This window comes from Harpia harpyja, chromosome 23, assembly GCF_026419915.1.
Source record: "Harpia harpyja isolate bHarHar1 chromosome 23, bHarHar1 primary haplotype, whole genome shotgun sequence".
NCBI lineage: Eukaryota > Metazoa > Chordata > Aves > Accipitriformes > Accipitridae > Harpia > Harpia harpyja.
Window position 1 is genome coordinate 12,124,535 of NC_068962.1, and position 576,716 is coordinate 12,701,250.

A 576,716-nucleotide genomic window follows, 5' to 3' on the forward strand; every position below is an offset into this window, starting at 1 on the left:
GCTCATAAAGCTGATAAAGCTTCTGGAGCGCAAACCTAGACATGTGCTGCCTATTCAAATTCCACACTACTGCATAAATTGCAAAGGTATAAAGTTAAGGTTGAGAAAGTAAATGTAAAATCAAAATTCCCTGAGTGTCAAGGTCTAGAATAAATATAATATATTTTAGTTTATACTTCAGCATAATTTTGCCTGCTTTGGGCATTAAACTAATGAATTCTTGTCACTGGATGTTGTGTTGAACTAGGTGACAGGCCACTTCTCTCTCTCACTTCACTGGCAGGGCTGGTGCTGGACTGAGTTTATGAAGTCAGACATCTGTATGCTTGGCTATTAAATTTACAGGCTCTTATTCCTAACTATACCCCAGAAAAACAGGACAGAATGACCTATAAAACAAAACAAACAAACAAGTTATAGCCATTCTTGTAAAGGCTGGGGGGGGGGGGGGAATGAAAACGTGAAAAGGCAAAGAGACTTTCCCTTAGAGATAAGCTTCAGCTGCCAACGCAGGAAAACCCTGTGGTATGGCTCCGCAGTTTCAGATTTCACCTAAATGTAGAAAAGAAGCGAGCTTACTTCTCAGCTCTTATGTGAGCTAAACTCTCCACTGGACTGCAAAACTCACAGTACAGAGCTACAAACAGAAAGAACTGTGTGTCTGCTGGAGTGGTTCAGGTAGCTCTCCTCTCAGATTCAGTCTCTGGTGTCCTGCATGGGTTTTCCCACGTTTCTCTCGGTTGTTGCGGAGTCCGTCTGAGAGCAGTGCTGAGGCTCTACGCAATAATCCCCAGAACCCATTTCTAAATGGGGTATGGAAATAGTGATTTCTTGGAAAGACGGCATTTCTGTCATTCATGTGTCACATCTAGTAGAACAATGCTTCCATTGATTTATAGCAACAAAGCCACTGCTTTTTCAGAGCATGACATTTACTATTATCTCTTTGCAAAGCATGACAATCTCAGGGCAACGGAAAGAAGACTTGGATATCGATTAAAACAAACTTGATTCATTAAAAATACTGCTGACATTTCCACTGATCTGTGGTATTCTTTTCCTTCACATTAAACAATGTAGTCATTTAAAGCTCTTAAGGTCACTGTTCTATAAACGCGCTGTGTTTAAGGTACATGCCATTTACCCGTTCCTTGGCCTAAAGAAAAAAAGAGAAAAAGAGAAAAAAAGGAAAAAAAGAAAAAAGGGAAGAGGAAGCAAATAGGGGTTGGATGCCACAACTTGCATTGCTTCTCCTGCTCCAGAGCTGAGCTTCCCTCCGAGGAGAAGGAGAAAAAGATTTACTGGTTAGACACAAGCAGGTACTTCACATGCAGACTCCCTCATTAAGTAAAGTAATGGCAAGACTTCATGCTGTTAGGACTATTTGTTTATTCATCCCTGATGTGACTTTAAAATTGCCATTACAGAAGGTCCAGCAAAGCACAGCCAAGACCCGCACACTCCGGAACAAAACCTTAAGGCAGAGCTCCTACAAGTCCAGCTCCTAGGATCCGCCAGCAGCCTCATCCGCCACCAGTTCAGCTCTCCAACAGCACATGACTGCACCCTGTTCCCTGCCTAAAGTAAGATTTAAGATTTTTATGATTTAACAGCACAGTTCCTACAATTTCAATACACAGCATTTAATTCACTGTTTGTTTTACAATTAAAGGGGGACAATATACTTCTAGAAAATTTCCCATATCCAGTAGGGTTATTGCCTCAGGAAATGTTAGTAACAGCCCAAATATGGCAACCTTTGCCATGAGCATTACTCACATTTTAAAATGCCAAGGCTGTATCATTTGTTTGACTTCACTTCTAACGGAGCGATGGTATTCTCTCCCCAGGGGAAGACAAATACCTGTATTACGCAGAGGTCCTGGAGAGAAAGAAGCTGGTCTCTCCCTAGGGAAGCTGCCTTATAGCTCACAAGCCTTCTTTCACAAAGGGCTGAAAGACAGGTATATGCTTGTAACTATCTAAAGGAAACATAATCTCTGGAAATTTTTGTCTCTGCAAAAATCAATAGTTAAGGATTCAGTTGTCTGTAGAAAAATTTTATCATTTTATCAGTCCAGAAGTCTATCTCAATTTTTTTTTCTTTTTAATACAGGTTTTTCTTTCATATAGGCTTTAATGTTTGTATCACTGAGACAACAGTGTCTTAGTCTCAACACATATACCTGTGGTTGTGTTAAGACAACCTTTGTTTGTCCTTGAGCCTTCATCTGACTTCATGGGGACAACTGGATATTCTAAAGCCTTGCAGAAGAACCTATCTGTTTTTGAAGGTCACGGAAAAGTTATTGAAATCTCCTGCTTTTTCATTTGTCTGTATATTGACTGATGTAAATCTCCTGAATACTGAGACAAAATGCTCTCAAAGAGGCCTTAACTAGGTGAGAATGAAGTAAGTCCTGTCTTGATCATTCTCCAAACAAGAGGCCAGATTCTAATTTCCTCTTAAGCCTTTGCTAAATAATAAAGCCTGAAAGACCACGAGCATTATTTTTGCGCTGTGATGGGCTGATAAAAGGCTAGAATCAGAAAGAAAAGAGAAAATCTAACCAAGATGGAATTTGCTCTGACGACACCAAATGATGTTTGCCTTTTGATAAGTGTATGTGATCTTCATTTGCTTGTTGATCAAACCCTTCTGTGCCCAAGTGTGTATTTTGGAAGCAGAACCAGTACAACTCACCAGTCGCTAGACTAATATGCAGCCCAGGATATTTCTAAGTATGTGCATCGCCTATCTCACAAATGTCTGATGAATTGGCACTGTGTAAACTCCTGTGAGCAATTTCAGAATTTATAGCATCTAAATGGAAGGAGAATTGCTCCACAAAAGGTTTAGTAGACAAATTGGTCTATTTTTCCATACAGAAAGCATCCTTTGAAACAGTCATCCACAAGCTATCTGAGAAACACACTGACACTGAAGAAAGTAGCATAGAACTTTTGAGGGGATTATTTTTTATTATTATCATTATTGAAAGCATCCACTAACTACTCTATTCCCAATTCTTCCAGTAATAAAGTCTGCCCTAACATCACTTACCAGTGATTTTTGGTATAATCCCACTGTTGCAGCCGAATAATATGGCATGTTAATGCCCATAGTTACCATCCAAGTATGAATTCAAAGCATTTATGTCCACACAGATTTGATAATACTGATGTTGCACATTTGAATGACCCGGAAAATAACTAAATAAATGGAAAAGTATCTATCTTGGTGAATTACTTCTGAAATAGAGATTTGATCCTCCTACGGGCATTTTAGACTGCCTGCAAGAATACAAGAAATATAAAAGATTTTCCCAACTCCCTTATAGTTGAAACTGGGAATGGAATTGGAATGACTTTGGAAATCTCAGAGTACTCAAAGTAATTCTTTATCCACAAGACTTTTCTTAGCATACTTCACCAAGTCTGTGCCCAAACAGACTTCCTTCCTCTTCCCGTTTTGCACATGGATTAGGACTTACTGCTGTAAGGTACTAGACCTAGATCAAACGTGAGGTGAAGAGGTACCACAATTCCCAGAAGACGGCAAATTTTTCCTTCCTTTAAGAAGAAAAATTTATCCACTCTAAGGAAACTCAAGATCTGACCATTTGATTTTAGGGTTGTATGGGGTTTTATTTTATATTTATCTCTTTCCTATGGTATGATATTTCAAAACACATTCATTAGGTAAGAATTTGCTGATATTTCTAGATATCCTTAGCAACTGAAGAAACCTCAGAGGAAAGAAGAGTTAGTCAATGTAAATGGAAATGTAAATGGAATATTGGCCTATTACTAGAGAAAAAAGTCACATTTTCAAATGCTTAAACGTATAGCTGTATAGTCATACTAAATTTCTAGAAGTGAACACTTCACATATCTTGAAGCAGGACAATTAATTTCAGTCAAGAAGTATGTATGACCTTACATTCCTAAAAATATCTAAGAAGGAAACAAACCACCTTCTGCAGAGCTCAGGAAAGGAATCAGTTTGGTTTCTGAAGCTTTTTCAAGCTGGAAATGTCTGACTACTGAATTCTGCAGAATCAGATAAAATAAGTATTGATTTATAGACAAAGGAAAAAAACCAATAAAAATTTGGTCTTGCAGCAACTCCAGTTATGAAGATATCTGTCTGGGTGATTCAGTTATTTATGCACAAACAACATCCTTCCTTCACTTTCTTGCTGCCATGCATCTCCAGCTGTGTCAAAACTACAAATTAAGATGCTTGCTCTTCAGCCAAGAAACCTGCCTTTCCTCTGGAGCACTACATCAGTAGATGATATACCCTGGCAAATACAAATTCCATAAAGAACTGCCAGCTACCAAAGATACTGATGAGAGCCATAGGCATTTATATACAGACCCGTTAAAAAGCTGTAATGATAGAAAAGACACAAAGATTCTGCAGAACCATATTTTGCAAATAAAAGAGCTAGTTTATTGCCAGCATGTTGTCCCCTGAAACAGTTCAGTTTTGAATGTGTTGGTGTAAGAAGGTAATCTATCTGCAGACCAGACTGGGGTAACATTGTAAGGAAGAAGACCAGTGTGGACTTCTGAAAATGTCACAGAGTACAGCAACAAGATCATGTTGGTCGTGGCTGCTAGCTGAGTTGCAAAGTCATGGAGATACAGTTAGTTCACTCATGCTTCTTTGTCACCTTAAAACTACTTTGATCTTAGTGTTCTCATATATACTAGGTACCACATTTTCTTTGCAACCTTCTGGTTCATCAAATAGATAATAGCAAATAGGATTTGTGATGCTAATTCTTATACTTGCTTGTTATCTTATTTCTTTCAGAACATTGCTGGACTAGATAGTAACCTCTTAAGCCCAGGACCTCAATAATTTTTCTACTAGAAACATGCAGAGTAGAAGTCTGTGAGGTTAATGATGAGGAAAATGGGTGGCAGGAAGGATGACTATGTGAAGTATGTATGTCAGTTATTGAAATAAATAATGGAGATAGCAGGTGGCATCAGTGAAAATGAGAAGAGATTCTGGACAAATCTTCCTGAATGTTAAATTGAGGTTAATTATGTACAGTCTAATTCTGCCCTGTTGCCCAGTAAGCTTTATGAAATTAAACAATCTGGCAAATGTCGTGTCCTCCCTATCACTTCATTATTATACTGTTTTTAAAGGTAAGCTATCTGCATTCACTAAAACCATGGAGCACTGTGTATCTCATGGCAGAAGGAGCAACTCTATTTTAGTGACATACCAGTCATGGAAAGTGCCTTTGAGGTTATGATGGCTTTAGACTGACTGCTGTTGATTCATTAATGCCTGTCAGACGGGCAAATGATCGACTCGCGTACCATAACGGTGGGAGGACCTTGCTCTGCAGGTCATTATCCAAGCAATTGGCCTTGACTTCCTTGATGTTGTGAAAAAGGCTGATCTTTTAAGTCCAGTTTGTCCTGGCCAAACAATCCCATTCAGCCAAAAGCTTTCATTAATACAAGGTCTGTGTTAAAGCATTCAAAAACCAGGAAAAAAGGCAAGTGGGTAATACAAACACAATTAATATGCAGTGCTCTGAAATTTAAATTCTGTTCAGCCTAGCCTTACTAGAAAGGCAAATAACAGAGGTGCTATCATTACTACTGATCAGCTTAATACACCCAGGAATTGTGCAGATAGAAATTAGCGTTTGTTTTTCTCGCCTATCTAGACCTTTTCATGTCCTCCCTGTTCTTTTGTTTCCTTCAGTTGCTGTTTCTTATCTCTACAGTTTTAGGTCCTTTGCTTCAGGGACTCTCTTTTATGGCATATCCCTCCAGTACAGTGGGGCCCTGACCTAGTTAAGGTTGTAAGAGCTGATGTGGTGCAAATAAGCAATAAGAGACTGTTTTTCATTTGTAGCAAATAATAAAACTTAGTTATGCATGAGATGCTTCCCTCTATTTCAACATCTTCCAGTACAAGTTTTACTAATAAGCAAAATTAATGCCACTGAACAAAGACAAGAAAAAAATAAACTAACGGACTAGGGAATAACAGAGAAAGCAAAAGTTGAAAATGATAAAAAGGTTGCTCCCATTACAACAAATGACTTGGAGCTCGTTAATGTCAGTGTTAAATACAGCAGGATCCATTTACAGTGAACTCTGAAGATTCAGTGAGACCTCATACACCTAATACTCAGGCTGTGTGAGTTTGTGAAGCTCAGTGGTGGTCAACGAAATCATAGCAATTTACACACCAGAAGGATCTGGCTCTGTCATGACTGCATTATCTCTTAGGAGGCAGCATCAATTAAAACTTAATACAACTATCATCCATTTAATCTCTTGAAGGACTTATACAGAACACTTCTACAAATGTAGGGAACATAATAAGACCTTTTGTCTCTCATTCACTTTTTTTCCTGCTGTTCTAGGGGGAAAATGCTGCTTTCCGGTTTGTTCCAAATATGGGACTCTGGTAGGGGTGACAAATAGGTTAAGTCAAAGAATATAAACTAGAATACCATTAGTCACTCAGGTTATTAGAAGAGATTACTTGAAAAATAAGAGGGATGACCTTGAGGAAGATGTTCCCGGCATCTGTGCCATGAATGTGCAGAACCCGTTATCCATGTGGAATGGGCATTCCAGTAGGTACAGTCAACTTGCAAGTGAAATTACAGCTTCACTAACTAAAACTCTTCCAAAGAGGCTGCTATAGTAAAAAAGAAATACCTGCCCCTGAGTAGTGGCTTGCTTAAAGAGTCCCTGGCCTGAAAAACACATGCCTGCAGCAGTCCCCATTGCCTCCCTGCTGAACAGGCTTGGCTTCTCCCTGGTTCAGAGCGGGCTTTGCCCATTTCCCAGGCAACCGCTTCCATCTACGGAAGCAGGAAGCTGGTAGAGTTCCCTTTGACAGAAAAATAGGGTACGAAACCCAAAGTCAGACAAGGAATGAAAGAAGCCAGTCTCTCACACAGGAGCACTGCTGGCAATGCCAAGGACAACCCTCAGATCCTCCTTCATGCAATTACAACTCCTTAAAGCTCTTCAGCATGGGATGAACTGTGAGCTCATGCAGTTCTGCATTAGACACCTACAGGGTTCCTCTCGCTCCTTGTCTGCAAAAGAGGTCAAGGGAAAGAGCTGGTTGGGAGAAACCTAATGAAGGAAGAGCAAGGGAGAAGGAAAAACAATAATCGTTAGACAGGAAAGGAAGAGATAATACAAGAATGCAGAGAGAAGATATACGGGCACCCTAAAGCCAGAAAGACAGGAACTTAGTATTAAGGAGTTACTAGCATGTCAAATAATACCATAAAATAAATATTAATTGTATAGACACTGAGCATTTACACTGGCGAGGTCTGTCTCCTGGTGAGGTTTATCACAATTCCTTGCCATGGAGCTTTCTCTGGCTCACTGTTCCAAGTGAGATTTGTCTCCTCCTGGCTTAGATGTTTCACTTTCAGGCACCTGAGTTACTCATCACAAGCTCCCTTTCCAGTCAAGGAAGAAAAATAGATGTTTCCAAAGAGCAATTCATTTGACCTACATTAGATGTCCGTCTTTGGATGAGATGAATCGCGCTCTAGAAAAACCTGTTTCTATAAAATGAGCCAACAGTAGCTAGCTTAATGTTAGATATCAGAACTTTTATGACCTATCATTGAAAGAAAGTTACTTTGGCTGGTTTTCTACATTAGGATGAAGCAAATGCCTTCCATTTTCAGAAAAATATACTCAAACACGAAGGTGAGATCCTTTGCCCTACTAAATCCCCAACTCTTTAGTCTACAAACCATGTTAAGAAGCCACTGACCGTGATCTACCACATGTCATTTTATAAAAAGGGTTCTCAGGCGACCTTATGTAACCAGACAAGGGAAGATCAAGCTGGTATGCATTATATGAGGACTCGGGATTTGACCTTGAGTCAAGAGGACAAAAATCTCAGGTATACCTGACCAACTGAATCCAGACTGTGGTCCCAGCGCTTTGCTGCGGTGAAGGCAGTGCTGCCCTAACGGACTTTCAGGGATGGATCAGGAGCCCAGTAAGACCTGGCACCCTCAGCATCCTGTCAGGGTACCAAGTTACTGTACCAGACTTTGTCATAACTGCAAAAAGTGGCAACTTTGCCTCATCCTGTGGTCTTCTAAATTGTTCTGCCCAGCAAACTAAGCACTGCTTGCATTTAAACAACCTTGTTGGCAAATTGGTAGAGATTTACTCTGGCATTTGGACCAGCTGATTAAAATAGTCTTACAAGAGATACTGGACTGCCCCTCTCCAATGTGTCGTGAAGTTATTAGGAGGCTGTTGCAAATAAAAAGCTGCAAGTTTTTTTGTTCTTTAATTTCATGTCTCAACTTGGCAAACACACCGTATGGCCTGTCCTCCTCCAGACTACATGCTTCCTATAAAACCACTCAGAGTGTCTGGGGGAAGAAGGTAGCCCGTACTCCTCCATCACAATTATAAGTAGCAGCAGACCAGTGAGAAGAAGAAAAAACACTTTAGTTCCTTACTTGCTTGCATAGTCCCCAAGTCTAGAAGAAAACTACTTCACTACTTCTTCCCTTCCCTGCATTCTTAATAAAAAAATCCCATCTTAATAAGTATAACAAAGACAAATCAATGAACCCTTCTCTTCCAGAAGAAAGTAACTACATCTCTAGCTCAACTGCTTGTGCTAGATACTAGAAAAAAGACATCTTCTCAGGAAAACAAATTTCTAACTCCCAATAGCATGCACAGCAGTAAAGACAGAATGCTGGAAATTTCCTATTATTTTGTCTGTAACCCTTATAAAATGGACAATCTCCCTGCCCTAATAAGCACCAGACAATCTCCAGAAACTGTGTAGCAGTATCATTTGGCTGGAACACAGCAATTATCTAACGAAGTGGCTGCCAACACAGGAGAAAAGAAAACCCTCTTGAAAACCTGTTATTTGCTGTGGGAGTCGGGAACTTCTGTCTTAATACACATCTTCTTTCTTTAAAGACTTCCAGCTATTTTTTTTTTTTCTCTATGCACATTAAGACTTTCTTTACTACCTTCTGCACATATATTTATATCTACCGGAGACGGATGGTAGCTGCAGCCCTACAGTGCTGACAATGGCAATTACAGTCTTAGCCACAGAGTGCAAGATCTCATTTAGCCCATAATGCACCCCAGAGCCTGGGACCGAAACTCCATGCCTCTGGGTCTGTAATGACTGCTGAGCTCCAATATCTACAGATTACACGAGCCATGTGGGACTCGGATATGAGAAGTAGTTTTTACTTCTTCCCGCGGGTGTGGGGAGAGCAGGGGCAGCACCAGGGAGCCAGGGTCCCGCTCCGGCTGGCACGCACCAGCCCGGCCTCCTGGCACGGGCGTACCGAGGACACCCTGTCTTCAGGGGCCAAATACAAATCAGAAACAGCAAAGCAGGCTCCGATCCCCCAAATCCCCACTCTTTTTTTCCTCTGTTCTAGTATTTGGAGCACCTTGGGGCCAGCTATACTTTCTGTAGGCTCAGGCAGAATTGCAGGGGTATTTGAGTTTAGAAAATAATAAATACATTTGACTGAACCATGTATTCCACAAGCTCCTTACACAGAATTTAAGAGTAGTCTGTCTTATTCCATCTCTTTTTGCTTCCCTGATGAGAAATTAATTTTATAAAAATAAGTTCTCACATCACCTAAGAAACACTTGATTATTTCACCTGTTTTTGTGAAATACTTTCTGTTCAAATTGCAGAAGAATGTTCCTTTTTAACTAAGCATCAGAAGACTGTAATATTAGGCAAACTGAAGGTTAGAAACTGTCAGAAATATTGCAGTCTGCCTGCAGAAAACAGGTCGTTCGTAATAACCTTTAATATGGAGCTGCACTGTGCACAGACTACAGTTCCCAACGTTCAACTCCACATCTTGCAAGCTGCCTTCTGCCCTGCAGCACTGTGAAGCACTGCAGAGTGGGACTTGTAGTCTATAAATGGCACAAAATGAGAGTAATTGTTGTTGGATTAATCTTTTAAGATGAATATTAGCACCATTTGTACCAGAGGCAGTATTCAACCTTCTTCCACCCCAAATTTTAGAGTAGACAATATTCTCTCAGCTAGAAAGTTGTCTAAATCTTTTCCTGCTCAGTGCAGCTGCTCAGCAGTTTCTAATATTTATTTTTCTAATTGGAGACAAGCCTAGTGGAAAAGACTAAGTCTTTGTCGCAACATATTTTTTGCTGATAAGCCTGTTCTTTAATACAGCAAGATGCTCTCTGTGTGGAAAAGATCATCAACAGAAGGAAAGCAGTTTGATTTGAAACTCATATTTAAAAATATCACAAATCCCAGTGACTTAGTTTTTATTGGAATCTGAATCCGCATTCAGTAATTCAAGCTAAAATTCATTTCTGTGTTGTGTATGACTCCTTTTCCTCAGATAAGAGCCTAAGCCATAAGCTTCAAACAGGAACATTTGAAGAGACTCTTTCATAAACCTTGATTTCAGTGAAACTAGCTGGCATTAGTCATGGCATGAAAAACAGCCAGTGTGCTGAGCTGCCTTGGCTTTACAAAAAGTCAGGAAAAGATGAAGTTCAGCACAAGCCCACTCTGGCAAACAACAAGTATCTTTTTTCTTTTTTTCTTAAATGAAAATGAACGGTTGTGACTAGTAGCAGGTCCCCATCTAAGACTAGATCACTCTATAAAGATGCCGTACGAGATAGACGTTGCTTGAACTTGTCTACTTTTATAATAAGGCAAATACAGCTCTGAACTATGTGATTTCTAGAGGCTGTTTTCCAGCTGGGTCTGTTTTCACACAAGCACTTCTTTTTCTCCACTGACCATCTGTCCACGAGCCAAGGTGGCCCCAGCAGCAGTGTCCCCTCTTGTCACAGGGAGGGTCTTCAGTCTACCTTTTTTTTTTTCCTGTTCATGAACAGCTGATGAATAAACTGATTTAATTACCAGAAGAGCAAAAATTAGGGGCCAACACAATGAGCCACTCCCCATGAATAGCCAGACCTAGTTCCTGCTACAGTTTTCTCTCTGCAGTTGTCGCAAATATTATTCCCCAGCTCCTTGCAAAGCCAGCAGTAAGACTTGAAGTTAGCAGTCTGGATTATTTAAAGGTGATCCTTATGACTGAATTAAAAGCAAGTAAATTCCCTCCCTGCTCGAGGAGTATTGCTGAGTCTTTTCCGACTCGATATGCCTCTCCAAACTGTGGCACAACACCAAGTAGCCTTACCCCATCATTTCAAGGAGCTTCCTAATGGACCTCCTTATCTGGCTGCTGTAGAAAATCCCTTTCCTGCTTTCCGACCTGAAAGCCTTTCTCAGCTTACAGAAAGACCACAGTCTCATTAAGAGGGGATCCTTGCCATCATCTACTGACTTTTCTGAAGATGCCTTTCTAAGGCACTGGACCCAGTCATTGCAAGGAGTAGTCCCTTCTTAAGGAAGGCAGCCCCTGATAATGCAGCGAAGCAAACATCACCTCGGGTCACCAAGCCCAACCGCTCCCCGCTGGGACTTGCCTGTACAGGGGCCCAGGAGTCCGGGAAGGGTCCCCCATGGCAGCAGCTCTCCCCGTCTGTCCCTCATTGCCCCCTTTGAGCTCTGCCTCGTTCTTGTTTCCCAAGGGAGGAGAAGACCAGCCTGCCATCCTCAAGGTAGCTGTGAGCCAGGACCTGGTCGCAAATTCCAAAGCTTTACCAGTGGCTAAAGCCAGGTCTGTGGAGGGCCAGAGCTACCCAATGACTAACGGTGCCATCGCATGGAGCTTGGCCGTGAAGCGCTCCCCAGGGCTGGTGGCTTCCCAAAACTTGTGGCTGCTCTGTGGACTCATGTTTGAGCTCTGCAGCTCACTCTACAGGCAAAGGCTCCCAGAAGCATCGGCCAGAAGCTTTGCTCCACTGAATACTTCAAGATTAGCCTAGGAGTCTATAAATGTAGACCTAGTGACACCAGAGCTGATCGCTGGCTTTTTGATAAATCCTTGACAAAATATACCACTTCCACAAAATGCTCAGAAAAGACCATATCCTTGAACAAATAAAAATCTTCCTAATTTCCTGGTTTTGACTCATTTAATTGGGAAAAGCATGGCAGTCATTTCATGGAGATCGCACAGAACCTATTCCTCTTTTGAGGCATTTTTCACCCATTTAAAAAACAGGAATGTTTTCAGTTTTCGTAACAGGGATTGAACAGATGGGTGGGCAGAAGGTGGGTATAAAATAGTGCTGCAGGAAACAGCCAGGGAAGCAGCTTGCTCCCATCCATCCCTGCTTGTTTGTTAGAGGAAAGATGCTATTTGAGGTGTGGACTATGACGGGGCAGTGCCTCAAAAGCATAAGGCCTAATCTCATCGTGGTAGCTTTGCTCAATAGCACCCACTGACTTCAGTGGGAACGGGGCCACACTCAACGAACAGCACGATTTAAATGCTGCCTGATATAAAAAGGGCATTTTGTGCAACTGTTCTGCCTTCCATGCCACCTGGCACGCTGTAGGAGACTGCACAGGAAAAAAAAATGGTTTTTACATAATGCCTTTATATGAAGAGCAGTACATATAGCTTCAGGATGCTGAAAGCTGCAGGACATAAAGAGAGGGGCAGGCCCTCTTAGAAAGGCAATGAATTGGTACCAAACCCAAGGGTTTACCACTTGGCTGACCTTTTCTAGCACCGACGCAGACTTGCTGTCTGCCAACAGTCTTATTCAATCGTGAGCCTCCGGCAAAGGCCGTCCTCTCAGACACCAGCTTCGTTCCTCCTTTCCCTTTGAGGTTCACTGCTGGCAGGCATGTTCTTGGTGGGACCACATCTGCCCTGGCATTTGATTGCTCCCACCTGCATCTTTGGTGAAGATCTGTGCTTATCAGCTGCTTTGTCCTTCCCAATTTCCTCACCAGTGTCCCTGCTTCTTTTTGACTTGATTCTTCTGGTTCTTTTCCTCTGTTTTCCCCTTCAACATTGCCTCCTGTGTTACTTCCACAGGCCTCTCTCCCTGTCAAAAAGCACCTTTTCCTCATCACTGTCCTCACTGCTATGACTGGTTTTCTAATATCTGACTTCTGAATTAAAGCTATGCAGATGTATGTATCACAAAGGATTGGGCTAAAATATTACCCTATAGAGCTATGAATATACATATATATCATGAAGAGCAGGGCTAAGAAATTATCCTGAAGAGCTTCTGTTTTCAAGACTCCAAGTCCTTCAAGTACAATTTATATGGAATACATATGAATAATTGAAGCAGAGGCTGGTTTAGAGTACTAAAATAGGACTATGGCTTTAATAGCAACACCTCTGTACTTCAAATAGGGTCCTGGCAGGAATCAGATTTTGTGAAGAGTGTCATGAACCAAAACCCAACAGCCTCTCCTCCCCCAATTAGTATATATTGAAAGCCAGGATTTTTACGGTGTCTCCTGATTAATTCTGGAGTGAGCGTGTATTTTCTTCTAGCTCATCTTAGTCCAGATGTTATTCTGCATTTTTAGCCTTTACTCCACAAAGACTGTTTGTAATTCTACAGCCAGGCTCTTTCTTTCTGAAAAGCTACATGTTATAAAGGTTATTAAAATTTTATGAGTGGTGGATCCTCAGATCTAGTAAGCCTGGGCAGTCCTGTTCCATATCAGTGCTATCATGCTTTTGCAATATAAAGAGGTGCAACACGGAGTTTAAATCCTGGCTGCTATTTACTTACCTCACCTTATTCTTCCTGTAGTTCTATTGATTTGAATGCTTAACTGTGTTACATTCTTACATAAATATCTTTACAATGTTTTTTCTTGTCTTTAAGGATTTATTCTTATTCCATCAAATATATACTTATTAAGAAGTCTTTTCTGTTTCATCTGCTTATTATTCTATTACAACTTGGAATTAATAAACTTATGTAAACTAGAAATCATGTAAAAACATTTATGACAACATGAAATTAGCTGATGACTTCTATCCAGCTGTCTATATCATTAAAATGTTTTCCACAGTTACCATTACTTGTTACTGCTGTAGACAGGGAGACTGAAAAAATATCAGTTGTAATACATGCTTGCTCTTCAACTCATTTGGAAACCCCTTCAAAATATTTTGGGGTATAATGACTTGTCAAGCTTATGGAATTTCACACAGCACTTCTTAGAAATTTCCTTACACTACAATTCAATGACATTATCTAACCCAGTATTTTTTTCCTCTACATGTGGCCACTGGCTAATTTTAGATACTGCATCTGATGAATTATAAAAACAGAACAACCAAAGGAGGAGATTCTTCATAACACCAGGTAGGTCCTTGATTTATATGCAAAAGCGTGCAGTTTTATTATATCTTTTCAAATATTTCCTTTAAAAATGTGGTTAGCAGCTAAATTTACTAGGGAGTTCAGAAATCATAAACCACAGTGGTTATTTCTGATAACAGATGATGAACTGCGGGTTTTTTCCTACCACAACCCAGGAGAAACTTCCTGTACATAAAAATGCAAAATGATGGCTGTCCAGAAGAGTGATAAATTAGACTGAAAAGTAGAGATAAGATATAGCTTAAGATAAGACAAAGTTTCCAAGGAGAGCGAGCTGGCCACAGAGGAATGGGAGAGATTTGTTACACATAACCAATGGCAACGAGAAGACCAGGATAGGGAGGTAAAGAATGGTTGCGCTTTGGTCAACAAAGAGGCAAATAGAAGAATTTCACACGTTAGATCATTAGGTCATCGACATGATAACTGCAGCTGATATTGTAGGTGCCAGTTGGCCAAGAAGGAAGGAAAGCTACTGTAAAGAAATGGGGAAGTACGACACATCCACACAATTCTCAGCTATAAGAAAACTAAATACACCCATAAGAGAGAGCCCCATCTATCCAAACAAGTCAGACAGCCTTGTCCAAAACATTCCAGCCTGGTTTGAACTTGGCTGGGATAGAATGTTTACGGTTTTGGTTTGGGTTTTTTTTTTTGTTTCGTTGGGTTTTTTTTAAGTTTCAGGTCAAGTTCAACAGACTTTCCAAAAATCAATCAGGATTCCAGAAAGAATAGTCACTTTGACAGTGTTTGGTTAAAACAAAAATTTCAGATAATAGTTTGGATTAATTTCTGGTTCAGGGACGTAATGTTTAAAACAAGTTTGCAGAGTGGAATGTAGTTTGGTGTGATGCCTTCTCCCCCAAACGGAATTGAGAGAACATCCTGTAAAGGACAAGGAGACAGCAGATGGTGTGCTATCTCCCTGAGGCAGACACACAAGGTGCCACTCTCTAAGTAAGTACAGCTACTGGCAGGTCTTCAGTGAGGTATTGCAGTATCAGAACTGGTTTTCAGAACTGATACAAAAAAAGAAGAAAAAAAAGAAAAGGTCAGGCTTGCTTGAGTCTTGGCAGCAGGAAAGCAAGCAACAAAGAAATCAAAGCAAGCTAATTGTCTCCTCCTTCTCCAGTAAGTTACACTTCTAGGGCTAAGGCCATTGCAGACCGTAATATCAAGTGAGTTCATTTAAGGCTAGCTGGGTACCTCTACATTATAGTGTAGCCTCTACTGTATTTTGAGATTCAATAGGCTTGTGAAATCAGTAATGAAGATACACTGAAGACGGCGGCCTAATGATGCTGCACTATAGCATCTTCGTGGTCTATAGACTGTTTTAGAGAAACTCAGAAGTGGGCTGAAGGAGGAGCACAGGCAGGTGGCCTCCTGGAATTCATTTGTCTTTCACTATCACCTGAAGAGAGAGATGGGTTTTTTTTCTCTGCTTGGTTTTTGCCTAGGTAATTCTTACAGGACCGATGGTCTCTCTTCTGCTACTGCATTTGGTTAGCCTTCCACAAGGTAAAGGAGTTGTATGATTTGACTGGAATCTATGTCAATGTAATGAAAACTTTGAGGAGACGGCCCAGCTAAACAAATTGGAAGGTGTTTAACAAAAAAGGGAAAAGATGAAAAGAGGAACTGGGGGCCAAAATAAGATTTGTGAACAGAATTAATCAAGACATCAAAGCACAAGGAGAAAAAAAAAAGTATCTCTAATTGCCTATAGAGCAATATCAGGGACCTGATTTATGAACAAAAGGAATCAGAATTGCTCATTAAAGGACATACATTTCACCTAGCAAGTATTACTGAGATATCATGGGAACATTTGCATGGCCAGCATGTTAGGGCTGTTGGGTAGATCCAATATGAGGTGAATGAAGTGGGCTGAAGGGCAGAAGTTTGACAGGGTCAAAAATTACTGGTCTCATATCTGGGAAACACAGTGTCTTGGATTCTGAGGTATCAACTATTCCAAGACTTAGAGCTGTAATTGGTGTTCACTTCTGATCATAACAAAACAGACTAGAGAACAGGATATGCACCATCTTACACATCTACTGATAACTTAGAGTCATGAGGGAGTACTGCATTATCACGAGGGCTTTTGTTCTGCATGACACAGCTGGTACTAACCGATCTATGTATGTTCATGTCTTGAGTCAGATGTGTTTGTCCAACACAAAGGAACTTTGTAATAGGCCTCATTTTGACAGATAATTAGGATTTGGATCACAGAGCCAGAAACTAGCAATAACATGTGATGTGTTGGCATCACAGAAAGGGCCTTGCTGTGATCTATGTGATCATGTGGATGTGATCACACAGTACAGATGTAATCACGATTTTTTACGTTGGCTTTGTGCAAACAGAATGAGAAATAAAAATATTATTGATAATGAATTCAGTGTTCTTGAAACTGAAAACAAAGTAGAGGAAATGAATCATTCGGAAAAAGTAATTTGACAGAACTATGTGAACATGCCTGGAAACTTAAAATCAACACCAAAAACTGTAACCCCTCTACTTAGACGAAAACAACAGTGGCAGAACAGAATTGGTTAAGAGACAAAGTGGAAAAATATGCAAATAAAATAATACATATAAAACCATTATTTATGTGTCTGTGTGTATACATACGTCTATGTCTATATATAAATTAGAAATATTTGTCTTCTGGTATGTATATTATAGACATATTCACAAGATAAGACCTTTCTGATATTTTGACTGATATGAATCAGAAGGAAGGAATGGAGGAACACTGAGAAGGAAGGCAAAGGGAGAAGCAGCCTATTGCAGGAAAGTCTGAGTTAATTGTAAGTTCATAAAGCAGAGTCTGAACAAAGAAAATTCTAAGAATTAGCAGAAATGATAGTACTGTCAATAATCATAGATACAAGGCAGAACATAGAAGTACATTTATCTGCAGTAGGAAAAGATGACAAAAAGCATAATTATGTCATATGATGATTAAAAATACTTTCTCTCCTGGAGTAATTTAGGATTTTGTTAAACAGCAGGGATTCAATAGGAGCAATTTACGAAACAGAATTCCTGTATGCAAGATTTTTTTGAAAGCGTTGTGTGAACACTGGTCACAGCAATTCTTAGCAAGCTTAGACTACTTGAGAAATTTTCTTAACTTTAAAAGAAATAAATGGGACAAACTGAATAACTCCAGACCCTTCTATAGGACCTCAGCCTCAGATGAACAGTGACATGTTTAAAAATGTATGAAGAAGAGTTGCACACACAAGGTAATACTGACCAAGCTAAATTGTATGGATTTAGAAGATGGCATTTAAGCCACTGCCTAGAATAGATTGTCCATTTCCAAAGATCAGACTTCAAGATGGAGGCTTGTAACCAGAATTGGGTCAGAGAGGAACCATGAGATGGTTTAAAGGAGTAAAAAAACCAGTTCTTGAAAAAGATTCTGGGAATTTATTCGATGAGCAAGATAAGAGATGGCATAGTCACAGTTTCAGTACATGCTTGAGAAAGAGACTTTTGAGAAGTAAAAGCTCTTCTGCAGAGTGGGCAGAATGCCTAAATAGGTCCAGTGACTGATAATTGTTCTTTAAAGTCACGAGCACAAGTAAAGGCCCACCACAATTTTGTCATTATCCCTTATTTGTGAAACTTTTAACAAGCCAGAGTCAGCAAGCAGTCAGTACTGCTTGCAGCATGTCTTCACGCCCACACTAAACAAACTAACAGAATAAACTCTCAAATACTTAGCATGGACACAAGACTTTTGGCTGATCTTACTATCCAGGAGGACAACAGGGATTCCAAAGTTAGTTTCTGTGTCTAATTAAGGTGAACTGCTGTAATATTACATGCACAAAGTCATAGCAAATCTGATTTTCTGTGACAACAGCTAAACAAGTTGAAGACTGTGGCTAAAACCACCTGCTGTGTCAAGGAACGTGCATTTCTGCTGCCAAAGTCTACTCAGTCGAGCACTACACAAAAGCACCAGGGGAAAACAGGTGGTGCGAGTCCTGGCTGCCTTTGTGTTATCAGTGTTGGACTCACTTTTTTTTTTTTTTTTTTTTTCCCCTTTAAATCAAACCATGCCACAAAAGTCTCATGTCGCAGCAAGAGGAGATTTGATCATCTTTAGCTATCTGTCTTCTGGTGAGCTGCGTGGCAGGGATGAAGAGGGGAGGAGACCATCTCCATCTCCACTGAGGCACCAGTTCTCCCACAGAGCACATGGTCCGGGAGCAGCAGGTGGAGATGCACGCAGGCTTTGTCTTCCTTAATATGCCAGGCAACATCCCAGGGCTGGATAAGAGCTGCGCTTTGCTATGCTTATATAGCTTTCCAGAATAACAGTAAAAACCACAGTTTCCATTTCTAGCTTTGCCCTTTCTTGCCATGGGTATGCCAGTCATTTTCAGTCAGAACCAGTAAAAGGACATAGAGACCAATACTCAGCTAAATGTCTGGTGCTGGTGTTCATGTTGTGGGGACTGTGACCATTGTGATTCAGCAGTTCACATCATAATCACTGTACATAGGCCTACTGCAACTGGGAAGCTCCTTTTTTCAGACACGTTGTTGTTTCTTTATCCTGACCCTTGGACACTCGTGGCTGAGATCCTTTTCCCAGTTGTGTTTGTGTAATGAAACTTGCCTATCAATCAACAGCATCAGGTTGTTACCTGATAACTTGATTCACTGGTTGTCCTCCTCCTTCCCCACTTGTAGCACAGAAACAGGAAATTAAAAGTGTTAATTTTTTGTTCTCTATTATTGTTCATGGCTTATGATATGCCTATACCCTTTTTACTGATCTTTCCTTCTCTGAGAATTCCCTGGCTATCTCACCTCCAGTCACATGCTGTTAATCATTTCTTCTTCTACTACTGTTCTTGAATTGGGAACATCATCATACCAGCTGAATGCAAAGTATCTATTCATATAATACCCCGAGTCTTATTTTCAATTCCATTCTTCAGATCACTCAGCAATCCACATGCCTTTTGAATCACCACTGTGAAGTATGCAGAGGTTTTTCACAGATGGCCAAGTGTTTATAATTAATTGAGAACCTAGCAAGTGTATAAATAATTCCATGTGCTTATTAAAAGCTGAATTACTTACATTTGCTAATGCATTTTTCATTTGCCATTATGTGCCCTTTCTTTATTTTTTTTAAATTTTTTTTTAAACCCTCTGAAGATTTTATCACCTCCATAGTCTGGAGGGGATCACCTCCAGACATTACAATCCAAGTAATGCTATTACCTGCAACTATTGACATCTCAAAGTTCAACCTGTTTCCAAGTCATTAATAATCATAATAAACAGTGATGCTCCTTGATGCTGCCCCTCCTAGAGGCAGAATGTTACTAGAGCACATGAGTCTATAAAGCTGTCAGGCTCTTGTCTATCAGTCACTAAATTTTACTGTAAAGTCTTAAAGTTGAACATTTCTGTTAGAGGTTCACTCATCCATCTCACACACCTTTAAATAATCAAGGAGTATCAACAGCTCTGACCATGGGGAGCAATCAGTATGTGTTGCAATAAAGCTGAAAATTTGGTAAAGAAAAAGAGAGTGCCTGAGCTGCAGATGGTGGATTACAGCAAAGAGCAGATGCTTTTGTTCAGAAGACGGGAAGATTATCTGGGAGTTCTTCTTACTGGACTGTAGTGAAGAGATACTGAAAAGAAGCATACACAGGAGTTGTTGCTGCTCCCACTTGCTCTCTTTGGAGCGGAATTTCAGTTGGCTGCAGCTAACCACAGTGTTTCATTTTACTAAACTAAAGGCACTTTTTACGGAGCCAGACTTGGTTTCTTGGTTTCTCTTCTGATCCTTCTTTTCTGGAATCACAGAATAACTAAGGTTGGCATTGACTTCTGAAGGTTACATCACCTGACCCCTTGCTCAAAGCAGGTCTAACTTAGCAGTTGGAGCAGGTTGCTTGTGGTCATATCCTTTCAAGTTTTGAACATCTCCAAGAATGGAAATGCCATGACATCTCTTGGCAAGCTCTTCCAGTGTTTCACCACCCTCATTTTGATCCCTACCCAGCTTCCTCATCCTACAATTTACCACTTTAGGTGGGAAGAGGACACATGAAAATTTTGTTCTCTTGCTCAGTTTTTACTTCTAAAGACAGAGAAGAATGTAAAATATCCTGACAATTCAGAGCAGCTCTGTAATAGCAAATACTTCAGACTTCTCTAAACTATCCTCTCATAAACCTTCCTCTACTACTAATAACCTCTGTTTCTCAGCTGCCCTGAGAGAACTAGATCCAGACAGGTTCCAGCTGTGCCACCTGGAAACAACAAAGCAGAGGCCACTCACTTCTCCACACCATTAACCATTTGAAATCAGAAGTGTGTGATGGGAAAGGCAGTACAGAAACACTCCCTGGTTTTTAGACAAGCACTGCTGCTCCCACACACTACCTCTGCTGCTGTGGGCTCTCCTGTTCCTTCTGCTGTACAGATAATTGCTATCAGAGTCCTGTCTCTGGCCTTCTTAAATGATAGTTCTTCAGCTGTCACATAAACATCATGGTGTCAAGTCTAGCCCTTGACATGCCTGCTCTAAACAGGGGTAAAATATATCATTTTAGAAAACAGATTTATGTTATACCCTCAAAAGTCACCTACCTTGACCTTCCAAGAAGCTGTCTCTTTTGGGAATATTGGGAAGAAAGAGAGAAGCCCCTCTCTGAAGGAACACACTTTTTCTTCCTTATTCAACTACTTGGCATCCCAAACACATGGATGAGTAACTCAGACACTGTTCAAGTTTCTCCACATTGAAGCAGGTGTGGTTTATCTGCAGTTCCTGTCTCCTCCCCCCTACCTTTTTTTTTTTTTTTTTTTTTAAGGTCACAGGTGTACTTAAAATCTACAGGTTTCCTGCTGGGGCTTACACAAAACCTGCCCCTTTCTGCCCTCTGTAAGCATTAGTCAGAAGAGGGCTGTGTAGCCACCCTTGGGATGTGCTAGCCTTCTTGGATGGGTAAGAGGAGACAATGACAACAACTTGCATTAAATATCTAATCCTGGCTGATGCACTCAAGTAGCCCCAAGGGTTGCTCTTGGCACTGCTCTTGGCTCCGGTCAACCTACAGCCTACTCAAGACAGCAGAAACCGATGGAGGGACTGGCTATGGATCCGAGACAAGTTATCATCTTTGTGCAGGAAAACTTGTTTTGCTAGGTGGGATTCCTACCAAGTTAGATGAACTGAGTAGGAAAAAAGCACAGCATTATTGTCTTTCCTGTTTAGTGTTTTTCTTTGTTTGGTTGTTTTTTTGTGATCAGAGACCCTTTGGGGTTTTTTTTTTTCCTAGCCAAGAACAATAAGCTGATGGTCCGGACTCATGTGCAACCATATGTAAACAACACATATAGATCATCTTTTGTCACAGGTAATTATATCATTGCCGCCAGTACCATCTCATACTTGGATGTGATCAAAGCACCAATAAAAATTGGCAGGCTGAAATGGAACAGAAATTACAATTGGCAAGAAGAGTGGAGGGTAAGAGCAGGGCGGTGGTTATTCTTGCTTTTGTCACCTGTCACCTGGACAAAGGCCCTGTGATATATCTGAGCATGAAGCCCTAGAAAACCCCAGGTAACGTGGAGTATGACAGCTACCTTTGTCAGCAAGCCAGGATGCTTCATATGTAGCAAACCTCTCTCTGACCCCCATATAGGCTTTCCATAGCATTTAGAAGAAAGCTAAACACATTGATATAATCTGCTCGAGAAGCTGTGTCCAAGATAGATTAACCAAACCACTCTGTACATCTGAGAGAAAGACAGTCCTCGACATCTGTGTGCATTTGGTGCCCAGGACCTCTGTGAGCAGGGTGGGTCCTGCCCATGCAAACCCCCGTGGGAGCCTCACACTGTGACGGAGCTCCTCACCTACTGCTGCCTAAGATCCACCCCTGACCCCTTCAGTCTCACAGCAGCACATGTATTTAAAGCAAGACAAATGAGAACGTCTTCAGAAAACAAAATGTTCTTCTGCCCCTGCTCCTCCCCATGGGGGAAGGATTGCAGTACAAACAGGACATAATATAGAATCATAGAATTGTGGAATAGTTTGGGTTGGAAGGGACCTTAGAGATCATCTAGTTCCCACCCCCCTGCCATGGGCAGGGACACCTTCCACTAGACCAGGTTGCTCAAAGCCCCATCCAGCCTGGCCTTGAACACTGCCAGGGATGGGGCAGCCACAACTTCTCTGGGCAACCTGTTCCGGTGTCTCACCACCCTCACAGTGAAGAACTTCTTACTTGCATCTAATCTAAATCTACCCTCTTTCAGTTTAAAACTGTTACCCCCTCCTCCTGTCACTACATGCCCTTGTAAAAAGTCCCTCTCCAGGTTTCCTGTAGCCCCGCTTTAGGTACTGGCAGGCTGCTCTAAGGTCTCCCTGGATCCTTCTCTTCTGCAGGCTGGACAACCCCAACTCTCTCAGCCTGTCCTCATAGGTGAGGTGCTCCAGTCCCCTGATGATCTTCGTGGCCCTCCTCTGGACTCGCTCCAACAGGTCCATGTCTTTCTAACAGATGTTTATCATTATACATAAGTGCTCAGGTGCGCTCAATATAGCATCAGAAAAACATATAGTTTAAAACATAAAATAGCCTTCTCCCTGTCTGCTTCTGCCCTATTATTGCCCCTCTGCTCTTTGCTCCCTCACCTCCCCTGCATCTCCCATGGCAAAGTGAAATCCTGCTTACCACCCAGCACAAACACTGTCAGCCGGCTCTCGCCTTTCTTCTTCAGCCCTCTGCTGCGTCTACAGAAGGGACATTTGTAGGCAAGTTGGTAGCAGTGGCATGCAATGGTGCTGCCCTGCCACAGCATTGCTTAAAGGGCCTTTGTTCAGTTGACTCAAAAGGAAACACTTTTTTTCGGGTTTCCTATGAAAGGTTTGGGTAAGGTCTAGCTAACTCTAATATTTCTTCAGCTGTTCCCCTTCATCCATCACTCACATTGCAAGAAACACCTACAGGTCTGTATTTCTAAGCGTAACACTCCGCGTGGCTGCAGGGAGGATTTTTCAGGGGGAAGGAGGAGTTGTTTCCCACCCAACTATTGCTTTGCACCTCATGCCCCTCAAAGTAAATGGAACTTATTGCAGCCGTCTCAGGAATGCTTCTGCTGCCACCTCCTGAGAAAAGGTGGGCTGAGCGTGTTTTATAGAGTTACAGAAGCTGCTGCTGCCAGAATGTCTGCCTAACCGTGTCCTGATAAAATGGAGTATTTTGGCTGGACTAGACTAGTCTGTAAATGAGTTATATCTAAGATTACTGTTATCAATCTAAAAATACAGGATCCAAAAACATATGTCTAGCAGTTGCCTGGAAATCTCATTTGCAGGCATAACATTAGATCACAATATATGAGGTGATTAATCTTCTCTGCTTCCCAAAGGCACACAGGAAATCCCTGCTCTACCAAGCCTTGGAGGCCTCCAAGAGCAGCTAACTGGGAGAGCTGAAATTTGGAATTCAGAGACATAAATACTGCTGGGACTCTAAGCTGAAATGCTTACCCTTGTCGCTTTTAACCCTAAGCACAGAGATTTTGAGGAAAACTGTCACAAACTACCATAAATTTAAAGACTATCAAGGGATAATATGAAGTCTACTCAAGTAGTCTTAAGTCATTATGGAAACGGAATTCAGGCTCCTTCGTCACTAGGGTAACATCAACGGCCCCGTGAAATACGCTTTTCTAAAATCCCCAAATCCAATGATTTTTTTTTTTTTCTCTCTCTTTCTCCATATGTGAACATATGATTGCATATGTTCTCACAGACAACAAAATGTTTCATATTTTCTAGGAGCAATTATGTGGGTCTAAAAGGTTTTCCTAACATCTTTTTTTTTCAGTTATTGTAAGCAGTATCTTACATGATAACAGTTCAAAAAATGTTCTGAAGCTACATATTATATACATCCCCCTCCTAAATAAGGAATGATAGATAATAGGAATATCAATCAATTCTAGGGCTTTCTTCATTAGCAGCTTCCTGAGATACAGGTCTATGCATGAAGCTGTGCTATATTGCCATCTGCACCCCGCTGCCGTTAATGAGATTTTTTTCCCATTCATTCCTTACCAATAATGCTCATCCTGACCTTTGTAAAGTACTTTGAGATGATGCTTCAGAAGCACTAAGAAAGTACTAAATAATATTATCTGATTATTGTAACTACAGTGACAGCTATGGAAAAATGTTTTCTGTGTTTGCCCAGAGCTAATGACTACTCAACAAATATCACTATAGTAACATGACTATTTCTAATTTTCTTCCAAATTGCCAATGAGACTTTGGTTCACTTTCAAGATGAGATGTTTCTGCTTGTACTTTCTAAAACTGAATCGAAATCCCACCATTTTTCTACAGTGAAAATTCACCTTTCTTGGTCACAGAAGTGGCAGTGCATGCCTTTCTTTTCCTCTGGCAAGCAATAAAGAAAGGGAATAAAACTTCTTTGAAAATACTCAGTTTGAGAGCTGAAGAAGAGTTTTGGAGCCTCTGCACCCACTTTCCTGTATCCTAGCTGACTGCGTGTCTCCCACAGCGTCTTCCTCTGGGCTACAAAATATGAACTCCTTAGTTTTGGCAGAGTACTAAAAAACAGTGAAAGGTTGTTTTTTAACTTAATATTTCTCGGTCAGCAGAGAGGGTGGCATACAGAAATGGACAGGAGCACTGAGGACCCATGACCTTGCAAGTCATTCAACTATTTAACTGCAAACATATTGCCAAGGGTAAGGTACGGGGCTTCTTCCCAGAGCCGGCTGTCCTCTCCTGCTGCTGCACTGGGTCTTACCACGGTGCTGGCAGAACAGCCAGCGACCGGGAGGGGATGTCGCTGGCTGGATCGCTATCGCCGCACAACTGCTCAGCTGTGAGAGCGTATGCTCGGCGTTCAGAGCCAGAAAGGGACACGATGCTGTCCTTGCACGCTCTGAGCAGCAAGCGGCCTTCTGGGGAGTGAGTGAGGAGATGGACAAGTACAACGTGGCAGGGAGAGAAGGGGAGCCAAACCAAGTGTCAGTGGGAACAGCAGTGGGAAGAGGAACATGTGCAAGAAAGGCAAAAGAGGAAAAAGGGATGTCCTAAATGACAGAAGGGCAGAGAGGGGAGAGGGCAAAACACAGAGGGAGAGAAAAGACCTGTGGTGGTGCCAGGAGCTATTTTCTTATCTAAAAAAGAATCCAAGAGAGAAAAAAAAAAAGGCTAAAACCCAAGTGCTTGGAGTTGTCTGAGCACATGCCTTCCCTGCTTTGGGAATGGCAGTTCCCAGAGAAGCTGCAATGTCTGCCTCAGCAAAGCAAATCCAACCCCTCTCTGCAGCTAACGTTGCCACTGTGGCCTAAATGAACTGTTAAGGAACCTGCATTAACAACAAAAAGCTGGTTTCATATAGAAATGACCTTTAGAGGAAATTCCTCTGTGTGCATGCCTGTGTGTGTTTGGAATAATTTCTGTAAACGCTTATCTAAAAAGTTCCACTAGAAAGAAATGCTCCATGTTTTCATTCCAGAAAGCGTAAGTGGTTTTGCTCATATTGTCTGGAACAGATCAGGGCAACTATCTGCTATGTTCCTTGCCCCTGCTTTACATCCTACCAGTTTTTAGCATATCTTCACCTTTAGGAGGTGTTCCTCCATGGGAGTTGAGGGTAGCGTGGGTATTTCCCCAGCATCAGAGGGATGCCAGGGAACCCTACCCACTCTGGTTGCAGCAGGAGCATTCAGGGCTGCCGGGGGAGCTGAAGCCCTGCAACGAACATCCTTGGCCCTACAGCAAGAAGCTTCATGCTGTAAGTCCTGAACAAAACTTCACCAGAGCTGTGGACTTTTGTAATTCTGGTTCTGAAGCAGCTGCCTGGTAAGGTGGCAGGAAACAAGGCCAAAAATATCCTCTGCTTGTGGTACATCCAGAGTTTATTTACTCTGATATTCTTTGGTGCATCATTTTGGCTTCAAAGGGCAGCCTTTTTAGTTGGAAACTTCCCGACCAGCTGTGGTTTGATATTCAGCAGGTCTGCTAACAAAACTGAGGGGAGAGAATCAGCAGCAAGGGGATTTTTTTGTGAATGTGAACAGGCAAATAAACCAGAAACCCCTTTTTCTCTTTATCCTGCTCCCCCAGAGGAAGGACAAGAATAGGACTCGGCGTTTTTGAGCAAGCGCGGAGCTTTCTGTGGATATAGGTGTAATTTCCACTCATCATGGTATAGCCCTGATCATTAGGCAGAGAGTTTCAGTATAACATGGCCTTTAAAGCATGGATATTTGTTCTAAGGTTCATACTGAATTTCAGTCCTATATTTTATATTTTGATTACTCCATAGTTCAGAAAACCCACAAATATCTTCACACCTCGTAAGATAATGTTATGACTAATTACAAAAGTTACCTGATTGATTCCGATATACAGCAAAGGATGGTTACCACCTAAATGATACTGACATTTTTCCAGTACAGCAGATTTCTTCTGGTATGCTCTGTACCATATGCTATAGCTTATCTATCTTCCTCTAGGTGAAGCAACCTCTCTATTGTTCTGCAGCTACAAATAGGCACTTAGGTTTTATTGCTAGCAGCTGGTTCACTCCAGAAAAGGAGGAGGTGTCCCTCCATTCTGATTAGCAGCATAGTCTGAAGGTCTTATTCAACTTCAGAGAACATTACAACAGGCAATATGGCATCCTGCTGAATACTGTGTCTAAGCATGCAATTAAATTATAATTCTTGAGTGTAATATTCTGCATAGTCTCTACAAAAAATGTTCAGCTGAATCTTGCAGCAGTTAGTTGACCATCTTATCCTCTAAAGAGAGTGGTTTATGGAAGAATGAGTTGCAGGCACTGAAGTCTAAATTAGGGAAGCACTTCACATGCTTAACACTATATTCAGGACAGAAATTAAAGAACATCGCTTACTTGGAACACACAGTAAGACTAAACATGTTCTTTAATATCAGAGACCCTTAAGATAGAGATGAAATTTACTTTGTGTGGATGTAGTTTGTTAAATAGGCTGATAGTCCAAAACAAGGTATTAACCAGCTCTCAAACAAGCAGTATAATTTTACACTTGGAAAGATAATTTGTTTTTACAAGAAAACTATATATAAAGTATTTGAGACACATTTGCACTACAAAAACAGGAATACAAAGACATTAAGTAATAATGAGATTAATCACAGCAATTACTAATAAGACAATAAAGTTTTCTTACGTAGCTTTTAGATTTCTTATTTTCTCTAGATGAAAAATACATTTGCTCTGTAATGTTAGTTCAGTTAAGATGTAAGATTTTGCCTCCAGCGTGACTTTCCCCAGCCACAATCAAGAGTCAGTATCACTCATCCAATACAGTGCCATTAGCTTGACCCGGATAAGCAGGGACAGGCTACACTAAAGATCATTATAGTTATATGAAGAGTGTGGTAATGATGGAGCTAAATTATTCATTCTGCCACCCAATTATTTCTGATAGCTCAGGGACTGCTGTACAGAAGCCATATCTCTTTAATGTATATAGCCTACATGATGGAACAACTAACCTGCATCAACAGTTGCACTGAAGAGTCTTTTTTTCAGTCTGCGTATGTCTTTTCATTGCACTTGTAGAGTGCAGAACACGGGATTAGCTGAATGTATTTAAGGTGCATTGAATTATCAGTGCTAAACCAGAGTTCACTAGTTTAAATGACTTAGTTTGCTAAGTCCTTGGGGTTTGGTCATAGAGGTAATATGTATTTTGTCTGCTCCTTTGTTCTTTCAGAGCCATCCATTTATGGCATGATAAAATCATTAGTGCTGGTTATGTGTCACCATGTAAATGCTTTCTTTTGTTACACAGCAGTTGCCAGGTGCTTTCTTTCAGCTTTGGCATTGAATTGTCAAGATGCATTTTAGTTTCCTAAATTATGTGATCTGATTTAATGAAAACTGCTTGCAAAACAAGAAAATAGAGTGACAAAAGCAAAATATTATTTCATTTATGAAATTTGTTACTAAACCCAGGACTTCACTCAGTGTGCTCACTCATTGCTATTTATCAACGTTTGTTTAAGGTTGCAATTGAACAAAGAACAGTAAATGCAATTTAGTGTAGAAAGGCAAGGTCACATGGCCCGGGTCTTAGTTAATTTATCTTTCATGACAGATTCTATTTTCTGCTACTAGTATTATTACCTGGCAATACGTTTCTCCCATGATAGTGCATCTGTAGCTCTTGCACTGCCAAACTTAGTGGTAGCATTTAATTTGCGTGACATTATTCAGTTATCAAGAAAAAGTAATGCATGCTGAGAAACACAGTGGCTATTTAATGATAGCATAAAAAATGAGTTCTTGTAAGCAAGAGCAATGTCTCAAGTACTTTGCCAAAACAACTTTCCTTTCAGAGGCTGCACTATCCCATTCCCGTTCCTGTTCCTGTCCTGGGAACCTGGGCATTCAGCAGGCAGGTCTCCAGATGAAGGCTAACAGGTAGATATGCTGAGACAGTAGACACAGAATGAGTTTGACAATTAAATTTCATATCTTTTCCCTTAAGTAATGGCAGCTGGATAATGTGCAAAGGCTGCAGCACTGAATTATAGGAAAGCTGCACTGAGATCACTAAAGTCACCTAGGCTATTCCCCTTTCTGTGCAAGATCAGCTCTACATATGTAATTTTCAACAGAAACTAATCTAATCCATCCTTGGAGACCTACAGTGGTGAAGCCATGTAACTCATCATATATTTCCTATAATATTATACACATATGGTTTTGTATGACATTCTGATACTCATACCTGCGTTAACTGCAATACAAATATACCCATGACATAAGCGACCCAATAATGTAGCTGTAAAACAAATCTTCATGGAGGGTCCTAGCAGGATTCAACAGGGGTATGTTCTTGACAAAACATTGCTTACTACCTTTACCTACAAACTGAAAGTCAAAGTAAGATGATGGTTAGGAGCTTTTGGAAGTCAGGGAAGCTGGTGGAGCGGTAAATTAGGTGCTGATTGTAGAGAATGATCTGAATCGTTTGGTAGGGTGGGCTGATTTGAATATCCTGTTTTAATACAGATAAGTTTGCAATCATACATCTAAGGAACAAAGAGCATAGTTTATACAGACAGGATTGGACAAAGTATTTCAAAATGATGCAACATGAAAAGAAGTCAGGGTCTTGGTAGATAATTAACTGAACATGAGCCTGCAGTAGGATGATGCAATTAGAGAGTGAATGTCAGCCCTGAAGCCTAGGCAGGGACAATATGAAGTGGGAGTAGGAAGGTGGTATTAGTTCTGTTTATAGCAAAAGTAAAATCATCACAGGAATACCGTGTGCAGTTCTCATACCCACACTTCAGGAAGGACTCTGACAAATCAAAAAGTAGTTAGAAAGTCCTTAAAAAATGCGTTGAGGTCTGAAAGGCATGCTTTATCATGAAAAGCTAAGAATGAGCAAGCTGCTTGTATTATCAAAAAGAAAAGCAAGAAAGACTATTACTTAAATGTAAAAGATGTTTTTGATTGCAGTTGGCTTTTTCGTATAGGAGGAAAAGGCATAACAAAAGACAGTTTGGGGTATTTTTCTCTTGAAAAGAAAGATACCTAAGATCTAACTGCAAATAAAGCCCTTAAAAAACAGAGCCACCCAGTGAATAATTAGCCACATTGACAGCAAGGTGCTGGATCTTCTACTCTGTACTGTCTAAAGGTCTTTCCAAGGATATGCCAATTTCAGGAGAAATTACAGATCTGCTGCTGAGGTGCTACAACTTGCAGGAGCATAATGATCTCTTCCAGCCTCAAAGTCTGTGATTAGCTGACTAACATAATTCTCCTTTCTTTCTCTGAATTCTATTAAATCATATTGATGTATATACCTGCTGAGAAAGTAGCTCTAAGTCCTTCAAGTTTGAAAATAAGGCACAATACTGCACCAGTTTTGTACAGATTTACCACCACTGAAATCAATAGACTTGTATTTGAAGATAATCTTGAGAACAGGGAGACTGTAAAGTTGTTTCTGAACTGCACAAACTGTTCCCACCATGGAAACAGCAATTCAAAAATCATACTGAATCACTGGAACTGGAAACAGTACTTAATTTTGTTTCTACAGAGATTAGTTCTGCTGAATACAGAAAATCACATCCTCCAGTTTGTCATTTTATTTATGTGGTTTTGTATTTGAAATAATATCTAAGCGTTAAGTGGTCCTGACTGCAAAAACACCAGACTGTGTTTTCAATAAATAATTCCACTTTAATGGCAAAGTAATAATTTAGACAGATACAGTGCGCACACCTGCAAAAAAATATACGCAAGCTGGTTTACAAGCTAGAGGAACAATAAACCAATAGAAAATACATCATCCAGTTAAGTCCGATGACACCAAATACTTATTATTAGGGCTTTACAAAGACTACAAAACTTTTCAGATGATTTATTTCACTGTTTCTGTCTATTTACATGATATGTTACATCAAAAATGTACAAAATATAAAATGTGTACAGACAAATGTTTCACAAACAATTTCTGAGTTGTAAACTAGGTGGACTCACTGAGATGTATCGCAGGAAGTTTTGTATATGTAATATGTAATATTGTGTGTTTGTGTGTTATATATGGCAGGAAAAGATTTGCAGGTTTGCTCAGAGCACAGGTACAGGAAAGAGCAGCTTTCCTTTAGTTCTTTGAGTCAGTCAAGGTGTATGCGCTGACATTTTGCATCAGAAATGGATCCAGATTGGGGGGCGTGATGTTGGTCTGACTGAATCCTACATGCATAAAATCAGAGTTTTATTAGGGCAATAGCACCGTGTAGGAACCTCTAGATTCAGCGATGCAGCTCAGTGCCATTTGGAAACTGCATTGATTTATCTTTGTTTTACAGCGAGTGACCACAGGGTGGCCACAAAGAGTTAATAGCACCAAATACACATCCTGAAGGTAACATCCATGGAGGTGTACAGTACATGTCTACACAATGCCAAAGCCCTTAGATACCTTCTTGTTTCTATGCACCTATTTTAACCGGACACCTCGTGTGGCAAAAGAGCGTTTCCGATTATTCTGAGCAGTTTGAATGCAATCTGGTTGTAGCCTGCCATGACATTATGCACTTAAAACATTTTCAGATTTTTTTCCCCCCAAAATGTATTGGCTTTGTATAGATATTGAAACATGCTGACCGTAGCATTGATAGCTCCTGCATAGTCATAACAACTGTAAGTACAGGACAAACACACCAGGTAATAACAGCTTTTAAGGTTTGCATTCTGTATTTGTTTGCAACATACAGGAAATCTCAGCAAGTGAAACATCTCTTAACACCAACAGAATAAAATACAATTTTGTTTGTTTGTTTGTTTTTGATTTGATTTGTGCAAGGCTTTTTTTTTCTTTTTTTTTTTTTTTCTCCAATATTTACAATACCCACCCAGTAGACTGTGCAAAACCAACCCACTTTTACAGTATAAACTCTTCCTCTTCCACAGTGGACATCACTGCTTCAGTGTTCTTTTATGCTGAATTCTTCATGTACAACAATAGCAATCAAAACAACATGCTAAAACTAGAAAAAGGAAAAAAAAAACCATATATTTGTGCTCATGCTGCATCAAGTGCATCCAGCTCTGCTGGATAAGAATTCAAAACATCTATCCTCCAAAAACTCCATTCCATGGGACCAAATGGATTTGAGCCGATTTTCTCAGCATTTAGGTGGCAGCGGAAGTGGGTTTGGGTTCCTTGTGTATTTCTGAGGGTAGGCAGAGCAATCTATTCACAAGATAAAAATATTATATAGCAACTGTTCTTTCTCCTATCCATTACTTTAAAAAATCATGATATACAGATATGAGGCTACTGTGTTAACTGATGTTTTCTCATTAGTAAATGAAGAAAAAAACAGTGTAAATTACCAATGGTTTAGGAATTAAACCAACTGTAAAACTGTTCTAGAAATCTGTTTTAAGGCAGTGAGACAGCACCATAAGAAATGTTCCTTCTTTCACTGAAAAGGCTCAAACAAATGAAGCCCTAAAAAGCCTTTAATCAGTGTTGGTTAATAATTGGTATAAAACTGTTGTTAAGGAGTGGGCAGGTGGTTAAAAAAGACCTTTGTGGTAAAAACAACTTTATAAAATCTGTGACTCGTGTACTAAAAACTTGATGGAGCGCATCACCGTGACCATGGCAGTTAGAATTAAATTGGCACTTATCCAGCATATCACAGTCATGTTTTCTGGTGATTGCACAATACTGTTTGTGCTTTCTGAGTTACTATCATCATCTTTGACTCGTTTTGGAATGGGCAGTAGCGTACAACACAAACACCACTGCAGTCCTGTGACCAGCACCATGTGGCACAACAGAGGTTAGAAGAGAATTAGAAGACCGCACTGTTCATGCAGCGCCTCGGGGTAAACTAAAGGAAAAAACAGAAGAAGTTGCACTGTAAACTTGTACAGAGAAACAGAGGCAGAGAGAGAGAGACAGAGACAGAGAAAGAGGAAAAGGGAAAAAAAAAATATTCCAGTTTGGCTAACACGTGTGCAATCTGCTTAGATGCCCTTGGTCTAGGGCCCTTTCCAGTTGACAAATGGAGTCTCACTTGGCTCCATAGGTATTGAAATGCCTTGAAATTAAACTAATTCAAGCTTTCCACTTCAATTTTTCTTTCTGACTTTGCAGATTTAGGTCTCCTGCCTACCTACAACACACCATTCTCACTCAGGGACCTCGGCGTGCTGCTTTAATACTGGCAGTGGTCTAGTGGAAACAGATTTTACCATAATCCTCCACCAAGGTTTGTCCCTTTCAGAGAGTTGATTCAAGGGATGAATCCAAAATGTCGTCATGGTGGCTGGTGCTGTCACTGTCACAGCTTTGTGCGCTCGAATAGTTGGCTGCCTCTTGAAGCCTCATTAGCATATTCATCTGAAAGAAGAAAGCGATGTTTACATAATCACGTCTCATTTAATGCTGCAGTGACCGTGTTAAAATTTAATTAAGCTCCCTTGCTGTATGAGGTGTGCTGGTATCTAGCCGAGGGGACCATACAAAAGGATTTCGGAAAGGGCAGGGTGTCAGCGGCTCCTCCTGGCACCCTTTTCATTGCCTTCTGGTCTTTAAATAGAAGTTTAAAGGTCCAAAGAGCCAGAGGGATACAATGGAGCTGCCTGATAACTCTCTTTAATTCAGGGGTGAGACCGGCTGCAGCTGCAGCACCGGCAGGGGAAGGAAGCCATATCACAGCTGGACATCTGGGCCCATATTTGGAGACAGTCAAGCTTCCAGATAATTTTTGGATGGTATAGACACACTACATTGGAAAAGCAACTGAAAACATAATCACACTAACATAGCCCCTCTGCAAGAGAGAGACGGGGAGGGAGCCAGAGAGGGGTGGACCGAGGCCAGCTGCTTCATAAAAGAGTCCCATCTGCTGTTGAGGGGCTGACCTCAGCAGGGGAGCAGCAACAGATCCTCCTACCCAGGAGAGGAGAGCCCACACATAATTTGGGGATTATTAGAACCTGAAACCCATCTGAAAAATCATCAAAAAGCAGCATTAAGCCCCAGAAAATTACTTGGATGCTTGACGCCTAACTCTGTGTAATGATCAGGATTTTATTTATAAAACATCCGCTTCTGCCAGCATGCTCAGGGCTGCAAGCAATGTTGACATTGCTGTAGTGTTTTTCAAGGAACAAATACGCTGTCATTACAAAAAAGCAGGCGATGACAAACCAAAGAGAAAGAGGTATTCTTGTGCATTTGTGTGTTCAGCCCCTCTTTCCAGTTTGCCCAGGAATCCTTACATCTCTATGGTTTCAACCTGTACAGCTTGTAAAGTCTTCTCTAGGCACTGAACAGCATTTAATACTCTTTAACACTATCAGGTAGCTTTTGCTGGCGGTTGAATAGGTATCCATGTTTGAGAATACATGCGGTGGGTGTGCAATACAGCCTGCACGTGATATGTCCTGTTTCTGCGAGCACAGGGTCTGTCTCCCCGTGAGCTCCACCGGAGGCAGGAGCAAGCCCTCCATTCACAAGTTTCAAGCTTCTGATATTTAGTCAGATACAGATACTGACCACAGTGTGCAGGGAGCAAGGGTGATGGGACACTGAACTCGAGCTGCCCAAGTATTTTCACCATAGTGGAGATGATGCATACATGCTGGAAACCTGGCCAATACACTCACTGGCAGCACAGATTGCAGGGTCAAATAATCACCCCAAAGCTTATGGACTGGGAGACAGGGGATCAAATGAGGTGATTTTCTACACTTCTTCAGGAAGCAAGGTCTGGTTTTGGATACCAAACACTTCAGTGAGGCTGAGGAGCCGTTTTCTTAGCACTGATAAGAGTTAAATGCATTTTCCTCTGAGAAATTCCCTTTTCCAAGGGCTGCCTGTATTCCAGAAGTACAGTTCTCTAAAATAGTATTTTGAATTGTGATAAAGGCAGTCTATAGAGAAAGCACTATACAAGAATAGCAGTTCAATATAGGCAATTTAATAGTCCATTATCAGAGGTGGCAATGGTAAACCTATACGTCTGGGATCATATTTAAATAAAACAATACATGGCATTAAGGGAAATCCACCTCTTATCTTTTAATGCCACCACAGTTGCATTCCTTTTACATTAAGACTGTTATACAGTCATCAGTTATCTTGAAATGTTCTGAGGCAAGAGAGGATGGCTGTCTAATTTGAATTTCCACTAAATTGTCTATGATAGACAAGTTGGATAATGTGAGTTTCTCCGTCCTTCATTTGCAGAGTGTAGGTGATGGACTGCCCAATCTGGAAAGGCGTTTTTAGAATAAGCTGATTAATAAGTTGCTGAAGAGTGGTACCCAAACATTATAATGATGAAGACCAGATACATTTCTGGGTGGATGGGAATTGCAAACAATTTAGGGACATATTCATGTGATGGTGATACCTGCCCACCTGCTAGATTTTCCTTTTCTTTACAACTTTTAAAATAAATTATAGTAGGATTCATTTTAAAAGCCCATTTTGGAACAGGTACACAGTAGGTTTTTTACAGTACAGTGTACAATTTAACATGTGACAGTAAAGTGCATACTGAAAAACCTTTTCCCCAAAGTTTAAATCTTACCAAGGGATCCCCCTCTGTATCAGTCTGTGGAACGTGCTTTGAGGTTGTTCCTTCCTTTGCTGATGCATAACCTTCATAACCAACATCTTCTGGTCTTAACTGAAGTAGCGATGGCCACTCATGCTGTAGAGACGCAGAGCTCCATGGATAGGTATCAGCTACCCACTTGGAGGGATCCTCCCAGGGTGCCCTCTTACCGTACATCTGTATTATGGATATAACACAGGTAAGTATCCTACAGAGTTTTCAGTCCCAGTTGCAACAGCAGACAAAAGTCATCAAAAACGTCTAAGCCATTTTAATAAGTGGTTTGGTTTCAGATGTGTTCAGCACTCGGATATGATAAGACATTGAAAAGACCTCATCTCCATTAATGCTCCTTCAGCAGGCAAGGTGGCTGCAAGCTGAAAAGCACTCCATAACTAGTGATACTTGTGGGCAACGGTGAGAGCCACAAGTTCCTGATACAATGTGAAATGAGACCTTTAGGTAATTTGCTTAGGGCGTATCGGTGAAATTAACTCAGACCTATCTAAAACATTCAAGTTAATTGGATTTTGTTTGAAGTGAATTAGGAAGTGCCAGTACAGATTGTTCTCTTCCCCTAGCAAAATGGGATGCAGAAGCAGACAAGATCTTAAGTCTGAGATCTTGTACAAGGTTAAGAGAAGAAATTCACAAAGGATACGTTTTCCCTACTATGAAGCACAAAAACGTTGATGAATCTGGAACGAGGACAGAGGAAGGAAGAAAGAGAATATTGTAAGTTTAGGAGATCTGGTAGCTTTCTCACTAAAATGCACCCTTTTCCACATTGCTGTTCACAAGCAACATGTTAACCAATAGCCCCTTGGTTGCTGCTTTACAGATTTCCTTTAGCTGTGACAATGACACATTGGGATGGGAAGCCATTCACCAGGGCTTTCTGTGATTTCTCCCAGCAAAAACAGCCTCACGCAATCCAAGGAGCAGCATAATTTTGGCAGGGCATGCACTGATGGAGCATTTGGATGGGCTGCACTCCTAAAGGGAGTAAAACAGTGAAGGATTTTAGTGCTAAAGCCAGAGAGATGAGTTGTGCTTATCGCTGCAACACCTGCTCCCAGGCACTTGCTGAATCCAGAGCTCCACGTTAGACAGCCAAGTTCCCTATGTTATGCAGAGATACTCAGACTCCTTCTGCCCTACACTGAGGCTAGGCTGCTATAACAGGGATCTGCCTAAATAAGCCAAGAGGAAATGTTTCGCAGGGAGGTAGCAGGCTAACTCCAGGCTGTAGGCAGCACTTCCCCTCATCTGAGATTAACAGCAATTAAATCTTTTCTGGAACCTGGAGCAAGGCTTGTAAATTCTGTGTCTGACAAGTGAGTTTGCAAAGTACCAGGCTAGAAAGGTATTTTCTACCCGTCCCTGGTTCCAGGAACATCTAATTATACCATATAAAAGATTTCTGTTTATTATTAATAATGTTATTCTATGGAAGCCATCCAAAGCAGCTAAAAATTGGAACGGTTCATGAAACAACATATTTTCTTCTATATGCTGCCATCTTCTGCTCCAGAATTAAAGTTTTCATTTAAGTAGGTACCCTGTATACTTGGGAAAATATGAGCATGAAGAATATCACTGCATTTTTATAGCTGGTCTAAACAAGCGCTGTTAATCTCACCATGGCTGTTCTATCAGATGTTTGGCAGTTTTTTGCACAAGGCATAAACATTCTGTAATTCCCAGAGAGATAAGCAGTTTTAGGAAAGCGTGAGATATTCAACAGGCAAGATTCTAAACCTCCATCGCATCAGTATGTCACTATGTCAATACAATGTGATAAAGAAACCGCAGCTGCTTACACGGTTCTTTGACTAGCCCATAACAATCCCCTCTGCACTGTGCAGTAATTTCTTTCAGTGTCATGTGTGGCAAAAAACTGCCTTTCCACAACGCGTCTTTTCAGATGACATAGAATTGCAGTGCATACAAGAAAAAGGAAAAGGGAGAAAGCCAAATAAAGATTGAAAAAAAAAAACAAACCAAAAAAGAAGAAAGGATTAATTTCAAGTTTTAGGTTTGCTCCAAAGATGTGGAATGGTCTGAAATCTTAACCTATATGGGACAGCTTATAGTGCTATCTACAGCAAATCTATTTGTAGCTCTCTTTCTATTAAAGTAGAAGAAATTTTAATAGGTCATTAACAATCAGTGGAACTGCTGCTAACACCAGCTCTGGAGAGGATCGTATAGAGGGAACCGTGAAGCACTCTGATCTGATGGCACTGTTACCCAAAATGAGAATTACAGTCAGGAGGAAATCTTAGCCCATACAGAGAAAGAAAAAAGGAGAAACAAAACTGCAGGAAATACAAGCAGGGTTGCAAGATATAAAGGCAAAAAGGGACAGACCTTCATGTTCAGCAGGGCCAAAGAGTAAATTATCTCAATCTGGTTAGATAAGGCCAGTAAACATTTTTTTTTTTTTTGGTGAAAATATCCTTGTTCACAAGCTTTTCTCCACAAGCCTGTGTGCCTACATGTGTACGTAGGTGGGAGAGGATTACACAGACCAAAGCTATTTTCTTGCACCAGTGTGAGGGCTATTAACTCTTCCATGCAGGGGTAGGCTGAGACCGCCTTGACTCAGGGAGACAATCTGAGCTGTATTTAGCATTGCTGTGAACTCGTTAGACAGTGGACAAAGAAGAAACTTCCTCCGGTCACAGAGGAGAAACCTTCTTCATAAAATACAAGATATGCCAGTGCTGGAGTGGACAAAGCCAAATTATACATCAGAGTAAGAGCAGGTCAAAAGGAGTTCAAGGCTGATTTCTATAATCCCTCCACAGATTTTCTTCCTGCAAACACAACAGCATTCATACTTGGATGCATTGGTAAGAAGTAGCTTGGAGAAAGCCTATGAAACTACTTAAAAAAAAATTGCTGGGAAACAAATGACATACCTGAAGTCCTTCTCTTACAGCTTCCAGAAGATAGGGCACCAGGGAATAGTTCCAGAGGTCTGTGAACCACACTCTGGAGCCATCAACATCCATAGGGCAAGGGAGGAAGAGGCGGGGACCTGAGAAGTCAAGTTGTGTATTAGAAAAAGTAGAACTAGGGAACACACTAAAAATAATCTTCACAGAATTAAAAAAGCAGTATTGGGGCACACTTAAGTGAAGAGAATACTAATACAGGACTACAATAAGGGAGCTATCAGTCTCCTGTTATTAAAAATGAACTAGTGTCACTTTATCTACTTCTGGGGCCTGATGAACACTTATAAGTTTTACGGGCAAAGCTATGTAAAAGGATGACTTCTTTGCTAACATAGCTATTCCACTAAAAGACCTCAGGTACGTGTATATCTCCGACCTGCTAGTTTGCTGAACTGACTGTCCAAGTGTTTTTATTGCTGTAATTATACTGCAGTGTAAAAGCAGAGAAAAAAATTAAGCCTAGGAAAGTTGTTATTGAGGTAATTTTTTGTAAATTTAACTTTTTAAAATTATGAACATTTTCTTGAAAGTCTTTAGCAACCAAGGCAGACATACCAGGAAATACATACTCTCTCATTAAACTTCCCATTTTCATTTCAATTTTGCTGGCAACCAGACAAATTCGCCAAACTGATGCTGTACTTCCCATTGAGAGATGACAGCTTTTAAAAACATATTATATCCTTCACAAATCCCTAAAGTGCTCAGCCCGCACCCTTATTTCAAGCCATTCCACCAGTGGACTCACCAATGGTTACATCTGAAGAGCTGTGCGTTTCTAGGAAGCTGTTAAGATGATGCCATGTTTTGGGGATCCAGTCAATGATTTTGATGAGCTCATTATTGCGTATGTTCCTTTCTATTTCAGTCTCAATCAGTTTCCTTCTCAGATATCTGCCCAAGAAACCTTTAACAGGTTCTGTGTGATTAGCACACAGCACCCACCTGGGTAGAAAGGATAAAAGTCAAGCAGCAATGAACACCAAATACATCATTTCCTCTTAAACATAGAGATGAAGGTAATGTCATAAGCTTCTGAGTCTCGTTAGTTAGCAAGTATAAAACTGCTCCAATGAACCACATTATTGCCCACCGCTACAACACAGTCATTACAGGCTTCAGCAGGAATTCAAGACACTGCTGAAGACAAATGGAATGCAAGAATGCAATCGTCCAGCAACTTGCTAGAGGTGTCAGAAAGTATCTTATTTCTTTCACCATTCCTCAACACCATTCAGAGACCCATCAATACAGGAGACACACAGAAGCTAACGTACTTTGCTGTGATGAGACGCAAGATCAATGTTTGTTGAAGAACTGGGCTGAGGGGCAGGGAACTGTGCAAACATGGCCACAGTAAATACAGAGTGAACGTACCTGAAATTGTGATGGAGCTCCAGATTTGGTGAAGAAGAAACTCCCTGGTTCATGGTTCCAATAATATAGGGACTGAAAAGAGAAAAGCAATAGGTTTTTTTGAGGGAAAATCCATTCAGATATTCAAAGAATATTCTTTCTTCTTATCTGCACTAGTCCAATTTTAAAAGAGTCTCTGGATGTATTGTAGTCTTAGATTTAAAATATTCCTGAGACGTCCCTTTTTTTAATGTTTATTCTTGTATGATTTCCCTCTCTGCACGTTTGTAGTTTATTAATACTCATCTGTAATAAAGAAATAAATGAGGCAACCCTATCTTTGTGTACCTTATAATTTTGGAGTAGGTTTAGAGTTTTAATCCCAGAAGTCAGTGAACCTCATGAGTAAGACATAGCATACAGTGATTTTATGAAGGGAAGCCCCTATGATGGCGCTTTTACAGCAGAAATAGCCAATGTTATAGGTCAGTGAAAGTTCCGGAAAGCATTATTTTTATTCTTGCTTGGCAATAAAGGACAGTCAGCAAACTTCATACTTCTGCACTGCTACAGGAAAACTGTAGGAAGTGCAAGTCCGCCGGATATACGGCTGCTTCTGCATGGCATGGTTCGTGGGTTCACACATATCCCAAATTCCACTATTATAAAGGGCATTTCTTCGTACTCGCCCGTAAGCTGTCCTCATGGTACTAATGAGCTTGTGTGATCTGACAGGGTGAAAGAGATAAGACCCTAATTCAGTCAAGCGTTTAAGTACATTCTTAAATTCTGTGGTACGTTTAGATTTCACTGAGATGCATGGGAGTCATATAAATAAAGTGAAGCAGACACCCAAGTACTTGGCTGAAGAGGGTTAAAATTATTCAAGCACATAAGGGCTTTGCTGACAGCCTGTGGGAGTCCTAAGTTTCCACTGGGACATTTTATTTTGCAAAATAACAAACAGCTTTTACTGCTTTAATTGCAAAAGGTCTGTAAAAGGAGAGAGAAGAGCTACTACCTACCATTTATTATATTTACAGTTGAGGAAGCCATTGAAGATGTCACTTAGTGAACCGATGTGGTGGAGATTATCAAGAATTATGACCACAGGGAGGTCAGCACCATTGTTGTCAGCACTGCATTGCTCAGCTAGGTTTGCTAGGTATTGTCGCAGATCCTTCAGCAGAATTAACAAAAAACCCAGAAAAGATTAACCCAATTAGACCATAGATGTAATTTCAGTGGAAAAGATTTTCAGAAAGATAAAGAGGCTGCTACAGAGTTTCCCCACTGTGGATCATTCAGCTGGATCAGCGCATGCAGGAAGACCTGCTTCTTAGATAGGGCAATACTGAAGCCACATGCTAGGAAAAACAAAGGCACTAAACATAAGGCAAGCGACTGAAGCATACACGTTCCTATTTGGTGGCTACATTCCTTAGAAACCTGCTGATAAACTATCTTATCTCCAGAGGAAAATAGGTTGCAATAAAATATGCCATTTCCAATGGGCTGAGATACTCACACCAATTGTTGGACCTCTGTTCTTATGAATGGCACATTTATATACCAAAACACTCCCATCAAATCACTCGATTTAGGCATATTGAACTGCTCCTTCAGATATCTCCTTTCACCACTCTCCCTGAAAATCTGTTTGTCCTTTAGGGGATACTATATCACACCTTATAATAAAATTTGTTGTGTAAATTCTTTTTTCTGTCAGCTATCTGTCTGGTTGCTTTTAGTGCTGGAGTAAAAGAGAACTTTCTATAATCAAAACATTTTGTATTTTTCTCAACATTTCATTGCCCTTGAGGGTCTGGGCTAGTCAAGTTTTACAGCTGTATCTGTAAAGGTATCTAGTTTTGTCAGTGTTGGGAATGCTCAGTATTATGGACAAAGTTCCTATTGCCATTTTACTTTCTGGATCAGGGATAGCAGAATCTTTTCTTCTTTAATGGGAACATGCAATCTTTTTTTTATTTCAAGAAAGATTTTTGTTTGGCTTTTTATGATCAGGTGTCTCTAGGGGAACATCATGGTTTTCTTCCATGGAATAGCACCATCTGTATTATTCAAACACACTTGGTATTTGACAATGTTGTTTCTTTTTTTTACTATAAACTCAAAAGTTATATATAAATCTTAATAGAAACAAACAAACAAAAAAAACCCAAACAAAAAAACCCTCCAAACAAAACCATATACAACAAGCAATTTACCAGAAATCCAAAAGCTTACTCTCTTGTGGGACAATATTCATTATAAATATATATGGTATAATAATAAAATGTAAACACATCCCCTGCCAAAGTAAATGGCATCACAAATCCTCTGTATAAAGACAGTGAAAAGTGGTGTTTTTACTGGAATGGTCCTCTCACCCCTTTGGGATCTGTAGGTTCTTCCTTCTTATATTATGTTAACATTCATTATGTTCTGTGCAAATCAGAAAGCTCTGGGCAAAACCTTTAGTTTTCTTTTCCCTGGGTAACAAGTTAGGAGTATACCCAATTTAGGACAGCAAGTGAATAGTATTATCTGTGGCTAGCACAGCAGTCATGCTAGAAGCTTGATAATCTAAGCTATGTAAATCACTGTGAATGTGACATGATGCATGAGGCAATTCTTGTATGGTCAGCTTCCTGACCGATGCACGCCAGAAACCATGGCAGCAGTTGTATTTATCCAGTGCTGATTAAGAAGATGAACCCAAGACGGCAATTCAAAATCCCCATTCTGAAGTCTTTGCTAACAATCAGCTGCTCTTATCACTATATAAAAGCAAGTTAGACTGATATTACTATATATCCAACCTTTCTGACAAAGGAATTACAGACACTCTAAGAATTTCATTTATATAGGAATTTCACTCTGCATCTATCCTTAAGGTGGATTTCCTCAAGTGAGGGAAAATTCAGACTTCCTTCACAGTGCTTCAGTGGTTTGTTTAGAACAGAAAGATCTGGTCCCTGTTTCTCACTGGGATTGGAGACCGAGTTCTTGTAGGAAAAAATGCTAATTGAGCAACAGAACAGTATGCCAATCAATAGGATCTGCTCTGCATCATCACTACAAATTGGGCGATAGGTTATCTTTTCAACTGTAACATACCTTGCTTGATTTGTGATCTACATTAAAAGTTGCAATTGCATCCTCAGTTTTTTTTCTGCCAGATTTAGTTATAATATATTCAGCCAGCCTGTTAGCTAAATAGGTCTTTCCTGTGCCACTGGGTCCCGACAGAATAATCCTGCGATGCTCCATCAGTAAATTAAAGTACCGCTGGGTAATTGGCTTAGGAATCAATGTGTCAAACACAAAACTGTCCAAACTGTTTTCTTCCACTCCTGGGAACAAAAGAAAAGAAAAATGGTCTGTCTTCATCTTTGCTAAGGTAGGCATAGGTTTAGCCCAGCACCTGATGGCATCAGTGCTATGCTCAAAGCAAGGTAAGATACTTCTGCCTAAATCAAATTCCTATTAAGGGCTTCCTTACTGTGGAAATGCTTATATCCTTCCACAGGGCCAAGAAATTAAACAGAGGTAGTGGGACGAGATGGGTGGGAGAGATGAAATCAAAGTAAATGTGAAGAGAAGGCTCAGTGAGGCAAAGATGTATGTTTCAGACACTATGGGCAACCATAACAAAAAAAAGGTCAGAGTGACAGCCACAAGGGTTACTGGTTGTCACAACAATGTATGTATAGTTCTTCTGAAGGCCCCCCTCCCCTCCAATAGCAAATCCCTACAGCTTTTGAAATGTATTAAATTTTTCCTGCGGAACTGGGTAAGGCATAAATATTTCTCATCATAATGTCTGTTTGGGGGTTGGTTTTTTTGCCACTATTCAGAAATTTGTACTTTGCTGTGATTTGGCAGTCAGGCAGAGAAGGACAGAGATATTTTTAGATTTGCCTCAAAATGCTGCACTGTGTTAGGTATTGTACAGTGTCATACAGAAAGTTTAGGTGATAAAGTCCTTGGACTGGAGACAAAACACAGAAAGGTCAGGTGTAAGAACAAAAATATGAAGGGTTGAGGGACTGCATTGAGGAACTCTACAGTATCTGCAAAAATATTCTTGGCGCTTACCTTTCAGGTTCACAGTGATGACGTTATTATCTCCAACCAGATAGCCACAAGGCAGCAGTTCAGGCACTTCTAGGCTATGGGCTCTAATGACATCCCCTATACAATAGCTAGCAATGCAGTCAGAGCTTAAACCCAGGCTAGTAGTCGGATCCACTCGGAAAATATATTCCTGAAATTATATGAAAACATAAGACATAAAAATAATTATTGAATGAGAGCAGTTTGGAAAACATTTTGGTACAGGCGAAGTCACTTGACAAGGAGATTCTTGCAGTCACATTCAATAGAGAACTGCCTACAATCATGAAAAAAGAACAGCAGCATTAAGAATAAAGTTTAATTGTGGTGTTAGCTATACGTCAAAAAACAAAACAAAACTAAAACTTGGCAAGACAAACCAAAGAACACAGAAGTTTTCTTAAGTGAAAAAGAAAACTGAATTAATACTTGAGCTAATTTTTCAAAGTCTTACCTTAAAGAGACGTCTGATTACACCATCTAAAACATCCCATTTTGTTTTTCCGCTGACTCCAATTGATCCTATCAGATATGCATGTGGTTTTTGATCCTGCAAAGAGAGATTTTTGGAAACTGGACTAAAAATGGTGGTAATCAGTTTTCTATAAGATTCATAATTTTCCCAATGAAGAAAAAAAATATTCTTTAGAATGTGATGCTAGAACTTTGTTAATAATCTCTGTGCCAGAAATAGGTATAGATGATGTTACTTCGGTACATCTTTATAAGGAAGGAAATACAGTATCTTATTCTGTTCTTTGATTGCATCTGTGTTTATAAAGAGATGAATATAAATAAAAGTTGCACTGTATTTATAATTTCTTGTAATACAGAACATGAAAACACGGCAATGCAATTCCAAATTTATTACCTCAGCAGCATATTCATAGTTGCACCCTAAGGGGTCCAAGGCATAAATCTAATTTATAACGACTTTTAAATGGAGATAGCAAGTCCCATAACATCCTAGTACTAATTAAACTGAGAATTGGTAGTGTCTGAGCCACCACAAAGGCAGAAGGAGGCCATATGACACTAGTCTATGGAGAATGCCTAACTGTATTGAGCATGGATGACAGAGAAGAGAGCTGCTATGTTTAGGGTATTTCCCTTCAGTTCCTGGCTGAAAATACTGAAACAAGTTGAGCTGCTATACTGCAACATTTGCCTGAGCTATAATTCTGCATCTAGACCTTTGGGTAGTGAACTTACCTTGGCTCGACTATAGCCCTTGTTTATAGTGACTAAAATTTTCACACTATGACCTTCTTTGTGGAGTGCTCCATCAGTGACATCATCCAACAAAATATCTACAATAAAAGAAGGGAACTAAAGTGATCAACCTGACAAATCACATCAGTTATGTTCACATCATCAGTTCAATATTTGTTCAAAGGACCTTTTGGTTAAAAAGAAAGGCTGCCATCACAACAATTTGCAATAATTTTAATCTGTACTTATTCCTAATTCTCCTTTTCTTTTGGAGATTAAAAAAAAAGTTACAATTTGTCAATTTTTGAAGCAATATTAGGAGCTTTAATCATGTAGAAATGAATAGGGAATCCATAAATAAATAAATTCTTGCATCATGATCTTGCCTTTGCTTTGCTTCTTGGAACTTGCTCAAAATTACCATACATCCACAAAGCAATGTTAAAACCTAAATTAAGTTTATGTCTTTGGGGACTCATTGTGCCCTTTAGAAGGTTGTAAGGAGAAAAACAAGAAATTCTTGCATTGATATGTTTGCTGCTAAGTAAAATAGCATTTAATTTCTCTTTCCAGCTGATTTCTTTACCTTCTGTTCACATGGCATGGATAGAGTCTTTTTTAACCAAATACAGGCTTACAAACAGTAAGCAAACATTAGAAAACCACTTTGTACTCCTCCAGAATATGGGACTCTATTCAGCCATTCCTCTAAGAAAAGGTTTCATTTTTCTTGGACGTTAAGAGTGATTCTGATCTGCTTTGTGCCTCAGTTTCTACCTCTTCACTAACTCCTAAAATGTGAAAGCAGGAGGACTTATTTCTTACTGAAGGCTAAGTCTGCAGCTTTATTGCAAGGGATAAAATTGCTTTCTTCATCTAGAAGTTCTCTCAGAGATTTTACTGTTAGACATTTAAATGAACTATCAAATTAGGAGAGATTATGGATTTGCATTTTCTTCAAAGGCCAGCACAGTAATCCACTACCCTAAGTCCTGCTCGTTCTTATTGTGGTGACTGAAGAAAAGCATCGACTTCATGTCATAGCCTGCACAAGGTCAGATTTCACCCAAATTAAATGAAGTGCCAGTAAGATTCAGTCACTTGCTTATAGCAAAACCAAAGAAGACTTATTAATATGACAACAATGAATGTATTAAAAAATAAGTCCTCATGTAAAATGTTTGATAACTTACACCCAGATCTAGAAAGCAGATTCTGCTATTGGGTTCTTTGTTTTGTTTTTTGAAGAAGCATTTTTGTTGTGAGCTTAAACAAATCCATGCTTGTTTTGTTCCAGGCAGACAGTTTTTCTGCGCCACCAATGTGGAATGTTTCACTTCACTTGTCTTGCATTTTGGCATATTTGACAAACCTTAAGAGTTTCCACAATGTCATAGTTCGTCTGAGGGCAATTTACAATATAACTGATCCCTCGGTGAAATTTTTCAATATTTGAATGACCCTCATGTAGCCTTTAAAATACATTCTTCTGTAAGTCTTTAGGAATGAGGAAGGACTCTGTGGCTAGAAAAAAATGCCACTTTCTAAGAGCTCTCTCTCTCACTGGTACAAAGGGCTCAGAAGATGCCCAAGGGGGTCTAATTTCATGGTGGTGCTAATTGCTTTAATTATCTCCTGCCAGACCTCCTCCTTAGGTGCGCTATGGTGGCTCCGGCTCACTTCTTGTCTGAGCTCTGGCACTCTTTTCGCTGGACAGTACAGACAGAGTTTTGTACTGGTCCTTCTTTGCTGCTTTTTACTCCAGTGACTGGCTGAAATACGGGTGTCTGTGACCACCGAGCCCCTTCCCAGCTTGCCACTCACACCTATCAGGAGGAGATGGTTATACCCTTAGGAAGTGGCAATGGATAGCTTTGGTCATTTCCAGATGACCACGGGCATTTGGAGACACTGGTCTCCCAGAAAGTGCCATGGCGTTTTTTAATACGATGAGCCAAAGCCCTCGTTATCTCTCTCAGCTTAGTCCCCAGCATGATTAACCTCTCCATATCTCAGGCACTTTTGTTTAATAGTACTCCAGCTGCCACAGAAATCCCACAAGACTTAGTAGGAAGCTGTCACCCTTCCAAGTTCTTTGGCATGGCAACAAGATGATACTCACAATGATCAAAAAGGCTGGATTCATAATCAAATGAAATCCTCCACTCCTCATTAGGCACACTTATTTCTTTGATTTCTTATAACTGAAAGTAATTACTTTGCATGCTAGAAAAACATTTAGAACCAATAACACAGAAAATTATATAAAGCTTATAGAATCATAGAATAGTAGAATCATTTAGGTTGGAAAAGACCCTTAAGATCATCGAGTCCAACCACTTCTCCCAGTCTTCTTGTTCTTCTTCTTCCTGTTCCTTCTCCTACTCCTTAATCCCCCTCTCCTCTTCCTCTTTCTCTTTTTCTTCCAGCTTTTATTTCTTCTGTTCTTTTGCTAAACAATTCCTCCTGATTTTGTTCATCTTCGTTCTTTTTCTTATCTTTCACCTTCCTCCGTTCTTCCCCCTGGTCCTCTTTTCCTGTCTTATTCTCATCCAGTTCTTCCCCCTTTTCTTCAAACTCCTCCTCCTCGTCTTCCTCCTACTTGTTTATTCCTGTATCTAGACAGAGTTAGTGCTAAGCGACAAAGTGCTAATAGCTGCTGCTCACGAAAGAAATTCTACAATTACCATTTTGAAAAAAAATCTGTTCTGGTTTTTAGTTCTTTTTTTTTATGTTTGTGAATGCATGAGCAGGAACCATAGTTAAACTTTTTCTCCCTGTTTTTGCAACACTTCATTGTATACTGAGGCCCAGCACAGGCTCACCCATACTAAAAGTTAGACCTGGCAAAAAAGTAGGCTGGAATGTAAATAAAAAATAGACTGATTTTCCTATAAAATCTGATATTAACCAGAAGAAATATTCAAATATCCATGTAATCAATGACTGGCAAGATAATACAACTAACTGCCAATCCAAATTATAGTCAGGCAGTTTGGCACATTCCCAGCTGTACTCTTGCCTAGACTCTTTCTACAATTATTAGCCACATTTCTATTGCTTCCAGAGACTGCATTATACTTTCTGTGGAGTCTATGCTAATGAGCGCTGCTTTGCTTCTGCTCTGCTCCTGGTTCTAATGTTAGAGACAGCACTTCTGCTTCTTGGCTACATTATCAAAACAAGTGTAGAAGGCTTATTATCATAAACTCTATGGCATGGAAAATAATCAAATGTTAATGTTCAGGATGTGGTCCAAAGTTCTGCTTGCTTTCTCTCATTCACTGAAACAATGAGCGTGCTTAATAAGCCAGGCGGGGTTTGGCTCCTGTGATAAATGGTGATTTGGTCCAATGTAGACTAACTAGCTATATCACATTAAAAAAATGTAAGGGATGAAGCTAACTGAGACCACCTTCTGCCCCAGCTGCAAATACGAAATGAAGTTAAGGGAGCTAACTGAATGATAAAAGATCTGTAAACAAAAAAAAAAAGGAAGTTTCATGTACTATGCTCTTATTTATTCCACAGGGACAAGAGAATATATCTATACAGTTGTCAAGTATACTACAACAGATATTGTCCTCTTCAAATAAATTGTAAACGAGATGACCAAAGAGTATTGTAAATTAGGTAGGTAGAGAGTATCATAGCTAGGAACTAAGCAAACATAATGAACAGCCTGTTACTATTATACAGAGCCTTCTAAAATCTACATTTTCAGAAATGACTGCCAGCATTCTTCCTCATCTCCATTAGTGAATGTATACTTGATGTTTACCTAAGTGATATGAGGTCTTTTAATTTTCAGGCATGCCTCCCATATATGGCCCATTAAGAGAGTGAAAATAATAAATTCTTACTAATTGCTGAGGCATGCATGTAGCCAAAATATGTTTACCTGATGTAACAGATTCTGTGATGTTTAAATTGTTCAGAGAAAGTCCTAGTGACTGCCGTGATGAAGAAGATGATGTGCTGCTTGAAGACTCTGATGACGGCCGGGCAGGCTTTCCAGTATTTCCAGTCTCTGCCTTCAAACGATCATTTTCAGCTTTCAATATCTCAATTTCATTCTGTATTCAAAAGAAATCAACATAAAAGCACAGCAGGTTATTCTTTCGGAAAACCACTGGGGGTGGCTATTCTGGTGCTTGCCATTCACCTGCAGGAGCTAACTGGTTTACCACTTTCACAGCAGTATGTAGCACTATAGCTCAGAAGTATAACACAGTCAATGAAAACTGCATTGCCTTCACTTCTGAAATGAAGGGGGAAAAAACCCTATAACCTTGTTTTAGCTTTTGCCTCAAGACAGTTCCTAAACAACGTAAGCTTCAAGCTTCAGTGTTTATTGTACAGTTGACGATAATACCGGTGTGGTGAGAATTTTCCCAGCTTTCCCCAGTTTTATAAGCTACTTTCTATTGTAAAAAATCGTAGGTAACAGTCAGTTAAAAAAGTTGTTAAAATCTTGGCTATGTCAATGTTTCTAAAGTCACAGAAAATTATTACTGCCATTGAATGTAAAATTTAAGCAGTAACTTCACAGAGGAGAAATGAAATTAAAAATGGACAATTAGAAATTGATAGTTTAACAGTTTCACAACCCTTCTTGCTATCAGATAATACTTTTTGATCATTCAAACATGGGATTGTTCACATAACGGTCAGCAAGCCCTCTTTGATGAAAACATACAGTGACAGATGAATCAGAACAACTAGGAATTTTTTTTAGCTAAATCCTCTGTGGTGCCAAGTGATTATTGAATGTACAATAATAAAATGAAAACTTAGCCTGAGAACAGCCTGGTACCAGCTAAATCTAGCTTTCAGTCGCTTCACGAAGCACAGTACAAAGCAACTGCTTATTCTTGCAGACGGTTTTGCACATCAAATTTAATTCCGCATTCACTAATACTCTGCTAAAAGTCCTGTTCTTTTATGAAGGCTGTACAGCTACATTCTACAAATAAAAACATAAGGGGTAGCATCACAAAAAAACCCTGCAACAGCTACAAAAAGATTAGATCATATAGGCAAAGGTGAGGAGATAGTGAAAGGGAAGGGACAAACCAGCAAAATTGTGACAGAAGGTAATAGATGAATGTACCAGTTTAGCCTGGGGTTCAAACCAGGAGCTATGGTGAAATGAGTCACACAGTCTCCATCTACTCTGCAATTTACACTGATTAATTACACAACTCTTAGCAGACTGCCATTCAGCTGAGCTTTAGATTTTTAAGGTGCTTTGAATACACATAGTATTTGTATATCATTCCCACCAAGCTTCCTTCTTCCCCTCACCAATCCTCATCAACTCTCCAAAACATCAGAGTTTGGCAACTCCAAGGTGGCTGCCTCTGCTTTTGGGAAAACTTCAGAAGAAGGGGTGATTACCAGCGACAGCATCTGAAATAGTCACCTCTGCCCAGCTTTGGTGAAATTCAAACTTTCGAGGCCTGTGACTACAGCAGACTCCTCTCTCCGGGGAATTCACCTGGTTTAGGCACTCACATCCTGGTGTAAGACCATAATCAGCTGATAAGCCTTCACATCCTGCTCTCCACCGCTGCAATTAAATGTATTCTATCCCTTAGAGTTCCTAAAAATTTTTTAGTGACTCCGAAGGAAATGCTTTACTTTCGTCTGGACAACTGTAACCCATATTTACAGACCAATTCTTGATTATTCTTCCCCCTAATTGAAGTTCAGCCAACTATCCACTAGCAATGTTGGCACCGAGAGGTGTGAGCACCTGGGAGGGTGGTGGGTACCCCAGATGTTTAAAGGTGTGACTGAGACTGCTATAGACATGGTATAAACAAAGAGGTCTAGAAAAGACAGCAAGCCCACCAAATCTGGTAGTTAGGAAATCAGCCGCTGTGGACACCTATACAGAAGTGCCTACGGGTGCATCCGACCTAAGCACCCAGCACAGAGCAATTCAGCTGACAAGCCACTGGGGCTGGATTCTGCTGTGTAAATGGGGGTTTCCAGTGTCACTGTAAACACGGTCTTCTATGGGTAGAATGCTAAACCTACAAGTCCTGTGCAGATACAAATCCCTGAGGCTGGTTCAAACGCTAACAGGTGCCTATGCTCAAACAACTCCATTTCACCTTCTATACCTATCTTAGGATGATTTTAGGATAGCTTTCTAGGTCCCACTACTGCAGGACTAAAACTCAATTGACTACAACAGGAGTTTATCACCTAGCTCATACCTAGACATCTAAATGTAGCTGTCCCAGTCTCAACCTGAATCCCCACACCATGGCCTTGATTCTATTTCCCAAATACAGGTTTATAGTGCCTTCAGGGATCTCCTAGGTATCTCACGTGTCATTCCAGAAGGGCCCAGAGCTACTGAAGGACCTATGTCATACTGTGTGGATGTTGTAGATACTTTTGGGCACCCAACATGATACTGGACACTTGTATGTGGGCAACAGAGCTGAGTCTTGTAAAGCTCTGTGCTCCGCTGAAGAACATTGCCATTCTTTCTGCATCCTTTCAGTCTCATGAAAGGGAAAGTCTTCTGATGACAAATGTGTTCAGGAAGGATTTGGACCAGTTTCACAAAATAATGCAGTGAAATTTTAGTGATGCTGGATATAATAATTTAGTTCAATTTTACATTCTTTGTTTCAGCAAGCCACAACTGGGGTACGAAACAGAAATGATGAGAGAGTATGCACATATACCCCCCGCCCCAAGAATTTAGAGCTCTGTAGAAATCACTTCTTGATCTGCTTGTCTGTCATGTTGCTTTTCCCAGTCATAGGGTTTAGACAACAAATATCCTTTGGGCAGGGATTACGTCTCCTTCCATATCTCTTAAACATATTTTAGCTATTAATATAAATGCTAAGAATATCAATATTATAAGGTGAACACTTATCATACCCATCCTTTGGAAGTACTGTCAATCTAGCAATTTACTTTGTATTGAAAATTTTTTGGTACCTGAAAGAAAGTACTGGGAAAGGAAATACAGCAGGTATACCTTTAGTGTGCACCCCTGTCATCACTTAAGCTACTGCACTGACCTGCATGCGGTTCATGGCTTCTCGAATCTGATCCAGATGGTGTGCAGAGCTGAGGGCTTCAAGACGAATGTCCGTTAATTTTAGCTCTTTCTCCCTCAGCTCGCTCTTTAGCTGAAGAATAATTTCAGCCTCTGCCTCTGTGCACTCACAGATCCTAAAGAGGAGCAGGAAACAGGCAGTAGATTAAAGGAAGGTTCTCCCCCCAAAGCAGTGCCATTACTAAATATCAAAGTACAGAAAATGCTTGCTGCTGGTGAAACCTATGAGTGAAGAAAGAATCTTATCAAAGAAACATGAAAAGGCTCAAATCGCAAATTAAAAAAGGGAAAAAGCCCTCTCCAGATGAAATGATCAGCTTGCTTCATACCTTTCCAGTGTACTTAGATAGTTCACTATGGTGAAAAAAAGTTGTTAAAAACTTTCCAGAAATTTTTTTTTTTTGAGTGTGTATCACCCATTGGTTTTAATCTGATTTTATATCTGCATCATTTCTTTGGTGCAAAGGTTATGATTTCCCTAAGTAACAACAGTCAGAACTGAAGTATACTGATTAAACTGTACTACTGATAGTTATTATCTGATATTTATCAGCAACAGTTTCCTCTGTTTTGAACAGTACACAGAGAGACAGTCCTTGACTTCATGGTCTAGAAGATTTTGATCTGTAATGGTTTTGATTTGTGATGGTTGACTTCTTGCCTATAGTCTGTCATCTGGTAATGTAAGGTATCTGAAAATATGCTGGTTGGTTTTGGTTTTTTTTTTTCCTTAAAGACTGGATTAAAAGTAATTACCATGTGACTATTTTTCATGAGCACTAATTTTAAGGCAAGAAACCATTATATTGTGAGAATAGAGCAAAATACGACTGGCCTAGGGACCCCAGTTCTCATGTCAGACTGTTTTGCCTCTGTGTGTCATCATCAGACCTAGACCTGTTACATAACAGAACCAGTAGAAAATAAAACACTGAATTTTGGCTACATTGTTACACTAAGCAATATTTTCAGTCAATTCACTAAATGTTATTGTTCTTTATTACTGTCACTATAAATAGTTAATATTTGCAGAACAATTTAAATATGAAAAATATTTTATAATAATAAGTATTATTATTGTGATTATTACTACTAATATACAAACAAGAAACAGAGGTCAACTTTTAATTGCCAGAATGCATGCAAATGCATTTTGGGAAAGAAGATGCAGCACTCTTCAGGTCAGCAGTTGGATATACAACTCCATGCCCCACACTCAATTTTACCGGGATCTATGCCTGTAGACCACGTGACCGTTTTGCCTTTTCTTTGGTGCCCAGACTAGAGGTGACCTGCATACACACGTATTAGACAGATGCAATTGGAAGAAAGTAAAGTAATGGTTTAGAACATGAGACTCAGGTCAAGAAAATATATAAAGAAAGTGTAAGCAAAGGGAAGATGAAGAAGTTCATGGCAAATAAAAAAATATGGCAAATCAAAGAAGGAAAATAATGAATATCATTCACAACATGCACAAATATTTTAAATGTGAGTAAAAATGAATAAAGGCATATACTAGGATTTTTTTCCAAATGTTATGATACAGATCTTCATTTGATGTGCCCATACCTATGCTAACCAAATAAGAAATGAAATCTTATTTACATGCATATATTGTCTCATACAACAACTTGGACAACTGGGAAGTCACGTATCTATTTGTTGGCTATTTTCTTTTCGGCTTTTTTGCAGTACATCTTGAGAGGCATGGACAAAAAGACCTTGGCAAGCCAGCTTTAAAGCAGGTAAAGATGAAGCAGAAAGCAGGGCTACGGTTCTGGAAGAAGCAGGAAAAAGCTGTCTAGACTGGTAAGTTAAGCAGAATGGAAGCAGAAAGTATGACTTGAATTTTCTTTGGCAGATTCCAGAGCTCTTCAACACTTAGCTCCGACAACTGTAAAATTACATAAAAAGATGACACTTCATCAAAAGGAAGAAAACCAAAAAGATAAGTTAGCATTCGTGAGCAGTCACAGAAAGAAGCTCAGAAGCCTGATCAGACTTCAGACAAAGGTTCAAAGTAGTTAGAAAGAAAGAGTTTTACTTTTTCTTTCTTGTTACAGTCTCAGGATTTTTATATCAATAGGTTGCTTTGGGTAGGAGGAGTAAGTCAGTCACGATCTTTGAACAGAGGCTGCTGACAATTATAAAAAGTCTTGAAGGTGACAGAAGTTTAAATTATGCAATGAAAAACTGAGTCTTCCAAAGAAAGTAACATTATCAATATAACAGACAAAGAAATTAATCTAAATAAATATATTTTACGTGATCTTCCACGTGATTATGTGGAAGGGAAAGGAATCTATGTTATCCTGTGTAGAAAGGTCACAATAATAAAAAATGCAATAATGTGATCAGAAAGATCAGTTTAAAAATGTTATGGAGGAAGAACCAGAAGGCTATGAACTTGACAGAATTTAGGAAGTTAAGGCTCAGAGAGAGACCAAACAGCCATGGGAAGAGCTTGGGATGAAAGACTAGATCTATAGTTTTGCCCTTGATAAATTCTGGGAACACCAGTACATCTAAAGAACAAGTCAAAGAGCCAGAGAAAAAAGCAGGGTTGGTGGAAAGGAAACAGGATAAGGTTATGAGAGCAGATCTGTGAATTGTGAGTAAATAATTTTGTAGGGTAAAACTGTTTTGTTTAAGTTCAGGCACTTTCTATTAAGGCTTTTACTAGTGATTTTTAAGTTGATAACAAATCAGACTCAAGGGTCCCAAACATAGAAATCCTCCTCCCAAAACACACATATACCCCAAACCATAAAAATGTGAGCTTCCTATAAAAAAAACCCACAAAACTAGAGATCTAGATGAGTTATTCCTCACTAGTCTGTGTGGAATGTGAGGAAAGAAAAACATTTATTGTGGAAGGGTTTCTTTTGTGAGAATATTTGCTGTCAAACTCCTAAACCTACTATATAAAAATCATTAGAGTCTATAAAAAGTTAGTCATAAAAAGCACCTAACCTAACGCAGGGAAATTCTATTCTAAAGTGCAGTAATCAGTCACAAGACTAGAATTCACCAGGTGCTTTAACGAAGAGTAGTTGTGACCTGATTATTCTCAGTTAGGACAAGGAAAGCAAGGCTGGCATCAGTAGCACACATTTGTTGGTTCAAAGAGGTTGATTTCCCCAAATTGGAAAAAGTTATGAGTTTAACAGAATGAAAAAAAAATTAGGTAGAAGAATATGAATAGGAGCCGAGAACTGCCTAAGAAAAATATATTAGACATCCAAAAAATAATGAGGAAATGGGACAGCTTTTGATTGATGACTTGTTCTCAGTCCTGAAACCTTAAGGATGGTGATTTGAATAAAAAATAGAAGTAAAATCCCACAAAAAAATCCAAGCTGACAAAAGAGGGGAAATAGATTAAAAATTATATAAATTAGTAGCTACAAAGTAGACAAAGTAATAGCAGAAGGGATGAGTATCTTGTAAAAACTCATAGCTACCTGGAAAATAAAATGACATTTTTTAGTATGTCATGAAGAAAGGAAACTGTAGTATTTGGCCTTTACTAAGTGGATATGATAAAGTTGTTAATGGTGCAGGGAGAGTACAACGTAAGCTTTTGGACGTGCATTTGGAAAGGAGTTTGCACTGCTAGATGATTTGGGGTAAAGGCTGTGAAAGGAGGAGAGAATGACCTAAGAAAGAGCTGCTGGAAAAAGTGGTGTATAAATGGAGTGAAGCTCATGAGAAATCTGGCAAATGAATGGAGCACGAGGTTAAAAGATCACGGCTGTCAGCAATGGTTTCTGAACTGCAAATGGCCACACTTGAGGGGGTCTGTTTCACGGTCCACCCCGTTTGGGAAGAAAGGTTTGCCAAGGGAGACACTTACGCAGATGCTGACTGTGATGGTTTCATCGATGTTGCCCCGCACTCTCCTGAGCTGTGGGGCAATTTAGGTGACGAAGGAAGAGAGGAGTCCGTCAGCTCTTCTATGTCCGAATGTGAGGAAGGAGGCTTGGTGGACTTCTTCTTTCCAAAGGCCTGTTTGAAAGAGCTTCTTAGCTGGAAAACAAACATAAAGCAAGATTATTTTCCTCGTCACGGCAATTTGTGTGCAGCTCATGTTTCGAAGAGTTAGTTTGCAGATGCCATCCTAGCCACTGCCTGAGGTCAGTATACAGAAGCAAGGTATTAACATATGCAACACAGTATCTCTAAAAACATGATACGGTGCTTTGTTTTGACTTTATTAATCCAGCGCAGCGCAAACGTAATGCTATGGAAAAAGTGCAGAACCGAGTGGTACGGCTATGGGAGAGGGGTGCTCATTTAAAACCATTAAGCCCCAGTGGAATCCCATTCCCATGGCATTCCCTTCAAGGGCTGGCTTTAAATAACCACTTTGCATCCAGGTACAGGCAGAACCTGCTGTTACTAAATGCTGAAATCAAAAGACAAGTTCAATTTACTGGGTTTGCCAATTTACTATCCCCATTAAAAATTTGAATGGCCAAACTATGCAAATGCTATGGTTTGGATCACAAGCGAGAGGATTTAAGCTGGGACATGAGGCTTGCTTTTTGTACGGCTGAGAAGAATGTTAGCTGAAAGGTATATACTCTTTGCTGCAGTTTCCTTTCGAGTAGTAAGATCTCTGAATGTACAAGCATTGCCTTTTCCCTCTAGAAGCTCTTACCCAGTATTGAAAAGGGACAGAATAGCCAAAGAGCCATTTATTTCAGGAGCCAAGATGACAACAGTTTTGTCTGCAGTGAATTTTAACTAGCCCATTCGTTGATACCTTTGTCTAAATACAGAAGTTGTTCATCTTAGGAAAAATGCGGTTGGTTTTGGGTTTTTTTTCAGAAAGTTGTTCTGATTAAAATTGTATAGAACTCAATGACAAACTGGTTCCTCTATAAAAAATGAGGTATTCAAATATCTTATTTTCATGATATAATTGGAGAGTGGGGAGTGTGACCACTGATCAGGGAAGCATTATTTAAGTCCTTTCCAGCTCATGATATTTAATGAGAAAGAAATGGATTTTGGCTACACTCCCCCTTTCTATAGTCTAAACTTTGAGATTAAAATGAATAGAGACAAACTGAGAAGACATACAGGATAATCTGGTTTTAGAAGGTATAAAAGCCTACTGCCAAAATAAATAGCAATCATGCCAAGATAGGGTTCTTTATAGATGCATGCCAGATTTTCCATGGTTTATATTCACCTCACTTCCTCTAGAGTTCACCTTGCAGAAACATGAAAGAGTGTGGAATTACAAATCAAGGGAATGAAGGCTGATCAGTATTTTAAAACAAATGTTTATGCAGGTAATATTTTTAAAACAACAAAAACATTTTCTGATTATTTACTGAAAGTATTTGATTAAACCCTTAGCACTATGTGGTATTTGTGTGTTCCAGTTGAGAAGCATCTTAATTTCTTTAAACACCATACTACTTTTACATGAGAATTCTTAACAGATTTCAACTCCCTTCATAGCTGGGTAACATATTTGAGTGAAGCCTTTGAATCAAACTGCAAGTGAAGAAAAAATCAAACAGGGTTTCAATGTGGCCCAGAGATGGTTTTGGACACAACAGCTCTTTTAAGTTTTTTGTTTGTTTGTTTAATTATCCTGACTTTTGCAAATAATTTTCTGCTGATATGCAACAATTTTTAGTTTACCGGTAGTGTCACAGTATGGATACACATGTATTGCTTTATATCTGTCTGGCCCCACAAGATTGTTGTAGATGAAATGGACCATTATGCTACTCAGGCACTGGAAAACGACATAATAGCTAAAAGATAGGTTCAAACCTGCTAAGCACTTACCCAGTTTTTCTTTTTCTTTTTCTTGGAGTCAGCGTCATTACCACTGCCAATGCTCGAATGGCTTGTAGCACTATTGATGCTGGAAACACTTTCTGAAGAGTGTTGCCGCCTTATACGTAAATCTAAAGAAAAGAAATTACTGTGAAATCCATCTGTGTCTCTTTCAATTCTTGCATTTATGTAACACCTTCCTCCTCAAAGGGAGCCTAAATGAACACAAATGGCATTGATACTTGCAGTGGCTCGGATTCAAGCTATTGCAGCCTGTGAGAAACCGCACAGGGGGCAGTGGGGATACGTACAATTAGGCTAACACTTCGGAGCTTCTCCAAACCGGGATCTTATTGGCATGAAGGCAATGACCCTGCACAGAGATCTATGCAGGCGTAACCTCATAGCTAAGCAGTTTCTGTCACAGATGGATTACGTGACTTATTACTATCACACGTACTACAGTTCTTTTTCTGAGGAGTATAGGCACCACTTGATTTGTAGCAGGCCTAATCAGCGTTCAGATGCTACTTTCTAATATACCATGATGGAAATAAGCAGGCAGGAGTTCATTAAAAATGAATGAAACAAAATAACCAAGAAGTGGAGAATATTAGAAATGGTTGGTGAGGCTTTTGACTTTCAATTTCTTAAAAGTCTCTGATAACTATATCTTAATCACTGGATAATATTCTTGCAGAACATGTCCACTATTACCAAGGGAAATGAATTTTGGATTATTTTTTACTTCCTAGAAGTTAGCTTTGCTATATTCAAGTCATGCAATGCAATGACCTTAAGGCAAACATCTAAATAATGACCTCTTTAAAGAAAGATCAATGACACTCTCAAAAATTAATGCTGCTATTATTTTTTTTCTTCAAGTAATTCCTTTGCTGTTGCTTACCAACAGGCACTTTTGAAGTATATATTTATCATGTGACATCTGCCTAACTGCAATGACAAATTAATTTGGAATCTGGAATTTAAAATGCCTGCTTTCCTGCACTGATTTAGCACCTCATGAAGGAGCTGAGCTCTTGCGAGTCCATCTCTTAACAATGAGCACACCAATTTTCAGAGCTACAACTTACACTGGATTTCCAAGCTATAACCATGTTTCACCATAAGGCTTCACTAGTGTCTCGGGTGTACTTCAATACATGACTGTGGTGACGGGGTTAACTCTTGACACCCAGTAATCAATTCCTGGCCACCCAGTTCTGAGAAGACAAGGCTCCAGGAACTCTGGCAAACAGGACGCTCATGCAAGGTTTCCTGCTCTGGAAATACCACAACTATGCCTACCATGCACTGCAGAATGTGCTTGCCCTTGCAACAGAGTCCCCAAAACAACAGAAAAGTAGTGACTTAGCTTTTTTTCTGGGGAGAAACTCTGCATTTATTTTAATAGTGACAAAAACATACCTTTGTGGGTATGATCGGGACCGTTCAAGGCTCCTTGAATAGCAGCTTGTGCAGCAGAATTCTGGGCTTTCAGCATTTCAATGGTTTCCCTTAGCTCTATAAGCTCAGATTCCTGTGGGAAGAACAAAGAGAGCTCAAAATATATGGCACAAGAACAATGTTTGTCTAAGCTAAAAAAATATGACAAGATAAGAGTGGTCAAACCGAAGTTCATGGGACTGCTTGGGTGAACGTAAGGGCAACACCTAAGTAGAAAGCATCTTTTCTCTCCAGAGATATTAAACTGAACTAATGTGTTCTTTTGCATTTATTCTATATAAAGTGATCAAGCTATTTTTAAGGAAAACAAAACATTTTTAATAAAGACTAATCTAAAAAGGGTTTCAATTGAATATTCATTATAAAGTTAAGAGAAACCCAACAATTTTACTGTGAAACACAATAAACCCGTTCAAATGACATCCTTCAGTATGTGAGGCTACCGTTTAATGGATGAATCTCAACCTGAATTTCCATATTTTCCAAAAGATTTAACTTGCTAAATAAGAATTCAACCTAAAAAGCCCTGTTTAATAGCAACTGTCCTGCAAGTTGAAGTAAAATTACTCCACTTGAGTGCAGGAAGTTCGGTATTAGAACGCACAGCCTATTTTACTTAAAAAATAGATTTTATTACTGCTGCATTAAACCTGTCCTTCCAACCTGTATTTATATAATGAGGATTAAAGGAAGTTTAACCTCAAAAAAAGAGAAAAGAAGCGAAGGAAAAGAACATGTTCCAAATCTTTTAGGAAAGAAGCTTGGAGATGATCTGTTTCAGTATCACTGCTTAACCTCCTCTGGAAAGAAAATCATCTGACGAAAACTATGCTTTGTAAAATAGTCAAAAGTTTTGGTTTTAAGAAAATTCCATTGTGTTTTTTTGCTTAAGATGAAAAAAAGCAAGAAATACAAATATTTTCTATCTGGCTCACAATGAGTCTCACCATATTTCATCTGCTGGTGCTCAACCAGACTGTGAAATGTTATTTTTATAGACAGGTACAGTGACTCCAGTGGTGACTAATGGCTTACTGATATACAGTTTCTTTCACAGTTTGGCTCAATGAGGTCTTTCTTTTTATAGGATACTGTTCAAAATGAATAAGGGCAGAAACTTGCAGACGTTCAATCCTGGAAGGTGCTAAGCACCCTCTTAATCCTGAGCTTGGTACAAAGGCTCACATTAAATTTGCTGCCTATCAGGTTTAGATTTCTTTTCCCCAATAGTCAAAACAGCACAGTGAAAACCCAAACTGTTTACTCATGAATAGGATACCTAACCTGCATTAACTTTCTGAATGGAGTCATTTTTCTCTACTTAAAGTTCTTCCCTTCCCATAATTCTATTATTCTGCCAATGCTGGCAGGCTGGAATGAAGCACTCCAGCAGGTTATGATCAGTCTTTGTTACAGGATCTTTCAGTATGGATTTAACCTAGAGTCACATATGTTTTAATTAAAATCTGGAAACGAAAGATTTTATCTTCAAACTATTCTATGATATTGCCTGCGCAAACCTGATGCCATACAGTTTAATTCTCCTGGACCTTCGTGAAGATTTGATCGCAACGGCCATTAAAGAAAGATCTGTCTGTCTTATTGGCACAGCTGTCCCTGTTGCCTTTCAGTGTTTTTTAAACAAAACTCTAATATAATCTGCTGGCTGTTTTCCACATTAAAGCATCTGCTTTGGTAAACATACCTTTTGTTCAGCTGTCATTGTTAGACTTTGCAATCGGCCGGTCATATTTCCCAAGCTTTTTTCAAAAGCTGCTACTAGATGAGCCTGTGAAAGAAACAGAAGACAGCATTCATCATGACAATGGCACAATTTTCCCAGATCTATTTGTTTTTTTAAAATATTTGTTTCCCTCCAAGCTCATCTTCTCCAGCTCTTTTCTACTAAACTCAGACTGAGCTGACTTGAATAGGTGAAACAGCCAAGTGAGCCCAGTGTTCCCCAAGCCTCTTTAGCCCCCAGGGAGATTAGCTCAGGTATCTCTGCCTGGAAATGGATTATGGATTTAATGCCTTGCTTTGGGTTTCCTGATATATTGGCCAAAAGAAGTCTGCTCCCAGATAGAAGTCCAGGAACAATTCTTTTCAATTACTGAACACTTCAAAATGGGAATTCAAGTACTTTATCTTAAAATGTAACTTTTAACCTCACAAATAAAACACTCCAGAGGAATCCTGAGACTCAAACAAAACAAATCACAGTTAGTTTTATGAAAGGTCATTACTTAGTCTATTCATCATATTGATTATATATATAGGCGTGTGTTGTGTGTATAAAAGTAACAAAAAACTTATATAAAATGTAAATATAATATTTATACATGTGTGCAAATGTATATATAAAAGACAATCTTGTAAATTGGAAGTCCTACTTCTTAATAAGAAAAGCAATTAAGTTGAAACTGATTACAAGATTTTAAAAAATTAAAGTTTCATTTTATTTTCTAACATTCACCCTATACTCTATGCAAGCAAAATTTATACAAACAATACATCAACTCTTCATTGGTTCTAACTGACATTGAGCTTTGTAGGCAAAGAAGAGCAAGTGGTCATAACGAAACCAACAAGCTAAGCCAGCTTGTACAGCCAAGGGAAAGTAAGAATTAAATTTTTATGAAATTCCATAAAATTCTATTCACTCCTCTCACAACACCAAATAGTAAAAGCAGAAGGAAATACTTATTTTCTCTTTACCATCTCAAAAGTGGTAATAGGCAAAGTTTTCAAACATAGGCACTACAATACACTTGGAAATACAACTCACAAACAACATATTTATATGTACAAATGGATTAGCTGAGCTTCCTCACCGAGAAAAATTGTTGTTTATTATAGCAGTACAGGCACACACAGTGCCTGGCAAATTTTTCAGTTACAGACTTGCATGCTTGTACAAGCATAGTTGAAATTGTTCAAATGTATGTGGTTGTACTGAATCTGAGGTATAGTCAGAAAAAGACATAGTCCAAAAATGATTCTGTTATGTACTTTAGGAGAAGGAAAAGAGCTTCTTGCCACCTTGCTCTGTGTATTATTCCTCAAATTAAAAAAGTTTGTCATATATATAATAGTGGCCCACTCCTGTGTCACCACTTCAGAGCTGTTATACTGGTAAGTGGCTTTTGTGTTTTGTAAATCATTTTGCATTGCTTTAAACATTTCAGTATCTTGTAAACTCCTTATTTTATACTTATTAAACTTACTACAAGTTTACTCCTTGTAAATTGTATTATTAGCAAATAATTTATTTAATTACTTATGGGTATAGTGGTCAATCCACCTGCTCTCTGCATCTGCAGGGATGCCTTAGGGATAATTCTTTTGGTAAAGGATACATACCCCAGGGACTAACTTTTGATAAACATGACACTGGATGCATATTCAATTTCTTAAGGATTAATTAGTAATTGTGTATATTCCTATTTTAACATTTATCACTTAGGATTTATTCTTGAAGTTATAATTTTAAATAAAATGAACTTGAAATATATGTCAAATGCACGTCTGAAACCTGTCAATCGATATAAAGTTATTCTAGCTAGTTTGGAAGCTACAGCCTTTGGTTGTTTTCACTACTTCATTCCTCTGAGAAGACAAAAGTAACTAGTTTTTAAACTTTTCACTTCAATAATTAGCTACATATTAAAAATATTCAGACTAATTTATGGTGTTTTAATTCCAAAGATGATGACCACTGACCCAGAACAAAATCAGAGACAAAGTAGATGCGCTACCACAGAATTATAGCCAAATGTCTCTTCATTACATTTGTTTAACAGGAAACTAATGGAGCTCACTGTTCCCTGCCTCATAAAAAAATCTATGGCTTGGCTGATGGCCCGCGGTTCTGCTTTACCATGAGAATAACAATGGGGACTGAGGGCTTGAAAAGAGGAATAATTTGCTTAATTATGCATTGCTTTTGTCCGTTTCTCTCAATTAGACTGTGATAACCACAGTTGTTTGGTACCTAACCGTGCATATTTCTGCAAAGTATTTCCCTATTCCGTAGCTACAACTTCAGCTTATATTGTGCATGAATAAACCACAAGGAACTTATAGGAAAAATTAAGGAACTCATAGGAAAAATTAAGAACTAAAAAGCATCATTAAAAATGTCATCAAAGGTCACTGAAACTGTTAAGTTGTTGTCTGATAGTCTTTAGAGACAGACAGCCATGTCACAACTATGGATTCTTACTAAAATTCAGCCTGTGCTAGAGCACATTACCTTCTTGGAGTAGCACGCTAAAATTTTTGCATCCTAAATGTAATTGGATCAAGATGATGGATCCTTCCTAACTCATTTGAGATAAAGACTATCCGGTCTTGATTTGCTAATAATAAAGAAACATAATTCAAAGGCCCATCAACCGAAAGCTATTCAAGAAAAAAACTTCAATCGCATTGTTCATTACTTTAAATGCTTATTACAACAGAATACTCTTCTATGAAATACAAAGTATTAATTTTACTTTCAGAGTAATAAACTGTGCTGCCTTTCCCCATGGCAGCAAATGTTTATTTATTCAGCAGTCTAGGGAACTCCTACTTGTTGAAATATTATGCAGATTTGTCCCAAAAGAAATACTGTAACAAAATAAGAAAAGTTAGTTTGAAAAAGGCTAGATTATCAGTATATTTATAAGTGTGTGGAAGTATGCATAAAAAATGTGTATGTATATATTCCTATTTAAGATCAGACTTTGCATTTAAATAGTTAAATGCAAAATAATTCAGAAAACAATTGAAACAAATAGAAAGAAGTAACTGTGGTTTTTAAAATGCTTATTAGAAATAAAAAATTCTAATTAGAAAAAAATTCTTTTACACTTATAAATTTGGTAATTGATTTTGATTGGATTGGTAATCCTCAATTTCTGAGGATTATTTACTTTATCCAAAAGGATCCATTCTTTCATTCTTGTAAAAATATTTAAATAGAAATTTTTTTTAAAGTTACAGCCAATCCCTCACACCTAGAAAACTCTGCATTAGATTCAGTAGTTTCATTCATGGCATACATCATTTGAATACCATACAAAATAGCCTGGAAACTGCATGTGCTTTAAATAACACTTATTCTAAAGATAAAACATATCTTTACAATTGAATGCAGCATTTCTACTTGGAGACAGATATACTGGCATTAGAGTTAAGTAACTGGGCATTACTGGAAGTATGCCTGCAGCAAAATATCTCCATCTTTAACATGATATACATATTAGATACACAGATGATGTATAGCTCTTAATCTGTACATCCATCACATATGGCTTAATTTTGACTTCTATTACCATGTGAAATTCCCATCGGAAATAGTCAAAGAGATATATGTTCCGGGAATGACTTCAGTGCCAAGATGACAGATTTGATTTTAAACATTTCCTTCTTACCAAATGATCCCAGCCAGCCAAACCCCAAATACCTCAGCCCTTAGGTTTACAGCCCATCCTGAACATGACATTGGCATACCCAAAGACTATCCTCTGACACGCTTTGCCATTTGATCTGCGGTGTTCAGGTTTATAAAACAAACATAAATAAATAAATTTCCTCCCACCTGACACGGCTGAATGAAAGGAGGTGTGAGAGGCCAGAAGGGATCGGGCTGATTGCAAGTAGCAACCGAACATCTGGTGACCTTTTCTGTTCGCCGCCTGCTATTATCTTGTTGTTTGGCCGTAGGATAGTGGTTCAGAGCTGGCCAAACAAGAGCATTAGCCAGAGAACCCCCTCCACTTTCTACTGGCATCCTGGGTCCGCTACGCTTTGCAAGCACGCACCCTTCAGCTTTATACAGTACAAAGCACTGATCAAAGTCCCTCCGAACGGGCTGGGTTCAGGCTGCTCGCTGGAATTTGAGCCCTTGTCAGTCACGTAGGAAGTCTGCTGGTTGGACACTTTCTGCACTGAAAACGGGCCCTTTCTTAATTAGTATTGAGATTTGCCCTTCAGCAACATCGAAACAGGCGCCAGGGGAAAAGCCAGAACCTCAGAAAAAAACTGTAAATTAAGCATCCAAACAACAGCTGGGCCCTGCTTGAATTTAATCATATGCAGGCAAAACGCATTGGGGTTAATCAAATGAAATAAACTGCTGAAATCAAGCATAGTACTTGAGTCCAGCCAACAAAACCTGAATAATAAATGAAACCAAATAAGAAAAGTCTTAGCAGAGATTTCCAAAATGCCTGAGAAATGCTATAACTTCCAATTGACAGATTTTGATGTAAAATATCAAGCAATGGCTTGATGAAATAGGTCAAATTTCAGCCTGGCAGTCTTTTAATGACACATGTACTACTGTCACCAATAATCTTTTGTGGTGAAGCAAAGAAAGATATGAATAGCATTGAAATGGGATGAATAAGATGCTCTTTTTTTCACTCGCATACAATACTTTTGCTGAGTTCTACAAAGGGAAATGGTAACAACAAATTCAAGCCCGAGATGAACTGTGAGGGAACAAGATTTCTGGCTATTAATAGTTCCCTTCTCCAGACCACAGAGAGGAAAAAAAGTGCTGCATATTTTCCAACACTGAAAATTTGGAGGAGCGTAGGGCTAAGGCTAAGATGAATGCATTTATAGCAAAGGCATCAGAAAGGACTGAGTAATTTTCTGGTCAGCAAAGGCACCACAGAAGATACTCTGTTCGTACAGTTCTCTGCCTGCCAGAGACAGATGTATCTGCAGAAAAGATAGGCAGTGATCAAACTTTTTTCTGCATTAGACTTACTGTTCGTGCAGGTTTTAGCCTCCTGGCGTGCAAAAGTGACTCAAAATGAGGGTCGCAGTACTATGTTAACTATTTAGAGAGTAAAACATGGTTTTGATTTCTTTTCTGAGGATAAATTCCAGCTTTTGTGTTTAGGATTATTTCTCCTTTAAATGCCAGAGTCTGGTGAAGTATGTCGCTTAGATTGGGAGATAAATGATAAATGAATACATGGAAGTAAAGCATTGCTAAGACAGTACAAGTTCATGAAAATTAGAAGCCCATCTGGGTTCTTCATAAGTTCGTCAAATTAAATCAAATATTTGTTAGTTACTCTCATAATTTTTATGAAAACTATATAATCACTGTGATTTAAATATCAGTTCTGTAATTAGACTAAATTTCAGAGGCCACATCACAATTAAAAAGTTTTATATACACTCTGTTTTCAAGCTGGACTTTATTCCTGATGTTTAAGTGATACTTCCTGGAATTTATTTACATGAAGTGCTCAAAGGACCGACAGAATTAGTACTAACACATCTTTAAGCAGTCTCTTTTGATCCTTTGGACTTTTGTGGAAGTGTTTTTTTAATGTTTTACACCTTCTGTACCAGAAATAACAGAGAATGAACTCAGAACCAGGCTTATTGTGCAATACTTTTCAATTTTTGGTTTTGTAAAGTATGTATCTCATGACAACATCCCCCCAAAAATTTACTTACAGTATCTAGTAATATCAACCTTTCTTTTAAGATTGCATTAATTGTGAGGGTGTCCAAATCCCTTGATTATGCCTGGAGAATTTGAAGCCTCTAAGTTTCATGCTTCTGACAAGTTTAATTTTGAGGGAATTTCCACATGTTGGGGATTTGGGAAAAGGAAAGATTTCTCTGGTACCATTTAAAAAACCCCATGTGCTAAAAGGATCAGCTTTAGGGTTGCTTATAGGTTTAGAGTTTAAAGAGTGTCTCCATGGAGATGGATTAGAAGGTGAGTGACACAGTCAAAAGAACGTGATTAAATTAACCTTTGTAAAACATACAGTGTGCATGCACATATATATATATATGCATACAAGCACATACAGGTTTACAAATGTGGTCCTTCTGGATAGGCAAAACCAGATGCACATGTATACACTTTTTAATTGTCCTGTTGAAAATATTACCTTTCCAATGAGATCAGTAGAAAAGCTATGGGCATTCTTACTAGGTGTTCAGAAGTCCAGAGGCAATACATGGGGCAAGAACCCCCACCAATGCAATGTGAGTTATACAGATTAAACCCAACTTATTTGTCACCCATGCAGCAGAATTAGTTTGAGTGAAAACCAAGCCAAAATGTAACTATCCATTTTTTAGCTTGACACAGTTTCTTTGAAGTATGGACCAAATCTAATAGTAACTTGGGGCTGACTTGGAAAATTTGCCTGGAATAGGTAATGTTATTAGAAACCAGTCTGTACGGTGTTTATTCCACACAAAGGAATACTGGCCAGAAATATAGTCAATGACTTCTAAATAACACTGGGGAGAGATCAGACACAATTTGCTCAAGCAACCTGAAAAATGGCCTCATTGCCTCAGCTGCAGAGGAGAATGCCCTGCCATCCTCACTCTACGGCCCTTGTTGCTGTATTATAAGCTATGGCATTGCTGGGGTGACTGGAAAAGCATGGAGACTAAACAGAGTTATCTTTCAACTCTCCCTTTCAACACATCAGCAAGAAGGAATATGCTGATGTTTTCTGTTCAGCGCTAGCAGAATAAGGGCAAACTGCATTTCTGCCCACAGACTAAAGCGAGGGACGGTCCCAAGAGCCTGAGTTATCGCCATCAGAGTGGCTCCCACACCAGCTCTAGTACAGACACCTGAGCCCGAGCGCACCACGGGCAAACAGTTCGGTCTTACTGATGTGGCACCACTGCTCAGAATCCCAGAAAGCTTTGGGTTGGGAGGGACCTGTAAGGATCAATTAGTCCAAGCCCCCGGCTGTGGGCAGGGACGTCTTTCACTAGACCAGGGGCTTGCAGGAATCAAGCTAACTCCTCTGGATAACTCCGGCTGCTGCTGTGGGGGCATTAGCAGGGCTCTCCGAGTGGATGTGGGGATGTCTGTGGTTGCGCTGGGTCACAAGCCCAGCCACAGCCTGCCTCCCTGGGCTCCCCAGTACAGGGCAGAGCCCCCGCCGCCCCGCGTTCTTGGTGGAAAGAACAGTGCCCTGCAGAGAGCAACGGACTGGTTAGCAAACACGACTACCCGAGGCATGCTGGCTTAGCTCTTCTGACCTCTCGGTGTTAGTTTTAGATTGATGCTCTCAGGATGGGTGAGTGAAGAACTGCCCAACCCGGCAAAGACCAGTGTCTAAAACAGACAATATTTTCTGCTTCATTAGTTCATTCTCAGAACTCGGAACAGACCGGCAACCCATCTCGCTACGGAGGCACAAATACCCACAGGTGTTCTGCAGCCACCTGAACAGAGCAGAAAGTGCTAAGAGTAGCTCTTCCACATTTTCACGTGGAGCAGTCCTAAGAGAACAAGCGGCTTTCACACAGCTAGAGATTATTTCCTCACAACATGAACACAGTACTACTACACTGGCTGAAATAATTTCTTGAAAATAATGGCAGTATTTATAGATCTAAATACTCGGTACATCTGCATTTCAAAGAAAGGCACTCTGTAGGTCGCCCAAGACATCAGGAAGCTGCTTTCCTGAAATGCAGAATGATACTCTCTTGCAACTGCATCTCAGCTTTCCTTGGGAATGATAACTATAGTTATATCCTGAACTGCATTTAAAAATCACTATACAACAGATTGTTCAGTAACTATCCTGTAACTTCATCTGAAACCATAGTATCCAGACAGGACTGTAGCTCACATTTCCTATCTGGCATTATATTCCGATAACATGTTCAATAACTCATATTAGCAGTGTATGACAATTGGAAGGAACACCAGGGAGCTCTCTGGGGAACAGCCCAGTTTCCGTTAGTTATATATCAGCACAGTTATTGCAGCATATGAATATACAACAATGAATATGTATATGCCGCATGTAAAATATACAACTTTGCTTCCCTCCACATCTATCTGCATTTTGCAGGGTTTATCTTTGTGAAATGAAACTATAATGAATTCTATCAGAATATGCAATCCATGCCCTTTCTTTGGTTGTGTTTACTTTTCAGCTTTTTTTTTTTAATTGATTCTGAAGAAAGAGTGAAACTGAACTGGATAGGACTGTTGTCACATCCAAAGTGTGGAAACTCTCCTTTCCATTTCCACTGTGTTTGATTACAAGATTTCTTCTGCTTGAGGCTGAGGCAATACAGACATCTAATGAAATAATTAATTTGAAAAACACCAGAATAAATAAATTTATTTAAGTCTGGAGTAAAAGTCTCCCAGACCATGTGTCGAGTAAGAGCTATTAGCCAATCTGATAATGTATTCTTTGATAGTGTTTATGATCACAAGTAAAAATACTTACATTTGCTGAAAGCTGAGATGTAAGGGTAGCAACTTTCTCTTGTGATGCAACCAGCTCTCTCCGTAGTTTCTGAATTTGCTAGAAAAAAAAAAAGACTGCTGTCAGTATTTCAGTAATTTGCTTTTATTGTGGTTGGTTTGTTTGTTTCCTTAAGGGATCACTAATAGGTTTACAATGTCTTAGTTTCACATTTTAATCTCAGAACTATTCAGAAATACAAATTATTAAAAGTTGGCACTTAGTGCTGCTCCCAGTGTTTTCTTGCACTTAACCAGTGTATGAGCTAGGATCCCAGTTAAGCAAGCACATATGGGCAAATGCTTAATTACTTCATATGTACAATCCTCTGTTTGCACATGTAAATGTCATGGGTTTTTACCAAATCCCGTAAGTTCCAAACATATTCTTAGTGCAGTCAAAGATAGCAGCCCTGGATGAGGCCTGAGATTATGAAACATGAACGAATTTGGGTGAGGTTCACTGTGCCTGACTGTAGACATGATGCAACCAACATATGTTAAATGTCTACATTAGACTCAGATAAAGTGCCCAAAAGTACTCCCCCACTGCCTGGCATGAAGGCGGCTTTGATGACTACCTCAGACACAGATTTTTCCTTCATGGATGTCTAAAGGCAGATGAGGTACAGTAACATTTTTCTTTTCTCTAACACAATACTTCCTACAGTCCCTGCGATTCACACATGCAGCCTCTTTAAACCTTATATATTATTCAAAAACCTGCCAACTTAAAAAAATAGATGTAGCTTTAAATGTGCTTGTTGACATGAAAAGAAACTTAATTCAAGGCTCCTGTATCCTTTAATGAAAAACAGAATCCTTAAGAAAAAGTATCTGTTTACATTTCAGCTAGGATAGATATCTAACGTGAAGCTTGTGCATCATTTTAAGCCTATTTAACCCTATTTGAGATCTTACGGGGACTCCAGCCATTGCACTGACCTTAAGCACAGCATGGAGTTTCACTTTGAAACCCCTTTCATATTCAGACATAAAAGAAATTATTCCAGACTAGAGAAGTAAAATGTCTAAAACTAGCCTAGGAAAGGGAGCACATAACATTCACTAGTAAAGACTATTGCAGTACTTTAATTTTATGACTCCCATGAAGACCAACAGGGAATATTGTACAAGCTTTAAGAATGAACAAGTTCCTGTACATCTATGATACAAAAATAGCTAGGTCATTTACATTAGCTCAGAGCAAAGGAGACAGATTATTGAGCTGTTCTCCATCCTGGACTGCCACTTTTCTTTTTCCAAGTTTTCTCTTTGTTTTTTGATAGCAATTATTTGACCTTCCTGCTCTAAGCTACACTTTCATCATATTCCTGCAACCATACAAAGGTAGTTCTCATGAAGTGCTGTTCCACATCTCCTGCAAGAGCATCACAGAGCAGATCTACATCCTGAGAAAACTTCATGTAGAAATACACAGGAAAGAAATGTTGTTTCACCTCTCTATACAACCCCATACAAAGGGCAGTGAAATGAGGAATTGTCATTTACACTACTGAGCTGTGGCATGCTTCTTTACCTCCTTTGCTTTAACTTTCCGAGAAAGATGCTTAGAAAATTCAGGGAGAAATTCCATTGAAATATACTGCAGCAAGTAAGGAAGAATATGTTTATTTGTCCAACTTCCTCAAAATACCTTTTAGTTGGCTTTTTCTCTGATTAGAGCAGTAAAAATAGGAGCAGCATAAATGCAGGAGTTGGAAGGCATGTAGCTCTGTGAAATGGAAGTGCACCCCTTGGTGCTGCATTTTATTGCTGCTACTCCTTGGTGCCCTTTTAATACAACCAGGACTTTATTTTGAGAAAGGCTGTAATTATATCCAGCTGCTGACCCGGGCTTGTCACCCATTCTTATACACTGTGAAGAGAAAGAAGCTGTTTTCCATGTCAGATTTGATTTATATCTGAAATCAATCTGCATTGCTCTGAAATCCATCAAAGTGGTCAGTTTTGAGAAATTTAATATAATGCAAAATGTAAGGGAGAGAAGTTCAAAGCGAACATTCGAAGTATTTTTCTCCTGAAAGGCAGGACATTACCTTGAATTGCACAGTCCCTTGGATCCAGTACAGAGTGGTATTAAGTCCGAAATCAGACGTATCACAGCTCCTCCACTCAGAAGCCTGATTCTCATCGATTCTTTTCCCCTTTTCAGAACCTCAGCCAGGAGGCATTCTTCAGCCCGATACTAAGAAAACACCTTCTAGTGCACTAGAAGCTGCATCAGCTTTTTACCAATACTTAAAAAGTGGTGCAAAGACACGAAGTCTATTTTCCCCAGCCACTCAGCCATTTAGCCATAGCAGGTAAAAAACCCCCAACTTTAAAATAATATAATGCAATACATACATATAAAAATGAAGAAAAGTTCTTACCTCTGAATGTGCCTTTTCTTCTGCCTGGAAGAAAACAAAGAAGAAATGGCTTAGAAACAGTGTGCAACATAATTGCGGTAATAGAAAATAAAAGCCAGCTACACTGAAGTGAAACGAATAGCTTCATGGATCCATTACATTTAAGGAAGGTATGCAATAAAAACAATAAATGGAATTCTTTTCAACTTACTTGGAAAGGCTCCAGCTGAAACCCCAAAGAGTTTGCCAGCATACTGACAACATGAAACAGTGGATAAAGGGAGAACAGGAACAGAACTGCAGAAACTGCAGCTACATTTCTAAGATACAAAAGAAAATGTGCTATGCTGTCACTGCATGGACCTTAGCCTGTGACCAGCAAACTTTTACACCGTAGTGATTATTATGGCTCCTGGAACTATGTTTGTTTTACCGTATACCAAGCAATATTCCTAATAGACTAATCCCTGCTAAGAGAAGTTGACAGCATACCAGTAAAACATATATGGGGGGAAGGTGAGGGGAGAGGGGTATTTACACTTTAAATAATTTCTGCCATACAGAGTACTGACCAAAATATTAAGGGCTATCAAGGCATGTTAAAGTTTCAGCTTAAACTTGCTAATAATATTTAATAATTTTAGATATTTTCCACATTGTTATGTTTTGTGTCCTATAATGATGCTATTTACTCAGCAGTCTTTTTCAACAAGCTAAGAAACTAAATCAATGCAAGGCAAACCTTTGAAGGTCATTAAATTCGTAAGCATGGGAGTAGTCTAATTTAGGAGGTATTTGGTGGACAGAGAAATCTTGCTTCAGTGGGATTCTAATGGAAAGGAACAGTGTACCATGAGAGAGGAACCCTTTCATAACATAAAACAAGAATCAGTTAATGTACTGGAAATCAATCCACCCCATGATCTGAGGTGGACCAAGTTCAGAGAAGCAGTCTAACATTGGCTGGAAGAGAAGCAAGCAGTAAAAGGAAAATGTAGGTAGTAGAATTAGCCATAAATAACACCACAAGTGCTAAGAAAACCCAAGGTAAGAGCTCCTCAGAAGATTCCCTGACATCAGGCAGTATCTGTGTTATTACAAATTAATATAGCTGCTTTTTTAAGCCTGTATTAAGCACAACTTTTGTGCTGTTAGAATTTTAATAATTTATTATATAAATGTTTTCTTACTTTACCTGGTGTAGGGGGAGAAGACTTCTAGAAAACGCCTCTTTCCATACGTGCTTATCTGTTAACAGTCACTAAAAAGACTGCGATGTTATGGTATTTCCCTTAGAAATATTAGAACTGCTCTTGGCTGAAACTACTGTAATACCTGACACATCACTATGTGGGAATGATTCAGTATAACGATTGTTTTATTTGCCAGCACTGATGTGACACACATACTGATACTAACTTTCTGATCTGTGTTCGCAAAAAGGAGATTTTTTCTGCCTACAGAAAAAATTGAAATTCTGTTCTCATTATTGTTACTTTGAACACATAGTGCATGAAAAGTCACAAAGGGATTGAGAAAGACCATGTCCCCTTATGAATTCTACTGTGCCAAGACAAGCAAAAAAAAAAAAAAAAAAATAGGGTTGGTGACTTTTTCCTGTAACTGCCATGTGGGGACATGGTCCCGTGTCCTTAGCCCACCGGCCCCCGCTGATGAAGGCAGTGCTACATCTTGTTACCAGATGACTCCCTCGCTGTAGGAGGAAGCGTTGCCTCTCTCCCAGAGTTCAGAGGGGTGGCTCCCGCAAGTCAACTTTTGTGGGCAGTGGAAGAAGTAAATGAAAGAGAAAGAACAGGATTCTGGGCATACTATCAACCTAAAAAATAAAATCTGACAACCCAATACATCTGAGCAGTTTTTACTTAAGAGTTCATGCTGACACCATTGTAACCCAGCACGCAGGCATTGGTTCAAAAGGCTCTAAGAGGAAATAATTTATTTTTTCCCTCTACTTCTCCATCATATCGATGCATCCCATTCTTGTAAGGATTATTTTTTTTTTTCTGAAGACTTAAAATATTAACATACAAATGACATGTCCTTACACATCTCCTTCGAGCTTAGCTTAGCACAGTTAATGAAGTCTAGGGATTCTAAGTGTAGCTAATGCTGAGAGCCAATGCGAGAAATATAGCAATTAACTAAATATGTGCAAATTGCAGTGTCTCACCTACTGAGCAGGAGGAGATTAAAACTGGAGACAACCTATCATAATTTACACTACCACACATCTTTTTCAACTTCTTGGAGAGCTAGATATATTCACTGCCAAAACTGAATCAGTATTTCAATCCTACAGTCTACTAAGTCTGCTTACAGGGCATACTTTTCTGTGAAACCAAATGTTTGTCTCTACATGCATATCTCTACAAGCTAGATTTCCAGTTTATTCAAGTAAGTCCTGACAATCCAAATGCAAATCAAGAAGAAAGCCAATACATACAGAAAGTACTAGTGAACACGGAACTTCTGTCTCATTGGACTTACTCATTGCAATGGCAGCAAATCATGAAATGTCCCTTCTGAATCTCATATTCTAATTCTCAAAGAAGCAATCTTCAGAGAATAACTGCAAGATTCTCCACTGTCCTTTGAAAATAATACATAAAGATCATCATCTTTATTTAGTACTTCGTCTGAAGCTCTCCAGTGATTAGGCTGCAGAAAGCCACTAGCACCAAGGCTTAAGGCAACGCTTGAGAAATCTGATAAATATATTTGATTGAGATACTTAGGGAAAGGCAACTGCTTTGGAATTCATGCTTAATGATTTTGGCCTGCTTAAGTAAGGTGAAAAAGCTCTTCTAGTCCTCCTTGAATCTAGTAATAGATGAAAGTGAGTTACATGTGCCATAACCCTGTGAAGCTATCCCTTTCTGGAGGAAAGGGGCACTGCACTGTGTCATCAGACAATGAAACGTTGCTCTCTGCTTTCAGCTGATGTCATACTGATTGCCAACCTTTCATGTTTCTCTACTCCACTTGTGCATCATCTTTTGATGAACTGCTGAAAAATTTAAACTTTTTTCACAGGATGAGAGGGATCAAGCAGAAGAAATTCTGATCAAAAATCATCCCTAAAGATCAATCCTAGTAATTTTGTCATACTAATTCCTTTTTTGCCCTTTACATATTTTTCTGTAACTTTCATTTACTTGTTGACATAATCAATAACTTAAGGAGCTGGGCTTAGCTGCAGTGTGAATTCATAGTCAGATGTTTCAGAAGATATTCCACTTACAGTATGAACTTGGGGAAACAGTTTAAAGTTTGTCTTGCAGGAAAAATACTGTTCTTTAATATCATGGGGTTTAGGTAGTATTTCCAAGATACTCTAATCTTGAATGATAGCAGGTTATATAAATAGAAAGTATTAGTAAACCCATGCTACATTACACAACATTAGAGTTGAGATATTTCCGACTTACTGGCTTTCGGGTGCTGAAAGCATCCTGTGTCACTTTATAATTTGATTTTTACCATCTGTCAGTTTCATAACATTCTTCTAAAATTTGACATCAAAGCTTGAATTATAATTTTGGACACCCCCCCATGCAAACTGATCATAGTGTCTCATAGACAGGGAAATAGTAGTAAAGATTCTTTGACTACAGAAACATCAGTGAGAAGCTTTGCTTTGAATGTTAGTCATACCTCATGTGCAGCCTGTCTGTACGTACTGCATGTACATTCTACCCCTCCAAAACAATTCTGGACTGGAATTGCTTGCAACTTGCTGCTTAAGGCCTGGACAAACCTAATGTGTGTGTACCTGATGTTTTAGACATGCACTTGTATAGAAATTTTAATGATTGAGCAGGACTAGGAGAGGCACCGTTGTGGTAGATGTTGTGCATGGCTGCAACCTACTTTCCAAGCTAACATGGGTTTAGCATTGAGATAGGGCTACCAAATGGTACAAGTGCATCAGACTGCATGGGCTCGGTATTCCCAGGCAAGAATGGTGTTGGCTCTGGGTAGAGGAGTCCATGTCATTCCTGGGATGTCAGCTGACATTATTCAACACCTGAAAATACGGAGAGGAGACAGGCTATTCATGAATGCATGGTATGAAAGCAGGTAAGTGGGTTGATCTCCCGTGGAAAAGGGCTACTACAGCATGTAATTGTAGTTAGCAAATAGGTTGCAAAGCAACTGTTGCGTATCAGCAAGGGAATGTCCAAACATGTTTAACTCCTCCCATACGGATCATTTCTTGTTAGTAGAATAACTGAAGCAACAAATTATGCAGAAGTTCTCATAAAAGATACCAAAACAATAAAATAGAGAAAAAAATCAACCCCAGAACTTCTGCTGGAGCTAGAATACAATTATTACTCAATCTAATTAATCTAATTAACTAAGATTAATAATTGAAGACACTCCTCTTTGGAAACAACATCTAAATGCTGTCATTTGCAACAAAGATCAGTAGACATTTAAACTGCAAATTGTATCTCCCTTACCCTGAAGCAATCTTGTGTTTTTCAAGAAGTGTACTTCAAACAGTGACAGAACAAAAACACTTTGTAAATTGTGCAATTAGAAAACTAGCTGAAAATAATAAAAAATCACTCAAAATTATCAACTACAATAGCATAAGGACCCCCCTTAAAGAGAGACTCCTAGACCATTACCTTCTTTTTAGCTTTTAAAACATACACTGGGTGATTTTAAGCAGTTCTAAGCAAGTTACATAAAAAGATGAAAATAATGTATCCTAAATTAACATGACCGTAATAGCAAAGTTGAAAATAAATGTTCCTGCTTTATTGCAGTACAATTTTAGTCCTTCTAAACCTCGAAGTATTGAAATTTTCAAGAACAATGAACAAGAACAGAGGCAGGCAGAACTTTTTTCTAAAATGTCAATACTCACCGTAGAGTAGAGAGAGGATGTGCTGGAGACAAGTGATAATGAGGACCCATGTACTTTAAAAAAAGGAAAATAACATGAAATATTGATGAAAGCATAAAATGTCCCCCATGTAGCTCAATAACTAAACATCTTTTAAAAATGAGAACCAATCTTCCACAAAGTATAGAAAAGCTATTGATATTTTTTCCTGCACTTAAAAAGATTGTTCTATACAGAAAAAGCACTTTCCTGTGTATGGGGTAGGAGAGCCAGTGAGATTCAGTATTATTCCCAGCAAACCAAGCATCACTTTTGTTGTTTTGACAACAAATCACTTGATAAATACACTCTTTAGAGAAACCAGAAATTGAGCTATTTATACATCTGTCCAAAGCTGAGCAAACTGATTTTAATGAGACTATGCCGTGCAAAACAGTTCACATTCCCAGGAGTGAGCTCCCAGGCTTTGCTCAGCTGGTTTCTCCCCTCAGCACAATGCAGACCCGTGTATTTGTAGTCTATGTGAAGGGGTTACTGCAAGAGGTAGTGCCATATTTCCACTAATCATCAGTAGAGTCAGCCTTAAGAGCACCGAGTGAATGTTGCAGGACTTCAACTCAAAAAACGGGGTTCCTGGCCTCTCTGAAAATGGCAAGTGAAGACTAAACTGAGACAAAATTGCCCCTTCTGCTTCTGATGAGTCTCCTGAGGAAGGACACACCGACAGAATTTTAAAGAAGATTATTTATTTCATTACTTCTTTGCATTTTTGTTTCAAAAGAAATTTGTTTAATATTTCTAATCTGCCGGGGTTTGGTAAATAAATTATTCTGCTTTAATACCTACCTGGCATCTGTATGCCAAACTGACAATACGTGAATACTTGGATTAGCCAAATAGACTTTAAATGTAGTTTTGTAACTGGACAAATACTTACAAAGATGTGGTACACTGACCGTTGAAACCTTGTCGCTTTCAATCTATCTTTGGGTTTCAGTCTGCTTTAAATCTCTCAGCTAAACTCCCGTTCTGCTCTCGTACACAGTGGCTCTACCCGTTACCTCACTTCTTTCACCATAACCTTCCTCAGAGCTCCTGTCTTAAGTAAAATACATTTGGCCTTCCAACAGCATCATTTCATCTTCATCTCTAATGACCGTAAGCTGCTAAAAACTGTTTATTATTGCTGCATTGACTTTCATTTACTCAGGTTGATCATGGTTATCCACTCCAGCTGGATATGAAACATGACTAATGAAAAAGCTTTCATCAAAGCCACTGGTGACCCATTACTGGAATTCTAGATTTAACACCTCTTTTTCGATGCATAAATTATTTGCCTTGTTTTCTCTATTATTCTTCCAGTGTTTCACTTGATAATTCTCCTGTTCCTCAGCAAAGGGTCTGTAGTCACCTCTGTCCTTGAATTATGTGATATGCTTCTGTGCAGTCAGCCATCCTCTCTGTGCTGACAACTCACAGCTTGATCTGACCTGCACCCTACTGCTAGTATTACATACCCAGATGTCTGCCTGACATAGCGTCTAAGATGCAGAAGAAGGAATTGAAAAGCAAAAGTATTAGTTGTCCGTTATTACATCTAGGACTTTTTTTCCCCCTTTTATCTCATAATGATGAGCTTTGGGGCTAGGGGAAGACATTTTTATTTGCTTATTATAAAGACCATTTATATTGTCATCACTTAGCAGTAAGGAAGATTGATGAGGTGATGTTATAGAATGAATCTCCATTAAATTTTAGTGGTTTAATTTTGGGTTTTGGCTTTTTGTTGTTGTTGTTGTTTTAATTAACAAGAGAACTTTCTGCTTATGGGAATTCTGCAAATAATCAGATTTACCAGAAATGTTAGGCAGAAGAAAATGCTAGAGTGCATTTAATTAGGAGTTGTCACATGCTCTGTGGTTAAAAAAGAACAAAAACCAAAACAAAAAATATTCCCCAAATTCCAAGTGTTGTACATAGCATTAAAGAAACCAGACCAACAGTAATAATCTGCATAAAGAAAGTACTGAGGTCAGATTAAATGACAGAGTTTAAATACAGAAATTCACATAGTGTTTGCTGTAGGAGGCTGTAGGAAAGCGGGGAAATGAAATGACTACAAAAGAAAGGGGATACTAAGTAGCACTGGCATTTGAAAAAAAAAAAAAGGAAATACAGAAGCAGGACTAAGAAAGCATGGAATCACAGGTGTCAAGGTATGCTCAGACACTTCAAATTTAGGGGCAAAAAGAATAAAATAATTTTCCATGGCTTCCTTTCCTCCAAAATTTCTGTTAAAGGATCTATACATGTATGGCATACACAACATTACATATTAATGTGTGAAAGAAATATCTTCCACGTTTTAGGGTAAGGAAGTCCTGTGAGTCCAGCTCAACAAAATTTAAAAAAAGCTTCACAAAATTATTTAAGTTATTATGTTGCAGAAGAAATATTTTAAAATTTTTCTACACTTTGGAGGCCTATTTTGAGGGCCTATTTTGGGGCCTATTCACTGATCCAAATAGTAACTCAGTCTTACCTTCTTCCATGCTGTCCCTGAATGAACCTGAATGACTAATCGCTCGTGGTCTTTCTTCTAAGGACGTAGCACTGCCACACAGTTGGGAGTCATCATACAGATCAAAAGAAGTGTCTTGTGCAGGGATGCTGTTTGAACGCATCATACTGGGTCCAGGAAGGTTAAACTGAGATAGGTTGGTTGGACTCACTGGAATACAAAGCTTTATTAATGAAGCACATTTCCTTTTAATGAATTTTGGTTCTGGATAAAATTGTAATGTAGAACTAGTATGGTAAGGTGCACTTTACAGTGTTGAGAAAATGAAAGGCGTTTATTCCTACATACAAAGCCACCACAAAAAGGTAAAGCAGATGATCTCCAAGGAGCTGGATGAGACTAATTCTGTAAAACACATGGTAACACTAACAGCGGTGTCTGAATACACACTTGTTCACTTTGACAGCCCAAGACAGAAAATCAATGGGAGAGATTCAAAAGTTAAAAGTTAAGAAGAAATAAGAAATAAGAAGTCATAAGTATTTTTTATAAGCAGCTCTTCTAATAAACCAGTATCTGTATTTTATTGTTATATACCTATATTACCAACTGCTGTTAAGACCAAAGTTTATTGGCATATTCAAGACATATTTATCCTTTGATTTTCTACAGCACCTACCACTATATTAGATTAAAATTCCTGCACAGGCCAGTTGAATCTCGTCATACTACACAGAAGTAGTCCGATCACTCAGGGTTGAAATCCAGAACAGCGTTGATGAACCTACTTTAAGGTTTTGCAAAGTTTGTTTGCTAGTAGGAAGGAAAGCCTGGTTATGGTTCATGTCAACCACATGAACTCAGTGCCTAGAAGAAAAATCTAATTTTCTGTCCAAATTCAGCCTCAGTGTTTGAACTTTTATTTTAGATCATGCAAGATGTGCCTTAAGTCATAAACTACCAGGGCAGCTGTGTTGTGAGAGCAAATTATTCCATAGGGCTATGATAATGGAAAGAAGCAAAGAACAATGACAAAATAAATTAAAAAACCCCCTGATCTTATTGGTCTCTGTTGTGAGTACAAGAACTATGAACAAAAAGAAAAAGAAGATAATTGTAAGCAGAAAATGATAGAGTGAAAGAAACACTGCTTAAAAAGAGCTGTGCCTAAAACTACTGCAAGTACATGGAGGAAATCAAAAGCAGTGGCTTGCCTAGCCAGGATCCAATTTCGGTTTTAAAAGTGGCTTTGTTCAACTTCTTTTCCCATATGTAATAAGACCAACATTTGTATGTCTGATCAAATTTCTTTTGAGTGATTGTAACCTACAGATGCCATAAGCTGTGACAGAGTGAAGGAAGTGTGAATGCTTGAAAGGTTGCTACTAATTCCACAGTAAGGGCCTAAAACACAAAACCTCCTTGGGAACCTAGGTATGTGTCCAGCGCGGTGCAAATAAATGGTTTTCTATTAAGCATTAAAGAAAAATAAAATTATTAACAAAACTAAACTTGTATTCGATTAACTTGAAACAAGATCCAGAATAAACAAATCTAAATCTCGACCTGTAATCAAATAAATCTGAAATGTGACTCACATCCCAAATTATTATATTGCATTCAAGGTTAGGATTTGGATTGGGCCCAGTGCAGTTATAGCCAGGTCCAGCCACTGAAATGCATTGGAAAGGCCTATCTCAAAGCAAACCTGTGTATAGGAAAAATAGGAATGTTTAGTGTCTGGGTTGACATTCACTAAAATCACAATCCTACTGATTGTGAATCCTAAAAGATGAGTAGCTTTGAACTAGAAGCTAATTTCCAGCCCTGCCTCAGATTTTCTTCTCCTTAGGCAAGTCATAGAGAATCTGTGCTTATTTTCTGTGTGCAAAACAGGAGGTACCCTGGCCTACTCCATGAAGAACACCCTGAGTTTCCCTTCATTAGTGAGGTACCACAATATGGTGATGGAGGTGTTAAAATAAACTATCTAGTTTGGCAAACGAAGAAATATGAACGGTTGAATTTTATGAATCTATTCTAGAGCGGGAGAAATGGTGAAGGGAAACAACATTTACCCAGGTTGGAAAAGTGATATTTTCCAGTTGCAGATGAAGACATAGCTGAAGGAGAAACAAGCGGGGACTGACTGCCAGTGTCTTGCAGGCCTCCAGTTGAATGGGAGCGTAGCCATTCCTTGCCTTCCTCCTGACTCGTCTGCCGGGATGATGGAGTGTATCTGAAAAACCACAGCTGACATGCTCAAAACAACCACAAGGTGACGGTTTGGGAAGAAACATGTGTCACATAAATACCCTTCACCAGTTAGATAGAACAAAACCCTTGGAAAGCATCAAGTCTAGTCAAGTGACTATCGCCAGGGATTTTAACAAGGTAAAATCTACCATCTTATTACAACAGAAAAAGTACAGGACTTGCAACCCCTTTCCTCTTCATCCCCCTCCCCCAAACAGCATTCCCTTCCTTTGAAGAGATATGATGATAAACCATAGAAGACAGACAACTGAGCTGACAGGAAAGGACTTCAAAGCTATAGGAAGCGTACATACAGGTTGATGCAAAAGCTCGGAAGCTGTATGGCTAGGGTGGGGAATGGACAGACTAGAAGGCAAGAAATGTGAGTAGCCGCTTACAAAATGATATCTGCCACAGATCATGTGGGCAATTGGTTAGATGGCAGGAGTGAAACAGATCAACAACTCTGAAAAAGGAGTTTGCATCGCTAATGACAGCTACTCATGGTCATACGTGCGGTCTGCCCCTCTGAATGCTACTTGGGATTGTGTCCTGCCGCAAACTGGGGCGAGGGAAAGGGACAGGAAAAATCCACAATTAGCAGAAACAAGTTCTCTGGAAGGAAGAAGTCTGGCAATCAAATCATTCATCAACTGCTTCCTATGGCAAACCAATAAAACAAGTGCAACTTGACACATGGGCTAAGAGGGAGAACTGGTAACTCACTGGCCCAGCCTCTTTTGGCTGGGCTGGAAGAAGGGCAATTCTGGCAACAGTTAGACATTAAAATGTGCAGGCAGTGTGGCTCTTAATCAAGAGATTGTTTTCAGCAATGTCTGCAATAGCCTGCTTCATTCAGCACAATCTCCTGCTGAGAAATGAGCACCTTCTTCACCACTGTCATGAGCCATCAGTGTTCCCCAAACAGCAGAGCAGAAAGGGCTTTTGATATTCTGGCTTCAGGCTTGCGAGGCACAAGTATTTCTGCTTAGAAAGCAGATTAAATGAACGTGTAAGTTCTCATGTTTTGCTTGGGGTTTTGTATAATATTTCACGGCATTAAAACATCTTGTCCTGATTAAATATTTACTTCCTTTCTCCTTTCAAAAAGGCAGCTATGATCTTTGCTTATAACTGTGGTAGAGCAGAGTTACCCAGTGGTTATCAGATCAGAAAGATGGCAAAATGAGAATTCAAGATCTGGGTCTTGGACTGGGATCTCCACACATTAAATCAAACTGTCGGTCTTTCTGGGAGAACTGATCAGGCTTATATGCCTATAAGCTCTTTTCCCACTCCATTTCACTTTCAGCTTTCAGCCACCATTACAGTTGTACAGCCACAAACCTCAATCATCCCATTGTACCCTTGCAGGGTCCCCTTCATGCCTCTTTCATGTCTTCCACCTTTTCCATTCTCTCCGAGTCCCAAATGATTGTTTTGGGATAACAGGAAATTTGATTAAATTCTTATTAAGGAACAGCTAGTGCAGAAGATGCTTTCTAGCGACAACACTTCAGCACTAACTTAAAATTTCATAAAATGTTATTTATCAGTAACTCAAGAGATTTAACTGTGTAATTTCAGTGACTGGAAGGCTGCAGAGTGTCTGTGTGCATGCACATATATCCTTGCTTGCCAAATCTTCCTGGATTAGGGACATAGGCTTCCGTGCCCGATGAGACCAGACAAGTTACCTAATGATCCCCTCTTTTAACCATGGAGTGGAGAAGACGGTGGATGACTTCTGTGTTCTGTGATGAAGACAGCTCTAATTAGTGGGGAATTAGTAGCAAAGTTGGACTCTGAGTATTGCTGGATAGGGACCAAGAAAGACTAGCTGGAGCAAGTCTCATTTTATACTTACAAACCTTGGCTATTAAAATTAGCATTTTCCAGCCCTACCCTTAGTAGAGCTTCAATTCAAATTGCACGAGTGTCTGCATTTAGAGTTCACATTCAGATCCACATCCAAAACCTTGTTTTTCTCGATAATGTTTTCAACAATTAGGCCCATTGAATTGCAAAAGTATCTTGTTCTTTTAGCTCTCCAGGATTCAATGCCTTTTAAAATTCTTTGCATAAGGAAGCTATCCTTAACAGTAATCCCTTTCGATGATATATCTTGAAAGGAAGTTTGTTCACTAGGCAGACTTGGAAAGAAAAATCTACATTTTCTGGTTTGTATCTAAATACCAAGAACTTTGTTGTAAAAAGGATCAACAAAAGGAGAAAGAAAAGGAAAGACAGTGTAGAAAAGGTTACAGGAAAATAGAGAAGCAGCAGTCATGCTCAAAAAAATATATACCTTAATCCCTTTTTGGGTAGTGTATTTCTGTCAAGCTGCATGCTGTTAAAACAAAAAAAATCCCTAAGGACATACAGTAAACAGGACTGTTCAGAATTACAAATTTTAAAGGTCTAGATTTGTGTGCATAACAGAAGGTCATTTAATGCTTTTTAATATATCTTTCATGATAAATCCCCGACTCTTTGGAGGGGACGATAGGACATGGACTGCTGCACATCCATTTTTCATCTAGACATGCTCTGGGCTGGGTCAATAGTAATTTGGAGATTGTCCAAGTCAGAAGGAAGTCCTTCCTTACCATTCCTAACCTTCCTACAGCTTCACCCTGCAATCTGTGCGAGAATCATATGGTCACAGTATGAATCTTTATTTTTCACAGTTGCCTGTGATATACCAATAGGTTTCCAAAAGAAATGAAGGTTGTGGCACCTGCTAAGAGGCAGCATGGCCTTGCCAGAAGCCAAATGACAGTTCTGCATGCAGAGATACGTGCTAAATATACAGACCCTTGGCTTTCTGTTGTTTTGGGGCTCACACAGAAAGGTGATGGTGGCGACAATGAAAAGTACCACCAGAGCCACATTGTTCCATATTCATGCACACACAGTGGCAGAGTGGCTGATTATGGGAAATCAGTTTTCCTAATTTAAACACCATCACTAGAAGGGCACCCACTAGCCTTCCTTCAAGTAAGTGTCATTTGGGCATTTCCTCATGAAGACTTGGTAGATCCGTCCCTGACTAGTTTGGGTTGAATTTCAACTAGTTATCATCAAGTAAGCATTGCCATGTTTTTTCCCTTAAGAACATAATTTAGTGTCACCGGATTAAATTGCAAAATGGCTTTAGAAAGTTTCTGTATTACATATCATAATCACACCTCTGAGAGCAACAGTAACTTAGGATCCTCCCTACCCAAGACAACTCTCATGCCGTTATTAAAGGTTGTTTTCTATTGTGTCGAGGGTGCTGGGCGCCCTGCTGTCATGAAACCTTGGTCCAAGAAGGTAAAGGCAGTGAAAACACTGTTGGCGTTAAGAATCCATTAGCATTAGAACTCAGACTAATGGAAGTAAGCCACTTTTACCACCCAAAGTTTTATAGGCAATTTTACTAGTTTAAGCAGGGCCTTGTTCTGCATGGAGAGAAAGCAAATGGAAGGAGAAACTTAGCAGGATTTCAGCAGAGGTCCAGCTATCATGGTCCGTATGAGAGTAGTCCTCTATCAGACAGAGGACTATGTTTTCAGCATTTTGCTCCCAACATAACTAACAAGATTAAGAACGGTTGGTAAAAAGACAACATAAATTTGATTGCATGATTCACGTATTTTTTAGTTCCTTACAGAGAAGAATGGGGCCTGGTGTTCCTTTATGTACCTTTATGCACCTCTAAATTTCAAAACAAACAAATATGATCATAACAACAACACCAGTTTCTTCTGCAAATACTTCAAACATCTTAATGAACAATATGTTTTCTAATATTACTTTAACTTGAAGTTCTACGTATTTCAAAATAATCCATAGCACATTATCTAAAACTAAAGGAGCCAATCTGTGCTCCTTTAAAGCAATCCACAAACCAAAAGTTGTAAGTCAGTCAGATAACTAGGCTAATAGTGACCATAGGATTTTGCTAAAAAACTTTTGAATTCAGATACTCAAATGAAATAGGGGTGAACATTCCTCAACATGAGCATGGAGATATTGCAACTGCATAAAAGTGAGTGTAGCAAACATCCATTCTGGGTTTTAAAATACTAAACCTTGCAACGATGCTCCTAGATTTCAGATAATTGCATGAAATCATTAACGATGGTTCCATGTAACTATTAATTCAGACTGATAACTGCCCATAACTTTTTAGTATCTGAAAGCATTCCTCCACCAAAAGCTGGGTATATTACTTCTGCAGAGACTGGACTTTAGGCAAACAGAACTGAACTGACCTTAGTGCTCAAAAGATCTCTAAAGATGATATGAAAAAAAGTCAGTCCTTTCCTGAAAGAAGCAATGCATATGTGGAAATCTGCCTCATTGGCTTAAAACAAATACCAATATAAAGTGAGGATGAGAATATGATAGTATTCCTGATATTTTCCTTTGCCATGTCAATGGCAAAAAGCAGTCTTGCAGTGAGATGCATGCTGATGTAGGCTGAAGTTATCAAGCCCACTGTATCTCTGTCCCCTTTTGTTTATTTTGCATTGCTGAAACCGTCTGCAAGTTCTCTGGGGGAAATTACAGAAAGCCTTACAGTTCTCAGTTTCCTACCTGCCCTTGGTGTTGAGGTTAACCTGGGAAAGGGCCATAATGCCATATCCTTGGGCTATATCTAACTGTTGCAGAGTTGTTAGGGAATAAAACAAATTATTGCAAGCTAAGGAACACCAAGGGAAGTCTAGGACAGGCTGGGCCAAGCTGATTTGAGTGAGTTTCTACAAATGGCTGAGCACACAAGAAGATCTGATACATGATGCATTGTTTCACACCTTAAAACCACAGCCATCAACTATGATGATAATTTAAAACAACTGAAAGTCTTTAAGAGCTTAAGTGGATTTCAGTGCACTTTCATGGCCCTCAGAACTAAACATTCTTTTAAAGTAAACCAGAGCAAGCCAGTCATGTAATTAGAAACCATTTCCACTCTGCTAATCTTAAAATGCAGCCATCATTGCTGATGAGATCACTGTTAATTCCTATATTTCTGCATTTTTTATGCATCCCTTGCTGTGTCACTCAGACCAGGCAGAAGAAAGACACAAATTTGCAATGCCCAACAGCAATTAAGGGTTCAAAAAACTACCGGTCATGTGTCCACCTGGAAAATTTTATCAATTAAAGCGTTGATATTTCACCAATTAACCCCAGTAGATGGTTTTATTTTAGAGTGTAAATACCCGTATGATTTATTTTAATCCCTCTAAATTGTCGTAAGATAAAATACAAGTGTCCTCACTACACATAGGGAGTTACACTGCTATGACAACAGAAGTAGACTTGTCTAAATAAATACTGCTAGCGCAAAACCAGCAAAAGTCCTCAGGGAGACGCAAATTTTTCTGAAAAAGCAAATGTTTTGCTAGTATTTACTGAACCTATTTTCTAGTTATTACAATGCAAAAGAATCTCATCCAATGACACAAAATTTGGCTGGAGTAAACTTTGACACTGTATCAGTACAGCAGTTGTCAGGGAGCACTGTGTTTATGCTGTACCATTGCTTGGTGGGTAGCCTGATGATTGGGGGTGGGCAATGTCTGATCATCGCTGGAGGGATGTGTGGGCAAATGTAGCAGAGACCTTGCAGATTTGCTGTCTCTATGGCAGGTGACTGCTTTTTTGGAGGTGGTCAATGCCTACTGTCCTTTGCAGGAAACATAGATATACCCGGAGATTTTGGTCTCATTTTCTGCATTCTTTCCAGTTGCATAAAATCTTTCCTAAAACTTGATGTCTCAAAGTCTTCAAATTAAAGACTTACCATGAAAAAGCAGAATGGGATAACTACCTTCTAAGACTTACATGTGATACTTTCATTTTCAAAATACTGGGAAAATGCTTTGTTCCAGCAATGGCACTACACCAACCCCTTAAACACTGTCTCCTTTCTGCAAAATAGCCTCATCATTTTCCATTTTGTGTCTGTGCAAATATATCCTGCCCTGTTATATCCCTTCAGGCTAACCAACCACTGATTACTAGTCTTTGATAACTCTCCGGTCAAGCACCTTCTTTTATTTCCCTTGTTTGCTTATGAGAATGTTATTTGAAATAGCACCTAAAGCTTTTCTAAGTTCAGGATTTCTTATTGTAACTACTAATGTCTTTCCTCTACTCACAAAGCCTGTTTCCCTGCAAATGAATTAAATTAGTCTTATTTGAAAGACTGTTAATGACTAACCCCATGATATCTGTTACTTAACCGATTTTGTTTAATATCCTCTGTATCTTTCCAGGAACGGAGGCAAGGCAGCCTTGCCCATAATGCCTTCGTCCTCCATCCCAGCCCTCCTCCTCGCTCCTTCCTCAGCACAGACCCTTTGAAAGCTCTTCTTCAGTCCTAATGACTGCAGGGTTATTTCAGACTCTCTGAAGCAGGGAAGTGAAAAGTTCATCAGGACCAGTAAACTGGAGTAATATTTAACCTTTTCATTCCCTCTTAGCATGCTTGCCATTAGTGATATTTAGCTATCAAATTGCAGTTAATGCTTCGATGAAGCAAACCCTTATTTATTTGTGTCATCTATGATTAGCTCCCTCTTCTCTTTTAGTTTTCCCTAGGCTTTCTCTGCACAGACTTTATGTCACTTGCTAGTTGTATCTCATTTTTTGCTTCAGTCTTTCTGATTTTGTCTCTATATTAGTGTATCTCACTATACAGACTGCTCATTCAGTCTTTTGCAAGCTCTAGAGTGACTGAAGAAAAAGAATAAGCCTCTTTGCAGATAAAATTTCTTATGCCATGCCAGACTACAACGAGTATCGCCAGAGGCATCTCAAATATAACCTGAGTTTACAAAGAAAAAAGGACATAATCTGTTGCCAAACATAGCTGTCTCTAACATTGCAAACCAATGCTTTTGTTGGGAAAAAATACTTTGCTACATGTAGGTTTTACTGTATAAACCAGTTTAGAAATAACACAGCACTTGTAACAGACCTTTCAGAAAAATCAAACTGCAAAAATCCTATTGGGACTATAATTCAAGAAATGACACCATTTTCTCTAGGTACATATATTTGTTTTGAGGCCAGATCAACATGATAAATGGCTCTCTCTGGACTCAATCATAATATCCCCACATGGACAAATCTGAAACTTAAAAATATTGCCAAAGGCAAAAGTATTTGGAACCACTGAAATTAAGTCACTGAACAAATACATAAAGTATTAGTAGTGGGGGTTGCTCAGGAGCTCATGCCAAACAATTAACATTTTAAATGTGATGTTTAACATCCTCTGTGTAAATATGATCTTTGGCATAAATTCATACTCTTCCACATCATTCTATTGACCTCACCATCCATACATGTAGCACTAAATATTAGTGAAGGTTTTTGTAAGCTAAATATTAATAATTGACTTTCTAAGAAATATCATCGCATTCAGTTCATGACAGACAATACAAATTACATTTAAAAATTAAAGGCACAGTGCAAATTACAAATTACTCAGATATCAGCGTATTTTTAACTGTTGGCGCTAGCATACATTATATTGGTACACACATATGTTTTATAGTGTTATAATTATATTAGTAAGAGGTGTGATTTTAGCTGATATAGTAATACTTATGAATGTGACATAAGAGAATGAAACGTGTGGAAAGTTTCCATCTAGATTTGGCAAAGAGTTTAGGGTTTTGGTTTTGTTTGTGTTTTGTTTTTTAATGCTGATTCTCTGAAAGTGAAATCTTTCCATAGAAAGGATTGGTATTGAAAAATCTCTGGGTTTATATAAAGGGGAAAAAAAAAAATCTTAACATTGTATATAAAAGACCTTTTTCTTTTAAATGATTGTGTTGTTAAACAACTAAGTTTAACCTTAAAACATTTAAGATATTTCTGACTGAGTCAGTACAATTTTCTTTTTTGGATCAAAGGCTGATGAAATATTTAATATTGTCTTTTCAGTCCCCAAGTGAGAGAAGAATTTCATTGTAAAATCTGGCAAATTTTCACAGGAAGTGAAAATTACTTACTGCCTAGCATAGGTTATTTTTTCTCTCTTGAAAAAGTCAAATAAACGTTTCACAAAAAAAAAAAAAAATCTTGGTACAACTGTGCCAGGGTAGTTGCACCTCTTTATAATATAACTTAAATGGTAAAACATCTACATATCAAAAAGATCTTTAATAGAGCAAACAGAGGAAAACTCTTTTTTGCTTTTCTTTGTTCCAGACACTTGCCAGGACTCTGCATGTAGCGAGGGTCTCATCTGGTAAACTGTCTCTCTGCCAGTGAAACTGCATTTTCATAAGGATCTGCGTAATGATTGCCATGTAAGAAACAACTTGTCAGGACTGAGTATTTTAAGGCAAGACTGGTCAGCTGAAGGCCGGGGCCCACCAGTTCTGCCTGTGCTTTGAGCTAATGGGAAGAAAACTGGTGGGGTCCCACCGCTGGAGGCGATTTGTTAGCAAGAGAGCAGTGACACGGCTTTGGAGCTGCCAATTGCTGGGACAGCGGGAAGATCCAGCATGCAGGAATCATTGTGTGGCTGTTTAGATTTGCCTTTAATTGGGCAATTTTACCCTTTTCTCTGGTTGTTCTCCAGAACAAGGGAACCAAAACACCTCAAGATTGAAAAAGTGCTTGTACAACCTTAAAAGGCAGTTGATTCCACATCCAAAGCCTTTCAGCTTTCTTTTCTTCCTTCCTTCCTTTTTTACATAAAGGACTAAGCTGCTAATTAAACAGTGTCCCTTTAGGAAAACAGGTGGAGGGTTGATTTTTTTTGGCTCCTGTCCTTTTGCCTCTCACTGGTTTCGTGGTCACTGTATCTATAGGCAAGCTCACCTTTCCGAAAGAGTAGATCTGACGCTTCCAGTCCTCATGAGCAGGCTCTGAACCTCCTGAGTGCTTGTTGTCAGTCCAGAGAGAGAGCCATGATGGCTAAGAGGAAGGTCAATAGACTCGGAACTGGTGTGAAGGCTAGTCATGGACTGGTAACTTGGTGTGTCCTTACTGCCCGCTGAAGAGCTGCTCAGGTTTGCAGCCCACACAAGACCACCTGACGTGAAAGAGTGCACTGAGGCGGGACTGGAAGCCAAGGAGTGACTTAAGCTTACAACATCTGCATTTAAGTCCGAAGGTTTACTGAAGAGGGGGCTGCTGCTACCACTTTGCCCACCTGCACTGCCCATGCTGCCTGTGCCCGAGGATGGCGATTCCAGGCTGCCTTGCCGTGCCAATGTGGTACTAGGGCTGGGCATTGCCGATGTGGGTTTCACACCTTCAGTACTGGGTGCAGAGGCAGCTTTACCACTTGCCTTGGCACCAAACAACCTAAATGTAAAACAAATAGCTTTAGAGAAACTGATAGCCACATTAAACATTCATGGCGTAACATCCTAAGAGCCAAACTACACATTTTTAATTACCGCTACTAAAATCATGCCTACCTAGATGATCAATCGCATCGCAAATTAAATTCACTTAACCATATCACAATAATCAGGGCTTGTTTCATTAGCAACAGCTCTCATTCACTCCTGTTCAGATGTGCTCTTTGCATATACAGACCCTCCCAGAGAGAGGTAAAATAATCACATTTTTGTCTTATTGGTGCTTAAACAGGTTACACTTTCACCCAAATGCAGTAATTAAGCGTTCCCACGGCTAAGTCGTTAGCTTTTAAACCCCTCGCTTCTCAAATCAGCTAAAACGATTGCAACAAACACTTGCAAAATCCCTCATAGTTTAATAAGCATCTAAGTATTTGTGTAAAATTTCCCTCTCGCTGTTCTTTTGCTCAGATGGTCATGTGGTCATTGGTCATGTAGTAACCCTTCAGACAGAATAAACTGCATGGGAGCTAAATGGGCTCAGCTTGTCTCCAAGGGCAGTCATGGCAGAGGTGTATTTCACATAATTGCTTCCAGCAATTCTAGAGAAGAAAATTCTACAGCGATGATGAAAAAATAAACCCCAAATCCTCTAAAACTGTTGAAATAAAAGGTCATGTGATGACTTCATGTCTTACTGGAAATATTTTAAGCTGCAGTTAAGGTGCAGCTCATAAATTAATAAGAAATAAATGCAAAACTTATCGTGATGTAAAGGAAGCATGGCTAATGACATAAGAATCTATTTTACATATTACCAAGCCCGCAAAAATTAGCTGCAGCTCCCCAGCAGCCCGGAGATGCTGTTTTGGTAACTAGGCACGAGAGGGCACTGTTGGCTTTTTCTCCAGCAGTGCAAGTGCTCCATCCTAATTTATACTTCCTCCAGATTTATGCTTTCAGAAACGTTACAATAGGGCATTTCCAATTGAAATTTAGCTTTGCTAATGTTTGTGACGAAAGATATAACAAAGCTGCTAAGATAATGAAACGTTTGTAGCTGGAGCTGCCAACAACGTGAAAGCAAATACTTTATTATAATCTATAGAGCTCTTCAGTTCTCCAACCAGGCTATGGCATCGCCTGTTCCAGCAACAGAACGTGCCTGAACGCAGCGTCCTTCCTCCCTTTGGGGGTTTATCAGAGTATTGAGAGGGAATTTCTCATGTGCCTGAACTTAGAATCATAGAATATCTCAAGTTGGAAGGGACCCATAAGGATCATCGAGTCCAACTTCTTCTAGCCTTCAAACTGTTATTATGGGAATGTACCTAAAATGCTCAAAGCTCAAGGAACAGCCATTTCAGGTCTGGGAAGGTCTTTAGATCTTAGAGAAATAATTGCGTTGTGTGAAAAAATATCATCATTTTAGTTTTTTGTACTTGGTTCTGTTTGTGGCAAAATATGCCCCGAAAAGGCTTTTTGCCCAGTACTTCAACACACTGAAAATCCCTGCTTTATATACTACAACTTCAGGAATTCATAGAAAAGCACTAACCTTCGAAAGGTGGGGGAGGCGATATCTGGGTATTTGGATCCCGGCTGCCTAAGTCCCGGCGTGCCAGATGCACTCGCTGAAGTTGGGCTGGATTTGGGGGAACTGGACAGCGAGACGCTCTCGGAATCGGACACGGCCACTTTCTCTTTTTCCTTGTCCGTCTGGTTGATGGTGACAGGGCTGGACCGCCCGGACCCGATCTTGCTTGGCTCTCGCAGTTTGGTGGCAGCAGCACCCGCAGACTTGCTGCTGACGTTGGAGTCGATGCTGCTGGTGCTGGAGCGGTGGCCGCCCCTGCCGGGGATCCCGCTGCCGCTGGATTTTGATGGGCGAGGCAAACTTCGATACTGCAGAGTCGTCTTTGAGTTCACGTGCAGGACGCCGTCATCTTGGTTCTGGGAACCGTCTAAGCTCGTTTTCCGCCCCGCGTTGGACTTCCCGCCAATGGCTGAAGATTTTGGCATTTTTCCTAGAGTCGCCGACCCACTTGTGATGGTTGCTCCGCTTGTGGTGATTATGGTAGAAGATCCCATCCCGGACTTCTTGAATCCAAAGGACCCCGTAGCAGTTGATCTCCCAATGCCAGAGGGAGGCTTTTTTCCTTCATCGCCGCTGCTTTTTCCTGCATCCGATGGAGAACGTTGAATGGAGGCTCCTTTCAGGGGAGTTTTCACTTTTTCTGAAGCTTTTGCATCATCTGTTTTTCCTAAATAAAAGTGTATTTGAAAAGGTCACTTGTGTTTAAGCTGTGATGTCTCAATATCTAATTTTAATGCTAAATGGTTACAATTTCAAAATGAAAAAATACACAAATAGAAAAATTACCATAAGAAAACGGACCAATTTGGTCTTTAGTCCCCCATCAGCAGTCAGTAGCAGGTACGATACATTACAGGTAGGCATTAAATATTAAAAGCTTGAAATTCTCCTGAGAACTTCCAGCATCATATATAGCTGGAGAACATAGCTGTAGAAAATTATCCTGAATGAACTATAAGGGATCTTATTTGGCTTTTTTTTCTGTTAATAGTATTTCTATATGTAAGAAATAATATTTGAAAGTAAAACATGACAAGCAATTAACATTTCCAGAAGTATGACATTAATTACACATGTAGAAATTAGCGGTACTTATTGAGTTCTTTGGTTTTCACTGATTACTTTTTTTTAGCTTATAAATAAGTTTGTTCTGGTTTTAGTTACACAAAATTATCAGGGAGAGATTATGTTATCATGGTATGAATCTTCTTGATCTATAACAATATCAGTTACATGAGTTAATAGTCTTTGTCATATCCTTGATATCTTCTCAAGATTTTTGATTTTCTGAGAGGCCGTCTTCAGTACTGCACAGGCACATACCTATATACCATATATTTCTACAGAATGTTATTGTGAGATTCAGAAAGGTTTAAATAAGGTATTCACTTCTATCTTAAAAGAAAATACCCTCTTCCTATTTTACAAAGATAAAAAATGCCATTTCTCTTCTACTCTAATTTCTCTTTAAGCACTTGTATGCTCCTAATAAGGAACAAATATTCAGCATAACAAAGTTTTAAATTCAATCTTCAAGTGATTATGGAAGTTTTAGAGGTGGGTGGCTTAATTTTTCTTAAGGAACTAAACTATAATAAAGAGCAACACCTACAAGTCAGAACTAAATCCACCCATGTCTTTATCCAGTACACATTTTATGCTACACAAACACATGCGCGCGCCAAGATACGGATCAGACTCCTACATGGTGAACACACAGACTATTAGTAGATGCTTAAAAAATTAAGGCCTCAGTTCTGTGTTGCACAGTGGCTACCTGCTCATCTTCAGCAAAACAGATCTGGGAAACTTAGCCTGGCATGTGGTAAACCTTTTAGTATCTCTTTTTTTTAATTGGAATTACAGGGGTGTCATTTCTGCATCCATATGACCACTGACCATGGCAATGCTCCCCAGGAATCTTATAGACCAGAGGCTGGCCAATACTTAGCAGTTCCAAACTGCAAAGAAACAAAGAGGCTCACAAAGGATTTGAATTTATTCTGAGGAGATCTTTGTTAGTTGCCTTTACAACTGGGGGTCAAAGCATGCTCATGCAGTATTTTGTCAGGACATGACAAAGGTCCTACAAAGAACTGATAATTTTTGCTTCAAAACTACATTGCAAAGTCGTTACCACTTCCGAGAGGCCTTTCAAAATTAGGTAAGAAGTCATCTGGTACTGAAGAAAGTGTGTAAAAAGATATCTTTTACAATTTTTTATCTCTTAACAGTGGTCTATAGAATACCCGTAGTATCTGGAATGTGACAATTCAGCTTTAGTTCAGAAACACTTATTTTGAGTCCCCCTCACTTGAACCTTAATCTTTTTATCTCAACTTCTAATCTTTGGCCATTTCTAGGCATATGTTCAATGATCAAAGGTACAAGTTTTCTAGAGAGAAAAGATAAGGCATAGATGAGTCCAGAAATAGTTTTAAGAATTCCTTAATAGAAGTGGACATACTCAAATGATAGTAAACCAAAATGCAATCACAGTTTTTGTCATGGATACATTCATATGTGATTAATAAATTATTAGTATGCAGTGTAGCAAACTAACAGTTGTAGAGATGAACAAGTTAGTATATTATTACGGTCTTGGCTTGCAGTCATTTATGAGAAGAACTACCAAAACTCTTACAGTTCCTCATGTCTGTCACACATTTATAATATCCATTAATTATTTTTAGCCCACTAAAGATTCCTTATTGCTTATGGATGAATTCCAAGTATAAAGCCTTAATTTTCAATGCTGTAATCTGAACTACAGAAGTTTCCTACCCGGGGTCTTGAGTGCACTCGTTCCTGCTTTGTGCCTGGACTGAGTTGTTCCTACTTGTGCAGTCATGCCTCTCCTCCAGGACCCGGTCTGCGAAACAGAGATCGATGCTTTCTGCCCCCCCTTCTCTGACTCTTCGGACAGCCCCGAGGGAAGGCCTTTCCACTTGCCACTGCTGTCTACGCTGCTGTCAAAGTCTTCCTCTGGTTTCTTCAGTTCTTCGGTGCTGCCCCAGGTTTCGCTGTCCGTAACTGAGCGCTTCTCTGAGTCCGTCTTCAGCTACAAGAGATTTGCATGAGAAATGGTCAGTCTCAGCATCTTCGGTATTTGCTGATTTCTTAAATCACAGGAGGGGAGGAGAATAAGCATATTGATTTATTTGTAGCAAAGGCCATGGATACGTCACTTCTAAAACATTAGAATCCTGATCCCAAAAGTTTAAAAACATTCCCATTTGGGCAAGATGGTTTTCTTTTTTCTTTTATTTTCAAAAGATTTCAACTCTTTCCTTCATAGATAAGCCATAATGAGGTGAAACATAATTTAGTCTAATCATCAGTGGTGATACCCTATTGTTCCTCAACTCCCTCTGAATTTCACAAATGAATCACTGCGCTGAGAGATTTTACTAAAGGCTTGAATAAGGGAATTCCTAAATATACTCCTAAAATCACCTCAGTCTGGTTTCTTGCCTTTTCCTACCCAAGCTTTCCACTGACCGAGTTAGGAATATTGCTCCAGCAGCACCCAGTATGTTGTGCCACCAGTGAGCAAGGACAACACCTTCGGCAAAATTATCAGGGCTACAGCTGATGGGTTTTCTACTGCTTTGCCTCCACGGAAATGAATTGTTTCCAACAAGAAACTCACTCTAGCTGCATCAGCTAGCAGAGCAGCTAGAAGAGACGCTTACGCCAGCACTACCCACCGGCTGGGTGAAGGTAACCAGCCAGGGTCACGCTTGCTCTGAAACTCAGAGCCACGTGGAAGCTGCCCCAGTGAGGACCTAACACCCCTGTGGCATCTGCTTTCCCTGGGGCGTGCTGATAAGGGTGTTCTGCAAGGAGCAGCCCAACAAGACAGGCAGCGTAGAAGCCGTGAAAACGCTGGAGAAATGAAAATGTTGGAGACTGACCCTACCCTCTGTGTTTGACAAGGCTTGCGTTCTTTGTGCTGACAGGCTGTTTGTTGTAACCCTTCCTCCTGGGTTTTCCTGCAGCCTCCTGACCTCAGCCTCAAGCCTTATTTGCACATCATCGTCTCACCAGTCCTGCTTACCTCCGCTCCTCTTTAACAGCAAAAAAGTGGTGCTGCTTGCAAGTACCACCACGGCCTTATCCTCATACAGCCAACCTAAGCAGGACTGCAAACTGGATCGCATTCAGGGCAGGGCTATTTGTTATTCTGTGTTGCCACAACTCCATCTCCACAGAGACCCCTCTGTGGCTGTTTCCTAGGCACTGCTGTCATAAGTAGGATTAATAGTGGTTAGATGACCGACAGAATAATCAGTTGCTGTTTACATATTTGTCATTTGAGGTGTACAAAATGCAAAAGCTCTCTGCACTTCTGTAACTTCATACGTGCTTTGGAGACGCTAGCACAGACTTTGGGTAAGGATTGATGGGAAAAGAGCCCAAGCAAACATCTACACAAGTGTTGCAGGGTCCTTCAGAAGAGAGTTTTCATTAATGTTATTGTTACAACATGTGTAACACTCCCAAAGCTTTTTGCATGAATGACTGGTTCATAGCTATACATTTTTGAAGCAAACTGCATCATTTCCAAGAAATGACAAGTATAATGCTTTCTAAAATCCTCTCTTCACCATTATGGGATACAAAAAGCAATGCTAATCCTCTTTTAATAAGAAAACAACAACAAAATATGCCATTTCTACCTCAGGCTATAGCCAGCTTGCACTGTTCCGATCACTTAAAAAGACTGCAAAAGGGATCTCTGTGTTCCCTGAATATGGCCGGCAAAATACATATTCTGCTCATCTCAGCTTCTGACTGAGATTGCAGGCTGGCATGGAGTACAGTGTGTTCTGATTAATCTGGCTGGTAAAGGCAGACCTGATAAAGGTCTGTTCCTAGCCTTCCTAACAAAGCAGCTCTGGTGGGAAAGCAACATTGGAACATGTGCTGCATCTCTGTCCATCACTGAACAAATTGCAAATGGTATCTGGTTGAGCAGCTAGAACATGAGATCACTCAAATGAAAAACCTGCAAAGAGTTAAATAGTCAGCTTGAGAGTTCCCAGTTGTGATGATGATAATGATGATGATGCAGTGCAACAAGGAAGCCAGGACTAGCTGGCCATCACTGTTGATGAGAAAGGGAAGAGGCTGATCTCCAGATAGCACCCATGGGAGACCCTGATGGGGTGGGAGAGGCAATGGTAAGGGCTGAAGAATGCTGGCATCTGTGCGAGTATCTTTGCATGAGTATGACATCGGTCTGAAACCTGTCCCGCTGGAGATTAAAGTAATCTTTGTTCCCAAGTAACTTTATTTCCCTATTGTCTGGGGGAAATTATAAATACGTGTTTTTCTCCTGTTGACAAAGTCTGCCACAATGTACATCTACAAAACAGCTCTCTGGCTGCCTGCAGGAGTCTAAATGGAATTGGCAGTGTCAGTCTTGTGTCCTGAATACTTGACATCAAATCACTGGAGGCAACAACTCTTCCTCTGTGCTGAGTGTTCAGTCTTGAAGTTCCCTGCTTGTAAACAGGAGATGACATGGCAGAGAATATTTTCTATTGGGACTAATTCTTCTGTTTTTCTTTCTTGTTTTGGGAGGAACTGAGCCCTGCAAGCATTCTGTATAGTCTTTTTCATCACTTGCAATTTTGAGGGGGAGCTGGGGAGAAATACTGGGATACCTGGCACAAGGGATTTATATATATGTTTATACATACATATATAGCTTGTGGCTGTATGCTGCTCAGAACTCTATTTTGACACCAGCTTGTGGGCCCATGGGACACATTAATTCCTGCACCTAACTGGGGAGAAGAGAAGCGCTGCCACCTCTGAGCCTCTTTTCTCCCAGTGGAGAGAGCAGGGAAAGGACAGTACAGCCTATGTAGTTCTTCCCTGATACGTGTCAGCTCGTGAAAGACGAAAACTATCTTATTTTAAATTGTGCTATCTGTCGAAAGAGATACTCTAAATGGGATGAAGCGAGTAGAAATCTCCCCATCACAGATCCAGTCATATTGTGGGTTTTTTGTGTTAGGGTGCAGCAGGGACTGGGTGGGGGCTTCCTGAGGCTGGGAGCAGTGGGACCTCCCCGAGGGTGGGCAGAGCAGGGTCTCGCCAGCCGGCACCTTCAGCCGTGGGATGTGCCCCGGGAGCGGGGCGTCTGAGGTGTCAGCCCACAAGTCAGGGTTGGGGCAGTGGGGTCCGTGGGCTTCTTGCACACAAGTGTGATAGAGGAGGTTGTAAAATACGAATACTTCATTTGTTTCAGAGGCATTGATACTGAACTCTTTTCTTTGGTAACCTGCACGCTTGCGGGGTGTTGCAAGAAATGGCAATGAAAAGCTACTCACCTGGGCATGAGTGTTCTTCCTTGAAGAGGCAGTTATATTGGAATAAGAGCTGACAGATGAGGTGGTATTCAAATCATCTGTGCTGAGGTTGTCAAGAGTGTCACTGAGGCCACTACTAACTGAGCTGCTGTCATCCCAGCTGCAGAGAAAGGAGCACATCTACTTTACATACTGCATGTCAATAGGCAGAAAGCATCTCAAAATCAATAGATGTAATTACTTATTCTTCAAGAGGTTTACCAGAAAATTTTCAGTAATATTTCCTAATGTACAACAAATATTAGTTTTCAGACTTTTTAATTAATTATTCACTCCCTGTCGAGTGGTTGCTTGTTCAGTTAATGAAAGACTCAGGTGCCTTTTAAAAAATTAACATCAGGTCTAAGCAAGCACTAGTGTAAGTCATTAAAACAGGTTGTTTCATGCTTCGTTGCAAACACATTCAGTACACTGGCAGGGAAATCCATTAAACCTACCTGGTATTGCTAGCCAAAGCATTATTAATAACTTGGAGAACACCTGATGGATTTCCAGGCTACAGAAAAATAAAAGGAGCATCTCTTCTGCAGCCTAATCAACTGTCAGCAGGAAGCCAGTATTGCCAAAAGTTTTATTTTCTTGTCTTCAGCCTTTGTCTAGTGGGTGCAATGTCATCAAAATAGGATTCCCTGACAATACAGTCACCAGAGTTGACAGAGAACACATTATACATCTCTCAAGAAACACAGGCTGTCAAATCTTCTGCTTTGGGAGATTGAGGCAGAGGATGCAAATGAGAGAAAGGCTACTCTTATAGAAATGTCATTTACCTACTCTCACAAAAGCCTTGCTTTTGCATGGAAGGGAGGTTGATCTGTGTTTCTCAGACCTTTCCTACACAATTGCTTCTCCATGGTGTTACATTATGACTCTTAGCTTATTGCCATAAGCAGCAGTATACTCCCAGTTTTGCTGCATCTCTGCCTGTTAATCTTGGTTTGGCTTATTCCCAGGCCAGAGTTTGAAAAATATTCACCTTATCACTTGCAGTGGGATTCATCTCCTATAGTTTTAGCTATGTAAAAGTTAAGTATCTCATCTAAGCTATCTATCTAGGTGCCCCCTCTAACCAGTACAAAAAAGCAGGCTTTTATCTCTAAGAGATAACTCATCCTGGCTTAAAATGTCTCAGGTTTGTGGGATGAACTGTCCACTGAAGGTGCCTCTTTATGTCTTTTCCTCTCCTAGAGAGGAGGGGGTTGATAAAGCCTGTTCTAGACACATAACTTCTGGAGAGACAAAGCTGGGTGACATGTTTATGCATGCTGGTAAAGTCCAAAACACAAGAGAGAGTACATAATATCCTTGTTTTTCTGTAGTCTATGTCATGAGCCACCTTTTACAAAAAATCTAAAATTCAATCCCACAGTTGAGTTAAAGCTCAGTACTATTGCTACTAGTTATACAGAGCAAACAAGGAAAATATCTGTGAATCCTTATTTTACACGTGGTGTTTTGGGGGATTAAATTCACTTGTCCCCTTCTTCATGGAAGGCTTTAGAACGTCGTAACAGCAGTGACAGTGAACTGCATGGTACAGAATGTGTGCTGATGCACCAGAAAGTTCTGTGCACTAGTCTTGTATCATAGCAACTGCAGCAAGCATTACTGTCATTTTGCGAAAGGTAGAAAATCACATTAGTAAGCCAGCTCAGTGACAAGGTAAACATATTTTAGAGGGCAAGAGTTTATTACAGCGCTGCACTTTCCACCGTTAAGTACAATGACTACAAATAAATATGTCTTCTGCTACATTTCCAGGTAATATACAATCGCGTGATTTAATAATAAAATTTAATATCTAAGCAATTATAATATCATACCTTATAGGCTGCCCACATTCATTTAAGAACCATCTCTGAAGCACTAGTCATTTACACTTTCTGTATTTTTCACTGTCTAATGTGATACAGAAATTCATTGATGCTAAAAGCCATTATTCAAATGCTATGTAACACATGGGAATATACCTTGTATAACAGTGTTAAGACTGAGAACCTTAAAGACGGATATAAACATAAATAATATTAAATGTGGTTAGGTTTTAGAAAAGATAATGTGCCTTGATTAAAAGATACTTTAGAAAAGGAAAAAAAAAAAATCAAAAGCCAGATCCAAAATGAGATACATTGGGTAATTTCAGAAGCAACATGAACTTTTAATGTCTGGCATTCATGTCAATTAATACTTGACCATCAGTTTTCTGAGTCTACCCTAAGACCCTGTTTGTTATTTTATTCTATTTTAATTTTTGGTACTTTATTTCATGGTCATTTTTCTCTGTAAGAAGTTTCACATTTTCTAAATTCTGAAATAGTTCAGCTGATTCACAAAATATAAACATCTGAAGTTTTCAGGCAAAAATGACTATGATCACGTTTCTTTTCTATTACGGCTTCTCTGTGGTGTTTCACACTCATCACACCTCACTCACCAGTGGATTATTAGTGGGTTCTGGGAACACTCACAGCTATCTTGTAAGATATATAGACGATTATTTTGACACCTCCACTACTGACCTTTCAGAGTTATCACTGTATTTGTCTGGATTTTTTTTCTCTTATGATAGGTGCTCAAGATGTTTTCTAAATTTGGGGGGTTTCATACACCCAAATTTCTGCTAATATTCTGTATGCCTGTAAAAAATAGGAATATTCAAAACATCTTTCTTTCCTGTATGACATTTTTCTAAGGACTATTAGAGAAACTGATTCCTACTTGACACAATGTTTCATACCAACGTTTTGAAAATACATAGTAAAAATGGAAATCTCCAACAAAACAGACCATATCAGCCATCCTTTTGGCAATGAAGACTGTTGTCCTGTGCTTATTTTAGTGCATTGTCCAGAGTTGTTTTAACTTGTTCATGCAGCTAAATCTTTTATCTTTCAGCACTGTTTCCACCTTTTCAGCCCTCTTTCTCCATGTCTAGATAGTATAGTTGCTATCAGATGAGTTAATATAATTTTTGGGTAAAGAAGATGCCTCATTTATAGTTTGGAAAAATTCTTGATGACTCATATTCTTTTCCCCTTTAAACTAGCAAATGTATGACAAACAAATCCGGTAAAATTAGATGTGCATCACCTTGAGATTGAAAACCCGTTCTTGAGAGTCTGCAGGAAATTCTCACTGTAATTTTTCTTCTTGTTCCTTCTACCCATCATCAAAACAATATTCATTGTCAAACTGTACCTAAGGGACTTAATATAGGCTTTTAATATACTGGCTAAGATTCATCTTTCATTTTCATTTTATCTTTCATTTACTTTTCTTTTTCATGCATCCTACAGAGTTTATGACGGGTCATGTTATGACTGCTGCTTATTAATGCCTGACACCACTTCCCTTTTTAAAACCACATTTTAGCTACTTATAACATTGGCAAATCTGCTTTTTTTCTTGTTGGGTGTCAGCCTCAGGTCGATTTCTTTACAAGAAAATGTCAGCAAAAGCAGTTCGGCTATCTGAGAGACTGAGGCTAAGAGAAAAATGCCTTGTTTTGACAAGTTCTGGCAACCTTTTCTTTGAGAAACCCCTGGATCCCAAGAGGAACTGGAGAAAAACCTTGAAATTTAGCAAGCCGTAATCTTCACGTTAAGGATGTACATTTTGCTGTTTCTAAGAGAAATCCTCTCAAATCTGGATAATTTATAAATCTCTTCAAAAATGCTATTTGCACATGCCTGGCAGAGTCGTCTTAGTTTTTTTCCCAGCTAACTGGCCAAAGGTTCCTCCCTTCCCAGCAGCTCAGCTCAGCTCAGCTCAGCCTGCTGTGTGCTGCCTAGCTCTGTGTTCAATTCAGCAAACGAAGAGCAAGCAAACAGCCCAGCAGTCACCACTCTCATTGTGAATCTACGTAACAACACAGTTTTTGATAACACAGCCACATACTATTTTTTCTTTAGAAACGCTTCATTAATTTAGTGCTTATAAGAGGTCTGCTCTAGGGATGAATCTGAATTTTGCATTAAAGCAAGCTACCTTCTGTCATTTTTCAAAGAAGTTGAAAGACTTTTGTAACAAAAGGGACTATATGAAGCATGATTGAAGCCCCTGGTGTACCAGACTCCCTGCAAACTGCAAGATATTAGGTAACTGCTTTAACCAACATTTTTAACAAGCCGGACACCAATAAAGAGCTTCTAATTTTCTTTAGAGCTTAGCATCTGACTTGCAAAGATGTAATGCATGAAAATGTGTGCTTTGAACCTATAGTTTGCTGCAGGGGTATCTTAAAATTTAGGTTACCAGCAGCTCAAACTGCATGTCAAAAACCAGCAGCTATTTTTGGCCTTACTATTGCTGTACCTCAGCTTTCCATCTGTAAAATGGACATGATACATACACAAATGAGTTTGAAAACACGGTCTCTGATAACTGTGGATACTCAGACACTACAATAAAAGCACCCTAAAAGAGCCCCTTTCTCTTTAGAAAAATATTCAGACGGCATACAAAAAATAAAATAAGGGGCCACACTTGATAAATAACAAGGAATACACAAAATGCCAAATGACTGCCTTAAAACTGAACACCCTCAATCTACACATTATATAAAATAAGGACTCTAGAGATTGGGGGATGCTGTTGACCAAACCATGCTTGCCTGAAAATGTATGTGTACAAGAATTCTGAATTAAGGTTACACAGGCAACCCTTTAACTTCTGAGCGCTTTTACAACCTCATTAAGTTCTTTTCACACAGCTTGAGTAACATTCAGCTTTACCAACTTTATAATTCTGATAATTATTCCATCACTTCAGTCATACACAGGGCTGAATCCGAGCAGGGAAGCTGTACTGCAGTAGGAATGCCCCTTCACTGTGGGAGCTAGAAAAAGCGTGCCCAACCATGTGATAGGCACAGAGAGGTGGGTTCCCTCCATCCCCTGGTTAGATTTATGGCCACTGTGTTACAGCCTTCATCCAGAAACATTCCTCATGCTCTTTGAGTTTGCCAAGGCTCTTCGCAGTAACTTTACCAACATTGTTTCTGCTTAGAAAATCCGTGTTTTTCTTTGATGCACTAGGTGTGCCTTTGAGATTATTTGCACTAGTTAAAACTCATCCTCTAATTCTAGCCTGCATCTTTCAAATCTGAACAGTTCTTGCCCATTTTGAAACAAGAAATAACACGTCTTCTGAAGAAGACTTCCACATTGTCTCTAATTGCTGAAGGTGGCTATGAATATTGTACGCATCCCAATGCTCTACAAATTGCTCCAAATTCTTCAAGCAAAGTTCCAACTCCTTGATCATATCAAATACTCCATGAAGTTGAGGAATCCACAAATTGCTATCTACACAACTGGTCAGTCTACACTATCACTCTTTGTCTCGCTTTCATTAGTGTGTGTCAGTACTGAAAAACCTCTCCATAATAATCCTCTCATTGACCTTTCTACTGCATAGTTGTTCTAGAAATAGCAAGGTGTCTGAAGTCAAAATACCCGGTGCTTAACATCAGTATGTAGAGCTGAACAAAGATTATAAACATATTCCCACAAGTATTCCCTCAAAAGGAAAGATAAATTGCACTCAGCTGTGCTCATGACACTTTTGTGTTTGCTTTCCACAAGTATTTGGTTTTCTTTGCTTGAAAATAATCCAATTCTGAGTTCACACGCTGAAGTATATGAACCAAACGAGGAATATTTTGTATGGGATAAGACATTATTTCACACAGCAGGAGGGCAAGCAACAGAGCTCTAGGGCAAAGATGCAATGAAACAAGCCAGATAATACTTAATCGTACCCTACATAATGAAGACCTGCAGAAACACGCAACAAATTTTTCTAGATGTTTTGTGTGATGGCTGAAAATACAAAATACACTGCATTGGAAGAGCAATGAATCCTGAAGGTACCTGACAAGAGGAAGTGGTACTAACAATCTGTGTTACCTCCATGGATACCTAAAATATTCTCCTTTCACAGTACTTGTTTCAGAAAATCAAAGCAGTCTCTAATTGCAGACAAGACAAGACACGGCAGAGCGCCCAACCACAATGATTGTTCCTTCCACCCTTCCTGTTTCTATTTTCAGCATTTTCCTACAAGCCCTTAAACTTGCCAGCTCAGTCAAGTCCACCATACTGATAAGCTGGGTCAATGCCTGGAATCTGTTTCAACATTGGCGTACTTCATTAATTTTTTGAGAGCACCTCCAGCCAAAGTGGCCTAAGTATGCAAATGAAAAAGCTTTTCACAAGCTGATCATCAGACATATGAAGGCAGCAAGACTCCAATCAATGTGGTATCAAGTGTGCTGGAAAAGTATGATTCCTTCAATGCATCCAGCCCTTGGCATAGTTTGACAAGTTGCTGGCGTTTTTCTTTTCTTTGGTTCATTACCCGTTTTTGCAAGCAGAAGCAGGAACTACAGCTTGCAGAATACAGCTCCAGAAAATAAACCCCAAACCTTTCCTCTTAAGGCATTATTTAATCATAATAACTGTTCTATCTAGGCAGGTTTGTAACTCTGACTGAAAAATAGACTTTATTTGTCACATGCTTTGTACTGCACAAGAAGGGCTTTAGACTGCAGTAGCAGACCTACAGTCCTTGTGTGTCTTGCTTAGGAATGAGAAATCCTTAGCCACATTCTTGCTAATGCCAGTGGAACTCACATACACCCAGGGACTTGTGTATGGATTTGGGATTCAGGGAATCTGAGCAAACACATTTAGCAAAACAATCTTTACTTGCTTTTTATAGCAAGTCTGAGCTTTCAAAATGTGAAAACTCTTTTAAACATTTCTAAACCATTCATTACCATAGCGGGTACATACAGGGCAGTGCCCACCTGTATTTCTGCTGCTGGGGGGAATGGTCTTAGAGGACAAATAAAGTAACTGAGATCATGACAAAAGAGTAACATTTGGGGCTAAACAGAAACTTAACTCCTGAGTGTGTGTTTGAGGATCTACAGATCCATACTAAGAGCAGATAAAAAATGAGCAGTGAGGTGCTATCCCTTCCTCTGGCTGCACACAGTTGGCTGGTTTATGTTAATAAATCCTCAGATGATGCAGGTCTCCATGTCCCTCTCTTAGACCCTCTGGATGTCTCTACACAATTGTTCATCGAAACAGTAGAGAAATGAGAAACACAAACAATTTCTTTGATTAGTATAGCCCACTTCCATGTTTGCCAAATAAGATGCTAGTACACTAGTCTACTGCAGTGGCTAGGACTGGGACACCCTCAGTTATACGGGATATTTAAAGTAGCCAATAGTGCCCTAAAAACCCAAAATACCCAAATTTAGCCACCTGTGAATTGAGCAGCTACCTGGACTGTAAGAAAATTCGTGTCAGTGATGCGCAAGGCATCTACATTAAATGTGAGTTAGGAAATCAAAGGTTGGCATTTAATCCCCCAGGTAGTCAGCAGACAAAGGCAGGTACATCCAAAGGGTAAGCAGGAAAGACTGGAGAGAGATGAGCGAGGTAGAGGACTTAAACTAGATGCCCACAGTAGAAAGCTTGAACTTAGTACAACTTTCCTTACTCTACTCATACAAGTTAAGCCCTGCAAGAGGAAGATAGAACTCGTTGACCATCAGTCGGTGCTTAAGCTAGTCCTCCACACATAAAATCCATAAAACTGGGAACGCAACGCATAAATCAGCCTCCACAACATACTCCATGGAGGTGGACGTTGTTTCTCTACAGCACACCAGTAAAGTGAATATTAACATGTAGTCCAGGCTGCTGTCATGAACCAGCCTCTCTGACACCCATATTTTAGGACATGTTTCAGGACAGTAAGGCAGGATTTAGCCTAAAATAAAGACTTTATAGCTACTCCCCTAATTGACTTTTGAGAACAGAAATGATCTCTTAGCTCATTAAGAAGAAAAGATAAGAAAATAATTGGACTGTTTTACTCAAAGCAACTCCTCACTAGCGTACCAATATATCAGCTGGCAAACTTTCTCCTTCAAAGTTCAATTCATCATGAATTAATCCATTTTAAATCTTTTACTGTGAGCTCAACTGCTCATTATTCATAAAACAGCTACAGTGACCCTTCACAGACAGATGCAAGATGGCACAGAGTTCATAAGATCAATATTTTGTTTCAATCCACAGACTGTGAGAGCCGATACCCAGGCCCTGAATCAAACCAGAGACTTGCAGGGGCTATAAATTTCATTATAGCTATTCCATCCTCATTGCTAAATGAAAACATAGCCAGTTGGACTCATACTTCACCACCTTTTCCTCAGCAAGTGTAATGCATTACCTGTCATACCCAAACAAGGCAACCACTGAAGCGTTAATCCTGAAGTACTTTGAGGCCACGGATAGAAAATCATGTCATGTACAGTTCAGAATGGATGCATTCAGCATATTCTAAGGAAAATTGTTTACAATTAAAAAGAATAGCAATGCATGTATGCATCTGCTTTCATGCTGTATCACTTTAGGAGGATTTTTTTATCTCATATTTGAAATTTTTTTATAAGAAGATCCAATTAGAAAATTATACCCTACTACAGAAACTATTTCTAGCCCAGGAGCACAATTAGAGCAAAACACATTTTTGCAAGGTCAATGTATTTCCATATTTCTTCTTCCAAGCATTTAATAAATGCTTTAAGAAATAATTTGGTTTTAGACCCTGCAGGAAAAAAAATGAATTGATGGAAGACTTACATTTCTTGTGATAATTATGCATACCTTGCAAAACCTGCATACCCACACCTCAGGATCTGAATAAGTCTTTGCCAGAACCCCTTCTTGTTTCCACTTATTTCTGAATACAACGCTTAATCTGACATGATAGGGACAGCAGAAAGTCATTAACTAGCTCTAAATTTGTAACTGAATGTATCAACAATCAGAAGAAGGAACTTTGTAAAGTGGAATTTAGGCAAGTGTTACTTGAATAAAATAATAAATATCCAACTAGAAAAGATATTTTGTTTCTGGAATGTACAGTTCTTTTTTTTGCGTGAGGCAGATAAACAGCATCCATTTTTAATTACATTTCAAACAGTCTATGGAAAATACTAATATATGGGCTGAAGCAAGATGTAAGGAAGTAATTCCATCAAGAACTGTTGACAATATCATAACAAACCAAGGGAGAAAAGCTTTTGATGGAATTATCTTCCTGCTGCTGTTTGTTATGTTTTTAATACACTGTTTGAATCCAAGAGATGTTTCAACTTTTCAAATGCAGATTCAGACAAGTTAATTAACATCAGTTGAATGGACATAAATAAACAAATTACAGTGCCTATACAGTTCTTCAGAAGATACAAAAGCAATATAAAACTTTATTCCTTGTTACCTCGTCACTGTAAGAAGTAAAAACGTCATTCTTCACTTTGTATATAGTCAATGTGCATCCCCAAAAGCAAAGAGAGAAATGAGATCCCACAAGCATAAAGAAACATCTCATGGGATCCACATCTGTATTTGAAGGAAAACCATACTGAAACCAGCACCTTAAATATGCTGAGATAAGCAGAATTTGCCATTCATGTTTGCAAACTGACAGCCACAGCTTCAGCTGGGAGGGAGGTACTGGAAAATCAAAGCTCTTTACTCAACCTTGTCTTTACAGCGTATGAACAAACCAAACAGATCCTCCTGGTAATTGTTCAAAGGAGAACTCTGCCCAGTAATTATTTGCCTGATGTCAAAGCCCGATTTATTGGTAACCTCCTCTGCTGTGTGTAGTCTCTCACTTTTAAGAATATTTGTTGTTAGAACTATCTATCCTATTTTTGCTTACGTGCAGAAGCAGTGATTTATTTTTCCTGCTTGCAACTGATTAAACTCAATCTGAAGAAAAAACCATACATAACCGTGTTAGCAGAATGACGAGAAGTAAATCTCTCTTCATTCTGGTCATGATACTTATCCTATAACTCTCCATGAAATAGCAACAGTTAAGAACAGCAGCTTTGTTGTTGGAGTAAAACGAGGTTGGGAGTTGGTTTTGGCTTGTGGGAGACATTTGTTACCCCATATTGTCCTTTGCTGAGGATGGAAAGATGTGTCAGGCGGAGACTAAAACAAAATTTTTATATTTAATTTGTTATTTCATGCTCTTATTTTTTTTTTTTTAAATCACCCTTTACAGTTGTTAGCTGACAGTAACAACTGAGTGCGGGACACCTCCTATCCTTGTCACCTCGTTGCAGCACTCCTTGATAACGTCCTTACCGGTTAGCTTAATGTGGTCCCAGAGCTCGCGGCCCTGCGCTGCTATCCGAGGAGCAGGGAGAGCACCTTGGGAGCGGGATGCCTCCCACCCTGCATGAGCACAGTCAGAAACACAGCCCTTCTGAAAACACAGGATGAATTTCATCTGGGAAGCAACTGCAAACAACGGGCTTCCTCCTGGACACCCTCATTAAATGTGTTTTTTCCCTACAGGTCTCAAGACAAGGTGCTGGTTTGTTGAGTTTAGCAACAAGTTGCAACTGTGGGAAAAGCGGCTAGTTTGATGCCTAAAGGGGTTCTTAATAAAAATCTTCACCCTTGAAACTCTTTGAGAGCTTGATCCACACAAATATTTTCAGATAACAGGGTAAGCCTATTATCTGAAGCCTAATAGGCTTACTTGCTTGCAGTCAGCATCACGACAACAGCCTGTCTGACAAAGGACAAGTTAAGCAGAACACAAAGCTGTTTCTTCTCCTGGTTTTGTTGGCCAGGACTGTCAGTCACACTTGTTGCTTGTTTCCCACATTTTGCTGAGTAAAGACCCAGATTACTGCTTTAGCAGCAAATAGGAAGGGACTTTCTCCTGCTTCCGCATGACCTGATTTTTAGCATCATTTAGTAAGGAATGAAGGCTTCAATGCTCATGCTCTCTGCACATCTGGCCTTCAGGCCCCTACTCATCACTGCTGCCTGGGCAAAACTGCTGGCTGATTTTAATCAAACTTTGCAGAAAACATAAGGGCTCAAAAAATTATAGTTTGTAACTCTCATGCAAATACACAGCCATATGAAGACAGAGGCATATATCAGTATATATCAGACATACATGATTCTGTACTCAACACCAGACTGCGTAAAAAAAAAAAAAAAAGTTTCATCCAGTTTAGGCATATCTTCATTCTTTTTTTAATAAGTAGGTTCATGGAACATTTTTATTCAGGTTTGAGATTTGGAGGTTTTTCCTGATTTTTAATTCCTTCTAGCTTTTTCCCCCATGAAGGTCAGGCTGCTGAGTTTAGAAAACACAGATTTCAGAACCAAAATTATTTGCAGAGGTTTAGGCATCCTAGCATTTATTTGATATTTTTTTCAATTCCCAAATGTTCAAGATTTTCTTGTTCTGCATTAAAGAGTTATTTGGGCATTTAGATTATTGACATTGGTTAGTTTTAGGTAAATTCTGTTTGACAAGTTTAATGTTATCTTTAATCCTGACTTGTGCCGGGCTTTGGCAGCAATTCTAAATGCTATTCATTTGCACCTTATGTTACATTGCTGCTTTTCACATGGTCGTTAACAGCAATCATTGAGCCATAGTATTTTAATTCTCCTCAGAGATCACAACTGGGATTGACTCTTTCACCAGAAGTTTCCAAATATTAATATTTGTTATTCCATAAACCAGTGGTACCCAATCTTTGTTGGTCCCATAATCTCTTAAAGAGTCCCTGTGCCACGTGTTTATCGTCTTGCCGATGAGGGTAGGAGATCATTTATGGAACTATTGCTTCAGGTCTCAACCTAATCCTTATCCAATTTTTAGGAGTCTGGAGAAGAGAGGGTTGTAAAAGTGAGTTGCAGGCCAGATAAATTGCTCAGGTTTCTGGACTATGACAGGGCAAAATATCATGGGACTATGTGGATATAAGGCTAGCTGGAAATTTTCAATCAAAACATACTAGACTGTATACTGATTTTTTGATAGAAAATGAATCATCTCACAATATTATAAAAAAAAAATTAAGATTTACTCAAAGAATGGAATAAATTAGAAACTAATTTATAGACTTCAGTCAATCTATACTTACATTGTCATATTAAAATCAGAAATAACACTTTTTTACACTGAGAAAACAGGTGTAACAGGACACTGCAAATATTCTTTTTATGTCTTAGTTTTCAGAAGTTTCAATTTACTTGATTTGATATTTCAAACCATTATGGAAAACTCTACTTAATATTGAATAAAACTGCCTTTTTCTAAATTGAAGCATCTTCAATGAAATATTATACCATATGCTAGGCATATGAAAAAATGTATAGATAATAACATAATAAAGGATAACATAAAATGGGTGCTTGAAACAGAACTTTTAAAAGATAATTTCTTTTTTCTTAGTCAAACATACTTCAATTTCTCTTGTGACAAATGAAAAAACCATTTCACTCGTAATTTAATACAAAACCAGAGCCAAAGTCTGAGAAATTCCTTTAAAAAGAAATGGCAAATTTTGGTCAAATCTCTAAAGATATGCAACCAACAACAATAACTAATTTTTATGCATGCTAAAGTTTTTGGTGGTATTCTTAGTACAGTGACAGATGTTTCCTGAAGGCATTGCTGCATTCTGTTTTGTAAATAATTTTCTTTAAAAAAGAAGAACCCAAAGCCTTTAGAAAGTTGTAGTCCTTCTTCTGGATAACAGAATCTTTCCCTTGACTGTTTTTAGCTCAAAGTTCAGAGAAACAGCACATTAAAAGCAACCCTTTCAGCTGAAAAGGTGGCAGCACTAATGTATCTCACTACGAGTTCTCTCTTCCCAAGGGATGAAAGTACTGAAATTACTGTTATTGCCAGATTGACTGAAAGAGAAAAATGGTGTTCATGGATTCAAGACACTCTTGACACAGCTTGTCAGCATGGCGTGGACTGCAGGTTTTAAAAAGAGGACCCATCTTAGCCTCTAAACGTCTTCAGCAGGAGAAAAACAACGCCTGATATGCCCACAGGCACATAAAGAACTGCCTAAGAGAATTTACTCCCCTAACATGTCAGGATCTATCAAATGTTTGAGGAACTTGGTTCTGGCTGTTTCTCAGGGATTCTGGGTGACCGGGGAGCGCGCTGAGCTCAGCACCAAGGGGCAGGAAGAGGATTTTGTGACGGGACCAAACAAGAAGCGGTGAATGCCGGTGACAAAAACCCTCCGGCTGGTCCTCCCCAGCCCACCACGGCCGTGCCCGGGTGCTTGAGGAACGGTAGCAGCAGATACAGACCGTAGGGCAGGAGACTTTGGCACCTGAGGAGCCTTGTCTATCTGCTCGGGCGTAGGTGCCAGGCCCACTGCATCCTGCTGGAGATATCTTATCTGCCGGGCACTGGGGGCAGGGTCCCTCCGGACACCTCACTTTGCTGCATGGGAAACCTCGTCTCAGAGCCAGTTTAAACATCTCTCCAAAACAATGCTTACACTGGGGCTGCAAACGAGACACATTTTAAGTGCAACTTATCCTTGCAACTGTGTTAATTTTTAATTAACATTAGTAATACGAAAAGCAAGTTTGCTATTTATTGTTACCACCCAAAAAACCCCAACCCCAGGCAAGCTATGAAAGTGGGGAAGTGAATCTAAAATTATCAGGGAAAAAAAAAAAAGAAACAATGCATGCACACTGTTTTTTCCATGCAGTATTTCCATGTGAAAAAGAGAAAAAAATACTGTGATAGATAAGCATGAAGGCTGTGGTTCTGTTGGAAAGAGAACAGAAAGGACTTTTTACCACCTGCTAGGAGAACTAGGACTGAAAATACTCATCTGCAATGTTGCAGAAAGAATTAGGATGCAAGAAAGACATCAAAAGATCAGACAGCAAGACATTGTGGAAATATGATGGATTGAAGCAGAGAGGGACACCAAGCTCAAATCCAGCATGAAAAAAAGGATGGATGTTACCTACAAAGGTCAGACCTCTAGACATTAGCAGGGAGCAGAGTCTGGAGAATTGAACTGCTGGATTGTCTCTGCCCTAGACACATACAGCTGAGACAAAGGGCACTACAGACAGCAGCACAGGGCCCCCAGCAAAAATCCTCCCATGCAATTCTAGCAGAGAAAGTCTGTTGCCTTTACATTATTCAAGTACTTTGTGTACTTACTTTTCACCTGAAATTGCCCTCTTCTCTCCCATTTAACCTAAAATTCAGATAATCTTTGCTCTCTGACAGACCACATAAAATTACTGGAAGCTGCGGAAATTAAAGGGCAGAGGGTATTGCAATAGTGACAACAGGCTATGGCAGCCTGGAAACTAGTGTAAACTTACCTCTTAAAATCCCTGACACGTACAATATGTACTACTACCGATCACAGCTCTTCTACAACTAGCCAATGTTTATAATAGCTACAGCTTTTTCCCTTATAAAAAGTCTTCATTTCCATATCTAACACGCCGCCCCCCCGGCCCCCAATTTCAATTCCCAGGAAAGGTGCATGATTACTGACATAAATATAAATCACAAAATGTTCTAAAATGGTTTTGAAGGACTACAATTGGTGTAAAGGAATAGGTAACCTTATATTGGGTAACAATCAAGACTATTGTGCTAAAATATAACAGATAGGACCAACCATGAGAGGAGTAACATTTATGTAAATATTTAATTGCTAACAAGTAAACTAAGACTGCCATTTTCCCTTGCAGCAGTGCAGAAGAAACCCCTGCAAAAAACACCGCTCCCTTTTCTCGACTATATTGCTTCAGTTACTGCAAAGGCAAAGGAGCAGCATTATCATGGAAGCAATTCTTCAATCATCTTGCTAGGTTTTGTGCCTTTTTCCAAAGGAGGAGAAAACCAGAAAGAACAGTCAGAGGACCTCTGACCTTCCTCCGCTTTTTGCTAACTCACTGGCTTAATAAAGACACTTGCTCTCTTGTCCTTCGTTAAAAGCTCTGATTTTCAATTGACACCTCTAACGTTGCCATTGCATCTAACAGAACTTCACGTGAACATCCTGTCGTACTCAAGTAACCCCATTCCAATTTTCTGATTGTGAGATACTTACAGATGATTGTTACAAACATGATAGTTAAATGAGTTAAAGATTCACTTTTAATAACTGTATTAAAACTGGAGATTAGAGAGAACATATACACGCTGTTTGGAAGCGAAGTGGCCATAGGGTACTCTACACTCAGCAGTGAAGCGCTGCGTGTGGCTTTCCCCTCCCTTGGCATTGCTGCTCTTTCCCTGCTGAGCGACCTGATCCAGGTACTGGATTAAGTACACACTAACTTCTGGCCTCACGTTCATTCTTCAGAAACCTAGGCATTGAGCCAAAACATCACTGGAATTACTGCTGGTGAAGAGTAAGAGCAAGAGGGTCCCAAACCAAAGCTCGAGTCCAAAGCCAGTTGCAGTGGTCTGCAAAGAGACTTGTCCATGGCTTGACCAGCTGCAGGTATGGGCAGCTGCTCCCATGTACAGAAAAGAGAGTGCGACAACCGTTACAGGTGTTTGCAGAAAACATCACAGGATTCTTGCTTGTTATGACAAGCAGGCAGACTCCAATGGCCCATTGGTTTTTTATTCACTTATTCAAGCTTTTTTCTTAGAAAAAAATTAAGTTGGATTTCTCCCTGCTCTTATTAATCTATGGCCACGAGTCAGTCATGGTCTGCCTGTAACGCGGCAATGTCTAGGAGTCTCCCGAGACTGACGAGCTGCTCAGCCTCCACTCTTTTGCTGTAACACTGCTATTAAAAGCATTCGGCATAGTCGAACATGACAGGCTGCTGGTTCAGGCCTCTGGTCATACTCAAATCTGTCAAATACAATGGCTTACACTTGGGAATGCTGGAGTGTGCAACCCTGGAAAATTAACAAGCCATTAAGGGCTCTCCCCTAGATTGTGCAGTGTGTGAGTCCATCTCATTATATCTTTCTTCCCCTCCACTATCAAAATAGTCTGCCAGTAGAAGTCAGGATATTTGTTTGTTACCAAAAAAAAAAAAAAAGGAAAAAAAAGTGACATCTACTGATATTTGATCCTCTGTTTATTATTCCTTTATCTTATCAAGTACTTCAGTTTAGTCTTTTATAACCAATTTTTGGCTGACTTTTTGTTTGTTTGTTTTTTATGATACACAAACTTCTGCCAGAGTTTGTCTGAAGGAAATCTTCACTATTTTATTTATAGTTCTATTACTGAAAGTCAATTCTTTTAAAATCCCTTACTTTGGACACTTGCAAAAGCAGAAATCTCTTGGGGAAGAAATGAAAAAAGCTGAGATATAAACCAACTTGTCAAAATAAATTTGAAATTGAAAAGCAACAAGAACTGACAAAAATAAATATATTTCATAAAGCACTGCATGATTAAATGCCTGAGCCTAGCTAGCCTTTTAAAAGGAATTAGGAATTCTTAAGGATAATGTAAATATACTTCTTTATATTAGAATAAACGTAAAAAACCCCTTTACGTTCTGAGGTATAAATCACCCCTAAACATCCTAGCCCTAGGATTAGCATTTTCCTAGGGCTTTCCCTTAGAGAAAAGAGATTTCTTTTATTATTAAACCATAACTTAGAGGGGGTTTGGCACTTGTTTCTAAATGATTCAAAATAACAAATTTGATGATATTATGTAGCATCATTTTTCTTTATGACATGTAGGATTTGGGTAGAGATAAAAATTCTCAAGCATAGGTGTCTAAAAATGTGACACCTAAGCATTTAAGGACATCATCAAATGGCCTGATTTTCCCAGTTATTGCACACCCTTCAGTCTGTTGAGAGACAGTCTTCCTAAAATTATAGTGAATAATACAGCTGAGCAGGGAAAGCAGGAAGGCCTCCTATTGCCTTTGCTTCTATCTAGCACTCCCAGATATGAGACAGTTTAATTTACCCCTTTACATTAGCTGAATGCATTTTTTAGCCTCTTTTTATTTTTAAGGTTTGAAGGAGGAGGAGTTGGTTTACCCCTGAGTACTAAGTCTCCATCTTTTATACATTGCTGCTTTTTATTTCTCTGAAATCAATGAACTTTACAAATACTGAAAAAAATTTAATGGGAAACTGCTAAAATGCTCTGTTTAATGCTGCTTGAAAAGATTCTTCCATTTCAAAGTTAATAATTTCTAAGTCAGGTTCTGAATGCACGGTACGTCAAACTTGACAGCTTTTCCCCAAGAAAGGTTGTGCTTGATGATTATTTTAGGGGAGCAAGATCTGATGAATATTCATGTTCTGAACATAAATTCACTGCCTCCCAGCTCTTCAAACTAATCATTTGGTTTCCTCTGCCTTTTGTAACGTGTACTAAGTCTTCCTTGCAGAGACGCTGGGTGACAAACAAGTAGAAACACTAAGTTGCCTTTTCAAGACTAGATCTTCTCTCCTGAACTAAGCTCTACAGATCTGTAGCAATATATACGTGGATCCACCCAAATAGTGTCTGGCTTAACTAGGCTAGTTCCTAAATTGATTATATAGTTCAATTGATTCAGGAGCTGTGTACAAACCTTGAGGACTCCTGTTACTGTTTGTATAGTATATATGTGTATTATCTATCTGCAATGTCATTAAAATCAGTGGAAGTTTGCGATACGTGTCTTTTAACAGGCCACTCGCCACACTGAACTTTAGTTTTTGGGACTGGGAAGGAACATCTACAGTGATCTGCAATTGCTCTCCTAACAGTTAAGAAAATGTCTACTTCATGTTGCAATGTACTGCAGTACAACAGGAGTGTAAAGAGCTAGTAAAAAAACTCAAATTCTGGACCCTCTGAATGACTGAAGAGAGAACATAGAATGAAGCTGGCATAAGAAAAAACATAACCCAGATGGAGGAATCCAGTGCAGTATTAAACAAAGTTAGTCATCTTAAATGAGACCAAATGGTCAGCTCATCAAGTTCAGACAACACCCTTCATGCCGCTGCGGACAAGGCTTGGTAACCCAGGTACCAGTAAATGGGAATCAAAAGCTGGCAATCACTTCTTATTTCTTATAATTCAGGTGTCATTTTGCAAACTGCCACTTTCTCATGCACTCCCATTTACATACAATATTCTTACTGTGTATGTAGGCTTCAATGAACAGCCTAGTAAGTTTGCAACATGCAGCACTGTGAAAGATAAGTCTTTGAAATGGCGTGACATTTCAGGGTGAACTGCTGAGCCATCTTTTTTCTAGCAAGCTGTATTTCATAGCCAATATTACCTTGTGCAACTGAGTGAAATTGTCTCCTAAGGCCACTATATGCTAGACTATTCTATGAATCTTTAGAGAACCTACACCCCAATGACTAATCATTCAAAGTCTGAAGTAATGAGATCTTCAGTCACTCCCATTTAAATGGGATGCAAAAGTTATTCGGCTTGAACATGAATTCTCAGTGAGATATAGATAAGCTCAGAATACCATGTGCAACTTCAAAAATAAAATAAAAACCTAAAGGAGCTTTCCATAGCTTAAAAACCTCTGTCAGTAGATAAAGGTCCTTCATTTTCCCTTGCTCGCCCAGCAGTGCTGTGCTTGCTCAAGATTTTCTATTTGGAAACGTCACAAACAAATAATGTCGGGAATAGGAAGAAGGAAGGAGAGCAGCTGACAGTCCCATCGACGTGACGGCCGCCTGGCAGCAGTGGCAGGAGCAGTGTTGGTAGGCAAAGATAAGCAGGAGACAATAAGCAAATCCTACTTATACCTGCCAACGGCTAGTTTACCCAAGTCCAAACCTCTCTTTGGAGGCTAGATGTGACTTCACCTCCCTCAGTGACAGCCCTCCCTTATGTACTGCAGCGGTGACCTTTTCCTACAGGGCTCAGCAGCACTGATCCACCCTGTCAGCCATCCCGGGAACCACTTCTATCTTTAACCTTCGTACGAAAACCTTCGGTTTCCTAGTAAGCAGAATTAGTAGCTGCTGCCGGAATCAAATCATTAAGGCCAAATGAGTTCATTGACATGGTTGTCAGTACAATGAACAACCTAATCTCAACAGCTGTAAAAAATATTGATTAGAAGGAAAGATTTTAAAGAAGTGGCTGCAGTTATTTTCAAGAAAGTGCCCGCAGAAAAATGGAACCTGAAAAGTGTTCTAAAAAATTACCTTATTTTGTTTTAAGTTGAATTATTTTACCTAACTTTTCTCTCACTGTTTTCTAATCAGTTTACTGTGAATTGCTCTAATTTAATTCAATATTCAGATATTTGATTGATGAAAACATCCTTAAACATTTTTCTGCTACTACAGTGAATATTTTGTCATTATCCTATGAATATTTCCATTGACTTAATGATATTTTAACAGTGCAATGAATATTAAAAACATCATCAGTGACAACAATCACTGTGAAATACCACAATTCTCCTATTTCCTCTCGTTTTATGTGCCAAAAAGAATTTTGAAATTGCTAAATCTCACTTCAGCTTACCATTTTGTCTAGCAAAATGTTTATTACAACATGCTCTGGGGGTTAGCGCTGAATAGGTAGACCACCTACAGCGTGCACATGGTTGTATAAAACCGTAAAGTGAGTCAGGAGATTCCTCTCCTTGATTAGATAAGGAGCTCTTTCTGAGCTTTCACATAGCAGGTCTGGGAGGCCTCTCAGTTATTTTATGGCAGAAATTAACTATCAGTGAGAGGGGGTATTGAAAGCTTTATTCAATAGCTTTTTCCAGAAATCTATAGCAAATGCAAGGGCACAGCACTACTGAAAAGCAGCAGTATGCCTGGCATGTTCTGTTTCATCACATCTTGGCTGTTTGTCAAATCTAAGATGTTCCTCTCCACATGTGAGGGTTATGTAAATAATATACACTTGACTATATTGAATAAAGTGTCGGGATTACTAAGCAATGACTTCTTGATTCTCTGTGTGTTGTATTCCCCTCAGTGTGGTTCTGCATTTAACTTCTCAAATTGACTGATACTGCCTTCCTGCCTTCAAGAATTCGCTGAGCATCATTTTAAAGTGTTTCCCTGCTTTTCCTTTTAAAACGTTATGATGTTTTTTGTCCAGATACATCAGATTATACAGTTATCAGGGAACACTTCTCTTGTTGTTTCTAAGGGCTAATTGTACCTTGATAATTAACTGCTGCCTTACAGAAAATCAGTGGAATGCTTTATCAAAATGGACACAAACGAAAGCATCTTTTCTAATTCAATTTTTGTAAGATTATGAAATCTATCATTTTTCTTATTCTATTGTCATCTTTTTCTTATTGTTTTTATTGAACTCAGACTATACTCTCGTTTTCTTTGGCTTCCTGCTCTGATATTATTTTGCTTTGCTTTTTTGCCTTGCATGCTCTAACTGCTTTCCCGATAGCTATCTCACATATATTTCCTTAAATTTCCTGCCTTTTACCACTTACTGCTGTTTTTTTTATTTTAGTATTTTATGTTACTGCATTTGAGAAAATCTATATATAAGCCAACCCAGTGAGAAGAGGCAATTTAACAAGATGCTGTGGGCAGACCATAAAATTGTTACTAAGGGAAATAGAATATTCAAGGTGAGAACAGACAGCCAAATATCATTATTTAGCAACAGTGCAGAATTAGACTAGACGGAACAACAAAGGGGCTTTCCAATCCAAATCTCTAATTTCACAGCCCCATCTTCTATGTACAAAATACCCTCAATTAACTTTTTCATGAACAGTTTCATTCCATCTATTTTAAGCAGGCTATTTGAAGGAGGAGTCCTGCTGAAAATAAAATAGCTGTACTCTGAAAGAAGAGCATGACTGAATCATTAAGGAATAACATCAAGTGATGGCTCGAACAATGGCCATAAAGTTAATTTTGTGGAGTTGTTTTGGGTGTTTATTACTAATAGTTACCATAAGATGTATTATGGTACCTTCTAGTAACAATGCTCAAATATTTTGGTTAAATATGCTGCCTGCACACTGGAGCAACATGCCAATAAGAGTCTTTGCCCCAGAAAGTTTATGATTTCCATAGCATTTAAGACACAGCAGGATGAGAAAACAGCCAGGGTGAGCATAGAAGCATCAGTGTTGACCAGATGCAGAACTGAGCGAATAAGCAGATGAAAAAGCCAGACAGGAGTTGTTTGCCTAATCAATAACATGAGAAGTAGAGGTGTAAAGGGCAGATTTATCACAGTTAATAGGAAGAATAAATTTTCCCAGTGCAGAAATAAGGCGCAGGTAATGTATGGATGCTTCTGAGGCAAAAATGGGTACAAGGCTTTTGAAAACTTAATTCTGAGGGACTAAAAGGGTGGATAGCCAGTCTACAAACCAGCAGACTCAGTACTTTGATGTTTAAGACAAAAATAACCCTTTCCCCTTTATTTCCCTAATTGCAAAATAAGGAAAATACTCAGAACTGGCATGTTTGTAATATCAATGAATGTTTGTAAATGAAGACAATGATATAAAATATTAAATGCTGGATACTTCCTAAGAATGGTGATGACAATATAATAACCAAATATTTCCTTCGTTTGTCATTGTAATGAAAGGAAAATGTCAGCATATGCTGATTGTCCATTTCTACTTCTAATATATACAGTAAGATATAATGTCAATTAGGTCTAATATGCAGCACCATGCTGTCAAGCAAAAATTGCTAAATAATTAGCAGCTCTGAAAGACACTGTCAGGGTAAATTTTTAATTATCTAGTTCATCAGACTGTAAGAACCACAACAGCTTCTTGAGCCTAATGTATCTTTGCAAAATGCTTTAATGAATAATTTTACTCTATCTATAATCACCAGGAGAATGTTTCCACCGCCTTTTTGTCCCCTTGGCTCATAGTGTCATTATTTATCTGTTAGATTCCTAAGATGACTCTTTTGCTTTATCCTTCATGAGCTAAAAACTTGGCATGCTGTGTCATTGCTAACCATTTAAGGTCACATCCTCTTAGCTTTTAACTCCCATTATTTTGCTAGGTGATACTCAATGCCAAGCAGCTTCAGGCACGGAGCCTACACGGAGGGCGACAGCACAAAGAGGCAACGCAGCTTGTGAACACCACGGCTTCCTCCACTAACATGCTTATATACTCGACACATACAGAGAAACACTGACACATAGGTGTGGACATGAGTACACGCTCACACCACATGGATAAACACCTGCAGGCAGGATACATGCAGGCATATATCAGTGAGTTTCCCTGGGAGTTGGTTTGGAAAGATACATTTTGCCTACCCTGACACCTCTCAACAGACCTACTGTTATATACTGATATATATATCTGATGTACCAATTGGTGACTTACCGTGATAGGCTTTCTGCAGAACAGAAAAGTTACATTTTGAGTTCATTCAAATCTTGTGTGGCTTAGGGGTAGGACATGGTAAAGAAAAAAGCCAAGGTTTTGCCTACTGCAAGCTTGCCTACCACAAAAAGCATACCCATTCCTTTGGTCAGCCTTCGGAAAAAAAAAACAGTCCATGTAGATTTACTGTACTATGAAAATTTAAAAAGAGTAAGTGACATAGTATTAACCCAGGAACTTCAGACCTTTGCCCTGCTTGCCTGTTCAATTAGAGGTTAATGTTTGGTTTGGGGTTTTGGTGGGGTTTTTTAAGGTAAAGCAATTAAATCCAGGTAGATTGATATAGAGCATACTTACTTAATAATGTTTTAATGATTCTATCAATTCTGTATCGTGTTTCCCATAAGCATGGGCTGAAACACAGCTGTAAGTTTACTTTAGCTAAAACAGGAAAGATTAGTTTTTTGCAGAGGCAAAGAGAACCCACGTCATAGTAATTTTCCTGCCTTGTCCTCTGATTCTCCTATTAGAAGGTCCCCTAATTATTAAAGGCCCAAAGCACCTGCACATAATACAAAGAGTCTGGCTGAAACCCAGAGACTGTTCATCCTCCTCCAAAAATACTACAAAACATATGCTATTTTGTCTGAGAAAGCAAAGCAGACTGCATTTAAATTATACAAGGGGCAATATGCATCCAAAACGGCTGACTGCTGCAAGGAATGTCGACAGCTTAGTTGGAACCTATTAATGTTTGATATTAAAAATGAAATCATTCTTAGGCTTTGAACTTGAATGTCAAAGTCTATGACACAAGAAACTTTTGCTGAGAAGGTAACGAGACCTCTGGCTAGCTGGGTTTATAGCAATAAATATACCAGGATCTCAGTCAAGGAGATAAGGAGAGCTGCTTTAATAAATCACTGCCAAAGAGCAGCCAATCACCCTGGATCTCTCCCTGGTATCCTGAAGCTCTCTCCTCTCCCATAAATGTCACCTTGAGTTAAAGCCAGAAAAGACCAAAAAAGCAGGGCTACCGTTTGGCTGAAACTGCACGCACAAAAAACCCCAAGCCCAAAACAAAACAAATGAAAAAAAATTAAAAAAAAAAAATCCTTTATCAGCTAGAAAGCTTCAGAAGGCGTAGCAGAAATATGGCACCTCATTTAGCCCATAAATTACTCCAGTTAGACTCCCAAGATTCAGAGGCAGGTCACTAACTTAAAGATGGAGAGGGCCCCAAATGGCTTCACTATAGAGGGGAAGAAAAACCAAACAAAACCCCCCTTATTACAAAGAAATTCTTTCCCCACTTTCTATATTAATAGATGATGGCAACACTTGAGTTGGAGAGCAGACTAGCAAGTGAGAGATGAAATAAAAATATAGCTGCAGACAGCAAAAACATTTGAAGCCTGTTGCAATTAATTAAGTCCCTGCCAACTTGGGAAACTTTGTCCCCCTCTCACGCTCCAGCCTTCGAGGCTATCATGTTTGTTACCACCCACTTTGCAAAGCTGAAGTAATTTCTTCGAATGTTCCACATCAGCAGCATTTATCAGGATGTCAAAGGCTTCTTTCCAAACTGAATACTGACAAGAGTCTTTTGCTGTTTTTTCTTGTTCCTGACTACTGTTCCTCTCTCCCAAAGTTTGGTACACAAATGTACCAGAAGGAACCCAAGTTTGCCGAAATCAGTAGAAGGGGTTGAAAGACAAGCTGGAAAAAGACAGAGCTATTGAAATTGGTACACTGGACAAACATATGAGACCATGAAAGCAAACCTGAAAAGGAATGGCAATCATCTTCATAAATATAACTGGACAGCAAAAATAGGTTCTCGTATTTACCGAACTGACAGAAAGGGAAGGATAAAATGGTGAAATTTCAAAATGGAACCATCACTGAGCTATAATCTCACTATTAAAAATGCAGTGGTGATAAATTTAAAAGAGGGGATCACTATGGGAAAGTCTTACAGCTAATTACTGAGTAACTAATGGAATCAAATATCTATCAACAAGGAGAATCAGAGTTTATTTTGAATTATAGTCTACCCTAGAAAGGTGGGACTACAGGAAGGAGCTTGGCATTCTCTTCTTTGGTAAAACAAACAAAACCCCAAAACCAACAGATGTTGAATATAAGAATGAAAGTAGCTGGAAAATGTGAAAAAAACCAAACCCAAACAATATGACTACTAGAGTTCAGGAAAGCTGGTCAAACCTAAAAGACACCCCAGGAGGTATAATGGAATTCAATACTGCTTCAAAAGAAAAATACAAGGAGAAAGAAATGACCAATGTGATTTCTAAGTTCGAAGGTTAAAAAAGTCCTTTCCTGTAAAAAGAAAACGAGGAGGAAACCAATTAATAATATGGCTTCAGCCAAGTCTTGCAGGCAAGAGATAACGCCTGAGAAGAAGCACCGTGAAGTAATGCTATCCAAATGGGAATACAGAAGGCTTTTATAAAAATATCAGAGGAAAAAACTAGCACTAGGGTGAGAAACCCATGAAGGAAGGGGGTCTGACTTTAAATTAGCAGTGACTCGGAAATAACTGAGGTGGTGGCTTTTATAAAAAAATCCATCTTCAATGAGAAAAAAATTACAACTCTGGCAAAAGTTTGGCTTTCAAAAACCCTTGCTTCCCAGTGATAATTTTTTAAAAAGATTTCTAAGATTTCTCTTAAAATTTACAGAAAAATAGCAGATGGAACAGCTTCATAGAGAAACATCAGCACAATACTAGCTTTCAGGAAATGCATGAATGATTCTATATGTTCTTGTCCAACCAATTATTTTTGCCTCTGCCAAAAAGAAGTCATTTAACAATACAAAAATGAAAATACACTGGGAAACCAAAAAAAGGCTTGCACTTTTTTAACTAGTGGAAAATTAAAGGAACCTGAGCATGAAAGTGAAATGGTGTATAAAGTTAAAGGCTACAACTTGCTACACACCACACAATTATTTTTTTTTTATTAAAAACAGTTGCTGCCATACAGTTTTGTAGAGCCTCTGATATTAGCTTCATGAGATTTTACTTTGATTAGAATATGAAGCTGGCTGGTTCTTAGGGCTTGCATGAAGTCCTGATGGGGCTGACACACAGACTTTATTACAAGCTGGCAGCTAAATATGTACCAGAGAACTTTGCAACGGCAGCACAAAGGAAAACTATCGGTACTTTTTTGCCACTATAGCATATTACTCTAAAGTACTATGCTAATAAATGTGTTTCCTTTCCTGACACAATACAGCACTGATTTATCTAGATTTAATACAGTTTTCCTCCTTTATCTCATTTATCTGGCTAAAGTTTTACACACTCAACTACTGCAGGTTGAATTCTCTGGTCCATCCCAATTGCACCCAGAACGCACCGATGCCTCCAGGCCACGTCTGGATTTCCACAACCTGGGGACGAATGGAAATTAATGAAATGCTTCTTATAATTGAGAGCATCTCAGAGTGTTCTTGAGTGACCATTTAGCTACACGTAGCAGCTTGCAAGAGCTGAAGCATGAAGCTCAGGGAGCCGCACCACCTCTGCTGAGCTCTTCGGTCACCGGGAGCTGCCAGCAGCGTTGCAGGGACACGGAGGGCTCTCCCTGCACCTGGCCAGCATCCTCCACAGCAAAGGGCCGGTCGCATTCCTCTAAAACAAGTCATAGAATCCATGCCAAAACCAGACACAACAGAAATACTTGCTTTTTTTTTTTTTTTTCCTGTCAACAGCCTATAAAATAATTTCTTAGTATCCCAGCTGAGTTGGACGAGGATGTTGCACGGTCTTATTTTGCTGGCATACTAACCAGAGCCAAAGGGCAGCCATGCGGGCATGCACACTGTACTCGTCATGGTACCTACACCCTTGAGAACAGCAGTCTCCTCAGTATCCTTTTGATATCTTTTATGCACAGCTTCAGCAGTCTCTGTAGAAGAACTTCAGGCGTTAGGAGACACACGATAATTCCCCTTTGGTACATAATTAGTGCCACGGTTTGCATTTTCTTCAGGATGAAGTCCCTTCTCTCCTGTGTCTCTGGAAGCTTCCTGCTGTGGGTTCAGCCCAGCCAAAGGGTCACTTTCTGACGGCCCTTTTAACGTACACTCTTTTTGAAGAACTGCTTAGGAAAGTACTAAATCATTTTGAGTACGCTCTGGCCAACCATAAAGAAAATTTAAAGTGTGCTAACACAAGCTTTTTCAGGAAGTTTTTAATGGCAAATACAGTACTGCATGTAGAGTATGCACTAGAGACCCACAAGAAATCAGGCATCATGGGGGGCCCGGTGTAGGAGCTGTTCCATCTTTTTCATTGGGGCCAAGTATTAAAATGCATATAATAAATGTTAGGCTGATTAAATATATTACAGGCCCACAATCTTCTCATAACACTGTTCCAGCAAAAATACATACATATCTTCTAAAATCATAGTGGTTCAACATACTGGTGTTTATTCTCCTATCAGGAATAGAAAAAGACAGGGGAGAAGAGTAAGATTCATGTCTAACTGAGTTTCCTTTAAGGAGCAAAGGCTTTCTGTGACATGTACATTAATCCACAAATTTCTCCTAAGGGATTTCTCCGGGGTCAAATGAAATGAGAAAATAATTTGCTACATCTACAACTTAAGCATCCAGAGCTTGAATCTAATCACGTACCATTCAGGAAGACCTGACAACATGTTCGGCATAATCTGTACATTATGGCACACTTTTGCAAACAATATTTTGAAAAAACACTCAGAGATAAAATAGAAGACAATTAACTGTGGAAGATTCAGTTGTTTTAAGATCACTCTGGTGTATTTCTGTTTGCCTAAAAGATCAAGAGTAAACATGTAAAAATCTAACACTGTCCTCTGAAAATCTAGTTTTATTTACAGTTTTGTGACCTCCAAAGTGCAAGCCATCCTGAAATTATCAGGTTGCTTACAGTCCTCATTTTTTTTAATTAAAAAGTCCTTATTTATTTTTCCTAAATTTTCCTATTTTTCCTTTTTAGACCATATTTTTTTCCTCATAATTTGGCTTAGGTTTTCAAATACAAATCCTATAAAACCAGGTGTGAGACACTTAAGTTAGGATCACTCTTCCTAGGATTTATGTTGGGCTTTTTTCCCAACTTCTCCTTGCAAAATGCAACCGAGATGCCAGGAAAAAAACAAACTGCTACTCAAACAAGACAAGGTGGTTTCGCAGAAACTGGTAGCGTGAACAGCAGAATTGCCTAAGAAATTAACTTGGTATCTTGATTAGTCTCCTCCCAAATATATGAATTATTTCACATGAAAATGACAACATTGTCCTTTGGTCCCTGCTTTATTATATGAATGATTCTTAGCATGGCACTGATAATTAATCCTCATTTTTAAGACACTGGTCTAAAACATCACAGCTGCTGGAGAGGGGAAAACAGATGACTTCATATCCTGTGTGTATTTTCCTTAGGCATTGGACTGATGGGAGGCAGCTTTGGTTGTCCATGTAGTATAGGGCAACCACTAGATTGTTTTATACCATACCTAGTAAATTTTACAGGGGCTCTTTTAGAGGTTTTAAGTGAATATTTGGATTTATGTCATTATGATTTTTCCTCTAGGGGTACCCACTATATGGGTGGTGGCGTGGGGAACAGGGCAGGAGATTGGAAAGCAGAAGACACCCTTCAAAGCCAGCTTTTTAAGGAGTATTCACTTTCCAGAAGGATCATCCACAAAAACCCCCCTGAGCTCCCTTTAGTTAGAGTATATTTATAAGAAGCTGCAGCTGGTGATCAATTCTTAATGCTACTTAGGATATATTATCAAGATAGAAACTTCTTTCAAAACCTGTGATCTACTGAAAAATAAAGAATAAACTATTTTTTATCTTTTTCTTTAACTTTAAAAAGTTGAAGTGTTGGTAGCAATTTGGCATCCTAATAATTACCTATGGCAACACCACAACTGTGAACCCAGAAATGCACTGCTGTCTTCTTGAAAGAGAACCTCAAAGACCTTATTCCTTTGGCAATTCAATACTTCGTGAAACGAACTTGGTATTTGGGTTTCACTGCTACTTTTACGGAGAAAGGACAACAGCTAACGTTTTCAGAGTGGGGCGTGGTGGAGAAAATGCTTGAAGCTTTAAGACAATGAATATCACATCATTCAGTTCCCCCTTGTATCAGAGCCATGGCTAGTGAAAGAAATGGAGCTCCTGTCAAGGAAATAGTTACGGCTCCCTGAGTAAGCACTAGTCAAACCCGCTACAGACCGAGGACCAATACTGCATGTAGCAATTGCTGACCAGCTACCTTCAGTATTTATTGCCTTTGTGCTCACTTGTACCAAAGAGCTGCAGCAGGTCCAAGAATCTGACAAAATAATACCAAAGCAGCCATCCAAAATTAATAAACTATCTATCGTAAATTTTCTGTGAGGTAGGCTGTTCTTACTGCCCACACTGGAAATCTGCAGAAATTGAGTTGGAGTTCTTGGGGCTCACTTACCACTACTCAGCAATTCAGTGGCACGCTGGAATGACACTCATACACACAAGCCCAGTCTTAAAATTTCCCACATTGCCAATTCAATAGGATCATTCCAAAACAAAATATAATGGGTAATTTTATGGAAAATAGCTGTTTAGGGAAAGCTATTGAAAATCTATTTAGGATATTAGCTTTCACAATTTATCTGGAAGGCTCTAAATTATCATTGTCAACATACTTAATACACAAAAAATTATTTTTCCTACACACTTTTCCATTGAGTTTATCCGCTTTATATTCATCCATTTCTCAAGAGTATTGCTGGTGTCATTAATTTAAATGATTAAAGAGAGAGAAAGAAAGATGTACAAAACAGGGGATCATAAATGTCTTTCTATCCTGAACAAAGGGAAAATACTTGTAAAATAGAGCCAATTCAGTTATTTTTTTACGCATCAGAAGATTTGGGTCATACGTGGCACACTGAGGCAATTCTTTTCATAGAGGGGAAGGATTTTAACTCAAAGAGGAAAAAGAATAATTCTTTAACCTTATAGAAACATGCTGATTTCTCTTTCAATAGCTTTGCTGTACAGAAACTGTTTTTCCTAAAATGGAGCCTTTCTAAAATCCCTTGGAAGGTAACTCCTTCCACTAAAGGACTATCCCTGGATGACAGTATGTCATGTCATGCTGTGGCTGATGTAACTACATACAGGCTTGTCACTTCACTGCAGTGCTCCACTAGAATTTCTTTTATTTAAAATGAAAAAAAACCCCAAATCCAGCAGGGTTTTTGTTTTGGTTTGGTTTGGTTTTGTTTTTTTTTTTTTAAATTCTCTAAAACAGTCATGGTTCATCTTAACATACCTCAAAAGCTACCTGTCCAGCTGTGTTCCTGGTACAGTCAATGGAAAAAGAGAAGAGCCTCCAGATGGTGGTTCATGAGTCATGAAGACTATAGGCCTTTATTGATCACTTGCCTCTCAAAAAGTACTACATGTCTTCCAGTCACTCCAGACACAGACCACTCATTAAATTTTGTCTACTTTGGTATTTGAATCTGGCAATAAATATCTTACAGAAAGATCTAGGCTTGATTTAACAAAGTGAGGATAAGTACAGCCTACCTTTATTCCTCATGTCTTGTTCCTACAGTTCACTAACTTGCTACTGTAATTGTGTGTGAATTTCTAGTTTGAATCAACAAATTTTCAGATTTTAGGGACTGGCTCTCAATATTAATCTGTTCATTGAGGAACAGTCAGAAGATATGTAATACGTAACTTAATGTTTTCTGTCTCTGTAGTTTCTTTTCCAGAAACTGATTCAAATCCTACCCATTTGAAATACCTTAATTTCACTTTTAAGTAAGTATACTGAGTGTCTGATCAGAAATTGTTGGATATTATAATATAAAAGACTCTAACATATCAATAAGATTTATTTCTAGATAAAACACTCTGAGGAATGACAAATACCTGTTCTGTCAATTACTGTACTTCCCAGGGCAATGCAATTATTTCCAACACTAAACATGCTTTTAAACCGCAGTAAAGCAATTTTTGCTTTCACGAATTTACCTACACAGCAGTTAATAGGGTTAGCAGCCATTTTACACTCTATTCTGCAGTATGAGACAGCTCTAGAGCATAATGCATCCAAAAGGAATATAGGAGAAAGTTTAGCATGTCGGAAATTAAACCTGATACACACATGTAACATTAAAAGCTTATTTGTTCAGGTAAATTGTAATTAGGCAAAACTATTTTTAAATTCCATTCAAATAATGTATTTTAGATTATTCAATCCACTAAGCAGGTTTGAATTATAACTATACCATATCCTTTTGTAAAAAAACTTCTGTAAAACGCATTGAGGGTTCTTCTCTTTATGTTTACACATCTGATCCTGCTTAAATTGTTATGACAATCTTTTGTTTACAAAGGAAATCTTTGAAGACTTAATATTTTAACAATTAGATACAGATGAGATTAGTGCTGTAACTTCAAAAGAAAACAAACTGCAAGCACATTGCTGCACCAAACATTTCCCTGTGCGGAGCTGAGGTTGTCACAAGGGGCTCAGGAGGGGCAGGAAGCCTCCGCAACAGCGCTCGGAGAACAGATTGAAGAGGGAGGATCGTCTTTTCCTCTCCCCATCAAAAGAAGACTCAGAGGTGACATAGTCAAGATTTATAAGTAAGATGTTGATACAAGCAAACGGAGGGATTTCTTTTCAAAGAGAAAGGTTAGCACATGTTGCGTCCCGCAGCGAGGGGTATTCTCTGCACTGGCTGGCAGTTTTTCTGCCATGCCGTATCCTTCCCAGCTTTCCCTTCATGCTCTCTCCCTTTGAACACTGTCTTTAGCCAGCCTACAGGGTTGAAAGTCCATTTCTTTTTCTGGAAAATAAAAGGCTCCCATGTTTTTTAACCTGCACAGCTTTAGAGACATCCTTCTTTTAATTTAGTCTGATCACAGGTAACCCATGACTAGGTTTACAGCTGGATTCCGGCTATCTTTTTTAGCCACTAATGATGAAGTTACCTTGCAATGCAATTGCCAATCCAAAATGCATTGAACATCACTGCTTTCCTGCAGCCCCAGGACAGAGAGCCATACCGTTTTGCTCTAAGAGCAGCACATTGCAAGGGAAAAGGTCAAAACCTTGCAATTTTCCTCTTTTGCACTGTAAGCAGCCCTACAGCTCAAGCAGCAAACATGCATTTGCACCCCTAAGATGCTAAGCTTAATTTAAATTTATCCTTCCTTTCACCTACCTGTTTTGTCCACCTGCCAACTAGGAGGAAGAGTGGGTGTACAAAACAACAGCAAGTAGCTGTCAGAGCAGATTATTTTACCCCTTTCTCATTACCTCTTGTGGGTACGAAAAACCACACCATCGTGTGGCTTTCCATTTTTTCCCTGTTTTTCCTCATTTTAGAGGTCTCCTGAAGCTGCCAAATCCAAATGTTCTTTAAAGTGCACTTATACCTAATAAATCCAAGGCAAAGGATTTTTATAGTGTTACAAATGAATTACTTTCTATGAAAGTGTTAATTGGAACATTCTTGTAATTCATACGTTTTGTTTGCCAAGCATGCGTGTACATGCATACCACAAGCTACCTGAATCTGGTAAGTAGCTATTATAAAAATAGTTCTTTAATAAATGACTTAAGTAAGAAACAAGAATATTTTACTCCACAAGGAAGTAGGTCTCTCTGAGGCAATTTAGAACAAAAGACAACTTAGTGATCGCAAGCTGCTGCATCTCCAATACTAAATTATCAAAACTGTAATTTTTATATTCAGTTTCATGAAGCATCTGTCTAAAATATACCATGTTCGTTAATGTTAGAACTATAATCTCAATTGCACCTATGTTATTGCAAATTTCAATTTTTTTTTTTTTTGATAGCCATGCAGGAGAATAAAATTACATTTTTTTTCCTCCAGCCATCAAACAAATCAAGACATTTTAAAGAACTTCATATGTTTCTTGACTTCAGGACTCAAATATGTATCACACATTTAATTTTGTATTTGAGCCTGGGGTATTTTGGGTAATGATTTAAATCTTGCTACCCGTGTTTTGTTCTAACACAAAGGAGACAGTACATTAGTCTTTGCTGATAGCAATGAAGTACAGTAGTGGACCAAAATGATGCCGCTGCTGAAACTGTAGACTGAGTCTTAGGTAGTTGATATTAAATACATTGGTACTCTCTTCAGGAGTAGATTACAATCAAAATAAACCATCTGCATTTTCCTGAAGAGAAGTATTAGCAATCTGTTAACATATGATAAAGTCCAGCCTCACTTCGAATAATTTTAAAGTACCTAAACAAAACTTTGAGATAAGCAGAAATAAAGAATGCAAATAGACTGCATGACATTAATACCTAGTTCCACACCATCCACTTTGAAAAAGTGGGTCTGCTAGAACGTTGAACGTGTCAGCTGTAAACAGCCACCCTTCAGTTCAATGACCCTACAGCAAACTATATGCTCAGCTCATTCAGCATCGCATGAGAATGTAATTCGCTTCCATTCCTTGCAAAACTTTAAAAACTTATTTCCATGAATTCCTTTTTCGTATAAACTGAAATTAGTTGATATTGTCCCTCTTTCTGCCACTTGACAGAAACTGAGAAAGAGAAAACTTCATTTGTCATTCATTTCACATAATCACTCACAGCTCGGTCTTGTTTTAAAGTAAACATCTGCCATGCACTGTTCTTGCCTTTTCTGAATGTCATTTCCTTATGTAAGCTGGGTGCAAAGAAATGTGTCTGCAGACATGATGTTGCAGGATCATGACAGTTTAACATACTAATGACAGCATGCTAACAATGCAGTTCGTTTATGTCACTGATATTAATAAAGTATCTGAACCAAAAAACACACAGCTGTTAAATGTTTCCATGTTCTGGTTTGCGGTTCTATCGGCAATTTCTATAGATACTTAAAGCAAGTAAGGGAGGGGGCAACCTCACAAAATCAGATCAAAGTCCAGTTGCTCTGCTTACTTTATATCGTCCAAATCCTGACTCTTGAAAGCATCACCAGAAACAAAGTCAGTTCAAATACCATTCTTTTTAAATTAATAATGCTGTACAAAATTGTATTACTGAAAATTTTATTTCTCATTATGCTTTTCAAAATAAGGTATTCATCCTCAAAGGATCCTGAATACTTAACAACATAATGAGCCAAAAAACCAGGAGTGCTCCTTTTGACACAATTATTCTGCTCTTCATGCATGGATATACCCATATTTATGCTTTAGGTACTTAAATTTTGCATCTGTATTTTGCAGAAACAATAAAAACCGAGATACACACTGAAATAGGTACTCCTAACTAGTAACTTTCTCGATAGCCTAGCAGATGCCAAAATGAGGAAAGATTTACACCAGAGATTATGAAAATGCAGGATCATCTGAGAATAATAAAAGTAAATGGTGGGAAATGTTAACAGCAACAGCTGTGAAAAGAAATTATGGAAGATTAAAAGTATAGAAGAGAGCAACAATAGTAAAAACAGTTTAAAAATTAAATTGCTTCACAAGAGAGATTCTTTAATTACGGTTTCTGGAGGTATTTGAGTAATAACTGCAAAACAGTAAGGTATAGATATTTATAATTATTTCACTCTCCTAAGAACCTACTAATACTCTAAAATCACAGCCAGGAAAATTATAACAGATCACACAACTGTATGAACCATGCTGACTTTAAAGTCTATAATGACTTTTTAAGGTTGTGCACAGAATAGCAATCACAGGCATACTTAGTGGTGAAGGCAGGTGCAAAGGTATAGGAAGACTCCCTACACAGCACAGGAGGTTTGCAGCAAAACTCAGTTTTGCCCAAGAAAGTCTTAGACAGCAAGAAGTAGGTATATCTATTTTGTGTTTTATTGTTTATTATTTCATATCTATCGGATGAATATTTGTTTTATTGCCATAGACACTGGTACCCAGAGTTGGACACAGCTGAAATGTTGGGAGAGAGAGGAAAGTGTAGAGGGCTCGATGTTTGCACACAGCGAATGGTTCAATACTGTGGCATATACATTCCTTTAACTGTCCGTAGTAAATCCTGCTCTGCTACCAGAAGCACCAAACTGAACAGGTAATAGTTGCAACATGGCAGAACAGTGATCACATCAACACCAAACTGCAGAGGCACCTGGCAGAAAGCACAGTATTAGTACAGTGCTGAAATACATATTACGCGGAAGCAACTGGATAGAAAGGCAAAACATAAAGTATGCCTGTCCACTGAACAACATCCCAGAGGGTTAAATTCCAAACGACATCAGCAATTTCAATGTGCTGCCAAAACTTTACAGTATGAGAACAGGCATTGTATTCTATTAGGATTTTAAGTCACTGTTCATGATGTCTCTCAGCATTTTCTGATAATACCAACCCTATGAAACAGGGCTCCCAGTTCAATACCCCTTTGAACTCTGGAAAAGTTCCTTTTCCAAAAGTACAATATTCCAGCTCAAGGCTCATCTACTCAGACAAACACCAGAAGAAGACTTATAGTCATTCATGCAGGAAGTTAGTTAATAAACTACAGACAAAATCTGGAATTATTTTATTATAATTATAATTAATAATGTATTATGGTGATTATGGTTTGGCTGAGAACAAACAGGCCAGCCTGAGCTAGTCTGAGATAACTGCCAAATCTTCTGCACATGTGACAGATGGTGGAAGCATTTTAAAGACTCCCTGTGCACAAGAACTCTGTGTAACAGGCGCTCAGATTCAGTGCAACAGCAAAGTAGCTGAAGAGGGTCATGATAAAAGCACACTAAGCAGCATAAGCTACCTTTAAAGCTTTGGGTTTCATCCAAAAAAAAGGTGAAAAAAACAGAATAGTGCATCCAAGGGATGTGAGGGGAAAGTGGTTGCACAACTTATGTTGGCTGTTGACTGATGAAAGTGAAGGAAACTGTGGCTTTTGATACAGTGCACGAAATTCAGCAGGTATAGGGGCAGAAGGACAATGGTTGAACTAGTGGAGCTATAGCCCCTTCTAAAAGGGCTTGTTTCAACTTCCCTAACAGGGAGGGGGGGTTGGAAACATTGCAAACTACTTTTCAATAAACCTTATTCTTCCCAAGAACATAATTCATTTTGTGTGTTTACATCTAATCTCTTTTGGCTCATCTTACTTTGGAAAGGGTTTTGAACTCCAAGAATGTTCCTCAAATACTCCCTCTAAGAGTCCCAGAAGGCAAATGCTAGAGTGTAGAGGAGGAAGACAGAACAATAAATGAAAAGTAACATCATACCACTGAGAACTCTCTCAGCCACATCCCAAGTTACACCCGCTGCAGTGAATCCATCTTCTCCTCTAATTAATATCTTATGGTATCTGAAGCAAGGTAAGTTGCAAGGAATAGGCATTTATAGACCAAAGAAAGAGTCCAAATCAGAAAAAAATCAAAAGAAGAATGATACAACCATTGACATCTGATGCTGCCAGTGTCCCTTCAGCCTTTCATTGAACCATTACAATTCTTTCCCTAGAACAAGCAAATGTGCTGTGTTCCTTTCTACACCAATGTGCTTTCCAGAGCAGCTTGCAAGCAACACTTAAGCCTTGGCTTATGTTGCATTGATGAATTTAGCTTTTTATGAAGTTGTTCAAAGAGCAATTTAATATTATTATTTGGATGAGCTCTCTCAGGCTAGGTTTCCACATGGAGATCCTTCAATCCTTTGCTTTTTGGCAAGAAGGGGAGATGCAGGTGCTCTCTGAAACCCATTTAGAGTGGAATCAAACTGGGGACCTGACTGTCTTTTTAGACCAGTTCCATGTCCTTAATTTCAATGAATTATTCCTGATTTATCCATTAAACGAGAATCAGTCTGAAAGTACACATTTGCCAGAAATGGCATTACCCTTAGAGATATCATCAGCCCACCTATCTGAAGAATATTGTACTGCCAGCTCACAAAAAGAAAAAGTTTTAAAATATAAATAGAAGCTGTAATTTGGGTTGTCAGAGAAAACCCAAGTTCAGTTTTCATGAAGAACATGGGGTTGCTGCCAGCAAAAGTTGCTGGCTCTAGTGATGGACAGAATACTGAAGCTTCTCTCCTGCCTGCTAAAGTAAATCAGATATTTGCAGCATATCATTTATTTTCTGCCTGCACAGAGATGCCAGCAGAGTCCTTTACAACAGAAAGGCCAGGGCAAATCATGCCAATTATGAAAAGGGTTTATGCTAATGATACCACAGAGAAAATGCATACGTCCTTCACATATCTACAGGGATGATAGAGAGGAGAATAAACCTCTTTCATGGAAGATCATCATACCAGTGGCAAGGCATACCTTGAAGCCCTGACACAAACCCTATTATTTTTTGTTCAGAGTAGAAAAAATAAGATCTAAAATGCTATGTGAAATAAGATGAGATCTTAGGTACCCATGCGGTTGTGAAGGACCAAAGCCTATCCTGCCAAACAAAGCGAGAGTCTCAGCAATCTCTGTATTGCTTTTTCCACCTGATTTCATATCATACACGTGATACACATAGTTGAAGATCAGCATAAACAATTTTTGTGTGTCTGTTTGACCTAATACAGGTTTTTTGTGACCCATTTTGGCAAGCATGTGTTTTGTTATCATCAGAACTCATAAAAATATTTACTTTTTTCCACTTCCTAAACGCCTTTTTGCTGCTTCAAGGAATAGCATACACTTATACATTTAAAAAAAAAAAAATCTATGTCAACAAAGCACAATTAAGGTTGTAAAAATCAAGCATAGAAAGGTCAGGAAATGCCAGAATTGTCTGAACATCCATAATTTAAATCCGTCATGCCTGTGCATTATGATAAACTTTTTAATTACATGACAGCATATGGATGTTCCATGACACCCCATTTAGAAGGTTCAGAAGAGCACAGGAGTCCAGCTTTCATTCTTTGTGTTAAGGGAAAGCAGTCATTACAAAGCAAATCCTACTTCACATCTGTAGGCTTTAAGCTCAAAAATGACTTTGGGGCTTGCTCATGCGGTTTGCTAATGTCAAGAGCAGTTTGCAAATGAACAGTGAAGATGGAATATATTGAGATTTTAGTTGTTGAGATCAAATAAGTCTTTCCTGAATACTCATGAATTTCATTTTTTAAAAAGCCTTGTATCTTGCATAAAATTGGTCAGCTTTTCACTCAAGGCTCAAAATAATCTCCTGACAAATTTGAAGTCACTGCTCCACAATCTGACAAGCGATAGACTCAGAGATGAAAGACTCGGAAACAGCAGGGTAGTTTTTAGCACAACATTTTTAGCCAGTCTGACAAAGTTGTGTAAACAAACCAAAACAGATTTATGTACTGGGAAATGCTGGACAATCTCATTAATTGAAAACCGATAATAGCCTCCCTGTGGTTTCACATGCAAAACATATATGTACCTGCACACTATATAGAACAAATTAACACATACATTACTAAATAACACTTCAAAGAAAAACAAACACAAAGTGTTTGAGTGGCATCTAGAGCTTGAGGAATAGTAAGAAAAATTTTAAAATCCCTTAATTTGGACCTCTTTTTTTTTTTCAAGGAATATGTGCGTGGTTTGAAACCTGGGTGTGAATATTGCATGGTGGGAAGAGCTCTAATAACTTCACTCCCAGGTGAAAAAAAAGATATACAGACATACAAAAACGTGGGCGCTAGCGACATTCTGTCTTTAATTACATGACTCCCAGCCTCTAAATTTTCCACCCTCTCTCCCACTTTGAGCTTAAGGTTCTTGTTCTCACATACAGAGCTCCACAAAAGTCCCTCCTGCCCACATCTCATTTCTCATTTGCTCCTTCTGTTACTGCCTGAGTTCTATCCAAATTATTTTCTTAAACGCCTACTGTACACTTTCTCTGGTCTTTGCATCACGTCAATGCTTGCGTTCCAAAGAACCAAGCCGTGTTCGTTTGAATTGCTATCTAAAATAGGGTTTTTTGCAAGGTCAACAAATGCTAATATGCCAGCTAAAGCAACCTTCTTCTGTAAGTAACTGGTTCTCTAGATGAAAATTATCTTCTTTATCCTGATGCATTGCATGCACTCTTTGACTAATGCAGACTATCCCTGACTTGTGTCACAGGCATATTTTCACCAGAAAACTGTGAAAAGTGAAAATTATATCATACCTGGGTTAATATCCTAGAACTTCTTCAACTAATTTGCTGGGTTTGTAAAACCAGAGCCACTCCGTGAACCTTTTCTCCCTTCCTGATTAAATACATTCTTTTCCTTAAAGGAAACCTGATTTTAAAAAGATGGGACTGAAATCAACCCCCTAAAACTGAAGGCTGCCAAATTTCACAGCTGCTCCTTATCTCTGTGATGGTCTGACCAAAACCTCAGAGCTGACAGCTCTAAGTTCTGCAAAAGTTGGGTTATGAATTTTTATTTCTCAGACATGGATACAAGCCACCAATACGAATCTACTTTAAACTCAAGGAAAAGAAACAGAAAACACTTTCCTAATCTGCAGAAGTACTAGTGGGAGCGCATTTTTCAGCTCACACCCATATATACACGTAGAAGGGCAAGATAGCGTTGGTTCTTTTTTCACGCTGCATAGGCAATGGGATATAACCCCAGTTCTCATTTCCCACTGCTCACAGCTATTGCCGCCTTCTGACACCCGCAGAGGGCAAAATGGGTGAAGAAGATCAGAGTTCTGGTTCCAGCCAACTCCAAGTACATGTTCTGACACACTTTGCCAGGCACACGCAAGCTCTCTCCTGGCTAGAGACCACGTGTATTCTCCCTACATCTGTCAATTGACAGGGCAACCTGTAAAAATCATGTCCCATTTCAGAGATTCGAGATTGCAAGTAAGGTCTGGGCTTCTTAATATTTTCACTTACATCTTCAACAATAAATTGTTCCTAAGTCCCCTTCGCATGTGAGAAATTTGCCTTTTCCCCACTTCTTGTGGTATTTGGTGTACTGTGTGCTCAGAAACCTAGCAGCCTCAGAGTCTTGCTTTCTCTTGCTATTCCTTATGAACAAAATGGTGATATATTAGCAGGTATGAAGGATGAAAACCATTTGTAAAGCTCAGATAGGTTTTTACTTAGCAAAGCACTGTTACCTGTCTGCATCCACAGTCACGTCATGAACCCCTCTTTGAATGACGTCTCGAGAGGCAGCTAGGTCTGGTATTCGGTTCAGACTTCTAGTATATAGGTTGAGTCCTCCATCTGTCATGTACCTGAAAATAAATGTGTGGTCAATCAGTGGGAAATGCAACCATCTGGCAACCACGTTTCACTCTAAAGTTAATGGACTGTGAATTCAAATGTTTAAGGTACAGGCTGTCCTATTAGATGGTAGGCTTATCCTAAATATTCTCACTTTGTGTTCCTAGCACAGGGAGATCAGATATATGCCTATTTTCTAGGATCATTTGCCTTTTTCTGTGATGGCTTACAGGCCAACCTGTTTTACTAAAATAGACTGAAACCCTCAAGTATCTTCAAAAATTTTAATCATATTTTAAGTACTGCAGTTTTGTCAAAGAATAGCACCAGATGCAAGAAGCATAACTCCAGTTAAAAAAGAAAAAAAAAAGGAAAAAAATCAGTGGCATCCATCTAAATGGGAATAGAAATTGAGAATCCAAATCCGTAGTCCCTGCTGGGATGCAATTATTCAGATATGAAAGAGATATCCAGTGAAGCCCTTACAATGACATTTAAGAATATGTTTCTATCTGTGTTCCTTTTGCTTGATTCCCACCACTTCACATTATAATGAATGACTAATGAATCGAACAGTGAGTATAGTGCTGCTTACTCACTAGAGAACTATTAAAAGTTTCTGTATTTCAAGCAGCAGCAATAATTTCTGGAACGCCTACCTACAGTTTAGTTAACTCCATGAGAGGTCTTGGTGCTTATAACTGAGCAGTACCACAAGCCTGTCCTATTCTCAAGACCTGTCCGTTATTTTCTCAAAGGACCTTTCATTAAACTGTCTTCCCTCTTAGGCTCTTGTTTTTTACATTTCCCTCTTGTGTTTTTTGGTAACTTTAGTGTAGCAACCTAGTGCAGAGTTTGCACAAATTTATTTGTGAAGGACCATGCACATGTATGGCACTTAACATAGAAGTGTACATATACAGGTAAAAAATTTGGTATACCTCAGTGAACCTGCTGAAAGTCAAATTAAAAGCTTACTGAAATAAGCGTAGTCCCAATGTTAGGACGATGGCTAAAATTACCTACTGCAGTTCACTCCCAATTCAAATAATCTTGAACACAAGTTCTCCTTGAGCCATGAAACGGTGCCACTCAAACCCATCTTTCAGTCGAAGCGTGTGTCCACGTACACAAACATTTAACTTCAATAGCTCTACACGGCCTCGCCGGCACAAGCCAAGGCACACACACACCGCCAGTGCTCCAGATGTTCTGTTGGCTCTCTCCCTGCGGTTCCTTCTGGGAGCTGATTTAATTGAAATCAACTGTCCCAGAGACCTCAGGGCTAATACAGCAGCCCGGGAACACCAGCCTCCACCCCCACACTTCGGGGTGGGTGAACTGGTGCAGATTTTGAGAGCAAAGCTGTGGTAGCGTAGCCCTGTGCAACAGCTACGGTTTGAGATGGCATCGTGTCCTGGGTGGCAATCTGGACGAAGGCAACCTCAAGTGCATTAAAACACAAAGGGTTGGTTTGTTTATTTTTAACCAAACTCTGAGGCATTTTATGCACTGGTAAGATTTGGCCTGTAGTTCAGCAAGGGATTTCTGAAACCTTGGTATCTGGGGTCTGCAGAAGGTAACTTCACATTTGTTTTCAAAGGTAAATTAACAGTCACACTTACACACTAGATTTATCCTTTTATTAAAGACAGAATTTAGACTTTTTGACAGATTCATTAGCTAGGGGTGAATTATGCAGTAGGTTCCAAGGCTCTGGAATTGCATATTAAATTTAGCTGTGGTTTGAATGCCATCCAGACTATATGGATTTTTTCCTGTGTAAGTAAGGCCTGAATGGAGAGACTTAACAAGTGCAACAGTCCTTCCTCGCACTGATTTCTAATTACTGCTGCATTCCTGTCCCCAAGTGTTTAAAGTAATTAAACTGATAATGGAAGAGTCATAAAGAAGATAAGACTTTACATGCCTCAGTGAATCCTGAAATTTCAGAGCTTATTAACTTGTTTTTAACATTTACCGCACCTAAAAATGTTAACTGAGCACATTGCAACTTACTGTCTATTGAGTCATCCTTATTACAGATGCAAAGAAAAGTCACACAAGATGACTATATTCATCCGCTAATGTGATAAGCTAATTAATACAACTCATCAGGCACTGCAAAGGATTCCCCTATCTTTTTTTTTTTAAATAAACCCGTGCATCCGTCAAAGGCAGCATTTAAATTTCCTTTATGATAAAAGGTCTTCAGACATTAAAGTATTACTTTTTCCATATATCTCTTCTCTGTTCTAGCAGACATGAATATGGCTTCCTACTTGACAGCCACTAACGCTATGCTGTGGACAACCTTGTCAGCAGTGCTCCATTCACAGATCACTGAGACAGTGCACCAGGGAGATAGAGAAATATGCTTTCTTTATAGTTAAGCTTTTTCTAGAGATCTATCTTTGGATGGTGCTTGAGGTGAGACACTACTCTAGAGAGAGCTTTGATCACAGACTTACATTTGCCCTTAAGAACTTATCATATCCAATTTCATCAGCCACCATTCTCTAATCACAGCTATACTTCAAACTAAAAGATTAGATTGACAGCAAGAGTCCTAAATTTATACAGAGTGAAGTAGTGTGGTGTGACATGGCCATGTACTCTGTGGGACTTCTGTTCAACCTAATGTTACCTCAGCCACCAAGCAGCCTTGAGATGCCAACAGCAGCACTGAACAGTACTTTAAGTATGAGTAAAACTGTAACTTTTTTTTTTTTTCAAATGATGCTTTAGGAGTTCTAACATACATAGGAGTGAAGTGACTTACGTTCCAAGACTGATATAAGAATTGTTAAATAGTAATTTGAAACACAGGGAATGCAGTACCCTGAAGTCAATCAATTGATTAAGCAAACAAAAATAAAATTGTCATTCTTCTTCCTGGGTATGCTAGGAGAGTGACTTATCTATTCTTTTATGAAAAGATATTCCTACAGCTCAGATGATACGCCCAGTTGAAAAATTGCAATCTCACAAACTATACTGGACAACATCTGAAGTAGAAACAGAGAAAGTCAGTGCTGTCAGCAACTGCTTTTCATCAGCTGCATCTGATACCATATCTACCATCTCAAATAAAAGATAAAAATACCAAAAGATGACCCATCCCAGGGCGAGCAGTGCAAAATGGTGATTTACCAGATAACTCAGAAATTCCGGTAAGTTATAAGAAGTACCTGTGCTCTTATCAAAGTTCACAGCAGTGTCATCTGGATGTTAAAGGAGAACAACCCAATTTGAAGACAGCTGAGAGCATCACTGGCAGCTTAGGGGGTTATTTTTGTTTTGGTTTTTACATATGTATATTTTTATGTTGAAACCATAATGCAGCTTCCACTTGTATGCCAGAATTTGTTAGAAAAATCCTATTAAACCTGCCAATCATGCATTAGTTCAAATGGGGAAAAAGTGCTACTTGCCCACTATTGATGTCATCGGTTCTGAGGCTTTTCCCAAGAATGTCCCCATCACTCATGTAGCCACCAACGTCAACTTCAGAGGACATGTCCAAATCACCAGTTCCCTTCTCACTCATGTCGATCTGTGAGATATTTCCAAGTCGAGAAACAGCTGCTCGGCGAAGCGGGGTGGTGTACATGAATCGAGAAGGGTCTGTGTGTATGAAGCGACTCGCGCTGCTACGAGGATAACCAGCGCCCAGGGACGGGGCATCTCCTGCCTGCAGCCGAGGACTGGCCTGCCCCAGCCTCCAAGTCACCGGGGTGGACCGGCTTGTCAAGCTTGGTATGCTTCTCCCGTTCACCTCAGTTGTCACAGTGCTGTCAAAAGTTGTCTCCAATGTGCTGCCAAACAGAATGGAGAAGTCAGTGAACTGTGCTTTCTTTGTTCCTGAGAAACAAGGAAAAGCAAAGGCTGGAAGAATCTATATTTCTTTAAAAAAGTTCTCTGTGCGTGTGTGTTTCTCCATGTGCACACATGTGTTTGTGTATACAATAACCTCTATTTATAAAATAACCTAAAATAAATTTTAAGGGCTTCTAAGTAGATGTATATGAAACAATAACTACCTCTGTGAATGATCATATAAGACACTTTGACAGTAAAGTATATTAAAGTCACATTTAAGTTGTTGAGGCAGTCTAGCAAACGGTATGGTTAGTGTCATAGTTAATTTTCCCTTGCAAGTCTCTAATTCATTCAGCAACTAGCAATACTCTCCTACAATACTCTCCAAATTTTTAGCAGTCTATACAAAACGGGTATACCTGTGGCTTATCTGGGTCCCTCTAAGGCTGGACATGGTTTCTTCCAAATTCTGTCTCAGGTCTGCTATATTCTTTACGGTTCTCATTCTTCTTGTTTCAGGGTCTTCCCCTGGAAGAAAACAGCAAAACCAGCATAAATTTTAGCGCACAGCAGTGTATAAGGTTGAATAAAGTGCACACATGTATACACAGTTGAGAATACACACATATGATTGTAAATAGGTCTGTCCCTTTAATCTTTTAAAAAATAAAACCTCATCCTTTCAGTAATAAAACACACATACACTTATAAATAACATGTGGCATGTAAAAAACCCACCAAAAAGACTCCTGGTGAAGTATCCCTGTTAGGGCCCAAATCTATTAATGAAACTCAGATTTACAGTGTTGGGATTTTTATCCTCTGTAATCAAGGCATGATGCAGCCCCAGACCACTTGATACATTACACGGCCCCTTTTTCCTTCTTGACATTTTACATGACTTGGTAGGAAATAAAGCCACAGTAAATCTGTGTCTGGAAAGAATTGGGATGACTGTTACAACAACTCTTCAGTATGCACTTAACATCCAGGCTATTTCAAAGTACTCTAAGTCAGGCACTTAATAAAGCATCTTTCCTGAACTGTAATGGTTTCCTGAAGGGGGAGATTTTTCTTCATATGGGATAAAAAAAATATTCTTCTTGGGATAAAAATCTGAGCGCACTAAGCACATGTGTCACTTAGACAATTATGGATTTTTAACAGCCTTCAGGTATCCATTGTGAAAAGCTAGTCTGGTATCTTGAATAGTGAAGCCCACAGAACTTCACCTGGAACATCCTGAATAATGTTTACTTCACACAATTAGAAAAAAAAAAAAGGAAAAAAGAAGGGAAAAAGAAAAGTTATGTATTATGTGTTACAAAATAAAAACGTAATAAGCCTCAAAGCAACCTCCAGAAGTCATCTATGAAGAAACAAAAATACATTTTTTCTAGCATATTCATATATCAAGGAATTTTAGTTCATTTTTCTTTTGGAGAATAAGAGAATTTCAAAAGAAAATCTGTGACAAAAATCACTGATTTGTCCAAGGCTAGTGTTCTGCTTCTGCGTCCTGTATCTGTTGCTTGAAAGAAGGTTGGCAAGAAGCATCATTATTACAGTTATGTGTGCAATGTTGAATGTGAAGTGCAAATAATTTCTTTTTGACTCTATCAATGATAAATTTCATATCATACCTCACCTTGTTAAGTCAATTTTACTCCTTATTCTGGAAACGTTACCATCACAGAATGATATTGTTCAACTACTAAAATTATTTCTAATATTTAACTCGAGATTGCAGCATTCTCATCCAGAACAAACTTTTAATCTAATTTTGGATTCCTTGTGACATCAAGAAACTGTTTCATCTTTAAATACATCTAACAGGAGATAGTCTGGTGAATTTAAACTCAACATCATACAAAAATCAAGATCAGAGATGTAAGCAGAGGTCAAATACCATATAGCACTATGATATTTCACATTTTTAAAGTGTAAAATACACATGCAGATACACATCTTCAAGTTGCTGTATTTCTCATTCTGTTGCCACCTTTTCTCCTCCCAGATTTGTGTGTGAGTTCATACAAGATATAAATTCAACAATGGTGATGTCTCTGAGGAAAAGCATGGTGTGCCATCTAAGTGAAAAAACAGGTAGGAGCTGTTTGGGAAGGAGGGAAAAGAAAAAAAAATGGTATCCTTTGCAGAGTAGATAAAATAGGGAAAAAAGGAAGGAGGAGATCTTAATGTAGAGCTTGCAAGAAAATTTGCATAGGACGGAGAACTGGGAAATATTCAACGTAGGGCCAGAAGCAATGAAAATGTTATATTCAACAAAGCATTCTGGAAAAGCAAAGCCAAAAAAAAAAAAAAAAGTCCTGCGGGAAAAAATTCTGGTAAGATGAAAAGATCTCAACACAACCTCTGTTTGACAGCACGGGAAAAAGGTTGACTTGCAGAACTACAAGTGTGGGTTTAACATTGGTATACAAAATGCATTGGGTTAACATATACAGTGACATTTATTTCAAATATAAGGGAGAATGTGCAGAAGCAAACTATGTTTGAACAATGATTCACTTAAGCTCTTTAATTTTGAGTTTTGACTAAAGGAGGAAGCCTTTGAGCTCATCGACAAACTGAATTGCTACTGTACCCTCTTCTGCAGTCCAGGTCCTATCGCCCAAACACTCTGCAGGAAATTAAGAAAAATCCCAACTCCTGACATTAAATAGAAATAATAAATTATTCCATATACATTCCATATATCCTTTATTTCTTCCCTGATAGGGAAACCATGCATGGAACTAGCCAATGTACCCTGCAGTTGTGGCTCAATGTCAAGCTAGCTTTCACAGCAGTGCCAGTTTGAGGTTTTCCCATCTACTCTGCCCCAGCTGTGTCTTCTGTCCTCTTTGCTGCAGCCAAGCAGTCCTTCAGCAACTGCTGTTTGCTTGATTGTTTTATCGCTCCAAATAAATTCTTCAGTGGTTTAATGATCCAACAGTCTATAAACCTCTGGGTTGGCACCATGGAACTGACCGTGGGGTCAACACCCGGACGGGGTAGAGACAAGAATTGGGGATACAGGCCCAGCACTGCTGCCAAACTCTCCATCTTCTCAAGCCACACCCCGAGGGCATGTCCGTTCACAAAATTTTGCTCCATAAAATAAACTACCTGTGTGCATTTTTACATGTAATACCTTGCAGGAGGCAAATGTTCACACTCAGATTGAAATTCCCACAACTGCTCCTGTGTTTCGAGCTAGACGTGTTCAACCAATGTACCCATGGGATCCTGTTTGCAGAGGTTCCTGCACCATCCTGGAGAATCCCGTGAAGCAAAAGGGCTCATGCCAAGGCTAGGTTGGAGACCACTAAGTCCTGTTATGTTGAACCTGCTGTTGAAATCCCAGACGGTTCCCAGGCAGACCGTCCCCGCCTGCCTCCAGGCAGTTGCCTATGGTGCACTCAGCTCCTCGCTGTCGCTGCCCTTTGCTTTCCCCCCTCTGCCAAATGCACTCAAATTCACTTCCAGCAACACATTCTATTCCTGCCACAATACCTAGATGGGGGAGACCCAGGACCTGTTTGTTACCTGCCCTGCCTCAAACCAGAGGTGAAACAGTAGCTTGGTGGTATAAGACAGTTTTCTGTTATATACAGAAAGAAAAATTCCAGGGTGTAAGCAGGCAGAATTAAAGGCAAAGCAATACTTTACCTTTACATTTATTTGAGGAACTGAATATAATTCGTATTTGCAGTGACTTTGCCCTTTCCTTCCTTGTTTATCCTTGTCAGTTGTCTTTTGCTGTATGTTAACACTGCCAATTCTTGCAGGAAAAACGACAGCAACTGTCTTTTTTAATATATATTGTACAGTAAATAGCAAAACAAAGCCTTAAGGTAAAATTGCAATACAAAAAAAAAAAGGTACATATATATGCCAAACTGCCAAATAAGTTTTCACAGAGGAGAATATTTCACTTTCAGACAAATTCTACCATAAAAGCAGTGTTATTCTATTCTGGAAAGGTGAAAAGTTTGAGGTCTAATCTCTTTTGATCTCTCAGTGACAGAAAGGGTAATTTCAAATCCTTTCCACCATTTTTTTCTAAAAAGATACAACTGGAGTTTCATGATCTTAAAATACTACATAGTGCTACATCCAAAATCCTCATAACTGTAACTACTAAGTGTTTTAAAAATAATTGTTCTTTTTTCTTTCTATCCTTCTCTTAAGGCCTTGTCAATGGACTCATGCTGTACCATGGATGAACAAGTCAGGGAGTATAAACAGTTGCACATGATGACTGAGAAATTTTCTGCACTGAGTGCAACATCCTCAGACCTAACTTGCATCTGACATTACCTACATTTTCAGGACAGCACTGAGGCTCCCCATCTATATCAAGCCTCCTTTGCACAGAGGACCACAGGGGTGATGAATACATGTTTTTTTTCTGAAAGCTAGCTACACCATGCCTGCTAGAAGAGACACTACGGTGCTTACTACAGCAGGATTGGGACCCATTGCATGGGCTTAAAGGGAGCCCAGACTCCCCCAGGCACCTCGTTGCTTATTCCTATGGCCCACTGACATCACAGAGCCTGTCCATATTTACATGACCTAACGTATCAGAAATGCTCCCTGGCTTGTTATCTCAAGTGATTCTGGTTTGTACACTGAAGAAAAGCCAATCTATTTCATACACAGAGAGACCAGGATAAGAAAGATTAAAACCAGGGTACCCTGAAACTTTCTGTCAAAATTCTGTTCCTCTTCCAAGAAAGTGTGATGCAAATATTTTACTGACCCCATGAAACATAATCTGCTCAAATCACTTGTAGCTTCATCATTTATGTTAAACATGAATATTCCAGAAGATTGTCCCCAAATTCTTGCCTATAAACAGTAAACCATTACAGGTTGCCTTAATAAATTTCTAGAGAACACCTTAATTTCTTCCAGTGTGTGAGACTCGTACACAGGAAATCAAAATAAACATTTTACAGAAATCACTAAATGCCTAGGTTAAACATTTACATTCACATTTCTGAAGCTCACCCATAATTGCACATTTAATAATACTGTTCATAATCATTTCAGTACTTCCGCACACGCAATTACAGCCCAAAGCAGATAAATGGGAGAATAATAATTCCATTAATTGTCTGATTTTCATAAAAGGATTTACAAATAATAAGCAGCTCCCCAGAGAATTTTCCACTCTTGGCTATTAACTCCATTCACAAAAGAAAGTACCAGTTTTACTCTGCAGGTGGGGAAACTGAGGCCCGTGAGAGAACAGGGATTTGCTCAGTGACACACAGCTGAAGAGGAGCAGGGGCAGGTGGAGAGCTCAGCTCCCTTTGCTAACAAGCCTCTAATCTCTAGAAGCCCCTTTTAGCATACTGGTGTAGTCTAATAATAAAAGGTATGCATAAAAAAAAGAATTCTCGTTTCTTTGTTATTTTGAGATGATAGCTTTTTACATTTACATACAGAGCAAAAATTTTATCCTGAATGTTTAAACACAGTCAGGGCTAACATATCCAGCAGCAAAGCAGCTCCAGGCTAGACACATGCTATATAACCTTGGAAAAGCAAGCAGCCACTTCAACCATTTGACTGGCTGAAGAACAAAGCTTTGGAAATGAACACTTTGAGCACTCTTATAAAGGGCTGAGACATGAAAAGTAAAGCCAGTAACACAGAAGCCTTTTGAAGCACCTATGGCTGTGGACTTCAAATGCTCACTGGCATGCACTGGTATAACAAAACTGGTTATTTAAACTAAACTGAAACCCTGGCCCTCACACTTCCATGTATAGGGGTGAAATTATCAGCGGCGGGGAAGGAGGAAGCAGTACTGGAGGGACAGTTTGTACGTAGGCCGAGACATTTTCTATCTAAACCATACCTTGGATTCAAGATTTCAATTTTAAATTTGTGAGAACAAATGTCATTAAAATTAAATTATTTATGAATAAACTAATAGCACTTAAATGTTTCACCTTAGTTTTTTCAAACAGCTAAGCAAACTATGCTCAATTATTTACAGGCTGTTGCCTCCCACGCACCCATCAAAAGTGATTTAGACATTTGTCTTCATTTCATACAGTCTTTAGAGGTAAGAGTAAGCAAGCAAGGAAGAAATGGCTAGACCCTATTTTTGCATACTATTGCAAATAAACCCAGTTCTGTCTCGTGAAATCACTGTCAAGATTAAAAATCTGCTCCATGCAGATATGTGCTATCACTGGGTCTCCTCTTGCCCTTCCTGATGTCAAGCCAAAGTTAACTTACCTAAAATATCAGTATAAAGGACCTGTTCTAGGTCCCCCAGCATTGTTATTATGACATCTTCATCCAGATGTGCGGTCCCTTCGCGCAAGCAGCCTTCCTCCTCCTCCTCTGCCCAGTTCCTGCTGGGGAAACTGGACGTGCAGGACGCATTTTCATCATCTGATTTTCCCCTCTCCTCATTATCAACCTCAAAGCCTTCACCTGCATGCCGGTCTGCCGACCTCCTGGACGTCCTGCTTCCAGCCGGTGGTATCGCCTGAAACGCCTGGGGTGCGGAGAGGCTGGAGTGGCAGAGAGAGTGCACCGACTGCGAGAGTGCCTTGGAAAGGGAGCCTCTGCTCCCAGCTTCTGCCTCCCGCTGATGGTAACTCTGGCTGGACTTGGAGGCGTTTCCAAACCAGTTCTCCCGGTATGAGTATCGCCTCTTCTCCCCTTCACTGATGAGCGTGAGATTGGTTAGAGACTTCTGCTTCTGAAGACGAACACACCCTCTTCTAACCTCCTTGCCTTTAAACACTGACAGTTCAGCAGATCGCTGCATCTTTCCGGCTGGGGCTTCACCTCAGTTAGATTTCATATTTCTGAGACGGACAGCAGTTCAATTCCCCCGAAGGGTCTGGGAGGTGATCCCTCCAGCACTGCACGCTGCACATCCCAGGTAGCACATGCTTGCACTCGCGATGAAAAGCACGGCTCAAACATGCAGTGTACGTACTCTAAATGACTAGACAGGCACAGTCATTTTCTTTAAAATTACGCTGCTGTCTCTACTAAGCCACTTCTCTCCCGTCACATTAATCTGCAGTACTTACAGTCATTTTCACTTGGATTTCTCTCAGGCAGAAGAGAGTTGATCAAACACTCTGCTCCAGCACAGAAGTAATCCCAAAAGCCAACTGTGTTTTCCCCTCTCCATCCAATCACCGGTCTCATCGGAGCGGTGGGCCTGCATCTCTGTCTACAGCTGCTGCCTTCTGAAATCCAAAGTAGGCACAAGTGCTGTCTCGGGCTTTCCCCCCCCCTCACCAGATCATGACTGATCCCGGTGCACGGCTCTTCACTTTAGATGGGCTGACACAGAACTGCAAGTACAGCCTCCACGTCAGAGCTCAATAAAGAGCCAAAATTAACCACTGAAGCAAAGCTCTGCACATGCCTCCTTACATTTTAGTATTCAACCTGCATTCCCAGATATATGACTCTTCTCTGCTACTGCAGTGAATGCTGCTGGCTGCCATGGCAGCAAACATCCTGGTGAATTAAACCGGAGACACAGAAGCCTCTGCCCAGTTTACAGTGCCACAGGTTTCAGGACACAGCTTCACCTGAATGGGATGCTACAGTAACAGACCTATCCCACAGACAAATCCTATTTTTCTCCCCGAAAGGTAAGGATGACAAACTATTTCTTCCATATCACTGCTACTCCCTGTGCAGGAAGCTAAAAGCAGATTTGCAAATGGACCTTCAGTCTTGCAATTTCTTCTCTAAATGAAAAAGATATAATTTAAGATCATAAAGAAGCTAAAAAATGGAACACAACAATTATAAAAGGAAATATTTAATTTCTTTCTCCTTAAAATATACCTTGCTTGCCTCTCTGTGAGATTCAGAGGCTAGTAGAGAATTAAGAAGCCGTAATAAAATCGTTTTTTCACAATTTTCTGAAGAAAACCTATTAATAGAATAGTAATTTTTTTATAAAGCAATACAATACCATGTCTGAACTAAGTTCACCAGTTCTAAATGTTGTTTTTAAATATATTATCAAGAGAGAAAGAAGACTTGTGTTTAAATATATACCTTTTCTCACAGGGAAAAACATATTAGTCCCAGAAATAATAGACAGATGAACAAAGAACTAGCTGAATTGCATTCTAATTTTTTACATACAAAGTTTTTATGTAGGGGCAATTAATTTCATAAAACATTAAGTAGAAATCTACAGATATGAAAATTACTGTATAACAATACTGCTTTTGTCAGTGTGAAAATATGGTTGTCTCAAACCCCTACCTGAGAAAACTTGACAGGGAAGTAACCTTTAAAAATGCCACCCTAAGAATTACAGGCGGTTTGCAGATTTCCTGTAGGAATAAACAGGTGTTAACAGAAGCCTCAGATGTACTTCTTGCTTTTTGTTGGCTCAGTTTATATTTTTTAAAGATAAATAAGGAAAAAAACACACAGGAAAAACTTCTCAGAAATTTTAAAGGAAGGGTACCTTTTTTCCTAGGTAACCCCCATAAACACAGAGCTAATCTAGAAAAAAATTCAGTAGTCTCAAGCAGTGATGGTTTTCCATATTAAATCATTGACACACTCCTAGAAAGACAGGGTCCACAACAAGAAGAGATACCGCTCCCCTCCCCACCTAGCCCACAAAGTCAAAGTAAGAGGAGACAAGAAGAATGCTCTGTCAGCCCGAGTACAAAATCATGCCAAATATTAAACGCCTGCCCCTTCTTCAGCATGGAAACAAAAGGTAGGACTGCCGTGGTTACTCCCAGGGTCTGCCAGTTGCAGTGGCATATGGGCCCTTAAATGGTTTTTATGAACGTGCTGGTCCCTGCCTGCAGCAGAGCCCAGTGCGCTGGTGCGGATGCTGCCGTGGCCCCGGCTGAGGAATCAGAGCTCCAGCACTGCCCGCATCCTCCCGCACCGGTATGCGCTGCCGGCTCCGGGCGGCTCTAACAGCCTGTTCTGCACAGCTGAGAAGCTGTTGTGGTCGTTAGAAAGGCTTCACAGGGCTTTATTTACAATAGGGAATTGGCACAATGAAGGGCAATCTCACTCTTTTCCCACTCAATTGTTTTAAAACCTCAACTTATACTCAAATTGGTCCAGTATTCTCAGTTGCTATGTTTCGAATTAATAGGAAGGGCAATGATTTGGCCCCACACGGCACTGTGGTGCAGTGGGATCAAGTTTCCTACCATAAACAGCAAGGCTGAATGTCTCTCCGATACTCCAAATAGATGAATGGTAACTTCCTCACCTATCCTTTCGTGCCCAAACAGCTGCAGTCAGTAGCTTGTCTCCACGGTCAGCTGTAGGGAGGGATGGACCTGCTCTGCCTCCACGCCAAGTTCACGGCGTGTGTGCCTGGTCCTACGTAGCAGTCATTACTGCGATGCTGGATCTGGTCTCAGTAAGCCTGTGGACAGGGCGTCCCCCCTTGCACTGAGCATTGCTCTGCTAGGGAAGCAATGCACGGTGCGGCCGCTCAGCTCCGAGCATGAATAGACCAGATACAAGACTGCCTGAATTGGCCAGGTATATTTAGTCCTCTTTCCAGCTAGGAGCAGAAAATCCTATGCAAGGGGATGAAAAATCTTCACTCAATGAGCTACACCAACCCTCACGTATGATGTTGGCAATAGGTGCCACACCAGTTCAGGCTGGAAGGGTCTCTGGTAGGGGTACAGCTGGCTCCTGGGCAGCCCAGTGGGTCTCAGTGTCTCTGCTGACATCTTTCTTCTCCCACCTGAGCTATTCACTGCAGTCCAGCTCCAGCAGGACACAGGTCACGGACCATCATCCTGGCACAGGAATGACACCTGAAATGTGTGGGAGCCGCATGAGGGTAGCTGGTGGCTCCAACATCCACCTGTCTCATTTCCTTTTCTACATATATTAAAAATACAAATGCTGGGAGTCAAATGCTGGGATATGGAGGTGCTGAGGCTAATCACACAACATTCATTCAGCCTTCGTGTGTACAAACACTATACTACAGCCCTTAATTAAAAGGTTATATGAACTTTGCTCCCATTAATCCCATTGCCTCACTTGGTAGACAGGCCATCACGATTATCCTCAGATGCAGCAGATACATATGTATGTCTTGGACCAAATGCTCAGCAGAAAGAACACTGAATTTATCCTTCTGCTTTACCACTTCTCTCTGCAGGGTGTCATTCGACAAAACATAAAATTGCAATGTGGAAAATTCCCAGGTTTATTTATTGAAAAACACTTTTGTAAAGCTCATCTCTCCATTTTAAAATGATGAAATGTAGCGACAAGCAAATACATCTTTCTAAACTAAGACATTATAGGAGACCAGAGGAGAGGGAATGTCATGACAGAGCATTATTCCCAACTACCTTGCAGTTCAATGTATTCCTCACCTACCATGCAGGAATATGTTTAAATCAAGAACAGCACAGGGAAATTCCCCAACCCATCCCAGTCAGTGTAACATATTATCTTATTTTTACTGTCTCTTTCATAAAATGAATTATAAAAAATGATTTTAAGAACTAATAATCTAGGGACAAATTTTGCTGTCAGATAAGACTTTCTTTGAAGTCTCAGTGCGTAGTTTGGAGCCTTACAAATGAATTATGTAATAGATCTGCAAATGCATAAGATAATGAATCTCTTCAGCCAAGCTCACTTAAAAAAAAATTTGTAAACTATTTCCACACCTATTAATTATTTCTTTCAGGGAGTAAAAAATGAAGCACAGTAAACATAAAAGCTTGAAAATTGAATGTCTTTATGCTAATCCTGCCATTGATATTGGCCTATAACTCTTAAAATTACTTTTTCATTTCTGCTTCATCCCTCAGATTTTTTATAATTAGTCAATATTTGTAAATTCATGAATAATTATTTAATCAAACACTTTGCATTAAGCTCTTCGAACATGTAAACACTTGTTAAAGCCAAACGCTACTACTGATTTCATAACATAATACTTTGTAGTTACTGATATGTACAGTTTACAATGGATTATTAAATAATTGCCTTGCTGACATCCTTCTCCAATAAACTTGCAACAGAGATTTATAAACATCACAGCTACTACAAGTAGATATGCTAGGTAAGAAAGTCTGAACAACTTGTTTCTAGTCATACCACGAAAAACAAGAACCAAACTGGATTACTTTACTAGCCTTTCTTTTCATTCTTGTTTTAAAATCCTGTCTATAAAGTTATACCCCAGTTTTGCAGAAACATAGATACTGAGTAGTCTTGTTGAGGCAACTGGTACATAAAGTACATGCAAGAAAGGGTGTTCATACATGGCTGCAGAACTGGTCCTCGTTTAGGACTCCCAAATTTCTGTCTGGGATTTCCTGGGCAGAAGTCTACACATCTGTGCGCCACATGTGCAATGAGTCTACTGTATGCAGAATGCCCCGAAACTACTGCAGGGGTGTCCCGTGCTTACAAATGGGTCTCGTTCAGCGTGTGTACGGGTACCGCTGGCACTGTGCACGCACAAGGGATCCGAGGCACGCAGGAAGCCTTACAACTACTGCGCGTGTGCTGTACGCCTGGTCTGCACGTGCACTGTGGAAACATCTGGTACTGCTCTGGCTGAGCTGTGGAATATTCAGAGGGAAAAAAAAAAAAAAGTAGGAAAAAAGCCTGAAGTGCTTCAGATCACATCTGGAACAAATTCCCAGCGGAGACAGAGGAACAGTGAAGAAACCCAGATTTACAGTAGCTCTACCAAGAGGCAGAACTGGCTTTAGGAATAAGCCATGTGGGAAATTACCTAGGGCAGCAGATTTATGGGGACAAGCTAAAAATAAAGTTGTTCAGTTTATCAGGGCCGCACTTCTGGGTCCATGCCTACACCAGCCTCACCATCTCTCTTGCCTTCCAGCACCATCCTCCTCTCACGGCTGTGCAAGTAAAACCAAGTGATCACTTGCAGAGTAGTGGGCAGGAAACAAGCGGCTTGCGCTCTGACTTTGCCCCATCCTTTCACCAGATCTGTGCTGGAAGACAGGAAAGATTTTTAAGGTAACCGGCTCCCTTAGAAACCAGGAGGAAGACAGAGTAGAGGAGAGCTGGAAACTACCCCTATAGTCTATCGCTTTCCCACTCTACTTCCCCATCATCGGTGATGAGACAGCAGGAAAAGAATGTGAACTGCCTTGCTGGGCACAGAAAACAAAGCCATGACCATCCACCACTAGAGCAAGGAAATCATCTTGGTTTTGGTATCCTGAATCACTCAGAGAGAATGGTGCCTGACCAACCACTCCTAAATCTTTTTAAAATTATTTTTTCCACATCAAAGTTTTCCCTATATTGTGGAGAAGTCTTGAACCAGCCATGCTTACAGCGTCAGTTTAAGATTGATTGGCTGATTTTTCCCTGAAGTGGATTAGGAGCTCTGATATGATTTGCTTGGCTGGTTATGGGAGCAGTAATCTTCAGCCAAGAGACAATAACAAACATGAGCGTGTAAATATTCTGAAAGTAGAGGAACAGTTTATACAATGATATGGGCTAAGATATCTTAGTCCTGAGCACGTTAGCCTTGGTTGTAAATATTTGGCACTGTAAAAATAATAAAGACTAATGAAGCAGAAACACAATAAGGTGGGACAGCACTTTATGAATGCGCTCCTACAAGCTGTTTAGTGGTTTCCACAGATGCTCAGTCCCTTGCATGATCCTTATTGATCCTTACTGCATACCAATATATTGTGCTAGTGTGTTTGGCTACCAAGTTGCAAAAGAAGCTTGAGATAATATAAAGATGATGCCCATCCACAGCAGTAGTGGAAGATTTCAGGAAAAAGGTAATATCAAAGCGAAAGAGACTCTGGATTAATCTTTTAACACCCTGAATATAAGTGACCAGATCAAGGAAATAACCCTTGCATATCTCCCTGCTACTACTGGTGTAATCCCTTGATCATACCAGAATAAAGATGCTCCTAAGTAATAGAATTTAATTGTCTTTTCTCATGGCTAATCTATCATGGAATACTCCCCTGAAGAGCCATCACATGGGTTTTTTTCCATGCAGGTTCACCAATGCCAGAATCACCAATGACTTGGTGATAGTTCACCAATGCAGACTATTATTTATTCACCAAACGTAGTACTTGACCCACTTATTCTTTTTGTTGCTAACAGCCAATTATGGGTGACACACATCTGTTTTCCTCTGTACACAGCAAACCATTGACCACATTTTCCCAGTGGTTCTGCTTTGCTGCCTGTTATGTCAGTCAACTGCTAATGTCAGAGTCTGAATAATCAGATTAGAAACATCTCTGATGTCTAGTGCCCTTTATGCCATTTTCTTCTTTTTGATGCTGTTCCGTTTCTGTTCAGAACAGTAAAAAGGCCAGGAGACATGATATCCCATTTGATCATTTCAGCAGCTAGTGAGTCGATTTTTTTTTTTTATCATCTCTGTGGATAATTCTTTGAAGCATCTTTTGATTTGTGTAAGTGTTTCAATTATACTCTTTATACATGCAAGACCAATAAGTCTGATTTCTGGATTAATTAAAAATATTTTTTTATTTTAATTTTAAAAGGCATGCGTCACCTTCAGGGAACATTTCACCATGTTTCAGGGTGACATATTTATCACAAAAGCTGGCTGTGAAAATAAGGGATGTTAGACTTGGAAAACTTCCAAAGGGACTGAGACAAACCAGGACAAAATCTCAATTTCAGTATGAGTCAGCTAAATGCCAAGGCAGTCCCACAAAGCTTGGGCATCTGATTTCCCTTCTGGTGGAGAGATAATTTTAGACTGATGTGTCAAATTAGTGCTTGAAGTGAGTTATATCCTGTGTAAGAAGAACCACATGACTCGTTATAAATCCATTTGAATGTTAAAAATTTGGAGTAAAAGGGCAAAACTACGGGTGAATCCAGTGGGACAGGATTTCACCTTTTATTCTTGTAAAAATGATAATAAGAGTAAGGATGCTAATGAAAAAAACCCAAAACAACAACAACAAAAAAATAAACCCCCAAACCCCAACAAAACAACTCTGGCAAAGAGTCCCTTTGAAAGTACTCCCACACAGCCCTGCAGTGCAATTCAGTCCTGATGGGAAAGTCAGCTGTGACACACTTTGCTTTTTCTGTCCATAGGCAGACTTATGGCCAGATCCTGGGCTGATGAAAATCAGTATGGCTCTGTTGACTTCAAAGGAATTATTCCAGTATGATTAAAAAACAAACAAAAAATCCCCTTACATTTCTAACCTAATAAGGACTTTACTCCAGGTTTACAAGGAATTCCAGAACACAATCTTTAGCAGCTTAGCTCTAACAGCAGCTTAAAAGTCAGGTACAATAGTAAGGACTTGTTTGTTTTCTGAATATAGATTCATTTATAAAAGCAAAATATATCATGTAATTTATGTCTCAGTTCTAATGTTATGCTTTAATTTGATGATCTTAAATGCAACAGTGTCAAACATTCTGAAGGTGACTTTCCACCACTCCTCTTAGAACATTCAGTATGGCTAAAAAATAATAATGATGGGAAACCCTAGCTTGTGAAAGCCCAGTTTCTGCAAAATGATGAAGAGAATACTTGAAGAGAAGGAGCCAGTTCAGATAAGAGAACTGTGCATTTCAAGCGCTAACTGTGCATGACCCAAATTTTCTGCATATTTAATACCACTCATGAATAGAGGTCAGAAGTATTATTTCAACCCATTGCAAAGCTCCTGTTAAGAAACAGATGTAAATAAAGAATTTCACAGGCTTCTCCTAACTTACTGTTACTCACCAGATATCTCCTCGAGGCACTGTTTGGCAGTCTTACTGAATGACAAATCCATTTTAGTAGGACTGGTGCAGGAGTCAGCAGGTGGTAAAGAGGTACTGTCATTTTCTGAGAGAGTTCTGAAATCAAGCAAGAAAATTGATTATTATTATCTGTCATTCATATGTTAATGGAAACAAATGTTACTTGCAGCTCCATCTAGAATCGTATCACTATATGGTGAAAATACCATGAATGTCACATTCTTACTGTGTTTGACTCCAGCTACAGAAATTTGCAAGCAACTAGGAACTCTCTCTGTCTCTCTCTTCAGGAACAACTCAAAGTTAATGCTGGGAAATTTGGAGTTGTTTTGTTTCCTTGCTTTTTCTCTGCAAGAGGTGTCAACCAGATATAGGCAGAATCCATTTAAATTGGTTAAGTCACATCCCTGCACATATATAAGGGAAACGAGAACTTGTAGTTGCTGAAATATTAAGCGAGAAAGGCCATGTGGGAAGAAGCTTGTGCAAGGCTGGAATGGAAATCTGGCCCAGATATTTAAATCTATGTGCAGCTTCTTTTGATAATGCCCCTTATATAACTCTGGGGAAATGGGATAACACAAATTTTTCCATTAACTTGCTCATGAATGGCCCATATTTTCTTTGATGGTACATTTCTGTGGATATCATTGATAAATTATAATGGGTACCCTTTGTTGAATACAATTATTTGCTGTTGCACAATGATAAATAGCAAGAAATACACAAACACATGAATTATAATACAAAATAGATCACACAATTATTGTCTCTTCTTAAGGAACAGCTGTAGCATCTAGTTTACACAGGAAACGTTGAACTACAATGCCATTAAATAGCAACATGTACCACATTTGTATACAGTAAAAGAATACATCCAGATACAACAGATATACTAGCTACTACAAATATAACTAGCCACTTTATAAAATGGAAAAAAGTCTTCACATAGAGCTCAAGTTCTTCCAGCTTTCCTGACACAAATAGCCCACTCACTCTTTTCATTTCTTAAAAGACTAGTGAAATATTTATATCCTAATTTTAAAATGTTACATTTATAGCTCAATTCTCAAAATTCACCATAGTGTTTCCAATGACCAACTAAACTGTAAACACAAACATTTAACTGTGTGATGAATGTGTATTTTATAAGTGTAACTGATAAAAACAGTAACTTACCTCTCAAAATAATTTTGTCAACTTATTTTATGAAATAACTTTCCAGTTAATATTTTCTTCAAAGTTACTAACTGAATGGATTTGTTCAGTGATTTATGACAGTAACTGAGGGAGCAGATATATGCACTTATAACAGCACAAGTATTGTTGTGGTGGAATCCATTGATTAGAATCATTTAACTTTGACTCTACTTACACAGAAATAGAAATGTAGATGATGTCTGATCTGATGCACTATCTTTCTTATCAATTTCCATACTTTTGGGATGCTGGAAACAGACAACTGTTCTCTAAAAAACTATTTTTGGTTCTCATCTACTATTTCTCTCTGTCACACACTACTGGAAACACAAGCTCAGCACATGTTGCAAGGTTAACTATGTCCTACTGACCTTGAATGTAATTTTACATTTGGTGCTTGAGGACAGAGTCTTAAGTAACAAAAAGCCCACTCTATCCCTCCCCAATGAACACAGGCTGAAATTCCACAGTCCCACCTGCTTTCCCATATTGCTTCTAATCATCAGAATGAATGAGGGGTATGCCTACTTTCACTGAAAGCCACTTTGAGAGGCCGTGAATGCTCCTGGGCACTCCTGTCTGGGTTTAGTGCTGAGACTTAGTGCTGGATCAGTCCAGGACAAACTATTAGCCCCAAAACATATCTCAGAAAAAGATATTTTATAATAATGGTAAAGGTAATTGAAGTGGTCTGCGCTCCTTTTGTTAAACCCAAATCACAGAGCTGCCGGGGCTGGAGCCAGAGCGAGGCTGGAGTTTGAAAAGAGGAACATTGGAAAAGAGAAGGTTGCTTTTGGTCTTGTAGGAAGAGCACCCAGCTAGGTGGGTGCAGTTCAAATATTCCTAGCATTCTCCACAAAATGTGTATGGAGTTTACATCAGTCCATCTCTGGTTGGAAACAAAAAGAGATCCTTTTTGCCTGTTCTCCTTCTGACCCTATGGCATTAATTCCTGATTGTACAACTGTTCAATCACCAGTCTGCATCAACCCAGAAGGGCGATGTGTGACCAAGAGCCTTATATGTAAGCTATCTTCTAAGAAAGCATAGAGAGGATCCATTCCTGTTTATTTGGACATTTACCATCAGAAAAGGATTAAGTGGTCTGGACCCCCATTGGTCACCAGTAACCAACATTTGCACTGATTCTTCATCTATTGAGTGGGGCTAGGTAACACAGAACTTCAGTGATCTAGATTGCCCTCTGGCAGAGAGTATTGCCTATAAAGTCAATACAGAAGAATACATAACTCATTATTGACTGTATGGGAACACAGCTACTCTTGTTAAAAGGACTGGATCTCCCTCCAAGAGTACAAACAACTAATGAGTGACTTACAGCAATTAAGTAAACTTCAGCATGATGAGTCAATTTGTTTACTTAAATGAACAATGAATACAAGTTTTCACTCGTATTCATTGTTTGCTTGCCCAGGTCGCATCAAAACTTTTAGAGATATACCAAATGCCAATTAAAGCACTTTTCTGTTCTTCAGTGTTTTGTTGGCTTTTTTTCCATTTTCAAAAACGTGATGTAGCTATAAGCAGGAAGGTAAGTTGAAAAACACTGTGAGAAGAGATACTTCCAAAGTTTCCCTTTCCACATTTTAGAATCGGATCGGTGGGATTAATTGTAGCACAAAATCCAGTTTCTGGGACATGAGATAGCATTAGAATGTAAGCCTTAAAGTAAAAATACTGAATAGCAAAGATCATATCACACTAATAATTTAAAAATATTTGATTTAATTTGCAGAAAGAAAATCATGGAAACACAACCCAAATGTAAATAGGATGTGGTTTTCTTAAATTTATAGGCAGCCTGAAATAACAGATCTAAGAAGCGTGAAATGTCCCTTTTATCTCACTTGAAACTTGAAAGTTTAAATCTAATGTAAAATAAATGTGATTTGCTATCAAAATAAATAACAAAGAAACCACTGTACTGACTTCATTCAGCATTTTTATGTTTAATTTTGTAAAAACATCAATGATTCTAATTACCTGAGACAACAACAGAAATCCTGCAGCGGACTATGGATTTTGTAGCAGTCTAAGTTCTGCTTACTTGAGAAAACTGGTTATTTATTGTGGAAGCGGTGGGCTAAAAGGCACCTGCTCAGCCCTTGGGCAGCCGTGATGGAGGTACCCCGAGGAGGAACCTGGGGACAGGACTGTCATCAACAGTTCTGCTCCCACCAGGTCTCCCACCAGGTTGCCAGCTGCCAGCACTTCCACAGCAGCCCTGCCTTTTGGTGCATGATGGGCAAGGCCCTTCTTTTTTCTGGAGTCGAGCTTAGCCCAGATGGGCTGAGAATGGTCTAGGGCTGAAAGACTTCCAAGCAAAATCATGTAGGAGCCTCAGTTCTTGGGCAACAAGGAGGTTCAGGTACAGACTGGGTGCCTAAAACTTCAAGTTGCTTTGCTCTCAGCCTGTCACAGGTTGTGATACATTGGAGCAAGCATGTAGATGCCTGTTTGCTTAGCTCAACTATTCTAATTTTTTTTAAAAAAAGGAAGATAAAATTGTGAGATTTGTCTTCCCCTATACTTTTGGCTTGTACTTCTTTCTGTGGGACGTATTAATCCTATGAATGACTTAAGTGATCTCTGCAGAACTGCAGCACAGATTAAGCTCAAGGGACGCAAACACAAATTAAAAGATCTCCTTAACCTTACACTTTGGTCTTAATAAATGGCCCTCTATCCTCTACCCATTCACAGCCCACTGCCTTAAAAAAAAAATTAAGTCTTGCATCTCTCTTGATATCAAGGGAAGTGAAAAGAACTTCAGTTTACTCAAAGCAACCCCATTGATACTTCTTCCAGTGCTGTGTATCTGTAGCACAGGTTAATTTAGGCAACCATCATGAAAACAGGACAATCTGTTTTCTATTTTAATCATGGCAATCAGGGAATATATTTGTCCCCAACCCACTGAGTTACATGCTACCTATTTGTAAGAGCATCAAACTCGCTTAATGGGACAAATCCTGCTCTCAATCACACCTGCACAAGCTCATTCAGTTTGATTAAAATGAGCCTGTACAGGAGTAATTAAGAACAGAATTTGGAACACTACTTAATAAGCTGTCTTTAACGCAGTCAGTCATTTCCTGCTTCTAACGAAATAGCCAACCTTTGATAAACACAGATAACATCAAAGATTTATTTGGTTTTTACTCGACATTCCAAAAGATATCAGATGAATATGCTGGGGTTTTTTCCAACATCTCTCTGAGGTGCAGCTGTCTTGAGTGTGTATCACTGTCAGTGTAGCAGACTGGCAGGACCACATCTGGAATATGAGCAGCTTGATCACCCATATTCAAGACATGTGAGTTAAATTTGGAACAGCTGCAGAGGAGGGCTACTGGGATGCTCACGGGGAAGAAGAAACCCTTCTGAAAGGAAAGAAAAGAAGTGATTTGGTTTAGCCTTGCAAAAGAGAAGGAAAGGGATGGGATTATTCCCTCACATACTTAAAAAAAGTGATCAAAAGGGGGAAAATAACTTTTTAAGTTAAAGGACAATATTAACAAAGTAATAAATGGATGCAATGTCATCATGTGGGTTGTAAACCCTTTCTAACAATGAGATGAGTGAGTGTCTGGAGGAACCTTCCTGTTGAAGTAGTGGGAATTAACTAGTTTAAAATAAAACTTAGCTGGTTTATGAAAGGGTTAATATGGTTGCCAGTGACAGAACACTGAACAGAATATCCTTTTTAGTCCTTTATCCTACATTTTGCTGATTATTTAGTCAAAGGAATAAGGCTGCTCTTGTCTGCATGGCAATTTAAAAGACTAACTTCTGATCATAAACAGCAAGCAACTGAACTATCAAACTTCTATTTTAACAGCATTGATCAAGTATGTGTTTATAATGATTTCTTCGCTTATTATCCTTCTTCCCATCTCTTAAGCCAACACCTCTACACTGGGAACTTTTCTTGCACAATTACTTGAGAATCAAACATGAGAAAATGGGAGGATTTTTCTAAACACTGTGTTTTTGTTACAAGTACAACTGGTAAGTGGCAATGTTTAGCTCTACCTACGACTGCAAAATTTTGGTGGTGGCTGTTGTTTTATTTTCACAACAGTAATGTAAATAACAGAAATCAGTAAAGCACTGCAGTATAACTTTGAATCATCACATTTTTTAAAAAAGAGTTGCAGTAATTTTAGCAGCATAATCTGTTATTAATAAACACAATTAACTGATAAAATGTCTTTTGCTGAAAACTTAATTTTAACTCCACAATCAGTGACGAGAAGTAGCTTCTAGTCATTAAAACTGGACGTAAATATGGCTTCGACAAACCCTGCAGATGCTGTGTTTGCAGGATCCTTGAAGAATAGTTTAATTTTTTCCCTAAGCCAGTATAAAAACATCCTGAACAGGCAGCTGGAATTGAATTTCACTGTGCCTCCAGAGGTACAACCAGATTATATCCTCCTTCCCATCTGTCACTGCTCTGCACTTCCCATGCACCCTTGAAGCTATGGTCTAGTAATAGAATTGTTTCGATCACCATATAAGAAAAGAGATAGGAAGAAGGTTTTAGTACCTGGTAACCCATTTACTTATTACACTGATATTTCCTTTCTCTGCCTCTATCTAGTGTACACTTTAGTCCTCACAGAATCATAAAGTAATTTAGATCAGAAAGGTGTTGTAGATGCCATCTGGTCCAATGACCTGCTCAAAGCAGGTCTGGTTACATTAAGCTGCTCAGGGCCTCATTTGGTTGGGTCTTGAATGCGTCCGAGGACAGAGCTTCCACAACCTCTCTGGGCAGCCTGCTCCTGTGTTTCACCACGCCCAAGGTAGAAATATTTTTTTCTAACTTTTAATCAGCATCTCCCCTGCTGTAACTTGCATCTGTACATCTTATCCTTTCACCCTGCATTTCAGGGAAGAGTCTGGCCCCATCATCTCTGCACCAACCTATTAGGTAGCTGAAGTCACCAGTTTCTTATTCTTCAGAGATGAAAGGAGTGCCAAACTGGTTTTTGTAGTCCAGCATTGACACCGAAAGAGTATCTCTGTGAGGTCTCAATTCAGATAGTGCTGAAACTTCTTCCAGATGTCGCTATCATTAAACTACAAATTTAGCTGAAGAACTGAAATTTAAGCGATGCACAACATAGAAGTGCAGCTCAGGATATTGAGTGGTCAGCGAATTCTCTGCAGCAGTTTCTTTTTCTCTTTCAGCATTTCAGGCAATAAGCAATTCTTGAGCACCATAGCCCCTGGGATTTGGGCACTTCAGATTCTATATTACAGCCATGGAAAAGAGACCCTGTAAGCTCCTATAGCAGTTACTGGAGGAGTCAATAAAATAAAACTAAACTGCAGTACATGCGTCCAGTTACAACCCAACATTCTTATATTGAAATATTCCTTTAGTGCTTGAGCAAATCCACAGCAAATGTTAATTGCCAACATATCACATACTTCATGTAGGGTTGTGATGATTTACATCAACTAAGGATTTGCTCCATGGGGTGAGGTGACATTTGTGTTACTCCTGGGACTGTTAGTTATGTTTCCCATTTTATGGAAATAACACAAACTTACACAATCTGACTCACAAATAATAAAGCAATGATTGCATACAACAGGCTCTTCTCTGTGCGAGAAAATGTTTGGAATTACGGCTTACATTACACTTTTGAGCAATGTGAAGGAAAGCCAAGAACTCCAAATACTGAGCAATTAACTTGTTATTCTCTTACTAAAATTTTAGGAGAAAGATTCAGACTTCTTTTTTTTTTGTTTTCATTAATGCCTCTTTTTTTCCTGTTTTCCCTGTATCATAGTAAGCACTAAACTTCTGTGTTATTTTCTCCATCTGAAACTTAAGCACCACTAGGAAGATAACTAAATTCTATGGCCAATTTCAATACAAGTCTAAGGGACTCTGGCAGATGGCACAATTTCCATCTTCTTCCAATTCTGTCTATGTAGAAGAATGTGTAATTTAAAGTAGTGGCTGGTATACTTATAACAATTATACAGTCTCTTACAACTTCCTTTTAGTTGTTTTGCCTGCTGTATCTCTGTTATCAAGCTCTCTGGCAACTAAATTACATCTACTGCAGCCTTTCTTATACCAGTTGGACCCTGCAGTCAGCTTCAGAGGGGACACATAAGGGGCTGTAAATAACACATTCAGAACCGCATTTGAAAGTAAATAAGCACTTGCTGAGGAGGATGGAATAAATTAAATTATACCCATTTAGATTATCTCAAATGCAACTCTGACTGTTGCTGCTAATCTTTGAAGAGAAGTAATAATCCCATATGAATTTCCATGCCATAGTGTTTAAGAGGCATAAAAATACAATGTGATATCAGATAGGGCAAAGCACCAAGAATGCAAAGCTGAATAGTGCAATATATCATTTCAGAACCTCCTAGTGAAACAGTATTTTCTGTTTACTGTTCATTAATAAAAATACACAACTCCTTGAAAACACGAGTGTTGATAACTGTTACAGCATTGCATTCCCTCTTTAAGCAAAATACATGCCAGCCTCAAAGAAACTCTTTGGAATACTTTGTTTTACTCACAAATCTGCAGTAGTATCCTCTTGCATAATAATCAAACATTTCAAAATACATGATATCTGCAGGTATCAGCGACAAACCAGAAAAAGCACTAGCTTACTTATCCTTGTGCTAACAGCCTACACTGATCACAGAAGTATATTGCAGTATTCTGGATAAAATGCACTGTATTTTTACTAAATAATACTGAAGCTTTTTTCAAGGACTGCCCTACAAACTCACAGATCTTCTAGCTGTAAAAAAAACCTGTTAGTCTGAATGGTAACTACTGTTTATTAACTCATTGATCTATAAAACTGTTCTAGCAGCTAATAAGCGCACCTGAAAATTCTGGGTATAAATTGTGGTGACTGCTCAGAAAACAGTTATGTTTAAGAGCAAGACAATGTAAATACAGTACCCCAGCTTCATGTACACTTCCACTTGCCATATATCCACAAAAATAAATATGCTGACTTTGGAAGTTTGGATATTTTATCCATGGTTATATTTATATTCTTCTATGAAATCACTGTGTACTATTACAAAGCCCTTGAGAGTTATAAGGAATGTAGTTACTGTGTATTTTTGGGTCAGATTCTGCTCTCAGCTACAGAGATACACATTGAAGTAACCTCATCAAAGTCGGTCTATTACTCTGGGTTTATGACATTCCAAGATCAGACCTTGGCTCTGAGAATTTTATTTTCATGTGAGATTTAACTTCAAATAAAGTCTCCTTTGCTGTTTATTTGAAGCAAACAGACGATTAGTAATACCAAATATTACAAGAAGATGCATGCTTCTATCGCCTGTTAAAATTCGAAATATATTTTGCTTCATGATGAAGCTTAAAAGAACGGTATCTTCATCATGCAATGAAATGGCATCAGTATGTGGTAAAGCTGCCATTAAATAGCACACGTATCCGAAGGCAAAGCATAGATTCTTTTTCTCTCTCCTTATATATGCACCCTAACACATATGTAGGCCATCCTATGTACCACGCTGCAAATCATCTGTATCACTGAGGTTATTCCAGACAGCTATAAAGAAACATGCATATTAAGCACATCCAGTGATACATTTAATTGAAACTCAAGAGGCTACCCACTCCATATTAGAATAAATATAACCTATATTATGCCTTTTCCCCCTCCCATATGATTTTCTGAACTGCTTTTGTTCAGAGTTGATTTAAACCATTTATCGCTCATCCAGATTGGTTTTGAAGCTATGTTTAGTTTTGTGTAATGACATATATACTCCCTCAGAGCCTACTTCAGCACCTCTTTAATCTTTAGCCAAGATTATCTAGAGTACTACTCACTAACAAAAACTGCCAGTATATTTTGCTTAATAATGTATTTGTCATTTTATCACATGTTAAATTTACCCACAAGTGTAGCTAAAGCCCTCCAACAGCTGACATCTGAAATCATTACTCAAACCAGCCTGCCAGTCTTTCTACACTTACTTTGTCTTCTGGGCTGTACAACAATGAAATCTCCCAGCTTCTCTTCAGTTGCTCTACCATATAGCAAAATAAAGTCAGGCAAAGGTTGATACATTTAACTGTTCATTAATCTCTTCCGGAGCCTTGGCCATCAGAAGAGTTTGCATCATCTGTAAAAATTAACTGCCTCCATGGAGTTAATCCATACCTAGTTTGTGTATAAAACTAAAGAGGAAAAGGACCTGCAAACAGCAACTTTTTCTCTCAGCCCAAAATGTTGAAATATTTTTGAATACTTGCAAAAGTTTGTGTACTGTTTTTCCTCTAATATCCTACTAGTACTGTTACATACTCTGAAAACATCAGCAGTTTATTTTAGGATTTTTTAAGAGAACAGTGTATTTTAAGCAAATATTATTGAATATCAGCAAATAAATGTTGAGGTTCTTAAACTGCAAACAAGAATATTTGCACTAGAAACCTAACTCAGCCGTGACCTTTCAAAAGCAGCACATGGAATGTATCATGTGATTTCTATTTCTAATCAAAACATCCTGAATTTTAAATGGCAAATATTTGCAGTGGATTACTTTTGTACAAGGTAGAGCCTCAGAGTTCTTGGAAGAAACGGTTCATACAGTAACACTAATTAAAAAATAATATTAGGAAAACACGTGCGTGATGCTGTGACAGAAACCGGGAGATAAGAAAGATACCAGTGTGATCCACCATTACTCTAGCCGTTTTAGCTCTCTTTCCTAAATGGCAACACAAACCCAATTTCCCTCTGTGACCTTACCTATAAATGAAGGGAGCTACTGTGGCAGTGTTGGGGTGACTGTATTGCTGTTGTTGAGGAAGCTGGACGACGCCGTTTCCCGTGCCTTGGCCGCTGCTTGCAGCCATCGAGGCCGGCAGAGCCGCGGAGGACCCCGGGGGGAGAGCTGCGCTTGGTTCTTTCCCTTCAGAAGAAGCAAGACCAGAGGAAGGAGAAGCCTTCTCGCTAAGTTGAGATTTTGGCGTTGATTGGGACTGGTTTCCTTTTGTAGTCCTCAGTTTTTCAACCTCCTTACTTCCCGCGCATGCGGCTGAAGCGCTCTGCTTTGCTGTTGGCACCTTCGATCCAGGTTTCGGGATCCCACTAGAAGACGGTATTAAACTTTCCTTCTTGGCTGCTGTCGTCTTGCTTCCTTTTGGGATTAAGCTTGCAATTTTTGAGCTCTTCTTTGTAGATGTTTCAGCGACCTGGTCCTTCTCTTCCTTGACTATTTTCTCAGTGCAAACTTTGTTTTTGTCCCTGTTCTTTTCCTCTTTGTCCTTTGGCTGTAGCAAAGACTTTTTATTGCTGAGATTTTTGCTTCCAGCTTTCGGAGGGGTTAACTTCGGTGATACTTTAGGACTGCTACTTGTGGAGCCGCCGCTGTTCACCCCGCCACTTAAGACATCCATTTCACCACACTCTGAAAAGGTATCATCCTCTCTCCCGCTGTCGCTGGGTCCTGAGCTCAGCGACAAAGGAGGTCTCAGAGCAGTCCTAGCATTAACCAGCTTGAATTTTTCCAGCATAGATTTTTGTCCAGATGAAGGGGGCTTCACGCCTTCAGAAGGGGGTGGCTTGAGCCTGTCTGAAGATGGAGTAGGGGAGGTTGCAGGACTGGGCTGCTTCACGGACAGCATGGTAGAGGTCGCGCTGTGTTTGACATTCATGGATTTGCTGCGCCAAGGCTTGCTGGCACTTGGAGAGGGTATGGCAGAGACCTGCTGCTGCCCGGTGCTGGTGGGATGCTGCACATTTCCATTCATGCCTGCAGATGGGGGAGGGCCTTTTGGTGAATCTGCTTAAAAAACAGAAAGAACCATAATGGTCCAGTTATTCTCCCATCTCCTGCTTGAAGGCGATACCGTGCTTCTCTGGCATTTAAAGCACAGTTACATGTGATTCATAATAAACATAATATACATGTGCATGAAACATGAAGGATGACAATCGAAAATGCCTTTTTTTCCCCTCACCATCATGGTGTTGTTCAATACTTCTATGAGCTCAAGAGAGCCTTGGAAACACCTTCCTTGTAACCATTTCATTATGCAAATTAAACCTTCCAGTTTAAAGATTTTATCGTTAATGAGTCATAAAGAAATTCTTCCAATGACTTGTTAATAATAAAACACTGAGACATGGAAGAAAAAAGAATGCTACAATATTAGAAGAAAAACTAAACCAGAGAAAGATGGGTTTGATGTTTAGTGAAAGCAAAATATGTGCTAGAAAGCTAAGGCTTTGGGCAGGAGGAAGAGGACTGAGTAATACTGAAATTAAATGGATACAATCAATATTCATAAAAGCAAAAAATGGCAGGTCACTATACTTTTTTTGGTTTTAAGTACAGTTAACAACCTTTAGCAGCTAACTTTTCCCAGTGCACTTTCATCGGTGGGAAAAATTTATCAACAATTTCACCAATGTCAGCACTTGAAAGTTACAGCGATATATCATCTACATGGGAACAGCAACGATAGTTGTTTTGGGCCTGAAGCTCAGGTAGGCACAGAAGACTCATTTACGTGGCTCCAGTACCTTCACTACATTTACATTGTCCAGGAACTTCAGCGAATCTCCAGAGAGAATGAGAACAAGACTCTTTCTGCAATAATCAAACTATGCTAATTGACAAATATGATTTTCAAAAAAGTCATTTAGCCTTATTAAGCAAAGCCGACCAATGTGTGAAAGGGTTAAGTTCTTCTGTATGAAGCTCGGATTTCCAAGACACATCTGAGTATCTAAACACTACTACTCTGGAGCACCAGAGAAATGAAGTGGTAATGGCAATCAAATATGTGGTACACAGCTATTTCAACAGATGACATATTTTCTCTTAGTGTATCTATCTTGTCTTGCCACTCAGTCTCGGGACTGCCAGGGAATTAGGCAGAAGCCTGGCTACAGTATATCAAATTCAGTACTACAAGGAAGCCTATGAAACACGCAATGCAAATATAGTTCATGCAATGGCAAAAAGAGTGCTTGATGTGTTGCATACACACATGAAGCCAAAGTCATGCCTTAGGCCCACTTGTCTGAATAATATAGTAGATGAGGACACTGAAGACATTTGTCCCTTCAGCACAGAGTTTGAAGTTGTGTGTCATTTTCATTTTTGCGGTCTCAGCCCTACGGCCCTAGTATGGGTCAGACTACCCACCTGGAAGCCTGAAGGCCACTAATACACATAGGAAAGGGAGGATTTTAAGCATCCTGAAAGGGGAGCTGTTTTTTCTTTAACAAAAAGAATGCAAACATAGCAAAATTTACTTCTCTAAATAGCATTAAGAAGTTCTAGTTTAAAAATAATAATAAAAAAAATCTGAACAAAAGTAACATGACAGAAATGTAACAGCTTTTACTTGCTTAACACTATTAATAGCTTTTACTTGCTTAACACTATTAACAACTGGACCCCAGCAGGCCAATCACCTCCACCTTCAAAAGATGCTGTATAATTCCATCTGCGTACGTTTTTTCGTGTGCTCCTCAGGCTGATATGCAAACTCCACAACGCTAAATGAACTCAGTCCACCTTCACAGAAGGTTTCAAGCAGCTCTGCTGCATTCAGCTACTAGGCAAGAAAACTTTAACTGGTAAGGGTTGCCTCAGAGCATTTTTTGGGACAGGTAAGGTTAGGGCTTATTCCACTGGCTCCAAGTAGCACCATGCACATGGAGCAGCTTTGGTGTGCAGCTGCAGAGCTGATTCCTCCCTTGCGACCAAGGCAGGAATTGTGGTTGGGCCCCTGCTATTTTCTGGTGAGTCTCAGATCCTGGAAGAGAGCCTGGGGCCAGCAACAGCTGTTGGAAATCACTGCAGCCCTCAGGCTTCCTTAATGTATACCAGGGATCAGCCCCATGGCTGATAGCCCAGGACTGGGTGTGCACAAGGACCTTCTTGCACACATCTTGCCTTGCACTAAGCTTGCCTTAATTACACAGGAGGATTGGGGTCTTTAGCTATCTCAATACTTTTGCTGAACGATTCACCATAAGAATGTGCAAAGCTAATGCAGAATACATGTAACAATCTGTGAACAGCGGGATGCCACCACGCTCTGTTGTATTAATTCTGTTACATTTGTATGGCTTCAGGCTATTAGTTTTACTACAAAAAAAAAGAAAAAAGAAAAAAAAAAAGAAAAAAAGGCATTCTGATTAGAAAGAAGAATGTATGCCTTGCCATATTTCCTGCTATATAATATTAAACACATTGGGGGGGGGGGGTGTTATAAAAAGAAGAGTATTTACTGTTTCATCAACAGCTTGTTCTGCTACATATATAGCAAAAAAACACAGGTTCCTGGAACCACTGGTACTTATTTGATCCCTATCTAACAAACCATAAACAGCATCGAAAAATTACAAAGAACCTTAACTTGCCTTTAATCTTCAATTTAAAGTGTATCCTTAATGTTTCCACAAGGAATGTGGACTGCACACTCTCAAGGAATATTGAGAGCCTGTCTGTATGTTTAAAGATGTGGAATAAAAAGATTTATTTCCCCCCAGCCCAAATGCATTGCTTGAAGCTGCACATCATTCACTGCTTTCTGCACGTTCAATTGGACTTAGCTTTAGCAGTTGATTACATGAAATTTGTCCCCACCTTGTGGTGATTTTGATAGAGAGTGATCCCAACTTATGTCAAGGATTTCATATTTCTATAAACTAAATTTTACAAGAAGACAGTCTTCTGTTTAGGGCCTAATCCCCTTATTGCTGAAATGCATAATCAGCATGCAGTAAAAACAATTTTGCATTCTAGTTGAGAGCTCAGTGCTTCAGAGCTCAGCCCAACCTGCGTTGGGAAAGCAGAATAGCAACACCCCCAGGGGTTCAGCGCAAAAAGAGAAATTTCTACCAGAACCCAGCAAGACCATGACAACCAAATGGGCATTTTCAAGTCCACTTTTCATAGGCTGTTGCCCAAATAAAGGACACATGAGGAGTTAAACTTGGGCCCAATATATAATCCACTCCTCTGTCTTCTCCTCTGTGACCTGTGTTCTCTGCTGGTGGAGAAGACAGGACCTCTGTGACAACAGCTCTCCTGCTGCACCACAGTTAGGAACTGATAATCTAATTATTCTGTAGTAGGCAGGTCCCCAGATTAGAGTATCCAATTTTAGTCACTCACAATAAAAAAGGTTACTAGAAACCAGAAGAGCTGCAATGGATCGCTGTAAGGATGTTTGGATGAATGGGAGGTCTATCTGGTGAGATTAAAAGAATTCAGCTTGTTCAGCTGTCCCTTTCCAGCTGTCCATGAGAAAGTAGCTACCCCTCATCAGCACAGGAGGAGAACACCACCAGGGACAACTGGCAAAATACTGGCACCAGAAGAAGCATAAATAAATTAGCTATAAATATACATTCTGGCCACAGATGAACAACGATTTGCACCATCAGACAATGGAGTTCCAGGACAGAGTTTCTCAGAGTTGGTATGGGCAAAATAACCAAATAATGTTGAAACTGAGTTTGGACAATACACAAACACCATTTTATATTATTAAATTATATTGAAAAGCAGGCTATTAAGCTCCATGACAGAGGGACCCTTATCAGTGTTCAGATACAGTGTTTCTAAGCTCTAAAGTGTAAATATTTGTTTTAAAATTTGACTTGAATTAGAACATTATTTATTTGCTGGACTCAAAACACTCTGGATATCCACCTTAGTAGCACTGTGAATAATTACTTTGTTCAAATAGTTTCATTTTCATAGTTTTATTTTTGTCTTTGTTTTATTAAGTCAGAAGCAGATAGATGTGACGTGACCTGGAAAACAGATGTGTTCTTTGAAACCCATCCATAAGCTGCAAAGTCCAGCAAAAAAAAAAAAAAAAAAAAAAAAATCAGCTCACTAAGGCTCCACAGATGAGTTTCAGCTAATGGCGTGTTTATTGCTTTGGTGCATTCTGTGTTCCTGACTTAACCACAGCTCCACACAGTTACCTGTGTCACAGCAATGGGTTGAGTCTGTGGGTGAAAACTGGGCTGTACTCAATAAAGAGCAAACCTGCATTTGTCAGGGGACCTAGGTTTCTTACTGTGGGAACTATTCCCTAAGCAACATTCAAAGGAGATAACGTTAATGACATACTAAATAATGAAACAGCAAATAAAAGGCCCATATCACATCTTATTTTGGATCACCTTCAGGTCTCCTTTAACTGTGTGACTACATATCCATTCCCCACTGTGACTGAGTTGGAAACTGTGTTATGCAGGAATGGATTTCAAGTATTACATATAACTGGATTAAAAAAACCCCACCTTATGCTGTATATCTTTTCTGAGGTCTTCTTATAGCACATACAGGAAGGTGTACAGCAGAGATAAATGTACCTAAAGTGGTCTGCCCTTGAATATGTCTGGAGGTCCCAACCTCTAATGACTACCTAGTGCAAGTCATCTCTTTTTCCACTTCAGTTTATGCAGCACTAATGCAGAATTACAAGCTATTTACTATATGATCTATGTCTCAGAAATTAGTATATGGACTGTATATCCATTTAATGGAAGCTGTTAAAGTTATCTTGCTCCAAGCATCTGCATCAGAAGCAAAATTTGACATGTAAGTTTTATTATGTGTGCCACACTGTAAGGAAAAATCAGTTTTTCAGCATATAGTGACACTTTTTTTTTAAAGAGGTGTTTTTTATTATTGCTGTTACTATTGTGGGGGTTGAAGTTTGTTTCTAAACAAATTCTTCAAAAAAACTGAGGTCACAGAACATCCTCAAATACTTAAAAAAAAAATCAAAAGGCTACTTGGAAATTTCATTATAATATTAAAAACTTAGCTCCTATCATAATTCAATTTAAAATATAGCATTGTTCAGTTGTTTTTAGGCAAAGAAGTCGCATGGTGAATTCAAATACAGGCTCTCATGTGTTCTTTTAGAGTATTATAAAAAATATCACTTTGCTATCCTTGCACTCACAGCAGTATTTTTCTCTAACTTCTGCTTTATACTCTAAAACAAACTTGTATTTGGTTTATATTCTCAAGTAAAACCAATGTTCTTCCATCCAGTCTGCTGTTTTGAAAGAAAGAAAGAAGAGCAGACAGAAACATCTCAAATATAGTACTCTGTAGTTATGCAACATTACATTTTCTATATCCTGTAAAAAAAATTGAATGATTATACACAAAAAAGCCACCCCTTATCCTCTTGCAAGTGATGACTTCACTAAAAATCTCATCAAGGTTCTCATTCTCTGCTGTAAAGAAATGGGAAAGAAATCCACCATGCAAAAAGCCACATAAATGTGCAATGCAATGCAATGCAAACCTTAGCAGTCAAAAGAGTTTCCAAGTAATGAGCTAACAATATTAACATCTACAAGCATGTCTCACCTTGAATCATTTCACTCTCACATATTTCAGTAGCAAACTTATGTCAACATTATGAAGCAATACTAAAACCTAAACTGCTGTACATACCTTCACTCAAGCAGCAACATCTCCTACTTCAACTTCACTATCGTATTTGTGAACTATACAGTGTCTGCTCAGTTTTCACTCCGATCTCTTTCTAGTTTTAGACTGGATATCTTGCCATAAACAACCCTTGACAGAAGAAATCCCCCTATAGAACTATCTAAAACATTCAACCCTGTTAGTAAAAATAAAGAAATAACTATTGAAAGGATGGTTTTATATCTTCAGATACAGCTGGGGGCAAAGTGTGTTCATCAGAATTTAGTAAAAAAAATCTGGATAGCTGCCTGTTTCTTGGATGAAGAACATTCACTGCATACTTGTTCCTCCCACAGACCCCAAGGATGCAAACGGGTACTATGTATATTGTATCATTTTAAACTGTATTCTAACCCAGAGATATGAATAAAATGCTGTTCATTACACAAAGGGCGAAAGAACAGGGGGGAAGGGGCTGGATTAGTTACACAACTCAGAAAGCTGAACTTTTACCTTATTCTTTCTGAGATAAAGCCTGAAGAGGCACATTTTCCAGGAAAACAGTGTCAGGGTGGGAGAAATGGAAGGACCCAGGTTCTAATGGAAGTTCATATTTAAAGGAGGCAATAAAACATGAACACTGAATTCAAATCCCTGCAACATTTAATTACATTTGATTTAATTTCCAATCCTCTATTCAGACTTATATATACATTAGGTAAGGTTCTGAAGGAACAGACGCATATAATATCCTGATGCAAGTATAATATTTTGATTCTTGCCTGTTAGAGGTTAAGATGCAAAGTCCCCTGAAAATTATGGCAGTCTTCCTTTGGGTATGAGTAGACTTGAATACCGACAAAGATTACAGGCATCCAATATAGATTCATTTTCATTTCAGAAACATCACCCAGTGATATTTCCATCAAAGAGGGATAAAATATAATTATAACACCTTGAAAGTTTTCAGTTCTGAACTTTAATCCCAGCTCAACCACAAGTCCTAAATCAGAGCCCTATCTCTGTAGGTCTTCCTTACCAAGCCTAAATATGACATTTACTTCTTTGACCCTTGTGGATGGGTTCTTTTGGTGGTTTTGGTTTTTTGTGGGTTTTTTTGTTTTTTCTCTTATATGTTATGTAGACTAAGCTTAGTAACTTTTAATCACTTACCTTTTTCATTTCCATTTGCATATTGTGGAGGCTTGTTTTTGTCGATGCTGTTAAAGCTCTGGCTTCTCCGATTTAAATTAGAAGCTCCCTGGACTTTGGTACTGCTGCCTGCAGCTGGCACCCTTGAGGGTCCTGGAAGCCTGGAATGGTATAATCAGAAATCAGTTCATTTTATGTAATGCAACATATAGAGGAGGCAGTATGCAAACATCAGACCAGAATTTAAAAACCGACAACTGAAAACAATGATTTCAGGTAAGCAACAATGAACAGGAGGATTCAAATTAGTTAGACTCCACAAATGAAAATAAAAGCTTATCCTTACGCACACAACAGGGAAAAAGATGCTTTCTAGAGTCACAAGACATGTAAGAAGATGCTTTGCATTTGCCATTAACATTGCTAAAACAGATTCACCCTAACAATCCATTGAAGTGCAATATCAGCTTTCGTTTAAATCTGTCACTTTTGAAGAGGAAATGTTACAGAAATTGATTAAAAGCATGACAATACATAGCTGAGAAATATTTTGTATCTCTTACTCTAGTAAATGTTTCACAGCTCTGTTTAGCATAAAAGCTGGCTTTTTATTTATCTTTGGTTATTTTCAAGAAGGCTATTGGCTGAAGCACTTCCACCTTATTATTTTAAATTAAAAATATTAAAAATACGTATTTTAGCTAGATGCTACAGATGCATGTGTACCGTTTAGATAGACTTACATAATGTAGACTATACAGTTCATTTGTTAGTATTTGCTGCCACCATCTGAACCTTACTGTGTGGCTATGCTAAGGAAAAAAATGCAGACTCTGTTGTCCTGGGGTGCGTAAGCCTGCATCTTTTTTTTCCTGTCTGAATCTGTTCTCTGATGAAAGATTCTTTAATACATGCTTACTTCAAACTTTCTGCAGCATCTTTGCGGCACCCCCACTCCTTTCCAGTTTTGTTATCTCTTAGACAAAATGAAATGCTCAAATCAGCAAGAGGCTTTTGCCACAGGACAAGAATATCTCTCTTTTGCTTCTCACTTATTGGAATGATATGATGATTTTAATAGTGGCAATACAAATAATACCAGAGTTATCAAATTCTGTTAGTTTCACTATATTACGAAAAAGCAGCATCAGATGGGAGAAAAAAAATCACGTTACAAAGAATTACAAAACGTTAGATTTCTTCCAGACTTTTTTTTGTTTTATATACTGGTATAACAGAAATGTTCAAATCATTTTATTTTCATTAGTGAACATATGTAAACAGCTCCATGTTCTCTTCCTTTACCAATTTAAGCCTCAGAGAGCTAATCCATTAGTTATTTTTATGGCTCATTCTGGCCGCCAGCCTGCCCTGCTAGTCTCTGTGCCGAGCCCAGAGCAGACTGTCTCTGCTCTGCAGCTGTATGCATGCTAACCTTTACAGTGACCCATGAATTCGAGTGATCTTCTGTTCCCTGAAGAATGCACTAAAACAAACTTAAAAATCCATTTGCTCCTTCTCATTACCCTAATTTGACAGGCAGTAAGAGCCCTGCGATCGTTTGTCAAAGGTAATGAAAAAAGCAATGAGAAGGCATGTGCAACACTGGAAACTCATCTGTTCTGTTAAAATATAAAATAGTTCTGCATATATTCTGCATGCCAGAATTCGAGAACTTGCCACAGTAAGCACATTACACATGAGGTCATTTGCTCTACACACTTTCCAGTTTACCTCATTTGCTGTCTTTTTTAATTGCATTCAGGTTTTAAATTGCTCTTGCAGAATCATGTTAAGCAGCTAAGGAAATGCAAAGAGAGAATAACAAATAAGGGACAAGTCACATACCTCTGAACAGGCTTCGGAAACACTGCCACAGATTTAAAGTATTAGACAATAAGACTGTTAACCCCAACATGTTGAATGCGGACAAGACAGGAGCATCAGCAGTAAGGAAAACTGAAGACCTATAAATGCAGGTGCAAAGCAACTGGACCGTGGTATAGCTCATTCCAAGCTATCACCAGCAATTCAAATTGTGTTAGTGCGCTATACTGCAAAATGCAATCTTTATTGTAGATTATGCAATTTAGAGTTCATTGTTCTCACCAATGAACTGTACAGCAAAGGTATAATTAATGAACACATTAATTATCCCCCACAAGAAAAAGCTAGAAAGAAGAGTAAGCTTTAGACCTCAGTTTCTTTCTTCTGCAGTCTGGCTTGTAGATTTTAGTGCTCATGGAAATGATAAACTAAAAGTACTGACGAAATCTGAAACAGGTCAGCTCCTACACACAGCTCTGTCAAATTCACTGCCAAAACAAAGCATCTCGGTCATGGGGACTGTGTGCAGGCTAGTCTTGATGGAGCAGAAGTCTTGGAAGTGGTTCTTTTTTTCTGCTCTATTTTGCTTCTGCGTGAACTTGGCTCTGTGAACTCAACCTTTCAGGTGGGTTTGCGATACACGCAAAACATCTAGTGGGAATTGGGATGGACTCCCAAACTTCTTTTCGCTCATGACTAAAGCAAGGATTTGAGCCAGAGAGTAGAGAGCACTAAAATCACCAACTAATCCTTCACATCCAATGTTTTACATGCACGATACAAAGATGCAGGATACATAACAACCAGAAATATTGCTAATATACAGTACAAATCAGGTCCTTCCAGTCCATACAAGGCTTTCCCGTGGCAAAGCTCATTGTTGCGAAGCTTGCACGCATAACATAAATACACATTGTTAATGTCCAAATGTTTTATGTCCAAAGGATAAAATATCAATGGGCATATACTTGCTTGAGTATCACTAACAAGCAATAAATTAGAGATATTTAACTGACCTAGAAGTCTTTTTTTGACTGGTTGCAATTCCACTGTGATTAGACTGAGTTGCATATCTGGCTGTGAGACTGTATGAGAAGAAACAGAGAAATTGAATTAAAGAATTTCTTTGAACATGTATAGAAAGAACACACTTACCAGCAAACTATGAGTTAATGAATGCAAATTGAACATGGATAGAAAACACAAATTAACTGGCAAAAACATGAAATAATGCAAACATGCAGATTTTTATGAGAGATGCAATGCACAGATTATGAAATAATGGATATTGTTATAGCTTGTCTCATTTGCTAGAAATTATCTTAGGAATAGACAATGCGGGCAAATTTCCACAGTGACCAAATTACTGAAGTGTAGCTCAATTCACACAGAGTGCACATCAAAACTTTGTGCTTTTTTTTTTTTTTTCATCCACAGAAACTACTAAGCACAAATATACAGCCACTAGTTTCTCCAGCAACCTGACTGGGTTCACAGTCTGGCAGTTAGGAACAAATTTGCTGTACTAGATCCAATGTGGGCTCAGAAAAATTCCCACTAAAGAAAGGTGACCCTCCTAATGACAGAGCTATATGGAAGAAGCATCCCATCATAATTTTCGTTACTGTTACAGCAGCACAGGCCAAGTATGTGATGCATTACCCAGGCAATGAATCAGAGGCTTCATTAGGAAAGCCCTGACATGTGCTTAGACTCACTATTAAATTCTATAGGAAAATGCACCTTTGTCTGTTAAGGCATCCAAGTGGTGTTTTTGCAACAGAAGATATGCTCTGCTACAGGGCTAAAACCAGTATGTTTCCTTTGACATCCAACAATGCGTCATTACTAAACAGCAAATTTATGCCTCTATTCTTTTAGACATTTGCATAGGGGATATGTCAAATGTACGGCCAAGGTAAGGCCTCCTGCCAGGTAATTTCAGTTACTATAAACAGGTGCATCCTTTGGGATCCACACAGCCTAAGGATATAGACAGGTGCATAAGCCAGGTGCAATCACAATATCAAATTCCTTGCATTGTTAAGGAAGTGACAGAGAATTGAGTAAGCAGAAACTCTGATAGTCACAAGATTGCTTTTGTCTCTTACAGTTCTGCATCTTCCAGCCATCCTTCTGAGTAGCAGCAAAAACCACGGTGCTCTAGTCCCGGCTTTATAGACTGGCAGCACTTACAAGAAACACCTGATGGTATTGAATCTACCAGAAAAGTGTTAAGCAATTGCTGCTAGTCCACTGAAGCAGATAGCCTGAGTATAGAGCAGATGGAAGAAGCCCTCAAGGGAGAAAGGTCTTCCCATACTGGCACTGCAGTCCTGAAGAGGGTCAAGGGGAAGGCACAAACCAAGGGACAATGTGAGACTTGAATGGGATGCATGATTATTGTTTACGAAATTAAACCAAAATAAGGGGTTCAGTATTGCCTCTGTGCCTGCCAATTACACATAGCACATGTGCACATGATGAATATATAAGAAAGAATACTTCAGTCTGAAGAGAGCAAAGAGGAATCATTTGATATATAAAAGCAGCATTCAATTCTCTGACATATATCTTCATGGTAATGCTGACAAAGTGCTCTTTTACATGACCATAAATTCTGTGGGAATTGGCATAAATTATAATGGTATCATAATAATTACAGTTTATATATATTTTATCTAGGTAGTCATTAGTATATTGCATTATATTTCACTTACAGCTATCTTTCTTAATAATGTCTGGGCATATGACACAAATGTGACATAGGATGTTTTACTGAAGTTGCTACATTTGTGCCTGGCATAATAGCCCATCTTTTGATAAGATCTTCCACTCGTGCTTTTGTCAACATATTTAAAATGAAGGAATCTAGACATGGTTAGCTGGTTATCTGCATTGACTAAACTAAGAAGCTTGTGAGAAAAATGGTATGTCAAATAAAACCTTAGTGCATTTATGTTGTAAAGGGTAAAATGATACACAATACAATCAACATGGACAGTGAGCTGGACAAACAGTGAATAGGATGCATCTTAACCACTGGATGAAAAGGCTGAAGACTCTGCCTTGCCGTAGCATGTCGTAGCTTTTGTACTTCAAACAACACAATTCCAAAGTAGCTGGAAAGCTCAAATAACTTCATTTCAGTGATGTTGCTGAGTTGTTGATAAGGTAGCCTGCAGACAGACGGCACTTCTTTTTTTTTTTTTTTTTTTTTTTTTACATGAAGCACCTATCTGGAAATGCTTGCTAGAATGCTTTCCTTCCATGCCTGTTACTTGGGACTCCATCCACTAGCAAATTCATGAAATGTCAGCCTGCAGACTGCTTTCAAACTTTCCAGACAGGCTTGAAAGGCATTGATGGATGTGTCAACATTAGTAAACCATCATTCCCACTATGACTGGGTAAATTTATTTTCCAAAGTAATGTGACAAATCAAAGGGAAAAAGAGAACTTTAACAGCTCATAAACCAGCTGCATCAAGTTCCTAATGACTTTGTGTTTTCCTTCTCAATTAGCACTGGATATGCTGGACCCATTAAAGCTTTGAAAGGATGCCTGTTTCCCAACTGCCGGCCCCATTATTGCAGATGTGAACTGCAACACATATAAAGTCTAGCCACTCTTCTAAATACATAAACAAATATGTACCTGCTGCCCTCCATCCTACCAGATAATTGTCGGTGGGTAACATCTGGCAATCAGGAAAATAAACCTGTTTTGCTTAAAACAATCATTTTTTTATGCTTACAGATCCACACAAAAGTTTAATAAATATATACCTGCATTAAAGCAGCAGATGAGTGTTAACAAACCAGACAGTACCAGTTTAACACTACAGTATTTGGGACAAGGAAGGGTTTATTTGTCGGAGGGTTGGAAAAAGAGATTTTGATAGCCGTTGTTTCTCAGCTGTCTGCTCCCAAGACCCTTTCCAGTGCTATAATACTCCCACCAGCAGTCTTCCCTGGCGTGGTCGCAGCTTTGACTCCTCGGAGGAGCCACAGCAGTCACCTAAAAAGCCCAGCGGCAGTGCACTGGCAGGAAAGGGACATGGAAACTACAGAGGAGACCAACCCTGACCGCAGAGCTGGCAGGAAGCCCCCATCTTTTCTCTCGCAAAGCAGGGAGAAACACTAGCCGACGCAGCAGATACGAAACGGCGACAGCGGGTAATTTCTGTTGCTGGTCCTTAAGTGCTGTGAGAAAATGGAATGAACATGCCGAGACTGCCCAGAAAGGCAGTTAAGCACAGAGGTAGCTGGGGTAGCGTTGAGAAGGAAGCTACAGAGATGTTAGAGGTTGGCCTGGCCCTGAGGATGCTGACGGGGAACTACAGCCGCGCGGGTTGCGGGAAGCAGGACTCTGCGCTGCGGCACGTGGCCGTGCAGCACGGGCGGTCGCCTTGGGGAGCTACGCACCGTGTTCCACCTAGACAGGGAGCTGATGGAGGGCATGCAGCTGCAGGCAGGATAAAAGGGCTCAGAAATGGTCCGAAAAGGTGTAGGGAGTCTAGGGAGTCAATATAAGCTACAACGCTAAAGGTTCTTAAATGCCCTCCCATTGAAAGTGAAGTGAAATATTCAACTGAAATGGGCAAATCAGAACAAAGAAGATGGAGGGAAGGCAAGTGACTGCTCGACGCTGAACTAAACTGCCAGAAAGTCTGTCTTGCTGTTATACAAATAGCACGGTATATCAGGAAAGAAGCAGCTCCTTGAAAGTGTGTATACCACATAAAGCTGAAGGATGGAGCTCCTATAAACCTGGATACAGAGCATGAATCAAGCTGAAAATATTTCAACCTCCTTCTTCAAAAAGTAACCCATGCAGCGTCAGCCTGAATATCGTCTAGTTTTTATTAACAGTCTTTTGAAAGATCAAAAGGATCACGTTATATCACACTGTCATTTTCCTATAATGTTAAGAGTCACATGGTGGTTCTAAAATGCCAGCTATGTGATCTCCTAAAATTAGACAAAAGGCAAAGAGGTTTGTAGTATGTAATCAAAATCTTTCTACCTTACTGACATACTTGAATTTTAACATGTTGTTGATCTTATAAAGTATATTTATATCACTAGGATGACTGCATTTCAGAACTGCTCAAGACTTTTCTATTAGAATGATTCCCTGATAAAAAACTAGTTTAAAAAGAACGCATTTTCAATGTAAAAATTTCCCCAGCAGGTCTTGATTGTGCTGTACACATTTTTTTTCTTTTTTTTTTTTTTTAAAAAAAAACCAAGCTCCTTGGCTGTATAATTCTCATCAGCCTGCCTGGCAAAAAGCACAAGAGATAATATTCTAAGGTTCACCTGACTCCAAATCCGCAGTGTGCCTGGAGAGATGCCACAGGAAACGAAAGTTTCCAGGCTTCTCACCATACCAAACAGTCTGGACAGGTAAAAGATCCCTGATTCCTCAAATGGACAGGCAAGGAACACTAAGGAGGAAACCAAAAAACCTAAATTTTCCCACGAACAATATTTTTCAGACTTTTCTTTTGCCTTTTTAGCCCAGTCTTGGTAAATTAATATATGCTTACATCTACATATACGTATCTATCTACATATATTTTTAAATGTTAATTATTTATATATAAATTTTATATATGTATGTGTATTTTATAGATATATTTATATTTTATAGATGTATATTTATATATATAATCTCTAACACAGAAATACACGTTTATTTTTTCATTTACAAAAGGAAATGTCTATGGCTCAGGCAGTTCTAGCTCATACCATGTCATCTGTTCTGTATTAGGTGGACATTTCTCCTTTCCGCTCTTTGAACTTCTGGCATCTTATACAAGAAGCCTGTCTCCAACTGATTCAGGCTTGGAGGTACAAGTAAAATTGTGTTTTCAGTGTTTTCCTGTTGTTCACAGCTCATAAACCAAAATGCAGATAACTCAGTTTTGTATCCACATTTACGTTCTTGCAGAACACGGTGACTTGTAATAAGAATTAATTGTCTGCCACAGTGACCATACCCTTTCCTACCCTGGTCCCAATATTTGTAGGATAGGTATTTTGTGGAATTTAACGAAAGAATATATGAACCACAACATTAAAGAAACAAAGAGGATATCAACAAAGTAATAAATGTGCTACCTAGCTGCTGTGATTAACCCGACCTGTAGCTCACCTAAAATAAAACAATCTTTTAAAACCCACTAATTTCTCTGAACAAATTAGCCAAGTGGATAACTGCGTGCTGCCAGAACTAGGACTAGGCGCTTAGGGACCATTTGTACCCTTTTAGGACCTTATCTCCATGCCATTTATGATCTCGCACTAGAATAAAATTATATCAGATGATCTGCACAGAAATGTATGCCACTATTCTGTTTCACAGTTTGATAGGATAAGACTGTAACAAAGTTTTCTCCTAGAGGGAATGAAAAAGGAGGTGCCAGAAGGCCTGAGGCTGTCACCTCTTCAAATCTACACTTCTCATCTCTTGAACCTTTTCACAGATTTCCAGAAAATACACATTCATCAACACATCCTAAAGTATGGTTGGGATTGCTATAAACCTGCATGGGTCAAACACTTATCACATAGTTAAGCCTGTTTTTATTGAAGGTATTTAAGTACATTTGTGAGCATTTTGTTTGGTCTCCCATTGACTCAAAATAGTAAACAGGTATGCAATATAAAGAAATTACAAAAGGTTCTACCAACATTTCAGCTATGTTGCCATAAGCATTTTCAAAAAAGCAGACCAAAACACAAATACATATATAAGTGATTTTCCTAAGCTGCTAATTTATCTCTTGTAGGTGTGGTGAATTTTAAATATAACAAAAGCTCATTTTTTCACTTTTATTTTAATCCATTTTCCATAGGCAATAATTGTCATAAACAGCACTGCCTGTGCTTCTTTGGAAGTGTATGGATTTGTAATTTTTTTTTTTTTGGGGGGGGGGGCGCAGTAAATGAAGAGAGAAAGTAATCTCCATAGCAGTTGCAAAGTGTAATGTTATTTCATTAAATGACACCTGAAAAACAACATGTAGAATGCCACATTTGTTGTACAGTCTGTGAAAATACTAAGAGATAAAAATTGTTAAAAAGGACTGACAGTAGCAAAGAAAGTAGCAGGACAAATATAAAACTATGACTTAAATGCAAGAATGCAAGGAAAAGACTGAGTCACACATTGCTATCAAGGAATCTGTTAAGCGATAAATAGGAATAAGGCAAGAGCATTTTGGTTCAGAATAGATAAGAAAATTAATCATAGGACAAAAGAAAGAATGAAGACAGGAATAATTCAATATGGCTCCTATTGTACTTTACATGTATTTAAATTTTATTTGCCATATACATAAAATTATAGGCAACCTCAAATGTTTGCAAGACATTCAGAGTTAAATAGGTGACAGGCCTGGGAAAGGAAAAAATACATGGACACAATTGCATCAGATGTCATTTTCAGAAAATGAGAAGAATTAATGAATCTCTATGGAGAGTGAGGGTACAGCAACAAGGAATATCTGACGGGAAAGTAACTACATTATAAATCTTCTGTTCCTTCAAAAGGAAATACATGAAAAGTTGGATTCAAATGCTATAAGGATGAATGGAATACTTCCCATTAAATTCTACGTGATCTGGATAAGCAACAGTGAAATTTATGGCCAAAGTGCATCAAAACTGAAATATAAAAAGTAATGAGTGGCAAGGGAGACAAGTGCCAGACAATGAGAATATCTGAAATGCACAGAATGAGAATCATCACTAAACTGAATTAAAACACTCTTGAAAACCGTAAGAACAGACAACGATAAAGGATGACAGTCGCATTTTGAAATGCAACAGAACAAGAGGTAGAGAAAGAAATATTCTTGAGCACATGGCAGATGTAATTTATAAACAGGAGAAATCAGTGTAACTGTGTCACAGGTTCCTAAAGAAAATGTTCAGAAAAACATCAGGTACTTTGCAGAGAGGAAGGACTGTAGAACATACTAAGTAACACAGAAGGGCAGGTATCAACCAGTAAAGAACAAGTTTTTCAGGATCCAGCCCACAGAATTACATAAGAAGGTAAAAGATATAAGCAGTTTCTGGGAGGTTGGTAGGGAAATGGTTAAATAGGAGAGGAAAAGTTAAAAAAAAATCTTAAAATCTATTGAAAGGCTATAAAATGCTTTATAATTTACATTTTTATATTTTCTATCTAATAGGTGCTTATTATAGCTATAGAAAAGACCATTTGTTTTAGAAACTGAAAGTCTGCTTTGAAACCCCTTGGTTTTTTCCTTATTTTAAGCTTAAGAAATATTATTAGGTATCTTTTTATCTTAGAGAGGATGGGCTACAGGGAAGAAGTATGTGACAAATACATTCTTGCTACTGCACTGTTCTGCCTTTTCTGTGTGAAGGTTATTAGAAAGGTTAGTCATTTGCCATCATCAAAATTAACTCTTTTGTGTATGGAATTTTCTATGTCTCTCAAAAGAAACAGAAGTATATATTATGAAACTTCAAATAGTGCTGATGCATTTTTGCATGCTGTTTCAAAATATAGCTAGTAAGGTGAATTTTAGGGGAAAAAAATTGCTAATGAAACTGTGGCAGTAATATTAATACGTAGGAGGCTATGAAGGTGTAATTTTTACAATGTTCTGTCTGTATATCATAGTTGTAGCCTAGAAAACTCCTGAAACTGCAGTAACTCCCAGCAGGTAATGACAGTTATATCAAATGTGTAAATTAATTTCATAGCTATGTGAGATAAACAAATGGTATGGGCAAGAAGAGCCACTTTTCCTGATGACCTATATAGTGCTTATCACAGGAACAAATCTCTAATTTATGCAACTCATCATTATTAAATATCATCTATTTGCTTAGGTACGCAGTTACCAGATTTAATTGGTACACAGAGATAGTATATACTTCAGTTACTTGGACTTCAGGACAATGAAGATGAAAGGATTTCCTTCCTGAAGTTCCTTTTGTTGGGAACCATGAGGACTGTCATGACTGTGTCTTTGAGGAGTAGAACAAAATGGGGCCAAAGCTGATTTTCAAGATAGAAAGATAGCTCAGTTAAAGTGAAATTAAATCCCTACGGTCCATTTGAAGGTTAGCTGCTGCAGATCCTGGTGCAATCACATTAAGCAATTCATTCTGCATTATCTTCCAGACGCATAAAAATACATCAGTTTAGACTAACAGCAATTTGTTCACTTAGACCCTTACTGGAAAACAGAGAACAGGAAGAAAAAATAAACTGTTTCCTGATTTTTCTTCTTTGCAGTCATTAGATAATGATTCTGTAGTGGGAAAAGCAGGAACTACCTACCTGTTTCCCTTCACTAAAACCAAGGGACTAGGAATGGCAAGAGCGAAGGACAGCAAGGAGACTTGGTTCATCACTTTCCTTTCCATTAACCGAGGAAGACACACAATGATGTACACATTCCATTTTTTAGCCTCTGTCAGTGCGATGCACTCGGTGTAGACTGTTAAGGTTGTATTTCAAACGTTGAGAACACTGAAACAAAGGCCTTTTTCTAAATTGAGAGTGGTGTAACCAAAACTGGCATACAGATTGCCAGTATTCTGGCATGTATCTATTTAAATTCATAATCATAACCACTATATTTGCATTACTGTATTTCACACAGCCCTAGCTGCGTGTCCAATACGCTTCATTTTTTCCCTAGTACTTCTGAGCAGGAGGCAACATGAAACCCTGTTCCTTGCAGTAGTTATATATGCAACTGCCTGTAGAAATCAGCTACCTAACTTTGTTTATATGCCTAGGAAAACCAGGGTGCTCTTTTAATATAACAAATTTAACAAAATCCATCTGGACCTCAAGCTGTGCTCATCATTCCTGTACGTGATAAAATAGTTTGTCCGTCTCGGGGAATTTTGCTGACAGCTTACTGAAACCAGTTACTGCCTAATCCATAAATGAGACAGAACTTCTTTCATCCACATGTGTTTTCTCTTAGTATCTGGGTGGTTGAAAGATCATCACTGCAGAAAGTTTAGATGTATTGCTGTGATAATGGAATCCACTAGCAAAGCGAAGCATAAAAATATAATGTAACCATTGTTGTCATCTATCCGTACTGACAGATATAAATAAGGCCACCAGCACTGTATTTTTTTAACTAAATCTCAAAGCTGCAACAAAGTCATAAGTAAAGAGTGAAGTGCCTACCTCAGATTTTGAAGTATTCAATTGCCACAGTTAGTCATACAAGAATATAGGAAATTTTAGGATAAAAAGAAACCAGAAATCACATCTAAACCCATTCTCTCCCTTAGGTTACCATTTATTATTTACCACAGATTTTTCCACTAATTGTCTAAATAATTTTAGGAGTTTTTATACTTAGTGGTACGAAATTATAATATTCCATTACTAAAGCATATTCTTTGCAATGAAATTTCACTTATCATAAATCAACTTCCTTTGTTCTTTTTTACATTTAATTTGAAATGTTGCTGTTGGCCCTAGGATTAGATAGGCCAATGATACTCTTTCACATGCAGAATCTTGCTCCCCTTCTGTGTGCACAATTTTCCTTATTCTGAACTTGCTTATGGACCGATTACATGGAATTAGGAATGTTAAAGTATTGCCACACTGATCAATTTCAGATAACTTTGTTAGGAGCCTGCCGTAGAAAATTCATTATCCTCCTATGCAAACTTTACACTAAGGGGAGAGAGGTTCCTCCGGAAATCAGTTTAATTACCTTCCTGATCTGTGTTGTCTCCTGTAGGAGACACCGATTATCTAGTCATCCAAGGACAACCAGCCTCCCAAATTCCCCATTTCTGCACAAACTTAATCCTGCTCAGTCTCAGGATATTCTGATTATAGCCTTCCCCTGGGACTTCTGTTTGTTTACCATATCAAAATAACCTGGCTATGAAAGCTCTGGAGTCCTAATACCATTTTTTCCTGCCTGTTTCAGCTTTTGTTGACAAAGAGCCCAAACACTCTCTCACTGAGGTTGATACTAAAGTAAGTCGGCTTCGGTGGCATGCGGAACAGGCTCAGACCCAGTAGGGATCACAGACATTGATCATTGCTTGACCAACCTGATCTCCTTCTATGACCAGGTGACCCGCCTAGTGGATGAGGGAAAGGCTGTCGATGTTATTTTCCTAGACTTCAGCAAGGCCTTTGACACTGTCTCTCATGGCATACTCCTTGAGAAGCTGGCGTCTCGTGGCCTGGATAAGTGCACTATTCACTGGGTGAAAAACTGGCTGGATGGCCGAGCCCAGAGGGTTGTGGTGAATGGGGTGAAATCCAGTTGGCGGCGGGTCACGAGTGGTGTTACCCGGGGCTCGGTGTTGGGCCTTGTTCTGTTTGATATCTTTATTGATGATTTGGATGAGGGGATTGAGTGCACCCTCAGCAAGTTTGCAGACGACACCAAGTTGGGAGGCAGGGTCGATCTGCTTGAGGGTAGGGAGGCTCTACAGAGAGATCTGGACAGGCTGGATCTATGGGCTGAGGCCAATTGTATGAAGTTTAACACGGCCAAGTGCCGGGTCCTGCACTTCGGTCATGGCAACCCCATGCAGCGCTACAGGCTTGGGGAAGAGTGGCTGGAAAGCTGCCCGGCAGAAGAGGACCTGGGGGTGCTGGTTGACAGCCGGCTGAATATGAGCCAGCAGTGTGCCCAGGTGGCCAAGAAGGCCAACAGCATCCTGGCCTGCATCAGAAATCGTGTGGCCAGCAGGAGCAGGGAGGTGGTTGTTCCCCTGTACTCGGCACTGGTGAGGCCGCACCTCGAGTCCTGTGTTCAGTGTTGGGCCCCTCACTACAGGAAAGACACTGAGGTGCTGGAGCGTGTCCAGAGAAGGGCAACGGAGCTGGTGAGGGGCCTTGAGCACAAGTCTGATGAGGAGCGGCTGAGGGATCTGGGCTTGTTCAGTCTAGAAAAGAGGAGGCTGAGGGGAGACCTTATCGCTCTCTACAACTACCTGAAAGGGGGTTGGAGTGAGGTGGGTGCTGGTCTCTTCTGTCAGGTGTCTGGAGATAGGACAAGAGGAAATGGCCTCAAGTTGAGGCAAGGGAGATTTAGGTTAGATATTAGGAAAAATTTTTTTACTGAGAGGGTTGTCAAACATTGGAATGGGCTGCCCAGGGAAGTGGTTGATTCACCATCCCTGGAGGTATTCAAAAAGCGAGTGGACAGGGTACTCCAGGGCATGGTTTAGGGGGCATGGTTAATGGTTGGACTCGATGATCTTGAAGGTCTTTTCCAACCGAAATGATTCTATGATTCTATGATTACTGAGGACATCATAACCTGGAAACCAGGATGAGTACCATCGTTGTCATCATCATCATCAGGACCACTCTCTTAAATTAGGAGAGTGAGACACTAGCCCTGTACATACAAGGACAAAACTTCCTTGGTCTTCAGCAGGGCCTGAATGCTACCACCTCCATATCCTCACCATCTTCTGTGTGGCTTCTCAGAGGTATTTCCCTCTCCCATGTATAACCTGTGTTTCCCTCTGAAACAGTGGAGACCATCACCTTTTCATACTTGTTTAATAAAGCACACACAATGGCTTTTTACCTCCCAGGAAATCAAGTGGAAATTAAGCAATATGCTTACTATACCTTAGCTGGAAGCAACAAAGATAACTTCCCGATGGCATAATCTAACCTAAAGTAACTGTGATTATTAAGACATAGTTTCAAAGACTTAAATTACAACATGAAATGTGATTTCTTACTGAACATTTTTAAAAAGTACAAAGTCTATAAAAAGCATCCATCTTTTTCAGTGTATATGTTTTGATTTTGCTCACATGTCTGCACACATACAAACATGTACATATCAAATGCACTTAAATGTATACAGTGCCTTAAAAAGACAGCTTTATTTCTCAGGTGTCTAACACAGTAGAAATATGCGAGTCTTCAAGTAAAATAAAATACCCATAGGTATAAGAAGATAATTTTCACAATACCCTTGAAAATTTACTCAAATTAGGTTTGAAGAGTTTTGCCATTACTGAATAAAGATGAATGTGTCATTCAGGTGTTTGCTACTGTATTCATTACCTGGCTTCTGCCATAATAAGAAGATAATTTTTCTTGTTCCTCTCAAAACCTGAAAGAACTATTTCCAGGTAAAAAAGGACCACAGACCAATTTAATGAAAAATAATCTCTCTTATATGCATTTGCAAAATAATTTTTCCAACATATACACCATGAGTAATTTACTGCCTTAAGGTTTCTACATGCCAGCCCTTTTCATAGTATAAATTGTTAGAAAACAGAAAGTATTAAGAATTTTTAAAAGCATATTCAGAACTGCAACAGGCTAATAAAGAGAGGCATAGCTGCACAATGAACGTGTAATAATAAATTGCCTTAAAGATTAACATCCACTATGAAAGGATAAAATAGCTCATTTTATCACCACTACTTCAGAAAAAAGGTAAAATTACTCTGTAATTGATACTAATGAGGTTATCTATTGAGTTAATAATTTCACATGGAAAAGGTGAAGAATTTGACATTATTACACACCTTAGATTTTGTCACTTTTCAATACTCTTCGTTCAATGAAAGAGGAAGGTTTCAGTATCTGTATGAAACTACTTTTTGCCAAAAATACCTAAAGGTCTCAGGTGTCCCATGGAGCAGCCATATGAGTTCCTTAGGACCTTCTAAAGCATGAACTCCTGCCCTGTAAATCAGTTAGGCATGTTGGTTCCTTCTGTAATTAATGCTGAGACACAGTTGCTGTGAAAGCAGTCATATCATAGAAATCAGTCTTGGGAGTCACGTAAGAAACCTGTCCCCATTTCAGACAGCAGGCAAGAGGCAAGATGAGTCCCATCAAAAGAATCTTTTCTTTTTAATTTCATATTTTGGCTTCTTTCTAAACAGAAGCTTTTATTTATTCATTAACAGCTTAAAACTAAAAAAGCATTTGGGAAATAATTTTGAATTATTTTCCAAAATATTTGTTTTGTTGGGGAAAAAAAGAATTCATTAAATTAAATTAAATGACTGCTATGAAAAGAAGGGTTGCTAAGTCCACCACAGAGCGTTCATATCGATGTATACTTGTATATGCCCATCTATTTGTGGAAAACCTCTTTTTCAAATGTAGTCATTTTTCTTAGAAGGGGACATATTATTTTATGTTAATTTCCTAATATTACTTCAAAACAGTGACAAATGAATAAGCCAATTAATATTAAAAAAAATCTGTGTTTCTGTTTGTTTCTAAGTCCTGGAGTTCCTTGTTTTCTAGCAGCTCAGAATACTAGATGTATTTGTAGCCAAAGATAGACACCTTTCATACAGAAAAAAGATTTTAGAAGTAGGGACCGTACTTTACCCTTAAAGGCTTTAGTGAAAAATATATGGATAGAGAAAATAATATTCTCTTAGGCAGTACAGAAGTTTATGGTGACAAACATTGAACTGTATATGTGAAAGCAAACAGAAAAATTCTTGCTTTCAGTTTACAGATAGGAAGTAAGAAAGATGGTATCAATCTCTGTGTAATAACTTTTTACATAGAAACATTTTGCAGCTGAAACATAGATATGAATAGAAATTTAATAAAAGAATGAAATTATTTTAAACTGCTGGCATTAAAGTAGAGGGTCTAAAGATCAGTGATGGAAACAGAAATTTTGTTAAATGAGCCTTAGTTGTCACTTTACGAAGGCATGAATGCTGGGGTTCTGGACGTGGAATGATTGCCTTTCTTATAATGAAGTATATTTAAACATAGCAAAGTAGAAGAGGAGAAAAAGGCACTGAAGGACCATGAGATCTTGGGGTATTATAATGAAAAGAAAGCTTTATAAAAAATTCATCCCCTCTTTGCCTACCATTCCTGAGCAGACAAAGGACTAGTGTGCAATCGCTGTCTTCCAAATAGTAAACAACTTCTTCGCTCCAAGGTTTTTTGGACAAACAGAATTCCTTGCAATAGTGATGATGTATAAAGAAGCATAGTAACTACTTTTTTTTATTAAAAATTCACCATGGATAAAGTAGAAAAGCAGGAAATGTTTCAGTTCTTTTACTAAATTATAAACAAAACCCAATAATCAAAGGTATTTACATGAAGCTGGCTAAGACCTTAGTTTCACTGATTAAAGCCTTGGACACTTGTAGACCTACATTCATAGGAAAAACAATTAATTTCTGAATAACAAGATGTTATTGCCTTTTATACAGTATTAAATATCCTTCAGAAAGCAGAAATTCAACTTCAGAAAATGTTAAAAGTGGTCAGATTCTTCTAGGATCACAGCATAATTCCCCAAATTACATGTTAATTGTAAACTTTACAGAGAAAGCATTCAAAGACATTAATTTTCAGTAGCAGAGAAAAAAAAATGCATTTCACATTGTAGTACCCAAGGCAAACACAAGTGTATCTTAATTTTTGTATCAAATGAGGTAACTAAAATGCTATCAGCAACATTTTCCTATAAACATATATTTACAACATTCCTAGTTTCAAGACAAAGATTTCCATTAGGCTGACATGTGAAAAGTTTTCTCAACTGAAGAAGAAATATGTTTATTATAAACGCGAAAGTGTAATTTAGATATGAATGGACTGAAGAACTAAAATTTCATTATTGTAGTCTGATACTTTTAATCCGTCCTAGATTATTGATTTTCACATTCTAGACATACAATTGTTCAGTATGTAAAAAATTTTACACGAGCAAATAATAAATAAAAAAGTACTAACCCCAACGAAGCAATATACATGTGAATAGCTTTTTTTTAAGCTTCCCTAATAAAGTATACATTGCTAATCCTCTTTCCATTTAAATAGATATTTGTGCTTAAAACAGATTCTTTTTTCATGGCCAGGAAGTAACTACCTTCTCAAAATACATTTTCAGCTTCAGTCTGAAAGCAAAGTAATTCAGCAATTAAGGATTCTGCTGAGTGCTTTGCTTTCCTAAAACCAAATCATAAACTGACCACTTAAAAGAAACAACTAGATTAAGGCCATTTCTTTTCCCTTTCAGAAAAGATACAAATAAAATTAGGCACTCAAAACCAGAATGTGTGGGGATAAAAAGTGTTTATAACAAATGAAAGTATTAATTGTGCCTTTTCCCCACATATTTTGCTAATACTTTCAAATCGTTCATTTAGATGTGGAGCTGGGTATGTCAGGAAAACATGGAAATGACCAGTATGCTAACCTCATGGTGTGCTCACTCTCTTGCAGTGCAAAGAACAGCAGAATCAATAATCAAGCGAAAGAACGCCTTTAAATTAATTAAAAATTGAACTAAATTTAACTAGGAATGTTCTCTGCTCTCACTCTAGCTTTATTCCCAAGAAATGCAAGCTTAATATTAAACAAACACTTAAGATATTGTTTTCCTACATCCATTACAAAAATAGCTAAAAAAAAGAAAAAGCCAGTCTTTTAAGTCTTAAAGTGGCCTATTTTTTTTCCACAAAATTTGGGTTTTTTGAACAGAAAAATAAAAAGCTTTTACACCTGAGAAAATTAACTTTTTAACCTACCTCGACTGCATATCTTGGTGCGTTTTGGACTGGCTGATTTCAGCTGGAGGTGAAGGGACTTGCTGTTGTAGCTCCACCAAAGACTGGTAGTACTGTTGCTGATGATGTTGCTGCTGTTTGTACCGAGACAAACTAAAAAACAGCCCTAAAATGGCTTTCAAATTTCCATTCCTTATTTCTATTTTAAAAAAAGAAAAAGAAAAAGAAGTGAAAACATTGTGGTTTTACACTTCAGTTTTGTTACAGTTTTATACTAAAACATCTCTGTACATACCTATAGCTATACTTGTTTATGCCTTGTATCTCTTCATTTATCTCTAATACCAGGGACATATTAGGTATCACTGATACTTTATTGTTTGTTATAAACTTTGCTTATTTACGTGTCACTGTTGCAATAAACACATATCTCCATAATGTCCTCATGATGAGTCACATGTGCATGGTCATAAAGAAAAGTACACCAAACCTTAAATAATATACATGATTTGAAATGGATACACCTGCCTCAATACAGTACAAATATTCTGAGTAAGCAGAGGGACATTCAAAAAAATCTGAATTCTTTCTGGCCTTAGGTACACATCCCTTCTACCTCTTCCTGCTTTTTGGGCAAATTCTGTGCACACTGGGAGTAAACAGTGACTTCCAGAAAATCAGAAAGAGGAGATGGTGACAGTCCTGTGGATGAGCACATATCTATTCACAAGAATTTGGAAGTAACATGAGAGAAGGAGATTAATGGAAAATACCTATTAAAAAAGGTGACTGTAAAGTTCATGACTACATCTTTGAACTTTCCAACTACATGATTTTCTAGATTTCTATTTTACACTGTTATTACTGATTAATGAAGACTTCAAAACTACAGCTTTCACATGAGGCTAAAATAGATACCCGTATGAAATTCTGGTGAGCCACAGTAGCATTGTCATGTCTCCCATGCCTTTCTTAGTCTTTCCCCATCCTGAGATGAAGGTTTTAAAAGGATAATGTTATTCTTTGCTCATAAAGGATCTCTGTGCCAAAAAAGAAGCCTCAGGAGGCTTTAATGAAATTATCTGCAGCACTTAGGTCTGTTCATAGCATCGTTATTAATTTTCTTTGGCACTGAACTTCTTGTGAAAGGTTTTCATTAGGCCTATAGCCTTGTAACCTAACATGCAACACTGCAATATTTCTGCCTTCCCTGCAAATCTAAATGAGCTGTATGTCCTACACAGTCTTTCTTAGGTAATTTTTAAAGCAGGATTTATAAACAATGACTGTCATATTCACGTCCTTTAAACCATACTAATTTTCTTTCAATAGGATTAAGTGAAATGTTAGTACCTCCACTAACAGGCCAGCAAACACCGGAGCCCTTATGCTCTCAACCCATTCTTCAAGATCAAACACAATCCTGGACACTGGAATATACTTTGCAAAATGGAAATTTGTTCTAACTATCCATACTTTCTAATCATCCCTATGAAGATGCTGCAGGTTCTTTGATTCCCCACAAGACCACCAGAGATACACAGAAGATCTTTCTCAGAATTAGAAAGCTTTTTAAGCAACAATGACCTTTGCAGTCACATTGGTTTCAGGGAAAATCATTATCAAGGAACACAGAAAGATTATGTTTAAAATTATCCTAAAAAACCCCCCAACGAAACCACACAACTATCCATCTTTAAGCTGCTCTGATTCTAAAAGATTTTCTGATTTTTCTTTTGTTCTAGGCCTCCTTGCTCAAGTGTCAAAATGAGGTGGGAAACTGGTTGTGAAATCTTCAATCCTTGTTAAGCTCATGGTTTACTGTTCCAGAAACTGCCTGGTCATTAATAGATGACCCAGTAGTAACAAGACATATTTACCAAGGCTTATTACAAGAAATAGGCTTAAGGTTTCTGAACTTAATTGATTTTAAACATAACTGTGCTGACAAAACACTATGAAGGTAACTTGACAATTTATTGATTTAAAAAAGTCTTTTTCTCAATTTCTCAAGAGAAATTGTAATATTCAGGATTGTACATGCTAAAAATGGTATATTTAAGGAAACCACACTTTGGTGATACTTTGAACTAATATTATTACAAACGTATTAGCAGATTTACAGCAGATTCATGACCAATTGGAAAACAGCAAAACTAGTTTTAATCTTCAGAGCTCAAGGTCTGCCTTATTAAAATTCTGCTGTAAAGATCAATGAAAGTTTTAAAAAACATTCCTTGCATTTAACACTATGTAGTATTATTGCTTTTAGTAATATTTGAACTTAATGCTCCACAGCTGAAGCTTATATCCTATCAAAAATTATTTTCCAGAGCAAAACAAAGGTATGAATAAAGGAATGTATTACAGAATACACTCAGATTTTGATTTAACAAAGTACAGAAAAAAAGGGTCACGCGCCATGTCATGGTATTAAACAAAGAAGAATATTCTCATGAAATAAATTCATGCTATTCACACATTTGATTGTTATTTCATATGCTACTAAAAATAGGCTGCACTAAAAACTTGAAGTTCTAAACACCTTTGAAATGAACGGTAACATATAAATATTCAGTGTTCTCATGCATCAACATATCTACAGTCTATATAGAGGTTCTTTTAAATCAGTTAAGAAGCTTTCCATAAGTAGACAATCAAAGTGAGTAGATAGTACATATTGTGGCCATAATATGCTTCTGCTAAGGTACAGGAGAGGTGGAAATGGTGAAAGATAACAATTCTGAGTTAATTTTAAAATAAAACAATGGTTAGCATTCAATTTTTTTCCTCTGGATATCTTCTAAAATGCAATTGAAATTACCATCTCTGGAAAAAAATATATTTTTCCTTCTAGCTTTTAGTTATGTTACAAGGAAAATAAAAATATAGAGTTGTGTCTTATTAATAGCTATTGCCTTCAGCTGCCATGCAAGTCAGAGGGATTTTGAACGTGCACAGCACCTTGCAGAACTTCTTAATTAGTTACAGGACAAACACCTGTATACATTTTATTAATTTACAAGATAAAATATCCACCTGACTTAATTTTACATTAATAAGGCAAATATTACATACTAATTAAGACAGTTGGTATTTTAATGGTTTTGATTTAATATATTTATTAACTTAGTTGTAACTGTATTAGGCAGTTGCTTGGGGTGACTAATACAGCAAAAAGGACTACGATATAAGCAGCAAGACCATTCACTCTTTCACTTAATATATGACATCAAAGGAACACAATATTTTTCAGACTCATCCTGACAGCATTACTACTAATAATAAATTTGCTTAAACAAATAGTCTTCCCTGGATTTACTTAACTGAGCAAGATTCTCATATTCATTTTTGTTGTTTTGAATCCCATATATAAACAAGTTTAAAAGTATGCTTGGGAAACCCTGTACCTATCTAATATTGTGGAGAAAACATGAAAAGATTAATACTATTGAAACAATTATTATTTTAAAACACTGTCTCAGGCTTCATAAACATATTGAATTTCTTGGTTCAATTTCAAGGGAAAATTAAAAGGAAATCCAAACCTCTCTCATTTGCTATCACTAATCTATATTTGCATGCTATTCAAGACAGCTGGAGTTTGGTATTTAGGTGCAAATAATTTGTATTAAGAAAATTAGTTTTCAGGAAAAAAAAATCCTTTTATTGGTTCTGATGATCTGTTTCTCTTACCTTCTGCAGAAAGACCTTGGACATTTACGCCTCTGGCTGCTAGAAAGCTAAGGCAGACGTCAACATTCTCAATCTGCAATATGAACAGAAATAACAAGCAGCATAAGACTATCTGACAAAATGTAAAAATGCAGGGGGGTGGGGGGGGAGAAGAAACAGCTCAGGAATGAATACTTTACATTCATTGCATACTGCAGCTCTTTACCAAAGTTTAACAAGAATGATTACTGCTAATTGGGGAATTGATATAAAGCTTTCATTGTCCACTTTGGTGCTTAAAAACAATTCATAAATGCCCGATCCAGAATGGCATGCTGGCAAATTAGCAATCCACCTACTTAACATAAAACTGGATTTTATACGCTACAAACACGCAGCAATGAAAGCATCCATAGAGGATTAGACACTGAGTATATGTCTGGAGTTGTGGGTGACTGAGTTAACTGAAAAATGTAAGCAAAACCCTCCAACAAATGTGTTAGCAAAGGCATTTCCTTGGGATGATGTAGAATTTAGTGAAAATGATGTCACAGCAGTGTTTTTTCTCTTGTTTATTCCTTCAAATCTTATGCTAAATAATTCTAATTTATTTAATATTTATGCTTCTGTGAAGAGTGCTTGCTTGGTGAAGGACACGGCACTGACTTCTGTCGGGAAGGAAGAAATCTACAGTTACCACTGAGAGCTTTAGGTAAGAGAAGAGCACGTAGCCTAAATGTAGATCAGTAAAAGGATAAAACTTCTGCCTCTAAAATGAGTAATCACAGAACTAGTTGGACTCCTTTCCTGTGTCTATTTCTAATAGATTAGGGACCCAGAATGTTCCAAAATGTTCTCTTGAGTCACCATCTCCAGCTGGTTTCCCCAGTCCTCCCAGGATCTATGAAGCAAATACTCAGCTATAAATGTAAAATCTTTTAATTAACAACTTTGTCTATAAATGTGCTGCTATGAAAACAGAAAAATTATGTATAGAGAGATATCCTATGTCAAGTGTGTTCAACAGACTTGATTTTAAAATAATTTTTTTAGGTTGATGGATTTTTTTCAAGGCAATTAGGACCCCAAAAATAAAACAAAATGTTTAATGATATATTTTAAATACCTATTTTCATTGGAGAATATTAAAAAAAAAAAGGAATATTCAACACCAAAAACATAAGCCTGCAGTAGATCAAGTCTATGCAGTTAATTTTATTTGAATGTTTACATATTTTACAATACCTCATATCAACAGTTTTCAACCATCAAAATATGAGGGGTAAATTCATTCCTTGAATAAAAGCTACTTGATCCTTGGCAGTATCTTTTCTAGCCTAGGAGGAGGGCCTTTTATTATTGTCATCTTTCTATGACTGTAGTTCTGTCATTATTCTCAAAAAGTGATAGTAGCTAAAAGGAAGATAAATATGCTTTTTACTACTGACCCTAGAAGTATATATTACTACCTCACATAGACTCTCTTGATCCACAGGTAGTACTTAGAAACTTATAAGCACCTACAAAATTTTGAGAGAAGTTCTTTTTAAGCACATTAAATTCCAAAGCATTCATAAAAACATCTTTAAAAAAGTGTCTTCAAACACTTGTTTTCAAGGACGTGCTACCATTTATAGGGAATGATAAATAGTCTCTCTCCTGAATCAATTAAAAAAACCCCACCCCAAACCCAAACTCTGCAGCTAACACTAACTAAAGGTACTCCAAAACTGGGGTTTACCATAAAGCTTTCATAAATCCGTTCGGCGGGTGGCACCAATTTGCACAGCTGCCAACGTGGAATAACCATCCTAAACCCAAAGGGGTTACTTCAACTCTGGCCCAGCACAGTAATTCCAGAAACTCAGGCGTTAACACTCTCATTTTCTTAAACGTTCATGTAGTTTTACACCAGGAAAAAAAAACCCAAATAAACCAGGTCATTTTGTGAGGTGTAGAGATGCGACGCAGCTAAGTCAGCTGAAATCTGGCTGCAGCTAAAATAGGAAGATCTGCTTCTTCCTCACCTCCTCTTCCTCCCAGGCGCGGGGCCCTGCCGCTGCCGCCTCTGCTGGGCTTCCGCGCTTCTCTGAGCGCACCAGGAGCCGGCTCCGCGCAGAAAACTCGTCCAGCAAAAAAGGCAAACGTATTTTAGTCACTCTGGTTTCCCGTGCAGTCAGATGAGCACAGGAGTCAGCAGAAGGGAGGGCGCGTCCCAGCCTGAGTAAGGCATGGTTTGGGAGAGGAACGGGGAGGTGGGAAGGAGGGACAGGCGGATGGTGCCACTCCTGATGGCAGTGACAAGGCACTGGGCTGGCTCATCCTGACCTCCAACTGCACTGCTGCATCGGTTGTGAAAATAATGCACACGATGAGAATATTTCTACTCGACCTTTAAACAATGTCAACTACACAAGAAAACAAATTGAATGGAAATTTTCCTGTCCTGAAGAATTTAAAAGAAATGAAGATTTGTTTGGATATTAGCTGTGTAACTGAGCGTCTCTTTGAACTTTCAAATCAACCATGATGCAGAATCAACTACTTCAAAGATGGGAAATTTTGCTCTACAGCTAAGTACTGGAAGCCAAAGGAAAAAAAGAAAAGGGGAAAAAAAAAAAAGAAAAATCAGACTGACGTCAGTAGTGTCCACCTCCAAATAGCTGAAACGATATTTCCTAGCAGACCTCATAGTGTAACCAAGATGTTTTTCCTACTGGGCATGTGCCCTCTGCAGTAGTTCAGGAGACCATAGCTATAAACAAAACATAATTTATTAGGGAACATTTGAACGCTAATGTGCTGTGAAAACACCTCAATATCTATCTGCAATACTGAATATTTAGGAAATAGTAAGCCTAATACATAAACCTTAACATTCATTTAAGGTGAAAAATATCCTATAGAAATGGCACCTGGTTACTTAACGTGTTTACTTCTAGAGCATGTGTCTTTGAAGTCACATCTCTCAAACTCTCAGACAAAACTAGACATTACCATTAACACCAATGACTCAATATACTGCAGAACTACAAAGCAAATTCTGTTTTGCTTCACAGTTCACCAAGAGAACTGTAATAGAAGCCCTAGGTCCAAAGTCATCCCTCTTAGTGGTGGTGTATGAAGCAAGAGCAGTGGCCAACTTTCAGACAATAGACTGTGGTTGCACTGTTAGCCTTATAATAAAGTCTTGTTTTGACTTGTGAATTGAGCAAGTTTGGTGTGGCAACTCACAGCCACATAATACACTGAAAATGTCAGAAAATAACTCTTACAGTCAGTTTGCTGATAATAACTGCAGTTACTATACAACTCTCAGGAGCTGTTAGGAGATTCAATAAGACATGCGTTAAAACATTCTTGAGTTATTTTCACTTTCTTTCCTCTCCAGTCTAGAAAACATTACCCTTAAAGTTGTCCTATTTTGAAGCTTTCAGTGTGTCTCAAACATTGCTTTAATTACCTACTTCTTGCCTTGGCAAACCACAGTTATTCTTTGAACTCAAACCCTAGCAGCCCCAAACACTTTTTATTCAAACTTACTAACAGATGAGAGTAATTTTGCAATTACAAAAGTTCTAAGAGATTTCAAGCAGCTTCCACTCCTCAATACTGTTTCAATCAAGAGTGGTATGAATCCCTGAAGTCCATGTTTATTTAAGTAGTTAGTGGTGGGGTTATTATACGCTGGGGTAAACTCTGCTTAGAGCTGACACTGCATATGTAGAACTCTACCTGCTTATATATCAAGGGCTGAAGATTTTGCAGTGTAACACTTAACATAGACGCCAGACAAATTTTGTATCTCACATATGCCTACAATTTTCTAGTTAATTTTGCTTGCAAAAAGTACCAGTTTATAACACAGCTTATGTTCATCGTTATTGTGAACAGTATCATCAGAATTACAAAGTGTTGTAGCAGAAGATATAGTTCATTACAGTACAGAATTCAGGATATACAGATTGACTCCAAATCTTACATATCAAGACACAGAAAAGTGGCTCAAATTTGCATATTTGCTTGTACAGGTAGAAGTTGCCAAGATCAGGCTGCTGCTGAACAGCTCTCCATCCCTGTCAATCCCCTAATTTTTTTGTTCCAAAGCACTTATTTTATGTTAAAGTTTTAAAAGACCGGAAGAAGTGCAGTTTGTTGAACAGCAGATCTGTCACATTAAAAATCTTAAAACCTATAAATGGGATAAAGAATTAATGATATAATAAACTTTCATTGCCGTGTAGATATTTGTCCACTTAGCTATTCAATTAGCCATGTTGAAAGTCAATCAATACTACACGAGATTGCTTTTCAGAGGTAACAAAAAACTCTCTCTGATAATATAATCACTTCCTTATCAAAACTCAGGAATAATTTGTCCAATTCTGAAATGTAGCTCCAGCATCGTGGGTACAGATGAACTCAGTTAAGAGGATGATAATTTAGGAATTAAGATTTGTGGGCATCATCAGGTAGATAACACCATTTGATGCTTTTTAAATTAAGCCTACCGAGTTATGCTTACAATATATTAAGCTTCATTCATAAAGCAAATCTTTTTAATATTGTTCATACAGACAGCATTATGAAAAAAACACCCAAAATACTTATACCATAAATATTAGTGAGCCCCTAAGCTATTTCTACACTCACATTTTAAGGGGTTATAGTCCAAATGATGATGTACAACTAAGCAGCAATGTCACAACTCTGATACTATGAATACATTACATGGCATACAAAGAACATACATTGCAAATCTGCTGTAACATATTGCATTGCGTAGTCGTGGGTAATCTGCTTTTGACTGGAAGCTATTTGAAATTTTACTGACAGAAATAAATCACTAAACCAGACTGTGGGACTTGCATGTAGATAAACCTTAGCACTTAATACCCAGCAGTTAGCAGACTTACAGGAAGAGCTCATTTGTGGGATTGTACTCACCAGTGACTCAACATATAGAATATGTCTATTTATTATAATTATTTTTGCTGTTACCAAGATTAGCTTTCATCTCTTTTGTCTGGCAGACACCACTTTCTTCACTTCCAAACATAAATTTAACTGTGGGATGCTCAGAAGACAAGTAATGATGACTAATACAGCATTATGTTTTTCTGTATCTATAAGAAGCTCTGAAAAATATCTTGTTTTGACCAGCTCTCTCTTGTTAAGTTTATGACAATATAATTTACAAGAATATATAGATGCATACACAAGTTAGTTATTTGCCTACTTCGAGCTGGATTTCTCCTGCTGAAGAATGGGACACCTTTATAAATACACCTTATTATTACAGTGTTTCTATACATATATGCTCATAAAATTATCTTGATTATTTTGGCAGCAAAAGTAAACCAGTAATTTCTGTTAGCACTTCATTCAGCACTATCTTCAATAGCTCTCTGTGTGTTTTGACATTCTGATTCATGACCCAAAGCCCCAGATAAAATTTGGCAAAGGATTTGCTCTGTAGAAGTTTTCTAATGTTGCTGATGGCTGATTAGGGACACTCGTGGAATTAGTCTGCCACACAAACCCAGAGAGTCGCATATATACTCACCTTCCAGAGCACAGAAACTCCATAAAACTCTTCAGTATTCATGTTTGAGGTTTTTTTTAATACCAATATTAAATAGTATTCCATTGAGATTAGTATTATGGCGAGAGAGTCTGTGTCACAGTAACTGTATTTCAAACACACCTTACCAGCAAGATTTCTTCCTAAATTTCCCCGGAATATTAACCTGAGTTGAGAGACCTGTATTTGACTCTTTCTTTCCTATAGATATTCATCACTAAGAAAATTTGCAGAGGTCAATGGATTTAAATGAGTGCAGGATTAGATAATAATTTATTGTTATTACACAGCTCATTCTCATTCAAGTTCTGCAGCACTAATAGAATCAAAATCAAATAAAAATACAATTCAGGCCTTACACGTAGCATCCTGGACTCTAAATATCCACAATACACACGCTGCATGAAACGATTAAGATGAAAAATGGAAGAGCAGATACTATTTGTCTGTCTGACTTTCACATGAACCGAGTATGGAAGGAGACGCACTAACTTCTGAGTTCTGGCTACTTTCTTAGTAGTAGGTGAAGTGCCAATGATCTGGTCTTAATTGCAGGCTCTAAAAAGAACAGAGATTCAGCAAGCAACTGAGATGCCTTCATGTGTGATAAAAGCATTTTTGGTGCACATGTTGGAGCTGGTGAGAGAATGAAACTGTCCATGGTAGCCTTGGTTATATAGAATGCTCTGGAAGAAACTGGAAAATATTTCAAGGTGAGCATGGCCTAAACTCTGACCTTCCCTCGCCTAATAGAGAACAGTAGGAGAATCAGTCATGTACACTCTCACAGATACCTGTTTAACCCCTCTCCACCACCACCCCCCCCCCCCCAAAAGGTCTATTCTGGGGGCAAATGTATAGTCTTGCACAATCTGCTACACCTAAAGCTGCTCTCAGAGGTTGAGTAAAAGTTTATTTCACTTTCTGTTCTTAATTGACTCATCCATTGCACGCATTGTGACTTGTTGACAACTCACTTGTGGTGTGGGAAACACCCAGATTTTTAGTTTGCCTTGTAACTTTGTTCCTTCTGGGTTTTCTTCCCAGCTGGTTTCACTAGTTTGTCTTCCTGTTTCACCTCTCCTTAAAGCAAAGGGCTAGAAAGCAACGAGATATAAAGAGAAAATGCTTGCAGTTCTATACTGACTTATGTTTTTATCCTCAGTTTTATCACTAAGATCCTTTAACAAAGCCAGACTTCATAAATGAGGCAGGTGGACGTTCAGCTTTTTTCACTATGTAAAAAGTAGGCACAGGTCCAATAATTCCTTCACCAAAAACTAAAAATCAAACAACTCAAGGACTTTCTCCATTTCAAACAAGTGATAACTGAATACACTGCCTGCTGTCCTACTTACTAGCATGCTTTCCTTGTACATATCTACATGTACTATGATTTTGCCAGGCTGAGTATTGGGCCCAAACGCCCAGTTGTGATCGCTGTCTTACACTAAGGAGGTTCAAATGAATCAAAATAATCTTTCTAGATTAAAACTGGTATACTAAAATGGATTACCCAGCCCAATGTCTTTATCCCTCTGCCTACCCATTCTTCAAATGCCACATTTTCAACACTGTTTGGGAGTCTAGGTGATTCTTAAACGATCACTGAAACAATATTCAGTAATGGGAATCCCCTGTTGTTCATGTGAAAACAGATGTTGGACACACTTGAAGTTCTGCTTACCTCTTTAGAAAAATTTGCAAAGGGTAATACAATTAAAATATAAAAAATTCCTAATGCCTTTATAATTGTAAATATTTTGTGGGACAAAATGTATCTAATCCATAAAAAGTAAGCAATTATTATTTACTTATTATAACATATGGTAAGATTTATTTTAATTATTTATAAAAGTACCAATCAATAACCTCAATCATCATAAGAAACACCTATGCCATGTGCTCCTTTCAATTTGGCATTGTTGTTGATTTACTTGTTTTCTGCGAAAAGCTGTCACGAAATTTTATTTACAAAATTTTTGTAGTATTTTCACCACACTGTATTGCTGTATGTTATCCACAATAGCTGATTCCTAGGTATTCCAAAAGGGAGGATCCTGCTGCAGAAAACATTTTTTCTCAAATTTATCTCTACTATAGCTAGAACAAAAGAGTAGGGTTAAAGACTTTCAAAGGGAACAATGTGAAATAAATTCCTATGGGCTCATTTTACAAGCATTATAGTTGGACTATAACAAGCAGACTGGTTTCTTTTTATATTGCACAGGTTAAACTAGTTTAACACATATGAAAGCAAGCCATCTGCTTTCTTGTCTCTTGCATATTTAAAGTTGGGTATGCTTATTAACATGTGTATGTGTTCATACTAAATTAATACTAAAAGATTTTTATTATTGAGCAAGACTGAAAGCCTTAGATTTCCATCAAGATTCCTTGTGAAGAAACTGTACATAGTATTATTATGTAATAAAAAATATTTTTACTACTACTTAATAAGGACACTTTGAAGAACAGAAAATACACCCAAATTCTTCCAAATCCTGAAGTAAATGCAATGGGAAGAGATGTGGCCCAGAGTAATGCAAAACTTATTGTGACCTGACTGAGGAACTCTTTAGTTTCAAATTTGCAGTCTCTGTGCAAGATGCTGGCATGGCAGGCTGCATGTTGCACCGTTCCCTTGACCAAAGACTACTGAGTCTGGGCGAAATTTGCCATGAATTCTCAGTTCACCGTATAGAAATAGGGGAAGTTTGAAGAAAGGGAAAATTGGGAGATTTACTCTCCAGTAAAACTTGCAAAAGTACAAAGAAAAGCAGAGACTTAAAAATCACATTATTTATGTTCTGATAATTTATTTCCCACAAGCTCCTAACATGACAGCTTACTGCAATAATTTTTTGTAACTATACTGAACGGCAATGTCAAGTTTCCATGGGTGGTGTAAATTTGAAAACCCACCCAGACAAAACAGGTGTTAGCAGTCCTGCTGGGAGATATTAAGTGTGTTCTGCTGACTTGCTGTTGCACGTGGCCTGTTACCTCACCCAGATGCAAGGTACATTCCATTTTTCTGTGGAAATTATAATGCATTTCAGGGTGTTAATCAGAATACACTGACACGCACACACATTCAGCTTGACTTTTTCCTAACAAACTCCTCATTACTTGCAATAGAATAATTTAAGAAGCATTTAATAAAAATAACTATCAGTGAACCATGTAACACCAGTCCAAAAAACTGTTCCAAACTAAGCATTGACTTTGCAATAAGAGACCATATATGCAAATTAAAAACTGATTTACTGGAGGCATTTGGGGAGAATTTTACCTTAGAGGATAATAACTACTGGTATGTAGAAGGCCTCCCAGGCAAAAATTTTCAGGAAATGATGCTGGAGTTATTTAATTATTAGTTATTTTTTGAGGAAAGGATGATGGTGTTATTTAAAACTGAAATACCTTCCACTTCCTTTTCCAACAGATATTAAGGAACATGCACATCAAATTCTTCCAACACGCACTCCAAACACGAAATATGACCAGTAAACCCAGAAATGTGAAAACAAATTAACTTCTCAAATACTTGGAGAATTCAACAGACATATGTACTGACCTGCTGATAAAAGAATGTATGAGGTCACTGTTGAGGTCAGAGTATGAGCTGGGGTGTGTATTGTTTTTAAGAAAAAGCTACAGTGGGAAAAGGATCCCTTTTGGCATGTATTATTGTCAGTGAAAGCGACAATTGGTGTTGCAGGTTTTGCACCTAGCCCCTGACTTTGTGCTTGGAAAGCTTGGGGCGAATGTGAGATAATCTCTGTAATGCCAAATATAATTTGTTTGGTGTTTTTCCTGTTTGTACACTTCAACAAGTTAATGAACAATTCAGTTATTCTAAATAAATCATAATATTCTAAATAAATCATATCCTGATCATAATTTATGGATGGCCAAACAGATCATTACAAACATGTGCCGGTCATTTTCATATAAAACCCCCCAAAACTCTAGCCACAAATACCCCGAAGAACGCATAAGAGAACAATGCAAAATTTTACTCTGTTCATCTATATAATGGTGTGATCTTGCTTCTCTTGTCTTCCTTTCTCACCCACTCTTCCTTCTGCTGCTTGTCTGCATTTGCTCTAGCCAGTTCTGTACAGTAGTCTCTACAGCAGACATTGTAAAGCACAAAATACAACGATGGTAATTTCTGAAGTGCTTTTGTGCTGCTATAATAGAAATTGTGAGAAGTAAGTGCTGGATTTTTGATTGGAATATAGTGCTGGATTTGGTCCTGAATAGACTCCTGGATTTGGATTCAGAAAACCATGAAAGTATTTCAACATCTTGCATGAATTTCTTAGAAAGCTAAAATATGACTCTGCAGCAGCATGGATCAAAAGAAAAGACTAGGCAAAAGTTCTCTTCCAGAGTCTCAGAGTAACTCCCTACTTCAGGGCTCTCATCTCCTCAGGCCTGTGGCCACCGCTACCGTGAAAGAGCCCTACACATGCACTAAGAACTCAAAATTGAAGATAAATACTACCCTGGGAGGACATTTTTTAAGGCAATGGTAAAAAGAACTCTGTTTAAACACGGTGTTTTTTAAAGCAATGCATCACTTCAGTGAGTCTGTCTACAATCTTTTATTTAGTTATGCAACACTTCGGAGTCAGCAAGGTACCAACATCTAAATATTTATGGAACTTGGCAACTTCCGAAAATTGGAGGGCAATGTGAAAATGCACGCTTCTTTAAAACAGAAGAGTTTCTCTCCATTGGGTCAAAAGAGAGTCTACAACAGAGTGTTCATTTACTAGATTTAATTAAACCTTTGAAAGCATTCCAGTTCTCCCCTTCACCACTATTTAGTACATAGCAACTTCATTTAGCTCATCAAAAATAGCAGCTTTTAGAAATAAGGGCAATTACAACCAGTGACAGGATGAATCTTTTAAAAGATAAGTAAACAGGTAAACCATGGGGCATTTCACTGCATCTCTTGAACTTTGCAAATGGAATCCATATCCAGATGCAATTTATGCTTTCTGAACCCTCCCTCTTGACGACACCAGAAGTCATAATGCTACAGCTTGTGCAGGAGAGACACTGACAATTTGCTCCTATCCTTCTGGCCTTTTGATTTTATAAACGTTCTGATGTTTTTTTTAATTAGATATATTTTGCATATTACCCTGAAAAATATTTATAGAACATTGAGCTCATCAAAAGAAAAGTGATAAAATACTTGTCATTAGCAACCTCTAAAAGGACAGCCCAGAGATTTCTGTAGGTCTAAAATTATGTGGCTGGTCCCCAGGCTGGAACTTTAAGTCCTTGGGGATATATGCAGGAAAGCACATAACATAAGTCACTGGTTTTCCTTTATGTTTACTTTTCATATTACTGATTCAAACTGATCTAAGCCCTAAAGAAAAAGACTCAAAAGAAACAAAATCAATGATGGATTGATGTCACAGGTTATTAAAAATATTCAAATTAAACCAGACATCTTTAAAAGCCATAGGCATAATATGAAAGACTCAGATTCAGGCTTTCACTTCTGCTAGTGTACCTGAGCATTGTATTTTATACCATGCTCAGCATAATATACGAAGAAATATTAGGTCACGCTGTATGTTTTCATACCATGCTTATAAACAGCCTTCACAGTTACATATCTCTTTGCTATATGCTCATAACCATGGGAAGAATTTTTCACATTTTCACAGGATCTTGTGTCTAGATTCTCAGGCAAGGAAAATAAAAGCACCTGGAACCATGGAAGGCAACGGGATATCTTTCCCTTAAGGTCAATAGGGCCAGGATTTTTTCTTGAGTTCTTAGCCAAATGTTATAACAGAAACCTCAGAAGTGCTCGAACCTATACAATGAGGCCTTAAGAAGCACTTACTCCTTGTTGTCACTTCACTTCCAGTTGTAGCCAATGGAGTGTGAAGTGTAGGAGGAAGCAATGTTTTAAATACTTATCCAAGTGTTTTCAAGTTCCAAAATACAGCCAGTATTACTTGAAAAATAAGCATTTACTGGGCTTTGGAGGGACACATATCTTCAAATACGTTAATTTATATGATATAACAATATAAATCTTTCAAAACTGTTTATGCTAAGAAATCCAAATAGAAGCCTTACATATACAAGAACTGCGAAGACACCCTTGCACATATGTTTACTGTGGAGTGTTGCTGCCCGTCTGCCCATGAACTGAGAGCTTTTACCAAAAAAAATAATTTAAAGTTATTATTGGGAGGAATTACTGAGAAAATCCGTGAGTGACAGGCAAAACAGCCCACAAGACTGGGAAGCTGGTTAGCTAGTTATGTATGCAGTTAGAATACACAAAACTGTAGCTATCTAACCTCATGAACTATTATTTATTTCACATGCAAATAGGTTTCAGCTCTCAAGTGTGGAAACCCTGGGACAAAGAAAATTCTTGTGGTATTTTTTCCCTAGAGGGAAATGTCATTGGTACACTCCCATTGTAATTCCAAAGAAACTCTGAAGAATCAAGAGGTATGAATAATTCAAACAAGGTTCCAATTAGCTGACAATACAAGCCTAAACGAAGCATATTCTAATTATTATAGAATTAAAGACTGCCAAAAGCTACAAGCTAAAATACAAACATATTTCTATTTCAGGAAGACTGTTCAGATTCAACTTTTTGAACTTCACAGGTTTCATGCTGGTCAGGATGTCACCTGAAAGAATTGATAAGAACTGCATAGGTAAACAAATGCTTTAAGTTGATATAAACTCTTCAAAAACGAAAAATTATTTGTGATTAGTTTGTGAGATTGAATACAATCAAGTCCTCACAAAAAAAAAAGTATCTTGGACTGACTCTGAAACTGAACCCTGCCCAGACTAATTCATATCCAAACACTGGGCCAACTTAAAATAAGTTCAACTTAAAATAAGTATAGCTCTGATTTATGTCATATGATCATCTGTTGATCATATGGTCAGCAGACTCCTCAGACTGGGAGTGTTTTAAATAATTCCTGCACATCAGAAAGCTGCCAAATAAATTTCTGTATTTATACGATTTATTTCTGCTGAAACAAAAATGGTTGTACTGTATTCTAAGGATTTGTGTATTAAGTTTCAGGTCACAGTGGATTTAAACAGACAAGTTACATAAAAAAAAAAAAAGAAGATTGTGTTAATATCTTAATTAGCCTGATCAAGAGCCTTTCCATGAGAAGGGATTAGTTAATGCTGTTGAAATAAGCAGCCTTTGTGATAACTTGCCTGTTCTACTGCTAGCTTAAGCCAATTTACCTTTCTGTACCTTAATAGTATTACCTATAATAGGGTCACCAGCTGTAACAGAGTTTATATTTAGAGTTAACATCAGTATTTAAGTCCAGTTCGATGTCGCCAAAATCTTTACTAACACAAAGTTTCAGCTGCCCGATCGTACCTCATGCCATTCCAGATCGGTTGGATCTGTGGGCTCCTGACAAAAGGAGCAGGTTGGCAGAGCAGTAATTGCAGTCAATGACAAAAACATGCCTACTCTGCACCCGGTCCCATGCCTGTGTATGTGATTGTAGGAGGCAGAAGATTTTTTCTGAGAAATCCAGCATGCTTCATCTTAATATGTCATGGAATAAATGGTGATCACAACAGTAGTGCATAAATGAATACTGAAAGAGCAGGCAAAGAAGTACCCTCTAATCCCCCTAATACAATAACTTTAGGTAATGGGGGAAAAAGGAGAATGGAGCAAAAAATTTGCCAGGGCCACTTGCTCTTGCTAAGTCACCTCTCTCATTTTCAGAGAGGGACTATTGACCTGAGGGACAACTGCTCTGATGCAGCAGTGCATGCTCATTAACGTGTGACAGCAACAGGGCATTGGGGAGAGGCTGTAGGTGGAAGGGATTTGCTATAGGGTTCAAAGAGGAGTTTATTCTTTGAGTATAATTACTGCCAAATAAAAGAGCAAGGTTAGATGGGTTAGTGTGCATAAAAGTCAAGGAACTCCAAAATGGTGAGTCTGTAAAAGCCACTGTAAAATCAAGCAGATTTGGCATTCTTTCCATGAAACAGGCTAGCACTTAGCTGCAGCAGATGTAGGCAACTCCTGTTCCAGCAAAGATCAAGGGCAGAGTGAGAAAATACATCTGGCCTGATCATAGTAGTTTCAGTATGCACCTACTTTCTGTTCTTTCTCTTCATTTGCTAACATTATAATTGTATTATATTCTGGAAGCAATGCAATATAGCTGAAAAAACCTTTTTCTGGCATCAAAGTTTTAGTATACTACTTTCCAGCTGGAGAGCAGGGGGAGGTTTTCAAGTCTTTCTTAATAAACTTAACAATTACAAATGTAGAAGGACAGGATGGGTTTTGTTACCGTGTTGGTTTGTAATTAACACACTACATTGTTGGGACATTCTGTATTACCTTATTATCCTCCTGTCTTGCAGCTTCTTTGCTATTAAGGCCAAGCTTTGAAATACTGGGCAGGTACAGCCACTAAAAGATGATTCAGTGAGAAGCACTGTCACCTAGGCATAACGTACCACACAATACCTCCAAAAGCTTGACAATTTGTTGGATGGTGTTTATTTTAATTTTAAGCACATGTAAGCACTTAAAATTACAAGAAGTGTGTCTTCTTCCCTCCCTTCTGCAGCTGAATTCACAATGCAAACCCTGTTCCACCCTAACATTGCTGGTTACAATCCCTTTTCTTTTCCATTAATTACAACGGAAGCCACAACTTGTTGCTTTCTGGCACCCTCTACTGCTTTACACCTTACACCACAGACAGCATTTTATGGACAGTTGCACAGTTCCTGTAGCTCCATTAAAACATCTTCCCAGTAGATGGATTTCCCAGCCCAACCAAATAAAAGATGATGATATTCATATTTGGTGTGTGCCCTCATTTATTGTTTGCAGATGTCGATGCTTAAATGTCAAAATATGTCTAGTACCTCTTTTCTAAACTTAATCTGGACTCACCCTAAGGAACAGAGATAGTAGCTCTGGCAACTCTGTAGAAGAGTGGCTATCTCAGACTCTCACAGATGTCCAGAAAATACAACAGTTCATCAAAGTTCCCAGACTTTCGAAGCTCCCACAGACCTTCATTCACAAATGAGAGGCAGAGAGTGGCTTAAATGCCTTTCAAAGTGTGTCAAATCATTGGGGGTTCATCAGAACTACACAAGGTATTTCACATGGATGTATGTCCACGTGTGCGCGCTACACCTCAAAACACAGGCCCACATTGTTTCTTGAGAGCCTTGCATGTTATTGAAGCTGCAGAATTGACCGTTGCCAAGATAGGCAGTGGCAGATTATTTTAGGATGAAGGATGAGTGAGAGACCTTGGGACTCCGCTTCAATGTTAAGAAATATTCTTTTGTGAAAAGTCTAACTCTCTGAGGAAATTCACAGCTTCACAGACACTGAGCAATAACCTTTCTGAAGAAACATACAGCACACAAAATTATAAGACCGTCTAAGCAGAAGTATTGTAAAGGGAGTGGTCAGAAAATCTTTAAATAGAAGTAAGACCTCAACTATAACCATAAGAGAACTGGCATTTTGCCACAGTTCCAAAATAATCAGACATTTGATAAAAATCTAGAAAGCTGACAAAATCTCAAAATTACCAAAAAGTCTTGTTTGAATATACTGTAAAATAAAACCACTTCAGAGGCATTGTTTATTTTCTTGTTCAGCTTAAATATGCATTTTTGCTGTTCAGCTAAACATCACGCACTTTCTTCTCTATTTTTAAATCCAGTAAACATTCTAGACATTCCTAGTATTTATAACATACTCTCCCTATAGAAGATGATAAAAATACACTATCATGAAGCCCACACATTTACTGTAATCCTGCTGCTGCTATGCGGGAAAAAATGTATTAATGACTATAACCAACAGGTGCTTTCTAAAATACATGTCACAGTCAATTTGTGTGTATGTATTTTAACTGCACGTTTGCATGTTTGTGTTAAAACTTTTCAGTGCATTTCTATTAATGGAGGTTTCAAGGCCATTTATTCATCACCTCTTCGTCTAAGCATCTGTATCACAAATATATATTTGACCAATTCCAAAACTTCAAGGAATGTTCACATGACATTTTCGAAGAAAAAAAAAAAAATCAAAGAGAAAATTGAAGAGTGTAGAAAGCTAACTACAGATGGAGGAATATGGGGAGACTGTTAACTGCATCTCTTCAAACAATAAATACTTCAAAGTGTATGTCACCCACTAGTCTTCAAGCATACTTCAGTTTTTCATCTCTGCACATCCTCCCAATACAGTTTAACATGAGTTTCTGATCAAATGACATTCCTGACAAACACAGTTGAGAGATGGGGAGAAAAGATGGGTGAGATGGGCAAGCCTCAGTGGTATGGAGGTACTGGCATATTCCAGATATAGATTAAAAGGAGAGGGGTTTCAAGGAATTGCTGGGGTGGTGGGGAAAGGTGTGAAGGAAAATTGCTGGGGGGTTGAGGTGGGGAAAGGTGTGAAGGAAAACAGTTGATTTTAAGGAGCAAAAAGATCTTTTTGTGTTCAGCAGTCTTGGTCTACAGAGGCAAAATGTGCATAACCCTAATCCCAGCCCTAACCAAGCAACCCTAACCAAGCAAACCCAGCCCTAACCTAACGTCTCAATAGATTTCATGGAGACTGATATCATCACAGTATAAGTACTTCTTGTGACATGATTATTTCATTAACATCTAGATGAGTTATTCTCATGTGATTCCACACATTAATAGGACAAGGAATTTGTAAGCCTAAACAAAAAGGCTAATAACTGCATACGATTTGTATTTAATGAATAATATACTTCTTCCAGCCTAGTAAAATAATACCCAGGATGTGTTCATGTGGCATTTTCTTTTATGACTTCAGACAGTCAAATGTGAGTGACTCAGGGGAACATGCATCTCACTGCCTGATGTGAATGAGTAACTCTGAGCTGTTCTGTGAAGAGGGATTGTCATGAATCCTGTGGTCCTTTTAATGTTCTCAGATCTTCTCTGGATGTAAAGAGAACTGCTTGTTTCAGTGCCGAATAAAGAGGTCTAACAAAAAGCCAAGCCAGAATCAAATCATATCAAAAAAGTGATGATCTGGTTGCCTTCTCCTGCCCTTCCTTTCCAAGCCTGTAACATCTTTAGACAGGATGGATGAAGTTTCCCATCCTTTATGCTCGACTAGATCTAACACTTGCAGCAGTTCTCCCATCGTTTCCTTAGTTTCCTTTCTCCCTCGCAATAAAAACATATTTGGTCTCCCACAAAAAGGCAACTGTTACTCTGCTTGTCTGTTCAGCTCTCACCCCATCTGATTTTTCTCTTCCATTTCTAGAGTTTTTAGAAATTTTAGAGTTTGTTCACAAAAGCAGTCAGAATTCCTCCTCTGCCAGTTTCATGCTAAACCAATTTGCCTCTCATCTTACTCAAACTGGCTATGTTAATAACATTAATAATCTCTTTTCAGCAAAATTTGGAACCAGAATTCCAACATCTTCATCCTTGTATGTCAATCATCTTTAACATTAACATCTATAACTTTACCCTTACAGAAATTCTGTCCTCTTTCCTTTCTTTATTCCCTCTATTCAGTTTATCACAGTTACTCCCATAATGTATCCTTAGATGGTCCTTCATCATTGCCCTTAGGTTTTTTTCTTTTGCGGTGGCACACACCTCTATTTTTGATACTCTCATTTTGATTTTTACACTAGTTTTATGTCAAGTTAATTTCATCTGCAAACAAAAAATAAACTTCAATTTCTATACTGAGGAGATGTTACTTCCTGTAACTATTCTTCAATCTACATTATCTATTTGTATATTTACACTGTAGATATACCTACATGCATTGCTGTTAGCCAGAGAATTTTTTAATTCTCTGGCATTCAGGATTATGCAGAAAAGCCACGGGCCCCCTATAAGGCATACACAAGTTTATAAAAAGAGTTTATTGATGTCTAAAACAAAGAGGGAGAGTCCAGTCCTGAAAGTCAGCTTCTAAAATTTTGTCCTGCACTTATCATTTATGATTCAAGAGTTTGAAAGGGTTTATTTCACTCTCTAAAGTGTCCAGTGCCCTAGGCAAATTAACCGCAGTCAGGTATAACCTGATGCTCACTATGCTGGTTCAACAGTGGCCACTTCCCCACACATGGAAGAAGATCTCATACACATTCCTGCTGTCAACCCCATTTTTTCTAGGTGGTGACATGAGTACGTGCGTAGAAGGCTTGATAATAATTTGTCACTACTTTGAGCTCCAGGACATGACATATGAATTGTATGCCACAGGATTTCTCAGACTGCAGGAATAAGCTTCAGGGCCCTATAAACCTGGAGCAGAGCTAAATGAAAACGCATCTTAGTAGTTATATTCCTCTCATCAGCCAAGGAAATATGGGACACCTCAATGAGACAGTCAGCTTGAACACTCAGTGGATGCCAAAAGAATCGTAAATGCTCTGAAGCCATCTTGTACGTTGTACACTGTACAGTGGATTGCAAGTGGCTGGATGTGTCAAACATGTCTAAGAAAGTCTTCCCTGGAACAGCTGAAGACAGTCACTGGGGAAGGGTGTGGGAATGGGGTTGGTTCTCAAAGGGAAGATCACACTCTGAACCTACCCAGGAAATGAGAGGACTTGTCCAAGAAAACATCTTCAGAAGGATAGCTAAGACATGCTCCTTGCTATGACAGTCTTGGGCACTTCCCTGGGAATCCCAGTAAGGGTACAAGTTGAATGTAAATCACCTACCTAGTGAGGAATCTCAGAAAGCATAGCTAGTTCAGTAAAAAATTTTATGGGTCTACTTGAAACTACCATCAGAAAATGGGAAATCTGCATATCTGTCATGTTGAGGAGCGTCATTTCCTGCATAGATAAGCATCTACTTAGATCCTTTCATAATGGAGCTGTATCAGCCTTGCCTATCTCACTCCAGAGCTGCCACTGTTGCAAGGTAGGATTGAATAGACTGGGAAAAGAAGTATTTATCATCAGTGTGGCTCCAATGGGTATTTTACACATAGTCCTGAAAAAAAGAATTGCATGAGGCTTTACTCTGCCAAACCACAAAAGCTGGATTCAAAAATGCAAAATTAACTGGTAAGTAAATTCTTGGGGAGGAGGGACACCAGAGAACATATAAGCTGTGCATTACCAGGACAAATTCTTCCCAGGGAATGGGAAGCATGATACTTCTGCCACCACTTACAATGTCCAAGGAAGAACTGCAATTGTTGGGAGCTGGGTAACATGCAGGGCAAAATGTCCTCATAAAAAGTGCCTTCTGGATAACACCCTGGCTTGAGGCCACACAAAGATATGGATAATATAAGCAGTTATCAAGAGCAGCTTGGAGCCCTTTGATCTATTTTATTGTCCAAATTCTGCTTTGAACAATAAGAACAGAAATCCAAGTGTGGACTTTTAATTAAGGCAGATCAGGGTCTGCTCCAAGAGGTAACAGGTCTCCAAGATGAGAGAGTCTTTTACTTTACCCAAGGAAGCCCATGAGAGAAAGTTCCCATTGTAACACAAACATGACTGCTCATTGCCAGTGTGACCAGGTCCTTTATAATGCACCTGGCAGAGAGGGAGACTTGCAGAGCAGAGGGGAATTTTAAAATGATACTGGAAATTCCCATGCTAAGTGTACACAAGAAGGCAAAAGATAAGGCATTCGATCTGTATTGCCAGGAAGTTGACAGGATAGAGAAGAAATCATGCTTACCAGCCTTCTCATGGCTGTACATGTCCTGTGTACAAAAGGTAAAGGCCCCTCTTTGCTGATTTTGGTGTTGTACATTGAAAACTTCTCTGGCAAATAAAATTAAGTATGTATACTCCTGATGTGGGCATGCCAAATAGGCAGTGATCTGGATTACAATAATCTAGAATACAGTTATAGTGTCACTGGAAGGAGAATCTTCTCTTTGTTCCAGATCTGAATATTCTTTTAGAAATTAAAATTATCTTTCTAACTAGTTGCCAATTCAAGCAAAACTCTTAATCTTCCTCTAATCCTTTCCACACAGTCCTTTACCTAACACCCGGGCATATTCTTCAAGTCTGCTCTCCCCCAAACACCCACACACAAGCTATGACTATGTCTTGCAGATTCTTTCTATGTAAGGCAGCTAAAATATGAGCTTTCCTATCTATAAACACAGGAAACCTCACTCAGGAGCTCAAATTTTAATTACTACCGGTTTTTTTCTCTGACTTTACTGAGATCACTTCCCTAGATATCATGCTGTGAACCTGTCATCCTTTTCTAAAAGTACTTTTATTTTTTCCCTCTTAAGGCTACTCCATTATCGAATCCTAGATACCCCTTACCTGCCACAGAGGACAGGGAAATGAGTTTTTGACTCTGTCCTGCCCATACTGTGAGAAGCCATTCCTTCTGACTACATTTTTAAACAGAGACTTGTACCAACTGAGGCTGTTTTCTCAGGCCTCTTATGCAACCTGCATCTTCCCCAAAACAGAGTGATCTATGGTTCAGGCTATTCACTTAATTTATGAAAACTACATATGTAAGCATGCACCGTGGAAAAACAGCAATGAGACTACTGTCTTGTGTTCCATTCACTTAAGCACACCAAACCTGCACAGCTGACAAAACTAGAGTCTCTTATTGCCTTGTATTTTCACAAAACTCTCATAGCAACTAGTCAGGAAATCTGCGAAGATCCACTGGTAGCCATGGGGTGACAGTCTGAATTTAAACAAAAGGGGGTTGCACAGGTGGGAAGAGACTGGCCTGCACCTGAAAGGAGCTGGGATTAGTCTTCAAAACTCAGGTTGAATTTCCAGTTGTAAGGGACCATATTTCTACACTTAGCCAAATTTCTGTATTTATTTCAACATGTCACACTTGTGTAGAAGGCTCACCTGGAGCTGTTCCAAAGCACAGAAAGTATATCTTGAATTCATAAAGCCAATCTCACCAACAACTGCACCAGCAAAGCCAGAATATTCTTACATATTTTAACATTGTGCAGACAGAGAGAGGTCACGCGTGGGCCCACTTGACAGCGAACGTAGGGATGATATTTTCAGGCTTCCCAGTCCTCAAAGAGCTCCATGTAACCATACCCCACACATTTTCATTTGGAATTCTATGGGCCTTAGTAGAACCTACAACACTTACTTTATACAAAACTATTCTGGTTTTTTGCAAACAATTAGACACAGAATTTAGACACGGAATGCTAATGTTGATATTCTCGTCCTTGGCTATTGACATTCCTGGATACCAAGGGATGCCACTCAACAGTGTCTGCCCAGCAACATCCCTGTCAGAGGAAATCTGAAGGCAGGTGTCTATACTGAAGGGAAGTATACATATTGTAGGGCAGGTGTACCCTGTGGCACACTTAGTAGTTTCGGTTTCCACCTATTCATCCTGTCCCCAGGCTGACTCCCTGCTAAGGAGAGATTTGCATGCACCTCATCCCCTTGCAACCTTGGCTTCCTTCCTCCGGAGAAAAGCTCAAGCATGCAAGCAAAGAAGGAGCCAGTGGGGGCTTTTGTGGGACTACAGGAACACTACGCAATAAATTACAAAGCAATGTCTACCAGGATAGCCGTAGTCACTTTGTCCTACTTCAGCTTCAGGCTTCACACACTTCTTTAACTATGTCAGAAAGTCCTCTCTATCACAAAAATGTTCCCTGGTTAAGCAGAGAGTGATTCCCTTACTCCACCTTCTTCTTGCTAAAGTACATAATTTTTCTTCAGTCTTACAGAATAAAGCAAAATTGCTGGCATTCTTGTGGCTCTTTGCTGAAACATTTTTAATTTATTAACGTATTTTTAAAGGCATTATTAATGAAATCAAGTACAATGTTGTAGAAATGATCTTATTAGTGCTGCACATAGTTACAGTGATTGCCACTTTTTACAGATACACTGCTACTCACCCAAAGACGGTGTCAGCTCTGCTAACTGCAACTTTTTACTGCATGTTTATATCCATTTGGCAATGTGCTACAGCTCCAACACCTTTTCCAACTCCCTGATTTCCAGGATGTGGTAAGCAGGACCTGTATTTTTATTGAACTCAACTCCCTCTGTTGGACTGCAGCATGTCTGTATCCTAAACCATAAAATGTACCTTTGAAGCATACCTTTGGTTATATAAACTGGTAGAAAACTGTGCCAAAGATAAGATTGACAAAATGAAAAATAGTCTTCATTAAATGTATGCAACTACACTAGGAGCCTTTTAATAAGAAGGGTCTCTCCAGCCCTTCAATAACTATGAGAAAACCCCTGCTACTACCTACAGGTAAGAATGCTTTTGTACATAGATGTGCACTGGCATAGACAGTTCTCATGGGAAGTAGCAAGAGTAATTCTAAGGAAGAAAAAACAGCTAATAAGACAACATCAATCTCTGAAGGAAAAATCAACTTGAAAAGCAATATATTAAAAATTTTTGGCAACTTTTAATTTATTTTACTATTTATGCAGCTGAAAGCACTGTAGACTACATGAGGAAAGAATAGAAACATTAGTTTTGTAAAAGTCTCTAGGGACAATACTGCAAATGTCACCATAAAAAGATTTTCAGCTGAACACTTTTTGATTCTCTTGCATTTTCTCTGACAACCCCAGGATGGATTAAATTTGATACTCTGTATGCTTACTGTATGTTTGATATGATCTGTTTAGAAAGAAAACACTGGAGATCTTCCAGTGCATTTTTAATATGTTCAGAAAGAAAAAAGAATCTGAATTCTTTCTCTTCAGACCATTAGAGAAAAGCTTCATAACATATTTCCTACCCAGGACACTACCTGCTTTTTCTAACAATTGGGGAACTTACTACAGAAATTAAAGAAATAAATGGCTTATAAAGAAGCAGAAAGGAATTAGCTTTTGGTTCTATCAAAAGAGAAACCTTGAAAGACTATTATCTTCTAAATAAAGATGATTTGAGGTTTCCTTAATTGATAGACTTACGGAATAATTCATACAAGGAAAAGATAGAAATGAATGTGGTATTATTTTACATTGAAGGGATTGAAAAAGATGATGAAAAAAAAGCTGAAGTGCCATATTCCTCCTTGAATGCATAGCCATAAAGAAAAAAATAGCCAAGACAAGCAGAAGACTCTATATGACGCTGTAGACAGACAAGGTATGTTATAATACACAGTTTAAAATCTTTATTATCTTTATTAAAACCATTCATAAGAAATACCAGAATCTTTTTACCACAGTAGATTTACCCAGCAAAGAAGCAAATCTTGCCAATTCTCTCGCAAGTTTCATTTATTTAAAGTTTCTGAGATTTGAATATGAAATAATTTATTCCCCAGTACATCTCAGGTTCTCAAATTCAGTGTGCGACATCAAATGTACGAGCATAATGACAGCCACGAGGATCTTGGTAAAGCTAACTATGCAGAAACCGGCTGCTGCTGGGATTCACACATTTTAATTTTTATGAACTTGGACCTGTGGAGCCAGTTCAACTTGTCTGCAAGTACTTTATATATCACTGCCAAGATGAGCAGAGAGTGCAAGACATTGCAATAGACCTAACTAAAAGAAAACTAAAAAAGCAGCATTTTATACATATTTAAAATAAACATTAAAAGATGTTTACAAACTAAGGTAACAGCTGAATTGGGATGCCTTAAAAATCACTGGAAAGATGAAGCCATTGGCCAGAGGAAAACCAAATGGTGAGTGGAACAGAACTTGGGAATATTGGTAGTGATGAATTACGAATTGATATCAATATCATCTACAGGCGATATCAAGTGTTTCCAGCAGCAAACAATCCATGTCAGTGCTCTCTAGCTTCTTTTAAGCTAATAAAATGTCTTAGACATCACCTCCTGGGAAGGGTATCAAATGGCAGAGGAATACAGAAAACATTTCTCCCTAATTGCAAGTTATGAGAGCAAGGATCATGAAAACATATGTGAAAGAAAAGGGTGGTGGGATTCTTGAGGTTTAATAACTAAAAATGTTAAAATGAAAGTGGTGAATGAATGGCTAACAAACATGCTATAGGAATACCATGACTGTTGCTGGTTTGATGGCTGATGTTCTGACAAATCCTGACAGGACATATTGCTACATACTGGCATATGTCAAACACGTAAACCAGCTTTGACCATCGCTACATTTTCTTTCTGCACATTACAAACACCCAAGAGCCCACTGCTACAAGAAGAAGAGAATTGGCCTATCGTTAACTCACCGAGCTAACAACACTGAGCACTGCCAAGGGAAATTACCTGAAAATGCGATAAGATGGTGCCTTCAGCTAGGCTAGATTGGTGCACAAGCCAAAGCAAACAAATGGAGAGCAGACTTAAAACCTGGGGTCTCTGAGATGCTCTGAGAGGAAAGCTGACAAGTTTGAACTACTTTAACTTCAGTACATTTTAAATTTCCTAGCTCTGTCAAAGAAATCAGCACTATAAAATTGGTATGTCAAAAGATAGGAAAATAATTTGATCACACTGTAGAGATAAAACAATGCAGTAAAGAGACCAAATCAAAGAAGGATGAAAAAATATATCTATTTCTATCAAGTTAGAGTGGCTAAACGTGATGCCTTAGCACTGTGCAAACACTGATGTATGACTACGTACAGGAGCATTTGAAGCACCTGGTTTGAGACCCAGAGCACCTGAGCCATAGTCTTTGGCCTGGCTGAGCTGAGAGATGGACTTAAAGGAGGAGGAAGACGGACACAAAGAGATTCCCACAGGTACTGCTGCGGCATGGGCATGCATTGACCATGCTTCCCCCATAACTGCAGCAGAGCTAGAAGTGAAATCTAGAATCCCTATACCGCGTAAAGATTTACCTATCAACAGGGAACGTACCCAAACGTTGTCGCTTTGGAGATGCAAACGTTGCTAGTGTGAATAGTTCTCTCTGCAGCTCGGCTTTCTCTCATGGAAATGAAGCTTGATAGACATCAGAGTGGTGGGTCCCTGAGCAATCCTAGATGGTCACTAACCAGTTACATAACCTCAGGAAATCATATCACTTTTCTGTGCTTTTGTCTCTTCTTGTTTGTCTTGTCTGCCTGGAACGGCAAGTTTTAATGTGATTAAAGTAGAGAGTGATTATCTCTCGATCTGTGTGTGTAATATTAGAGTTCCACGCTGGAGTTCCCAACGTTCTCAGCTGGGGCCACTAGGTGCTGCTGTAATATGAGTAATTAAAATAATAACTATTATTAAGGAAATTGCATATATTCTTACTACAGGCTGTTTCAAAAAGCCTGAAAGCCAGAGAAAAAACTTATTCTAAACCTGCACATTTTTTGAAAAGTAAGAACCGAAAGACCCGATTATTCACTTCACTGGTGCTCAAAATTTTTCCTTCTACCTTTTGCAGCTTTGCACAAAAAAGCTGCAAACACCTTCCCCCTTTAAAAAATACGCTGAACAAATGCAATTTTTTCCTACTCCATTTCCATTTTTAAGCCCAGCTTCAGCAGCTTGTTATTATGCAAGCTCATCCAAATCATTATACTCCAAAATCCTTGCCAGCTACACAATCGTGCACCTTATTCACGTACTATTTGGATGAGAACAGAAAGGCAAAGTCTTCAGCATGGGGGAGCATGACTGGAACTGCAAGTGATTCAGTAAATGCATGGTAATGTTACTGAGGCTCAGATTTTGTACCTGTCCGTTCCAGAGCCTTCTAAGGAGGCTTTATCTTATTAAATGTAGTTGACTAGCCATAAACACAGTACAAGATTAATAAGACTCCGTATGAATCACAGTCACAAAATGCTTCTTGCCTGAGAGTATGAAAATGTCTTTAAGCAGCTGCCAACTCTAGCTCAGAGAGCTATATGACTAAAGTGCTATTTCTGAAAGTCTTGGAGTCAGTGCATCTAACTGGACTTTACAGTGGACAATCCAAAAGGCTATTTATATTCAAAAATAATTTGGCAAGTCTTGTTCATCAAACCAGTTTTCCAGACACAAAGACTCCACTTAAAAATTTGTTCTTGGATTTACTGCCCTTAAAAATGAAGTTAAATGGAATTATCTGGATCATCAGAAGAACAGGTCTGCTAAGGCAGTTCTGGATTAATTGGAAGTGATGGAGTTTTGCTGCTGGGTTACCTCAAGACCCAAAGTTAGCGAGCACAGAAATGAAGTGACAAACACTAAGCACATGTGGAAAAAAAGTACCGGGAACGCTATATGAGAATTAGGACTTTATGGTAAACGTGGGACAGAATATTCACAGATTAAATAAATCATTATTAAAAAGCATTTTAGGAAAGCACAGAGGTGCCAACACAGACTAAAAATATATTTTATTCTTACCATTTGAGACTGGCTCCGGGGACAGCCATTGATATCTTCAACCTTTTCATTTGCTAAACAAAAACAGTGAGGAGAAAAGCAGAAGTAAACAATGAGATAAAACTTTCCTTTCCACCCCCTGGCCAAAAAAACCCCCCAAAACCAAACCTAAAAACCAAAGCAAAAAAAAAACCCCAAATCAAACAAGAAGAGCAGAAAAGACACAGCAATAAAGTGCACAGGGTTTTGTTGACACAGAGCTCCTTTCTAAGTAAAGCTCAGTCGTACAGTAACAACACTCTTGTTAGCAGCAGTTGCTTCCACATGCCAAATCATGCAAAGGGGGAAGTGCGAAGGAGGTCGCTGCTAATTCTTCAGCCCCTGCAAAATAACTGCTGACATGAAATCTTCCACAATTGTCTTTGCAGGGTCAGGATACAGTTTCAAGGCATCCCAGAAAGTATGAGCCACTCCAACTAACAAAATGCACACATGGGAGACATATGGTTTAATGGAGCATTCATTTCTGACAATTCAAAGTGTGTAAGATACAGTTCTGGCCATTTAAAGTATGGTTAAACAGCCACTTCCAAACATGCTCACATAAACATATTTTTTAATTAAGACAAGGAAGAACCACACAAATATCAGAGACATATGGACCCAGTCAAATTGTATTATTCAGGGTTCATCTTATTGTTAAATACATTCAACTTGAATTATATATTCCCCCATGCAAGGAGTCAGCTCGCAGTGCTTCTCTCAGCCCTGGTCTTACCGATGATCTGGATGATTTCTGCTAGCAGAACTCCATCTGCAATGTCCTGTTGCAAATCCTTGATCAACCGCTTGTGGCCAGATTTTGCTAGGTAGTGGTTAGCCCAGTCAGTGTAAATCTGCAGAGCAGAGAGGGAGGGCAAGGGGGAGAGGGGGAAGAGAGAAAAGAAGACAATAAAAATTCTTAAAACAAATGTTGGCTTGCACCAGAACTATTCTGGATCACATTCCCATTTAAGAAGTCAGCACCAAAGGAAACAATTTTAACGTTGTGTTTTTTGCCTTTTTTTTTTTTTTTTTTTTTTAAACAGCCATGTCCCTCCCCCTGCCATTCTCTGGTTTATTTTAACTTCAAATGATTCAGGCTGTTTCATGAGGGTTCAAACTTGCTGTGACCAAGCAAAATTCCCCTTATGACTGTAAAGGAAACTCCTGTCATAAATCAGTCACATCTACCGCAATTCCACCTCCCACCGTGTTTCTACCTCTACGCACGCCCCACCGCCAACTTTCACGCTCCGGGGCTGCCTAAGAGAAAGTGATAGCAGAGACGCGCGCCTGTGTTTTGGTAAGAGTTCATCGGGTTGTCGCTGGTGATCCGGCACCTGGCGATGTCTCTGTGACACTTTCTGCAGTAATCACCGTGTCCCGCCGTGCGGGGACAGGTCGTTCGTCCCCTCGCCTACGGTTCAGCGTGCTGTAATGTGCACAGAGGAGACTGAGAGCGCCAGATGTACAGTAGTCTCATCGCTGGAATTAGAGTATATATTCTGGAAATATGCTGCGTCCTTTCTCCGCCAAAAGAGGAGGGGGGAAGGGTGAGACTGAGCAGCACCAAATATTTAGCAACAGGCAGCGCAAAAAATGGCATTTATTAACAAAAGGTTGAAAAGGACCAGCTGAACTACATCCTCCAAATTAAGGGGGGGGGGGTGAAGAAAGGTTGAAGGCATTTCATAAGGCGTATATGTACACAGAGAGAGCATTTGGTAACACATGCAGCAGCCACACAAGGGGAACCAGGTTCACTTAGGGCGAGGTAAGAGGAACAGACACCTTCCCCTACGTATGGACCGAAGGAATTGTGCAGCCCAAGAGGTGCTCCCACCATCGCAGGGTGTCCCAGCACCCAGCGTGCAGAGGCACCTCGGACTAGCGGAGCGTGGCGCGGGGGTGTCACACAGCTGGAGGGTAGCAGTGGTCCTCGGCAGCCAGCACTGGCTCCCTTTTGCGGGGTGTCCGTGGGGTCTCTCCTCACCCCAGGAAAAAGGACTGGTACAGAACCTCCCACTATCGTGGGATGTTACCACTGAGAGAAAGCATACCTGTACAACAACATTACTGTGTAAGCATATCTAATATCTAAGGTTCTTTCTCTGCTGAGAATATTGTTTGAAAATGTTGAAACTGCACCTCTTCCATAAAAACAATATGAGCTCACTTTATAAACATCCTTTTATTTAACCTCACAGACCCTTGGGAGGAAGGGGTCAGAATCCCACTTTGTGAACAGAAAAACAGAGGCCAGAGCCATTAACTACTTGCTTAGTTCACCAAGGAAATCTGTGGCAGAGCCAGGGCGGGGAAATGGATGCAATTCCCAGTCCAGAGTCTTACTCAGAGAACCAACATCCACTTTCCACCCAGTGAAAGTATCACTGCTCAGTCCACGTTCACATCCTAAGGACTCCTTCGTTATCTGAGTACCTTTGTCACAGATTTTCTCCTTCTTCTAAAAGAGACAGAGAATTGTAACTTGTGTGGTCTGCCCTATTTCCTCCCATATTCCTGCAGGTGGATCACCAGCTGGTTTGCCATAGCTTTCTTGACAGCTTTAGAACTTTAAATAACTTCACAGAATTAACCTGTGGAAGCGGATTCAGCTTTCCCACAGCCAAAGGATGCTGCTGTTAGATGGGGCCCTAAATTTCCCTGCTGCACCCAGAAGTCTGCTTCAGTCACCTGTGTTTTCACCGACTGATATTCTTTTTTTGCTATTACAGATGAGTGACATGAAAGGCTCCATTAAAATGGTTTTTAAAGCCAACTGTAGCTAAGAAAGTGTTTCTTCAACTGTATAACCATATATAATGAATGCTAATGTGGAGTCTCTAAAGGTTGTATGAGCACATATTTAGAACAATATGAAATCATGATGATAAAAGATGCATACTACACCTATAGCATCATATATTCCCTACTACTAGTATTTCAACTTCAGTCATTCTTCTGAAGCAATGTCTCAGAAATATTCTCTGAGCTATTACTATAAGCAGAACTATTTTCTGTATTCCAGTGAAACTGATCCACTGGAACATACAGAATTTAATACCCACTAATATTATTTTAGGTTAGTTTCACATTACAAATAAAAATACTTTACCAAGCATTTCCTTCTTCGTTTGTCACACCCACACATAATCTGGTGCACCAATCCTAATTTTGACTACAATTTGAACTATCCTCTCACTAAGCAGCCAGGGATATTTCATTCTAGCAGCTGCTTTGCAAGTATCTAGTATTCAAAGAATGGGCTTCACACACCCATCCACCCCCTTCAAAATTTTCTTTTCTCATTAATTTAAAAGTGACAAGCATAAAGAATGTAAACAGTGCTTTGTAAACAAAGGTGGATAATCCACATCATACCAAAACTTTACTAATGGTCAGTATTTTGATAATAATGCAATGGCAGAAAAAAAATACTGGGAGGAGGCAGTTATAAAAGAGGAGTTTTTTCACTTCAGCAGTATTCTAAAAAAAAAAAATCAAAAAGCCGAAGAGTTGTTGATGGAGACAATATAACAAACCAACACCCCGTTGGCAGTGGAAAGTCACATTTAATTTCCACTTTTTCTGTAGGGATCACCACTTGCTTCTGGTTCCCCCCTTCCCCATAATTAGCCCTTCTCATTCATCTCATTCTTCCGTGGACCCAACTGCTCAGGAGTCAGTTTTAAAAAATGAAAAGCATGTAGATAGACACGTGAAATTATAAGAATGTACACATGCCACTATATTCTTTTTACATGAAATTCTCTGATGCAAATATCATGAGAAATAGAGAATCCTCCTCCACAGTTTTTAAGTATCAATGTAACTATGCACCTTTTAGAAATCTTATCTTAAACTCCTCAGGGAAACATAAAGCTCCAGTGTGCATCATCACTGACAATACTCAGTTTGCAAAGGACAGAAAGGTCACCCAGAACAGAAGATAAAAAAATCAGTAACTTAATGCAACAGGCTGCTTTTTAAGGATGCTCCTCTTTCATTGGGTGCTGAGCACGTCTAAGGAGGAGCTGTGCATGCTCCCCCTCTTTTCAGAACTAGCAATAGATCGTTCCGTCTCGCATTCATTGTGCAGTCAAAATCCTCCGATCCTAGATTTTTCTCTGATGAGGCTGTTTCAGAGAGGAACCCAGACATGAGGGTTAGTTGTTGCAACACTTCCTCCCCACTCCAGTAACCCTGCCCCACAGCTACGCACTGGGCCGGGCTGCTGACTTACTCATTTCCTCTCCAAATTTCCTCTCCTACCACCCTGCTTTACAGGCACGTCTGACCGGGGAGTATTCCACTTCGACGCCAGGCTCCGACCGCTGACAACGTACGGGAGAGCCGCTCTTATCTGCGACGTGGAGGACCAGTCTCAGCAACACGATAACGGAACAGACCCAATCCTGTGTTTGTGTGGTCCGAGCCCCGTCCCGGCGCCTGGTGATTTAACTGCTCGCAAGATGAAACAGGATTCAGCGGGGCAATCCGAGCTCGGGCACAGCCTGCTCATGTTAACGACGGTTTCCCCTAGCATTCCTCAACCGCTCGTCATGCTAACCTTCAAGAGAGTAGAGGAAATAAACTCTGATACCCAAATATAGTTACGAACTTCACCTCGATACTTCACACGTAGCTGTAAGGGGCACTGCAGAGCTGCTTGGCAGGATCCGTAATGAAACAGTACACCTCGTAACGCGGTAGTTTAACGAAGTGAAAAAGAGAGGATCTCACAGGTTACTGCCTTCCTTAGAAAATGCTTTAAGCATAAACCGTGTGATTATACATCGGGCAGTGCTATAATGCATCCTCTTTAAAATTAATACAGAAGTGTTACCACCCACAATCAGTGTCAAGTGGGAAATGTCAGATGGATTTAGGAAGTACTGTCAGCCTAATGCAATAATAATGCATGACACTTCGTTAGCGTCTTCCACAAAATCATCTCAACATGCTTTCCAGGCACAAATGAGATCACTCCCATTTACTTATTATTTCTGTAGATGTAGGGAAACTGAGGTATAAAAGCTTTCTCAGCGGTTTGGTTTTTTTAAAAATTTTTTTAATGTGGCTCACTCAAGAGCACACAGGGCTGGGAATACAACCCAGATATTCTGAGTTGCAATCATTTCTTCTATATGCTTTTTTATCAGGCAGTTTTATAAATAGGCTTGGTGGGAAAATGCATATTCCAAGAATCAGGATCCTTCTGCATAGTTTTGTTTGTTTGCTACAGAATATTGAGTTTCAGATCTGAAAATGGCCTCCTGTTGCTATCGAGAAGACCGCTTTCCATACTTAGAGTATGCCTCTGTCACTCCCTTATGTGCCAATGCTGCTGCTTAGGAAGAACAGTTGCTGCCAACTGAGTTATGCCAAGACCTCATGACAGATTTCCATGCCATTTAGGAGGATAGGTTATATTTGAAAAATATATAAATATTTGTGCACTATATGAAAAAGTTTCCTTCCTAGATATGTGAGAATAAACAGAGAGTATCCAGTTCTCATCACTTGTCCTTTAAAATACTCTCTAGGAGACAACTGCATCCTCATTCATTAGCACGAAAGAATTGAAATGCTGTCCCCCAGTGCTCACTCTCATGCTCTCTTCTGTGCACGATACCACCATAATACCTTCGGGGGTGGGGAGGCTTTTTAAGAACTCCATTTCTTTTTAAGAACTCCATTCCTCAAAAGGAATCTTTAGGCAACCGCAAGCTTCCCACAGGTTTTTCTTTCCTCCTTATCTTGTGGCTAACAAGAGTTACAGAAATGGAAGGAAAAGTTATCTATTACAAAAAATGTTGCTAGCAGTATACCTGGGTTGCAATGGTTCACAGCAATATACAATACTACTTTTTAGCACAGCAGGACTCTGTCTTTTATTCTATGTTTGGATTATATCAATACATTTCATAATCTTTTTTCTTAAAAAAAAATTGGAATCAAGGGAAATGAAACTATTAAAAAGCCCCAACACCAGAATTTTAACAGTCAGCTGAAGTGAAAATATGGCACTGTTAACTTAATAAAAGGTCTATGTGACTTTCTAGTGTAATGTATTTAGTCTGCTTAAAATGTTGCCATTGGAGACAACTGAGAGTTGATAGCGCTTAGAGCTTTTCACCCATAGACGCTCATTTAAATCACGCTTGTAGAAGAAGAGCCTGATGACTTGTTTCTGTTGTTCTCCAGTAGGCTACAAAATGGGCCGTAAAGGCTGTATATCTGTTTTCTGGGCGGTTTTCCAGTGTGTGGCCTACTCTGGGTGTTGGATACCCAGCACAGCCAACAGAACAGTCCCAGAGTCCCTGATGAAGAGGATTTGCCAGAGGAGAGGGCATGACCACAACTGTACTTCAACGTAGCTATTCTTGGCTAATAAATTGTGGGTAGCAAAACACGTGTTGGAGAGTCCCTGAAGCTGCTTGTATTTATAAAGAGAAGCTGGGCAACACATTGACTAGCGTTAGAATAGGGGGAGGAAATCAATGAGACGCCTTTCTCCTTCCCACTGCCTCTATGCTAAGGAAAATTTAACTGGAAGGCAGGATCTGACCTTTTAAATATTTTCTTATTGAAGGTTATTTCTCTAGGTTGCAAAAGAATAATTTATTAGTTTCAGTCCTCCACTTAACAAGGAAAAGGGCTAACTTTGAAAACAATGGTTCACATTTAAACCACCATAAGAGACAGATCAAGCATCCGATTTATGTCCGGATTTAACGGACTATAGAAAACACACTGCGACTCATTTGCTATAACGTAAAGCTGGGGGCTGGGGGTGGCACTTTTTGTAACATTCAGCAAATTACATGAGAAGGAAAAATATTTACACAATTAAAAATATATGGCCAGAAAATGAAACTAGAATGACTTAATTTATAGGCAAGATGGAAGCCAATGCATTTCATTTAACAAAATGAAATAAGTATTAAGTGACATTCCACAAACCCCGTTTCTAAATCCCACGGAGCAAATGAGAACAATTACGAGTTAAGCAATAGAAACCATTTAGAGGGATACATACCAATTAACCAAAATGTCAGAATCCCTATAATATGATTCTATTTTGTAAATACTAGCATGTATCCATCAACACTACTCAGTAATTTTCAGATAAAAATACAATTAAATAAAATTCCACTAATCTCAACTAAGAAAATGAGTAGAAACAATACTCTTCAACAATCACTGGCAAGGTTTAGATGACTTAGCCAGCTTTAAGGGGGCTGTTTTATATTTCCAAGCTTCACTTACAGTTTGTGATCTAATCACCCAAGTAACATTTGTACTGACTTAATGTGCTCTCTTTCTTCCCATTTCTTACCAAATCCCAACTCAGAATTAATTTAATACATGTGTTTGAGGCCAATATTCACCAATGGCACAGGGGCAAGACTCTTGATGCATCTGTGCCAGGTGAAATATAACAGTATAAGCCTCTTTGAGTGTGTATTTGTGTGTAAGGTTTGCTAAGTGATTTGTACACTGCACAGTTAAAAATCCAGCTCTTTAGAGAATGAAATAACTCGCTCATCCTTTGAAAAGAATCATACCGATTTGCTTTACAGTTTAATCACACCGTGTTCTTTATTGGCTTACTACAGCTACTCTTCAGTCCTGTGCAATAGCAATAAAGTACCACGGGAAGGAGCCAGATATTCATCCTGCAGCTGCAGAGGACCCAGCCAGACAGCTGCTTCTCTGCACACTTGTGCTGCTGCGAAGCACCACCACCACAGTTATTAATAGTGGCCTCGAGCTGCCGGAATTAACAGGAGACAATACGAAGTGCCACACAGAGCAATCCTCCAAAACAGCTAACCTTGAGACTTTCTGTTATAAATACTCTACGTACTTGCCTGTACAACTTTGGAATTATTTCTTAGATATATTTTTTAACTTTAAAGTACATTTCAGCAGGCATTTAGTAAAAGTACAGTAAAATACAGGACCTATTATTCAGTACAGATTTACATAAAACTGATTAAAACTAATATCTCAGTTAATTTTATTAGAGCGAGGAAGACCAGGATTCCCTGCTGGGCCTAAGTGTTACACCTAGAGACACCACTCAGAACGTGAATCCGTCTTAGCATTTTAGTTCAGATAAGGAGTGTGCTTCTAAAGGCAGTCTCCTATCACTTGTTGTGCTCTCTCAGAGATCCTCTTCACATGAAATGAAACAGAGAGATGAGCTGCAAGAGGACTCTGAATGCACCCCATTCACTAACCACCATTCAGTCCATGCAACAAAACGAGAACTAATCCAAGCAACCCTCCACCCCCAAAATGTGTACCTTAGAGATGCTGGTTCCTTAGTGCCAAACTGGTTTTCCCTACAGAGCAACCCTTCCTGCTAATACTGATGTATGTGTGTCCCAGAAGCAATGGGGGAGAGGGAGGGTGCAATAGAAAAAGCTGCTGACTGTCCTGCGTAGTGAGACACGCACCGAGACGCTTCTGTAAGCTGGTGTGATGCTATAGTAGTGACAAATATAAGGGGAGGACGTGTTTTGGTCTTGAAAGTGGTGATGTGTGAAGAAATTAATTTGACCAAAAGGAGAGTGCCAGCGTTCTCCAAAACAAATAAATGAGTTGAAAAAAATGAAACTCCCTCTTTCTCCTATATGTGCGTGCACACTTGAACAACACCTGAGCCTGCCCAAACTGGAACCGCGGCTGTCTGACAGTTCCTGGCCAGAGACATCTCCCTTGGAAGAAACAGGTGATCTGGGAAGGAGCACCCGTGCCAGTCCAAAGGAGGAAGGGTAAAAAGAAAGCCATATTTCTACTTTTCTGGGCATCTAGGATAGCAATTATGGCCCTCTGCACCAGAGGCCCCATTCCATTCCCCTGAATGAGACTTCCTAGACACCAAGGCTGCATTAATCTTATGTCTCATACATATCTTGTCACTGCCAGGATAAGCTTCATGACTAGCCCTGCAGTCACTTTAATAAACAAACCCGCAGTAAGCAGAGGTAAGTTTTCTGTAAAGGGAAAAAAGAACTGAATTTGCACAGGTTTCCTTTGTGGCTCACCAATATCGTGACAACACAGAAGAACAGAGAAAAAACTTCTCATACGTGACTAGAAATCCTGAAGTAATTTGCAGAACAAAACCATCCCTGCTTTGTTGATTCCTTTTTTGTTCACAAGCAATAAGCCAGCCTTGGTATCAAGCAGACCATTCCTGGATGGAGTGGGCACATGCCTTAGCAAAGCAGCAACAGGACTCCTCACATGGAGCTGAGGAGATTCCACTGTGAAACTACTCCAGATTTTCCATCAAAGCTCATTTTAAGGATTTATAACTTGGACTGAGACATTCTTTCCACACTGCGATTTGGCATTAAAGAACTTGGCCCGGGGATCAAAATAACCCTCTTTTCCAGCACTTCTTTTTAAGTGTGGGAAGGCAAATTTCTGATATGTAAAGATGCAAAAATACTAAGACACACTTTTGTTCTTTTGTTGCAGGAAAACAGTGGCAAATAAGACCGCAACTAACTTTATATTTAAAGTCTCCATCTAGCTTGTATTTTTTCAGGCTTAGAAACTGATTTGAATTGTCTGGTTTCCTCTCCTGTGAAAGAATGGCTTTGCAAATCAAAATAAACAAAATAAACTGTTCGCTTTCTGAGCTACATATTTTAGAACAAGACACTTTAACTCCTGCTTAATTTTACTTTGGGCTTTAATGTTAAAAAGTTGTTTGTCACCAACTTTATAATTTTAATATCAATAAATGTGTTGCACATTCAGCACATCAGTCAGGTGCCAAAGGTATCACGACATTAATATTAAGTAGATATGTTAATGATTTCAAGCATAAGTGATCTAGGCCTCTTCTTACTGTCATTAATTTCTGTTAAAACAGGTCTCGGTGGTGAATGTGTGCGTCATAATGGTCACGTGTATGCAACCATTTTGCCTTTTGCTACCTAGCTGAAGCTTGGGGAAATGAAATTATGCTTACACAGATGACAGCCTATACACATACCTCTTCAGTTCAAGAAATGTAAAACAGTGTTTTAGGACTTGAAAGACTAAGGACGCAGCTCACTACAATAAAAATACCAGTTTGGGACTTATTTCCCTTTGATCACCACTGAAAGCACTGCCCAAAACAAAGGTCTAGCCATTCTGATGATAATACTTAAATTAGCCATCATCCAGCACAACAAATTTTATGTATGAAGTAAATTCTGCCAGACAGTAATCTTAAACAGCAAAGAGGTGATAATAATCTTACCATAATTTCTGACAACAGAAGACTTTTCATCCCAAATGAGACTCAACATTATATTCTTCCTCATTTCTTAACAAAAGACCTGTCTCATATACAGCTTTTGTAACACAACCAGGTCTGGAAGGACTGCACAATGGAAAGAAAAATGTTCTAGATTGCTACTAAAAATGTTCTGAACACCCTTACTTTCTCTTATAAAAGGGGAGATTTGCCTAAACACTTCTAGTGAGGGCTCTGGCTGCACATCACATAGAAAGAGGCAGTGTCTCTGGAGTGAGGTCCCTGTGACCTGGGGACTCTCCTTCATCTGTGTTCAATCTGCAGTCTCCCATGCAAACCTTCTAACAGGTATCTCACCTTTTAAGTTCTACTACACACTTCTCTAGGACTACACCACTCTGCAAAGTAACATCAAAGGTACGTGATTCATGACATGAAGATTTTCCACCTACGATTTACCTCTGAAGACAACAAAAAATGCCTCTTAGTTCAGTATTAAAATAGCAACCTCAAAATCCACCTCCCCCATGCCCCCTGCCAAAAAAAAGGAAAATAAATCTAACTACAAATAAATGCACCACTTGCAATTAAAGAGTTTTTTTAATACCAAAGTAAAACATTCTTATGTTGAATAGTAACATACTAATATGTGAACTTCAGGTCTGGAGACCAAGGAAGGAAGTTTAAATAACGGATAATAATTAAGATCCATAATGATCTGAAGTTTGTACGTAGCGTCTTCCGTTATATTGCAAGGCCATTTACGAAGGATCAGGGCTTAGCTATGTAAAGATCCACCCTGATAGGAATGAACTCAAGTTCTTTATTGAGGCTTTGAGGTAGGGAAAGTTCATAGCTCTGCTCATTGTGGACACCTTTGCATAAGCACTGGACCCTATTGCTTCAAAACAGTATCCAAACTATGATCGCTGTATCTCTCCTCCTACAAACAAGATGCAGATTTTTTGCTTCTTAATGTTATATCACAATAACATGACATGAATTTTAGGGCACAGAGAGAAATGACTAGATGATGTGGGACTGAAAGCTGGAAACACTTCCTAGTCCTGGACATACATGCAAACTGAAGGGCTTGTCATCACTCCCTCCAGGCACAGACGAATGTCTTAAAACTGAATGTAAATCAAATGATCTGTTAGAGTCTACTACATAGCTGGAATAGCAAAAGGTTGATACCTGAAGAAGAGAAAGGTCTGGAGAGAGCTGTGTGAAAGTGGAAGCTCAGCAACTACCTGACATTTTTCTTTTTCTTCCCCCCTGTAGCCACCACCTGACATGTAAGTACAAATGGTACTATTAGTTTAGGTATATGGGGTTTTTTCTACTTCAAGGCCAAACCCATATCTCTTATGACAAAAAAGAGTTGGTGCTTTTGTTTTTTGAGGTCTGTTCTCTGGGTCCTCATGAATGGCCCTACCCAGGGCACCCACCACCCTCTTCCTCAAGGGACTGCTCTCCGCATCTGCAACTCTTCACTCACTGTCCTATGCTTCCTTTTAAAATACAGACTCTAGTGATACCCCTGCCTCTTGGATAACAGACTAGAAATGAAGGATAGGGATTGTCTAGCTCACTTTAAAGGCCACTGCCTTTAAATTTAATTAAATCCATATCTTCTACCTCCCACACAATCACCCCCTGGGACTAAAGGCTTCTGTAAAGGATTAGGAAGGGGATACTCTCGTTGCAGCCACACCGCTATCCAGAAAATAATTCAAGATTTGGGAAGTTGTGAGCAGGAAGCAGAGGATGAAGAAGAAAGGGACTCACTGAAAACACAAACAAATAACTCTGCTGGCTACGGATTACAGCACTCATTTTGGACAGATGAGATTGTGCTCCAGCTTTTCCTTCCAAGAATCTTTCTGTATTTTGTCCTACTAATGTAAGTAAGAAACAGAAATGATCCTAATAAAAGGAGCATCATGTCTCCTCTCAAATGAGTCCCTGAAGCAGTAGCCTACCGCCTTGTGTCCCATCCCACATTATGCTCAGTTGTTTTCTCGGACTGTGGTGCAGGATGGCACGAACGGCACCACTAGCTCCTCCGTTAGCTCTGTCTGAGAAGGCTGGCACTCCAGGAGAGCCCACACAGCTGCTTTAATCGTACAGAGGCATGTGGAATATTACTTTGGGGACTTCTGTTGACAGCTCTCCATTTAGTCTACATTTTTAGAACAAGCAAAACTGCTTTTTCTGACCTTTCCCATTAACCTTCTAACTCCCAGATAAAATAAGAAGAAAAATAATATAATCATGCTAGCTTTTTAATTTTTTTTTTTTTGAACGGGAAACAATTATTGCCAGTGAATAATAAATATTCCATTCTGGAACACTGGGGTTTTTTTTGCCAGGTCTAGCTTTTTGTTACAGGAGGCAGGTGCTTACTTCACCTGCCCTTTAAATAAACCTTGCTGGTAAGGTGCTTGACTCTGTTGAGCCAATGCAGCTTCTGAGTATTCTCAGAAGTACAATTTCATGTCTGTACAGGTCCTTAATGTAAAAACCGGGGATGGCTATGGATGGACTATAAGTGCTGCCAAAATAGGCAGCTGCTGAGTAGGAGTTCTGAGGATAAGAATGATGGATATAGGCACCAAAAATGCAAGTGAGGTAGGTCATAGGAACATAAATTCTTTGGGGGAGGAGGGAAGGTCACATTTCATATTTCAGGAATTACTGTACAAAGGACATCCTTTGTTAAAAGTCCAACCATTTACTACTTTATTTAGTTCATAAAAAATAAGTACGGAACAGAATAGTCCTTAAAACAAGTTTTTCCTTAAATTCTTACAGTTGTTCTTGAAGGCCTCTGGTAATAGAGGATTGCCCTTTCCAGTAGGACTTGATGAACGTCTCTCATTTCGGATGGAAATGTAAGGAGAAATGCTTTGGAGGAACTTCCTGAAAACATATAGAACCCTAATGCATTTTTATTCTTTTTTTTTTTTTTAAGAATTTATACATTTGGGAGCTACAAGTTGGAGTGGAAAGTGAAGTTTGAAATCTTATCAAATGGATGTACCTCTCGAGTTGTGCAGTCCCACAGAAAGGCTTCTCAAACATTGCACAAGATGGCTTTGTTCTCAACTTCCCTGGGCAGGTTCATGTTACTTCACTATCAGTAATAAAATTCCATACTTACACCAATGCTTTATTTTATATTACTGTCATTATCTTGTTACAGGTCATAATGGTATTGGCATTATCTGGCTGATAATTATTCCTGAGTCACAGCAGTAAAACTCTTTTAAGTCTCGAGCTCTGACCTAGAATCTGCTGAACCACTTAAGTTTCATCTGTGTATCTCTGACTGAAAAAGATGTTCCATGCATTAAAGAAGAATGAAAGTGGGCAAATGGCTTCTCTAATGTGTGGTTTTATAGTTAAACAATCCCAACTCAGCTAGATAGATTTAAGTGAGTCTCTCCCAAAATATTATATTTCCCTCTATTGTGTAGATGCATGTACTGTATTTCTTCAACTTCAAATCCACCGAAGTATTCTCTTATAAACGGTTATTTATACCACAGTGCAGAACAGGTGACTTTAGTACACGTCAAACAAACTTGCAGAATTTGGATCCCCAAGGAACACTGTAAAATGTCTGAAAATTCTGTAGTAAAATACATACTCTAGATTATGAATGATAAAGGGTCTTGTATTGTAAGCCATTAAAAAATATTACATCCTAAAAATGGTATTTAAAATTTTCACAATGATACTCAGTGATACAACACAGTCCTGTTAATAATTATCTTAAGAACAAGATATTTCAATTAATTGTGTTAGCATGCTCCAAATTCCAATCACACAACAGCCATAGAGATACAGATGGCACATGATAATACTGCATAATCAGCCTTGCAGTGATGTTCAACCAAAAAACTGTCCACAGAATAAGGAACCCATCTGAATTTATCTGATGTGAAGTAAAGGTTATTTAAAAACGAAAGCATGAGCATATAATTGCATGTTGTCCACTCTTTGCAAAACAGATGTTCACAAGTTTACTGGGGACTTAAGTTTACGTGAGAGGTTCACAGATGTCCTTCAGCATTTACTAGGTAAAACATTTTTTTTAAAAAGCACAAAACCCCACAACCTACACTTTGCATTTGGATGGATTTTTTAGCTTGTGCTATGAAAACCTAGAGACCCAAGAAGAAAGCCAAGACTTGAGAAAATTTCTTAAATCCACAGGTTGATAGTATGGTTATAATCTAATTGTTTTAGCTATGTATATTGCAATCATGGAATATACACTATATAAGCAGAGTTCATGAAGAATCTAACCGAATGAATAGCAAGACCATGTGCAGAGAGGCTACAAAAATTAGGGAAGGTGTGTTGCTGGAGCACAACTTGCAGAGTTGTACAAGTCCTCCGCTGTGTGCACACCCCTCTTGGTGCCCTTCGTGGGAGCATGCAGTGCAAACGCCTCAGACCAGTTATGCCTTGCCCAGTTTCTTACGCCATTTATTCAACTGACTGGACCATCTGAATCTGGCACAAGCGAGCCTTTTTTGTGGAAAGCTGTCAGAATCTCAGTTTGCAGGGAAACCCAAACACTTCTAAACAAACGTCATGTATTTATTCACTCAAAGTCAGGAGGCAGAACAAAGACTTAAAGCAACAAATAGTTTTCTTTTTTCCATTGCCTAAGTTTTCGATGTTCCTTGAAAGCATTTGTAAAGTCACTTCAGGCTGTTCTCTTATTCCTGGCTGGAAGGTGCTGGCTCCTGGCCTCCTGTCTCCGTGACCGTGGAGTTTTTGGAGAGCCATGCCAGACGCAACGTGGCCTGGCCCACTCCAAACCTGCCCACGTGCCCCTCGCAAGGGAAATGGCCGCTTAAACCCTGAAGCAGTCCGGGGCGATCCTGGAGCTGCAGGGCCTCTGTATTCACCTCTCCTGAGTGAGCAGATTGGGAGGGCTCTGTCCCTTCGAACATCACATCTGCTTTGTAAAAAGCCTCAGCAACATTTCAAAAATAGTATTTCTCCTATTTGTGTCCTTCTGTACCTACTAGCTGTTAGCGATGCTTCTCCTTTCTAGCACCACCAGCCTTAAGCTTTAGGATGGCCTTTGATCTTACTCTCTTCACTCAGCTTTGGGAAGAGTAAACTGCCCTCAGCCTGGAGAGAAGCAAGATAGAACATATCACCTAATAATTACTTCTGGGTTTGCATGAAAGATTATTTTTTGCCATCAGTTTGCCTTTGTCACTTGGTTCCTTTAACACATTCATTAAGGTAATCTGAGGCACAAATACTATTTAAAAAAACCTTATAGCTGTAATTACCTGGTAGTAGATATAACAACCTATTCACATCAAAAGCAGTAAACTGCATGTAAATATAGAAAACACCTAAGAGATAAGAAAAAAGAAACCAACTAGCAACACTTCTTATCATACCTTCGTGTCATGAGAAAGTTCAGGAGCTATGGCACTGCAGTAAGGACAGAACTTATATATGGTCTTACCTTTAAGCAGGAATAAGAGTGGCTCTCAAACACTTTGTTGACCTCAAAACTTCTTCCTGTAGAACTGTTTTGTATTCTGTATAGTAATGTAAGCTTACTTACAGTAAGCATTTTTTCAACTACTTTTCACAGATGCCTTAAAAAGCAGTCCACTGATTCATGTAGGTCTGCTAATGATGTGTTATACATCTTAACACAAGGAGGGGGTATTTCATATGATACCAAATATTGAGAACTAAGAAAGAAAACAATTAGGAAAGAAGATATCCTTTCTTCAAAGATCCATATATCAAAGGTTTCATCACTTTTTTTTTCCCTTAAGAGAGAAGGTTGATATCTTTTAACATGTCTCTCTGAAGATATCTCTAAATTTAGAGATAAGGTATACATATCTAAGAGACAGCTAAGCATGCAGTTTTGCTTGGAGCAAAGGTAAATGCAAAGCCTCTCAGAGATTCAAATAAGTTTGGCAGAATGACTTTGTTAAATTTGTTTTGGTTGAGAAGACGGACAAAGATAAACAAAAAAGAGCTGACTAGAAGCAGAGACAAAACTCAGGAACAGAAAAAACACTGCAGAAAAACAAAAATCACAGAATAACCTGAATAGTATCAATGTGCAGAATAAATAAACATTTCATGTTAAGGTTATGGCTGAAACAATCTCGGGACATGGGCAAGGAGATTGCCCCAGATTATTTGTTTTTTTCCTTTTAAGATAGAAGGGTGTCCTAAGTTTATGTAAGGCAGAAAATGGCATTTTAAAATTCCTCATTCTTCTGGGAATAACCTACTAAGATCTGAAATTTTTACTAGCTGTTCAAGTCAAAGGGCTAGCAATGTATTTCAGTAAGTCTGTTTACCAGCAGAACACCCAATATCATCATGTCAAGTACAGGCTAGAGCCTCTTCGCTTCAATCAAGAATATCCAACTGCAGCATATACTGATGCAGAAAAGAAGTAACATTCCTCTCCTCACAAAGGAGTTGAAACACATTCATCTGTTTTCAGTTGGATCTTTCATTAAAATTTCTGGGTTTTAGCCTCCTCCTACCTATACCACAAGAAATCAGAAATAACTCCACGGAAGACAACACATAAACAGAAGGATTTTTGCATTTAGGGTAGGAACTAGGGCCTGGAGCTAAACAAACAAATAAACAAACCAACCAACCACATCTCCCTTTGGCACTGCTGCACAAATGGAAGTGTTCATCACAGCTTATTGTAAGTTTATGGTACTAATGAGTATCTGATGCCCTGTCTTGTTTGCAGATACTTAAAAAGCTGACTTGTTTCTACATTGCATCAATTGCTTCACTAATGCCATTCAAAACTTCGTGCTGCCCTAATCCTTTTTCCTGTGGAATTAGGCGGTATGAACCGCTTTCTCTAACGCCGTCATCTTTGCCAGGCATCAAAATGAGTTCAAGGCAGGCAGAGGAAGACCAGCACTCCCAGAAGCACAGCAAAAGCTGGGAAGGGAGCTCTCAGGACAAGGGGTGGCACTGAGGCCACGGGGTGACTCAGGGGAAGCACGGAGGTGCAGGACGTGCGGTGACTAACCGTGGTGGGGAAGGAATGTCATCTCCCACTCCTACATCATGCGAGTCATTCATCCCAGCGCTTAATGACACGGAGGATGAAGGGGATTAATAGCAGCGGGCGTTTGCACAGGAAGGGACCTCTGGAAAAGCAGGGCTGCATCCAGCAGCAGCACGTCTTCCCAGCTCAGTCCTCTCGTGCTCTCCGCTGCTCCCATACCTGAGCGGCTCAGATCAATCAATACACCAACTAACTGCAGTGGAATATATCAAAGAATATATACCTTGCATAACTATGCTGCAATATTTCTGAGGTTTGCATATTCATTTATATGTGCATATTCCATTTATATACGCATATACGCATATTCCCTACCAGTTTGTCTGGTATGGAAATAAATACAGCTGATCATGTGAAGTCAGTAGTATTTAGAGACAAGTTAATTTCATCCAAAATGCAGACATCTAGCCTGAGGTGAGCATCTAGGCTCCATCAATAGTCAGTGCCCAGAGAAACAGGAAACCATGAAGCAGTTAAATCCATGCAGGAGCCTAATACAAGAAGAATGAATTCCTCTCTGAAGATGCCTTTCAATAACCATGAAATCAACCTAGAGGACTAGTTTAATTTAAATTCCTAATTTTTAGATGATGAAAATTAATGAGACTAATCCCACCTGTAGTGCACAACTATCTTTAAACTCAAACTTGGACTCTGTGGTTGACTCTGGAGGCATCTGGCTGAATATTTCTAAGTGGAATGGGAGGATCTATAGAAATAAAAAGTACATGGCAGATCCCGTTCCTCACTGTTTTACTTTTAGTGAAATCTGTGTGAATTTATCTGTTGATTTCTACTGGGGCAAGATTGAACGGAGTACGCCTGCTCTGGATTGAATTGTTTCTGTAGAGGGACAGCAGGGACAGCAGGAATTTGCAAAGCAGGAGCCTGTAAAGACGCAACTATTCCAGGAGGGACACACTGATTCCCTAAACATCCACAGCTCCCTGTCTTGTTTTTGTTTTTCTAGCTGCACAATCAAAAAACATCCCAGGCCTGGCACATATATTGGTATAAACAAGCTGGTCACACATTCAAATAAGAGTGCGCATATTTTGTAGGAACTGAAGGCTAGGAATAAAATACAGGAAGGGTTGTTGAGAATAGGATTTCGTAATGTGGCAAGACCTCTGTTTGGGGGCTTATCACACTGAAGGAGGTGATATGGAGATTAACGAAAGGAGAATGCGCACACATCTAACTAGATGCCTACTAATTCAATGCTTAAATAACCCCCTCCCTCCGTGATGGCAGTAACTCCTTGTTATTCTGGCAACCCAGTACTTTGGCCTCAAGTAAGTTGCTGCTCACAACATCTTCCTTGCCAGTTATCTAACCCCATTTTGTATTACTGTATCTTATCAGAAAGGCAAGATAACAAAGATGCAACACATGCACTCATCTATACTAAATAACTGAGAGTTGCTAATGTACCAATGTACCATGTGCCAATTCAGCTCTTTTTTTAAATTACTTTTTTTTTAAGATTAGCAAAGGCACTGGAATGCAGTTTGAAATACATCAATATAATGCAATATGAAGCCAATACTTAAAATTATTTAAATATTAAGGATAACCCTTACTGTTCTGAAGACAGACATAAAAACATCTTATTCATAATAAGGCACAACCTAAGGTGCTTTTTGTGATCTAGGCCCCATTCTGAAATGTTAAATTTGTCTTTATACCATAGCTTTATGGAAGCTAAAACATCCTATTCAAGTTCCCAGATTTCACTGCAAAGGCCCAGTTTGCCATTTCTGTCTTAGGCTTTTGGGCAACCCTAACTGCTTTCAGTTCTGGACAAACGGAACTAGGCTATTCCTATTTTACCTATAGTTTATTATAGGATTGCATTAAACTTAGACCAACTTTTGGGAAACACTGAGATTAAATCTTACAGCCAAAATACCACCACACTGTAGCAAAAGTCAAATAGCACACTGTCAACAGTGTTAACCTGATAGAGCGTAGAAATGTAGTCAACTGCTTCTATCAAGATCAATTTATTCCATCTATAGAAATAAAAACCTAAATATAAGAAATTAAGTAACAGCAGTAAATTATTCTAGAGCTATCCATGCTTTCAATACAAAAATATAAACACGTCAAGCAGTATTAATACGTTTATATGACATACACAGAGCACTTACAAATGAACACAAGAAATTGCTTTCATTTTCCTCTGATCCTGAGCCAGCTCTGTATCAGGCCAATATTTTGGCATTAATTAATGTAGCCTTAAAACTGCTCCACCTTGTGCCAGCAGCCTAAAGCGTCCTGTAGTTCTCATGAATGATGAGGTTGCAAGCAATCCCCAGTTACACCAGCTCTGCTTCACCCTACCAGCAGTCATGGTGCTCCATGATCAACAGCCCACTAGACCGGCTGTCCTCCCCAGGGCCATCACCAAGTGATAACCATCTTATCCGGCGCTAGTCCTGCTCTCGGTCCTGCCAAGGCTGACCTAAACCCTATATATCGCTATTCAGACAATAATGCAACCTTCAGAGTCCAGCACTGGGGGAACATTTTCAGGGCAAGGGTCATACTTTGATGTAGTGTTTTCAGCTCCATTTAGACAGTGCGTACATAAATAACTAAAGATGCTGGTAAGCTTTATTTTAATGTAAATCCTTAGTGAGAGAAAGGGAAGGGAATTATCAGCACAATTAGCTGTGATCCATTCAAATATGAATGCCAATTTTTTGAACAAATCAATAATTTACTGAAAGAAATGTTCCCAGCCTGGTTTCCTAGGACATTTGTTTCTCGGCACATGTTTTATTTACACAAAGGAAAACTCCTACAAGCATGTAAAAATTACTACCTTTGTAGACAAACAGGAACTGCAGGGTTCTTGCTGTGCATTTGTTTGTTACACTGTGTACAAGGAAACTGTGTACAATTTGTGGTTGCCTCTTGAAAGAGTCACTCAAATGCCTAAATGAGAGTGAAAACTGGAAGGAGTATGATAAAAGCCACTATTAAGTGGCATCTTAGAGTGTTATGGGAGTGGTGGTTTTCTTGGCTTGGATTTTTGGCAGAAAGAATCTGGAAAGGTTTTATTTGGTAAAATCTGGACTCCATATATATTTTCAATTGCAGAGTGTTTCACATGGGGTAAGAACTACATCAGCTCCCTCCCAGCCAAGGAGAATTACGCTGTGTTGACCTCCACTTACACTGACAACTGAAGCGTTTTCAGATTGCTGGAAAGAATGGCACTAATTATCCCAAGACATACCGAAGAGGTAACTTACTGACATATGCTGACTTTTGTTGACATGCAGCTGTAACCCTTTTCCTACCCTCAATTTCCTTTTCAAAACAGTGGCATCCTCTGAACAGCAGCAATTCCACTTGCTGCCGGACTCTCGATCTCCTGACCGTCCCCACACCCTCATTCACTATTGCTTCAAGAGCACTTTTGGTCAAGTCGTTTTGCACTTCAAAGCCACAGATGGTTACAAAACTTTATTAACTCTAAAGGGACTCTTTCAAGAGAAGCTTTATGTAAACAAACTGTGTGGCATCCATAACCAGCTCAGAGCCATAGCATATTCTAAACAGGTGCCTTTAGCTGACAGTCTATATTTGCCATTGCAACATAAACAATCCAGAGTATAACCCATGACTTCCCATAAAAAAAATCAATTTTATTTTCAAGACATAACATCCCTTTTTGCATCAGACCAAAATCAAGTATGAAATGAGATAATCAACTCTGTTCCACAAGACTAAAAGGATTAATAGAAGTATCTAAATGGCATATGAATAAATCTGTTGACAAACCTCCCAGGACATATTGTAAGCCAGCATCTCATTAAAGATGATGTTAAAATTTAGCAGAGCACCTGCTTCTCTGCTTGGAAAAAGTCAATATGAATACAGAGCAGCCAGAGAAAGGAAAAACTGCCCTAAACCAGGTCAGATCTGCTTTCTCAGCTCCTGCCTTTGGATGTGAAGCAAGAAATCAGTCTTGCACCATGAAAGGACCACCGTAGAATAAACAGATTTATCTCTGTTTCTGAAGTATCGCATAGAGAGTATATAATAAGAAACATGTTTCACATTTACATATCGATAATAGGAATTCAGCAGTCTTGCCTTGTTACATTTTTAGCAGCAAAACAAGTAAAAAGACTATGATAATCAGTACAAGTTATGCTTTTCAAAGTTTTCTGTTCAAAAAACTTCACTGGCTTATAGTAAATGTGTAGTTTCTCTCAACCTACTCAGCTAACAGGGAATGACGTTTTGCCATTAGGCAGAGGCAGACTCCAGTCTACTTTGTCTTTTCTATATTGCTTGTTACTGTGATGCTATTCCATTTGGTAATATGAAAATCAGCAAGTCCCTGCAGATGTGTACGACACTGTTCTGCCAGCCAGTGATCTTTTATAAATTAATTTTAAATTAATCTTTCCCTATGCCAAAAATCATCATTAATGGTAGACTGAAACTTAATGTTTAATACATTGGAATGCATAATTCGCTGACAATTATATAGAGGACTGAAGTTCAGTTCTGCTTTCCTACATATTGAGTACTCTATACATGGGCTTTTACACTGATTATGCAAGTGGCACAATATTAGGAAACGATGAAAATTTCCAACTCCTAAAGGGAAGTGCTGCAGACAGGGAGATGAAAACCAAAACAAACAAAAATATTAATGTCAACAATGAAACAAACAAGTGAGGTACACTTGTGGAAAGAGTGAAGGAGAAGCATAAACACTGTGAATTTTTTTCCAAGGAAAGACTCTGGCAAAAAGCTGGGAAGAAAACTAGATGACTGGTTAGCTGGTCTATCACCTAAAAATCTCTCCTCAGTCTTTGAACTTGGTCACAGCTCTGCCTGTTTAATTTGCGAACGAAGGAGATGGGGCATGGTGCTTGAAAGGCCCAAATATCATAGCATATTCAAATACAGAAAAATGGTTATTTTCTTTTTATCGGGTATGAGGAAATATCTGTTGCACAAATAATAAAAGATGAACCTGATGCTTTTATTCTCTTGAATTATGATAGAAATCCAAAGAACTGCAGCAAAGGCTGAACTGAAAGTCTTAGCCTAGAAATACCAAGAATGTATTATACTCTTAAGACTTACTTACCTTATACTCATGAAAGTGTAATATCATCAAAATACCCATCAATTTAGGGGAAAAAAACCTTTACAAAATGCATTAACCAAAAGTGAAAAAATCAAAAAATAGCATGCATACACAGGTAAGAAAAGCATGAGCTAAACAAAAGTGAACCAGGAAAAGTAAAACTGTGAATCTTAATTCTTCTCCTATTGCTTCTTGTCCCACCCACACCACCAGCTTCACAATTCAATAAGAAAACAAATCAGAAGAACGGGAGGAAACTAGGCCACTACACCAGGAATGTGTTTTTGATGAAAAAAATTAGTTCTGTTTTATCCAATGGCAACATTCAAACACCTCTCAAAGCAGGCCAGATGTTGGTTGGAGCAAACTAACAGCGCGCTGTATATGCTTTTAGTCCATTCTGCCTCTCATCATATCCGCCATTTTCCCCTAAAGCCTCCACTCCACACTGCATCAGTCAGCTCCCAGCATGGCTGAACGAACGACACGGCTCCTTAAGCAGCCACTGCCGCAACAAAAGCTCCTGAGCCCTTCTCATCACTGACAGCACTTTGCCTTGGCAGCGCAACGGCTTGTATTTAAGGGCAGGACCTGTGTCCTCTGCTTGGAAACCTGTGGAACCATCTGAACCTACCCAGCTCGTCCATGCTTTCCCAAGAACAGCCTACACCTTTTTATCATTGAGGCGTACCTTTCATTTTAATTGCATAGAAGTTGAAGGCAAAGGAAAGCATAAGCTCTAATGTGAGGAGCTTGCAAGCTCACCTCAGACACTGCTCATCAGATGCACTGAGGCAAGGCTGTAGCATCCCATTTCCAATGTAAAATCTCAAGAACCTATACTAGAATACTGTAAAAATAAAGTGGTAGAAAACCCAATTTGTGGTAATTACATTATTTCTACTGTAGTTTATAGAGTCTGACACAGGCTTCACATTCCTTTCTCAACATACTGTAGGGCCCATCAAGATTTCTACAATGCTGACAAAATTAAAAGCTCAGTATTCTGTCTCCTGCGAGAAGAGCAAGGGACAGTCCAAAGCATCTTAGCTTAGCAAGGAGAAGGAAAATGGTTCATGAAACTTAATGCTCTTCTAACATCTGGAATTTACACAAAAAATTACCTCTGCCTCCCAGCAGCCTGCCCAGTCTCTGCAATTACACCAGCAAGCCCTTTCCTTTTGGCACCTGTTACTTTCCCCAAATGGCTCTCAGAGCCAGTGCAGCACCACTAAGGAGGAGAAACAACTAGAGGATTGCAACTTCCACACTGGCTCTGAAATGCACTTCAGAAACAACAGCAGCTGTAATGTTTTAAACTAGCACTCCCCCATCCCAGAGATCCCAAAATATTCTAGAAGCAGCTAAACAAAGTACCATGTATGTTACTAATTAAAGTACTAAAGCATCAAGGAGCCCTACTATACTCCAGGATCCTCCGTGCAGCTATATAAACAGGGAATAAAAGGTATTTCTTGCTTTAGGTGGTATAAGATCTAGCTACAAGAGAGAACATTGCAGATGGATAGAAAAGGACGTATTTAGGGGAATGCCAGACACATCCATACTGTAAGTGCAGGTACACTCAAACAAGCTGTATTTCCCTGGAAATACTCTTGAAGGGTGTACGTGCTGTCCCTCAGGGAATGAACCCTAGTCTCCAGCTGTGGTGGTTGCATGCTTGTCTGGTGTTAAATTACTAATCCATATGGCAAAGTGCAGCAATATGTGGGCGTACTGGGTCAGGTCACTGGAACAGGGTCTCTACCTCACCAAGGGCAGCACTGTTTGGGCATGCACAGGGCAGGAATATAGGTCACTATAGTAGACAACATTCACCGCACGGCACCAGCACAGTGAACATCAGGTTTACTTTAGGCATCATATTCAACATGTTTTAACACTCAAGTCATACAGGCTTAATCAAGACCCTAGAGCTTATTTGGCCTGCCTAGAAGGCAGTTTTCACGGCTAATATGATAAATATTAGAAAACTCCAAATGGTTTACATCTTATTTCCTACACAGTCCAAAAAGTCCTCCTCTTGCTCCATGTTGAGATTGGAAGGAAGTTAGTTCATACCCATTTTTTTGGAACTTAAATGCATAATATATTTCTAGCTAAGAGTCTTCTACTTACATTTTTTTCTCTCTCTCACAGGAATAATTACCATGTAACCTTTAGCGCATTAATCTTCTCAGCTGATTTGCCCAATCTCATTCATGTTTTGTCTCACTTCTTTTGGATTAATTTTCAACTACATTTAAATGCTATTTCACCCTCTTGAGAAAGACAGTCCAGAGTTTTTCCAACCATGCCTACCATGTTTTGAAATTTCACTCATTCAAACCCTCACATCATGAGTGGCTTGGCACTGAATGTGGTTTAATTATTATTTTAAAATATCGGCAATTGAAGCCAGAAAGAGAATTGATTAACATCAGTATGTCATCTAATTAAAAATATATCTTATTTTACAATCTGTCACCAAAAATTAATATGCTGGAATTCTGCTGAACACTCTGCTGAGCCAGTGCCACAAAGGCAAGCGGGAAAAGGCATGAGGAAAACAACTACACTCCTTCTTAAACAGAAAGCCTCCTGCAAAAGAAATTTCTGAAGGTGCTGCACTCTGAGAAAATCCTCCTCTTCCAGAGCAGCGGCTGCCTATCCTAGATCTAAAATGCCAGCTGGTACCCCATCTGAGAAATCACCACCGAAGCTGTTTATCAACAACATGAAAAAAAAAAAAAAAAGCCCCTAAGCTTTTTCTTTCTCAAATGAATTATTAGGATGATTTTTTTTGTGAAGGAGAAAGCTCAAATTGCCTGGAGAACGGCTGCCTGAAATGAACTGCTTCAGAAAAAGCTAAATTCTTCCACCAGTTTGTCTTTTAAAGCAGGTTCCTGCCCTCCCTCCAACACAGCTGTTCATCCTTGTAGCTCTTCCATACTTCTGAATTAAGCAGAGACACACTGTGACTGTTATTTTGACTTTCTGCCAATAGTCAGAAAACTGTGAGATAGCAAGAAGCTGGATCCCCTTTTTCTTCAGCAGGTAAAGGAGCTCTACCAAGGCCAGAATTGGGGATAAGGCCCTTGGGCAACCAAGTGAGTGGAATGTGTGTAAAGAGCAGAGGAGTAAGAAAAACACAAAACAATGAGAAAAATGAATCCTACTCATTCTTCAGCAAGTGTTAGGCACCAGACAGTAGAAAAGGGCATTCAGGGAACAAAATAAGAATAGTGCACGAAACTGTGATTTAAATAGCCATAAGGGAGCTTTTATTTTTCTGCAGCTCCTCCTCTTTGCTTACAAGATATAATCCCAGTGGCGTTTTATGCAGAGTGTGCTCTGTGAGCTACCCTATTTTTACACTCTTCTGAATCACTAGTCTCGACATGCAGATCCAAATGAATCCCAATAGGGGCCTCAAGATCCTCTTGCAAATACACAGTTTACAAAAGAAAATGTTTGCAAGACTCACACAGTGAATGAGGTTAACTGAAAGGCAAATTATTCACGACTCAGTCCCAAAACTAAATGCAATACGTATCTTTTCTGAGGGGAAAATAAACCCACTCTATAATACAGCAAGGTAGTATAGAAAGTGTTCATGTGCTCTGCTTTCAATATCTGGCATTAGAGGTTGGTCTCTATAGCCGGATATGCTGACCATTCACAAGTGAAGGCAATTACTATACAAAGGGGAAAAGTTTTATGATGTTTTGAGCTCTACGGATGTGTGACCAAACTTAATAAAGCCCTGGATTATTTAGTGTGTTAACAGAGAAACAGCTGGGTGAACCAGATTCATATTTAATTATGAAACAGTGTCAAGACTCTGTGCCTGAAGCCACTGAAAAATTATCTGTAAAATTAATTTTGTTTAAATTGCACTACAATTTCCAGACTTTTCCTTCACAAATTTTGAAAGTGACATGACTAAGAAGCAGCCTGCAAAGCCTAGCAAGGACTTCAATCAGATTTTCAGAAAAATATACTGGTCCTTTCTGCTTGATTGCAGAAGGTTCTTATCACCTGAGTGGACAAACTCCACTGCCATAAGGAAGGGTACCATGGTAAACGGGGGAGGAGGAGCGACCCCCAGGACCATGAACAAGGGCACTTTCCAGAGAAGCGGTGCCAGTTCAGCAAACCAGGAGGCTTCCGAGTCCTGCAGGTGCCAAGAGGATTTGGAGCTCAGGTGACAGTGGCCAGGCACCAAGGAGACCAGAGGTAATGTCACCCCAAACTTTCACGCCTCGCTCAGCCTTCTTGTTTTCTATAGCTCAGTCTCTAGTTCAGTAAAAAAGATCCTTAGCAATGTCTTAACTTACCCAAACACCATGGGTCCACAGGAGTTTATTCTACCAAATCAGGGTTCCCAAAGCTTAGTTTTGACTGCTTCCTTTTCCACCCCTGGCATGGCCCTACTGTAAAGGGCTAAGATCAACATCACCTCCTAATTCTCACCTGTGGCACTTCTGTCTTCTCATCCAAGTTTCCAGACCCCTCCTGTTCCTTTTCTCGCTTGCCCATTTCTTTAGTCCCAGCTTTCTCCTAACCTCAGTTTCCCCCCGGTTTCCCTCCTCAGCACAGCTCTAAACTACAAACCCTTCATTATTTCACTGATGCTATATCCCCTGTATGCCACCCAGGCCTGAGGAACATAAACCCTGTTGCTCAGGGCAGAGATTTGATTTTCTCAGTGCCTGAGGTCAGTATCACAGCGATTTCTGGTTGCTGGGAAAAGCAAGTCCAAGGACTGGAGCATGTTCAGTACAAGTATGATTCTGGGTGGTTTATTTTCTAAACTCCGAGTCTGTGCTAAGCTTGTGTGAACTGAGACTTTCCAATGCTCACATCCTGTTCAAATTTCAGAAGACTTTTCACAAGGAAGGAGTGAAAAGCACTTTCCTGACCCTCCAGCGTTCCCTTGCCAAATTCGAGTATTCTGCTCCAAAATAGAGCTGTTGCAGCTACTTAGTGAAATAGTCATAAGACTTTTCTCACTTTATTCAGCACAGTAGTGCCTGTCTCCATGTCAGCTTCATTCTTAGAAATAAATGAAACATAATTTTATCGATATTCTTCTAAAACTTCTTCTTAAAGCCAACATCTGCCTAAAAAGTATTAGTCTGTTATGTTTAAAGTTGACAAACTTATAAACGACTGAAAACTAAGGCCTTGTGATGGAAAGAGATGATTCGCTATCCTTACATCTTTCAATATATCTAGGAGATTGGCACTGAATTTCATTGAGCCCTAGATGCTAACTCCCTAAATCACTTTGAAAATTTGCTCACGAGCTTTACCTGAGCTTTATTTCTCTTTGCAGATCTCATGGCATGTATGGGAGGGGTGACTATCCCCTCACTGGAAACAAAGAGACCAACTATGGGGTTCTTGTCTCCTTTCTGCCATCTACTTTAAAGGGCGGATATCTCTAAACGGTAAAGTCAGTGAGAGACACTAGTCACTCAGAGACCCCTCATCCCACTGTAGGACAGTTGTGTGCAGACCCTCGGGGAGCCCGCACGACCAGGTGTCTCAGCTCCAGGACCTGACTATTAACTGCAGTGTCTGCATCATCTGTCTGCAGTTATAAAACCTCTGCCTGAAAAAAGAAATAGAATCGGCACTAAAATCCACAACATACTAACGGTCCAGCGTGCTAATTAGGAGGCTGGAAGGAGGAACAATAATAAATAAGCCCTTGATTTGGGAGCCAGATGTGGCAGAAGCACCCTGCAGTTGCCGGGCAGGCTCAGGGGACAGCCCAGCCCAGCCCAGCACCCCCTTTGCTATGGGGTCTCTGGCACGGACACTGTGGCACTCAGAAATGGAGTGATATGGTCCTAAAGTGTAATCCATAGTTCAGCAAGGGTATTTTGTTCATTACGTTTCAAGCATATAGCATGTAGGGTGGGTTGGTTTTTTCCATCTGAAATACAAGTTATAATTTTCTTTCAGTCCCAGCAGACCACAACCCATATTCTAAAAATAGGGCTTCTTCAAGTTTCTCAAACAACTATAAAATAGGCCTATAAATGAAACGATTGCCTAAGTAAAGTAGCCTTCTCGGAAAGGCTCCTTTCCCCACAGTATTTCTTGTATATCTATTCGTGAAGAAAACATCCTCCAAAAAGGTGTTCTCCAGTCCTGTATTGGGATATGAAAGGCACCACAAGTTCTGATTTTTCTGTGAATGTAGACTACCTGCAGCATCAAAACCTACCTGGAGTCAAAACCCATGTTATGGGCAAGTAAAACTGTTGTAACGGGCTGTGTGGGAACTTCAGATGAACAAATTGGCCTGAGAAGAAAAAGGAGTCACCCTTAAGAAAAATGAATGAAGATTGGAAATGGAAGCGGAGCTGGGCAAACATACACTTTGAACTCTTCTGAAAGCACAAGAGGGGAAAAATAACAGTTAGCAAAAGCCCAAGAAATACATTAGAGGAATTTGCTTATTACTAGAGAAGTCGCTGAAGCCATTTGTCAGCTGACATGAAGCCTGCTAGGATCCTAAGGCACCGTTAGCTATTCTGTGTCATTAATTGACTTACAATGGATTGGGAGATTCTAGCAACAGCGGGTGAGCAATTTTTTCAGAGAAAAATATGCTGTCATTTCATTGGTGTCATTTGTTTTACAGTACTTACAGTAACCTCAGAGTTTAAACAATGCTTAGGCAAAAGCAGGCATAAGACTGCAGGCACAGGAAGGTTTGGGGTTTGTTTTTATTCAAACAGAGGCAGCAGCACTCCGGCTCAGAGTATTCGGGTCTGTTTTCCTGTTACGCTTTTCCTTCGTAATAACTGCTTTTCATTTTTTTAAAAAATACAGCAATAAAAACGGAAATTCCATAAAAGCTGTCTTCTTTTATATGAAAGTAAGGGGGAGGGGGAACCACAAAACCATATGGAAGTCAATTAAATGCTTTACTTGTCCAGCAAAAAAAGGGACTGTGTATTTCCTGAATTAAATTTGTTTTCATTGTCCTTCTGTGGGTAACTGTTTTAGGGAGATCATATACAATGTCAGTCCTCATTCATGACTTTTCAAAATAAAAGACTGTGTTCTGCAGGTACATAGTTTTACAGCTGAGGTTAACTCCTTAAAATCTTTGCTTCGTGTTTACAGTGATATAACTGGAAGCAGGCAATGTCCTGTTACAATTTTAGCAATGCAGCTCCTGTATGTTTCTCAATAGTTATATTGAGATATATATAATAATAGCTGTATAATTCCTGTTAGTCACTGAAAATGAATCTTTAAAGGAAAAGGTAAAAATATTTTTTAAAAAAATTTTTTTTAATACCCACAAATACAATATGCATAAGTGGACAGTTTGGGACAGCATTAGATATAGGGCCCTGATGAAAAAAGTCTGTCAAGAAAACATTACTTTCAGCCCGATCCATTATTGGAAATTGCAGGTGAGACTGTTATGAAAATTGTACAAATCTCAATGCACTAATTCCTTCCTCTAATTTTTATTCAACTTGATGCTAGACATGCAGTGTTGTACTAAATATTCAGTATTTTTAATTTTAAGGTGATTTAAGAGAGAAATGAGTCACCAAAATCACTCTTCTTTATTGCTTTAACATTGTCCTTTCTTAACCTTTACATTTTCAGCTGCTATTAGTCCTTTGGGGCTCAAACAATAAAATTTTACATGCAGTCACCTAGCACATTGTTAATTGCTTCAAAAATAATATGAAAAGTAATACATACTGATGCTTCGATGTTCGTTAGAAAGTTCTCTCACAAATTAATATATACTTCAGAAAGTGCAATATATACTGTAATTATATCTTATTGTCTATAATAAGTATCTAGGAGAAAAGGAAGAATAGCAAATGTTTATCCCAAGGAAACCACAAAAGGGGAAGAAGAACAGGTAGCCTGGAAGTTTTGACATGCAGTTTTAATTTACCTGTGGAGGATTAAATTGGTATTTTGATGACAACTGCTGTAGATAGCAAGAGAGGGACATAACAACATAGGACTGTAATTGATGGAAAGTTGGAGGAAGTAACAATATAAGGAATACTGTTTTGGATTAGAAAGACTCATAGTCAGCTTTTTGTACAGCATCTGAAGAGCTCAAAAGACATTGTTTTTTATTCTGCACAACAAGTAAAAGAAATCTGTGCCTGATTATTCTGCTTGAAAAAATACTCCGGCATGTTTATAAAAGACAGAAGTAACTGCTTATTACTAATTTCTAAAGTTGGATTCCTTAGCCATTAAATTATCACCACATCCAAGTGAGCTCAGAGATAAGATTTGTGCATTGCTCCAGTTTTCATATACAATGTTGAAAGAAATGTGAAAGTGCAAAATCATCAGCATATTCTGTTAAACACAATATCCCAAGGCAAACAAATTGATTACAAACATTCAAAACAGATTCAAAAACTGAGATAAAGTGATATGGAAAAAAATCATCTTGAATTCACTCTTACTATTTACAAGTTATATAAACTGATAACTTCTTCCTTCACATTGTCTACCTTTGGATGCAATCATGTAAACACGTGTAAGAAGCTCTTTAAGAAAAGTTGCAAGAGTAGAATACAAAGCTGGGAACTTCAGAAAAGGAACATGATTTACTTTATAAAATGGAAGAATCTGAAAATTGAAATGTTTGAAACTCTTCTGAAGGGTGGGGTGAGTGGGGAGTTTTAAACAAAAATCCAAACTGAACCTTTTGCCAACTTAAAGGGCTTCTGTTAAGGCATGTATCTAGGTGCACTGGTCACATAATATGAACTCAAGTACCAGCAATAAGACATACACTTATATTTACTAGTCACACCACTGTTTCAAAAATGCTCCATTGCATGGGAAGACCAGCTGAGCAAGCAGGAGGAGATACTACTGGAAAAGGGAGCACATTTGGAAGAGTTTATGGCCATAGTGAAACTGGTTGATTGAGACCTGATTTAGGAGCACTTCTGGGCTCCTTGCTGACATTAAGCTTCCGGCAATATCTATAGTTCCAGACACGAGTTCCCTTTGTATCACCTCCAAGTGCTTCGCTAAATCCACCCCAGCAGAAAATGCCCTACTCACAGATATTCTTACCTTAGTTGTTTCTCAGCTGGATCCTAGAAATGCTATTTTACTATGCATGAATATTTCAGCAGTCATCAAATTCTGCCTGGGAAAGAATAGTACAGCACACTCAGTAGTATAAGCTACCTGTACAAGCTCATACTGGGTAGCTCCGAGATCCTGATTTTTTGTAGTAACTTTGACAAAACCACTACTTAAGACTTCATTTTCAAGATATTCCTGATCTCAGTTTTGTGAAAAGAATTTCTGTAAGAAGCCTGTGACTAGCAGTTAGGACACAACTAAAATCCCTTTAGGAAGTGAAATTTGCTCCCAGCACACTGTTCTTTTAACTTTTTTCAATCGAGGTGAAAGTTTAGTTTAAGTTACTAAAATACTGATATTTTTCAGTTTCTCTTTCTTTGCTCTTAGAAACATGATTAGATTCAATAACAACATGGTAAATTAATATTAAATTGCTATATTTATGCATATAATAACAGAAAATTAGAGAGATAGGTAGCTAAATAATGTATCATACATCCATGTGCATGTCAGAATTCTCCATGTTTCTTTAAATTATATAGCAAATAATGAACATTACATGTAGGAAATTAAACTGTGGCTTTTAAACCACATGGATGCATGAGGAAACATCAAGACTTAAGTTACATCATATGGCACAAAATTATGTCTTCTTCTATTCATGTCCTGTCATCTGCTCCTACAACTACGTTTGCCACCACTAGCCTTCCCCAAAACTGGATAGCCATCGCCCACCTTGCTGAATAATTCAATACAGCAGAAAATAGCCTAACAACTAACTGGAAATAATTATTGAAAAGGTGGACAAGCTGAATCAATTCAGCAAAGAGTCTGGTAAGCACCAGAGCTGGCCGCAGGCAGGAGAAGAGAGCACATGGCCTGGAGCAGGAACGAAGGGAGCTGGAAAATATCCTCTCCATGCAGAAGCATTATTTCTGCTTAGCTTTATCATCAAGCACTACTTTGGGGTAATTTGTATTTGTTGTTCTTCTTCCTAGCTTCAGACTAGTCTGAAGCAAGGATAAAGGTCAAGACAACAGAGTATAAAGTACTGGCAAGGAAAAGCTTATGTCCTCAAAGAATTTTCAGAAAAGCATCTCCAAAGAATGTATTAGCAAGAAAAATGAGAACATAGTAAACAGCAAAAAACATTGGAAATAGCAAAGAATCCTGTGAATAAGATTTAAATTGTTGGGCTTATATATATGCTCTCTCTTCTTCACTGCCACACACAGGCGTTCAGAATACAGAACAGTTATTACTTGTGTATAAGCTTTAAGCCCACAACTTCTTTCCAGTTAAGCTGGGTGAAGATATACAACACTCACTTTGCTCAGACCTTTTTTTTTTTTTTTCAAAATGAGAGAAAAATCTAATTAAAACCAGCTAACAGTAGCAGTTAATTTCTGTAGACAGATTAGCACCTGGAAGTGACAAAAATGTTACCTTTCCCGTTCTGATCCTTGCACTGTAACGTGTAGTCAACACAGTTGAGTAAATGTTGTGAAGCACAGCACAACAAATGCATGCAAGCAAGAGGGAACAGCATCTATGTGCATCCAAAATGCACACACCAATTAAATGGGAAAGCCTCAGGGCCATCTCTAACTCCTTTGTTTATATCTTTTCCACCCAATTGTTCTCTCTCTGGCTCGTCTGTTAGAAAGGACGGGATGTAACCCAACAGATGACTAACTGTGTACAATCAAACCCATTTTGTTGCTTAACCCCAGCAACTGCCATATGTTATTTCTGAATCTTAAGGACCCTTGTCTTTAGCTATCCTGCTGCAGTGACCCAGAGTATTAAAAAAAAAAAAAAAAAAAAAAAAATCTTTCTCTTCTCTTTCCTTAAGCCAAACAACAGCTTGCAGTGAAAGACAGAGCAAAGACCACCTTCAATATATAAATGTCTGCAACAACCTATATCTCTCCTAAACATAATATTAGTTTTGTTCAATGTTTAGTTAAAAGTTACTCTTTCAAAGCATGCTGAAGTCAATGACATTTTTTTCAAGGATTTTAATGAGCTTTGGGTAAGACACAACTGTTTTAGGTTACTGACTTCTATTGCTCCATGGGCTTCATTTGATACTCAGAAAGAAATACTAAAAGTTACTTAATAATCATATACCATGTAAACAGTGATGTACCCTAAAACACAATACTCAGCTGGTTTCCATCTCAAAGCTCAGAAGCTTATAATAATGCAAAAGCCAGGTGTATGGCACTGACCCAGACTTACAGTGTCAGATCTAACTTCAGTAAAACATCCCAGCATGTATTTTATAACAAGGTTATAAAATTTGATATGAGAAGTGGTAATGGCAATCTTCAACATCTAAAATGTATTTTGCAGGGTTTTGAAATTAATAATATTTTCCATTAGATGGTTTTACAGATGGACCTACCATAAAAACAGCATTCTTGTACCTTTATGTCCACTGCTATCAGTTTTTGGTAAAGCATGCCATTGCCATGTGAAATGAACCATTATTTTTGCACAGTTATATATGATACCATATTCTGACTATTTTGGCACTTATTTCACCTATGGATTATAATTTGAAGAGCCTTCAGGGTCACAGATCTCCCAACCTTTACTTCATCTTTATATACACACTCATAAAAAGGAGCTTTAGGCTTCTGTGAGACTTCCCGATAGTTTGCAATAGAAATAACAACTGAAAGCACCCACCTGAATTGGATGTCTAAATCCATTTTAAAATTTGGTTGAACCTTTAAACATAAAAAAAGTAATGCTTTTGTGCCTATTAATTCTTAAAATGCTTTTACTGTCGTGATTTACATCAAAGAATTGCTTGAGGATTCCTGTGGTTATGGTTCCCTTCTCTGTTTGAAAACTCAAATGGACAAAGAAAATGGTGCTAGGAAAGCAAGGTTTAAAGATAAGCTTGTCCATTAGTGGCTGTCCCAGTTCCTCCTGCAGAGGACAAATGTTTGGCAATAAAGAGAAAAGTAATTCCAACAACGTTTCAAAAAGAACCTGCACAGTAAATGTGGTCCAGGTCTTAACAAAGAAATTAACTGCCTGAAAGCTTTCTCTTTTCCCCCTTACAGAGCATGAAAAAGGTTACATGTAGAACAGTTTCACTATTTTTTGAAGTACTTTGTCACAGAACCCAAAAGCACTGCCGACGATCAGCCAGCGCTACACAAACCATCAGGACTTTACACAAGGACCTCAGTGGTGGTTCACCAATGGAAGTGCTGTATTCATACCTCAATATTAATGCTCTAAACCTCTTGCATTTCAGTGTTTACATGTCTCTTTAGCCACTAGCTATGTGAAAGACCAAAGCATGTTCACACACAGGTAATTAACGTCCCCCAACACTGTCCAAATAACAAAAGATAAAGTATACACTAAGAAACACTCTTCCATGGGCAAAAAGAAGGGCTTGAGGACCTAGTGTGTTTCACAGCTATAACTTTATGATAAACCTCATGACTGAAGAAACATTTCAGAGTAGAAGGAAATAAGGTTTTTCAGGTTTATAGAGGAAATAAAATAATGCTGGAGATAGTAACTTTATAGTTTTTAGCATAATTTACATACAACGACCAGTATTTTCCAAACTGGTTTGAGAATCCCATTCTTAAACCCTAGATTGTTCAAGGAGATTTCAGAAAGTCACTTCAACATACTCCTAACTACTTTTAAAAATCTCCCACGTTTACATTATACATGCTTATATCTGCTGTCTCACAGTGTTTAGAACTGCATACCTTATTCTGATAGTCAGTGCAGGTGTACTCAGTCGTCACCCCCTGCCTCTGGAATACTGCGGCTCTGAGACAGGCAATTAGTAATCACCTTTGCTTGACAGTCAATGCCCTAAGCGGGGAGAAGCCCGTAACTCCTAATCTAACACAGAAAATCAGCCCCTCTTCTATCATATATCTGCTTTCCACTGTCAGGCTGCATCTCACTGCACAACTGAGGGAGATGAAGACCTCCTCACCATCCTGAAAATGTTACAATTTACCTCAGGTTCCAGTAAGCAAGCTGGAATTTAGCACACTGGCAAGAACGATGAACTGCTAGCTCTATGGTATCTTATACATCTATTGCTTCTTAAAGTAGGTCCAAAATTTGGAAGTCACTGTATGGAACTGTACACAAATGATTCAGTCAAGCACCTTAATTTCTTCACATTGAAATCTTTCACAAGGCTGTAAGTTTTTCCCTAAAAGAGCAAGTATACCAGGCATATAATTTCAGCTTTTCATGTCCCTGGGTACAAAGGGATCTCTATTAAGATGCTGCAGTTTACACCTCTCTGTACAGATATGGAGTTTGAAAAAGTAACATACATTTAAAGACAGGTAAAGTATCTGTGGGACTTTTATCGCCATCGTTACAAATAAGCATTTAAAAGTAATTGTGTTGGCAAGATCTGGCAACACTACTATAAAGAAGCAAATCGTTAACCTCAATGCTGCTTCATGAAAACAAAGCAAGGACACTGGATTTTACCACACATCCTATTTTTAAGTGACTCTAACAGTCATCAAAGGCCTCTGAAATCTGAAAATGTGGAATTTCTCTGTTTACCCAAAGCATGCATATGCGACGGAGGATAGCAAGTTTCTTAACGATGACTACGTCAGAAGTCACTGGCAAAGCCATCTCTTGGGTCAGAGGACAGTTTAGTCTCCAAGCTTATCTCAGTCGCTGGGCTGCTTGCTGTGATCTCCAGCATGGTATTAATTGGTTCCAGTTGTAGTGTGGACTTCTGAAATATCAACATCTGTTCACATGCAAGACCACACACTTATCCTACATAGGCCATCGCATAGCTAGTTACAACTCATCTGAACTTAAACTGAATCACAGCCTCCTAGCAGTAAAAGGCTCTATGCAGTTCTTGTTAGTTTGACTTTCCATTAATTACTGTTTCCCATTATTTCCATTTAAATTCATATCTTTAATTTGTAATTTTCCTTATTCAAACTTTTTTTGTGTTATTTTTTTCTCGAGATACGTTTTTGGAGGGATTTTTCTTAACACTTTCTCTGAGAATGTCTTTAAACACAGTTAGGAAGATAATTAAAGCACCAGACAAATAAGAAAGCATTAAACTGAGCTAAGTCAGGAATGTCCAAGACCAATGTAATTGTCACTGATAAATGGTATATGATTTTAAACATTATTTGGATACTAATGTAAAGTTTAAGACAGTTTTTCTTAAGAGCATTTTGACAAGGAACTAAAGGGCTGTAGAAATCCAACTACGTGCCCTTTTGCGCTGTTTAAATGCTTTGATCTGCAGACAGAAATAAATGGATGGACATACAGTAGATGTACAAATGAATGCTATCTCCAGAAACGTGATGATAAGGACCCAGGAACAGAGATGTTCCTGAAGGGGTGGTTTAGAAGCTTCTGCAGGGGCACAGACTCCCGAGTTAGGAATAAGTGGACTCCTCCCACCAAATTCTCTTGCAAATCCTGTTTCACTGAAGGTTTTTAATAGGCTATGGTCTAATGACAGTATTTAGGGAGAGCTGAATTTCATTCCAAAACCACAAAATTAAGTTTTACTGGTACAGAGGATAGAACTTGAAACAATGGGTTAAATTATGTGATGTTAGAATCTAAGCATGATCTGCTTTTTCTTTGAGGCTGTCAGAATTATGAAGATTATATTTTTCAAGAGCTTATTCTCTTTAAACGATGTAAGAATCATTGAATTGTTTTAAAAAGATGAGGTTGCAAAAAAATACATTCTCATTTAGTCTAAATACTTTGTTCTTCTTAATTTTTCAGCACAATTCACCAAAATCAATAGGCCCCAAATGGAATTCCTACGTTATGTGAAAATCTCCACTTTGTCTGCAAAATTATTAGAGCTCTGTTTTAGTTGGCTTTTGCCATATTTAGCAGGGTTTAAGGTCACTATTACCTTGATTACAAAAGCATTAAGTCATTAATATGCATTAGCTGATATAACCTAGAACTCCATGCCTCAAATTATCTTTTTTTTTCCCTCAAGTGATCACAGCAATTAAATTCAACCCTGATAAATTGGAGCGAGGAGAAAAGACAACGTGATAGTAAAGACTCATTAGGAAATAAAACGCCTTATTAGAACAGCCTGGGCTGTTCAGTTCACAAGATTTTGACTCATTAGGGCAGTTGGGTGGCCTCTAGCTGAAACCGATGCAGTTTCCAGGAACCACCGTAACAGTTACAAAGGGGAAATCCGCTCCACCTCTTTTTCTACATCACGTCCCACTACATGTCCCAGTGCTTTACCTCTCTTTCCCCATCATAACCAACCACATTTTATGTCCCTCAGTGACCTAGTTTTCTGGATTTAGCTGAAGCATTGTGTGTCCTGGTCTCCTAAGCAATTATCACAGAGTAGACAACATCTACTAATTTGTACAGGGAAGTTTAATTATTTGCCATCTATGGAACACATCAAGGAAATCTGATATCTACAAACAAAATCTGGGCAGGGAATAAAAAAAATAGAATACTAAGCTGGTTGCTGAATTTTCCACTGTCAGTTTTGTTGAACAGTACCTATTTACAGGTGTAACCACATCAGTCAATGCAATCTCCCAGAATTCCTATAATAGAGCGTATTTGAAATGATCAGGCTGAGAAATAGATTCCCAACAAAGCATGGGAACAGAGCAGTTCCAACAAATGACAAAGGTGTATGAAATCAGGTATTAAATTGCCTAACTTTAAACCTTTTGCTACAAAGTAGAATCTGTAAGTCTTTCTGAGGCATCTAGGCTACTTATATAGTGCTTATGAAAAAATAGGCATCACTAAAAAGCAATCTAAGTGATCCACATAGCAGACTTACAACTGCCTACGGCTTGCCTAAAGAAATACTTTAGAAAGGAGCATGTCTAAAGAGTAAGACTCAGCGAAATGGCTCAGAGAAGCCTCTGTTTTCTTGAGACCCTCACAGGATTCGTGAAATAAGCAAGGCTTTTCTATCACAGCTGAGGTGGAAAAGGAATGATGGCACCTACCTCTGTACTCAGTATGTTGGAAGGACTTGCATGCTCCTTTTCCCAGTATTTCTTTGACCTTGTAAATTAAACAGACACTAAGTAAACAGGCCTTAAAGCAAAACTGGAAGTCAGGGCCCACCTTTCTCAAACGAGGGATGGACTTAGTGAGATGTACTACCCTATGTTCTTCTCCAAATCTTCCATAATTGGCAGTGAAGTGATTCAAAACCAGCAGGAGAAGAGAAACCTCACTCTACGTTTGCAGATAGTTTGGTGATTGCAGCTCCTCTGCATGAGGTAGGAAAGGTGGGTTTGACTCCCTAAGTGGCAGTCAGAACTTCAGACTCTTCCTCCCAGGTGTCTGTAATCGTCAGACTCTTATAAAAGGATCCATGCCAATTTTCACACATTTTTATTTAAAACACCTGCCCCCAAAGGGGGTCAATGCATTTGCATTTAAAACGCAAACTGCATTTTAAAGAGCTTCTGATTAGTAGGAATACTTTCTGGTCCACCAGAAGGCACACAGGCTCTTCTGCCCAGGTTTTAACCTCTGACCAGTCTCAGACAGAAGAATGAGACTGTTTGGGCATGTTCCAGAGCCAAAAGCCACGTTCCTAGTGGGCTCTAAAGTTACACTGAGAGACAGCTGGTAAATTTAAGGTACTGAATGCTAAGGTGTAAAGAGATGCTGGGCTGAAAGACTTCAGTCATCCTGCTGTAGACACTTACATTCTTTATTTGATCTAGCCTGGCATGCTTTTCCATTTTCTGTGGAAAAAATTCCTTGCCTGACAAAATCCACCCATCATGATGTTTTACTAAGAACAAACTGAAGGCTGTTTCCTTGTGTTCACTAAGAATCTGACTTTACTGCTCATTTATGTGCACACTTTCAATTCTTTCAGTTGATTTTTCAAGCCAAATCAACCTGGGGAGACACTTATGAGTCTTGATTCTATGTTAAATTTCAGCAAGGAATTAAAGTTTTACTTCACTCAGGGAGAGATGAAGAGAATATTTCAGTGTTGAACTATGCTAACCCACATTTTTTCATTTATGACATATAAAAAACAATTCTTAGGAACTTTTTCATTCATCTTGTTCAGAGCACAACTCATCTGTAATCCACAATGCACTAAGAATGACACAGAATTAATCAACAGAATTTCTTTTCTTTACTGCAGTCCCACTTAGGTTTTTAATTAAAACAAAACTTCTACTCAAATGGAATAAAAATTTTAAAAAATAAAATCTTACCCTATTAGTGATTCTAATTTCTTTTGTAGAATGCTGTGAACATTTCTCATCACTTGTAGAGAAGAATCTGACTTTGGAAAGTTCAACTTTAAGTTACTGACTGTAAAGGCAAATAAGTCTCTTCCCTTTTTGGTTGAATACAGGAACTTTGTACAGTTTTCCCCAGTGTCTGGGAAAGTGACTGAAAAGCACATCCAAAATTTAACTTCCTTAAGCTAAAACTAATATTTGTTTTAATCAGCTTCACTAACTAACACAAGAGGTGCCTAGACAGACTGTTAGACAGAAAACCCAGTGTAGAAAAATGAGAGAGAGAGAAATAAATTATCCTTGCACTTGAAATCTCTTCCCCCCCAAATAAGAAGTTTAAAACTTGGTACGAATATAAGAATGGCCATTTTTGGTAAGAGCAAAAGATTGTCTAGTCCACTAACCAGTCCCTAACAGAAGCTAAAAAGAGGATGCTCAAAAAAGTATGTGAAAAAAAAAGCAAGTATACATAATACCCCTTCCTTATATCTGCAGTTGCCAAACATTCTCAGCTGAAGAACTTTAGCCAGATGTATTTTTTAGGTAGTTAGTAAACTTCAGTGAATTTATGTTTTATGAGCTTGTTTGGTCTCCTCTTGACCTCATGTAAACTTTCAGCATCCACAACATCTGTGGCAAGTGGTTCAACAGCTCAAATACCAGCTGCATGAAGAATTACCTTGTTTGATCGTTCTGAGCTTGGCTTCTATAGCTTCACTTGTGGCCTTCTAGTTATTCTGTCGGTAAAGAAAGAGAATGGCTGTTCCCTCTCCCTAAGCCATTGGCATTCCCTCCACGCCATTCTTGATTTCACAACCCTTTTTCAGTCACGTATTTTGCAGACTGAAGTTCACTTAGTCATTCCTTCTACTGCAATCATTCCATATCTTTGATCATTCTTGCTCTTTTCTCAGCAACTTTTCCATTTCTACTTCATCCTTTTTTAGCCAGAAAGACCAGACGTGCAAAAAGTATTCAAGATGTGTTATTTAAGACAGTATGAATTAGCACAATGGCATAGATGGTGAAATTACATTTGCTACTTCCTTCTCTATTGCTTTCCTAATAATTCCTAATATTTAGCTTCCCTTTCTTACTATATTGAACACTGAGCTGACATTTCCATAGTATTATTGATCATAACCTGAAGATCTTACTCCTGAGCAGTAATGACAGACCCTATCATTTAACATGTGAACTTCGGGGGATTCTTCACATGTGTCTTTTTAAAAAATGTACCTGTGAAGAATTTCATCTGCTATTTCTTTGCTCAGCTGCTCAGTCTCATAATGTTTTGCAATTTCTTCAGTCATCTCTAGCCTAAATAACTTCACAGCATATATAACTTTGTCAGGTGACTTACCAACTCTTCTTTGGGTCTCTCATGCACATGGTTCTAGCACCAGTCCCTGCAGAACTTCACTGATAATGCCTATGCCTATTCACCACAGGAGGTGACCATATATTCCTAATCCTTGTTTTAACCAACTGCATGTCAAAAAAAGTAGGAGTTCTTAGCTTTCGTGCTATGGCTGCTTAGTTTCTTCAAAAGTTTTTGATTAGGAAACATGTTGGAAACCTTTTGGAAATTGAGGTGGACTGTATCAGCTAGATCTACCTTCTCCTCATGCTTTTGGACCCCTTCAAAGAACTCCAGAAGGTTTGAGAGGCTGGTCTTCCTGCTGAGTCAGCCCAAACGCATCATGTTTCTGCTAATCTTCCCAGTACTGATGTTGGAGCCTCAGTTCTTCCTGCAAACTTGTTTAGAAACTGGTGTCATACTTGGTGTCATGCAGTCCCCTGGTTCCCAAGCATGTTTAAGCAAGACATTACATACTATTGCAGGTGATTCTTTAGAACTCTGCAGAGAATAATATCTGAACTTCTCAAGTTATTAACTGTTTCTTTTGTGCATTTCATTCATAATAATGTTTTCTAGAGTCACGCCAGGTCCATGCAGAAGTTCCTACGAGTTCTTCATAGAGAAGGGCTCTGGCAAAAGTATCTCCTAGCATTTTCCACAGTACACAGAAGATAAGAAGAATCAGTGTAGCTTTTCTGCTACATTACCTTCTCTGAACGCTTCTTTTATATCTTGACCACCTGTTGGCTTTACAGACCAATGGAACTACTATCAGCAGCATTACTAGAACTTTAAATTTACTTGCAATTATTTTGATTTTACTTAAAGTAGTGTACATGTGTGTGACTGTGTGTGCAAATAAGGTATTCGTCTGCCTTCTCAGGAAGACAAGTGCAAACACACTTGGTAAATTGAAGGCAACTTGAGCATTGCTTCCTAATTATGACAGAGCAGTCATAACTGCTATTTGAACTGCAGATTTATTTTTCTCAGCTGTTAGCACTTATGAATGTTGGCTCATTTGAATCATTATCTAGCAGGATTCTACAAATAATCAAGCCATTTTCAGTGTGAATAAGACCTATAAATTTCTCCTAGGATCAACTTCACCTCTGTGCAGTGGTCCAGGCAAAGTTTTATGAACTGTCCTTGCAATGCCTTGCTAGGGCTTATCTTTATTGTCATATGCATATCCTCTGCATGAGAATGAAGTACAGCTCAAACTGCAAAAAGCCAGCAAATGGCAAATAGGTTTTCAAATTCTTTCCATGTTAATAATTTACATTACCACAATAAATTGAATTATTATTTCAGGAAAAAAAAAATATAGTGCTTTTATCTACATAAGGATAATACCAGATATTTTGGCTTGGACTCAACATTTCTATTTCCTTAAAGAAATAGGTTTTGCAAAGTTTATTTACAATAGAAACATTTTCCAGAATTTTTACTCGTAATTTTATTGGATCAATTATTTTTAACTATCTTATGTGCAACATTGTTCTGTTGTAGGGAATGAAAAAAGTATGCTTGACCCTAGGCAAGGCCCAACCAATGTATTTTTACTGAACAAACTGACCAAAGTGTAAAACGACATCCCCAGCTATAATAGGCATTTCAATCAGCCATGGTACGTTCACACAACAATGTAAACCTTGGCCTTGGTGAATAGCACATGAAATAGCACATGCAGCTCAGACTCAGAAAAAGGGAGAAATAGCAGTGATGTACATTGCTGTGTCTGTTGGGGTCTGCATTTCCTGCAGTCATGCCAGCAGAGCTAGCCAACTTTTATCCCTGGCACTGATAAGGAAGGAGAGTAGGTAGGCATGATGAACAGAAGACTTATTCTTTGAACACTTTACCAATGAGTCTTTGTAAAAACAGCGACTGATATTCTTGAAGAATATAGATGGTTTAGTTTTGACATGAATTTCACATCGGTGTTGTCTATTTCAAGCAAAATAGTAATAACAGTTATGATCCAAGTGGAGGCATTCCATTAGGCATCCAAAGGTCAAACACAGTTTAAAAATATGGGGTTATTAGCAACTAGAGAGCTCTGTGAAATGAAGACTAAAGTTAAAGATGGTGTGGTTATTATTTGCTATCTGTATTCCAGTATGTTTGAAATGAATATTCAAAGTCTTTTTCCGTTCCAAGCCTCTAATCTTCCTTTCAAGTGTAGCGAGCACTCTTGAAATCCTGAAAGAACAATATGAATCATGTAGGATTATCCACTGGCCCACCCATTTTTTTGAGTTCTGAATCATCAGCAGAAACCTGCTCCCTTCTCCTTTCCACAAGTCACTATCAACTTTGACTTAAAATGTGAAGGGAGAAGCATGATTCAAGTCTCAGAAAATAAATAGACATTAATCTGATGAATGGGATTATAGTACTATAACTGTATAAGAATAAATAAAAGAAAGAAATGCTAGGTTTTGCCAGCTCCATATGCCTGACTTCTAAAATAAAAATATTCAGGATTTCAGGGAACGTAGCTGAGATAAGGATTCATCTTAAGATTTATTGGGCGCTGACATGGGCATAGAAACAGCCTCTGGAGAAGTTCTCTCTCCAGTACAATTTTTTTTCTGTGTAAGAAATTAGTCCAATATATAGGTTATAACCCTCAGAAAAAATTACCATACTTTCATTGGAGGACTATAGAGTATTTATAATTCAGATCATAGAATCGTAGAATAGAATCATAGAATGGTTTTGGGTTGGAAGGGACCTTAAAGATCATCTAGTTCCAACCCCCCTGCCGGGGACACTTTCCACTAGACCAGGTTGCTCAAAGCCCCGTCCAACCTGGCCTTGAACACTTCCAGGGATGAGGCATCCACAACCTCTCTGGGCAACCTGTTCCAGTGCCTCACCACCCTCACAGTAAAGAACTTCTTCCTTACATCTAATCTAAATCTACCCTCTTTTAGTTTAAAACCACTACCCCTTATCCTATCACTACAGGCCCTTGTAAAAAGTCCCTCCCCCTCTTTCCTGTAGCCTCCCTTTAGGTACTGGCAGGCTGCTATAATGTCTCCCCAGAGCCTTCTCTTCTGCAGGCTGAACAACCCCAACTCTCTCAGCCTGTCTTCATAGGCGAGGTGCTTCAGCCCGCTGATCATCTTTGTGGCCCTCCTCTGGACTTGCTTGAACAGGTCCATATGTTTCTTATGCTGGCAGCCCCAGAGCTCAACACAGTACTCCAGGTGGGGTCTCACGAGAATGAAGTAGAGGGGCAGAATCCCCTCCCTCAACCTGCTGGTCACACCTCTTTTGATGCAGCCCAGGATACAATTGGCTTTCTGGGCTGTGAGCGCACGTTGCTGGCTCATATTCAGTTTTTCATCCACTAATACACCCGAGTCCTTCTTCTCAGGGCTGCTCTCAATCCGCTCATCGTCCACCCTGTACTTGTGCTTGGGATTGCCCTGACCCATGTGCAGGACCTTGCACTTGGCCTTGTTGAACTTCATGAGGTTTGCACCCAGGCCAACCTCTCAAAACTGTTAAGGTCCCTCTGGATGGCATCCCTTCCCTCCAGCGTGTTGACCACACCACACAGCTTGATGTTGTCAGCAAACTTGCTGTGGGTGCACTCAATCCCACTGTCCACGGCACTGACAAAGATGTTAAACAGTGCCGGTCCCAATAGTGACCCCTGAGGAACACCACTTGTCACTGGTCTCCACTTGGACATGGAGCTGTTGACTGCAACTCTTTGAGTGCAACCATCCAGCCAATTCCTTATCCACCAAGTGGTTCATCCAACAAATCCATGTCTCTCCAATTTAGAGACAAGGATGTTGTGTGGGACAGTGTCAAATACTTTCCACAAGTCCAGGTAGATGACATCCATTGTTCTTCCCTTATCCACCAACACTGTAACCCCATCGTACAAGGCCACCAAATTTGTCAGGCATGATTTGCCCTTAGTGAAGCCATGTTGGCTGTCACTAATCACCTCCTTATTTTCCATGTACCCTAGCATAGTTTCCAGAAAGATCTGCTTCATGATCTTGCTGGGCACAGAGGTGAGACTGACCGGCCTGTAGTTCCCCAGGTCTTCCTTTTTTCCCTTTTTAAAAATGGGGGTTATGTTTCCCCTTTTCCAGTCAGTGGGAACTTCCCCTGACTGCCACAACTTCTCAAATATGATGGATAGTGCCTTAGCCGCTTCATCTGTAGTTCCCTCAGGACCCATGGACACATCTCACCAGCTCCCATGGACTTGTGCACTTTCAGGTTCCTAGATGGTCTTGAACCTCATCTCCTACAGTGGGAAGTTCTTCATTCTCCCCGTCCCTGCTTTCCCTTCTACATCTTGGACGGCGTGGCTGGAGCACTTGCCGGTGAAGACTGAAGCAAAAAAGTCATTTAGTACCTCAGCCTTCTCCATATCCTGAGTAACCAGGCCTCCCGTTTCCTTCCGGAGAGGGCCCACATTTTCCCTAGTCTTCCTTTTGTCACTGATGTACCTACAGAAGCTTTTCTTGTTACCCTTGACGTCCCTGGCCAGATTTCATTCTATCAGGGCTTTAACTTTCCTAACCTGATCCCTGGCTGCTTGGACAATTTCTCTGTATTCCTCCCAGGCTACCTGTCCTTGCTTCCACCCTCTGTAGGCTTCTTTTTTGTGTTTGAGTTTGTCTAGGAGCTCCTTGTTCATCCATGCAGGATGAACACCTCCTGGTGTTTTTGCCTGACTTCCTCTTTGTTGGGATGCATGGCTCCTGAGCTTGGAGGAGGCGATCCTTGAACAGTAACCAGCTTTCTTGGGCCCCTCTTCCCTCCAGAGCTGTATCCCGTGGTACTCTACCAAGCAGATCCCTGAAGAAGCCAAAGTCTGCTCTCCTGAAGCCCAGGGTAGTGAGCTTGCTGTGCACCCTCCTCGCTGCCCTAAGGATCTTGAACTCCACTGCTTCATGGTCACTGCAGCCAAGGCTGTCCTTGAGCTTCACATTCCCCACCAGCCCCTCCTTGTTGGTGAGGACAAGGTCCAGCACAGCACCTCTCCTTGTTGGCTCCTCTGTCACTTGGAGAAGGAAGTTATCACAAATGCATTCCAGGAACCTCCTGGATTGCTTATGCCCTGCTGTGTTGTCCCTCCAACAAATATGAGGGTAGTTGAAGTCCCCGCTGAGGACCAGGGCTTGTGAATATGAGGCTGCTCCTATCTGTCTATACAGGGCCTCATCCGCTTGGTCTTCCTGGTTGGGTGGCTGGTAGCAGACCCCCACTATAATGTCACCTGTCCCTGCCCTCTCTTCAATCCTGACCCATAAGCTCTTGGCCAGCTCCTCATCCATCCCCAGGTGGAGCTCCATGCACTCCAGCTGGTCACTGACATAGAGGGCAACACCCCCGCCTGGTCTTCCCTGCCTGTCCTTCCTAAAGAGCCTCTGTCCTTCCATTCCAACACTCCAGTTGTAGGAGCCGTCCCCACCACGTCTCCGTGATGCCAGTAACATCATAGCCCTGCAATCGTGCGCACGTCTCTAACTCCTCTTATTTATTCCCCATGCTACATGCGTTTGCATAGAGGCATTCAAGTTGGGCCGCCGATGAAGCTGACTTACTGGCTGGAATTCCTTAGTGCTGCTCTTCACGGGCTCTCCTGCTGACCTGTGGTCCTTCTCCAAGCTCTGGGCGTCTATTGCTGGCACTGGCATCAAACTGGTAGGAGTGGGATGGATGGAGGTTCCCCTCCCCCGGCAACTTTATTGTAAAGCCCTCTTCACCAGCTTGGCAAGCCTATGACCGAAGATGCTCGTCCCCTTCTCTGACAGATGGACCCTGTCAGCCCCCAGTAGACCAGGTTTCTTAAAGCGAGTCCCATGGTCTAAGTAGCCAAACCCCTGGCTGTGGCACCAGTCCTGTAACCATTTGTTGATTCACCAGATTCAACTGGCCTTTTCAAATCCCTTCCCTTTGACCGAGAGGAAATAGATTTGCAGCCAGTGAATCTTGATCATGTCTTTTAAATATTAATTTTGCTTTCTGGTGTTTTCAGAATAAAATAATTTTAATATTGCTGGACAAGTCTGAAATTCTAAATATGCATATGCAGACAATTCCCGCATATATTTACATGAAAAAGGAATCCAGGATTTATTGAAAAGCAGGACTAATTTTTGCATTACAGTGGGAAAACCAAAAGATTATAAATCTTCACTTTAGCCTCATGGAACAGTTCAGCTTTGCATTTCTATGAGAAGCTCATTTAAACAGATGCATCTGTGTTTTTAAAGCAAGACAGTATTGCTTCTCATAAGAATTGTAGGGTATAATTCTTTATAACCTATCTGATCTTTTTTTGTTATCTAAAAGTTAACGAGAGCCACACAGTGTATTTAGTTACCAAACATTACTATAAAGTATCCAGCGTTATTCTAGGAAGATGAACTACCATAATTTCCCCTTAGGGCCACGAAAACAGATTGCAAGATTCTAGTCATCAACAGCCCTTCTGTTCACATGACCCTTTCTATGAACTATTTCAAGTTAACACAGATCATGACGCCTTCCTATCTTCCTGTCTCCAATACTTTGAACTCTCATGGAGATTTCTGGTATAAGACCAACTTATCAAGCAGGGAAAAGAACAGCTGCTATTTATTTCATTTTAGCTCTCTCTTGTGTTCTGCATTTGCAGGTGGTGGAAGGAAGTAGAACGGTTCTGCCAACAGCTCTTAGACCACTTCACTATAGCTTGGTAATTATCAACATGGACACTTGGTCATTTAAGGAGTCATAAGCACAACCAGACACAGACACAGCACTGTATTCTCAATCAGAAATTACACAGGTGCAATACAAATTAAAAAGATGATATTTAAAGGATTTCGCAATTCTTTTGACTACACAATAGCAGTTCTTCACAACCAAATTCACACAGTTAAGTGAGTTTAAAGTTTGAAACTTTAAATAAGAATTTTATTGCAAAACTTATGAGTTCAATATATTTATACTAAGTAATTTATAAAAACCCCATCAACACCTCAACAATAAATGACACATATTGTGGAAGAATTCAATTCAAAATATATGCCTTATGTAAATTGGCAGATGACCCTGCACTGTGCCTGTTACTGACCAGCAATAATCTTCAGTTGTATTTTCCGTCACTTGTTCTAATTTATTTATCATTTGTCACCACATTTGCAAACACTTTCTAAAATTCAACCACATGTGTTATTACAATAATGATGATGATGGTTATATGGAGTTTGCATTTCTCAAGTCTCTTCTTTGCCTTACGTCCATGAGCCAAATTCTATCCTTTGGATGTGCATGTGCTACCCCCTTTTGACTCGTTGAAAGTCATGTATAATCAAGAGCAGATTCTGGTTCTTTTTTCTTGAAATGCTTTAAATTATAGTGTTAAACATTCAAAGATGATTTTCTCTTTATCTCTATGGATATTTCTTATTTTTCCCCTATGAAGATAGAAAAATATTTCCCAGCAAGAAGGGTTTTTGTTTTGTTTTTCTAAAGGTCCCAGATTTTTAGTAGGCTTCATACTAACCAGTTGAAGAAGGGTAGTTATTCCCCTCATAATGTGGTTTGCATTAAAAACCCTCTAATAACTGATTATAACAGAATTTTCTCCTCCCCTCACAGACATTCCATTCTGATATTTCCTAACTAAAACAGAACACATAGGCAGGTGATATAGACATTGTCTGCACAAAATCCTGCACTTGCTTAGCTAAAAATATGTGTGTTTCAAGCCAATTTAGTTAAACTCATGCAGTCTGTGCTCGCACACATATTTTGGTTTACAGATATATTAGAGGGAACTTTGCAAGAGCGGTCAGTTGGATTACAGATTCTTATTTAAAGAGTGTGGCCGAGATTGAAATTGGATCCAGAGAGAACATATTTCTAATATTAAATCCATTTTGCCCTATTGGAAAACAAAAGAGAAAACTGAGAGATTGGTTGTGGAAATTTCTGTTCTCACAAAGCAAGCTGTCCCTTTCTATTCTTTCTTACGAAGTTCAGAGTATTATAAAAACTGTCACGTCATCTAATCCTGCAGAAGTAATGTTCGCTATAAATCTTCTCAAGCTGTTCATTGGTGGTCTACCTCTTCACTTGTACTGTGCAAAGCCAACTTTCACAAGGAGCAGTATTTAAGGGCCCTAATCCTGTTATTTCATATATCTGGCTTTCAGGCACCTATTCTTCCATGGACATATTTGTTATACTGGGGACTTTTTTAATATATTCAGTCGATAGCAACATGTTTCATCCTCTGTAGAAGTATCTATTAAAAGTACATAGGAACTTGGGGATCATATCACTTAACACTGAAATTCATATAAACTGATTTCCCCTCTCCATATCGTAGGGAGCATATACAAAGGGAATGGGTTTTCTTTGCTGTTTAATTAGTAACCAAACCCCTCTCCACCAAAGCTGTGCATTGAGTAGTCACCCATAGCGAGAAGGAGCTATGTGCTGCATGGTCTATGCTCTGCAAGTTGCAGCAGCCATCACACTCTCCTTGCTCAGGCCAGCAAATGCAGCCTGGCAGGAGACTTTTCTCTTCCCTTTGTTAACTTTTACTCATCCAGCAATCTAATAAAATCCAATTTACCTTACACTTGTTCCTACAGGTTGATCCTACCAAAAAAAAATTATTCTCATTCACTCACAGAATAGAAACAATTTTTTTTTCTCTCAATGCCGTCAGAAGGATGTTTCCAGTACCCTCTGCTCCTGGCTCCACTGCACTTCAACAGAGACTGATGGATATTCCCAGTGAAAGCAGCACAGCTAGGGTACTCTTCAAGGAAACAGGGGTCTGTGCATTCAGACTGAGAAAAGCCTAAAAGCCATGTCCTCTCTTTCTTGGTGTAAGTACAAAATTTACGCACAATATTCAACTATTAAGCAAAAAGTAGACATGTCCTCCTTCTGTCATAGCTTGAAAGAAAAAGGAAATAGAGCTACATGTTGAAGTCACTGTGGTCAACATGCTATGAGATGTGTTTGGAGCTTAGTCAAAGAACTAAAACCTTCTGGGAACTAAGGCAAATCCCTGAAAGCCCCAAGAAGAAAACAGGGACATAGCTATTCAGTTCAACCAGGAGGAACCACTTTGAGGCATGCACAGTTATAGAATTTTTCAGTTAAGTAATTCTTTGAGGAAAAACTTAACTATGCCTGTCACTGGCTAAAATGTAAGGTAAAAATGTTTGGACTGTTTTCTTAAATCCCTGGGGGGGTGATACAATTTGTGATCTCACTGTTAATATAGTACCTTTCAGCTTTAAGTACTTTGTTCTTTGTTTCTACCTCTAGAATTTTTTCAAGACCGCTCTTAAGATGAAGTACTTTATTTAAAGGATTATCATCTCAAACAGGTAGTAAACACTCCTTTGCCTTATGAGTGTTTCCACTTCCCTCATGTCAAGATGGATCACCTCACATTTGCTTAATGTATCAAAAATCATTGTCCCACTAGCTAGAAATCAGGCCACTGTTAATTAACACTGTTAATCAAGGAGACTCCTTGAGTCACATCTAACTTCTACACCTGGGGCTCAGAACATGGATTTTATCTTAAATCCAGAGTCTTGCTCAGTTTTCACCTTCACAACTAAGTGCCTAGCTCTGAAGAAAACTGTATACCCTTTTCCACTGTTCATCTAGAATATATTCATTCCTTAATATTAAATTCCACTCCAGAAAGTTAAATTTTTCCTAATTTGGCATCATCTTTCTATATTCAGATCAAAATGCACTGCAATCCTCAGTCTGTTCCATTCCAAAATATCATTTAAAATATGTTCCTCTGAGATGTTAAAAAAGTTTTCCTTCAGTTGTCCCACTTCATCTCTTGCCAATCTACGTTCTACTTAACCAACAGATGTCTTCTTTTTCCAATACCTCTCTTTGTCTTGCCACTGAATGGGATTAATTCCCCTTCCATAGTGTCTCCTCCATCTCCTGGAAAAAAACTTCTGCATTTGACTGTCTCTCTAATTTATTCAGTTCCTCTTCAAGCCTTTTCTTCTCTCCCTTCCATGATTTCTAATCATACCTCTAACAAAATGAAGTAACTACATTCTGTGCCCAAACCTCTCACAGGGCTTTTGCATTATTTTTACTACATTGTAAACAAATAAATACATTCAAAAAAATTACGTTCATACATAATTTGATTATATTTCCTCTTCACAGTGCATAGGCTTTATATCTGTATGAACATTACAGGCCATAAATATTTGGTGGTTCAAAACTCTTTTATGCTCCTAGGAGTTGCATTTTTAAGTGAAAACTGTTTTGTTGCATAAGGTATTTGTCACGCAGTTTGTGTCTGTGATGAAGAGTGGAATAAAATATTTCAATTAGTTGGACATGCCAATTGACAAGACCAGGAGCCTCCAGACAAACTCAATGGGGAAAAATCTAAACAATCCAAAGTCTACAACACTCTCTCTCTCTTTCTCTCTTGTATTTTTAAGATAACTTCCAAGTTTGTATAATTCTCCTGTTATGACTGCCACACTAGGGAAGTACTAAAGCTCTTATAGAATCAGAAATACTCTTGCCCTCTCAAAAGCACATGTCCATAAACACCCCTCCATCTTTCTTCCTTACTCAGGCACACCATGAAGGTGGACGAGAAGGTGAGAAGTGTGAGAGGAGAAAACAAAAGGGACATTGTAAATGGTGGAGGAGATGTGATAAAGAACGTAGCCAGAGAACGTTTCAGAAGCAACAGAGGATCTCAAGAGGGAAGAAAGAGAGGTCCTGAGTGAATGAAAAATCAAGTGAACTGAAAAAGGTGAGAGCTTCTTGAGCAAATCATCATATGGACAATAAAAAGAGAACCCTGGGGTAAAGCAGAAGAAAATGAGCTGATCTCTGGTCAGATGATACTAAAAACTAATATTAACAATAATAATAATTATATTGTCTTTGGAGATATCTCAACTTGATTTAGCAATAAAAGTTCAAAAGAATTATTTGTTTCATAAATCTGCTTAATAGCTGTCATAAAATGAATAATAATAAAAGGGAAATAAATTTGTTTAGCCAAGGAAATTTCTGACCTGTTCTTAATCATCAGAAATAATTCCTTTTATGTTTCCCAAACAAAAGCACATACCTGCTTCATTCTGTTTGAGACTAATTTAAAAGAGAGACTGTCAGTCAACTAAAATATTTCCTTCCTTCCAAATATGTGTGTTTTTCCTTTGAAGCATCATTATGTTTCTTATTTAAAGCAGGATTTAACATTCCTCCTTTCTTTACATAGCTTCCTACAAAACTGTATGAACATAATATCGCTAGTTTAAATATGTCAGCTCCACAGGAAAATTTATCCTTAATTTCTGAGAGCTAGCACAGGATCAGCTCTAGTTTGTTGTAAAAGGAAAAAGAAAAAAAAAAAGAAGAAATTGTTATCAGGCAGCTTTCATTCATTATACACCTAAACATACATTATAAGTAATCTGTATTAGCATACTATAAATAACTTCTTAATCTTTGTGCCTAATATTTGTGACATTATGAACCTCATGTTCATCAGCTCTGCTTCTTCTAGCTGTCATGGTTACCTTTTGAAGTCCTGATCTTAAACAAGTTGCTTCTCATGGATGCACTCTGCAGCCACTTAAGCAATTTGCATGCTGCGGGAAGAAAACCTTTAGGAAGCTGCATTTCTCCCCTCTTTTTCCTTGGTTTTTTTGTGAACAATTTCTTTCAAAGTTATGCAGTGTTTAAGTCTGTAGTGTCATCGGACCTTAGACAAAAGTGGGTTTGAAACTGGCTAGAAGGACAGAATATATTTAGAGCACCTTAGAGGCTGCTTGAAGAGGAATTAATTAGTTACCAGAGAGGATGCTTCTTTGGTGAAACGAAGAAAAGAAATGACAGTTCTGTGGGTAACTGGCACAAGGTGAGAATTCAGTAAATGAAGGTTATAATACCATCCTACTGTTTCAGAACATTTTTACATTCATATGTGTCAGATATGCTCACACAGTAATTACAAAGGCCATAAAAAACCCTGGAATTACATTCTAAGAAACAAACTACCTGCCTTGCTTCAAATGCAGGAATAAATGCTGTTCTTCAAATACGACATGTATTGATGATCTAAGCCATTTAGTTATTAATCACTCCAAAGTACTTCCATGACCACAAATGTGTGCACAAACAAATACAGAATGGTAGTTCTGCTACAGAGGTAATCCTAACTGCTGTAATTCTCATCTGCATGATTTTCTTCTTTCTGTTTTGCATGTATACATCACATCCATTTACAGCTTTAGGCATAACTTTTGGCACTTATTGGTGGCAACAGCTACATCTTTTCATAGAACTGACTACATAGGGTCTGCAGGTAAGAGGAAGTTATAGAATCATCATAGAACAGTTTGGGTTGGAAGGGACCTTTAAAGATCATCTAGTCCACCCCCCCTGCAATGAGCAGGGACATCTTCAACTAGATCAGGTTGCTCAGAGCCCTGTCCAACCTGACCTGGAACGTTTCCAGGGATGGGGCATCTACCACCTCTCTGGGCAACCTGTTCCAGTGTTTCACCACTCTCATTGTAAAAAATTTCTTCCTTATATCTAGCCTGAATCTGCCCTTTTTTAGTTTAAAACTATTACCCCTTGTCCTATTACTACAGGCCTTACTAAAAAGTCTATCAGTCTATTTCTTACTGTCTTCGTCAGGCCAGTCACTAATATACATGTAAGAAATACATTTGGCGCATATATATTGGTACATAGAAATACATATGTCACCCCAGGAGAAGCCATACAAAGGTGACTTTGATCATTTAGTTATGCTGATAGGTAAATCAGCACAGATAGAATGAACTCCTGACCCTTTAGAGCTGTAATTTCATCTGGCAGTCGTTTTATGAAAAGCTTGCAATGTTCAGTATCCTGCATCATCAGTAGAATTCCTTTCTTCTTTAATTCTTACATATGACTTCCCTCTTCCATGGCTTTATTTTGTATAAATTTAATGCTTAATTTTCAAATCAAGGGTATTCAGATTCAGACTGTCCGATTAGCAGACAATCTTCCAATGATTCTGGATAAATTTAGGAAATAACACTAGAGTGATTTAAAGTCTACCCACGGTACTTTCAAAAATTAGTTTCCTATCCATCAGAGACATAAGCACAGTCATAAAAAGCTTCCCTATCTATCTCTGGTGGTTTTATTTTTAATTTGAGGCTATTGAGTCTTAGCCTAATGAATGTTTTAAATTGAGATAAACTGACAACTGGTTCAAAAGTCCCATCCTTTTCCTTCACCCACGGCTTACTCCTCCTTTCATCTCCTGTTACAAGAGTCTGTGAACAGTAGCAGAGAACAGATCCAGATTAAGTCATATTTTTTATTTAGCTTCTGGTATAAGTCTATGAATTCTGATCTATTTATCTACATGACTACTCAAATACTTGCGCTACTCAAGACTGAGGGTAAGAGGCAGAATAACAGCCATGCTTAAGTGTTTGCAAAAGCAGGATTGGAGGCTAATCATTACCCAGAAAATGCAGGTGGAACAGCAGTAGTGCCTTATGCATTGCACATGACTTCAGCAAATATTCAGAGTAATGTGCAGATGCTAGGTAGTCTTTGAGAGACATGTAGTTCATAGGCTGATCATGAAACAATTTGGCCAACATGTACATCTGAAATAAATGTTACTGAAAACAGCACCTTTTGAATTTTAGAAATAAAACCATGTTGCTCTTTCTTGATAACTTTGACTACACACACTATATATCGAGTAGGATCTGGTAGTTAAAAGCCATAATGAACCACACAGTTTCAGCAATTGCCAGGGAATTTCCTAAACTTACATTTATAAAACCATTTTGCTTAATGTCAGGCAGTTTTCTTAAGGAGGTACTGACACTTCGTTCTGTTTAAAAGATATAGATGTGTTGTCAAGGGTAGCTCTTAATCCAAAATTATAATCTTCAGTACCTGCCTTCCTGGTGTTCATGTGTGCTGAAGAGAACCTGACATTGACTTCAGTGAGACTTGTAAGGTATAAAACACCTGTGGGGATAAAAAAGGTTTTGGGAAGTTGCTTGATAAAATTTCTTGGGCATCAGCACAGTCTTGTTAAAATTAAATGGGCCTTTCAGTTTTAAAAATAAGATCATGCCTGAGTGGTTTTCCACATAAAACCCTATAATTAGAACTAGCTGTAATGTTCTCAAATGAACAGATGAGGCCATTCTATAAGCATCCTTTTCCTATATCAAACAGCAGCATGAGAGAAGCGGTACTTACCAGCCAGAAAATGCCAGTTGACCAAAATGGTCAAACCCATACATTCCTCAGCTGTTACATCTGAACAAATACTATAATGACAGATACTGATGGAAGATTTAGCATAACCAGTTGGTGTCTATTACACCATCTTTTTCACCTGCGCACGCAGGAGAATGAAGACCATAATCATTCAAGAAGAGTGGGACTGTTCATAATTCAGTATCATTTGTGGATAAAAAGAGAACTGGAACAAGAGAACTTAGAATTCAGATTTAATAATCATGCTTTTTTTGTCCCATTTAATATCTGAGCTGTGTTTCATGGCTGCCACACTTTAAACGGATTACGATCTGGCTAAATGACATCTAAAAAATCAACACTGAGTGTTTATAGTGGGTTTCTGCAAGGGTCAGTTTTATATCCTCTCCCATGTAAAGGAAAATAAAAAGGTAAAATAAAAATGTATGAAACTGAAACACTGCTTTCTTGATCTAAGAGGAAATACTTAATATGAAGAGAGACACCTAGACTCAACCCAAAGCATACCAGCTTGCTTGTTTTAGACAGCATCGCCATGCTGTTTATAATACGTAATGATGCCTCATGCTGCCTTTCAGGAAGTCTGTTTTAGAAAGTCTAAATTAGGGCTAGTGACCCAAACAACTATCTTCCACTCCAAGATCAACGCCAGCTTCCCCAGAGGCTCTCAGTAGGGGACAGACAAAAACCATAAAAGCAGCCAACACCTTTATCGAGGCCTCTTTTATTTCCTGTTGAGTGGCGAGCAAGTATAGGAGGTGCTAAAGCAACTCCTTCTAGCTCGCAAGACACCATGAAGGGAAGCTCTGAGCTGTTCCCGGAGCTGTGCTGATATACGAAATTATATCAAATCTTTAAACAGATGTGAGTGGGTGGTAGAGAAGAGGGAATCATGTCATAAGCACACAGGAACTCTGAAAGGGCCGAGGCCTGCTAAGGTCATCCATCTTCCCATCTGCAGTGAGGTGAGGTAGACCATCTTTTAACTTGGCCCGAAGTAATGAGAATCTGAATTACTTCTCCATCCCAAGGCTACTACAGGGATCAAAGACCATCGCCCTTCTAATTTGCTGCAATGGCAATCTCTGTGAAATTTACAGTTTTCCTGCTGTTCAAGAGGAAGGCATGCAAAAATTGTTAGGAATAAAGTTTTATTCTTTGGCTGAGGAATGGGAAAAGACTCGGCTCCGAAGTCTGTTAGGCAGAATTACAAGTTATTAAGCTTACAGAATTTGCAGTACCCTGATCATGTACACCAAGGCCTCATAGAACTGCTTAGCTTTTACAGAGTGCCATTCAATGCACGGAGACCTGCATTTCCCGGCATCCTGCTGCACACACAGAGGTAATGCATGCAAACGCGTGTTGCAACACTCTCTCCATAAGATTGGAAGTAGAGAGTCATGGAGATGTACAGATATCCACGGTGCAGCAGTAAGTTGAATCATATCATATCCTCAAAGTAGATGCCATGCATTGACAGGAAAGGGAATGAAAATATCTTTTTGATAAATTGAAGTCAATCGGAGAGGTAAAATCACAGAAAGAAGACATGACATAACTCGTTTCAATAGTGTTTGCTGAAGAATAATAGAACACACGTTTGGCAAAGAAAGTTGTGCTGATTCAAAGATCATGCCCTTACTGTTTACAAAGAACACCCGAGGAGCAAAAATTTCAGTGTTAGGCCCTGCTGAAGTGCAGAAAAATAGAGGTTTCAACAAAAGAGACAGTGCAAGAGGTATAGAGCAACAATATAAAGCTTATATCCTAATATTTACCAGAAAAAAAAAATCCTTGTCCAAAGCAGGGAAGAAAGTTTTCCAAGGAAATTAGGCTGCAAGGAAGCTACATCTTCTGAGTAGATCTATAAAAGGTATCCTCGTACTGAAGTCTATTATGTTTAGTTGTTATATGTTTTGAAATGCAAGTAGTGGTATACTTTTGAAAGTAGTACACTTTTTTAAAACAACATGATAATGATTTGAAGCACGGAACTGCACACAATAAGCAGTACAGTCAAATCAGGTTTCAGAAACTTTCCTTATCCAGTTGATATAGATTTGCCCTGCTGTCTGAAAACAAAAGAACGTGGCCAACCAGATGGCAACCATGAGTATAATCTTTCCCTGTGCAGGAATTTCAGACAAAAAAGCAACAGTTTGATGCTTGAGTGAGGCAAGGATACCTGCCAACCACCATAAGACTGCTGCTGTGCACATGTGCAGCCTTCTGAAGAAAAAAGACAACTCCTAATATATGTTGTAAATAAATTCTCTAAGTGCTAGGATAGTTTCATTAGAATGAATAACAACAGAGAGGCCACTGGGACTTTCAAATCCATACCTTCTGGCAAAGAGTTAAAGGACCAGATTCTGTCCTTGAGCATGCATGGCTCCCAGATGTACCCACTGATAAAATACTCAGCCCAAAGTGATGTCAGGTGTGGTGTGAATTTTGCCCCATCTCACATCTGCTTTAATCCAGGCCCCCCTGAAGTCACTGCAAAAATGCCTTTGATATCAGTGACAGTTACATAGAGTAACAGTGGTTCCCATCCACTCCCTGTGCCCTGGTAAAACCAAAGTAATATTTGTAATTAAGGTTGGGAACAAGAACCAGTTACTGTGAAGTAAGCTGGTGGTTAATATTCCTTGCATTTTTGTTAGAATGAGAGACGCACACATGGAGTGACCACAGGATAGCAAAGAAGTATAAATCCAAACCTTTGGATTAGTGGTAATTAGCACTGTGGTAATTTATTCACGTAGATGAATCTTTAGAGTCTTTCGGGGCTAATGAATACTGGCCTTATTTGTAGGAATGCCTTAAGCATTTGCCATAGATTTCACTGAGCAATCAAATACTTTCCCCAATAAACCATGAAAATGGGGTAAGCTATAGGAAAACTATTTTCAAACCACATTTTCAACCTTAAAGCTAAATGTCTTTATTTTAGGTGGCTTTGTCATAGTATCTTTGTATGTTGTTTTAAGTATGAATGTTTTCAGTTCAATAATTTCTTTTCCTTCTGTACGCGTTCCAACTTTCTTTGTGCCAAATAGGCCTTTAAAAGTGTCCTCAAATGCTGCCTGTAGTCAGCCAGCCAGAAGCATCTTGTACGTTTTACGTCAAGGGAATTTGTATTCTTTCCCAATAAGAAAATCCAAAAGTTCTAATTTCAATGAAAGCAAGGCAAAAGTAAAGAATATCTAATGTAATAAGATTTAGCATACTAAAAGATTTAATGAATAAGATATGCTGATTATCACAGTACCCAGCTTACAGCGGTTACAATAATGCATGCGTTAGTGAGTAAAGGCACACGAGCAGTCCCGGTAAAATTCAGTTATTAAGAAAAAAGGAAACCTTCTTTCATGACTGTTTCCATTTGATGGAAGTAGCTCTAACATGAAGCGGGTTTTTCTTCTGATGGTCATGGAACAGCAAGATTAAAACAAAATTCACATGCAAATCAACAAACTGTAATTTTTGCAGGGGGATTACTTAAAACCAGCATTAAAAATATCTGAGTATTAATTATAAATCTGTCATGTTTAGCTGTACACTCCAGAAGCTTGTTTAACATGCAGTGCTCTAAAAGGGACAATTCCCTTGGCATTATCGTGGTCTCACCACGATAATAGGAATCACTTTGTTTTACCAGATGGAAAAAGGATTTAGGTTAAAAATAAAGCAGTTTACTGGAGTGAACACTCTGCTAACCCCAAAACTACACATCTGATTAACTATGCATGCCTTAGGTAAAAAATAAGGTTGCAGTTAGCAATCAAATCTGAAAAATAATTATTTGTCTTCCCTAAGCAAAAAAAACATTTCCCCTATCCACTTCTTTAGTACAGTCTATTAAATTACTATGTGCCGGTGTAAAAAGCAAAGGAAGTAGGATATAACCTCTGTGTTCTTGAATTTACTTCCTACCATTGTAACACATTCTTACTTTATGTGGGATTACCCCGCTCTTAAAATGAATTTTAAAGTTGACTCTTGTTCTGTTTTCCTTCTCCCAAACATAAAAACAAGCCAATCTAAACATGCTGAAATTACTCAGCAGACTCAGCAAAGTCTGGTCATGTTGTTGTTTCGAATGTCTTTCACCAATGGCAGAAAACTCAATTTTGTCAGTGTGGATTTAAAAGCAATTCATCATTGGTGCATCAGATTCACACAACAATGACTGAAGGAAGCAAAGACCATCCTTTATCTTTACCACAAAAAAACCCTGTAATTGCAATAGTAGATAGAAGTCTTCTTTGGCCAAAAGTACTGTTGAGAAATGAGCAAACAGCTGCACATTTTTACTTGCTGAACTTAAGTCCATGAAATGAACCCAACACTGAGTCTAATATGAGGGAATCAATGGACTGTTGCCTTACTCGGTGCTTCTCCAAAGACTTTTGAACTGGAACAGAATTCATTTTAATGAGCATCCAACATCTGGAGAAGCCCCTTAAGAGTTACAGAAAGCCAAGTTTAAAAAAAAACTGCAAGAATACCAAATCTCTACTGAGAAAAGACCAGAAAGAAGGGAAAAGAAGGAAAAGAAAAAAAAAAAAAAAAGAAAAAGAAAAAAAGAATTCTTCAATTCTTATAAATATATTTGGGAATTAAGAGTGAATTACTTTATGATTTGGAGTATAAGAGATTTCCTTTAAAATAATTTCAGACCCAGTTGCTCCTTTGATCAGCTGCTAAAACTGGTCCACCCGTAATTTGCAATAGATTTTTGGACCATGTCCAAGTAACAATTTTTCTAATGGCTTGGAGGAACGTAGTTCTGTTCTCTTCTGTAAGAGCACAGTCATAACTTCTGACAGTACCGTAAACAACCATGAGGAAAAACACTTCAAATCTCTCAAGGGTTTTTCTTATTGCCTCCTTTCTCTTTCCCGCTCAGTTTTCAAAAATTGGCTGCAATGCTTTTCTGTCTGGAAAGTAAAAATAACAGGATGCTTCTGCAACTGTATTTTACTAGTCCTATAGCTTATGCAGCAGGTGGCTAATGTCAGAAAAGTTCAAGTTAGACAGTCTCTGTGCACTTACAGACATCCAAAGTCTTTTCTAACTCAGAGATACATATATGTATGTGTATATATGTTGGACTTCTGGCCTCAGTTCACCAATAATTTAAATTAGGCCCTAAAAAGCTAGAAAAGCTGGATCTACTAGGTAACCTTCAGAGTATCCCCAGATTTTACGTATGCAGTGAATGCTGTCTGATGTACAGTATTCTGAGGAAGGACGACTGATAGCATTTCACAGACAATGAATTTTAATCTTCCAGAACTTGCCTTCACCACTATGGCCCTAATAAGAACGGTTGTTTGCCCAAATGAATTTTCATTTTTTTCATGACTGAAGAGCCTGATAAAGGTGAAACATTTAAAGATCTCCTATCTTTTTTCCTCTTTGGATTTAAAATAAAAAAATAGATATCAATAGGTTAATAGATAGATAGGAGAAAGGTTGAAGGGAGGAGAAATAAGATAAAGTTTTCTAAAGAGTTTTCCTTTTCTGCTTGCTATGATTTTAATAAACTGTGACCCCATTAAAACCACCACTCCATACACTTTTGTAATCAGTTCCTTTTTTGTAATTGTGCCAGTGTTGTATCCACTGTATATGAATTCATGCCAGATAAATATGGCTATGCTTCAAGAAGCACTATTTTTCAAAGCATTACCCTGAACTCTCTGGCTCAAGTACACAAATTTGAGGGACAAATGTCTCTGAAAAGAACAGTCTACAGCACTTCCAACCCCTCTCTCCTACATGACTCTTCTGCAGTTGTACAAAGGCCAACAAACATCAAATGAGACATGTAGACCGAAGCCAAATAATTCAGACTAAACTGATCAAGTTTACCCACTCAGTGCAAGATGTTTTCAGTTCATAAGATCTTTTTTCTTTTGTAGGCTAATTAAAACAGCTTGACTAAGACTTACTGAAATATTATGTTCCTTGCCATTCAAAAATTGTATAAGCCAATGCCAGCACTCCTCCCTGTTCACTTTTAAAGCCATATGCACTTTTCTTAAAGTTTTAAACCTGCTTGAGGTATCCACAGCTGCTTCTAATATTTTGACCGTTAAATTCTCTTCTTCCTCTCCAACTGAATTGCTATGAAGTATGCCAAACGGTTAATGTTGTTTTGTTTTTTTGGCTTCTTGCATAGTGCCGCCGTATTCAAACACAGGAACTGTGCGACTGAACAACTAAAACTTGTATTTCTAGATTCAAAATTGAATAGCTGTCCCTAAAAGCTGTTCTTTGCCTATTTAGCTAGGCATTGTTCCTGTTGGCATTATGTACAGCTTTTACCATGTATAGGCAAAATAATGAATACTCAAAAAATTTATATCTGGGTTTGAAAAGCCCAAAATAAAATGCCTATTTGGTATTTAAGGTTCATCCTGGTAACAGGAAAGAGAAATTAAACAGTTTTGCCTAGCCTTTTTTTTGTCTCACTTGTACTGTCTGAGTTTCAGACTGCTTAAGGAATTTCTATGGATTTGGATAAATATAACAGAAAGAATGAGGCTTGTAGGTTAATGATACGAACTTTGCAGATAAGAGTTTTCTCTTGCTCCTGCTCTGGAAAATATGTGACTTTCCACAAGGCAGACACTTTCTTAACTTTAATGAAGTCTAGCTAAATTTAGAGTGTGAGTTTTCCCTGAACAAAGCCTAAGATCTTCAAGATTCACACCGAAAATGAAAATCACTCTATGACAAGCATATAAATAAGAAAATGCACAAAGACTTCGAAAGACATTTTTGGGAAATATGATAAATAGCAAAGCAACTGAGAGGAAGATAAGGAAAATCTGAACTGTAAAAGCTGTAGAGACTGTATATGTGTATTATATAGATACATATGGTTATACAGATGCATATACATCTCCATATATAGTGTGAGTACTGTATACAGACAAGACAGCCTACGATGAGGGAGAGGGAAAATAGAGTGGTTTTTTTCTCCTTACACATATACTACTCTGACACTAGATTTTAAATTTATTTCCTAATGCAAACAGGCTTATGGTATTGTATTCCATTCAGGTACATACCTAACAGCTTTTGAACACGCTGGCTAATTTGAATGAAATCTGAAGGAAAGTGAGGGTTCTCAAAGATTTTACATTCTTACCTTCCCCCACCCCCCACCCCTTACAAATGGAAATAGGCAGCCAGCCAAAAAAGGCTCTCCATGAAGACTGCAGTGTGAGCTCACCCCTAGTTAGACTTTAGATCTGAGCAAGTGATCACCAAAAGGCACAAAATACTAAGAAACCAGACTCCCCCACTCTTTTCATGGGCAACATGCTATATATAAATGTATCTAAAAATGTATCACTATTAGAGGGACTATGACAATTTGAAATAATAGGAAAGAGTAATGGAGAAAAGGTGCTATCTAGCTTTATAAACATCATACATACTTCATGAGCTTCATACAACCTCAAACTCCTACTGGTTTAACTATCCTCAGATAAGTCCCTAGCTGAAAACTGTATTTTAAAAACATACACGGAAACCATATTCTCTTATTACTGTTCTGAAAACAGCATACCACTGATGCTGCTATTGCAGTATCTAGCAGAGCATCAATGAGTGCTTACGTACCAGTCGGGTATGACACAAACTGCAAAGATTGGAGTTGGTCACCTTTCCATATCTTAAGGACCCCACAGATCCAGACTATTCTGCTGGAGAAATTTTCACTAGCCTCAGGAAAAGAAATCTGCTCTGACAACAGCCCTAGTCCTCCAGAAGGTCCAGAGCCAGAGCTTCCCATGGAGAAGCCCATGCCAGCAAGGCTTACCACAGCCCTGCTTGTCAGGAGCAGCCTAAGGAGGGCTGGAAGTGCAGGGTAGGGAAAACGTTCAGTCCCTGAAGGCATGGAGGAAGGATGACTCATCTGGTGCTGTTCCCAAGTCATCCTCGCCAACCAAACCAACAGCTCACTGATGTGCCTCAAAAACTGCCCCATCTAGTTTTTCCAGAGTGGTAGGGATGGGACTACAATCTGGGGCTTTTGTGCAAGGGTAAATGAGGAGTCAGAAAGGACATCCTCCTACAAAGAATGGAGTGGCTGGTTCCACTGCTGTTATGTAGACCATGAGCTAAGTTTTCGTTACTCTGCATGTTATAGCCACTTTCCTGAACTTGTCAAGAATTTACCAAGTTTTCACCATTTCATATAAACACCAGCCAATGGAAAAGTAAAAGAAAAAAGTTCTTTTTTCTTTCTTTTGATGGTAAATTTTGCCACATGGTCCATAGTACCTTTCTGACACAGCCTTTGATAAGAGTTTTTTAAGAAATAAGAGGAAGAGCAGAATCAGCAAAATTACATTTGCCTCATTGGTTAGCTAAATCCTGCTTCTAATTAGGTCAGTTATACAGGTGTAAAACACTCCAGTAAATGAGTGGAATTACTCTGGTACACAATCAGATAAGAGTCAAACTCTAATTTCCTTTTCAAATGTCTACACTGCATTTTTCAGGATTAACTTCATAAGGTCTGTAAGTAGCAATATAGAAAGTGTGGGATCTTACGTGCACATGGAGTCACTAGAAAAATTGCTGGACTGTGTCTATGAACACTGTCCAGGCACAGACTGTGTGAATGAACCTTTTCTGTTGAGCGCTGGGATGCACAGCCCTATCCTCTGTAGCTGTGATCTCCTCAGGGTCCCCATCCTCCTTCCCTGCACGCCCCTCCTCGGCATCCTTTTTATTTGTTTGAGCCCTACAAGTTGTTGGTAAAATCTTTGGGAGGGACATGCTACTTGTAAGCACAGTGACTCTCAGACACAGCACAGAATAAGATAAGAGAATTTGTACTAATTTTCTGTTTTCTCTGCTTCTTCCCTCCTGTGGAGTTAGGAAGAAAAGCTCTCTTTCAATGAGAAAGTAAAATTGCTGGCTGCCTGGCCAAGCAAGTGAATGCAGTGACTGTGGCATTTGTGTTGCAGCCATTTTCATACAAACAGTTCCAGATAACTTTGCAGTATCAGCCTCAATGTGTACTTTGTTTGGAAAAGATTCCCCTAATCATCAAAGCACTGCATAAAAAACAATCGTAGCAATTAGGACATGCCAAGTAGAAGAGACAGCTGTGAAGAATTTTTTGTCCATTTCTCTGAACATCCTTCCTTTGATTCACTGGAGCTGAGTTCAAATTTCTAGCCTTTAACTTCCAGCTCTTTCAAACAGACACAGTCCTTACATATCTATCAACTGCTAACACTGCTCCACTGTCCGCGGAGCAATAGCAGGGCCTCGCTCCTCACTCATCCACCCCTTTCCCAAACATACACGCTTTCTTCACCCCATCCTTAGGGCACTGAAATTCTATAAGGCTTTCATTGCCCCTTCTGAAGAGCGATTTCTGCGGCGGTATCTGACAAGAAATAAGTTAGCATACTACAGCAAGGCCAAGAGAAGTTCAACATTTAAACATTTATGTTCTAACATAAACATAGATAAAAAATTCTATTTATCTGTGAGCTGCTTCCCTCTCTCCTCACTTATTTGAGGCTGTTTTTACATCATAAGTGTTTTAGAATGGAATCTAGATCACTATCCCACTTGTACAGCATCTAGCATCACTGATCCTCATTTGAGTACTTGGATTTAATAGTTGGTAAGTGCATATGGTGGTAGAACATATAAGCTTATTTTTAATGAAACTGTTGTCTACAGTATGCTACATTTTTATCTGAGACAGTGACAAATTTATTACCATGAAGCTAAAAAATGTAGGTTCTTTAGCCTTAAAAAGTTAGTTTGGAAGAACTATTAAGAAAAACCCTGAAAATAGGTACAATAAAAGAACACTTAATGCAAGAAGTGGAGCCCTTTAAGAATAAGCCACGCTGTACAATAGCTGTACCACAGCTGCCACAGTGGGCAGGAAGCGAAAAACATCACTGGTTTCACGTGAGCAACCAACAAATTTCAGAGGAATTGTAAAAAGGACTGAATTCAGCCTGTTACAATTTAAATTAAGTTTGTGGTTTAAAACCGATTCCAAAGAACATGAAAAATATTAACAACTTGGTGATTTGCTTTTCTCTGAGTTAAACTGTTTTAGCCTCACTTCTAATGTAATGGAAGAGACAAGAAAAAATTGACATAGTATTATGCACTTTCTTTAGGATGATCAATACTGGTTTGTGTGATTAAGAAGCTACGACAGGAACAACATGTCAGGCACAAATGGTGACTAACCTCCACTGACCTAAAGGCTGGGTAAGTTATTAAAACAATTGGTATTAAAAAGCCTTATAGAAGATTCTCTTGGAACTATCACAAATTCTTTGGGCATACAAACTACTCCTAAATTAACTGATTTTTGTAAGATATTTCAGATTGGACACTTCAGCAATAGTTTGATTGCTCTGAATGGAAGTGTAAATAATCCTTAAAAAAAAAGAGATGAATAAGGCAAGCTGAGTGAGGTGCTAGAAGCAAATCCCATGTCTAAGAACAAAGCCCCATATTCATTGCACCTAACTGTAGGTGCCAGCTTGGGAACTAAATTACTACAGGTTCTCTCAATACGCAACTGAGAGAAAAGCACCTCTTGAGGGTTATTCAAGTTTAGGGGCATCTTTGTAGGTGTCTCTCTCTCTGCTGCCTGTGAAAGAGCTTGAAGTGACAGATATTGTATGAAATTCATCAGAAAAAGTCTTGTCCATCCCCTTGGTGGGATAAACCAGGTTATTACATTATGTTCAGACCTAGAAAGTGGCTGTTTCAGAGAAAATAAATAAGCTATGAGGATGGAATGAATAAAACAACACAGAGCCTCTAAAAGAAACTAGCACAAATACAAAAAGGTTGGGATTTAGATTTTTAAATGTATCTAGTGAACTTGACAGCCCCAAATTTTAGGTTGTCCAACTTGAAAGTTTTGAAAGGCAATTAGTTTCTGTGAAAAAGGTGGTACTTTGTAAAGACCTTAAACACTCAGATGCACAAATCAGTCACCCCTTTAAAAGGCCTATTTCCCATACGCCTGTAACATTGATACATCAAAGTGTTTATATTTTTGGGTGGCAGACATTTAGCTACCTTTTGCCCTCTGTTTTGCAGGATATTGTTCTAATTTGCCTGAAGCCTTCTCTTTCTTACTCTGGTATAAGGCTCCGCATCTGTGTTCTTGGGGCTGCCTGGTTTGAAATACGAATGGCGGCAACCAAATTGTCCACACCAACACACGTCTTTGGGGCATCCTCAGAACAATCTGCAGATCTCCGCCAGCTAAGACAGCAAGCACAACATCCAAAGGGAAAATAAGCAGACTGGTTGGACAGGTGACAGTTCCAGTGCTTTCCAAACATTTCTGCTTAAGATAGTTTCCAAGCAAAGTAGCTTACAGCTTACAGTTCAAGAGGGGATTTACAGGAGAGATCACAGTGATTACAGTCAATGAGCAGCACCCTTTGCAGAGTACACATCCAACTTGATTAAGGCTGCATATAGCCCTGTCACTTGCTATAAGCCTTCCTACTTATTTCAAGCCTTTAAGCAACAACCGCAATTCCTTAATGCTATCCTTCCCCATAAGCAATGGCTGTACCTGTTACAGCAATGCCATTCAGATCCTAACAAGAAGAAAAATAACTCACGTGAGGGAGGTGGTAATCCTCAAGAGAAACTTTCCTAAAACGATGTATGCAATACTCCGCAAAAGTATGAGAACACTTTAATGAACATTCCATTTTTATACTGGCTGAATTACTTGTTTTCAGATCTTGTTTCTTTAAGTATATAAGTAGCTTGCAGATTAATGTCACCCTTCTCTTCAGAAATGCTGTGACAGCAAGTGGAGAAGGAAGGAGGTCTAATGCTGGCAGCTGAATGCAAGTGCTGTGTAAATCTGTAGTAAGATACTGCTGAGATAGTAGACAACTTCTGGTATACGTGCAAGTACACCGATTGCCCATCAACTTGTTAAATATTTCTCCTCGTGTGAACATATAAGGCCTACATGTGTATATATACAGCTGCATTGCCATATATTCAGTAAACTAATTCATTGTAGTAGTTCTGCTTAATGATCCATTTTACTATCTCTACTATCTCTGTAGCACTAAGCAGAAAGCTGTGAGAATGTATCAAAGTGAAACATGTCTCCACCACAGAGATATCTCCATTTCCTATGCAACTGGCTCATTTTAGTATTATCTTTGCTTGCCCATCACTCCTCCTCACCACTTCTCAGGGACTTTCCATAACTTTATATCACCAATCTATTTTAAGAATCAAAAAAAAGGATGCCCCTCTGATAAAAGCATGCCCAGATCCATCACACTTATCAGGGCTATATGTCTGTGCTAGCTTTCAAAGTAGCCTCAAAAGATTTAAATAACGTACTTTGGAACACAGATGTACAATCTGTAATAATAATGATAACGTTAGTAATAAGTACATGAAAAGAGAATATCTTCTCAAACAGAAGTTCTGTACTACAGGTAAGATTCATGTCAACTAATTTTAGACACTGAAAATTAGGTGTTTAACTGAAACTAGATGGTTCATCTCCCCTTAATTAAGCAATAGATGTACATAGCTCCAGAGGGTGAGTCATTCTACCTTTACATAATCATCTCAGGAAAGGGAAAGGAATTGCCCTCAATAAGTATTTATGTCTACCATCTGGCTGTAGTAGAAGCCCAAGCAACTAGCTCAGACTAGACACCAACCTTTTAACTGGCTATAATGAGGTAAGAGGAATTCCACCATGATCAGAGCCTCCACACGGTCTCTGAAAATATCTGGACACTAACTTCTTGCCTGTGTGTTGTCTGTTCTCAACCTTCAGCAGAGTCCTCCACCCTTTCCTAGTCTGACACATACAACTAATATTGCTTCAGTTTTCAATATATGCAAAAATTACAAGAGAGAATTAACAACTTTTCCTCCCTTTTTTGTTCTGTGCTCCCCACTCTACACTGACGCTGGACTTCACTGATCTATGATGCAGGCAAAAGAGCTAGGAGTCTCTTGAACTTTCCTGGTATTTTCCATTGGTCCCAAGCTATTTGCAGACGGGAAAAATCAGTCCCAAACAGCCTGTCCCCTGTGCTCCACATCTTCTATTCATGCTGACTATTTATCACATGCACTTAATCCTAGCTTAACAATAGCATTCAGCTATCAGGACTTAATATTACTAAAATAAAAAAGAAAGATTTCATTAAAGAAATACAACATTTCAGAACAATGTTCTCTACAGACTCGACTCTTTTGGTATGTAGAATAAGGCAGAGAAGGTAGATATGGATTGGCAATAAGGATTGTGAGCAGATTTTTTACTGAGCACATTTCTACTGCCAAAAGTCATTTACGGGTGGGACAGAAGGAGCCTCAAATTTAATCTTTGGAGCCATGAATGTGAACAATTCTCTATGCAGAATTTATGAGCTGTTTTACTTATCAGTGTTTCCTCAGAGTTTTCACGCAGTCAGATTGATTACCCTTTCCTCATACTGTTTGTGCATACTCAAGTTTGGCTATACAGTGCATGAAATGGACATGAACTGCATATTGTACCATACAAGGAAATTAAAGGCAGTGACATGCCAGTCATGGTTATTAAATTTTTGTTCAAAAACACAACATGATATCACTCATAATAAAAATATATATTTCCAAATACTTCAGTATCAAGCATAACCTAAATATTTGGGATTTTTTAATTAGCCAAATTCCATAGGTCAACTAAACAGACAGAACACAAGAAAAAAACAGAGATGGGAAGAGTTTTATTTTTTCTGTAACAAGCTCAGCTTTCATGAAACAATTCATCCTGAATGTTTTCATTTCACAAAGTTGTTGGTTTATTCCCCCCCCCTTTAAATCCATAATTTCCATGACTAAAAGTCTCAGATTACCTGGTTATCAGAAAATACTAGTCATCTGGCATAAAACAGCTCAGGATACCAACATAGCCTAACATTCCCCAGAATAAGGCCTTTGTCCTGGACCTACAATGCACTGCATTTTAAGAATCTCTTTCCCCATACAGTGCTAGGGACCCTGACACAGAATGAAGCTCTGCACATGGTCAGCAAGGCACCCGCAAAATAATGGATATACAATCTGTGTGACCCAAGCAAATAGGGGACAGTACATCAATACATCCTTAGACAGACAAACTGATTTCCCCAAGTAGCAGCACTAGCAGTGGCAGTTTCTGTTCAAGTTTACTTGTAAAACCTTGTCATAGAAAGTCTGGCAGAGATGTTAGGCAAATTTCTCAAAAAACAACTTCACTCTGTGGCAACGCCTGATGGTTACTAACCAACTACTGGATGGATTTCTTGAGTTATGAAGAAACCTGAGTATAGAGATTTTAAGCATATATATCTTATTGGAGTTTAGGTTTTGGTTGAGGCTGGAATACTCCAAGAACAAATATGTGTCTATGAAGCATTTAAAAATGAACAAATGTAAAAATTTAAACCAAAATATTTCATATTTTTCATGATAACAGATTATGTTTATTTGCTATTTTATTTTACTTGCTTACCTAATCATGGTGTTAGATACACTTTGATACAGCAGAGTAATGAGAACGTGTTACAGACATAATACCGTCCACAACAGGATACAGTTTGTTTTTTTAAAACACACCGTGCCAGTTTGTGGAAGAAGTAATGGCCTGTATAGCTTGAAAATCTATCTTGTGATAATGTAAGAGGTTGCAGATTGTCTAACCACAATGAAATGGGATGATATTCATACTCCAGTGAGTAAATGGAGAAACTCCCACTGATTTCAGCAAGAACACAGTGAGTTCTGATTTCAGAAGGCTAATTTTGCCATGTTTCTAAAATGAAGTACTTAGAGTGATGGAGCGAACAACAGGCATCTCCCTAACGGACAACAGCGAGATGATAAAAGCAGAAAGCTGCAGAAGCATCCAAATACAGAGTAACAAATTCTAGTCTGTTTGGAAACTGAATCGTCAATAACTTAAACATTTTATTTACCGTCTCTGCATTGGTCTCCTTGGCGTTGCTGAGGCAGCTTCACACCCCAGAGGAACTGGAGGAGGCAATGCCGCCCGGGAGAGGGACAGTGGAGGGACAAGACCGCAGAGCTGCCTGCCAGTCCCTGCCCTGCCACTGGGAATTTGGGCTGCTGAGCTGCTGCTAAGAGTGCTGTGGATGCTACGCATGGTCTAAATGGCACAGGGATCAGTGCTTCTGCTGGTTTTGCCTGGTTTGGTATTGAACATATAAATTAATTCTACAAGTAACAAAAAGCAAAAAGATTTGTTGTACATCTCACTTTTATTACTATGAGCAGTACTTCTATCCTTTCTAAGTCTTCACCAAAAAGATAACATATATGACATATGTACATGTATATATACATATGCATGTATAATATGCATTAATACAGATATGTAATGTACGTGACATATGGCACGTAAATCAATAAAAAATTATTCAAGTGTGTAGCTCATTTAAATATGTCTCTAAATCACCTTCCACAATACTTAAAAATATTTTATTGAGTATACTTTAAATTTTTGTAAATACATAGATAAATGCCAGCAGGTACCTGCATATGAGCATACACATCCTTCACTATCTTTAATATGCACCATAAACTAAGTATGTATAGTGGTTTCAGTCTACATAGGAGGCACTACTGGTGCCAAAATGCTAAACCTACATTTATTGTCTCTGTGCTATAAAAATGAAATCTCACAGTGGCTTTAGAGGAGCTGTAGCAATCTATTCAGTCAATGATTTGCTGTCTTAAGATTTTCAGTCATCTCTGCTCCGATCTGTGTCCAGCTGCTCCGAAAGTGTTAGGGCACACCTATGTTTGTCACACTGTTAACACATCTGAAAGTATCCTAAAAACAACTGCAGAATTAAGTTAACTAGATGAGCACAAAAATTATTAGTTGAATAGCTCTTCTGAAGAGTTCAACTAATTGTTAAGGAGACAGACCCCAAACTGCACTCAAATGAAGACATCGGGTTGATCTGACAAATGAAAAAGCACTGTGAAGTAATATTGCCTTACACAGTCCTTAAACTTCCACTCGGAATTGTATCAAGTATTAGTTGAAGTATCATTCCTAAGGTTAATTAAGATAAACAAAGGTAGTTGTAGAAGAGAGCTGTTGCACTTAGAGTTTCTTATTTTGTAACAAAGTGTCTATTTGTATATTTCGGTTAAAATGTTTCAACACTAAAAAAATTGTTGTATAATCACACCACCAGTGATAGAACCACACAAGTCATACCAAGACAAGGACTTCATCTCAGGAATTAACAATTTCTTACACTTTGCCTCATAGTGGAACTACATGAAGTAATACCCCAAACTTTTCCAAAAGATCCAAAATCTTTTGTTGCTCTGAAGTAGTGGCAATATGCATACCCAGCCTTCGGTTCAGGTTAACTACTGCACCCACGCAGAGTTTTGCAAGGAATGGGCTGAATTACAAATACAGGTTTGCTAATACAGTAGGAACCAATATTCACCTTCCAAAAGTCCAGTTCTTGGATATGCCACTGATTTATGGCTTGATCAAGATACATAACATTTCTATCTAATCAATTAGGACAAAATAACTTGTTTATGTCAGAACTGTGTGGTGAATCTTGGGTTACTCTCTGCAAAGGCTGTTGAGATCCTTAAAGACATGTATACATCTGAGTGAAAATTTCTGTTGAAAATACTGACTTTACTATCATCCGAGCTGAATTTTTTAATGGGAAGTGAAGGAAACTTTTGTCCCTTTAGACTGAAATACGACCAGTATCACTCTGCCTTTGCTGGCATTTATATCAGTATTTCACAATGAGATCTCACAACTTCTCTCAAATTAAATGAGATCACCTCCAATGTTCAGGAGAAAAGGGATTGAATTTTCCATAGATGCAAATACATCCCTAATCCCCTTGTTTTCAGGGAGTCTGAGTTCTCCAGTATCTCTTTTGCTGATCTCAATCTCCTGTATTATATTCTTTTTCTGTTGCCAAGTCCCCTTTAAGTAATATTTTGAATGACAGTCTTTAGTTTGACACACCGGTTCCCAATATGCTCAGTTCTGTGTGCTCCCTTCTCTGAAACTTAATTTGATTTGCTTTTTCAGCTTCCCTCATGACTCTACATCTTCTCTGCATCATGTCCACAAATGAGGCAGAATAAGCCAGAAAAATCCTGCACTGACATGGTGGAGCCCTGGGAAGAAAGCCTTGTTTTCATTTCCACATATTTTTCTTTTATTCCCCATTCCCTTGTGCTAATAGCTCACCTTATAAACCCAAACTCTTTAAGACTATGACTGACATAGCTGTCCTAGATTGGGAGGGTTTCTTTGCCCTCATTCATTGGTGACACAACCCCCAACCCATTCCAGACACCCAGCTGAAGAAACCTTGTTGTTCTTGCTTAAAAGCAGTCCGTACCTGAAACTTTTGCAAATTAGACTGTTTCAAAAACCACATCTGGAGATGGCATCACCTATGAACAGAGCATGTGACTGTCAATCACCACAGAGACTTTCTCTGTGGAGCAACCTACTTCCAGGTTTTAGCTAATAATACAGAAGCGTACCAGTCTTCAGCGTGATACTGCAGTGAGGTAAAGAAAACAGCAAAGACGCTGTTGTTCTCTCCTTACCTTTGTCAGGATCACGAATATACACAGGAAAAAATGTATGTTGTATATAAAATGCCTTCTACTTGTGTCTTCTTGTTACAAGCAAGAGTGAAGAATGGATGCATTATTAAATTGACCGGAAGTTGTTAACATCAGTAACTGATTAGGTTAAAAAAAATCAATTTTTCTAAGGTCATTCAAAGCAATTTCAGTAGCATGTTTAAAAGTAGCTAATTAGATTATTTCTTCAGTATTAAAAAAATAAAATGAAACAGTACTTAGCCACCAAACAACTTTAATAATAATGGCATTATTACCATTTCACATATGAGCTGAGTTCAAGGAGGTACTTGATAGAAACCAGAAGTGAAACTAGATTGTGGCTTCCCATGCAAGTCGCTAGGCCTTACTCCCTCTCAGAAACATTTCAAAAGCAAATCTGAACCTGCAGCTCTCAAGCTTTCAGATTTGTGCTGCTCCTTCATGAGAAACAGATTCCTTCAGCTCTTCCTTCCAGCACTCCATCTCTGGCTGGTGAGCTGGCCAGCAATGACTAAAGCAGGCAGACTGATCAGCTGAGGAAATTTCTAAACTCCTTTTGAACTTTTATTTGTTATTTCACATTCTTATTTAATGCCTATTTATTTCCACTACAGAGACAGCTTACAAAAAAAAAACAACCCCAAGACCAAAACCAAAACCAAAACAAAAAAATACCCCCAAAAGAAAGAAAACAGCTTGTTTACTGCATAGATGTGTTGCCAGGAAATCCCATTGTTGTAGTGGTGAGTAAAAGTCCTGCACCCTGACTTATGTCTTACTCACCCTAAATCATGTATGAGCCATGCAGCCTTTCCTGATTAATGAAAGTGGTCAAATGTTTTACAACACTTGCTAGGAAGTCATCTTTCTGTGCATGACCACTCTGATTACTAAGCTGTGATGGTCTTACACATGCCCTGTAAATCAAATCCTGATGCACAACAGGAAGTTTTCATTGCCAAGTCTGTTGGAGTTTAACACAACATCAACGTGATATAAAGCCAGGTGTTAAAATAGTCAAAGGGAGATATTTTGAAATGGAAAGCACAAGAGAGAGCTCAACATCTATTTTTGTTCTAGCTTTTCAAATTTGCAGCAATTCACTAATTGGAGAGTTTCACCTGAATAAAATATTTTGAACTACTGTTGAGAGATATATAGAAGGATGAAATGCTTTCCGCTGTATTAAGATCAGAGGGGCAGAGCAGTAAAGGAGGGTTTACAGGAAAATAAACATAACTAAAAAGATAAGTCAGACCAAATGTCGTGCTGAAAGTAGGTTAGGACAATACTAATATTATACTTGGTTAACTTCTCTCATGTTTTATGCAGAGTTAGTACAGACGTTTAGTGGCTGGCACCTTCTCAGTTTATATATCCAGAAATACTATGGTCCAGCCCTAACCACTTCAAAATTATGCTTCCCTTTGATTTGCTTGTTTTCCAAGCTCTCTCAACTTGCTTTACACAGAACATACACAAGAGCCATCAGAAACCTGCACATCTTACACGGGGGAATTATCCCCTCGCATTTACCAGACAAAACACTCTACATTCCTTTTCTGAATTTTAAATAAGTTATGCTATCTTCCAGCCAACATCCTCTTGCCAGTAAAAACAAAAAAGAAGGTTTTGTGACCTTAAAAACATCATGGGCAAGTGAAGATTCGCAGAAATTATTCCACTAGTAGGTTTGAGAATAGATAGATACTTCCTCCTCTTCCAGCTTAATCCCCAAACACCCTCGCTGTCAAAAGGCTATTGTTAAGGCATGGGCTTCCTCCAAGACCACATCCTGTGAATCAGGTCAAAGTGAAACACAGAGCTGCTTTAAAGAACTACTCTTTGCGTGCCCTGTATACAAGTGCAGGAAAAACTATGCAACTCAAAAATTTAGTGTACTAGAGAAAAAAAGACAGTGGACCTAGACCAGAATGAACACATAGTTAAAAATATTAGCAGTTCTCAGTTGTAATTGATGGCCTTGTTATTTACTAAATACAAGGGTTTCTGCTACCAATAAGCTAGACACTTAATTCAGAAGCAGAAATTAAGACCAAAAAAAGTCATCTCTCCTTAAAAAAGACCTGCTTTTATTCCATAATTATTTATACTTTCCACATCATATTTAGTAAGTGAAAAGCCTATCAACAGCACTGTACACAGGACTTTTAATGAGTGTTACACTGCTCCACAAAGGGTGCAACATATTCTGCATCTCTAATAAATTGTGTCACAGTCTGTGTTGATCGTATACATTAAAATCAAAGAATGTGGCTCCTGGAGTAAAAGTCCACCTCCAGGTCAGAGCTGGGCCCACATTGATGGTAGCCACTGACATTGCAATGAAGAAAAAGCCAAAACTGTCCTTATGAAGCAAGCAGGAAAAATAACTCATTATCTGGATGTTTTATTCTTAACTGATGCCTTAGAAAAGACAAAGGATGTGCTTGTGGTTATGATGTGGGGACTGGGACTCAAGATATATATGACTTGAAATTCCTAGTCCTGCCACAAAGTCCCAGCCTGAGTGTGGGAAAATCATCCATTTCCCCTTTAATCTCTCCTCTCCCTCTGCACTGCGGGGTAATATTTTTCCCTTTCTCCCTGACTCCGTGTAATACAGCCATACATTCTGTAGGGCTGCAACTAACTTCTCCTGGGCATGTGCATGCTACCTGTTGTGATAAGGCATCAATCTAGTAAAAATTTCTAGGATCAAGGTCTGGTTGAAACTCAGAAAAAATCCACAGAAAGGACATCCTCGTGTTTTTACTTAAGGGAAGAAATGTTTTTTAGCTGAGTCGAACTTCCTAATCTTAGTGGTACCCCTCACTCTGCTGGTGCATTGGGATGCTCCTGTCTTCTAGGGAGCAGCATGTACAGCCCCTAAAAAATGCAGCCAGCTGAAATATTCACTGCAGTGCTCCTGAAGGGATTTTTGAAGGATCTCTGAGCCCTAAACTGAATGGGTTTCACAGGGTTTCTATGTTCCTTGTTATAAAGCAAAGAACTGAGTCCCAGAGAGTCACTCCACTGCCAGATCTCACAGGATCTTGAGTCATGAGGGCACTCCAATCCCGATATCCTATATGCCAGGGAAATGAGTGTTTCCAAGCAAGCGACTAGCTGGCGGGTCTCCAAAGATACCTTACCTATGCTTTCGGGAAACTTAACTGGAACTGCAATACTTCAGTGAAATGCCTCTGGAAACACGCATACCGTACAATGGCATTTTTGCTAAGGTAGCAAAGCTGTCTCCAGAGGGAGTCCTTACATCTCTAGGGCACTGTGGGCCACAGGGCTGTCAGCTCAGGTTCCCAGAGTAGCATGGTTTTATTAGCACAGACCTGCACTCAGAGGAATCAAGGAACGAGAAAAGAGAATGAGAAGACCATCAGGATGGCCATCGAGTCCTTTGCATGAGGAAGGACCAGTGCTAGTGATGCTATGAATGGCAAGTGTACACGCCTTTGTTTTTTAAAATACTCCAGTGACGCAGATACTATACCTTCTGCATGCAAGCCTTCCCCTGTTTAACTACTGTTACTGCCAGGAAGTTTTAGTAAAGCCTAACTAAAACTTCCTAGGGTATAATATAAGCCCATTATTTTTATCTAGAGATGGAGACCACTTATCTCCATTTTTGGTCATGGAGAACAGATCACCCCAAGGGGCTGCAAGAGTGTTGCACCAAGCAAATATCGCTGGGTTGCTTCAGGTTCTGGAGCTCTGCTAGTGCATCCACAGTGCCTTAACACTCGGACACACTCCTATTTTCAAGGAAAGGATTTTTTTAATGAAAAGTTGTTTGGTCAGGAAATCCCCAAGAGGCTTCCCTAGGCACAAATGCATTACAAAAGAGTAAGAGTAATTGTTTTCTGCTGATGCCTAAAACCAGCTCACAAAACAAAAATTAATATGAAATACGTTGAGTTCTATGTTCTTATTTTGTGAAAGAAATAAAACAAAAGCAGTAGGAAAGGTAGGCAGATGTCTTAAGCTCAGGTTGGTAAATACCCTCTGAGTTACAAATTACAAACAAAAAGCATCTGTCAACCTACACTCAATACAATTTTCTCACAAATACAAAAGCTTTGAGAGTTGCATGTTGTGTTACTGTACATTTATCTCAACTATAGGAAAATATGCTTGGTACAGATGATTAGAAAATAAACATGTAACTGTGAAGTTGACTCCAAGCTCATACAGCGTGAGGCTCTTAAATCAGTTATAATATAGCGTAGACAGATGGTGCTGGATACATAAAGCACATTAAAGATGCTGTTATCTGTTTGATAAAGAAATAATTCAGAGCACAAGGCAAGAAGCTGAAATTGCTGACAATCTGAACTCCTGCCAGCTGTCCTGGCTTCACTAGGGCTGTGTGAATTTTAAACACACATAGTCCCAGGTGTCAGCAGTGCTGACTGAAATTTCTGGCAGCTAGTTCAGTGCTTTTGAAACAATGCTGGCTTCCCATCACTAGCAGTCACTATGGGGAGAAGATAGGCGGTCTCTGGCTGCTTCTGCTGCCCTTTTTGTTGCCTTGGCCATAGTGCTGTAAATGAAACACTCGGCACAATGAGCGGCCTCCTTTCTTGCCAACCCACAAGGCAGACATCTCCAATGCACTAGCACTGAGAAAAGGAAGGGTATGACAAAATGGGGAAATAAACTCATTTATTTATGTTCCCTAGATTCAGTATGTCAAGAAACTCGGTGGATCTTGGCCCTGAGAGACCGGACAAAAAGGTACCCAAGAAATTGAAAGGTCAAGGAGATGTGGGATTGCAACAGATGCTCTGCTTGGGAGATGTTTGGGGAATGGTGGGAAAGGGTCACACAGAACCTAAGTAAATGGTGTGGAAGGGTTAGCTGAGGAAAGACGGAGATATGGAACTTGTTCATGGCACACATCTGGTTTTCCAATGTGCACAGTATTCCCGTTGGCCTGAGCAGGAGCTCCACCCATGTACGGAAAGCAAAAATATTTGTCTTGAGATCTGTCTGGATAGAAGAGCCTAGCCGTCCTTCAAGTTTGGTGTCTGGTGACAGGCAGGAGTTACCACATCACCAACAAACTGCTTAAAATTGATGAGGAAAAAATGGGAGGTTTCCCTGCACATTCCAATGTCCTACTGCAACAGGGTTGGCTGAATGACACTGGAAGCCCTCACACCAAGACCGAGATGCAACAGTATGATACTAAATGAAATGAACCTCATGAGTCACTTTAATAGCAGCAGCATGTGTTTTTGCCTAATCACATCAAAGTATTTAGCTTTGTTTTGTGACACTGACATTCATTTTGGATTACTTTAACAGTGTTCACTTGGTACAACTAAGTGTTTCAGACTCCATTCTTCGTTGGCCATGCTCCCCAGGTAGAGCACATCTATTCTTCTCCATTCTGCTGATTTACAGATGGCTTCCCCAGCCCAACTGCTCAGATTTCTGTCCTCTAAAGAAGCCAGTTGTGTCTCTTTCCTCAAGTGGACACATCATATTCTTTGTCATTTCTTCCACAAGGCCTTGCAGCAGATTCATTTCCTGAGTTCCCTTGAGATCTTCCTGTATCAGAGTCATATTGTTTAATGATGAACTTCGTGGGGCTGGACCCCTTTAAGGGAGATCAAAAATTACCATCCATTCATCCTCTGCGTACCAGTATCTCCATACTACAAGAATCTTAATATAAACCCCCAAAACTGAAGTATCTAGAAAAGTTTTAGGTTTATATGTATGTGTGTTGGACCAGTTGTGGAGCCTGACTAGCACTTTCCAATAATGAATAGTGATATGAAAAATGTTACAGTCATGACAGGAAGACTTGATTAGTGGATACTGAGAAAAACAAGTCATATGCAGAAGGCTGTAAAGATGTCTGCCAACAGGAAGGAAGAAGCAGATAAAGCAGACAGCAGCAGACAGATAGCATGGACAAAGAGAAACTGAAAAAAAGAAAAAAAAAGATAATATGACAGTAAAGGAATGAATTAACTCAGGAAGGAAGGCTAAAATCTTATCGTCCAAGTCATGTAACCAGAACACTACAATTAATATATCAGATTCAGCTCAGAGAAAATTCAGTTTGCAAGCATGAATGATGGTGCAGTGCTCTTGAAAGAAGAAAGTCTGATGATGGGAGGAAAACCCGGGGTGCATAAAGCAGAGCATGGCAAGACGCAGCCCCAGGAAGCCAGGCCAGAAGACCGGCCTGCCTAGCAGGGGTGCTGACTGCCAGCAGCTGCTCAGCTTTGTGCCAGAAACGATGCAAAGCAGTACCTTTGCGACTGCACCATCAAATGTATGAGGGCAGCTGAAATCAATCGTGGTGACCTGGAGTAAAATACTATTGCCATTGGCATTTTGCTGCAGGTCAATATAGTGCAGTTAGCACTGAGTGACCAAAATAAGTTGGTTTTGCAAACTCTTTCTTCATTCCTTTAGTTTTAAGCCATTACTTCATTTACCTTTCTACAATACTACTTGATATTTTTTCATTTTGTTACCATTTAATAGCCCATTCTACAACTAGGACGGTATCACAAGGCAGCCTAGCATGATCCAATAACCTTGGTCTCATTAGTTTAGCAAGCAGTATAAAAGTGGTGGCACAGAAATATAAATAACATTGTACCCACAGTTAGAAAAATATTACAAAAGATACTGGTGTTTTCAGACGTGGGTTTGCATAAAAACACTCTGTGGTCCAACTGAACAGCAAAATTCCATCTGCTTCAAAGACAGCCAGCATTTCACCTCATGAATCCAGCAGCTGGATTCCTTTCCTGTGTACATATATAGGAATAAACTTTTGTCTATATGATACTCAGGGAAAAAGAATGTGCTCTGAATGCTTGCGTTCAAATATTTTGCATGACTATTCACATCATAAGTGTTCATGCAGTCAGTTTAAACATTAGTGGGTTTAGCAAGAAAGCAGATGGACCTGTATGTGACTTAGGTACCAAAGCACAAATCAGGAAAATTTTGAACAAAAGTGCAGTTGAATAAACTACACAGAGAATAATTTAAAACATTGGCAACTTATTATTTGCTTTCCTAGGCTTAACTATGTTCTATCCAATTAAGAAAAAAGTTGAACATAACTACCTCAGACTTTTCCTACCACAGTTTTTATTAAAATAATAATATCACTTTTATTAAACTTTAAACTACATCATGTCCACAAAAAAGAAAACAACCAAGACTGCATGTGCAAGTGCAGGAAAATCATGTGAGATGGGAGAGACGCCTAGGGAAAAGAGAACTGATGTTTGCAGCTGTATTCCTAACCAGCCTTGGCAAGCCAGTTGTGTGCAAAAGCCAACACAAGTGTCAAAAGTCTTGAACAATCAGGTGTGGTGAGACTGAAGGCCATAGAGGAAACAGCTGGGTGGCAACGACCTACTGTATTGACATGTATAACCCAAATTTATCTTGGAATCCTTAGCGCTTATAGATAGCAACAGGATATGTCACAGTGACTACATGTGTCAATCTAAGTGCCTTCCAGACAGGATGAGAAATCTGGTGACCCACAGTGCAGCATATGTAAAATAGCAAAGAAAGCAATGCTAAAGGTTGCAATCCAGCAGCCAAGGGCAAAAGTTAACCAGATGATTAATTCACATGTCCCATTGTCTTTTTCAGATAGTTATCCATCATTTCTCCCTCAAAAATCAGTGCTGCCTTATATCCAATGATATAACATAAGCATACAAGCAGTATGCTATATAGGCAGATTTTACTCTCAGTTGGAAACTCAGACTAGGTATTCATTACATTTCGATTGAAAGACGTTTATCTGATCACTGTTATAATGAAACATTCCCAATGTACAGCATTGTATACCACAGAGCCACATAGGAATATCACATATTTGATTAATATGTTTGCTAACCAAAGAAATCAACCAAAGGTCTATTGGAGACACCACTCACAAATGGTCAAGCTTTGGGACAACACAATCTGTAATGCAGAACTTGCATCTGGTTAGCAAACCTGAAGAGACATTAACTCTAACAACTCCCTCAAATTTGTGCTTAGAACTACTGCTTAGATAACCTGGACATACTGCTGAGGCTACCAGGCACTGGGAAACAGGGTGGCACGGATCTCCATTGCTGATGAAGAAAAATAGCATTCAGTATTTTTAGGCTGATACTTTGAAGTTTGCTAGTAAGAAAAGCCTGAAAATAAATTCTTCATCATAACCACCCACCTTATAGCCCGAATTACTTTGTCAAAAAGATTTCACAAAACTTGCTTAAAAGGCGAATAAAAGAACATCCTTCCAAAAAATGTGCCTGGAAGAAAATTGGGCAAGGGGCTGTCACTAAGCTTTACTGGGACTGTTGGACTTGTAAGGGGGGAATACAGAAAAGCTGCAGAAATGAGAAACTTCTTAAATGCTCAACACCTCTGTAAATCCAGGTAGCCAGGGGAGGTCTTCAGACCATCACATGCAAAAACTGGCCTTACTCTTTAAGGATCATCTTTTAAAAGTGCTCACCTGCCTCCATTAAGAACAGAAGGAGAGAAAGATCTAATGGCTGGTAGGTTGTTTTTTGGAGGTCAGTTTGTTCTGTGTTTTTTTCTTTAAAAAACAGTCTCTAAGATTACAAGTGTTGTCAAACCCATGAAACATGAAATGGTAAATTGGGATCATAGTTTGGGTCTAGCCTGTTGCTTTACTCGCTAGCATTTCAGCAGTGTTCAGGACCAGGTGCCTTGGAAAGATATGACTCCCATTAGGTTTCATGCTGATCTCTAATAGTTCCCAAGCGTTTTAAAGACTGAAGACAAGATGCTTTATGTCTTTCTCCACACTTTTTTAAAGAATCAAGAAACATCTCTCAGTAGGCAACGTAACTGTACTTTTTTTTCTGAAAATAGTACTTGCAAATCTAATTTACTTTTCATGCAGTACCCATTAAAGAACAACATTAAAGAGGAAACAAAGAATATTTTCTTTTAAAAATAAGCAAGGAAGCAGGAATCATATTTGTTGAAAAGTTGTATTATTATCTTCATGTTGCACTCATGTCATTGAAAAGGGCCGTTCATCACTTCTGGTAATCAAGAGGTGAACAGTCTGCTCTTTCTTTATATTTCTATATAGCATGTCTGAGACCACCAGTCCATCATCTTTGGAAGGCAGGGAGAGGCGATACAAAAAACTCCAAGGGAAAAATTAAGTGACATGACCAAAATCTCATGGGGAAATATGTGGCAGGGATTAAAAAGGAAACCAAATGTTCAGAATCCCAACCCTATGCTTTAACCACAAAACCAACTCTCTTCACTAATACCAAATTAACCCAGTAACTAAAAACAAAGGAAAACCAAGTATATATATTATGTATATCTTGCCACTTTAACAGCTCTGATGACACTCAAGTGTCCTCAAACTAAATAAGAAGCAACTACAAATATATGTTTAATCCCAGTGTGGTAATCAGTTCCACAAACCAAAAGTACTAGAAAAGCAAGGGAAAGTAACCTCACATAACACTGCTTGCTGAAGCTGTTAAACCACACATGCAGCCGTAATGTACTGACTGAAAGATCTACAGAAATATATACTACTGACAAGAAGGGACTCAATACTCAGGTTCAAAGCATGAAAAATGTTTTCAACTACAGCAGAAAGACCAGTAAAAACTCAAGCAGAAGTTTTTTAATTGTTAATTAAGAGTCAAAAAGAACCCCCTTACAAAAGAAAAAACCCAAGCAGTCTAAAAAACGTCATGGCATCCATCCTACTTCAGACAAACCTTTTTTTTTAAATCACAATGAATCAGAGCTAGATAGGGGCTAGGAAGAAGGAATTTTGCAGAAGACAAAAACACAGGTACTTTTCACTGAGAAGCTGTATTTCTGGTTCAGCAGTTCTGCAGCAAGAGTAGCCAGATCACTTGGAAAGTGAAAAGAAAATCAATTACTTGTTTTTATTTTAAAAGAGCCTCCCTGTGGGAATAGGTGTGGGCGTGAGAGCTCTTTTTAAACTTCATAATATAACATGAAGCAGCCAAGATTTTTTTTTTTTTTTTTTAAAGTACTGTCATGTCATTGAGCTGCTTACTGGGTGCTGGAACAGTTTTTCTCTACTTATGATTCTACTGATCCTTATCAAAATGCATCTGTGAAGCCTTTAACACTAACATTTAAAAACAGAATATTTATTCAAACAGCAACACTGAGCAAAACAAATTTCCAAGGCTGCTATACAAGCTCACTGATGACAGCAAGTCTATTTACCCAATTACCCCCGAGTTCTGCATGCAGTAGGTTTCTATCAGATTTTTGTCTGAGCAAATCAACATTTTCTGAGAATTGAGATCCGCAGGTAAAGTTTACAACTAACCTTGCTATCTTCGATCTCCTGGGTTTTTCCTTGAAGCGCTCTCCTCTCTCCAAAATCACAGGTTGACTTTAACGTAAGCTGACAAGAAAGCATCGAGCTCTCTGCCCCAGTAAGCTCCAAAGACTTTGGTGAGTACTGCTGCGAGCCGGCAGGGCCAAGGTTGGGTATTGGGAGGGCAGTGTGAACAGGCTTTGACCCTACGGCTGGCTGTCTTAACTTGGAGGCAACCCCAAGTACAGGCATGGCTTCTATAAAAGTATCTTCTTTCTGCCAAAGAAAATGCTCCTGACCTCAGTCTGGTAGACTCCAGCTTCAGTAATTCCAGAACAAATACTTTAAACAAAAGTAGCAGTCATCTTTTCAAAAACTTCTTAAAACAATAATATTACGAGTTTTACAAGGAAGCAAAACTTTTCCTTCATCTCTCCCCTTCTCCCTCGCAGCCACTCACACGCGCTGCTCAGTGAGTCAGTGGCTCGGGAAGACTAAACACTCCTTTGGGGCGTGAACTTTTCTTGAAGGTAACTGCCACAGAGCTGCCTGTCTGGGATTAAAGAACTCATAAATTCGCTTTCTCTTCTTCCTACAGCATTCCAGGTCTGCGCGTTAAGTGAATGAAGGACAGGAGAAAAGGAGGGAGAGAAGAGATGAAACCTCCCCGTAATCCAACTGTCAAAACAGCTCCGAGACCACAACACTAGAAGCAGAGACCTCTTCCTGACTACATAAATAACCAGCCCACATCTTAAAAAAAAACAAACCTCTTTTTTTTTCTGATTTAAAAAAAAAAAAAAAGGACCTGAGTAGTGGCCAAAGCAAACAGCTGTTGGAAGAGTTTTTATCCCGGAAATAATCTCAGCAATGAAGCTGTTTGTCTGATTCCTGGCTATTTTTCACTGCTGACAACCATGAGCTACGGTGTTTCATTCCCTGTTCCTCCCGTGAAATCAGGTTAAAATCGTGCAAGAGCATGGCTAGGAACAGACGCTGAATCACAGTGTGGGTAACGTCTGTGTGCTATGAAAAATCCATACAAAAACACAGAGCAGGATATAGGAAAATCACAAGCATTGTTAGAAGATTTAGTCAATACAGCTTTTCAGAGTTCTTTTTTTTTTCTTTCTTTCTTGGTGGTGGTGCTAACGTCATCTATTCAATGTTAACGCTTCCCCTTCTAAAAACATTTAAAGCTCCATGAAGTCCATGTCCAACGCATCATTTCTGCTTGTTGCTCATAGAAATATTCTTGCTGGCAACCTCAAATCCTTGTACATGGAAGTACAAGACAGATAGGCAAGCAGAGCGGGCTATAAAACGAGTCACGATGGACAGTCCAAATTGCTGAGCGGCATAAACACTTACTTAAAAGGACAACTGTAAATTCCTTTGAGAGCCTATAGCAGGGGAACCCATTTTAAACTGTGATATAAGGAAAAAAATGTGCAGAAGTGCCATACCATTAAAATCCTACAGGATTTTATCACCCAGCATTATGGACAAAAATGCTGCATATGTTTTTCTTGTTACCTCTTCCAAAATAAAAGATAGAGAGATAGGATGGCCTGAATCCTATTCTGCCACTAATATCCTACAAGGTATTAACTATGCCTTCCCTGAATAGTATGTACGATTAACACTATAGCTGTAAGCCCAAGAGAAAATAAGAGCCTTCTGGACTTTTAAGTTCTCAAATTAAGGATGACAAGAGTTAGAAAAAAGCACTGAAAAGAAAACAGAGTAAATGAGAAGCAGACTAAAAGGATTCTCTTAAATCACCCTTTGAAATTATTTTGCAGAATAAAACTGTAATACACAGTATTATCCTCTATCTTTCGTTTACAAAGAACACACTGACACAGTAGTTAAAAATTCAACTCTCTATATTGACTTATAAACTATCCCATTCTTGTTTGTAGTTTGTAGGAGCGAATCTGACCTGGTTTAGTAATCTCCTGAGGTTTGAAGTGTGTGTATGGAGGATCAGCAAACCCATTTCAGCATCCTTTGCTTATCTTCTCTTTGGTTTTGCCACCATTAACAGTAGCCGCAATGGGCTTTATGCAAGACTGCACAGAGGTAACTGCTCTGCATTTTAGACAAGTTCAGCCCACAGAACACACCACTCTGCTCCAACGAGTGGAATATTCTTGTTCGGTGTGACATTTTAGGTCTTGTGCAGAGCAAAGGGGAAGAAAGCTCCTTGTGCGGTCCGCATTTGTTCTCCAGCATCATAAAGCACTGTGGCTGTGTAAGGAATTTAGGTTTCTTAGCACAACTGTTAGCAGTTAACGCTTTAGAAAGTGCACATATGCAAAGGCTGAAGCGGACCACAGGAAAAGAGGGATTTATCTCTTGCAAGGTTTGAGGAGATGAAAAATCCTCATGAGGACTGTTAACCAACGATCAAGACAAAGAATAAACTAGAGTCATGAGACAGATACTTTCTTAAAAAGAACTTTGCCAAAAAAATGTAACTGAATCTTATTACTTCTCAGGGTTATAATTTTACGAGGTAATGCATTATGGTAATCTTGCTGTTCTTCTTTTGAATACGAATGATGAGGTCATGATACCCACAGTCTCTTTTGCAACCCATTTTCCCAGCACAGAAACCTTAAAAGTAATAAGTAAGCAAGCTTACTAGGAAAGAGTCATCTGTAATACATAATCAACGGGGTTTGGAAATGATGTGAAGCTGGTGTTACTCTTTCAAAATAATTATTACTCTTTCAAAATAATTATTAATTATCTTATGACTTTTAAGCTAGTACCAGGTCAGGGACATCAACTTCAGAACCCCATTTAGTTAGAATTTTTACAATGATAAAACCCAGAAGTGTTTCTGGTCTACCAAAGATACAAAGAAGAATCTACAAGATTGTTTGCAGGAATTGGGGAAGGTAATGGAGGAAAACAACAATACTACTCCACAGGTAAGAATGTGGTTACAAGTCTGGTCTTCCTTCTTTGTTTTCTCTCATTCTAATTCTAAGCAAAGGATAAATAAACAAACATCTGCAGTCCTTACAAATCATTTAGCTACATTTTCGCTTGAAAGGCTTTTGTGTACCTCATGATGAATGTGGGTTTTATGAAGGATATCAGGGAAAAGAATATTAAACAACTAAGCTTCAGTAGTGTTTTCTATGCAAACAGGAAAGCACAGGATAAAGCATCTGTAGACAGCATGCATGAACTGGCACCAGATGCAGGTGCTGGTGGTGGAGCTGGACAGGCAGGGGATGGCACCACAGGCAGAAGCTGTCTGGGCCCACAAGGATTCTGTAAAGGGAGGAACAGGGCATAACTGTGGGGAAAGGGCAAAGCTGGAAGCTGCAAAGAAGGGTGCCTTGTTAGGCATCGCGCTGGCAATGTGAGCTTGATGGGATTGTCCTCGGCAGCTCTGGGGTGGGGAGCTGAGCGACCATCAGGCAGGGCTGCCAGGGAGAATCCAAAGAAGGAATGAGGATGATTTAGGTATGTGTGAATAGCGTCCAAACAGAATGAAGGGATATCTGTGAGAAACCAGGGGTGGAGAAGTTGCAAGCAGTGGCTATAACCTGGGGTTACATGAAATCAAAGACCACGACACACAGCTTGGTATGAGGGACAAATATATTGTTGGCAGGATAAAGAAAGTAGTGAGTAAAAAGACATGGCTGACAGAAACAAGGGACACATCTTCAGTTGGTTACATGAAGCTGATAGAGATATCTAGAAAGGGATTGCAAATAAACAGTTCAGGCTAAACATTGTACAGAGAGAGGACCTGTAGGTTTCTAATTTACTGGCTTAGACATTTATCAGCTTAGACATCCTCAAGCCAGGCAGGTAAGGGACATCATCTGGATTCGGGATGCAGGAGGATCAACACAGATCATGACTGAAACCCTGCCACAAGGGAAATGATGAAGTTGTGCAGGAAAGGTTAGAGAATTGTGAGGAGGCTAGAAGACAACCGAGCTGTAAAAAAAAACAGAGGGCAACCTTTCCAGTGGGACCTTATATAAGAAGATGAAAGTGGAAAAAGATACCAAAAAATGGGAAAACAGAGCAAAGGTCAGAACACAATTCTTAGTAGTCTTGTCAGCAGTAGTGGCAGTTCCAATGAAGTGTTGAAGGCAGGACCATTTCTTTAGCTAATAATGATTAAAAATTATGACATTCTGGCTATAAAGCATGACTGAAAGCATCAAGCAATCAATGTTTTCACACAAATTATGAGTCACATGAATGACTTGTACCTCAAAGTAAGACAGTACGTATGCATTCAGTATAATAATCCCCACATCCCAGAAAAAGCCGTAATATTTATTTCATATAGCAAGAGTAAACACACCTGAAATCCAAGCCACCTCATAAAAGAAGGTATCTGTCAGTTATAATATTAAGGCGAATTTTTGGTCTCAAGGCTTAGCAGGAAAAAACGTTCACAGCACAACACCCCAGCATAAATTTCCTTTCCTTCATCGCATCTGATATCAGAACGAGTCCCATGAAGGCTGCTCCCCTTCTGTACCCCCAGCCCTCAGACAAACTGCTCACATGAACTGAACAGACAGCTGGCAGTGTCTCCCAGACCACAGGAAATATCAAGAGAGGGGACACCTGCCTCAAAAGTGGAGCCAAGAGATTTGTTTGCTCCTTCTGGTCTATGATCTTCGACAAGGAAGCTGTTGCATGTGTCCAGGGTCAAACAGGAAATGTCAGGGGTGCAGAGACTGCAGAGCTCTGTTCTGAGCTGTTTCCCTACTTCATCCCACTGGCGTAACAGCTGTGTCTATAGCTTACGTGAGCCGGGCCAACTTCTGAACGAGCTTGAATGTGCCGATGCAATCGCACGATGTTGTGCGCGCTCATTTCAGGTTGAGCAGAAAGTTTTCCCCAGCTGCGGACAGAGAACTCTTGAAAAAGCAACCAACGATACTAAAATACTGAAGGTACCTAAAATGGTTTTTATGATTTGTTTAATAAACCAAGGTAAGCCAGGTTTAAACTTTTATCATACGAGTAAGAAGCAAGCCACGTGTCTGTTTGGTATAACAAAATACGTTCAATCTGTCAGATAAGGAGACAAATTGTTCAGCTCTGACTCGCGTTCACAGCATAATTCTACCGTTAGTAGAATTAGTCTCAAGGTAAGACACGTAACAAGAATTTAATCCTATCTGCAAGTACGTAATGCTACTGAGTAAGCTGCTATTGTTTTTCTTAACAGTTTGGAATTCCCAAAGATATATAATCCAAAGCCCAGTTACAGTCACAGAAAAAGGTGCATCCGGCTTCCTAAAGGAAATCCTTCTGCTTTGGCTGAATGTTTGGGGAAGTTTTTCAAAGAGGACAACTTTTAAATAAGGATATCGTTTTATCCTCTGAACAATTTGGCCCTTCAAAGCTCAGCCAGGAGTTTATGGGTTTGAATGCATTAACTGGTAGAAGTGACCAGATCTTTTATAGTTTTTATTCATGCTGTACATTTGCAGTATCTTCCATCAGATGGTTTCAAAGCTTTATGCATAATTTAGTACCATACCTCCTTGTGAAGTATGTAAGATATATTAAAATATAGTCAAGCAGAACCACGCAGCTAAATGACTTTCCCAAGTCTATATGGGGCCTCAGTACTCTCTTTCTTGAGTAGGGATTGTTTTGGTTTATGCATCTATGTGGGTTAAAAATTATAATTATTTCTCTTTGTTACACACTGTATTTAATCATCAAGTATTTGGCTTAAAGGAATCAAGCTTAAATACTATAGGATTGGGAAATGTAAATAAAAATTTTGTAAGGATAAGAAAGGACTAATAGCAACTGAACAACACTGTGTAAGTATTTACATACTGACTACTGACTAGACCATACAGCCAGCTGGTAAAGCTTAATGAAAGCATCAGCTTTCCTCTTTGGGAGGTGGAAGAGGAAAAGAAAAAAAAAAAATTGTATAATCCATTTGTTCCTTTCTAAGTAAATGAACCAAACAACAAATGCTGAAGACTCTCAAAGCTGCTGTTAACTGCAGATAACAAGTTAAAAAACCCAGTTATTTCAATCTGCATAAACTGGTCTGAAAGATTATACTCATCCTAAGAATCAAAGTGCCAGCTTTTCTTTCCTTTCTTCCTTGTTCCCACAGTTTCTCATTTACAAACCCTCTCCAAGGCTCAGTGTGCCATAGCAGGCACGCCACCTTCTCCAGCATCCTTCTGGCCACTGGCAGGTACCTTCTCCCTCTCGCATTTCTGCTGTCTTCCCCATATGGCTTTCTGTCTCTGAAAGGATTTCTGGCTTTTATGACCTTTGGTGGGCCATGGTGAGTTATTGATTTCAACTCCTGCTTGCCCTATATCTTTCTGTCTTAGAATACATTACAGGTACAGACATGACTTCAGTACTGCACGGCCAAAGGAGCATTTCCCTCACTTCTCAGGGCATTTAAGAGTGTTCCAGCTCTTTCTAAAGTTACTGGAGAAATATCTAAGGCAGATACCACAAAACCAGACATTTCTAGAATGCATGATTAAGTTCTTAGGTGATAATATTACTTTCAGTAGAATTGGTAAGAAATAGAATTCCTGGTCTGTTTTTATTAATGGAAGCAGCTTTGCTCCATTTGAAATTTCGACTAAGGTTTAAACTATCTTTTGTTCCCCTCAAAAGATGGTCCTTATGAATTCTCTGCAATCACTACTTCCCTCAACACAGATCCCCCTAGAACAAAATTCTCCCAATGCTTATACCCCCTAAAATCCTGACAGGATATTTTATCATGCTAAGGAGACATTTATAAGTCCTAATTAGATGAGAAGGAAGTTGGCAATATTCATGGGTTAATCAAAGCTGTTCTGACTCTTGATACTGTGTGAACTGTTCATAACTTTCATCTAAAATTTCTTCAGAGAATAAACTTACTATAAATTTTTTTAACAAACTGTAAAAAATAACCCATTAAGATAAAGAAACTGAGACTAAACAGGAATCTGCTGATTATCTGCCATCAGGTAGCTGGCAGAGTGGCAAACCTATGCTTTCATCTGCTGGAAAGGGAAGCTTTCCTCTTACGAGCACTGTGGATCTGATAGAGGGTTTCAAAATCATAGCTATGCTGGCATTCACTTCAGGATTGTAGTGAAAAACTGCTCCATAAGGTTCCCATTGGTCTATTAAAAAAAAAAAAAAAACAACCTTTAAAAAAAAAAAAGCTCAGAAACATCTGCTACAGTCATGAGCAGACTCTTGGCCAAGTGCGGCAACAACAGTAAGAGACTTTGAAGTCAATCAGCTTTGCTATCACCAGCAGATACCCCTGCAGTCAATGGAAATTACTGCACAGAGAGTTTGGGAGATATGAAGAAAACTCGTTCTGCCAAAAGTGTATAGACAGCAGTGAAGAAAAGAACAATTTTTGTAATAATCATGAAAATGGTTAGGAGTGAAAGGTTAGCAATAGGTGTTTCAAAAAAAAATAGAATACTACATTCATACTTAAAGAATACTTCACGAAAACAAAGATGGATAGATTTTCAGGGACTAGCTTTGATATTTGACCTTAAACAAGTGTGAGCTGCACTGCAGCTGGAGGAGCACTTCTGACTCACAATCTACTGTCTGCTTCCTTCTTGCTTTGAGACTGTAGTCATTCAATGCTGGCTTGCATCATCCACAATTTATAATACCTACTGTGCTAGCTATATCACCTCTACCTATCTGCTTCCCCATACCTTGATCTAAGTCGCAACTATTGCGTAATATTGCCTGTGATTCCTCACTGCTTATCAGTATAGGTGATGTTTCCAAGCCATGTTTTTGGTTTCCTGTTGGTCTTTGCAGATAGTCATCATAACTAATTTTGTTATCAAATAAGCTTTCCTACAATACCCATAATATTTTCTTTCACCACATAAATATTTCATATTTATGCTACATTTCCTGTGATTTGCGCTAATTCAGGAGATACTGACAGGCATTTTAAAGGCAAGATTTCCTACGGCAAACTTATCATCTCAACATAAAGTATGGACAAGCATTGTAGTTCTTGCTGAAGACTTACAAGTTCACCATTACTTCACCTTCCCTGCCACAATTTCCATTGGAAAATCTGGCATTTACCTTAATCTGATGCTAGACGGGTGTACCAGGGGAAACATTTCACCCCGTGGCAGTGTTAGGTTTACTATTGGAGTCGATGATCTTAAGGGTCTTTTCCAACCTAAATGATTCTATTATTCTACATGCCCCACTTCCAATCACTTTCCTTGCACATCTTCTACTGCCAGTGGTCTGAAGCAGGATACTGAGTGATAGATCCTTGCTCTGACCAGTACTACCATTTTGAATCTCAAGTTCTTAGGTGAAGAACAGATATTGTAAAGTACCTTGAAGTCACTCTAGGACTTTTGTTTTGTTTTGATAAGCAGACATGCTCTTTCTGCCCCTGTCTTTGTGCTATTTGCCTGCTCTGATTGAGGAGTTATGATAACACTATACAGAGCCCACACTTTTCAGCAGTGTTTCTTCACCAGGGCTTATCACCACACTCTCTGTGGCTTCCTGCCCTTGGCTTGCGCTTGGCCAGCTTGGAGCTCTGGCAGAGAAGGTCTCTCATCTCTACCTGCAAAATATTAAGCAGACAGGCCTTGTGTGTCAATGAATGAAAAACCTTGACCATGTACAATTTAGCTGTAAGCGGGTAATCTTCTCTTTCAAATAAAAATTGGCCTAATGCACGTACTAAAAATCTCAACTGTCTGCCTCTATCTCCTGTTGGCCATATGTGAACATTTCCTACAGTTAGCCTTGAAAGCTTGTGTCTTGCTCCATTCTGCTGTGTTCAGAGAGTGCTCCAGGCCAACTGCTGAAATGGATTCTGTATGTCGCTAGAACAAACCTTCCAGTTTTTTGATCAATAAGTGTCAAGGATGAACTGCTGTTTCTCATTACCAAACACCTCCCATCTATACTACGCCATATACCTTGTGCCATCTTAACAGAAATCTAATAGTATATTACAATAGCAGCTTTTCAGGTCAGCAGACTATCTTTTCTCACTGCCACTCTGTCTATAGATGCATGATTTTATCTTTTCTGTGTATCTTCATGTACATACGAGTACATATGTTTAACATGTCTGAGTCATTAATGCCCTTTGAGCAATTCACCTGGGTTGTTTTATCTTTCACAAAAAAAAGAAACATTCTATAGCACACAGCTGTCAAAAATAACTTCAAATCCTGCAGATGTTAGATGCTTCCTTCCTGCTTCTCAGCATACTGGGGAGAAATATTACCTTACAGATGTGGCATGTTAAAAAAAAAAAAGGAGGCTATGGTTATTTATTATATTGGACTTACCTTCAAGTGCAAGAAAAGTGCTAGATGGGAGACAAATGATAAAACTCCTCTCCCAGCTTTCATCCATCAGTGGGGCTTTTAGAACTGACATATGTAACAAGCATATGGCAGCCATAAAAGCAACATCAGCATTCACAAATTAAAAAATAAAATAGAAAGCCAAAATAATTTTGTTCCACCTACAATAACCCTAGGATGAGCTATGAAGAAAGCACAGTTTTATCAAAACCATAAGGGAGACTAAAGTGGTTACTTAGCTGGAGCATCCAGCTAAATAGATACTGTTAGCTAAAAATCAGCAAGTACTAAGTTACCAGCCACTAGTGAAAATACCAGCAGTGGCAGGGACACCTTCACTAGTGACAGAGACCATTATTTACAGAAAATGTCTTCATTACAAATTCATGTAGCATCACAGCCAACAGTTCAAAAACTTTGCTGATAGACCTAGAAAGATTTTCGGCTGCTACAAAACTGCATAATTGGAGCTACTTCTGTCAGCCAAGTCTGGGACATACTAGTACAGTCTCACTCTCTACATTTAGAAAAGGTATAATTAGATTCCATACATTATTCCTTTTTATTCCTTTATTGTTTTTCTTTACTCTCTTTGAAAGTCTTATTTTTCATTCCATTCCCTTCCCTGCACCCAGTGAGAGAATCTTCTCCAGAATAAGAACAAGATGTGCAGGCAGTATTTTTATTTTCTTTTCAGAAACCATCATAGCACAGCATTACAATTTCTTCAGTACAAACCACCTGAGCAACACTGGGAGCTGTAACTAGAAGAGTATTCAAAAATCCACTCTGACAGCTTGTCAAAAGATTCTGGTCTTTTCTGAACCCTACTTTCATTTAGGAAAAACCTCCCCCTTTCCCAGATTCCCACAGTATAGGATTTTGATTCTGACTCTGTTTTCCCTCTTACTGTTCTCCTGTGGTTCTCTGAGACCTCTCACTGCCCCTTGCAAGTCTCTATACTTTATTGCCTCAAACTATAATCTAGTAACTTTTGCTTATATCTCTCTACTTCCTTTTGGTCTTCCGTGGAGCATCCTGACTCCACCATATCTGAGCACTTTCATTTTGCCTTACATGATAGAACTGAAGCAGCCCAATGCCTAATGTCATGGGATGCCACTGCAAGGAGCAGAACTGTATGCTTCTTCAATATATTAGCTACAGAAGGAAAAAAAAAAAAAAAAAAAAGAAGAAGAAAAAAAAGAGAGGTACACAATGTGCAGTCTGCTATCTGACCTGGAAAAGGTTTCTTTCTGTGATTAGAGTTTGAGTTCCAGGCTAGTTATATTCTGGCCAAATTGATTTTCCCACCCTTACAGAACTGAACTCTGTTCCTCATTATATGGGTGTAAATCTGCAGCAAAAACTTTGAACTTCCAATGAGTAATTCTAGATTTATGCCAGAGTAATTGAGAGCAGAATGTAGCCTCTTGGTTGCTCATAAATATTACACTGTTTAAGATTTCTATCCTCCAACACACTTGTGAACATTCCAATTCTTTACCCTAACCCTCTTTTTTCCTTTAGGCTATCCTACAAGTTGAAATCATAAATATTTGGAATTTTCAACACAAATCATATTTGGAAGTATTTTACTTTCAAATCAAGGGAAAATGTAACTAATGAGAATGTAAATATCATGAGAAGCTTTTTTTCCAGAACAAAAAAAATCTTTAAGAACAATACAGAAGAAACATTTTTCAGTGCTGACAGAGGCAGCAGGCATGGCTGTCCAGCTCTTTTTCAAGTCTGCAGAACTTATTATTATTATTTTATTAATTTCTAGACTTCTGTGAGTTTGAGTAACAGGCAGCTCAAATAGTTCTCTAAATCTGTGTTTTTAAAACTGTTACAGAACTGTTTTGTAATGATTCAACTCATTACAAATAAAAATAATTTCAATAAAGTGTACTTTCTACGCTTTAGGTAAACTTTATCCCTGGTATAAATTTAATTAATTCCAGTGAGTTTTCCTCCAGCAGGAAAGAATTTATTGTTTATATTATATGCCAACAATTTGTTAGATTTAACAAAATATGAATCCTTCTTATGTTATAACTTCTGTTTAAAAATTTATCCCAGTAGGTTTTTATTTGAAACAATTACCTGATAAAGCCACCCTTTGCTGTCCACAGAAGCCAGCAGGGTCACAGAGATATGCCTGTGCATGCTAGCGACTTCCACCCACTCTGTTTGTCCACATAACACCAAAGTACCTGGAGCTCAGAAACTTACTGGGACTAGAGAATTGCTTTTCTTTGATCTGGGATTTCAAGAGTCCCACACTTTCCCCCCCTTTGATGAAAGACAGTTGGTTTCAATTAAAAAAAATAAAAACATTCGACAGGAGACTTTCCCAACAGGAAACAGAATTAAAGTGAGTCAAACCTTAGCACCATACCTTTTGGATCATACCCTCAGCTGGGTCTGAATATCCCCAGTCATTTCAGACTTCAGCTTAGGCCACCTCAAGTTCTCAACTAATTATATCTGGATTTACATAGTACAAATGAAAGCAAAATCTTAGAGACAAATTATTCCTTAACACAGCTTCAAGTTAGGCTGGTGAAAGGCTAGAATTTTAAAGGTCTCTGAGTAATCAATTCTCACTGATTTCAGTGAAAGGGAGGGGAAAAATCCATCCCTAATTGCAGTGGTCTCAGAGAACCCAAGAACCAAGCCCAATTTCCACAAAAATCTTTCCACAGACGGAAATATTTCCATAGACTTCGATGGTCACATGTGTTCAATAGTTCTCACTCAAGGACTCTGAGGCTGGGATTATATTATTCATTTATGTAAATCAGTTCAAAGAAAATGTAGAAATTAGTGGGGATGGTAGAAACTTTAGGACCATTATGAGATTTGCTTAAATTGGCAGGCCAAACTATTCGGCATCACTTCTATGAACTCTTTGAAATGCATTTGCCTTAAGCAGAAGCTCTTCTGAACTGATTAAAAAAATCATCAAGGTTGGGTTTAAAAATTTATTTATTCAAATTCTCTTATTCTACTAGCAGCCAAGTTGAAGTCAAAACTCATCTGTGAATGGAAAAATATCATTTGAATGGCAGTGGGTTATGTAAAGTCTGAGACTTGTTGCCCAGAACTAAATCTGTGAACATTATATTGAAAGTGCCAGTCCGAGAAATCAGGAAAGGATTTAAAACCTGAAAGCCTCAAACGCTTTTTAAATTACTTGAATCAATATAAGCATGTTGGTTTTCTCCTTTCCTGAATGTCACTGAGAGAAGCCATTGGGGTTTTTTGCCATGACACTCAATATGAGCAAAACATCTATTCCCAAATGTCTTCGAACTTCCAACTCCCATGCCCAAGGGTTTTGGCAGGAGTCCTAAAGTCTTTCTGAAGTTTATTAGAAACTTTCTTATAGCTATTGATTTTCTATAGATAAGACTGTGCTATAATGACAAGGGAAAGCAGTAGCAAACCTGAATAACCTTTTTCTATGTGCTTCTGCAGTAGATAAAAGTCGTAGCCCCAGACCAGGACACGAAGAGCTGTACAGAGAACAAAAAAGAGCCTGCCTTCCCCTGGGGAATAGCAGGGGTGAGAGACATCCTCCGGATTTTGCTGGTGATTCCTCACTGTTGCCTGATATGCCGGTCTGTTAGAAGAGATCTGAACTATGACACATGGTAAGCCATCACAGCTATGATATAGAGAAAATGATTGTGAGTGATTATGGTCTTTCAGCCAGTAGAATGGAAACGGACCAGAGCAGATACTCAAAGTATCTATCTGTAGGAAAAGCAAGATGGTAGATTACCTGTCTATCCATCAATCCATCCATCTATCTATGTAAAAAATGTTACAAGAGCCTGGCCATTCATTGTTTTTATGATCATTTTATTCATATACCTATGTATTGAACAAGTAAACAGTACTACTGTATTCTTATACTTACAGTAAGGGGCATTTATGAGTCATGACTTGGATTCTATGACAGTTTCATCATTACCAGTTCTACTGTCCTTCAGCTGATCAATGTAGGAAAAAATCCAGATTATTATGCATAGCCCATGACTACATTTCAGTTAAAAATCCTATGACTTAAGCTGCCTTCTAATCCTTCTAAAGCCCTTAATTACATAGATTTGAAAATGTACCCTATAACTATTATGTGCCCAGATTTGAAATTAATACTTGCTTTTCTTTCCCTTTTTAAAAAATTCCTTACTTGCCATCATTTTTCTTGAAAGATTCTATACTAAATCCAAAGTTTTATTAACAAGCAGCTTTTAAAGAGGAGAACTGAAAGTCACCAGATATTTTTTCTGCTTGTAGCGCAATCTATTTTGAAACAATCAGTGTGTTTATAGAGTTTGTGAGATGTATGCATAAATTACTGCACTTAATGAGCTATTTTTAATTTTCTTTCTCACATTACGTCAAAGATGATGAGGTATAGATTAAAATACATGAGTTCAATTATAGTGAAATAAACTAAGGCATACAAGTAGCCTTCAGCTGTACACTAGCGTAATGTACTTCCTGAGGGTTTGATCCTGCAGCTCTACCACATACTCAATTCTCATTGCCATCAGAAGGAGTTCAATCATCAGATGCAGGTTATAAAGAAATATCCATTTCAAGCCATTAAGCGGAGCTTGCAAGTTGAAGCTGGTGGGTGTTGTGCAGATATAGGACAGTAGCTGGCTCTGAGGTTTTTGCTAATTTGTTCACCATCCTTTGAAGCACAAAAGCAGGAAAGGAAACCGCATGAAATATTAAATCATCCCACATTTCCAGGAAGGTTCTGAAACAATTAAAAACTAATACTATAATGTATATATGTTAGATGGTTCTCCAAGAAAGCCAGAAAAATTGTCATAGAAAGAATAAACTTTCCACTTATAACAGCAGAGTCCATGTTTGGTTGTTATCCACTGGGCAATATAATACATACTGAGCACTTAATAAATAACTGTAAAAGCATGGGCTGTTATATTTCAGGCAATGGTGATTTCATTGGGAAATTAATTTAGATATTCCTCCAACTTTGAAGCTGCACAACCACCATAGTTTTAAATTTGGAGTGGGACTTGACAAAGAGAATTTGTAAAAATATGAGGAGAAAGATGGTAACAAAGGAAATGTTTCTATAAAAGCTAGATGAAATATATTTAGAAAATCTACATTTCAGCCTGAAAACTATTAAAAGCAAATTTTCCTTCTTTACTTTTCAAAGTATTTTTTACTCCTACTTCTTGTCTGTAAACTACTTTGTTCTCTTTCAAAATTCTTCTTTCAAACTGACCTCTTTAAATTACGTTTTAAATCAGGCAGTGATCAATTTCAGTGAATAATTACAGCCAAAAAAGTACTGAAAAACTTATGTCTTCACTACATTTCTTCCAAATATTTAACTCTTAATTTTCAAAGTGTTTCATTTCAAAACATTCCAGATGTTTTACTTCAGGATGTAAAAAAAAAAAAAGCATTTAAAACATACTAGATCAAACAAAATCTTTTTCTCTCTCTAAAACAATTTGAAAAATTTAAAATAGATTTGCACAGCTGTAGGGCAAAAGAAGAATAGCTGATGTTGGCAAGCAGCTGTTGTGCAACACACATGTCTCACAAACGAATCGTAATTGTCTCTCTTGAAACTTGTGCTCCCCCATCTGTCAGTTGTATCCGTTACAGAGAGGAACACGTCTCTATCAAATTATGAACTACATTTTGTATTATGTTAGAACACATGTCTAAACTTGCCCAAAGCAAACCTATCGAATTACTTCCCAGACAGCTGCCCTTCCTGCAAAAGATGCTGGATGTCTTAGTGGAAGAATAACATTGAAAAACCATCGAGGCTGCAATTTGAAGCCAACTTACTTCTTCAACTGTTTGACCAACATTAGCCCATGGAATAGTTATTTAATTTTAGGCAGGGAGACAGTAGGACTGAGGAGATAACTGAACGTAGCAAGGCAGCATTTGAGAAGACCAACAGAAGTCCCAGTTATGACCTGGTCTGTACTGAGAGAAAGGAATAACTCCAGGGAGTAAGAGGATTAAAGGAGTAGAAGGGATTTTGCCTATTCTAGGACACACACAAGCAGGGATTCATCTCATGCACCTTTATATATCTAAGTCTGAGCAAGCCAGCCCCAGCTGTAATTATGCTCAACAGACAGAAACTAGAGTGTGGTTCGAAGATGAGACTAATCAACCTCCTGAGACGCCTATTTCCTTCCACTCAGACTAAGTGAGTCTCCCTTAGATATGACTGGATTTCAGACACTCAAGGTTACAGTTTCAAGTTACAAAGAATGTAGCAGAAACACTGAAATAAACTATTCATACCTTTGTCCTCCTGGCCCCAACACCATTCCCACTTACATGTCACAGCCCTCTGCTCCTTGGCAGAGCCAATCATGTTTATGAATGGAACGGATCCATTTTTAAACAAAACCAAGCTATTTTTTCCAAGGACTTTTTTTTTTTTTTAAGGGTAGAATAAATTGCCTAATCTGACTCCAGTATAGCCCACAACTTTTTGTGAAGAATGGAAGATGTGGCTTCAGATCATATCTTATAGAAGACAGAATTAAACTTGAACCAGCCAGAACCAGGACAAACATCCCAAGCCCTGCATTCTGTCTAAAAAAGTTCCCATGCCACTGGCAGTTTGATGAACTTAACAATATTTTTGTTTGTTTGTTTTAATTATCCATGTCGAAACTAAAAGTTTTGTACTGCTGGGACTGTGCATTTCTAAAAGGTAAACTCATCTTTTTTTTTCACTTTTTTTTTTCATTTGCTAGCATTGGCAAAAGACTGACAGTATATTATGAGTCAATCTAAAGTCAATCTCAAGCTTAATAACACGAGCTTCATGTTACATTCCAATCATCCAACACAACTCAAATTCTGATGCCAAGGGTAGGAGCATCCTACATCACCAGTCTTTAAAGATGTGTTCTGAAACTGGGACTGTGCATGGGTCCCAGATGTATGGACAGTGGCTATGTTCCATCTAAAGCCAGCTGAGATGGGAGCAATTAGTCCCACTTGCCACAGATGGGATCCCTGGCATATACTTGGACTACAAGTTCTTTAGGTCAATAGCTCATATTATATATCTCTAAATTGGTGGTTTCCAAAATTTCTGAACAATTCTTAGCCTACAACAGTGCCGCAGACTTCCACGTACCCTCATTATGAAACTAAGCATCAGACACGATACAGATCTTAAAGGCCAGTGTTAAACACAAAGCTGGCTTTGCTGTAACCTCTGTCATAATCTGAGAACTACAGTTCTGCATCAGGTAGCATGAGACCTGTTTCACTTAAGCACAATACTAAGCCTAAACAGCAATAAAAAGACAATGCTATTATTTTATTCTTCACCATACATATGGGACCATTCAAAGTGGTGAATACTATTAGAAATAACAGTAGTGGGATAACAGAATTGAGCTATTGCAAAATTCCTGTGGAGGAAAAATTAGTCTCGTAGAGCGTAAAATCAGTACCAAGTCTCAACAACTTTTGTACATACCCGCCAATTTGAACATAGTTTTTTGGCAAGTAAATAATTGGTCCCAATGCAGCTTAAAGTCATAACGTTGCAACAAACTCCCACCTTTCATTGGTGACTAGATTTTACGTGCAACACAAAACACCCATACATGAATTGAAGATCAGGCAATTGTTTCCAGTTCTTGTCTTCACTCATACAGAAAATTGTTCCCCAGGTGCTTCCAATCCAACACTTAACGCCTTTGACAACCTACTGCTAGCCACATAGTAACAATGTATGAACATTCAAAACTCTTTTTCAGAATTTCAAGAAGTAATAAGGCAGCAAAATGAGTATCTGTACTTGGGCAAACTTAAAAACAATAGTTATTTGCATTTAAACAATCTATTGAACCTTTTAAGACCTCTTTAGGGTACTTCAGCTCCAGAGTATTACAGCAGAACGACATCAACATATTTTATAATTTATGTGGCTGAAGGACACCAGGTTATAGGGAAACTTCATTAAAACACTACAAAAGGTATTTATATATAAAAAACAGAAACTTTTTTTTTTATCTTGGGAATATCTTGTATGTATTTAGCAGGAAAAAATTTAAAAAAATTAATAGTCAATTGAATGACTGTTTTTCCACTTGTGGTTGTGCTTTAGCCATTTCATTCTTTCTGCCCACATCCCACTCCTTAAAAATGGTTGCCTATTCAGGCATATAGGATGATATTACAAAGTCTCTTACCATACATTTATCCCTCAGTGTTGCTGCTTATGGATCGTCCTTACAGTATATTTTGGCTCAAAGGCACAAACTCACTCTTTATTTCATCTCTTTGATTTATTTTCTGCCCTCAGGATACAAGAGCTCCAAGAATATCAGCCCAGAAGTAGCGCAGAGCTATCTGCAATATTTGTTACGCTATGACTGCAATTCATATGACCTCAGCTGGCTTGACATGACTGGTGGCAAAACCTGCTTATAGGATATATGTGTTTTTGTCTAGCCAGAGGATTGAAATTACTTTCTTTAGCTAGAAGGATGGTTCCACTTCCTGTCACTCCATGTATTTAAGGACCACGGAACTGTGTATAGCCTTAACTGAAATGTTCATTGATTTACAAGTCAAAATGGGTCTATGCTAAGGGCTTCAGGGAAATTTCCCACTTAACCCAAGTACTGGTTCAGCTCCACTGACACTAATAATATAAGGAATATCAATGCCAATTAGATACTAGTCTGTTTACCGTCACAAAAATCCTAGATATGTGCCTAAGAAGGGCTCTCCAGAGGGTATTAGATTGACCCCTGAGCACGGAGCAGGATTAAGTACATGGGCCACACACATCAGATCACTGCCTGAGCATTTCTTCACCATCTCACATGAAGGGGATTATAGAGCTTCGCTAAGCAACCTGTTCCAGTACTTTACCTTCAAAACATATAGAAAGCTTTCCCGCCCACCCGGTGTTTCAGTACCAGCAAGTATTCCGGCTCAGGAGAGGTTTGGATGACAAGGGAGTCAGTGTACGGGGGTGGCCTTTGGCAACAGGAAGCATTAGGGTTGTTGCTCTTGTAACTTGGGAAGTTGCCCTAAAATCTTTCTTGTGGGCAACACCTCAGTAAGTTGAGTCAAATTTCATTCTGTCACTGATCATATATTTGAAAAGTCTAAATCCTTGGCTACTGATTTTATCACATCTCACGCTGCATTTTTTCCACAGGATTTCAGGCCAGAATGGGAAAAATCACCATTACGATTAATAACTTTCCTTTTCATACAATGTTACTATAGTCTTTTCTTCAACAGATCATTTACCAATATACAGGGAAAGCAAGCAAAAATGTTTTAAATGTATTAAAGCAAAAGATGGTCCAAAGACAAACACTTTTAAATATGCATACATTTCAAAAACAAAGTCCCTGTTTCTGTAAACATTTATTTATATATTTAACTCTTTTATAATTTTAAGTGGTAAATTTTAGCAAAATCAATTAAGTTATGGGAATAGTGCAGCTAAATCTTTTTGAGGGCTCTTAAAATTCCCTTTAAATTTTTTCTACAGGGTCATGTCAAAGAAAAAAGAATAATTTGATGAGGCTACTATTTTGAGAATCAGTTGAATCAGTTTTATATAGTGATGTAGGGTCTCTTCAATAACAGTAAACTTCCATGATTACCAAATAACAGTGCATGTAAATTGCTGATTATTTTGAAATACTTCAGAGCTCAGACCCCTGGTTAATACTTTAAAAATTAATCAAAGAAATAGAATTACTCTATCCATAGCCCTGGCAGCTTAATACCATCAAACATTTGCCTGCCTTCGTAGCTCAAATAGATCCATCATTGGTTTCACACAAGGCAGGGCTGGCTCTCCTTGTACTCTGCAGCTTTTGGCAGACCTGTGCACAGGTGGAACTGTTAGTTATAACAACTTTTTTTTTAAATAAGAGGAGGTAGAGACCCTTTCCTATTCCCTACTCTGAAGGAGCAGACATTTCCAAACATGGATCTGTGGACAGAGGCTACATCTAAACAAGGGGCCCTTGAGAGCAACTCTGAGCTCCTATACCCACTAGCATGCCATACAACTCCACACTGTCCTAGGCTCTCGTCAACTTTCTGCTTCTCTCTTCACCTTCCTTACCTCAGATGCACTTCAATCGATTCCCATCTCCAGACAACCACGGAAGCAGGAGCTTGGGAAACAGCTCATCACATATTCACAGACAGGCTAGGATACTGCCTGAAAAGTAGGCTGTGGCACCAGACTCTTATCTTTACCCTCCCTGTACTGCTCAGGGACCACAGAGAGTGTCATTCTAGTTACAAATAACCAAGGAGCAATGCCTTGTTGGGTCTATCTTCACATCAAGTAGAGATGCACTACAGCTGGGAGACCCAAAGCACAGTCTGCTGATCATTCAATAATACGGGATTCCTCAGCCCATTCTAATGTGCACCAAAGTCAATCCACACCAGCTTTCTCTGCAGTCAGGTCTACTGGTTTTTTTGTTTTACCTGGGTTCCCATCAATATCAAATTAAGAGAATTTGTCTTACAAGCAAGAAGCTAGTTGTGTTTCTTTAATCTATATTTCAGCAAGAAATTGGAAATATGTTTGCATGTGTATGTAGGTTGGTTTCATTTCCACCTTTAAAAAATTTCCTCTAACATTTACTCAGTTTTGGTTTTCCTCTTATTTAATTCTTGGGCAGTTTAATCTTGATTTTGCCCATGCAATTATACCCAGGCACTCCAGAGTAATGCACACATTTGAACAGTAATTAGAATTGAAATGATGTAAAAATCAGCATGAGTTAGAAAAGACACTCGATAGAAAATTGTATTTTTAGGCTCAGTAGTAGAAAGTTCACTCAAAGAAAGAGTAAATATGAATATAAGCATAATAGTTTTAATCTACTGTGTGTCAGTTCATAACTAGGTGTGATATCCATGAAGACTGATGTTTTAAATCTAAAAAGTCAGCCCCAGTTTCTGCATTCATAAACCAAAATGGTTCATAGTGCTGTGTCTTTGCATTATTTCAAAACTCAGAAGAATTAACCCCTCAAAGAAATGTTCTTCATTTTAAAGAGTAAACAAGATAACTATAGATGAGCACCAGTATTCCAAGAGTAAGAAACACATTTTGCATCTGACACATACCACTAATTTTCAATAGCTTTGTACGGCTTCTTGGTTTTGTTCTAATACATGTCCAAAAACTCAGATGCATATGCATGACTTTTTTTGCATGTGGAAACAGCAGGAAAAACTGGATAACCATGGTGCAAGAATGTGTTCAACTCATGTGTAAGTGCAAAGGAAATATTCTGAAAGAAGCAAGATTAGAAAATATGGCTGTAAAGAAGGGCCAGAGGTACAGTTTGTAGTCAAGTCCAAGAATGAATGGTTTTTTAAACTCTACATTTTATTATTTTTCCATATACAGCATCCTGGACACCAAATACATTACAAACAGAAGTGCGTGCATCTGGTGTCATGAAATGATTATCAGGACATCTTACTGAGTTTCAATTGAAAATGGTATAAAGTAATTTTAAAACAAAAAAATTAAATCTAAAGACTTGTATGAAGCAATAAACGATAACTGCAAGTCAAAGATGGTCAGTCCCTTTATAGCAAATACATGTAGAAAAGGCACTGAAGGCCTAGAGAGAGGTCTGTGGCAGGAAGGAAGAAAAAATGCTACTAACACCTCTGTTATAATAACAGGATATCCCATTTAATCAAGTCCCTCGTCACAAAATGCTTTTCAGGAGAGTATTGCAAGTCAAAATTAACCTATATTATACAAAGGCTAAGTTTTAATAAACTGTAAGTGTCTCTAATGTTTTGGCAAGTTATTATAAATAGGGATAAGTCCACCACAACTTTAGGAAGTATCCAGGCCCATATGCCACACAAAATACAAAGATGCCTTTTAAGCTTGCACTTCATTCTACTTTTATTTCAGTAACTTCCATTTCCAAATGGGTTGAATTTTGCTGATCCCTACAACTTTTTTCCCATTCTGAAATTCTGAGGTAGTGTCTCCTGGAGACTTTCTGCCAGATACATTGCCTTCTGTGTGACACTGCTGATCATCTTGCTCCAAGGGCAGTTCTTCCTACCATGTCCTCCCCTGACATTTCAGAGAGAAAACTGAGCTGAAACTCTTCACAGATTTCAGACTAATTATCCATTCCCTTGTGAAACAGTGAAAGACAGCATTTGTAATGCCTAAGGAACTCTTAAATTAGGCAAGCTGATTTTGAGAATTAAAAAAACTTAATGAAAAATCACACATTCACTGAAATGACCCCATATACATTACTGAAATACATATTTAAGATTTTGAGGCATTTTAAAATCTGGTTTTAATAGATTCTCGATTTATTGTTTTTATAACAGTAAAGGTGACAAGCCAATAAAAATATTTGGCAAGTCAATTTTTGCTAGAGTGGAACATAAGGAACCCAAGCTAGGACAGATACAACAATCTAACCAAGTCCATGTCTGTCATCCTTGAAAGCAAAACTGATCTGTAATTCACCATGGAAAAAGCTACAAAACTGTGGTTTTGCTATAAAATGGGACTGAGCATTTCAACCCAATTTGGGCAATAGAGTCCAAAAAGAAAAAAAAAAAAAAAGAAAAGGAAAGAACTTAGGGCAAGGAAACTTTGTTTGATTTGGATTTAGTTTATTTCATAAGCAAAAGAATGTAACACACTCAGGCTCAGGAGAGCAAAAATTCAGGCATGAGAAAGGACAGAAAAAGAAATTTTACCCCTTCTTTAAACTGTAAATTCCTACACAGCTATTGTATCTACCTAGAACTGTTTTGAAAATGCTACCTGGGCAAAGGAATAACTTGGTTCCTGAAAGCTTTGTTAATGTGTGCGGACAGAAGCCCTACAAAGGAGACACACTTTTGGACTACCCTAGCATATTTTCTCCAGACGAATGTTTTGTCTCTATAAACATGGCAGCAGTAGGGTCAAAACTGCTGCATTTCATTTCAAGATTTTCCAGCAGAATACAAAATGACCTCCTTGGTTATCTCATCCAGGATGTTTGTATTTTTCCAAAAGCATACACATGTCCAAATCTCTCTCTTTTTTTTTTTTTTTTTTTTTTTGTGTCAAACATTGCTAAAGACTATTTGGCATACATTCAGAACAATTATTAACACAAAGAGTAATGTGGGGTCACCTGCTTCCGGATTATTGAGATTTTTCTCTTCTATATTTGTGTTATTTACACAGGAAGGGAAGTAGAAACTATAAGAATCTCTTTTCTTCTAATTAGGACATGGGACAAACACTAGAACTTACTACTCTAAAATATACAGAAGAAGAAATAATGTGAAATTTATTTCAAGACAACAGAATCACCATATGCCATAATAAAAGATAAAAAGGGCATGTACATTATCTCCGGCAAGATTTAGAGAAGCAAATCAATGAACAGTCTGAAATAGCATAGTCTGAAATGTATTGTTTAAAACTTGAGGAATTAGTCCAAAACAAATGCCATGGATTTGGCGCTTGCATATGTTCCAGCTAGGTTTAAAAAGGTCAGAATTTTGCCTAATATCATTCAGTGTCTTCTGTCCTCTGGCAAAAACCTTAGTACACTGGCAGTGCATAGAACTGAGACTGCCATTCTAGTGAAGAAGAATAAGACAAGGCAGGTCTTACTCCTCGGAAGGAGATATGCAGGATGGAAACCTGGAAAATTTTTATTTAAGAATAAAAGTAGTCGAGGATTACCTAACAAAAAGTGCAGGAAAGAAAGAGAAACGTCAGGCTATGCCAACACATGGAAACAGCCTGCTATATGACTTCTACTAAGGTCAAACAGGCAAAGCAGCTTTTATGACACAGAAGCAGTTGAAAATCCCTAGGAAATAAGAGATCAAAGCAAACCAAATCTCAAAAATAGGCCAATTTTTCCCAATATTAAACTCTAGATCACCATAAGTGCCATTTCCGACATATAATGAACCAAGAAAACTACTTCTTTTTTTCTTAATGTCATGATTTTTATCACTCCTAAAATAATAAATACTTTGAGTAGCTTGATTTATTTTCTTTTTTTAACATGAAAAAAAAAAAGGAGAGGAAATTCTCAACCTATTATATGAATGCTGTAATCAGGTTAATCCACATAGAGGAGAAAAATCCTTTTCCCTAGGCCAGACTTATCACAACAAAACTCAGATAAGTGGGCTACTGCAAATACCACACAAGCTCTTCTGTAGACAGCTGTACTGCAAAATAGAAATAAGGTGCAGGAGGGCTGAAAGCTGAAGCTCCACAAATAAAAACTAGAAATTAGATGTACATTTCTTAATTGTCAGAATAATTAGCCAATAAAACAATGTAACAATCAATGGTTGTGGTGAGTTCTCCATCACTGGAAAATTTTTAGGTAATGCTAAATCTTTCCCTAAAAGACAGACCATAGTTCATCTACAATTGTTGGAGACTGTTTGACTTGGAAATCCAGACCAGATAGTCACAAAGTATTCATATCATCTGATTAGTCAGATAACCTCAGTTTTAAAAAGGAAATAATTATAAAGCCACTCAGCAAATCTAAATGTAGAGGAGAGAGACTGAGGGCTAGGTGTGCGTGCAGCATATTTCTCAGGCAGAAATAACCCTGACAATGCAGACCTTTTGAACTCAAATACAGCCTCTGTTTTCTAACAGTAAGATAAAAAGTCAGTTGATGTAACACAGGTAGCCCCGAGCTATTGAAATATTTTCCCAAACCCCATTCCACAGAATGGAAATAAAAAGAGGAGTTCCTCCCCTCAAAAATATGTATTTTCTGTTCTTAGTCCTCTGAACAAGGTAGGGAGTACCCTGAGCTGGTTACTCATTGTCCTGAACGATTGGAGGTAGATAGGAAAGGAATAATATCCAGCTCCAGCTTTGAACACAGAGGAGAACTGGATTGATTCAGGGAAGGGCTACTTCTGCTTTAAAGAGATTTTTGAGTATTTCTAGCATGGCTAGAGCTGCCACAGGGCTGACTTCCATCCCAGGACTCAGTGGTAGTTTTATTAACCGATGGCGAGACCAATCTGTTCATGCATAGAAGATATTTGCCTGAGGCTGGTTTTTTTAAATGTCGAAGATGCTCAGCATAAATATGGCATTTGCACATCTCTATAGACATAACTCTCTCCAACAATCTAAAACAACACACATATCATTAAAACTTTCTAATGTTTTTACACAAAGGTTTACTGGCAAGTTTGTAGAAGAAAGTGGAAGGGAGATGGCTTGTTTTCCAAGTGAACACAAGAAGATTACCACTTCTCGTGTCATCTGTTAAAAGTGGGGAGTTTGGGCTGAAATAACATTTCTGTATTGAACTACTGCAAAACACTGAGCAGCTGCTGTTGCTCGGAGATTTTCCTAGCTTGTACTCATCCACGTCTATTTAATGTGAATCAAGCAGTGAGTAAAAGTTTTTCTCACAAGCTTGTCTGACTAGGGCTGTGTGCCCGAAAGCTTGCCTTTTCCTTCAGCTGTATCAGCTGTTATAATAAAAGATACATCTCCCTACAAACCATAAGCTCTCCTTTCATCAATGGAAGCTGAAATATCTGTGGCTGAAAGCACCATTTTCCCTCTGACAAAGGCAAATGTTGAATTCAGAAGGCTGAAAAGAACCAAGTGTTGGACATTCAACATCTTGATGAGCTCTCATGGAAAAAAAAAGCTAAAAAACACCAAGACTGCAGATGTCAGTTGCAGTGGAAGCAAAGGGAAAAAAATGAAAGCTGTAACAAATAAAAATATGTTAAAAAGGAAGCCAGGCTGACACTTGACTGTCTGCTTTGGTTTGCCTGTCCCTAGTTTCCGTATGATTTGAGCTGGTTGCAGTCTGGCCCCAAGCGAGTTGAGGGTAGGAGCATGCTGCCGGAGGAATGAAGGCCTCTCAGTGATACCTTCTCCACCTCCAAATGCAACAGCGTTCGAAGGGTAAAGTACTCTTAGTGCAGATTGAGACACCAGGCCACAAAGGCCTGTTAATCCAGCAACACCAGGAAATATTGCATATTAACAGCACTGTTTCAGATGCTTTACTTGGACCCAAGCCACACGCATATTAAAATGTGTGAAAAATATGATGTGTAATCAGTGCGATTCTGTGGCCAATTCTTCCTGCAGGCTGTACAGGGAGGGACTCAATTCCCATCTGGTACGAGTCCGCCTTGCTCCCCTTGTTAACGGTATGAGGTTGATTCCCAGTAGCAGAGCACCATCCCACCACCTCCAAAGGATTCCAAGTCACACCAGGTTGCCCTGTGCAATTGAAGGAAGAGGAGACAGACACCAGGAGTTCCACTATGGCTTCACACCTGTCTCCGTAGGTTTTCCTTAGAGAGGGAGTACAATAACATGGAGAAGAAAAAATTCCCCTGCATCCTATGGAGTTTACCAGAAAAACTGTATTAGGCTATTGACAGATCTTTTTGGGATTCCTGTGAAATACTGGGGGTAGAGAAACATCACCATTATGGCACTGAGCGGTCACTAGCTGAGTAAATGTTGTCCCCTGTGATGGCTCCAGTTTCCTGCTAATCCCATCAAATCTGGCAGATTTGACTGTTTTCTGAAAGGAGAAAATAGTTGTGTGTTTGCACAGTCTGATGAGAGATAATTTACAGGTTTTTTAAGAGTCAAGGGAGAGGAAAGTGGTGGGAGGAAGAAGGGGAGAGAATTGACATTCTGAGATTGCTGCTCATGAGTTTATGTAAATATACAACTTTCTTTGACCTAGTGTGAAACAGCATTTCAGCAAAAAAATTTTATTCTACTCTGAGGTGTAACACGTGTATTACTCTCTTTTACTTTAGCTTGTACTTATCTGAGCAGTTTATTCCCAACACTAACTTTGATGTAAGATCACAGAAGAAAAATGGTACAGTGCGTGAACAGGAGGAACAGATTATCGAAGGGTCACTGATGAGTACCTACCCTGATTTGTAAAACACACTGCTGAGCACCACCATGGCACAGGTGCCCCATGACACAGAAGACATTGGAGTTAAGGACTTATCAGTGCTTTTGTTTTAAATTCCTACATCCAGAGGTTTATAGCTCGAACATAAACTTTGGCAGACAGATTAGTATGGTTGAGCAAAATAGCACCTTCTGAAACATCAATCTGGCTATGTCATTAAATTGGCCTTCACATGAGCCCGAAAAACACACTGACAACACAGAAAGAGCTACTGTTTCAAAATACAATGGTTTAAGAGACCTCCAGTTTGAAACGTAAGGGGTTGCATCACATGCATCACAGACATTGTCTTAGTTGCAAAGTTACCATAAGAGGCATTGCACGCTTGCCTTCAAAAGCATAATGAATTGCAAAAAGCATCCATTACAAGACTGCAGCTGTACCTTTTTATTTATTACCTACACGTGATAGTCTAATGCCCAAAGTTCATGGCTTTTTCAGGGCCATTTCAACTTCCATGAAGAAGCCTGAGGACAAGTATGTATTTCATACCGACATTTTATGTATTGGCTGTAAAGTACAGAAAAAAAGTAAAAGATTTACGCTACTTTTTGCATTGAGGCGAGTTGAAAGTAGCCCCAAAGCTAAGAGTTTCTTAATGCCACAAAATGTCTTCCTGAATACAGACCCCTGACAAACAGCTGTATGTGGGTTTTTTTAACGTATGGTATCTTTGTAGGATGAAAATAACTTGCTTTGAAAAAACACTTAAGGCAAAGTTTACCATTGCTTAAATAAATGTTTACAGTAAGATTTCTAACTTCCATAAAGTCAAGATGCTTTTCAATATTTGGAAAAAAAAAAAAAAGCAGATGCGTACCTCCGCCTCCCATATGAGAGTTCCGTTGAAAATTACAGACCTAATCCTCAGAGTTCAGCAGTAAGATTGCTTGCATATGTACAGAATAAGATTGTTTTAACATTGCTATAAAATTCCCCCCCTCAAACTGTATGAATTGCATATATTGAAACAATGTCTGAATCTGGCTTTAAGCATCTACCAAAGAATTTATCTGAGTTAATAATGACTGTATTATTAATAAATGTCTGATGCAAAAATGCAAACAAGACCTACATTACAAAATCTGTGGTCTTTGCACCTACTGGTATATTGGAAAGAATTCCAATCCCAGATATCTTTGGACAAAAGAAAATTTTATTTAACATATATCTTTATAAAAGCATATCTACCAATAAATTATATTTGAAAAGAAAGACAAATTACAAATGCCGGCACTCATGCATATATCTACAAACACACACACACAGAGATAAGTAATTAAAAACAGTAGTTGTTCAGCTGAACACAAGAAACATCCAAAAAGAAGAATGCGTGAAAACAAATATATTATGATCTGACTGTATTACTGGAGGCCATTATATTTCTCTTGATAATAACAATGAATAAATTATTTCAAACACACAAATCCAAACTTGCCTCCTAGGTCCTTAGTGCAAACTACTTATATTAGACCTGAAAAAAAGTTGATGAAAAGCCAAATTACCTTCAAACAACACAGATGTTTTTCAAAGGCTCTAAATTAGTAAGGAAGTATTAAAAAAAAAATCAATATTAAAAGAAAGTTTAGCCGTGTTAACACCATTTATAGCAGTTGTATTAAAAAGGAACCAGATTACTCCCATTCACATTTAGAAATCTGGTATTTAAAATGTTTAAATGATTGAACTGACAGTTCAGTATGCTGAAATCACAGTTCACAAATATGGTTAATGGTGAATCAGTGGCAAAATTTGCAGCCACAAGTTTCACTGAACAGGATATCACACTTATGAAATGCTCTCATAAAACAAATAATGCCAGTAACTATCAGGTGCTGCACCATAAACTACACAGCTGATGGGGGAAAATCCAGTTCTGTTCTAATTATTACCAAATACTTCTTTTTTTCATGTGGTTTAGTTAATAAATGTTAAGCACTTGTTCTAAACTATAGCATTTAAAAATTAGCAGTGGATTTCTTAGCATTTGAATAATCCATAAAAGCAACATGTTAATTTAAATTCAAGCAATATATTAACTTGCCTATAAAAACTGCCCTCAGTATTTGACTTAAAGGTGGTGCATTGCTGTCTGAAAACACCGTCTCAAAAACACACTGTAAGGAATTGGGCAGAGTGACTGCAGAAAATAAACAAAATAAGTAAAAGACCCTTATTCATTCTGGATTAAATTCACCCCTGTGCAGAGTGCTGGCACAAGACTTGTGTACTTCTTATGTCTCACTTAAGTCCCATTTTAGAAATAAGAGCACATAAATTCATGCTGTCACAAATATTTCTTAGACTCTATAAACTATGTCCTTCCTCTCTCAAAGCATGTGAATTTCTGTCTTTCCCGCAGTACCCTGACGGAAAACCAGTAAATAATTAATTCTCTTCAATCTGAACTACCATAGTTAGGTCTCTGATTTTCCATGAGTATGTGCACAAACTTCAGCCACTCTTGGGATAATTTACCACTACTGTATTGTTCTTTAATTTTCTCCTAATCAGAGACTATTAATAGAATACTGAACAATTTCCAATTTTTTTTTATTATTTTTATTTTTTTCATTTTAGCCTTCTATTCTTCTAGGAAGACAAATTAGATCAATTGCAGCATGGTAGAATGAAAATAAAATGAAAGTTTCTATTTTAGAATTCATGCAGGATTTTACTCATGTGTTACAAAAATACTTCTTTTTCCACTACTTTCCTATTGAGATGCAGAATTTAGGGACATGCCAACAATTTTTCCAGTTGGAAGCACTCTGTCCAAATGCCTTCTGGAAGGTATGTTCCCCAAAATTTCAACTTTCCATGGAACAGTGCAGCTTTGATGATTTAGAAAAGTATGCTGCAATGAAATGGAAAGAAAATATTGTTGTTTTTCTCTGGTTCAGCTCTAGTGCATTGAAATGAGACCTCAACATCTTGCTTCAAATCACTCCAAAATCCCATTAAGCTGCACTTTCCAAGCCCGTTATGCAGTGACTGAATTAGGTTGAACTGCTACTTTCGCACAAGGCACGGCTTGCTACGGCGCTGCATCTCCTGTGACACGGCACACAGAGCCACGTGCATCAACACCGTACTTATGCACGGGCAGAAGAGGCAGCTGGTGAGATCAAGTGGTTTGGGAGCTGGAGGAAAGCAGCAAAATAACCTCGGTAAATGTTGGCCATGGCAATGCTGCCAATTAGCGGTACCAGCGCAGTGTGTATCTTCCAGCAAGAAAACACAGTATCTTATCCTAGGTGCAGAAAATTAAATTTTGCCTACGCTTCTGATCACACCATGGAAACTGTATTCCTTGTGGGAGTCTGGCTTGAAAACAAGAGTGTTTTGCTCTCTGACAAGCTCCCTTACAACCAAGACCATTACAGTACAGAGCTGAAAGCAAGTCTTTGGGTCAAGAAAACAACAGGGAACATTTTGTTGTCTTTACAGTGATATAAGATGTTTCCATTACAAAAATGACAATGCGCTTTGACATTTCTAAATCAAAATTTGCAGTCCTCACACCTACACATAGAGACAAGCCCCCAATTAAATTTTTTACCTCACGTTAGCATTAAAATATACTTCTGAATATTTGTTATAGGCCACCCATGCCTAACTCATTAGCTCTAGTAAACTTTCATTATTAATGGACCAAGACAGAGCAAAGCATCACAGAATCTGTGTAGAAATACCAAGAAAAACTAAAACTTACCCTTAAGACTGTAATGCTAACTATTGTAAGAAACAAAACCAACCTCCTCCAACGTCTGCAACTAGACTTGACATGTAATATGCTGCTAGAAGCAGACTTAGCAAAGCTTGATAACCTGCCATGCTGGATGACATCCTTTAACCCCATTTATCCAGCCTACTCCCACTGACGGTTGTTACCGACTTCTCAGTGCCTATAGGAGAAGATACTTTACTCAAAAAATGCACAGGCTAATCTGCAATAGCATTGTTTTTATACTGCATTTCATCTAATCAGTTTCTTTGAAGCAGAAATCTGGCTTGTGATTCCTGGAAAGCTATATAATTAAAAAAAAAAAAAACAACCAACAAAACAAAAAATCCCACCCCAAACCAAACAAAAACAACAAAAAAAGGAGGAAGATTTTAGTGAAATTTTCCTGATTAGGAGTATAAAGGCCACTGAGAAAAGCATTCCCATCAAACAATAAAGATGATGCTATTTGGGATTTTTTCCTCAGACTGACAGCTGCTAGACATAAGGAAGTACAAGTTCCATACTAATCCCTGAGAGTGTTTCCATTTCATGATATCCCCACTGAAATCTCTGAGATACTGAACAGCTAATACAGAAAAAAAGTATTTATTTTATGATCTGGGAGAAGATGAAAGATGGCTGTATGGAATGCTTAGCAACAGTTGCAGCAATGATTTGGGATTCATATGAATAAATTGTTCCCATTAAGATGTTTGCCCTTCACCCAGAATGCTGCTCAATATGGGCAACCTCAAAACATTAAAGAAATTATCTTCATTGTTTGAACTACGTTGCTGTTGATGTACTGCCCAACTGTACAAAACTGTATTTCATCTGGTAAGATTTACAGTGAAATAAAACCATTTCAAAGAGCATTCCCTTTAAATTGTCTCTGTGTTACGTAGATGAAATAAATTCTTTCATTCCAAAGATAACCAAGAATACAGTTCTCCCAGGTTTTAGACAGATGACCTACTAAAGGACAATGAAGAGCATACACTGAGGCTCTGCTGTGCATAACACATAGAGGACACAGCTGTAAGGACTCGCCTAAGCTAATCACTGCAAATAACTGCTTGTGACATCTGTCCTCAGCATCTCAGAAAATGTATAGGAACAAAATGTATGTCATCTGGACTAAAATGTACAATTGGCAATGAAAGAGTATTGCTCCCATATACACAAAATGTGAGAGTTTGAAAAAGGGTTATCAAGAGCAAGGAAGGGGGAAAGAATGAAAACACAGACCCCAAAATAAGAAAACACAGATGGAGTGAAAAGATAGTTAGAGAAACAAATAAACAAGAAACGAAACCATAAAACACTCTAGTTTCCTTCACTTTCCTTTCTCAGCTAGGGTTTTTTCCTCAGTGCATTTCTATGTTATCTCTATATGAGTAATCGAGACATCTTTTGGACAGAAATCCTGGAATCAGTGACACCAATAAAACTCTTGACTTCAGGAAGTTCAGGATTTCAACCCTCATCAGCAATGTCCTGTATTGACCTGGAAGCACTTTTGGTATTCGCCAATAAGAGCAAAACAGCAAACCGAAATGCCCGAAGTCCACACTTCCACTGCAGGGGAGGTCAGCAGCGTGAGCTGTGCTCTGAGACAGGCCCTGATTCCTGTTAAAGCTCTGACATCCCTGCTATGATTTTAAAGAAATTACATCCTTCTCTGCCTCAGCTTTGTATTTTACAGATGAACCTATGCTGCTTCAAAAGTTAGCCATAATTTCTTGGGTTTGACTTCTCAGCAGCGAAAAGAGCTGCGGTGTACTCCTGTGAGCTGAGCCTGGGGCTCAGGCAGGCACGTTCCTGGCCTGGCAGCATGGGCAGAAAAGCAGGTCGGTGGGCAACCGTGCGTGGTGCCCTTTTTCTCTCGGACATCCCCAAAGCTCCCACACAACACTGCCCACCTGTTCCCCCTTCTGCAGATTCCCCCTGGACTGTTTGTGGCCACTCATGAGGAAGATGGCTCCCCACTAGCTCCTGCTGCTAAGAAACCTTTACGTGAGCAATCACGCCTACCTACTTTTGGGTTGAAATCCCGGCACTAGGTGAGTCAGTGACAAAATCCCTATTAAGTTCAAAAGGACTGAAAACCTGACCACTGAAGTACTGCTATGGTCCCCACGTTGTCCTAATACTCTTTTTATTCTGGCCGAGAAACATGTTCCTCAGTGTTCGCTTTCTGGTCACTGAGTGTCTTGGCTTCCTCATGGACACCCACATTCTCCTTGGCTTGGCACTGATGGAAGGATTGCTCTTGCTTGCATCTCCCAGGTTTTCCGCTCCTGGGAGGTGTCTGCAGAGACGACACACAAGGACTCAACATTAGGATGACAAAGTGTCACTTGTACTTCCATATGCAAGTGAACGTTTTATTGTATCTTTACCCACTAGATACACTTCTGCTGAACTGATGGAAAGACTAGAGGAAGCTTCTGTGTGGAAGTACTGCAGTATTTTCTCAGATATTCAGTCAAGACTTCCATGTCTCCCATGCATTTTGCTCATGACACAGCAATACACTTTTCTACCTCTATTACTTAAATAGGAACAAAAATACATAATATTGACTAAGCACCTGAACACTGATAGTAACAACTCTTCATTAAATAGAAACATGCCTTTACAGAACAAAAAACAAATTACCTCAGTCCTCAAATTGCAGGTAAGTGATGCAAAGAGGCAGAGTAAAGAGTAGACCCAAACTTTAAAGACTGCCAGATGTTTTTTTGCTACTTCTACCACTAGCATTCAGATAAAAATCATGCACACGTCATCCCCGTGCCACGATATGCCAAGCCAAACTGACAGCCTTTCTGTTTATTATCATGTTTAGCCAGACTACAGAGAAACATTCTCTATTATGACACTGATTATATAATTAGATATCTTGATACCGCTGAAATGCCCAGAAGGATTGATTTGAGGCTTCTTTTATGAGAGGAGATTCTTAGAGCCAACCTGAAAACAATGAATTGATGATAGTAACAGCTGGTAGGAAAGAGGAGTACTCTAGTCGAACAAGGAGAATCAAGACTGAGCGCTATCATATGAAGTTGCTTAATCTCAGTGTCACAAAAGACCATTTTAGCCATCAACAGCAATCCTTAAAACCTAGGAAGAATGCAGCTTTGTTTCTGGTTGTTTGAACTGACTCAGGCAATTTAACTCTAACCCAGCTTCTCAAATGACTTTATCCATCTAACTTTAATCTCATAATAGTAGTCAAAAGGGAGAGAAAATTAAGATAAAAATATAACATTTGAACATAAAATGCAGTTCTGCTTTCAAAACCTTCCTGGCAAGATTTCAACCCAACTTTGCCCATGTCCAGCTTTTATTCATAATAAGCAGCAACACAGCCCTGTCAGCAGTTTAAAAACCGTGCTAATTACAGAAAAAGGAACTCTCAACTCTTTTCTAAAAAGAGCTGCTTCCGAATTAACATAGTTATCTCCCCCTTCCACATCCCCTTTCTTCTCCCTAATGTAAAAAGTCCTCATAAAATAAATTGCAGTATGAACCCAACTGGGAGGAAGGCTTTCTTCAGAACCCAAAACAAACAGAACTGAATGGATTTGGATGCTTTTATTGGGTCTCAACAAATCAGAAGCAATTTTGTTTTTACTTAAGGAAATAAAAGCTGTTCATTCCAAAACAGGCATTTAGGGTGAAATTCACTCTAGCACAGAAGATCAGTGGAAGTTGTAGTCTCTACTTAGGTCCCACTTAAGCCCTCAAAACCTGAAATAAGAGACACAGAAACCCAGAAACCCTTTGGTTAGCCCTCCTGTGCTTAGACCCAAAAAACTAGTGAAGCAAGATAAAGAATCCCTTGCTGGTTTTCAAAGGATGGAGTAGATCCATAGTTCTCATGCACTTGCATTATAGGATCACCTGAGACCACTAATCACCTGGGATCTAGCCAAGACGCTGTCCTTTCCCCATATTTTTAACTCAGATTAATTTTTTTTTTCCTCCTTATTTAAGTTGTACTCAATGTCTAGCCAAATATAACCTGTAATGCTGCTTTTCAACTGTGGTCATATTGCAGAACATTTTTTAAGAAAGAGTTATCCTACAGCCCCCTATCCTGCAGCCGCCCAATCCTGCCACACATTTTTCTTTGGAAAATTGCATGCTTGATTGCATCAAAAAGAATATTAGAATGGTGTGAAGGGAGCTAGGTGCAATAGGCCTGTATCAATGTGGGGTGATACTTCTTGGTTATGACCCATCTTTCTTTCTCGTATCCATAATGTTTGTTTACTTTTCCTTCCCTGGTTATGGGATTTTACTTTAGCACTCATCATCGTTTACAGACCCACCACTTCTATGCTTGTCCTGTCCTGACCTTTCCAAAAAAGCGTGAGTACAGTAAACTTTATTGCAATAGTCCTAATACTGAAGAATTTGAACTGGGAGCAAGGAAATATTCATACTTAAAAATGTAATTTCCTAAAATGGTTTTGGAATTTAAACCATTATGAATGGAGCCACAAGAGATTCAAGCATTCCTACTTTGCTAGCAGGGAAGGCCTCTGTACGGACCACCTGGAAGTACTCCTTCAACCACTGTGTAGTATATTGGAGGCCACCTCAAGAAACCACAGAATGAAAATCCCTCATCTGTGACAATTAGACACTGTCACATAAAATATTCGAAGTATAAAGCTCTCTGAACAACAGATACTCTAATTAATGTATGAAAACTATATGACACTTTCTATTTAAAAAGACTTTTTAAGCATATTAAGTTTATTGCCACAAATCCACTGAGATAAACCTCAGGAGTAAAACCTGGCTCTACTGAAGGACAACTTCTCACCAATTTATACCCACAAAGTATTATTTGCCATTCCACAGAGTGGGGAAATAAGCATGGAAGCTTTAAGCCAGTCAAGAAACTGAAATAATTCAGTAATTCAGAGTTTCCCATCTGTTCTATCACCACTGCACTAGACTAAATCTCTTTCCCAACAGACCATCTATGACAACAAATTATTGTCCACTGATAACAATGAGCCAGAAAAAATACGCAATTAGCCAACTGAATAATTATGGGTTTTATTTTGTGTACTTAAAAAGTTAAGCAAAAAAGAAAAGACAATTACATTTTTCCCCACTTTCAACTACTACCCCTAAAACCAAAATAAATACACTCAAAAACCTATCAAAAACAAAGCAAGAATCTGTGAAGGGCCAAGCAAAACAAAAACCTTCATATAAAAACTGAGTTTACATAGAGATACTGGAGAGCCACATCATTTACTTTTCCACGTCCTTATCCTACAAGTCTTTGTACACTCACTCACATACATATCCCCAGTGATTCTCTAGTGTATTTCTTGATATTGCTTTCATTAGCTCTTTTCCAAGAACAGGAATTTCTTCTACCCCATAGTTCAAGCGTGTATGCTCTAGCAGCCTAAAACCCACTTGTAAATCCATTAAACCCAAAGGGACTCTTCCCTTGCATTAAGTTAAGCTCATGCATAAATATATGCAGAATCAGGACCCTCTAACAGATTTATATTGTCTTAAGAAAAGCAGGATTTCATGGTTTATATCAATTTTTTTATATCAATTTTTTCCTTAGTAAGAAGTTCTGGACCAATATCAATTCCTTATTTTTTAGTATTACTTTTTATTTTAGGTCCTTCCTGTGGTGTTGGGGGGCTTTTTGGTTCCTGAAATAGAAGGATCTTTGTACAGAACACCTAGTATTTTCCCTTAATGGCATAGTAATAGTTTCCTCTTCACATTTTTAGCTTTTCAGGAGGAATCCTGACCATTTTAGCTTGCTAATGTACCCTCAGGGATGCAGTTACAGATGCTGTATGCCCACTTCCTTTCCTTTTAGCCAGAATATTGACTCAGCCTATCCTTTAGCTACTCCAGGACTGACAAATAATTATATTTCCATTTACAATGGTGTAAAATTGGAGTCATTCTACTACATGTCTAATACTTTGATACTTATGTCACATTCATCACTGTGGTGCATAAGCAAATACAAGAAACAAAGAAAGCGTTTGAAAGTACTGCAATCTTTCTTTCACAAGAGACTGCAGCAGCTTTAAGTGATCCAGGGCAGTATGGCTTTTTCTGTGGGTTAACATATCTGGCAAAGCAAAGTAACTTGTGTAGAACTTGGTGTTGCCACAGCTTGTCCACTCCCAATACCTTAACTACATCACTTAGTTACCTGCATAGCTCATTTATCTCTGAGACATGCTGCAATGCAGCTTGAAACAGAATAACAATTAGATAAAGGTTTCAAATGTATTTTGGCATCTAATTCCCACGAAAAGTACTGGAAGCTTGCAATTTAAAGGCAGTTTAAAAATTAAACCCATAGGTATCCATTGAATACACACAAGATGAAGCATGTATCCATCTTTAGGGATGGATAATTAGATGGCTGCATACAGGGACACTGATCCAGACTCAGAAGTGTAAAGCACTCTTACGTCCTAATGACCAAACCTGTGAAGCTACTTAAGCATCTAACTCCCACTGACATAAACAGGAGTGAGTCAAGTCAGTAATTCTGAACATCTGGGTTTAATCCTAGTTTTGAAGTCACTTGTGTCTAGTTTTTGAAGTCATTTATTGCCCAATATGCTGGTAAGTGCTTAAGGGTATTTTCAAAAGTGCCTGTGTACTGACTTTCAAAGAAAAACTCCATGAACTCCTATTTGCATGATAAGACACCTTGAAAATCTAGACTTGATTTGAAAATTGGGGCTTTTGATATATCGATTAAACCCTAATTCTCAAAAACATTCAGGTGCTTAACTGCCACAGAAAGAGGGAAGCAGAAGGCCCAGACAATTGTGAGGATTTTGCCTCTAGGGATTGCTGAAATTTTCAGACATTTTATTGATTTTTAGCAAACACTTAAGTACAATCTGGGATTTTGCATTTGCAATTTAACAATTTTTTTTAATTTAGGGTCCTCACTGACCTCCACTAAAGCTGCTGAAAATAGTTGCAGTAACTGTTCCACTAATGAGAACTGGATTTGGTCTTTAGAGAGTGAAAGAACTAAGGAAGAGGAGTTTTACATTACTAAATAACTATTTGAAGGAATGATCACAGCAGTCAGAATTCACCCATTCAAACATAAGCACCAATATGTTTTTACAGAAAATGCTTAAGACATCATTCAATATTCACAGTTCTGGAAGCCATTCACTTCTCTATAAATTGATTGTTCTTGGCAATCAAGCATTCTGTATGTGCCAAGGATTTAAAAAAACCCCAACAAATTAAAGGCAACATACAGCAGCATTATGTCAAGACTGATTTTAAAAAGAGAGATAATGAGATATCATTGTGCTGTATTTTTTTGGTAGGACTTCTAATAATTTTTTTATATTGCATTCAGCACAGGAACTGTTTTTAAAACCCAATTGATTTATCATCATTGCCTGTCTCTGCAGGGCTATTCCCACTGTAGAGGTGAGGAGCCTGGGCACAGAGAGAACTGCTTCTCTGAAATCAAACATGATGCCTTACGGCAGAGCCAGAAATTTCAAAGCCCTGAGGCTTATTTCATGATCTTTACCACAAGATCATCGCTGTTTTCTGTATTTCATTTAAGATGAGATGCTCAAACCACCTCAACAGCTTGGGCTTTTAATTGGATTTGTACCCCCAGACACCTAGGAATTTTTTAATTCCCATGCATAATTTACAACAAGAATGTGCTACTCCTGCTTCTTAAATAATAGAAAAGTTTCTAATAATAGAGTAATATTTGATGTCCTACTTCTAGGGCTAAAGCTTGCTGGATGCACTATACAATGACTTTTTTAATAAGGAGAAGCATTGTGGACTTATTGGAGCTTTTAGTAGAAAGTAAGAGTTCAGAAAGTCAGCATCCTTCTATAGTTCTTACAGTACCTCTAAGAAAGTTTAATACCAGCACTGTTCAACATGGAGAGAAGAATCTATTACCCATGGTTATATTTACATTAAACTATTTCATAAGGTAATTTTAAAGTCTATTACTTAATATAACATGCATCCTGCTTAAGAAGCAATACACTTCAGAAAAATAAAATTGCCAATAACACCACTGTTCCTAAAGCAACAGTAAAATGGTTTGAACTGCTTTGATGCACACACACTTTCACTCCTTGGAGTTTCAATACCTTTTCATCAACAGATGTTATAAGCATGCAGCCAGCACAGGCTGCATCAACGTGGTACCACACCAGACCTACACTGGGGTCCAGTGCTGTTTCTACCAAGGGAACTGAACCAACAGTAACAACACTGGGAAGTTTTTGGCAACTCTTGCTGGCAAGTGTAGGACTCCCATGTCTATTTTAATAACCAAGAAATGAAAATGCTTTTAAGTGTGCCTTAATTGGGTGCTGCTAAGTTAATCCTCTTGAAAAGCAGCAAGTATCACCCAGCAGTTTGATGTTAAATGTTTCAGGGTGATCATTGCTACCCTGTAGTGGGAAAAACAGGATGGAATTGAAGGATCAGAGCCTTCTTTCAGAGGAGCAGACTGGAAATTAAGAAATGTATCCCAAAAAACAGTTCCCGTCCTGCCCACCCACTCACCCTATTAGCTCTGTTCCCAGCAGTCTGTTTTTGGCAAGAAAGTCCTCTTCTCTAAAACTCCCATTCAAACTATAAAACAAGTGAAAATTGTTTTGTCTGCTTTTTAGCATTTTCTAGCTATTTATTTCAACCTGAGACATCACCTCAGTGAAGGAGTATTTTATATCAAGGTTCTTTCTTTTATGGGTAATAATGGAAATAATATCCATGGAAGAGTCAAAAGGACCCTAAATTACTTTTCCAAGTCCAAGTGATGGTCCCACTGCTCTCAAAAGAAGCAGGATAAGTCTTTGTACGTATGTAAGTATAGCATTGTTCAAAATGCATGAGGGTCATCTTAGTCCTTGTTTAATAAAATATACCCATTTATGTGTAAAATGCGATATACTGGGTTTTGATGAGACAGCAGCTACCTCATGGGATAAGAATGACAGAGTGTTTTCTGGCATGGCCCAGAGATGTTTTAAATTTTTTTTCATAACTATGATGCCAAAAACTGATACAGATTTAAAGTAGAACTTCAGCAATTGCTCATTAATGAAAAAACTCCACCTAAACATCTAATTAATGACTGTCAACAAACTGTGTAGGTAAAAATGAAAAATAAATGTTTTATTCATCTACATCATCACAGCAAGTCGAAACAACAATTTTCCTAACACACATGAACTTACCCTGCAATGCTTGGGCCTAACTTAATGAAAAAAAAAGACTTCAAAATGCTAAATGCCTTATACACTAATTTTACACAGGAGAGTCCTTATGGCTTTAGCAGAGTTCAGGAGTCTAGAAGGCTCAGCTGCTCAGTTCACTATAAAAATGACTGTGCGAATCAATTTCTGACACCTGGTTTATTTAGGCAGTTCTTACACTGCACGTTTAGGAAAGCAACCCCCAGAGAAATAAGTGTGTCCAAAGCAAAGAAAACCTATAATTACTTCTGTGCCCTCAGCTGTATCAGAATGCATCTCCTGCAGGTTTAAAACTCATGAGAAGAAGAAAGATCAGAAGAATGATCTGCAGCCTGAAGTAATTTCTCAGCTGGGAATTTCCTGGAAAATTGTGTTACTCCATGCACATGAAAATAATGAAAACGTGTGTATATGTGTATGGATGGATGCAGAGGGCTCTGAGCAGTGTTTATGTGCAAAAGGGAGTTATGTAAACTCCTGAATATTACTTAAGTTTAAATCAAGTAACACTTATTACAAACCAGCCTCTACAGATAGCTATAATCCCATGGCTAAAGCATAAGTCTAGGAGATAGGAAATTCCTGTTATTTCCTACCCTGAGTCTGAGCCTTCCTGGCTCTGTGACTGATGCTTCACCTTGTGAACGCTTGCTATGGCTGTCAGTAGGTCTAATAGAGATTCCAGTGGGAAGAGAGGAAGGATGGTTCAGCTTTGTGCCTTCCATGCAATTATCAAGAAAATATCTACACGCAATATTTAATAGAAGTCTGTATTTAATAAGGTAAGCTCCTTACAGGCAGGTGCTCCCCAACAGAATATATTATAGCAGCTTGTGTAAGTTGGTGCCCAGGATAAATTTTCAGGGACTTGAGGCTCTCTTTTCCAAAATAGCTTCTTCAAGCTTTACCCTCTTCATTGTCTCTCTCTCTAATTTCTATCTTGCAAACCCCCACGAGGATGTCAGTTTAGAAGTGCTAAAAGCCTGCTTTAATAGATGGTTGTATCATCACGTACAGCTGGAATGGGAAGCAGAAGTCACACAAATGGAAGAGGTAGAATTGTGCCCAGGAGAACATGAGATTTCATTCAGTTTGTTAGTGACACTAACACAGTGACATAGGGGTCATAGTAAAGGACCAGGAATAGTACTGTCTACCAGATCAGGCTTTTCACTAAATGTTATACTACTTTGTCTAATTCTCATTTTAAAAATTCATGTGAACCCTCCATTCAAATTTCCTGGGTGTTTATACACAGATTGAGTTTGGATTAATCACGTTTGCCTAAATCATGCAGTTGGGTTTGCACAGACACACCCCCACAACTGACTTGAAGTGGCTCGATCATCTAGGCAGAGTACACTGTGGACAACTTCCACAAGGGGATTTTACACAATTGTATGTACCTACCTGCTGTTTGTGCTTTTAAAAATCTTGCCTCTAGTTGCAAAAACCTTCAGGTGAACTCAGTTTGCTTCATACTTAAAAGCTTATAGCCTGATACAAATGTTGGGACTTAAAAAGTATCTCAAGCTTTTTAAAAAATATATATACATGTGTAGAGATACATATATTATAAAAGCCTCTAGTAAATACACTTGCCATGATGTGTCACTGAAATTACAGCATTAGATGCTCTTTTTCCCCTACACCAAAAAAAAAAAAAAAAAAAAAGGAAAAAAATTCTCCCATGTTTTGTGATTTATCATTGGCAAAAGACTGGAGGAAATATTTTTCTTTCCTAACTAAAAATAAAAAAGAGATAGTTCATTAAGTTGCATTTGGCTGTGTTTATATGCTGCTGACAAAACACACAGAATATGCAGATAGGATAATGCACTGCTTAGTTTGTGTTACTTGATGGAAGACGTGGTGGATAACTTGTTTATGGATAACCTCCACTGCGAAATTCTTTTCCTGCTATTTAGTGTGGCCAGATCTGCAATATTTTTCATTTAAAGAAAATTTTATGAGCCAAGAGACATGTCAGCTGTGGAAAGGATACATGCAGCATCTAGAGATGGAGAACTGCATAACAGACAAATAAATCACTCTGATAAACACTGGATACAAAATTGTAACATGGGGCCTCAGGGAGATCCTCATATCTCTTCAGCATACCATTGGCTTTCATGGTTTCATGGCAAAATGTGACCCAATACTCTAGGGAGACTTAGATTTTAACATATTTCAGTAGTTTTTATTTGATGGAAGGGAATGGAAGAGAAGGAAGGGGATCAGAAAGGGAAGGAAAGGATCAAACTCTTAATTCAATCCCCTGCACATAATTATTCCCTTATTAAACGATAAGGCTGTGCAAATTATTTGCGTTTCTTCCAATAACTTTTGGCAGTTTTGTTTTCTCCAGTTTTGCATATAGAAAACATTTAATTTTCACAGTACTAAAAAACTGAGCTGTAATATTCATTCAGAAGTGAATTGTCCAAGAAAGAGTCAATTTTTTATGAAAATAAGACTAACTTCATTTTTTGCAGCAAGACACATTGGGACAAATTCCATATCTTGACAAACTGATTAGAAAATTTTGCATAATTCTTTCAGAAATTATCTTTCATTGTGGGGATAAAGTGTCTAAGAATGTTTTCAAGGGCATCTAAAGACGGAATTGCCAGTAGATTTGTATTTACTAATTTGTAGGGCCAGTAAAAGGCCTTTGCATTAGCGACCATATACTTCTTGCTGAGAGTAAGAAACAAATGGCTTAATTTGAAGAACATTGAACCAAGGGATTGCAACGTCAAACACAAAAGAGTGGAAAATGGCATGGAGCAATCAGAAAGAAGTCTCAGAAGACAGTCCAGCATTTGATGATTTAGATCTGATTGACAGAACTTGAGCATTCTTAGAAAATCAAACTGGGACTAAAATTACCGAGAGTATTAAGAATTTTGGCTGATGAAGACATTTTGATCTCGTGGTGTCCCTGGAACCATTTGTCTGTCCTTTTTCTAACAAAAAAATGTTAAATGTGCTCAGCACAAAGTAATGTGACACAGTTCTCACGACAAAGTCTGGGGAAAGGGGAATAAAGGAGTCACCATAATGAATGTGACATAGTGTGAGGGCTGAGCATGACAGGATCCTAACGAAGGCTAAAGCAAAGGAGGACACAATATAAACACAATCTAGTTGGTTTTGGACAAGAGCCCAGTGATGCAGGCAAGGAGAAAGGAATGTGTCTCAGTGAAAAAAGACTCTATGGCCAAGGCCATCACAGCTGAACTCCTGTTTCTCAACTAAGCCCTGAGAACAGCATAAAAACAAAAGTTCATTTTATATAGCTGAAGAACATCTTGGATGGGATTAAGAGAAAAAAATCAAGGAACCTGAAAGCAACAAAGCAGACGTCTAATATGTTGGGGAGTTCACTTGAATTTAGTATCATCTGACTTGTGCTTAAAGTCTTATCCTCTTTATTTTTTTAATTGATCCTTGTTAAGCAAAATTCAATTTTCTTATTCTTGTAAGTGATGATGGAAATGCCTAGTGGTATAATGAGGCTATCATAAATCACCTATCTAGGTCATATATGGAAACCTTACAGAAACGGATATGTCAAAAAAGGAAACGCTTTAATAAATTATGCTACAGAAACATGGTTTATATGTGATTTTTGCAATGAATATGTTAATCCTGAAGAAATCAAAGTGGTAGAGCATTTGTGGGCCTTTTTGCTGGAAAAAAATCTAAATTACTATTTCATATATGTCACACTCTATCTTAACATTAAAAGAAGAACATTTTGTATTAGTACCCTTTTACTGCTGGGTATCATTACAAAAATTAGCTATTTCAGTATTTTATGACACAGGCAATAGACCACCACTCTTACAGTTGAAAACCCCAAAGTAACAGAAATTACTGATACCAAATGTGAGACTTCCACAGCCAGAGTTATAATTAACAGAGTGCTGCCTTCTGGGTCTCTGTCCTCAGGCTTTTCAGGCATGCTCCTCTCAGTTGCAGTGCACAGAAATCAGGATTTTGAGCTGTATGCCTGTATTCTTTATCACCCCAATTCAAACACTGGAAAAATCATATCCTGCATGTCAAAAGCACTATTTAGCTGCGTTCTTACTTAAATGGGAGACCTCTTTCCTTTATTTGTAGCGCAGACTATAGCTGACTGAAAATTTTTATAAAAATAGGAAAAAATCGGTACACTACAAAATGAAGTTTTGCTTTTCCAACAGATCCAATCCTGGTGTTGTTATATTCAGGTCCAGATATTAAATCCGGTACAGCTAGTACCAGGATCTCTTGTGTGTTTTGCTTTGAAAATTTCAGAAAAACACTAGTTCAAAGTGCCAGTTGGAATGACTTTCATCATCAAACTTCACAACAGCAAGCATACAGAGACACCTGGAGACCCACGTTTACACGTCAAGGCCAAATAGCAGAGTACTTGATCTACCTGTTAGGGGAGTTTAGGTTAGTTGTTCAAATTGTTTGATTGAAATACCTTTTTTATTTACAAAATATAGAACCATCTGCCTTAAATCAGAAGCTGACACTATTCATTACCATCTGAATTGAGCTGCGCTAACAAATAGAAAGGTATGCTCTCTGTGCTTTTCCCCATCTGAAGGCAGAAATAGGATCATTTTCCAGTTCAGAACCAGGCATGGAAAGGATGGGGAAGAGGCTCTGTGACAAAGCAGCACAGACTGCAGAACTCAAGCCTCCTCTGTTCTCCACATCCAACTCCTCTCATCCACCCTGAGATACAGATGCCACTAAAGAGCTCAAACACAGCAACTTACCTCTGTGTGGCTAAGACAATACAAGGTAAAACAACAGCCTTGTGCTGCCTATAACTTGCTGCTACTTCCCTCAGGACAAAAATGATTAAATAAAGGGAAGAAAGAGAAAAGTAAGTGATTAAGGACTCACTTGTGATACTCTACAGCGAAATGAACGGTCAGTGAACTCGCTTCAGTAGTGGTGAAGGGCTGTGAAAAGCCAAAGGATGCTGCTTTCTCAGCCTCTTGTCAGAGGAACTTTAGCAGATGCCATCTGAGATTGCGGTGACACCCACTGCAAACAGACTGCACAACCATGACCAGATAAGAGGTCCCCATGGTCCGGGGGAGGTAAGTAAGCTCACAGCTTCATCCACAGAAATTTTGTGTATTTTCTTCACAGACTCCTTTGGATGTCATTGCCTAAGACTGCATAATATAAAACATTACATTGTAATTTCCTTTCTCTCCACGTTAAATAAATAAATAAAAATACATATATTTACAATACAAGGTGAAACACAGGGATATTTTGTGCTTCCATGTCTATCAGTTCCCTGTGATCCACTCTTCCAAATCTGTTGTGCTTCACACTGATCTGGCATCTCAAGTTTGTTCTTAGAAGGAAGGAAGTAAAGAAAAGGAGGAAGAAAAGAAAAGGAGGAAGTGAAGGAAGGAAGGAAGAAAGAACAAAGGAAAAGGGGAGAAAGGAAAAGAAACCTCCTCAACTGCTGTCAACTTATTCTAACAAGTATTTTACATCAGAACTTGTTATTACCATTGCTACTGGGCAGACGCACATGTGATTATGTTTTAGCAACTGGAACTGATTGTTTTCCACTTTCACATATTTCCAGTTTGCTCAAAGACACCAAAGTCATTCAGAGTAAGAAAAACAGTAAGAAAGGGTTAGCATAGCTCTCTGATGGAACACCCTCTTAAAAATAAACTGCTGCTTCCCCAACTTTTAACTTTTATATTCCTGATCATAGACTTCCCAGTATACTCCATAAGATGGACTGACTCCAGTAAATGTTCAACCATCGGGTAAATTTTCTAGCCTCATCCCTTATCTTCCTCCTTCCTAATACAAGGAAAGTAGAAAAGCTCACTCCATACAATACAAGAGAACCCACACTCAATCTCAAATGAAGGAGTTACTTCCTAGCTTTTATGTCAGAATGGATTTTGTTTCATATTTTACACCAGAGGGAGACACTATGCCAAGTTTAAATTAAGAACAAAAGTCCAAGTAATGGTGTATCACTTGTGGTTTTGGCAGTGGTAAAAAAAAAGATAGTCTCAAAGAAAACATACCTTTTATGGAAACCAAATATAGACCACAACTGGCAAAGAGAAAACTGCATGGACAAACAAAACTGCTGGATAAACAAATCAAAATTACACAGGAAGCTGACACTCATTCTTTACAGTGGAAAACCAAAGATAAAAATGAGTCATATATTTTATATTTTTGGACAAGGCAAACTTCCATCTGTCTGGCAGTATATGATTTATATTCTGAAAGAAGTCTAATATTTCCAATATTACCCCCAAATAACCAACCAAATAATCAAGCAGAAGGATCATTTAAAATAGTTGATGTCATGGAATAGCTGACTGCTTTTGAATAGTAGGAAAATGGCTGGCCTTGAGCTGCAATATGCATTTTACATTGAATGATTAGAATGTGTATTAAAAGTGAGTGAGTGAACGAGGGAGGGAAGAGAAGAAGGAAGGGAGAAAGGGAGGAAGGAAGAAGGGAGAAGAAGAGGAAAGAACAAAGAAGAAAGGAAGAAAGAAAGAGAAAGAAAAAAGAAAAAGAGAGAAAGTGAGAGAAAGAAAGAAAAAAGGAAAATTCCTAATAAGCTCTAAGTATGTTATTTACTGTGTTTCTTCTTAGGAAGGTAAGAACAATTTTAAAGGAAATTACTTCTCCCAGGGAATTTTAAAAATCTATGTCTGCTTTCACTTTTCTTATTTTTCTTTTGGAAGATTTTCTTCCTGGTTTGTTTTGCACATAAGGTGCCATTTATAAACACTATTACTCATTTGTCTGGAAGGAGTGTAATCGCACCAAATTCAATATTAAGAAGAAGAAAGTCAGTACCATAAACTGGCTCAGGAGAAATGAAACAGTCAAGCACCAACACATCCTGCCTCACATCTCTGACAGTCTTTACACTCTGAAAGCCCTAGTAGATCTTGTAGTAATATATTTTTATGTATTCCCAAATACAGAATGCCCATTATCTTACTATTATCTTCCTCATCCCTTTGCTAGAGGTTATCACACCTGTGGGAGAACTGGCAGAAACAAATGAGCACCTACATCTCTGCTACCCTCGTTCACAGGTAGGTGCAGCAGATGAACCATAAGTGAAAGGCGGCGATGAATTGCGATGGCTCGTGGGCAAAAACACAACAGTTTTTCACAGCTCTGCTATGAGCCCAGTAATGCCTTAGGGACAGGAGGATATTATGTCTATTTGAAATGGAAGAGGGTAATAAATATTACTTCCGCAACTAATTCCTCCTGAGTCAGGCCCCTATATGTCCAGTAATGTCACTTTTCCTTTCAGGACATGACTCCCAAGCCTTCCTTCCCTGCACAGGAAAAAAGAAAACCTAAGCAGGTTATTTGGAATTTTGTCATTGCAAGAGGTTGAACAATACTTTAAAGTGTATGCTGGATGTATTCTGATGGGATGTATTCTGATGGGAGAACAAACACTTTAAAGACTTAGCTGACATTTCTGTTTCAAAGAATGCAAGAATTATATGATGTCTGATCCTTATTTTCAATTTCTATGCTCTCCCCTACCCCAGTAAACTCAAGGCTACCTACAAGAGTCTACTGATTTGGAAGATTCTTCTCACTGGGCTAAATTTAGAGCTGAAGTACAAAGTGCTGTGGAAAATATTCCTGTATATTTAAGTTAGCACTCTCTTAAATAAACTCCTGCTCATCTAGTGACATGCTGGTGCTATATTTCACCAAAATGCTGAGAAGTCAGGGTGATTCTGCAAAGGTTTAAACAAAGGCAGGTAGGATTTATCTGTAAATAGCAGATATATAGCTAAAGTCATTTCATCACCATGTTTTTTGAGACACAGACAAATCATGTCTTCCCATTCACCATCACACACAGAAGTAACACTTACTAAACGTATTTTACTGTTGAGTGAAAAAAAAAAAAGCAATTAAATAACACACATAGCTACCAAATGAAATACAGATACTTTACAAACCCCTTTAAAACCTGCTTGACAGAAGATCTGTCATCTTTTAGTATGGGAACTGTGATTCATATTAGGTGACACTGTAGGTCTCAGCTGAACACGTGAGTAATAGTATATTTTGGTATGAAATAGGCTGAGTAAGATCTTTGTACTCTAGGAAGCAGAAATAAATGCAATGATTCATAACATTTTTGTACAGTGCAGTGAGCATTCCTATATCAAAGTTCTCTCTCACTGCTGTAGCAACAAAGCAGGACAGCAAAAATAAGTTACAACTCCTCGATAGTTTGGAATAGCTTAGGAGGAAAAAAAGGCCAAAAGATTTTTAAAAAAGCCTTGACATGAACTCTTGCATTTCCAAAACTTGGGGAGGGGAGAAAGAAATAGAGAGACAAAAAAGCGCATCATTTCCTTTTCATTCCCTAAATCCAACAGTAAGTGCCACGTTGGTATCATGGCCCCAGTCTGGTTTGTGGGCTGCCCTGCTGGTCTGGGGCACCTTTGATCTGCCGAGCAGCTACACACACCACATGAGGAATTGGGTGGGTGCTGCAATGTCCCTCTAGAGACATGCCACCCACTGGGGCCCAGATCCCCAGGGCCCCACTCTGCTGTGTCCACCCACTTTGTTACCTCTCTTCTTATATCATTTGGTACAGCAGAAGCATTCCCTGTCGGGTTGCAGAGCCACCACCAGTTCACACACTACAGAAGAAGAAACCTGAGTATGAAAACCTCCCAGTTAAATCAACCTACAACCACCTCCCCAATCAGGAGATGTTAGTAAACAAATTAAGTTGACAAAATATAGCCTACTAAAAATATTTTGAAGATGATATTCCATGATGTCCATTTTTATTATAAGCTGTAAATCATTTTCGGGGATATAAAATTAACATTGTCATCTGTATTAATTCATTCTCAGTATAAGATTTGCTCCTATTAGGTTATATTTACGGATCATGCCAAGCATTAAGATGGCATCTTACTTATAAGCACTAGCCTATAAAGTATTTAGTCAAATTTCTTTTTAGTAAACACAAAAAGAATGGAAGTATCACATCTTTGAGGGTCAGGATAGTTAAAGGGAAGTTTCTTCAAGACAGCCTGTTCAGGCCCAGCCTGAACTAGGACAGATGCAGACCTGACAGTACGAGCACACCATAGCTCTTACTGTCACAGTCAAGTATCAGCCTGATCATGTGCACTGACTTCATTTAGTTTTAAATGGGCAGCTTATACCTATGAAAAATGGAGGTCGGACATCTGTTCAAGCTTCAACAACCCATCAAATGGCTGTGATTATGATAACCCATTTTGCAAATATTTGTGCCCAAAGGTATCCATTTACTGCTGAGAAAAAAGTCAGTGCAGGACTGGCTCAAATCTGCAGCACGTAGTGGAGACCGCTCAGTAACTCTCCAGTAGAGCTCTAAAGTTAATATTTATTGTAAAAATGGCTCAAGGTTTTACACCAGGTATATAAAAAACTGAGCTCCTGAAGGGTAATTAAGCATCCAAGCCCAGTGCCCTTTGAGATAGCTAACTTCGTCTTTTGCCTGGGGATATGTAGAAAATAGCGTAATCTCCAACATATTCTTAAAAAAAATGCAGACAGTTATTAGTCCAGCCAATATCCAAGGGACAAGCTCTCTTTCTCCACTATCAGATGGCTCTGTTCTAGGGGCAAATCCAGAGCACATCTAAGACAAAAGGCATATAACACTGTTTATGTTAGGTAACTCACATAGAGATCACATAATATGTGTCCAAATACTTGTGGGAACTCTCCTGCTTTCTCTTCTAGGATCTGCTTCAGTTCAAAGAAATAATTTTATATTCATTTCTGGACTACAGTCACTCTGTTCATGTCCCGGGCCCCGTGAACATTGAATTATAGCTACAAAGCAGGAAAGCACTAGCAGAAGGAAGAGGCCTACCTGTCTGATAGTTAGATGGTTTAAAAATCCTAGTTAGGCAAAGTAGTACAACCTTAACCTCAGTTGTCTTCCTCAGGGCTGCTGACTACTCTGGGGGATTTGCTTTTAGATTCTGGGACAAGAAAATCAGTACTTAATGCCAGAACAGGTTATCAGACAGAAGGAATCTCCCATTTTGCCCTCTTCTCTACTGAATTTTGTTCGCAGATAGCTTAAATACTCTTCTGAGGATTCTCTGCTTGCATACTTGCTCATGTATTGCAGAAGTGTAAACTAAGGATAAAGATTGCTCCTAACAAGGGCAAGAGACTAGGAAGAAGTGTCATCTGTGTTGCCATGCACCCTTATATTTTTAACCTTTCTGCCAGCACCAGCAAGACCTGGTGGGGGTCAGCTCCAGTCTACATATCACACCATTGCATTTCTCTCTGAAGTGAAATTTCAGGATTTATTTTACATAATATTTTACAATTTCAACAAGTGTAGAGATTATACAGCTAAATGTCACAAGGTTATTCTGTCAATAATGTTGACAGAAAGAAATAGGTTTTGCTAGTGGTAGAAAAACGTACTTTTGGTGAAAATATTCCATTTCTTCTATGCTAACAGTCTCGATAAGGAGAGAATATTGCACATAGCTGCTACATATCACTCTCTCATTCTCCACGCTGGTCTATGGACTCACCTTTAACTCGCTGCACTAGAGGCTGGGCCAGTTTATCACCACACAGAGCTATTCCAGGTTTCAGTTAATGGAGCAAAAGTAAACATCCTATATATAAACAACAATGACGGGGTCTTGGAGTTACAGATCTCTCAATCTTGCCCTCGAAAGCACATGTGATAAGACAGCTACTTTTAGCAATGAGTGTAATATTCAAACAGAGAAGTCCTGTGAGAGCAAAGCAGACATAAGACATTCAGCATCAGTCACTGAATACCCCCTTACAGGATATTGTATTGAAATGTTTTTCTGAGTTATCATACAGAAAGGAAAAACGTGCCTACGCAGACATGTGCTCCAGCAACTGTAGCAGCAGGCTGTCATCAAAATGGCTGTTACCATCAAAAGGCCTGTGCACCTTCTTGCAGAAAGCTCATTCAGAATACACAGGTGGGTTCACAGTCAACGAATAAACGTCTATAGTAAAAAGACGTGAGGAAGAAGTCATTCTTTCTTACCACTCCTATGCAGACTACCAAATCAAGTAGTGACTTTCTGCATTCTCCAGCAATATTTTTCTATCTTTGTGTAGATACTCTTGGGTTTCAAGCTGTACAGGGAGAAGGCACTTTGGTCTTCAGACAGCCTATTTCACAGATGACAGAATTCAAAAGTTCACTCTCAAGCCTCCACTGATCATTAAAACAGAGGTGGGAGAAGGGAGGAAGAACAACAGTATAATGGGCAGCCTGCCATGCCCAAGTCATCTCGTGTAATATAATATACATATATATCCTTCATCACATTTGGCTTGTAAACTCATTGCCAATTTTCTCTCTGTTTTTCATCAGCTCCTCCCACTGGGATCTAGGCAGTGCAGTAAGAGTTAACAGATGCAGCTGATTTTAAAGTGTTTATATCCTTTCCATGACAGAAATGTTGTTTAAAAAAACCCACAAACCAACAATATATTTTTATGGAGGTGGATAAGGTGGAAACAACATTCTTGTCATGTCAGCCTTGAGGGAGATGCTTAAAAATACAAGGACACACAGACATGCTATTAGAATTGCAGGGAGAGGGAGCATGGCTGCTTGAATTGTCACTACTCCATGACAGCCTTGACGTTTACCAGATGGAGTCAGATTTGTCTCATGCACATGCATAAGCAGAGGCAGGCTTCAGCTAAGCCAATATTTTTCCTTTCAAAATATTGGCATTAACACCTTAGTTTTAAGTAAATATAAGCATGAACTAAAAAGAGAAATTTGAATTTCTCTGCAGCCAAGCAACACTGCTAAATCTTTCTTATGTGCAAGGGGATATGAAGTGATTTGTAACATTTTAAAAAATCATTTAAAAGTCTGTAATAGACATCAAAAAGCTGTTGCAACAAAGATGAAAGAAATGATGGTTTTAGCAGGTGAATGACTAGCTTCATAATCATCTTCAAACTATGACCGTAATTAGCCACTACTTCTGCTCAAACCTTAAATCTAAATTCAGTGTTGCAAAGAAAAAAGGGGAAAAAGAGAAAACCTGAAGACTTATAATTCTTACGCATTTTGCTGGAACTCCTTTCCCTAATATCTATCCAAAATTAATAGGTACTCAAGTATACTAAGTGCTTACCAATCATTGTGCAGAAAAAATAAATTTTGCTTGATGGGTTGTGTAAGTTTTACTTGCATGTAAATAAAATGTATGCTGTTTGGTGCCATAATATTTCTTCCAAAAATATTTTAAGTGAGACTGTTGAAATTTCATGCTGAATTTATTTTACTTTCCACAGTTACTGTACCAGTCAAGAAAAGCACTGAACTTTGTATTCAGATCAGTACTTACACATATGTACAAATATGCACATATTGATACTTGTCCCAGAGAAGGTGCTAGTTAGATGCTTAAGCAATGAAATTACATTGTTCATTTGTTTAAAGCTACAGAATTAAATAACTTACTAAACTGAAGTTTATATGAAAAATATCAGAATAAATCTGACTACTTTGGTTAATAGTCTGATTTTAAGGGTGTTAAAATTTTCTATGCTTTCTGTTCATAACTGGGCATCATCAACCATTTGAAAAACAATTTTTTAAATTTTTTTTTTCCATAAGGAAAAGGAAATTGAGTACAGCTTTTCTGGAAAAAATCATTCTATGCTTCTATTAATGTCAACAGTTATTAAAAAATATTGGTTTTGTCTTCAATTATATTGATTTTCATATGGTAGGAATCTAATTGAATTCCTTTTGGTTTTCCATATTTGTATTGGTATCCCCCTCAAATAAAAAGGAAATAACAGATCGTCTATGAGATTAGAATATCTTGGTGACCTTTGTCAGCTCTTAAAATTCCCTGACTTTAGAGAAGGATGGCTTCCCTACAAATATTCTCAGTATAACTATTGTTTGTGGAGTAGAAAGGGAAGTAATAGAAGTAATTACAAGTAATCCTACATATTAATGATGCAGAACCATGAATAAAGCTGTTGCTAAAGCTCCCTTTTTCAATTAAATCAGATTCTGACTCTGATTGCTATTGCCATAATTACTAGAAATAAAAAGTATCCTTTACATAAAACAAGTACTAAGGCAACCTCTTTGATGATATTACCTATTTCCATTTTATTTAAAATTTACTCCTCTGGAATAAAGAGAAAACCAAGAAATAAACAAGACAGGTATTTACTTGTGTTGCTAAAAACAGAAAGAAAAATAGAAAAAAAAATCTGTTATTTTGAATGGTAGGCCTACCAAGTCAATCATTCACTAAGTGGGCTTAATTTGTTATTGCTGGGATTTGAGAAAGCTGCAGGGGACGAAAAATACATTTTAATAGAACTATTTAAAAGGGCAGTGGTTGCCTCTGCAAAGTAATGACATTTCAAAGATGCATCAGGAAAGTAAGTATCCATAAAAATCACAGCAAACATACAAATCTCATCTTGCAGAAATATTACCAGAGTTTTCTCTAGAGGCAAGAATATATAGAGACCTGGAAAAGCTGTAAGCGGTGCAAGGGACTTAGTGTTATTTTCTTTTTTGCTTAATTTTTAATAATTTCTCCCCATATCCAAACCCAATATATTTCAAACCTAAAATTGCTATCTATTAGGCAAACAATGGCAACAAAAGCATGCTGCAATTCTGAAAACAACACTATAAACATACATGTGCAATGCAAAGGAAGAAAAAGGCATCCTTGGTACCTATAATTTACTTTGGGGATGTATGTATGCAATGTAGAGAGAACTAGGGAGGAAGAAAGAAACACATTATTTCTTTAAAGGTGTATTTCAAGTATAGCTAGCTTCATTAATTCTGTCTGTTTGTGTAGCCCATCTCTGCTTCCCTTCCTCTAGGCTTGTCTGGTCTCCACATCTGTCACCAGTGGCTGGCTCACAGCTCCTTCCTTCCTGCTCATAACCAGTCCATACTTTACCAATCTCATCTGCTGATTTCCAAACCTCCCCCTCATAATTTCCTGGCACAGTTTGTTTCTTCCCATTGTCTAATCTTCCAGTCGCAGTCTCTTTGTGTTCCCAACCCAAGTCTGCTCTCTCATCTTATCCCCCATCCAGCCTTCTACCTAAAGCAAATTCCTCCTTTAGCAGAGGGAGGAGTGGGATCATTGCTGAGAATTCAAGAATGATGGGTTGCCCAGTGTTGGATAGTACTTTATCCTTCCTGGCACCACAAACCAATGAAATTACAGGAAAATCCTGCTTTACCCACCTAGACAGAAAAATACAGTCACTCTGGCAAAGAGTTCATGTGCAGCCTGGACACATGCAAGTCTTTCAGAGAACAGCATGTACCAGCAAAGAAAAACAGGCCACAGAAATCTTTACTGAACCTGCCTGATGGATGACAATGTTCAAAGGCTTATTAATCTCTCAGACCTGGACAGGTTTTCACAAGGACAAAAATGGCATGTGTTTGACACAGAGGTTACAGGGCTACTATATTTTAAATTACTTAAAATGAAACATCACCAAAATTATTTCAACAGTACAAAAGAACATGGTTTTTCCATGTTTTTTCCAAACACAGGAGCTGTCTTGGCTGAAACTTTCAAAAACCGCTTGAGACAGAAAATCGGCAGGCAAAATTTAATTCAAATTAAGCACAATTTGGCTAAATTCTACCTCAATAGTACTTCAGTGTTCCCTGAGTACCTGGATGTCTGGTGGCTTGAAAACATGTACTGCTGCCTTCCTTACTGCTCTAATGAAGAATATTCTGCCTTTGGTATCTGTCACTTTTTCCTCTTTTCCCTGTTCTACTTGTTAAAAGTTCAAAAGAGAAGATACGCTGTCATCAGCAGGAAACATGTAGAACCAGCTATTATATTCTAAGTAGGAACGTAAAGATGTTATGCTACTTTCACACATTCATTTATCCGTGTCTGTCTAGTAGCAGTAGCTGCAAGGGAAGAACATCAACATCACCTGTTTAAAAGCAGAAATCTTGCTATTTACAAAAAAAATTATCATTCACATCAACAAAACTTAGAAATTAAGGCCTTGACTTTCAGTTTAACTAAAATATGAATGCATCTTTCAGATTAATGGTAACAAAAAAGACAAGTGAAATACCTCATTAAAAAAAAATCACAGGTGAAGGACATCTGAGTATTTCTTAATTCCCAAAGGACTTCACATTTGACCATACTGGTATACTGAAAGACTAATAATTCAGTATCTATAAACAGCATTTAAAAATTGTTCCATTCTCCCAAACATTTATGTGAAGATCCACCTTGGGATGAATATCTAGACAGACAAGTAGAAAACAGGGAACAGAAAGGTGCTATGTTTTAGCATTAGGTAATAGATTAAGCTATTCAAAAATTAAATTGAACTGACTAAATGTGCTGAGATAGCCATGAGGAGGAGATAGTGCATGAAATTACTGAGCTAAGAAATGCATGGATTTTATCCTGCTGGTTATCAAACTTTGTAGAGCTTTCATAATGAAGAATCATATTGGTGAATGAAGGGAAATGAAAGAGACAATGGCCTAGAGTAGTTCTAAAATTTCACAGAATCACCAAACAATTGAGGTAGGAAGGGACCTCTGGACATCATCTAGTCCAAACCCCTGCCCAAAGTGGTGTCACCTAGAGAAGGTTGCTCAGTCAGGTTTTGAATATCTCCAAGGATGGTGACTCCAAAACCTCTCTGGGCAACCTGCTCCAGTGTTTGACCACCCTCACAGTATAAAATGTTACTTTATATTTAAATGGAATTAAAAGATGTGTAAATGATGCAAGCTGTAGTGGTTATTGATCCCATTTTTATTTGGTTATTGATCACATCAATGTGTGCTTCATCATATCTACCATAAAAGAAAACTCTTAAGACAGCAAAGTTGCAGATAATTATTGGACAATGTAAAAAACTACTGTAGTCATATCTTAAGATAGGATAGACACACACAGCCAATGTTATTACAGCAAATAATCTTTTGGACTCGGGTAATACCCATGAGAGTAAAGGATTTCTGAATAAGTTTTGTTGTGTTTAATAGACCAGGATTCACTTTTTAGCAGCAAAAATCCAATAGTTCCACATTGGAAGTAGTTCCCTCTTTTCTATGAGTAGATTTGCTGTATCCACCCAGTGAATTTCCCAGACTTCATTCTAGTCTTTATAGAAGTTAAGTTAGTACATGTCATAACAGCAACAAAATCTACGAGCCCATGAATTTTAAAAAAGAATATTTAGTGATTCTAGCGTAAGAAGTGAATTTTAACTGAATGCTGTATACAAATAAAAGAAGAGGCTGGCATTTTGTTAACATCCAAGGAGTACATTGTGGTTGAAATTCATCCTTCCATATCCAAAGACAAAGTAATTGGTCTATAATTAACTAAGAGGCCGCAGCTACTGTTCAGTCTCTTGCTGGCTGTGGACTGAAATAGTGGCTGTTGCCCTTTAGCAGGCAATTTGGATCAACATATTCCTGTTAACAACTTGGCACATCTGCAATCTTCCCCGGCACGCTGGCTAAATCATTGCCAGCATAGACTTACAGGTTGCCATACTCCATATGGATACAGATGTTCCTTTCGGAGTAAACCACACTGTTCTTCAGAAATTTCTGTGTGCAGGGAAAGCTGATGAAAACATTTTCTCTACAAAAGCTTTCAAGGCTAAAAATATGGTTTAATTTAAGGCAGAATTCTAAGGAGAATGTGATTGTTACTGAAAACGTTTTATTTTACTATGAGAAATATAGTTTTATACCAGCTTTTCAGTTAAAGTGCAATATAACTGTATCAAGGGTATATTCAAAATAACTACTTTTACTGAAAGTGCGTTAAGCTGCGTTTTGAAGAAATAAACCAAAATCTGAATTAATTTGAATGGAAAAGGTCTTTCAAGTAATTTCTCTTCAACAAACTCGCACACAAATATCAAGGGTGTACAAGTTATAAAGAGCACTGCGTAACTGAGGTGAGAAGAGAATTTAAATGACTCTTCCAGCTTGATCCATATATTAAAGCAACCTTAAAATTGCTGCCTGGAAGTGTCCTCAAAAGGACTGTTTCTTGGCCCATGACCCACCAGACTTTCTCAGGCCTGATGTGTCCAAGACCCAGTTCTAAGGTATCACAGTCCTTTCACCATCACACCTTGGGTGTGCATCTGTCGGGCAACCCAGCACAAACAACCTCTCTCCTCTGATAAAAAAGTGTCAGCCAGGGACCTGCGATTGCTTTTATGTCCTGTTACAGTATCAGCACAGACACCCCAATTGAGAGTCAGGGGAGGAATTTAATTGTGGGAAATGAAAAGACAATGGGATTGGCAAAGAAGTTGGGGTATCAGAACCATGAGCACCCTGCTCAGAGCTTGCCCCTGCTAACGCCTGCAGGGCCTCTCCAAAAACGTACCCCAGTGAGCTGGATCCAATCTGCAACACAGGAGAACAGAGCCTCTTGCTGATTTTGAGGTTAGGCTGCCATGGGACTCCAGGCATTAATGTTCACCTACTGCTTGTCTGTTGGGTTTTGTTGGGATTTTTTGTGCATTTTTTTTTTCTTTTTGATTCTGATTCTAGAGACAAGACTGGGCTACAATTTTCTCCCCATTGGACTACATTGTGTCTAGCATGAGGGGCATTGATCGGCTGGAGCTTCATGTGTCACTGTAATACCAAACAAAAATAGCAAAAAATGAGGGCTGATGCAGAAAAATCAGAAGGATTTAGCAAAACCCCTATATGATGGCTTTGAAACCTAAAGCAGGTACTGGAAATATTCGGTATAAAAATGAGGCAAAAACTTCAGGGCAGCTCATTAAACATAGCATGTTAATTAGAACTCAGAATGAAAAGTGGCTGAAACCTGCGATATCTGACAAACATTTCGAATTTCAAAGGAATAGGATGATATTCTGCCAGTAATGACAATGTATGTGGCTGAATACAAGAACAGTTCTGATAGTTCTTTTATTTAAACCATATCCCTATAAAAATAAGTGTGGAAACAGCTTGGATGTTCTTCAAAGAACTCGATGGGCTGCATAATAATATAAATTGAGGCCATTTCAACCAAATGGAAGGAGAGTATTTTCATTTTATTCCATTTCTGTAATTTTTGATGTAATTTGAGCACTGTTTCAGACATAAAGTAAATCTCATTAAGCCTAATCAAAACCTAATGTAATACATCATTAATATGAAGTATATCAAAGATATTTATCTATTTTGTATAATCAGCAAAAAGTTTGTTACAGACTGTCATATCAGATTCCTGCATCTCCTCACATAAATTCCATTAATTAGAGGTTTCTAGTTCTCTATAACCCAGTCACATATCAATTGTACTAACATGAGTAATTAGCTAAAACACAATAGTGTTCATATAGGTGAGGTTAAGAATTGGTTGCAAAATAATTTCCTTATGGAGACCCCATCTGGTTTGTATCTAAGAGCAATGGAAAGTATATCAGCAGGAAACCAGATCTTACTTCCAAGCAATTTACCCTCCGACTCTTCCCAAACTGTAGTGGCATCACTGAAATTCTCAGGAACTACAGAATGTAAAAGTAGTATCTTCTCCATAGATTTTATGACCATTTAAAAAGACCTATTATTTTGTTAATCTCACCATCAGTAAACTCAGCACAAAAATCATATGAGTTTCTCACCATGTTTCTCAGTCAACCATTTCTCAGCACGAGACTTGTATGCAGAGTTCATACCACAAAGACTTCATCCCACTTGACTCTAGGTTGTTCACTACCGTGCTTTGAAATCCTTGCACAAATAAACAACTTATCACACTTTTCAAACAGTATGAACAAAATTTTTTTTGTGATGTGATATTTATTTGTTTTCAATCAGGTTTTCCCATACTTGCTAATTTGTTAATCTGTAGTTAACCCATAACTAGGACCTGCAGTCAGTTGTGGAACGCAACAGGCATACACCTTGTGCCTTATCTGTCTCTGAATTTATTGCCTAAGAGAATACTTATATTTTTTTTTAACATGTTGTCTCACTTTTGCAAGCGCTAAATTATTCAGTGTTTGAGACTTGATCTGGCCATAATAATGCAGGTCACTTTAAAATCACTCTTATAAGCTTCAATATTTTGATTTGATTATGTAAACGGGGACTAAAACCTTCTCTTCCTTTTGTAATTACATAAATACTAATATTACCATTGTTTATAGTACAGAGAATGACTTTAGTTCCTGGCAGACATCTTTTCCTTTCTAAACAATTTGGCTTAGTTTTCTAAGCAGTGGCTTCCAACAGCAAGTCCATGAAACTCAGGGGAAATCTGCATTACTTCTAAACGGCCTTGAAGAGGCAAGAAAGAAAAGTAAGATAAATATATTATGCAGAGGTTTGTACCACCACTAAAAAGTGTCAAAGTGTTAAAATGTAAAGAATTTAAAACCAGCATTCTAAAGCTATACTATAAAACACTATAAATATTTGTTGCACTTATGTCTTGTAAATACGTATTAACTTTATTCTCTTGTCCTAAACTTTGTACTGTTTTCTTACTGATATTTTGCTTTACAGGGGTTGAAATAGGCCCTGTAAAACACAAGTTGTTTGGCATAACTGTACATTGTCAGCATGTAAACAAGCTGAGGCATCCAGGAACAACGACTGAACTTTATCATAATTCACTTCTTCATTCTCAGCAGAATTGGCACATGGCTGTTAACAAAAATACTTGAAATGAATATAACCATGTCAGCAAATACGGGATACTCAGACCATATGTTCTGAGCTTAGTTAATGATATACCCTGAGGTATATTAACAAAAGCTAATGGAAAAATGATGTCATCTTGAAGCTCATCAATAATTTGTACATTACAAAAAAAAAAAATTCCTGGCAATAGCAAATTTTATTTCACTTATTAAAATATTCCTATTTTTGCTGCACTGTAATAATCCTATTCTTTTTCCTTTTATTAAGGAAAAAAGTCATGGCTCATAATATTCAGTTATTCAGTTCTTGATCAAGGGCTGTGATGCTTCCATGACAACAGGTCATATTTGTTAATCTGTTCATAAGTTTTAACTAACCTAAACAGAGAAGTAGGGTTTTTTCAAGACCTATAATGTGTTGATACATTCATACACACCTTGGCATAACATGTGTTGGCTGGGCGGGTTTTTGGTGGTTTGGGTTTTGTTTTGTTTTTTTTTTAGCTTATGCCATTTTCCTTCATGCTTGCTGTTGTGACATGTTAACATTAACATAAATCTTTGCTATGCTTCTTTTTTTAAAATTCATTATGCCTTGATTATTTACACCAAGGGAAATACTATAGCATGGCTGCACCTCTGCTTTAATATCTTTTTGCTCTTTTCCTGCCTCATTGTAGATGACTGTGGTAAAAATTAATTCAAGTTGCTAATTATTTTTTTGTGATGCCTAATTGTTTCTATTGCTTTTGATTATTACTAAAATGATAATTGCTGTCTTGAATTTACACCCTTTCTTACTAACACTCATACACAGTAAATACAGAGAGTTTCAAGCAAGTGACAAGTCATGAGACATGCAGCCATTCTGTATTCATCCTAGAGCGTCCTAACCCACAGGACAGCAACAAAAGTATCAGTCAACAGGTTACAAGAAAATCACACAAGCTCTGTCCAAGAAGAGAAGAGTACATCTGATTCTATGCCATATTTCAAGCCAACAGATTATGTTATTCTGAGACATCTAAACGAATACCACACTCAGAGATTTTAGGGCACATTTCTTTTCATTTTCTGCCAGACTTTTTTTGCCATTCCCGCAGAGAAACATAAGCAACATGAAGGAGAAAAATATCTGATAAAAACATAAATGTCAATGAACTCACAACCACCTGCAGCACTGGGCGTTAAAAAGAAGCATGTTTTTATGAAACCAGCACTTTTTAAAAAACAGCACAGAGGTAAAATGCAAACATACAAAAGAATTGTATCATAATTGTCACATTTTAACTTTTATTGTTACCTTTTACTGGCACTAATCCCGTAGTGCTCTTTAAGAAATTCTTATGATACTGTAAAATAGCTTAGTATATTAAAATATGGCATTTTTAAGGGAAAATGGAGTTTTTAAAGTTGTACAAAATGGTGTAATAATAGCTATTCATAGGGTTTCTTCTTTTTTTTAATAAGGGAAATTTCATTTTGTGTCAAATCCAGATACCCTTAGGAATACAGACCTCAGTTTGCTAGATGTTGGCCAGCCTGGATGCATTCTGCACAGGATTTACTTAACATTAAAGATACTAATAGTTTCTCTGCCTCCAAAGACTTAAGGCATAAAATGCTGTGTTGCATTAGTTAATAGTTTGTGGACATGGAAAGAAAAAAATCATATATGCATTTTTTTTAAATTTAAACTACACTACAGGCCAGTCTCTGACTTTTGCTCACAAGCAGCTGGAAAATGGTCAAAGGGAATTTTAGTGGCAGGACATCTCTGTTCACTAGCCATGAGAGTGAAGTACAACATTATTTCCTAATCCTGGGGGGAAGGGGTGGTGGTGGAAATAATAAAAAAAAGGAATCCGAGAATCAGAGCAAAATTTTAGGCCAGTTGTAGGCACAAGAAGTGGAATCTAAGGCCTACCTCACAGTTTAGGGACCTAAAACCTACCTAGCCCTAGCCCTACAGCAACCTCCTGTTTCCAGGGACTGCTTACTGGAGTGGAAACTCTCCATCCTGCAACCATACTTCCCTGCGTATGCCTGCTCGTCCTCAAGGGTATCTGTCCCGGGAGGACAAGTGCCTCCCTCGAGCCTTTGCTTCTTTCCTGTCAAGGTTCACCCAGACAAGCACACATGTTGCACTCCAGTTGCTCAGAAAGACTCCTCCAAAACAGATAAGGTCAAGACTGTCGCTGAAGAACTCATCCCTGAAGTAGAAGGGTCTAGGCTTTAGATGTACTTAGTTTGCATAGCAATAAAATTAGATCTCCTGCAATGCAGAGGACTGTCCTAAGCTACCAGGCCACCAGCAGATGCACTAGCTGACAGTACTCTCTGTTCTTCCAGCCCACCTGTGCTTGTGTGCTGTCAAAAACTGTGTGATCAGCTGAAGAGCAGATAAAATAAAACCTGACCCTGCAATTAGGACACTCGACTGTGAGAAGACAGACCCAGCTCCCTGGAAACTGCGTGCATTTTACATGAGACTTCCATCAGACGATTAACACTCCTCCAAGTGTCCTGTCTGCAGGGCTTCATTCAGGCTCTTTCTTGTCTACTCTATAGTTTCTCCTGCTGGGATTTGGATGAGTGCTAAGATGGAACTGAACTGTTAGTGCTGGCTGTCCTCAGCTTGCTGCTTAAATTGTTAAGAAGCAGTAATATTCAGATATTAATAACATGCTTAGGTGGGAAGAACACTGACTACTTCTAGGATCTTCAGAAACAGTCTCATTGGGAACACCAGGGAAATCTGGATACCAGAGCTTATGCTCCAAAACAGAATAACCCCAGGAAGCTGAGGTTGCTGCCATACAAGTTTCTTTTTGGTATCCAATGCTTAGTTAAAAATGTCCAGCATTCCAATTATTTTACTTGGTTTTATAATAATTACAGTGAAAAAACCAATTACCCCCAAAACAAAGGAGTCTCCAGAAATAGTAATTATGCTCATTCCAAATTTCATTGTGCAGTACCAAGTAGTTCAACTTTATAATACTTTACTTTGGTTATTTCATAAGCCATTTGATTTGGAAATCAACTAACCAGCATAATAGTCTAATATTCATGCCAAGACAGAAAATCCAAATAAGAATAAAGCCAACATATTTCAAATAAGATGGAAATAGCTGCCAGAAGAATCCACATCAATACAAAACAAAAATCCACTAAGCTTAGGTTCATCCATTCCTTCTGAATTAGGCCAGGAAAGGAAATAAAGCAGACTGGAAGGATGGGACAGTGTATATACAGGAACAATGTATAGTGGCATACAGTAGCACTGGAATGCAGTAGTAACTGCTCAGAAAAACAAGTAATGAAGGTTTAGGGGCAAAACGACCAACCAATGACATTTTATTGGGCCCATTTACTCTAAGATTTTAAGGGAAAATATGTTTCATTTATAGCTTGGCCTAATGCCTCAAATATGTATCAGCAGCAACAGGGTGGTCGAAACAGTAAGCCTGCTTGTAGCTTAACTGATGACCTTACGTTGTGATTCCCCCCTTCCTGCCATGTTTTGTTATGAGTCAGTTGTGTTTAGTCATCTTAGTGCTTACATTGTTATGAACACTCACCATGTGGAAATATACACTGTAATACCATAGCAATGCATTGATAAGAGAAAGGAAGAGGACAGTACGGATAAAGAAAATCAAGATCAGACTGAAAAATCAGGTGGTGTTATTTTTCATTTCCACAGGTCTAAATCTTCCATCTCTGCATTTTATGTTAGGGATTTTTCCGGCAGTTTTACACAGCTCTTTGATGGGGATTTCTCAGATTCCTGGTATTCACCTCTCTTGCTTTGCTTAGTTTTATCCTATTATTATCAGCTTTCTCCTAGGGCAACATGAAATAACTCCATTCTCTTCTTCATGTTTACATCCTACTTTGGTGTCAGAGTTTACGATAACCCAGTTCTTGAGGGTCCTGGTTTCGGCTGGGATAGAGTTAATTTTCTTTCTAGTAGCTGGTACAGTGTTATGTTTTGGATTTAGTAAGAGAATAAAGTTGATAACACATGATGTTTTCAGTTATTGCTCAGTAGTGTTCATACTAAGTCAAGGATTTTTCAGCTTCTCATGCCCAGCCAGCAAGAAGGCTGGAGGGGCACAAGGAGTTGGGAGGGGACACAGCCAGGACAGCTGGCTGTGTCTGGCCAAAGGGATATTCCATACCATGTGACTTCATGCCCAGTATATAAACTGGGGGGAGTGGGCCTGGAGGGGCCGGATCGCTGCTCGGAAACTAACTGGGCATCAGCCAGTGAGTCGTGAGCAATTGCATTGTGCATCACTTGTTTTGTACATTCCAATTTTTTTATTATTATGGTTGTCATTTTATTATTGTTACCATTATTATTTTCTTCCTTTCTGTCCTATTAAACTGTTTTTATCTCAACCCATGAGTTTTACTTTTTTTCCCCAATTCTCTCCCCCATCCCACTGGGTGGGGGGGACGTGAGTGAGCTGCTGCATGGTGCTTAGCTCCTGGCTGGGGTTAAACCACGACGTTGAGTTATAACAACTGAGGTTATAAACACTCAAACAACAGAAATGGAACTTCCAGAAACAGACAGGATTATGGACACATGCAGGATTACAGAAACAGAAAGCAACTTCAGACTTCTTCAGAAAAGCTGACAACATTTTAATATTTCAAGGAGAAGCTCATTTATAGAAGCAGCAGCAAAAAAAGACTGCATGTGTTGGTATAAATAGAGTCCTACTGAAAGAAATGCAAATAAAGAAAATGTTTGGAAGTGTATCTAACAATGATTTAAGAGAATCAACACTTTTTTTCCTTTTTTGTTAGGAGAACGGTATATTAGACGTAGGTCATTATAGTCAGTCTTCTGCTATCACAGTAAATCACTTCATCCCTTTCATAGATTTCTGCCATACTCCATTTTGAAATAAGTCATTTTTTCCCCAAGCACTTGAATTTGAAAGCTGTTTCATAACTTCACTTCTCTGATGGTTCTAATGTCCATCCCTGATGTTTTTCAGGATCATTTTATGGGGATTTTTTTTCTTGTGACAGTCATTCAGCTTTTCTTGTTCCCTAATGCTCATTCCTCCCCATCATATACAACGCATGCATAAAGAGAAATTATATCCCCTCTCAACTTCCGATTCACTTGGCTAGATGAGCTCTCATGTAATACATAAGATAAATCAACCATTCTCCTGACCATCCTAGCAACACTCTATTTGTATTCCAGTGTGTTTATATCACTGAGAACAATATTCCGGATGACACCTTACCAACACCACAGATAGGGAAGTTTTCATGCCACTATCTCCATTGAACATACTTTGTCCAAGAACTCTAGGATCATATTTGCCTTTTCATCCCACTTAGAGCTCATATTCATCTTACAATCAACAGGTATCATCTTCTCTTCTGTTATTTTCAGGTGAAGCATTCCATATATTATAAATACAGAGACACTAAGCAAGCTGACGTATCTTTTCCCCAATTTATATTAATTCATGGACCTCAGAGATACTCTTTCATGATGTTTTGATCCTCCTTTGATGATGCATCTCAACTTTGTGATCTGCAAATGCCACCAGCAAAAAACTTGTTGTGCCACAGTTGTTAATGAGAGTCTTAAACAAGATCCACCCCCAAACCTATCCTAGAGCAAGTCTGCAAGCAACTTGTTTCCAACCCTAGTTTGGGATTTCCTCATTCATGTTCCTTACACATCTTTCTCATCATGTACCAATTCCTCCTTTCTCTACCTTAATAAATACTTCCCCTGTTGAATATTATTGACTTTTTGTGATCTACTATATTTCCTTCAGCAAGGGGGACAACTATCTCATCAAGCCAAGAAGGTATAACCTACCTTTGCTAAATCCATGTCACTTTCTATCTCATCATTCATTTACCTCTACATTCTTTCTTCTGAAGTATATCATAAAGCATTTTATAAAGTTTTATAGCTCCTTGGGTCCATTTTTTCTTTAAATATTTATAAAGCGCTTGCTACTCTCTGTTCATCTAATACCACCCCTAGTTTGATAGTAAAACTCTGGCCTGTAGTTTCATATATGCCAGACTTCTTTTTTCCCCATCATGCACCCTATGACCAAAAAATTCCAGTCCGTTTACTGAGAATACAGTCCTCCTTGCCTCTTGAATATTGTAATTTCCATTTTATGCACTCATTCTAGCTATTTAGTCACCTAGCCTTTGGCCCCATGTTCAACATCAATATCCTTACTGAAAACTGACTCAAAGTATTCATTTAGTTGTGAGGTCACCCTGACTTTACCTTTAATCTTGATGTTACAGTCATGGTGTAGTGATCTCCCATCTTTCTCCTCTCTCTTTTCATATGACTAAAGAACCTACCGCAATTTCTCATGTTTTGAAAAATGTTTAACCCAGCTTCACTTTAGGAAGCTCACTTTTTCACAGTACTTCCTGACTTTTAAAATGGACTTTCATTACTGCCTACTCAATTCTAAGTTCTCTGCATATCTAGATATCCCTTTTGAACTACTAAATTATCCAGTTAAGACACAAAGCTTTTTTTCTTCTTCTTTTTTAGGGGTAAAAGTTCTAAATCCTTTTGCACTTTTGGCTTAAAAGAGCTCCAAGTTCACCAACTCTCAAGTCTAGCTGACCTTGCTAGGAAGCTTCCTTAATTCCACAGAATTTGCTATTTTAAAAATGAAAGCTGTTATAAATCTAAGCTTGATTTAAATAAAATCAATGTGTGACCACAATAGCCAAGGATCTTTTCTGCTAACAGTTTTCCCATAATGTCTTCACAACTTACCAAAATCAAATGTAAAAAATCTCTTCTTGCTGGTTCAGTGGCACTGCGGTGAAAAAACGCTGCTCTCATTGCTGAGAAAATTGGGCTCTACCTTTGTTAGCAACGTTTGTTCTCAAATTCATAACTAGGGACTGATCTTCCATAATGACCCAGGTTTCAGAAGTATTTTTCTCTCTAACAACTTTAAAGATACCACATTCTACATATTAAAATCTGTATCTTGGCATTATCCCATTTGAAACTCTTTCATATAAGTGATATTGATCCAAATAAAATTGTTTTATCTACACGCTTTGCTGTCTTATAACATGATTAGTATATACTGAGCCCTTCAGTGTATGTGCCAGTTGTATTAGTTACTTAACCATATTTCTGTTAAACCAACAATATGCAGTTTCAAAGTGTAGAGTAATTCCCATTTTTTCACATTTCGGCACAAACCTTTGAGCTGTCATTTGTGGAGCACAGCCAGTTCCAGGCCATGTTAACTGTGGTCCTTTCATTATCTGTATCATTTACCTGGAAAGCCCCATACATGTTTGTTTTCTTTACCTTTGCTGCTGTCAAACCTACTGCTCTTCCGTCTGCTTGTCACCTTTCTACTTATTAAATATAGGTAAGGAAACTATGTAAGTTCTTTCCCTCACTTTGTTTTAAAGCTCTTATTACTATTCATGCCAAAGCCAGTATTCTAGTCAATCCACAGTGAAGGGACCTATTTCCGTGAGTGCAATCTAAGCTTGTGTGACTGGTAATTGTGCATGTACCACGCTCATTACATAAACAAATCTCAATTGACATTACCTTGACATTTTCATCTCAGCTACATCAGATACAATCTATTCCTCTGATGCTACATCTAATTCAGATGAAGCAAAACAAAACAGTAAGTTTTAGCAATTAATGCTTGTGCTCTACCAGCAGTACAATTCTGTGCCTCATCATTAATTTCTCTCTCAGTGCCCATTTCCACAGATAAAATCACAACAGTCCCTTCCATCAAGCCATTAAATAAAAAAAGCTTACAGTGTAGCAAATCTTTATATTGGAGCATGAATAAAACCTCTCAGTCATTGTATTTGTTGTTTGCAACATGGAGAAAGAGTTAAAGTGGAGACAAGTACGGACTCCTTTAACTTTGACAGGGTAAGAGGGAAAACATTCCCATTAAAGTAAATACGAGTTAAATATAACATGAAAGTGAACCTAATTCCATATGCTTGCTTTAATGTGGTACATCAAAAGTGTTAATGGCAAGTGAGTTGACTGTATATAAACATATATTTACTGGCTACTCCTCTAAGAACAGGTTTTGGGGTGTGTTTTTGTTCTTTCTGAAGTTGCTTTTTTATTCCAGAGGATTTCAAAATACAACTCTGAGTGATTGTTTCACCCCCCTGAGATGGGAAGACTATTTATGTGGTTTGGGAACTGACATGTTGCTGGTTTCTCCCCCTAACTTCTGTGTTTTAAACTGTTTACATTTCATGGTTGTGCATCTCTTGGCTAACAATGTTTTGGGATGAATGCTGTTTTGCATTTGAGTGAAGAATGCAACAGAACCTCCAGGAAAATGCACACTCAAACCAACTCTCACATTTGAGAAGCTGCCACGTAAATGAATTGCACGTTAGAAAGTAGGGATGTGCTGCAGACTTCTCTATTCAGTTTAGTAAAGATCTTTTTCCTTCTATTTAGCTTAAAGTGTAAAACCTCTACCCAAAGAACAAGTGGGGAAGATTGTCCCTAGGGTGCACATGCTTGAAGTTGTACTTCAGAAACTTACAGGAATATTTGGTTTAGGATGAGCTTCATAACCTGACCTGAACACTGTTTTGCCTTATGATATTTACTTCAATTCCGTGTTCACAGAACAGTGCTTGGTTTTCTTGTAGACTCATGTTAGAATCTCTCCAACTGCAGTAACTCTGAGTGGCCTGAAATGAACTGCTGAGTATCGAGTGCAGCTTTTTCATAGAGTTTGCTTGTTCTGCTCCAATTACACACCAATCATTTTAAAGCTACTATTCTTTATAATACTTTTTTTCATCTTTCTCCTTCCATCTCATGCTTCATTCAGAATGTACATCTAGAAGCCTTAAAAGGTTAAACTAACAGAGACACACATAGCTTGGCTTTAAGGCACTTGCTCTTTCATTAGCTTCCTATTTTGCATTTAAAAAAAAAAATTAAACGCAGTTCACTTCTGCAAATCTCAAGGGCAGAGGCTTTTTCCCTTCTTTTGCAGTTAATAGGGTGTAAAAATCCTTCAGCTCATCAGCCAGCACACTGCCACTAGGGAACTGAGAAAAAAACCCAGCATTTTGCCTTTCTGAACTGGAAGCTGAAATTCCCCAGGGAAGACGTATTTTGGAAAAGATTTAAAAGAAGTAATTGCTGGCTGCCATGAGGACTTTGACAGCCTTCACAGAGCATCTCTTGAAGAGAAACAGCAGTTGGAGAAAGAATGTCTGGGGGGACAGCTCTGAGATTTGACATAATTTTCACGCATTTCTGCCTGAAATTTCTGCTGTGTCATGTCAAGCTGCAAGCTTTGCTATAACCTCCAGACTGCCTCCTCACTACCCATCAGACATGAAGGAACTCATCTTCCAATTATCTCTAAGCTTGTATATAATTCATGTATAAAATCTAAAATCCTATTTAGAACTCAAATCTTATTAAAGAGAACAGCTCATAATGGAAAACAAACAAAAGACAAAATTAAGCCTGTTAATAACAACAAATGAAAATAAGCTAAAAACTGAAGTAACAACAGATCTCATTTACATTAAGTGAAATATTGATGGACTCCAGTGGACTAGGAAAGCTGGAATTTTAATTTTGTAAACTGCAAGTTATAATTAGGTAGTAGCTTAATTTCAAAACCAGGTCCAGTTATTCTTGCACATAACAAATCATTCCTGTTCGTCATTTTAAGCCAACAAGGCAGCATGTGGTCTTTTTGTACGCACGAGACTGAGGGGTGGAACAAGAGCAGCAAGACTCTTCCAGTGCCAGCGGAGGACTGTGAAGTGAAGGGCAGTGTACAAGCCTGGGTGTATTTCTATTTGAGAAAAGGTTATGGCAAATTAATACATGTAGAAGGGAGACTGAATTGTGACAGGGACTAAAGGACACTGAAATTACAGGGCCTTGACAAGGCACTCTAACTCATTTTTAGACTCAATAAATCAAACCCTACTTCCCTTTTTACCACCAGCTACGCATAAAATCTGTGAATTCTTTCCAGAATATTTAACTGCTTGCAGTTACCTAACTTCAAAAAGATTTCACCCCACTTCTCTGATTTTTCTGTAACATGGGCATGTTTCTCCCGCATTTCTCAACCTTTTTTTTTTTTTTTAATAGCTTACTGCTGTTGTTTCTGATGGTGCTTTTCACTACTGGCCAAAACTGTTTTAGAGCAATAATTAATTTTTTAGAATTATGCAGGACACAAAAACACAACTTAAGACTTAACCAGACCTCATGCTAAAACCATTGTACACCACTAAAGTGCCTGGTTGACAGTTGTGGGCTACTTCCCCTGATATGTTAACCTGTGCATGGATATCAGCTGTATCATTTCTGTAACAGATACATGGAGGATGAAACCACTTTCCAATTATTTTAAAATTATTTAAACAACTGGCAATTCTGACAACATCCAGCAGGTGGCATGTGTCACATGCAATACAGTGAAATTACACAAATGCAGAAAGGCCCTCTGAAAAATATTGATAATATTTAAGAAAAATTAACATGTCCTCATATATAATTCTTAATTCTGTAATGCACTGAAGTAAGAATTTCGAAGTGATTATGATGCAAAGCTGAAACACAAACCTAAAAGTTGTTTCAAACAATGGAAATAATTTTTCTTGTATTTTCTTAAAATAGAACTGCTTTCAGTACAATACATGGTATACCTTCTTGGTATTAAAGCATTAAATTAAGTAAAAAAAAATTTGACATTATAATGATTTTATAAAACCCGATACTCATTTTCAAGACTTTGTAACATTTATAAAAGCATAATGAAACACAGAGATTGTTAAGAAAAAAAACCCTGAAATTCCATCCAAATTATAAATTTACTTACTTTCAAGGGCATATAAGTAAAAAGATTATCTTTACTATTTTTCCAGCTGGCTCTGCAAAAATAGGCACACAATCTTACGGAATGTGCCAAAACTGGATGTCTGTCACAATTTTTTTCCATTTAAAATGGAAACGTAACTATTCTTTAATAGCTGGAGATGTAGACTCTGCTAATGTGGGTGGAAGTAACTGATGAAATTAAGAGGGGAAGGTCACAGTCTGTAACTGAATTGTCCAACCATGACTCATGACATTAATTGAGTTTTTAATGCCCTTGTGTGATCAGGCTTCATAATTCTCAAATCCCACTTGACTCTCTGTACCACCTGTGCATATTCACAACTGGAAAGACAGGATGAAGCCCCTCTTTCTGTATTTTAGAACCTTCCAAAAGCGCTTTTGACTCCTGAACTTCTGGCTGTGTATCTAAGAATCAGACTCTGTAATAAAAAACCTGATTTGCCAATGTTTCTTGGCCTATATTTTCTTAAATAAAATTATTCCTGAGGAAAAAATATCTAACTAGTCAGTACTAAGAAAACAGGTTTTTTACCTTTTTTCAGCTAATGTAGTTTATGCCTTCTTTTTACACTAATCCAATTATTCCAGCTTAAAGTACCCTACTGAGCCTGTTGTCCTTCAGCAGAGCAAAATTGCTCTTTATTCTATGAATTTGCATAGATCAGATTACGATTTAGGTTTCTAATACCGTGTTCATCAAGACTCTTCAAAGATCTACTTTTATATATCAGAATCATAACTCTTAACAGGACTTGAAATCAGAAATTATGTGCTACTCTGTAGAAGCTCACCTCTGAATCTATTTATGAAATGGAAAAACTGTTGCGGGTACAGGTGACGAAAGAGTAAAATACGTTAGACTTGCTTAAGCATAAGGGTTTTTTAAGAGGAGGCCTAAAAATAATTGTCTGGAGTATTTTTTTTTCCTTCTTTCTGCTTCTAAACATTCTTTCAGACCTACATAAAACACTTTTTAAAGAAACAACTTTTCCAGTTTCAAGAACAGAGCTTTTGATGTTTCTTAGCTGCTACAGGCTAATAAAAGTCAAGTTTGAATAAAGCATGTGTTTTCCGTGGTGAAAAATACAATGATATGATCTCTTTGCTCAGCAAACAGAAGTCAATGATAAATCTCATTTATTTTTAATAAGTAAGACTCCTTATTTTCAATATCACTGTAAATAATTAGCCCAGCAACAAAGTAGCATAGCATCTTCTGGGGAACTGACATTTCATAAACATCTAGTGTCACAAGCAAAAAACGTTTTTTGAATAAATAATAGTCAAGGAATATAATCAAAATTGTTTAAGAAATTATGAAAACTAAGAAGCTCTTCGCTGATCAGTTCAAAGAGATCAAAAGAGAACAATGGCTTAGTATTCCTTAACAGCATCTTGTAGCTTCTGTGCTGAGTAGAGATGACAAACCCATAATTTTGTACTTAGGTCAGTTCTTTCCCTATGTGTTCTCCTCTCTGAAAGTCCACACTATATTGACAATTTGTACCAACTGGCATCATGGTGTGTGTCGTGGGGATACCTGGCCCCTGAGAACTGAAGCACAATTGCTAACTTACTTCATAAACAGTTGGCAAGCTAGTGATTAATTTTCAGTTGCTAAGAGCTTGGTGTTCATCCCAGCAAGAAGGGAAGAGGAGCCTTACACCTCCCCTTTATTCTGAACTCTTGTGAGCTGGGAAAGGAATGACATGTAACATTTTTTAAGTAAATGTCTGCAACGAGAGTTATTCCTTTGAAAATGCAGCACACAGCTCATTACCTCTAAGTAACATCACTCTCAGACACACTATGTGAGAATGTACTTTCTCAAAGTCAGACTCTTTGTAACATTTTCTGCCAAATGGCAGCTCAGGCTGATAGCTGCTTACACTCATCTCTAAAAGAAAGAAAATAACTGAAATATCACGTGATGCTGCTCTTGCTACAGTAAGCCTCAAGCTATCTGACTGAAAAGGGGAAGAATAGGCCTAGTCAAAACACAAGCTAGATGATAAAAATGCAAGATAAAAACGTTAAAGACACATTCTGGTTGCCAGCATTACGTGACTCAGGCACTCACTGCCAAAACTGAGCACTGAAGGGCTCAGCACCACAGACCCTACAAGGAGCAGCTACTCCTACGTCACTGCTCCTCAGGGCAACACGGGCTCTCCTCATGCCATCAGGAGCTCAAAGATCAAGGGATTATGACTCAAGGCATCAGTGGACAGAAAGACTCTCATTTTGCTCAATTTAAAAAAACCAAGTACACGCAGAAATGCTCTGGTGACACGTGGTCTATACAGTTAGATGTCCTTCGTGCTTCTCTGGCACCCTACAGTCCAAATACCCCAACAAATACCCCAAGTGCAGGTGCTGTATCTGGCCCACACAGCTGGACATGACTCCAACTTGCCTCTGAGTAGCGCAGGGGCCACACTGGCTGTGACGAAGTATTTGGGTAACAGGCTGGGGTAGCGAGAAACAACCATTACGCATATCCCTTCTGTTCGATTCCTATGACTATGACATTTCAATCACCACAATATGAAGGCTGTAGCACTGTTATCCTCTTCTCATAGCGTACTACATGGCAGTCTGCACTGAAAATTTAGGAGCAGTTTAAGGTACTGATTACCTCTGATATTATGAACAATGAATGATAACAATGTGCAAATTATGAGCACACATGCAATGGAGTGTGAGAGAGAAAAATTAGCAGGTGCATTCAATTCTACATTGTTTGTAATCATCCCAATTAAATGAATCAGAATTTATATGCTGATAATGTAATACATGTAAATTATTGCTGTGAAATAGATGCAGGAAAAAAACCCTACACTTAGCACTTTGAAAACAAGAAATGCTGAATTATTTCAAAATATTTCCAAAATATCAACAAGAACTATAGGAATATCACAGACTAATTACCTGCAAAAATGTCATTTGCAAAATCAGCTCTTTTATTGTAGATGAAACATCTTCAATAAAAACAAACAGAAAGCCCCTGCATCTGTTCTGAAAATTAACGTGGTCTTAAAATGCCCCAAATTCTCCTTTATCTTTCATGCTTTTCATGCCTACTTCAGCATATTTGAAACACTGAAAAGGTTTGTGTATGTATAAGCTCACACTTGGCACTGCTTCTGATTAGGTTTATATACAGTAATCAAAACTAATTCTAACTGTTCCTTAAACAACATTATTAAGTTATTTTTGCAGGCTGTGGTGCCTCACATGTTTTACGTGGCCTCGAAGAATACAGAAAAGACACATTTTTCTTGGCCTTAAAGGTCTTCGTTCTGCTAGCAGTCAGGACACAATGACAGAGCTGGAAACAGTTTATTGGCAGAGACTAAGTGACTAAAAATGCCCTTTCTGGACATGGCCAAATTACCCACAGTTTCAAGCCAGATTTGGCAAAGAATTCTGGCTGGATGAAAATCCTGGGATAGCTTTTTGGACTTTTTAGAAGCAGTTTTCTAAACAAATTGTTTCAACCTTTTGTTTTGAAACGGGATTTTCATTTCAGGATTGACCTATTTTTTTAAAAAAGCTGTAGGAAATATTATTGAACTGAGATCAGTTTTGTTCAACTAAAACAAATGATACACTCTTTTTTGTCATTACAGCCTCCATATCAAAACACTCATCATTTGTACTCTTCTATACAGAAACACTCTTGAAATGGCTAAGGAAATAGGAACAGAAGACAAAAGATCTAGTCACACGTTATTTGGTACCTGTATACTTTCATATATTTTCCTCCAAAAGTACCAAATTTTGCACTCCAGTACATTCTCCCTTCCAATCTAATCCTTACTGAAGTCTTTGACTTATTAGTATGTCAACAGTATGGGTGTATATTGTGTTATTAAAAAAAGTGATGACTCCTTATGGTCAGAGATAAATCTTGTTGCTGCTTACATTAACCTTTATTATGCTTATATAAATCACTGGTGTCCAACATAAGCCTTCCAAAGAAAAAGTTAAATATAATCCCATTTGTATAGCCACATGATAAATTTTACTATAAAAACATGCTCTTTTTATTAATACTGGAATTATGATAGAAACTAAAAAATTAGGAAATTCCTGAATAAGGATGAAATATAGCACCTGTTCTCAAGCTAAGCACAATGGATCTGTTTTAGAAAAGGACAGACTTGCTTGAACGTCAACAGACACATGGTTCATTTTACTCAAATTGCTATTTACATCGCAAAATTAAGGCCAAATTTGATTCTTATAATTTACATTGAGCTCCCATTCATGAGGAAAGTTCATGCCTGACACGCAGATGTGTCTTCTAACAGCTTCCAAACATTTTCAAAGAAGATTTTTTTCATTTTAGGTTATTCATAACATGACATGCCAAAGGCTAAACTAATAAAAAGTATTGTAGTTGCAAAGCCAAACACTACAAATTTTAGGAAATGTCATAATTATACCTTTTTGTCCCACCCTAACACACCTTGCTTACGCATACTCTTAGGAGTTAATGCATTGTCATGCATTAGAGCAAGATCTTCCAAACCATAAGGCATAGGCACAGTACTCATTACCAGGATGTAGTCCCACTAACAAACCCCAAAACACAGGCATTATCACAAGGACAAAACCAGCACTTTTATACAAGCAAAACTTCAGTGAGAGTCATGTGGAACAGGACAACCACAAAACTGTGCAGTCTCTACCCACAGAACAACTTTCCACAGAGAGAAGGAGGGAATCACACTTCACAACACATATGCATGTTCTCCCTGCTGTTTCTTTGGAAGTTTAGGAGAACTGCTTGCCAGATTTTCTTTCCTCTTCATACTTGTGCAGGTTGTTGTATACCAGAGGTGTGTATGTGTCGGAATCATTTATGTACCCATTTCTGCACACCTTGTTTGCATCGCATTCTGGGATGCTATGACATTAAAAGAACTATAAAAATGCAAAATAGGATTGTTATGAATGATGGATATTTATGTGACTGCAAAATAGCTATATATATTCATATATATTGTTGCTATGTAGTACAGTAGAGAGGTTCAATGTGCTCTGTAGCACTCTTCTGATCCTGCTCACTGCTGACTACACTTAATTCCGAGAGCCTAGCAGCATCCCTATTGAGCTCCTTCCTCAGCTGAGGGGTTAGGGATTATCGTCCCTCCATCACACACTTCAAAGAGAAATGTGCCTGGTTTATTTACTTAATATTTATTGCAATTATTCTGAGTAAAAAATGTGCAAAAAATAAGTAAGTAGTTACATTGACACTCTTATCTACTCTTTCTTCTTGTAGCTTTATGGCTTATGTATTCGGTTACAGTAATAATAATGTTAAAATAACAATCACCACGCTTGAAACAGTTCACTGAAAACATCAAAATACTAGATATTAAGGCCTACAGATTCTTTCTTAGCAGCATATACCTTTCTTAAATAAAAACAACTTTTACATGTTTCTTGTATTAGGATTTTTATAAATTCAAAATAAAAAGGGAAGATTGTAAGTACAAGTAATAGATGATAACTGCAACTATACAGTTTAATGAAGCTTTTAAATGTGAATATATTTATGCTTTCTTTTTTTTATTAATGGAACTGAATTTAAATAAGTATTACCATCTTTCAAGGAACAATGGCATTCTTCATTCATAATTTAAATGTTCAAGGGAACCATAATTAAGAAAAAGCACTCCACTTTCTTACTGCCAAATTAAGAGCTACTTCAAAGTCCTTGGGACATAAAGTTTACGAAACATCAACCTCCCTTAATAAGCATTGCTTCCATGAGCTATTTTGATTCCTCCAATTGCTAATAACACTATTTGTCTTCCTAGAAATTCAGAAGTAGCATATGTGATAAGTGAGTACAATATAAGAAAGGCTTTATGTGGAAGCCTGAGGTACATTTATATCACTTTTATGGTTGGTCCATAGAGTATAGCACTCTCTGTGAGCTGGCAACCACACTAGATTGTGCCATGGTGGTTGTGCTGGCCCACTGTTCATATAAGTTGCAGAGCATTAAAAAAAAAAATAAATAAAAATCAAGTACCCTTTTCTTCAAACACAATAAATCTAAGATGCAGCATACAATTCTTCGTATAACACCTACACAACAGATTTTGGGATCAACAATACTCGAGAAATACAATTTCATGAAAAATGTGCTTCATACTTACCACTAATATTTACTAATGTGATGTCTTTCAATGATTCATAAGAAATTACTAAGGTAGCTATTAAGATCTACTGAATCATTCATGGAACATGCTAAGCACAATTCCCTGGTAATGCAAGCTGATTTGAACAGATTAAATTTTAAATTCAAAGTGCATGTAAGCTGTAAAAGAAATTACTCAATGTCAACGAAGCTTAACTTTCTCTAGAAAACACCAGAAAACACCAGAAGCTCATCCTTTATTTATTTTTACAATTTGGGAGAGGAGGGGTGGGGAACATGTTTTCATAATTAAGTATTGCTTACAGAATGAAATCTAGAATGAAATCCAGCTGTGTATGGAAAAATATATTGCATTTCATTTAACTATGAAGACATCTTCAGGTAGAAACTGAGTTTCTCAAACTTGTGCAAGGGGGGAAACATACATGTTACATTACAGAGACCATTATACACTACATGTATATTCAATTTACAACTGTTTGGTTTTTTTTAATCTCAGTATATAATGAAGTACTGCATATTATAGGTATATTTAATACACAGAGAAATTATCATTATTTAATGGAGATGTCCCTGAAAGACAGAAAAAATTCAGCACAGTTTCTGTGTTTTATTTGAAACAGTTTGAACAGTTTTGTTCATATCTGATTGGTTAAGACATCTTAAATGAGAATAAGAAGAAAGGAAGTTATATGCTACTAAATATCTTAGCCTTAGCATTCTATTCCTTTTTTTAAATCTAAGGTTACTCTTGAGATGTTGAATTTGTTTGTGGCCTTACAGTGTTGTACTTCAAAGACATAGGATGTTGAATCCATCTAGGCAATACCTCCAATATGCAGAATTCCTGCCCTACAATAACAGGATTTTATTTCATAATTCCAGATAATACTTTAAGCAGTAAACGTAAAGGCTTATACATTGACAAGTTAATTACTCCACAGTCTAAGAATCCATTTACAAGAGCATATTAAATTGTGACTATCATCAAAGTCTTCCTGTGGGGCATTTTATCTCATTAGTAATATGTCTGACACTTGACTCAGAATTTTATAGTCATCAGGTCAAACTACAGCATTTGCATCTATAAATTAAGTGATAATTCCCCCCAATTCAATCAATACTACTGGTTAGTGACTGGTACACAGTAAATGACATGTTTCTAGCACTGCCACACATTTTAGAGTGAAAATGTGTATCACTTTGTATTTTACAATACTCAAAAGAACAGGAATGAAATATGAAGAACAATAATAGGCCAGGGAAGAACACTAGCCAAGAATAACTTACATCAAAGAAAAGGCAAAAGCCATTTTTGTTTGCTTGTAACCTGTTCTTAACCTATCTTGAGGGTACATCCTCACGTTCCATTAAAAAAAAAGAAAGAAAAAAAAATCAGTGAACACGATGGGTTAAACCCCGTATGTAGCCTTGAAATTTTCAACCTGTATTTTCATTTCTGATGCCCTGCAGATGGGGTAGGTAGTTATTCAGTAAGTTCATGCAGTGAGAGTCTAGGCACACAAAGTGAGAATTGCAAAAGCTATGACAAGCATAGGACAGTGATTTGCTAGCTAAATTAGAGGCTGGAAGAAAAGCCTGTTGATTTCTGTTCAGCCTCGATCTGACTCAGACTATATTGATTGTATGAAGGAAGCAGCTTGGGAGATTACATTAGTTTTGTCTACTTTTTGGTGCTGTGGTTCCCTCCAAGTCCTTCTTCCATTTAGAAGCCCTATACAGTATCTATAGGGTAGAATGACATTACTGCTCTTGGCTCTGCTTGTCTTGAGCCTTGTCACCTCTTTCTTTTGATCATGGATATTCCAAAGTAACCTGCAACTCTCTCATTTTCAGATTCGATTTCTGCCTTCTGTCTGGGCTCTCCTACAAATCCCAAATTGACTCTAACTTGGAACACAGATTTGTGGATCACTGTACCAAAAGTTGTTATCACCACATTACCTAGGTTAATATTTTTCACTGTGAATTGGTATTTTAGTTTTATCCACATTCACCATAGTAACTGGGAAAGCACAAGGTATGTATGTATAACCTAATTTCTTCTTATGCACGTATGTATCTACTTTGATTCAGGATATGACTATATATTTTCATGAGAAATAATAAAAAAACCCCATAGAACTCAGGCATGTATTTGGTCTTAGACAAGAAAATCAATGGATGTTCTGTCTAAGTGATATTTATTAGACCAATATCTGTTCATTGAAACTGTACCAGCTAACTTTCCTCTTCTGTTATTTATTTACAGTTTCCAAGACTTTGTGTGGTTCTGCACTTATCCAAATACTGTTCTGCAGATTAGACTGAAAATTGCAGATAACAAAACCTCACTTCAGCTGACTTTGTGGATACAGCAAAAATGTATTCTGCCATAATCCCAAGTAATTTCCCTCAGTCCCCACTGAACTGTTAGGAGAATGAGATTCATCAGTGTCACCAGGTTTAATAAGAAAAAATTATTGCCAGAGAAAAATAAACATTTCTGGCCTACAAAGTCCTTTCTTGCCTATGTTTTGTGATCACTTGAGTACATGGCCACATACTTGTGTTCTTAAGCATGTACCTGCACAGGACCTTTGAAGTATGTGGAAAGGTCATACAAGCAACTACAATTCTAGCACCTGAGAGGTCTGAAGAGCCACCTGTTATTTTTTTTCTCCTCCCTTGTTTCATGCATATTGGTTGACATTGACTGTAGCTAAGATGTCAAAAATATTTTGTGCAATATGAGCACTAAATTATTTGTTAGGAGATGGAAAGCAGGCAGCCTGGCTGAGCACTCCCTGTAGAACACAAAAATGCAGACATTGGCAAAACAAAGCAGAGCACCTCTCCGCCCAGAGGTTTGTATTTGAATGTTACATCACCGTAATGTTGTAAATGAGTTTAATTCAATAAAAATGTCTTGATCTCTTAAAGTGTAAATTGTCATTCAAAGAGAAGAGAAGTAAAGCTAGGAAGACATATACAGCTGGCACCCAGAAAATTAACTTACACATTTATGGATTAATCAATGCACACTTCATAAAAGGAAAGACATTACAGCGACGCTGCCTCAGTGAGATTTTTTATGTTAGAATAATGGGCTTGGAGGGGGAGAGCATTTTATCCCAATTATCTATGTTTTGGAGGGACAGTTTCTCCACAGCCACATCTATAATCTAAAGTCACAGTTGAAGAGAACTATCTACTATTTAATTTCTACGTTACAGCTGAAGATATGTAACCCCCAAAAATGGCTTACTACCCTGATTTTTCAGGTATCCCACATTGTTTGCTGCTGCTACAACATTCAGCACTGTTAGCTTGTGGTCTGAGACCAGGCCTAATCAACAGTATTGATAAAAATATCACACAGATTATCTCCTATCTTTCACATGAAGGTGCTAGGCAATAGTGAGAAACAGCCCAAACTTTTGCAGTGGAAGAAAGCGAACCTGGTGACCACTGACCATCAGTCCATGCCTGAGGAAGAGAAGGACCCATCATGATGGTAAACCATGGCAGATGTTGGGACAGGATATAACAAGAAGAAAGGGAAAAGAAAAGACTACCAAATTAAGATTTCTAATATAAATTAATGAATGGGGGAGGGAGCTGAAAATAAGCTAGTTCCCAGAAGTTCTGTCACATTTTAAACATTCAAATATGGTGCCTGCAGTCACATTCTGAGTTGCTGGAATTGTTTTCTTCTTTAAATATGAGGAGACAGAATGAGCAAACAGGGAAAATAAAGGGCAGGAAAATATAACACGAAGTCACCAAAGCACAGCAGAGGTGGAAAAAGGGAGAAACTGTGAAAGTAAAATACAGTAGGTACATGATAAAAAAGCAAATTCTTCAGAGAGCGCAAGCATTTTAAATTAACCATAAGTTGAACAGATCTAACAGATATAAACATTATTTTCACATCTGTCAAGCACATCCTATCACTGAAGTTCTTTAATGACCAAGACATCTCACATGTAACTACCTATGCCAACTTGAACAAATGAAAGCCATTTGTATTGGGGTCCCTATGTTTAAGGACTATACCTCTCGCAAATGAACTTGAGCCAAGATGAGAAAGACTGACCCAAGAATGGTATACTTAAAGGTCCGTGGGGCCTGAAAGTGGCTGAGAGGCACACCACCTCTGCACATCTTTCTTTAAAGAATCTGCTGTCAGTCCTGAAAGGAGGGTAAGAAGGCAACTCCCTAGAAGAACAAGGCAGCAGAAACACAGTGCAGAGAAGTCTGGAACTTCCCTGTGCCCATTTTCCCACAGAAGAGAGATTATTGTCCAGAGAGATAGGCAGAGGAAAGGTTATGCAAATCTCCAAGTTTTTAAAATACATCACATAAATCTAAATGATTTTATCCTAAACTCCACATAGTGACTTTTCCAGAGGACACAACAGGCACCACACAAAACTTTCACTTGGCATTCCTGCTATTTAGTGGTTTAAGTCTCTGAAGAACAGCCCTTTCATTAGCCTGCACTGCCAGCTAAATTTTCAAATGCTGTAGTTATGATGTCCACGATCAGACGGTGGACTTGTAAATTCCCTCACTGTTGTTGTGACCTTAGCTTCCCAGTATTCTCTTCTTTTTTAAGTAAAGCCAGCTAATGTAACGACACTGAGAGCTTACTTACAGCAAAGACTATAGTATTTTCACATCACTTGTATTTCTTTTGTAAATTTGAAGGCCGTTAAAACAATATTCATCTTCTGTGGCTCAGGAACACATTCTAGCTAGGTCAAACGATCTCTTTTATCATACAAAGCAGACACTAGATAGATCAAGTCCTCCCTGTCTATTTAAGATGCAGCTCACATTGACAGCTAAACACTAATCGGGAGATCTAAAGACTTAGAAACCAGGCTTATTTGTTAGTTTCTCCCTCTCTCACAAAGTGAATTAGATATTAAGGTTTTAATCAGGCGTTTAGTCAGTGTGACTGGATTGTTTGGCTTGGTGGAGGGTGCTCCTTTGTCTTTGAAAAATTATAAGAGGACAAAAGGAAGCAAGTTTTTAAGTGTGATTTATGATTTTTGATTCATCTTTCTTGAACAATGCTACTTCAAATCACTGGATGCTGGTTTTGTATAACTGTATATTGCCAAAATAGTTACCAAAGCTTGCAACAAACCCTCTTTCTGAAGCACTATACATTTTGAGTAAAAAGTTAATGCATTTCCAGAGCTATGGTGGCATAAGTGACTATCATGACAGCCAGAAAATCCAAAATTCAAAGCATCTCACTGCATTTCTATAGCAAAAAGTGACAAAAACATCATGACTCAAGCTTTTTATTTAAATGGTCTTTGACATTATTTTAACTGTAATTTGATGAGAACTTGCTGAGTGGATTATCTTGGTCAGATTAAAAAAATACAGCAAACCACGTTAAACAGTAGGATTTTTAAAGGTTATTTCTTTCATTGCTTGAACTATTCACTTAGCCCGCTCATCACTGTTAGCATTTTAAAATATTCTTTGCTATTTCATACATGTCTTTCACCTTATTATAGTTTCAGCTCTCTCTTTCATGCTTTAACTCACTTAACTATTAAAAACTGGATTGTTCCATGCTCCCTTTGTAGCTCTTCATTGGCTTTTGTTTTTCAGTCATGCCTGTTTTCATGGGCATCTAACGCAGTGCTCAAGAGGGAATTTGGTGTGTATACGCAGGAGTTAGGCTACTCCTAATATGCTTCTGAGAATGCCTGTAAAACAGCTAGGAAGCTTATTATTGTGTTCTTTCCTCATTGCATTTTTCCTTTTTAAATAATTTTTTATTCTATTATCAAGTTCAATGTTTAGACTTTTCACTTCCCCATGCTGTTTGATTATCAGTTTCTAACAGAATGTGCTTCACATTTAACAAGTTTAAAAAGAAGAAATTAGGATACACATTCCTAATATGACCACTGGAGGAGGATACCTGGATGTAATACAGCCCAGAGAGGAAACTCATAAATCTTTCTTACTGCATGCAAAGATGTGCTGTCTTCATTGTCAATGGCAGCTGTTATCAATAGTGTAAGACACTACCTTTCCAAACCTAAGACTTTTTATTTTTTGCCAAATCTTGCATCAGCAAAGACACCTAGGCTAATTATCCATTTTCATCATCCATCTTTCTTTTACTACATTCTTAAAAAAGAGGAGGGGGAAAAAAAAAAACAAACAAAACTGAAAAAAAAACAGGTCCCTGATCCTGAGTAGGGTTTGCAATCAACACTGTAATATAAATATTAAAAAGAGTTATCCCTTGGGAAATGAATATGCATAAGCATGAAAATGGAATGAGCTTTTGCACAGACAGAACTGTGCAAGTTTTTCCACGGTTCTGAGACACTACAATGCAACCCATCCACACTGAAAACAAAACAAAAAACTTCTTAGAAATTAAAACAAAATCAAGGACTTCAGTTTTGATTAAGTAGGATAGAAAAAAGTATTTATGTGCTGACTGAGGCCACAAGTATATCTTGAAATACAGATGGAGAACCCCTCCATCATACACTTCATTTGCAGAGCACAGGGTGTCACTGGGGAGCTTAGTTCGTAAAAGCAAAACACATAGGACCTTCCATCTATTCTCTGTAGGCTCTTTCTATCAAAACCAAACATAATTCTCTTATTTACTGAGTATGTAGTTACACTAAGATATTCAAGATCTTAAGTACTTGGGCTAATCCATTAAAAGAAACAGCACAAAAACTCAATACTTCTATCTGAGGGCTCAGGCACCTAATCAAAATCAACCCCTATTATGCTGAAGGTGGTTAACAACTGCACAGAGTGATTCTTTTTTTTTTTGTGTGTGTGAGATCAAGAGTGGCAAGGTTTGAGGGACTCCAGCTTCCACTTTCCAACTGATTGCTTAAAACTCTACTAAATTGAGTGTCTAGTCATTTGATGCTTCTGAAGTATGCAGTGGGCAATCACAGTGCACACTGACTGGCTAATCTACCATGAACTTCACTCAGAATTTGTGAGAGGAGAAGTGCGAAACAGCAATTGGCATGAGAGTACAACTATAAATTAAGTAACATTAAGTTGATTATACAAAGTAATGTAGACAAGGACACTACCTGCTATAAATCATACTGTCCTCTAACAAGCAATTTCTGTAGACTAGCAAAGCAATGGTCTAGTACACAGGGCTTGGTTGGGGTTTTTTTTGAGAATAGAAATTGACCCTCTCTTCTTCATTAGTGATTCTCAGCTTTCCCCTGTAAGAATAATTCTGCACTGGCATATTGTTATTTCATCATTTAGACAAATTCTGTATAATTAGTTTTTAATATGTCTTCATGAAATCTAAATCTTTAATCATCATTCATGGATTTCTCTGAATTCCTTCCAACTTTCTAGTGCCAGCTTGTCCAGGATTCAAACCTACTCCTCGCAGCACTGCAAAATGGAAGGACAATTTGCTCCTGAGGTTTGTGTGTAGTAACACAGTGTTATCCAGCAGGAAAGATGTTAGACTGGGTATCATTTCTGAATAACTGGCCATCAAAACATGGACTGTACTTACATTTGAATTCTGATGCATAAACTCTCTAATTAGAGAATATGAGGCTTTTCCAGGCTTTGTTCAGATTAATACTGATAAAGGACATTTACAAGTCAGAAGGGCTAACATTGTTGCCTAGTAAAAATACACCTGATGTATTCAAATGTTCCACTTACACTAATGATAAATGAAAAGAGGAAAGTAAGTTAACAGCAGTGACTCACAGTATATAATGCTGTATCACATACAGACTTCTGTCAACTGAATGTTAATTCCCTTTTACAGACCTAACTTAGACATGATCAGCACAGATCCTTAAAGGAATCAGCTGGAGGCCTGTGTCTATCATAAATAATGACCATATGCTTCCACCCGAATTGTTAATCTGTCCTGTATCCCTTATACCTCATCTTCTTTTGAAGCCTTTAATGAAATACCTTGTCAGAAATCTACATGGCTATGGTCTCCCATGCTCAGCAGGGAGCCAACTAAAGCAGTATCTCAGGTGGATCCCAAGGGAAAATGTGGCAGTTGACCTGGAGCAGCATTAGACTGCAAGTCAATGCAGGTTGGCTGTTGTTAATTTGAATTTTGTGTTAATAAATGAAGCAGCAGGCTCTATCCCACAAATGCCACGCACAGAAATAGACAAGCACTGAGTGAGCATCTGGGAAGTTCTGATGCTGGGGAGAAGACCCAGGTACAGTATTGGGACCTGACATTTTCTCAGAGAACAACAGAAATTGGTAATTTCTGCAGCAGGAGCAGTGGGTCACTACAGCCTTCTTTCCACAGCTGTAACGCTTCCCTCCCCACTTGTCTTTGGCAACACCAAGGGGAAGAAGGCATGTGGCAATATGAGAAAGGTCATTTCTCAATGCCAGCCATGCTATGGAGGGAAACAAGTTGGGGGAGAAAGGCAACTCCAAAGTGCCCTCCCTTGTCCTGATGGAACAGCCAGGATGTGGAGCGATAAGGGCTGTTTTTAGAGAGAGGCAAGACCTTGCTTGCTTTCCTAACCACATCATTGGAAAGGAAGCATTGCGGTTTTGATCTGAGTGCTTCTGAGCTGAAAAAAAAGATCTCTCTGATGTTGGTATAGACGCAGGCATCCATGGATATCTACCTCACCAGGACAATCTATCTTTCCTTCCTGTAATCCCAACTGAGCAAACCACTCCTCCTGATAACAGCAAGCAAGTGCTGAAGTATGTGTATAGGTCTTGCTGAATTTAATGTTCAGCACAAAATTAAGTGCCTTGCTGAAACTAGATGTAAACATTCCTGGCTGACCTGAAGCCACAGCAAGGGGTGCAGAAGCTCCTGAAGCATAATAGCAACTACAGAGCAGATTTCCTTGCTGCAGACAGCATTGGGGAGAGTTCTTTTCCCTTTATCCACAAAGCAAAGCCATGCTCAAAGCCAGTTTTCTGCACCTTTTCAAAGGAGAGGGGATTAGTTCTTGTATTTGTAATATAGCTAATCATTTTTTGAAGCAGTGGATGCAAGATTAAATCTGAGGTAACATGCAGGCACTAGATTATACCAAGATGTTTGGGCAGGAAGGTGATTCTTCCATTTGGTAAACAAAATCAACAGCCATGACAACAGATTAATGTCCTCTAAAATAGTAGAAATAAATAAGAATCCTGCAATGACCTCCCCTAAATACGGTAAGTGAAGCCAATTAAAATGGCAGCTGCAACTTGCTATTCCACACATGAACATAACTTATCTCAAGCTACAGGATGGATGTCTTGTAGTATCTGCCTAATCACGTAAATGTGACTAAACATCTCCATCATCGTAAAAAACTGTTTAAATGTCACCACTCCACCACTCTTTTTACATACGAGAGTAACCATAATGTCTGTTCTTTAAGAGAATGAATAAAACATATGGCTTATTTAAGTGACATAGGGACAGACTGTCTCAGGCACTCAAGTGAAAAGATGACCAGCATAAGAAAAATGAACATCACGTTAATGGTTTATTAACTCCCTCGTGAGTGCTTTGCAAGCCATAGGTCAAAACTCCCCATTACTAATTCAGAATTTTTCTCGTAGTTGTCCCAAAATATAGAACGGCAAATGCTTATCTTTTTCTTATTCCATTGTTAGTACTATTTCTTTAAAACAGATTAAGATCTCTCATTTCTGATACATATTCCTATTGTATCACACTAGCTACAATGCTGAAGCTCACTTTTCGTTACAAGCATGCAATTAGGCATAATCAATCCATCGAATAGATTTCATAAGATTTGTGCAAGAGTTTTCTTATAGTATTTGTATTGTATTATTTATTTCTGTAGAACATGAGTATAGATGATGAGTATGATTTAACTAAATACAGAAGCTATGCATATACCCTTTTAAATAAGATGAGGAAATTTCCAAAGATCATTTATAAACAGTGTATGAAAACTGTACTTATTTTATGAAAGCAATTAATTTATGTTCTTTTTTCCCAGAGCAGTTGAAGAAAATGCTTTACTACGCAGAGGAAAGGTGCTTTTTTCCCGTTTCTTAGAGACAATTATTGTCTTTAATTAGATACCTGACCTTTAAAATTTTTTTCTTTTCCCCAACTGCATCAGGTATGACACCCCACCCCCAGCCCCAGTAATTATTTTCCACTGCAGACAGCTCTTCTTTTGCCCTTGACCATTCACAGCTACAAAGCACAAGCAGAACAGTGCAAGCAGCAAGTGGTAAGATAATACGCATGCAAAATTTAGAGGAATTATGCTAGTGAAGTTGATTTGATGCTTCAACTTCTCCAACATAGAGTTGAGGCGGTGCACCCCTTTCTACCCTAGTCATACATGGGGGGGGTGGGGTTGACAGGATAAGAGGGAGGTGCTTATCCTTACTTTTCCCCATATCTTCTTAATAATTAGAGATATAGTAGATGCACCCTTAGCTATTGGAGTAATTTCATGAGACATAATTCAGAGTCTATAAAAAAAAATACTTAAACCTGGAATCTTGATGTGCTAGCTTGTTTTTTCTTTCTTTATACTCTATGGGATGAACACAGAAATATATCACCCAAAGTATACATTGCACAGTTCATCTCAAAAAGAGATTTTTTTTTTTCGTATGGTGAAACTTTTAGAAAGCAGAACCTTACAAACCTCTGCCTATACACATACCATTTGCTGTAACACCAATCATGCAAACTGAAGGCAAATAAGCTATGTGTTACAAGAAGAAAAAAAAAATAAAAAGAAAAAAATTTTTTCTAATCAGTAAAACATGAGATTATAGAAGGTACAGGAAAAAAAGACTCACTTAAATTACAGAGATGCTGGAAACAAAACAGCTATTAGAACTTCTTTGTAGGCATCCACTGAGGAGCAATTTCTTAAAGGCAGCACAAAGCATCCAGAAGAAATCATTAAAGTAAGAGCAAGAAAATCTCACTGTAATGAGTCATTGTTTAACAGTCTGTGAGAAGGGATACGTCTCTGTGCTCGAGAAGAAACATCAGGGTTTGTGTCTCCCTGCCCTAAGGTAACAAGCAACTCTCCAGTGTTAGAAAACAATTTTCTTGGCAGAACTTCTCACTTGTGCTTTTACAGTGCTGGAGCCCAAGGTGGCAGCGTTACCTTCAGGGATTGCTCTCTGCATCCCAGAAAGGAGGCAAAAGAAGTACCAGACAGTACTCAGCAAACTCCCACCAACTGCTTGAGACAAGGTGCCTTTTCAGGGAGTTGACTTCTCCCTCCTATAGAGCAATAGGAATATTTTCTCAGAAAGAAGTGCGGTCTCACTAGTGATTTTTCAGAAGACATGCTCATTAGAAAACTTCTCAAACTAATTATTAGGCCACCTTAAAGCTTCCCCCTTTTGGGGTCTGAGTCACCCTAGTGTGGAACATGTTCTCTATTCAGCAAGAGCCATACACTGCTGGGTAACATTTTAAACCAAGAATGGGGAGAAAAGAAAGGTAAAGGCTTATTTTTCTTAAAAATAAGCTTGGTCCTGTATTTTAATATAGTCATCATGTATTTCCTTAAAAAATGTGTGGTTATCTTCTTAACAAGCTTCATAATGGGTAAAGCATTATAAAAACAGCTTTACAATCCACTGTGAGATACAACAGTGAAGCAGTAAGCTTACTTTTTATAAACAGCACCTTCAAGCAAATCTGCCTGAACCTAGTATTATTTTTCCATCAAAAATTTAGTGAAAGAGTCAGAATCCTTAGGCACTATAATCTTGTTCTTTTTGAGTCAACAGAGTTGTTTAAAATTATTTTAATAACCTGCAGCATCTTTCTGTTGGTGGTGGTGGTTTTGGTTTTTATGGTGTTCACATTGATTCTAAATACAGAAAGAAAGGAAAAGTGCAGCCTCTAAACCATCGCAGCATACATCATCAGCTCAATTACACAAGCCAAAACAGCCCAGGCAAAATTTGAAAGAAGGCTCAACAACACAAGAAAGCTTGAAAAATGAACTTGGGAGCTGCTCTGTTTGACTGCCCTGAAATCATCATGGGAAGCAGACTGTTCTGGAAAGATAAAGCAAACCGTGTTACTTCTACTCAGTGTTTATTCAAGCTAGGTAGGAAAAGCAGAAAATATCAATATGGAGAGCCCAGCACTAATGACGGCATCATTTTATCAAATTTCAAGCACCTAAAAGTTTAACATCTATACTTAAGCTTTTCTTACAATTAATGGAAAGAAGGAGGTGGAGTGACTCACCCCCTGAGGGTTCTCATCTTTCTGTGTTTGCCATGTAGAGATGCTAGACAACAAATACAGACTAGAAACCTAACTTTTACACAGCTAAGCTTAGGTCAGCTGTGTCTCCACCTAAGCAGAAAAGTAATATAATAAACCTGAAGGAACTCAAGGTTTAAGAGGACTGTTCTCCACCATGCAATAAAAAGCCCACCGATGAACCTGATTTATCTGTAAAAATTAATTTTATAAAAGAATCAGGTTTAATTAAGGAGATCTTAACTGCTGTTGATAATATTTCTTTCATTATCACTGGCAACCAGTAGCAATATCGTCAAATTAACAAGATTTTAATTTATAATCTAGGTTTTGATTGGAAATGTAAAGGGTATTTGCCTCAAAAGTGCTTGTTTAAAAATAAACCATCAGATCAGAGGGAAGCATTAGCAGGTAAAAATCAATTCTGAAATTTCATATTTTTAATGTTACATTTTAGTGCCTAACTGTTTTAAGATACTAATAAGTTTCTGCCATAGGAGACAAACCAGAGCAAATTTAGCACACCTGCAGTCTTGTATGTTACAAGGGAGGAATCTCTGGGGACACCTTATTACCAAAGCTGGTCCTCCATTAGCTCAGAGAGATGGACTGTTGCTGCTATGAAAACAGTCTTCAGAAGAAGAAACTGTGATTTTCACTGCTCGTAGTGAAATTACATATGGTTCTTATAATTACATAAAATTTTATTATAAAACTGCCTTTGGTTTATGCATTACTTATGACACTAATAACATTTTATTTTCTTTTTTTCCTCTGAAATCCTCAAATTTTTACATTTCTCTAATCCACTAAGAAGGACTTATTATTTAATTGAATTAACTCTGTAAATACAACTTTCTGTCACTTCAGTAAAGAACACAATAAATCAAATAATAGAAACAAAATAATTTATCTTCTTAGTTGCAAAAAAACTTCTTTATAATATTCACACCAAGAAGAGCTGAGAATAGCTCTAGTAGGAGATGAATTTGTATTTTCTCCTTTTTTCATTTTGCAAGCATATATTCTTGCTGTGTCAACAATGTTGTACAATTTAAAAAAATAGCTTTGTTGGTACTAAAGGGAAGTTAAAAAGCGTACAAACCCAATGATTTTTCTAGTGGGTTTTTGGTTGTTTTTTTTCTTTGTTGTGGTGGTGGTGGGTTTTTTTGAAGAAATTAGGTGCTTTTAGCAAATGTTACCTGTTATTTCTGCAGTCAAAATTGTAACTAAATGTCAAAATTTTCAATAGCATTCACAGGTATGCTGTGATTCTAAGACCATACTTCTACCTCAGGTATCCAAAAATGAACTGTAGGAGGAAGTTCACAACCTCTGAATATGATACTCAACGCTGAAAAACTTTTACACACACCTACACTGTATTTATCAATGTAGGAGCATTTATATTGCCAGCACAGATAGACTAGATAGTGACAATGAATTTGCCATCAGCTGCATATGAGCCAAAGGCTGACATGCTATATTTCTTTAAAATGTACTTAACAGTGACAGACATAAAGAAGAGCTAATATTCCAAAGCCCTAGACACCCACAAAATTGATAGAGAAAAGGATAATTGCTAGGAGTATGTTTATCAGCAAAAATGCATTACAGCTTGAAAAGGCACAAACATTGTCTGCATTCAGCAGGCCACACACTAATGAGATTGCCTCTTGCAGTTGCAGCTGATAGGGGAGCAGAATAGCTCTCTAATTAGCTTTATGGACTAGGGGCCTATATTGTCTTCTCAGCACTAGCAAATTGGGAATACCAGAGTCTTCTGCAGCGAAAGGAAATGAGTTGTCTTCCTTACTCCCCACCTAACCAAACCAATTATGAGTCAGGAACATCTCGGTCACTTCATCCGTTCATTCATGAAGGGTAGTTACTTCAGTTTGACATTTTTACAAGCCTTGAACTTATTGAAGGTAAGCCTTAGGTAAGTCAGATGTATATCACTGACAACAGTAATCTACTTGATAATATTTTATGAAATTTTCCTCTTGCCTCTGGTCCAAATCTTCCTTGCTAGGGGGTCATAATGTGTTTATACATAAGCAAAACAGCCTCCTGTTGCAACATATATACAGACAAAATATTTCCAGAGAGACCATAAAGTCTGCTCCTATTTCAGTCTCTTCTCTTCAAGAGCATAATAAAATTAAAATTGTATAGAAACTGTCCTTTTATCTACAAATCATTGTGACAGTGTACAGTGTCAAACGATATCATCCCTATATTCTGTGACTACATTGATGCACACCAATACTCGGACTCAGGTGGAAATTCTGATATCCAGATGCTTCTGTGCAGGCCACAGCACCTGCCAGTAAGGACCTGATTGGGAATCAGTCCTTCGGCCTCCGATTCAAAGGACATAACACAACATTTATGCCAATATCATGTCTGGTTAAAATTACCTAAACCGGCTTCATAAATTCTTTATTCTTATATAATCTTGCTGACAGGACTTTGTCGTTGAAATTGAACTTGATACAAACCATGGTTAAAGCAGCATAGAGTATTAATGTTGCCTGAATTTTGTTACAAAACCTGTATTTTAATTGTATGTACTTTTGTCAAAATTCAGCTGTTTGGCTTGAAAATTTCCTCACTAGTTTCTGCATTAAGTGATAGGGTTGCTTTCCTCAATTAGAATAATTTGAGGTCTCATTTAGGAAAAATCTCATTAGAGAAAGATCTCCATAGTATTCATAATTTTGAGCATTGATATAGAAGCTGGCACACTTTTTGTTTTCTCTGTGAAAATTTGCCAAAATTTGTTATTCAGAGTCAATGAGGTAAATCAGATTTTGCACACTAGAAACAGCTTTGATACTGCTGGTAACACTCTCCAAGATCCCATTTTCATTGAGCAGCCTCATGCCTTGAGAAATCTAAACATTATACAAAAATATTCTCCTGACCTCTCAGTCTTTCTGGACCATATCAGTCCTACTGAGATCTACCTCATCATAACACCAGTGCAGGAGAAAATGGCGCACCACCAACTGAAAAAGGCCATGCTTTGTACAAGGACTCTAGAGGTTAAAATTGACTCTCCATTGAGATAAATATCTTGGGTACATGGTGAAGAACATGACGGGAAAAGGGTTGTACTTTCATTTCTTAATAGGCTGCTACATACAAACTAAGTAATGGTGACTGCAGTGTGCGGAGGGTATGTGGGAGCTCCAAGAAAAGCAAGTACCAAGACAGGATGGAAACTGCTGGATGTACAGTCAAGTATGAAGTGCACAGCACACATGTACTCTGAGATAAACTGATTTTCACTTTCCCTGGCGTCATCTGATGACTAAGTTGGAAGCTGGTAGAGATTAAAGCAAGGAGTTGCAGAAAGGTTACAGGAGTTGCGTTGTCTGGAGAATTGGCTTTTATTCCTCTTTGTGCCAAAAAGTTCCTGTGTGTTGGTAGTCACGTAAGATAAATCAAACTCTTTGCAGACATTCAACTAATTGCATATTCCTCCTTTTCTGGATGCACACCCTAAGGTCTGGTCTACAGAAGTGCTGAGCTGGCATAGCTGCAGTGGAAGACAATGAGCTCTATGCTCTGAATGTAACAAGTCCTATGTAACTCTAAATATTATGAAAAATCAGGGCCCAAGCATCTCCAGTCGGACTTCTAAAGTAAGCGAACACTGACCTTAGAGCCCCTCAGGTACTAATCCATAAAACATTAAAAACAAAGAAACAAAAAACCCCATCCCCTCACTAGACTATTATGAAGGTAGGTTGCAAGGGCAAATATTCAGATGCTGTAATGATAGATATTAGAGAATAAGTCACAAGAAAAGTAGTCATTTCATTCTGTGCCTTGGGTGATATAGGACACTAGGGAAAACAGCGTGTAACTAGTTTCTCAGAGACCACAGCCAGGTACATGGAAGCCTAGGCAATGAATTTCAGAGGAATCAGCAGCTTTAACTGTTATCTTTGCTAACATCTGATTATACGATAATGCTATTTTGACAATGGTCTTTTAATATGACAACATATGTGTAAACATCTGATTTTATATAAAAATTGTAGGGCAACTAGAATGCTACTAGTTTATATATTACACATAGTCCCAAAAGAGTGAATTTTGTTGGTCTCTCACCTGCAAGGTACCAACGAGCAGTCATCTGACACCACACTGGATACTAAATTCATGCATACAGTACTGGAGTAAGCACAAAGTAGTGCATTTAACACATTTAAAAACATGCCAGGAGAAGAAGAAAGCACTGCTGCTTGTTTTTACGAAATAATTACATGTCATTGAACTGCTTCAGGATACCAGCTCTCCCCACAGATTTGAGAGGGATCCTCCTGAGTACCCTACTCTATCCTATGCTGGAATTGTTAAAGATGCCTCTCTAGATTTAATTCTAAATATTTATTAGTGGGAAAACGTAATTTACATTGAGATTAAAATGGATTGAGAACTATGTCAATCAGTTTGAGGAACAGTTTTGCTGGGATAGAAAATAAGCAAGGGCAGCTAGAGTCTTTGCAAAGCTTGTGATACAGTAAGAGCATAAAGAATTATAGTCTGCTTTTATTTTAAAGAAGCAATAACAGCATTCGTTTTTAAAGTATCAAGAATGTAATGTCATAACATCTAATGAAAAAATAAGCATTCAAACCTGACATTTAACAATAAACGTAAAATACATTTTCTTAGTAAAATCGGTCATGTATGACTTCATCGAAACCAAGAGATTAATTTCACTCACAGGGATTATCTGAAATGAGTTTTTCAATTAACGGTCACTAGCTGAATAAACCCCTAAGGAGATCTTAGTCTATGTTACACTATACTACACAAATAAACTTGGCAAAAGCTGAAAAAGCAGCAAGACAAAGGTTCTCCTTGGTTTATCAAAGGAAACCCATTATCTGTGAAAACCTTTTATTTACTAATTGTAATTTAAAATTGCTGTACACTCTTTTCAATAAAGATAATGATCTGTAGAACACATGGCTACTTCCTAACACATTGATTTTTTAAAAAAGTACAGGCTCCTCTCAAGTTTCAGTTTGAACCTGAAAATAAGGGACTTCTGTTGCCACACAAATCTCTCATAACAGCATCATATTACCATCAAAGGCTCACAGAAGAGGCATTGGAAGAGATGAACACAATTGAACAGCTGCGGACTTGCTCTGTACAGCCCTACAGCAAACACTGAATATGGAGATGACCCATACGTACACTCCCTTTTGAGCACATCTTGCCTGGGTGTAACTTCAACTGAGCTTCCTTGAAGAGCAAGTCTAACGTTGAGCTATGTTCCTGGTCTCTGCAAGCACTGAGATCCATCCACATATTTTAGCATAATCTCCCAAGCAATCCTATGACTTCTTAATATTTTTAGTGTCAACTGGGCTAAGAAATAAGTTCGTTTTAAAATCAAGTATTCCCTTTAACTAGGCAGCTCTAAACCCAGATGCAAAAGGAAAAGCCAGCCAGGGAAAAACTGTGAGAGCTCATTGATGGAGGAGGTGTTCATAAGGTTTCACAGCTTCAGTGCTAATAATCACTTGGCACTTTCCTCCTTTGCAGCTCCACGTTCACCAAGTCTTAGACTTCAGATTTAACATTCCTCAGAGGAGGTATTGGCTGAAGTGTCATTATTGCTACCTCCTATAAAAACCTTCAGGATTAGTCCTTAAATATAATCCTGAGTATGTAATTTACTGGATTAAGTGAAAAGTGTTTTTTGAACCTTTCACAAAGATGAAACATCCAGTTGCTTCCTGCCTTATCCAACCTCCCCATCTCAATCTCTATATTTTCCTGTCTTGCTTCCACTCACCTGCTCTCCTCATTCCTCTGCATACCACCAAGTGGACCATTTACAACAGACAGTTTTGATGCTTAGAATTAATTGTATGGTATCTTCAGTCATTTTTATGGATAATAGAAAGTACCTTGTTCAAGAGCAGGAGAAAAATAATGTGCTATTGAAAAAATTACAGAGAAACACTCCATTTAAAATTGCTGAAAGCTGCAAATGTTCTTGATGGGCATTAAGGTAATTTGGAATAATTTTCATGAAAAATAACTGCCATTTTGAAAGGCACTATTACTGTTGCCTGAAGATGACCTAAATCCACTGAACACACTGACCGATGAGAACACTCATCAAAAGTGGTCATGGTTTTTACTGTGCTTGTTTGTGGAAGAATCTTGTTTAGCTCCTACTGAAAAAAGTGTTTATGTTATGAAGAGGAATGTGTAAGAAAATAACTCTCATAAAAATTCTGTAAGTGTAAGGGATTTGTTAGATTTCAGTAAGAGAATTTAATGGGAATATAGTCATATGCATTATTCTACCATTAAGAGTATTTGGAATAAATTATGTCCACATTTACTTTTTCTTAATTATTTTTAAGATACAGAACAGAATATTGATTTTAAATCACAACATTAAATAGAAACACTTATAAATTCTCATCTTTTGTCAAAGAGCAAGCATGTGCAGCAGATGAAACATTATTTGTCTGTAAAAGATATGCTGAATAGGATACGAATCAAGTGTAAAACCCAGTTCAACCTATGAATTTGTAACTGGCAGCTCCCTTATTATTTGGTATTCTCCGTACTTTTAAAGTACAAATAGTTGTAAATACAGATATGTTTTTCACATGAAAAAAGAACATTTGTTTCTTCTTTAAACTGATGAGTCTCTAAGATAAATGTGATAACAATTAGTGAAGAATTATTACAATCTTGATAAGCAGAATACTTAGGTACTCAGATAGTATTTAATGTAGAAAATGCGCTCTTTAAAACTTATCAATTCATATGCCAGTCTTTAAACTTTTAAACTTTTTTTTTCCTGATGTCAATTCCAATAATTAAAAATAAATAAAAGCCACATCAAGCATATATCCTCAGCAAGCATTCTTGTTAACCAACTCCACAAAATTTCCAGTAACTGAAATGCAGGAAATTCTCTGGCATTTCTTACAACATGCCCTACTTCCTTCCCCTCTCAGCTTTTCAACTCCAACATACTTTCAACAGCTCCTTGTATTGCTGCCTTGCGAACTGTCTGCAGTCAAGATGTTAGCTGTGAGGTCAATACATTGCAGCAGGCCACCCAGTTAGCAGTAAAGGGCTACATTTTCTTTGTATAAATAGTGGGCTTCCCTTTAATGTCTTTGTTAACCTTTGAAATATTTTGAATGTTCATCTGTGTTCTGGGATTAATCTTCAACATTTCACACTCCAAAGCAGCCAATAAATTTACATTAATTCATTGCTTTTTCTTTGTTAAAAAGTGATGAGCATAGATCCCCTATATCAGCAATCATGTACATATATAACTACACATGTAAATGTATATGCCTAAACGTGCCATACATGTTTGTGTTCCAGTAATATCATGGCTTTTGTGCCACAAGTTACCAAAGATATAAATATCTCTTCCTAATTATCATCTGGAAATCTGAACAGTCACCTAAGACTATGTGACTTTCTAATCCTTTAAGCAGTGACACATTTTCACTGCATATCCTGACAGCAAGAGGTTTCAAAGCACTTGCTGCAGCTCCTAGTTCATGAGTTAAAGAAAACGAGACCTTTCCTACATAACTGAGAAAATGCTTCCCAAGACACCACTACTGAAATGAGCTGAACTTGCTGTAATTGCTTCTCTTCTCAAGCAATCCTTCCACCCCTTGTATCACCAGGGAACAAATCCTTCAGAAATCCTTTCTGTCAATGCTGCCCACTCTATACTCCCAAAGGCTGATCAGGAAGTATAAGGTGACATGACAGATGGAAATTGTATATTTGTACATTTGTAAATTGTATATTTGAGATAATAGCTTATTTGTGATTTGTGAAAATTGTTTACTTGTGATATACCCCAAGGTATGTATTTCTTGAAGAGGTAGGTGTAAGCAGAGAAAAATATCACAGCTGAAGTGAGAAGCTGCAAGACTAAGAGCTGCCATGAAGAGCCAGGTGGGCTTCAGAGATAGGGAAGAATGTTCTTGCACCCATAGCAAACTGGACTGAGTTTGCTAAATCTCAAAAAGGCACAAAGTAAACTGGAAACAATTTTGGAAGCTGAACCCTAGAACAACAAAATGACCAAGATTGTGTTGTGGTTTTTTTAATTTTGATTCTATGACATACTTATTTGAACTCTATTCTAAAAGCTACTTTTTTATGTATATTCTGTTAAAACTTGTCTTTCCCCTGCCCCCATCCTTTAGGCATTTACTGTAGAAGGTCTAGGAACATCTACATCAAAGCTCTAGATGATTCAGGACATTGACATAAAGGGCAAAGCAAAATACAGATCCTGTTTTCATTCAGTGGTTCAACCAGTAAATAAGAGATTAAAAATGGATCTGTCAAACTGATTTCAGCCAGGATTTCTTCAAAATGGGTATGTATTTATGTTTATTTTGCTGCAAAATGGAAAACCCCAAAACTGGGGGGTCTACTTCTAGGATGACTTGGAACTAATTAATTCTCTTAATTGTGTTAGCAGAACTGTACGTCCAAAACCAACTTTAAAACCCTGTTCAAATGAAAGTAGTATGAACTGTTCTGGCATTTCTGAAATGAAATGCCTTTTTTTGACTTTTTTAGAATGAGTGAATTGAAAAGAAAACTTCTTTATTGACTTTAAACTTTTGACCAAAATCCAAACCAGATCCATATGTGGCTTCAGTGTCTACAAAATTTCAGTTTTCTCTTAACTTACTACTCGCTGAAATGTCACCTAGTTCCATCTATAAGCACTGTAAGGGTATCAGTTATCAGACCATCCCAGAACACAGTATTTCACTCTTGGGCAGTAATACGTAAGCCCAAAACATCTCCCTGTTTCCTGCAACTTTCCTGGTTCTCAGAATCCAGACCAACATCCTGACATACTATGTTTCTGGGGGATTTGGGAGACTCCATCCTGTATCATACATGGAGGTAGGAAGTCTCCCATTCAATTGCACTGTAAAGTGGCACTGTGGATAGAGAAACTACTTGAGTAGTATCTTTTTGCTACTAACACACTCTTCCCTCCTTTACCAATTCAGACAATCATTTTCATATGTCTAATTTTATATTGTCTGACAACTTGACAACTGTTTTGCTAGCCTCAGTCAACCAGCAGAGAACCAACTTGGTGGTTTTCCTAATAGGTTATTGCTAGTATAGTTTTCAAAGTACTTTTGCTTTCTTCTCTTTCTTTATCAAATGATTCCTTAAAGAGAAATGCTGTTTTTCTATTTACAGGTTCCCACTTGAATGAACAAAAGACCCATAGATCACTATCTTTCAAGAGAGAAAAATAATTACCAGATCAGCTGGGGTTCTGAGTTGTTTTTTTAAAAATACACAAAGTGCACATACTCAAGTTTCAGCAGAAGAGGTTGACACTAGAAAGACGGATTTTCATTGCTTCCAGATTCCTTTCTGCATGGAGGTGGACATCAGTCAACAGTTGTCCGCAGCTTACTTTACCCCTGTTTATTTTTCTGTAAACAGATTAAGTTTTGTAGTTGCAGTTACCTCTCTCGCATTTGTTAAGAAAGATTTACAGGATGGACATCTGTTCTGATAAAAATCCACTACTGCTGGTATCTTAGTAATTCATAAGCATGTTTCATATCAGACTTTTAATGATTATATCAGTCATGTGTTCAACCTCCATGTAAACACTTGAGATTGATTTAAAAGGGTCAATTTGGTTTTTGGTTTTGGTTTATTTTTCTTTAATGGGGACATTGCATGTTTATGAAACCACATGTCATCATCAGCTCCCAAAGTGTCTAATCCTTCATTCCTGATGCAGATACTGCTAACTTCAAGATAAAGTTTGTGTTTAAGGATTTATAAGCAAAATTGGCCTTTCTGGCTGGAAGACTAGTAATGTTGGGGGGGATCATCCTTGCTAGATGGTGTTATCAGTAGCCAGTGGTGGTTGGAAGAGCTGAGTAGGTACACATGTGTCCTGGTTTCAGCTGGGATAGAGTTAACTGTCTTCCTAGTAGCTGGTACAGTGCTATGTTTTGAGTTCAGAGCGAAGAATGTTGATAACACTGATGTTTTCAGTTGTTGCTCAGTAGTGTTTAGACTAATGTCAAGGATTTTTCAGCTTCTCATGCCCAGCCAGTGAGAAAGCTGGGGGGGCACAAGAAGTTGGCACAGGACACGGCCAGGGCACCTGACCCAAACTGGCCAACGGTGTATTCCATACCATGGGACGTCCCATCCAGTACAGAAACGGGGAAGTGGGGGGCAGGGATTCGCCGCTCGGGGGACTGGCTGGGTGTCGGTCGGCGGGTGGTGAGCAATTGCACTGCGTATCATTTGTACATTCCAATCCTTTCATTATTGCTGTTGTCATTTTATTAGTGTTATCATTATCATTATTAGTTTCTTCTTTTCTGTTCTATTAAACCGTTCTTATCTCAACCCACGGGTTTTGCTTCTTTTCCCGATTTTCTCCCCCATCCCACTGGGTGGGGGGGAGTGAGTGAGCGGCTGCGTGGTGTTTAGTTGCTGGCTGGGGTTAAACCACGACAACATGGGAGCAGCACAACAGCAATGGAAATTTGCCATGAAAAATGGCAAGAAGAAGGGAACAAGTTATGTTTGACCAAATGTATTAGTGACATGACAGCAAAGATAATGTGTCTTCCACTTCCACACAGAACTACCCTGAAAGGCAAACTTCTCGACTACAATAAAGCAGAAATTTTCCTCTGAAACTGAATGATTCAGTGTAATGTAATAATACACAGAAAAGCAAAGCATGAAAATGAAGTCTGGAGTCTGACTCCACTTCTGTGCTATTCAAAAATGATTGAACATATATTCCTGTAGTATGAATTTAATTCTGAAAGGCAGCTAACGTAAAAGGAATTGTATTTCTTTTATTCCCAGTAAACCTAAACACTTATTCTTATCCCTTTGTACTTGCTAATGAATGGTCTAACATGCTTTTCAGAGAAAGACTTAAGAGCACATCTTTAACTCCAAAAAACTTGCTAAAAATAGTATATAATCATGTAATAAAGGACTGTACCATCATGCAGATGCACAGATGCAAAATAAAATTGCATGAGCTACCTTAATTCCATCTCTAAATGATCGGTGTTGTATTCATGATACCATTTCCTTAATGCAATTTTTCTGCATTCGATACTATCCATTTCATAACAGCCCTCAGAATTGAATCCAGCTAATGAATGGTATGGCTGCAGGAAGTTGGGCACTGAGCAGGCAGACTGTTAGTAGAGACACTTTTTCTATTTTAGATAGAAGACTACTCCTACAATGTCTGATACATTTATTAAGACTCATCATAGGTGTGAAAATTGCAAGTAGGCACAGGAATTGACTCTAAATAGCTATGACACACAGGACAAAGCCTAGGAAGGTGGGGGGCTTTGTTTTTTTCCCCCTATTTTACAGGAGAAAAGCATGTACAGAAACAGATTTAAACATTTACCCCAAAATCACACAGGAAGTCTATGGGACAGCCAAGATTTGAACCCAGAGCTCTTTCCAGTTCCTTACTCACAGGCTTGTTTTCTTGAGGTGTAAACAAGGAGAAATACTAATTAAAGTATGGGAGTAAACGCATTACAGCACTGGATCCAGGAGCATATTCAGCATTAGCAACCTAACTTGAAATGGGTTTCACCTTCGAAATTTCACCTTCAAATATCTGTCAAATCATTATGAAAGAGCCAGTATCCTCCCTAGTATTCATTAAAAAAAAATAATATTTTTTTAATGTTGTAATGCAGGACAGAACATTTCAAAAATTAAAACAGCTATTCAGCCATCACTTTAAATCTCCCTAAATATCAAATTGGTTCATCTTTAATTGGATACCTACATCACAGCATACCACTTTAACACTGAAAACCAAATCAGACAGCCCTGACTTAGCCTGCAACTCAGCTGTCTGTGCTGTGCATGATGAATCACTCCCTATTTTGAGCTGCTTTCCACACATGGAAACTTGCATTCATAAATTCACATTAGGCAGTTAATGGGACAGAATCGGGGTTGCTATGGCAACAGTGTGATGTGCCCTATCACTTAAGTGAGTAAATGAACACTAGTAATTATCACCAAGCAAATGGTATTTTTGCCTTTTGTATATGGTATCTTTTCAATGTTTAGTTTAGCTAATGAATGGATTTGTGACTTTCTACAGAGGTGAAATAAAAACCAACCAAAATTACTATTACCTGATCTCATACTACAAGTGAGTCAGAATACATCACTGAGCAAAGCCCATAGGACTTCCGTATTTGCAAACAACACTGACAACATTATAATGACGTTAGGAAACTACAGTCCTGAGTTCAACAGCAGAGTGCATCAGACGCAATTCATAGGGTGAAAAATCATGCACCTCAATTTTGCTTTCAATGTGAAATTAAGATTGTCTTCACATCACGAAGGCCAAATACTCATAAAGAACACACAACATCTACATTTCTTGTTAGGGTTGCACCAGATAATATTCTGTATTGCATTGAAGCAAAATACACTGTCAGTGCTATTGCCAAAACCCTTCGTGCACTTGCTTTCCCTTCTTAGGAGGTCAGACTGTCCTAATCTTGTATTTAAAGGGACAGACACGAGCAGAATACAGCTGGACTGATATTCAAAAATTAAATATTCAGAAAGTCATGATCTTATGATCTCTGTTATTTTTCATCTTATTTATTCCATGCATAATTTAGAACCTGCAATATTTGTTTTATGTTAACGTGTTAGGAAAAAAAAAGTACTTGTTGACATTTAAACTCTCTACCTTCCACCATTGATTTGACTCCCCTTTAACCTCCAGGAGCTTGGAAATCTGCTTTTTTCCCACGTTCAGCAGTCAGCAGATAATTTGAAACTGTACCTATTTTCACAGATGCTGGGTACAGCAGCTCCCATTTTTATCTAAAATAGCCTGAAAGAATAGACTGTCATCCACTGAAGCTGCCAGCGACCAATATGTGGTATGTCTTATAGCTTAAATAAGCATAGTAGTGTAACCTGCCTTCTGTTTCAAGAGAAAATTAAAGTGTGATTATTTAAAGAATTTTTGAAGGGCCTATCATCAAAGTACTTAAAACCTGAACATACAGCACATCTTTAGAAATTATGAATCTGCATGATTGTATCCTAAATTTCCATATCAGGAGCTTAGGGATGATAATAGAGGCACAAATCCAGAGACAGACCTTGAAAGTTGAGACTTAATGCAGTCCTGACCTAACTTTACAGCCTCTGCTATACCAACAAGCAGATCTGCCTCTAACAGGTGTGATAGACCATGAAGTGTGCACAGAATTGGTTTTCTGCCTTTACCGACTCCCACTCTTAAAGCAGCCTCAAGAGACCAAATTGAGAATTCCTGTCCCATAGTAACATCAACATTCTAGAAAATATAGGTAAAGCTTAGGGAAGTCTGAAGAAACAAGGAAAATACTTGAGTGATAAACAATATTAAAAGGAATAGGAGAGCAAGGAGCTACCACAAAATGAGTAAGACTGAATGGATGCAACTATCACCTGCGATACCCAACACTGTAAAACAGTAACAGTTAGAAAATTGATGAACAGCAGCCTGATTTTAGTGCACTATTATACTTTTTATATTTCGTCATAAAATAAAAAGCTTCCAGACAGTCTAAGGTGTGGATGTTGGTAAGTGTGGGGTGTGGGAGAAGGAGAAATTAGTTTTATTGGCTATACCTCTACAGGCTGGGGGAAAAAAAGAACCAAAACAAAACAAACCAGAAACATGATTAGGTAGTCAGCGATTAACACATTTCCCAACTTTCCCCAATATCCAGTTTACTAAATATTCCTATCAAGTTGAAATCTGTATATCCAAAGATGATTTTCCATCTAACCAGGACCTGTTTTGTTTATTAAATAGAGCTTAGCTGCTGTTGCTCTTTTTTCCTCACCCCAAATTTTTATCTGCAGGCTTGCAGGAAATCTTTGTCTTCAGATTTTAAAGCAAAATAATGTAATTTGCAGTTCTAAAGCTGGCTGTGGAGTTAAGGAGATTTAAGGACTACATTTCAGATAAATAATCTCTATTACGTGACCTTGTGATCAGTGGCATTTTCTAGCCTAGAATGTAATTCCCATGATGTCAATGGAGACAGTTTTTGGCTCGAAACACTCTTCATTGCAGACTCCTTCCTCAGGCAAATTATAATAGTTTGTTGCTGTTCTTCTGTGTATTTAATGATTAAACCACAGCCACTCAGAAAGGCAGATGATACAAGTTGAATTCTAACGTAGAACATAAGCAACATTTTGTAAACAAGCAAGAAATAAATTAAAGATGTAGAGTCCCCTGTTTCTACCTCAATGTAATCATCTCTCAGTGTAGAGATATATTCTACACTTCATTCCCTTCATAAAATTGAGGATAGATTTCTCTCAGTACTTCTATGAAAAATAGCAAAATTATTATATTCTGATCTTTCAGAGAGGCAGCATTCAGATTTACCGCTCTGAAACCAATGGTCTTAAATTAGCTACCAGCTTGTATAGTCTTCATGCTTTTCTCACCCCCGCTTATGACCAGTGGTAGAGCATGCCTTTTTTTTTTTTTCTTCTCTCTAATTGCACAAATATATGTTTTTCTCACATAAATAATTTTACTAAATCACAGAGCAAGTCGAAATATTTACGAGATTTTCACCAAAAACACAGTTACTCACACATGATTTATAAAATCCCTCTTCATAGTGACCTACCAAAACTTATTCCCAAAGCAAACATCCCAGCTGGGAGAGACCTTCTATTATACTTTTGAGAAATTATGATACAGCTGCTATCTACCAAATTCAGACAGCCTACATAAAATAAGTCATCTAAACGCTTACTTTAAGAGAAAAATCACTGATAGCAATCTTCTTGCTAAACACAGAGAAGTATATTTATTTACACAAGAAAAGGTTTTTATACTGCATTTTCTGCTGCTCATAAATTGAGCAATTTAAGAATTTACTTTCTTTATAAATCTTCATTAAAAATTTTATTTTTTAAAAACCTCCATTTAAAGAGCACAGCTGGATAGAAAATGATGGTATAGCTATGAATAAAAATTATTAATCAACTGCCATGTGAGAATATTCTGACCAAATTTACTGTCTGTGTCTCAGTTAAATTTTTGTGAATTATTTTGTTTCTTTAAACAGGAGTTGCACTGTGAAAGAAAAAAGAATGACACATAGTGGTCAGGACTTCATTTACAGGAGGAGGGGAGAGGAAGAGGGTCCCCAGAAACAGATTTGTGTCTGTATAATGTCAAAATTCCCTTTCTGATATAGCTGCTGACACTCGTAAAAACTCAGTGTAGACTTACAGCTTTGTGCTAGCAGGGTTTACCTCAAACCAGGTATTGTCTGTCCTCCCATAACTAGCATAAAACAGATGGACTCCACATTGTCTTCTCACGCTCATTTGAAACAAAAGCAATGCATGCCCATGCCTAATCTAAAGTGCCATCTTTAGATGATCTCAGAATATACTGATGAGTATGGATTCATAAAGCTTATTTTCTTTAATTTCTTCATATCTGGATCAAATATTTTAATTTGATTATCTGTTCTGATGTTCTAAAAAAACCAATTTCTTTGCATTTTACCTCAAAAGGGCTTGAATCAGGGTTGACTTAAGCCATCTGGCTAAAAACAAGGCATTTGCCATCGAGACCAAAGAACATTCAGTCCTCACTTTCTCAACAGTTCCTAAAACTAGGACACGCTGGCAAACATCCAGATCCCCCCAGATTTATTCTAGGCTAACAGAAGTGTATACCTCTGAAGATGCTGTGTCTATTCAAAAGCCAAACAGAGAGGGCAGTAGAGGAAGAACCACCATTCAGGGACAACTGGGTTTTGGGCTAGCACAGTGGGAAACACCTTTGTATTAACAAGTTTTCATTGGATTCAAATGGGCTTAAAAGTTAGCAGAAACATATCCTACTTTCTACAGAACTCCCTCCCCCTTGGCAGAAACTGGCTACTATTGGTGCATGGAACAAACATCTATTTTCTTCCAATACAAGCTTTGTTGAATTTACCCCTCTGTTTCCTCTTTTTTTCTGAAGTTTAAACCATTAACAATATTGAGCAACATAGAAGGTTTTTAAATTCATACCTAGTATTTTGACAGGAGCAAAGTTTACACCAATGAAAGTACTTCTGAAAATCCCATGTTCATATGATATAATATATTAAATCTTGAGGAAAACAAATGGAATCACTAAGTGAGCAACACCAAATGCACTTATTCTCATGCTTTACTTAAACATCATGGACAGTTTTGTGCCAAAATACACATACTATCTTGCCACAACATTGGATTTGTGTAGCAGTCACAGTCCAGACATTTACACACCCATGTGTACTTTTATTTACATAACAAATAAAATCCCCAATGACTGTAAGTAAGGGTACTTATCAGAGCTACAGGGAGACAAATGTGCATAGAGCAAGCACATGCCCACAGTATACCTATATTCCAGGAAGTGCATATCCTGAGAACTGAATCACTTTAACTACTAAGAAAAAGTTAAATACTATCAGTGGAGAGACTGAGGAGTAAAAGATGCAAAAAGCAATTTCTATGTCTGTGTTAGAGTCAATAAGCCTACAGAAAGGAAGGAAAGTACTTGTTATCCTCTCTCCATGATATCATTATCATCACATGCAACACAAGACACAACAGGATTTTAAGTTACTGGTGTTGACACATGCACACAACTTAAAAATAATCCACTAAATACCATATTTCACAGAGCACAAACAATATGCTGAACATAAAAGAGAAATGATAGCTTTTCTAATACAGGAGCAAATATCTGCACTAATGCTCTGCGTCCCAGAGGTTTCCTAAAAGTTTTGAGATTGTCCTACCATACCTACATAATCAAGGATAAGAAGTATGGAAAAAAACACCAAAAAAACCCACTTCTCTGGGATCAAGAGGTCAGCTGCAAACCTATTTCAGCTCTTGCAGTTTCTCAGTGGTACGCTATTCTTAGCAGAAGACAAATGCATTAACAAGCTGAAGAGGCAGTTGAATTTTCACCCTTTCCTTGGTTGTATTCAGTAAAAGAGGGGGTTATTTGTTTGAGAGATGGGGTCCTGCTCTGTAGGAATCCATAAATCCCATGTGTGCTATGCATTTGGTTCTTGTCAAGGAGATTCTTGTATGAAAACATGGGGTCATTTTGAAATGAGACAAACTGCATTTAAGCAGGAAAGTAAACAGTAGCTACAGATAGCACAGTAGCTCACTCTTCAGAAACAGTAAGATGCTGTTTGCCTTAATATGCTGCCTTTGAAGCAACAGTGAGACCACCGATATTGTCAAAGCTTCTAAACATAGGAGAATGGAAATGGCTGGCAAAATGAGACAAAATGCTCCTACAAAAATAAAAGTCATAGCCTTGAAGGAAAAGTGGCTTTTAAGAGGGATGGTTGATTCACCAAGGATGCAAGTGCTCAGATAAAACTAACATTTGGAGAGCTTTTGTTATGTAAAAAAAGTCCCCTATTACTCTCCCCACGTCCCCCCTAAACATTGGGATTAAACAACACCCTGCTCTGACAATGCTGTCCCTGAACGTATACAGAGCACAGGACATAGCTCCCCAAAAGGACTGTGTGGTTTAGCACAGGACCTTTCAGCCCTGTTTCAAGAAAGGATGTTTAGGAGCAAAAGGTTGAGTAGAGGACAATGAAGGGGAGGACAGAGAGCAACAGGACCAAGCACAAAGACAGGGATCCCTGGAGCCTTGACTCCAAACCTGCAGTACAAGTGCATTTGAAAAGGTCAGGCACTCAGAGATGCTGTGGGACTCTTAAAAAAAAAAGTTTGGGAAAAAACAAGACACAATTTAGGCAGTACTGGGCTGCAAGACACTTTAGGTGAAATCTACAGTGCCCCAGAACAGACACTGGCAACTTTGCAGGTCATACTCTTGACCGCAAATCCAGCAGGAGCCAGTACCCCAAGAATGTTATTACAGAGCACTGTACCGATGTGTGCTGTTTTCACAGTGAGCCATAAAGTAAGGCCTTGGTTACTTGTGATCATTAAAGAACAGTATTTCTGAAGAGGAAGGACACATATTGTATTATCTTAGATAATTTCCTATTACTTTCCTTTTAACGCACAATTGCATTATTGATAAGGGATGCAATAAAGAGAGTTGGTGCAAAGCTCTTCGCTCTCTTACACAAGTAAAATTTTAGTATTTGGGGGGGTGGGGGTGCGTGGAAGAAGATTGGGTTGTTTGCTTCTATCCCAGATTAGTCCCACTTTGGCTGCTCTTGTCCCACCCCAATCATCTACTGGAGATTGCCATGTTTCATTGGCTCTGGATACAGTCCCAAGTATCTGCAGCTCCATTCTCGAGTTTGCCTGTCCCTGGTACCTCATATGCAAGAAAGCTGAATGCGGGGCAAGGATACTGATATCGACTGAGTGGTTATCAAAAAAAGCACATACACTTGAAAATCTCAGATGCGAGAGCTTTCAGCTATTGGTGTTATCCCTCCTGTCCTACAGATAACCATCCTTCTACCTGGGGCAGCAGAGCACAGCCCATGGGTTCACACTCGGGCTGCTTGGTCCCCAGCCCAGAGGTCAGTGGCACAGACTGAGAGCTGACACGCTGACCGCAAACAGCAGCAGCTGATGCCGGGCCATTGCTGCTATGCGTTCTACTTGTGCTGCCCATCTACCAGCACAGCCATAATTGCACCTTCAGCTGTTTGCATGGGATAGCCATCCTGTCTGCATACCACGTGGCTTTGTCCTGCCGCTTCCAGTGATCACCATGTTTCCTTAGCTTGTGCGAGATTGAGAGCCCCTCAACGCTAGACAAGGGGTGTCGACTGATGACTTGGGTACATGAGAAGAATCAAGCTCTATCAGTATTTTCTTAATATAGCAGAATATGTTTCAATAACATTGTTTACTATAAGTGGATATCTTATTTCAGAGATAAATCACCCAGAAAAATCTGAAATACCTAAAACCGTAGTAGAGTTGTGTTTGATAATATTCAGACTATGCAGACATAACTGAACAGCTTTAAAACTCTCTGGTGTCCTATATGAAGTCCATGCTTTCCTACCCTGTAGGAATGAGGATTCTGGAGAACAATAGTGTCATTTCAGACAATTAGATCTAGCTGAAAAGGCAAAGGGGAACACTCATGTGAAAACATCCATAGTTACTGGAACATACATCGGTTAAGAAATGTGATCCTTACAGAGGAGCAAAGAAAGCTTTCCATAAAACTTTAAAATGTACTCATACCATTAAAACCAGTTACATCAGTAGTTATAAAACATCACCCCACAACTCAAGCACTATATGCTTCTCCATATTGCTGCAGGACATGACCAGTTTTCGAAGTCTATGAAAATTGATACATTTTAAAAAAAAATTTTAAAAAACCCATATCCCCATATCGTTAAGCATACGTTCATAGCCTTTATCCTCAGACTACTTAATGCTATTTACTATCAATAAATTTGTTCACAAGAGTGTTTGTGGAAGGCTATCATGAAAAAAATCAGTACCTCTGAAACACATCTGTTAAAAATTTCATCAAAAAGCAGTTGACTGTTCAGGAGTCTTCACACAGTTCTAATATAACTCTCATAATATTAAAAAAAAAAAGAATATCTAATAAAAACTTTTTAATATTTTTAAGTATGCATAATTAATTCATTTAAAACATAGAAACTTCATGAACTGCTAGAAGAAATTCCAATATAGCGTTCAAGAAAAATCACAGTTAAAACCCTTCAAACTAAAGGTAATAGCTTTGCAACAACTAAAATGAAATCCTTTTAAGTTATTTGCATTTTAAAAAAATAAAATCAATAGAAGCCTTGGGAAATAAAGCACAAAAAGTAGTACAGGAGATAAAATAATCCTTTCATGTTCTGATTAAGGGTTTGTGGATAATGATGTATTTGTAAAGCAAATACCACAGCAGTCCAGATAAACACAAAAAATATTCATAATTTTTTTAAAAAGTGAAAGCAGTAAAAAAATATCTTTTGTTTGTTTTTGTTTGGGATTTTTTTAATAAACCAGAGATTTTTGAGGTTTACATACAGACAGAATAGCAATATTTATATGTGAATACCTGAAAATTCTTTCCTCAAGTTACAAACTCCAGGTGTAAATTACAGAGGACCCATCGGTCTCCTTGAGCCTTGGGGACAGCAATCAGTCTGTCAATGGCAAATAGGAATGACTTGATCTATATAAAATTTCTTTCAGATGAAAGATTTTTTTCACTATTTGGAAAATACTGCGGTGTCTCTAGTTCATAGTAATCCACTTCAGAGAATTCTCTCCTCCTTCAGAATACAAAACTAATTTGCTTAAGCAAACAAACTAATTACTTGGGTATTAGTCCTTGATAAAGATTTTGTTACAGGGGTTGGTCATTTCAGCAGGCTTTACTACTCAAAGGGAGGAATTCAGATACAATGCACCATTCACCAGGCTATGGATCTAAAGAACTGTTACAATGGGACGTGAATAGCCGTGCATTTCTCAATTAGAAGACAAATTAGAGTCCAAATGAAATACCCAGAATGCCAGTAACAAGGAACAGAAAGGGTGCCTGCCACAAACAGTGCATATGGGTCAGTATCAAGTGACCTATATGATACCTTGATGAATTTATGGGAGTGGCTAAGAACAGGTTAGTACGATCTCATTCAGGAGACATGACCTTTTCGCTTTGATACTGACAATCGCATAACCAATCCAGGAGGTTCCTGGAATGTGTTTGTGATAACTTCCTTCTCCAAGTGATAGAGGAGCCAATGAGAAGTGCTATGCTGGACCTTGTTCTCACCAACAAGGAGGGGCCGGTGGGGAATGAAGCTCAAGGGCAGCCTTGGCTGCAGTGACTGTGAAATGGTGAAGTTCAAGATCCTTAGGGAAGCGAGGAGGGTGAAGACCCTGGAGAAGAGAAGGCTCCACAAAGACCTTATAGTGGCTTTCCAGTACTTAAAGGGGGTCTACAAGAAAGCTGGAGAGGGACTTTTTACAAGGGCCTGTAGTGACAGGACAAGGGGCAATGGCTTTAAACTGAAAGAAGGTAGATTTACATAAGCTGTAAGGAAGAAGTTCTTCACTGTGAGGGTGGTGAGGCACTGGAACAGGTTGCCCAGAGAGGTTGTGGGTGCCCCATCCCTGGAAGTGTTCAAGGCCAGGTTGGATGGGGCTTTAAGCAACCTGGTCTAGTGGAAGGTGTCCCTGCCCATGGCAGGGGGGTGGGAACTAGATGATCTTTAAGGTCCCTTCCAACCCAAACCAGTCTATGATTCTAGGATAATATTTCTAGTAAGAGGACTCACACCTAACAAAAAAAAAAAAATGCACTGAATTTATCTTGGGAAGTGACCTTCGTCTATGGCAGGATCTACTTTCTTGAACTGATGGCATAACATTGGACCTAACCTGGGAAAAATTCCCCGTTGGACAATCTCATCTGTCTGGAGTTAGTGCTATCAGAGAGCAGTTGCAATAGATGAATAGTACCACCACATCTGTCTCCGGAATAAGTCAGAGAGAACAATAATACAGGTTCAAAGATTGTTCCCTGTGAGACTGGAAAGCTGGAATTGGGATAGATACTACAGAAATTTCTGGCAGATAACACTGTATTTCTTCTTTGATCATTTTAATACTGTACTGTAAAAACATGACCATTTTGGCTTTCACCCCAAGAGCTTTCCTGGGGGAATTCAGACATTGCTTCAAGCCAAGGGAAAAAAAAAAAAATCTCAGTGGTTAATTTCTTTTTAGGGTTTGTGAAGTGGTAGTCACTTTGTTTTGAATGTGTTCAGCAGTAACAGCTCTCCCCAGTAATATGAAAAGGCCTGAAAGCGTGATTTGTATTCTCTCTATCTTCTGTACGCTGCTGGAGATCAGTGGAAAATATACATAGGCAGAAAATGTACATGGCAATAGGAAGAACCTGAAAGAAGCATTGTGAGAGATGATCAATCAATTTGTATTCTCAGTGCTGGCAGCAGGAGAAGGCCACAAGGCACTCTATTATCATTGCCATATGGCAAGAAAATATAAAAATGAGGAAAATTCCAGGTGCAGATTCCATTGCAATCCAAAGTCTAGGTACTTGTGTTCATCAAATAGCTGATGAACAAAGCACCACGATAAGGAATTTAGTTCTGTCCAAGCAAGAAGTGCTTCGGGGTTTTTTGTTGGTGGTGTTTTTAATTTGGAAAGTCTGATCATACCCCTTCCACATTACTAATATTTATGTCTCTTAACTGCCATCGCCAGGACAAAGATGCAACTCTTAAATTACTGTTTCCCCTTGCAGAAATCATTACACACATTGTGCTCTCTTTCACTGGTACTCTGCCCCTGCAATGAAAGTTCTTTATCACCTTTATCACCCCAGCTCCACTATACACAGCTAGCTTCCGACAGACAAATTACTTTTCCTCATTGACTAATAAATGGAGCTCCTGGGTTTGCATTTATCAGTCCACAAGTACAGATGATGGGACCCTGACCTTGTCAATAGAGGCAATGTTTTAAGCTGCACAAGGGGTAGCAGGAAGATCAGGGAGGGCTGCATGGGAACTCTGGTTCAGTAACACAGCACTGCGTATGAGATCAGCATTCCCAATATGCTTCACAAAGAGCTGGATCTTGGTTTCTGTAGCATCGCTTGTCTTCTCTTATAGTCGTCTTCATTTAACATTCTTTTGCGATGAGATGAGACTGAACATGCATCCTTAGTGCCTGTGACTGACTTCCCTAGCGCTCTGTGTCTGTTTTCTTCACAGATGCAGGAGTCTGCAGTAGCTACATCCTGTTCCTTGTCCTCCCACTTGCAGAGCCCCAATCAGGAAATATATACATACACACACATACATTAATTTCCTCCTTCCTTAGGGCCGACCTTAATACATGATCATGGTCTTGGAAAAGGCCCTGAGGGAGGTCTTCTCAGATCAAATGGTAGTGATCAAAGTTAATATAAAAAAAAAAAATAAAACAAGAGTCTGAACCAAAAGGGAAAAACCCCTCCGTGCAGACTGAGGGATATGCTTGTGGAATAGTTAGTGGGGCAAGGGAGAAGCCTCTGTTAAGAGTTTCTTCAGATGCTGCAAACAGAGCTCTTCTGTGTTTGTTTCTCATTTTGCATGGCTGGCAACAGGATGGAGAACTACCCTTGAGGGGGAATGGGTTCTTCATTCTGTTCTGGGGATGTATAAGTCTATTCATGCCCCTGCCTTTCCATAGGAGATTTTTGTGGGGTTTTTTTGGTTGGGTTTTTTGTTGTGTTTTGGGTTTTTTTAAATGGTGAGAACAGAACACAGCTGTTCCATTTGCTCCATAAAGCGTCCCCTCAGGATAATCACAGAATAATTCAGGCTGAAAGAGACCTCGAGAGAGCTCTAGTCCAATCTCTTTCTTCAAGCAAGGTCTGCTCAGATCAGGTTGCTCAGGGTTGTTCCCAGATGGGTCTGGAAAATCTCCAAGGACTGACTGCACAGCTTGTGCAGTCACCATCTCTTCCAGTACTTGTACTGTCCTCATGGTGAAAAAGCTTTTCCTTGCATCAGCACAGCTTCTTTTTTTTCAATTTACTCCTTTTGAACATGGTGGGAAAATGAGACACAAAGAGCCTGGGTCTATCTCCTTGATGACCTCCTGGTAGGGGAAGACTGTTAAGTCCTCCCAAAGCCATCTCTTCTCCAGACTGACCAAGCCCCAGCTCCTTGGCCTCTCATCATGGTAAGTGGTCCAGCATTGACTATTATAGTAGCTCTCTGCTGAACTCACTACAGTTTATTAATACCTTTCCTGTACAGAGGGGCCCAAAACCATAAGCAGTAATTTTGATAGGGTATAAGGAGTGCTGAGTAAAGGGGATAATCACTTCACTTGAACTGAGGTTATGTGCCTGCTCACACAGTTGAGGAGGCTGTTGGCTGTCTTTGCTGCCAAGAAGATACTGCTGGCCCATGCTCACCTTGCTACCCACCACAGCCCCAGTGTTTTTTCCACAGAGCTACTCCCCAGACAGGCAGTTCTCAGCCTGTGTCTCTGCTGGGGATTATTTCTTCCCAGGAGCAAGGCTTTGCATTTGTCCTTACTGAATTTCAGAAAGCTCTTGTTGGCCCATCCCTCCAGCCTCTCTAGGTCCTCATGGGTTGCAGCCCTGTCCTTGACTGTATTGACTGGTCACCCTGTCCAATTTGCTGCAAACCTTATGAGCAAGTGCTACGTTGCCTCCTCCAAGTCATTAAGATATTGAACAAAGTAGACTAGACCCCAGTAGTACTCCACTTGCCACTAGACTCCAGGCAAAGTGTGACCCATTAACCTTGCTCTCTGAACCCAATGATCCAAACCACTTTTTCATCCATCAGACCACAAACACCCTCACACAAGAATGTTGTGTAAGATGGCATCAAATGCCTTGCCAAAAATCTACTCTCACTCTATGATTCTCCCTAGGACCCAAAAATGTCCAGCTAAAGCATTCTTACAAATAGCCATCTTCTCCCACACTAAGAGAGACTGGCAAAAATCACAAGTATCACTCTGAACCAGTGATGAAATATAGTACTGGGACAACTGAAGACAGCTGTTGATTCTGCATCCTGGATTTCTTCCAGCTGTCACTTGCAAAATGGCATTCTCTCTTGTGCTATTTCAGCTGGCATTGTGGTCCAGTTTCCATGCTGGAATTCCTCCTGGCAAGTTCCAGGACTGTGAATAACCTTGGCTTTCCACAAAACTGTTCCCTGCATTATTAAGAGAACTAAAAAAAAAATATTTCCCTGAGCATCTAATCTCAAGTGGGGAAAGATCCCTGAAGAAAATAAAATAAATAAATTGTTCCATTCTCATCAGTCAGAGCAGCTTTAGCTAGAAGGAAATCATATTTGTAGTGTTAGTGTCAGTACTTCATATGGAGTTAACTGAATCAAAATATATTTGCATTGATTTTTGCACTGGTGTGATGTCTGAGTTTCCAAATGGTGTGAACTTCCCAAACAGTGGAGTAGTCAGCTTCAGCTGTATCTCTGGCCATCTAAATTTACTGCTGGATGGAAGAAAGCCCCTTGGGTGAAATCACATTTCATTACAAAGACAATTTTTTTCTGCTTACGTAGGGTTTACAGCTGGATACACACCCACCTATACAAAGTGATTTCTGCTTCTCTCTACTGAGGCAACATCAGAAAGGCCCCCAACATAAACTTTATAAAAGCTTCATTTGGAAATAACTACTGACTCTACGGGCAGACTTGTTATATAAACAGAAAGGGTTATTTTTAAATCAAAGCGGAAAAGCTGTTTTAAAATTCTAAAGATTAATAAATACTTCTTCACCTCTGGCCTTGTGAGTGAACCTTTCTGAAAAGAGATCTGCACGTGGAGAAGATAGTGGCTCCAATAACGTAGAACAATAGCTGTTAAATTTAGAGATTGCCCAATTAAAACATTCTTTTTCTTGAAACGTACCATCTTTCCAATCTAAAACTAGGCAATTGTTTAAGTAGCGCTTCCTAAATTCGGAGATGTTAAACTGTCTAGATTTAATTCTAGAGTCTGAAAATAGTAGCTCCGCAGTCTTTGCCCAAGGTCATATGGATTAAGCAATGTGCAGAACAGTAATTTCTATGGATTTCAAGCTTATATTAAAAAAGACTATGTCTGTAAGTGCAAAGATCAAATGCCAGCGCTGCGGTTTGCTGGTAGCCAGTTAAGGAAATTAATAGTTTTCTATAGTATTGCTTATTTAGGACAGAATTAAAACATACTGCAAAAATTGCTGTTACAAAAAGCAGGGCTGCCCTCATATAAGGTATCACCTAAGCTCTACATGCAACATAACAAAGGCACATTAATAATTCCAGTGAAGTCAGACTGAAATCAAAGCCACAGTCTGGCATCAAGAGTAAAAATGAAGAACTAAAGTTCTGAGATGCTTTTTTACTTCCATTGTTCTGATCCATGAAGACCTTTAACATTAACATAATTTTCATGCCTGATGGGTGATTGACCATTCCTATGTTTTGTAGAAACTCAAACTACAGCACAGCTATTTGCATCAGAGTTCCTAATATTTTACACACACAGGGAGATGATGAAACCTGCCTGCATCTTCATCTTTTCTTCACTGTGTATTTTAAACAAAGGTCTGGATTGTAGAGGGAAGCATACACAGACCACTTCAGAGATCCCAGTGGTGATGAGGGACAGCACAGTTATAACAGGAAGGGGATGGGGCTGAACCGGCACTTTACGAGAGGAGAGGCAAACACGCACAAGGCTCTCTGCACCCAAAATGAGAGGGACACTGATGCATTTCTAGTAGTATAGGACTGTGCATTTCATTCACCCACAGAGTCACGACATGTTGCAAAGGTGGTGGGGAAGAACAAGGTCTTTAGCTCTCCTCTCTCTTGCCCCACTGCTGATTTCAGTCTGTGATACAGCCAGCCTGTTCAGGTGCAGTTCCTTGGAAAGGCACCTGTCCCACACCAGGCTTAAGCACTCCTGAGGGTCTGGAGAGGAAGGTACATGTTCTGTGCCTGGTGGGTCTGGCTGTGCTCACTCTGAGAGCACAGGAGAACTGAGAGCTGAACAAGGAGACCACCCACCTTCTCTTCATTTTTGCTTCTAAACTGAGATTCTATTTTTTTCTTTCCTAACCTTAAACCAGCAGTGAACTGCAGTAGTCCTCTATTCTTTGAAGTGGATTTGGAGTACAGATGCTGATTTTGCACCTTAAAGACATAGCAAAGGCAATTAGTGTCTGAATCTCTCCCTGCCTCCTTCCTCCAGACCTTTTCAGAAACATTTTATCTGTCTGAGATACAACAGTTGCTGAGAGATGATTAATTTAGACAGCTCCTTCACATTTCCCCACAGAGTTAGGCTGGAGTCACAGACATGTATATGCATGCATAGACATGTTCCCTAGCAAACAGCGGTTGGACTGTTTCTAGAAAATTATGTTCAGTAAGCAAAGAAGCTACTGCAACTTGACAGAATACCAGATAACTATATCAAAGTTCAGAAAAATCATGAATACAGTTACATACTGAAGTTGATTAATAGACATTAAAGAACAAACATCTCAGCAAGAAATATTTAAGTAGAGCAATTACAGTTTTAATCAGACTCAGCAGTCAGAAACCCATGATATCATCCCCTAAACAGTCAACAATTCCTCCACCTCCTCCATGACCCTTCCTGAGAACAGCACCCGCACTGCAATACACGGCACCGCGCCTCTCCCCCTCGCACAGACAGCAGAATTGGACTTGTGGATTCCTCTTTTTCTGCAAATTCTGAAGCTTCACATAAAGCATAAGGTTCCTTCTAAAATAGAACTGAAATTCACCCTAAAATATCCCCTAAAACTAATTTTTTTTTAATCTAATGTTCACTCTGTATATTCTGAAGAGTATCTACAGAACAGCCTGAATTTTGTATCACAAAGCAAGTGTCTTGGCTGAACAGCAGGCAGTAACACAATTTATTGTGACTATGACTGAAGCATCTGAAAAGCAAAAATTGAATTAGATCACGTCAAGAATATAATGCAAAATGTCCTAGTCTAAATCTTTAAAATAATTTACCTTTCAGTCTTCCATTATTTGCAGTATCTAAAGAACAAGTAGACAATGAGTGATTTTAAAAAGACAGGAGTAAATTAATAAAACCAACTTGCATGATCTGGCTGGAAATGCAAACTAAAGATGATCAGATTTCCTTACCAATGTTCGCAACAGTCTGTTTGTACTGTAAAGATAGCCTTAACAGGAAAAACAGAATTGCTTTAGTATCTTATAATAGATGTTAGAACTACAGAATTCAAAAATAGGAATATGGATCAAAGACAGCAGTTAAAATTATCCTTTTGGTTATGTGTTATAGCTAAAGAAAAGGAGAAAGAACATAGGCCTGGACTCCAATCTGTAGAACGTAACAAATATGGCACAGGTAAAGTACACCTTTGAACAAGATACAAATAAGTTGTGCACTGAGTGCAAGTAGTAGTCGGCATATTTTAGTTAAGCCAAAACAGATGTGAAATATAGTCAATTTTCAATTAGTCATGGAAAAACTATCCAGGTTTCAGACTAACCATCGTACATGCAGAAAAGACCCTAAACTTTTTTCTTTCCATTTTTAACCTCACTCTATATCTTCATTTCATGTTTAAATATAAAGTATGTACAGAATGCTCTTGCAGCTATTTTACATATGTTTTAAATTTGTGGGTTTGCTTTATCTTCCTTATCCCACCTCATTTATTACCCAGAATAACAGACTCAGTTGTAAATAAATACATGCCAACTGTACTCCTCATTTTATTTTCTTTTCAGTGGTTTAGTTGCTGTTATAATGAATCTCAGCAGACCTGATTTCTCTCTCTTTTACTAGGAGATTCAAAAGGCTGTAAATGAATTATCAGCTACATTATCTACAGAGCACAGATCTATATGAGACATGATTAAGCAAGAAAGATGACTTATACTTTATTAACAGAATTTCTGAATGGCCTTTAGCTGTTGCTAAACTCAGGCTAGAACATCAGAATCCAATCTGGCTGTGACAAAGACAGAGATAAACATTGTAAAGGCTGATCTGGAAGAAAAGGTCACCCTTACAGATAAGGTACAATTAAGGGCATATTTAAAGCATCTATTTTAGAAAAGATATGGGGAGTATTCATCAAGACTTATAACTTGCTTAGCTTATTGAAAGTGTTTGGTAAAAATGTTTCAGGAGAACAAACCTAACTCTTCTGTCATTTACAAATACTCTGTTCGCCTGTCAAAAATACTTCTACGTGATTTGGACTGAAGTTGAAGCAATATTCACCTCTGCCTTAATTTCACTTAGATAATAGAAAACCCGTATTCAGTGAAGTCTGCTTTTGGCAAAAGGAACTTTGGACTCAACAGACTATCAGCTATACCCCAAACTGTTCCAAGAATTGTTTTATAAATGTAGTTATAGGGCAGAAACATGCTTGACGTAATGTTGTCATTAGAAGAGGTGAAAATTTAAATCCTGAATTGGCAGAAGAGTGCTTGTAAAACAGAAAAGCCATCAACTCTTAACCCCTTCAAAGAGGACAGAAAGATTTAATCACCATTCTGCTACCCCTTATTAAAACCCAAAATCACAATTAAAACCAGAATTTTAAAATTACCTGTAATTACAAAGGCAATTGACAGATTTCATGGAGGAGATAAATTAGACTTATTGGACTTATTGAAGTATTCATAAACTGCAATAATGAACTACAAGTTGGCAGCACTCCCACCTTGCTCCTGAAGAACAGCACATGTACGCTTCTGTATGCACAGATGGGTCTTTATTGTATAACATCCACAATGCTAAAACATAATATTTATTCTGAATGTATATAGTCTCAGATTTTTTGGTACAGGATCTAAGTATCTTTCTGTGAATATCTATGTCTGAGAGAGAGATCTTAATTCTTTAATAACCATAGGACGCTCTTGACAAACCTGGCTGTATGCAACAGCAAAAGGACAGACTACAACTCAATGCCAGAATAAATTAATAAAAAACAAAACAAAACAAACCACAAAACAAATCCCAAAATACTTAAGCAAACAAATTCCCTGCATCTTTATAAGAAAACGTGTTTTATAGTTGTCTGCAGGGAACAGGAGTGCATGCCTAAATGCCAACTCTTAGCTAGTGTTTTGATACCATCAGTGAGCTAAATTGTCAAGTAATCAAGAAAAAAAAAAAGTGCTCTGCCCAATTTGGAATACAATAATGGAAACAGGCAACCTAATCACCATCTGGAAATGTTGAAAATTTGCACCCACATTTGCTTAGGAGCATAAAACCATCCAGATCCTTGATATTGTAAGTTAAAGTGCAATCCATCACACTCAATAGGACTCACAATTCTGTCTGGCAAATGCTGCATATGAAGGTGGAAACATGCATTGCATAACTCATATACAGCAACTTTGACAAACCCTGGTGTGTTGGACTCACTGCAACAGAAAATCAGTCAATCCATTTGCAATGGCTATTTGTCCAAGGTTTCCAGATGTTTGGCAGCCCAGCAAAGACATATCTAGGAACAGTATTTGCATAAGGGGAAAAAAAAGACATGTCTGGAAGACCCAGACATATAACATCTCTATTATTGAATAGTTTATAACAGTTCAGCTTTTTATCCTAAAGAATGAAAGTGAAAACTCCCCCCAAAATATTAGCATCTCATTAAAGAGAAAGGAAAAGCATTACATCTCATCAACCTTTACAAGTTATGTGTTTTAGGAACCCACAACAGCAATGCAGTACAAATGAAATTATGCTATCTGCCACATAAAAAACAGAATAATGGCAGATCCAAAAGGATATGGCTTATAAAATAAAATATAAGCGTCTACCCATGTAAAATGTGTATATCCACCGATTTATGCTTTTCCAATGCACACAGATTTTCTTTGTGAGCAGTAACACAAGGATTACACATGATTAGCTGCTGCAGTCATTGTGAGAAGAGAGGCAGCAACCCTCCAGCACAGGCTGTCTGTGAGCAGAATAGGAAAGTGTTCCCTTTCCCTCTGAAGTAGACAGAGCTCAAACTAAAGCTATATTCAGTTGAAAGACTTCAAAAAGACATGCCATGGCTCAGGTTTTAGATGAGTCTTAACATACCAGCTCCAGTAGAGACTGGAGGTTTTAGGTCTTCAGGCAGGCAGTACTTTAAAAAAATAATTAGGAATTAAATGTATAAATACGTGTAACTGCAACATTAAATTATGAATATCATCACAGAATTGAGAAAATCTTAAGCTAAAGGTTACATCAGCTGGCTAAGCAACTCACCATGCCCTTATTTGTAATGCTTATATTCATGTTAGACAATCTATTTGGTGTCTGCATACAAGGCACACAAAACCAGGTGAAGCAAGTTTACTATGAAACCTTTTCCATTTTATCGTCTGGATGCTCTGACAGAATTTGGCCCCTTAGCACTGCCAGATGGCGTTTAGGAGCCTAGTTGTACCTGCAGGATATAATCACACAGGCACAGTGCCATGCTAATCCAGAGCTGTATCTTGCCAGATCAAAGCGTAAACAAAAAAACAATGTAGCTATGCCTTCAGAAAGCTGGCTGCAGAATACACAGGGAAGCTGTGCCACTGACCACAACACAACTGTGTGTGTGGCTGTAGACCTCAATGAGCTGCCACCATCGATAGGTGACACTATCCTTAACAGCTAGAAGATCTTGAAGTTTGAATGTGGAAAGTTCTCAGTTTTGTTGAGGTGCACAGCGCTGACAGCAAACTGTAAAGCCTTGCTACAACAACAATAATAAAGGGTCTGGCCCCATGTTATTTGCTCAGGCCCAACAGATGAACTTCTTGCAGCACAAACATTGAAATACAGCAGCATGGATGCAGGAAAAAAGGGAAAAGGAATGAAGAATATGAGAACTTCTACCTAAATAAGAGGAACAAATAAGAGACAAGATCAACTGAAAGAACAATGCAATCAAAGGTAACTTTTTAGAAATATTAGAGAGACCAAAAGTAACTGAAATCTCAGAATCCTGATGAGGAAATCCCAGTTAAGCTGATTGTACTGAAAGTAATGTATATGAAATCATACACTTTTCCAGATGAGGGATACATTTCACACCACTTCATAGGCTTGCATGCATATTTGGCACTTGACAATGAAAAATTGGTTATTTTTAGTATTTAAACAGCAAACCTAGGATTTAGCTATACTGTCCAAAACAACCTCCAATTCAGAAAAATTATCTCTGGTCAAACATCCATTCCAGGACAAGAGTCTGCTTAAACCTTGTTTAGAATAAATTTATATGTAGGTTCATTCATTGCTGAAAATTATTTGCAAAAAAATGTAAAACGATCTTAAATAGAGCAACTAATTCCACAGAAATATTTTTTTTCCAGCCTAAGAAAAGGCTCAGTACCTAGGAGTACCATATCAGCTCTTCTAGAAAGCATGGCAGTTCTGCATAAATTTGATCAGATCTTCCTCTGACACTGACTGCCCAGTTAAAGAGAGTTCTGATTTTCACTTCTTGCTCCTTGATTGCAAGCTTTTTTTCAGAGAAAAGTCACCATGATCCAGAATGCATGTGACATTGATACAATCCATTTCCTACAGTACTTACAATTATTTGAAAAAGGTTGGAAAAAAATAACCTGTTTTACTTGAGGATTCATATCTGGAGTTTAAAGATAAGTATTAGCTACAAAGTTTCCCTTGGTTTAGGGCTCCTCAGCCCCTTTCTAATTCTCTTCCCAACCTGTACTGCCAAAACTGAACAACTCAGTTAAAAACAAAAGGAAAGTCTCTGCAGAATTTTCAGTTTAGGAACTCAACAGCTTTATAATCTACCCCTTTACTGGATCCAGTGGCTCAAATTTTATTTGTTGCTTTTCAGGACAGGTTGCAAGATGGATTTCTTTTTAGTGGAGACCTTGTAAAGAGAGGGCACAACTGATGCCTCACATTTGCGTTGTAGAGTGGACACATTTATCCATTAACTCAGTTTTCTGTTGCTCTTTTGGATTCTTTACTGAGGCAAGTCACTGAATTTGTGTCTGAATGGCATGCCTGGATATAAGCACCCACAGGATATAGGCTCAAAACCAAGACATGTCAGTTGAACCATTAAAATAGGTACAAAATCGTTGTAACTTTCTGAGAAACATCTTAGCCAATGCTATCCTTTTTGTTCACTGTCACAGGTGATAAAACCTTCAGGGTGAAGTATTTCAGAGATAGACCTCTGTTGGGTGGAAGAAATTGTCCAGTTACTTCTAGTACAGAGTAAGATAAATTACAGGCATTTTAGTACATGGGATCCCCATCCTCATTCCATCACACAGTCAGAGGAGCATCACAAGACAACTTTGTGATTCACTCCAGTACAGCCTTTCTCCACTTGACTTGAGGCAATAGGAGACAGTCTGACAACCTTATAACAGCCAAGGATGCTCCTGCTATTTACACTGGCTCACAGCTGTTGGAGAGTAATGATCCTGAACATCTCTAATCCTATTTGCATGTCTATTAAAATAGAGTATACTGTCTGAATTGCATAATTCTGGAGTCTTATCTTATCATATTTATGAATTTTATGAGTACATTGTGAATAGGTCTGATGTGATACGCCTGTATGAATTTCTCACTGTATCAGCTGCTTGCTTGAAAGTCATTAAAAAAAACCCCAAGATCAGAATAGCAGTAATGCATAAACAAATTGAGTCATTCTCCTTCAGTGCCTTCCAAATGTCTCTTTTCCTGTCAATTCTTGTCCTTTATATGCATTTATTTATTTTTCATGTCTGATGATAGAATTGTTTCCAAAGAGTACATTTAAATAAAAAAACTTGTACTGTATTAAGCACACCCACCACCACCAGTTACGCTGAAAGACTTTGACTGACTTCTGTGTCTTACTGCAGTATTAAAGAAATATTACACAGATTTACATATACACACACAAACCTCAGTGTGTATATATATAAATATATACGTGTACACTGATAACAGAATAAGACAACAAATGGTTTTCACAAACCTGCTAGTGATCAGTTGGTGCCCTTATTATAATTTTAATGAATTATTTGTCCAGTACTATAGTAACTACTGCATTTGCAAAGCATTTTTAAAGCTATAAATTAATTTTCCAGAAAGATTAAAATTAATATTTATATGGCTGAAATTTTAATCTCTACTTCCATGTTTATCTCATTTTTAAACTAATAGTAAAGTTAAAATATTAGATCAAAAAGGCTATCAGCAAAAACCAAAAGTAGAAAAAGACAATCTTTCTTCTTCATTGAGACTCTAGCCACACATAACTGGATTAGGAGTATGGCAAGCAGATTGTTAACATCATATCTTTGTTAGAAAGAGACATTCCAGATTAATGCTCATTGAAAACACAGATGAGTTTCAAATATAGTGTAAAGCACGGAAAATTGAAAATCGATAGTTAAATTCATTTAATAAAGGACAATTTGGACTGTAGCTATCAAGCCTCAGGGAAAAAATAAACTGACAACATAAAACTCTTCTAAATCAAAAGACTGAATTTTGTGAAGAAAGATGAAAATAACATCTCTAGCTTAAAAATACCAAGTAAACTTTTACTTTGAATGTATGGAGCCCACTCTCACTGCTATTTCATAAATTCAATTGGATCAGAAGCAAATCCTATTAAAAAATAGTTGAGTGTGCGTACATACCAATACCTTGTTTCTTTTGCTCAAAGGTCAAAAACCCCCACTATTCTAAATGTTAGGGGCCTAGAACGGTGTTTAAAGCTCTCATTTCCTTTTTATTCTCTCCTTTCCTGGGATGGGAGTCAGGGGAACTATAAAAAGTACAGATACTTTAATTCAATAGCCATTTAGATAAGTGATAATAAGCAATCTTTATACATACACATATATATACCTTCCTGACTGGGGTGAAGGGAGAAGACAACATGAAAAACATAGAACCACCCAAAAGGTCCTTCAAAAATATTTTCCCTTTGAACTTTTATATGGTACACAGACAGGCTCTGTAATCAACAATCTGGATGTGTTCAGTTAGGGTAGCAGTGCAAAGTGGCTGACCATGTGCACTGGAAGGGCTAGATATATTAAATACCGCATGTTTCCTCTGCTGCATTCATGACAATGCTTACTGACACTTTTGAAAGCAAAACAAAGTATTTTGGCCTTCTCCCATGATATCCACATGGGGGGGGGGGGGGGAGTTTTACACCCCTCCTTGAAACTGAAAATCAAGCATTTTTTGTTTTCAGCTTGTGTAACACCAACTGCAGAAAATAACTTCTGCAGATCAAATTTTACTCTCGGTGGCATATGCGTGACTTAAAGGTCTTTACATTTTGACTTCAGCTGTTCTCAGACAACAGGCTCTTATCTTCCAGTGCAATCACACAGATTTAGCTAATGGCAAAGTTTTCTCAAAGCAGTACCAACAATTCTACACAGTACATTGATTTGGGAGCCACTGTACAATAACGCTTAAGCCAAAACATTAAAGGTGGTTTCATTTATATTTGTACAACCATAAATAATTACAAAAACTGTAGAGTAGCAAAAGTGCAGACACTTGCAAACAAGGGTAATAATGGTGTCTCTGTCTTCTGTTATCAGGGCAGATTCTCTTACAAGCAGTTGACCATCCAAACTGTACTGTGATCTAACCTACAGAAGCTTTTTTAATTCTCATCAGTACTGAGCTCTTCCAAATTCAGCTTCACATGATTTGTTATTCAACATTATGACTTCATCTCCCAGCCTTCAGAACACTGAGAAGAAAACATGGTAAGAATGACATACAAAACATTTATTGACAGAATTTGCTATGTGAGTCCCAAGCCACCAAAACGCTTCCTTAAAGGAAAGGAGATTGAATTAAGGCTTTTGAAACTACTCAAAGCAACTGCTCCATAAACGAATCACAAGACAAATAAGAAACCTTCATTAGAAACACCTACAAGATAATAATATAACTGATGTCAAGATGATTCTCTCTTGCTATATAGAAACTCTTACGCTGAGAACACATTACAACATACTACATATTCCTATTCATTATAAAAATCTCTGCTTCACTTGACTTTCTTGAGAAACATCTATATATGCTTTTAATTCAGGGGTCATCTCCCTTCAAGCACAAGAGCTGCCTATTCATGCAGGGAGAAGTTCATCAAACCTGTTGATATTCTAACAGATGTCACTTTAATTGTGGCAAAATGTCATGAGAATACAGGACAGCCATCAAACCATATCCTGTACTCTAGCAGATAAATGAAAGTGTCCTTTTCAGTAGATTCAAATATGCCGTCTCTTCACAATACCTGAAAGTTTTCCTTCCCTCCTCCCCTCCCTGCTGGGTCAAGCATCTCATGGTTACTGGTTTCAAAGTCAGTAATGCCTAAAGTCCCCTGCATTTTCATTTCTCAGACAGACTCCAACTAAAACCATCCCTTTTGCATCATGACTGAGACAATCCATTCACTGGAAAAAATTCAAAGATTCTGAGGAATCAGAGATGTTAATTATGACTTCCCAATCTGCTCACATAGATTTTAGTCTTGACACTGATTTCAGCGTAGAAATCTTTTCTCCATGTAATTTTGTATGGTGACAAGCACAATGTGGTGAGGCTTCAGATTGGGACTGCTACATATTACTGTAACACAAACACTGCTGGAGTAATGCAACCCCCCAAAAAGGTAATTCAGTCTTTCTGTATATTACCATTTTCTCCTTCAAAAAGTCTATCCCTGTCTAATCATCACCACCACCTACCCTCACTTAAATCAGGAAAAAAGGAGGAGAAAAAAATATTTTTATGGCATCTTAGCATTAATTAACAGTGCTACAGTTAAACATGAAAAGTGCCATGTCTCATTTAAATAAATATCCCTCTAAGTACATTTATTTCTTTGGAAAAAACAACAAAAGCTATTCTGGGATTGAAAGGGTTAATGTTGAACCCTCACATGAAATACTGTCAAATACTTGTGCAATACAAAACAAAAAGTAAAAGTAGAGGCTAAGGAGTTTTTCCAAAAAAAAAAAAAAAAGGAAAGAAAGAACAAACTAGTGAACATTAACTGACACTTTCATTAAGCTACTTGTTTTGGTTTATAAAAAAAAGTAGAGGAAATGCTAAAACATTGAGGCAAGCCTTTGGAATAGCCATATCAGTGAAAATTAATCTGGTAAGTGCAAGTCTTGAACAAGGCATCTTATCTTCCCCAGAGAAAGCTGAAATTTCTACTGCATTACTTTAACCATGTCTCTAAATGAAAGTACAGCTACACACACACTAATGAACACGACCAATTTATGTCGTTCTGTAGCATTCTAAATTACTGACATGATTTTAATTGTCAAATTGTTCTGCACTAAAAATACGCTGGGCCATATCCGGTTTATGGCTAGATTTATAGCCTTCAAATATTACATTTTATTCAGGACATTTACAAGCATATGTATCTATGTATAGTGGGTGTATGGGTAATTTCGAGTAAAAAAAAAACAACCAACCAAAAAAAAAAAAAAAGGTGTCTGGTATTGGAAAGCTCCTGGACTAGCTGCTTAAAATACGCTGCTTACCTTTGTTTAGACTGACAATTTTTCAATTCAACATACAATCTGTATATATACAAGGAGTATCTACCACCATGGTACTTCCTGGCCCTGATTATAACTCTAAAGAGCTTCCTGAATATAAATTACTATGAAATAACAATAGTGCTAGTAATTACTTATTCTTCCCTGGGGCAGCTGCCGTCAAGGCCAAGCCAAAGACAGGTATTCACATGTGGCATGCAAACATCCAACGGGTGCCTACCTCCAAAATGACAGCACTAAAATAGATGGATCTCCACCCTGTGTTATAATAATGAATGAGCTGTATCCATCTGTATTCTCTTGACAACATTAAAAAAAAAATAATAAAAAATCCTATTTTCTAAACTAAGATAGCTAACATAAAAGTAAAACATTAAGTTGAAGGCTTAGTTTAACTAAGCACTGCCTAGATATGCTGTAAATAAAAAGTCACTGTCCCAAAGAGCTTGCACCTTCAGTTTGTGATAAAATACCATGGGAGGCAGAGCTAAGAGGAAAAAGAAGAAGAAAGAAAAAACAGAGAAAGAAAACAGAATGCAGTAACAAAAAGAGACTAATACTCCTGAGATGAGCAACAGTCAGCCGAACATTTGACAAGCTTAGGTCACAACTGTTATCATAATTACAACAATTTCAAGGAGTTTGTGCTATGGTAGGAGCATACAGGCATTGCTGGTTTTCCTCATTTTGTCAGTGTCCTCAGTCACACAAGGTACTGCACTGCATAAACTCAGAGGTGCTACTTTTATGCCTAGTATTCTAATTTTTCATTCACCCATTCCTTGATTCTATGAGTAGACAATCTCTCTCTCTTCCTATTATATATATTCCTTCCCATCATCTATGAAGAGCAGACCTTTTATTTGTCAAACCATCAGTCAAAATACTGAACAATGGGGATACTGGATACCACATAAATAATGTAAGACAATATCAGCGTTACTGATTGAAATTAGTACTACAAGATGATTTATAGGCATCTATTAGTAAAAAAAAAAAAAAGTAGACTTCAAGGAAAGGCAAGTATCCATTGCCTCTAAATACAACTAATTTTCTTTTCACAATATTTAAAGTTTACTCAAACCAGATAATCAGATACTTCTTTATTTGTGCCAAGAATATAAAAAAAAAAAAAAAAAAAAGGTAAAAGCTTATTTGAAAATTCCAGGTTGTAGATAAAGACATGAAATGCATGTTAAATGACAGTTGTTCTAGAATTTCATTTAAGGAAGACAATCTGTTCTTTTTCCCTGATAATCTACTGTTTGATTTTCTTTCCAGTGGCCTTTAGAGCCACACTGTCTAAAGAGTCTGATTTAATCCTCACTAGAAGTCAGCCTCGTGAAACTATAGAACAAATATTCTCATCTTCTGCATTTATTTCCATATGAATAGAAACCCGGACACTTACAGCTCACAAAAAAAAAAAACAAAACCCAAACCTGAACTCCATGAAAGTAGAAAAAATTAACCTAACATTTGGATGTATCAAACTGCAAAAAATATTAATATGCCAGTGTATTTTCACACACAGAGTAATCTGTAGTACCAAAGCTCTGAGGTTCACTGCAGCTGGGTTTTCAAAACTAGCGTGTAATGCATGTGCATGTGAAAAATAAGGCAGCAGCTGATACTATATTGGTGGCATGAACTCTTTCAAGGTAATTTCAGTACTACTCAGAAGCTAAGTTTCTACAGTGCTAAAAAGCTGGTATTTTTATTAAGAGCTAATAAATGTTATATAAAACAAGTGCAATAATTGAAGCATCACAGAGTGAGAACTAACTAAAAATACTGTACAAAAAGTTCAATCTGATACTGAGAAAGTTAAGAATGATTATAGTTGTCTCTAAGAACACAAGTGTCATTATGCTACCCTGAACTTTGTATAAGCACTTTTCCAACAGTCTTTCCACACAAATTCTAAAAACAAATAAAAACCCCTCATCTGCATAAATTTCTCATCCACTTTCCCCATCCTCCACCTGATGGCTGAGCTACCTTTTTCTATGAAAAAAGAGATGGACTTTATACGAGGAGGAATGACTGGGAAAACTTCTAGTTTATCTTGCTGTCATCTAGACTCTCCTTCTTCTTAAGAAGATTTTAGCCTTTACTCACCAAGACATAGGACCAGATAGCAGGGCTGTAGGGTAACCTACAGTGATTGGGGCACCCCAGAGCATACAGAGCCCAGGTACCTCACAGGCAGTCTCTTCCCCCAGCTCACAGCATTGGAATATTTCTAACACCCGGAGCTGTGTCAACCCCTTCAGTTTAGCTAATAGCTTTTTCTTTTGTATCAAGGCAGGTTGGGTGTACTGCATGGAAACAGTGCAGTCTATCTTTAAAAAATAAGATGGGAAGCTCGAGAAACATAACAGCCAGTAGATCTGGAGAAATCTGTCAAATTTCCAGAAGCAAAGTGACTATAAGAAATAATGCTTAAGTAAAATCCAAATATCATCCTGTGTCTTAGGTACCAACTCAGCTTCTGTTTTCTGGCCCTTCTGTTAAACAAATCTGAACCCAAACTACATTCAATGAAGAATTTTAAGGAACATTAAAATTGTTTCCTCTGAAAGAGTCAGCAAGTGTTTGATCCAAACACTATTAGAAGCAATTCAACCAATCCAATCCTTGTCTGAAGAGTCAGTCTAATTTAGGGGTCTCATTCAAACAAAACATGATTTCGAAGAGTTTCAGTCTTTAAAAGCAATTTGCACTGTTGCCTTAAAAATCAAGCCATGAAAGAACCCCCTTTGTATGTTTTCGATGGTTGAATTTTTTGATTCATTATGACAACTTTTTTTCCACTCAAGTTAACTAATGCTTTCCAAGAGGCGACACAAAAGAGTGTGGACTTCGATGGGCCTGCAGTGGCTTTGGCAAATTGACACTCCTTTGTCTGACAAACTGACTTTAGGTTGTTCTCAACAAGGTCAACAGCTACAGATGTCTTTGATTTTAACTTCTCAAATGTGACCCCAGGGCCCAAGTTCTGTCACAATCTGCATGCACACACATATATTGGCAGATGATGGCTGTAATTCTCACTTGCTGTGAGTAGCCACATTTAGGTCTGTTGTTTGGTGGTGGGGGTTTTTGGGGGTGGTGTTTTTTTTTTCAAAACAAGAAAAAAAAGAAAGAAAATAGACCAATATTGATTGCTTTTTCTTTACAATTTAGTAAGGACTTTTTGCAAAAATGTTACATCAAAAATTGAAAGGCTTTACAGAAAGCCTGCCAAAAATCACTGGAAATATTCCCACTGTTATCTAAGAGGTCTGGGTAATTACACCTTTAGAGTATAACTGTGAAGTATTTTAATGTAAATCTAAACACAGCCTTAACCATGAGATTGCCACCAATATTACACCTCTTTAAAAAATCCATGCACAGCTACTGATTTGGAGAACTGGTTCATAGCATAATTTACTAGAAGAAACGTGATGTTACAAACACTCATGGCACATGCCTGGAGCATTTACCAGGATGCATTTGTAGATAGACCACCAAGACAATCACAGAGTATCTTGCAAATATAACAAATGCTTCCCTGCCCCTTCAATCACCATGTATGGCATTAAAGGCTAAAAGTTTTAAACAGCATTCAAAACACACAGAAAAATAAATATTTAAGTCTAAAAAGTTTTTTTGCCATGGAGAATGTGCAACCCTTTATTCTTTTTCTTTGTTTGAGCCCTCCTGATTCAAGTGGTGTACTTCTAGGAATATTGTGTCCATAGTGTTCCTAAACATATACTTCAGTAAAGTGATATAGAGCGCGAACTGCTTATTGCTTAATGATTGTCTCTCTGTAACTTTACATACCAAGGACTGGTGTTTGTCAAGGATTAAGCCTGTCAGAGACTGGCACTTGGGAGTGATGAGCAAGAAGGAACCATAAGCGATCACAAAACTTAATTGTTTGATGAACTTACGATCTTGTTAAGAAGGCACAAGTAGAGGCCTTGCTTGAATAGATAGGGCCGGAAAAGATAACAACTCCTGCCTTTGTTCTCGTCCTTGTAGATAATTTAGCTTAAACTAGCCAAATGGTTCTAAACTACTAATGAAAACTTAGATAATAGGAGCACTAACAAACACTGAGGTATCAAAACATGTAAAGGACCATACTGCGCAGAATCACCTGAGGAGGGTCTAATAGCGGACAAGTGAGGAAGACTATGGAAGACCACCAGAGACCTTCAATGCGCCTGCGTAAAGGACATTTGCATATGCTAATAGTTTCCCAGGAAACTAATGAATATGTATAACATTTCTCGGAAATCTAGTGAATATGTATGTAGAACATGTACTTAACCTACACAATTAGGCCCAACGGTGTGCACTATAGGTGGAACGATCCCCTGTGCATCCAGCGCTGCCAATAAAGAATACCTACTTAATAGTTAATCAAACTTCTTAACGAAAGATAGGGAGAAACAGGTACTTTTTCAAAATATTAAATAGCAGTAATAGATTCATTTTTCCCCCTTAATGAGGTTTCAGTTGTTTTATTAAGAAAAATCCTACTAAGAAAAAGGACGAAAAAAGATACCAAATAAACAATTATATAGCATACATGTTCTGACTTCCACACAGGAGAGTCTCTGGTTTCCCTGGGCAGCTGTCAGAGCAATCAACCTCGGTCACAGAAACCTCCTTTACAGGGGAGGAAAATAAAAATTAAGACCAGCACCCCCCCAAACATATGTTCCATGGTTTCCCTTTTATCTCCTCTGAAATTCTATTGTTACCCAGGCAAGCAGCACAGCCTGAGCTGCAAATTTAACAGTTTAAAATCTGTGACTGAACTTACCTTGGTAAAAAATTAATTCCTGGAGAACACAACTTCCAGTCTGTTATGCCAGCTGTTCTGCTAACAAATGACAACTCCTTTCTTTCTAGCTGTGCCGTGAACTGACATATCAAGATAACACAAGATTTTTTGACAGACCAAATTTGCATTGGCCACAATTATTAGACACATGTTGTGGAGGAATGACTTTGTTCGCTTTAATCATTTGATGGACATACACAGATAAGTAAAGGGCAAGAAAAAGACTAACTACTGTTAAAGGTATTTTGCATCTCTCTTTATGCTTAATAGTTTGTTTATAGCAATACTAACCAAAAGGGAACAAAAACACTAGGGAAGAAGAGGGGGGAACAAAGCAGAAGGCGTGCACTATTTCTGCTTATCATGGGCTAAAATCAACTCCGAGATCTCCATAATCACTCTTTGGCACTTTTGAATTACAGATCCACTTAGGAATTTTGCTCTTAGGATTATCTTCGTTTATAATGTTTACATACCATTTTAGCTCATTACTGTTAAGCGTGGGACAGCATAGAATATTGAAGTGTTTTTCTGCAAGACACGTAAATTAAATCTTGATGTAATGTTAATTCCTAACAGACAGCTTTGACTCATGAGTGTTGTTTTTATGCATCATTTTATTGTTTTTGTATGTATGGCAATTCTGCAAATCAGCTTGCATTACTGATACATTTTTTAAGAAGGGAACTCCTTTGGATTTTGAGCCAGAAAGCTTATTTTACACCAGGACTAATGCTAATCCAGAGAAAATTATAAGCACCTCCATCTGCTTTCAGAAAAGAACAAAATCCCAGTTGTCTAAACTGGCATAAGAAAATGTTAGGAAAACTCTGCAATTTTCTTCTATTATCTCTTTCTTCCATCTCCCCGACTGATCCATTTGCTCCTCTTGCAATGATTTCTTTAAACGACCATTTGGAAATATATAGAGTAAGTGGCATTGTAAGTAGTCATCATGTAGCAGTTGACAATGACAAGAAAGTGCCATCTACTTTAGCTACCACCTAAACGGAACAAATTAGGAATGTATTCCCCTAACACACAGCCAAATGGGCTGCTGTAGTCCTGAGAGCATGTTTAGATTACTATGATGGAGAAAAATTGGGAAATTAGGAGAAAATATAGATACAATGCAGTAACAGCTAAGGCATTATAAGTTTTTGGTGAGCATGACAAAGAAAAAGCCTGTATATTCCTTCCTTTGTGTACACAAACAACAAACTTCTCTCTCACACAGTACAACTTCATTCCTAAGTGATGGGTGGTTTTGCATAGGAGATCACATACTAACGAAAAAAAAAAAAGAAAAAGGCATATTCCACTCTTAGGGACTAAATACAAGAGTGGAATCAAGGGAAATGACAAGCAAACTGTAAGGTCTTTAAACTGGACATAATAATTTTTTTACTGTGTTCCTACAGCAGCAGCACAACTATGTCCTGATTCATGACTGAGACTCCTGTCCTCTGTCACAATCTAAATAAATAGCCGTGAGTGCAGCATATTTATTTTAAACACTAGGCAAATATATTTGACCTTCAGTCTGAGGATCTTAATGCTCTAAGAGAAATCAATTATCAATGATTCAAAAAATCTTTTAATTTTATACATAGATAAAACTGAGTTTAAGCAACTTCCCTGAGGGTACAAAGAAAAATTGACAAAGCTAGAAAAGAAACAGGCCTTTAGCCTTTTGGCCTCAACCTTTACTTACATCATCCATCCTAAAACTGATACAGCAGCAACTGTCATATAGCAATAGGCATATTTATATTATTAATAAGCTATTGCATAACACTTACTTATACATCTAAACGTACAGAAAGTGTTTCACAAAGCAGTAACTGTTCCCCTCTAAATACAGAGCAGGTTCAGGCAAACTAAATAACCACCTTCCAGAATTTTTGCATTAATATTGATCTGCTACCTCAACAGTGTTAAAAATGACAGGTGTCTAAGGTAATTTCTGTTTAAGTAGTCAAAGTATTTAAAAATAAAAATTAAAAAAAGAGAGATCACTGTCAAGAAGTCAATATGTACCTCAATCACTACACACAAGTAAGTAACAAATACCTTCAAGGTATCAGAGCATATTTCGTAGTAAACATAGGTAAAAACTGGTTTTAAATGATGCCCACCATTGGGGGCCACATTTATTACTGCTTTATGGATACTTGCTAGCATTGTAGAGGTTATGATGTTGAATCACTCTGCGTTTGTGTATTGTAGTCCCCTTTGGTTCTCATTTATGATGCCAACAATAAATCCAAAGTCACCTGACCTCTACAATTGAGCCAAAAAGAACACCTGCTGGAAATTATCCCTTCCAAATGACAAATTATGGACACAGTGTTTACATCAGGCAATTTAAAAAAAAAAAAAAAAAAAAAAAAAGATTATTGGCAGCTTCCCCCGGTCCTCTTATCTCTACAATGCCTCCACCATACTTATGAATAACTACACGCTGTGTCCTGGACTTACCAAGCAACTTACTACTGGCATCAATTCAGCGATTCAGATAAAGCAGGACGTTTGCTCCCCCTGCTCCGTGTCAGTCAGATGACACGGGGACTAATAGTATTTTAAGGCTACGCCTCTTCTATCAAGAGCTCAGAGCAACTGCCATGTTTCTGACTGAGCTGGAGAACATTGACAGGCTCTACGAGAAGAAACAAGTAAACACAAATTTCTCACCAACAAAATTTAAGAAATGGAGATTTTTTAAAAAAAAATAAAATTCCCATTTTAAATAAAACAAAACTTTAAAATCATAATTACTAATACTATTTTTTTGAAAGACTCAGGGGCCCTAGTTACAGACAACTGACTCCTGTTCTAAGTACTGCACAGACACGCACAGAGGTGCACAGGGTGACAAAGACCCTGAGCTAAGGATACCATTTTCTAGAAAAAAAAAAAAAAAAAAAAATCAAGAAACAAATGGAATATGGAAAAAGCAAAAAACTTTTTAACATAAGATTACACCAGAGATTGTCCTATGCATTGTTGTCCATGTTACATGTTTATATGCAAGCACCCACTCAAAATACTTGTACACACAAATATGTGTAGATATGCATATTCACACACACAATTATCTGCATGTTTTTATATGCACGTATACTAAAAAAAGCCAATAAGCCAAGTTAATTTGAGCAAGGGAGAAGGAAAATGAAAACAAACATAGAGAGGGCAAAAAACATGCGGCAAGGATAGAGGGAACATGACAGGTAAGGAGAATACACTTGACAGAGAAAGGAAAAAACAGCAGCAACAACAAAAAGAAAGAAGCAGCAGACAAAAAAAACCCAACATCAAGAGCTCAACTAATTAAGACAGCCTGCTGACTTGTGTTTCAACTACAGGTTTATTTTTCCTTCAGGAATACCTAATGTTAAACTGGAACAACAGCAGCTTTGCTATATACCTTCAGCTAAAGTCCTGGGAGCTGTTCCTTTCCCTGGCAAAACCTACATTCCGTCACTCAGGTAAAAGTGCCATTAAGGGAAATTTCTGTGCCTGATACTGACAATTCTAGAAGACATCAAGGAATTTTAATATTAAAAAAAATGGAATTTGCATACAGCAGTGCCTACTGAGATACAGTTTTACTACATCCTAACAGCTACAAAAGGAAAACAAATAAATTATAACATTCTAAGGTTCACTTTACTAACGGTAGAGTATCCTGAAGTCTAACCGCCCCCCCCCCCCCCAAAAAAAATCAACAAAAGCAAAACAAAACCCAAAGAACAAACAACACAAACCACAGCTGTGAAACAGAGGAAACATATTGGTATTAAACTCAGTAGCTCTATCAACTTTTTCTTCTCTTCTAACAAAGAAGCTTTACTCATTTACCTGCAGAAAACATACAGCATAACTATGTTAGTTTGTATATATACACATACTAATATTCAAATCAATATGGATATGCGTGTTCTTGCCAGCAACCAACTGTGAAAGAAAGGAAGTTTACACTAAGAAGAAAATTATAACCATTTCCAGAGTTCTTCTCTGACTTTACATTCTTTTGTACTTGAGCACTGGAGAAAAGTTAATACCACTACCTAGGCATTAAAAAATAAAAATGAAGCATCTCCCAGTAGTATTCTTTTATTGGAACACAGCATGACTGCACCCTGAGACTTCAGTTTAAGGTGTAACAAAGCATAGTCTTCCATTCTGGTACAATTACCCAGACTCCACAGACTCACATTTAAGCGTTGTCACATTAGTTTCATAATGCAGGCAGACTAATGCAGCCTTAGCTATATACCTTGACCCTAATTCTACAGGTTTGGGCGTTTGTTTTTTTTCCACATGCATTTCCTTTAGTAAGCATGCAAAATTCCTAGAAAACTCATTTGTAGAAGCTAGGCTTTAAACTTTTCTGTGCATCATTTCTGCATTTAGACCAAGCTTTGTCAACCCTGTCTCATTTTCTCTATTCAGAGTGCATATTTACATACTGTATCTTAGAAAAAAGATCTGGTTTAATCTAGGAGTATTAGTTGTTGTTGGTAATAACTCAATGATTCCACCAGATGTTTCTATTCAGAAGCTAAAAGCCACAGTACCAGGCAGAGTTGTCCTCTCATATTTTGCTTAAGTCTAGACCTATCTAGAATGAGTTTAAAAGGTTATTAACTCCACTTTATAAGCAGGCACGCCATACAGTTTCACAAGAGACTTCTTGCTTTAGCATTTACAAAATGTAGTCTTAAAAAGGTCTTTATATCCCTCCTATAAAGGCACACTGTAGTACAGTCCCTCACTGGTTTACTACTTCTGATATAGCAGCAGCAGCAGATGCTTCTCCTTCCAGTTTCAACAATCAGTGTTCCAGGGGAATTAGAGAAGCAAATAGGCAGGACTTCCATGCACTACACACAGATCCAATACTTGCAATCCTTTACTTGTACTGCAAGACTGCAAAGATAACCAGGAACGTGCAGAGTCCTTGACCTGAGTTTAGGTTCCAGTTAAAATCTCAAGGTAACAATACAGAGTGACTCAGAGAAACTAGCTCAATGCAAATGTGGTAAAAACAACAACAAAAAGTTTTCCCAACTACTTTGTAAACACACCAGCACCTTTCACTTAATGTAAAAGTAGAACAATTATCAAAGTGAAAAAAGTATCTTCCCATAGGAAGTTCAAAGTTCAAGAGAAGAGAGACAAGAAAATAAGCATTTACTCTAAATGCAGTTTAATACAGGGTCATCCACAATATTTAAGAAAATATTTTAAAAGTCAGCAAGCAGGATAGTTGACTCCTAATGCACCCATTATGGGACCATCCCTATTGCAAAGAACAGATTTCAAACTGCAAAACCCTCAAAAAGCCTTTTGAAGGTATGATCTTCATGAAGTTGAGTGATAAAAATCCCCAAACAAGGTCACAGTGCAAGACAAGGCATCACCTAGAAGCCTCAGTTCAGATTCTCCACTGTACAGTGCTCTGTGCAACTGCTTCTCAAGCTTGTGCTCCTTCTTAGAAGGGAAAAGACAGGACCAGGTTACATATTATTTAAGCAGCCCAACCCTTTCCTAATCTACATTTCATCCTTTAAGTACAGAAGATTTTCCCAGATAATGATTTTGAGAAAAAAGCAGCTAAACAAATATTATTCGGTAACACTTAAATAATAAGAGTAAGAGCAGGAAAATACTAAATGATTACAGTGATTTCCTTATTTTGCAATGCCACTGCAGAGAAACAACAAAAAAGAAAACCATGTGACTTTATTTACTAGCTTAGCTATTTATTATCACTTAAATTGTTCTTTGTACTGAGGCTAACAAGAGCTTTCTTTGAAAAAACTAGGAGCAACAGCAATCAAAAAACAGGATTTATGGTAGAAAGACTCTAGTCTTTTTTTTTTTTTTTTTTTTTTTTTTTTATACTTGACGAATGAAAACCTTGCAGATAGTTTGTAACCATCAAGGTGTCCCAGAGCAAACTGTATAATCATGAGATATTACCTCCATGAATTTCACATTTTTCTGCCTTTTAGACATTGTATCTTATTCCAAATTAGGTAAGACGATTTGAGACAAGATGCTTAAATCTACCTTTGCGTATTTACTAATAGCAATGTAATTGGTAGAAATGGGAAACTGTGCCTTTAGTGGTAAATGAAGACCAAGGCCAGTAAGTAATAGTATTACTTTTTTTGCAGGGCAGGGGGAGAAGTAACCAACCCAAATGAAAAGGCACCTTCTTCTTTTCACTCTACTCTGTAGTGCATATTCAAAATCACGTCATATGTGTACATACAAAATAGTATTCATTTCAGCTATCTGATTACGCAAAAATCTGCCAGCGCAAACAACTGCAAAGCAGCTGAGCTCCTTCCAACCAGGCAGCGATGACATCCTGTACAACTTTTACCTGGTATTCTTAAACAAGTTTTATTCTTATCAGGCATGCATTAAGAGCAACAACTTAAAGATAACATTGAGTGGGAAGAAAAGAAACAAGCTAAGAAACCAAGGCATACTACTGAAATATAAAATACAGCCAGCCAGTATTCTTTTAAGAGAAGAATTAATTAATCAGCATTTAATTTCTCAGCTGTTTTTGTGCAGCACTGCGTCAAAATACTGCTCTGTAATTGAGACTGTTGCAGATAGTGGCGTTGGGAAGACAAGGAAAAAGAAAAAGCATTAAAAAAAGGTGTAGTATCTTATTTACATCACGGTTCTCTAATAGGAGGGAAAAAAACCTGTAAACGTGCAGCAGAGGACATGAATTTACTGTATGAATTATTAAGTATGGGCTTCATATTTCATAAAATGATATTTAACACCATTTATTGAGCCTGTAAAGATTTTTTTTAAAAATTGGAACAACTGCACTAGCAGAGTGCACAGAACAATTTCAGCAAGAGAGAGGAGTCAGGTGGTGGGGCCCCAGGGAGGTTTGACAGAGAGAGGAATAATTCAAGTCTTTCTAGCATAAATTTTGAAACAGAAAACTCGTGGAGTATGGAGGGAGACAGCTTAAGGGAAAGACAGCAGTAATATATGACAGGCTGATATAGCAAAGAATTTGGAAAGCAACTGTAGTTTTATGCCCACAGCCCATTTCTTCTTATCAGCTGGGTGGGCTTTTCCTATCTCTGCCTAATTCAAAGGTATTAAAGAAAAAACAACAGCAAAATAGAAAGAGAACAAACCTCTCCTCTCAGCCTTGAAGACTTCTCACTATCCCTTCGACCCAGTATTTTTCGTTAAAGCGTTGAATATACATCCTGAAAAAAAAAAACCCTTGCCAGCTGTTGTGAGATACAGGATAATAGTGAACACCGAGCTTAACGAGTCTCTGACCCTTCACCAGATCTTCAGACCTCCAGTTGTTTGCAAGGCATCCCCTGACAGAGACACAGATGGGCAGATGGACAAAAACCACACAGAACATACATATATATATATATATATGTTTAGGAGGGACTGGGGTGGGGAGAGCAGGAGGGAGAGAAAGCTCAGTTAGAGCAGCCTTGGAGGGAGAAATAAAAACAGAATGGGAGAAATCAACTTTTTTGTTGAGATAACAAGCAACATCATCCAAATCCTAGGTCCTCAAATGAAAATGAGCTATTAAATAAGAATATCAACAACCCTGGCCTGCCCAATATTTCATGCTGTTATTTTTAAAAAGAGTTGTTAGGTGACTACAGAATTAGTCATAAAAATGAGAACTGAGATGTGAAAATGGGGAGCACAGACACAGCAGTATGAACGTGTTAGTGAGAGCAAATTGTGCTCCTGGCCCAACTGCCTCATGATGACAACATCTGATTTTCCCAAAATGTTGTTCTGTGCACTGAATATTGACTAAGACGAAGCAGGCAGGGGATGGAGGAACAGTGTGATGTACATGCTGATTGCTCCCATTTCATCTGTCCCTTCTAAAACTTCTCTCTTGATTGCATATCAAGGCTGCCTGATGCTTTTGAAAGTAAACTACTATTTTACCCTAACAAGCAAAACCGGACTGATTATTGGACATTTAGTTAATCTTCAAATGGCTACTGGGGAGACCAGCAAAACATTCAACAGTAGACAAGGCTTGTTTGGTATTCCTTCTTATTAATTATATTTAATTATTGCTCAGTAATAGAGTCTTGGTGTCTGTTAAAAACCCCTCTGAGTTCAGTGGCTCATCTGCCTTCAAAAAGAAAAACTGAAGGAAATAATGCAACTTGTTCTGAAAGCAACTTGCACTTTCTTATATTTAACTTTAAAGCATATATTTGGGGGGTGGGGTGGTGAAGTACTAAAAACTTTCCTTTGTTTTCATCTGGTTTGGATCAGCCTCTAAACAGAAGGACTAAGGCCTATGGTCAAGAGACTTTAAAAGAAAACGTGACGAAAAAGAACTCCAAGCCATGTGTTGGTGGTGTCAGCAGAGGTGCAAAGGTTTCTCCTCTTTTGGAAACTAGCAATTCTGCAAGAAGATCATTACAACCATATTCTGCATGATGGATTTCAAATCTAGACACATATCTTTTGGTGTGAGTCAGGACAGGGACTCAGTGGGCTTGTCTGAAACACCCTAGACATTGTGGAACAGAAAGCAGTAAATTAGTTAGCAGACAAAGCAGGTATGCCAAAACCTTATGGGATGGAGTGCTATTGTTGCCGGGAAGCATTTTATACATTACTATATTTCTGAAACAATTTTATAGGTTTACACAGGGTCAAGTACATAAATGATACTTAAAGGTATTGCAACCTGTGTTATTTGCCTGCACGTTGCCTCACACACATCCGTACGCCCACAGTGAAGCACACTCAGGCTCCCACCCCAGTCTCCAGACTTTAAGAAGGCCACAGCTGCAGCATCATTCAAAGGCTTGGCTTTGCCTGCCTGCAGCAAGCAGGTGTTTTTCAAAGATACCAAGTAACCTGGATAGCCTGTCAAAGAAATGGCCACAATGGGACTTTCTTGGGGGGAAGCATTAAAATTAAATGACTAGAGTAGCTGGCAAATATTGGATATGTATTTTACAGATTTGACTAGCATAAACCATGCATGTGGCAGCAGATTACAAATTTTTATGTTGATTTTGAAAACAGAAGAACCCTGCTGAATGATGAAATGCAGATAGATAAGGCAGTCTTTTCGGGGTTTTAAAATGGTTATTTGCAGCAAGTTGCCTATAGAAACCTGTTATTCAAACTGTTAGTTCATAGCGCGCTCTACCATTTACCATGTGCTAAAATCATGAACACCACACTGTAAACAGCAATACAGGCATTTGCTACTTACTGGCATTTATGTCCTAAAGCCTTGAATATTATCATACTTTTTAAATAAGAAATTACAGTACACTGTGGGGAATGGCAAATAGATGCAGAAGCACAGCACTTAACCTGAAATCTCTACCTGGATGGAGCTGTATGCCTGTCACATCCAGCTTAGAGGAAGGAAGGACATTTTTTGGACAGAGATACCATGGACACATGGTCCTCAAACAGATAAAGCTGATGGACGTCCCAGAACTGCCCGTTCCAACTCATTAATTTCCTGAGGCTTTGCACCCAGCTAGAAGAATTTGTAGAGGGAAGCCCTATGCTTGTTTTCTGTAGGAGGTCAAATCAATCAATTACAATGATCTAAAATCTTTTCCCTCTCTGCACTGCCTTCTGTTAGCCTGCCTCCCTTCTTTCCCCAACACTTCAGCCACAGAAACTGGACTACTGCTTCCATACAGCTACCAAAATTTCTCACTCTGGGCCTGATCCTCATTTTGTACGTAAGAGGGTCAAACACACAAGTATCAGCCCAGTCGGAGACACCTGCCAATTCCACAAAAGTAAGCAGACTATTGACAGAAATCAGTAAAACTGTCGTTACGTCTTGGAGCTGCAGAAAGGCTATGGAGCTTGATAGTTCTGCAGCCATAAAATGAGTATGCACCTATTTAAAATGCAGTTGGTAGCATTTGATGGGTTTTGAGATAAGGAGCAAATCTGAGTGTCCTACAGACAGGACAGTTCACATGTTAGCAACAAAAGGAAAGTTACATAAATATAGTTGTCCAGGCCCAAATCCAGATCATAGGAAAGTAAGTATATAGCATGTACTGTCCTATGAAATTATTAGAAAAGCTAAATGCCAAAAGCACAGTGTGCATTTTGAAAACCACCTGAAAAGTTTTATATCCTTAATTAACACGGAGTTGTTTTCTCTGACTTTTTTTTCCCCTGAATTCCCCATGCAGAAAACAGTCCAGTGGTAATACCTTCTGCAGCAACACAACGGTTGAGTCTTCTTGGGACACAGTATTTTTCATTTATTTATAGAACATGAGCTATCCAAGAGATTCAGCTTGACTTCTGCCCAGTGTGATCCAGGTAGAGCACCAGTAAGGCATCCATGTCAGCCAGTAAGTCAGCCAATATTTCCTAAAGTGGTTCCTTTTTATTTCACTCATTTCTGTCTAACATATTTCAAAATTTACCTTACATCCAATGCAGCATAAAGAAATAGCCAAATTACTACTACTTATGTTTCCCCATCACCTTTTTAAAGCCTTATTTTATTAAAAATATAACATTATCCTTGTACTAGTGAAGCAGATACTAGCATATCAATGATATTAAATTACTAGTAAGGATTCCTGAACGTAATGAAAACTAACCATACTTCTGTTTATTATCATCACATTTAGTTCTTCATCAACCACACCACAGGAGCAGAGACTTTTAGCAGCTGCAGAGCCTTTGGCAGTCATCGCATAGTTCTACAGCTGGATAAAATGTCCACAGGCTGGCTCAAAGAAAACATTTGACCTTGAGGTACAACAGATCCTCTTTGAAACAAACTTTCTCCTCCTAAGCAATCTGAAGAGTCAGTCTCTAGAAGTGAATCTGCAGGTATTAGACATGAAGGGGAAAAAAAATCCTTTTGAAATAAGACGGGGGGGGGGGGGGGGGGGGGGAAGAGGGGACTCAAGCATACTCAGTTCCAGATCAGATAATAACAGTTCAGAAAACAGTTCACTGTTTGGTAAAATTAATGCTAACATTTCTCAGCTTTTCTTTTGTGCCACAGAAGGGTGGGAATTAGGAGTTGAAGAAATTCCTATGCTCTAAATGATTTATCCGCCACCACGTACCTCTATCTTTTCCATTACAAAAAACCTGCTCAAAGGCTAAATACATTTTCCCAATAATTTCATCACATGTGTTATCATGGTATATTTCCTGCAATTCTCTGCACTTTACAAGGTTATTGGCTGTAACCAAATGACTTAGATTAGCACATACAAATCTCAGAGGCACTAAAACAAAGTATTTGATTTTCTAGGTTTTAAAACTATTTAGTTTATGTTGCCCATAAATTCCCCTAATTTGTATTTTTCCCAAACAAGATCAAAATTATTTAAAACATTAGCCAGCCGCTTTCATACCAAAATTTGGAAAAAAACCCAACCCAGCAGCACTTTTTATAACAAGCCTGTGTAACAATAAAGTATATAACCTGCACTCTAATACATGATTTGGATATTAACAGCCCCATTTAACCTATGCAATAATTCAAAGAGGCCTCTTTTTAAGGCCTAGTATGAAGAACATCACAGTCACAAAATGCTACACCAGAATGCACTCTCTCGGCTGGCTGCCATTTGGTGCAGACCCTACATTAGAGCCCAGGCAGACCAGGAAGAATATGCCCCAAGCCTGTCATCCCTCAGCTAGCATAAAGTGCATTAATCTGATGTTAACCCTATGTCACACGCCCTGCCTGGTTCAACAGAAACGTGACTGATGCTCACACCTGAGCCAGATCAGACATACACAGACAAGTGAGACAGCAGTGCATGGAGCCAGGATCAAAGCTCGGGGAATTACGGCTTCATCAGACACAGGCACACACTGGGGATCCTTACGGCCAACTATTTTGGAAAGGCTGCATCAGTGCAAAGAAACCGCTGATAGATGAATAGGAAATAAATCTGAGACAATGAAACATTCTTATAATAATCTCAGAACTGCCTGGGGGTTGAGCTAGTCTTGTTTCTGCTGAAAAGTCGTGTGTTCTGAAAAATCCACGCAGCCTGTTAGGCATCAGCGGTGGAGATTTTATTTATGTGCAGATCTTACCATGTATGGTAAGAAAAGATTGAGAGGTAAGTAACAAAGCAGGTCAATGAATTTGATAAAGAAGGCTTTGTAGGGTTTTTCAAAACATATTTGCTGAACTTGAGTTTGATGAGCTCCTCCTAATCTAAAAGTATTACAGAGTTTTGAACTTCTAATAAACTGAAGAATAAAAAAACACATTTTTTTTCAGGCAAAAATAATAATCTATGAATGTAACAAAAGATCAACAAAGTGTGGGAGAAAGACCTGAAGATGTTAAAAAGCATCAGTTCAAGTTTACGAAATAAGCATTAGAAAAGTTTCCAGACCATAGTATGAGTAAGTAAAACAGATGAACTGGGAAGGTGAGCCTTTTGGGACAGTCTGTTGCAGAAGTGGAATTTCCGAAAGTACTTTCTGTACTGTGGAAACATGAATTTACATGCTTAAACTGCCTTGGGTACTGAAGGATGAAACTTGAACAACAACAACAAATTATCAGAAAACCAAATTATACAGAACTACTGGTAGGATACAATAGGAAGGGTCTATCCACACATCCACTGTAAAGGACGAAGATCTCAAACAGTATCAGGTTGATGTCAGACACTTACTTTGGATCACGTCTCTGCCATGAACTCAGCATTGATAGTGAGTAAAGGTTTTGCCAAATAATTTGCTAGACAAATTCAGGGACCTTTTAACACATGATTACCAGACAATCAAGTAGTATTAGAAAGAAAATTACTGGACAATGAAGAAATTGAGTCCCATAACAGCAGTTCACTGTATTGGTGAGCATAGCAGACTACTTTATCCTCAAAAGCACATTAGCTTCCTGTTTACTAGAAATCACCAAAGAGTTTGCAAGTGGTTCAAATACAATTAAGTATAATTAAAAATAATCTTACCTTCTTTTGATCTTCTAGTTTGTGACTTACTGGATTCCTTCCATGTTTGTTCATCTCTGAAGATAAATCCATCACATTCACTCCTTGCCCTTCAAAATGAAATCGGTTCAGCAATACAGCAAACTAATCCAAAAAATAGGGGCTACAAACACAGAGACATGGTGTTTTTTCCATCACACACCATCTCTGAGCATCAATGACTTGGAGAAATGACTAAGAAACCCATCGATTGAGCTGAGGAAAACTTTGCAGTTCACTCTCGAGACTTTCCAAATCACCATAGCGTTTTAAAAAGCTGATGCTTAAGAAGAGAAATATTCATCCGCTGCTTTTAACTCCAACTGCTATCTGTGTCTTTCTTCACAAGTTTCCATTTTACAGAAGGTTACATCCTGACTGTGAACCTGTTGAGGAAAAAAAAAAAAATCATCAAGATTGATTTGCAATTTGCTGTCACTCTTTGTAATGATTATCTGTCTTCCTCAGGTGTTTGGGGGCAGGGCAGGAGGGTGGTGTTTGTTTGTCTTGGTTTTGGTTTTTTTTCTTGGGTGTTTTTTGGGTTGGGGGGGGTTGTTTGTTTGTTAGTAACTAATACTAGGTTTTGATTTAATACTTGGCAGGATGATCCTATGCATGATCCCACTTGTCCCCCCCTGCATCAGTGCAGGCACACAGAGTATTTACTGAGAACAGCTAGTGAATTCCAGCTGCAGACATCAAGGAAAAGTTAAAGGAAAGAGAAGAGCTGACTAAAGGCAGCATAGGTGAAAATTTTTAATCACCATCATCTACTTCCTACTCAGTGCCTTCAAAAAGTGATAGCCAGTATAACACTGACAGGGTCAGACAGGGAAAACTTGTAGTCAGAATACTAAGACCTAGTCAATATGACAACTTAAAAAAAAAAACAAACCAAAACAACGTCTCTCCAAAAAAAGTTCTCTTGAAGGCTGCACATGGCAGGGGGGGAACAAAATAAAACAAATTCCAAGCAAGATTTGTTTGCCAGAAAGTTAGAGTTCTGCTAACAGCAACAGAAAGAGTCAGTGTCTCTTCTGTTATTTTTGAGAATAAAATCATAGAATATTCATGCCTTCAGTGCAATTGAAAGCCAGTTGTATTTAAACCGAGTTAACTGAGTAGACAAAGCCTACATAAAAACTAATTTGAATGCCATTTCAATTCATTTTAAATGCATAATGTTCACAACAAGCCTTCACTAATGCATATGGGATAAGAAAGATGTCTAGGTAGTGTATTGAATGGTACATGTGAGGTCATGCAGTCTGTCTCTAATAAAATGACGTTGAAAAGATTATTTTCTCTTAATAAACAAATCCAAAATTCAGGAGTCATTACCAATATTATCAGCTTAAACTATCTTTTAATCAGACCTAAGGTGTAAGTGTTACTCTATTATAACTGGTTTACACTTAGGCCAAAAATTGTAAACCTGATGGCTGAAGTTTTTCCAAAGAAAGAAATCCAGGGGTGGAGGGAAGATGTTTTAAGATTTGGTTTTACTTCCCATTATCCTTGTTTCGATTTGATTGGTAGTAAATTAAATTGATTTTGTTTTTTCCCCAAGTTGAGTCTGGTTTTTGCCCATGACCATAATCAGCAAGTGATCCCTCCTGGTCATTTTCTCAGCCCAGGAGCTTTTCTTCATATTTTCTCCTTGCCATCCCACCGGGTGGGGGTGGGGGAAGGAGTGAGCGAGCAGCTTTGTGGTGCTTTTGGTGCTGGCTGGGCTTAAACCCAAACCACAACAATGCCTAAACCTGACGTTCAGAAACAAAGACTGCAAACTGACAGTCAAGTCTAACAGCTGTTTCCAGGAGCATCTGAACTAACCTTCTGTATTCACAATGAAAGTCACTTATGTTTTTTAATAGATGTCACTAGGCTCATACCATGACAAACAACTCATACAGCTTAGTTTTTGGTTTGGTTGTTGATGGTATCTTGGGTTTCTCTGAGTATTCTCAGATTTGCATTTTTCACCCAGGACTTAAAGGCAAAACATGCTGTGGTCCATGGAGGGATCTCCTTTTTTGATAACACTGAATTAAAAACAAACAAACAAAAATGAACCAAACAAAAATGCCTAGTCCCAGCACTAAAATAGCAAGCTTTCTTTTTGTGATCCAGTTATAAACAGGAGAAAGACTTAAGCTGTTACCACATGTTGGGTGATCCCATAAGGGTGGGATAAACACAACAGTGAGACAAAAATCAAGAGCTCAATATTGATACAAAGAAACACTGACAGCATATTACCCTATGAGATACAATATCTCCTTCAAACCAAATAGTGTTCCAACAGAGAATAAAAATTGATTATTCTCAACACCACAGTGTAAGGCACCTACTTCTTATCCATATTTATCTTCACGTACATTTGAACACAATATCAAAGGACTAATCATGCAATAAGGACGAGTCTGTTCTGAAAATAACTAGAAGCAAGCAGAAGATGCATCTGCTTTGTGAAATCATAGAACTATAAACAATTGTACATAAAGCTACTACATGAGAGAACGCATACCCAGGCAGAAACTTGTTTCCCAAACACAGCTTTAGCCTGATACGTCTCACCTAAGCATATAACCAATTTTGCTTGCTACTCTAACTTTTGAGAATCACTTCCTCCTGCAAATGACACAGATAAGCATTATATTATAAATACACTCACAAAAGTAGACTCAAATGCTTAGAAAGCATCTTTCTATTCATTATTTAGAGCATCCTGGGGAAGTCAGTGAAATAAATAACAAGACTGTAATGCATGTTAACTGCCCAGAAAATAGAAGGTAGTCATTAAAACTGCACTGTTAAAATCTTCCATAAACTTGGAATTTTTATTGGATTAAGAAGCAGATCAGCTTCAGTAGTACGCTATAACCTCCCCAAGCACACCCAGCTTTTCTCACCCTATTTCCACAGAGGTGCAGCAGGACAGTGCCAGACATCGCGCTCAGGCACAGACCATCCCCACCCCTGCCCAGAACCTCACAGCCACCACCTGTGATTCCCCCCATTTGATGGTTTCAGGCATCCACAAAATCCACAAGTCCATAAGACCAGGATGCAGGGATATGAAACATGAGGTACTGCTGCAGCAATCAACATCTGGATTTACACTTGTAACAATCCTAAAGCTCAGGTAAGTCAAAATCAAGCTGTTAAGAACCATCCGTTTCCCTGGTTCATTTCATGGTCAGACATGTAAATTATATTACTCCCCATGCCTGGTAATTATGCTATACTAGGCAATTAAGCTATTCTGTGGAACTGTATGGTGTTTTCTAGCCAAAGTTGGACAGAATGCAAATAATTTTGTTTGGAGTGCCCTCATTACTTTTAACATGCAAAGCACAGGGTGGCAATTCTTGCTCATTCCATTCAGCACATTGTTCCATGGTCTTCAGCCTTTTCAACATAAACAGCTGTAATTAAATGCTCTTGGCTGGCAATTTTTTTTTTTTTTTTTTGGTGGCACACGATTTATTATTCACCATTTTACACTGATAGTTGACATATACACAATCACAGAATAAAATATCCAAAGAGTCCTAGAAATCCTAATGATCACACACTAAACATTGATTTTACTAGGTCATCTACAAATGTGAAAGACAAGATGAATTAGAGCTGTTTTATAATTTTATTCCCTTTATAGACACATAACAGTCATTCAATAATCTCTAATCATTTACAGATACTCATAATAAAATAGTCTGGCAGATTAAGCATTCAGCACTGCAAACACAGGCCTAAAGGAAGTGAGCAAGCTATCCAAGCTAGGAGCATCCTTAGACTTTTTTGTTAAACAACACAAGGAGAAAAATATTTTGCAGAAGCATTTCTGACTGGGGGTTAGCAACTTCCTCCTCTAGAGATGCGCTATGGAAGGCATTCAGGGTGAATAAGCTTCTTGTTTATTCTGGTTTAGATAGCTCTATTACTTGCCTAAATTCAGGTGGACTTAATTCAGTTGAAATGTGCCTGAAAGAACTTTTTGTTTTACTTCACTATGAGCTACATGTTACTCGTAGACTAGGGGGGTACAACCCCAGATTATATTCCGAGAATTAACCAGAGCTATCCTTTCTCTACTACAGTTATTATCAACACAGGTAGTTCTTGAAAAGTTCACACTGATAGGATTTTCAGGAAGCAACCAGCATCCTCAAGCTCTCTGAAGGCCTCTTCCATATTTTTTTTTTTTAATTATTTTTTTCCCTTCAGTGGCACATTCACTAAATATTTGGTGGAAGTTAAATATCTTTAGAGAGTCTGGATGTTGCAAGTCAGCCTGGTTGGGGAGCAAGGGCAGGGAGGGGGACTTGTAAGCAATTACTGTGTCTTGGTCAGTTTTCATGGTTCGACAAAGAAAAAGTTGCTCTATAACCTTAGAAAAAATCTAGATAATGAGTTTTTTTCCTGGATTTCCTCCCATTGCCCGTGGCCTTCTGATGTATTAAAATTCCATGACTTCATAAGGTGCATTCTGATGGCTACCTAGGAGGTTGCACACCAAAACACTGCTCTGTGGTAGTTATTGTTGGCAAGGATGGGGAAGAGGGGTACATTAGAGGCCCCACAGATTAGTCTCCTTTCCAGAATCTTATTGTGCTCACATGGACATTCTCAACTTTTGCAACACCATTAAAGTGAGTTTGCAGTGAGCTTGCGGCAGGTGCAGGTATGAAACCATGGCTGCAATTTGTGCTTTTCAATTTTTCTTGTTTGTGTGCAGGATAAGCCTCCTGAACTGCATCCTGAGTATTATCAGCTGCACTGATAAGGTTTTATGGTTAAGAGCATTTGAGAGTTATGTTTTCATTAAAGCATTTCTGGAAGTATTGATACAGAAAATGCTTTCTGGGTATGCTGATAGGAAAAGCCATGCAAATTTTAGAGGGAAACCGTACCAATTTTCAGTGTTAATACATCATTACCAAAATGGAGCTTCTACTTTACATGCAGTTATAATGGTGATGTGGAATTTGGGGACTGGGAGGGAGCAGAAATTGAAGACAATACCTGTTCACCTCTTTCACGCACAATAGTGTCTATGCCAGGATCAAAAGCAGGTGTCAGCTGTTAAATCTTAGCAGACAGCTAAAGAAAATGCAAGATACAAACCAGCCTTAGTTCCTGTCCATCAGTGTTGCCAGGGATGACAGCACGGCTCAGAGAAGAGGTTGGGAGAATGTCAAGGCTCCATGAGTCCCTTGAGATGAGCAGTGGGGCACATTCTTGTGCAAGGCATCCTCTGCCCCACTGTCTTTGGGGTTGATTCTTCAGGCAATTGCAATAAAAATGAGGCTCACCACTAAAATTTTACAAAGTTTTGTAAAGTTATTCAGCTCCACATTGAAGACAGGCAGTTCAGGGATATCAGAAATGTGACTTCCATCCTTGATACGCTCCTGAGAAACCTCTAGGTGATGTGTCACCACAGTATGGCTCTAATAACTTACCCATAGCAATAGCTTCACAATGGCCTCGGAAAAGCTTACCTCTAATCATGAAAGCTTCTTAGCTTGCTTTGTAGTCTTTTCCCACAGGGAGAAAGCATTTAGGGTCTCTGTGTGGGTCTAACTGCAAACATAATGATCAGACACACAGAGTTATCAGGAAAAGAAGATGATGTTGACTCTTGGAGGATTTGAGAGCAATGCCAAAGAACACTGCTTTTAGCCAGCACTCAGAATGAGAAGCCAATATCTGTTCTCTGCAAACACGTATGGCAGAAGTGCCATAGAAAGGCTTGCCTGCACCAGATAAAAACAGCCTGGGAAGGCAGCTGGTAAGCCAACGAAACATCTCTAAGCAGTGACGTTTGCCTACAGAATTATTTATTCTGATACAAAATGAACTGTGGTCCAAACAGCAGTAAGACTGGTCCAAATACACTCCTGATTCACAGCAATACAAAAAGCTGCAGTGTATACAGCTCTTTCTAATCAATGCAATGGTGTTGACTCAGATTAAAAGCAACCACGTAAGGACAAGTCCAGAGATGGTATTTCCTTTAAGTGCATGTGTGGCTGAAACATTTTGTACTACTTCTGTAAGTGGTGTCATCCCATCCTCTGCGTTTCTTCATAGGGCAAAACTCCTCTTCAGCACAGAATGCTATGTTGGAGTCATCACATTATCAGTGAGTATAGAATTACAGTTGTTTGCATTGTCCCTGGCTCTAGCCAATGCAAATTAATACGTTTATTTTCAGATTTGTACACATTAAAGAAAAAAATAAAGGGGCATCAAATACTTATTCTGTCATTGCTGTTCTGCAAAACAGGATGCTGATTGCCTCTACATCAGACTGAATGCACAAGTTAAAACTGGTTCATATAGTGATTTCGCAAGCAAATACAAAAATATATATATTATTAGAGAGAGACTGTTCTAGATCCTGATATTCTCAGAAACCATTGCTATAACTGGTACAGCAACTCAAACACTTTTAGCTTTCTCAAATCCTTTTGGCTTTTACAGCAACCTCCATCAAACAGGCTGAATGTTACACACAGAGTTTAGAGCTGCTATTACATGTCAATTTTATTTCAAACTTGGAACCAGTACCAGACAGGAATGCCTTCTCTCTTCCATCATCCAATTCTTTGGCCATTGAGCATCAGAGATAAAGAAAGCATAAGAATGGGAATACAAGGTACATTTTTGAGAGATAGTCCAGTCCAGCCTTTTACTACAGTCTGTCTTAAAGATGCGAAGCGAGGGATGACAGTTTTGTTGCACGCACAGTACTCTGCGCCAGGATACATAAGTAAGCATCAGATCTAAATGAAATTTGGTTATCTTACCCAACTCTGTCCTGCTACATATGCAATCTTTTGAGCGCTACATAAAATGTCTACATTTCAATGTGTTTTACAGCACTTCTGCAGAGGTGCTGCACTGAAATTCCAGCTTGAATAGTTATCTCAATTCCATCTCCAATTTCAGTGGGATATTTCCCCCATTGTTGTCCAAAGTTGTTTTGAATATTTGTCTGTACTGTTGAAATAGATACAATGTCTTCTCATGAAAACAGTACGGTGTAATTTTTTGCATTTATAATGTTTGGGAACCAATAGAAAGAATGAATATTCCTTATTTGTGTACATGGTAAATAGTTTACCATATTTGTATTATTATTTATAACACTGCGTGTACAACAACAGAGCTACCTTGAAAAAGAAGACACATACTCTGCAGAACCTACCAACAATCCAAATGGGATATAAGAAAAAAAGACAGCACTGAGCTGGAAACGAAGGGGAAGATAGAAAGCATATTCTCATATTCAGCTATACTATGGAAAGAGTGGGCAAGAAAATACAATTTAATCCAAAAATGCAAGTACACCTATATGGATTTTAAATAGGTTTCTTATAAGGAGACTGTTTCAGTTAATGGGACAGAGAAATTTATGAGGCTCATGAGAAAGAGAAAGGCTAATCGAAAATAGTAGAGAGCTTGCATACCTTTGAAATTTTGTTTCCTGGGGAGCTATTAAGCCTTCCTTTCTGTTGCTTTTAAGTTTTGATCTGCAGGCTGAAAAAAAGACACAGCTGATCTATGCCTGAGCAGTGGCCATTCTTCGGGGACATTTAGTCATCTACAGCTATTGCTCTAACCAGTTTGCCAAGACACCAGAAATCCCAGACAAATTACCAAATACTTCTTTTTGTCCACTTTACAAAATTTCCAGGAAGAAAAAGGCAATGTGCTTTGGGAAATAGATATATGGTAGTCCTATGGAGACTAATATATCTGGTATTTCTCAATACCCCACATATGTTAAAATTTTGCTACCACTCCACGAATGGCAATGCTGTCCAAGGGGAGGTGTACTCTCTCTCATTCATAGGCTATGAGTAAGAGAAACAGGAGCACAGACTAAAGTTTCACATATGTTGCTGTTTTGAGCAATTTATGTATTCAGACACAGAAACAGCATACTGAAGATTCACCAGTTACTCTTACGTGAAACAGTTAAATCCATTTCCCCTACCTTACTGGAAATGAGGACTCATACTCCCCACTTTAATAAATCTAAATCCTTAAATCTTAAAAATACCATTAAATCACACAGACTCTGTTGGTCTACCATGACTTGCTAAATAACTCCATTGGATCAAAGAGCCAGCTGCTTTTTCAGAACCTTTTTAACTGCCTGTTACAAGTGATAGAGTAAAAAATCATACCTATCTTCTCAGAACATGTCTCTGACAATTTCACGGGTGCTTCAAAATTGCCAATTAATTATTTCAATATTTGTTTAGCAGCAGCATTTTCAGGTGAACCCCATACTTATCCCTAGAAATTACATACGGGTGCTGATTAAACACTGCACGCAATGCTCCACTACATCTGGTGCCTCAGTATTCTATCCATGTCCAGACTAGTCTCTTGCAATTAATTCAATTGATTCAAACAAATATGTGGCTGAAACAACAAACAGCTCCTAGAGACTGCAGAGCAGAGATATAGCTGACCAAATGAGACAGCTGTTTGAGGGGAAGGAAAAACAAAAAGGGGGGGGAGGATGCAAAAGGATTACAAATATTTTTTTATAGAAACAGATTCAAGTAACAAAAAATATTAAAATATCTGAAGACAAAAAGCAGCAGTAGCTGGTGCATCTTAATCATAAACTAAAAAAATGACCTTTAATGGTGGAAGTTTATTTATCTTCACAATAACAGGATCACAAACCTGTTTAAATTTGAGCTGGGAAAGACCTTCTAGGTAAGTTAGCTTCCTGATCTGCCAGTGCAGAATAAATTACTACAGTGTATTTTCTAATGTTTTATTCTGGCATTACTTTAAATTCCCAAGTGACAAGGCTTACAGTGTTTCTCACAGGAGAATATTAAACAGCCCAGTAGGTCTGAATACTCTAGGAAGTTTCTTGAAGGCAAGGTATATCCAGTTAATTTTTAAACTGAATTTTACATTCTTCAAACAATCTGTATAAATCTATGCCAACACAGGCAATTGCTCACTCCATATATTTTTACATACTAATTGTATCCTCACAGTTTTGAACACATTCAAGAGTTTCTTCTGTTAACATGAGTATCCAAGCAAACTCTTATTTAGACTCAAGTTTGGCTTATCTAGTTCTCAATCCATCCAAGTAAAACTCAAATAGACCTTGAGAATACCAAATATACAACTGCATTTCAGGATGTCAAAGCACTTCGTCAATTGTTCCCGAGAACCTCAAAGCTGAAAGTCCATTCAAAAGTTACATTAAAAGAGCTTTAACTAAAAATAACATGGGACTAGAAACACAGGAATATCTAGACAGTCCTAAGCTTTCCTGAAAATGCAGAACTACAAAGGGTTTAAGGTAACGTATAGGAAATAATCCTAAAAATCTTATATAGCTGTCTGGCATATGATTACCACCATGTATTAGCTCCTTGTCGCTATGGGAAGTAAATGGCTTTGGGTCTACTTAGAACAGAGCATATGTCCGCTCTTGAATGTCCCAAAATATGTCAAGACAGTAAGGTACTCAAAGTACAATGTCACGCTCCACTTGAGATCTGCATCTCCGGGAAGAGCAAAGTACCCAGTGTCTGTGAAACTGTCTTGGGTGGCAATTCATCTGAACACACACAGATGCACAAGTCTGAGCTAATGGCTCGGTGGTCTGTCTGTAGTTTGAGGAAATAAATAGGTATTTGTAGAATGGGATTCTTCTCATCCAAAATAGCTCAAATGAATCATGACTTAAAGATCCCTACCTCTTTCCACTGACTGCAGAAAGACAACATGGTGACTATGTAAGGCACAGACATTTGGTGACTGATATACAAAATCAGGTGAGAATAATCTCTTCCTTCAGACCACACTTCTTAAGGGACAGAATACATGATGTTGATACATTCAAACCAATAGAAAAAATAAGAAGCCTAAACACACTAATACATCTGATCAAGTCCTACTGAAATAATTCTATACAAGTAACCTGCCAGCCATTAACATCTCTTCATTCAAAGTGGAGTGGTGTCTTACTGCAGGAACATCTGATGTTTTCTGCTTTGTCACAGCTGAAAATTTTGGTTGGTCCAATAAGTGAGCTACTCCTTTCACAAAAAAGTTACCTATAACAATCCCTTCACTGAGAGCTATTCCTCTTCTTCCTTAAAAGTTGAATTTTAACTTGGCAAAGAGTTTTTCAAGAGTGTCACAAAAAAAGCCTTATCTGATTCCTTTTCAGTACAAAAGGCACAAAACCACCTCTTAAGTACTTCAAACCATATCCTGGTTTTTATTTATATTAAAAAAACATATCGTACAGCTACTCGAATCAATGAGAAGCCTTGTGAAAGCAAAAAATAGGCCCTTCACTATTTTCTTTTAAACCTTAGAAACAGTTTTGAGAGTTGTTTTACCTCTTATTACGCAGAATATTTTTCTGACACAGTGTTTTCCTGGTAGACTTCCTTGTCCTATTTCTGTAACGTAACACTGTGAAGATCATCTTTTTGCATCATACAAGTTACCTGCCCTGAAAAAATAGCAATAGCAACTGTAACAATCCTATGACTTCTACCTGTGTAGATACCCCTCCTTGTATCTCACTAATACAGATCCCTGACCTAGCTACAAATTCTCTCCTCACCCCTATCCTGTGCTTATATTTAGAGGTTCTGGGATTCTTTGTCACACTGTGAGATCAGAGAAATTTAAATCAAAGGCTGCGTTTGCAACATGTTTTATAATACAATTTGTAATATCCTCTACTGTTTACTGCATAAATTACATTAACATTGTCTGTAGTACTTTTTATTTTGTTCCTCACTTCTAAGCAATTTTTAACATCATGCAAACATATAGTACCACAGATTTTCCTCAGATCCTGAAAGCGAAGCTCTAACAGTGAATTGCTGCTTATTGTTAATCGACCTTCATCCAAATTAATTATAGGATCTATTATTTAGAAAGTATTACTTTCCCTACTTTTTGTCCCTGAAAAAGGTATGGCCAAACTTGAAACATGAGTTTTTTAGACTGTTCTTAAAAGCTAGAACAACTGTAAAAAGGACACTGTTTCTTGCCTCAGTAGTGCAACTATTTTCGTTTACATCAGAGATTATTTTAGGGTGAAAATCACCCTGTGAAAAGGAGTAGCAGACCTCCATATCACTGATGATAAGTTTAGCTTGCCCATAAAGCCTAGACAACACAAGTCTAGTTAAGACTTTGGCATCGCTTTGGATTTCAAGAAACACAATTACACAGTCTATGGTCTGGCTATTTCAGACTTCCCCTTGACTTTGCTAATGGTCAGCATTCTAGGAATAATGTTTTAATCCTCCCTTAAAAGTATCATAAACAGCCTGTCCTTGCATTACCAGTATAGAAGTTTCAAATTAACAAATTACTACAGTTTAGCCCTAAGCCTCTAAAAATATTTAGAAATAAGCACTAACATGTACAGAGCAACAAATATTACCCTTAGCAGCCTTTCCTCAATGAGTCCAATAACTCAGAGAACAATACTGCTAAATCTCCCTTCCCTCTTGGTACCACAATGGCTACATGTATAATGCTGATCTACAGCTCACCCGGTTTGAAAGCTTACCAGAGGGTATGTTCCTCTTTTTAAACAAACACATGTTCCAGCCCTTCAAAAAGTGCCAAAAAATTAGCTAAGTATGTTTGAAACATGCAGTAATTAAAGAAAAAAGGAATGCTAATTAACAGTGCAAACAATTCTTATTTTCTCTGTTGAGACAGCTGTCATGCAATTTGCCCTCCCAATTATTAAAACGTGACTCATGTCACAAACACGCTGCTGAATTAGACCACAAACGTGCACTGCTTGCACTGCTGTATTTACATCTAAATATTGTCAGTCTCCCAGACATGATTGGTAATCACCACACAGAACATGTATCATTCAAAAGATAAACAAATATGAAGGTCAGAGATCATCCACATTGACAAAAAAAGCACAATTACTTCATGTGATCAAACACATGCGGACTGAGTCTATTAAGGACTGTGAACAGTCTTTAGCTGGATAATATCTGCATCTCATCTGTATAATAATCGGAATTTACCATTAGCATTACTAATAATCACAAAGCATGTGTGAAATAACTCTGAAAGAGAGATTTAGCAGCTGGGCTGAGTATGTATTTTAAGAAAATCTGGTTTCTGAAATTATAAACTCAGATTTAATTAATTTGTTCACCAGATGCTCAGACTGGCAAAGAGAAGATTGAAACAGTTCTGTAAAATGTACTATATACCCTATCAGAGAAAAAATTTCTGCCTGAAGAACTTTCTGCAATTAATTGCATTATATAATTGTCTGCAAATATTTAAAAGTTTCACCCTAAAAAGATGTCCCAGTCCTGCTCATTTTCAACAGCCAATAAAATTTCAGAGTAAGAGGATAATTCTGAACATATTAATACATCTGAAAAGGCAGCCAATATACACAGAATATTATTGTTATGCACAAAAATACTCCACACGTTTTTTTACAAACTCACAAATTCAATGACTGTTATTACATAGCATGCACACAGATCTCAGATACGATATCTCAATGTTTACATTTACTTCAATTGCTTTTCCATAAATAAACCCAACTTTTTCTTTTAATTGTTTAGATGAAGCAGCCTAAACAACCTCAACCAAAATAAAGATTGTTACAGTTATTACTGTATAATACTAACAACCACCTTGAAATACTGGCACAATATTGATGTGTTTTTAAAAAGAGAGCACTGAACCCCAAATCCAGCAAATTTATACAAAGCAGCATGATATGAATGATGCCTCATTTTATAAAGGCTTATTATACATACCGGATAATGCAGTAAGAATGCATAATTTTTCATCTTGTCACTGTGAGATTCTGCATGAAAATACTGCATTATTACTACTTACACATTTCTACATTCTTGCTGTTTGTAGATTTAAAAAAAAAAAATAATAATTTTAAAAATCACAGAAGTGGAGGTTAGGATAGAAGAAAAGGCTCAGAAAACAATGTCTCTGCCCAAGGAGTAGATCACATTGCACTGATAGAAATTTAATGGTTCTTCAGGAAGCATAATGAACAACCTTATCTCAGGAGACCTCTGTTCTCTACACACATCAAGAGTGGTGACAGCTCATCCTTCCCAGAAACCAATACCAGGAGAAAAGCGTGCTGCCTGAGAGCGTTAAACCTACGGCATGTTAAACGCCTGCTGTCATCAGAAACAAGTATTACCACGCAGCCTACCAAGCTAGCTCAGATACTGCAATTCACACAGAGACCTTTCTCATATTTCTCAGCAACACGAATCGAGAACATCTCTGTTCAATTTGAGCATGTTTGCCTTTACTAGCCTGGCAGCCCACTGCCTAATTCCCCATACCACTGTATCACAAAGCCAAGTCTGGTTTTTTCTTGGCAGGTGGTGGGGAGTCACTCAGGCAGCGAAGGCAGTCCCCTGGAGTGGAAGGGAATACGCTGTTTTATCCTGCCAGATTAGCAGTGGCATTGATTGGCTGAGAGACTATTCTGCGCAGACGTCCTCTAGTAGAAGGTGGATCTCTGATGTTGAACCCTTAAGTACAGAAATAAAAGGGAAAGCTGTGAAATATTTGGGGTTACAGAAGTATTTGAATAAGCTTTCTCCAAAACAAGAGCAGAAAGCAAAACAGCGTAACTCAGCAACTATGCATTTGCGCACACAACATTCCTAGATAATAGGAAGCAGAACACAGTCTTTTGCACAAGAATCATCATGAAAATTCATGACCTGGTCAGTCAACGTAACTGAAGCAAGCAAAAGGCTCTGTGCTCTATAACAGCTTGAGAAAGGGAGGGGTAAGCAAGTTTTGTAAGCAGTAAAACATACTCCTGTAGACTGTAAACAAATATTGGGGAAAAGACAGCCCCAACCACCTCAGCTAGATATCTAGATAGATCAGCTAGAAATCTATGGTTAACTTCTTAGTACCAGCAACAAGTTCAAACTGTGGTCTAGTATTTGCAGTCTGGAGGAAGTGATTCTTATTGCTATAAGATAGGCATTAATTCACTCAAGGTTTAGCTATACTGCAGAAGATGCTATTAGCACTCCAGTGCAGCGCTGGACACCCACACAAAACATCAACACCTTCACTAGAACAGTTACTTTCTGCTTTTAATTTATCCAAACTAATACATGAAGCAAACATCACAGAGCAATATCAAGCTCTTTCTTTATGAGCCATAAAAGCAACTGTTATTGCCAAGTAAAAAAAAAAAAACAAACCCAAAAAACCCCAACAAAACAAAACCACAAAACCCAAACCAAAAGTCATGTTTAAAGAAATTAAAAAAAAAAATCTGGTTAAACTGTTAGGGTCTCTGCATTAGAAATGCACTTGTTTACCCGGAACAAGCTTATTCGTTTGTAAGGGCAAAGAAAAAAAGTGTCATGACTCCTCTCCCCCATCCCTTTTCTTTTTACCCCTTAATGAAATGAGTTGAAACAAATAAACGCAGGCCATTTTCATGACTGCCTCGTAAAAATAGCAGTAGTAACAAAGATAGCTTATCTGTGCAGTTTACCACGGATGTTAGTAGCGCAAAGTCAAAATGCAGAGACCCATATTATAATTTATGATCTGAAATTGTTTTCATTAAGTACCTACAGTGACATTTCTCTGCATAATATTTTCAAGAACAAAACATCATCAAAACAATATCAATGTTTTATAAGCAAATCACTTTCTGTTCCAGCTTCTATAACCAGGCTAAGCAGCATCTTAGCAGCCATTTGCACTTACAAGAACAGTTTTCTATCTCCACATGAAATGGTGAAAGAATTAATGATGGCAACCATGAGATTCAAATTTCATCACCTTGATTTGTGAGCTCTTTCTTTCCTTTACATAAAAATTGTTGTTGAGCTGGATAAACCATATAACATCCTGTTCTTCATTAGTACAGAATGAAAAATGAAATGGAGAAAGATAGTCTCCATCCTGTTCACAGCAGGCAACCATCCACAGTAAAAAAAAAGCTACCATCACAAAAGCAGGTATTAACTAGCAGTTTTAGCAGAGCCAAGAGGAGAGCTGGAAGCTGGAGGCAAGCCATCTAGGACAGGGCAGAAGCACCGGCAGGATAACTTGCAGTACTGCTGCCCACAGTGCATATGTTCTGTGGGTTAGGGATCAGGCAGCACTGCCAATCTGGCACCTCAGAGGAGCCCTAAGTTCTCTTGTACAAGTATTTAGAAATAACTCGCTGTTTTCATGATAAATAACTTCTCTTATATTTCATTTATATCACGCTTTTCACCAGGCAATTTTCAAGTGGTTAATATTAATTAGCTCTCAAAAGGCTCCTATGAAGCATTTCAAGAACAGAGACAATCATTTCACCCACACTTCTATCCTCTGTGGCATAACGTGACAGCTTTCTAAAGAGCAAAATATAATAATGGAGAACCTAAAGCTGCTGAGGGTAAGTTTTCTTAAGCTTGGATTTTCAAAGCCCCATTCAAGGCCCCAGCTGGGCTCCTATGGGCTTCTTTGAAGATTCTAGCTTTCCTAATGAACCCAAGGCTCTTTTTGGAAAGAGAAAACAAAAATCTCAGTTTTGTTAAACCGTATTAAGCACATACCTTTTCCCCATCCTTGTGTTTTTGGTTGTTTGGGGTTTTTTTGAAGGTTGTGTACAGTACTTATATTTTCTTTGTTCCCAATGAATATTTGGCACTCTCCCACTTTCTAGAAGTGTAACCTATTACTACATCTCAAATTTAGCAGTACATTTTCTATTTTCCTTCATGTAAAATTCAAAATAGGAAATTAAAATCACATACAAAACCAGGATAGATTAAGAATAGTGAAGGAAAAAAATTGTAAGACTATATTTCAAGTGTCTGAAAAATGCATAGCCAAACAATACCTTGCAGGTAGACTGTAAGTAATATTGCACAGCTGGCTTGCATTTAAAAGGCTTGATGTACCAACAATGATAATTTATAGTTATTTGCTATTAAGACCTTTTTTTTCTTGTTCATCTCTGATACTATGATACACTAAGTCCACTTTTTAAAATGGTAAATACTGCAGACTTTAGCATAAACACCAGGAATTGCATTGGAGGAGCAACAGAAAAGGATTTCAGACTCTTCAGAACAGCAAAACACTGTTTGAAAACATCTAGTATGGGTATGGATGCGTAGATGAATTATCAGTAATGAAAGGAGTAGCTGATGCTAATAATGAAGTTAAATTGGTAAAATAACCAATTAAAATGTCATCTTTAATTAAAATGCCAATTAGAGCAAAGGGTTATTAAGATACATGTCAGCTGCTAAAAACGATGCATCCTAATTCTTTTACATGATGTCCTTTCTTCCAGCATCCCCCAACAGTAAGAGTTTTTACCCAAAATAAAACTGGGCTCTCATTGCCTTCTTTTAAAACACTTTGCATTCAAACTATTCCATAAGGCAAAAATTAATGGTGCTACAACACAAAAAGAAATTAAACAGATTTTAAGACAGAGAGATATCGAACTCATGCAAAAAATGAAAGAGCAAATATGCTAGCCTGAGGGTAACTTGGAACAGCAGCTGATATGAAATGCAGATCCTCCTTCCCAGCTCCCCACCTTTGTAAGGAAGTCTTCCTCAGATTTCAGAGCTTGTGTAATGCAGAGCCAATAAAACATTATAATCTGCTAATGCTTATTACCACTGATTCACAGGACTTCCTCTCCCTTCAATTAACCCACATCACATAGATCACCATGGTTTACTAGACGATGCACGAGGATGGGGATTACACTACAACTGACATAAGATAACACACACAGTAGAAACAGAGCAATAATGCTTCCAACAACCCCTGTAATTGGAGCTGAGATGGTGTAATGACAGATCTATTAGCACTAGGTCAAGTGGAAAGATACCTAGGTTTCAAGCTTGCAAGGGGCAGTTTTCTGGCCTGCCCAAAACCTCATAATTCTGTGATTTTTTTCCCCTGTTGACTTCAGTAGGCTTTCAATCAAGACAGTGTCGTTACTTTGGTATCTCAGTATTGCTGCATTCAATCACATCAAGCAACAATAAATCCATGCATATAAAGTAGTCCACTAATCTGATATCAGGCTGCCTTCCTCCTCTTTCCCCAAACCCAAAATTTAGCAAAAACAAACATAACTCAGAGAAACTTCATTCACAAGTCTGAAAACAGGTTTCCAAATCCAGAAAGTAGCTGCTAAATGAACAAACATGCACATATACATAATTACTTTGTTTCAACACGTCCACTTCTTTAGTTTCATCTCAACCTAGCCTTCCCTTACTTTGCCACCAAACTTCCTTATGCTGCTTCATTTTATGATCTCATTGGACAAATGCAATTTATTTCCTGAATACATGAGCCAACTAATCTGTTCATGGCCTGATCAGCCTTACCTCCTATGGTTTTACCTTCCAGGGTGAACGTTCTACTGGTAAGATTAAGCTACTAAAAATGAGGTAAAATTACTAAAATGAAGGATTAGATGACTAAAACTGTCTCTATAGTTTTCTTATGGCACAAACCATGAAAAACAAACAAATGAACTAACATACTCAGTGCCTATTCATCACCTTTGTTTACAGCTTCTTTCTCTTCTATAAATTCACTTCATCACCATGGTATACTTCTAATACATAATATTAGAAAATTCATAAATCTCACACTCCTAAGGTGGTTTAGTTTGGGGGGGGGGTTGTTTGGTTGGGTTTTTAACTAAACAAGTTTTGGAGTGCCTGTATTTTGTTACACTTCTGCTTAAGGAGAACACAACCGTATTCCTGACTGTTGTGAGCTACTGAGAGAGACTTTACCACTCTGCATCAAAATCTGCAGATCCATCACTGACAATGCTGTAACCCATTTACTATACCTTCTTCCATATTGTCTGTTGGCATTCAGTCTGCCCTTTGACAATGAAAGATGCAAACTGAAGAGGCAGACCTACAAGGTTTACATTCCACTTAGTTCTGCCTGCTGAAACTCAGCCATGGGGACAAAATCTGGGTGATGCACTCCTGCACTCCAGCCAGGCTATCAAATGTCAGGCAGGTTTTATAAAACAATATTTGCAGGAAAATAAGTAGGTAAAGGGAGAATAGAAAGCTGTCTGAAAGTTATTACTTTCCCTAAATTGTTTTCTGAAAGGATCATAAATTGACTACTAATAGACAGGTCACTCTGATAGCTCTTTAATAGTTGGGTCAACAACTGAAAAGAGAACTCAATTGTTTTATCTTTACTGTTGACCTTCTTCAGCAGATGTTTTCTGAGAGCCATAATAGCTGGCTTAATTTGTCTTTATATTCACTCAGTAGCACCATTGTACTTAACAATCTGTGTTTCATGGAGTTATGCTGGAAGTTCAGAACTATGTTGGCCAGTTCGCAATACTGAAAATGGCCCTTTCAAAACTAGTCACTTCAAAACAGATGCTTAAAATTCAGGCAACCCTAAGTTAGAGACTAAATCTTCCAACCCAGTCCAGCACAAGCAGAGGAAAAGGGGTAAAAGTCACATTTACACTCAGTGCATTGGCCACAACAGATCCTTACTGAAAATTAAAGTAGTCTAGGGGCTGTTTTAATTTACACTCAACTCCATGCAATTCAAAGAAGCCTGCTTATCAGCCAAGGAACTTGAAAGTATAAGCATAGTCTAGCCAGAAGTCACATTCTGTGAAAATTTCTCTCCAAATCGTGGCCTGGCTGGAGAGGAGATAGAGCTACAGAAAAATTCCTCAGGGAACTCCCATCTCTTGGAAGCAGACAGAATTGGGCTTTCAGCTAACTGTATGCTATGATACATAATGCTCTACATCTGAAATACATGCTACAATGTAGAAGTCTCTTGATCCCATGTTTCTTTAGGTGATAAATTGTAATGACTAACTTAATGATGACTAACCTGAATAATGGCAACTGAGAATATACAAGTCTTTTTTAATTACTGTAATAGGAAGAATAAAACCTGAAAAACGCTGACCTCTGACTACAAAAATAAAGTAGCATTACTGTAAATATACTTGCACTGGAGTATTTTTGGAGTACTCTGGTAAAAACAGACAGGACAAGAGCTGTTTAAGATCAGAAAGGTTTCAGTATCTAATAGAATGTTGAAGAAGTGCATCAAAACAAGCTGCAATGACTAAATAAAACTTCAGTACATCAGAAACTTCCCAAGAAAAGAAAGCAAACAGGCTATATGAGCAGAAATAAAAGACCAAGAACAGAGCCATCTAGTAAGACAGCACACAAAAAAAACCAAAGAGGAAAAGTTAGTTACAGTAAAACATGTCAAACCAAAAGCTTCAGCTCTTTACTACTGGTCATCCCTTCTTTTATTGCTTTTAGAAGTATCTTTTTAACATAGCTGCCCTTGGTTTCCATTAAACCAACTGATCTGTCATTTGCTGAGTTATTATAAAGTTCTTAGTAGCAGAAAACCATTAAGTCTGAGTCAGAACGGAAGCAAGAATTACCAGAATTATATTTAAAATACTTAGTTAGTACATCTACAACCAACAGGCTTGCTTTGTTACTTTAAGTATAGATTCTACAGGTTATCTTGAAGATGACTATGTTAATTAATAACAGCCTGCCTCTCTGGATTGCTAAATTTTCAGCTCAAAAGAGAGCAAAGGAATCAGAGTCAACATCTAAAGAAGACCAAAAGAAACACAAATCACTGAAGGGAAAATAAAATAATACAGCTTCTGACAGTGAAGTAATGAGTGCACCAGAACATGAAATGAAGAGAATTAGAGATACTGGAAGACTGCAATTTTTTGGACTAGTGTTTTCTATTATGAATTTAAGATACCATGTTACATATAAAATTGTATGTATGTGCATATTAAATACACTTTTTTCATTCTCAGTCTCAGATGTTTCTTCTTCAGAAAAGGTGAGAAAATACACTATTATGATGATTTGACAGCCATATTTATTGCTGCATGGAAAACTAATCACCCCTGAGTTCATGAGTTGCAGTCTGTCCCTGGGAAACAAGTTTTTCCCATTTGTTCCTCTGCTCCATACTTCTGCATCATTTCATCACCACAGCCCTATTCACCTGTAAAGAACAGGTTACTTTTCCAGCTTTTCTTTTGACTCAGGAACTCTCTGGTGCCATCCATCTCCTGTAAGCCATTGTATTTTCATCATGCAGGTATGCTTGCTGAATATCCATAAACACATGTTTTTAAAGGCCTAAACGCATGTAAAGGCTCATCACTCTAGCTGCCTGTGTCAATGCACACACCTGAGGATAGGACACCATTCAATAAGTGTTCAGAAGAAAAATACTGAAATCTTCACCCACAGGTTTTTAGTTTGAGTTACTGCTTGAACTGCTTTATACCTGTCTCTTACCAGGTCATACTGTATACCATGTTAGCACAGGACTGATCATTTTAAAGTACACAAATTTCTTTTTGCATCACCACACTGCTACTGCCACTACTTAATGACGCACGTTTGATTTGTACACCCAAGCACGCAGTGCTACTGTCACAGTATATCTGGAGTTAATCAGTGATGTCCTGTCTGGCAATCAGTCTCCCCATGCTTCAGGAAACAGAAAAACACCACACATCTGGTAGAGCTTCTTGTGGTCCTCATTCATGTATTGAAAACAGAGGGCTAGAGCCCATCTCAGCAGAAAAGATTCCAAAAACAAGTACACATAGAAAAAGGTGAGTGTTTTTTCCAGTACCCCATATATTTTCCTGTTACAGTGATATTTTTTGCCTTGATACAGCCAACAGCTGTCTTTAGGAAAATATGTGAAATGACTTTGTTTTCAGTTGATGATGAGCCTTATCAGAAAGACCTTCAAAGCTCAGCCTAACCTCTGCTATGCAAGAGCATGCACATCCACCCTATACCTCAAAGGCTCTGTGTGAGGCGAGGTGTTCACAGTCCTGTCTTTCCATACCCTCCCCACAGCTTTTGTCCTTCAAAAGCCCATGCTGCCAACCTCGACTATGGCGTATTTATACTTTTCCTCCTTAGAGGCTTCTAATGTCATGAATGACTCTTCTCAAAGTGTTTAATGTTAGACATTACAACAAATGGTGTTTTCCCAAACAGCCTGCTGAAGATAAACATCCTGGACACTCCAACATCTAGATGAATTTGACAATACCGTCCTGGAAAACTTAATTTGATTAAGAATGTTAAGGTCACAGGAGGAAGGAAAAACAGCCATTTTAAATGTGAGTGAAGTATTTATACAGCTGAAAAATTAAGCAGCACAGTGCACAAACACAGAGCCTGAAGGACTGGTGGTGTTTAGTCTTGACTAAATCACACATGACTTGTACTGTCTCTGAGTGCAGTTACATGCTAAGCTGAATCAATTTAACATGTTTATTCCTGTAAGGGTAAAAAACCCCAAACAAACAGAAAAACAGAGAATCAAACCTTGCAACATGACCACAGGCAGCAAAGGTAGTAGCACAACAGTCTACCCGACACAGCTCTGCACATCCAAGACTATCCCCACTTTTCTCTCCCCGGGAGGGCATCCAAGGACTGCTCTCTGCTGCCTGCACCAGTCCCATGACTGCCCTGATGGATCATGGGTCCTCTTCTCATGATGTACAAAATCTCTACTGCTTGGCCCCTAGCTGCACTGGGTATGGAGTGAATCTGCTCTTTTGACGGAGTAGCTGGCCCCAGGCTAGAATGAGGAGGGTTTGTCCATTTGAGATCTTGGTTCTAGGAAACTCAAAGTTCAACTACCAAAAAGAGCTGATCCCTAACAAGAGACCAGCATTTTGTTTGCAGGTTATAAGTTCAGCACTACGTTCCCCTGAGTCGTAACTAGGGCCATTAGCAACATTTCTCTTCCATCCTTTTTGCAATATCATTCTCTTCGGAAATTAATTAAAAGCCTACCCTTCTCCACACTGAGACTTACTGAATTTCAATCTGGATAGTTGCCTCCCTCCTCCTCCCCCCATCTCCACTGGGGAAGTATGATAAAATTAAAGAAAATTATTTTCAAGAAAAATCAGATGTGATGCAGCACCCCAGATGTTAATACTTTTGAGAACACCATCATAGCACAGTTTATACTTCACTAGTTACAGTGATATAAAGTATAAGGGACACATTACTACTATCTCAAATAAAAGTAACAAAAAATGAAGAAGATGATGGCTCTATATTGACACAAATGTTCAGAAAATTACTGCTAGCAATGAAGTCATGTGTTGCCAGGATAGAGTTGTGTATTCTCATAACGTATATTCACGTAACAGGCACAGAGTAATTTTTCAGACGCAGCCTGTGACAGCTTACTTGGGAATCAAGAAACATGTAGTACATGACAAAATTGTTAATAATAGCATCATCCTACAGGCTGACAAAGAGGTTACTGTCCATTACACACTGACTGGATGATGCTTGATAGCTCCAAAGGAGAAGAATAACTGTTTATATTCTTACAAGTAAGACATTAATAGTTTAAAAATTCATATTAATTGTTCAGTGAACTATCTGAGCATAATGCTGAGTTGTTCTTTTAATTTCAGATAAGCATAAAGCTGCATTTATGTATTCAGAGCAGTTTTCATACTGGGGTAAACAAGCATGTTTTCACATGATCTCTACTAGAGAAGAATCTAAGAACAAAAATGAAAACAAAATTCACAGAAATTGATTTGCTTGCAAGAATGTCTTTACAGATCTTCAGATTTATTAATGAAACATTCCTTGTAGATATTCATCTATTTCCCTACCAACTATACATGTCAACTACAAACTACAACTTGGAAAAAAAAAAAAACCACTTTTCAAAGTTTTACTTCTATATAATTAAGTATATAAACTGAGGACTTATTTCTTATACTTTTATAAATAACCATACGCAGCAATTACTGTCAGAAATAATTGCTCTGTCATTCAGGGAGAAAAAAAAATCACTATATGTTCGCATATGTATTTGTAGGAAAGAGAAATGGCAGTTGGTGCTTTGGGAGGACTCCTTTTACAGTTCACATGGGATATGGGGCATGAAAAGTAACAGGTCCAGCAATCAGCTGAAAATAAGGGCATAAACAAACTTCCATATTCTTCTGCATTGCCATCTGCATTTCATATATCCGTAATGCCCCACTGCATGACAGTTGCTTTAAAAAAATTCAAAACTTGCATACGTTGTAACACTTGGAGGGTTAACCTCCTAAAAAATAAAAATCTGATGAAAAATAGCGTAGCTCTGGGGAACACACTGCCATTTTTTAATCTATTAATTTTGTTTAAGCATGAAAACATTATCTTTTTTGAAATATTACAGAATTGCTTTTGTTTAAGAGTTTTGGAAACATTAGAAAGAGACAGTTCCAGGACCGAGTAGTTCCAACAAGAGACAGACCCATAACCAAATGCATACATTCTGAAGGGAGAATAGAACCCATACAGGTTTAAAATGTAAATTAGCACCTGCAAACATACAGCAAATATGTAACAGTCAAGTACAAAGAAAGTACATTTCTCACTAGTGCTCAGCAGAGAGACAAAGTAGTGGCTTATCCTCAGAAGTGAAATTTCTTTACATTAACTGACAATTAAATACAATGCCATATGACAGAGAAATTAATGATTTTTTTTGTGAAGTTCCAGAAAACAGTCTGTGCATTTTTTGACAACTTATTTATGGAAATCTACCTTGCCTGTGTTTTAAAAAAAATACAAATTAACAACCCCACACACATACCATGGGTGTCTAATTCTAAAGACAAGCTTCCATAGCTGTACATTGCTTCCAAAGTTATCACGAGCAAAGAAATTAAAGAACTCACATAACATCAGTTTTGCAAACACTCCATAATATGTGCAACTAACCACTAAAACTAAAAAAAAAAAAAAAAAAAAAAAGGGGGGGGGGGCAAAAAAAAACCAAAAAACCCCCTACATAACCCCCCCCAACACCAACACCAAACAAAAAACCAACGTCAAAAAAACAGACCAAAGAAAAATCTCCAACAAAAAAAATTAAACAGATTCATTCAAACTCATCAGACAGACTGATGATAAATGTAGTGACATTTTCACTGAGTGAAAAAGAAGAAACATTACTACCTGAAAGGCTGGACACGTCTGTAAAAATCTGCTAATATATGGAAGTCAGTCATACAAAAAAGTCATGACTAATACACAATAGCAGTTAAATTGAGAACTATAAGTGGTTCATACTAGAAGGCTGCAAATCTTTTATATGAATACCCACAACTTTATGTTAAACAATTAAAGAACTCTTGCAGGCTTAAGTAAAGCATATTTGAGTAGCTGATGACACTGCTGAGGATGAAAAATAGGAAGAAACTGTAGCATCCAAAATAACACTGTCAGAAGCAAAAATAAACACTGCAATTGCAGTGGCCTCATCCACATAATAAAGATAGAATGTAAATGCAAGCTTAAATGATAAAGAAAACATCTACTCAAGAAGAACAATATTAAACAATAGAAATATAAAAAGCAAACATACATGTTAACACAAGATATTTTTTCTTCCACTTTTAATATTTATAGATTTCTTTAAGAATTCATTTTACATTGAAAAACTTAAGTGAAACTCAGTTTTAGTCTGACATCAGTATGAAATACTGGAAGACTGCAAACATGAGCACAGATTAGTGAGCTGCTAAGCAGGAAACCAACCGCATTTCTGTGCCATGAAACAAACTTGTGTGAGCCCAGACACCGCTCTCAGCAGTGGAGCTCTGAGGCTCTTGCGAAGCCAAGGCACTGCTTCTTAATTTGGGAAAGGAAAATCCTGACAAAAAGAATAGTGGTAAATTTACAAGTGTCTTGAACAAATGAACTCAAATCCTACCATGCAAGAAAATTAATTTGTAGAAAGGAAGATTACCAGAAAGTGCCATAGAAAGCATTAACACCTCTTCATAACAGAGTATCTGTCTGGGGGAAAGGACATGAGTCTGAGGTATCAGACTTCAACATCAGGTACTCAGAAATACATAAAAGAACAGGGCAAAGCACAGTGGTGAAGAGGGTGGTAATGAAGTGGCACTACCAGGATGGCATAACTCAACAGCTACAGTCTCTTCTCACCAAGAAGGCATTACTGAAACCTGGCAAGAGGACACTGAAAAAGCGACAAATGAGTAAGGAAAGTGCACAGAAGAGAGTTTTCTCTGCCTGCAAACCAATTATCTGGAGAAGTGTTCAGTAGACCATGCTGCTGAATTACCTCTGCTCTTCAGACTTGCCAGACAGAACGGCGATTCACTGTTGTCAAATGAACATGAGAAAGGAGCTCTAACAGCCTCATTGCTGAAGACTCAAGAAAAAGGTGTACTGCCCAAGATCTTCTGTAAAACCTAGAGCAGCAGTGAAAACCCTACCACCCCACCCAACAGATTTACCACTCACACACCAGATTTGCCAGCTAACCTGCATGTGCAGAACAAAATACTACACTGGATTCACTGAGCACAGCATTGCAATAGGCTACAGAGACTGAAGCTCATGAGGAACACAGTGCTTACGAGGGACTCCTGCTGCCACCAGCTCAATTTGTCCTGTCTGAAGACCATTCCCAAAATGTCTGACAAAGAGACCTGCAGATTGCACAGACAGTCCTAAACAAGGATGCAGACCAACGGTCCCTATGCTAGAGCTAGGGTCTTTTCTGGTCTGAAGTTTGTAAGAGTTTGAAGAAACCAGCCAGGAGCCAGGTTAAAGCAAGAAATACAACTCCTCTCCAGATAGATTACACATCCTGCTTGGTTTCTGTAACTTCATGTTGCTAGAGGTAGATCTGGTATTAATCATTTTTCTGAGACTTTGTGTTATTTTCCCCTTAGATTTTTTTATTTATTTATATCTTTACATTAAAAAAAAAAAAAAAGCTGCCAAAGAGACAGAAAAGAGAAAGATTATTTCTGCACAGCAACTTTTAGTCTGCATGAAATGGAAGAATACTTCTTAGGATCCCTTAAGGCAAAAATCAGGAAAGTGGGCTAAAAAGAAGGCATACATGCATATCTCAGCATGTATTTCTGCTGATTAAAGAATACTCTTCATACTAGGAAATAAGTTAAAAGTCCCTGGATCTTATACTAGTATATATCTCTATACTTATACTAACACAGCTTTCCCTGAAGCTATATTAGTGCTCTCATTTTAGCGTGTGAGCATGCTAAAAGTCATTTAGTCAACATGAGAATTAGTTACTGTTAACATGGGTCAACGGTTCTTGGCTGGGGTTTGAATCATTTCTCTGCACCCTTACTTCACCGGCAGAAGATTTGAAACAGGACAATTCTAAGAAGTGGTTCACAGTGGCAAACTACTTAAATGAACAAGAACTTGAAAAAAGCCATTACAGTTGAATTTCAGAAAACAGTGACAACCCATTAAGATGGAATTCTTACATTAAGAAATTTGGATCTAAGCACTTTGGTGGGTATTCAAGCAAAGATCTGATAATTGTTTTGGTATACTTTTGTTTCAAGTTTTAGAAAGTTGTTTCTTTGTTAACTTGATGCTTTCTTGGCCACCTAAATTTTTGATTATACTTGATCATAGAAGTCATTTTTATGATAGCATTTATTTGGAATCAATTGTATATTTGCTAGAAACAGCAAGGACTTGTATAGAACCAAACAAAAACAGCTGCACCATTCAAAAGTGGTATTAGAGTATTAAGAAAACAGCATATGATCTTGCTTTTATTATGAAAATAAAAGTAAACGAAGCCCCATTTGGCAAATGACACTGTGAAGATTAAGATGTTGAAACACTTCACATCTTTTTTCATGTAGATATAAAATAACTATTTGCTTTTTTCTTCTAATTAAAAGCTATAAAATATTACATTTCACTGCAAAATATGTATTTGTTATTTATTATTTTATTATTACCTACAGCTTCTGCACCACATGCAAAAGCAGTGTTGACATATCAAAAGAGGATCTAGAAATTAATGAAAGTCTGTAGAAGTGAAAAAATCACACACAGGAAGATGAAGAACAATCTGATCAGATATTTTAACCAAGATAATAATTTTCTATTACAATAGAATTCCATTATGTGACTCTGAAAGCATTTGACTACATTAAGAAAAAAAACAATAATTTGGGAGAAAAGAAAAGCCCTCATGAGAAGAAATGAGTAAATTCTACGCACCATAAAATTGGGAAAGCCATAACAGTAATCAATAGCAAAACCCTACACTATTGTGATTTGTGAAGTTAGCTTCTTTGTGTTTGTGTTGCATCTAAACATTCGCTAGACTAAAAAAAAAAAAAAAATTACAAAGCATACATCTCAAAGAATGTAACAGGAAGATAACTAACTTCTAAGTACATGGCAGCTACACAACTAACTTTAGAGATGAGCTCGCAATCCAAAGCATAATTACGTACTTTTTGACTCCAAGTAGAAATGCTCAGTATTTACAGACTTTTAGGTATACTTATATAGGCTTCCTAGGTTCGAGGGACTTCCCCTCTACCCCTTAGGATAATGCTGCTATGGCTGAACATCTTCTTCCTCTCCCCTTTAGGGATGGAAACTGCTTGCAGGAGACCGGACTTTCACCTCAACAGTGATGTGCAAGTTCAGTTTCTGTAAAACCACTGGCAGAGACATAAAAGAATCTGTGGACATAATATTGCTGACAAAAGTGCTCGTTACCAATTATTTCTTGTAAAAATGCATGCCACTATTGCAGCAAATATGGCATTCATAAGCAATTCCATACTTTTTTCAGCTACAAGATTTTTCCTCCAAACAAACTGAGGAGCACCAGAACAGATAGCAGTTTCCTGGTGTGCCCTGACACAAGCAGAGAGTTCAAAGCCTGTTTCACCTCTATTATATCAGCAGATTTCTTTTTCTGAAGGGCACAGTAGCCCACTGTCAAGCCTTACCAAAGAGATGAATCACCACTGAAATTTGAAAAGCTCATTTAGAAGAAAATGCCCACACTAAAAAGACAGACATAACGCATGTAGGGTAGCTTCAGAGCTCAGACTGGTGTGCCTCTTGACACCAAACAAAGCTACCTAACCCTCAAAAGCATAGGTATATGTAAAAGCAGAATTTCTCTATGTACTTCTATAGTCAGAGACTGTGTGGGATCACAAAGTTGCCAGTATAGTTTCAATCAGAGTAGAAACTCCCAGGATAAACATATAGCAGATGGCTGGAACTGCAACATACATGCTGCATTCATTCATCCGTTATTATTCATCCTGAAGTCCCTCTTGACTAAACTGTAATTTTCAGGAAATTAGTGATAATTGTAGGTAAATGAACAAAAATTAAACCTAATGCAAATGAACTTCATCCATAAAATACAATTCATGTTGTAGCCCTGTATTTTTAAAAAAAACACAAATAATGCAACTTATCTGTTTCTACATGCAGATATGAGCAGCTACAAAAAAAATATACAAACACTACAATTGCACAAACATAAAAGCTCATGATGGTGGCTCTGCACACAATAGGGTCCATCACTTGCATCCTACTCTTCTGAAAAATCACCCCTTCAGCTGATAGAACTATAATTAGGTGCTGGAGGTTTGTTACTGTGTCACTTGAATGAATTGATCTGCAATGAGGCTTACAAAAAGGATCGTGACTTGTAGAGTGAAAAAGGCCTTAAGCAACCAATCTTCAGTGGACTTTGTAGCCAGCAAAACAGTTTCACAGGACTGAAGTGTCCTGACATCTGCAAACAGAAACTTGTTTAAAACTCAGCATGTGTTAAAGTGAACTGGAAACATTGTTATATGTAAGAAAACAGTTTCAATCTGGTTTGAAACTTTCCTTTTATGGAGCAGGGAAAACAAACAGCTTTTGTAGAGGGATATTAAGTCAATTTTAATCGCACATGAATTACAACAATGGAAATTTAAAAGCAGAATTATTGTTCAAAAGGGAAGAAAATATTTTAAGAAATGGAAATACAGTCTAGTAGCTGGAAAACAAAATTTGCAACAACAAATAGCAGTATTTTATAATGATATTTTTTGAAATGCAGACGAATATAAAAGTGTTCCTTCTCTTGTAAATAATTTTTCTTGGGCCAGCATATTATAGTGGCTTATTTTGACAGTAAAGCTATGCATATATAGGGCAAATCATAGTCCAATAAAACCAGCAATAGAAAGAGGCTATAAATCATCAAGTCCATCACTCTGCCTGTGTGCAGAGTGCCTATTCTCTCTGGCACATTTTGAAGTGCCCTATTTATTCAAGGAAAAGATTATGCAAGAGCCTGACGTGTATCAAATACTGTGATAGACAGACACACACACACACACACACATTACTAAGCCTTGTTGCAAAGCCTCAATTTGTAGCAGAACCCAATGCTCATCTAACCTCTGACATTTTAGCAGGCACAGAAATTGATCATTATTATTATTGGAGATAACTTCAGGTTTGCTCATTCACCCTTCCCACCAAAAAGTCCAGTCCTTTCTGTGCTATGGAACTGCTTCTTAAAATAGTTGCTTGAATTAACATAGCAAGACTGAGGAAAATATAGCTCTTCTTGCAAATCAGATTCTAAACTGAAACAGGATCATGAAGCAGCATAGTCAGAAAACAAACTGCACTTAACTTACTACAGAGCTATCTTCCAAATGAAATAATCAATCCAAAAGAAAATAGGAGAAAAAGCTCTCCAAAATATTGCTGATTCTCTTCAAACATGTTTTATAGATTAGCCATAGAGAGAATATCACATGGAGCATTAAATCAATCTTGCTTTTTCAAGAAATCACAGAATTACCTTCTGCTTCTAGCAGGCATTAGTCTTATTCTAGTTCTGGTTACTTGCATAGAAAAGAAGCAAACAAAGGTCTAGAACTAGTGTAACTAGAAGCAGACAGGCGCCAACAAGAGCTTTATCACTACAATACCAGCAAAATCAAACCTAGAACCCTCTTTCAAATTAACATTATCTAGGTAGGCTGCATTGTTAATAATGGAAAAGATACAAGAGAGACATAATCATAAGTACAGAAGACTTACCTGGATATGACCAAGGTCCAGTGAAACCATAAAAACTTGTACTTCCAGTTGTGAATTCATGCCATCGGATACTTGGACAGCATTTTCACAAGTGCTTGAAATATAAACCTACATAGCATACTTTTTCACAGCACAAGCTTCCAGGGATTCTCTTCACAAGTTGCATGGTAATTGAGAACCACAATTGTATTTTAGAATTCAGGATCCGAATCGCACACTGTATTATTCCCTAAGGGCAACGCTGGCTGAGAAAACCAAACCCAGTTCTCCCACAGATTAAGCTAGTGGCCAAATTTGTGAATGATTTCTGATGTGAAGGATGTTTCATAATGTGTATTAGTTCCCTAATTATTTGGGCCCTTTCAAAACTTCTTCCTATAGCTCAGAAGTTCAAGACTGATGAATACTCTGGAAGCTTAAGACGCTATTCATTTTATTGGCCGCAACAAGAACCAAAAAATAATTTGCTGTCCAACAGTTTTACGGGTGCTCAGGTGCAAGGAGTTCCCATTAATGCAAGTTATAACTGTATTTATGCATCTTGATTCAAAGGAGCTGTAACTCTGCAATTCTCAATGGCATTGGCAAGAAATGTCTCCTACTGGAATCACCAGAATTTCTCTGCTTCCTTCTGGGATATCACCTTCTCCAGTGGTCTGGAAAGCATCTGTTACAATACTTCTTTGGTTGAGTTATTATTCTATATTTATTCTGTGGTACTGCCATGAAACTCTAGCCAAGATTGTGATTTCCTGTGCTAAGTGCTACATAAAAAGAGCAAAGTCCTTTTCCTGAGAACTTTAGCAGTATTCAGTAAGTCAGAGAAATCTACACAATGCATGGGAACCTTATCCATGCTCCTATTCATCACCATAGGCTACTTAAGACATTCATTTAGAAGTAGACCCAGATTTGCAGAGACCTACAAGTATCTAATCACACTAAACACTTTGTCCAAGTTTCTATGCAGATCCTGCCCTGTTACTGCTCAAGTCTCCAGGGCATTTCAGTTTTCTCCTGCCAAAGTTTGCAAGGCCTTCCATGTATCAATAATTTCTAGTCCTCTCAGGATCCAGGTAACCTAAAATATCTCTCTAAGGTAGCCTCAGTCCTGAAGGAAGTGCTCAAAAGACAACTAATTCCCCACACTTCTCAGACTCTGAAGCAAGTTGTATTTGTCCAACACCTATGTCTAAAGGTGTCCAGAGGAAATAAGGAAAGCATATGTCTCCATCCTGCTGAGCCCTACTTTCAGCTTGTGTGTAGCAGGCAAAGGTACAATTCCCCGTTCTGCCTGACTTGGAGCATATGCACTGGAAATGCTACAGAATTTATGATTCTGCATAGAAATGAGGGTTCTGCTTGTTGCATCTCCCACAGAGCAGGAAGCAATCTAAAAATAGAACAACCAAGTAAATCGTACAGATTGATTTTGGCAAGTACAGACTTAACCCCACCAAGGCTTTTTAGGAGAACTACAAGACAGGAGAAAACAGCTATCACATTAACCAAAGCAGATGGAAAGACCCAGGAAGAAAGGTCAGGCAAGGGGAAAAAGTTAAACTGCCAACAAAATTTAAATCCAAAAAAAGGGCTTGTACATAGGCAAGCAAAGAGTATCTTAAAACAATTCTCTAGAATTCTTACTTCCCCCCCCCCTTAAGTAGCCAGATGTTGGAGTACTTAAGTATAGTCCTGTGTCTCAGATAACAGCCATTCATCCACACTGCAACCTGACAGTCCTCAACACAAGACAGTACACCTCTCAAAACATGAATGCAGGATATTTAGAAGATGCCCTGATGTCCTTTCACCAGTCACTACTCACATGACTGACACTAGTGCTAGACTACTCTGCGACTCTTTCACAATCACATAATTTGCTGTTGTCAGACTGGATTCAACAAATGAATGAAATATTACTACTGCTAACAGAGAGAGAGAGAGAGAGAGAATAAAGAACATGGGAAAACACACAATTTAACCACTTCTGATAAGATTCCTTTTTATGGAAGGCAAGAATTAAAGCCATACACTTTTTAAGCTCTCAATACCAAAAATCCACAAATCTTAGAAGTGTCAGTACCTGATTACTGCCAGCTGACATCTCCTTACCAAGCAGTGCTCCAAGTCAGAGATATGGAAGACACGCTGATCTTCACAGTTGCTGTGCGTGCTGCTTCTGTGCCAAAATCCACTCCCGACACTGCCTACATGAAAGCTGCTTCATCCTAAGCTTTTTCCATCAATGCCCTATTTCATAAAAGTTTTATGACCTCATAGCTTCTTTTTTAAAATATGACCATAGTCCCCAAAATAAACTTGACATGAACAGATAAGTTACTCTGCAATACTGAATTTACCCAAATCCAAGACAATCCCAAATTTAAAACACAAGTCCATAAGCTCTCATGGATTTTTTCAAAAAATACTTCCTAAAGCTAGAGGCTAACAATACAGTTCTTGTATTTTGTAATATGGGAAGAATCTAAAAAGGAGGAGGAAAATGTTCAATTTTTAAAGATCTTCTTCTGTAGTCACGTAATTTCACCAAAGCAAACCACGAAGCATGTTTTCTTTTAACCACAGTGCATTACTAGGAAGATCTACTTTTCCTCTTTCCATACCTCTGAACAGCAACTAATTTCCTTTCCTCATAGCATCGCTGTCCACATGCAACAAGAATAAATATCAAATTTTACTGGATTCTCTCTGTTTCAGATGAAGATCCATTTTGAATTAAGTGAGAAGAAATAGTTTCCCTAATTATAACACCGTCTGAACCAGATGCAACAGCTCAGAAATAGCACTAGGAAAATCTCAAATTATAAAAATACGTTTTATTGGGCAGAATAACTACTTCAAATTTCCCTGCATTTGCCGGCAGGCAAGAGCAGGTACGCCAGCACTCAGCTGCAACAAACAGCACCCAAGGTAACAGCAACAACTTATTTACATGTCAACATTGAAAATGACCCTCAGTTTTTAAACACTCAGAAATAAATAAAAAAATAAAACCTGGTTTGGATAAATAAGGTAAATAAGGTGCACAAGATAACTAATTAACAGTCCACAATGTGGATTCACAACCCATGTATAAAGGCATTGTAACTAACCTTTTTTTACCTCAAATTGCCTCCGTGAGTTACAAGTGCAGACAAAAAGTATGGGCTGTAAGACGAAGAAGAAAGTCACGTCTGCCGCCATGTCCTGCAGCAGGGCTGGCTGCCCTGGCAGCAGTCCGACCGGCACACACTCCTGAGGAAAATCTCTCCTGAAAGCTCTCCCCACAACATCTCTATAATTTGCTGAGAGGAGGAACTGTACCTTATGGTACAGACATACATGATAGACACTGTCATTAATGAAGGCGTTACATGTTTGTAAGCTGTCACATTCACATCAACACTGAGCAAGACACAGGCCAAAAGTGCTCCAGGACAGCGGGGGCTGAGCTGGGTGCGACCCCCCCCGGCAGCCTGGGCCCCCCATACCTGAGCAGGGCTGTGATGGCAGCGACGGCCCCACCGATCCCTGGGGAACGTCGGGGGTGAGGAGGGAAGGTAGCAGGGCCGGAGCCTGCCCGGGCAGCCATTGCCTGGGGCGGCCCTGTCCAGGCCCCAGGCCCTGGCCTGCCCCGAGCTCCCAGGCCTGCTAAGCAAGCCTGCTTCACTTCGTGCCCCGCCATCTCAGCTTGCCAAGCCCTAATCTTCGGCTACTGCTTTAGGAGACCCGACTTTTGAGGAACAACCGGGTGCTGAAGGTGCGTGGGGTGGAGGAGAGGCCCCACTGCCGCCTGCTGCTACCCCACGTGGGAAGGACGAGCGACGGCGCAACGCACGTCACCGGCAAAATCCCTTCTTCCCCTCCACGCCACCGCCGGCCACCTGAAGGGCTTCTGCGGCAAAATAGAAAGGGTTGATACTGACGTACGCCTGACAGCAGGAGAAGAGAATGAGAGGCGATGCGTTCCCGTGAAAGCCTTTCTGCTAGGCACGGGGGCGATGGCAGTGGGGGGACACATCTCTTCAGCTCTCTCTTTTTATTTCCCTCAGCAGCCCGCAGAGAGCCTCCCGGCCACCGCGTCCGCTCCCATTTCATCTCTCCTTTCCGCATGCCGTTTATTTACCTCCCGCGTGTTTCTTGGTTTGTTTGCCTGACACAATGATAGAACCCAGATTTAGGTTTCCAGCTCTGACTGCAATTTTCCTCCCATTGTGCAGCATCCTAAAGGGCTCTCCTGCTGGAACTGGATTTTCCTCCTCTCCCCAGCTGCAAGGAGGCAGGCGCTCGCTCCACGTCCCTGTAGTCCCAAGGAGCAGCAACAGGAATTAATTTCATTCACTCTGTCGAGTCCTAATTTCTATCCTATTAATGAGATCACAATAAAGTCACACCTTACTGTGGCAGCTTGGCAATTGTAACAGTAATGAAAGTCCCTGCTTTTGAAATGGTGCAGAACAACACTAAATTAATACCTGAATTGACCAAAAATTAAAAAAAAAAACCAAAAAACCCACAACTTTTTTTTTCTTTTAAGGGAACCTATCCTTGTGATATTCAACATCTGAATCATTTAAATGGGAAACAAGAATAAGGGAATGTAAAATAAGGGAAAAATAGCATTCATTCCTAATAAAAATCTCTCTCCAGATGGAAGTGTTTCGGAACATTTACATTCATATGCTGACTAATTACATCCGAACTAGAACAAATCTTACCTTTAGGTGGTTTTTGTTTGTTTGTTTTGTTGTTTTGGGTTTTTTGTTGGTTTTGTGTTGTGGTGGTTTTTTAATCATAAACAATCCCTGCTTTTCATTTTGTTTACTTACTTTTCTAGTGGTTAGGCATTCAACCCAACATAGGCTACAAAGCTAACCAAGGCATACCCACTGCCACTTGAGCTTTATCATTTCCTTACCGTGAGGAACTAAAGAACAATATAAACTTTATAGTAATAGATATTCAGGGACATTTGGTGGGCCTGGCAAATGCCACAAAAAATGTAGCTAGGAACAATTGTTCACTTTGACCATATTGGAACCTGTAACCTTACTATGTTCAAAAGCAAAAATGTAAACAAAGGTTTTAGTCACACGGGTTTAGCTTACAACATGTGGACCAAATGTTTGCTACATAAACATTTGTAATTCCATGTAAATCAAGTTAATCACATGCTGACAGGAATATCCGTTAATTTCCCATTTGTGTTTGTTACTCCCCCCCCACCAGGTGTTTAAAATTGCTATCTTAAGAAGCCTTAAATTTAGTTACAGGTAATAAATGTAATGTAATTGGAAAAATGAATTATATGTAAAAAAAAATACTAGACCCTCAACTCCAAAAGGCTGAAAACAGGCAAGCATTTCTAATATGAATTACAGGGCACAAAAAAAGATTTTGATTTCTGTCAATATATTTCATCTTGGTAGCTGCAACTGTTATTTAAAACAAAAATGTGCAATAACAAGTGTTCTTGTAGATACACATTTCACCTGCAGACATTTGTGTGCCTTACAGTGCTTAAAACAGATGCATTGGATAGGCAAACGCATGCTTTGTGACCTGCTCCAACTCACTTGCTCTTACTTCTGCAGAGGCACTGAAGGGCCAGGGTAGATCAGCTGCCAGTCAAATCCAGACCCTCAATAGGCTTGTCTACAATAAGAAGGAAAGTGGCTTATGAAAGGCAATTCTGTTACCCAATATGGAAAAGCAAGGTATGTTATAATTTTTCTTCAGCAAGTTATGCAGTTAGTAATGGAGACTCTCAAGCAACGAGGTAAATAAAGGAAGGACCATCAGAACTATCCAGTAAATACTCACTGAAATTCCCCAAAGGCAAATATTGTTGTAGAATTGTCAGCTGTCAATGTTAACTGTGAATTTAGGCCCAAAGGACAGCCAGAAGTTCTATAAAATTCAAATATTTACCAAAAAAAATTTCAGAATTGACTTGCCTTGAACAGAGTGACCTTTATCTTATGCTAACAACATATAAACAGTTGTAGGCATTTCCAGAGCACGGTGATATGTTTGGAAATTTAAACTTCAATAATCTTTTGAATGGATAAATAATCTTTTACTGTCCCTTAACTCTCTTGTAATAGGTTAAAATAAATCACAATAATAATCCATTTAGCACTTTTTAAAGGCAATGCTGTATTCTCAACTAAAGTACATAGCGATTATAATAATGTATCATCATGTACTTTGGGGGGAAAAAAAAAGGGAGTCTCAGATTAAGCCTTCAGTATTTTCTACTCCTTCAACAGTAGAAATAGTGACTAGAACTCAGATTTATATATTAAGAGGGTTTTGATGAACCTGCAGTCCTAGGTTGAAATGGTGGGGGGGAGAGGGGGATTGTTCAGTGGGGGGTGTTTTTATTTGTTTTAAATAAAACCAGAAGACCAGGGAGGACGGAGAAAGCCAAACAAATTTTAAAACCCTGAAAGTGTGGACTGCATGTACATTTAATAATTTAAAGAGAGTTCCCATTTATTTAAAGATAAGACACAGTTCTATCCACTACTCTATAAAGATATAACCACCAGTGGCTGCTGAATAATTTTTTTTTTTCATTTAGCCTCAAACTTTGATATAATAGATTACTATCCATTTAATTAAAACGTTTGGGATATTTCTGTGATAAGCAATCCTTTTTGTAGGATTTCAGCGGTAAGCATATCTGCTGTAAGCAATAGATCTATGTACATTATCTCTCTTGCAATATTAAACAAAGGGAATATTTAAAAATATAGTAAGTCTGTATTAATGTTTGAATTGAAAACACAAGCAACAAAAATTACATGGATGAATTTTTTGTTACTACAGTCACCTCGGCCAATAGTTCAGCCCATTACTACTTCCACTGCATAAAATGCAGAAGTATACCCTGTTGTAATTCTCTGTTAAGATCTCACACAGATTTTGAATATTTTGCAATCAGGTGTGCAGCAGGAATATCTGGCATTTGAAAGACACTGATCAAGGAACATATTCTTTTCATTAAAGAAAATTTTCTGCTTAATTGATCTTCTATAGTTCACATGAAACCTGAGAAATGAAATCTTGTGTCCCTGAAACATCTGCATTGCTTTAAAATTTGAAGTTGGTATGCAGTCCAGTGAATCATTAAGTCACAAATGAAGCTGAACCTCATTCACTATATATAACTGCATCCAGATCATATTTGTGCTGCCCATTCACATTTCTTTCCAATTACGTTAATTCTGAAAGCAGACATTTTATCAAGGGTTGAGGAACTTGCCTTTACCTCACATCAGACATCACAATTCTTCCTGACAGAGGCAAAGAAAATGAGTAATGTTATTTGTCACTGATCACAGTCAATAGATTATTGAATGCCTCAGGAATTTTTCTGAAGTTTTTGCAATGCTTTGTAACTATCTGGTAGCGAAAGTAAGAATGATGGCATAGCCAAAAAACATAACAGTGCCAAGAGGAAAAACAAGCCTGAATATAATGTTCAACAACTGAAGTCCATGGCAACTTCTAAAAAGACTGTGCAAGACATCTTGCGCAGTGAAAAGAGGAAATATCCAGTGACATCTCTTGCTGAGCTCTGTATCGCACTCCTGTTCTGGAGTGGAGATGGGCAAAGGCAGCATCACCCTGAAGGATCTCATCTCCAGCCCAGGGGAGTGAAGGAGCTTCCATAAGAGGAAGATACATCATTAACAACTAATCAAAGAAAACTAATTTGTTTGTGGATAATTCCTCTAACATCAATTCCACTCACTACAGAGTTTTGGAAAAGAAAAAGACTAGTCCAAATTGCATGCAAGTATGGAAATGTTAAAGTTCTGCTGACCAAAACAGCATTAGCTGTTCCTAATCAGCTCCTTGGCATATACTTTAAGTTTTACATCTTGTTTTGATAAAGACAAAACTTGTCCGCCTCCTCATTTCAAGTAACTCTTAATACACCTTTCACCTTTCTGACAATAGCATGAAAAGTACTCCTGTGATAATAATATACTTATTTCTGAATAAGTGTGCCCAACAAGACTATTAAAGACCAGTTATGTCCTATTCAGGAAGCAGAAATCAATCCAAAGTAAGTGACTCTTCAGGGGAAAAAAAAAGAGACAAGAAAAAGAACTATTTTTTAATAATTCAGATTTACATTACAAAGTAAGGAGATTGGTTACAAATGTGACATGTCAAGAATCCTGCAGAGTTATTTCAAATACTTTTTCAGTATAACAGTCAGACTTAAAATGTCAAAGCTGAACATGATTGTCCACACCAAGCAGCTTTTCCTCCCCTGGCTCATTATTTGATGCATTAGTGTATGATATGGGTAGGCACTGAAAGGTGACTTATAGGCATTTATTAAATCACCATGGTTTTACAAAATTCCCAGATAAGGCAATGATCTCGTTAACAAGTAGTCTCTTGGGAAATAAAAACCACACTAGGCATTCCTTTTCTTTGGGCATCTTTAGCAATTGGTTGCTTTCGATCAGATGGCAGTGGAGAAAGTCTAAACTGCAGCAGAAGGTTACAAGAAAAACACTAGGACCATTACATGTCAAAGTATTCAGTTTCTTCCACCTTTATGTGAAAGAGTGTTATGACATGGAGCGGCAGAGTATGCCAAGATCTGATGCTAGTACATCAGCCTTTTACTGCATCATAGCCAAAAATTAAAAACATGAGCAATTACAGTTAGATCCCCCTAATGAATGTAAACTAATTGTTAAGAGATAAAGGCCACCTTCTTCTACTGCGTAATATATATAATTTGAAACTAATAGCCTATCCTATATGCTCCTCTTTCACACTGGACAGATAGATATTAACCAAGATTCATATAACTTAGGGCTGGGAAAGGCCACATCAGGTCCTCTAGTCTGGCTTAGTGTATAATGGCCCATATAACGTGGGCCACCACAGTTGATCTGGGACTGAAACCAAGAACTTGTGACAGACTAGCACAGACCTTTGAAAAATGCATCCAACCTTGATCCAACCAAGATACACAGGCACAGATGTTCATTTCACTTCCATGGTTTACTTTATTGACAAGGGCAAAATTTAAATAAAATGCAGAAGTTATAAGAATTCAGTCCTCAGGCAGTGAAAAGAAATCTAAGAAACTGTTCAGGAAACTATTCTTCTGAAACAAATGCATTTTTCATGAAGCAAAATTAGAAGATAGTATTTGCTGTTAGGAACTTTGGGCTATCTTGCCCTTATCCTCAGAATACACAAAGAAGCAGATGCATTCAGCCAACAGCATCATCACCTTCAGACACTGGAATAAAAATGCTATAGGACATTTCTAAAGGGACTCAGTGATTTCTGTCCCTTGGAAGAGCTCAGCTCTGCAGCACAAGCAGGCATTTTCATTTCAGATCACTATATCTGACTTACTCTTTTTCATATCTTAGGTATTGCAGAAAGCAAAAATCATCATGAACAGTGCCTACACTCATTCAAATTATTAATTGCAATCATATATTAATTTTCCAATATTGCTTCAAATAAAGTGTGAATACATTTTACATTAATCTATGTCTGAAAAATAGCTCATGAATAATTCAATGATAACTCCTCCAATCAATCAGAGAATGATTTAAATAAATTTTACTAGTGTTGGACTAACTCTGTTCATTATTGCTTCACTGAATTCCATGTAAAAAAAATGCCAAAATTGCTCCAAACTCTGATATTATTAGCAACTAAAGTTATTCTTGCATCAGAATTTCCTACTGAAGGGGAAAAAAAAAAAGTCACACTGGCTACATAAAAAATCCCTACCGCTATCCAAATATATATATGAAAATAAATACATACATATCTCTGGGGAAGAATGGGAGGTCTCTTGACAGATTTAAGGATGCAAACTCAGTGGGAGAGATGCATCCTAAATCCATTTTCGTCCAAACAAACCCCAAGCTTTTGTATGCACATCTTCCAATCGTGGTTTTGAAAGTTTCCCCCTTGGAGCATACCTGGCAGCAGCTGCAAATGGTAAGTGCTCCAAATCCATTTCATGTAATGACAACCATGACCTCCCTGCCTCTGTCCTCCAGGAAATATTCTGAGGCACACACCATGTGAGGAAAACTGAAACCAAACTGATTATTCATTTGTGTTATCATCATCCCCTCCTGGATTAAATGAGAAGCCTCTATTGCATGGCAGACTTCTGCTTCACTAAATCGTGGGGTTTTTTACTTTGCTCCTTTCCCCTCTTGTGCAAGCCTTATTGTCTTCCTTTTCAACTGCAATTACCACTTTTCAATACTAATCCTTTTCCTAGCAGTCTAGATTTTCACCCCTCTGTACTGAACCAGATTCCTCAGCATTTGATCCAGTAACTGGTTTATTTTACCCTCTAATCCCTCATCTGCCACCTCTGCATGCAACGTGGATCTTTCCCTACCTGAACAAGCCATTTTCCACTCTTATTACCTCTTCCTTTGTACTTCTCACCTCATCCTCTCTAGTGCATAGGATTACCAATTTCTTTTCTCTCCAATAAACCTTATTCTTTTCTTGTTTTACCTCTAATCTTACTTTCTCAAGATATATTTCAAGCCTTTTTTTATTTCCTATTTAATTCATGTTTAATGCTCAGACTTTAGCCGAATACTTTAAGCTGTTGCTTTGTGTGGTGTAACAAAGAAAATCAATGATAATCACAAAGCATACCAAAATACACAAACCAGAAGCATAAATGATTTGTTCCCATGGGTCGTATGCATGCATATAGCGTAGTTAAGCTATACTATCTCCCTATGGAACTCTGATGAACCTCTGTCTGTAGCAGCACACAAAATAGAAGAGGCCTCCTTCCTACCGTGCTGTATAAGTGTAGAGAGGAGGGGAGTTTTTAATGCCTCACATTGAGTTAAAATTACTAGCTATTTGTAAGGGTAGAACCATTTATTTCACAACCAACCACATTTGGATTAGACAGCTAGCAGCACCGGACACAGACAGTCTGAGTCCTACCACAGCCAAGTTTATTAAACTCCAAAGACAACTTGATGCGTTCCTTTAGACTTCACTGATTTTTTCCCCCTAAATATAGCTTCTGTTTGAATGAAAAACACAAAAAAGACGTAAAGAGAGAACATAGAGAACAGTTCAATCAGACAAAGAAGCATTTCTTTCTTTAATTGTAATAAAGATTTTATACATAGATATCTTTATTAGAGACAGAAGAGCATTGTCCACTCTCCTGGCACCAATGGCTTTAGACAGCAAAGACTCTCCACCTCTAGGCAGAGAGCCACGGGCAGGCGATGCCAGGGCATTCACATGCCAGATCCCACGTCTGGGCAAACAGTTCATGGGCTATCATTTTTGCCTACATGAGCTGGAGGGCCCAGGGCCACGAGGCACTGCAGCAAGCTGCACGGTCCCGACGTGACCCTCGCCGAGACAGAGCTGGCACATGGAACCAGGCTCCCCTGTCCCGAGAGCCGACATGAGAGCCGGCTTTTCAACTCCAGCTCCTTCACAGACAGTCCCTTTGTGAGTGACAGAGCTAACACATCCTCAGTTCCCTCAAGAATACTGTCAGTGTTTCCCCGTATGTTTATACCCCAAATATTTCCAGTTTACATAAGATATAAATAGGCATGGCTGTAGAAGGACTCCAGTTCAGTTTTAGGTTTGTGACATCTGGCTCAGCCAGGAGTTTATACCACCGAACAGATACTTCTTCAAAGATGAGTCTTTAAAAGTGAACAATCCAATATACACTGTACTCGGATTACATTCTTTCAGAACATCTGCAGTGATACAAACATCCCGAAAGCAGAACAGATTGCAAGGATTTAAACCTGCATTACTGTTAGTTTTATGCTTTTACAGTTTCATGCAAAAAGCTATGAATAACCAAAACCATTGGGGTAAGAGTTAATGGGATTGATTTGCCAGACTACATGCATTTCCATAATGTTGAAATGATAGATTTTTTTTTTCCTCAGAAATGTAAGGATTACTATCAGATGTCTAGAGGGCAGGCACCAAGGAATAGAAGCGTGTGAACCCTTATCAGACTATCTTTAATGTGCAGTATTGTTAGAAATAATGTAATTAAGGATAGTAATATGGATTTCTCAAATAAATTATGCTAATTATATTATCATTTAAAAATTATAATTAAATATTCAATTATAAGAAACACAAAGGAGATTCAACAATTACATGGTATGTCTTTGTCATGGTGAATATGTTTCAAATTAACACAGCAACTCATCAAAACCAGCTGATTTTATGGAAGTACATATGACAGTTTTACTATGTACTTCCACTGACATTAAAGTCAAAATCAATGTACAGTGCTATGAAGGGAGATGCTTCCATCCCACTTACTTAAGCTGATGTACTTTATTAAACTGATGTAACTGTGTTCAAATGTATGAAAATGGGGAAATCACCCTCCTTTTTTGCCACTTTTTACTCAGCTTTTTTCCACAGAGCTCATTTACACTGCAGTTTCACAAATACTCCTACCATCCCAGTGAACAAATGGCAAACTTCTGTGCAGGAGTGGCTCAGGGCAAGCAGAAACTTCTTAAAATGGCTTCATCATCAAAACCAGAGATTATCCTGTGCTACCTAACCTGCATACCTCACTGTTCAGGGAAATTCCCTAAAATCTGCTCTGAAACACATTTATCCAAGTAAGCTTGATTGTTAAGCATGACTTGGGACTAAAGCACATATGGTAAGTGGTTTCAGAATAAGCAGGCATTATGCATAGAGTTCAATTTAGACCGGAAATAAAACCCTTCCTTTCCCACTTTTTAAATAAAAGGACTCCAAGAAAGCTGCAAGTGGTTGAAAGTTTATCCTACTAATTTCCTTCCCCCCATCCCTAACATAGTATAAATAAGCTTGTTACTACTTGTTTTTGAAAATATGCTAAGCAAAATGGAAAGAAAATGAAGCTTATCTTAATTAAAAAACCCCTCCATTAGGGCATTATCACTTACTAAAATTCTCTTTTGTATGGTAGGATAAATTTGATATAAAAGGTAGGAGTGAATGTAAGCATTTAGGTTTAGGCTAGTTTCTCACCAGTTTAATTTTTGAAAGTCAAAGTACCGTATTTAAGAAATTCCTAAAGCCTCAGTTCAAACAATTTGAGGTGTGAGTCAACTCTGAAAATAAAAAGAAGTTGAAATTGGTAATGGAATCTTTGTTTATTTTGCATAAGGTCACCTACAAATTCTGTAGATTTCACTCAAACGTCATCTTTTCTTCCTGCAAATTCTGACTGTTTCGACTCAGTGTTTTTAAGCAGAGGTTACATTCCACTTAAATGCAGATGAATTTTATGTACAAGATAAAGGAAAACAGGAAAATCATTTAATTTATATAGCCTAGTTTAAAGAAACTGCCTCTAAACACCATCAATTTAGATGCTTCCTGATAAGCAAGACATTAGTCATTTTAAATAGGCTCCTGTATTGCCACTATATGATCTGAAATAAAGATCAAGTCCTCCTCATACCCATTATTATCTTTGTCAAGAAAAGCACCACAGTTAGTAATTTTATAATAGAATTAACATTAGATTGTATGCAAAGGTAATATCACAATCTTACTGGGGAAGGAATAAAGCCACACATTTTTACCCACTTTGAGAACAACATAAGCTCTTCAGGATTCTCAGCTTAGAGCACTCGCAGTTACACTTAGCTATGTTGTCCAACATCATTGGCCTCTTCCAGCACTCCTTTAAAAACGGAAGCTTTTAACTTAAGAGACTACAAACAGCACTCACTATAACTTCTGCACAGTTCAAGCTGTTGCTCCTCTCACAGTACCTTCTTTAACTGGTTACCAAATATACTATCTCACCATGTCTTAAGTGACCTTGAAGCAAACTGTCACTGAGCTCTCCCCACAGGAGACAAATCTGAATATTGTGCAAAGACCTGGCAAGCATTTTCACACTGCAGGCGATACTGGCCTCTGCCTTTCAGCAGCTGGGGTACCATGCCCTCAGATGTCATATCCCATAGCTAAACTACCCCCATATCACACATTTTGAATGTTGTTTTGTGTACCTGAAGAGGCATCCTATAGCTTTGCTCACAGACATCAGAGGTTTTTTCCCTCCCCGGCCATAACAGAGCTGTTTAACATCTTTGTCAGCGACATGGCCAGTGGGATTGAGTGCACCCTCAGCAAGTTTGCTGACAACATCAAGCTGTGTGGTGCGGTCGACACGCTGGAGGGAAGGGATGCCATCCAGAGGGACCCTGACAGCAGAGTCCGACCCAAACCATCCTCTGATTCTATAGCAGAACTTGTCAGATATTTTGATGTTAGGAGGAAATTAAGCATACTGGAGAACAAGTGATTTTACCTGTCTTAATACTATGAAGTGGGTGCTTTTGTGCTTTAAGCTATGGTAAAATCCAACATCTAATCAACAGTTCCAGGGGTAACTCACTGAGCCTTGAATAACTTCCAAACCTGCTGTGAAACTGCTTGGAGAAAGCTGGGGAAGACCTTGACAAAGCCCTTCTAAAAGCCAGGCCATCAACCAGAAAAAGGAAAATCCAGTTGGTGGAGCTGCCTGGGAATTTTAAGACAAGAAGGTTCCCCTTTCCAGATTCACAGGAAATGTGTATTATTTATTTCTCCACACTGTCTTTTCCATACAGTTTCTGCTGACCTTCCTTTTCTCATGTGAGTGACACACTTGAAGAGGAAGTTAGAAGAATCGTCCCTTTCCCAAGTTCACCAATGTGTTTTATCTATACACTTGGAAATTAAGTCAGATAAACAGAAGCAAAATCTTTACAGGGAAGGTTATTTAACAAATCTGTTGTCAGGCCCTATCAGGTCATTTTGTTCTGTCAGTTTGTATTTATCATTTTTTCCTAATGCACCCTGGTCTCCAAGTGATAGGAACACTTTTTAGTCAACACATGAAAGGAAGTTAATCACAATGAATCATTTGCCAAGACTGACCTTTTCACAGCTACTCTCCCACCCCCCACCACCCCAAATATGTTTGCAAGTCAAACATGAAGCTGTGCAAGTGGTAACTCAACGAGCTAACACCTGATAATACTATGTGTTCTGGATTGTGATTTTTTCTTAAAGCAAAAAGAAATACCCAGGCCTTAAAATGAAAAATAAATAAGGGAAAGGCTCACTAAACACCCTTGTGTAGAAAACAAGAACTTCCAAGTACTATGAGAGTTGCCCAGCAATACTCACTAAAGCATTTGGTGAAATTTGGTGTTGACCCCATCCCATTAATTTACAGCATGGGGGGTGGCGGGGGGAATCTATGAAAAATAAGTCTTTTCATCAGTGATTTCAAAAGCTGGGTGCAGAGGTGGTTAGAAAAGGGTGTTATCTTCACCTGGGGAAGGTACTCCCCCCACTCCCAGTTCTTTCCAGGTATGATAACCACAAATAGCTCAGTATCTTGCAGATAAATGAGATCACACACATGGCCTGTGAAACCATCTAGTTTTACCTCTGGCAACAGAAGTCTGCTATGGTTCAGGTTCATAACTAGCACCAACTAGGATGTTGCTCAGTGCTCTCGGCCTCGGGCCAGTGCGGGTTGGGAATCTGATGAACTAGGAGGTTTCACAGAAATATGCCTATTCTCTGCCTAACAAATACAAGTACTAACAACAATGCCAGACATTCTAAAGCTGAGAGCTTTCCGCAGCCACTCACCTGGCACTAGCCTACTGATGACAGCAAGGAGAGAGCACACCTTGTACCTTCCTTCCATCCTCACTGCTCTCTCTGGGAAAATACTAGTCACATCAAGAGGATATAAGGCCAAGAAGGACACCTACGCTTTTCTGACTTATGTATTCCCTTCCCGCCTCCTCAGATAATGGTATCTGGGAATAGCTCAACAGCTTGCTGACAAACTAGATCAAGAATGGTCAGTCTGTGTCTAGCCCAATACATACAAGCATTCCACCTGCTTGACCTCAGCCCTCATCTCAGAGATGTTAAACCTCTGCATTTTAAAGCAACACAAGCATGCACTTGAAAGAGATATCCAGGCAGCAGTCCACACTGTTTTCAGGCCTGCCTTGCTTAACTTAGAAGATAACACAGGGTTTTGTATCCACTCTGCGAAGTGCCATATTCTAGGCAATGCATCCTTTTCTTTGCTCCTAGCTTTATCACATGCAAGCACAAAATACATTTTCCACAGTCCTCTTTTAGCTACACTTCTATTATCCCATGGAATGAATGGTTATACACTTTTTCAATAAAGTTAGAAATGGCCATTCCCAATCTAGTCTTAAGCCACTGGAATAAGGCATCTAGAGAAAAATACAGTTTATGCTAATATTTTCTCCTGCGTAACAACCTGATTAAGGCCATTTCATCTGAACAGAGCACACATTCACCCCTCAAATAAGGCAGGTATACATTGTATCATCATACTTGCATTAAAAAAGCCAACCAAACAAGACACACCAACAAAACCAGATTTTCTGTAGGCAGAAGAGGGGAGGAGGATGACAAAAGCTACTGCTCTCTGAAGAAAACTGGAGCACAGATATGCTTAATCAGTCTCAGTTAAGTTTGAAAAGGAAAATGCAATAGCTTTGCTTCCCATAGACTGCATTTTTCAACCTCTTTCTAATTCCCAGGGAATTCAGTTGGACTCTTTCCACAGACTACAGAGAGAGCTGGATCAAAGTTCTTCTACCATAACGATAGCCTTCCCATTCATCCCAGTTCACTAGGACATTTGTGCTTGCCTATGCCATGAGGGAGAATGAAGGAATGTTTGGCTGAGATGTGCATTTTCCCCACACGAATGCAATTTCTGAAGACTAAGGCAGCCACGCTTCAGCCATTGTCAGTACATCTGCTATATCTTCTGTTAAAAACAAAATCCTCCCACTTTACTCCTAAAGAAGGTGCTAAACAGCTATGAATTACCTTAATCAAATTTCTATGATTTTGCTTTACTGCTGGCAAGCAAAGAAAACAAGCCAGTGCAATAGCCAGTGACACAGAGGAAGAAGTATTATGTTGCTTTGCTTATTATATTACCACAACTATTCCTATGCCACTTGCAAGGACATTGGGGAATTACAGGTTCACCTCCCTCCTTATCTCTTACCCTCTCTCATACCCATACCCTGCTCTGAAGGGGACGGTCATTTCCTGGGTTATAAAATGATAACCTAGGTAACTTCCACATGTTTCAGTGGAGCTTAGTGAAACACAAATCTATATAACACAAGAGAATAAGAGAATAACACGTAGACAGGACAAAGTAATGGGCTTTTATTCTGTTCTTTTTTCATACTACAGAAACATATATGAGACAGAAAGTCTTCTCGCTCTATGTGCTTACAAAAGCCCTGGTGGGACTGTCACTGTTAACATCAAGTAGAGCTGCCTTCAGCCACCCCATGCTGTGTGAGAGCTAACCAAATCCCTCTTTTCCCTGTGTTTAGGGATGAGATACCTTCCCAAACCACTTGCATTTAGTATATTTCACATGCACCTGAAAACTTGACCCAAATACTTGCATTTGCATTCTATCTCCTAATAAAACCAAAAAGGAAAAACTATTAATATTTAAGCCCTGGCTGGTCTTTATACAAGCTGAATAAATTCTTAGAGAGACCATTTTTTTTTTCCATGTGGCTATTACCATACCATACTTTTAAGCAATAAAATTACATACAGATGGCATGTTCTTCCTCACAGCTGAATTTGATCTCTGTTGTGATATTTTAATAACAAGGTAAAAAACAGCATGCACATAATAGCAGGCTGAGCAGAGTTTAAAAATAAGTCTTCTATTCAAATGTAATAATAGCAGTACATTCTCTTCTCTGCTGCTGCTTTAGGTAATGACTTTATTTGGGTACCAACTGTCAGATTCATGGAAACACTTTGAAGAGTGAGAATGTTGAAATACTTTCTATAACAGTGATCACAACAGCCATGAAGATGACAGCAAATGACTTTACGAGAAATGCAAGACAGAAAAAGACATTTCATAAATGTTCATCACATATTACCTCTATAACTCACCCCTCCTAGGTAAAGATATCCATTTGGATTCAACTTTCATTACTTACAATAAATAAAATATAGTTGATGTGAGGGTTTATATATAAATTTTCTCCTTTTTTTAAGGTATCACTAGAATATTAAAGTGGGCTCTGACACTGAACTGTAGCTATGATTCTTTTGTCTCATTTATTATGGAGTTTCAAAGATGTTAATGGTCAGTATCATGTTGTATGTGCAATGCGGACTATGTTTATTGTGTATTTCACACCCGTAAGAATGTCTTTAAAAACATTGCTCAACTTTATTACTAAGGAAAAGCTAAAGTTTGAGAAGTATGCTATTAGAAGAATGCCATTGCCATTAAAAAAAGGCATTATTATATTTATACAAATTCAGCATGACTTTTAAAAGTATAAAAAGAGCATTTCCATTATTTCTGGAGACATGACAAGATCCAGAAAGAGATTTTTACCAGTTCCTTACAGATATTTACACCCCACCCCCCCTTCTCTCCTTTCCCCAGATCACAGGGATTACTGACAGGCTTCTCATTAGAGTTTTCCACTGTCACAGGAAGCCTTACACATCTCCTTCAAATTGAAGATGTTTGCTCTTTTAATGTAGCTCCCCACTAATCTTGTTACGGTTTCTTATATGCATGAGGTGGCAACAGACTTTGCCCAGTATACATTAAAGCACAGCTAGCCTCATGCACGATAAGGACACTAATATACATTACATATTAAATACAGTTATTACCAACTTGTTTGACGCCTTCCATTTATAAACAGTTTCAGGGCCATTTATTTTCTGATTCATAGATTTCACTTGCACAGCAAGGCCCGCACTCAAGTAGCATAGAAGAAAGAAAAGCAATCTGAACCAAGCCAGTGTCATGAGGGATGAGCAATCTTTACAACACGATGTAAAGTCCTGACGATGAGCAGTAATAGCCAATCTCTGTTTACATACATAGTGTGTGTCATCACCTCAATGAGGAAAGAAATACATAAAAGAATACACCTCCATGAAACCTTGAAAAATACCCATTTTCACATACTCAAGTTTTGGAAGAATAAGCAGAAGGAAAAAAAATGCAATTTTTTGTTAAAGAGCAATCTCCTTTCTAACGACTCTTATACGACACAAAGTCATAATGAACTACACACATAATTTGCTAGGAAAGCCAGCTGGAACTAGGTCTTCAGACACAATCACAAAGCAGCTATGTAAAATTCCTAAAAGTATGAAAATTATACTTCAGCAATATGAAAGTGTAGAGGCTCTGATAGTAACAGGAGAACCCATAAACACACAAATCTTTTTCCAGAGAGACTAACATGCTCCTATGCTTAAGTTTGGCAACAGCAGCCTTTCCCTTCCAACAAGTACTATAGAAGTGAGATGTCAAATGACCACGACCAGCAAGCAAAACCCAAGGATTGGCAAGGTCCCATTAAAATTTCTGAAAAATAAGGGAAAGCAGCAGTTTTACATTTTAAAAATTCCCTTCCTATGTTCCCACCAGGTTGTTTGGACTCCATCCCTGGCTCCACCTGTGGTTACTTTAGGGTACCTGTTAGAGTCCAGCCCATCTTTAATAAGATTCTCATAACACTTTTTCCTATCTGAGGTATGTGTAAATCGATTCACATTTGAATAATTCAGAGGTAAATTAAAATAATGCTTCCCAAAGGTGAAGATCTCCATCCCAATTTGTTGGTGATCCACAGCATATCCCAAATCATTTCATCTTGTAACTCTATAGCGAGGTTTCACTTACAATTCTTATTCCCTGGGGTTTTTTTTATTTTTATGTATAACAAGTTAAAATGAATTAAAATGATTTTTTTTTTTTTTTTTCCTCTGCAGAAGAAGGTTTTTGGTTTGGGAGGGGGGTTTTTTTAGGATAATCCTTACTATCTTTTTTGGTTTTCTTCCTTTTAAATGTCACCATAAAGAAAGGAACCAGATTTTTATAAAGGCAAAAAAGGCAAAGCTTTTCATTTTCTATCAGATGCATCTAGTTTGAATAAGCACATTCCTTTATAGAACATCAACCAGAATGAATAATTATTCCCCTCTCATTTGACAAAACTAAAATGGCTGGCTGGCTTATATATATATGAGATTTTTTAGTGTAGGGACATAAATCTCCCACATTTCCTTTACATCCAAGTGACAAATCTCTTTGCTTTTTTACTTCACTGTGTCTGGGAGCTCTGAATTCTATTTATACACAGGAATAAAACTATTCTTCATTTCCCACCCAAAGGTCTTCTCTTGACAGATCTCCATTACAGCTTTTCTTCTGAAAAACTGGATGCCTTTTATCTTTTCTTATCCTTTCCCATGTTCCCAAGTATCAGGCTTTATATAACATCATGTATTTTCACTCAGCTGTATTCCATTAACCATTATGAACATCTCCGTATACGTGTCCACAATGCTGAGACAGCATTCACAGCAAAACTAATTGAGACAATGGAAAGTTACTCTTTTAGTTACAGTCTGGTGGTTCTGATGTGCATACTTTTCTCAGCAAAGGAAATAGGATAAGAAACAGACAGGAAGACACAACGGATGGTGGGTAGAAGTGGGGGAAAGCATGTTTTAGGCCAAGTCATAGGATTATAAAAGGACTTAGACTGGAAAGGACCTCCAGAGACCATCGAGTCCAACCCCCTGCGCAAAGCAAAGCTAACTTCAAAGTCAGACCAGGCTGGTCAGGTCCTGCCAAGTTGTGTTTCAAAGGCCTCCGAGGGCACCCCAAACTCCCCTGGCCACCCGCTCCGGGCTCAGACACGCTGGTGCCCTGCGGCCACCTCCAGCTCCTGTTCAATGACACTCTCTGAAGAGAGCACCCGAAGAGTCTCCTGACATCACTGCACTCTACACATCACATTTATGTGATTAATGGCCGTGGAAATTATAGATAGCAAGTACAATGAATACAGGATTGTTTAACATTCAAGTGAAGCAGAAGCAGAGGAGGATCACCAGATAGCCAAAGAAATCATTTCCCATGACCTCATAATTAAAATAGAGTGCAGTAATATTCTGTGCTATTCCTATATTGTAGCCATTCCTCAGAGGCACTCAAAAATCTAAAAGCATCAACAAACCCTCCCCAACTTTCCTAGTAAGAAAATATCTTAATTCCTAAATCAAGGATGAATAAAACTGGGCAGAGAGCTGACTGACCACTACTGATGCAGTCTTACACCGGAGATGGCAAAGGAACTTCTACACATCTGTACCATTCACTACTCTAGTCCTTCCTACGCTGTTAAAAAAAAAAAAAAAAAAAAAAAAAAAGGATAACATTCACCAAAACAGTCAACATTGACCTAACTGTGTTCACAGCAAAGCCTATGGATCCTGCGGTGGCTTTACTGGAGCAGCCAATCCCACAGGGAGCATTTTCAAAGACTCCCTTAAAATTTCTGACTCCTCGCATCACTGCTAATACAACTGCATGGATTTGCCATCACTGTGACCTGCAAGCATCTAGATTGACAGAATGGACTGTCATCTCATATGATAATAGCTAGGTCCTCAATAATTTCCCCAGTGTTTATTTGCAGAAAGAAAATTTATTCCTGTGACCTTTGCTTCCTAAAATTAAGCAGAATAATTGGAGGAATTATTCTATAATTGAAACCCACAGCATGATTATTAGCAGCTCAACTCCAGAGATTTTTACCTTTAATCCACACTTCATAAAATCTGTAATGAACGTTACAATTAAATACACCAGGCAATACTACTACTACTACTACTAATATGGTGCTGCTTAAGAAGGCCAGTAATGTTATTCAGTGCTGTCAGTGCCATAAACAGAATGCACAGGAGAATAATCTAATAATAATGAATTCATGACTAGCATTCATGTTTTTGAACTTCCTTTCAATGAACATTTTGTGTAAAAAAAAAAAAAAAGAAAAAAGTCTGGGTTACAAATTCTTATTTAAACATCAGTAGGCAAAAAGGACAAGTGAGACATGAGGAGCATATATAATGTGACTGCCACTACTGTATTGGAAATTAATCAGACACGCTTCTGAGGAAAAAAAAATTGCTCGTGGAACATTTTTCCTGTTTTCTTTCCCTCGTGTATTGTAGACAAGAGAACAGGAGACTGAAGGTAAACACATCAGCCCTCTATAGTCTACCACCACCACTACCTCCTCAAGTGTAATTAACTGTTGTATTTTTTCAAACCTCAGCTTATCTCCGCCTACACACACAGCTTTCTAATATGAACTCTCAAACACCTTTTCTTTTTTTCCTGTTTAGCCAAGCCTCAGTTATGTAAAAAGAAAATCTGAAAATCCATTCCAGGGCACAATTAAAAAAAAAGAAAATGTTGCTTCCTGACCTGAAATTTAAGTGTGTTTCTAGAGAAATAAACAATGAAGCAACAAAATACGATTTGAATCAACTTTTCACTAGCAACTTATGGTACCTATAGGTACTTATGTCACTACCATTTGCAGTGTTTTGGGACTGACTTGAACTAGATGAAATATGTTGGTTCTATGCACTCAGGTCTCAAAAATAAGGAATCTTTGCCCAGTGAGTCCCTGCATGAGCCATGACCTTTCAGACAACCTGGACTATATCTTTTCTTACACTCAGCACCCCAATGAAAATGAAAAAGGTTTTGAGTCTCTCATGCTGGGTTTTATTAGAATATAAGTTAGGGCCTTTTAAAATAGAGGCAACTCCTCTCTGGTGGCTAAGACAGGGTAACAGTAAGAGACATTTGCAAACCATCTCCCCTCTGCTCAGCCTGCCCTTTCCAAAAGGATCCTTTTGTTCCTGCTTTCCCCCCCTCCGATGCTACTTGCCCCCCAGCCCAGACTCTCTTGAGACCCAAAGGGACCGTGTAGAAAATCACCCCAGCAGCCTCCCGTGTTTTTCCTCCTTGCTATTCCCAGGAATTACCACCCTCTTGCACATTCACGTTTTGCCCACTCTGGGAACAAGCCATCAGCCTCCTTCCACAGCCTTCGTCGAAGCCAGCACGCAGCAGGCAGGACAAGGCAAACAGGCAGCTGCCTTCTTCCCTGCAGCCCCCCCATAGGTGAGAGAGCAAACAAAGGAATTAAATAGCTATATAGCCCATGACACTTCAATAAAGACTTATTCCTTTACCAGTGAATGATTTAACTAAGACTAGAGGACTTTAGAGTCAATATATCATCCTGAGATTCATTGCCAGTTTTTAAAGGCCCATCCTCTTTACTATCAACCTGCAACTGCCCCTCCATGCAGACAGCCTCTCAGACAGCTCACAAAGCCTGAGGTAAGCAGGTGGCCAAGCCAAGTCATTTGCATTTATTCTTTTGTTGAATTTTACAGGGCAGTTAAATCTATAAAAGATTACCAAGCTGACAACACATGCTGTCTTAGATGTCTATTGAATATTTCCAAACCACACACCCACAGGAAAAAAAAAAAAAAAAGCCACTTGGGTTCTACCATTTTACACAAAAAATACCACAGAGAAACCATCCTCTGGCATCAGAAAAACAGGCACAGGCTATTCTTACAGTCTTTAAGCCTATATTTGTGCTGGTAATCTGCAGGAGCGTGTATCAGGTGTGAGGGAGGGGTGGACGGCTGAGCAGCAGCTGTCCCCCACCAGCGAGGGACAGTGCCCAGCAACTCTTCACTGTTAGTGCACTACCGAAACAGCAGCACGCATAGATTCAACCCTGGGAATATCCATACCCCAGTACACAAAATAAGCAATGAAGTCCCAGACTGACTCAGTCCCATATGTGAGGCCTGTCTTTTTTTTCCTATCCTTTTCCATGCCCTAGCTAAAAAACAAACAAGTAATTCATGAACCACCATATTTCAAGATACATTTAATGTGCCCATTCCCGTGTTTGCTTTTGCTGGATTCTATTCTCTGTTTTCATTTTTCTCTCTCTCTTTTTCTTCAAAGAGTTTCTTGCTTTATCTCTGCATAGCAAGGCACATCTGGTTCAGCTACTTGGCAGGTTCACAGGGTAGACCTTCATACAGATTCAGACTACCCCTTGTAAAAAGGAAGGGTGGTATATTATAGACTTAAAATTCTCTACAAAAAGCCACAAGAATCTCAATAGTCTGGTCTTGCCCAGTATCTCCAAAGCTCCCTGCCTAAAATTTAAATTTGCAGGAAATAAGGACATGGATAGTAGCCAGCTGATGTGTATTGTTACAGTTCTGTGCTAAAATCTGGATTCAATTTCCAGATCTGATACCAGTTTCCTCTGTGATTTTCCACAAGCCTCCTTTTTCTATCTTCAGGTCTGTATACTTAAGATATCAATAGTCCCCTGCATCCTGCAGAGATTCCAGATAAGCTTTCTGAAGGGCTCTGCTACGACAGAGAGAGGAGCAATAAAAAATAAAATAATAAAAAAAACCCCACAACCAAAAAGCCTGGGGAAAAAAGATCTAAAACAAGAGTTATCATAAACAAAGAGTAGGTTTCTTAAAGTTTTTTATATGATACTAAAGCTGTAGGACAGGTCTGCAAGAAAAGATGAAACAACAACAACAAAAAAAAGTATCTGACTCACAGTATCTGAAGTGACCAGAAAACACTTGATGATATCCTCATTTTCAGACCACAAGCTTCCACTCTTCATACACAAAATTGAAGATGGTCCCCTCTGGGCAAGAGCAAACTCTTAAAGAAATCTAATATGCAGCAGAAAACTTTACATTTGAAGACTCAACATTGATTGATTTAGAACATCATCTCTGAGACAAAATTTTAATGGCAGCACGTACACAAGTTAGAAAGTTCAAAGTCACTTCCAAGTGCAAAGTCACCTTAAAGTGTACCTGTAAATCAAAACTTAGAGAACCAGGTAAGAACATGACTCCAGATCTCTACAAAGCACAATACATTCCTATTCATTAATAAAACAAAATAATCCTTGCATATCAATGACAGCCAGGCTTTCTGTTCAATTGCTCTGTTTTTTTTGAGAAGATGAAGGATATTACCATTTCCCCCCTGTTTTTAGAGAACAGTACTATTGTCTGCAACTAGAAGTGGTAAGTCTAACAATACCTAATGGCAGAGTATTGCCTTTAAGTGTTGCTGAATACTCACTGTTTTTCTGATGCCTTGAAATCTAAGTTCATTCTTAAGAAAATTACTTCCACCATCTACATAGAATAAAACTAATCTTACCCCACAAATATTTTTAAATCTTTCTGAAAACAAATTCAAGGAGAAATTAAATAGGAGAGTGTGAAAATACTAAATTGAGGTTTAAATTCATAACAGCAAAAAAAGAGCATCTCTGCAAAAGTCCAGTGCATACACTTCACATTTTTCTTCAAGCTTAATTCTAAGTAACTTCATTATACTTAACATTTTTTCCCCTGAACACCAGAGCTATGAATCTTGCCCATGATTTTGGCACTGTTATCTCTATCAGTTCATTTGAAGTCAGATTCGCACCTGGCTTCTGATTGCCAGCACCGATTTACAAGTTGAAATCGATGAAACCTATTAGCATGTTCTCTGTGATGCACTTTAATTTTTATAGTAATGTATTATTAATGTAATCATCTCAACAAGCCTTATACCGTATAAAGAGGAAAGCTTGGCAGGATTCAAGCTACAGAAATTTAATAAGCTAAGAAGTTATTGTACTGTATATTACTTTAATATTAAAAGGTAAATAATTTTGTGAATATTCACTGTAACTGATATAATTGACTCACTCTAGGAGAAACACAAGTAAAGCTGACAAAATTAGCAAAGAAAGCAACTGACAAAGTCTGAACCTGATGCAGTCTATGGAAATAGATCATCAGATTTTATTGTTATGGGATTTCTATGCTGAAACAAAAGTAGTCCTTCTCCAAAGCCAGGCACGTACAGTGCATACATTAGATACTCAAGCTGTCTTACATTACCTGTATTTGACAATGAGTAATTACTTTTTCCAGAAAAAGATAAGGTTGGTTGCTGATGAAATGCCCTTAATGGACTCATCACCTAAGCAAAAACAATGAAGTTACTTTTAATTCTAAAGAAAATTTTCCAAAAGGCAGGGAACCGAGTACTGAGCGTCACTCAAAACATAGTGATGGAATCCCACAAGTCAGTATTTGAAAGTTTGCTCAGTGCTAAGGATTTGGTCCAAGGCTTTGTGTCTCGAAAAGCAAGATCATTGCAATAATTTGTTTGCCAGAATTTGAGACAATCTCCTATTTCTTCTTAGCCTATTAAAATATGCTTCTGTTAAAATCAGCCAACTGAAAACTAGATTTCATTACTTTTTCTTCTTATTTGCTTATGGGTGCATCTTCCAACTATTTCAGACCTTCAGTTCTTCCCATCATACCAAAGAGATCGTTTTCTAACTCCATCACCTATATAGCCTGCGTTCAACTAATGATCACCTTTAAGTAATCTCATTTTAAATAAAGGTCAACATTTTATATTCTCTAGGGTAAGCAGGGCTGCAGAAAATGAAACTAAAGCACGTGGCATATTAATGCTCCAGACAGCAAATCAGTCTTAGGCTGGATTTTCACCATTAGAATTAATTAGCTTTAGAGTTTTATATGCTGTTGCTAGTTAAACTTTGTGTCAATTGGCTTCAGTTCAACAAACAGGACCTCTTTGGAAATGCCAGTTTATGAAATACAGTTGTTTATCATACCACTGGAGCAATAAGAAGGGCACACCATCTGATACCTGCAGCACAGAAAGCAAATGCTATTTCATGCTTCATGGCATCAACTAATCACGGCAGAGGCTGTGACAGATCCGCTCACGGGCTGCATCACACCCCTGGACTGGTATATTGCGGGAGATGTTACCTCACTCCAGGTCAGTGCCAGAGCACACAGTCCTGGCAATTTGAACACACGCTTAGAGGTGACGGTGTGCTCAACTTGGCTGAAGCCCGTGCATAAGAGCTCTGTAACGGGACCCAAATGGGATTGTTGAGGACCTAGGGCAGCAGTCCTCATGGGTCCCCTCCTACAGACCAGCTCACAAGCCCTTCGCTCCTAAGCAAGGCTGAAGAGCGGCAGTTTGGCATGTTGGGGCCGATAGGAAGAGATCTACCGCTCCCGAGAGCCTGAGGACCCTCACCTTTCTTCAGAGGCGCTAGGAAAGAAGCATGATCAACATCAGGCAAAACAATGCTTACAGAGAAAGGAATGGTCAACAAAATATATATCTTAGTCAAACAACTGTAGCTACACCCAAAATTATAGAAAGCTTACCCCACAGAAGCTCTGAACACAAAATTCCCTCTATGAAGAAGAGGAAGCGCGTTGTGATCAATACAAGCACACGCTGTTTTCTGTCAGCTTGAGAGGCAGGCTGAGGCATGTGAGAAAATGTCCTTTGTAACCTCTAGCTCATGCTATCCAGCACTGCCATGGAATAGGAAATACTGTGGTTTTAGAAAACCAACCATATTAATGTTATTTCTTGAAAGTCAGACTCACCATACATTACCAAGGGCTACCAATCCTATGTTTTTTCCTAAATCTGTGATGGGTTTTAGCCAATCTCACAGACACTCAGAAAAATACAGGTATGGAAATGAAAGCTCCTACATCTTGTAGCCTATAAACACAGGTTTGTCAATATGTGTTAATCACCAGACATGCTACATGCAAACAGTTGAAGAAGAGTTCATCAAAATTCGCTGTCTGCATTGTTTGAGGGGCAAAATCCAGTAGCAGATGTTCACAGAATAAAGATCAGTGCAAGTATAAGTCAATCCAACTTGCCCTGCCGGCTTCAAGCAGCCTTCAGCTTGGTGAGACATCTGAGACTAGAGATATATTTGAATCAGTATATCAGTATCTATTGTAAACTTTCGTTAGTATGTCTCAACTCCCTTGAAGGCATTTATGCTTCTGATCTGCTCACCGTTCTGGGGCAATTAATTACACAAGTATTGGTGCCTAAACGTTTAGAATAAAAATCACAGATTTGGGTTCAACAGCCTAGCTTTGAGTCCGATATGATTTTCAGATCCTTACAACAGATCATGCTAAACAAACAGAGATTTAGATGATGCAAATACATAGACTAAAATATAAAGATATAAAAAGGAAAAAAAAAGAAAAGAAATAAATTACCTCTCCTTCCACATTCACTGAATTGCAAGGTTGATAAATCATTGAGAGGATGTGTACATAGCTAAGTACAACTGGAAGTCACAATTGTGCAAAATATATCTATGTGGAACATCTGAAAGTCTGGCTCATTCACAGCAGCTCACATAGCTAGAAATACATTGAAACTAATCATGGATCCATTACTGTCTCAGCAGCAAACAGGATTTTTTTTCATTTTTGTGTAATATCTATCCAACCTCACTCCCTCTGCTAACCATTTTTCCTTTGTTTTGATTTACTCAAGAACATATTACCAGAGAAGGCCAGAAGTGTTAGACGTTATTTCAAAGTAGGGGATGGAAAAAGGTGCCTAATATTATCCTTCTCAACCCTCTAATCCTCAATACATATCTGATTTACTGTTTGAATCAGAATGTGCACAGGAATATTATTAGCCATCCTTGTTGGTCAGTGCAACTTTATGTGCACACACAAAGCACCTGCTACTAGAAGGATGGAGAGGACCAGTGCCTGAGGGTTCATAATCAGCACTGAGAGAATTGAATTCCTCCCCCCCCCCTTAGATGCATGTGGAAGCATATTTGAACATTGTAACCGCAGGGAAGTAAGGCAAAATAAAAAAGTTCATGGAGAGGTGACAGGGAATATTGATCTAGGGAGAAGAGGTGAACATCTTGATAAGGAGACAGAAGGCAGGAAGAAGGAGGAAGAACAAGAACATTTTAAAAGGTATGATAAAACAAAGAAAGAATTTATTAAGAAGGGTTTGAAGGGAAAAAAAGGATTAAAAGTCACTGGAGACTGTGAAAGGAGAATGCAATGCAGAAGCAATGAAGAAGTGGAGGGAAAAGGAGAGAATTAATGTGAGAACACCAAGCACTAAAAGACAGAAGAAAGGACAAGGTGAGAAAAAGTATAGGGTGAGAAAAATGGAAACTGTCAGGAAAATTCACAACTGGCCCATGCTGACCAAGGAGAGAGGTTAGGATGCAAAGTATAGAATTACAAGAGTAAATATTTTTTCATGTGCATGAGGTGTCCCAGCCAAATTGGGGCACCTCAGATGGGGTTTTCAACAGGGTTCTCATACCCTTCAAATTTTTTAATCACTAGCACCCACACTACCAATTACTAATTATAGTAAAACTTTGCAAAGCAACTATATTTCTGCAGCATTCGTGATACTTGTCAATTGATCCAGATGTCGGTCTTGCTATAGGTACTTATCTATGATGCCAGACAACGCTGGGAGGGTTTCAAAAACATGCTAGAAGGGCTAGGATGCTGGTGTTATCTTGGATGTCCAGGGGTATCCTTTATCCTTCACAGACAGCTCTCAGCTTCCACGAAGGAAAGTTCTCGTTTCCATGGCTGGGCTGTCTTTTAGATTGTTTTACTTAAACATGAACAATATGAGAGCCTCCAGTAAAATTCTACTACCTTTTTACATTACAGTGTATAATGTGAACTAATATATATAAGTTAATACACTTTACTATAAAGACCAATCTGATATAATAGGGAAGGGAATTTGCATAACAAAACAAAATTAAACATTCTTTATCTATTAGATTTTTTTTTACAAAACAAACACAAAGCACTCACTTCCGATTCATGATAAATCTTTTAACTGGCCCTAATGGGCAAATATTTTAAAGTTCAAAGAAGGAAAACTCCTCCTTTTCTACACCACTGTTTCCTGACTATTCTCTGATCCCATTAGCTATTTACCAATCAGTGAATCAGTCAGAAGGTATTTCCCAGGTGAATTGTTATTGTCTGTGTATTCTGGGCACAACACACATTTTCTATTTTTATTATTTCTTTAGATTTATAGGAGATGTCAGCCATTCCAGTGGGGCCTTTTCTATGCTCTAGAATGCTTTGCAACAGCCAATTTCACAATCTTATCAATATCATTGCAATAAACAGAGAATTGCTCAGTGCTCACCAAACACTTAATTCTATAATGGTCTACAGACAAAATAAAACACCAGAGGAACATAAACACTCCCATACCCTTTCCAGTGATTTTAGAGAGGCTTTCACAAAAACACCTCAATAACTTCCTGCTCTTGTTCACCATTACAAAAAGTACTCCCAGCTTTGCTAACGCTATCAGAAACAGGCTACATACCATCACTCTTAACCAAATCCCAAACCATTTATAGCTTTCAAACTGTAAAAAAACAACAAAGGACCTTACTCAAACACACAGGTTGCCAGGACAGTTCCCCAACCTGCTGCTGGTTTTGGCAGACTTTGCTGGAGACCACTGGGAAAATGTTGCCCCTACCCAACCCATCAGATCAGCGTCACTGTGAGGTGGCAGACACGCATGCAGGACCGGAGTAAGGACAGCCTGCTGAACAGACAACAGTATTTAACTTACCAGTTTAGGCAAATGAAAGAAGCACAGTCCTTGTTACGGTGGTTATCCAAAAAACTGCCAACCCAAATACGAAAATGAAAATGAGGATTCTAATAGCAGTTTTGTTGCAGGTTTCCCTAATGTACATCATGGTTGCCTAAATTTCATACCCATTCAGAAGGCTGGCCTATCCCTCTTTGGAAATGGATAATACTACATTGCACCTCCACATTTGCATAGCTCCATCAGTTTTATGGCTGCGCTGTCATAGCTGTGCGCTATCCACTGATAGGTGGATAGCTGAAGTCTTTCCTCACTGCACTGACATTTAAGGATTTGAGTTCATATTTTATTATTGCTTTAAGCCATCTAAGTACCTCCCTTTTTATCTACACATGTTAAGAAAGTGCTGTACAGAGCTTTTTTAGTTTTAAATCTCTTGCACATTCACTTATAGCAGCTTTGATGTTCAGCTATTTGGTCTTTTGCGTGTTTTACCTCATTAACATAGAATGCAGACCCCTTAGTGAATAATTAGCTGGGGTAGGATCCTTGACTTCCATAGATGCATTCTTAATTTGACATTTAAATTAACATCAGATTATGGTGGCTTCACTCAAAAGTCACACAAAAAAGAGTGGCAACCTACACAAGAATACATCCACAGAAAAAAAAAAATCTGTCTGCTAGATATGCTACACAAAAGTGCTAAGTTATTTATGGAATTAATTCTATTGCACAGTTCAAGGAGAAACAGATTGAGGCTGTACCCAAAAATAAATCAAGAGGAGGGAAACCTGTCACAAGGCAGCAAACAACTGTTATTCAAATATTTTTCTAAATGTGGATAGCAATGGGTGTTCCACTTTGCATGAAGAGCAGCTCTGAAGAAGATATGCCAAGCTGACTCTAGGAGCATTAAGGCGATTATGTCACTTGAATGAAGAATCCTTTAGCAAATTCACTTAAGTACGGACAAGGAACCACTTCCTAACTTACCGGCACAGCTACAAGGCTTGTTACCTTTCTCAGACTATTGCAATCTACTTACCACGGTCGAATAAGCAAACAGTGTTTATCAGATATCTATTTCCAGTAATAACTCAAAGAAGTCATGGACATCTTAGATCTTATGTAGCATCCACAACTCCAATATTGCTTTTTCTGATTTCTGTTGAGGAGCCCCAGATCCAGATAAAAAGGCAAGGTTGAAGCTGGCTGCACAGCTGTACGTCTAACTAGCACTTCTTTATAGAATTATGTTTCTAGAGGTGAAGTCAACAAATTTGAGTATATAAATTCTGGATTATTACCATGAAAGAATAATTTCAACAGTTAATGAAACCCGTTATCTTCATGATGGATACATGGCACACTAGATGAAGACAATCCTATTTCTTAGCCTACTGAAAAATTGCGTTGCAAATGTGTGAAAAACACTGGCTCAGCCTGCGAGTTTAAGTTGCCTATTTTCTGTCATGTCTATTCCCAAACTTTGAATTGACGGGATAGAGAAATCAAACGTTAGTGTCTAGACCCAAACTGCAAGGACTACATGACACAAATCACTGATCAAATCTAAGCTCAAACAATTCTGACAGTTCAACATGTACAGCTGCTTTACACTAGATAAGGTATCACCTTATCTGTAATACTCTCACTTTATCAGGTACTGTATCTTGCATAAAAACCATGAAGCTACAATAAGTATTTTCTTACTAATACGATGGGAATGTGACTGCTTGAATACAATTACCTCTGAAAGGTTTGGAGATCCAAGGAGGCAGGCATAATACCTTGTCTTGCAAACTTCCTAATTTTCTTCCTGTCACCATAGCATCCCTTTCCCCACAGGTATTTATTAGATCTACTCTGCAGGGTTTAGTATACAGATGGTGATTGACTGTACCGGGTTGATTGTTGACTGGGGAACGCTTGAAGACGCAAGGAGCCTGAAAAAGCAGAGGCCCTTTGGTTACAAAACAGAGAACTTCCCTCCTGACCACAGGAACTGTATATTTGTACAAAAACTAACAATAAACAGCTCCACCGAATGTCACTGCTAGTCGTATATTTACTCAGCTCAGGCACCTGCTTTGCTGACCCAAGAACCCAAAGGCACAACGTGCCATAGCATCCTTCTCGCTCTCGGCTATGCAGAAGTGTCAGCCACAGGCTTTGTAGCTCCTCACAGATTTTTAAAATGCTCTTAAAATACTAATGAATATTACTGATGCTGTCTAGAAGCTCAGGTAAGGCTGAAAACAGGAGGGGGAGCTCTCACTGCACCATGTAGGAGGAGAAGCTGGTCCAGAGAAGTGCTTTTGCCTACCAGGAGAGCTCGGGCAGCTCCTGCTCTGCCTCCCAATGCCATGCTTTGGCAAGGCTGGTGCTGGTGGGAAGGGTGCGTTAGTCTTCCAGCTAACTCCTTATCTTTAAAGCATTTCCCATTTGCTATAACCACAATTTTTAATTTACGGGGTTTAATCTAATCTTTTAACTTATTTCCTCTCCCAGGAGCAAGAAAATAATCATATGCTGCCATATGAAAATCTGCTCCTGTCCTCCTACCCTGTGTTTTTGTCTGGCTGCTGAGCTAGAAGACCTGCACACATTTTGCTCTCTGTTAGGGTTATATGTTCTCATCTTCTATTATTTGTCTTTAGTGACTCCTGGTTTACGATCATTACAAAAAAGTGAATACCAAGACAAAAGCAAAACGCTCCATCATCTCTGGTACTCTACAAAGGATTTGCATCTAACATCCCCCACAACTTTGGTTCCCACAGTAACTCAACTACACTGCATGTATATATTAACACATCAGAGCTTGGCGGTACTGAGAAGCATACAGCACCACTAGAGTACAAGTGGGGAAAAATTATAGTTGCTTTGGTAACCATCACTTTGAATTTCCTGATTTTTTTTTTATTTCTCCTTGCATTTAAATTCTCAGCCATAATTCTACATTAACCTAGGTGTCTGCACTGATATTCATAAGATTTAAATAAAATATCATTTCCCCAGCATTACAGGCTGACAATTGAAATGTTTTCATTTTAAGCATATTCCCATATATATTTAAAATTATTCTCATCCAGGGCTTTTGCTGAGCTGAGACAAAACTGAACATAAAGACGGCCTCTGCTCTGGTGGTTTGACTAGGCAGGTGTGCACATAAGTAAAAGCCAGCCACAACTCCAGAGCTGCTTTACCACTCTCTTACCGTTTCCCTCATACACCAGATAGACATGGCACAGGGAGCACCCAGGGTGCTGCCTTCTAGGAGCTCTCCAGGTCAGTCCAAATACCAGTGTTTATCACACATGCAACCAGCTTTACTAGTGATCCTACCAATCTGCATTAGAAGGTTTGATAATACATGCACTGCTAATAAAAGCAATATCTACCACCTTTAAAGGAATGCAGGCTCTTTTTGTTTTATAGACAATTCATATGTTCATTTAATTATTACTTATTTGACTGGCTTATAAAAAAATAATCTGTGTTGTATGAAATTAATCAAGGATCCTTTTTTACCAATATTTCCTTTCTCTGTGGGACATCAGTATTCCACTCCTGAAAAAACTTATTTCAATGTTCAGAGCAAAAAAAAAAAGCTACCACAAAGAATGAAGATGGCAAACCCAAGGCAAATGGTTTTATAGACTCAACATGGAAATACTATTTATAGAAGATCTTGACTAAGGATAATAATGGCAAATTAACTGTTTACAGAAATTTCTGCCTCCAACAGAGAGATTTCATAGGAATGGATAAAAGTGGACAGTGATTCTAGATACAGTATGTCATTTGTATTAAACAGGAAACCTGATCTCTTAAAAGAAACCTTACCAGCCAGGAATTAGTCTGAGGGGGGAGGGGGGGAGGGGGCAAAAAAAAAAACCCCGCAAGTCACACTTTTCCTCAGTTGTACAAGACCATTTATTTCCCTAGTCAAAAATCATTGAGCTGGAGTTTGCATACTGCCTAAGCCACATTTAACCCTATGGGGGCTTTTAGAGGACTTAACTAGTGAGGAACAAAAGCACCCACAAACTGCAAGGACCCAGCACCACTGACATAAGAGCAGAGGGGAAGCAGGGGACAAGAACGAACTGGGCAGAGGAGCCCTCCAGTATGCCGCTGGCACCATAACTGGAAATACAGAGAGATGCCAGACTGCTCCCGATATGCCTCCCTGCTGAACCAGCAGCTCCCAGGCACAAACTGGCCAGGAGGAAACCAAGCTCCACATCTTCTACCTTCGTTCTAAAGGTTGTGCTAACCCTTAAAGACCAGGTGCATCTATTTTGGATTTGCAGAAGGTACAACTTGAGTTTGTGAGCAAGATGGAGGAAAACTGATCCCCCGTGATCTTTATAATACATAGACATTGATCCTTTCCCCCAGAAGTGTATGCATCAAATATCACATAGAGCACATTTGAATGGAACATACACCACTTTCTCTGTCAGTTCAAGTCACACGCAAAGTGACAGAAACCAAAAGAAATCACCTTAAACCTTAACTCTCTTAAATCTTAACTGGGTGGCATTCATTTGCACCCTTGTGAAAAGACTAAGTGGGATTCCGTGTCCCATACTGGGCCCCCTCCCAGGCAGAGCTGCGAGCAGCCTGAGGAGAGGGAACTTGGCCCTTCACAGCTCATCCACAGGATCTACCTCGTGGATGAAAAGAAAACACCTGAAAGCAGACTCCAAACACCTACAAGCATTCAAGCCAAGAGTCTCAAACCTGCTTATAAAACTGTAAGGGTTATACTATCTCTGAAACAGTGCAACGATTGAGCAAACTCAGAATCCAGGTCCTACTCCTTAAGAAGGAATTTATTTTTAAACTCTTCCAATTTTATGTATCTCTTCTTTTAAAAGAAAGAAAAAAAAAACCCACCTCTTGACAAGTGGAACCAAATGCTCACGGTTAAAGTCCTGCTTTTACTGCCTTGCTATTACAGTAAGACATATCAAAACAGATTAAGAAGGCTAATGCTGAATTATGCAGAATTCAGTAATACAGAATTACAGTGGGAAAACCAAGTACTTTGTCAAACTGCCTGTAGAGAACTTGGAAGTATCTGGGGCATTTGCCAGATAATAACTACTGAGCATTTCTTTCCACAGAACCATCTATCATCCTAATTTTTTTAGGATCTCAGAATTCACTTATATAGATAGAATGTTTCCACAGAAATTTTCATTCACTGAAAAATACCATTAAGATGGTCAAAACTATTCACAAATTCAAATTAAATATGGGGAATAGTTTTGCATGAACAAAGAACTGAACATTTAAAGGGATGCCAGAATGATTCATCTGGCACACTACACTTTTTTGGGTTGGTTTCCCAGCAGCCATCTGCAGAACTGGAAAAGGAGGTGCAGGTCTGCCTTATAGTTTAGTCTGCAATAACTGGACACACAGGTTCAAACCTAGTATTTGAACAGCTCTACCTGAAGCATCTGGGGACTTCTTCACCTCCTCTTCTCCATACTAAAAATCAAAATGCAAAGAGATGAAAAGCAAATTACAGAAAACGTGTGGAGCCGAAAGTAACAGGTAGAGCACAACAGGTAGAGGCCAAGCAGCCCGATTTCCATTTCTCTGATTTCAAAGACTGCAGCCCTAGTTCCTGGGAGAGCTCTGGACAAGGGGGGCCATGGGAAGCAATGCCCAAGCCCCCCGGTGCCCCTGGCCGGACCCTCCCTCTCTCCATCCTGCAGCTCCCACTGCAGGCACCGCTGCTCCTGTCACCTCCCAGCTCCAGCCAAACCACCCTTGTTTTCCTCTAACACAACTCCTTTCCTTCTGCTTACAGATCAGCTACCAGAAGCTTCCATTTGTATCACATTTTGCACAACACCCTGTGCCCACAGAGTTTGCTGTACCCAGTTGGGTTATGCCTTACAGACTGCATTAGGTTTCTGTAACAAAATAAAACATTGGGAGTTTTATCAGAACTGTTCCCCAGATGCCTAGATATATCAAGCTTGATGAATAGGAACAATTCCTACAGCTGCATGATACAGGCTAGCTCTGTATGTAGCTTAAGAGCAGGAATTAATCTGGTCCACCACATCTTCCCTAGTGCAAACAAAGTCAGGGTCCTACTGACTTCCTTTGCTGACGTGCTATAGGAGCAGAGCTACTGCTTAAATTAGCAAGTTAAGTAAATCAGTTGAAGCTAACCTGAATATTTGATCTCAGTATGGAGTTCCAGTACATGCATTCACAAACATAAGGTAGTTGTCTTCATGATTTGGTGAAACTGTCATTTTAATAACCAAGCAATCTAATTTTTTGGTATTAAAATAGCAATGATATTCCTATATCACTAAACTTTCTTCACACTAGTAAAGATGCTTTAGATAACAGCTGTTGTTTTGCTGGAAACTGAGCATGCTATCACCTAATTCCAGAGAATAAAATTATGTCCTTTCATTTGTAAAGTAAAACGGAGCTACCAAACCAAATTTATCAATTACCTGTCAAATTATAGTACCCTACAGAAACCTACCCTCCGAATCCCCAACGATTTCTTCCTACCCACCTTTCTGCAAACTGTTGGAAGAAGCTGAATTTAATTAATCTAGTACTTTTCCTGGCTCCCACACCAACTCAGAGCAGATGCACCCACTGGAAAGACTCTCCCCACGGGCAGGGCTGGTCAGACATGGGAACCTCCCCGCTGCAGCCGTACCGGGGTCACCTCAGCCTCTGAGCATCAGCATCTCTCACCTGCCGAGAACAGAAAAGCAGGCCTAGAATTAATGCAGTCACCAAAAATTTCACACTGGCAGCTACTGTAGAGCCCCAAAAGGCAAATACAGACCTGAAACAGATCTCTGCTAGTTAAAGAGAGCACAAAAGCGTATTTTGGGCTATAAATCACACCCCTGCAATTCCATAAAACACGTCTCAGTTATTTTGAAGTTAATGGAAATAACTGAGAGCAAGTTTTGTCCCTAGTTACTCCCCAATGTTTAACCCTGCTACTGAAGCATTTTTTCTAACATTTAGCAGTTAGGCAGTGGTGTAGTGAAGCTAATCTCTGCACATCAAGGTAGTAACTTCTCACTTTGGATACTTACATCTAGACATTAGATGTTATCACCTGCACATATTACTTGAGACAAATTAAACTGATCATGCCTGTTAACTACATACATGCTCACAAATTATCTTAAACTCTTCTGCAGGCCAATAAATGGAAATAACACCAAGGAACAACTTCATTTCTCCATGTTAGAGGTTCCCTATCCAGCATAAGAATACCACAGAAGGAATCAATGAGATCTTTTTATAAATTTGTACACAGATGACCTTTACAAAATACAGAATAGAAATATCAGATTTAAGGTCTGCCCTTTTTCCATAATCCAAATACCAATAAGGAACAGATGAAACATTTCCCAGTACTCCATTTCAGAGGGGCCCTTGAATGTCTCAAGCCAGGCAAGAGAAGTAATATCTCCTGAATGGATCAAAGAAAACATGGGATTCCCTCTGCACGCCTTCACCCTCACTTCTCGGAACCTCTCACACTGGAAGGAAAACCAGTTTGTATTTGGCAAACAAGGGCCAGGAGCGAATGCACTTATTAACTTTCAAGTGTTGGCAACATGAATCTCAGGGCACCACTCAGGACCTCCAAGAGACAGGAGCATCCTCAGGTACACTTTGTGCTCCCACAGCAGTCCCATCCTCCGTGGGCATGCTCCTGCTCTTCAGCAGGTCTGTCACCACCCAGCTGGATGTTCGGGAACTGCCAGAGATCTCCAAGGGGCAGCGGGTTGGAGGTACCACACGTGCATCACATGCTGCGATGGGAACGGCTAGACTACAGCTTCTGGTTCATCCCCCTTCGACATCTGCACCACAGACCTAGGGATACCCTCTTCCAGAAAAAGCACATCAAGTGCCAAGGCAGATCCCTGATATCTCGGGTTAGATTTCACTTCCAGATTCTAACTGTCTTCCACAGTAACACATCTGTGTTAAGGCAGCAAATGCACAGGCACTTTTAAGTTCTACCCACATTCCCCTTGTACGGACTAAGGAGAATGACTGTAGTTATAGGAGTGCGGTCCAAATATAATTCATTCTGTCCACCTGCATGTATAAATTCCTCCATAATATACATTGCTGGAACCATATCTGAATAGTCTTTTGGAGGCATTGTGAGAAAACAGAATGGCTTCTTTCCCCAAGACTTTGAATAAACATAAAATAAAAGTAAATTTAGTGGGCCTTCATTTTAATGAACAAACAGGATAGTAAGCATATTAGCAAAATAGGTCAGCAGAAGCGGGAAATTAGAAAAAAAAAAGCAAAGCTTTGAATGCCTGAATTAAAAACAAATGAAAAACACAAGTATACATTTTAATTGATAGTACTCTCTCATTTGTGGTCAAAACAACAGCAGACATTAGAAATTATTTATCTGATTTTAACACTGATTAAGAATAGGCCAACCCTTCCTATATCCCCACCCCCTAGAAAACCCCAAGAAAGCAACAGCTATAAGGCAAATTTATTTATGATGTTAATAACTAGTTAAGAATGTATTCATAAGCATGATCCAAAGCCCACTGAAGTCCCAAGAATTGGTCCCACCTCAAGAATTCTCTCCTTGGGTTCCATTCTTGGAGGTGCTTGTGGGAGTACCTCAATTATTTTGACTGCATCGCCTTAATTTATAAACAATTTCATTGTAGCAGTGCAGACCAAGCAGTTGAAAAACTCAGCCTAGCGGGTTTTGAAGGACAAAATAATTTCTTCTCTGTCCAGGTAGGGCTATCGATAGACAAATGTCCAAGAAAAAAAATAATCTGCAGTTACTCCAATGCAACTCTTCAACATTTAAAATAATTTACACTGTGGAATTTGACTGACAAAACTTGGAAAAATTTGGCCCTACAGCTGGGGATTAATTACCAACTTCAGTGATTAAGCATAAAGCAAAATAAAATCTATTTTTTGCTACATGACAGTTTACTAACCAACTGGGATAAAACCCAGTGAAAGATGACTTTTTAGTCATTAAAATTAATGAATGAAACAGGCTAAAAATATAGAGATCGGATCTCCTGGGTAGGAAGGTGCAATTTTTATAGTCATGTTTCAGTTCAGAACCAAAGCACATTTATCCTCTCAGCTAAAGGTACATTTTCATTTTTTTCTAAGTCTCTCCTGACAAATTAAAAAAAAAAAAAAACAAAAACCACGCCCATAGCTTTACAGAAACTATGAGGGTTAAAAAAAAGTAACGTCATACAAAATACATTGCAGTTGGCTCACAGGACAGTATGTACTACCAAACATCACTTCCGTAACACGTTTAATAGCAATTGAACAATAAAATAGGATATATTTGCATTTTATTACCATGTACTCCCAATTGTCTTTGGTGGGTTTTTTACTATTTATTTTTTAACCTAAATATATTGTTCTGAGCATCCGAATGTCTGAGAGGACTGTAGGATCTTTTAATTAAGCCCTTTATTAGGTATAAAAAAACATTCTCCAAATGATCAATCCTGTAAACACATGTCTCTCTCCAGCCAGTAACCTGTTTGAATTCCATTTTGCTCAAATGATCTTCACCAAACACTACCACAAAACTCTGTAACAACTTAACACTTTCATTAATAACAGTGTTACTAATAAAAATAGAACTCTGTAGTAAAACATTGAGCCAGATGAAAAGACACTCAACTTCTCTATACCATAGTATTAACTGAATACTGAATAGTTATCCAGCTCCCAAGGGCTTTGAAGAGTCATCCCTACAGTAATACAAAGTTACTCGAGCCTCTAGAATGAAGAGTTACACAGTTACGGAGTAGTAGTAAAGTATTAAAGTAGTATTCAGAGATATCTGTATATACACATAGGTGTGGCTGCAAGCACCACTTGCATTTAATTGTACCATTTGTTATAAGACTAGTTTTGGTCAATTATGTCTTTGACAATCTGAATAATTTCAACTGAAATATTCTACCCAGGGCACCTACTTTAGGACACATTCATTTTACATGGACCATTTTAGTAGAGAGTTCCAGCCATTTCTCAGATTTAATAATTCCACTACTTAACCTGTCCTAAAAAGCAAACAAATGAGCTGGCAGTGGTTTGGCTGAGGAACTCGAGCATTTTTAATCCATTAGAGCAGGGAGCAGAGTGCTCTGTGCATCCAAGGAAGAATCCCTCTGGTTTCCCCAGCACTTCTGCCAACCAGAGAGTTTCCTCTGCCTGCAGACCCCATCCACACCCATTCCTTTCCCCAGGGACACAGAACATCATCCCCACCAGCTGGTCAGATGCTGGATGGAAGAAGAGCAGAGGCATCCTGAGGAGGAGGGAAGATGAGAAAAGTCTGGATGGGGGATAACCAGAAACACACTGAGGTATGTTATATCCCAGTCACTCTGGTCTGGACACTCCTCAGATGGGACAAGATGCAGACTTTTGGCAGGCAACTTGTGTGCAAGGGTGCGCAGCCTGCATCCCATGGATGTGGTGGAGATCCCATGTAGACATTCGGCCAACGGTGGCACCAAGCTGGGAAGAGCTGTTTGAGAGGCGTAGGTTTCAAAATGGCCAGATGGCTGCTCTGCTGTCTGGACCGTGCCTTTTTCATCTCTGAAAATCTGCATTGAGTAAAAAGGCTGGGCTCCTGAAAGTCTCAAGTCATGCATGCTCAAAGACTTCCTAGGATTTGGCAACAGAATTCCCCAAGGACTTCAGGCATGTGTCCTGGCTCCAACCTGGCCTCAGCAGGACTTCTCTGCAATGGTCCTGCAATTGCTCTCAGCAACTCCACAAGAGCCCACCGCAGCCCAGCTGCCCTTAACGCAGTTGCTCTGTGACAGCAGCAGAAGAGCCCTCACTGCCCAAACCATGCCCAGACAGTAACAAATAAATCGACCATTTCCCCACAGTTCAAGACTTACACATACAAAGCCTCAGCCTGCAGAAATTGAAGGGAGTCTTTGGACTTTAATAGGGTTGTGACTACTTGCATTAATTGAGGCTCTACTCCATAATGTGTGTCTATAAATATATTTTTTAAATAGGGTTTTGCTGATTTTTTTGATTGGGGTTTTTTGTTTGTTTTAAAAGAAGTGTTAAAAGTCATTAACAGACAAGATAAAAAGGTCTAAGTTTTTATGCACATCTTTCTGATTTCACACAGTCCTGCCTTCCTTCCCTAATTAGAGTAAGATACTTAAAGTAATAACAGCTGAAAGGTAAAGTAATAAAACCTGCTGGATGTCTCAAAAGAAGTCAGGTTTTCATAAAATAAAAATGTCAGGAGCTGAAATGTTATCACTGTAAGCAAAAAAAGAAGTGTGCTCAAGCAGATGAAGTTGGGCATCTACTAACAGGGCCTCCACCTCTGAGAAAGAACCCAAACAAAACCACATACCCATAGACTAGGGCAGGGGAGGAGGGCTGCACTCTTCTAGTAGAGAAAGGGAAGAAGGGTAATGAACAAACAGATAAAAAGCAGAGAGAACTTCAAAATCTACTGGTGAAAGCAAAGACAAAAACAAGCCCAGCAGGAGCTCACACATTTTCTGCCTTATTATACTACACACGATGCTTGAAGCTATCTGCCCTGTGACACGTGAAGCCCAGGCAAGCAGACAGATGGGTCAGTGATGCCAGTGAAGCCCACACCGCGGTGTGCCTGCTGGGTGCTGAGGTGGCACCTCACAACCCATCTAGATGATCTGTCCAGGAGTGCTGGGGAAGGGCCTGTTGTTGTGCTCCTGTTCCATAACAAAAAGAAGAATCGAAGACAAGGGTCTGGAATGAGAAAAAAACAAACCAAACCAACCAAACAAAAAAAACCCCAAAGTAATCACCTTGTTTGCCTGTTTGGTAAGATAACAGAAGTTAGCTACTGGTCACGGAAGTCACATGCAAATAATACACCTCACAATTCTGACAAACGTCAAATAGGATGACTTATTAGTAAAGACTTTGTAGAAAATTTGCTAAGGGCATCGCAGCAATAATAGTTTTCCCTCAAATAAAATAAATGAATAGAAACCTACAAGAGAGCTTGTATGGCTGACAACAGATAGCAAAAGGGATACGAGACTTGTTTACACCAGGAGATTTTTGAATGATCCCACGCCAAGTCTTTCTTTCATGTAGAATGAGAAGCTGTCTTAAACTGATGTATCAGTAGAGTAGCTGTAGAACAGTAACAAATTGTCAAGACTAGATGATGTTCACCCAAGAGATTTGAAAGAGTTCTTATGTGAAATTGCCAAAGTATTGTCATAACTATCATGCAATATACCATTTGTAAAATCTATCATTTAACTCAGCTTCAGTGCTGGAAATGACAGTAAAGAATAGCATCATTATGTAAATGAATATCCGTGATATATAGGAGAAGGACCAACATAGCTTTAGTAAGAGAATTGATAAGGGACAAAATATTAAAAGCTCTTTGAAGGAATTAGCTAGCATGCAAATAAAAGGTGATCTCATGGGTTTACAAAATGCCTTTGATCAGGAAGCAGGACAGCAGTCACAAAACCAGCAAGGTTCCATATCAAAAGCCCTGAAAAACATCACTATCTTAAAATAGGAGGAAAGATCAACTGACAGATTAATATGTGCTTAATGACAGAAGGAGTATGAATGAAAAGCATGTTCGGTAACCCTGAGCAATTCTCAAAAAGCTAAAACCATGAAGAGCTACAGAAAAATCTCGCAGTACTAAGCAACTAGGCAATAAAATGGCAAGTGAAATTCAAATGCCAAAGTAAGGCACATAACCAAGACTAGCTTTGGCTATCAACAGGCAATAATTAGAGTCTAAATTTGTTAATACCATTTAGGATCCGTAGTGTAGATCCACCATCAAATGTTCCAGTTAAGAAAAAAAAAAAGCTACACACAACAAAACAACCAAAAACCTACACAACTGAAGCCGCCACAGACATTACTCAGTTTGACGGCTGTCCAGAAGACAAGACAGAATATTAGGAAAAATTACAAAAAAAAAAAAAAAAAAAAGAGAGAGAAAACTTCAGCATGCAATTATATATACATGTCACATGCTCCCAGCTAGAATACTGCATGGAGTTCTGGTGTCTTTAACTATCATCACAAAAAACTCAGACTAGAAATAGAGAGGGAGTCAACAAATTAATGGAAAAGTCTTTTGTATTAGAAGGATTACACAGTAGAACTGCTCAGACTGAATGTGGGATAGAAGACCACAAAAGTAACAGTTTTTGTGAAATCATTATCTAGAAAGGTAAATAGAAAATAATAGTCTCTAATTCTAATGAGACATGAAGTATCAAATAAGATTAAATTAGCAAACAGAAGTTTGAAAAAAAACCCAAAAATGTACTTTTTCTAGACCAAATAAATACAGTGACACATGATGTAGCGTATGTTAAAAGTCCAAAATAGGTCCAAAAATTTTTAGGCAAGTTCATTGATTAAAATTCAGCATCCAATAGAGTTCAGAAATTGCCTTGGTTCAGGACTCCTGTAAATTAAGGAAAACCTAGACAGGTATACAATAAAAGCATACTTTGGACTGCTGTGGTCACGTATCTCTGCCTTACACAGCCTTGACTGAAGACCGTCACCTACAGAGTGAGTATTATAAGAATGCATCCTAGGTATTGCACTGCTCAATTCCTTCTTTAATATTGGTAGGGATGGGCTACTTATTAAATGCAGAACCCGTATCAACTTGAGAGAAACCAGCCAGTGCTTTGAAACACGAAAGATATGCAAGGTGTGAAATAACCCTGCTCTCTTCACCTCCCAGCCTTATATATCACTGCATTTCAACAAAGATGGGAACCCTCCAAAGCAAGGTCAGTTAATGACCATGAGGATATTGAGGGGTCTAGAAAACAGGACTCATGAGGAAACGCTGAATAAAACAGGATACTTAGAAAAGTGAACAGGCACAGTCCACAAACACATGCAAGCTTCAGCAAGTTTTTCTAGGAGTAAAACTGGGATAAGTGTCCTAAGCCAACAGCAGAAATGCTGTCATTCCTGATCTGTTCCAAAACAACCTCCAGATATTGGTGGGGAGCAACTCAAGCTGATCATGTGTGGGGACGCAGTGGTCATATGGCCAGGTCTCTTGTCATCCCTATTTCTCTGGATTTAATTCAGTGATAGCCAGTATACTACACTTTAAAGAAGCATAGTTCTCAACATTTGGTGTCCGATACCAAAAAAGCTGAAGCAAGATAGACAGTACCGTCTCAGACCTAAGTATACACACAAGTGATTGGGGGAGAGGTGCAGGGTTCACCTATTTGATATGTATCAGCTTTTCCCCTCAGTCTACATTTACCATAGCAGTCAATTTATCTTAATTTCGTTCTTTAGAAGCAGTAAATGTAGAAGTTAATTCAAAGTCCTGTAACCTTCCTTTAACTATTTTTTAATACCAGGCAATACATCAAATTAAAACTTCAGAATCAATCCATAAATAAGAATTATTATGTTCTTTATATTTGATATTTATATTAACAGGTAAACAAAAATGCTTCAAGGGGAAAATAAGTGGCTCTTTCAATCACATATGCTGCAAATAGAATAATTGTACAAAACATTTCTCTAATTTATTCTAAAATTCAAGTCAAATTCTAGCCCCAGATGACAGATAAATCAATTCATGACAGTGCTGTGAATAATTAAACAAACAATTAGCTTTAATAATAAATGCTACATTGATATAGATCTCTAGATTGGAATTGTTCACTTAAGGTCTATGACAATTAATGATAGCTGAACTTTGACCATTTTAGAATAATGGAATTTTAATACTACTTCCTATTAAAGCTACCCAACTTAAACCTTTTAGAAAAATAGACTTAAGAGGCTTGTCATTCTTTCAAGTTATGAAACACTATTTCAGATAGAGGGTGCAATATTTCTCGTAAAATTAGTCCATTTCTGAGCTCTTCTCCCTTGGAAAGCTCTGGAGGGCACAGAAGGAACATCATTCAGTTACATACATGTAAGGGGGGAAGTGGGGAAGGAAGGAAGAAATTACTGCAACCCTCACTTTAATAGGAAAGTGTAATCTACCATTCTATACCAAGCTACCACTGGAATAAATGGCAATTTTTTCTTGGTTGTTAAATTTGGAGAAACATTACTGAAACTTTAAAAGAAGTCTCCCACAGATAACCTGACTTGTTAGTAAATTTTACCTTGACACAAATAAAGATATTAAATAGAACTGGCAAAGCTCTTATCAGTGATCTGGACAAGGGGATCGAGTGCACCCTCAGTGAGTTTGCAGAGGTCACCAAGTTGGGCGGGAGGGTTGGTCTGCTGGAGGGTAGGAAGGCTCTACAGATGGATCTGGACAGGCTGGATCGATGGGCTGACGCCAACTGTATGAGGTTCAACAAGGCCAAGTGCCGGGTCCTGCACTTGGGTCACAACAACCCCATGCAACGCTACAGGCTTGGGGAAGAGTGGCTGGACATCTGCCCAGCAGAAAAGGACCTGGGGGTGCTGGTCAACAGCCGGCTGAATATGAGCCAGCAGTGTGCCCAGGTGGCCAAGAAGGCCAACGGCATCCTGGCCTGTATCAGAAATGGTGTGGCCAGCAGGAGCAGGGAGGTGATCGTCCCCCTGTACTGGGCACTGGTGAGGCCGCACCTCGAGTCCTGTGTTCAGTGTTGGGCCCCTCACTACAAGAAGGACACTGAGGTGCTGGAGCGTGTCCAGAGAAGGGCAACAGAGCTGGTGAAGGGTCTGGAGCACAAGTCTGATGAGGAGCGGCTGAGGGAACTGGGGTTGTTTAGTCTGGAGAAAAGGAGGCCGAGGGGAGACCTTATCGCTCTCTACAGCTACTTGAAAGGAGGTTGGAGCCAGGTGGGGGTCAGTCTCTTCTCCCAGGTAACAAGTCACCATTCCTGGAGGTATTTAAAATATGTGTGGACATGGTGCTTAGGGACATGGTTTAGTGATGGACTTGGTAGTGCTAGGTTAATAGTTGAACTCAACAATCTTAAGGGTCTTTTCCAACCTAAACGATTCTACGATTCTATCATTCTGGAGAACTTACTGTCAATCATTTTGGTTCACAGAATGTGGCAGAAGACAAAAGGAATTAACTGTATTCACTAAACCTGTTACCTTGCTATTAAAGGCACAGGTTCCACACTTCTATTCCAATAAATCTATTACTGTAGTCTCATACCTCCCCAAACACTTGAAATGTATTAATACACCAGGAAAACATGATCTATGGAGACTAATGTTTTAATAATTTTGTTGCATATGTTCTTCATGAACCAGAATGTTCACATCCTGTTACCCTTTCAAGGATATTGCTCATGGTAGAGTGATTAAACACTGAGACTCAGCCAGAGCAACGGATACTCATAAAAGCTATTCTTGCTATAGCACCATAAATACTATTCTATAATATGACAGGGAAAACATGAATCAAATTATAATAGTATTTAAATTGTGCATTTCCATACCACAGGAGAATTAAAGTTAAGAGCTCTTGCAGACAATCCATAACTCTCTGAAATAGGTGAGTAATCGTAAAGACGTAACTGTTCAATGACTATCCTGTTGGACTGCTTCCATGGGACACAATGAATTAGTTTTAGACCTGAGCAACACCGCAAACTTGAAGCATCATCAGTGTGTTTGCCAGGAAAGGCAGAGATATGGCTCTAGTTTCAAAAGAGGTTTCAACACTGGTCAGAGGGCATAATATATTTTAAAATAATATCCTTAATGGAAGAAGCTAGTTTGGGAATAATCCAACAGCACTGCAGACAGCATTTAGCTTTCCTGCACTGACAAGATCAAAGAATCAAATTCTTGCAGAGAGGCAAGAAAGAGAAGGAGAGAGGGAAGCATCATCATATCTTTTAACACCCACAGCTGAAACACGCATAGAGGGCTTGATAGTTTCTTTCCTCAACAAAACACGGAGAAAAATCACTTCTCTATTAAAAGGTCAGTATCAAACTATACATCAGAATAGTATTTCCCCTCACCCTTTCATAAAGTTTGAATAAACATTTATACTAAGCATTGTCACTGGTTTTGCATACATTTTCAGTTTTATCTCCTTCATGGAAACATTAGCACAGCAGCCACTGAGTATTTCACTTCATTTCAGCTACAGGTGTTAAAGTTTCTATTTGATAAGCAGTTCAAGAGTCCCAGTAAGGCTACATCTATTGCTATCTGAGAAGGAAATTACTGTTTAATATTTTCATTATGGTAATAGACAGAGATTCCAATCTGATCAAGATTTTGTGGAGTTAACAAGGGACTGGGCTTACAGTGCTTAAAGTGCAAGTTGAGACAAGATTCAGTAACGTTATTGTAATGTGACAAGTAAAATGGGTGACAAAAAAGGGGGGTTAATAGTGGCAGCAGTGAACAGTATTATTTACAAAAAATCCATTACCAGACAGAAAAGCAAAAGTAATGCTCAATTATGTAAAGAATTATCCTTCTGTAGTAGAAAAAGAGCTACGGCTTTGAATTGATCAATGTTATTTCTACATTAGTAGTAGAAATAGTACTTTCAGAAAGCCTAGAAAATCCAATAAGGATCGAGGGTTTGCCATTGGATGCAGTACAGACTACAGCAGTAACAAGGCAAGAAGAGGAGGAGAAGGCAGCATGAACAAGCTCCTCTTCCCCTGCTCTGCCCATCCTGGCAAGCAGGCTGCACGCACCTCGTTCAGGCGGCATTCACACGGGTGAGAGCACGACTCGACAGCAGCTCCCCAGATTAACAGCCGGGGTGTTTGCAGGCATGGTTGGAGGTATAAGCAATGCACGCGTGCACCAGAAAGTCTTCAGAAGTTATCTGAGCATTTTCACGCTTCTGCTCTGGTTTATAGGTGAGCAGAGACACTGGGGAATGAAAGACGGGCAGGAGTGGGGCTGTGTAGCTACAGCGGTGTGGCTGGCCCAAAGCTGCCGTCCTCTCAACTGCAGACAAGACCCCCTCAGAGCCAGGAGGTCCATGGCCCCAGCATTTTAAAAGTAGCGATGATGATGATAATAATAAATATGGTTTTTAATCACAGTAGTTCTTAATAATAGTGGCGAGAGGAAAACGCACCCCATTTTGAGCTCAAGAAACATGCCAGTAGGAAGAGGGACCACCAAGTGCAAATTTGCAGGTTCATTGAGGAGTCCGATTTCCTATAACTGTACAAAAGTTGCCCCACTTAAGGATCCGTTACCATCATCACTTTCCCTTGATAAGTATATATTCGTTTAAGTACGCAAAGAGAGAGAAAGAGCAAGAGCAGCACGCATACCCAATTTTGCACAACACACTGGTGAGTCAGCCTTATGCATGGAAAGATGAACTCAACTGCAATATGCACAAGCATAATGAAAAGAAAATGGTTTCAAAATAGCTGTGCAAGGTTGAAGCCCAATTATTATCTACCTGAGCATACAATAAAGCCATACCAGGTTCTCAAGCCTGCAGGCCCAAATTAGCCACGTATTTAACAGTGAGCTTTTTCTCTGAAACACTGAAACAAGAGGACCAGATGCACTGCAAGCCACAGGTCTTAAAAACACTTCTCTTTTATGATTAAGAACATTGTTAATGTAATTTTACTACTATATAGGAACATATTTGTTTAAAGCAGTTTTGAGGCAAAAAGATTTCTAACTTGCCAAAGGACAACCCTATAATAAGATGCTGACTTCAGCTGATGGCTTTCATAGAATAGAATCATAGAATCATTTCGGTTGGAAAAGACCTTCAAGGTCATCGAGTCCAACCATTAACCATGCCCCCTAAACCATACCCTGGAGTACCCTGTCCACTCGCTTTTTGAATACCTCCAGGGATGGTGAATCAACCACTTCCCTGGGCAGCCCATTCCAATGTTTGACAACCCTCTCAGTAAAAAAATTTTTCCTAATATCTAACCTAAATCTCCCTTGCCTCAACTTGAGGCCATTTCCTCTTGTCCTATCTCCAGCCACCTGACAGAAGAGACCAATTTCACGAGATGTTCTTGGTATAGACAGAGTGTATTAAATGCAGATTTTGTAGGTACTGTGTGATCATCTCTTCCACTGATCACAAAGCAAGCCCTCTACCTCTACAAGGAGAGGCATGTTTTATTAGTTTAGACCCCAAAGTGGAACCAAGTTGTATCTCCTAGACGAGACATCCCCCCCTGCTGTGGTGCCCCAAGTCAGAGCACCCATCCTTGCTCCTGCCAAAAGAGCTTTAGGGCTGTGTCAGGAAACAGCACAGCCCAATAGGGGATTTGTAGTGTGAAACAGCTGGTGTTGAGGACATGACATCCACAGTACACATATAGTGCGAGGGAAGGTGGCTATTTCTCTGGAACTCCTGCCTGATATTTCTAAATAACTCCATGGATACACACTGGTGTTGGAGCACTTCGTCTGGTTTAGTTTCATCCTGGAGGGAGCGGTCCAATACTGCTCTATGAACCAAAATAGAAATACTGATTTCAAGAATGTATCCATAATCCAAGCTCAAACACTAACATAGACAAATGCTAAATATGGATTTCATCATATTTAGGCTATCAACACAGGTCCCATGAACAAAAGGCCTACCTCCTGTTCTTTACAACTGTCTTTTTGATGTGTGAAGCATTAGGTAATTTAATGAGGGAACAGAAGAACATGTCTACTGTTCAAACCAGTAGATGTTCAGAACATATCTGCATTCCAAGTCCAGGCAAGGGCCCTGAAACAAGTGTCCTGGTTCGTATGAGTTTATAATCTTTTCCAAATACACCAGAGTTGATGGCTTAATTGCTTGCCAAGTCTACAGAGAAGGGTGCATGTGTGTTTGGGAATAGGGTGACAGCATACAGATCAGAATCACAAGCAGCAATACCATTTCCCAAGTCTGTGGTACACATCACCTCCGTCTTGAGTCACCCTGTATTTAAGTTCATTCCAATTTGCATGTGTTGATCTCTGTATGGTACAATCTATATGCCACCTGCTCTGTGACTACACATGCACAAAAAGACATGGGGACAGATTCCTAAGCATGAATCGTCTTTTCACACCGAGATAGCAAAAAGAGTCTCTTATCCTGCCAAACTTCACCAGCCAAAATCCTCTTCCCAGAGATTTCCTGCTAGCACACATCTGTCAATGGCAAGCCTTGGTCTCAACTTTTTTCTGCCCTGCATTGGGAGCAACAAGCTTGGAGTGAACAAAGAACATATTGGTTCTCCCCTCTATGACAGAAATTTGTTACTGAAAGATCTTACTCGAGTGACCTAGAGCTATTTGAAGAGTTAAAGTTGCAACAAATTCCCACTGTGTAAAACCTGGCTCTTGCCAGAGAAAATCTGTACTTGCAGCAGTATCCCCTGTTCTAAAGTGGTAATTTTAGCCATTGCGGATACCGGTTGATGTACTGTCTGGCTCCGAGGGGCAACACTTCCAACCTGAAACGGTTTCTACCATCCAGAGGGTTTCAAAGAGAGGCAGGGAAATGGAGATTGGACACAGCTGTGCCAATTAAAATAAAGCAGATAAAGTTTTGAGGGCAAAATGAAATGCTTTGTCCTCTCCCAGGTCCTTGGGCTACAGTCTACCTCCTGCAGTACACAGAGTATAAAAGGCCTTAGCTTTCTTGTTGTATATAGAATTCCACCAAATGTCTTGAAAAACTGTGGAAAAATGCACAATTAAATACTGTTACTTGAATGCCATCAACAAGATGCTATTTTTGAAAGCATGTGTGACATGATGTAATTCTCCTATGCTATGCTGAATTTCAATACTGTTTCATAAGTTCTGCACAGATTGAAATTCCTTGGGAGTCTGAGAAAGTAAAGACGGTATTTTCAGTGAACCAGTTCAGAGAATTTTCTTTGTGACTCATGTGGGACATCTGGGCTCCAATGTTTATATATAACTAGGTGGCTTCAGCTTTACCCTGATATAACGACTGACTAGGAGACAGGGGTATTGAAAAAGCCTAACTTTTCCAAGTCCAGCTGTATTGCAAGATACGCCAAAAATGGCCACGTGGGTATCTCTGAAGTAACCAAGAACAGTGGAAAGTTATGATGAATATTCTCCTAAGGACGGTGGTGCAGAAGTGTTCTATTTGATGGAATTAACAGGCCTCAGCTGAAGGAACGCACGGATGACTACCTGTGATCTTGTATGTTTGTACGCTGTGCAGTCCAGTACACAACAGAGATAGACCACGAAAAAAGCCTTCATTCAGAACACTTCTAGAACCGAGCTGTAGGAAAGCTTGGATCTTATCTTTGTGGACCATACCTGTCTTTCATCATCGGTGGTCATAAAGAAGGAAATGAATATCCCATCAAGCATGTGTCCAAATCCATAGCTTGCAAGCAACGCTACTCACAGAAGTCTCAGACATTATTCACCCCGACAAATTAAAATGTTATAACCAAGATCAGAGTGATATGTATCAGCTTAACAAGAAGATCTGACTACGAAACTGTCCTCCATAGATTCCTCCCTCAGTACCGTAACTTATCAGGCAGTATGGGTATCTGTCCTGGTTTCAGCTGGGATAGAGTTAACTGTCTTCCTAGTAGCTGGTACAGTGCTATGTTTTGAGTTCAGAGCGAAGAATGTTGATAACACTGATGTTTTCAGTTGTTGCTCAGTAGTGTTTAGACTAATGTCAAGGATTTTTCAGCTTCTCATGCCCAGCCAGTGAGAAAGCTGGAGGGGCACAAGAAGTTGGCACAGGACACAGCCAGGGCACCTGACCCAAACTGGCCAACGGTGTATTCCATACCATGGGACGTCCCATCCAGTATAGGAACAGGGAAGTGGGGGGGCAGGGATTCGCCGCTCAGGGACTGGCAGGGTGTCGGTCGGCGGGTGGTGAGCAATTGCACTGCGCATCATTTGTACACTCCAATCCTTTCATTATTGCTGTTGTCATTTTATTAGTGTTATCATTATCATTATTAGTTTCTTCTTTTCTGTTCTATTAAACCGTTCTTATCTCAACCCACGGGTTTTGCTTCTTTTCCTGATTTTCTCCCCCATCCCACTGGGTGGGGGGGGAGTGAGTGAGCGGCTGCGTGGTGTTTAGTTGCTGGCTGGGGTTAAACCACGACAGTATCCCACGTGGTCAGTACCACTGATCCATCACTGGAGAGTGTGACAATGAGTCTGGTGGCACAAAGTCACCACATCAGTAATTACTGTATAATTTCTGAGCAATTAGGGTCTTTGCAGCACCCTGCCTCCCTAAGCCCATCATTATGGCGGTACAGCATGAACGTACCATACTAACCCTGGAATCCAAATATCAGAGATGATTCAGGCAGAACACATAGAAACATGTGGTTATAATTGCTAAGCATGAAAATAAAGACAATCTGGTTTATAAGCAAAGTCTGGCTGGCAGTTTGTCACTTGTTTTCTGCAGCACCTTTGGAAAATTCTGGGTTTTTTTTCTTTTACTGTCTGTTTGCTGGGTTTGGGTTTTTCTTTTTTTTTTTTTTTTTTTCCTCCATCAAATCGCCATTTATTGGGTCATCAAAGGCAAACCAGAACAGAACATAGGCAGAACTGAGTGAGGGAGAGGTTTCCTATTCATTAATTGACCAGGCATAAACCCAGCTCTAAAAATAAGCTGAACAACTAATTTATCTGAGACAACAAAGCTTGAAGAGGTTAAAAGATTGCAAGTGAAATCTGTATAAAACCAATGAAAATACGGGCCATCATTGGCATCAGAGTCAGACAGGCCACAACATGAAACAGTAAATATGTGATAGGAGATATATACTGTATTAATTTCATACACTATCATATTGGAGAGTCAGTATTTAATTACTTAAATTTGTAGCGCAGCTAGACTGTGCTTCTAATCACACCCTTTGCCAAGAAAGATGGACGAAAGGTATGATTCCCAGAACATCCCATTCCTTTCATGTTTAGGGCTCAACATTGATCAGCATGCTTGCTCTGACCGAGCTGCTCTGACCAGCAATCAAGGGAGGACTGGCCATGACAGACAACAGATGACAAACTTCAATTAGCACCTGTATGAACACAAACAATTTTAAACAATGCACTGGCAAAATCTAATATAGCCACCTTTCTTGTGGGAAGTTAGCAAAAATTTGAAGGAGTAGATATTTCTCCAACGCAGAACCATACCTGTATATGTACTGAATCTTGGACAAGAAAGAGGAGGAAAAAATAAGTTTAAAAAAATGATTCAAAAAAAAAAGTCACACAGCAGGAGAGACTCAGAAAAACGATGGACATGGGAAAGATTTGACACAAAACAGTCAAGGTAAGAGAAGTCAGCTACAGGAAAGAAGAGAGCAATCTGCAGAAAACAGACTTTCGAAAAATAAAGTTCTGGGGAGATCTTAAAAGATCCTGGCCCAGTTTCTAAATAGCCCTTCAGAGAGGTGAGGATGGAATAAACAACTAGTACTTTCTAAAATGAGAAGTGCTGAACCCTTTGCAAGGAATACATCTGTTTGCTTTCCTCACTGTGTGATCCTAAAGAGATGCCCTGTCAGCACACTCTTTTCTAGATTCTCTTCTTGAGCTACTTAGGAGTTTGGAAAAGCAAGCAGTGGTCACAAAGCATCACTGATGAGGCCACAAGTTCTCAGCTCTCCAGAGCATTCAAAACGGGTAAACTAACAGAGCACGTTACTTGTAGTTTACTAGCTCAACACTCAGACCAACAACTATCTCTGCACATGCTACCTTGCACTTGGTGTGGGCTAAGGACTTGACTTCACTTAGCCACAACGAACCGTGGTTATACCAGGTACAGTCGCTCTGTACTGACTGCGTGCACATTGCGCTTCACAGGTTACTGCAGACCAGCTGAGCCACAATAATCTCAGCCACAACCTGACTCTTCCTTGGAAATCTACAGCCAGAGACAGCACCTTGCATGTGTTCAACCTCAGAAAGTCCAGAAATACCTATTCAAGTTCAGTGGGATCTGCATGCAGAAGTTGAATGAGCCACCCAGGCTGTGATAACTGTTACCTTCCTACTTGCTGTGTTTCATCACCGACTGTGATAATGGGGAGTGTTTTGTAAAGGAAGTATCTTGGCATTTTTCCTAACAGCACACTGTATCAGCTTTCCACCTTCAATCGCTAGTTCTTTATCATGCTTTGCCTTGTATCCTTACATGAAAGCATAACTTTCCCACTAGAAGATAAAAAAAAAAAAAGCAAAAAGCATCTAAATGTAAGCAACGCATTCACTGCACCAAGTCTAAAAAAAATAAAGCTACCTTATACGTAATCATTTCAAACAGTAGAAAAAACAAACAAAAAACCCCATCCTCAAACCCGAATCATCACCCCAACAACTTATACACCACATCGACTTATGCTTTAACGAAGGAAAGGTCAGCTAAGTAGCAAATAGCTGTACAGTCTAATCCATAAACCTTAATTTAAAAGCCTGAACTCTCACATTCAATGCAATGGGGCAGTCAGGCCCTAACAGGATCCATAAATGCCTTCACACTGGGTAGGATCTTCCAAAGATAAACAGTGTGAAAAGCTGAAAAGGCAAAGTCATCTTAAAATTCATACCATTATTCTGTCAGCGAATTCTCATTCTCGTAAGAAATATTTGAAGGCCATGGACATATTGAAGTTTTCTGCAAATAAACTTTGGTTTCCTCTGGGTTAGGTGGTAACTGAGCAAACAATCTGAAATTTTAAATTTAGATAGAAGGAAGGTACGTACTTGGTGCAGCTAGCCGAAAAATATATTGCATGTTTAAAGTTGAGCATATGTTTAAATATCTTACTCAACTTCACCACTACAGAATTAGTTTTTTCTACCAGTTCTCCTAATTATTTTGTGCTCTTTTCAAAATCAGGTTTTATAAATATCAAAAGGAAACCTTACTGTTCTACTCTAGTTCAATCCTTCCCTCGCCTTTTCCTAGGCATTAGCAAAAGTATTTCAGCCTGTATTACTGTAATATATAGGGAAAAATTAAAAACCCCTTTGTTAGGGCTGTAGGTCTAATTGTATCTATATCATTCTCCTACCTCTCTTCACAAACCTGATTTCAGTTATCTGATAGTGAACATACATGTAAACACCCTGAATTAGCAGGTTTCCAGATTCTGTTGTTACGGTTTTAAATCATGATCTCTTTGTCAAACACCAGGACTGACAATTTACCCATAGCCTTTCTGTAAAATGGAGCCAATATATCAAAGGTATTTTGTTCATATTACTGCATTAGAATAATACAAACAGGAAATAAAGTGGTTTACATATTCATGCTGCTACTGGGATTTTTGTTGCTGTTTCTTTGATTTTTATAATGTTACTGTTTGAGATAAAAATAGGAACATATTGATTCACAACAATCTAGGCAAGATGTGGTATCCAGCCTAGGAAACAGTAAAGTGTTATGGGCTGTTGCTCAGATGTCAGAGTGATTAAGAGGCTATTCCTGGATGGATTTCTACTGTTACATGTACTATTTTAACCACAATCAAATAAAAAGTCATCAATAAATAGTTTTTGATATAACTTATTGTGTGGAAACACTGTAAATAGTGCAAAGCGCTGCTGGGATAATTTGAAATTAAATCAGATGGTATAAGAAACCTGCTCATGGCGTGTGTGTGCATAGGGAGAGTAGATGCATGCCTGTGTACAAATTATTCCCAGCAAGCCACTTTCAGCTCAAACAAATACTGAACTAAGTATTCTCCAGCTACGTATTCACATCCATATATAGGTTTTCTAGCCACAACATTATGCAGTAAATAATAAAGAAGGCCAGCACTAAACTGGAAAAGCTTATTAAAGGTTTGTTATTAGTGAAAACTGCTGTTGTACAAAAATTAAGTTCTCATAATGTAAATTAACAACCAAGACCGCCAAAATCCCAGGCTGTTACCAGAGGCAAGGTAATTGCTCTGACTGGGATCTACCCGAGATTAAAACATCCACATTTAGGGGTCTCTGAAAAGCGTTCGAGCTCCCATTATAGTCACTGGTGAAGGCAATGGACTTAAGTGTCTCCTTCGGGGAAAGCTGAATTGCTCTCTAGGAGCCTGTAGCTTGTCCCAACTTGGAGGTCAATGCAGTTGCCTTAACATCCATGTTTCATGTCCTTTGAAGTGCCCAAGGGATCTCAGGTACCAGATGGGACTGATGGAAGACTCATGTGCCTCTGGACTAACAGCTGGAGGCCACAAGGGCTGCCCAATGTTATCTCAACTGGCACTAGCTGCCTATTCAGGAGATTGAACAATTTCCTAGATCTTCACTGATTGTAATGGGAGTTAGACACCCAATTTGCACGTAAGAGCTAACAATAAATGCTTAAATTCGGGTACCAGTCTCAAACTGCAATCAACCCTGAGATATAGGAATTTGAGCCCTCATCTTCTGAGCTTAGCACATAATAAGGAAAAGGGAAAGGCAGGGTGATTGTCTGGTGCTTAAAACCAAACAATACTCTCGCTTCTGAAGCTTACACCCCTTCTCCCACCTTTCCTTCTGGCCAGCATCCAGAGATGTGCACCAGCTGCTAAGTAGGAGAATAATGACAAGTTGCATTCAAATTCCATGGAAATGCAAGCTACTTCACATGCAAACAATAGAAAAAATAGAGCCCTAACCACCATATATTTAAATAACAAAGGGTTAGCTAGTACATGTAGAAAACGCTATTTTTCAACTTGAAGTGTTGGATGGTTTGAAGAAGGGAGCAGAAAACACTTTTGCAGCATATTTACCATGCTTTGTTCATAAGCATGCCTAGGAGCTTTACACTTTGTAATCCGGTTGAAAAATGCTGATAAATCTTAATTAAAAATAGCCTAGGGTATAATGATTCTAGAGCTCAGTGTAGCTCAAGGTTTACTTCCGAGAGATTATTTCAGCACCCCTCGAACAAAGTTTGCATAGCTTCTCTGTAGAAAAACACCATTTTGCCCTTTAAAACCCCTAGCTGCAAACCTGAATTCAAGTCAGAAAATATATCTATAACCTACCACTGACACTGTAATCTTAGTTCTTATCTTATTACTGTGTGTGCTGGGTTTGACTGGAGTAGAGTTACTTTTCTTCACAGGAGCTAGTAAGGGGCTCTGTTTTGGATTTGTGCTGAAAACAGCGTTGATAACAGAGAGATGTTTTCTTTATTGCTGAGCAGTGCTTACCCAGAGCCAAGGCCTTTTCTGCTTCTCCCCCCACCCCACCAGCGAGCAGGCTGGGGGGGCACAAGGTGTCGGGAGGGGACAGAGCCGGGACAGCTGACCCCAGCAGACCCAAGGGACATTCCAGCCCATAGGACGTCATGCTCAGCACATAAAGCTGGGGGAAGAAGCAGCAAGGGGAAACGTTGGGAGTGATGGCGTTTGTCTTCCCAAGTCACCGTTAGGCACATGATGGAGCCCTGCTGTCCTGGAGATGGCTGAACACCTGCCTGCCCGTGGGAAGTGGGGAATGAATTCCTTGTTTTGCTTTGCTTGCGTGCATGGCTTTTGCTTTACCTATTAAACTGTCTTTAGCTCAGCCCACAAGTTTTCTCACTCTTACCCTTTTGGTTCTTTCTCCCATCCCATCGTAGGGAGAGTGAGTGAGTGGCTGTGTGGTGCTGAGCTGCTGGCTGGGGTTAAACCAGACATCCTTGCTAAATTTTATTATTAACCTCATTTGTAGTTTCATTTAGATAACTGATTTGTGGCTATATCGTGCCTCTCAATACTAATGAGATTGAGGACGTTGGATTATATTCCAGCAAGCTTTATTTCTGTCTTGCACATAATTTTTACTTCTGCTTCTTCTAAACTATTTTCAGCAGCTTTGGGGAAAGGTGAACCAGAAATTTGCCTGATTTCTGTAGTTCATGGAATACAGGCAGCGACTGCCACTGCTCACGTCCCTCCAGGAACGGCCACTGAATCCCTTCTCTGGCTTTTATCAAGGGATCTGGACAACAATAGAATATATATTTGAAGACTGAGGTAGCTAAGGAGGAAAAGAAAGACCAGGCAGCAGCTCAAAAAGGCAGTGGCCTCTGCAGATGTCACTACTCTCTTCTTCAAAGCCTCCCGGTACCCAGGGAATCCCTTGTCCAAGAGTCCTTCAGACAAGCAGGGCTGTGGGACCGCACTGTTGATGCTCACACATCTCTCACCACATACACTGCAGAAAATTTAAGTCAATCACAGGGATGCTACTGTCTCCCTAGATCTCTCCTGTGGGTTTCTTCTAGAAGAAAGGGTGAATTTGGCAAAACAAAGCCATATTTATATAACAGCAAAAAAAAAAAAAATCCCTTTTTCCTTCAGCATTTGGATAGCAAACGCCTTGAGGAAGGGAAGGTAAATTCAAATGTCATTTTGAAAAAAACAAGAGTAGTTTTGCATTTAAACAAATACCCCATATTCAAACATTCCTGATAAAAGTTTTGTGATAGAAGTTAAACACTAGTTCTAAGAGCGCTCTGGAATACATAGTGACTCATACTATCAACATTACTGACAAAATAATGATGAACTTAATAGTAACAAAATTGAGGAACAAATTAAAAAAAAATTTTTAAAAGCCCCAGCAATCCAGTCATGACCACTACTTGTTTCAAGTGTGCAAAACACAGACACTTTCATTTTTAAAAAAAACGTTCAAAACCAGAAGTCCTGTGGAACTGAAATCTGTAGTACAAGAGGAATACAGCCCCTGTATCTGGGCTGTCAAACACATTCTTTTCAAAAGGATCCTTGTGACCTTTCCAGAGAGACACTAACACCTCAGTGGCCCACAACAAAGCTCTGAAATTCAACAGGCAGCTGTCTCCACCTGATTAAACTCCATTCCTGTGTAGCTAAGAAAGAAACATTTCTTGGAAAAAAAAAACCAAACCCAACCCCACAACATCCCAAACAAAAACCCCACCAGTTTCTGCAATCAAGAGAGTATTAATGGTGCCCAAATAAGAAGCGAAGATGAATGTGCTAAGGCTCCCACTAAAATGGTTGTAAGCACCCTCCTGTTACCACCTTTGATACTGGGAGGACCACAGAGTCATTAACTTGCAGCTTTAATGGCAGAAGACCATACTCACAGCCCTCGTCCCTCAGGTATCATCAGAAAGACCCTTACACTGGCATCTCTCTTCAACTGCTAGGGCAAGGGTACAAGAGCACTAGGCAAGTTTCCGTGACTCTGTGTCAGGCTAAGAGAGAGTCTGGAGCTCACGAACAAAACTATTGTCCTTAATTTCAATTTGCTTTTGTCAGTACATACTATAGATGAAATGGCAAAGGTCCACACTTGCAATACTGGAATTTGAGCTTTGAAACCATCTGATGAGGCAAATTCAGCTTAAATTCTCACATGCTTCTGTAGCTTTTAAAATAAATTAAAAAAAAAAAAAAAGAAAATCAAAGAAGAACAAACAAAGCTATGTTACAAAGACAAGCTTTTGATTTTAATTAGAATCTCTCATGTGCAAGTATTATGATATTTTGTGAACCCATGTTATTTTTTCTGACCCTGTCCATAAGCAGAACCACTGGATGAGACAATTTGCTCTATACAGGCAGTTCCAAGTATGTCTTTCCATTACTTATGGCAACATCAGCTTGCTGACTTAATACTTTTTTTTTTTTAACACCTTTTCAGGTCCTTAAAAACATGCATACAGAAAAAAAAAAATCATCCATTGCACAAAACTAAGACCAGCCATTTCTGACAAGGCCAAAGATGCATCAAACTCAGCACCTTGACTCCAGCAGTACTCACAATTTAGGGAGCTAAACAGCAGCAGAACATCTGCTGAATGATTGTTTCCTTGGGAGCCCTACAGCTACAAATAACTTGTAGCTTTGGGATTTTTTTGAGCCAAAGACTGTATTGAGATCCTCCATTCCTATTAAATTGCTTTGGTCCCTTTGAAATCCTTCATAGTTTTGGCCTTTAAAATCTCCTCTGGCAACAAATTCTACACCATATTACGTAGGGCAGGCTTGCTTTTCATTTGCTTGAAATTTTACTGCTGTGTAGTTTGCATGCATCTCCCTGTTTCTTGCAAATAGTGAGATATCTGCTCCTTATTTACCTCCCCCAAGGCAGAATATGAGCAGAGACAACAGCTAGATCCTCTTTACCATACTCTACACATTGAGTTGGCCAAAATAGCCCTCTCTTGAGAGCCACAAAAGGGAAGCAATGCACTCGCTGTCAGTGGAATTTGTAATTCTTGCTGATGGCAGGATGGTGGCCAAACCCAGGGTGCCCACTGACATCGCAGCACAGCTCCTCACCTCCAACTCATCCAATTATCTCTTCTTTAATTTCCAGTTAGTCTACTCTGCACTTTAACCTCAGACACTCCTTTTCCATTTCCAGCTTTCCAAATGCAAAGAAATCCTCTACATCCTCCTAACAATATACTACATTCTCTCCTGCTGCCCAGGCACAGATAACAGGGGATAGAGGTGAGGGAGGACCAAAAGACAGGTAGTGTTCTTGGTTCTGTCCCTGACCATACCCAGAAGCAGCTACAGAGAGGTCTCATTGAGTCAACACTGCCCTGGCATGGAAACTACTGCATGATACCGAAATTTCAAATTGTTTTCTGAACACTAACAAGACTCAGTTGGGTTCAGAAGCAATGGTGGAAAGAGCCATTCTGATGAAGCTGAAATTTTGAGAATTTCTTTTCAGAATTTCAATTAAAGAATAGAAATGGAACAACAAAAATTGATGTTTTGAGCTTATTTTTTCATTATAAAAAGCCATGCTTCATTCAAAGACATATCATTTAGAATGTTATTTCTTACTACATGGAACAATTAGAGGAGTCAAAAGCAGAATACAATGTTTTAATTTCCTTAAAATAGTGCTTCAATGAAACTGAAATAGTGTTTTTTGAAAAATCAGTTTTATGGACAAATTAATGTTTGTTTTCATCCTCATTCAAAAGAGAAAAATTCAGTGTTGGCATTTCATTGAAAACAGGCATGCCAAGTTTCAGCCAGCTGTAATATTGTAAGTAAGTAACTGTGAAAACAGATTCCAGAGGTTTATAATCAGATCTGAGCTACTGTTAAAAGTGACACCCACACCTCCAAAAAAACCCCACTCACAAAACGGCAAAAAGATATACGACATGACAGAAATTTCAATAAGCACTTCAGTCAGAAAACAGCTATGCTCAAGCTTCTCAGCGATGTTCCTATGGGAGTCTAACACGGGCAAAACAATTCACTTTTCATAGACTTGCTCTGAGAAACAGTAGAGTTGCTTTTGTTACTTTTCATATAATCCTCTTTCCCTCAAAGATCTTGAGACATATATGAGCCATCGAAGATTTCTACCCAAAAGTTTAATATTCAGGAAAGTTTCAAGCACCTTAAGACATGATAATGCAATGTAACTGTTTTCTAATAGAAAGGGTTGGAAAATAGGTATTCCCATTTATGATGCCTAAAATTATTTACATTTGTACCACACATCAGCAGCTAATTCATACAGATATGATGTAAACATTTTCAGGAAAGACACATGCATACCTTACTGTACTCTAAACACTGTATTCAAGCATTCTTTCTGGGATTTTGATTTTGCAAGGTCTGAGTCCTTATCACAGCATAAGTGACAATTTTAACACTGTGCTCACGTCCACCAAAAATCAGTTTATGTCCTTTCTTTAACCAGTTCAGCAGTCACTACTGCCGTTCTTCAGTGTTGAAATTGTCCAAGTGATTTTTGTTGAAGAAGATTAAATCTTGTGTTGGATAGAGCCGTGAAATTGTCTGTGAAATACCTGTCTCATCAGCTACTAGTACATACAAAGATTATCTGATGAGTTGTGGTGGTTGAATGACCAGAAATCACACATACTGTGGTTTATCATCAGAAAGCAATGGTATTAGAAAAGAAAAAAAAAAAAGCAAAATTTACTCTTGTACAGTTCTTCAGCTAGTGACCAGAGACACACAAAAATCATACATTAAATCGTGAAATCAAACTCATAATAACAAGTCCTGCTTGGAAATTCTCTACCAAGTCAGCCGTGTCTAGTGTATAATGCAAGATATAAGAAAACATATTAGCCTTAAATCACGTAAGAAAAGAGCAAACTTTGTGTGAGAAGCTCATGTTAAGCCCAGAAATTACTTCCCCAGCCCAGACAAAAGCTGGGCCATGGGGTCTCCAACAAAAAACAGGAGACAAGAGAACACAAAGAGGGGCTTTTTCTGTTTAGCACTGTTCCCTGCAACCCAGGCATGGGTGAGGTGAAACCCATAGGGATCATCATGGAGCCACTTCCAACAGAGCCAGGGCATCCCTGACTTTTACTCCTGAACACAACAGCCTGATGCAGCACAGCCGATATTTTTGGGTGGTTCACTCGAGTTATCTCCTTCAAGTGAGAGAGGCCTGGAGAGAAAGCAATAGGGCTGAACAGTGTCCAGGTTACTGCATCGGGACTGCATTAGCAGAGAAGCGGCTGAGCTAATTCCACCAACAGCTTCTGTCCCCTGATGAGCACCAACGTGTGCAAAAAGCAACCGGAATTCTGCCTACGGATGACTTTCATTTTGTGGCAACATTGACGTACCAAATTGAATTAGCAATACAGATGATCCTTCTGGACCCATCCATCTGAGGTCTTAGGGACCTGTGGAAGCGAACCTGGATTTCATTCAGGGACCTCAGAACTGCGATGCTCTAAAGCCACTTTTATTTCAGTTTTTCTTGCACTCTCATGGGCAATAGAGGAGAAGAAAGACTGCACTAAAATATTTAAACAAAGAATATCTCCTAGGAGGAAAAAAAAAAAAAAAAAGACCATCTTTAAACTTTTTGTCTCTTAGCTTGAGAGTAAGACTTTTGACCAGAATTTTTCCATTTTCTTTCTGCCTTTCTACATATATGTTCTCTACACTTTGAGAAAACAAGCAAATATATCCTTAACCACCCAGCAAAAATTCACTGTTACAGATTTTAAAGAACCTATAAGAGAAAACAAGCAAATATATCCTTAACCACCCAGCAAAAATTCACTGTTACAGATTTTAAAGAACCTAAAGTTTCTTCCTTCAAATTCAGTAGGGGCAAGAAAAGGGGAAAAACCCATAATACTGCCAACATTGACCTCAAGTATATTATGTGTTCAATATAACAAAATTTATATAAACAGAACAAGTTTTTAACACTGATAAAAAGCATAAAAATAAGCCCAGTTTTCACACTGTTGTGTGTACAGGTACTAAGTGACAATAAAAAGCTATTTAGAGCATGGCGGAATTGCCACTCCACCAGAATAGAAGGAAACTCCCTGCTAAGACAGGCAATTTTACAACACACAAAGTCTACCTGCTGTTCTTTCAGGGCTGCTTTATCTTTAGGAAGAATAAAGCTTACTAGAAAGCTTAATAAAAACACCAATTATCACACGGGCGATACTCTAGAGTGAAATCCAAGCAGATGGCCTTATGAAATTTCTGATCACGTCTGCATCACGTTTGGAACTAAGCACATAGGTTTACACGGGGAAACTAGGTTAAAAGCACCATCTACAATATGAAGTAGAGCTTTTTATCACTAGCTTGATACACCTTTAAGTTAGTTTGCATCCAGCTGCTCATAGCCCTGTACTTTTCACTTTTGTGCCCACCATCCCTCCTGTCTTTCAGCCCCAGAGAGTCTTAATGAAAAGCGGAGCATGAACCTCCTCTTCCAGATGGATTTATAAAAATACAAATAGCTTAAACACAGCCCTAAACTTCCACTTAAAAAGGAAATTTCCAGGTCTCATAGTTTAAGGAAAAAAAAAAATATATATACAAAAGCATGAATTGAATATATCCTAAAAGACCAGAAACCTAAAAGCCAATAAAACAAACAAACAAAATCTCTTAAAAATCTCCAAGGTCGCTATTCTTTCAACAGCTTGGAAGTTTTTACTCAGCCATGAGATTTCTGCAACATTTACTGAATTCTGTTTTTCTTTTGTCACCAATCACACTCCCCAGACATGGTCAGTCCTCCTCACTGGTCCTACAAAGGATTTCTGTACAGAAAAAAAAAACCCAATGAAAAGCAACTTCCCTAGCATCTGATTTTTCCACATACCAACAAAATGAGACCTTCAATTGACTGTATCCTTTGAAAGACAGGAGCCTAGGTAACAGATAATTCACATACTGAAAGTGCTCATACCACCACCCCTAATAGGCAGCCTATCATCTTAAAGAGACCACTTTGAAGTATCCTTAAGGTTTTCAGGATGGTTATCTTTGACCTGTAGTTTAAAAACCACATCTATTAAGCAACCAGTTTCTGCTAGTTCAGTTCATACTCATTTGAAATGAGGACATTTCAGCCCTTTTCCCTTCCTCTCAGGCATCTATGTTATGCCAACACACAGATTTATTATTAACAGGATACTGTTTTCTGGCTTGCTACCTTAAAGGGAGATATAAAGGGCCAAGGTTGTCACTATAATTCAATTCAAAACTTCAACCTGTCAAATTTCAGAGTACTACCGCTGCACCTTGAAGGTGCGTTGGCACAGTGTCGGCAGTCGTCTTTGACAGTGTAAAGAAGCAAAATGTTACTTTAAAGGGGCAGCATTTTCATTTTCAAGCTTAAATGACACTTTTTCATCTTAATTGTTATGCAGAAATTTGTAGACAGAAGTTCCCAGGCTATATAGTGTCAAAATTCATTCTTTTTTCTCAATACACATTTGCATTGTGATGAGAATTCTCTTATTCCTGAAGCTTTAGATTATCCTGCAACCAAAAGAACTTGACTGCACAAACCAGTTGGAAGCAAGTATGATCTTTCATACAGCTGCACAACCATGGTTTATTAACCTCTTGCAATGAGTTTTATTGTTCTAACTTACATTTTAATGTTTTTTCAAATATTATGTAGAAATGAGGCACAAAATATACTCAAACGCCACAGAAAAATACATTCTATTATGAAATATCTTTGAAAATGTTGTGCATTTTCAACTGTTTCGCAATACACAGTATTTCTGATTTATGAGCTGCTTCTTGCAAATCAAAACATTAGTGTCACATAAAGTTGGATAAATGTTATCTGTATTTACAGAAAGAAAAAAAAAAAGCAGCCTGCAGCACTAACAAAGAGCAGCAGACTTCCAATAACGAATCATACAAACCATCTCTGCCAGCACTAGCTACAGATTAAAATAAAAAGGGAAAAGTGTTGCAATAGCCCAGCAAAGAGCATATAGGTATTTTCAGTGATTCTTCAGGCAAGAAGGAAAAAAAAAAACAAAAACCAAGCCAGGAAGGATGTGGGAGCTAGCATTAAGAAAACTATCTAGACAGCTTTAGCTCTACCCGTCACAAAAATTCACTGACTATCCCCACACCAGCCTGAGTGCTTGCTATGCACCCTATATATTTGCAGATGCACGCACACAGCTAGAGCTCCACGCTAGAGCAGAGCCTGCCACAGTCATTCTGGGGTTTAGTGCAAGCACATCGCCACACGCAATGGCATTAAATTACAGCAGCAAGAGCAACTTTCAGGTTGTAAACACAGAACATGCCAGTGCATTAGTTGTGAGATAGTTACTAGAGTTATAACGAAGCAGAAAACCTTTCCACCTCTGACCAGAGAGGCTTGCTTACCTTCAGTGGATGCCAGGCTCTTGCAATCCCAGCTGCCCATCTTCAAGAGGGATGCCACAGACAACACGAACGTAGACATTGTGCTTACAGTCTCCCATCCCTACCTAGCACACAGGTTTTCTAAAGAGGTGCCCTCCCTCTACCGCAAGAGCAGATGAATGGCTTAGACACCCCACGCAGGCTCCAAACAGAGTGACTTGGCTGTCAGGCTCCTCCATTCTCCATGCTGGTGACCAACACGGGCATCCTAGGTCTTGCCTCAAATTGAGAGCGCAGAAGACCACCAACTCCCAGTCCTTCAGCTTCCTCCTGCTGACTGAGGAGCTGTAAGGTGGTCCCACCCAGGCTGACGACAGCAGCGGCAATTAGCAGCTCATTCCTGCACATGATGTGTAAAACTGGGCATTCGTTATCTGCACAAATGCCAGCCGAGGGTGAGGTGGGAAGCTGAGAAGAAATTACACAGGTAGTTTAGATTAATGAGCCAGCACACATCCTGCAGGCTTAATGAGAAGGACTGACAGGGTTCAATTAGGGAGAAGTCTGCAGCCTCATTACTACCACCAGTTGTCACTTAGGGCACTAGTACAGAAAACCTATGCAGCAAGAGGCAAAGGAAAAGGAAATAATGGATAAATGAAAACAGGAAACTTTCTTAAAACACTTTTCATGCTGGAGCTCATCATTCTGGCAAGTTTGGTGTTTCAGGAAGAAACAGAAATGCAGATGTCAATGTTCTGAAAGGACTGATATGAGAAAAATCCTGAAGTCAGACATGTTTTCTTCCCTTCCTCCTGCCGCCCAGGAACTACCCACTTTTTAACCATATACTGACCTACAGGTGTCAGTACTAAATCTTCAAGAGTTGATAGAGACTGACAGTTTCTGCATGCAAATGTTAACAGACCAAATAGGTGCCCTCCTGCTAAAGGTCAGGCAAGCTGAGCTTACCTGCCTCTGTAAATCGATAGGGCCTTCTACAGCTCCTTGATCAACGTCATGAAAGTTTTCTGATTTAAAACTTTAAGACTAGACAACACACCATACTCTTCTCCCAAGCAAAAGACAATTTAGCCCAGTATCCTGATTCCAGTAGCAACCCTCTTTGCAATCCCATTTGTCTTGAGGGTCATCTGGAGAGTTTTAATAGTTGGTATTTTCCCTCCAGATTTACCTTCTTCTTTCTGTTCTCTTAATTAGGGACAGCTTTAAGGCTTTTTTGGGAATGGATGTCTCTAGCAGATGCCTGGAGGAAGAATACAGGAAAAAAAGCAAGTACAGAAATTCTCCTTTAGCAGCTCCTGGCATTAGTTTAGTGGCCTTTTGAGCTTGAGGCTGCATCCAGACCATTTTGTTTAATAGTAACCAATGGACCTTTCTATCAGCATAAGGTATTTAATCAATTTCTCTGGCACTAACTAAGCAGTCCTGCCTTCTTTTAATAAGGTAATTCAATTCTTTTTTAAGTATATAGAAAAGAAAGATGACCAGAATGACTGGTTAAGATGCAGGGCTGAGAGTCAGAAAATCTGATTTCCTCTCTTTGTTATCCTCCATGTGACTTTGAAAACTTTCCCCTCCTCGTGGACTTGCTCAATAAAAATCAGACATTTGCGTCACCTTTGCAAAAGGAAGATTTCCTGTTTCATTTCACTGAGATTCAATTCACCTTTAATAAGGAGAATAAAGCTTCCTTTTCAGTCCTTACTTAAATTGCAAGATTCTGAGAGCAGGGATCATCTTTATTGTGCATTCAGTAACTTATGCTAGCTTATGGAGGCCTATGTTGGTGGCTACAATTTATAACAGTACTATTGATATTTAAAGCCTTGGCAGAGCCAAAATAAGCAGCCTACAGCTCTTCAGAAAATATTTTATAGCTCCAAGATGGAAATTTTTTAAGAAGTCCAGGAAGTCAGAGAAACAAATGCCAATAAAAATCCTATGGAGCCTCACTCCTGTAGACAAGTGAAATTCCCAGCTTCAACAGCTAGCGTAAAGCAAGGAATGAGGACTGACATTTGCTGTCTGCCTAGTTCAGTACACATGCAGGTTGTCAACAAGAGGCTATCACTTTTCCTCTCCACATCACTCACCTTGATAGTAAAGTCCCTCCTCCCACCTCCATTTGGTATAGCAAGGAGGAGGCTATGAGATGAGTCTGCTTAGTGAGCAGATCCAAGGGAGAAATTCTGTTTTGGTTGGTTGGCTATTCACAGACTTGGCTCATGATCACTAGGGATGGAGAAGGAGCAGGACTATCCTTTGCTGGCAGCCTGCAGTTTCACTGGGTTAAGCATAGCATGAAACTACAGTCCTCAGCAAACACCTTCATCATCTCAGCTGCCAAAAGCAGCAGTCCTCCCCTCTCTTCATTCCCCTTGGCCATTAATTTCAATCCCTACATGCTCTTCCCAGTTTTAGCCACTTATACAGGCATGCGATGAATCAGATCAGAGAAATGTGGCTTTTTTCCCCAGCTGGATCAGCCCCTTGAGCTGGTTCCTGGAGCTGCCACACAACCACTGGTGCTAACGAAGGAAGGCAGCTGGTAGGGACAGAAATAAACAGGGCAATGATACAATTCTTTTTTCTTTTTTTGGGGGGGGGGGGGGGGGGGGGCAATGCTGTTACCAAACATGTTTAGTCTACATCTTATGTCTATGCTATTTTGAGGTCAAATAAAAAGAAAAAAGAAGTAAGAAATTGCTAATATCAGGTTATAACGTTTGGATCTTCAAAAAGCACCCAAATGCTACTGACTTCTACAGGAAAAAGATACTTTAACCTCTCCATGCATTTGGGTATGTTGTTTCAACAGTTTATCAGCAATAAGAAACACCTATTTATTTTATAATTAAATACGATACAAAGGATATAAAATTCCACCTGATTAGTTCACAAGGAAACTCATTCATAGCATGCTTTAGAGAGATTAAAATGCCTGCTTGAGTTCACATATTGCTATTTGATCATGTCTTGTGCTTTTTTGTGGTGGCTCCTAATAGAGATCCTTTCCCAGATAAATTAGCAGTTTCTGTTATTCACACAATTCTGTGCTCTAATTTTTCTTATGCTTCTGGCTTCAAGAGCCAGGTGTTGCCCTTTAAAGACAAAAAAACCCCCAGATAAGATAAAAACCTCTCTGCTTACCAGAAAAATACAAGGCCTCTGCCAGATCCCACCTTTGCACGTGCTATTCAGCACTATTTCAGCAGTGGGAGCAGTTAAGTACATTTTAATTTTCCCAGTCTGCAATGTCCAGCCAGTCAGAAGTCGCTACAGTTGAGATGTGCTCATTCAAGATACTTCATCAAATGTGGTGTGCAAAGGACATATTAAAATAGGTCTATACAGCCTTAAGTTGCATTACCTCTTCAACCTTTACATGCCTCTAAGCTGAACATTCAGAAATGGAGAAACCTGAAGAGCAGATACAAATTTTTGAAAAGTTTCATTTCTAGTCAACAAATCAATGGAGATTTAGACCAAAATGTGTGGTGGCTCCTAATCACTATCCTTTCCCAGATAAATTAGCAGTTTCTGCTGTTCACATAATTCTGTGTTCTACTTTGCTCCTGAAAGATGTTAGAAGTTTATAGGAAAAAAAAAATTAGAAGGGATAGATCCCAGTTAATGATCAAAAAGACTCATATAATATGCATTTAGTACACATGGGTAATATGCATTTAGCAAAAATATGGAAAGACAGAGATTAGAAGTGTATACAGGCTATGATTTAAGACTTCATTACACCCTGAGAAATAGTAGTCAGGACTGATTGACCATCTGGGGGAGTGAGGGGATGCAAAACATTTTTCCCCCCATGTTTCATACAATTCATTATACAGGTCCACAGTGCAATAAACCCAATGTCTCTGAGTCAGTGCATCTATTGTTAGAGATCTCAGTGTTTGCTTCAGGCAGCCAGAGTAGTCCCTGAGAAAGCTTGCTGGAGCGAGCTGTTGCTAAACTAGCAGTCATGTACATTTCAATTTATTAATGAGCAAAGATATTAATCTTTTCTTTTTGAAATTTTGATCTTTATTGTAGCAGTAGGTATTATTTTCTGTAATTAACATGAAAGACAATTTCATCTAGCAGGGAGGTGATTTCTTGCCTACCTAATCATAGCTTACTTGTCCATAGGAATTTAGAGAGTGCCATAAATCCACAATATTTCTGAATTTAAAAAAATTAGAATTCGACCGGCAGATGTAGATAGTAAATATATTCACTTAAAACCTCAGTGATAACAGAGATCTGGATAAAAGAACACTTCAATTATTCCTGCTAAAATTAGAATTAAATTAAATTTAAACAACCTCCTATGCCTCTATCTCTTTCCAATGGTGTAAGTTTGATTTAAATCATTTTCATGATTGTTTTATTATGTCATTCTTTTACTATATAAAAATTAGAAACCTCATAAAGCCCAAACTGGGTGGAATGAATGGATAACAAGGTCTTTTGATCTGGAGACTGATAGCCCCTCCTTTATGTGCAAAAATAAAGCTTTATTTCAACATGAACCTGACATATCACAGAGCTCTAACACTTTGTGGTTTAATTCTAGAGGCTTTCTTAAAGTCTGAGAAGAAAAGCATTTTTTTCATACTGAGGAATTCATTGAAAAATACTACCGGGGAAAAAAAAAAAGCAAGGGAGGATGGTGAAGAGAGAATAAGAATATGTTTAACCTCTGTATTTTCATGTCCTGCCATTTAAATTAGAACCACAGCCATACAAAAACCTTAGTGCATCCTTTTGTCTATGATTGATTGTTTCAAAACAAAATCCTCTACCATTACCAAAGCCCTAGCCTGATCAGTAACTACCCAAATACCATTCTCTGCTACAATCTCCTGTCCTTTGCACTTTTGCCCTCTCAACTTGTTGCAAACCATCCTGATCCACTCAATTCCATTTGTTCATAAAAAGCAATTTCCCACTGTGTCCAGCCCCCTTCCGCAGCTGAAGTCCTGGGCATTGCACTCACCTTCTAGAAAGCCTAGCTAAGTTTCTGCTCTACCAGATTGGGAGAGGACTATCTCCCTTTGTGAAGAGATGCACACTGGCCTAACAGTCTTGTAAGGAGGAGGAAAATTTTCCCACCCAAAAGTATCTGCAGTGAGCAGGCAATTTTCACAGATCAGGTGGAAGGTATAAAAGGACAAGAAGCACGTCTAAAATTTTGGTGTACAACTTCCAAGTTGCTCTATGTGAAAGTAAGGAGTGAACAACAAGAATCATTTTTAATTAGTCCCAGCGAGTCATTTAATTGTTGCTTATTTTGCAGGCTGCAAGATGGATAATATAGTTCCTGCATTACAATCTAGTATAAAAATAGGAAAGTAAACTTATTCAAACACACACAGACCCAGACATATTGCTAGTAAAATTTTTATTGGTGTTATGCTATATATTCCAAATGCATCTCAAATATTCGTTAGGAAAAAAAAAAAGATGAACACAGCAAATAAACATTTTTCCAATTAAGTGAAAGCTCTTTAAAAGTTTAGGCTGTATTCATTAAAATTGGATTACATTCTGACGTTAACTAAAAGCGACTTTGTGGGGTTCCACATTTATCTTTTTTGGTAATTTACATATAAAATGCAGCCATTTGCAACTCAAAGTACGCTTTTTGTGCTGCCAGTACTGCAAATTCAACATGGACTCTCAACGCAAATTCAGCTATTCTCAGGACCGTCTCTCGCGCAGGACTCCTCCATGCCCCCAGCGATGCTTTGCAGGAGAGAGGGCTGCCCTCCGCCCGCCACCTTCCCAGGTCCCACCCGCACGCTTCACCCTCACCCTCCTCAGCATCACGGGGGGTTCCCTCCTCAGCTGGAGAGACGCGAGCAGCCCGGCGCTCTTCCTCAAATACACACACAAAGAGTTATTACTTGTATTTGCCACTGTTCGGAGAAGGAGATGGGAACAGTTTGGGGAAGGGGTCCAAGCCATCACTGTGCAAGGCACGATGGATGCTGCTAAGCAGCTCACACGTCCGACGGACCGAGCTGACTTCAGCTGAAGCGGGGTGAGGTGGGTGAGCAGAGTGGCCCGCTGGGTAACATCTCCCCGACTCCTCTGGCCACCTCCTTCCTCAGCGCTGCCTGCTCAGTGAGAGCAAGCACAGTGTGTGAACATCAAAATGGCACAAAACTACTCCATGCAGGAAACCCTGGAGTCTTCTGCCATTTCCGTGGATTAAATAGGCTCATAGGAGTGTCAAAAAGCAGCACAGCCAGTGCAAGAAATGGGTAGATGGTGAAGCTGTGGGAAAAGGACAGGACAGAGCAGGAGCAAAGCTCCTCCGGACAGTAGCAAAGCACCAGAGCGGCTCAGCTGCTCATGAAAGAGGACTCAGGGACTGCTGTAATGAACTGGAAGCTCATTCTAGTGGAAGTGAAAGACGGAAAAATCAGAAAAACCACACTGCTTCAGCGAGGCTCTGCAACATGGACTTTTCACACTAAGTTTGTGTGAAAAGAGGTGCTGAAATGCCAGTATATGTAAAAAGACTTCAATATAAGATATGAGGAAGGACTCACAGAGCCTGTCTTTGAAGCCTGCTACTTCACTGCTCTACTGGCACTGTGGGGCAACGGCAAAAGTATCTTTCTTCCATGGACATGAGCAAATACAGTTCACCACTCTGGGGGACTGATATGCAAGACAAGGTGATACCCTTCCTTCAGAGCTACTTTTCTGTCTATAATCATACTCTAACCTAGTTCATCCTCATCAAATATGATTGGGGGGAAAAATGAAAGTGCATTTGCCTCCCCTGCCCCTGCAAAATGGGTATTGCTGGAATTCACATGAGCTGCATCTGCACTACCTGCTGCTTGCATCAATTTTAATTCATTTTTTAAAAGCTATTTCTTGCACAAGTTGCACGAATGACAGGATGGAAACGAATGGCTGCACATTATCTTGCAAGGGCAGGTGATTTTGTCAACTCGGTCCATTGGTGTGATTAACAAACAATCAATCAAAGTTCACCAATTTCATCTCAGTATTTCGCCTGAAGATACTGTGAATGAGGTACTATATCTACCTTGAACTTGCTGTAATTTTAGACTGCTTCACTTTATCACAGCTCTTCATCTGAATGACTGGTGCCAGGAACTTGCCACTGTAGAATTAATAACATATTGACACTTTCAGCCCCTCAGTCTATCTTTGAAGTTTGAAAGCAATAACAAGGAACAGAGTATTTTACTTGGAAGCAATGACAATTTGTCTAAGACCACAATTCTCCAAATGTAAACAAAACAGAAAGTACACATTTTGGCAGTAATAAATAGATTCAATTTGCTTGGGCAAGAGTTGAGGGCCAGATGATATTTCTGGCCTCTCCACAAGGGCTCTAGGGCACAGAAGAAGAAGAATATTTAAGGGTCTCTTTCCTTCACGATTAAAATCAGTGGAGATGATTAACTGCTCTCTTCCAAGGCAGGTGATGGGTAGATGGGGTCATGGGTCCAACTCCCTCTCGGAAAACATTAGCTGTGATCCAGGCTGTAGCATGATGCTGCTACCTTGTACTGGGGGCGGTTTCTTTCTCCCTCCGTGTGCCTGCATGAATGGAGCCCCCTGCACACCCGGAGGGGTCAGCACTACTCGTAGAAGAAGAGCCCCGGAGTAGGACCACAGGGCACCAGGCAAGATTTAGAGGCAGCAGCTGTGAACTTCACAGGGTACCTGCTGCCGCTCGGTTACTGCAAAATACAGACCGCAGTGCAATTCCTTCCTCGCCACTGCCCTCAGTAGGGCTGCTTCCCCTTGCCAAATGTCCATTCTGACAGTTCTCATTGCAAAAATGAATGTGGGTTTTTACCTGGGTTTAAGCCAAGACACCCGACCGCCCACACAGTCTTCTGAGCAAGAGTCCGTGGTGCTGCATGTCTGAGTTTGCCTGTCCAGCTTGAGGTATCCCTCAAAGGTGGGACTCCAATCAGCTGCTCAAACTGCCCTGTCTTGAGTGAAGCTGCAGGGCAAAGCCACCTGAAAGCATCCAACCCTCCAGTGCCCTTCCCAGAGTCTTCTCCAAAGGACAAAATAGTTATTCCTACAACTGACAGAGATGAGTGGTGGGGAGGTATCGTGGCAGGCTTCAGCCCACAAAGCCATTGGATATATCCCTAGTCCCTGTACCTAGTCACATGTGGCTGAGCCCAACTGCTTCCAGGGATAGCAATAGGAGTAAGCCTTCACTGTCAACATCCTCACACACAGGTTAAGCTTATGCATATGCTAACTTTGAGATGCCGGTACCTCAGGAACACACCTGAGCAGAAATGCTGCACTATTGAAAGAAATTTTCAATCTATGTCCACTTTCTATGCCATCTTCTTTCACCTTCTTCCCCAAATCCCTGTATCTCTTCCCCAAATTACTTATCCCTATACCAATAATTTTAGTGAGTGCTTCACACGGGGCTATAACTTTTCCAATAGCTTTGCACTAACAAGACCATAGCAGTAACAGTGCAGAACACGAAAAATCAAAGGGACAGTACTCTTGTCTTATGACATTGAACTGCAAGAGCCAAGAAGCACCACTAATACAGCTTGAGCATCCCCCTGAAAGCAGCATCCAATAAGTATGATTATTCTTGTACAGCAATATACTTTTTCCCTCCTAATTTATTCATTGCAAAGTCTAATCCTGATGCCGATAAGTCAATATCCAATCAGCAGAAGAACATAATCATGTTTGAGGACAAGAGTAAGAAAGCATGCCCAAGCCATTTCCTGCTTTGTCACAAATGATTCCAATACTGTTTTGTTTTATTTCTCCCTGGAAGCTGAATGCCAGTGTCTAACATTTCAACCAGAGAAGTGTATCAAACATAGTCTTTTCTCTATCAGTATTATTAGTCAAGGATGAATTTTATAGCCTAAAAACATGGATAAGCTGCATTAAAAATGAAAGAAATGGTGGGAAGAGCTCTGCTTTGCAGGGGTGGTGATAGAAAAAGGATGTACAGTTTTATTACAGTTGTCTTGTCCATGACTGAAGCCTCTATTAACCTAAACTACAGTTAGAGCTACATTGAATGATGATGGAAAATGCCACTGGACTGGTTTTGCACCTGGACGAATGTCCTGAAAACCTCTGCACTTCTGTGCTCTTTGGGGGGCTCAATGGAATAAACCACCCATGTACACACAAGCTTTTGAAATTCTGCTCTCCAGCTGTGACCATCATTTTCAGCCCCAAAACTGTCATGTTAATGTCTGGGGCAGGAAGGAGAGAAGTGGCCTCAGTTAAAGAGTCAATGCCTTTGTGAGAAGGTAAGTGGCTGTTAAACATAGTTCTCCCAGTGGCATAAAGTTCACAAAGAAAATGTCATATCTTCCATGCAGCACTGTCCCTCCCATAAGCTGTGCTGGAGTGATCTTCCCATCATTGCTCAAGCATTTGGGTGATTTGTGTCAATATCTGGAATTCTTTACAAGTAGCTGCCTGAGTATAAAGAAAGAAATAGCATGAGGCAACTATCTCAATGTTTTGATCCAGGAAGTTTCCAGGAGTCACTTATACACTGCAATTGAATGAACTTTCAGATTACAGACCCATCTTCAGCCCTTTGATCTGGTGTGCATCAGTTAATTATCTAACTCAAGTAGCTGCTTTTTCCCAGAGGAAAACAGGAGGTTTGTAACAACCAGAAAGGAAGGAAGAAACAAATAGAACAAGGAGATCAGTAAAGAGAAGGAAATAGTACTGGGCAGTGAAACAGCTACTATTAAATATAGAGAGCATACAACATCAGGGAATAGTGCGCAAGATGTCAGAAAGGTCTTTGGAGGTCAAGCAGAGGATGTTTCACTTACATTGTACAAAGCAAGCAAGACTGTCTTGAATAAAAGAATGGAATCAGCATTGCATGCATCCATGGTTTATTTTATCATCCTGATTCAACTGAGACATGACAAGAGGAGAGCAAAAACCAAAACAAAAGATAACCCAAAGGATTATAAACTGTCCTAAGGGCTTGAAAGGATAAAAAAGAGGAAATACATGTGCACATAGAAATCTTTAGCAAATGCCATCTTTATAAAACAAGCAACACTGCCCTAGGAAAGCAGCTAAGGTATCTCACAGATCTTAGGTCATTTTGTAATTATCCACCGTCCTTGTCACTTGATCAGCATTTTGGCATTGTCTGATATTGTCCAGAATTAGTTCTAAATTCAGCTGTATACTTTGCATAGATGTAGAATTACATTTTTGTACTGAGATATCAGGCAGTTAAGCTTTATTACTGAGATTTTCTTATGTAAGTGCTTCAGGTTAAATATGGGATTTTCCAGGGTTCAGAGCCTGAAGCAGCACTCACTGAATAAAATTTTTCATTTCATACATGTTTAAGGAAAATATCATGACCTCAGTGAAACATGGTCCTTTCTTAAAAAAACAGGGAAGAGATTGTGGTTTATTACTACTTTTTTTTTTTTTTTTTAGAAACAAAATTGTTTCTAACTGAAGAATTGATTTCTGCTCTCCCTTATGTACATGTCAATTTGGAATTGCCTCCAATTTTAGTGAAGAACTTCTGAGTTGATCTGGTCCTTAGAGTTTTACAAAGAATAAAACTGTTGATCTCTAGTAGTTATGTTTTAGCCACAAGCTTTTTTTCACATTTTTAGCCAATTGCATTAAAACCCCACATCCTTTAAGAAAGCAGTTCCTTTAGCTGTTTGACACAGGTTTCACTTTAATAGCAATGAACATTTAAAAGTTACATTCAGGACCTTAGAAATGTATTAGTATAGAATGGCATCCAATTAATGCTAAGAGAAGGGGAAGAATATTGCTAACTTGTTACTGAGCAGAAGATCATAAAATCAAGAGGAAGGTTTTTTGAGAGATAAACCTGCCATCCCAAGAATGAAAGAGATAATTTATTCAGCTGGATTATTCAAGCACTGCCAGCCAGCTTCAAAATCCTAGTTCTGCTTCTAAGGTCTACAGCATGTTTTCCACACCCAGGAATTAGGCTTTGGTTTTATCACAGCAAATGGAATAATACATGTAGTAAATGGCATGGTGCATATGAGAGAGCTTCTAATCACAATGACTTTAATTAAGTTACCATTGCTAATTAAAATTACAAGAAACCAAGAACAAACAAGAAACTTGATTTTTTTTTTTTTAACAAACCCACACATCATACATTGGTGAAATAATTAGACTTTTTTAGCTTGTGACTGTTTTCCAAAATTGTATAAATGAGAACATGGGTAATTGTTAGATTAGGGGTAAAAAAAAATACTGGGAGGAAAAAAAAAGTCTTAAGGCTGAGAAACAGCTACTGGAGAAAAAATTTCCTTGGACTAGGGACAACAGTCAGAAGTACATGCCTAAGCAACTAAGAGGTCCTTGTCAAGGACCAAGCCCCCATTGGGCTTGACTGTCTTCAAAAGAAATCAAAATCAATGTGCCTGTCTTAGAAAGCTTACATGTGGGAAGAGGTGAGAGAGAAGGAAGACAGAGAGAGTGAAATAACAGAGAAATGGCATAGCTGTGATCAGGCTGACAGCTAGCCAAGTCAGCACACCAACAAGCCATTGGTTTTATAGCATTACAACAGAGGATGAGATTTTAAGGAGGGATCTGAGGGAAAACAACCACCACCACCCCCAAAATAGCTTTGCAGATACTTACGGGGCACTGGCACGAAGTAAGGGCCAGAAGAAACACAGGAGTGCTAACGTGAAAGTTTTGCAAGGGGTTCTCATGGCTGCCGTGATAAAGGCAGTAATCCATACACCACTAGAAGGACTTAGGAGCAAAGTGAAACATCTTAAAATCAAATTAAAGGAATGAATACCAATACAAATAAGAAAAGTGGATGGCAAGAATTGTTACAGTAAGTCATAAAAGCATTAATGGAAGAGAAAAACAAAATTGCTAAGAGAGAAAGGAAGTCATTAATTTCCAGAGGAGGTCAATGTCGTGAGACAAAACAAGTTCCTTCCCTCTCATGAGAGAAGAAAAGATCCCCCTCTACCAAAAACCTAACAAAGGGATGCAAGAATGGGACCAAAGAGTGGAGTAATACACCCCAAGACTTTGGGGCATCATCTGTCCTGCACAGAAGGGCTTGGAGTCTACGGAGTCTACAGACCACCCTAAATAGTGGTCTCAGGACTTCCCAGGGATCGGAAGGAAAGTGCCTGTCTGGGCTGAGGAGCTGCCTTGAGTGAACAGCTGTTTTATCTCTGTGTTCTATAAAATGCCTGTCTGTGATGTTCCCCTGTAATTGCTGCTCTGGAAAGGGCTGCACAAGAGCTTACACGGGTCTGTACTGAAAGAGCACTTCCCTCTTCTCTCACGTAATGCAAAACGCCGCCTGCTTACATTAATTCTCATTTCCTTGCTTCTGTGGATGGGTATGCTAATAACCAAACCAAAAATAAACAGAGGAGATGTCCATGGGCTGAAGAGAAGCTTTTCTGAGGCTGAGCTTTAGAAAAACGCATAGAGAATCTAGGACACTACAGACTGGTAAACTTTACATTAGTACCTTGAGAAACACAGGTAGCAATGAAAAGAGAAGAAAACACTTAAACGGTACTCGTTTTAGCTTATAATCACACATAATATGTAAAGACAAAACCCCCTTCATAAAGACTTATGCAATTTCAGAGTTTGTTGGCAGTTACAGTTCAGTGTTTCTGGAGACTGAAAACCAGTCCAGCGTGAATTGCATAACAAATGACTGCAAAAAATCCATTCATCGGGCCTCAAAACCCAGGCACCGGTCCTGAAATTCAGTACAAAGTTATATCCAGCCTGGTGAAACCATGGGCTGCCACGGAAAGAAGCTCTCTCACCTCCCACCAGACTCCTCCCTAGCATCAGAACTAGCAACCATGCGACCGCGGCACCAGCTGGCGCAATGACCTGCCTGACAGAAGATTAATCTGCCAAAACAAGGTTTTCTATCCCATCAGTTGGCTGAACTGACTCACTCTGCGCTTACAGATTGCTCAACCCAGTACAACATAAGCTGGGGAAACAGATGAGACGGAGGAAGTGTGGGACTGCCCCTCCTGAACGCAGCCTCTACTCAAACCACGTTATGTGCAAAGCCAAGCCGCATGCTGAGATATTCATAGGGGCTAAGGGGACAATAAGGCAGTCTTTGCAACTATTTAATAACGGAGCTTTATCTCAAAGAAAGTGCCATTTTCTTACTGTGACCATGACTGAGAGGTCTGCAGTCTACCAGCTCTTAGAAAGCAAAGACTTCAGATCAGTATGGAGCTCCTGAAATCTGAACCTAAATGCAGCGCAAATATATATTTCAACACAGAAAATTTGGCAGACTACATCTAAGAAATTAATTTCACTTTAGGAGAACGCTCCAACACAATACTGCACATGAATCAACAAGGTTAGTAAATTTAGCTCAGCGTAACCGAGAGCCCTGCCATGTCTTCAAAGACAAGATATTTTCACCAGCCGCACGCCCCTGAGTGGAGAGGAGACACCTGCAGTGTCAACGGGACACAGCCGTACCACTCCAACAAGCGCCGATGGCAATCATTCCAAAAGTATGGCTCTGTAGACCTGCCGCAAGTATCAAACCTCAAGGAAAACTCAAGGAAAACCACTAAACAGTTTAAAGTGCTTGACCACTCATGAGAGCTGCAGAATAAGAGGCACACTAAAATAAGAGAGTAAAACCTGAAAAAGAGGAATGTATATTAGAACAAACAAGGCCCAAACACATACAAATCCCAAACTGGCAAAAATGAACAAGATCACAAACAATCCAAGGCAAGAGAAAAACCTTCACAGTTCATGTTACTTGTGAAATTACCACCTTAATTTTCAGTTTTTGAACAGCTGAGATGTATATTTTTGAGGGACTTTTATTAACAGACACCAAAGGTGGTTTCAATCAGTCACAAGGTTAATTACCTCTGATAAAAGGAATAAGGTGTATGAGAGAAGGTAAATTCCAGTTATCAAGCAGCAGAGATATTTTTATCAGTAAGCAGAGTTTGGCCTGGATGGATGTAGTTGGGTATAAAAGCAGACAAATCACTGTTCAAGACTTTTTCCTTGTACTATGTCTAGTATCAGATATACTGGCCAGCCAATAGGTCATTAAGCTATTTTGGATTTCCCTTATGAGCAGAATCCATTTTTGATTCAGGTACAAATCAAACACTTTGTTATTCATACCACTAAAATACATCAATATGGAAAAATATATAGATGACTGTAACAGGTCATTAAAATATCACAGAAAAATCAATTCAGAAACAAATTTAGACTTTGCAATACTGTGTACCTCTGACAACCAGCAATGCATTAACTCAATGAAAATTTATGTAATTGAATGATAAAGATCCCCAAAAGAAAAAGGCTTAGAAAAATATTAGAAACAAACAAAAATATATAGTCTAATGTGTTCCACTTCTCTATCCCTTCTTCTGGGGTGTAAAGGGTCTGTTTCTGCCACTTGCCAAGCACGCTTCCCAAATGGAAAATGGCTGCCAACAGATGAAACGTTACAGCTGACAAGGGTTTTTTTTATTTATGCACTTGGGGGAGTTATTACACAAGCATTCGCTTCTGGCAACCTATTCCAATGCACACTGTGATAATGTCTCATTTTGATACAGGCTGGCAAAAATTATGCATAGTTTACATAGGCACTATCAATGTTTTTCAAGGTCTGATCTTGGACATGGTTAATTACAAACATGGGTCCTTTTATTCCTCTTGCTTTGGTGGTAGGCACCATCACACATTTCTCTACTGCAAGCCCTGCCTCCACCTTCTCTAAATCTCATTACTGTATGTTCTCCGAAGGGAAAGAGCCATGGAACATCGACCTGCTTGCTCTTGATTTATGCTGCTGTCCAACTTTTCTTAAAACAATATATTTCACTCAGAAGCTTAGGTTTGCATGACATGGAAAGTCAACGACATATTAGCAAATGAAGTAAATTATAGAGAGAACTTCAAATTACCATACACAACATGGTACTCTCTCTCCTGTAGTAGAGAGGGATTAATTTTGTATTCTTGGCAGAAGTAGCTAGTGGCTTTTTTTGAAATCTCCTACAGGTGACAGCAGGATCATATTGGAGCTTATCCCTTCCCAGATACCCTTTGCATTTTTCCCCACTTCTCCATTATGCAGACAACCCCTGGGCTTCAGCCGTGGGTTATCCACCATAGAGTCCTTCTAAGCATGTCCCCAAAGCAAGACTCTTCCAGCCTTGTCAGTCCTTCCCAGGGAACCAACGCCAGCACGCATGCTCATGTCACCTGCCCGTGAAATGTCTGAGCATCATATACGTTGCCTGCTAGAAGCATCCTTTACCACACGGCACTGAGTCCCATCCACAACCAGAAGAGAACCGGCTCGTGTCTGCATGTCCGGTAAAATGCCTGTTCCATTTCTCCTCCCCCTAGACTTCCTTCTCTAAAACTTCAGCCTATCTGTTAATATCCCACATGATTTAAGACTCAGATATCTACCTACCTCCATTTTCCACCCCTTCCTAGGCTCTACACTTTGGAGGCAGAACTGTCAGAGATTTGCTTTGCATACGATGACTTCCCTCAGCTCCATCATCAGCAGATAGTGTTCTTTTAAACAGAAAATGAGTATGTTTAAACAAAAGAAACTTTCTTTCAACATTTCAGTGCATTTGGATTTTATTAGAGCATTTTCAAGCCATATTTCATTTTAAAACTGAAGCACTGAGATATTACTGACTGCTCAGTGGCACATGTATAAATAGCACTAGTGAATGCATCACAGAGCTCTGTAACTGCAAAAACATGGATAATAATTATGTTCTCTGCCCTTTATCAGTGTTTACCCATTTTAGCATATACACTGATGGATACTCTTCACAGAGCACCAGGATAGTGAAAACTCCTACAGAGTCACTGGCTTCCTATTACTGCAATATTGCTGGAATATGATGGAGTAGAGCCAATAATACTGTCGAAACAAAAAAAAAAGTCTTCCTGGCAGCAACATGTAGAGATGGAGGGAAAGAACAAAATTCAAAAGCTATCCAAATGACAGTGTGTAAAATATGTCAGAAGTATCAAGCAGACAAGGACAACTCCTGCAATAAAGAGGAAGGAAGGGTCCCTTGCAATTTATAGCTTCCTTCTTCCAACTTCCAATTTAGTGCACTGAGATTTCTGGATTATGTAACCTCTTCAGTGGTTGCACTTTTGAAATGAATTAAATATAAAAATGAATGACTGAATCAATACAGCTATTAATGATGATAGTACAGGCTAGCAAAGAAGCTACATCCGCTAAAAAGGACAGCATTGAAGTAGTTGAACAAGCCTTAAAATTATCAAAGCACTAAGTTTCAGAGTTAATAACCTCTCAAAGGAGGTCCTCATGTTTCACATTGTCAAGATCATGAAGGAAGACACACTTCCCTTCGCATTTTTTAAGATTGTCTTTGCAGCAATAAGAGTCAAGAGACAATTTTCTCTTTAAATGAAAGCTCGGATTCCAGAACTGAATTTTGTGGCAAAGGATGAATTTTGAAGGTGTGCAATTCTAGAAAATAGAAGACTGTCACTAAATTATCTACCACGTTCATGCTAGGAAGACAGCATTTTTTTCAAAGTCCTAACACCTTTCTAGAAAAGATTATTTGAACATAGCGTTATTATTAAATGATACCAGGCTTTATTAGGCACATTTCTAATTTGAGATATGCATAAACTGCCTAAAGAAAATTATAAGCAGCTTTCCAACAAGAACTGAATCCATCTGTGTTTGTCCAGAAAGATACATACATCCACTTAAATCTCAGTCCAGATAGAGCTTTAGGGCTGTGACAATATGGAGGCTTATTAAGTTTCTACTTAACAGCATAGCCAAGAACCAATGTTTTAAACAAAGCTCTAGCTATGACCTGCCAGAAAAAGTGAACTTTACTGCCTTCAAGCAACTGTGGTCTGGAAAGCAACACTAACCAACATCTATCACCGTCAAACATTTAAACAAAAACACATTCTTCCTTCCTCAGATTTTCCTTCTTGCTATCCTTTATAAAATGCAATGGCCCTTTGCTTCTGGCCTTCCCCATAGAGCCCATGGCCCTGCATGACAGTGTGCTACTGATCCTCAGAACATGAGACTGTCATCACATGGGATGGAGTGATCCCTCTAATTAAGGTAAGGAAGACCCCATCTTTTTGAAGGCCAGCCTTCTTGAAGAAACACATTTCTTTCTTTGTCATTTCAGCAGACGGAACACTATTGTGGTGCCAGCATAAAGGCACCTTCCTTTGCCCGTCACTTTACTTACTTCTTAGTCATTACCTTGTAGGGAAACGCATGCCAGAGTCTTCATTTCTGTGCTGGTCACTATGACCTTTGAGTGGTAATAGCTATGCTGGAGGAGCTCTTGAAGAGCTGCAGCCCATGGGAAGGACCCATGCTGGAGCAGTTTGTGAAGGACTGTATCCTGTGGGAGGGAGCCCATATTGGAGCAGGGGAAGAGTGTGGGGAGGAAGAAGCAGCAGAGACTAAGCGTTATGGACTGACTGCAACCCCCGTTCCCCATCCCCCTGCACCGCTGGGGGGGCAGAAGAGGTAGAAGAGTTAGGAGTGAATTTGAGCCTGAGAAGAAGGAGGTGGGGGAAAGTGGCTTTGGTCCTGTCTTTGTTTCTCACTCTCCTACTCTATTTTTAACAGGGAATAAATTAAATTAATCTTCCCCAAGTTAAGTCTGTTTTGCCCATGACGGTAATCAGGGAGTGATCTCCCTGCCCTTATCTCAACCCATGAGCTTTTCATCTTATTTTGTTCCCCCATTCTGTTGAGGAGGGGGAGTGAGCGAGCGGCTGGGTAGGTATCTGACAGCCAGCCAAGTTGAAACATCCCCCTCCCCAATAATAGTGACTAAACCCCACCAATGGGAAAGGACCCAAAGAAGCACTTCTATAGCACGGTGCCCCTGCTCTCAGTGAGCAGAGAACACGCGTACGCGTGCCAAACCACTGCCTGTTTGATGGGGGGCCCGCTCCTGCCTCTGCCCTTACCATTTGGAAGACAATCCAAATTCAAACTGTGAGAAGGAGTAAGGGACAGCACATTTCCAGTTTGGGGGTTTCCCATGTTATCTTCATGGGGTGTTCATGCTAACCAAACTGATTATTACCAACAAATAAATAGCAGTTATGTCCCAAGGAACAGCAAACAAAGAATTTTCCAGGCAAACCAATACAAATATTTTTCAGCAGGTGGAATACTTCATAACTGCAGAAGGGTAACATTTTGGGGCAGATATTCTTTTGCAAATCCCCAGTACTACCAGTAATGCTTTGGCTGGTTTTTTTTTAATATGAGTATAGTGTTTTGAGGGGAATCTTAGGGACTATTTTAGGGAAAGGAAGGAATGGACATCTAAAGATCCTTCAAGCTACAAATCTTTAAATCCTCCTTGCGATGGATGATAGGGTGAGTGACACTATCAGGTATCAGAATGCTTGGGTTGACAAAGTTATTTCAAACCGAGTCCCATGTTTTCTGGTCAAGAAGCTCCACTTCAAAGGGCGCTGGACTACCAGCATATTGGTTGCTGCATGCAGGATTTTTTCCCATTATTTTTTCCAGAGAAAGATGATTATAGAGTGGCATATGTGAGAGGGGACACACTCCTTCCTGTATCTGCTACCTTTAGCAACAGCCAGTCAGTTTCCATCAAATTTGACAGAAAGTGGAAGTCGAAAAGCTACTAAGCTCCTACAGTCTTTTTGAAGACAGGTATCAGAGCAGGGATGTTAAATTTGATCAGTACCCACGCTGAGAAAAAAAGCTAAATGCTGAGTTTGGCTTTCGACACACAAAAAAGAATCCACTCATAATGGAGATATTATAACAGAGACTAAATTGCCTTTACGTACCATTCAGACAATCAGATTACACACCTAACTAGATGCTAAAGGATCCAGCCACACTCCAAGTGAGACACACACCCACACCCACAGCCACAAATCCTCTCGTAAACCAGGCTTCAAAAGTTTCATTGTTCCGGAACCTACTTGAATGTTAAAAACTAATATGGGTTTCTTCTCTTTCTTCAGCAAAAAAGGCACTTTAAGCTCACTTACACAGCATTCATATTTGGATTGACCTCAGAAAGCTGGGGCACAGCTTCAAAAATAGAAATATCAAGATGTCAGTCAGCAATCCCTGGATTATTTGGCCCACCTGACGCAGCTTCCGTCTACCCTGGAGAGAAAGTGGGTGCGTAAATGCAAAACATAACATTTCAAGTAATCTGTTTGAGGCATAACAGCATTTGCCATACTTAGTCAAAACCACAGATCATTTCCATGGAGAATACTACAGGACAAAAAAGACAAATCACCCCGCTGCATGCCAAAACCCCCTCCGTCTTTGCAGTAAAGAACTGGAGAAGGATGCATGCACAGGGATATGCACACCAGGATGACCTGCACGTATCCCTTCCTATAAATGTTTAAGTAAATACAAGATTTCAATCTCAATTCCAAACTCACGGCGCACTGCCGTGTGAAAAGAGTCTCTTCTTCCATACAAAGTTGCAGCAGCTTAAAACAGGATTTGAAATCTGGTAATTTATGCCACTTAATGCATTTGCTGACAGGAATACAATTCTACAATTTTAAATGATTTCCTGGGGTCGCTACGGCATATTGCCTTATAAAACAGGGTGTCGGTATTAGTCCCTTGCGATGCAAGAGGGCATTAACACTACTATATCAAATGTGCAGTGTCAACAAGTAAATCATCGGGAAGAGTTGATGAGCTGAAAATTGAACCTACCTTTCAGTACGGCTGGAAGCTCGACAGGCTTGATGGTTACCATAGTAATCCTGTGGCAGTTTCGTATTTATTACCTTGTACTGCACAGTTATAAAGGTTCTTCAGCTACCTTCTGCACTGTTTCCAGAGTGAAGAGGAATGCTATGATAAATGTCCACTATCCAAAAGATATATTCAAGGGGATGTAATGCAGGAAGGCGGTATTTTAAATGCAAATTACATGCTTTTCGCCCTTTTTAGAATATTAAAGAGCAATTTCAGAGGAATCAAAACAAAGAACTCTGACCTCTGACACCATGATTCTTTGCTGTACAGATCACAATTTTCTGTGGGACTGGCTACTGCATATTTAAGTAGCATGAAACTGAAAATGAGGTAATAAATTCCACTAAAGATAGTCTGAGTAATGCATTGATTATGAAAATAAGCATACAACTGAGCAATTACTGGAGCAGGCAGTCACGGGGTCTTGTTCAGCATATTTAGATTATTCTGTAACCATTAGAAATTAAATTATTTCATTATATCTAATTTACATCCCTTTATATTTTCAGTAACACAAAAGAATATTGCTACATGGAATAAATATGATGAACCATTAGTGTTCCAATATTCACACGCTATGCCATAAAGAGTGCGTATTAATGTTACCAGATTGCATTAGATTTTAGTTTACCTCCATGATGGGCTTTACAGGAAAACAATGATAATTTGCCTTTTATTACTACCCTAAATATTGTTTGCTACTCTGTTCAGCCAGGTCTTGAAAATAGCAACTTCTACTCTTGTTAGTAAACATCGCAATTCATGAAATATTCCATTATATTTTACTGGATTGTTTGTGTCCATAATTCTCTTTGATCACACAGCAATAAAAGACTGAGGGAACACAGGGTATCTTTCTTACCAAGTGCAGAAGCACCATACACTAATTTGTGTGTTAGCAATTCCCACGTGGATACTACGTTATTGATTCTGCCATCTAAATTCCACTGTTTGACAGGAAGGATATTGTGTGTAGGATTAATAAAATTATTTCCTCAAGCAATACTTTTTTAAAGCATTGGTTATGTACTTTTACTTCAGAAAAGCTTCTCACAAATGTACATTACAATATGAGAACAAAATAATTCTGTGGTGCAACACAGGAAATACAAAGGAATATGTGCTGTATGATAACAATTCTGTAATATGCTTGTGGATTAAAACATCAGACTAAAATTGCTTTTAAAAAGCAGAGAGAGATGCATGCCTTATAGATGGCTGGTTCATGTAAAAGGACACAACACTCATCTGATTAATCGAACGCATTCTCTGTTGACATTGTAAGGTATGCTATCCCAAAGACATATGGCAGAAGATTCACAGTCTGCTCTTCTCATCCATGAAGCCCAGATCTTGTGATCTTTGTACTGCAGAAACAGAGGCCCCCTTCAAGTGTTCGCTTTTAGACACAAACTGAAAAAAACTTATCAGAAGAGTCATCTCTTGCTTGTAGGAAAAATAAAGGGGGGATTTTGACTGGCTTGTTGTATCACAGAAACACCAAGACACAGGGTTCTCTGTAAGACATGGTTACACGTGAGCAGATGCCATTTATTTTCATTAAATCTGGGCTGCCCATTCAGGCTGCTGGGCCTTCATGGACACCTCCTCAGAAACCACCCCAACAGGAGAATCTCTTAGCTTTAAATCAAGTTTCTCTTGAAACAAATATAAATGGAAACGGAAAAAATTTAAAAAAAAAAAAACAGAGGAACAAAGCAGGTATAATAAAATCTCTAAAAAATATATGCATTCCCTCTCTGCCAGGCCTGGTCTGGATGCAGCTAAAGTGGCCTAAATTAATCGAAAGATTCATCAGGTCAGGTCATGGCTCCTGCCTCCATATGCCCTTTTCCTAACAGCATGCTTTTTAATGACTCGATACGCAGACGACGGCACTGAGCGGGGTTCTATACCCAGCGCGAGGGTCTCTGTCTCTGGCAGTGGCTCCAGGCTGCGGAGGGGATGGGGGTGTCGGTGTGACCGTGGGAGCTGCCGTACGGGCAGCAAACCCCGTCCCCTGCTCAACCGGAGCCAGGCCACTTGCCAAAGCCAGTTCTGGGGCTCCCCTGCTCCCTCTCCACCTCCTCGGGTCTTCCTCCAGCAGCAAAGGGGGTGCAGGAGGGGAACAAGACTGCGTCCTGGTCTTTTCCTTACCTGTGGGATCCACGTGCTGACCAGAGATCTGATCCTCGTGGTTTACACACAGACCCAGAGGCCTTGCACCTCCAAAGCTATAACATATTATCACAGTTGTTGATTAATTGTGTTTCTGTCCGTTAATTGCTGTGCAACGGGAGGGGGTCCTTGCACCCTCCCTACCTGGCACCACGCACACCCACGCAGAATCACAGAATCTCACCTGTGGTCCTAATGACTTTCTCCCTCTGGATTTCATTGTAGCAAAATAGAAAGCTACACAGCTCACAGAATATGTTTTTTACTGTATGCGTTATCTTTATAAAAGGTGTGTTGCGTGGAGCGATCTGAAAGAGTTCTCTCAACGCCAAAGCCTGGTTAATGCTCCACAGGAATGACAGGTTCAATCCCACATCATTTCTTCCTTAGGAATGACTCCCAGAAAATTCATTCCTCAGTAGATGACTGAGAAGCACAGAATAAGGTGTTATTAGAACTGAAGGTTGGCATTAATAAAACATAAGGAGTAGAAACAGATCAAATATGTAAGATTCAACAGTTGGTAGTCAATGAATTCATGTTGCTCGTCAGACACCGTTACATGCTGGTCTAATTACCCTCACCAGGAAACATTTCAATGCACTGTATTTTAAGTCACAAAAATATTTATTTCTGTTGTCTATAAAAATGATTAACAAACATAAATGCAACTATATGTTTCTTTTTCTCTCCTTACTTCTCCCAGCCAAAAGCACTTCTCTTCTGCAAAGGGCAGGAAGGGATCAGGGATCAATTCCCCTTATTGACGGTGTACACCAGCCAGTGCTGGGTCCTGTTCTCTCTGTGCAATGACAGCAATGTAACATTTCCAGGCAGCCATGATTGCTGACATCATGAGTCATTTTAATGTAATTTTCTGTACCTCATTTATCAGCAGCCATTTAAATAATGAGGCTGTGAAGGAAAACAGAACTCAGCAGACCCCAGCCTTTGCCGATAACTTTGCCCACCCTTCACAGACTTGGGAAAACCCAGTCCTAGGCTCGATGCAGAGCTTGCTACAGATCAGCAATCTTGTTGAAACATTGTTTATCATGCTGCAGGTAGCAAAAATAATAATTTTTTGCACTGCACATGCAATCACAAGATCCAATGTGAACTGAAATGAACTGACAATAGGACGCAGCCTTTGCCCTGCATCAGAAGCTATACAGAAACCATTAGCTTTTTCCTCTGCAGGAAAAATGCTGAGATAAGTGAAAAATACCAGCTTGTGGGTACGATGCTGCTGACTAGTCAAAGTATTTTGGTTTGCTTGGTAGATGTCAGTACTGACATCAGATGTGGACAGGGACAAACTCTCAGTAATAAGAGAGCTGGGCAGCAAAATGACACCAGTGTCCAGTTAGAGAAAACCTTCATAATCTTTTCTGGTGCTATGGCTCCTCCCTGGCAGGAGAAGAGGTTGCTACTGAGGAAGGTGGCCTGAGAAGCAAAGAGAAAGGCACAGGGGTCTCTTCACACGCGCATCTACCAAGAAGGATCTTATGATCTCCTCTCAAGGACCGATTCTGCAGAAAGCTTTGTGGTACGGAAAAGAGCCATGAGACCCACCTCTTCTCATCGCAAGACCCGAGGAGTTCTCCCAGAGGAGAACAGAACCAAAAACCTTATCCTGCCCAGCAATTTAGGGGTAAGTGGAAGGGGTGGAAAAACAGCAATAAATATATAAACACCAAAAAGTCAGTAAAAGTTGCTGGGCTAACAGGGACAGGCTGAGGTGTCACTTGCTGGAGTAACTGGTTCATATCCCAGTACCTTGTTTCAACTTTAAAAAAAAAATAGCAAGATTTGCTCATTGATTTAAAATTGAATGTACAGTTAGTTTCAGGAGTCAACATAAATAGAAGAGGACCTATTTGCAAAAACATGGACAGACATTGTCCAGCTCTGATTCCAAACTCAATGGAGAAATGTATCTTGCTGATAGTTTTAAGATTGTTAACTGAAAACTGTATCAGTTAATCCAAGGCTGTTTTACCAGTGTACCTTAAGCTATTACTACCACTCCAGAGACTACAGAAATACTTCTGTTTCTTTTAAATTGTTACTCAGCATAGGCAGAGTCCTTCCCTGCCAGTCCTTCCTTCCTAGCAAGTAAACTATGTGGACCTTGTGTAAAAATGGGGCTGCATGGACCTCACACAAAAAGGGGGCTTTGATCATACTTATAAGAAGAACATTTAATGACAAGGTGCTTTCCAGTTCACTCATCGTTCCAATGACACGGGAAGGCTAAAAATGTCAAAACACATCAGTGGTTCATAAGCAGAGGCTGTAAGACACGAGCCAGGTAAGTTTTTCTTCCCACGTGAGTGGTGATGCAGGTGTACTCAGCAATATTTCTTGTAAAGGTGTTTTAGATCGAGATGACGGTTTAGATCGGGGAACTGAGGCAGCAGGATTTGAGAAGCAATCGGCATATGAGCAGAGGCAACAAAGTCATTTAGCATTAGCCAACCTTTTGGATTAGTCATAATTCAACAACTAAAATACCAGCCAAGTTCCAGAGCAATCTGTATTTTTGCTTCTGGTTCAGATGACGATGATAGCTGTGATGGAGCAACAGCCTTTGCAACTAGGAAGAGCACAAAAGGCAAGGTGCCTTCAGTTCCACCACTCTGCAGCTGCTGTGGGATCTTTGATCAGACTTCAAAAGCCTTAACCTGTACTGTTACAAGCTGAATCAGCAAGCGGAGGATAAGGGGTGAGGGAATGAATGGGATACGACTAACTGAAAACCTGCTCAGTTCTGTCTGAATCTGAAAAGATTTTCTAGTAACAGGAGAGTTCAACTCATTCACATTCAAGCCCTGAAAGAGTCTATTTTTTCACAGCTTCTTAGCCGCAGTGGCGGAGCAGCCTGGAGGAGTGTTACCACTTTCTTGGTTCCCAGGGCCTGAACCTAGCTAAATTGCCTCATGCAAACAGACTGAGGATTCACTTTTTTTTCTTGCTGGCCACCTTTTTTTCTTTTTATCTAGCATGCCTTTCCTTACCAATAGCAGCATGCAATAACTGCCCTGAAACAACAAACAATTACATAAACATTTAAGAAAATATGCACCATATTTTCAAGTGCATGGCCTTTATCCGGTGCTTACCAGAAAACAAAGATTTGGTACGAATATTTCACTCAGTGTTCAAAATACTCAAGCACCTCATGACAGCAGTTGCAATTTCAGAAAGCCTATTGTTGTGCAACTGTTTATTATGTGATTGAAAAAAAAGATGGAGTCAGCATTTTGGAACTTGGATAAATGAGCAGCTGATTTTTGGACTGTTTATGGCTCCAGAATTACTCTACAAGTCTTCAAAACCCAGCTAGTTTATTGTCTGTTGATTTTAGCAGACTGTAATTTGGTCATATAGGAGAAAGAGAAGGTTTACTATTATGGAAAATGTATATTTTTTTGGTTATGGCCTCAAATTGCTATATTGTGCAGTTCCTCCTGCTAATAATAGAGGCAGCATTTGACAAGTGCAACATGATGTAGCGAGCATGCCTTTGCCATTCTACCAAGGCTGTAAACACTAAAACTATTACCTCAAAGTCAGAAAATACTGAATACCTGAAACGTATTGCAGCAGTAAAATGCATGCAGTTAGTCAAGGTGGGGCATTCAGAAAATTCCCTCAAAATATTTGTAGGGGGTTGTTATTTGTGAGGGTAATTGGAGCCAGGGTTAGCTTAATGGCACACGGGAAACCACGCTGAACGAAGAAGCCAACTGGAGGGAGTACTGACTCAGCTGAATAGTAAACTAATATGCTGACCATCTGCACTCAAGGCATTGTGGTTAAATTCCTGATGCTGACGCTTGAGTTAGGCATCGCAAGTGAGTGATGTATGTATATACAGAGAGAGAAAATTTCTTGACTCCAGTATATCTAGACAGGGAGACGGTACTTTGGAGCTGCTGGTCTGTGGGTTTGAAAGAGCAGGCGGTAATTATAATGATTTAGCGTTATGAAGCAGACTTATTCCACTGGATTATGGCTTTCATTAGGATTTGCAAAGATTGCTATTGCTATTCCAGCTTCCTATTGCATATAAACTCATTCTTGAAAAAGAATTGTCTTGCCTCTTTCAGAAATGTCAACAGGAAAATATTTTACCCAGCCAGTTGAGAAAATAATATTATGTATGTCTCATTATTTTAAAAAGAAACCTTTTATTAGCCTTGCTTTACAATAACCCTCAGAGCATTTTAGGACAAGGTGTTAAAATTTGATTGGAGTCACCTTAAAAAGATTTGGGTCTTTTTGAGAGTTAGGGTGGAAATCAGATCCCTTAGAAATTATTTTAAGTACTACCAAATATCAAGGTAGTAAACAAAAATGAAGGCAATAGAATTTGACTTACTGGTAAAGAATTGTGCCTGTATGAAACATTATGCACACAAAAGCCCTCCTGAATGCTAGGGGATGAGTCATGCAACAGGAATGACAAGTCTTCTGCACTTTCCTGTGCCTTGACTCTTTAATGTCAGCAGAACAAGAGAGCACAGACTGAGCACGGAGAAAAAAGGCAAATTTTTAACATGTTATTCCTAACCCTGATTCTTTAACATACAACTGTTTTTTTAAAACTTTATAGTGAAGAATGGTCTGCACTAATAATTTATGTCACATAATTGATAGAGCAGACCAACTTCCAGACACTTCATACTGTGAGAACACCACACTAGTAAAACCCCAGCAATATTTTTTATTGCTAACAATGAATAACACCCCAAAAAACTCACTGTGACATTCAACTCCCAGATACGCTAACTTGTTTTTTGCAAGTGTTTTCTGTCTATGCATATATACATGCTATGCGCTTATTTTCCAAATTTGCAAAATAAGAATGCAAAACAGTACCATCCGGACATCCCCTTCCCTTGTACCCACAAGTTTTAGGACAAGCTGGCAAAAACCCGTCACAAAACACAATGGCTGTGAGCTACTGTTCCTTCTCTATCCCAAACAATAGATGTTAGAAGAACAAAATAAAAGCCTATTTTAGCTTGTTAGAGCAACTGCAGAGCATCGCACACCAGGCGTGGAGTGCCCGGACTACAAAGGATGCGCCCTGTTGTTATGGTAACTAGATGACAACTTTGGTGTACAGGACCATCGCTGTCACCTCTGGGACTGAAATCCAGCTTGGCTGCGGATCTGCACCCAGCCCTGCCCCATCACACCACTGCTGGATGGGATCCAACTGTTGCTGCCCCGAAGTGAAGCCCTGGCCCCGTGCGGCACAGGCAGGGCATTGCCACCCTCCCCTGGGTTTCTCACGCCTTCTCCACACTCGCCCCAGCTTGCAGAACACTGCAGCTGCAGGGGGGATTAATGGGTATGGTAGAAAGAACATGGGCATGATATCTCCAAGTCATCAGCTCTAAAGATACTCATGACACCTACGGGCATTTTGGCTGAACTGGAGAGCTAGATTGAATCCCTCATTTTAAACAGAAATAGAGATGTGTAGCACTCCTTCTCTTATGCAAAAGAGGCAGAAGGCATTTTCTATCTACTAAAAATAGACACCATTCACTCTGTCAAGTCTTTCACCTCTTTGCCTGACACAATGAATAGTTGATCCAGTCTATCCCCTGCCAGCAGAGGAACGTTACCCTTTCCTCCTGTATCCTAGCTCAACCTCCCTCCCTTTCCCACATCACCTTCTCCAGCTATTCATTTGACTGTTGCTATTTTGGTATCTCTGCTAGGGTTTGGATGGTGGATTCCCTGGGACACAGCTGTGCTATGTCAAGGGCACCTGATGGTGACCTCTTTGCTCCAGGTATTGTCACAGACAACAGCTTCCAGCGTTTAGTTCAGCTTGCCTTAAGTAAAGAGTATTTTCCTCATACTGCTCCACTGCTCTGCCCCCTACTTTTGCCGCTGCCACACAGAGAGCTACAATAAAAGGCAAGACTGAGCCTTGTTTGACCTCGGCCAAGAGCACTGAAACATTGTCCATAATCAGTGTGACTGCCTGGAACGGGAAAATCAACTTCCCATTATATACCTGGAGGTGAGGAGTGGTACACAGGGATGCCCTGGGGAGGAGATGGCTAGAGAAGTGAGGGTCAGAGTTAACCTGCACTACCAGCAGCAGGGAGCACTTCTTACACACGCTGTACGGCACACCTGCGCCCAGAGGTACCTGAACTAACTTTCAACCACTTAGCCCCGGCGCTACCGCTGAGACAGCTCAGCATGTGCATAGGGATGTTTCCTTGGCCCTTGGGTTTCCTACAAGGAATAAAGAGCTATACCGGGGCGGGAGCCTTGCTGCGGGATGGTACCTGTTCTTCTCTGAAGGACTCGGGTACAGCCCTGCAGCCGTTCAGAGGCGGCGTGACCTTTTAGTGGTGTTACTGACTAACAGGTACGATTTTGGCACCACGGTGCTCGAGCTAACAGGTGATTGAGGACCAGAGGGTAAAGGTGCAGCACATATCCTCGTGATGTGAGATGTCCTCAGTAGTGAAAAGACGAGCGATTGCCGGATAGGATGGATAAGGATGGGGATGAAAGATGTTTTGTGAATGAGGTATACTTTTTAACGGGATGTATTGACCTTGCCTTTATTTGTGTGAGTAGAGGAAGAAATCCCTTGAAGTAAATGGGTAAGAAATAGGATCATTATAGAGATGATGAACACCATGTGAGGTTTTTCCTCTTAATACTACTTTAGAAACCCCCCAAAACCTGCAGTTACTATAACCATAAAGACATTTTAATTCCCTGAACCCCTACATTACAGCAGAAGCACACACTGCACAAATGTACAGCAGTAAAAATACTTGCTTCTCACAGCATTGCTTCTCTCATAGATTAGCTACAATAAAAATGTGCTGAATTTTAGAGAAAAAAACTGCTTTGCACTGTAATTCCGCTTCTTTCAGTGTGAAAACAGGCAATATTTGAGAAGCACAAAGTGACTTCAAGGCACAAGTTGCACTGACCTGCACTGGGAGTGACACAGTTGGGGCAGTTGTGTCCACCGTCTTCTGCTGAGTTCCTTGAGGCTAAAGCAACAAACGTGCAGAAAAAAAAGATTGGTTTACATGGACATTTACCCATTACATGGGTTTGCCTAACCCAATCTTTTTCAGACTACGTGTAAATATATAGCAGAAACATAGTATGAAATGTTACAAAACCAAGTTCTGGTTGTGGCAGAGTATGTTAAAACTTACAGATATTAAAAGTTCAGCTGAGCTGACCTGCTTAGAGCAGCAAGAGCTTCTGCCCACAGGATACTCTGACCTCTGGGGTGCAGCTGGTTTTTCGTCTTTAATCTTTCTTTGCTAACACAGATACCACTCTGCTCTGAGCAGGACTTGAGTGATGACCCTTCAAATACCCAGTAGTCTACATGCATTTTTGTGAGAACACAGAAACCTGATATTTGAACCTGAGACAACACACAAGTCTCATCTTAAAATAAACAAACAAAATCTATAAAAATCAGAGATGTTTCTTTTTTTTTTTTTAATGGAAAGATAGGAAAGATGTCTATTTTAAGCTTATTTGGGTTTGTATTATTTTAGTTAATAGCAGGAAGTTTAATTTTTTTAAATCAGCCTTCTTTCCAGAATAACACATGCTTATTACATTCCCCTCCATTTTTCAATTCCCGTGTTCTTTTCTATCCTGCTACTCCACCCTTTTCCTCTTCCCCCTTCTTTCCTGCTATGAGAATTAAATTTATTTGGTTCTCTCTGCTGAGGGCAGAGTTATAGGGAAAACTTTGGTCTTCACAGCACGCTGTAAGCAGGTCCAGGTTCACTCTGACCTATGCTGGTTGCT

General features: G+C 38.8%; 1 protein-coding gene across 3 annotated transcripts; it reads right to left on the bottom strand.

Annotated features, from left to right (window-relative positions):
- Positions 1 to 30,602: 30,602 nt before the first annotated feature.
- On the bottom strand, positions 30,603 to 450,883 carry NAV3 (neuron navigator 3). Of its 3 annotated transcripts, none has more exons than XM_052774469.1 (39): positions 450,486 to 450,883; positions 223,779 to 223,896; positions 223,022 to 223,074; positions 197,106 to 197,178; positions 193,431 to 193,608; positions 177,894 to 177,962; positions 175,072 to 175,211; positions 167,217 to 168,255; positions 157,184 to 157,299; positions 142,824 to 142,932; positions 142,017 to 142,400; positions 138,474 to 138,593; positions 99,111 to 99,249; positions 95,551 to 95,827; positions 92,728 to 93,433; positions 90,682 to 91,170; positions 84,152 to 84,193; positions 81,666 to 81,826; positions 79,609 to 79,797; positions 77,085 to 77,137; positions 72,206 to 72,229; positions 69,793 to 69,870; positions 61,251 to 61,334; positions 59,507 to 59,618; positions 58,088 to 58,209; positions 57,477 to 57,497; positions 56,133 to 56,305; positions 52,236 to 52,389; positions 49,085 to 49,259; positions 45,184 to 45,281; positions 44,426 to 44,521; positions 43,954 to 44,122; positions 42,973 to 43,208; positions 40,878 to 41,032; positions 39,874 to 39,945; positions 39,245 to 39,441; positions 38,458 to 38,576; positions 35,504 to 35,707; positions 30,603 to 33,303 (listed from the first exon to the last, which is right to left on the bottom strand). In XM_052774469.1, the coding sequence occupies exons 1-39, from the start codon at positions 450,555 to 450,557 to the stop codon at positions 33,184 to 33,186; spliced, it is 6,936 nt and encodes a 2,311-aa protein (XP_052630429.1). In that variant the 5' UTR covers positions 450,558 to 450,883; the 3' UTR covers positions 30,603 to 33,183. The 3 variants fall into 3 exon arrangements, with proteins under 3 accessions (XP_052630429.1, XP_052630427.1, XP_052630428.1); XM_052774467.1 differs by lacking the exon at positions 450,486 to 450,883 and adding an exon at positions 306,723 to 307,855 and having other exon boundaries at positions 167,217 to 168,252; XM_052774468.1 differs by lacking the exons at positions 57,477 to 57,497; positions 450,486 to 450,883 and adding an exon at positions 306,723 to 307,853.
- Between the last annotated feature and the right edge of the window lie 125,833 nt (positions 450,884 to 576,716).

Bases quoted from the DNA above. Each gene is read 5' to 3' on its own strand.
- NAV3 (XM_052774467.1), bottom strand. From the start codon at position 306,965: ATGCCTGTACTTGGGGTTGCCTCCAAGTTAAGACAGCCAGCCGTAGGG. The intron at 138,594-142,016 runs GCAAGTAGCACT...ATTTATTTTCAG, and splicing joins ACCGATGACATCAATAGTGG to GTACATGACAGATGGAGGAC. The intron at 58,210-59,506 runs GTATGTTTTTGT...TCTTTTCTTTAG, and splicing joins TCCCGATCATACCCACAAAG to ATTTACGTATAAGGCGGCAA.